Below are 576716 nucleotides of genomic sequence, written 5' to 3' on the forward strand. Positions count from 1 at the left end.
TAAGCACCATAAATAGGGATCTTTGCTTGCCTTCACCTTTGGCCCTTCTTAAGCTGGGAAAATTGCACTAGTTTTACTGTGCGTTTTAGAAGCATCTGCTGTTAAGGTCAAACAAGCCTCTTATGGTACGCTCTTTATACTTTGCAACAAAAATCTCCCCTCCTGAAACTTAAGCCCCTTAGATCCGATCCTGGTCTCTGGAGCAGCAGAGAACAAGTCTTTGCCCTCTTCTATGCAATCACCCTTCAGGGATTTGACGAGTGGTCTCATGTCCTCTTCTCTATCTTCCCCTCTCCAAGTTAAACATTCCCAGTTCCTTCAACCTTTCCTCAGAGGACTGGTCTTCCTGGCTGTTTTTGTTGCCTTCTTCTGAAATTTCTCAAAGCTTATTGTGTTAACATGTTGAAAACCCACATGTGCACAGTACTGGAGTAATGTATAGACTGGAACCTCCAAAAGCAGCTCCCAATCATGCAGGATTCCCGATTGCATGGCACACCTACAGCTGTATGTGTGTAGAGCCCCTTTCAGACTTTCCTATGTACACATGAAAGTTGGGAGTGGGGCTGAAGGGATGCCCAGCGTCAGGGTGGGACCAGTGGTGCAGTTTCATTCCCCCCGCTCTTGCCTTTCTCCATGCGTTCAGTGGCTTGCAATTGTGACTTGAGGGAGAAGCCCCAAACCATGGCTTGCTGGCTGACCGGGGATTGGAAGCACATGAATCCCAAGGCTTGCTTGAGCAATGTGAAACCATGGTTTGGACCTGCCTGTTAGAGTCCACATAAAAAATTGTCAGGCATTAAAATAAAGAGAGAGAGAGAGACATGCACACCTTTCGACACTAGCTAAAATGATGATTACCTGTTAAGACGATGGTACTTGTGCAGCCATCGAGCCTGCCCTTTGATAATTGCCAGTGTGACCCATGTCCAATCACCTCTTTTAATTAGGCTTGCTTTTGAGTAACATGTAGTAGTACTTTTAAATGTAGCTTGGCCGTGCAAAACAAAAAATAAAAATGCAGACTTACATTAGGAGCCCACAACCCTTACTTTAATTTATACAAAATAGTGCATGCATAATATATTACAGCTTCAGCTTCTGGGCAGAGAGTTCTCGTTTCTTCGGTTTCTTCTGGCTTTTCTTAGCATCTTTAATTTGCATTCTCACTTGATCTTGCAACTGAGAAAAGAATGCCCGGGAGGACTTCAAAGCCTTGTCTTTGCCATCATCCTGTACGAGAACAACATTTCTTTCTTAGCAAATGGAAATACACACACACACAAAGTAAAAAGTATACAGTAGTTCCAGCCACTTAATTGTTTTGGCAGAATACACGAAAGACCCTATTTGTATTCCGACTGATAACTAAATGGCAAACAGCAGCTGTTGTGTTACGCAATACCATTTTTGCTGGCACCACAATACATCCAAAAAGCTGAAGGGGGACTTGGCGTTATCGACACTCTTATGTCTAGCGCATGTTAATGAGAGGGAAGCATGCACTGCTAGGAGTGTATCCCTTTATAACAGAGAGTTAAGAGCCACGGTGCTCTTGGTGGAAACTTTAAAATTCTTCTTTGAAGTTGCTCCACTATAATCACTCAATCCTTTAAAAAAGTTTCGGATTTCACCAACAAGGTCTACTAGAAGGCAGGAAATAGCATTATTTTAAGCACATTATATTTGTGGCAGTGTTCAAATCACTTTATAGCTCTACAGGGTTGATTACAAAGAATATTCTGATATCTTGTCTCAGGATACAGTATTCAGAATATCCAACTGTTTATTTAACACACACACAAAAACCAGCAAACAAACAAGCCACCACATAGATCAAGGGCCACTTTCTTCTGCCTGTTAAGATCTTCTGGGGAGGCTCTGCTCTGATCCTGCCACCACCTGAGAATGCAGGGGAGGGCCTTAGCAGTGGTGGCACCTGCACTCTAAAAATGGCGCCCTCAGGAGGCTCATTTAGCCTCTTCCCTCCCAGCCTTAGAAAGCTAAAGCTGTTTGGTTTAAACATGCTTTTGACCCTCTCTGATCTTCAGACGTCGCTGGTTTAAGCAAGTTAATTGTTGGTTTTTAAACCGATTTTGTTGCTGTTTTATTATGTTTGCAAGCTGCTTTGGGGGGCTATGAGTCTGAACAGCAGCATATAAATACTGATCTACATAAACACATCTAGGCTTCTTGACTGCAGAGCTTACTGGACTGTACCTGGAGAAGCAGTGCTTAAATTTCAGGAAGGGGAAAGAGGGCCCCCCAGCCACCTTAGCTATTCACAGGTGGGGAATTATTTGGTTAAAATTGAATTTTCCTTCCCTATTCCACATCAATTGGCTCCTGCTGGCAAAAAAACTCACAGATGAAAGGACACAAGGTAAGTTGTGGTACAGAATAAGAAGTGGGAACTCTAATGCTCATTTTGTCCCCTCCTTAACGATCTTCCTCCAGATGGCTAAAACCTTTCTGTTTAGAAGGGCTTTGGGGCCTTGAATGGTTTTTAGCTCTTGCACTGGTCAAAGTGCTGTTCTAAATTGCTTTTTATTTTTGCTCCTAGAATGTCTTAATTGTTCTAACAGTTGCATTGAATCTTTTTGTGATGCTCTTAGTATTTCTTTGCTTTGATTTAAGTTATTGTCAGCCACGTTGAAATTTCTAAACAAAAGGAAGGCTATAAATATTTCTGAATTCATTAATGACATGGCACAGGGCTGCCATTTTCAGCAGCAACTTCATCTTTCTTGTCACGCATAGCTCCATGCTTCGGTAACCACATAATATAGAACACGCTGTAAAATGGTGGAGGCACTATGGGTTCCTCTGGGCAACCACCACAAGCACCAGTGCAGAACAGACTAAACCCCAGACCAAAATTCCTCAAGATGTTTGTTATTACGTCAGTGGCCTTACCTTGAGTAAAGAGGTTCTACCTTCCTTGGTTAGCTTTTTGAGTTGTACAGCTGAAGCTTTTTTGCTTAACTTTGTACTCTGTTCTGAATTTTTCTCTAAGAGTTTTTGTCGTTTCTCCTTCTCCTTCAGCTTCATGCGCTTCACAAGCTTCTTTTTCCTCCGCTCCCTCTTCTTGTCTGTGGAAGTCTTTTCAGCATCTGTCTTCACATCTCCACCTTTGTTCTTCTCCTAAAACCAAGAATACACAGAGTTTGGGATCCAAAGGCAGTATCTTTTATGGGAAGACGTGTGTGTCCCTCCTCCAGTATGGAAGCACCACTTGTCAGGCAGTGGATCCTGCGTGATAAACTCCACATTCCAAACCAGGAAATGCTGAACTGACACCCGTGAATACATTAGAAACATTGCACATATTTACATACTTGCAAAACTAGTTCTGCTAGTCGCAAGGAGGGGTATGAAGCCTACAGGGCACCAAAGCCCTCACTAATCAACAGAGATGTCAGCTGGCACTGGTCACACAGTTACACTAGCACAGCCTTCCCCAACCTGGTGCCCCCCAGCTTCCAGCATTCCTCCAGCCAGCTGATCGTTGTAGCCCAACACATCTGGAGGGCACCAGGTTGGGAAACGCTGTGCTAGACACAGGGCTGGCACCAACGGGAGGCACGGCTGGGCCCCTGCTGAGGGCCCACACCTCACAAGAGGCCCACTTTATCTGCTCCTGCTACTTGTTCCTCTGCCTCTCGCTCTGGCTGAGACAATGGTGGTGAGGAGGAGGAGCAGCAGCAGATGCCACGGCCAACTTGCTCCCTGGCTCGCTGCCTGTCAAGCAAGCAAGCGGGAGCAATGACGAGGAAGAGAAGGAGGAGCGGCTGGCGACAATGGTGGCAGAAAGGTAGGCTTGATGAGGGAAGGGGTCCCTTCAGAATCTGGAGCCAGCTCTGGCTAACACTGAAACGACTGGAGAATGCACACGTGCTCCCCCACACCTCCGTCCATCTTTGACGACTAGGGATGTGACTGCACATCAGGCCTTTTCCACTGTTTTGCCCAAGCTCTGGAACTCTCTCTCCTGGGTTGTTTGTTTGCCTCACTCGTGGTCTTCCACTGTGCTCTTAAAAAAAGGATCTTTATGCCACCTTGTAAATAAGCCCAGAGACGTTACTGGCCTACATTTATTTTACTAGCCTGCTTACGCACAGAGCTTTGCACAGAAGACTCACTAGGACTAATCCCTGCACAGCATGGTGGGAAAGGAACCACCAGGTCAGTTGGGGCCCGCTGCATCACCACCGTGGGTGGGCACTAGAGGGAAGGGAAGGAGGGGGAAGCCAGGGAGTCAGCCTTAATTGGGGTAGCCCATACAAACAATTTATCGCCTGCATACCTCCTTGTCACCTACAGCCACCAGATAAATAGAAGGCTGCCCTTGTGTTCTAGAGGGCCCTTGAGGGGGGCTGTTTTGTTATGTTCCTGTTGGCTTATTTTGCGAATTGTCTCCACTGGTCTGGATATTGTTATGATTTTTTAAATAATAAAATGGACACATTTTATGTTTTGTCGGCAGTTTTGGATGCTCCATCTCAGCAGAAAGGCAGGACATCAAGGTCCAATTGTCATCATCATCTCATTGAAAGAGGAGGGCGGCATGGGATTTTGAGGAAGGGGGCAAAGTCCACCAGAGACAAATCAGACCCATTTACTTCCTCGGACTTCAGACTTGGAATGGGAGGGGGTTCCTGAGGATGCTGTCCGTGCAGGAAGTGAATAGCCAAGTGAGAAGTGATTTTCAACAGACGACTTACCTTGATCTCCTCTGGAGCAAGGAGAGCAGCATCACTGACACTCACTGGTGCTACTTCTTCCATGGTTATTGCTGGGAGGTTGGAGACAATTTTAACCTCTGGTACAGGCTACAGGAAGAGAAAAAGATGTTATCCATATTAAATAAACAACATGCAAGTCTGTGTACATTTACGTAGGGGTAAGCTCCACTGAACACAGTGGGACTTCTTTGAGCAAGTATGCACAAGACTGGGCTTTAAGGCTGTTTTCCTATGCACACTTATGCCTGAGTAAGTCCCACTGAACTCAGCAGGGTCTGCTTCTGCGCAAGCATGCATGCGCGCACACGCGCGTGCACACACACAGCTAGCACTCTAGAAGCCTGATCATAGTTCAGTTAAGCAGAAACAATTCAGTCCCATTGAGGTCGATAGGACTACAGAGGTTGGATAAGGCATTCTGGTCTTCACAGACCCCACAAAATATCTGGCGCACACAGCAAGCACAAATACTCTCGTATGGTATTGTTCTGAACCCTTTTCTACTAAAACACTAAGTTCTTATGCACAATTATGCCAACGAAGTTGCAACGTTGCAATACTTACTGGCCTGGGTGTGAAGTGGAAATTGGAAAGGGCATCCAGTTTGAGGAAGAGGGAGTCCATCATTTTCCGGATTTCTGTATGCTCAGGTTTTTCTTCCTCTTCAGATTTTTTCTGGGTTAACCACGATATGGGATTTAGGAGAGCAATTCCCAATGTTTTCGATTCAACAGCAAGACACCATATTGTAAAACAGTAACTTTGCAAGAGAATTTAATACCACCTATAGCCTTTTATAGGTGGATGCCAGAAAGGAGTCAGGAGGGGAGAAGAGGAGAGCAAACAATGTATATTCACCCTCATTCACCCTTGGCAAAATCCAGATGCTGCTGGGGTATTTCACAACAACACACCCAACGTATCTGGGTTATTTCGAAAACAAATATGCCAGACCAACATTCCTAAATGTCAGATTGTGAGTTGGTCAGGTCCTGGTTATTATTTCAGAAATGTAGAGATTAGAATAGCTTCATCACATAATTCAACAGGAAAAGGAACAAGAACTGTATCAAATGTGATCCTTGCAGCAAGAAAAGGATGAAAGTGCAAACTGACTTGTGCTCCCTTTTCTCCTGTTTATCCTCATGTCCAAAATGGGGTACTACACCGTGTGTTAGCTAAATGATGCAAACTGCCATGGGATTTTTCTTAAATGGGAATTGCAACAGAATATGAACTACAGAAAACAATAAGTATTTTTTTATATCCCAGTTTGCTTATGCAATTGTTTTAGAAGGGACTGAAAGTAGCAGGCGTGCCTTTGAAAACTTCAAAGGGAGCCACATGCAAATTCATTTTAAAAGCTTCTACTCCTTTCTGGGTTAGAGAAATGGAGCTGATGCTTTCAAGTTCCACAAAATGCAAAGGATATGCAAGCGAGCTCAGCGCTTCTAAATGTGCTCAAAGCTCAGCCAGGCATTTCCACTGACACAGTTGGGCCCTTAAATGTCCTTGAGATAATCCCTTCAGCAGAGGGGCTCCTTAAGATTTAAGGCATGACCAAGACAAGCTCCTTCAAAACACACCTGGTTAAGTTTCAAATATTCTTGCTCATAAATTTCGGCAAGACTCTGTTTGCTTTTCTCATGATCTAGAGTCAACCGCTTCTTATATTCATAGGGATCTTCTTTTGGTTTTTCCTTACGGATAACATCATCCCAAGCCTAAAACAAGAGATATCAGAAAGATACTGCAACATTAACAAAGAAACAAAGGTAGAGTTCACAGCAGGGTAGGAAGGATTTTTATTCCTTTGCACATACTTGTTTTAACATTTCTAATCTGTCATTCTTTCTGCAGAAATCTAAGAGAGCTAAGAAAATGACAAAAACAAAACTGCAAATCCATGCAACTTATAACAAATTGATGCTTGCTTAAATAAAAATAATTACACTTTCTGAAGATTGGCAGCACTGGGCAATAGCTGGTCATTCTAGGCAGGGAATTTCATAAAACTGGAGCCAGAGCACTGAAGGCAATAGCTGGTCATTCTAGGCAGGGAATTTCATAAAACTGGAGCCAGAGTAGTGAAGGCAATAGCTGGTCATTCTAGGCAGGGAATTTCATAAAACTGGAGCCAGAGCAGTGAAGGCTCTGCATTCTTTGATGCACCAGGCGACTGCCCTAGCAGCAGCTTCATAGGACCTGTTTGCATGTAATGACAACCCAGTGGTTTAAGAACTGATGGTTTGTCAGGCATGAGCAGGCACGCTCCCTGCACCCAACACCAAACAATGGGTTAACCCAGATTTGGCAAATGTTCATGAACAATAGTTTGTCAGGTGGTGTTGGTTTATGCGCACCACAAATCATATTCTGGTGTTATGTCTGAACCATTACTTAGTCACAATTCAAACACCGGATTGCATTTTTAAGGGCTTTTCTGAAATGTTCCAGAATTCCCAACTCTTCAAGAAATGGAGGATATGCTTTGGGGCAATAAATCAGCATTTTTAAGCTGTGTACTTCTGTTCCTTTTCAATCTACATACTGAAAATCCTCCAGATTCCCTGGACCATTTTCCCCACAAACAGCATGGAAGACATGAAATCAGTCCTATTAACCTGATCTTTTATCCGTCTCTTGATAATATCTTCAAGCTCAAGAGTTGTTTCTTCTGTGATCACAGGAGCTGAAAATTCAACCAACAGAAAGCGCAGGGTGTTATTTAATGAACTGCATTTTTAATTAATTCCTTTATGGGCGGAACAGGCCCTTTCACTATTGCCATCCGTCACGTGAAAAGACACACAACTTGTATCAATTCAGCCCATCCCCAAACTCATGGGTCACAATGACTTGGTGCACGCATGAACAACTACTGGAGGAGCAGCATAACTAGGGATGAGCCTGGCTGCAGATATAGAGGAATTCCTGGGAGGAACTAGTTGCAAAGTTGGACTAGAATCAATCTCTGGCAATGAAAAACAGAAATTAGAAAGCTGAGAGACCATTAGTGCCTCCCTTGGTCATGACTTCCCCCATCCTAGGAAGTCTACTTCATACAGAGAACTGTACTCTCATATCAGAAGGATGATTTCATAATTTACAGCTAAATTAGATACGACCTTATGCTGTCCTTATTTAACAGACCCATAAACATAAGAAATCTGTGAGCCTGTAGAGATCCAAAGACTCCAGGAAGACATAGAAAATAAGGATCTGCTATTTATTTATTACATTTCCATACCGCCCAATAGCTGAAGCTCTCTGGGTGCTTCACAAAAATTAAAACCGCACGTACAGCATAAAAACAATATAAAACATAAAAGCATTAAAATTACAGTATAAAAGTACAACCAGCATAAAACCTAGCAGCAATGCAGAGATTTACAATACAGTAACAAGTTTAAACCAGCAGAGCTAAAAGACTAGAATGCTAAAATTGCTGGGAAAATGAAAAGGTCTTCACCCGGAGCCAGAAAGAGTACAACGTAGGCGCCAGGTGAACCTCTCTAAGGAGCTCATTCCACAACTAGGGTGCCACAGCCATGAGCTCATCAGTATCCACAATTCCCCAGGTGCTTGTGTAGAGGTCATCTGCTGGTGTGTGAGCTCCACCCTATAAGGAATTTTAATAGGAACACTTCTGCATTCAAAGTTTACCCATTTTCACTGCATGGTCAAAAAGAAGCATTTCTTCCAGAAGACTGTTTTCGGGCCGTTTTTGTCCTGTCACTTCTCCTTTCAACTGCCAAGGCTTCTCCATCAGCAACTCCTCTTCCAACGACTTAATTTTTTCACCCATCTGCAAGACAACAGTTTCTCTTCAATTAATTCTCGAGACACTTTGTTTTTGCCCATGCCTTGTTCGTTTCCTTTTTAATTTTTTTTAATCTGAAGATTTTGTATTTGCTTTAAAAGGGGTACTCTGAGGTCGCAGGACACAAACGCATTTGGGTGACAAGCTGGCATGAAACCAAAAGATTACCTTTTCCTGTCTTTTCTCAAAGGTTGATTTCATTTCAGGGGAACTGTTTGTCTTTCCCTGGAATGTGTCTATATCTTCTTCCATGTCACTATCATATGGCAAGGTGAATGTCACTCTTTTGGACGGTTCTTTGTTTTTTTCAGTTTCTGTCTGCTTGATTTCATCCATTTCCTCAATTCTGTAGTCAAACAACATTATATGTAAAGGGGATCTCACTCTGTTCTATAAAGCACTTCGGGCATTTAGTTCACAGTGAAAGTCTCAAAAAGAGGCCTGCTGGGACATCAAATAGAATACTCTGGGAAAACTATACATACATGAGCCCACCTATAGTATAGCTCTCTGGATGGGGGAGATGCCATTGTATAAGATATCACAGAAATATTTCCCTCTTCACAGAACTACTTCCACACTAGGGATGGGGAACATGCAGCCCTCCAGATATTGTTGGACTGTTATCTCCCATCAGCCCTACACAGCATGTTACTATCCATTTGCATTTCAAAATTGACTTTTGTTAAAATAACAAGACTGAAGCCCAGCATACCAACCACTTACTCATCAGCAGTTCCATTGGCATCATCTTCAGTGTCATTTTCTGCTCCTTCACTCTGGTTATCTTCACTGGACTTCTGTTCACTCATGAAGCCTTTGGGATCACCCACAGGATCAAAGTAATCTTGGTATTTAAGATCACGAGCACTTTTAATCAGCTGCGGGGAAAGGAAACTATGAAGAGACACCTGAAGTTTTAACAGAGAATACTGGAACAAGTATAATGAGTACAAGAATCATCTTAAAGAGCTATGTTAATTTTAAAAAGAAGAGTTTAAAGGATTTTCCTGAAGGAACACAGATCAGAGTTTAAAATATTTCAGTGACAGCCAATTCTGTTTCAAGATACACAAACATGGATGTGGCCAATTCAGTTTCATTTAAAGCTAATAGGAACTTTAAGAACATTCTGCACAGTGGTAATATATTCTCATGCATCATTTTTCTCTTTCTTGCTCTGCCTCCAAATTCCCCATGGATTACAGCAGACCTTCCCAGGGGTGATTCCTGTGATTGCAGCAGCTGAAAAATAGGTTGCCACAATAAAACAAATTGCTGCCAGCTGCATTCATGAAAAGTTGAGCTGGCACGCTGCTGTGCTCCATTTAACCCGTTATCAACAGCAGTCAGGAGAAATCGTGTGATGCCTTTTTTGCAATCTGTGAACCAAAGAATTAGCCCAACAGGAACTGCCTTGGGTGATTTGTTTTGAGAAGGAAGCAAAGCAAGGCAAAACAGAAACACACACAGCTTCACTCATTTAAATGGTGCCACTGACAGCATGTGCTATTCTGCTTATGCTGTCAATACAGCCTCTATTTCCAGCTTCAGCTACCACACTCTGTCTTACTCCTGGGCCTGTTTGTATACCCAGACTCAAGAGTAGGATGGTTGGGGCAGCCATAGGTTTACACAAGTAAACTTACACATACATTTACACAGTTTGTGCACAGGTTTAGCCTGCTATATTAAAAAGTCACATTATAAAGCTACTCTTAAACCCTTTGAGAATACATCAAATTTTTAACTTATGGAACAAACAATAGCTTTACCCAACCATTTCTTGACACCGTTACCTTCATTTTGGCATGTCCAAATTCCTCTTCCTCTTCATCATCCTCAGAAAGAACATCCTCAAAATAATCTATTCCATCATCTTCATCATCATCCTTCTCCCTGTTTTCTTTTTTCTCTGCTGCATCTAAAACAGCCTCCATCTCAGATAGTTTGAAAAATCTGTCATCCACGATGGATGTCTCTCCGGTTCTTTTCATGGCGCTCTTTGATATTTGGGTTTGCTGCTCTAATTTATCAATGTCAAAGTCCATATCAGAATCCTCTTCATTAAATGCATGGTCTGTCATTGCTCCAAGTCGACTTCGCTTTTCTTCTAGCTTGCACTCCTCTTCAAGGTGATCACTGTTGAGAGCAGAGTCTTCAGCCACTTGGTCCTCACTATCTGTCTGCTTCTCGCTGTCCCCTGCGACAGACCCATCCTCCTCTAACTCTGGGAGGAAGCAGAGATCGTCCTCTTCCACACTTCTAGCAACGGCTCTCTTGAAGTAGCCCAGAGCTGCATTATTCTGGAGTTCTAGCTGTTGCCAGATCTGTTCTTCATCAAAGTTGTCTATCACCAGTTCCTTTAAAGGACTTCCAGAAAGAATATCAGCCCCAAGGACTTTGTGAAAATCATATAATGTTTTTGTTAGCGAGATGAAGTCATTGGCAAGTCCATCCTGAACACTGGAGTCAAAACAAGTTGTAGAATATTAAGTATTTTAAGTTAGTCAGATCACAGAAGTCATAACATTTCTTTGCGAGACCAATGGCCCTGTGAGAGAAGCAGGTGAATACACCATCACACACCTGCTCCTGGTTCAGCCACTGTCCCCTTCCTTACCACAGTGAACATGTTAATTCTATGATAGAGCGAACAGCTGAATTATTGGTCTGATCCAGCAAGGCACTTGCACTTCTAATGAACTTAAAGAAGAGAGCTGACTAAGGATAACACAGATTAGTTATACCTGTACTGTTAAGGGATTCCAAGTATGCACCCTTGCTTTGTAAGCATTAAACATGCCAGAGGCCCATGGACATTATATTGGGGGGGAGGGAGAAGTAGACTATGCAAAACTGATCAGCTCAGCCCTGCTTTGCAAGCACTAGCTCAGGCATGGTGAACGTGTGGTCCTCCAGATGTTGCTGTACTGCAACTTCCATCATCCCTCACCACTGACTATCCTGGTTAGGCCTGATGGGAACTGCAGTCCAACAACATCCGGGGAGCAAACGTTCCTCACCTCTGCTCTACGTGATTCTCCAGAACCGTGGGATCTACATAATAAGAACAAGAACCCTGCTGCATCACACTGAAGAAGTCCATCTAGCTCAGTATCCCACAGTAACCAACTAGATGCCTCTGGAAAGCCCCAAAGTAGGGCAAAATAATCATAGGATTCCCCCGCTGTTGCGACGCAAAGTGGTACACTGCTTCTGAACATGGAGATTCCATTTAACTATCATAAAAAATATATACTGATTGACTTCTGCTTCTCAATGGATTTGTCTAATCTCCTATTAAAGTGATCTAAGGGTGCAATCCTATGCATGTTAGGAACAGAAAAAAAAAGTCCTACAACTCCCAGCATCCCTCCAGCTAGCCATGCTGGCTGGGGCATGCTGGGAATTGTAGGACTTTTTTTTCTGCTCCTAACATGCATAGGATTGTGTCTTTAGCCAATGGCCCTCACCACATCCTCTGGTGACAACTTCCATCTACTTTCAGACAGGCCATTGCTGCTTAACTCATGATGACTGATACCGTGATCAAAAAGAGAGAGAGGTTCCCGATGACAAGGTTCCCCCAGCCTTCCACTTTTGCATAAAATGTCAGAACAAGGAAATGGGGACAAGGATATGAATGAAAGCAATAGTGCAATCCTATCCATATTTACTTGGAAATAAGTACTGTAGGACTTAGGCTGCAATCCTATGTACCCTTGCCTAAGCCCCACTGAAGACAGTGGGACTTAATTTCAAGTGAATATGCCTAGGATTGTGCGGTTAGTCCCAAATCAGCATGCACAGGATTGTGTCCTGAGTGACCTGTAAAAATGGTGATACTGTGGAATTCCCACCCTCAAGGAGTGTGTCTGGCCCCCTCACTGATGGTTTTTAAACAGGGTCTTGAATAAGCAACATTAAAATCATGACTCTAAAAACACAAATATAAAATAAGAAACAGTAAATCCATCAACACAATCAATCAAAAAACAGATAAGAGCACCTGCCTATATTCCAAAAGCCAGCCCAAATACAGCTATATATATTGTGTATGTGGGGCATTTACACACACAGGGTTGGGCCCGGATTTAGTTATGCTTACAGAAAATCCATTGAAATCAACAAGACAACTAAGTCATGACTAACTGTAGTCCCATTGATTTCAATGGGTCTCCTCTAAGTACGTCTAAATCTGGATCATACCCATTATCTACACAAGCACACACCACACGTCATTCTCTCACACATACACTCTCTCACACTGTACACACCACATACAGGCTCTCTCTCTCTCACACACACACACATATGCTATACACAGCACATACATGTGCTTTCTCTCACGTGCACACACACACTATACACACCAATACACGCTCTCTCTCTCACACACACACACACCCTCACACTATACATACAAACACACACATACACCATACTCTCACACACTATACACATCACACACATTCACCACTCTCTCACACACACACTCTCTCACACTATACACAACATATACACATGCTCTCCACACACACACGCTGTCACATACCTCTCACACACTATACACTCCCCCTCTCTCCCCCTCTCCCACTATACGTACAAACACACACCCTGCTTTCTCCCACTACACACGCCACACACACACGCTCCCTCTCGCACACACACTCTCACTCCCACACCACACCGACACAACACACTCTCACACACTGTACAAACCTCTCTCACACACACACGCCCTCACACTATACATACACACACATACACCATACTCTCTCACACACTATACACATCACACACATTCACCTCTCTCTCTCACACACACTCTCTCGCTATACACACCATACGCACACGCTCTCTCTCCACATGCTCTCACTCACATACCTCTCACACACTATACATACAATCACACACATACACCATACTCTCTCACACACTATACACATCACACACATTCACCTCTCTCTCTCACACACACTCTCTCGCTATACACACCATACGCACACGCTCTCTCTCCACATGCTCTCACTCACATACCTCTCACACACTATACATACAATCACACACATACACCATACTCTCTCACACACTATACACATCACACACATTCACCTCTCTCTCTCACACACACTCTCTCGCTATACACACCATACGCACACGCTCTCTCTCCACATGCTCTCACTCACATACCTCTCACACACTATACATACAATCACACACATACACCATACTCTCTCACACACTATACACATCACACACATTCACCTCTCTCACACACACTCTCTCGCTATACACACCACATGCACATGCTCTCCCTCGCATACCTCTCACACTATACACCCCTCTCCCTCTCACACACACACCACACACTCTCCCACTATACGTACAAACACACCACCCTACCCTCTCGCTATGCACGCCACACGCACACGCTCTCTCGCACACCGCACAAACCTCTCCCGCCCTCGCGGCCTTTCACGCCGCGCGCGCTACCTGAGGAAGCGCTCGGGCTGAGCGGCGGCGGCGCCCAGCGCGGCCAAGCACGCGCCCAGCCGCCCGGCCGCGGCGGGTCCCGCCATGGCTGCCCGGCCGCGCCTCGCCTCGCCGCCCGCGTCCCGCGCCCAACCCGCTCCGGCCGGCAAACCGGCGCCGCGCAGAGGAAGGTTCCGCCTCCGAGCACGGGCGCGGCAGGGAGGTTCCGCGGGGGAGCGGGCCTGGGCCTGGGCCTGGGCCTGCCTCGCCTCAGCGGCGCAGAAGCGCTTTCTCTCGCCCCCCCCCCCCCCGGTCGCGGCCGTGGCGGCGGCGGCGGCGGGAGCGGCTTCACGGCCTGGCGGAGCCGCGCGCGAGGCCTGCTTGTCCCGCCCACCCCCCCAGCAGCGCGGCGCGGCTTGCGGCGGCCCGCCCGCGGCCCGCCGCTTTATCTACGCGACAGCGCCGTGAGGCAGGGGGGGAGGGAGGCAGGCCGGCCCACGGGCGCCCGGCGGGCTCCACGGGCGGGAGCGGGGCTTCAAGCTGGGCCTCTCGGCGCGGCGCGGCTCCGCGCCCCGGAAGGGCCGCGCTGGGTCAGGCCGAGGGCCCTCTCGCCCAGCGATGCGGCAGCCCCCGCGCGGCGCAGGGCGCTCCCTGCCTGGCCGGCGGCGGCTGGGGTCCGCGGGAGGGTGAGGAGCGAGGGCAGCGGCTGGCCAGGGGGGTCAGCGGGTCGACTCGCCGAGGCAGGGGCCTCGGGGGAAGGCTCGGGCACCTGGAGCCGCGCTGCCTCCCCCGGACCTCGGCGAGCGCACTGGGATTCGCAGTTAAGAACATCCGAAGAGCCGCGCTGGATCGGGCCGGGCCCACCTGCTCCGGCGCTCTGCTCACACACTGGCCACCCAGCTGTCGACCGGGAACCCACAGGCCGGGCATGAGCGCGACAGCACCCTCCCGCCCATGCTCCCCAGCCACTGGTGTACACAGGCACGCAGTCTCTGGTACTGGAGGTAGCCATGGGTAGCCTTTTCCCCCAGGAATTTGCCCAGCCCCCTTTTGAAGCCCTCCAAATTGGTGGCCATCACTACATCCTGTGGTAGCGAGTTCCATGGTTCAACCCTGCCCTGTGTGAAGAAGCCCTTCCTTTGATCTGTCCTGAATCTCCCACCCATCAGCTTCGTGGGATGACCCCATTGGGGTTCTAGTATTTTGAGAGAGGGAGAAAAATGTCTCCCTATCCACATTCTCCACACCAGGCATGATTCTGTACACCTCTATCATGTCTCCCCTCACTTGCCTTTTTTCCAAGGTAAACAGCCCCTTCTGTGCCCCCAGGAGTATAATTATTGCCTCACTGGCTATTCTACCTGCTCATTATGTAATGGGAAAGTTTAGGCACCTGAATTTGCCTACTTTCTTCTTTTCTACCTGCTCATTATGTAATGGGAAAGTTTAGGCACCTGAGTTTGCCTACCTTCTTCTTTTCTACCTGCTCTTTATGTAATGGGAAAGTTTAGGCAACTGAGTTTGCCCACTTTCTTCTTTTCTACCCGCTCATTATGTAATGGGAAAGTTTAGGCACCTGAATTTGCCTACTTTCTTCTTTTCTACCCGCTCATTATGTAATGGGAAAGTTTAGGCACCTGAATTTGCCTACCTTCTTCTTTTCTACCCGCTCATTATGTAATGGGAAAGTTTAGGCACCTGAGTTTGCCTACTTTCTTCTTTTCTACCTGCTCATTATGTAATGGGAAAGTTTAGGCACCTGAGTTTGCCTACTTTCTTCTTTTCTACCTGCTCATTATGTAATGGGAAAGTTTAGGCACCTGAGTTTGCCTACTTTCTTCTTTGTTGTTCAGTCGTGTCCGACTCTTCGTGACCCCATGGACCATAGCATGCCAGGCCTTCCTGTCCTGCGCTCTCTCCTGGAGCATGCTCAAGTTCATATTCATTGCATCAGTGATGCTATCTAGCCATCTCATCCTCTGCTGTCCCCTTCTCCTTTTGCCTTCAGTCTTTCCCAGCATCAGGGTCTTTTCCAGAGAGTTTTCTCTTCGCATTAGGTGGCCAAAATATTGGAGCTTCAGTATCTGTCCTTCCAATGAGCACTCAGGGTTGATTTTCTTTAGGATGGACTGATTTGACCTCCTTGCAGTCCAGGGCACTCGTAAGAGTCTTCTCCAGCACCACAGTTCGAAAGCATCAATTCTTCGGCGCTCAGCCTTCCTTATAGTCCAGCTCTCACAGCCATACATTACTACTGGGAAAACCATAGCTTTGATTAGATGGACCTTTGTCGGCAAGGTGATGTCTCTGCTTCTTACTATGCTGTCTAGGTTGGCCATAGCTTTCCTCCCAAGGAGCAAGCATCTTTTAATTTCATGGCTACAATCACCGTCTGTGGTGATCTTGGAGCCCAAGAAAGTAAAATCTGTCACTACTTCCATTTCTTCCCCTTCTATATGCCAGGAAGTGATGGGGCCAGATGCCATGATCTTCGTTTTTTTAATGTTGAGTTTCAAACCAGCTTTTGCACTCTCCTCTTTCACCCTCAACAAGAGGCTGTTGAGATCCTCTTCGCTTTCTGCCATTAGGGTGGTGTCGTCTGCATATCGGAGGTTGTTGATAATTCTCCCAGCACTCTTAATTCCGACCTCTTGATTCATCCAACCCGGCATTTCTCATTATGTACTCTGCATATAAGTTAAAGAAGCAGGGTGACAATATGCAGCCTTGTTGTACTCCTTTCCCAATTTTGAACCACTCGGTTGTTCCATGTCTCGTTCTTACTGTTGCTTCTTGACCCTCGTACAGGTTTCTCAGGAGACAGGTAAGGTGGTCTGGTACTCACATCACTAAGAATTTGCCACAGTTTGTTGTGATCCACACAATCAAAGGCTTTAGCGTAGTCAATGAAGCAGAAATAGACGTTTTTCTGGAATTCTCTTGCTTTCTCCATGATGCAGCGAATGTTGGTGATTTGATCTCTAGTTCCTCTGCCTCTTCGAAACCCAGCTTGTACCTCCGGTAGTTCTCGGTTCACATACTGCTGAAGCCTAGCTTGTAGGATTTTGAGCATCACCTTGCTGGCATGTGAAATGAGCACAATTGTGTGGTAATTTGAACACTCTTTGGCGATGCCCTTCTTTGGAATTGGAATGTAAACTGACCTTTTCCAGTCTTGCGGCCATTGTTGAGTGTTCCAAATTTGTTGGCATATTGAATGCAGCACTTTAACAGCATCATCTTTGAGGATTTTAAATAGCTCACCTGGAATACTGTCATCTCCGCTAGCTTTGTTGTTACTAATGCTTCCTAAGGCCCACTTGACTTCACTCTCAAGGATGTCCGGCTCCAGTTCAGTGACCGCACTATCATGGCTATCAGGGACATTAAGATCTTTCCTGTATAGTTCTTCTGTGTATTCTTTCCACCTCTTCTTAATCTCATCTGCTTCTGTTAGGTCCCTGCCTTCTTTGTCCTTTATCATGCCCGTCTTTGCACAAAACGTTCCCTTGAGATCTCCAATTTTCTTGAAGAGATCTCTAGTCTTTCCCATTCTGTTGTTTTCCTCGATTTCTTTGCATTGTTCATTTAAGAAGGCCTTCTTGTCTCTCCTTGCTGTTCTCTGGAACTCTGCATTCAGTTGGGTATATCTTCCCCTTTCTCCCTTGCTTTTCGCTTCCCTTCTTTCTTCAGCTACTTGTAAAGCCTCATCAGACAGCCACTTGGCTTTCTTGCATTTCTTTTTCTTTGGGATGGATTGAGTTGCTGCCTGCTGAACAATGTTACAGACCTCCGTCCATAGTTCCTCAGGCACTCTGTCTAGCAGGTCTAATCCCTGAAATCTATTCCTCACCTCCACTGTATATTCATAAGGGATATGATTTAGGTCATACCTGAATGGTTTAGTGGTTTTCCCGACGTTCTTCAATTTAAGCCGAAATTTTGCAAGAAGCAGCTCATGATCTGAGCCACAGTCAGCTCCAGGTCTTGTTTTTACTGGCTGTATGGAGCTTCTCCATCTTTGGCTGCAAAGGACATAATCTGATTTCGATATTGACCATCTGGTGATGTCTATGTGTAGAGTCGTCTCTTGTGCTGTTGGAAAAGAGTGTTTGCTATGATCAGCGTGTTCTCTTGACAAAACTCTATTAGCTTTTGTCCTGCTTCATTTTGTACACCAAGGCCATGCCTGCCTGTTATCCCGGTGATTTCTTGACTTCCTACTTTAGCATTCCAATCCCCTATGATGAAGAGGACATCTTTTTTTGGTGTTAGTTCTAGAAGGTGTTGTAGGTCTTCATAGAACCGATCAACCTCAGCTTCTTTGGCCTCAGTGGTTGGGGCATAGACTTGAATTACTGTGATGTTGAATGGTTTGCCTTGGATTTGTACTGAGATCATTCTATCATTTTTGAGATTGTACCCCAGTACTGCTTTTCCCACCCTTTTGTTGACTATGAGTGCTACTCCATTTCTTCTAAGGGATTCTTGCCCACAATAGTAGATATGATGGTCACCTGAATTACATTCGCCCATGCCTGTCCATTTTAGTTCGCTGATTCCCAAGATGTCGATGCTCAATCTTGCCATCTCCTGTTTGACCACCTCCAGCTTACCTTGATTCATTGATCTGACATTCCAGGTTCCTAAACGATATTGTTCTTTACAGCATCGGATTTTCTTTTCACCACCAGACACATCCACAGCTGAGTGTCCTTTCGGGTTTGGCCCAGCCGCTTCACTCTTTCTGGCGCTACTTGGAAATGCCCTCTGCTCTTCCCCAGTAGTATATTGGACACTTTCCGACCTGAGGGGCTCATCTTCCGGCGTCATCTCTTTTAGCCTTGTGATACGTTCCATGGGGTTTTCTTGGCAAGAATACTGGAGTGGGTTGCCATTTCCTTCTCCAGTGAACCACATTTTGTCAGAACTCTCCGCCATGACCTGTCCGTCTTGGGTGGCCCTGCACGGCATAGCTTATGGCTTCACTGAGTTACACAAGCCCCTTCGCCACAACAAGGCAGTGATCCATGAAGGGGTTCTTCTTTTCTACCTGCTCATTATGTAATGGGAAAGTTTAGGCACCTGAATTTGCCTACTTTCTTCTTTTCTACCTGCTCTTTATGTAATGGGAAAGTTTAGGCACCTGAGTTTGCCTACCTTCTTCTTTTCTACCTGCTCATTATGTAATGGGAAAGTTTAGGCACCTGAGTTTGCCTACCTTCTTTTCTACCTGCTCATTATGTAATGGGAAAGTTTAGGCACCTGAGTTTGCCTACCTTCTTCTTTTCTACCTGCTCATTATGTAATGGGAAAGTTTAGGCACCTGAATTTGCCTACTTTCTTCTTTTCTCGTCATACCTCTTTCCTTCTGTGTCATGTCTTTTAGACTGTAAGGCTTGGGAGTAAGCCCCATTGATCTCAAATGCACCTAGGAGGGCAGTCTTTAGTATTTGTTCAGTACTGTCCCCCTAACCTGGAAAGGCTTCACATACAATATGTCAGGTAATTAAGCCAGCATTATTGTCATCACATGCCGCCTTCCCCAGGAAAATAAAGAGAAAGGACCTCTGCTAGATGCATCTATTCAGGCTGCTTCGGAGTTAACAATGGCTGCAAAGTTTTACACACTAACAGTGCAGTCCTGTACATGTCTACTCAGAAGTACCCCCCATTGAATTCAGTCGGACTTACTCCCTTGTAAGTGTCTGTAGGATTGTAGCCGTACTTGGCAGCAAGACCCGTTGAATGTATTGAGAAATATATATTGCAGAATTACAGAGAAATTATTGTTTATATTAACCTTCTCCAACCTGGTGCCTTCCAGATGAGTTGGACTACAATGCCAATGACCATGCTGGCTAAAGTTGATGGGAGTTGTAGTCCAACACATCTCGAGGGCACTAGGTTGGAGAAGACTAGCTCATAAATCCCAGAAGCCAGAAAGTGTGCTTACCATTCACAAATGGGAAAATAAATTGCATAAATGTGCTAAGCTTGTTATATATTCCAATTTTAAACTGTTTTAATGTTCTTGTTCTTATTGGTTTACGGTTTTATTATTTTAAATTGTTGTTCACAGTGTTGATGGCCTTTTATCAGATATGGTGGTATAGAAATGTTAATAAATAAATATTTTATTAAAGAAGTGGCAACATTGTATTCCATTATTGGAAGAACAAAACATCCATCTGTAAATAACCATGTCTTTGATTTATGGTATGTTTTTCTGAATGCATTTCTCATGAATCTCATTTCTGATTATCTCTCCCCTGCCCCACTCTGGAGGTGCTGGGGGTTGAATTTGAGATCTTTTGCACACAGTGCATGTGCTCTGCCCTTGAGTAATATGGCCCCTTCCCAGGACAGGGCCTCCAGTGGGTTCAGAGGTTGGCACAGAGTAATCGTCAACTGCATTGAAGGAGGAGAGACTCCAGTTCTCTATGTTGCATCATTTCAAAGGGTCTGTGGATAGCTAATTATGAGAGTAGTAGTGAGCATCAGGTTGTAAAGCTCTGTGGTGCCCCACTAAGTGCCATTTGCTTCCTTCCCTTGGGTTTTCAGGCCTGAGTTTTTATCAGTAATGACAAGGAAAAAAATAATAATCTAAACATAGTAACAGCCATCTTACTATGAGCTTCTGTCTTTCTGACCTATATTCACAGCTTGGCCTTAAATTTTATCAGTAAGACAAATAACAAAAAGTCTCATGGCATTTACTGTGGCATACACTTTTGTGGGCTAGAATCCACTTAATCAGATGTACAGCGCAATGCTATGTGTGGTTACTTAGAAGCAAGTCCCACTGTGCTCAATGGGCCTTACTCTTAGTAGGTCATTGAAAGCATCTGCTGCAATTATTTATTTATTTATTAATTACATTTATATCCCACCTTTTTTCCTCCAAGGAACTCAAGGTGGCGTACATAATCCTCCTCCATTTTATCCTCACAACAACAACCCTGTGAGGTGGGTTGGGCTGAGAGTATGTGACTGGCCCAAAGTCACCCAGTGAGCTTCCATGGCCGAGTGGGGACTAGAACCCGGATCTCCTGACTCCCAGTCCAGCACTCTAGCCACTACACCATGCTGGCTCTCAATAAATCTGTTAGGGTTGTATCCAAGGTGCTGTTGCTGGAGCAGAAAGCAATTCCAGTCATGCATGGCGGGGACCCCCCCTCCATTTATGCCAGTCCCTCCCCCCAAACCACTGCAACCCCTGAAATGCTGCTCTTGAGAACTGGGGGACCTCCAGAACAGAACAGGATGTGGTGCAGGCAGCCGTGTAGGGTAGGAAAACATCTTGGGGCCCGCCATGTGTACAAGGAAGTCTTTTTCTCTCAAGGAAAGAGCACCCCCGGATACAAGCCTTTGTCTTTAAGGTGCCATGGTGTGTGCTCTCTCTCTCTCGCTCTCATTGGCCAACTAGCATGGCTACCCCTCTGCAACTTAATATTAAGGCCACAGATGGCCTTCCACTGTGATCTGGTCTCCAGCTTCTGGTATTCAGACTGTGTCTGTACATGGAGGTTCGATTAAGCCACCATGGCTAACTGTCATGCATAGACCTATCCTTTATGAAGGAAAGCGTGTGGGCAGTGCCTGGTACTCTGTCAGAAGCCAGAGAGGTTGCTGAATGGGTTACTTCCAGAGCTCAGGGAGAGCCTACCTTGCAGGCAGGTTTGAGCACTTGGGTTTTAAAAATGTCACATGCTGGGAACAACCTGATTGCTTCTCAGGCCTGGATTGAGGGCTTCTTAGAGGGCAAGAAGGTTCCGCCCTCAGTCCACTTTTTGTCAAATGGGAATATTATGAAGGTGGGAAGGAGCAACAGCTTTTGGAAAAGACCAGTTAAAATGGGTGGCGCTAGGACCTTGTGGTGGCTCCTTTCTGCTGCTCTGCCAAGCAAGAGCGGAGAGGCGTGTCGCTCTTGTTTCGCAACGCCGCTTTACTCTTTTGAGCCGGCTGCGATGCCGTTGCCAGCTCTCGCTTTGCCTTCGCTGCCGCTATGCTCTACGTAGAGCTGCTCGTCTGGCGTTGCCAGGTGTAAAGATGGCGGCCTCCAGGTGGACGCTGGCAGCTGGTATGTCTCTTCCCAAGATCAGGGAGGGAGGCGAGCGGTGGCGCTGCCGGGAGGAGGCCCTTTCGCGCGCCTTGATGCGGGGCAGGCTGGATTTTGCAGGGAAAGAGACTCCTTGCGTTGCATACTCTTGAGAACATAAGAGCTGCCCTCCCTGTTGGCTCCGACCAAGAGTCCATGTGGCCCAGTATTCTGTTTCCAATGCGCTGAGCCAGATGCGAAGCCCGTAGAACAGCTTTCCCCCCACCGGGAGCCCTCCATCCGTGTTGGACTACAACTCCCAAGATCCCCCGGCCAGCATGGCCATGGTCTAATTCTTTAAAAATACACAGCTGCTATAGAAGTTTCTTTATTACAGTTGTTGTTGTTCAGTCGTGTCCGACTCTTCGTGGCCCCATGGACCATAGCACGCCAGGCCTTCCTGTCCTGCGCTCTCTCCCGGAGCATGCTCAAGTTCATATTCATTGCATCCGTGATGCTATCTAGCCATCTCATCCTCTGCCGACCCCTCCTCCTTTTGCCTTCAGTCTTTCCCAGCATCAGGGTCTTTTCCAGGGAGTTTTCTCTTCGCATTAGGTGGCCAAAATATTGGAGCTTCAGCTTCAGTATCTGTCCTTCCAATGAGCACTCAGGGTTGATTTCCTTTAGGACTGACTGATTGGACCTCCTTGCAGTCCAGGGCACTCGTAAGAGTCTTCTCCAGCACCACAGTTCGAAAGCATCAGTTCTTCGGCACTCAGCCTTCCTTATAGTCCAGCTCTCACAGCCATACGTTGCTGCTGGGAAAACCATAGCTTTGATTAGACGGACCTTTGTCGGCAAGGTGATGTCTCTGCTTCTTACTATGCTGTCTGGGTTTGCCATAGCTTTCCTCCCAAGGAGCAAGCGTCTTTTAATTTCATGGCTACAGTCACCGTCTGCAGTGATCTTGGAGCCCAAGAAAGTAAAATCTGTCACTGCTTCCATTTCTTCCCCTTCCATATGCCAGGAAGTGATGGGGCCAGATGCCATGATCTTCGTTTTGTTAATGTTGAGTTTCAGACCAGCCTTTGCCCTCTCCTCTTTCACCCTCAACAAGAGGCTCTTTAGATCCTCTTCGCTTTCTGCCATTAGGGTGGTATCATCTCTTTATCTGAGGTTGTTGATAATTCTCCCAGCAATCTTAATTCCGACATGTGATTCATCCAACCTGGCGTTTCTCATGATGTACTCTGCATATAAGTTAAATAAGCAGGGTGACAATATGCAGCCTTGTCGTACTCCTTTCCCAATTTGGAACCAATTGGTTGTTCCATGTCTGGTTCTTACTGTTGCTTCTTGACCCTTGTACAGGTTTCTCAGGAGACAGGTAAGGTGGTCTGGTACTCCCATCTCTTTCAGAATTTGCCACAGTTTGTTGTGATCCACACAATCAAAGGCTTTAGCATAGTCAATGAAGCAGAAATAGATGTTTTTCTGGAATTCTCTTGCTTTCTCCATGATCCAGCGAAAGTTGGCGATTTGATCTCTAGTTCCTCTCCCTCTTCGAAACCCAGCTTGTACGTCCAGCTCCAAATAGCCATGGCTGTCTGGGCAGTTCATAAAATAACCCTAATATGGCCCTGTTGGCTAGGGGTTATGGGAATTGTAGTCCAACACATATGGAGAGCACCATGTTAGGGGAGGCGGCTGTAGAAGCCTTCAAGCAAGGATGCAATTGTTTTCCCTTGTAAGTATTTAGAGGTGGGCTGTTCCTATACCTGGAGGTTCCAATTTGCACTGTCTGCAGCTAACAGGTGTTGATAGACTTATCCTCTGGGAAGGATCAGGAGATGGGCATGAAGCCCCCAGCTCTCCATCACCCAATTTGCCCCTCACCCACTAACTGGAATCCAGAGGTACACTGCCTCTGAACATGGAGGTTCCATTTAGTTTTGTAACCATTTCCAGACTGATAAGTAGCAATAACTGCTTTTCTGAGGTCCTGAGAGATGTGTTTTGATCATGGCATAACATATTTCCACACAACCATATGGTGAAAACCAACCTCACAAAGTTTCTGATCCTTTTATAGGGTGGGGCCTCCCAGACTCACCCCTGAAGATCTACCTAATTACTTAAACACCTGATTCAAATTATTCCATTTTATTGAGCTGATGCAACCAGGGGCTTAGCTACCCTAACTCTTAATTACTCATTGTTTGCCTAATTTATAAATAGTTTTATTTCACAAGACCCACAATTGGTTAATATAAACCCTACTGGATATTTAGAAAAGGACTGGTTTTAATTCACAAAAGCTATCATGGTAAAACTATGGAATTTCTGTAATTATCATTAGGGTTCACAAACTTTTTCTTGCCACTGTAGTACATTTCTAATCTGCCCAATAACTAATGTTCTCTGGGTGGATTACAGCCAGTTAAAAAACTAAAATGCCATTTTAAAACACACTTTAAAATATAAAATACAATACAAATATTTAAAAGAATAAAATAGAATATAATGCAAAACAACAAACAACATAAGAATTGATAAAACAGTCATATTAGCCTAGAACTATGTGTCTAAAATGCCTGAGAGAAAGCACCTCTCCCCATCCCTGGCAGTAAAAGTAGAATAATAACGATTTAAATAACTATTTTCTGCTCTTCCATGACACTCCATATCTGCTGGCTGAGGCAGCTGCTGGCTGGGGGATGCTGGGAGTTGTAGTCTATCAACTGGAGGGGACCAGGTTGGAGAAGGCCGGCATATGACTTGAAGGGGAGGGGGCAGTCAGAGAAGTTCATGGAGAAGCAGAGATCTATCAGTGGCTACTAGTCAAGATGGCTCAATGGAGCCATTTTCAAAAGCAGCATGCCTCTGAATACCAATTTACTGAGAAGCAACAGTGGGAAAAGTCTTCCCCCTTCAAGCCCAGCTTGTGGGCTTCCCGTTGGGGCACCTGGTTGGCCACTGTGAGAAACAGCATGCTGGACAAGGGCCTTGTCTACATGAAGCTTTTAACCCGCACCTTTACTGAGGTTTCTGCTTCTGGATTCTTTGCGGGATTAAGATAAGCTCCTTTACACGTTTTTCTTTGCAGGGTGTTTCTTTCTCTGCCTTTGTATGTGTTCCATTATAAAACTAGGTGATCCTGTGGTATAGCAGAATTGCGCATTTACACGAGATTTCTTTGGCCTTATAGAAGCCATTCAGAAAAATACCACACTTGCCCATGATAATGGTTGCAAAGCACAGGAGAGGCCCTGGAGAATGATGTCATCATGTAAAGGACCTGCAAACTACCGTAAGTGAGCAATTACGAGTGCACAATAAAAGCCTCATGTAGAAAGGCCCAAAATTCAGCACGGTTCTTATGATTCTAAGTTACTGGCTATTACCTTTCCAAACCCTAAACAGCCTGGGGCCTGGATACCAGGAGGGCAGAACCTCAGGCCCATGAGGCAAATCTGGGCTGCCTATGGTCCCAATCCTGTCCTCCAGGGTTCCCCAGATGTTTCCTCCACCCCACTTACCCTGATTACTGCCTCCCCCCACCCCCACGGGTGATTGGTGTTTTCCTGGATTTTGCGTGTTTTCCCTCCATTCTAAAAGGTTGAAATGCCTCCCTTAAGGCTAAGATACTGGAAGGAAGAGATCTCCAGGGTTTTAGGTAGGATTGTTTCCTAACCCTACCTGGAAATGCAGTGGGATCTTTTGCATGCAAAGGATCAAACCTGGGGATTGCTCTGGGACTTTCTGCATGCAAAGCAGGGGCTCTGCCACTGAACTCCCTCGTGCGCTCAGGCCAGCAAAACAGCTGCCTCCAAGTGTATCAAAGAGCTTGTTTTATGTTAGTGATTTACTGTGAGTGAGTGTTGGGTTGAAGGCGATGGAACCCAAGAGGGGTCATGCCCCAGACAGTATCTCTCCATTCTGGTCGAGGCCAGTTCTCTGCCTTGTTCTGCCCTCTTGGGGGCTGTCTCCCATTGTGTGCAGTGACTAGTGTAGGCTCCTATACTTTTAAGAGTTGCATAGAAGAGAGAATTTTGCCAGATATTCCCCACACACAAGCACACACGCTACCACCACCACCACCAGTGCAACACTGCTGTGGAAAAAAATGCATCTGGTGACGTTTTCCCTTCTATGCAACCTTTTAAAAGTACAGGAATCTTCCCAAGGTTATAATGGAGCAGTACTCCTTGACTACTAAAAGATCCCCTCTAGTTTATTTAGCAAAAATGGCCCACTCCATTCATGCTTATCTTTACAACCTCATGAGGACTAGAAATTTGCCTCCTTGCATCACGCAAGTCCTTGATTTCAGTTAACAGATATTAAACTGTGTTAACATTTGTGGGCCAGGGTGTAATCGTGACCATGCAGATTTCCAGAGTCCTTGAATGGATTCTTCCGCCCTTCTCTTTGATAAAGGAGCCTTTCTGCATACTGTTTCACACCACAATCTAATGTGTGTTTACTCAGAAATAAGTCCCACTGTGTTCAGTGGAGCTGTTTTAGGATTGCAGCCAAATAACCTCTCTTGTCCCCCAAACACACCTGCATTGGAAGAGTAGGTGAAACACTTCTCTCCTGTCTGGAATGTAGGTGTGTGTATGTGTGCGTGCATGCACATACTTTAATCCTTTACAACCTTCAGGGGACAATGAATTGTTATAACACTGCAGAGGTTTCACAGAAGTCAGGATTTCAACACAAGAGTAATAAATAGAAGCAAAAGAGGATTGTTCAAAGTCTCTGCTTTTGGCAGCCTTCACGCCCGGTATCTGCTCCAATTGAATGTTTGGTGATTAATCATCGGCAGTTGTTATCTGCACAGCTGGTGAATTTCTGGAAAGGGACCAGATCACTGTGGAAAAGTCACTTTGGCCACAGTAAGATTCCTAAATGGCCTTTCCCCACCTCACCACCCTGTGTGTGCACTTAGCTTTTTTGAACAAAATGCATTGTGTGAGCCTTTAATCTGTAGTCTCAAAGCTTTGAAAAACATGGTTAGATAGGGACAGAATTATATCAAGCCCAGCAATGGTCACGAGCCAATTATATAAGCCAGGAGCTTATATATCCAAAATGAAGCAATGTGTTTACATGACACCCATCTATTTTAGTGGGGCAGGTGTGTGCCACCCCCATGTTAGACTATTTGTGTATCTAGTCTAGCATTGTTTACTCTGGCTGGCAGCCGCAGAGGCCTTCCTCCAGCAGAGGTCTTCTTCATCACTCGCTAGTTGCCTTTAAACAGGAGATTCCATGGATTGAACCAGGGTGCTTCTGCATGCAAAATATGTGCTCTACCCCTGAGTTTTGGCCCCTCTCCATTTTGCTCTAAGGCGCATGGCTTTGCAGTTAGTTAAAACTAAAGCTCCTCCTTATTGTATTGACTACTCACTTGGTTTGGAGATACGCTTCCTGCAGTCTGGTCCCACTTCTTCTTTGCCTGGCTTCCTGCTTTTTTAATATTACTATTTATTCATTTCTTTCATGTGTTTCTATGCCATTCTTCTGGTACAGCCTTTCAAGAGCAGCTAACAAAACTACTAGGTTTTATTACATTTTTTTTTCAATTCATTTTTACATGTTTAGTTTCTTTTGCTCCTCCCATCCCAGCATTTGGCTTTCTAGAGATTAGGGTCTTCCCTTTTTCTCCCCCCCCCCCAGATTTCCATGTTTTTCCTTTTCAGTTTAAATTCTGTAGAACTGTGACATGCATTTTTGAGCAGAGAAATGTACAGAACATTTGGGAAGGTAAAGTTGATGGATGACTGCACATTAGTCCGGGAGGTGTGTATCAGGTAAGTTAGTATTAGAATTCGCAAAGATCGAATTCCTCAAGCATCCCAACTCTTCCCTGCATTTACCAGTGGTGTAGTGGAACCAGGGCTCACAGGGACGCAGCGCCAGCACTTTTTTGGATTTGCAGGGATGCTGATGTCATCTGCCACCCCTCTCCGAATTCCCTGTTCCCACTGAGCTTAACTGCAATCTTCACAGTAGCTGGGGAGAAATTAATTTCCTCAGCGACATATATTGTTCCCTGTTGTAATGCAAAGTATTTTGGGGGCAGCTTGGTCTTGAATAGGCCATTAAGAGCTATTAGCTTTATGAAAGGCTTTCTCCTGGTGGAGAAGAACATTGCTAGAAGGGTTTGTGGATATGGATCAACACAGCTGCCTCCAATTTTGGACTCTGTTTGGGGGCGTAGCTGTGGGGTCTGTCACAATGAGTGCCTGCCCTTCAACGTTTACCCCCACATCACTGCTGATTACTATATGAAGAAAGGACAATTTCCCCATGATTAAATGCTCCCTTCATCTCCTCTGCCATTTTGATTTACTTTAATCATTTATATCCATTCAACTTTTAAAAATCCCCCCCAGGCCCCAAGGTGGCTTATAAAAAGGAGAAATAAAATAACAAGAATCAAATAAAACAAGACCATTAAAATGCATCAGCAATAATTATATTTAATTACATTTAAAATTCTCCAGGCCCAGTAGTCTGTGTTCAGATTTGCACCCCAGTGGATAAAGCTGATCCAGTGAATGTAATGGGCAGAGATGGGACCAGACCTTTGCATCAGTTTGGAACTGGGCCCAGAGGTGGACTCTACAACTTTTCCACCTGCCATACGTTCCTGAACTCTTCCTAGGTGAAGGGTAACAGTTGTCTCTACAATTTGCCATCACTTTCCATGGTCCTGTTGGTCACAGTATTTTTTCGAAACAAACCAAGCATGTTACAGCTTCACCATCTTCTCTGCCACCTGATGAAGTTCTTCTCTGCCTCTTCTCAGGTATGTCCTGCTCATCCTTATCCCCAATCCGGGTGTCGGGGTCTCTCCATGCTGGCTGTCATTTTGCTTCAGGAAAAATTCTAAGCAGCTTGCACAGAGCTAGACCTTTCCATTGCTGTCATCCATTTTGTCCATGGGTGCAGAAATCCAGCCCTCCTGTTTTCCCCAGATGGCCCCACCCCCTTTCCCCAAGCACTGATTGTTTGATCGTTTCCCAGTTTTTATACAGTGTTTTCCCCGTTATCAAAGGCTGAAATGCCTCTCCTATGGCTTAGTTACTGGCTGTAAAAGCTTTAAGGTAAAATATCCTGTTATTTCTGGGTATTTTTGCCCTGTGTCACATTCCTACATCCTCTCCCTTCGCAATCAACACACTCCAGGAAACAAGGCTTCAGGCTAACTCTATTTTTTTAGCTAACAGCTAGCTTCTTTACAAATGCAGATTCTAGGAAATTCTCAGACTACATAGAACCAGCTAACCCTCACATCTACAAATATCAACAGAGGAGAGGAAGTGGAAGTTAAGAGAAGTTGCCAGCAGTCTAGGCATGAACTTCACAGCCAGACTTGCTTTGCAGGGATGCCCGTCCCTTAGGGTGGCTCCCTCCTACGTTGGCTTCCACGAGTGGCCAACCTGGCATCTGAGCCCTGCCCCTAACTTTTCCCGCTTCGTTCTGCGAGGGACCCTAGCGTCCCTGAAGTCACGCCCCTCTCCCTCCTCCTCCTCTCCCTCTGAAAGTTGAGTTCTCATGGTGGAGGAATATGGGAGCCATTCAGGTTGGGCCATCTGTGTGTCAAGGTCTTGGAAAGAAAGTCTCACCATATCTGGGCTGAATAGGGAGGGTGCCTCCCTCTGTTCTGTCTATTCCCATTCTGATTCTGAATCTGAGCTGCCAGACATCTCCACTCGCTCAGATTCATTCCTGACACCCTGCTCCTTTTGCTTTTGTCCCCACCCACCATTACAATGTGGCCCCTGAGAGCTTCTCCAAAATGGAATGTGGCCCTTGGGCTGAAAGATGGTCAACACCCCTGATTCTGTCCATCATGGCTGTTCTGATGTGTGCTGAATTCAGTGGTTCTTTGGGCCTAGCGGGTCTAGATGAACGACAAGCAACCCTTTTTGTTATACCTTTTACTTTGCCTGTTCGTTCTGGTTTCTTTCCTTGACATCTCTTTGTTAATGTATATACTCTTCTATTCTAAATTGTGTCCCATATAAGAGGGATTGCATGATTTCAGGAAAAGTGTAAAGAAAAATGTCTAAAATGAAAAATGCATCAGCATTAAAAAAAAGAATTATCTGCCAGCACAAAAACAGTAAAATTACAGCACAAACTTACACCTGTCTCTACTCAAAAGCACATCCCATTTATCTTGGTGGCACTTACTCTCAGGGAAGTGGGTATAGGATTGCAGCCTCAGTCAAAAAACATGTGGAGTAAAAACATTTTCAAACCCTGCCTAACAACAGGAAGAGGGAGAGACGGGGCTTGAAGGATGGCATTCTCCCATTGTGGGCAAATTTGGGCCTTTCCCATGGACACAACCAACCCTGCTCTGCCATTTGGGCAAGATCTCCACTTGTGACCTTTGGGGGGGTTGTTTCTTCTTTCCTCCACAATCGCACCATCTGTTCCATTGCGCTCCTGAACCTCTTTGTGGCCTTTCTGCCAAGTTCCCTAGACATAAGGAAAGGGATTATTTCGCTTTGAATTTCCAATCACACTGGCGGGGGGTGGGGTGGGGGAGAGACTAATTGTGTGGGGGCACCCTTGGTGAAACTAATGAGTACTGCATCTTCCAGCACTAACGGAGAAAGCTTTCAGAATGCATGGAGAGTGGGACGCTTGGGAACTCATGGGAAGGCAAGATTCCCCATTTTTTAAACATCAGACTAAGAACAAAGAATAAGCTGTATGCCAAAGCATTTGGGGCAGTGGGCTCCAATCCTATATCTTGCATGGTTTTAATTCCAAATGAACTCCTTTGGTGCAGACCAACCTAGTTTGCCTGTTCTGTGCTGTTTGGTTCTGGGTCTCCACTTTCCACATCCCACTTTAGCTACATCAGACCTTTTGCTTCTCTTTGATGAGTTTGGGACCGGATTAACCAATGTGCTAAATAAGCTAAAGACCCAGAGTCTTTAGCACCTGGGATGAGGGTGCTGTGCATGAAAGGATGGGGCCCTTCCCTTCCTGAGGTGTAGCTGGGCCACCAGCTGGAGCTGGTAAAAGGCACACCTAAGCCTCAAGTGATATAGATGGCTTCAGGAGAACCCTCAAGATACAAACCACTCCTTCAAGGGGAGTGCAACCCCATCCAGAACAGGTTGAGCACCCTCCATCTGGACAGAAGAGCCACCCACTAGCAGCATCTCAGTCTTGTATGGATTAAGCTTCAGTTTATTAGCCCTCATCCAGTATATTGTCACAGCCAGGCACTGATTTAGCACATCCACAGCCTCACCTAATGAGGATGAAAATGATAACATACTGACGACAGTGCACTCCAAAACTCTGGATAGCCCCACTCTGCGGTTTCATGTAGATGTTAAATAGCATGGGGACAAAACTGACCGCTGCAGAAACTCCATACTGGAGATCCCATGTTCCCCAAACACCACCCTCTGGAGCTGGCATCCAAGTAGAAGTGGAACCACTGCAATGCAGAACCCCCAACTCCCAGCAAAGACAGTCGCCCCAGAAGGATACCATGGTCGTTAGCATCGAAAACTGCTGAGAGATCGAGGAGTATTAAGAGGGTTACACTCCCGTTGTCTCCCTCCCAGCACAGATCATCATGCAGGGCGACCAAGGCTGTTTCCATGCCAAAACGTGGCCTGAACTCCAACTGAAATGGATCCAAATAATCAGTCTCATCCAAGAGTGCCTGGAGCTGGTTGGCAACCACCTGTTCAAGGACCTTGCCCAGGAAAGGAACATTTACCACCAGCCTAAAGTTGTTAAGATCTTCCAGGTCCAGAGAGGATTTCTTCAGGAGTGGTCTCACCGCCACCTCTTTCAGGTCACCCAGGACCAATATCTCTCTCACAAGGAGGCATTGATCACCTCCCTGGCCCAGCCGGCTGCTCCCTCCCTGCTGTTTTTTGTAAGCCAAGGGAGGCAAGGATCCAATATGGAAGTGGTCACATGAACCTGGCAGTGTTGTTCGTGCTGTTTCCACTCATTCATTCATTCATTCATTCATTCATGGTACTTATATATTGCTTACTATAATAAAATCTCTAAGTGGTTTACATATAACAGTATTAAAAATCAGAGTTTAAAATACATGATTTAAAAAACTATTACAACTACGACAACAATTAAAAAGCAATGCAAAACCCCAGTAAAATGGAGTAGCAGGCATGATTAATTATGATCAATTACAAGCCAGAGAAAGTCTGCATAAAGGAGTACATTCTCAGAAAGCATTTAAAACTCACCACATTTCCAGCCACCCGAATCGCATGGGGGAGGGTGTTGCAGAAGGTGGGTACTATAACCGAGGAGGCCCGCTTTTGAGATGTAACATGGTCACAATCTGTCAGTCGTTCCACGACTAGCAAGGCCCTCTGAAGATTTTAAAGGTCAGCTGGGTATATATAGGGGAATGCAGGCTAGTATCCCGATTCCATGTTGTTTAGGGCTTTGTAGTCAACAGCATCACCTTGAACATGGCCCAATAGCTAATAGGCAGCCAGTAATTTTGGTTTCTTCCTACATCCTTTCAAAGCTATTTGGATACAGGAAGCATGAGGACGGGAGCAGTTGTGCTGTTCCTTCCCTCCCTGTCGTCCCCTGACCAGAAGGGAGAATGACATGTGGCTAAATTAGGCCTCAGACCCTTCTGATCCTATAAGCTTTTCGGAAAGTCAAGCAACAATGCTCATCATCTACATTTCCTCACAGTTCAGCATAAAACAGGCAAAGAGCGGCAGCTGCATTTCCAGCAATATGGAAATGGAGAGTGCAGTACCCGTACTGTGTTTAATTTGGGGGTGGAAAAATGCAGACGCCTCGTCACGTTTACCTTTTAACACATTAGCAAATGTGAAACATCAGATGTTTTACAGCGTGCTTAACAGCTGGGAAGATATACACCAAGGATTTTCTCCTATAAAAGTTTAAGCCTGGTGTTGGACATCTGGGAATTGCAAACTTCGATTTAATGCAAGACCAGAGTTAAGGCTATTTCACATCGGCTCAAGCTCCTGGTCTCTCAGGGCCAAATCCAGATGGGGATGATGGTGTGCCTGAGACCAGCAAAGATGCCCCACGTTGTCCTGGTCCTGTATTGTCATAAGAAGCATCTGAACTTCACTGTTTTGCTAGAGGAATCCAGTGAGTTGACCCATGTCACTTTGTGGCTTACATCAGTAGCTGGCAGGATGGGCTAAACACTGAGAGACAGCACGCTTCTAGCAGAAAGGTTAGGTGTTTCATAAGGCGGTACAGGACCAGGACAATGTGGGGCATCTTTGCTGACCAAGGAAAAGCGTGGGTGCATGGAGGGTAAATTGTAAGCAAGCACAATTTTTGATAATGCTGTGCCGAAAACTTTTCCCACATCTTTTTTTACCATTCTCACTCAATTCGATAGAAAAGACATTGCTTCCAAAAGGAAATTCAGTGGTGAAGAAAATTTCAGAGAAATTCTCATGGGTTAGGTTTGGCATTCTTGTGCTTAATTTATTTATGAGGTGGCCATGGAGTGTACAGAGATTCATTGTACAGTAATCTCTGTGGCAGCCTGTAGCCTCCTCAGCTACCCACACTTCAGTTAAAGCCATCGTGAGGGAGACGTCTTGAGGCAATTCCTCCCACGGGGCTTTTTCAGTTCAGGAAGTGAAGGTGGCCTGGGAGGCTGCAGAGCAAGGGAAAGATGTGTAATAGAGAGAGAAAACACATACAGCACCCTCAGCCACCTCACAGTGATTAGGTAAGCTCAAAAACCAAAAGAAATTCAAAATTCTGCCTCAAAAGTGGAAGCCTCAACACAGTTGATGCTGTTGCCACTTGCAGGAGCAGTGCAATAAACCAAAAACCCTTAGGAAAAAAGAAAGAACCTGTGTTACAACCCCTGCCAATAGTGAGCCCTATCTATATGTGAAAGCGTTGGAGAATTTCTCCTCCTCTAGGAGAAATTCAGCAAAATTGTCTTCCCAGTTTCTCTGCCCACAAATAGGCTGGAGAATTTTGAGAGGCCATTTGCTCACAGCTCTAATTTTTGACATTGCACAACATCACTGATCACGGGGCATGTCAGTTAAGGCTTTAGCTTCCAATTTCCTGGCTTTGTGGAGCTTGAACCAACACGAGATAGCCTTAACTCTGGTCTTGAACCAACAGGCTTTTTTGAGCACTGAATTTCCCTGGTTTTCAAAAAGGGAATTTATAATTATAGTGTTGGCAGTTCTATCATTAGCATATGCATGGCATCTCACGCCGAAGCCCTGGATGACCTCTCCCAGCACTTTCATGTGGGTGTTTAATAACATAAGGGACAGAACAGAACCCTGTGAGACACCATAGACCTACGGCTGCATAGTATTCGTCCAGAGCACCTTCTGGATATGACTTGACAGGGAAAACCGGAACCACTGCAGTGCAGGGCCCCCAAGGCCCAGATCGATCAAGTGGTCCAGAAGGAGACCATGATCTAGCTTCCACTTGACTTCCTCCTGCACACTGCTTGAATATAAAAAGCTAAGCTAAAGCATGACTGAGTTTCTGTAGGCATGTAAAGGTTTAACGTTGGTGTTTAAATAGTTATGTGTAAAATCTACAGTGGAAAAACCAAAGTCCCAAAATGGAAAAAAAATCAATTAAAAAAACTCAGGGCTTAGTTTTAGATTTAGAAGTGTTAAATCAGTCTTAAGATCTTAAATCTAAATGTTAGGCTTCATTCTGAATGCAATGTAACCTCCCAATCAGCTCTCACAGCCTTCAGTTCAGAGGCGGTAAGGTCAAAAGATCAAACATTACAAATTCAAGAGTCTGTGGTCTTTTTGCACATGGGTCTGCGGTCTGAATATAAGTCTCAAGTCCTCTCAAATATGCGTCTGGGGTCTTCTTGGGGGTCTTTTTGTCCATCTCCCCAAGATCCTTCTATTTAACCATTAGAGGACCAAATTAACAATTTTCAGTTTGAAGTCCCCTTTTCACTCCCCTGTTAGGAATATATTTAACACTTTCCCTGCTGGATTAACAAAGGTGATGTCAGATTAGCATAAGATGATTTGGCCATCTAGCCCCAGAGAAAACCCTGGTGGCCGTGTTCTGGATCATTTGAAGTTTCTGGACTCCTTTCCAGGGCAGCCCTACATTCAAGCAAATTCCATGGCTGTGCAGGGATTGGAACCCAGGGCTCCTGAGTTCAACTCCAACACTTCATACAGTGTACCACACTGACTTTCAGGGGCAGGGGTGGTCAAAAGGTTCTGGAGGGCTGTAGCTCAGTGAGAGAGCACACCCTTTGCATGCAGAAGGTCTCAGATTGAATCTCCAGCATCTCCAGGCAAAGCTGAGAAGAACCAGACCCCTGTTTGAAACCCTGAAGAACTGCTCCTAATCAGCACTGACAATATTAAACTAGATGGACCAGTAATCTGATTATGTGGCCAGGTCCACACACAATGCTACCCCATGGTTTATTTAACCCATGGTTAACCCAAGGTTTGTTGTCCTACCCAGGGTTTGTCTGGCAGACAATCGAACAAACCGTGGTTTGTTTTCTCAACCGCTGGGTTGTTAGTTTCTCTCCCACTTCGCTCGCTCCCTATTTCCCTCCCACTTCGCTCACTTGCTCCCTGTATCCCAATTGCCTTTGCGGAGCTGCTGTAGTACTGCCATGTAGTGCAGCTGCTGTTTTTTTTACCACTCTTGCTCACCACCTGTGTAGCCAGGCAAAACAACCCATGAAGAAAATACTGTTCTGGATTACCATGTAATGACAACCCATGGTTTAAACATCCCAGAGCCCCCAACCCAACAAGTCATGAGTTCCCTTTCTTGGTTGATTGTGGTTAACAAACCATGGATTGTTAGTGTGTCCACATTCACACATCGTGACAACCCAGAATTCAACAACCCATACCGTGGGTTAGTGTTATGTGTGAACCAGGGCAGTATAAAGCATATTCCTATGAACTCACAGCGGGGAGACATTTCAGCTTCTTCTGCTATTTTATTATGTGCCTGTGTCTGGGATGCTATTGCAACATAATCCCTTAGTGTAATGAGACAGAGGCTGCCATTGAAAGGGAGAAAGATGTGCATTGATTTTGTTGTTGCTTAATGCAAAGGGATTATAAATGGTTCCTGTTCCATTTTTTTCCCAGGGCTTCTCACCCCGTTGCCTAGGATGGCTCCGGTGGGACGAATGTCTGTTTCTGGCTCCTTTGCCCAGAAGACTCCCCGTTCTTTGTGGAAACTGGGCCGACTCAACCACGTTGCCATCGCAGTGCCGGATTTGGAGAAAGCCACAGCTTTGTACAGGGATGTGTTAGGGGCTCGAGTGAGCGACACTGTTCCCCTTCCTGAACACGGTGTCTACACAGTCTTTGTGGAACTGGGGAACACGAAGCTTGAGCTCCTACACCCACTGGGAGAGAAAAGCCCAATTGCTGGCTTTCTGCAGAAAAACAAGGCCGGAGGACTACACCATATCTGTATCGAGGTATTTTGCACTCTGGCTTTGTTTTCTTTGAAAGCTTTTAAAAACAAAAAATTACTGAAAAGATCCACACTTTTCTCATGGTAAGGCAACTTTTTTGGAATCTTAAGGAATCTTAAGGAATCTCTGGAATCTTAGCTTGGAATAAAGGAGGGTAAGGGGAGACATGATAGAGGTCTACAAAATTATACATGGAGAATGTGGATAGGGAGACATTTTTCTCCCTCTCTCAAAATACTAGAACCCCAGTGGGGTCATCCCATGAAGCTGATGGGTGGGAGATTCAGGACAGATCAAAGGAAGGGCTTCTTCACACATCACATAGTTAAACTATGGAACTGGCTACCACAGGAAGTAGTGATGGCTACCAGTTTGGATGCTTTAAAAGGGGGTTGGACCAGCTTTAAAAGGGGGTTAGACAAATTCCTGGAGGAAAAGCTATCAATGGCTACTAGTCCTAATGGCTATGTGCTACCTCCAGTACCAGAGGCAGTGAGCCCATGTAGACCAGTTGCTGGGGAACATGGGCAGGAGGGTGCTGTTGCGCTCATGCCCTGCTTGTGCGTTCCCGGCCAGCAGCTGGTTGGACACTGTGTGAACAGAATGCTGGACTAGTTGGACCCTTGGTCTGGTCCAGCATGGCTCTTCTTATGTTCTTAATCCCAAGAATTTCATTCTCATTTCTTATTTTCCTTTTAAGGGGGAGTGGTCAACTTTCTAGTGCTCATTAAGGCGATGCTTGAAAAACTCATCACAAAATGATGCTTATGGATCAGAAAGAAAGGGGCGAGGTTTATTTTCTAAAATCACAAGCTAGTTTTCAACGCATAGATCTCGTGTTCTTCGTCTACTGCAGGGGTGTAGAACCTCTTTCACCTGGAGGGCCAGATTCCATTTGGGAGAAGTTTGCGGGGGCTGTGTTCTAGTGGTGGGTGGGGTCACAGGCAAAAAGGGCAGGGTCAAAAACACCAAATGTACCTGTGTATTTTAGCTTAGAACTCTCACTGCCAGTACCTCAGCTTTCAAAGAGGCATTTCAGACTTGTAGAATGGGAAAAAAATGCTTTCTGCCACATTGGGGTGATATAGTAATAATCCTGTTTTACACACTCTTTTCTTTCCTTTTTAAGGTGGACAATATTACGGAAGCCATAGGAGAACTGAAGGAGAAAAAGATTCGTGTACTGAGCGAAGAGCCCAAAATAGGTGCCCATGGGAAACCGGTGATCTTCCTCCATCCTAAAGACTGCGATGGAGTCCTGGTGGAGCTTGAGCAAGCCTAAGCTATGATCCTACCAAATTGTGGGAAAAAGAAATCAAGTATGGGGGACAGGGCACCAATTTTTGGGTTTCATAACCACATTTATTCTGTGTTTAAAAATCACTACTCTATAATTTCCTTGTTAACGAAGATTTGTTTTATGACTGAAGAACATGAACGACCATGTCATTCGCCATAAAAAGGAAAATTTAAAGCACAAATTCCCATTGTTGTTATTATTTGTCCTTAATTTGGGAAGGTACCTCTTGGTTGCTTGAGCCTTCCAAAATAATCGTTCTTTTGGGGCTGGCTTTGTATTCTTTTGGACTGTACAGTTGCACAGCAAGCTTGGTGCATACAGAGGTATTTTTCCTGTTGCCTTACAACTCCAGGGCATAATTTTGCATCTGTTTGATGGATTTCTAGGTCATCCTTCAGCATTCTGCTCTACATATGTGAGCAAGAGAGGAAGAGGGAATCTGCTTTTTTTAGCAATCACTCTGGTATTCCCTTCAGGAAACAACCAAGAAGGAATTATTTTATTTTCTGTATTCACCATTCTAAGGACTCTCTGAGCATCACATTGATTGGTTCACTCAATAATATGATGCTTGTGTGGTTGTGCGTGTCTCCATGATTGCTAAGCAACTCTTCCTTACTGTAACAATTGCTGTCAATACGCTGCCATTTTGATGCTGTCAAAAATATACATATATAAAAACCAGGAATCTGGAGGAAGCAGAGCCTTGGGTTACCAATACCGAGAGAATAATAACATATATATCATCATTTCAAATTATTTTAATTACTGAATAGTTATTAAAACCTATGCATTCCTGTTTGTTTGTTCTGCCTAGTTTAATCAGTGAAGAAAAACCACATTTCTACACCAGAATGAGCAGTTAGATATTCCTGACATCATAGACTTAGATGTCTACTTAGAAGTAAGCCCTATAAACTGGTTCACACATAACACTAACATGGAATTCTGGGTTGTCATGATGTGTGAACCCAGCCACACTAAGAAACCAGGGTTTGTTAACTGCGAACAACCCAGAAAGAGAACCCATGGTTTGTTGTTGGGTTGTGAACTCAGGTTTCTTTAAGCCATGGGTTGTTGTTACATGTGAACCTAGCCAGAACCACAGATTTTTTCACCAGGCTAGAGGTGGTGGGAAAGGGCAGTAAAAATAATAGCCACTCCACATGCCAGTACCACAATGCCGCAAAGGCATTTGAAATACAGGGAGGGAGTAGGCAAAAGAGAAAGGAAACAAACAACTCAGGGATTGGAAAAAACAAACCACAGTTTGATTATCTGTCAGTCAAAGCCTGTGTAGTGCAACAAACCATGGGTTAATCATGGGTTAAATAAAACACTTGTTAGTGTTATTTGTGAACCAGCTCATTGTTTTCAGTGGGGTTTATTCCCAGGTAAATGGGTATAGGATTGCAGTTTATTAAAAGAGTGGGGACAGTCTGGTGAGGACTATACCACATGATATTGTTGGACATGTAGTTCATCCCTAAGAAGGAGATGGAGGAAAGGGCAAATATTGTCACAGCAGCAGAATGGATGGGGTACGTGGCATTCAGGTACTAGCAATGGAGCAGTTGAGGCAAGAGCAGGAGTGGTTATTGTCAGTACATTTTGAGGAGAGACTCCCAAGGAAGAAAAGATTATGTAAACAAGTCTTCATGGGCTGTACCTAAACCAGGCATGGGCAGATGTCAAGCTTGCAGCATCCACTTTGTTTTTTACTAGAACACCGAAGTGTGTGCAGGGCTGGCCCTGAGGCAAAGGACAAAATGGCACCCCTTCCCCTCCCTTCCCAGTTCTGGACCAGACTGACAGAAGCTGACTGAACTGGCGGTTGAATCTGACTTCAGTACTGTTGATGAGACAGCATCCTCCACAGCACTTAGAATCATAGAATCATAGAACAGTAGGGTTGGAAGGGGCCTATAAGACCCTCGAATCCAACCCCCTGCTCAATGCACGAACCTAAGTCAAAGCATCCCTGACAGATGGCTGTCCAGCCTCGTCTTGAATGCCTCCAGTGTGGGAGAGCCCACCACCTCCCTAGGCAGTTGGTTCCATTGTCGTATTGCTCTGACAGTCAGGACGTTTTTCCTGAGGTTCAGCCGGAATCTGGCTTCCTGGAACTTGAACCCATTCTTCCGTGTCCTGCACTCTGGGATGATCAAGAAGAGATCCTGTTCTTAATTCCATTTTTCCCAAATCTGTTACTGTTCAGGGGCTTGGACTCGAAGGTCTTACAGGCCCTTCCCAACTCTACTATTCTATACTGTTCTATGATTTGCATTGGGGCTCGCTCAGGAGAACATCCCAGCAGATTGGGCCCTTTGTCTTCAAGTGCTTGTTTTAAGATGAAGCGTTGTTTGAAGTCTAGGCCCTTGGAAATAGCCCATGTAGTATATTTCAAGCCCTTTTGCCTCCAGGAACACTTTGCTCACTTTATAATAGCATCCACTTGTATGGAATGGAAACGCAAGTAGGTTTTATGGCACGTTTTCTGTTTGTACAACCCAGCAAGTGTCTTACTGAACGGTGAGTCAAATATAATCTGTCAGGGTGGACACTGAGCCCATAGAATCCCAGAGTAGTTCTGATTCTGAGGAAGAGGAGTCGCTCCTGGGAGAGGAGCGTGCTCCTCTTTCCCGGGGCCAACAGCTGACGGAGATTCCTCCCACCAGCATTCCTAGCTTAGATAGCAGTCCAGGGAGTGACAGAGCGCGGGAAGCAGACTTGATGGATGCGCATCGCCGACGCAGAGAGCGGCGCCAAATGGAGGGCGCGGAAAGGAGGCGTAGTGCCCGGTTGGCGCGCAAACAATGGCTGCGCCCAGAGGATCCAAGGGAAAAGGGGAGGGACTCTCCCTAGTCCTTAAGTTCAGGGGTCTGCCAGTAATTCCCTTTCAAACGGGGACCAACTGTTCCAACTGAGGGCATAGGTACTCTGCTGCTCATATCTAGTTGCTAACAGTAGAGTTGTTAAGTTGTAAAAGAGGAATAAAGCTTTGAAAAGAATCCCTTTGTCTGTGTCTGGGCTTGGCTACTGGATTAGACTGAGAGAGGCCTCCAAGGAGCCCTTGACATAATCAGCCCTTTGATGACTTTGAAAGCTTGAGTCCCAATTCAAGAAACTGGACCGTTATTTTACATCAATTGATTTATACGTAAAGGTGATTAATTATTATTTGCGCTAATATGAGGATTACCTTTCTTTTGTAAGAAAAATCACATGAATTAATGAAAATGGATACTAAAGTATTCAGATTTATGCAGGGATACACACACACACACACACAGATACAGAAAGAGTAAACAAAAAAAATATATGAAAGACTCAATAAATTTATTATCAAAAGCTTACAGGTTAAGCATGTGATGGCATGGGATTATGTCATGTTGCAGTTCATCTGTAAACATTTTAAGAAGCCCTGCTCTCCTTTCCAGAGCTCAGTATTTAATAAATGAAAGGTTTCTTTTTAGAGAATTAGGGAAGCTTGAGAGGCTGTGTTATGTCAGTTACTAAACTGAAATGGGTTTTACATCTTTCCTAACACCCTTGCAAACAGGTGCAGGGGTTGAGCTGGTGTACACACTTGAAACATAGAATTGTGCTCTGAATGTGCACATCAACTGTCTTTCCACTCTCTTGCAAATCGTGGATAGCCGTATCCTGCCAAATTTCTTGTTAACTTCTGCTCTCTGTGTCATGAGGGTCGCTGTGCATTTCTCATAGTGCTGGAGATGGATTTGAGTAAGTGCCACATTTTATATTTTTAAAAAATGGGGAACACCCATTATTGTCTCTTTCTCTCAGAAATCTTCAGTGCAAGGTTAAGGGTGCAATCCTATGCAGGTTTAGATAGAAAAAAGTCCTACAACTCCCAGCTTGGTGTCTAAACATGCATAGGGTGCATAGGATTGCACCCTAAGTCTGTTTTGCACCTAACAGCAGCTAGTCCAATTGAATCTGCCTGACACCTCCAGCATTCTACTGTAGGACTGTTCCAAACAGCACTACCCCACCCCATTTTGCCTAGCATCCAGCCTGATGAAGAGTTCTGGAGAGCTTGAAACTGTAGGAGAAATCAGAGTCAGAGAGACCACGGAGTGAAGGAAAAGGAGTACTTCTTTATTTAACGCGCGGGCTTAAGGCTGGAATCACTTCCAAAGAGCCAGAAGCCCCGAGGCATAGCCACACATTACTTTTATAGAGATGATGACACACAAGTGACCCTTTCTCCCACCCCCTCTCCTGTGGTTTTACAGTTGGTACAGTTGTTTATAGTACAGGAAATGGGCCATAGGACATTCTATCTTGAGAACAAGGATACTAGTCTTGCAGTAAGCAAAAAGGCAAAATCATGACTGTGTTGTGCAATTCGGCTTGCTGACAGGGGAAGTCTCTACATTGCTGTTCCTGCCAAACTATGCTAGCTCAGCAAGACCATGAGACCACTTAGTCTGACCCCCGACATGGCTGCTACATTCCCCCCTTAAATGCATAATTTTATTACAATTATAGCATTTCATTACACAAGTAGACATCTCGGTTGGCAAGGCATAACACAGGATTTTTATGGCAACTTTCTTATTTAATATCTTGTTGAGCTATTAAAGCATAGCGGGCGGCTGTTTTTGTGGCTGAGGCAATAAACAGATTGTTTAAGCAACGCATAAACCAGGGGATGCAGAGGCATAACAGTACCCCTACCACTGCTACTGGTAAAATCAGAACAAATAATGCTTTGAGCCAGCTGAGATCTGGAAGCCAAGAGGTCAACCAGTCGAGCCAATTATGTTGCTCTCTTTTGATGTCAGCGACTATTTGGTACAGTTTGTTGATCTGTTCATCTACAGCATTGCCATTATCAGTTAAGTTAAAGCAACAGAGCTTTTGGTGTGTCTCACAACCCAAATGATGAAGAAGGAAGAGGTAATCTATACCAGCTCTATTTTCTAGAACCGCACCTCTTAGATCACGCAACTTCTTTATTTAATAATGACAATGCTCGTGAGGTGGCATTTATACTTTTGGCCAAGCTGCATGCTAACCGGTTGATTTTCAGACCATCAGCCAAGGCTAAACCTGGAACACCAACTAGTGACATCGCTAAGGCCAATTTTTCCGAGTCAGAGCATAGCTGCACATGACTATTACAATCTTCAGTCAGTTGCAGTGCTCGAGGCTGCCGTTGACGGATTTTTTTAGGCCACGGGGGAAGGAATGGCACTAGGCCACTGAGGCAGCATGGTTGGTTATCGGACAAGTTGGCAGGAATAAATGACCAAGTGCGGGAACCACATGTCTAAAACTATCCATGAGGCAAAAGTATGTGGGCCTCCTTAAAAGATATATTTTGAATTTCATTACAGTGGAAGGGGGGGACCAGGGATGGCTTTACATTTTCCGGAAGATTTTTGACAATTGGGCATTCGCGCACACGTAGCATTTGTTCCAGCAACAATGGGGGTGCGTAAATTCTGTAGGGGGTAGGATCTTTGCAACCACGCCCCAATCAGCATTTTGGGAGTAAGTTAAACTTACACTATAAACTCTTAACATGGTATCTTTTTGAATTCTTTCAGGATGGTTACAGACAGGTATTAGATGTGCTAATAAGCCTGTTTGCAGGTATATCTTTTGGTAAACAAAAATACTTTATCCCAGTGATGTTAGCTAAGTGAAGCCAGTAATTATCAGCAAATTGCTGGGACAAACTACCTTCTCCAGGGGCAGGCCCCCCTTTTTTACATCTTATTAGGGAAACACAATACAACACTACTAACACTACAACACGCATGTTTGATCTTTTTTGGGATCTGACCGTATGCTGGGCAGCTATTCACCTGGCTAGCTGCAGCAGGGTCTAGTCCCCTTCTTCAATTCTCCAGGTGCAGGTCTGACCGTACGCTGGGTGGACAGTCTCCAGGTGTGCCCACAGTAAGGTCTAACCTGAGTCTTCTTACTGCCTTTTCAGAATGCTTTTTAAAGGATTTTTAGGATGTCTGTTTACAGTCCATTCCCCTCCTTTCGTTCTCTTGACTCGTGTTTAATGTACACGAGTTCATAGCTGTGGGGGTGGAAAGTATAACAGTTTTTGGTCCTCTCCATCTAGGAGTCAAAGGGTCATTTTTCCCTCTTTAACTCATACTTTATCTCCTGGTTGGAAAGGATGAATCTCTGTAATGGGAATTGGGGCTTATTTTCTAAGACAAAGCGACGCTGGGCTTGAAGAACTTTGCCCAGTGTTTGGACTTCTTGTTTAAGGCTAACGTTTGCTTGCTCTTGATGCTGCTCCAGTGTCAATTATGAAGTCAATGTCATGGCCCCTCACAGTGGCAGTGAGTAGGGGCTTCCCAGGGCTGAGATTAAGGGGCCCCGGTCTGTCTTATTTAAGACTTTTGGCTTTAGCCACTTTAATGAAGGGGGCTTCTTTATACATTTTTTATAGACCCCTGCTTTCCAGTTTGGTTGCTAACTAAGCTGTCTCCTCCCTCGCCTGTTCTGGCCCCTTTGGTTTTCTCTTTCATGTATTTGATTTATTTCATTTGGGCATTTACGCCACCAATGTCCATCTTGTCCGCACTGGGCACACTGGTTTTTTCTTAAGAATCTTCTGCCTCTGCCGGGTCTTTTTCATTTCTTCGTCTACGTTTTCTTGGGCCTCTGGGTCGAGGGGGGCATACTGGCGATAGGCATTTAAAAGACGCTCCAAGTACGCTCTGGGGGCTTCGGTGGCACCTTGCAGCACTTTAGACACTTTGGTTATATTAACTGACTTTTTCATACTTGCTCTCATGGCTTCTAACGGCAGGGTTTGATACTGGGTGAGGCGCTTTAGCCCCGCTTGTGTGTTGGGAGAGAGAAACCTCTCTCCCTCTCTTGCTTTTTCTCTCTTTTGCTGATCTGCCTGTATTGCAGATCATGTTTCAAACTTTTTATATAAAACTTTCCGCTCTATGCACCAGCCTTGTCTTTTTGCAAGTTAAACTCACTTACTTAAACTTTTCTGCCCTACACTAGTCCCAATGACGCACATTTGGGATAGGCTGTTCTTTTCCTTCTAGTTACATTTTCTCATCTTAAAGAACTATTACATTATTGTGGCTACTTTATCCTGAGTAATAAGCTCTAGGCATAACCAGCTGCTTCCAATTTACCCTGGGGCAACTATGGCCACGCTTTTTCCTTATAAATGTTTTCTCTCTTTGCTTCTTGCCTCCTTTTTCTTCTTTTTTTTCCTTCTCTATCTGTCTGCCACTTTTTCGATTTCTCTGTCTTTTTCTACTTGTCAACCATTGGGAACCACACTCAGTATCATTTGGAGTTGCAACTAACAGTAAAAACATCTGCAAATATCACATATATTTTATGATATCTAAGAAATCATAAAATATACACAATAAACTTTTTTTTGCAATTTAACACAATGAATGGAAAACACTTTTTGCATGGGTAAGGCATGATGGAGCAGATCCAGCAATTATACTGCTCTTCTGGCTGAAAGCTCAGGGCCCATTAAAATCAAGGGACGGGCATACTCACACACGCAAAGAGTTTTAGGTCACCATTTTTGCATCAGCAAATCTATGCTGCATGAGTTCTGGCAGAAGGAAATCTAAAAGTTATAGATCAAACTTAGCCTGCTGTACACTGAGCTGACTACAAACACAGACACACGGTCTACAGCAATGAGAGTTCAAGTTTATGAAAAGCTTCACAGCACCGTCCATGGAAAGTCTTTGACAATTCAAAATTTTAGTCCATGTGCAGAGTGTCTCTAAAAAGCCCAGATGATGGAGGCAAACAGAGAAGGCTCTGGGCAATGAAGATGAGATGTTTCCAGCAAAGGCTCCCCACTTTTGCATCAGTTTAAAAAAGGGGAAGTGTGGCCCTACACCCCTTCTGACAGACAAGGGCCTTTAACTTTTTAGCAAGGCCTCTGTCTAAACAGAGCGGCACAGCTCAGCTCTCTAGCCGTGACGCTTTAACCTGGGCAACTCCTCTGTAAATTTTATTTTACTTCCGTCAGGTTCTCACAGACATCTTTTCTAGCTTCTCTGCCTGCCAATGCCAGACCAGCTAGGGAGTTGGGTGACTCCCCCTGGCTCTGAGAACACTGACGGAGATAAGCTCATACAGACTTTGACATTTTAAAAACTTACTCTTTTTTCTCTTTCCTTTAATCTGGTACACGAAAGCAAAGTGCCGAAACTCAGGACACTGGGGGGGTGATGGGCATTGCCTTATACTTGCATTTTTTTCAGGCAGCCATTAATCTTCTTCGGGGAGGCGGTGGGGTGATTTGCAGGACTTCAAAGGCAAGCTTCCCAGTTTGTTTGTATTTGTAAATCCCAAGCTTAAAACAGGACACGATGAGGTACAGGGCAGCCAAATCTTTGCTTTGGCACGGGCAACAAATAACTCAGGTTAGCTTTCTTCGCTGGGGTCTCAAACAGGAAAACAGTCTTAATTTAAAGTTGTAACATCACTGACAGCGTCAGCCAGCCAGCTACACAGATTTCACTGTTTTTCAAGACAGTTACTCCAATATCTTCTTTTCTTCTCAGTCAGGTTGGGTCTCCCAGCTTACACAGTTTATTGCAGCTTCCAGGAGCATGGTAGTAGCGTAATTTTGGCTTGGCCAGGAACATGCTGTCTGGTTTCTTGGTCTCTTCAGCACACACACTCAGGCAGTGTAACACTGGACACTCAAATCAGTGAGATTTCTTCATTGCAGGGAATCCCATGGCAAAAGCTTAATGGTTACGCTCTTCAGAAATCATATGGCTGATGGTCTACAGGCTCTATGAAATTCTAGGACAGTTCAAAGCTAAACACGGCTACCTTGACAGAGATCTTCATCATGGTCTCTCTACTTCATTCTGCCTTGGGACCGTCCTATGGGCATGGCACACTTTCCACTCGAAGAGGGGTCTAGCCTGTGCCCTGGGGGCTGATTCTTCACCTTTATTTCATTTTGCGCCTTCATCTTCCGGGTCTTCATTTTCAGTTTCCATTTCTTAGGGATTTCATCTCAATTAGGCGAGGTGATGATGTTGCACAACTCAGAACGTTGTGGGCAATTCTCCTGCTGCCCTCCCGGCGCACTAGGCTAACGGTTACTTCTTCGGCCTCACACTCCCACGCTTCATCAAAAGCCAGGCTGTCTTGCAACATTTCTCTGATTAACAGCCTCAGATCTTGTTCTTTTTTTTCTCTCAGCTCGACCTTGAGCTTTTTTGCTATTCCCTCTCTCTATTCTGAATCCTTTTTAAAAAATCTTTTTCCTTTTTTTTTTTTTAACATACATCTCAAGGGGGTGCAAGTCTTGCTTCCCCCACCTCCCATAGCCTCTCTCCTAAGATAAAGACAGACACAAGGAGGGAAAGGGGATTGGTCAGTGAGTAAGGGGTCTCACTGGCCGACACAAAAGGAATTTCACACCACGCACTTTGCTACTGGCCTGGGCACCCGGACGGTCAACAGTATGCATCAGAAACCGCAGTAGCCACTCACACCATCATCAATCTCTCCACTGCATTCATATGCCCCTGCCACCCACTTTTCCCACTTTTCACTAGAGCGGAAAGCAGCTTCCCCAGCTTCCTCAGCTTCCTGCTGAGTACTGGCCGCGCTGAGTACTGGCGCCCGCTCGGGGGTGTGATCAGGCCCCCCTTCTACCCGCAAGGAGTAGGTTCTTTTTGTATACGTATACCAACACTGACCTTCTTCATAAGGCGGGGCCCTCTTTTTTTCTGCCCAGTGGCCTTTCTCCCTAAAGGTGGGGCCCACTTTTACTCCATACTTGCCTTACTCCTGAAGGCTTCCAATGTGGGTTTCAACTCAATTGCAGCTGCGATACAGGCAGGGCTCAAGTTCCTTCCTCCGCTTCCCAAGGTTCTCTTGCTGCTCGCTGCCGTTTGGGCGATCCCGGCGCAGGCTCCCTCCCGTTTACCGGACAAAAAGGTCGGTGGCGCCAAGAAAGGGAGGCGTGCGCCGAGCTCTCCCTCCCGGTGCGGCGATAAAGAGCAGGCAACTGCCACCTCTGTGTCTCAGAGCCTGCCACATCCGAGTCACGGCACCATTTATGTAGCAGAAATCAGAGTCAGAGAGACCACGGAGTGAAGGAAAAGGAGTACTTCTTTATTTAACGCGTGGGCTTAAGGCTGGAATCACTTCCAAAGAGCCAGAAGCCCCGAGGCATAGCCACACATTACTTTTATAGAGATGATGACACACAAACGACCCTTTCTCCCACCCCCTCTCCTGTGGTTTTACAGTTGGTACAGTTGTTTATAGTACAGGAAATGGGCCAAAGGACATTCTATCTTGAGAACAAGGATACAGTCTTGCAGTAAGCAAAAAGGCAAAATGATGACTGTGTTGTGCAATTCGGCTTGCTGACAGGGGAAGTCTCTACATTGCTGTTCCTGCCAAATTATGCTAGCTCAGCAAGACCATGAGACCACTTAGTCTGACCCCCGACATGGCTGCTACAAAACCTTGCTCACTATCTTGTTATATTTGGATTGGTCCTAATCAAGGTATTGCCCGCCTGTGACTTTTGGATTTCCAATCTCTCAGTACAGATATTAGGCTGTATCCAATGTTAGTCCTACTCAGAGTAGACCCATTGATATGAATGGGATGTAAGTTAGAATAACGTAAGAAGAGTCCTGCTGGATCAGACCAAGGGTCCATCTAGTCCAGCATTCTGTTCACACAGTGGCCAACCAGCTGTTGACCAGGAACCCACAATCAGGACACGAGTGGAACCTGCCCATGTTCATGTTACACACAAGCATATTTATTTTCATGTGTCTTATTTGGTGGAACCACCACAGCAACAATGGCAGCAGGTGACCCCCCACCTCCACCCCGTTATTTAGGGGGACTGCTACTCATATATATCACCTGTTCTAAAGCGAGGTGGGCAGAAAGTAGATGTTTTGGACTTCAACGCCCAGAAGCCCCTGCCAACATGGGCAATGGTCAGGAATACTGGGAGTTGAAATCAAAAATATCTGGCAGTCTACTTTCTGCCCACCCCTGTTATAAAGCTTCTGACTGAGTGCCAGGTTGTTTCTGGGTCCAGTTCAGAGTGGTGGATCTTACCTTGAAAGCTCTGAATCTAAATGTCTTTGGTCTTGATGATCTCCAGCATTGTCTCCACTGTATGAGCCTCCCCAGCCCTTTAGATCTTCTGATAAGGCTCTGCTCTGGATTCCGTCTTACCGAGAAGCTACATTGTCGTCCACCAGAGCAGGGCCTTCTCTGTTGTAGCCCCCATGGTGTGGAATTCCTTTCCAAGGGAAGTTCATGATTTGTACCTCCACCTCTCTGGTGGTTTTCTTCAGACAGCTAAAAATGGACTTATGCCTGTTGGTATTTGAAAACTGAAACTGACTACTTTATCCCTTGTTTTATGTCTATTTTGCAGTGCTGGACATGCCTGCCGCTTTTGCGGGTGGCCTGTGGGGCATCTGGTTTTAATTAAGTCTTGTTTTATTCTATTTTAAATGTATAAACTGCTGTAATATATTTTATGCACAGTGGTATATGAATAATGTTAAATAAATGTAGCTAATCATCACAGTGAAATTAAGAATCCCCCCAGATTCCAGTTTCCCCCCACATGCCCCCTAGTGCTTGGGTATGGCACCTCCCAGTATTCAAATAATTTTTCACCCAGTTGTCTGTATTTTAATGGTCTATCAAGTTTATGGTAAAATATTCCAATTCTTTCTGTGCTTTTATGCTTTTGCTTAAGGGGAGCATAAAACACCTCCTTAATAGCACCCTTAATTAAGAGCACATTAAATTCGCACATTTTATATAGCACTTTCCTGAGCAGAGAGAGAGATGAAGTAAACTTTGATTTCTGCTATAAATTTACCTTCAGTCAAAACTGAATAATTTATCGTCCTCAGCGTATAATGTGTGCAGAACATGTAGTAGCCCCAAGTTGTAAAGGACTTCATTAAGGCCTGATTTTGTAAACGCTCGAGTAGCTGTTCTACCTTCACTAGAGTGCAGATCTCTGTGCTTCCATTTGTAATGTCATTTAAAAATAATAATTTAGACAGCCTCATAAAGCAGATAAACCACTGGAAAACAAGATTGCGAGAATCAATGAAAGGACAGATGCAAATAAGCTTGGAAAATATTCTGTCATTCCATCCAGCAGTTAGCAGATGAAAACCAGGATGTGCTTGTAACCTAGGAAGCTGCCTGATACTGACTCAGGCCCTTCATCCATCTAGGCCAGTATTGTTGACTGGCAGCAATGGCTCTCCAGGGTTTCAGGCAGGGTCTTTTTCCAGCCATACTGGAGATGCTGCCAGGGATCAAACCTAGGACCTTCCGCGTACAAGGCAGGTGCTCTTCTACTGAGCTATGGCCCCTTTCTTTCAAGAACTAACACCATCATCGCTTTTCAATCTAAGGAGGACAGGGCAGTTGCAGACTAAATTGTTTTGGTGTGCATACAGCAAGCAGAATAGATCTGCCTTCTGCAATGTGAAATAATTTGGTGGAGACTCAGGCAGCGTGCGACAGATAGAATTATTCTTCTATTAGACCAATAGGGAGGGACCATTTAAGAATTCCTAGCTGGACGGGGACTTTCCTGTGCAAAAGGCTGGTGAAGACACCGCTCTCCAGCTCCGTGAAATAGTTGCAGCTGTGTTTTTAAAGAGCCCTTATAAAACATAAATAAACACAAAGGCCTGACACTTGGCTATTTCAGAATGGGAGTTGGGTCTGAATTCAGTCCCCCTCTCCTGCCAAAGAATTGCACTTACGTTGACATTGTCCCACTCATTTGGGAAAAATGTTGTGCAGCCAGGATGGCCAGCCAATGGCCTGCAAGGTGAATGTGGTCCGGGAAGCAATTTGGTCTGGCCCCTTTCCAGTTTTGAGCAAAGTATGCACAAAGGTTGCTCCTTAATTGATCATTTCATCAGCTATCCATGCTAATTCAACGCCCCTTAAACAATACTCAGAGAGAGAGAGAGAGAGAGAGAGAGAGAATAAGTTAGATCTCTTTCCTTGACCTAACACAAGGATTGTTAATAAAACACTTTGCAAGTGACACAATTAATAATGGCTCACAGATGATGGGACCAGGGTAGAGAGAAGAAAGAGGCAGACCATAGCTCAGTGGAAGCGCACCCACTTAGCATGCAGGAGGTCCCAGGTTCAACGTAAGCAAGTGTAAAGTGATGCTCGTTGGAGCAAAAAATCCCAGCTTCAAATATAAGCTGATGGGATCTGAGCGAGTGGTGGCTGACCCCAAAGAGATTTGGGGCTTGTGGTGGATGAAAACGGCAAGCCCATGTGTGGCTGCTGTGAAAAAGGCAATTTACGTTAGGCATAATTAGGGAAGGAATTCAAAGTAAAAATGCCAAGATCATACTCTCAGTGTACAAATAATGGATGCAACCCCACTTGGAATACTGTGTACAGTTCTGGTCACCACACCTGAAAAAGGACATGGTGGGGTCAGAAAAAGTGCAGAAGAGGGGGACTAAACTGATCAAGTGGCTGGAGCAACTCCCCTATGAGGGAAGGTTATAACAGCTGGGGCTGCTCAGCTTAGAAAAAGGGTGAATGAGGGGATACGTGATAGAGGTGTACAACATGCCTGGTGTGAAGAATGTGGATAGGGAGACATTTTTCTCCCTCTCTCATAATGCTAGGACCCAATGGGTCATCCCATGAAGCTGAGTGGTGAGAGATTCAGGACAGATAAAAGGAAGGGCTTCTCCCACAGCACAGAGCTAAATGATGGAATTTGCTATCACAGGATGTGGTGATGATGGCCACCAATTTGGATGGCTTTAAATGGGGGTTGGACAAATTCCTGGAGGGGGAGAAGGCTATCAATGGCTACTAGTCCTGATGGCTAGATGCTGCTACCTTATCTTTTTATTTAAGAAGAGCCATGCTAGATCAGACCAAGGCCCCATCCAGCCCAGCATTCTGTTCACACAGTGGCCAACCAGCTGCCTATGGGAAACTCACAAGCAGGACATGAGTGCAACAGCACCCTCCCACCCATGTACCCCAGCAATATGTACATGTGCATATTGCCTCTGATACTGGAGGTAACATATAGCCATCAGGACTAGTAGCCACTGATAGCCATCTCCTCCAAGAATTTGTCCAATCCCCTTTTAAAGCCATCCAAATTGGTGGCCATCACAACATCTCGTGGCCTTCAAGAAGGAAGGTTTCTTAAAGATGTCTTCAGCGGGTGCTGGAAGCAATGCAATGTCAGTGCCTGCCTGACCTCCAGAGGCAGGTCGTTCCACAGGAAGGGAGCCACCATAGTGAAGCCTCTATCCATGGCTGCAAGTCTGGGGTCTCCAACATGATGCCGTGGTCACCTCTCTTGGCACCCGCCAGGCTTGCTGCCTCTCTTGATTTTTATTTTATTTCTTAAGATGTTTTAGGGCGCAATCCTATGGCCACTAGACAGTGGTTAGACAGCCATAGGATTTTTCATTTGTCAGGAACCAACCTCGGAGCCAGCACGCCATGCTTGGTTCCCAGAAAACTGCCTCCCCGCCCCCTCCCCTGCCCCCTTGTTGGCAGTGTGGTTCATTCCCGGCTCTGCACTCGGAACAGCAGCCTGGAGCAGGGGAAAAGAGGGTGTTCCTGGGGGCAGAGAGGGAAGGGGACAGCGGAAGTGTCCTTACGATGCTTCCTCTGTGACGTCCGGCCTCCCCCCCCAAGGTGCTCTGACTAGATAGCCGAAATCGGCCATCTAGCTGCTAATGCAGGACAGCTGGAGCACGGAGGAGAAGATCCCCTCCACGCTCCACCCACCCTGCATTGATGGCTCTGTGCTCCCTCCAGTACCAGAGGCAGTGAGCCTATGTACGCCAATTGCTGGGGAACATGGTTGGGACGGTGCTGTTGCACTCATGTCCTGCTTGTGGGTCCCTGGTCGACAGCTGGTTGGCCATGAAAGCTGGACTAGATGGACCCTTGGTCTGATCCAGCATGGCTCTTCTTATGTTCTTAATCCAAGGGTCCATCAAGCTGAGTTTCCATGATGGCCAACCAGATGCTTCCAGGAAGCCCCAAAGCAGGACCTGAAGGCCTAAAGGGAATAGCCCTCCTTGGGTTGCTCACCACAGCAAAGGTATCCAATGGTATACTGCCTCCGAACATAGAGATTTGGCCTTCACACCTAACATCCATTCGTAGACCTGTCCTCCAAGAATCTCTCCCGTCCTTCTTTTAAAGCAGGGGTGCAGAACGTCTTTCAGACCAAGGGCCAAATTCAATTTTTTCAGAGGCCACATTTCAGTGGTGGGCGGGGCTGAAGGCAACCCCCCCCCCCAGCATTTTTTAGCTTAAACTCTTACTGCCAGTAACCAACCCTTAGGAGAGGCATTTCAACCTTTTGGGATGGGGAAACAACTGCACAAAAACTGGGAAGCCACCAAACACTCAGTGGCTGAGGGAAAGGGGGTGGGGCCATGGGAAGGCGCCGTGGCCTTCTGGGGAACCCTAGAGGGTTGTATTGGGACACCCTGTGGGCCAGGCTTGGCCCCTGCCCCTAAGGTTCTACACCTCTGTTTTAAAGCCATCTAAAACAGATTATTACAAGGGCCATCGCTGTGATCTGGCACTGACAAATTGACAAAAGAGAAGAGTCAAGTTAACCGCTGTAGAGAGTTTGCTTTATTTTATGGATTAAAAATAAACAACCTTCTCCCAAGGCAGCTTACAAAGATATTAAGCAGCCTTCCCCAATCTGGAGGTGCCAGCCTCCAGATGTGTTGGGCTACAATTCCCATCATTCCCAGCCACTATGACAAGCAATGCAGTTCTTTTCTGACCAATTAACAGAAAGGTAAGAGTCTAGTTAACTGCCGCAGAGAGTTTGCTTTCTTTAACAGATTTTTAGGCAACTTTTTTCTCTTTTTCTTTTTTTAATAGGTTTTCTTTTTTCTTTTTGCCGAAATCAAGGTTTTTTGAGGGGGAAGTGTTTGTTTTTAATTGAATTTTTCAAATTAACAGTGAACAGTAACACATTTAAGTACACCGTGTGTGAATCAATTTCTTTACAGTCTTTCTGATCACTCAGGGTCTCTATTTGGTACAGGCAAGATGATCTGAGAAAGTCATCACTCATCATCCCAACAGACCATGCCACAGACTTCCATATGTCTTAGGAGGCTGCCGTGTATTCTCCTCAGTATTAGCGAATTCAAGAAATGGATACCACATTCCATAAAAAGTGTCAATTTCTACTTGGCCTTTTTGTACCTGAATGGGTGAATTTAGTGAATTTCTCCATCAGTGCAAGGTCCCAGGTTTTCTGTTTCCATTTGATAAGAGAAAGTTGATTTGCCCATTTCCACTTAGTAGCTATGACCAGCTTGGCTGCTGCCCAGAAAAAAGTTTTATTTGTGTATTAGAGTCCATATAAAGAGATCGTAGTCCCTGTTTTGCAGATTGTGTTATATCTTGTTGTGCGACCTCACTGGCGAAGGCAAAGACCTGGCCCCCAAACCATTGCACCCGTGCGACCTCACTGGCGAAGGCAAAGACCTGGCCCCCAAACCATTGCACCTGTGTGACCTCACTGGCGAAGGCAAAGTCCTGGCCCCCAAACCTTTGCACCCGTGCGACCTCACTGGCGAAGGCAAAGACCTGGCCCCCAAACCTTTGCACCCGTGCGACCTCACTGGCGAAGGCAAAGTCCTGGCCCCCAAACCATTGCACCCGTGCGACCTCACTGGCGAAGGCAAAGACCTGGCCCCCAAACCATTGCACCCGTGCGACCTCACTGGCGAAGGCAAAGTCCTGGCCCCCAAACCTTTGCACCCGTGGGCAATCCCACTACATATGCAGGTAGCCTCTGGGCCAAAGATCTAAAATGCATTTTTGCAGCTAAGGCAGATAATTTCTGAGAAATTGACAAAAGATAAGAATCTAGTTAACTGCTGTAGAGAGTTTGCTTTATGTAATGGATTTTTAGGCAACGTTCTCTGGAGGCGGCTTCTAGGGATAACAGCTTTCCTGCCTTCTAACCTGGGGCCGCCTCCAGATGTGTTGGACTGCAACTCCCATCATGGCTGGGAATGATGGGGGTTGCAGTCCAACGCATCTGGAGGTGACCCCAGGTTAGGAGAAGGCCGATATAAAACAATGGGGAAGATAGGTAGATAGATACAGAGAGAGAGAGATCAGTGACCATAACATGGCCCTCATATGCAAGCAAAAGCTAACTGGGAGAACCTCCTCGGGCAGGAGCAGTCTAGCTGCGAAGACAACCCGCTAGGGTCCGGCTCCTGGCAGGGAAAGGCAATCCCTCCCTGCGGGCCGGAGAGAGGCGGCGAGAGAACAGCGGGCAGCCAGGGAAGCCGGGGCGCCGATGCGGGTGGGGCGGCGACTCCGCGCCGGGCGCCAGGCGGCAGAACCCGCCCGCGCTCCTGCGGAGCTCTCCACGGTGCTCAGCTCTCCAAGGCGCGAGGCTCCGTTCGAGCGCCGGCGGGCACCCGGCGGGGTCCGCCGCCCCGCCGGCGTGGCAGCCCCGGGCCCCGCGGGCGGGCGGGCAGCTCCGCGCTCCGGGGCCCACGGGGCCGCGTCCCCGAGCAGAGAGAGCCCCGGCGGCGGCGGCGGCGCGGCTGCTGCGCCATGCAGGTTCCCGGGCGCGCGGGCGCGCGCTCCCTCACTCAGCTTCCCGGGTTAATTAGCAGCCTCGGCGTGTGGCTGGGAGCGGCGCACAAAAGAGCGCTCGCCGCCGCCGCCGCCGCCGCCGCGTCCCCGTCCCCGTCCCCGTCCCCTCCCAGCAGCCCGGCCGCGCTCCGCATCTCCGGGCCGTCCGCAGGGGAGGCGGCTGGCGGGCGGGCTGGCGGGCTGCGGGGCGGACAAGTAGTCCCAGCATTTCCCTGGGCAGGTAAGGAGGTGGGAAGGATGCGGGGGGCGGGGGGGAGACAAAGCCCCCCCGGGGGCCGGATGGCTCCCAGCCTCCCAAGCTCTCCGGTGCATGCCCAGAGGCCCCCGTGTCTCGGTGCACGGGCGCAGCCCGCCCCTAGGGTCTCCCGGGCTCCCCCCGCCCCCGGGAACGTGCGAGCGAGAAAGGGAGGGACGCCGCCAAGGCAGGGTGCAGAGGGGTCTTCGCCTAGGGGCCGCCCCGGTGAGCTTGTTGCTGGCATCCCAGCGGAGGGGAGGAGGGGTGCAGGCCAGCCCCTCCTTTTGCCCAGGGGGTGGGATGCTGAGGCCCGGCAATATGATGCGTCTCCCTCCCCTCTTCGCACCCGAGGGCTGCAGGTGCCACCTGGGGACAGGCTGCAGGGAAGTCCTGTGTCCTCCTCCTCTCCTCCAGAACGGCCCCCCCAACGCAAACTTCTGGCAGTGCAGGATGGGTCCTGTTGGCCTCGTGCGCTGCATCCAAATTTGCCACCCTTCCTTGCTTCTCCCCGTCCTCCTCCTGCCACTCCAGCTCCCTTCCCCGGCGTGGGAGGATTTGCATTTGTGTGGGAGGTCACCGCATTAAGCCAAATAGGTCCAAAATTTGAAGCGATTTGGTTCAGACAGATGGAAGCGCATGGGAAACTCTGCAAGGCAACCTTTCCCCAGTCCGGCTCTCCCCTCCAAATGTCTTGGACTACACGTCCCATCACCCCCAGCCAATGGCCAGGCTGGCTGGAGATAATGGGAGTTGTAGTCCCAGCGCATCTGGAAGGCATGAGATTGGGGGAGGCTGGTCCAGGTTCCATACTGGGGGTGCACTGGAGAGCTGTTGGGGGTGTAATAGTTACCTACTTTCCACCCCCTCCTAACCTCACCCCCACCCTCAAAGCATGCATTTATGGTGCAGGGGAGCAAAACCCAACCCTTAGAAGGGGGCAACCTTGCAAACAAAAGTATCATGTTGGTGATGCCTTTGGGTGTGTGTGTGTGTGTTTTAAATGTTTCATGCCTGGCTCTGGATGATGAGAGCAAGGAGGAGTTCGTCGTCTCCTTTGCTTGGCCAGTCTGTTGCTATGGCTTGGGGCCAAGGGGTATGAACGCTTGGGGAGTGGGGAGCTGGTGTGGCGGTTTGGGTCGCCCTGTGTCTGTTTTGCAAGGAGGCATGGAGACCAATGCTGGGAGATTTCCTCTGCCTGGCACAGCGGTGGCATCTTTTTCTTCCCTGCTATTGTGGAAGCTGCAGAGAGAGAGAGAGAGAGAGAGAGAGGGAGAGGGAGAGGGAGTGTGAGAGAGGGATTTGCTAGTGCTGCTGGCTGCTGGCCCTCATATGGAAACACGGGATGGGGAAAACGGTCTCTAGCTGGGAAACCGCAGTCTCTTTGCTTTGTTCCGGTTTGACCTGTCTTGGCTGTCATTCCTGCGATGAGCCCCCATCGTATATTTTACTGCATTGTGGGTATTTGTTATCATTATTATTGTTATTATTTACAGTTTCTGCTCTGTCATTTAATCCTTGCGACAGAAACTGTTTTGGCACCTGAAAGATTAGCAGATGGATGGCAGCAGGAGCTCAGATGCGCAGCGGTTTGTCGCTGAACCAGACTAACCCATCTACCCTTCTAGGATTTGTGTTTTCAACACAGTCCTGACATACAGGACCTGCAGGTATAAAATAAGACAGTGCACATGGAATAGACAACTCCAAATCCTCTTCCAACCATATTCCAGTCTTCAGGTTCAGATTATACATGTGTGTTTCTGACCTTGTGTATCTCTTCTGCGCACACTTTGTTGGGGGATTCGGGGTAGATTTCTTTAACTCGAAGGAAAACCAGGGAAGAATCAGATCCAGTACATCTCTTCCTCTCTCCTGCTTCCCCCCTCTGAGTTTTGCATTTCTTCCTAGTCTCTCCCCCCCCCTCTCTCTCTTTATCATGCCTCCAGTGTAGCAACTGAATTGAAGCTTCTGATCCAGTGATTTCCTCCCCACCGTAATGAGGTCTGGAGGGAGAAACTACTCAATTAAAAATTCTCCACTTCATTTTTCTTTGGGTAAACAGCGTGACAAATTATAACATGATTTTCTCCCCCCCCCCACTCCACTCCCTGTTTGCTTTATTCTTGCTGTATGATTCTAGCAAATGTTGCCACTGAGGGGAGGAAGATTGGTGCCCCCCCCCTCCATCCAGCATTTAATGCTAAATCAAGAACAGCAGCAGGAATACTTGACTATGTGGCAGCCGGTGCAGTGCGTTTGTGAAATTATCTTCCTCGGTGTTCTGCGCCCTTTGGCATTTGGAACATGGAAATGGGTCCGCTTGCGTTTGTACGTCAAGGGAAGGGTGGTTCGTTTGTGTGGCACCATCTGTGTGTCCCCGGTGAAAAAAGTTGTGTGCGCTTCTTCTCTGGTAGGAAAGTGGAATTCTGCAGATTTGTGCTCGGGAGGACACGATTGCCATGGGTGTCAGTTCCATATCCATGGGTGGCTGCCATATGCTTGATGGCTGCATGGATAGATGCAGGACCCCTTGAGCATGGCTCTTGTGGAAGGCTGGATTTTGTTAGAATCAAACTGCAGAAGAACAGGAGTGGAGGTCAGTGGTTCCAGCATAGGGCTGCCTTTGGGGAGCATTTGGAACTGCAGTCTGTTTGGGATCCAGAATGCAGCCGTGAGGAGGTCGCTCGCAGGCACTAGCCAGGAAGAATCTCTGAAAACTGTACTGGTTACCAGTAAGGGTGGAGCTGCATGTTACGTGTGACATGTGACACCAACTAAAATGGCATTTGCATCTTGAGTTCTCCCCCCACTCCCCGTAGTGTGTAGGATTACTTAACCCGTGTCATGATGTTAACACGATGCGCATTTATCTGTGCCCGCTCTTATGTCATCAGCTGAACTAGGGAGACCTGGGTTCAACACTGCACTCATCCACGATGCTCACGGGGTCACCTTGGGCCAGTCACAATCACTCTGAGCTTAATCTACCTTGCAGGGTTATTGTGAGGGCTCTTTGGAGGAAGGATGGGATTAAAATGCAGTAGTGGTAGTAGCGATATTGTTATTTCGATTATTGTTTTTGATGATGATTGATAATAATAGTAATATCATCATCATCGTTATTAATAACAAGTTGTAACATGGGTGAAGTGATCCTACACATTATGGAGGAGGAAGAAAACTTGCCCTGGGATGCAGCTTTCTGCAGTGCATTATATGTAGTTCCACCCTAGGGACTGGGACCCAGTTCCAAGTGCTGGTGCTTTACTTTAAATACTCTTATTCTCAGCACCATCAACGCACGTGGCACTTTATGAAGTGCAAGAGAACAGGGTCCTCTTGTACTAACCCTCGAAACTGTGACATGGTTATGAGGAGCCCAACGCATTTCGGCCTTTCCCCCCTTATTTTAGGCCTTCTTCCAGGGGTAAAGAAAAAAGTCTGCAGAATTTTTTCAGCAAAAGATTGACAGAGGAGACAATCTACTGGCTGAAACGCGTTGGGCTCCTTATAATAAATCCAGTCTTGCATCCTGACAACCCGTTTCTCTTCTTTGTGTTCTAATCCCTAAACTGTCTTGGTCCTGATTACTTGAAAAAACATACCCTCCTGTGGGTTCCCACTTGCGCCTTCAGACCTTTGGGAAAGGCTCCATCACCTGAGATTCAGTGGGTATCTACTACGCCCAGAGCCCTTCAAATGTAGCGTACAAATGTACTTCTGAATTGGATTGAGCTGTTAGAGGTCACTCTGTTCTTCTTCGGTCAGATCTCACCTGGATTACTATCTCTAGTTCTGGGAAACAGAGTTTAAGATCTGGGTTCTAGTCCCCACTCGGCCATAATGTTCACGGGGTGACTTTGGGCCAGTCACTGACTCTCAGCCTAACCTACCTCACAGGGTTGTTGTGAGGATAAAATGGAGAGGAGGAGGATCATGTATGCCACCTTGGGTTGCTTGCAAGAGGACAAAAGGCAGGATATAAATGTAATAAAGAAAAATGAAATTAAAAATATTTATTTATTTCTATACCCTGTTAGCCGAAGCTCTCTGGGCAGTTCACAAAAATTAAAACCAAAAAACGCAGGATAAAACAATAAAAAATAAAAAAGCATTAAAACCACAATATAACGATACAACTAGAATAAAACCTAGCAGCAATGCAGAGATTTAAAATACATATTTAAAACACCAAAGCTAAAAGACTAGGAAGCTAAAATGCTAAAATAGTGGGAGAATAAAAAGGTCTTCACCTGGTGCTGGAAAGAGTACAACGTAGGTGCCAGGAGAACCTCTCTAGGGAGCTCATTCCACAGCCGCAGTGCCACAGCAGAAAAAGCCCTCCTCCTAGTAGCCACCCGCCTCACTTCCTTTGGCAGGGGCTCATGGAGAAGGGCCTCTGAAGATGATCTTAAGGTTTGGGCAGGCACATATGGGAGGAGGCGATCCTTCAGGTAACCTGGCCCCAAGCCGATAAGGGCTTTGAATGTGAATACCAGCACTTTGAATCAGGCCTGGAAGTGGACTGGCAGCCAGCGCAGCTGGAAAAGTACTGGTGTAATGTGATCTCGTTGGCCAGTCCCTGTTAACAATCTGCTGCCCTATTTTGGACCAGCTGAAGTTTCCGGACTGTTCTCAAAGGCAGCCCCATGTATAACGCATTGCAGTAATCCAGACGAGAGGTTATCAGAGCATGGATAACTGTAGCTAGGCTATCTCTGTCCAGATAAGGGCGTAGTTGGTATACCAGCCTAAGCTGATAAAAAGTGCTCTGTGCCACTGAGTTCACCTGTGCCTCAACTGATAGTTCTGGGTCCAAGAGCATATTGATGGCACCTCAGCCCACACCTCCGGATAACCTCCCCCAGTGGTTTCATGTAGATGTTGAAGAGCATAGGGGATAAAACAGAGCTCTGTGGAACCCATGGCACAATTGCCATGGCACAGAGCAATAATCCCCCAGCACCACCTTCTGGAATCGGCCATCCAAGTAGGAGTGGAACCACGGCAGTGCCGTGCCTCCAGCTCCCAACCCAGATAACCTATCCAGAAGGATACCATGGTCAATGGTATCGAAAGCCACTGAGACGTCCAGGAGGATCAACAGGGTCCCCCTGTCTCGCTCCCGGCGGAGGTCACCCCACAGGGTGACCGAGGCAGTTTCTGTTCCAAAACCAGGCCTGAAGCCCGATTGAAATGGATCTAGATAATCTGTTTCATTCAAGAGTGCCTGGAGTTGTCCTGGAACCACCCGCTCAAGCACATTGCCCAGGAAGGGGATGTTGGCCACTGGCCTATAGTTGTTAATGTCTCCAGGTCCAGGTTAGGCTTTTTCAGGAGTGGCCTAATCACTGCCTCTTTTAAAGAGGCTGGTACCTCTCCCTCTCTCAAGGAGGAATTTACAACCTCCTGGACCCAGCCAGACATCCCCTCCTAGTTGTAATAAGCCATGAAGGGCAAGGGTCAAGCACACAGGTGGTCAACCAGACTTGGCCAAGCACCTTGTCTGCATCCTGAGGCCTCAATAACTGAAACTCATCCAATAAAACTGGGCCAGACTGTGCTCTGGACACCTCTACTAATGGAACTGCATTAATCATGGTATCTAATTCATGACAAATCTGAGCGACTTTATCCTCAAAGTGCCGTGCAAACTTGTCACAGCGTGCTACCGAGGGTTCCACAGTCTCCCTCCCTGGCCCAGAATGTAACAGGCCATGAACCACGTGGAAAAGCTCCACTGGATGACACTGAGAAGATGCAATGCTGGTGGAGAAGAACTGTCTCTTTGCCACCCTCACCGCCACAGAGTAGGCTCAATAATGAGCTCTAACCTGTGTTCGGTCAGACTCAGCATGAGTTTTCCTCCACCCGCATTCTAGCTGTATCTCCTCTTGCTTCATTGCCCTCAGCTCGGGTGTATACCAAGGAGCTGGCTGGGCTCTGCTCAGGGGGAGAGGGTGCTTGGGTACAATCATGTCAACTGCCTGAGTCATCTCTGCATTCCACAGAGCGACCTGGGCTTCGACAGGAGCACCAGCCATACCAGCAGGAAAATCCCCCAGAGCCCTCTAGAATCCATCAGAATCCATTTGCCTCCAGGGGCGGAACATTTTAATAGGTCCCCCACACTTGCAGAGGGGAATGGCTGCCAAGAGTCTGAACCTCAGCAGGAAATGATCTGATCATGACAAGGGACAGATGTTAATTCCCCCACTTTCAGATCACCATCCTCCTGCCCAGTCGAGAAAACCAGATCTAGCTGTCAGGATTGCCCCTGGTGCCTTCTGAATCCTCCAATAGCCAGAATCAACACTCAGACAAAAGGGCTGCTTTCCAAGGCTTTAATTCCATTCAACCTAATTAAGCTTACAGATGCTAATTGCCTGGGACTCAGAGGAAATACAAAGGAACAGCCTACCAGGGGTTTCTAAGAGTTAGGATGGCAGTTGGTCTCCATTTGGGGAAAAGCGCAGCAACTCTCTGAACTTAAGGAGTAGGAGGGGAAAGTCTCCCCCTCTCTCGTGGTCCTTGGGGCGCAGCTGTTGACGTCGAGCCAATCGGGCTGAGCGCCTGAGCTCAGCTCCCGCAACCTCTCGCTTGTGCCTGCACCTGCGCCTCATGTCTAAAAGCTCAAGTTGTCCCTCCTTTTCCATGCCAGGGTCACTGTTGCTCCCAGGAATGTGAGGGGGGGGGCTCCCCTTCCAGCTGCACCTCTGAAACCTGAGAGAGTTCCTCTCCCACGGATTGTATCTCCTCCTCAGAATCAGAGCTGCTTTGGGACTCTATGGGCTCAGATCCAACCCTGACATCAGCGTGTGTCCTTTTACATGTGTTGGGCCAATGACATGTTGGGACAGCCCCATGGTTGTCATGGTGGCCATGAAGTCCTGAGCTGCCTTGGATACAGCAGCCTCGGCATGGGAGTTGAGATCCCCCAGGACCATCATCCTAGGGCTCCTCAACACCAAGTCCGAGACCACCTTTGTCAGCTCAGGCAGGGAGTCTGATGGGCAGCGGGGTGGGCAGTACGCCAGCAGAATCCCTGATCTGTCCCGGGTACCCAACACAAGGCGCAGACACTCAAGATCTGCACTTGAATGAGCAGGAAGCCTGGAGAGAGGGATCGGATTCCTATAGACCATGACAAACCCCCCTCCCCGACCTTCAAGTCGGTGTTGGTGCTGCACTGAGTACCCAGGAGGGCACAGGAGAGAGTAACCCCACCCTGTTCCCCCACCCAGGTCTCAGTAATACATACCAGGTCAGCCCCCTCATCCACAATCAAATCATGGATGAGGAAGATTTTATTTTGGGCTGACCTGGCATTCAGCAGCAGCAGCAGCAGACCTGAGGGCAGACTGGTAAGGCTGCCAGGAGCCATCTGGCTGGGGGAAGAACCGGAAGAGGGGACAGCTGTAAGGTATCTAGCCCACCTTCTCCTCAGCTGGCCTGTTAATCCCCCCAACACCATACCTCCCCCTACCCATGACCACAGTTATGGTGGAACCCCCCGACCCCCTGAGTTACTCAGTGGACTTCCCAGGCACATATTAAAAATGTTAAAATATAAAATATAAAACAATATAATAGAGAGAGCAACAACTAAGAAGGAGCAAATAAGATCTGCATTTGCCCCTGTCTTCCTGTTCTTTGAAGCTGCTGCCCTCTGCTGCCGCTACTTGCTGTTAGTAGCTGGTTGCAGGTACCTCTGGAGAGGTGGCGGGCGGGTCTTCATGTGCTCCTCCAATCCCATGCGTCTCCAAGTGCCAAGCTAAGTACCCCCCGCTGTTAAATACCTGTGGGGTGGAAGAGTGGCTGGTCAGCTGATGGCCGTCACCAGTGGGAGAGGCCTCAGCAAGATGGCTTTGATAGGAGGCCCCGCTCCAAACACACTCCAGAGCGTATCAACACACTGGAGCATGTCCAGAGGAGGGCGACAAAAGTGTGAGAGGTCTGGAGACCGAGTCCTAGGAGGAAAGGTTGAAGGCGCTAGGTATGTTTTAGCCTGGAGAAGAGATGAGTAAGTATGATAGCCATCTTCAAATCTTGGAAGGGTTGTCACACAGATGATGGAGCAAACTAGTTTTCTGTTGCTGCAGGGGGTAGGACCTGAACCAAGGGGTTCAAATTACAGATTTTGACTAAAAGTTGGGAAGAATGTCCTGGTGGTCTGAAGTGTTTGACAGTGAAACAGGCTGCCTCAGAAGGGTGGATCCTCCTCTTTTAAGTGGGGTTAAGCAGAGGCTGGATGCGGCGGAGGCTGGTGGCTCTGATGTTGGTGGGGCGGTGAATCTGCTTCAGGTTTCAGTCAGAACCAGTCAGGACTTGAAAGAGCTATCCAAGGTTGGATTGCTCCTTGGATAGCTCCATGAGAGTTCTGATTGAAACCTGGAGCAGATTCACCACCCCACCGGCATCAGAACCACAAGCTTGCACTGGCTGGATGGCTACCTGTTCACGATGCTGTAGCAGCAGATTTCCTGCATCAGCTGCATGGACTAGATGATCTTTGTAGTCCCCCCAACTGTGTTTATGAGAGGATAGAGCATTGGCTGTTGTGCTGTCATCCCCATTGCTGATTTTGTGCTTGTTTATCTTGTGATTGCAATTATATGATTGTGGCATGGATTGTATTTTTAAAAATCTTCTGTGAGCTGCTTGGAAAACCTGGTTCGCTGGCAAGTGGGCTATACGTTTTAGAACAGGGGCAGGGTGACCTCCAGGCCAGGGGCCAAATCTGGCTCTCCTGGTGCCCTGATTCTGGGGTTCCCAGAGGTCCATGTCCCCTTCCCCCAAGACTGATCATTTGGTGGTTTCCTGGCCTTTGTGTAGTTTTTTCTTACCACAGCCAACTAGGCAAGTGGCTATTTTCAGGACTGCTGTGGTGCTGGGCTGCTCAGATGCTGAGCTGGTGGGCTGCCGTCACGGGTTTCAGGGGTGTTTCATTTGTGACATCTCTAATGTATACCTGCAACTGGAATACTAAAATGTAAACATGTCCACATTCCTCGGGGAGATCTTACTTGGCTGGGGCATTCTAAAGTGTATGCCCATGTGAGGAAACGATCATCTACCCCTTTAATTGGGTGAAGTAGCTGTGATGTTCCTGGCACAAGCCAATGGGCCCTGATTTAATTCATAGTAGAAGGGGTGATCTGTATGGCTGCACTGAATTGGTTCACGCTTAATGTCAGCTCATGGTTTGACATTATGTGACTGAGTCATATAAGCGACTGAGTATCAAGCTTGCATGCTTGCTTCCCTTCTCTCATGTTCCCTGATTCTGTGGCCTGGTTCCCACAACACACTGGGCTCACCGTGGGTTGTTTAACTGCCGACAAGCCGTGCTGCACGCAAGGTGACATTTTGAATATGCAAAATGGTGGGGGGTTACCATGTCATGAGAACCTGGCCACCATTTGAAGGTTAAACAACCCTTGCATAACCCTACTACAGATTGGTGCATCTAGCCCAGTGTTGTCAACACTGAGTGGCTGCAATGGCTCTCCAGGCTTTCAGGCAGGTTTCTTTCCTAGCCCAACCTGGAGATGCCTTGGGTCAAACTTGCGACCTTCTGCGTGCAAAGCAGGGGCTCTACCACTGAGCTATGGCCCTTTCCAAGTAGCAGGTGATGGGAAGGACCTTTCTTTGTTTGCAAACCTGGGTAGCTACTGCCAGTCAGAGTAGACAATATTGGGCTAGGTGGACACATTGTCTGTCCTTTGTATAGGGATGTACAGATTTTATTAAATTCATTCTGTTTGTGTTTTGCAGATTGTTGGGTGTCTTTCATTCTGTTGTCCACTCATTGATGGAATCAGATTTTTTTTTTAGGGATATACGAGAATTCCATTCCACTTTTGCTAAAGTGCATTAGTGCAAGTGTGAAGTAGTGCTAATGTGCATTAGCGCAATGCGAATTTACGCAAATCTCCCCCCCCCCCAAGTTAAAAACCAGTCCGAGCAACTCAGAAAAGGCTGGTCTTCTGCAGAATCCATAGGCTGGAGAAATCCACAATGGCTTTCTGTGTGTTCGATGTCCTTACACTTGTATAAGGCAGATCCCTAGATTGTTCTTAGATCTTCTAATACTATTACATGATTATAATCTATTTCATTTAAAAAATGGTTTTCAAGAGCAGCAACACATTGCCAGACATGTATTTTAAGCAGCGTTCCTCTTGGAGTATTTATTTTTCAGTTTTTTGTCAGGTGGGGAGCATGCAGTTCATTTTTGAAAAACTAGAGCCCATCTTATTAACTGTGCAAAATAATAATATGGAATTATCTGAATTGGGCTTGAATTCTTAGAGTGCACTGTACAATTCACTCTACATTGTACAGTTTCTTAATGGAAAGTTTGTGTGTGTGTGCATGCACACACACACATCCATGCACACCCAAAATGTTTGATGCAATTAAGGCACTCTACTTGATCCATTGATTAATTAGTCAGCTTGTTTGTTCAGTTCCTTGTTTTTAAAGACTGTTTCTACTCTTGTAGCTTTGGAGATAAGAATGTAGAATGTTAGAAGAGGTAGAGGGGTTGTTGGAAGTAGCTATTTGCACCCACAGGAGAAATTGTGTCGCCATTTCCGTTTCCCATCCCAAAGTGATGGAATAGTGTATAAAATCCATTGGTGGAATCAGAATCCACCTGGTTCCTTGTGCCCTTCCCTAGTTCACTGCTGTTTTGATTTTTGCTGTTGCTGCTGTTAATATCGCTGTTGCTGCTTTTAACATTGTTGTTGGTTTTATTGTTGTTTTTACTGTTTTTATAGTTCTATCACTTTTAATATTTGAATTGTATTTTATTGTTGTAAGCTGCCTTGGGAGGGCTTCTGCCCTGAAAGGCGGCCAAGAAATATTTTAAATAAATAAATAAAATTTTGGTGGAAGCTCTACCTTAGGTGGTGCCGTACGCACATGTTTGCTCCTTGGATTTTCTATGTGGGGCACCAAATATTTGGGTCCATCTTTGATTCTAGGCTGCATTGGTATATCCTCTTGTTTGGTTCCAGGGACATCATTCCAGAGGTGCTCCAGTAAGAAGCACATGGATGATTCCAACTAGTGGAAATACTGTGGAAGAATGCTGCCTTATACCATGGGACATTATTTGTCTATGTAGCCCAATATTGTCTACTCTGACTGGCAGAGAGCTTGAGCATCATCTGATATCTGATCGCAACTGGCGATGCAAGGGATTGAACTGGGTCAGACCCTTGGTCCATCTAGCCCAGTACTGTTGACACTGACTGGCAGCCATGGCTCTCTAGGGCTTCACACAGGATTTCCTCTCCCTACCTGGAGATGCCAGGGATTGAACCTGCGATGCTCTGTGTGCAAAGCAGGCGCTCTACCCCTGAACTAAATGTTCCCTCCCTATGTGTGTGTCAATTGAAACCAGTGTTCCTTCCATTATAGACAGGCTTAGGGTCTATAAAGTTGGCTTTAATTTTTACTTTACCTAAACCCTCTCCTATAACTCAGCCTGTCTCTGATTTGATAGATGCTCAGTTATTTTAAATGTTTTAAAATGTGCCCTCTTGTGCAAAGAGGAGTCCAGTGGGCATACGGCTTAATGCAGAGATAAAGAACCTAATTTAAGAAAGCGTTTGATAAGTAGGTAAGCTGTGCTTTCACATCAGTCCCCTCCCTGCTTAATATAAACATTATTTGTATGACACGAGAGAGGATGGCCTGGACGATGTGGGGAAAAGGGTTGCTCAAGTGCATTCCTGGCTGTTCTTTGACTGTCTGCCCCCTTGGAACATGGTCCATGCAGAGAGATGCTGTTGGAGGGGGAAGAGATGAGTAGCCTGTACAGAAGGCTACAGTTGACTTCTAAAGGACCCAGGGCATGGCCTAAAGCAGGTTTTCCCAACCTGGTGCCCCCCAGATGTCTTGGACTTCCTCCCATCAGCCACATCCAGCATGGCAATGGTAAGGAACGCTTAGAGTTGTAACCCAAAAGTATCTGGAGACACTTTGTTGGGGAAGGCTGGTCTAAAGGCACATGAGTGCCATTTTTCTGAGGAATGGTGCAATATAAATTTGGCAACCAGTGATGCAGGACCCTTGTTGAAGTTGAGTCTGGGTCTGCTCAGTGCCTGGATAGGAGACCACCAGGGAACCTAATTTAAGTTGCCCCGAGTTCTGTGATGGAAGAAAGGTGGGATCTAAATTCCGCTTCTCTTTTTTTAAAAAAAATGGGGTTATACCAATCAGAAGGGCTGCTGTTGGACATCTGTGTACTTGAAAGCATCTCTTAAGGCCCGAATATAGCCAATCTTGGGTAGGTGATGAGACCACGTCCCAGTCCTGAATATGACTTCAAACATAGGCAGGTTCCTCTTACAAGGTCAGACTGTTTGTCCTCTAGCCTAATATTCTTTCCTCTGACTGGCAGTGGCTCTCCAGGGTCTCAGGCAGAAAAATCACCTGCTACCTGAGCCTTTTAACTGGATTTGCCAGGAATTAAATCTGGGAGGTGCTCTACCACTGAGCTATGGTCCCTTTATGAACTAGGTTCCTGCTTGAACCCCCTGAGAGATCTTAGTGTAGAAAGGGAGCCCTCACAGGACTACTTAGGGCAGGGTTGAGGAAGATCAGGCCGGGGGCCAAATCTTGCCCTCTTGGGCCCCCACTCTGGCCCTCCAGAGGGCCAGGCTCCCTTTCCCTAGTTTCTTGGGTTTTGTGTAGTTTCCCCCTCATTCTAAAAGCTTGAAATGCCTCTCCCAAGGCTTAGTTAGTGGCAGGAAGATCCTTCAGCTAAAATAGGCAGCTATTTTTGGACCTGCCCCTTTTGCTTTTGACCCCCCCCACCACTGGAGTATGGCCCCTGAGAGCTTCTCCGAAATGGAATCCGGCCCTCACGTCAAAAGAGGTTCCCCACCCCTGACTTAGAGGCCCCTTTTCCAGCTCAAGAAATGTGAAACGTAAAGTCAAGATTAATTTGATAAGAATAGTAGAATAGTATTAAAAATGAATAGAGTAACAGGTAAATAGAGAAATGCTGGGGTGAGATTACTGGAGTAATATTGAAGTAGCATCAGTGGAGGCTGGTGGCTCCAGTGTCAGTGGGGTGGAGAATCCGCTCAGGGTTTCAGTCAGAACGCTAAAGGAGCTACCCAAGGTGCTCTGCAAGGTGCTCTGCACTTTGGATCGCTCTTTTAGAGTTCTGACTGGTTGTGACCGAAACCCGGAGTGAATGCACTGCCCCACTGACATGGGAGCCACCAGCCTTCACTGATTGGCATGATTCAGAACCAGGTATGGTGGACTTCGCACAGAGCCAGAAACAGACTCGCTAACTCCCAGTTCTCCGCATCCCACAGCCAACTTTATGCAACCAGCCAACAAAGTGGTCTGTGTCTGAGCTGTGCTGCAGGTGTCTGAATACAGGCAGTGGTTCCACTGACTGAATGCTCCTCCAAACAAACAGACAAACAAACAAACAAACAAATCCATCCATCCATGTATGTAGAAAACTGGTGTGTCAGGGGAAAGGGTTCTACGCTCACCTTCTCCCTGACCATCCAGATTTCTATGTACAGGGTATTTATTTCTAGTTTATTTATGGAGGGGTGTTCAGTCATCTGACTTCCCTCTTGACCCAGTACAGCTGAGGAGCAGGTTTGCCACGCTGGACTGCAGGTAAGGCCTGGTTCCAGACGAAATGGCAGTCAGTGACACTCTTGGCCGAATGTGTGAACGGCCTGTATTGGACAGGAAAGTTCTGTCTGTCTTCACAAGTGAGCCGTCACTGCACGTTGCAGTTGCCAGACATGTATGTGTGAACTTACGTCTTGTTTAGTTTCAAGGGGAGGGCAGCGTAGCAGTGAGTCTGCACCTTTTCTACAAGCTCCTTGGCCACAACTTGGTAAGAATAGCATTTTTTTTTTTCCTGGTGAAACAGGATTCTGTTGTATTTGTGGAGTGACAGAAGCACCACCTGGTGGTCAAAATATGTATCTATCAATCTGTACTGTATTGCCTGTGGTGGCGAAGCCTCATGCTGATTGGCTGAACTGGGAAGGAATGTTTGTGAACAGTCCAACTGCTCCGCAAACAAAAGCTAGTGGAATGTTTGCAGCCCATTTTCAGTGAGGGAAAGGAGATCTGTCGCTTTGGCTGGACCTAAGGATGAGCATATATTTGCAAGGCTGGTTGAGGTCCCAGCTGAAGTGGCTACTAAGGAGCAGGGAATTCCACAGACAAAATGGTGGAAGAGAAGAGTCCAGAATTGACAATGGACTGGGCAGGATGACCCCTGAAGCTAGGATAAATGGAGGCTTAAGATAAAAGGAGGCATGGCATTGAAGAAAGGAGGGAATAATTATGAAGTGAACAGCAAGAAAAGTCTGGAAGGTTTGGGGCTGTGGGACAGTGATCATAGTGTTTAGTAGGCAGGGATGTTGGAGAAATCTGCAGCGGATTTAAATGGGTTTGTATTTTTATGAATACGACCTGTAGATTTTGCAGCGGACCGGCTTTTCCAAGTCATGTGGATTCTGTGACTGGCAGACCATTTTTTCACATTTGAGCGAATTCATTAATGCGGATTAGCACATTTGTGCAACTGCGCATTAGCTCTAATGCGCACTTGAGAATTAACACAAGCAGAATGAAATTCTGGTTTTAAAAAATTCGATTCCATCAATGAGTGCATGTCAGGTGTATTTCACTCCATCAGTCTGCGAAACACAGTACATCTCACCATAGTTTAGAAGACTGTGACGAGGTGGCCTTTGTGTCTTGCTCAGTCTGCTGTTGATGGGCAACTTCAAAGCCCTTTAGCTCTTCGTTTTGATGGCTCTTTATCGTTATACTGGACTTGGATGGGACATCCCTTCAAACTGAGGACTGTAAAAGAAGACACCTGGCAACCCTGGGCAGAGCTCCTGTGTGTGTGTGTGTGCTGTGTATGCAGAATGCACAACAATGGTCTGCCCTTCTCCCCCAGGAGTCCTTATACGCCCTCCCTCTTTGCTCTTGCTTCCCACCCCAATGACAGACAATTTGCTAGTTTTAAAATAGTGCCTGATATCTAGAGGAAGGCATTTTATTACAGCAACCTTAAGGTCGAATGGAAAATGTGCATGGAATTTAACTGCACCTCTCTGATAGTCTCCACTTCTTTCCAGTTTTAATTGCATGGTTGTGTCCATTTTGACATCTTGATGTTGCAAAAGAGCCTCAGAGCACGTTCTTGTTCCCAGAGGGGAGCAGCACAAGACCCATGGCCTGCCTGCTGTTTCTAGCATGTCACAGAGGCTTCCAAGTCTGCCAAACAGGCGTGGGCCGTATGTGTGGCTGAGCCAGCCCTGAGAAGGGCTTTGGAAGCGGGTGGCAGTGCCTCTGAGACAGCTGCTGTGGTGTAATGGCTGTCAGACTAGGACGGAGGAGACCCGGGTTCAAATCCCAACTAGGCTCATTGGGTGACCTGGGCTTGAAGCTGTCACTGTCACTGTCTCACTGTCTCGTAGCCTAACCTACCTCATGGGGTTGTTGAGAGGATAAAAAGGGGGCGAGGGAAGAACCATGTAAGAAATGAATAGGCCCTGATCCTGAGTGACTGCAGCGTCAGTGCCATTATGCATCTGGCAGTGGGCAGCTTGCATCTTTTGAATTTGGACATCTCCTTCTGCGGCAAAGTGAGAGACCAAACCCTGGCTCATATTACATGCTTGCCACATCACCCACAAGGGCGCTAAATGTATGGTGCTCCAGATGCACAAACTGCGCAGTCTTGAAATGGACCACTTCCCACATACATGTCATGCATGACATATTGTCATCTGACATGAATTATTTCCACTGCAGTGTCCATTTTGAGATTCTTCCAGGCTCTCTTGGGGCAGTGAGTATGTCTTTTTTTCCTCATCCATATTCCTCAGGACATCAGCAGGCCTGAACACCTGCTTTGACACCCTGAAGTCTCCTTTAGCTTGTGCCAAAAGACTCTTTATTGTTAATACTTGTGATAAAAGAGAATTTTCCCCAATGACCATTTATAGTAACGTGGGGACATAAATGCACACTACTGATTGTGAATATAAAACCAGAGAGTGTTCGTTATTATTTCACTTCATTTTCATTTATTATCTTTCTACCGCCTAACAGTCAAAGCTCTCTGGGCAGTTTACAAAGATTAAAAACCTTAAAAAATACAATCTTGTGCAGAATATAAAAACAGCTTAGCTACAAAAATATAAACACAGCAGACACACACACACACATACCCCCCCCCCCCAAACAATAGCCCATGACCTGATTAAAAATCTACCATATGCTGCCAAATGCCTGGGAGTAGAGAGGAAGGTCTTAACATAGTGCTGAAAAGATAACAATGTTGGCACCAGGCAGGCCTTGTTGGGGAGTTCATTCCATAATCCATATAATAATAATATTAATATTAATAGTAATAATAATAATAAATAATAAATAATAAATAATACTAACTAAATTGAAACTAATGAAAATAATAAAGAGAGAAATATATGGTATGCTATTGGGTGGGTGTGCTAAAGCTTAGCTCCCTGATTGTCTAGTATGCAATTCCAGCTCCCTGATTGTCTAGCTGTAAATGTTTGGCTGGCAAAGACAACACTGAAGCTTGAATAAGTTCTGACATGTATTATGCCTTTTAGAGCTTTTTCCAGACTGGGTTGTTTTGCTTTAACTTGGCTCAGTTTGATGAAGCACATAGTGACTGGCCAGATAAGTTAACCACACGCTCAGATTGCCAGTGTAGTTATCGACGTTTGTGCAAGTTTTGGGAGGGGGCTATGCCGGCTGACAAGTGTGCTGGTGTCTACCTCAGGTTTTGGGTTCGTTTCTTTGTTTTTGTTCTCTCCCTGTGCTCCCCCCACCCCGTCCCCCAGCCAGCCAGCCAGCCAGTCAACTGCCCTGGAGTTTTAAAAGAAAGCTAGAGACTGAAATATTTTTGTGTTTAGACTAGAAATATGCCTTGGGTTTATGCTTTTGTGGGGTGGACAGAAAGGCTGGCTGGGTTCTTTCCTCCTACATCCCATCTACATATTTGTGCCTCCCTGTGTCTGACTAAGGTTTTTGGTAGCCAGCACAGCACAAACGCATACGTGTGGACATGCAGTTTGATGATTGGCTTATGGTTAAAGGAAATGTGAAATAGACACTATGGGTCTGTGTGTGTGCGTGCACACAATTTCTCACCTTCCCTTCTTCGAAATTACCTAGGACAAGTGAGAAGCCTTCTGTAGCAGAAAGTGAACAGACTGATTTGTGGTTGTAACATAAATGGGAAACATCCATTTCATCTGTTGTTTCTCTTCTGTCACTCAGATAGAGCCACTTCTGGACAGCCTGTCTTTTTAAAAGGAGGAATAAGTCAGCTTTGAAGCCAGCAAAATGACTGGGGGCAGGGGCCGGGGGGTGGGAAGGGCCAGTTGTGTGCAGATTTTCAACTCCTCCATTGTTGCAGGTTATAGAATTCAGACCAGCCCAGAGACATAACCCCGTCATGGAAGAAATGGTACTTTTTGTGAATTTCCAGTTCCTGATTTTGGAGGGTCTTGGGCAGGCTGCCTTTGGTGGTCACACCCCAGTGCTACTGGGTCGACCCTGGTGCACCCAGCCACCTGGGGGGACCCCAGCAGTACTGCTGCTGCTGCTGCAGCTGCCAGCCTTGCCTTCTCCCTCGTGAGCAAGGGGGAGGAGTGGGGTAGCTACCTGCCTCTTCCTGATGTGAGCGCTCGAGCCCTTGCTCACTTGTAGACTTACCTGGTGGCTCTGTAAGGGACCAGGAGCTGAGCTGCATGACCCTCATCCTGTTATAGTTCCAGCACTGTGGAGTACGCCTGCAAGCAAGCAGGAGGGGCGGGGCAACCTCTGGCCCCCCTGTGCATTGGTGGACCTGCCCAGAGGCAGTGGCAGCACTGTCACGGATAAGGGGTGGGGCAGCTGCCCAGCTCCTCCTTGCACTTGGGCCTGCCCCATTATAACGCTGCCACTGTAAGGTAACCATGACCTGGTTCGCATGTCACGGCGGCATTCAGTGGCAAATTGTGGGTTAATTAACCTACGATTTGCAGGGATGCATGCTGTGTGTGAGCTCCTTCCAGTTTGCAGGAATGACCTACAAGTGCCCCATTCATAGGTTGTTAGCATGTTCAAACCTGGGCACTTTGACCTGGTTCACACATAATGACGACCCAGAGTACAGGTTGGGTATGAGATCTTGTTGAATCATGGGTTGTCATTATGTGTGAGCCCTGCACTATGGTTTAACTATAGGTTCTTAACCACAAACAACCCAGGAAGAGAACCCATGGTTTGTTGTTGGGTTGTGAATGCTGGGTTGTTCGTGGTTAACAACCCAAAGTTAAAGCACAGTATAAGGTTCGCATGTAACGACAAGCCATACTCAACCAATGCTCAACCCATACTCTGGGTTATCATTACGTGTGAGCCAGGATCATTCATGGGTTAAACAACCCAAAGTTAACCCATGGTTTGTTCTTAGGTTAACTTTGGGTTGTTTAACCCATGAATAACCTGAAGTGTCCAGGTTCATCCTGCAAATGAGCCATTTGTGTATTGTTGTTGCAGACTGGAAGCAGCACAGTGCATGCCCCTGTGATTTGCTGTTACACGCAAACAGACCCCATGTGTCCTATGTATCACCCTACGCCACCACTGGCTATGCTCGCAAAGGTGACCAGTCCAGGAGGGAGAGAAGCTGGTGGCTTCAGCACCATTGCCGCTGGGGCTGGGGGTCCTAAGGCATCTGAGGCAGGGTAGGCATGCTTCTGACTCGTCCTTTCTTTGGGACAGCCCACTGAAGGGGCAGTTGGATAAGGACAGCACCCAACCAGCTACTCCCCTCCTATTTTTATTTTTTTATTTATTTCATTTCTTTACCGCCCCATAGCTGAAGCTGTCTGGGCGGTTTACAAAAAGTTAAAACATTAAAATACAATATACACAATACAATATACAGAAGCCATTTACATAAAAGCACACAGACAAAATACACAAACAACGTATAACTAAAACTAACTTTGAGCTCAGAACAGTTTAACAAAAAATCCAACAATAAAAACAACAGCAAGCTTAAAAACAGTATACAAGAGTCAGCAAAAGGAACAAGAGTTCTCAAAAGGGAAGGGCTGCCATTTAATTCTTGCTTAAAGACCTTCAAAGAGGTCAGCGGGAGCATTTCAACCAGCAGGTCATTCCACTTCCTGAGGGAAAAGCTGTGTGGATATCACATCCAGTTAAAAGTAAGCCCCTAAAGTATGCAAAGGCACCACAAACTAAGAATTTAAGAAGAGCCCTGCTGGATCAGACCAAAGGCTGATCTATTATTTATTTATATGTTACATTTATATCCTGCCTGTTCCTCCAAGGAGCCCAAGGCAGTGTATGCAATCCTCCTCCCCTCCATTTAATCTTCACAACAACCCTGTGAGGTAGGTTAGGCTCAGAGTGAATGACTGGCCCAGTGAGCTTCGTGTCCTGAGTGGGGACTAGAACCAGGACCTCCCAAGTCCCAGTCCAGCACCTTAACCACTACACCACGCTGGCTCTCTCGTCCAGCATTCTGTTCCCACAGTGTCCAACCAGCTGCCAGAGCAGATGCTGGTGGTTCCGTGTGGGGCTGCAACATTTCCACTGTGGTTCCACTCTTGTAAAAACGTACTAAAGGGCAAAGCTCACAAAGCCACTTGTTGCTAAATAAGGTGTTAGTAGGAGACAGGGCTTGATTTTATGTGTGTATATAATATATGCGTGTCTGTGTAATTTATTTATTTTGCCAGTTCATTGTATTATATTATACAATATGCAGAAAAAACAATTTTCTTCCAATGTCCTCGGAATGACAGGTCTTGATTATATATGAGGCAGACTTTAAAAAGCATCGTAATGCTGCGCTACTCTGCGGCAGTCAAGTTAGGAATGTAGCTTTAATTATGTTCAACAAGTGGATGTATTAAGCCAAGGGTGTATTGGATGGCAAATAGAAAGGGAAGGGATTCTGTTCATACTGCCGGCTATAAATTCTCCAGTCACAGAAAAGAGATTTATAGAGGGGTCAATAAAACATAGCTAAATATTATTGTACGCTGGCCCTAAGGACACGACGGATCCATCAGAGGCCTGCTGTGATATGTTTGCAAGGCACTTCCAAGATAAAATCTCTTGCATCTGCTGGGACATAGACTCCAGTGTTACAGCAGGTGAATCAGGTGAGGTATCCAGAGCGCAGCCTTGTCCAGTTTTCTTGGATGCATTTCAGTTGGGGCAGCACGAGGACATTGACAAGGTGCTTGGACTGGTTCGTGCAACCATTTCCGTACTGGATCCTTGCCCCTCTTGGCTTATAAAAACTGACAGGGAAGGAACAGCCGGCTTGGCCAGGGAGGTGATTAATGCTTCCTTGCGAGAGGGAGTGGTCCCGGGCTGCCTGAAAGAGGTGGTGGTGAGACTGCTCCTGAAGAACCCTCCCTGGACCTGAAGATCTCAGTAACTTTAGGCCAGTGGAAAATGTTCCTTTCCTGGGCAAGATCCTTGAACAGGTGGTTGCAAATCAGCTCCAGGCACTCTTGGATGAGGCCGATTCTCTGGATCTATTTCAGTCAGGGTTCAGGCTGGGTTTTGGCATGGAAACAGCCTTGGCTGCCCTGTATGATGACCAGTGTCACAGGAGATACAGGGGGAGTGTGACCCTGTTGATTCTCCTTGATCTCCCAGCGGCTTTCGATACCATCCACCATGATATCCTTCTGGGACGATGGTCTGAATTGGGAATGAGGGGTAATGCAATGGTTTCACTCCTATTTGGTCAGTCAGATCCAGAACGTGGTGCTTGGAGACATTGCTTGGCCCTGTGGATTCTCCAGTATGGGGTTCCACAGGGGTGGTTTTGTCCCCCGTGCTATTTAACATCTACATGAAACCATTGAGTGGTGTCATCTGGAGTTTTGGAGTGCACTGCCGTCAGTATGCTGACGACACACGGTTCTATTTCTCCTTTTCATCTGCATCAGGTGAGGCTGTGGACAGCGATGTAGTGCTGGCAGGTCTCACTGGGTCTTCGCTCCTGTACTTTTATTGGACCCGGCCCCCAGCCAGGTCCCAATCACCGCTGCTGCTGTGGGGTCAGACGCGGCAGGAGGAGGGAGCAGAGGAAGGGAGTGTGGGTGACTGCAGCCGCCTCTCGCCTACCACGCAGAGCTGGCCAGACAAAGGGGGTGAGAGAGGGGGCCTGAGGGAGCTCTGCAGCCCCAAGGTCAGCTGCTCCCCTCCTCAGTACAGGAGGAGGGGGGAAAGGGGCATGTGGGACCAACGCCTCCTTCCCTCTCCTTGGTGCCCAATGCTCCTCCTCAGCCCTCGGCTTCTCCGCCTTCCACCCCCTGAGCAGCAGCTGCCGTGCCGCGCAACTCGACCATCCCCAGCCAGTCCCTCAGCTTCCTGACCCTTATCCCACCCTGCTGCCCGTCCCGCTCCGTGCGCGTGTCCCTGGCAGGCTGCGTGGAGTCTGCCGCCGTTCCCTTCTCCTCTGCTGCCCTTGTCACCCTGCAGCCCCAGCCACCTGGCCAGGGCTGCTACTGCTGGCCACGGCAGGAGCAGCCACGGGGCCACTGCCACCATTGTTTGCCACTCATGCTTCTGCGTGGGGTTTGCGGTGTGTGGGAGGAGGATTCTAGGGGGCTTGATGTGCAGTCGGGAGCAGGGGGTCATGTTTTCACCTGCTGTTTGTTTGCACGTCAAGTTTGTCCTTCAAGGCGCAGGAGGGGGCCAGGTGTTGGATCCAACACCTCTGGTTGCCAGTAGGATCCTAGGCTTGTTTACTCAGTAGTAAGTCCCAATGTATTCAATGGGGTTTACTCCCCTAGTGAGTTTAGTTATGCTTGTAGCCTTGTAGGCAATCCTACTTGTCTATTCAGAAGTAAGTACCATTATGTTCAATGGGATTTACTCCCAAATAAGGGTGTTCAGGATTGCAGCCTTAAAGGAGTTGTAGGTCACCATGGACTAAGTTCCATTTTTTTTAATGGGCATTGCTTCACATCTGGTTGCAATGGCTCTTCATAATAATAATTAATAATAAATATATTATTATTATTATTATTACTACATGTTTCTTGGATTAAAAAGGACTAACCAAATAATATTTTCTAGCAAGTTGCTGGACATGAATTTGTGTGTGTGAGTGTGTATGTGTGTGTGTTTCAAATGGACCTTTTAATAATTCTGAATTAGGGTGACCAAATATTCTAAACCAAGTAAGTGACTGAAAGCTCATTTGTATTGTATAATCTTATTTGTTGTTGTTCAGTCGTTCAGTCGTGTCCGATTCTTTGTGATCCCATGGACCGTAGCACGCCAGGCCTTCCTGTCCTGCGCTCTCTCCCAGAGCGTGCTCAAGTCCATATTCATTGCATTGGTGATGCTATCTAGCCATCTCATCCTCTGCCGTCTCCTCCTCCTTTTGCCTTCGATCTTTCCCAGCATCAGGGTCTTTTCCAGGGAGTTTTCTCTTCGCATTAGGTGGCCAAAATATTTGAGCTTCAGCTTCACTATCTGTCCTTCCAATGAGCAGTCAGGGTTGATTTCCTTTCATTTTGGAAGGGGGCGTGGCTGTGACTATCATGAAGGGATCCTGCACTTCTGAATTTGCCACTACGCTACCGGCTGCGGATGAGCTAAATTGGTGCCTGGCTGTGACAATGGATTGGATGTGGGCTAATAAACTGAAGTTCCATCCAGACAACACTGAGATGCTGTTGGTGGGTGGTTTTTCTGACTAGATGGAGGGTGTTCAGCCTGCTCTGGATGGGGCTGCACACCTCCTGATAGAGCAGGTTCATAGCTTGGGGGTTCTCCCAGAGCCATCATTGTCACTTGAGGCTCTGGTGGCCTCAGTGGCATGGAGTGCCTTCTACCAGCTGTGGCTGGCGGCCCACCTGTGCCCCCACGTGGCCAGCGATAACCTGGCTTCCATAATCTATGCTCTGGTAACCTCCAAGTTAGATTACTGCACTAATAATCTTCATGTGCTTCATGTGGGGCTGCCTTTGAAGATGGTTCAGAAGCTGCACCATATGCAGAATGTGGCAGCCAGATTGATAACGGGGAGCAGAAGATCCAAACATATAGCACCAATTCTGGCCTGCTTGGACTGGCTACCTGTGCATTTCCAAGCCCAATTCAAGGTGCTGATTTTGCCCTATAAAGTCTCATCCGGTATTGGGACCACAATACTGGATGGAACACCTCTCCCAGTATGAACGAACCTGTACACTATGATTGTCATCTGAAGCCCTCCTCCAAGTTCCTCCTCCAAAGGAGGCTCAGAGGGTGGCAATAAGGGAGAGGGCCTTCTCGGTGGTGGCCCTCCAACTGTCTGCCCACTGAGGTCCTCCTGGTGCCAACCTTGTCATCTTTTCAGCAACAGGTTAAGACTGTCCTCAACTCTGAGGCATTGGATGACATATGGTCAGATTTTAACGTCAGTTGTTTTATCACATCCCAGTATCTTATTGTGCCTGGTTTTTAGCTGTTTTAAATTGTTTGTAAAATGTTGTATGTTAATGTTTTTATATTATGTTTTGTAATTTTTGTGAACCCTCCCAGAGAGCTCTGGCTATTGGCAATATAGAAATAACAACAACAACAATAGTAATAATAATAATTCATTTTATTTTGTTAAGATACTTAAAACATTTCATGCATTTAAATTCTTGACCCATTCTTTCCCAAAGTCTTAGGGTAGCAACCTTTAGAACCAAACAAAAGAATGTGACCTCTACCAAAATACAAAATATATATATTTTCCTATAAATTAGAATGCCTTCTCTCTCTTCAAAATGGTCTAAAGGTTATTATGATAAATTGGATTCTAGTTCGCAAAAGTTTATGCTGTAATACATTTGTTAGCCTTTAAGGTGGTTCAAGATTCTTGGGTGGTTTTGCTACATCAGATTAACAGGACTATCTCTCAAAGTTTAAAGAGATATTGAACAAATATTGAACAAAACAAGACAGAAAAAGAGATGCAATCCATACATTAACTAACTTCTAGTACAAAAAGAAATGTAGGATTTATTTTCCCTTTTCAGGTATTTTCAAATAGGAAAATAAATATGGTGTGCCATATTTATAATGCTTAAAAGAGAGACTTTTGCCACAATTCATTTTCTGTTACCCAGAAAAGCAGTGATTTGATTCTGGATGAGGGGGTTTATATTTAAGGTGTAAATGCAGGCTCTGTAATAATAAGATATTTCTTAAAAACTTTCCTTTCAAAAAAAGAAAAAAAAAGAAAAAAAGGTTTCTATAGCTGAGACTTAAAACTAGGGGCATCTCTACACCAGCCTAAAATCCTGCATTTAAAATGGGGCTTTCTGCTTCCGTTTTAAATGCAGGATCACAACAACCCCTTTTTTATCTGCTTCCCCCCCCCCCGCTCCTTCTCCCCATATCCGAGTCTTCCATTCTCTTTCATTGATCTCGCTCCTCTTCTTGCCGCTTTAACTCTTTTCACGGAGGAAACTGAAGCGGAACACAGTGGGGTAATTTGATAGCTCATTATCTGCGATCTATTTAAAAACAGAACAAAGGGCATTTAGTGCAGGAGATGCTTTGGATGATCACGGCATCATGTAAAGAGCCCGCAAACTTCTGTGAAGGAGCAATCTCAATCCCAGGATTAAAGCTCAGTGTGAGGGAGCCCTAGCAATGCGATTTTATCCATGTTCCAGCATAAGGCTGCAATCCTAGACACATTTACCTGGGAATAAGTCAAACTGAACTCTGTTGGACTTGCATCCAAGCAGACATGGATAGAATTGTACCGTAGGTCTCATTTTTATGTAAAGATGGAAGAAAACATGATTTAAATGGAAAGACATAGTCATTTTTTCCCCTTCGGTTGTAAAAACCACTTGGCTTCCATTATGCTTCTCCTGTTTATACAAATTTGCTTGCAAAGAGCAATGCTTGGGGGGATTTTTTTTAGTGCTTTGGGATTACAGTACATAATTCTCCATTAGGGCCTATCTCAAAAGAGTGTATTTCAGCCTGTGTTTGTCCCCTGTCTGGTATAACTGGAACCATCCGCTAACAGCTGATCTAATTAGAAATAATGATTTCAGCCCCCAAAAGCTATTAAGATGATCTGACTCCTGGGAAGAATGATGTCTTCTGAGTTGCATTTTGGCATCGCACGGCTATGTGCACTTAATTCATGTGGCGGGAGGGAGGCGCCAGAATAAAAGAGGCCTTGTTCCTGCCCCTGCTTGGAAGTGTAGCATGGTAAGGTGTCCTGCTGGCAGCAGTGCGGGGAGAGGGCTCCAGTGAGGGACAGGTGGTCCAAGGTCCAAACTCAGGGAGTTCTAGAGAAGAGCAAGGTTATCTGGGAAATCCAAGGCAGGGTCTGGTGCACAGATGTCGTTCTGGCATTTTGTGCTTAGAACTGAAGGCTTTTAGCCGGTGCCTTCAGAGCCCCACCCAGAACACAGTTGCAGGTTATCAGTGGCACCTGAGGAATAGTCTACTCACGAGCAGAGCCTTGCTCATGTGTATTAGGGATGTACAGGTTTTGTGAAATCTGTTCCATCCAGTGGAGACTGGTGGCTCTGATTTCGGTGAGGCCATGAATTCATTCTGGGTTTCAGTCAGAACCAACCAGAACTCTAAAGGAGCTATCCAAGGTGCTGAACCCCCAACAGGTTTGGCACCTTGGATACCTCATTTAAAGTTCTGGCTGGTTCTGAGTGAAAGCCAGAATGGATTCACAGCCCCCCCCCCCAAATCGGAGCCACCAACCTCCACTGGTTCTTTCTGTTTTTCGTGAATTGTCAGGTGTCTTTTGTCCCATCGTCTGCTCATTGATGGATTCCAGAATTTTTTAAGGGTGTACAAGAATTTCATTCCTGTTTGCAGATGTGCAGTAGTGCTAATGTACAGTTGCCTAAATCCTCCCCCAAAGTAAGAGCAGAACAAAACAGTATTTGGAGTCCATGTGACTTGGAAAAAGAAGAAACTGGTTAAACAGGATGCTTTAAATTCTATTTGGCATCCTTTTTAGTACTTTTGTGACTCATAGACAAGATAAGCACCTGCCTCCTCAGCGTCAATTATTTTGGAAATATCAACTTTGTAGAAACATGGATAATTGACATCCATCATGTGTTTCCTTTAACTGACCACTTCTAAGTATAAGCTTTTGAGATGATATCGACCAGTTTGTCAGATTTTCAGAAACGTGTTTGCATACTATATGTTGTCTTCTGTTAATGCATATTACAATGATAATTCGGGGTCTGTAAACTGAATGCATATAATTCAATAAAAGATTTTTTAAATATCCCCTACCCCTAAAATAATAGCATATAAACAAAATAAACAAACTAAATAAACAAGAAAACAGCAATTGTGAAAAACAATAGAGGATGAGGCAAAAATCAACAACTAAAACCACATTACAGAATTTTCAAAGACCAGCTGAAACAGAGTTTTTGGGGCTGCCTTTAAAAGGCCAGCAGGAAGAAAGCCAACTTCTCCTCTCCATTAGATGGAGTTTGGAGCAGGCTTCTTCATCCTGGTACCTTCCAGATGTTTCAGGCTACACCTCCCAGCATGCCTAACCGCTGGCCATGCTGGCTGAGACTGATAGGAATTGAAGCCTAGAGCGTTTGGAGAGCACCAGGGTGGCAAAGGCTGATCTAGGGCATCTCTGTACCAGCCTAAAATCCTGCATTTAAAATGGGGCTTTCTGCTTCCATTTTAAATGCAGGATCACGACGACTCCCTTTTTCACCTGCTTCCTTTCCCCCTTCCCCTTCCTTCTCCCCCATATCTGAGCCTTCCATGATCTTCCATTGATCTTGCTCCTCTTCTTGCTGCTTTTCCTCTTTTCACAGAGGGAACTCAAGCGGAACACAACGGGGTAATTTGATAGCTCATTATCTGCAATCTATTAAAAAATGGAAGAAAGCGCACTTAGCGCAGGAGACGCTTTGGAGGTTCACAGCGTCATGTAAAGAGCCTGGAAACTTCCATGAAGGAGCCATCTTGATCACAGGATAAAAGCTCCATGTGAAGAAAGCCCTAGAGCATAATTGGGCCAGTCATGGACGCTTAGCCTAACCTACCTCACAGGGTTGTTGTGAGGATAAAATGGAGAGGAGGGCCATGTAAGCCACCTTGGTTCCTTGAAAGAGGAAAAAGGTGGGATATAAATGTAATAATAAAATAAATAATAAATCACGTGATCCCTCTTGACATTTGACAGCTGCCAGAAAACAATCTACCCAGCAGGTCATAGAGAGAGATTGTATGAAGGCTTTCAGCAGACGTTAAGCTCAATACAGACAGGAGTTTTGCATGCCTCCGCAAGTGCCTGGACATTTCTGGTTTTGCTGGCCTGCTAAAACCCAGTCCCCAAAGAGCTACATCAGCAGCCCTCTTGTTGTATATGGCCAAGCCAGGGACCTGGCACGCACGGAGGTTTCTCTCCCTCGCAACAGCTGCATGCTCGGGGGACGTCTTGAGTGTCACGTGTTTCGTCCCTTCATCACATTATTCAATACAGAGCATCGGGGATGGGTGCATTGTGCCTTCGCTGTTGGATTTCAGGGACTCAGGTTTAGGGAGATTATTTATGCAGCAGGATTTAGTGTCTGCCAAGGCACTGTTTACTTGATATCACCAGGGTCCAGTTCTTCCATAAATCCTCATCCTCTGACATTAAGCTTTTTGTGTGTGTGTGTGTGTGCAGAGAACTGAATAATAATTCTCCCCTCCCAACCACCTGCAGTTAAAGTTCTCAATGTCATGGGTTTTTAATCTGAAATGGTCTAGGGAAGCAAAAGCTCATCTACTTTACGATTCATTTAAACCTAGCACTCCCCCCCCCCCGACCTCTTTTGTTAAGTTCTCTGCTGAAATCTTGAAAATGGACTTGGCAGCTTGGCTAAGGGTGACCCTCAGAAATGGCTTCTGCTGACTGCTTTAGTTAAGGTAAAGAGGAGAAAAATGGGGGTTATTGTGTTTGTATTCCTCAAACCACATCCCTCTTCACCTTTTGTGGAGACAGCAGAGCTGCTTGACTACTTCAGCATTTAAAACGAACAAACAAACAAACAAACAAACAAACACAGCATCCACCCGCCCCCCCACCAGGCAAACCTGGAAAGGATGAATCAGAGTTGCTTTTTTGACTCCCACATCTTTTCTACAGTCAGATCTGTGTTGGAGGTGCTTCCTGCCATGATTATTATTTTTTAAAATGGGAGTCACATCTGTGTTGTAAATATGTACAGATTGGTAGTGTCAGTTGGGATTATTTATTTATTCTTAACATGTGTATACTGCCTTATTTGCTAAAAAGCCATCAAGGTGGTGCACAGCAACAATAAAAACACCTTGCAAAGGAGAAGGTATTCCCATATGTTTTTTAAAAGCAAGCATGTTTGTGTCTGCACTGCAGGTTATCCTCACTTCTTGTGATGATTCACCGTGCTTCCTTTACACACTGAAGGCAGTAGTTTGCTGATACTGAACAATATTGGAAAAACATCCCGTGCCTGCTTATCTTTTTGGTGTATTCTGGGGTAACTGGTTTGTTGCTAGGATGCATGGAAGATTCTCTACTTTTGATTCTGAGATTGGCACTTGAGACCAGTGAGGTGCAAATTTCTCCTGATTATGCACAGGCAAACGTGGAGTTCCGGCTCACCTTTAGTAGCCACCCATCTTGTTCTTTTTGCCCCAAGAATTGTGCATTCTGCATTGTTCCTTTCTTTTTCTTTTTAGACACCTTATGTGTGATGTCTGAGACCAGAATTGTTCATGAACCATCTTGTATGACACAGAAACACCCTTACCCTGAAAGTATTGTGTTAATTAATTTTCCTCCATGCTTGTAGCCACCACACTCATTTATCATCTCGCCACAAGGAACAAGAGGATGGATTATTGATTTAATTATCATAATACATAATGGCCTTGCATGGGTAGTGAACTGATGAGCTTGCTGTAACACTGGCAACTTTTTGCAGACACAGTGGCAGCGAATCCACCTGGTCTTTCATATGGCGTTAAACTTCCTTGAGTTGGCTTGAAAATGTAGCTCTGCTAAAGTCTTAAAGATGGAACATCTGTTGCTCGTTCACGATGATGCTCAGTGTTGATGTCGTCAACATTTTCAGTATGGTGTAAAAAGATGGGGTGCAGGTTTGCACAATAACATTTGACAGATGGAGATTAGCGTGCCTGGGCCACGGATTCTGGGCCAGCTTCAGGTTGTCGAGTGCCCTTGGGCAAGGCACACTTCGTGGGCCCCCTCCCTCGGCGAGTCTTCCTTCTGCTGCTCCTTGTCTTCCTCATGGCTGCTACTTGTTTGCTTGCAAGGCAGAGGTCGTGTCATCTGCAGCTCCTCCTTCTCACCGTCATTGTTGTCTGGGCCCGAGTGAGAGGCAGGTGAACTGGCAGATTGCAGTAGCGAAGATGGGGAGCAACTTGTCAGTGGGCCCCTGCTGGGGTGTGGGCCCTCAGCAGGTGCCCAACCATTCCTACCCTTGACGCCAGCCCTGCTTCTGGTGCGCTGCATCATGTCATCGTTTTGCCTGTCTAGGGCAGAGGCAGCCTTTCAGGGGCCCCACTCGCTGGGGCAAAATGACTGGTGATGGTTTGAGTAGAAAAGGCTTCCCCTTCACTCCGGGCTGGCTGGCTGGGATATCCGCAGGGCAAACGGGACAGCAGCCACACGGTCTTGCCAAATCCGCCCTGCAAAAGGACACTGGCTGACTCTGCAAGCTCTGATTAAAGGGAGCATCTCCACGTGGTGCTCTAGCACATTTGTGAATGGTGAGCAAGAATAACTCTGTTGCCACTTTTTCTTGCATTGCAGCAGCCAGCTGTGGCAATGTTTCAAGAGGACAAAGATCTGGCAGGTTGGTAACCCTCTCTTTGGGTGTGCTGACCCTAGTTACTTTCTCAAATATTGGGGGGGGGGAAGGTTGACATAAATTGGGGTCACATGGGACCACATTCGTGCTTCCCCTGATGCATCGTGCCAGGAGCTGGAATGAGACAATGGAAGTACTGGGTGGAAGCCCGTTTAGACTCTAAATAATCTCAATAGATCATGGTCCAAAGAGTTATTTTGCACAGCGTGGCCCAGTTTATGCATCCACTCATGGCTAGCTCTGAACTAGCATGTGGAGGTGTGGGGCAAGCTTTCTCCAGCCCCTCCTGATTTCTTCCCCCCAGAAAAGGGGCCTCTTATGAGGGGCCGTTTGCATACTGGCCCTGGTGGTGCAAAGGGTTCTCTGGATGGTGCTGGGGCAGGACTTGTGCTGCTTCTCCAGCAGGCTCTATCATCATGAGCTCCTGAACACTGTATGAACCAGAGTGACATTATATATGACAGCCATTTCCCCTGAAATGTGTGGCTTTATGTTCTCTTGGCTTCAAATGTATACATTGCTGCAAGTTGGTCCAGAGAGGGCGTATCACAGTGCTGTGTTTTGTGTATTGTTTACTTGCTTACTGTAGACACACCACTCCTTCTGGCCTGGTGGAACCAACTGGGTCCGTCAGGAGCTGGAGCAAGACGGACAATAAAGACATCATCTGAAACGCTTCTCCGAGTGTCGCCAGCAAATGAGATGAGGCAGGTGGCTATAAGAGAGAGGGCCTTTCTGCAGAGTGCCCTCCCCAGAAAGGCTTGCCTCGCACCTATGTTGTTGTCTATTTTGGTGCTAGGTGGAGACCTTCTTATTTTCCCAGGCATGTTAAGAACTGTGTTTAGTGCTTTTAAAGCACTGCACTTTTATTGCTTCTAGTTTGACTTTGGTTTTATGTGCTGTGCTGTTTTTACTCTTTGCTGCTGATTTTATCTTGGTTTCATTATGTGCAGTTTTGGTTCATTGTTTTATCGTTTATATTTTATGTTTTTAATATATTATACACTGCCCAGAGAACTTGGGTTGTTGGGTGGCATAAAAGTTAAATGAATAAATAAACGAACCAATCATCCTTCCTTCCACTAAACTGACACCCTCCAATTGTCCTGGATGACAACTCCCATCATTCTCAGCCAGCCAGTGGCTATGTTGGCTGGGGTTGATGGCTGTTGTAGTCCAGCACATCTGGAGGATGCCAGGTTGGGTAAGGCTGGCTTACCCCATGTAGCCGTGATGGCCTTATGGAAATTCTGGGTTCGGAGTCAATATGTCACTGAATACTTGTAGCTGTAGAGCACCAGAGAGGGAGGGCTAATGCCTTCCAGACTTGCTTATGTCCTGCCTGGAGAGATCTGCTTGGTTGGCTACTGTGGGGGAACAGGATACTGGGTTATATGCTTTGGTCTGATCTAGCACCAATCATCTCAGGTGGTTATTACCACTGTGTTTGCTGTTGAATATGGATGGTTGGGTTGCGAAACAGTTTCTTTCTTTCTTTCTTTCTTTCTTTCTTTCTTTCTTTCTTTCTTTCTTACATTTCTATCCCGTCCTATATCATTAAGATCTCGGGGCGGCATACAGATAAAATCAATTTAAACAGTATAAAACAATAAATAATTTAAACACCTAAAACATATTAAACTATTAAATAAGCAAAAACCAGTTGAACTCTAAAACAATAAAACCGTTAAAACAATGTTCTAGGGAATGCATTTAGCTCTCAAAGGCATTGGTAAAAAGCCATGTTTTTACTTGGTGCTGAAATAGACCAATGTCTGTGCCAAATGGGCCTCCAAGGGGATGGCATTCCACTTCTTTAGGCAGGCAGCTTCTTCTACTTCAGGGGTGTTGAACCTCTTTCAGCCTGGGGGCCAAATCCCATTTTGGAGCAGCTCTTGTATTCCAGTGGCGGGCAAGGCTGAAGGCAAAAGGGGTGAGGCTAAAGCATACCCCAAAGGACTAGCATATTTTAGCTTAAAGATTTCACTGCCAGTAACTAAGCCTTAGAATCATAGAATAGTAGGGTTGGAAGGGGCCTATAAGACCATTGAGTCCAACCCCCTGCTCAATGCAGGAATCCAAGTCGATGAAGGTATCCAAGCCTCAAGCGAGGCATTTCAACCTTTCAGAATGGTGGGGGGGAAATGCAGCTGGGAAAACGCCAAACATTCAGTCGGGGGGGCCTTGTTCACAGAACAAGTTCTCCTTGTTGCCTGTTTTGCAGGATCTCCTTATTCTCAGTTCTGCTCATGTGCAGCCAAACCTGTCCCATCTTTGCCAGGGCTGCTGAGCACTTTGCCAGGACTTTGCTGAGCACTTGTCCATTTTCTGCCCTCCGTTCAGCTCAACTTTTAAAAACGGCCACCTCGCGGCTGGGTGGAAGCATCGCAGCACCTTGCTTTTTAGTGCTCCCACCCACCTGCATCCATGGGGGTGTCTGTTTTCATAGCTGGGGAGGAGCCACGGGAGTGCCACCCCCAGGCTGAGAACTGCGTTCCGCGAGCCTTGGAATGGGAAAATTGTCAGGACAGGCGTTGTTTCCAGGGGGTGCTGGTTCAGACGGGGGAGTGTTCAAGCGTGTGGAGTACATAGTGCCCAGTAATCTCAAAGTTGTGTCTTGTCCAATTAAAAAAGAAAGAAAGATTCTGATGCAGAATGGTCCCCCCTGCACAGCTGTGATAAGGCAGCAAAGATGATTTTGAGAGCTATCTGGGATTTGCAAGGACTCAGAATTAGAATTAGTGGCAGAACTGTCTGGCAAAGGTGGCACCGATGAAATGCGACTGTTTCGTGCAAAGCTGCGATTGTGATTTTCTTTTGTTCTTATTTATGTCTAAGAGTACAGTGCCAGTGTGTTCTTTTTCTTTCGAAACCGGTGTTGGCGCATCGTGCCTGTCCTCTCTGTGAGCACATGAAGATGCCTTGCACTTTGTCGGGCCACTGGTCCGTCTAGCCCAGTATTGTCCACACTGATGGACAGCAGCTCTCCAAGGGCCCTCACAGGGCTCTGCCCTGGTCCTTCTACCTGGATAACTGGAGATGCCAGAGACTGAATCTGGGGCCTTTTGCATGCAAAGCAGATGCTCTGCCATTGAGCGATGGCAGCACCTTCTCTAAAACATGCTGGGTGCTGTACAGAAATAAAGTGAACAGGTCCCTGCTTGCAGGCTCCCAGTCTAAAAACATGAGACAAAAGGAGAGGGGACTTGAAGGGGAAAGGGGAAGCTGGCTGGCTGAGACTAAAAGAGAGACAGAGAGAGAGAGAGAGAGCGCATAAGAGGAGCCCCCCAGATCAGACATGTTCATAGACACAGAGATGTGCGTATGTAACACTTTTCTTCAGGGTCTCTAAAGGGACTCACATCAACGGCCTTGTACAGGGACCATTAGCATATATCATTTTAATTTCTTAATTAAAAACAATGAAAATCATATGTAATAAACATGCATGACAGTTTACTTATCTCCAAAACAACAAAGCGGACCGCAGCCCTCCTGACGTTCTGTCTTTCATCCTGAGTCCACAACAAAAATATAAATAAAACTTCTCTCTGAAGCTTGATTTTTCTGCTGGCCGAAGAAGGAAAACAGTCTCTACTCAGTTCACTCTCGCTCTGCACCAATCTTCTCAAGGTGGATGAGTCCAATAACACAGGAGCAAACTTTGCAGACAGCCCCTTATGTAATACAAAAGAACATAAACAATCAAGGAACTCATGATGTTTGTAAAAAAAAAAATCATGACACTTTAATTTTTTTAAGGAAACTCATTACTAACCTGTCTTGAGGATTCAGGGTCTTACAGAGAAGAGAAAGCAGACTTTTTCCTAACTGCGATGAGGTAACTGCCCATCATGGTGGCCATTCCCCATCTCACTCCCTTACTGAGCATGTGCAAGAATATTCCCCCTCCAAAATTCTTCGAGGGAAAATATACCAGTGGGTTACACAGACTCACATGACAGATCTGCATGCAACTCTCAGCAGGATGGAACAGCATCCTCCCAACCCCCCACTGCCCACAAGGTCTTATTTTCTATTTTTTTCTGCAGTGCGGGTCCTCCAGCTCTGGAGAGCCATTAGCCCATTTCATTTTGTCTCATTTATTATATTTCTGTACTGCCCCATAGTTGAAGCTCTGTGGGTGGTTCACAGAAATTAAAAACCATTTCACTATACAACATGCAAAACCATTTACATAAAAACATATAAACAGATAGCAGGCACAAAGGCAACATATATTGAAAAACAATTTCTAAACCATCAACCAAAGACAATCCAGGGCCTGATTAAAAACTCATTATATGCTGCTGGATGCCAGAGAGGGCAGTTTTAACCTGGCACTGAAAAGATAACAATGTTGGTGCCAGGCGGGCCTCATTGGGCAGATAATTCCATAAATGAAAGGCCACCACCGAGAAGGCCCTCTTGAAAGCCCATCAATCCAGCACAGCAGATATACCCCGAATCTCTGTCTGTCTGTCTCTCTCTCTCTCTCACATACACACACACACACACACACACACACACGAGAGAGAGAGAGAGAGAGAGAGGCTATAACTCATTAGCAGAGCACTTGTTTTGCATGCAAAAGTTCCCAGTTTCATTCCCTGGCAGTAGGGTTAGGAACAATGCTGTTGTGGAGCCAGGGTTCACAGGAACACAACACTGGCACTTTTTTATTAGCAGCATCACTGGCATCATCTGCCAGCCCCTTGTTCCCTATGACTTTAGCTGCAGTCCCCAGAGTAGCTGGGGGAAATTGATTTTTTGCTATCAACAATACATTGATCTTTGTTGTAATGCACTTTGGGGTAGCCTGGTCATGAATGGGCAATTAAGGCCCATTAGCTTTACAAAAGTCCTGCTCCTAGCAAATTAAAATGGCTACAACTGGTTTGCTGATATGGATCGACAGGGCTGCCTGGAATTTTTGGACTCTCCTTAGGTGCATGGCTACGGGGGCTGTCATGATGAGTGCCTGCACTTCAACATTTACCACTACACCACGGGGTAGAAAAGAATGCGTACTGAGCCACTGCCAGTCAGTGTCAACAAGACTGGTCTAGATGGACCAGTAGTCTAACTCAGTACAAGGCAGCGTTCTGTGCATGTATTTGTATGGGAAACACAGCCACCCTCAGAGAGAGCATATTTTGGTGCCAAACTAAATGTCATGATGAATTTGTGGCTGCTGTTGAAAACATCAGCTCCATGTCCGCTTTTCTTTTCGGCAACATATGCTAAAATTTACTCACATCTTGACTGACCTCACACAGTGGTTCAATGGCAATGACGTGGAGTAGCAGTGGGGAAAGGCAAAATGTGGCAACATCAGGGAATGGATGCAGGGAGCACTGTTTTCTTAATTCATTTTTCTACTGTAATTTCTTATTAACCTGTGAGGCACCCTGCAAATATTCAGTGGCAATGAATGGTTCATTGGCAATGACGTGGAGTAGCAGTGGGGAAAGGCAAAATGTGGCAACATCTGGGTATGGATGCAGGGAGCACTGTTTATTTTTCATCGCTTTTTGTACCATCATTTTGTGTTAACCTGTGAGGTGCTCTGTGAATATTTCTGCTGATGGGCAGCACAGATCTCCTTCAAATCAAGTTTGTACTTAACAGTATGGAAGAGGAACAAAACATGCCATTTCCATTTTGGTCGCAGCTTGCCCATCTACCACAATGTCTAAGATGGCCCTAAGTTTTGATTTCCATTAGAGTCTTTTCTACTTCCCCTTTTCCCTCCTCCATATGGAATGGGGAGCTAGATGGATTTATGGCCTGATCAGGCAGGATTGTTCTTGCTCTCACATTCTGATAAATCAAGCAAGCAAGAACCTAGGAAACCTTTGCCCTGCATCTTCATTTCATGAACAAGCTGCTTCTAATCTTTCAATCCAGCCTTCCCCAAACTGGTGTTTTCCAGAGGTGTTAGATTACAAGTCCCATCATTCCCAGCCACAATTCCCAGCCAGGGAAGGGTTGTCACTCGGGCAGAGCCCCCGCTTTGCATGCAGAAGGTCCCAGGTTTGATCCCCGGCATCTCCAGGTAGTGTTAGGAAAGAATCCTGCCTGAAACTCTGGAGAGTCCGTCAGTGTTGACAATACTGTTCTGAATGGACTAATGACCAGATGCAGGCAGCTTCCTGTGGAAGGTTTCTTTAATTCATCCACATGTTTTAGAACTTCTGTTCTTTAGAAATTCAACCTTTTACCTTTTGTGTTGGTTGACTACTAACTTATCTAGATAGTTTTGATTTGCAGTTGCTATAATATTTTGAAAGCTTGCTTAGCCACTCGAAATGCTTTGGATACCCAACTCGCTGTTGAGCTGAACACGTTTCCCCTTCACTCGTCTGACAAGGCTATCTAACAGCGTCAATCTATTCAGCTAAAAAAAACACCTAATGATAAAAACCAGCCCTGACTCACGGGGTAACACTCATCTGCGAAAGTGTTTGGCTACGCAGGCAGAAGGGGCAGGTTGACTCATGTGGTTATTCTGGATTTACAGAATCAGGTCTTTGAAATAAGGACCCCTTCCGCTTTATTGCACCTGCAGAGATGCTAGTGCTCTTCCTGGCAGTGCTGTGGCTGAGGTGCGTAAGCAACAGACGCACTCCAAGAACCCCTCACTGGTTATACTGGAGTGGGCAGTGTTCGAGAGCCCCTTTGCCCGTGTCTCTTGTGCAAGGGAAACCAATTTATTTCTACTATTTTTATCCTGCTCTCCAGCCAAAGCAGGCTGGCAGAGCAGCTTGCCAAGCTTCAGAATGAGATGGTCCCTGCCCTCAGGCTTACAATCTAAAAGACACAACACAAAAGGAAAAGGGATTGGGTGGGAGGAAGAAAAAAGCCAAACTCAGGCACCGGTTCTTAGTTTCAAAGTCCTTCCAGGGCCCCATCTACACCAGGCTTTTACTCTGGGGTGGGGGCGAGTCGAGGTCCCTCATGATAGATGATGCAGTTGCAACTTTGCAGCCATCCGTAGTTTTCACCCGGAAAATGCAGAGTTCTGAGGAGTCATTTTACTGCAATTTTTTGGCTTTGCTGCGAGGTCCCAGATGGTTGTGGGCCATCTGTTCCTTCCCCAAACTGACTTTGCATTTTACAGTGGGCGTGTTGTAGGCATGCGTAGTGCCTGCATCGCTCTGTGACGCCCCTTTGCTCCCCCATCCCTTCACAGCTGAGAAGTTACAGAGGCACAGAGGGGTGTTTTCATCTATGTAAGCACACTTTCGCACAGTTTTGCAGCTTCGTATGTTTGCAACGGTTGTGGACTCAGTATCCAAGGGCCAGGGGGTGGTCTTGGGGAAGGAACGACATTGCTCCGGCCACCATTTTGGAGCGATGGCTAGGCACGTAGTGCTCACGCTTGTGAGTGCAAACCATCACGAGAGTCTTGGGCTGGGGAACTGACAAACTGATGGTGCGGAAATGAAGGAGCACAAAACACTCACTTTTTACCTCAAAAGGGATGGAAAGACACAGCAGAGCCCCTCAAATACAAAACGGCCACTGAAGTGTCACACCCACACACTCCTGGGACAAATGGCAAAAAAAAGAGGGCACAGCGAGTCTGTAAGGGAAGCGCGTAGTACATCGCGAGTGTATCGCAGGGCATGCCGACTTGAAGCCACATTGCTGCGCAGTTGCGATGGGATGAGGGGGTCAAAGACATGCTGTATAGATGCGGCCCAGGTGTTCTTTCCAGCAGGGAAGGGCGAGGCAAGCTCCCTGCTGCGGTCCCTTCTCTGGCCAATGCATGGGGGCTGGGTTGGTTTCTCCCTTCCCATGATGTTGAACCTGCAAGGCCGGGCGTGCCGCCACCCTGTGGCCCCTTGGCTTCTCTGGCAGGTGGATGAGGCCGGAGTCTGCAGTCCCAGGAAGCAGTCAGCTGGAATAGCGTGTTCCTTCTGGCAGGGAGGGGGGAAGCAGCTCCCTGCAGCTGTTACCTCTGTGGCTGGTTGAGGCTCATCGTAAAGTTGTGGTGTATCTTCAGAATCCAGGGCTCTCAAGAGGTGAAGCTCCCGGCAGCTGGATTGAGCCCTAAGACTGCTGGTTGTCCATCCCAGCCTAATGTCTGTGTTTTTTCCAGGCTGCTGCAACACAGGTCCCTTGCCCAGTTAACAAAATGAATTGCTTCTTGGCACACACAGTGGAGGCTGGTGGCTCCGAGGTCAGTGGGGCAGTGGATCTGCTCTGCTTTCCATCAGAACCAGCCAGACCTCTAAAGGAGCTATCCAAGGTGCTGATAGGACCTTGGATAGCTCCTTTAGAGTTCTGACTGGTTCTGACTGACACTTCCCCACTGACCTTGGAACCAACAGCCTCCACTGGGCACATATGACTGTGATTTGCATGCCCTGGGGCGTGCCCTTTTGCAAGGGCGGGGGATGGCATTATATATGTATATGTATATGTATATATGTGTGTGTGTGTGTGTATATACACACACACACACATAATGTATATATGTCTGTGTATGTATATTTCTGTGTGCAAATATACATGGAGGAGGAGATGGATGGAGGAGAATAAATAGCCCTTGGAGGAGAATAAATAGCCCTTGCCTTTGCGATTCCAGGCAAAAAATAATGATGAAGTGTTTAAATCTGCAGTCAGCAAAGTCATTTGCATGAGAAGCAAATTGGAACATTTTCTCCCCCGCTCACTCCCTGAAAGGGATTTCAAGGAACTTCTCCTCATAATCCTAACGGGCTGTAATAATATAACTGATTTTGTATTCAGAGCTTCTGAGACTCGGTAGAAGAGAATTACATGTATATATGCAGGGGTTTGGTTTTTTTTTTTAACTGCTGCAATTTTGTTTCTGTTCTTCTGCAAACTATTCTGAGTTGAAGGCTGAGAGGGCTGAAAGGGATATATACTGATGGTAATGAAACATAGATTTGCTAGGAGTGATGGAAGCAGCACACGTGAAGGCCAAGGGCAGGTTGACAATGCAAACCTATTTGTGTTTTATACCAATGTAACTCTCCTGGCTTCTCTCAAAGGATGCTGGGAAAAGTTCTATAGTGGGAATTTTGTTAGAGAGGCCTACGCTCCTTCACTGAACTGCCATCCCCAGGATCCTCTGGGAAGAGAGAGAGACTCTTAAAGTAGTTCGGCTCACATAGCATGGTCAGACCGATCTGGGGATGTCAAACGTCTTCCAGCCTGAGGACTGGATTCAGTTTCGGAGAAGCTCTCAGGGGCTGCATTCCAGTGGTGGCTGGGCCTGAAGGCAAACAGGATGGGGCAAAGGCATGGGACCAAAATAACAGCATATTTTGGCGTCAGGCTCTTACTGTGATTAACTCAGCCTTAGGAGAGGCATTTCAACCATTTAGAATGGGGGTGGGGGGAAACTGCACAAAATGCAGGAAACCCAGTGGAGGCAGGTGGCTGCAATGTCAGTGGGGCCGGGAATCCACTCTGGGTTTCAATCAGAACCCACCAGACTCTAAAGGGGCATTCCAAGGTGCACCTTGGATAGCCCTTTTAGAGTTCTGCCTGGTTCTGCCTGAAACCTGGAGCGAATGCGCTGCCCCACGGGCACTGGAGCCACCAGCTACCACTGGGAAAACCGCCGAACAATTGGGGGTTGGGGAAAAGGGTGTGTGGCTGTTTGGCTGTCCTCTGTGGGCAGGATTTGGCCTGCAGGCCTAAGGCTGTGCCCCCTGATCTAGCCCAACCCCCTACTTGATGCAGGAAATCCAGAGCTGGAGCAATGGATGCCCACCTAGGCTAGACCTCCAGCAAGGGAGAATCCAACCCCTCTTTATCTAAACTATGCCTGGGCCGCCCTTCATCCGGATTTATTCCAGGGTGGTGTACAAAGGCATGAAGATAATCAGTTATGCCAGTATATATATGATACAAGAAAATAGTGATATTGGTTAGAAGAAGAAACAAGAGAGAGAGAGAGAGAACTATAAAGACCACAGAGCAGGAAGATGCAAGATTACCGTTTAAATGCCCTGGCAAATTTTTAAAAACTCTTAACCATTGAAGAATTGCTTGTACCATCAAGATGCTTTACCTATTGCTCAACTGCACCTCCACCAACCCCATGTAACTTAGGCAAAGTCGATCTGGTCAAAAGTACATAAGAAGAGCCCTGCTGGATCAGACCAAGGTTCATCTGGTACAGAACTCTGTTCACACAGTGGCCAACCGGCTGCCCAGGGGAAACCCACAAGCAGGACATGAGTGCAAGAGCACCCTCCCACCCATGTTCCCCAGCAATGGGTGTACATAAGCATACTGCTTCTGATACTGGAGGTAGCATTTAGCTATCAGGACTAGTAGCCATTGATACTCCAGGAATTCTCCAGGAATTTGTCTAACCCCCTTTTGAAGCCATTCAAATTGGTGGCCATTATCGCACCTTGCTGTAGCAAATTGCATAGTTTGACTCTGCGCTGAGTGAAGAAGCCCTTCCTTTGATCTGTCCTGAATCTCCCACCCATCAGCTTCATGGGATGACCCCACTGGGTTCTAGTATTTTGACAGAGGGAGAAAAATATCTCCCTATCCACATTCCCCACACCAGGCATGATTTTGTACACCTCTATCACGTCTCCTCTTGCCTTTTTTCCATGCTAAACAACTGCAACTGTTGTAACGTTCTCTGGGATTTGCTCCAGTCCCTTGATCATTTTAGTTGCCCTTTTCTGCATTTCTTCCAGCTCTGACGGAGCAGAGAACAAGTCTTTGCCCTTGTCTATGTGATGGCCTTCCAGGTTTTTGAGGAATGCTGTCTTGTCCTCACTCAGACCTCCGTTCCCCAGGCTAAATATTCCCAGTTCCCTCAACCTTTCCTCATAGGGCTTGCTTTCCAGGCCCTTGCCCCCCCCCCACTTCTTCTGAGGTCATCCCTATTTGATTTTCATGCATTCTCCACGCTTACGGTTGATGTGTTGAAAACAGATGTGCATGGTCTTACCACCCAGAGAGCTTCGACTATTGGGCGGTATAAAAATGTAATTAATAAATAATACATAAATGAACTAAATTACCCTGATGTGTCTGCCCATTGCGCATAAATTGGAACCTCCCAAAACAACACCTTATCACACAGGCTTCCTGACTGCATGGCACATGGGAATTGCATGGAGCGCAGCTGTTTGCATCCTTGTCAGACCTCCTTTTCTCTACACAGAGGTCATGGGTGGGGGCAGTGGGGTGCTTGATGCCAGGGGTGGGGCAACTGACACAGTCTCATTCCCCCCTTTCTCCATGCCTTAACTGTACTAGGGATGTGTGTATCAGCAAAACCTGAGCTCGCAAAGTTTTCTGAAGTCCATCTTGAAGCTCATTCCAACTCAAGTCCGTATCAGTTTGAGAGCTTTGTTTTTTTCTTTTCGCATGAAAATCCATGAGTATTTCCATACATTATTTTCCCAAATGTACACATCAGTTGTGCACATCACTGAAATGTACACAGTCATCCCCTATTGATTAAAGCATATTTGTGTGCATTTTTCAAAAGTATACACTTTCCCTTGCACATTTTTCAAATGCATGCATGTTGTTGATTGCATTTCTTTTTTGGTCGGCAAATCACATTGCAAACTTGGAAATGTAAGGGCTGTGACTGCAGTTGGTGTCCAGCTCTTGTGTTCAGTCCAGAAGGTGGAAACAGGGTAAATCTTGATCAAAAACAAACTGAAACAAATGTCTCAAGCAGCCAGCCCCAAACTGTACACATGAAGAAGGTCTGAAAGGACCTTTCCTGGCTGGCAATAACATTGTTTAAAATATATAAATAAAGCAAGCTAGAGATTAGGAATCTTCACTTGTAAATCCACACACACCCACAATCCAAGAGGAGGACAGGGAATCCATCTAGTCATTTCTGTGCCTGAAACACAGTCCTGGTTTTTCACCCTGCCTCCAGAGACCTGGGAAGTCAAAGCTGCAAGCGTGAAGCAGCAGTGATCTCTGCACTGATCTGCTTGGCAAGCAGTTGATACATTCTGAGGTGAGTTGAACTGGGCTGTGGACCTTTTTAAGTGCACTGCTGTTGAAATACCAAGTTCTTACTTTTCAGAGAGGCTGCTTCTCTTCTCCGGTACCTCAGCTCAGAAGCTTTTATGGAACACTCACACCTGCACACCCAAAACAGCTCCTCTTGCTGCCTATTGGCAATTTATTACATGGCCTCTACTAGTTTCTCCTTCCCTCCCCTGTCTAGAATAGTGCCAGGTAGAGGGCCACTTTTGCCCCACCCTAGCTACAATATGGAGGCTCTCACTGAAGCGGTGAACCTCTGTTTGGGTTGTACCACATCAGGCTGCAGATGGGGACTAACATGAGATGTGCCTCCATACCCCCCCCCCACACACACAGTCTCTCTCTCTGTCTCTCCAATCCAGCACACCTGGTCTCCCAGTCTGGTCCTCCTGGGTTGCCAAGATGGACATGTCCCCTTCCCCAACCACCAATTTATTTGATGGCTTCCTGGCTTTTGCACAGTCCCCCCGCCCTTCTAAAAGGTTGAAATACTTCTTCTACAGCTTAATTTCTGGTGGTAAGAGCTGTAAGCTAAAGTAGGCTGGTATCTTTTAGATTTTGGCCTCGCCCCTTTTTGCCTTTGGCTCCACCCACGCCCGGAATAAGGCTCCACAGACTTTCTCTTAATTGGAATTTGGTCCTTGGGCTGAAAGAGGCTGAATGCCGATGCTTTATGGCTTCTCCTTGAAATGATTATTTTCTGTTTGTAGTTTGTGTTTGGGTATAAAAGAGCATTCAATTGTGTGACCCCCAGTTGCAGTCTTAAGTGGTACAACACAAGTTTTACCTCTGCAATGGGAATTGGGCCTCTGTTTCCAGAGGAACTGTCTGTTTTACTTTATATTACAATGAGAAACTTGTTTGGGAATTTCCAATCAGTATGAAGTTAGTAGCTGGCCATAAAATCATAATTGTGGATACATATTACTTTATCAGCATGCAGCTTAAGTGCTGGGACATTAAGATGTTTCTAAGGTTCATTACTTTTATTGATTACTATACTGCAAATTAGACTTTCCTCTCTGCTAAGCAGCAGAAATGTCTTCCTAGTTCCGCCGCACCAGGTTCTGTACAATGTTTGTGGAAATGTGTTGATGGGGAATGCATATTTAGTGTTTATATTTGAAATGTTTCTATGCTACATTTCCACCAGTTTTTCTCGAAGGTGGCTTGCAGTACTTAAAAATACATGTAAAAGGAAAATCGATACAAATGTCAGTAAACAACCATGTGAAAGCTTAAAGTGCTGACAGAACCTGTCCAGGATATTACCGCAGGCTTCCAGAGCAGGCATGGCAGCCCCAACGAGCTGACCTAGAGGCACCAAAAGAGGAAACAGCCACAGCACCATTGCTCTGCTGTTTCAGCCAATGTTCCCTGTCGTAATGAGGGTCTAGCATCGTTGGACACTATAAAATCCGGGTTACGGGGTGTCCACAATGGATCTGGCTCATATCGAGGACTTAAGGCAGCCTTCCCTAACTTGGCGCCCTCCAGATGTTTTGGACTTCAGCTCCCATCAGCTCCATCCAGCATGGCCAATGGTCAAGAATGCTGGGAGTTGACGTCCAAAACATATGGGAGGCACCAGGCAGCAGTAGGCGGACTTAGGGCAAGTCAGGTTCAGTTGGATTCCAACCAAAAAGGAGTCAGGTTTCCCAGAGAGACAGGAATAGGACAGCACCATGGAGAGCTCCGAGTGATGCCAGGGCTGGAAGCCAGACAAACTTGCCTGTATGCTGCTCCAACAAGCAACAGATTGTGACGGAACCGAACCATAAGAATGGCTTTGGCTTCCTTTAGGATTCTTAGCCTATTGACTGGGGCCTTCTCCCTTAAAGGGGCCTGGTCTGTTTCAGCAGGCTTGGGCTGCAACAATACAGAAGCAGCTGCAACGTAGCGGCATCTTCATGGGTAGTGTTCCTCAGGATCTGAGGATGGCAACATGACTTCCTCTGGACACCAGGGTGCTGATCTCTGGGGCCTTCCTGGAGAGCTAGGTCCTATGGAGAGAGAATCACCGTGACACCCTTCTGTTAGAAAATAACAGCTGTACCCCCTTTTCTTCCACATTAGAGCTCGCCGTGGCACACATAAGAGTTCCCAGGGGGTCTCTCCCATCCCGGCACAGGCTGTGGCCCGACCGGCTCAGCTTTAGCAAGGTTGCTGCATCATGTGCCTTCAGGCCATCAACCTAGGATAACAAACGCAATTTCACAAAGGGGTTTTAAAAGAGTTTTTTTTAAAGGGGGATTTTAAAAGGGAATTTAAAATAAAGTCACCTTCACCTGGTGTCGCAATGACAACAGTGTCAGCACCAGGTGAACCTCACTTGGAAGAGCATTCCTGGGACATCATTGTGGAGAGACAGGCAAACAATGTAGCAGAGTTTATTCACATTCATATTACTCTCCCCTCCCCACCCCCAGGTATTGCAAATGCAGTTCCTGTTCATACATGATGGGGGGCAGGGAAGGTAACATCCATGTACAGATCTCAGTCGCATATACACATCCCTTGGCATCAAGGGCAGGCATAGTTGAGCATGTGCCAATGGCCCACACCCCGGCAGGGGCTCACTGACAAGAGTTCCCTGGAGTGGCTCCTCCTCTTCATCCTTGCAACTTGCACGTTCACCTGCCTCTTGCTCTGGCCCAGACAATGGTGGTGGTGAGACGGAGGAGCAGTGGATGCCATGGCCCACTTGCTCCCTGGCTCTCTGCCTATCAAGCAAGCCAGTGGTAGCCATGATGAGAAAGAGGAGGAGCGAGAGCAGCTGGGGACCATGGTGGTGAGAAGGCAGCTTCACTGAGGAAGGGGGCCCATTGAGGGTGTCTGCCCAAGGGCCTTCCAAAACCTGGAACCGGCACTGCTTGGTCCTCCAGTCCAAATCCATTCTCACAATTTTGAGTATTGTGGGATTGTTTGCAGGCAAGAGCTGTGCGCTTTGTTTCCTATGGCTGCATTTCTCCTAGAACTGGAAGGGAAAGAGTGCTCACAACCCCTCCCACATCTGCCAGAACTGGGAGGAATGTAGCCCATGAATTAGCTCCTACGCGATGGATCTTGACCTCATTACTCCATGCAAGGGAACATAACAGGTTGCCTGGATTTGCCTGTGTTTTATAGCCTAATAAATAAAATGTAATCTGATAGTTAACAATGAAAAGTGTTCATGACATCTTACAACGGTACTTTTGTCTGAGCAGGCATGTACAGGATTGCACTGTTAATCTTTTCATGTGACTATGGTCACCCCGGAATAATGGGGCATTTTACTGGGGCCACGTGCTCCGCTGTCAGTGAAAATGGTGCATAAACCAGGTGCTGGGGCGATAAAGAGGTCCATTAGCAGAGGCTCAGAAAGGGAGATGCATTTATACCATTCCTGGCAGCTGGCTGACATGTTTTACTGGCAGTTATGTCTCTAGGCCAGGGGTGGGTAACCTGTTCAGTGGTGGAAATATATCACAAAATGGAGGACTATAGACAGGATTTTGTGTATTGCATGCTTCGAAAATGTGTGCGTGTGTGTGTGTGTGTGTATGAGAAAGATAGACTAACAATAGAGTAATTTAAACATATATTTAGTGCTAAACATTTATATATATCTTTGCCTTGGCAATTCAAAATAAAAACACAATTTGTGCCTGGGATTATACCAATTGAACAGATTTTGCACAATTTTGCTGTCATTTTGCTAGAGTTGTACGAAGAGTTGTACTGGGCATCGAAGCCTCACTCCCCCGCCCCTTGAAAATCTTAGTTACCTGTCTCGGGCATATTAAATTTCAGCAGGCATTGTCCACATACTTCCAAAAATATCTTTGCAGCAGTAAGAACTAGAAACTTGAAAGAAAAAGAAAGCGGAGATGGTTGGGAAATAGAATTCTGTATCCAGTTCCACTTTATGTTTTCTTTCTGCATTCCTGCAGAAAGATGGTGAAAGCACAGTCCCGACTGTAGCCCACTTGCTTGATCAATCGATCAATATATCAAAATCAGGGGTGAGGAAGTGGATTGGTCCCAGGGGCTGGATTGTGGGCAGAACCAATCCAGCAGGATGGATGACATCGGGGGTAGGGACCCACACCCTTCCGACTCGTGTTTTATCTTTCTCCGGGAGCCTCTTTCTGCATCGGAGAAAGAGACTCCACTGGCACTTGGGGGAGCAGCTCCTCCAGGTGCCATCCAAGTCACATGCCAACTTTGCCCACTGGTTGTCATAAGAACATCAGAAGAGCTCTGCTGGACCAGACCAAGGGTCCATCTAGTCCAGCATTCTGTTCACACACTGGCCAACCAGCTGTTGTCCGGGAACTCACAAACAGGGCACGAGCGCAACAGCACTTTGCTGCCCATGTTCCCCATAAACTGGTGTACACAGGCATACTGCCTCTGATACGAGAGGTACCATAGAGCAATCAGGACCAGTAGCCATTGGTAGCCTTCTCCAGGAATTTGTCTAACCCCCTTTTAATGCCATCGAAATTAGTGGCCATCACTCTACATCCTGTGGTAGCAAATTCCATAGTTTAACGCTGTGCTGTGTGAAGAAGCCCTTCCTTTGATCTGTCCTGAATCTCCCACCAAACAGCTTCATGGGACGACCCCACTGGGTTCTAGTATTATGAGACATGGAGAAAAAAATGTTTCCTTCTCCACTTTCTCCACACCTCGCCTAATTTTGTAGACCGCTATCATGTCTCCCCTGACCCTCCTTTTTTCCAAGCTAAACAATCCCAGCTGTTGTAACCTTCTCTCATAGGGGAGATGCTCCAGCCCCTTGATCAGTTTAGTTGCCCTTTTCTGCACCTTTTCCAGCTCTACTTTATCTTGTTTTAGGTGGGGTGGCCAGAATTGTACATGGTATGCCAAGTGTGGTCGCACCATAGACTTGTGAAAAGGCAGTATGATATTGAAGTTTTATTCTCAATTTCCTTTCTAATTATGCCTAATACGGAGTTTGCCTATTTTGCAGTGGCTTGACATCTTCATTGAGCTGTCCACCACAGCCCCAAGATCTCTTTCCTGGTTGGTCACTGCTAGCTCAGATCCCATCACTCCCAGCTTTGCTTCTCCTGGGGCTTCCCTGCTAGGAAAAGGGGAGGGAGGCATGAGGCTGACACAGCCAGGTCCATGAGGCTGCGTCACTCTTGCCCTCCTGCTCCCTTTCCCTTCTGAGGAGGCGGGGCTTCAGGGGAGGGTGGGCCAGATAGGACGGCCTAGTGGGCCAAATCTGGATATAAGCTAAACTGGTGGATTAGGGCAGGCTGGGGAGGGTCATTAATTTGCATCCTGTGCATTGTGGGTTGGGTTGAGATGGACACATCAAATTTAGTTTCCCCCAAGCCTCTCCTTGATTTTATGGGACACTGCTGCTTTGGTATGCAAAAGAAGCCAATACAATTACTAGTCGTTTCTCATTTGATATATGCGGATTTTCACCTATACTAATTTTCACAACCACTGGAGGGTCCAAATTGCAGCCACTCTTCAGCCAAATCTCTTGGAGTGGCTTGTTAAAATAAAAATAAAGATAAAGAACAGGAAAATTGCATTAAACAAATTTATTCAGGTCACAGCAGGGCAGCATAAAATGAAATTGCCAGCATAAAACCCATACCTACAGCTAAAATGCCTCACAGGCCTGGGCAAAGAAGATTTTCCCCTGGTGCTGAAAAGAAAACGAGGATGGTGCCAGGCAAACGTCTGTGAGTAAGAAACGTCAAAGAGGGCCTGGCACAACAGAAAAGCCCTGCTGTTCTTGTTGCCTGCTTGTTGTTTAGGGTTTTGTTGTTGTTCAGTCGTTCAGTTGTGTCCGACTCTTCGTGGCCCCATGGACCATAGCACGCCAGGCCTTCCTGTCCTCCGCTCTCTCCCGGAGCGTGCTCAGGTTCATATTCAGTGCATCAGTGATGCTATCTAGCCATCTCATCCTCTGCCGTCCCCTCCTCCTTTTGCCTTCAATCTTTCCCAGCATCAGGGTCTTTGCCACTTATAAATCACCCCAAAAGAGGAAATGCATCACCAAAAAAGAAAAGAAAAGATGACAGCAATTTGCATATGCCAATTTGCATGTATACATGGAGTTTTAGAAATAATTAGTATAATTTAAATAGAAATACAGTTCATCTCGCCATAGTGGGGAAGAATGTGAACAGGTGGCCGGTGTGCCTTGCTCAGTCTGCTGAGCAGCGCATAGTTAAATTATGGAATTCGCTACCAAAAATGTAGTGATGGCCACCAATTTGGATGGCTTTTAAAGGGGGGTGGACAAATTCCTGGTGGAGAAGGTGATCCATGGCTACCAGTCCTGATGGCTATGTGCTGCCTCCAGTATCAGAGGCAGTAGGCCTATGTACACCAATTGCTGGGGAACATGGGTGGGAGGGTGCTGTTGCACTTGTGTCCTGCTTGTGCATTTCCCGTGGGCAGCTGGTTGGCCACTGTGTGAAAAGAATGTTGGGCTAGATGGACCCTTGGTCTGATCCAGCAAGGCTCTTCTTAGGAACTGATGTTCAGGTGTTACTTATGGATGGGCCACTTCAAGGCCCTTCAGCTCTTCCTTCTGAGGGTTCTTTATCTTTATACGAGGCTTGGACTGAATAGCCCTTCAGATAGAAGATGTCTTCAAACAGAGGACTGCCCTCTGTAAAAGAGGACACATGGTACCCCATGTCTTGTTCCAAGGGTGGCAGGATATGGAGTGGGTCCTTGGAAGTTAGTTTTTTCCAAGCAGGTTCATCCAGGAACCGGCATTTTAGAATGCTTACTCTCTGCAGTGAACAATACTTTTGCACTTGGTTTAATTTTGAAGTATATTCAATGAGCAAAAGACCGGTGGCCTTTATGCTGTATCTGTGGATTTCAAGGCATCCTTTGATACAGTGTGTAGGGAGCTATTGCTGGAGAAACCTTTCGGAACCAGACTGGATGTTAGGATGCTGATGTGGATATTATATTTATATACCGCCTGAGGCTAAGAAGGACTCCTGTGGGATTGCTAACACACAGCTATCCCCTGTAGCTTTGGCAACAGTGGCCAAGGGAGGAAGACTGGATCTGGGCTCTTGTTGTTGTTGAGTTTGAGTTTTTCATTAACATCTTAACTGAACTCAGAGGTGATAAGTTTTATCCTGCAGTGGTTGGCGAACAGAAAGTAATTTTGTGCTGGTGATGTAGTCTTTATACCCCTTTTGCTGGCTTTGCTCAGATGGATCTGCAAAGACAGTGAACAGCTCCAGGAAATTTCTGTAGAAGAGATTCACTGCCTAGAACATATCAGAAGATCAAAGTGGTTGGCTTTGAGCCTAAAATCTTGCATCGCATATGGTGTATGATTCCGACCAAACTGAGCAAGTTAAATTCTATCGGTACTTGGGGATGCTTTGCTGTCTAGTTCAGGAAGCTGGAAAAAGTAATTTGGATCTCCTTGGCTGAAAACAGAACAGTTGGTTTCTGGTGTACTGAAATTCTGGAGGATTAATTATGGAGTGGGGGGAAGCAAGTAATGCCAATTTAAAAAAATCTACGCTACAGGCTGGTTCAGATGTAACAGGAAAACATTTTTTTCTTGCTGCATGAATCTCAGGTTCATGAGATCTGCCCTCCCCTCTTTTTGCACAGTGGTGAGGTGGAGATTGGAAGATTCTGCTTCCATTTCTAAACTAACCACAGTACCCAGTGACATCTGAACTCAGGGAAAAGGTGGTTTGCTTAAACTCTTGAGATTATAAGATGTTTATTGACCTCCTGAGAAATCACCAAATGGCCTCCAGTTTTGCTACTAGTGAATGGAGCAGTAAAATTGGAAGGGGAGGCCCAGAAGCACCTTGGATAGCTCCTTTAGAGTTCTGTCTGGTTCTGACTGAAACCCAGAGCGGATTTACTTCCCCACTGACATCGGAGCCACCAGCCTCCACTGACTTCAGCACAGCTTTAGTGAAAATAAATACACATTCATAGTGTTGCATATAGACACTAGTAAGAGGTTCAGAAGCCATTGTTCAGAAGCCATCATGTTCTGTTCTGTTAGGGCACCTGGGGCCTTGTAGCTTAGAATGTGGAAAATGAAATCCTCATTAGATGCATATCAGTTAAGCAAATTTGGTTTCGCCAATCCCAGAGTTCTTCAACTATTTCTTTTCAGAAAAAAATCAAAGGGAGAACTTGGTGATGAATTACTTTCCGATGCAGGCAAGAAAAAGAAGAAGCTTTTAATGCCTGTGTAAGTGATGAGACCGAGAGAGAAAAAGGGTTGGTTCTGTTGAGATTTTTAATTAAAAATCTCAAATATCCCCCTAAAGCATAAATGAGTTTGGTGTTAAGCTGAGAAAATACCCGCCGTCCCCCTTCCACCTTATGTCTGCTGCAGTTTATGTATCTCTGCACAGTTTACAGTAATTAGTGTAATCTCTCACTGCTTATGAACATGTAAATTTGTGCATGTGAATACTGCAACGTATGACATGTTTCTTATGCCCGTGGAGGATTTTCAAAGAAAGGGTGAAGGGATCCTAAATCACATCTGTCCTGCGGAGAAGACTTTGACTGTAGCTCAGAGTGTACACACACCGGTTTCCTACCTCCGTTTTGTAATGCCAGCTTGGAATAGAACTTCGCCAACTGCCTTCTCATGGGCCCCCTCATGCACCAGTGCCCCCCTCCTGCAGCTTTTATGGAACTGCCATTTTCATTTCCCAGAGTGACACAGTGCCACTCTGGGGGATTGTGGGGAATGCAAATGGCTGGGAGCAAAGCTGTGTCGGGATATTGTGCGAGATTAAGATGGTGATTGCCACCACTCGTCAGATTGGAGTGTCAGTTGAAGGCAGTGGAGGCTGGTGGCGCCAATGTCAGTGGGCAGTGAATCTGTTCCGGGTTTCAGTCAGAACCATTCAGAACTCCGAAGGAGCTATTCAAGGTGCTTTAGAGCTCTGACTGGTTCTGACTGAAGCCCAGAGTGGATTCACCACCCCACTGGCATCAGAGCCACCATCCTCCACTGGTTGATGGTGAGCCCAGGACAAGGGTCAGCAGGGGGCTCCCAGCAGCTGGCCAAGGATGTTGGGGGCTGGTGCCAGCCCTGCTGACGGGCTCGAGGTGAGTAGCACACTGTTCAGAGCAAGCACAGGTCATGTTCCAGGAGTGGCAGTCGAAGTTCAGAGGGGCAAAAGGCAGTTTGAGATCCAGAAGGCAGTCACATGTATCGATGTAAGGGGAGACATGAGAGAGGTCTACAAAGTTATGCATGGTGCGGAGAATGTGGATAGGGACATATTTTTCTCCCTCTCTCAAAATGCTGGAGCCCAATGGGGTCGTCCCATGAAGCTGGTTCAGGACAGATCAGAAGGACTTCTCCCACAATGCAGCGTTAAACAATGGAATTCGCTACCACAGCATGTTGTGATGGCCACCAATTTGGATGGCTTTAAAAGGGAGTTGGACAAATTCCTGGAGGAGAAGGCTATCCATGGCTGCTAGCCCTGATGGCTCTGTGCTACCTCCAGTACCAGAGGCAGTGAGCCTATGTACACCAGTTGCTGGGGAATGTGGGTGGGAGAGTGCTGTTGCTGTTGTGGGTTCCTGGTTGACAGCTGGTTGGCCACTGTGTAATCAGAATGCTGGACTAGATGGACCCTTGGTCTGATCCGGCATGGCTCTTCTGATGTTCTTATGATTTCTTTAGAAAGCCGCTGGCCCTTTTGGAGCCTTGGCTCCTGTCTTAGGAACTTTGATCTCTTCCTCACCTTGAACTGTGTCACCTGCCTCCAGCTCTTTTGCTGCTTTGGGAACTTGACCCATCCCGCTTTCCTCTGAACCAGGGATGCTGAACCTCTCTCTATTTTGATCTATTTTGGAGAAGCTCTCAGGGCTGCATGGGTGGGCTGAACACAAAGGGGACAGGGCCCCAGGGTCTCAAATGCAAGCTGATTTTAGCTTAGAGCGCCTACTGCCAGGAACTAAGCTTCAGGAGAGGCATTTCAACCTTTCAGAATGCGGGGCGGGGGGACAATGTGCGAAGGCCAGGAAGCCACCAAACTATCTGTGGCTGGGGGAAAGGGGTGTGTGGCCTTCTGGGAAACTCCAGCAGGGCAGATTTCACTCTCAGGCCAATTCCACACCCCTGCCCTATGCCCCCAGGCTGACAACTAGCACCTCTCTGACACCAGCTTGTGGGGGCTGGCTTTGCTGTACCCTGACAGATGCTCTCCTAAGCAATGTTGCAGCTGGTAAGTTTATACCTTGCACTGTTGGTCTTATTGAGGCCATGTGTATTAGGCTGTGAAGCACATGACTAATATTTCTCTCCCCTCCCCTCGAACTGCCATTCCATGTGTTAAAACTGCTTCTAAACTCCTGATACGTTAGAACAACAGCAGCATTCTTTTCCCCACCTTGATTTAAAAAGAAAATCGAACATGCGCAATTTTGCATTTTAAATTCATTTAAAGCATAGCACCAGCAGGACTTCAGGAATAAAATGGAGTTTCCTCTGCTCCTGCCACTCTCTGGAAGCTTTTCCACATGGGGCATTTACTGTGTGCTTGTTATTCCCTACTCATGGTTGTTTACAGGTTCTTTAGATGATGACATGACCCTTCAGTTTCGCTTCTGTGTCTCAAGAGCATTTTATGCGAGTTGTTTTAGAGCAGGGAAAATGTGGTATTATTTCTGAAAGCGAAAGAAAACATTTTTTCCACTTGTGTATTTGTGCTATTCTGCTGTCCCACAGTGCCACCTAGAGGTTAGGTAGTGGAAAAGCAGGAAAGGAAACACTTTCTGTGTAGTGCTTGGATCTCAATTCTGTGATGAAACCAAAAGTAGATACAGGGCATTAACAGCTTTGTGTAGAAAAATCCAGGGTAGTCATTTGGGATCCCCTGAATTGTGGGGTCCCTGGACTTTGCTCTCAAGGCCCAGCCCTACCTGCACCACTGCCCCAGAGTCTCATTAACGCTCCTCTTTTTTGCTGTCTGCCTGGGATTGTAGAAGCAGGAGTTGTCCAACTGTCTGGTGGACCACAGTGCATTGCAGGTGGGGCAATTCTGGCTCGGCTGATATTGTGCAGGCCTGCCCTAGCTTGATTACACCCTTGGCGCTCAACCTTGTTTCCAAAAAAGCATTCGTCTTCCCTGATGTTCCAGCCTTCTCATATTTCTCATGGCGAAAAAGCACCCTGGGATTTTCAGTCTGTCTTTATCCATGCCTGCCCCCCACCCCCACCCCCCAGACACTCTTTGCCAGGGTTTGGCTTGCTTCGCTTCGCTAAGGCTGCTTGTCTTTGCAGGCCGGTATGTCTTGGTACAGAATCTTGGTACAGAATCTTGGTACAGAAGCTGCTTGTTCATTCAGAAAGCGTCTCCGACTCTCTGAGTCTAGATTCCAGAAAGTGCTGCAGTACGACAAGACAGTACATTGGGTCGCCTGTGTAATTGGCATTTAGCCCTCGGGTCGACTTCCTTCCTCTCTAAGTGGCTTTCTTTCTAGGACTCTTAAATCCCTCGGTAAAAGACCCTCCGCCTGCTGTTCAGCCATATTAGAAAAACGGCTCTCAAAGCATGAAGCAGGCCTCCAGAGTGAAGTTCGGGCAGCTGCCAAGTGCCCCTTCCTGACTCTGGTCCACCAAATATGCAGGCAGTGACACTTTGTCTCCTGCCAACCTCAGAAGTAGTGCAGTCCTGGGTGCACGACTGGCTGTCACGTGGTGGTGGTGCTGCTGTATATTTATTTATCATCCTCAGTGAGCATGGAGCTTTATAGAATAAGATAAGGGAGGAGGAGACTGGTCAGTACCCCAAGGAGCTTCCTATCTAACTTTTGACAGTGGGGAAAATGAGGAAGGGAGAAGTTGTAGCTGGGCAGCAACAGCTGTATATGAGCAGATATAGTTGCATGCTTAGTTTTGGTTGGGAATGAGGTCTTAAGGGTTCATCTAAAGCATGGGTGCAGAACCTCATGCTCGAGGGCCAAATCTGGCCTGCCTAGTGTCCAGTGGGGGCTGGTGGCTCCGATGTCAGTGGGGCGGTGAATCCTTTCCAGATTTCAGTCAGAACTCTGCTCCTTTAGAGTTCTGACTGTTTCTGACTGAAACCCGGAGCAGATTTACTGCCCCACAGACATTAGAGCAACCAGCCTCCACTGCTAGGGTCCCAATCCAGCTCTCTGGGGTTCCCCAGATGGCCCCACCCCCATCATCTGAAATGCCTCTCCTAAGGCTCTAGAGAAAAACAAGAAAAAGAAAAAGAAAAAAGGTTAAACTGTTAGACATGCATCTGAAGTCATGTCTGTTTTGGCCCTCAGTTCCTGTCTTTCTCTCTCAGCTGGCTGCCATTACGAGACTTATGTAGTTAATGAGGATGGATGGGCTGGGTCCCTTGGACACTTCCCTTGCTCTTTTAAGACTGGCTGATTGGATTTATTTACGGTGATCCTGGGGGTGGGTGGGGGGGCTGTTTGAAATTGGAAGTGTGCTGTGATGTCTGCTAAGCATTGTCCTTAATGTATCAATTGCGCTTTAGAAAAATCTAAGAATCCAATCGGGGGGTGGAGGGAGGAGCAAAAGTGAACATTTAGAAGTCTGGGAGCAAGAGGCAGGGCTTTTCAAACATGTACTTGCTGCTTATTTATGTCCCCCTCCCTTAAATGTGTGTTGACAGTGATCTCAGCAACTAAGCTGGGTCAGCCCTGGTGAGTCCTTGGATGGGAGACTGCTTGGGAATCAGGCTTCCTGCACTGAGCAGGGGGTTGGACTTGATGGTCTTGGAGGCCCCCTCCAGCCCTATGATTCTATGATTCTGCATTGATCCCAGCAAAGCAAAGAAGTTGAGATCTTCTATATGGCCAGCAGATCATGGATAGCTCCCAGAAGAATGGAAATTTGGTTAATAATTTGGGATGGCTTGAAGCCCTCCTCTCCCCATCTGGATTGGATATAGCTCAGACATACTGGACTGTTTACCAGGACATCTGAAGTTACTCCCAATTGGATGTCTGGAAACAAGCAAACACAACCTCTTACCACAGGTAATGAACAGAAACTTCAGTTAATGAATTGGTATTGGCCAATTTTTAATTTGTGGGGCTGCAAGTTGAAGGACAGGTCTATTTATTAATGAGGCTGTTTTGGTTTGTGAAGGGAGGAAAGGGGTTACCCAGACTCCCTGCAGTGTAGGCAAGGTCCAAACAATTGTGAAGTAGGCTGCCACTATCTGTAACGTCCCCCTCAGCCTGAGCCAGAGGACTCTCGGTCTGTACTGGACACACCTGGGGCTTAGAAACAGGAGTCGAAACCGGCACCTTCTATTTCAAGTCTCTGGCCTGACACTTTAAACATTAGCAATTAACCAGCAGAAGACTCTGGATTTAGTACTAAGGCTTACTTGGAAGGAAGTACACACAACTCTTGAGGTAGAGATTAAGTTTATTTACATAAGCTAAGTGGAAAAGGGGATAAAATGGTATACAAGAATCAGGGTAACCTTTGGAAACACTGGGCAAAATCCAACCTAAGTCTTACTTAGAGTAGACCCATTGAAATGAATGGGACTTAAATTAGTCATGCCTAATGTAAATCCCATTCATTTCAATGGGTCTACTCTAAGTAAGACTTAGGTTGGATTTTGCCAATACTTCAGGCAAAAATATCAAAGGAATACCTAAATCTGCCCTATACATTACCTAAGTATGGGTCCTTCAATAGGACAAGGCCCAATCCATGATCCAAAGAATCACAAGCCTGAAAGCAAGTTGAAGCATGAAGACAAAGACAAATGGTGGCTCCAAGCCCCCTCTTTTTATGCTCAACTCCTAGCAACTCAAGGAAGATCTTTGTTAGCCAATCACAGGCTGGCTGGAACAGCATTCCCAAACCCCGTAGGGGAGGGTAAAATTTCCCACAGGAACACAGCTGAAATCAGTCCATCCAATTAACTGAGTCTTACTTTGTCCTTGAAGGCTAGAGACATCTTGAGCTAACAGACACGCAGGTGGTTGTATCACTGCGTGCCGCTTCAGCTTGGCCAAATGGAGTTTTACACGCAGAGCACAAAAAGACAGTGGAGTTCTTGACATGGTTCTGGTTTTTTTTTCTGTAATACAGAACAGAAAGAAGTATTAAAGGTGGTCTTCAAGATTGCTCACTTCCTTTAGTCTCAGTCTCTCTCTCTCTCTCTCTCACACACACACACACACACACACACGTATATTAAGGTTTTGGTGTGTATACACACACACACATGCACGCACACACGTACACACACACACACCAGCCTGGAGGGAGGAGACAGGCAGAGATGGGCAGCACGTGCAACATGAGAGGGAGAAAAATTGCCAGAGCAAGAGAGAGAGTGATGGGTGACGCCAGCGGGTGCGTGAAAAACTGATGGATGGTGCACACAAGGCAGAGAAAGATGCAAGAGAAGGGGCGAGAGAGATGGGGGATATCATGAGCATTCATCAAGAATGGCAGCTGAAAAGACATGAGAGAGAGGGAGAGATGATTAGGTAGCTTGGGAGGGTGGGTGTTGGCATGTACCAGTGAAAATACTCTCTGCAGGCTTCTAGTAATGCTCAAATCTACCACTGAAGAGACTGTTCTATTCGTTAGTTTTATAACTGGCCTCTCACCCAAAGAGCTCATGATAATGTACATGAACCTCCCCCCGGCATTCCTCCCCCCATAACAACCCTGTCAGGTGGATTAACTTGAGAGAGAGAGTGACCTGAGATTACCGAGTGAGCTTTGTGGCTGACTGGGGATTTGAACCTGGGTGTCCTTGGTCCTATTCTGACACTCTTAAGTGCTGCACCACAGTGGCACACAGTCAAATCCATGTAGTAATTTTGCTGTGTGTGTGTGTGTGTGGGTACATATGAAGGCGAAGTCTCTCTTGTAATTTCCATACATTTTGCTGTGTTTTTATGCATCTGAAAAGTCTGTTCTGCTTTACGGTCTAGCAAGGGTTCTCAAGGCAACGTACAAACTGTAGCTGCTAATGCATAGTAGATATTTTCTAGGGATGGCCAATTTTTGCATTCTCAAAACCACTCTGCCCTAGTCTGGGGGCCGGAAGGCAGAAGTCTGGGTCTTTTCCACCCAATGCGCATGAGAGAGCAAGCCCATAAAGTATGAGAAATATACTCCATTTTATTTCTGTAGTCCTGACAGTGCTATGATTTAAGTGAGTTTAAAATGCATAACTGCATGTGCTCAGAATATTTTTTTTTTTTAAAAATCAGGGTTGGCCAACAGTGTTGTCCCTGTTCTAATGTATCAGGGATGTAGAAGCAATTTTAAAGCATGGAATGGCAGTTGGAGGGGAGAGGAGAGAAATGTCAGTTGTGAGCTTCACAACTTAAGCAAAGAGGACACCAATTTGCATATGCAAATTTATATGTATAGGTGCAAATTTAGAAATAATAACTATTATTTAAATAGAAATACAAGACATCTCACCATAGTGGAGAACACTCACAGAAGCTGACTTCTGTGCCTGCTCGGTCTGCTGTCCAGCTGTGGATGGGCAACTTTAAGGCCTTCCCTGCTGTCCCTCCTTCTGGTTCTGCGACTTTAAACTAGACTTGGCCTGGACAACCTGTCAAATAGAGGACACCTTCAAACAGAAGGTGCCCTCTGTAAAGTGGGACACCTGGCCACCATATGAGGAGGAGAACAGGGAGAAAGCAGCAGAGATGGGCAAAAACAGGACATGACTGTGATGAGACTTAAATGGGACTATTCCTGGTCGAGGTTATGGTGTGGCACTTGCCATCTTCATGTGACCCAGAAAGACAATCGCTCTTGGTAAGCAAGCCCATCAATTTCCTGGGCAAACTGGACCATAAAAGTAATGCTCGGGGGAGAGTCCATACAGCCTCTGAGTGCTGGCAATTAATTCCACTTTGAAGGCCTGACAGGTGAAAGGTTGCCAGGTGAAGTTGTGTCGTGCCTTTGGCAGACAGATTGAATTATCCACTGCTTTTTCTTCTTGTGGCATTTTATGAGGGAGCAAAGAGCAGAAGTCATTCTCATTTTTCACTGGGCCGAGGTGCCTGGTTTTCTAAATGCAGGTCAGCAGCTTGTGAGAAAGGGCAGCAAGTAATTAAATGCAAACCTGTGCTGGTTGAGTTTCTGCTCCTGTCAGACTATAAAGTTACTCTGCCTCCGTGTTGATCAGCTGTCAGCCACGGGTTTTAGAATTCCGTTCCTTGGCTTGCAGAGGTTATATGCATCTAGGGGACAGGGCTGTCTCCATCCCTTTTGCTGTCCGAGGCAAAAATGAACCCCCCTCCCTCCCTGGCCAGATCTTGGAGGCAGCTGAGTTTTGGTTTTTAAAAGCTTTCCTGATTTTTGCAATCCCTGTTCCAGACAAGCTGGTGGCTCCGATGTCAGTGGGGCAGTGGATCCGCTCCGGGTTTCAGTCAAAACCTGTCAGAACTCTAAAGAAGGTCTCCAAGGTGTAGCTTCTTTAGAGTTCTGACAGGTTCTGACTGGAACCTGGAGTGGATTCACCGCCCCACTGACATCGGAGCCACTGTGTACAGGGGAATGGATCGAAGGAGCGAGATCTTTGCTCCTTTCATCTGTGTCAGTGCGGGCTCCAGCTCTTTGAGGGCCCTTGGGCAAGGCACCCTCCATGGGCCCCTCCCTCAGTGCGTCTCCCTCCTCACCGCCATGGCCCCCATGCTCTCGCTCCTCCTCCTCTTTCCCGTCATGGCTCCCACTTGCTTGCTTGACGGGCAGAGGGCCGGGGAGCCGCTCGGCAGCGGCATCTCCTGCTCCTCCTTCCCACCACCACTGTTGCCTGGGCCAGAGCGAGAGGCGGGGGAACAAGCGGGTTGCAATGGTGAAGAGAAGGGGCTCGGTCTGATGGGAGTTGTACTCCAACACATCTGTAGGGTACCAGTTTAGGGAGGCTGATATATACTAATAGCGTACTCCTTTCTCCAAATGCTGAACCTTACGTTGCCAAAATCGCACTACCCGTGCACAAGAGGGAGATAGCAGTGGGCTTGGGGGAACCTCAAGGTTTGCTGAAGTGCAAAAAGAAATAGGTAGGGGATCTCCTCAATCCTCCCCCCCCACTCCCACCACCATGAGGACTAGGCACATGGCTGACTGTTGGCGGCAGGGAGAAAGCAGAAGTTCAGATTTTTTTGCAGGTCCAGTTTGTAGCACAGACTTTTAATCCTTAATTGTGCCCGTCGTTTCTTCCATATCTGTCAAGATAGGAGAAAATTCGAAGCATTACTGTGTTTTGGAAAGACAGCAGGCCTAACATTTCCAAACAACATGCTTGAAACATGGTTTTAGGCACATTTACATAAAGAACTGTTTATCCTTATAAATCACTTCTGTGAAGATCCACTAAGGAGAATGCTTCCTCCTCCTTTCCCAGCTTGTGCAGTATCTGTGAAATTGCATCTTTCTGAACTTGAGTCATCTTGAGTTCCTTAATGCTCTTCTTTAATACATGGCGCACATTTACTGCGGCTTTGACGGTTCAATCTTTCGATTCATCGCTCTGAGCTGCAAACACTGCTGTAATTGTTCTCATGTTTAAATTAGTTACACGCTCAGCCTGCTTTTTATCTTTTTGGAGTGGTTGGCTTCTGTTTTAAAATATATACATGTTAATATATTTTTGTGCCGAGTCAGGATCAGGACAGCACATGACATCACTAGCACCATTCTGACTGGGTTACTTGGGCAGTTTTTCTAGCCCCAGGAATCAGAGCCCATTCTGCCGTTTACACACCACTGGTTTGGTTCCATGGAGGTGGCAAACTTGTCTGTGAGCTGCACCACTTCAGACTGCAGCGGGGAGGTTCACATCATTGGAAGCTCTTCCATACCCCAAACAAATAAACAAATGAATCCATGCATGTAGAAAGTTAGCAAGTCAGGAAGAAGCTTGGCTTCTGCTCTTCTTCTTGCCATCTAGTTTTCTATGTGTAATGATGGAGGTGATGGAGGTGGAGGTTCTATGAGCTACAGCAACTCCCCTACCCTGGCCCTCCAACCTACGTTGGTGCTGTGCTCACCCAGGTGGGCAGAGCTGAGTCAGGTTGACTCCATCCAGCTCACCCACCTAAGTCTCAGTAATACATGCCAGGTCTGTCCTCTCATCCATGCTTAAATGATGCATGAGCGCAGTCTTATTGCAGACTGATCTGGTGTTAAATAGCAGCACCGCAAGGCAGGAGGGCTCAGTGAAAGAGCTGCCAGGTCCATGAGAGCTAGAGGACGGGGGTAGAAGGGATCAGAAACCAGAAATCTCTTCTTGCAAAGTTCACTTTCCAGACCGCTCTCCCACCCTGACAACCTGATGTGTTACAAGAAGTACCCTACGTATAAAATTGCATTTTTCTTAAATCTCAGGGTTGCCTTCTGGTACTTGGTTTCTGTTTCATCTCGCAGAAGGAAATGTCACATCATGTAAAATTGAAAACAGCATTGTCAGGAGCTGCTGAGTCTAGAATGGGGAACCTTTCCCGTTCAGTGCCCTGCTCCCTCTTGTGGACAAGCTACTCCGCGTAGTGCCTTAGGAGAGGCATTTTAACCTTTCAGAATGGGGGAAAAACTTTTCACACATAACCCACCAATCACAGTGATAAAGGGAAGGAGTTGCAAAGGAATATAGAAGGCCATATTCAGTGGTGCTTTGGGATCTTTTCCTTCCTGGTGTTTTTCGCGCATAGTGCCTTCCCTCTCCGTTTTCCAGTGGTGAGCCCTACTTGTGAGAAACTGTCGGAGAATTTCTCCTCCCACTGGAGAAATCCAGTGAAATTTCTCTGCCCACAAATAGGGTGGAGAATTTCAAGAGGCCATCTGTGCACAGCTCTAGAAATGAGTGAAGTTTTTCATAACAAAAATTAATGAAATAATGAAGCCATTGACACATCCCCCCTTTCAGTGGGTACGATGCACCTTTTCAATTAGGGATGGCGGAGAATTTCTCCCCGAAACTTCGGGGGGCCGAGCGCCAACGTGTTCGGCCCCCCGAACAAGTTTCGGGGAGAAATTCTCTGCCCCCCCGCCCCCCGCACCCCCCCGGGACGGGACTTACCTTTGCTGAATGTCCCTCCCGGTGGCGGGTCCGGCCAGCGGTTCGGCGGGTGTTCGTGCGGGGCGGGAGCGGCAGCCGGTCTTTCAACCGGCTGCTGCCGCCGCCATTCCAATGAAAGAAAAAAAAACAAAAACGCCCCCGTGATAGGCTACGTGATGATTAATGTAGCCTATCACGGCTAGATTTGCAAAGTCAGCCGTGATAGGCTACGTAAATCGTCACGTAGCCTATCACGGGTGACTTTAAAAAAAAAAAGCGCGTACGGATAATGGCGGCCCCCATAGGGAGCCGCCATTCCCGTTCCTTATTTGGTCGCTGTAGTCTACGTAAAGATTTACGTAGACTACAGCAACCAAATAAGGAACGCGAATGGCGGCTCCCTATGGGGGCCGCCATTAGCGTACGTGCTTTTTTTAAAAAATTTTTTTAAAGTCACCCGTGATAGGCTACGTGACGATTAATGTAGCCTATCACGGCTGACTTTGCAGATCTAGCCGTGATAGGCTACGTTAATCGTCACGTAGCCTATCACGGGGGCGTTTTTTTTTTTTTAAACTTTGGAGTTCGCGGCCGGGCGAGGCGGGAAGCCTCCCCCCCGGCCTGAATTTCGGCCGGGCGAGGCAGGAAGCCTCCCCCCCCCAGCCTGAACTTCGCAGGGGGAGCAGCGAAGCGCCTCCCCCCCACCGCGAACAAGCTTCGACGACAGGTAAGTGACTTTCGTCCACCCCTACTTTTCATTCACATGCAGAGGAATCCTTTGAACAAGATCTGACCCTCGCAAAACGCGCCAGTTACCTTTGGCAGATAAATGCCCTCCAGCCTGCGATGCCACTGTTTGGCAAGACAGAAATACCTGTGAGTATTGGGGGAAGGGGTTGCACATCCTTAACCAGGGAAAGAACAATCTGCTATCTAGCCAGCTCTTTCCTCTTAAGCTGTGACACCTGGGCTGTGCCATCTGGAACCGGTGTGTAAACAGTATTGGAAATGCAAGGGTTTGGGGTGCTTTTGAAATGCTTTTTTGATTCTTATTGTGTGTGTATGTTGGCAAGACTCCCGAGTTACTTGGTATTTTGCTGCTGTATTTTCTGCTCACTGTAGCCTAGTTGGCTGGAAGGGACTCTGGAGGAAGCCCAGAGGCTTTCATTATGCTGGGAAACTGCAGAATGTATCTTGGAGTGCCAGAACCAACTGATTAGAAAATGGAGCTTCTGGTGGTGAACAATGTTGAGAGCTTGAATCCTTGATGGTGAATAGCAGATCTGTTTGTGGAAGAGACTATTCAAAACCGTAAAGACCAACATGCTTTTTTATCACCTTTTTGTACCTTGATTAAAAAAAAGTATAATTTTTCAGTATAATTCAGTATATATTTTTTGTAATTATATCAAGTATCTCACCATTCCTGTAGGGCTTTCAGGGTGGCACGCTTTGTTTTAGTTTTTATTTAAAGCATTTATTAGATGCTCTTCAACCAAAGCTCTTGGATTGGCTTATGAGACTAAGGGCACAATGCTATGAATGTTTAGACAGAAAAAAGTCCCACAACTCCCAGAATTCTCCAGCCAGAATTTAGACCTTTTTCTGTCAAAAGATGCATACGATTGTGCTCTTAAACAATAAAACGCCCAATAATAAAACACATTTTTTTTAAAAAGAGCAGCACTAGAATTCTAGAGTAATAGAAAGACAAAATACAAACTCAAATACAAAGTAAACTAAAATCAAAGACAAATTAAAAAGTTTTCAACTAGTGCCAAAAAGAAAACAGAGATGGTACCAGGTGAACATCCATTAGGAGAGGATTCCGAAGGCAGGCACTACTACTGAAAAGGCCTTGTCTGTGGTCACCACACACCGTATTTACCCCATATTTCTAATGTTTGAATCTTTGTAAACTGCCTGGAGAGCCTTGGCTATGGGGTGGTATAGAAATGTAAATAATAAGAATAATAATTAATTTATCCTCACAACAGCCCTGTATGGTAGGTTGGGCTAAGTGATGGTGTAAGTCACTAGCAGGCTTGAACCAGGAAGTCTGACATGAATGCCGAAGTGCCATTCTGTCTGCATCACTGGAGTAGCTTACTGGTGGAGGGACTGGCTGACCTGAGCATTGCTGCTCCACAGTGCCACCGTGACAGTGGCAGGAAGGGAAATCACAGCCTGTGAACCTAAATGAATCAGGTGACCTGCGGAGCCAACAGGACCTTCGCTGGTCTTGTATAAGAACACTTCCAGCCTTAGCTTCCCAGTCTGAGCAAACTCCCCTTGCCCTAGTGTTTTAATCCCATCCAAACTGACAACTTTCCTTTCCCTCATAGAATCTGGACTACATATGGTTGAGTCATCTGAGCGATTGAACATTCCTTGCCAACACATCAGCTCATTCAATCCTCCATAGTGGCATCACCACCATAAGTGTTATACAGTATCCATACAGAGGGGAAGGAATGGAGTCTGTTAGAACATTGGAAGTGATTCAGTATTTTTATTTAAGGTTATTTAAAACGTCCTGAATTGTCCGGAAGGAATTAGCCATTGTAAAAGAAAAAGGTTGAAATATCTTCTCTGCTCGCTTAAAGGACCCCCTCCTCATTAATACTACTTCCTAACTGAGGCTTAAATCCCCCTTATTTGCTACAGGAGGAATGTGGATTCCTTCTGCCATATATGAGAACAAACAGACAATACAACAATATAAAAGAGGGCTAATATTTTTTTCTTAGAATAAAGAGATATTGGCAAAGTGTTTTTTTTTCTTTTTAATGGAGGTTTAAAGCTTCCACCATCTGTTCTGCCTGTAATTATGAAGTCTCACTACTATATCAGTCAGTGCAAAGGCAACAGTGATGTGCTTCCATGCTGCATTTACGCGGATGCATCTCCGGTGTTCTCGCTCTACCCACGCACTCCAGAAAGCAACCCATTCACGCCGGAAACTGTCTTCTCCCCACCCCGGTAGGCACAATTTCAGTAGCATATAGGGCTGCCAATCAACAGATATTATGCAGTCTGCCCAGTAGATCCAAACATGTCCTGTCCACCTCCGTATTTCAGTCTCCATAGCCAGCGATCCTGCAAGCCTCTAGCCAGGGATCGCAGGTTCTGCCCTACCCCATCTCAAAATGTTCAGCGTTGACCTGGGAAAAACGCTGAAAGGGTCAACTGAAATGACTGAGGGGCTGGAGTGCTTTCCCTCTGAAGAAACGCTGAAGCTTTTGGGGTCAAGGGTGGAAGAAAGACATCTAATGGGGACATACACACTACAAAGGCTATTAGTTGTGATGACTATATAGTACTTCTGTTATCTGAGGCAGTATGGTATACCAGTTGCTGGGGAACATGGGCAGGAGGGTGCTGTTGCACTCATGTCCTATGTGTGGGTTTCCCACAGGCATCTGGTTGGCCACTATGTGAACAGAATGCTGGACTTGATGAACTTTGGTCTGATCTAGCAGGGCTCTTCTTATCTTCAGCAGGGCTCTTCTGCCCGGAAACCGGTCTGTTTCTGAGCAGAAGTTGAAGTGCTGGTTATGCTCTGTAAAGCCCTATATGGCTTGGGACCAGGCTACCTGAAAGACCACCTTCTCTTATACAAGCCTGCTTGGCCCTTAAGATCTTCTGGAGAGGCCCTTCTCTCGAGACCGCCACCATCAGGGGTGTGTTGGGTGGTGATGCAAGACGGGGTCTTTTTGGTGGCTGCTCCCAGGCTGCGGAACTCCCTCCCAAGGGAGGTTAGGTTTGCTCCATCTCTGCTATCCTTCCGGCAGCAGGCAAAGACCTCAAGAAGGCCTTTGACCTGTAAGTGATTGGGTGCTGTTTTTATTCTGTAGCTGTGATGCTTTTATTGTATTTTAATATGTTTTATAGTTTAATCTCTTTTCAAATTCATGGACAAATTCATGGAGGAGAAGGGTATTGATGACTACTAGTCCCGATGTGTGCTACCTCCAGAACCAGACGCAGTGAGCCTATGTGCACCAGTTGCTGGGGAACATGGGCAGGAGGGTGCTGTTGTGCTCATGCCCTGCTTGTGGGTTCCCGGTCGACAGCTGGTTGGCCACTGTGTGAACAGAATGCTGGACTAGATGGACCTTTGGTCTGATCCAGCAGGGCTCTCCTTATGTTCGCATGTTCAGTTGTTTTTCTAAGTCACCTTGAGTGCCATTTTTTGGGTAGAAAGGTGGGGTATAAGTCAAACAAACAAACAAACAAATGTTCTAACCAGTGCTTTGGTTTGGGCCCAGAAGCAAAATGAAGAGTGTTTATGGTGGACGGTAGGGTTGTAACCAAGGGATGGTGGGAGTTGTAATCCAACACATCTGGCAGGCACCAGGCTGAGGAAGGCTGCTGTAGTGTATTTGTATATTGAACAATATTTGTTCAGTTTCATTTATTACCTTCCTATACCACCCAATAGCTGAACCTTTCTCTAGCCAAATGTGAAGCTGAGCGATGATTAAACACAGGAGAAGAAACTTGAGGCCATGTTCCCTGTTGGCCACACTGATCTATGCTTTACCTGAACAGACATGTGTCACTTCCCACACCCTGTTGAGTTTCCACGTTGTTTCACTGATCCCTTTTTAATTAAGATGGTTTTGTTTCTGTGTTTCTGTTGGCCGCTCGTAACATTTTCCCCGCTGCCTTTTTGTTGATGTTTTTTGTACATTTTCTTCAAACACGACTAGTTCTTTCGGTCTTGCTGTGTGATTTAATATCGGTAGCTGGGAGCGTTCAGCTTGTTAGGAAAAGTGAGAATTAAATGAGCCGTTTGGAGGGGAAAAAAAGACCCGTTTTATGCCTGATAATGAATAGGTCAGCTTCTCTGCAGGTGTAACGTTGACACTGTTCTCTGGAAATGAAGGGCAGTGTATTGACTGCCAATTGAGGGGTAGAATCCATGTTTAACCAGCATGAGGTATGAGGCCATTGAATTGCCTAGCAGTGTGTGTGTGTGTGTGTGTGTGTGTGTGAGAGAGAGAGAGAGAGAGAGAAGCAGAGGAAGGAAGAGAACCCAAGTGTAGCAGTATTTAACGGTAGCTACCATCCTTGAGATGCCTCCTAATCGCTTTAGTCCAGGAGTGTTGAACCTCAGCCCCATGAGCTGCATCTGGCCTGCCTTGAGGCCAAATCCAACCCTCTAGGTTCCCAGATGGCCACACCCCCTTCCCTGCATCAGCAGGTAGTTCCTGCTTCTGCTTCGGTGGTTTCCTGGCTTTCCTGTGGATTCTAAAAGATTGAAACGCCTCTCCTAAGTCTGAGTTACTGGCTGTAAGAGCTTTAAGCTATGATGTGCTGGTCTTTTCTTGTATTTTTGCCCCACCCTTTTTATTGTTGGCCCCCACTCCCTTTGTATTCGGCCCCACCCACCAGTGGACTGTGGCCACTCAGAGCTTCTCCAAAATTGAATTTGGCCCTTGGCCTGGAAGGGGTTCTACACCCTTGATCTACAGACTCCCCCCCCCCACTGGTATGTGGACAGTGAGGCTGAGCAGGTTGCAGTGGCGGCTCCATTTACCCCCTCAAGTGATGTTTTAATTTTGCACCTGAACAGGGCTTCTGATATCCCAACATTTCAGCCAGGACCAGCCCTCCCATGCAGCAGGGTGAAACACCCATATAGGCAGCAGTGTGGGAGGAGCAGCAGATTGTGCAGTGGGCCCAACAGGAGGGCCCACTGCTGCTGCCCTGCTGCCTCCAGTGGGTGCTCTGGAGAGCCCCGCCAGCTGCTCTCTCACCAGGGCATTTTCTGCAGCAAGGGAGTGGCCAGTGGGGCTCTCTAGAGCAGCCACCTGCCCTCCGTTTCCTTCGTTGCACATGCCCCTTTACTTTTACTATTGCTGCCACCTCAGCTCTCTGGAGAGCCACATGGCCAGAAGAAGTGGCTGCAGGGCTCTCAAGAGAGCTTGCGCTGGGGCGGATCTCAGCCAGTGACCAGGAAATGGCTTGTATATCATATCCCATTTTTAGTCTTCATATCCTCCTTCTGCTCTGACAGATTAATTGAAGATGTATTTCATGAGGCACGGTAACAACATCAACAATAACCTTTTTGACATTTTATAGGAATAGCGCTGTGTGTGTGTGAGAGAGAGAGAAGGAGAGAGAGGGAGAGGGAGAGAGAGAGAGAAGTGTGGGGCAGTCGTGGGGTGGCTAGCCTGAATATCTGCTAAAATGATTGACAGGCTATTCCATCTTCTAACCAGCTATAATAATTGGAGATGACTCCATTGGTGCATAATATTATGGCTTCTGGAGACACTGTGAAGAATCTTCTTAAGCTTGTTTTTCATGTGTAGAGATTATGCGCTGAAGAACGATGCACCTGGTACACAATCTGCTGAAGGCTACGGATATTTATAAAGAAATTGTTCTCTACAAAATACCATGCTATGGTTTGTTGCGAACAAGCCCCCCCCTCCCCCCCGCGTCTTATTATCTCAACACACTTACTGGTTTGAACAAATCAATATGTTGTGAAATGCATTCATTTAAGTCTTGCCGTTCGTTGTTGGTGATTAGGAAAGGACGTAAGGGGAATTTATGCCTGGAGCTTTGAGAATAATACTATAAGATGTGTTTTTCCCATGGTGTCTCTTTCATAGGTTTATTATTTCAGGTTTGGTTTGCAGTAAGCTGCCATAATTTAAACTAACTCTCTGTCTCTCTGTCTCTGTCTCTGTCTCTCTCTCTCTCTCTCTCTCTCTGCATGTGTTTCTGGGAACACACGTTTAATAATCCTCTTATGTTAACAGGCCGGACTCTCATGATAGATTTTCGTAGTCTGATCGAATTCCAAGGTTTTATAAATTTCCATTTTAATGATCTGGGAAAGGCACCTAATGTTCGAGCTCTCTTCCACCCAACATAGGAAGCTGCTTTTATACTGTGTCAGGCCCTTAGTCCACCTAACTCAGTACTGTCTACACTGACTGCTAGTGGCTCCCCAGGGTTTTGGGCAGAGGGTCCTCTAGACTGGAAGACCATCTGCCTGGTCTGGAAGATGCCAGGGAGTGAACCTGGGACCTTTTGCACGCAACGCAGGTGCCATAGCCCTTCCTCTCCTAAGCACCCTATTTCCTTTTATTGTCTCCTAGTGAGGGGGAGGTGTTACATCCTCCCCCTGGTTCTTAGGACTAGCTCACACCCAAAACTCCAACTGTCCCAATTTTCTGGTTCTCATCCCTGTTCCTGTTTTGTTCCCATTTCTGCCTTTGGGGCATGCTTTGCTAAACATTGTGTTAGTGTGAGCTCTCAACTTGCACTCAGCATTTTTGACAAGGGATTGCTCAATGGCAGAAACAGGGACATTGATTTAGGAAAGATAGCGGCCCCCACTGGTAAATATGGACAATTGGAATATACGTTGATCAGGGAAACTCAGCCCTGTTCAACATGCATTCCAACTGTCTGTATTTACCTGCAGGCTGCATCTGGCCCATGGGAGCTTTTCATCAAGCTGGCTGGTGGTGACTCTGTTCAGGGCTGGCCCTACCACTAGGCACAGTGAGGCAACTCCTCAGGCGAGAGATACTGGGAGATGGCAGTGGCAGCCCTTCAGCCATTCCTTCTGAGCCTCGGACCATTCCGCTCTGTTGGAGGATAAAGCCACACAGCTTGTCCTGCGCCCACTAAACTAGTCTGCTGCCCGCTGCTAGTGTTGAACTCAGATTCAACTGCTGGTCCAGTCAGCTTCTGTACATGGAATAAAGGGGGTGAAGTGCCATCTTGTCCTTGGCCTCAGGCAACAAAAATGTCTTGGGTGTCCCTGATCCTGCCACCTTGTGAAGGTTTGAGGCCTACAGAGGCAAAGGGAGAAAAGGTCAGGCTTAGAGGCCTGGAGTTTTCTGCTGGGAGGGAGTCACCCTGAGAGGAGTAGTTTCATTTCTCCAGTTAAGTCTCATTTCCATTTCTCCACTTGAGTTTCATTTCTTCAGGACTGAAGCAGTACATTTGGTTTTGGGGGAGGAGGGTATATAAAGAGAGGGAGAGAGCCGATAAGAATCAGAAAGACCAGGCTGCAGCCAGAGTAAGAGCAGAGAGACAGCCAGAGCCTGAAGGGAGAGCAGAGTGTGAAGAGGGATCAGGAAGAAGCAGCCTAGAAAAGTCTAACGACAGCTAGGGTAAAGGAACGTGTATTTTGCAAATTTTATTTTCTTGTAATGCCTTTTGTTTCACTCAGCTCTATTGTGTAAAAGCCTTTAGTTGTAATTTGTTTGCTTTAAATCTACTAATAAACTCTTGTGGTTAAACCCTGTGCCTAGAGTGACGGTCACCCCATTTCTACAGCCTAAACCCCACATTACTGGGAAGGGGAAGTTTTAAAGAAGGAAGGCAGGACTCTTAAGGAGGCAAGAGATCCCTAAGGGGTTGCTCAGGGGGTCCAGGTCATAAGTGGAACTTTGACGCATATTACCCCCTCTTGGTTTATTCCCTGCTGGCAGGAGGGTCTGAGTACACTCTGGTTGTCCATATTTACTTTGTAGACTCATAGACTCTTCTGTACCTTATGCTTGCCAGATTCATTTGCTCTGCCTTTAAATCCATGCAGGAGAGGCACTGTTGCAAAGATGGGGTTTACTGTTTTGGTTAAAGGTGCACTATCATGTTGTTGCTATCACTGTATATAAAATGAAGTAAAATCCACAGGTGCTGACTTCAGGTTTGCACTCAGTGCAAAGTGCTGCAGTGGGTAAGGAGCAGCGTGGTTGAAAGGCTGCGGTTGTGGGATGGAAGAGCTAATGGTGTGCTCACAGAGGACCAAAGAGAGCAGGGACTGGAATGGACAGAGAGAAGCTTAGAGAAGAGACACAATGCCTCTTAGGGTCGTGCTAGATGGAGGAGACGCGCCTTCAGGAGATCTGGTCCCAAACCAGCACTTTGAACCGGGCCCAGAACCAGACTGCCAGCCCGTGCAGATGGCAAAGCACTGGCATAACGCAATCATATATCTCCCAAAGCTGAGCTACATTCCCCCCAAAGAGAAATAAATAGATATTTTCAAGGCAATCTGTCTTTGGAACTGGCCTGCTCCAACCCAGCTGCCTGGTCCCCCATATACTTTCCTTGCCAGTCCCCCAAGCTTCCTCCTCCCTTTTAATGATGGTAAGCAGGTGCCATTTTATTTTATTTTATTTTTATTTATTAAATTTCTATACTGCCCAGCAGTCGAGGCTCCCTGGGCAGTTCGCAACAATTAAAACCATAAAGTACAACACGATAAAACATAATATAAGACTTTAAAAGTTTAAAAGTACCATGTCAAACCAAAGTGAAACCCAACAGGAGTTACAATGCAGGGAAAGCTTGGGTGAAAAGGTGTATTTTTAGGAGGCGCTTGAACTGCACACGGGAGGGTTTTCCACGGTAGGAGTGGCAGTAGTGATGGAGCTCCAATCACAGTAAGAGAAGACTAAGAAGGAACATCAGATCTGTTCCCTCTCTCTCTCTCTCTCTCTCTCTCATATATTTTGTTGTTCTAAGAGGAAATGTTTCAGTGGTCCTTGGGAGTTATGGTTTTCCAAGGGGTACTGCAGTGAATTTTAATCTGAACCAGAGCTTTGTGGGCCCTTGAAGCTAATATCTGAACCCTAGTTTACCATGTTTCTGGTATATTTCTGTTGTGCTTCTAGTGTTCCAGGAGGAAATGCTTCAGTGGTCCTTGGGAGTTATCATTTTCCAAGGGGTACTGCAGTGGATTTTAATCTGAACCAGAGATTCGTGGACTCTTGAAGCTAGTATCCGAACCCAAGCTCAGCTTGTTTTTATGGCATCTTTGCTGTTCGCAGGCATTCCATTAAAACCAATATATACTACAGACCTAATTGTTAATGGACCCCCTTCTGCAGGGATATCTCAAGTGTCTATAATCTTAAAGACTTTGCTCTAAGCAGTACATTAAACACTAAGCAAATACACTAGAAAATAGGAATTGGTTGTACAACATTTTCCTGGTAATAATTACCTCTACTTTTTAAATGGAGCTACCTTTTAAATCCCCTTCATGGATCACTGCCTTGTTGTGGCGAAGGGGCTTGCGTAACTCAGTGAAGCCATAAGCTATGCCGTGCAGGGCCACCCAAGACGGACAGGTCATGGCAGAGAGTTCTGACAAAATGTGGTCCACTGGAGAAGGAAATGGCAACCCACTCCAGTATTCTTGCCAAGAAAATCCCATGGAACGTATCACAAGGCTAAAAGAGATGACGCCGGAAGATGAGCCCTTCAGGTCGGAAGGTGTCCAATATGCTACTGGGGAAGAGCAGAGGGAATTTCCAAGTAGCGCCAGAAAGAGTGAAGCGGCTGGGCCAAACCCGAAAGGACACTCAGCTGTGGATGTGTCTGGTGGTGAAAAGAAAATCCGATGCTGTAAAGAACAATATTATTTAGGAACCTGGAATGTCAGATCAATGAATGCTGGAGGTGGACAAACATGAGATGGCAAGATTGAACGTCGACATCTTGGGAATCAGCGAACTCAAATGGGCAGGCATGGGCAAATTTAATTCAGGTGACCATCATATCTACTATTGTGGGCAAGAATCCCTTAGAAGAAATGGAGTAGCACTCATAGTCAACAAAAGGGTGGGAAAAGCAGTACTGGGGTACAATCTTAAAAATGATAGAATGATCTCAGTACGAATCCAAGGCAAACCATTCAACATCACAGTAATTCAAGTCTATGCCCCAACCACTGATGCCGAAGAAGCTGAGGTTGATCGGTTCTATGAAGACCTACAACACCTTCTAGAATTAACACCAAAAAAAGATGTCCTCTTCATCATAGGGGATTGGAATGCTAAAGTAGGAAGTCAAGAAATCACCGGGATAACAGGCAGGCATGGCCTTGGTGTACAAAATGAAGCAGGACAAAAGCTAATAGAGTTTTGCCAAGAGAACATGCTGATCATAGCAAACACTCTTTTCCAACAGCACAAGAGGCGACTCTACACATGGACATCACCAGATGGTCAATATCGAAATCAGATTGATTATGTCCTTTGCAGCCAAAGATGGAGAAGCTCCATACAGTCAGTAAAAACAAGACCTGGAGCTGACTGTGGCTCAGATCATGAGCTGCTTCTTGCAAAATTTCGGCTTAAATTGAAGAACATAGGGAAAACCACTAAACCGTTCAGGTATGACCTAAATCATATCCCTGATGAATATACAGTGGAGGTGAGGAATAGATTTCAGGGATTAGATCTGATAGACAGAGTGCCTGAGGAACTATGGACGGAGGTCCGTAACATTGTTCAGGAGGCAGCAACGAAATCCATCCCAAAGAACAAGAAATGCAAGAAAGCCAAGTGGCTGTCTGATGAGGCTTTACAAGTAGCTGAGGAAAGAAGGGAAGCGAAAAGCAAGGGAGAAAGGGGAAGATATATCCAACTGAATGCAGAGTTCCAGAGAATAGCAAGGAGAGACAAGAAGGCCTTCTTAAATGAACAATGCAAAGAAATCGAGGAAAACAACAGAAAGGGAAAGACTAGAGATCTCTTCAAGAAAATTGGAGATCTCAAGGGAACATTTTGTGCAAAGACGGGCATGATCAAGGACAAAGAAGGCAGGGACCTAACAGAAGCAGATGAGATTAAGAAGAGGTGGCAAGAATACACAGAAGAACTATACAGGAAAGATCTGAATGTCCCTGATAGCCATGATAGTGCGGTCACTGAACTTGAGCCGGACATCCTAGAGAGTGAAGTCAAGTGGGCCTTAGGAAGCATTAGTAACAACAAAGCTAGCGGAGATGACAGTATTCCAGCCGAGCTATTTAAAATCCTAAAAGATGATGCTGTTAAAGTGCTGCATTCAATATGCCAACAAATCTGGAACACTCAACAGTGGCCACAAGACTGGAAAAGGTCAGTTTACATTCCAATTCCAAAGAAGGGCAACGCCAAAGAGTGTTCAAACTACCGCACAATTGTGCTCATTTCACATGCCAGCAAGGTGATGCTCAAAATCCTACAAGCTAGGCTTCAGCAGTATGCGAACCGAGAACTACCGGAAGTGCAAGCTGGGTTTCGAAGAGGCAGAGGAACTAGAGATCAAATCGCAAACATTCGCTGCATCATGGAGAAAGCAAGAGAATTCCAGAAAAACGTCTATTTCTGCTTCATTGACTACGCTAAAGCCTTTGATTGTGTGGATCACAACAAACTGTGGCAAATTCTTAAAGGGATGGGAGTACCAGACCACCTTACCTGTCTCCTGAGAAACCTGTAAGAGGGTCAAGAAGCAACAGTAAGAACCAGACATGGAACAACCGATTGGTTCAAAATTGGGAAAGGAGTACGACAAGGCTGCATATTGTCACCCGGCTTATTTAACTTATATGCAGAGTACATCATGAGAAATGCCGGGTTGGATGAATCAGAGGTCGGAATTAAGATTGCTGGGAGAATTATCAACAACCTCCGATATGCAGACGATACCACCCTAATGGCAGAAAGCGAAGAGGATCTCAAGAGCCTCTTGTTGAGGTTGAAAGAGGAGAGTGCAAAAGCTGGTTTGAAACTCAACATTAAAAAAACGAAGATCATGGCATCTGGCCCTATCACTTCCTGGCATATTGAAGGGGAAGAAATGGAAGCAGTGACAGATTTTACTTTCTTGGGCTCCAAGATCACTGCAGACGGTGACTGTAGCCATGAAATTAAAAGACGCTTGCTCCTTGGGAGGAAAGCTATGGCAAACCTAGACAGCATAGTAAGAAGCAGAGACATCACCTTGCCGACAAAGGTCCGTGTAATCAAAGCTATGGTTTTCCCAGTAGTAATGTATGGCTGCGAGAGCTGGACTATCAGGAAGGCTGAGCACCGAAGAATTGATGCTTTCGAACTGTGGTGCTGGAGAAGACTCTTACAAGTGCCCTGGACTGCAAGGAGGTCAAATCAGTCCATCCTAAAGGAAATCAACCCTGAGTGCTCATTGGAAGGACAGATAATGAAGCTGAAGCTCCAATATTTTGGCCACCTAATGCGAAGAGAAAACTCCCTGGAAAAGACCCTGATGCTGGGAAAGACTGAAGGCAAAAGGAAAAGGGGACGGCAGAGGATGAGATGGCTAGATAGCATCACGGATGCAATGAATATGAACTTGAGCATGCTCCGGGAGAGAGCGCAGGACAGGAAGGCCTGGCGTGCTATGGTCCATGGGGTCACGAAGAGTCGGACACGACTGAACGACTGAACAACAACAACCTTTTAAATGGAGCACTCACAAAACAAACAGTTTAGCAGCATATAATAAGGCAATAATAACCTTTGATGATGATGTCTTTGTTTATCATATATAGCCTAGATAAAACAGCTGCTGTTTTTTATGCGAACCAAGGTGTCGTGTGTAGTAAGCTGTGCATTTTTTTTTTTTAGAACAAAAATGAAACTTGCCTTGGTGGTACCAGAGGTGACAAAACAGAACAATTTTCTCCACCAGTCATTTTTCACTACTGTAGCAGTGATGGATGGGTTAGTTTGCAAACTGGAACTCCACAGCTATGAAAACTGTTGTTTGCCTAAACAGTAAGAAAAACTAAACTGTAGCTAAATTGAGGTGTGGGCGGGCGGGGGGTGGGTGGGTGCCTTATTTTATTCATGTGCAGGTGCTGAACCTTCAGTTGGCTTGAGTGGGACTTGCTTCTAAGCAGACGTGCATAGGATTGCACTCTAAGTAATTCATTCTAAGTAGACAGAAATGCATTACATTTATAGCTACATGTAAAAATTAACACAGCCAGTTTGTTGAACAGACAGGCGATGTGTCCTAAAACCTCTGACCTCAGGGTTTGCTGGAAGAAGGGAGTGAAGCGTCACTGAAGTAGGGAGTGATAGCATAGGTTATTGCTTGGCCCAGCTCCACTGAAGTTATAGATGTGAAGCAAACCAAGGATGGTCTGTATGTCAAAGAACGGAAGTTGAAGAGGAGTATAGCTGGCAAAATTGGAGCTGGCTTCACTCATTCCTGCCCTAGTTGCCTCCAAGTTGGACTACTATAAAGTTCTTTACATGGGCTACCCTTGAAGACAGTCCAGAAACTTCAGTTGGCCCAGACAGAACCTCAGAGTTCTGTCTGAGGCTTTGAGCCCCTATAGTTTGCTAGAACAACAGCTTGCTTCATTATTGCCACTTCAGAGATCTTTGTGAAAAGCACACTTTGTCTCAACCTGGAACAAAAACGGCATTTGCTTCTCCTGTATTTTTTTTTAATGCAGCAAACCAAAGAAGTGCTTTGTTTGTTTGTTTTTTGTTTAAAGCTGATGTAATTGTGTTAATTTGTCATCTTGGCAGGGAAATAGATTGCGTTGGCTGAGGCCTGCTGTTCGTGAACCTAGCAAACCCAACAAAAAAAAGCTGTGCTCTAGCATATGTCGAGTTCAGGAGTTCAAACATTTTTACCTGGGCTTGGAAGCCAACCACTTTTTCCCCAAACAGCTGGCTGTAAAGAACAATCCCATCATGATATATCAAGACAAGCAAGGCTACCCTCTCCCATTTTGGAAATCCCTACCGTTCCACCCTGCCCTCCATGTTTCTACAGCATGTGCTCCCCTCTTCAGCAATTTCCACCTCCACTTTCTTTAAAGGAAACACTTGCGCAGTAGCAATGCAGTGTGGATGTTTCCCCTTAAGAACATCTTCCCTCCCCTTGTGCTTTGGAAGTTGTTTCTAGGCCTCTTTGTGCACGACCTGAGTGGATTGCAGAATCCCTTCTGGCTTCTAGCTTGAGTTGATCTACATTTCGGAGCAGAACCCAAGGCAAAGTGAAGGGTCATAGCTCAGTGGTGGAGCGCATGGAGGTTCCAGGTTTGTTCCAATGGTCTGACGTGGTATAAGGTAGTTTCTTATGTCTCCACTCATCCCTAAAGAGACCAACACATACCAGCTGGCCAACTGGCCAACACATACCAACTGGCCAAAGTAGGTTGATGGTGCCCAGCACTACAGCATCCTGCCTCCCAAGGGCTAGACAGATGGACCCCTGGCACCTTGATTCTAGAGTTGCATATCCTGTTTATTTAATGAATTGATGCCCCCTCCAGAAATGTCCTGATCCCATGGGCCCCCACAAAGTCAACCAACATAAATAACATAAGAACATAAGAAGAGCCCTGCTGGATCAGACCAAGGGTCCATCTAGTCCAGCATTCTGTTCACACAGTGGCCAGCCAGCTGTCGACCAGGAACCCACGAGCAGGGCACGAGTGCAACAGCACTGTCCCACCCATGTTCCCTAGCAACTGGTGCACATAGGCTCATTGCCTTTGGTACTGGAGGTACCATATAGCTGTCAGGCCTAGTAGCCATTGATAGCCTTCTCCTCCAGGAATTTGTCCAATCCCCTTTTAAAGCCATCCAAAGTGGTGGCTATCACTAACGTGATCTTGTACTGGAGCCTCCCCCAACCTGGTTCTGATCAGATGTGTGGGACTGCAACTCCCATCATTCCCAGCCAATGGCCCTGATGGCTGGGAATGATGGGAATTGTAGTCCAGTGCACCTGAAGGTCACCAGGTTGGGGAAGGCTATTTTATGCCTCAGACAAAATGGTTTGGGTCTCTCTTTTCCCCCAGCTCATTAAAACGCAGGTATTCTGCACTGGAGTCAGACAAGAATGGATTTCTTTTCTCCCCCCCCCCCCCCGCCACGCAATTGCCAAAGCAAATGTCTTTGGATTCACAAAGAAATGAAATGACAATGTAAAAGGGACTGGATAAGTACTCCACTGCCATCCCTGGAAAAAACTACAGCCTGCTGTAATAGTTTGTGACATTTTATACCGTGTTCTCTGGCTGTCTTCAGACTAGTTGTACAACAGTGTCAAAAGCTGACACTGCAAGCACCTTCCCTGCAGATTTTGATGATAACACCAAGGAGTCTAGGAATCCATCCACCTCTTACTAATTTGTATGCTTTTCATGTTGATCTGTTCCAATTTCCCTGAGCAATATTTTATCCTGATAACAAGGTCACCTTCTTCATCGAGTCAGCAAAAAAAGAAAAAAAAAACATGATCTCTGGGTTTCTTCGGAGATCAAACGAGCACAAACCACCTCAGAATTAATTTCCTGCTAAGTAGACCACAGGGAGTGCTATCTCTTTTTATCATTTTCAGAAGCTTTTACAATGGCAAACTATCTCAAAGCACAGACTGCTCCCCTGCCTGCGTAGGTTCTGGGATGGCAGCCCTTGACAGCGCTCATGCATTCTGGAACCTTGGGAATTCTGGCATTGCTTAAGTTGCTGCCTTGGGCTCCCAGAAGATACCATAGCACTCGGCTACTTCCGCAGTGTCTCACTTTTGCCATTCAGTTTGGGCTAATAAAGCTAATTATCATGCTGGGAGATTGAATCTGGGACCCTCTGGATGCAAAACGGGTGCTCGACCACTGATAGTTAGTTCATCGTCATCATCCTGGGAGGCTGGCGTGCTGCAAAGCAAAGTGCTGCTCTCCAGCACCATTTTTATTTGGGTTGAAAAAGAGTGGTTTTGGGTTTTGGAGCTCAGGTCCCTCTGCCTTGTATTTAGGTTTTGGGGCAAGTTACTTTTCTTCTAGCCTTGTCAGTTTGGCTTCTGGGAATGAGTGTTTTGTGATCATCCATGCCCACCATGTCAGCCATTTTTGTGAGAGTTCCCATGACATTCTCTCAAAATTCAAAATATGCCCACTGACCCAAAAAGGTTGATGACCTTGGTCCCAGGGCAATACCCTAGTCATCACGGAACCTGTGGAATTGGGCGACCTAATGCACCCTGACTGGACTTATTAATCCCCCATCACTAGAAGGTTCTCAGGAATGGAAAAGAACAATGATCCCAATGGCATAGCACTTGTTTGGCCACGCAAGTCATCCCATGTCAGAGTCCTACTTGGGAGGAGGAACCTGGTCCTGGTCATAGCCCCACTAAGTCCAGGAAGGGATGGTCAGCCAAACTGAACACTTAAACCAAGGGTGGGCAACTTGTGCCTCTCCAGATGTGTTGGTCTACAACCCCATCAACCCTAGCCAGCAAAGCCAGTGGTGAGAGATTATAGGAATTGGAGGCCAAAACATCTGGAGGGCTGTAAGTTGCCCACCCCAGGCTTGCCCTCAGTTGCTGCCTGGACGTTGTGGATGCTATAGCTTCTATATGCCTGCTTCTAGCCAAGGGATCATAGAATCATAGAATAGTGTGGTTGGAAGGGGCCTGTAAGACCATCGAGTCCAACCCCGTGCTCAATGCAGGAATCTAAGTCAGAGCATCCCTGACAGATGGCTGTCCAGCTTCGCCTTGAATGCCTCCAGTGTGGGAGAGCCCACCACCTCCCTAGGGAATTGGTTATGTTGTGGTACTGCGCTAACCGTCAGGAAGTTTCTCCTGATGTTCAGCCGGAATCTGGCTTCTTGTAACTTGAGCCCATTCCTCTGTGTCCTGCACTCTGGGATGATCGAGAAGAGATCCTGGCCTCCCTCTTTGTGGCAACTGTTCAAGTACTTGAAGAGCGCTATCCTATCTCCCCTCAGTCTTCTCAAGGCTAAACATGCCCAGTTCTTTCAATCTCTCCTCATAGGGCTTTGTTTCCAGTCCCCTGATCATCTTTGTTGCCCTCCTCGGAACCTTTTCCAGTTTGTCTGCATCCTTCATAATAGATCTATTATACAAACCTATGGTGTGACCACACTTAGAATACTGTGTACAGTTCTGGTCACCACACCTAAAAAAAAGATATTGTAGAGCTGGAAAAAGTGCAGAAAAGGGCAACTAAAATGATCAAGGGACTGGAGCATCTCCCCTGTGAAGGAAGGTTACAACAGCTGGGACCGTTTAGCTTGGAAAAAAGGCAAGTGAAGGGAGACATGATAGAAGTGTGCAAAATTATGCATGGTGTGGAGAATGTGGATAGAGAGACATTTTTCTCCCTCTCTCCTAATACTAGTGGGGTCATCCCATGAAGCAGATTGGTGGGAGATTCAGGACATCAAAGGAGGGACTTCTTCACACAGCGCAGAGTTAAATTCTGGAATTAGCTACTGCAAGAAGTAGTGATGGCCACCAATTTGGATGGCTTTAAAAGGGGGTTGGACAAGTTCCTGAAGGAAAAGGCTATCGATGGCTACTAGTCTTGATGGCTCTGTGCTACCTCCAGCAGCCGAGGCAGTGAGCCTGGGTACACCAGTTGCTGGGCAACATGGGGGATGGAGGGTGCTGTTGCACTCATGTCCTACTTGTGGGGTACTCACAGGCAGCTGGTTGGCCACTGTGTGAACAGAAAGCTGGACTAGATGGACCCCTGGTCTGATCCAGCAGGGCTCTTCTGATGTTCTTAAGGGATCTTCTGGACAGATCTTCCACTGATCAGCAGTAGTGGTCCTACCACTGCTGGACAGCTCCCTGGCCTGCCCAGGTGCCTTTTAATACTATGGTGTTCAACTGAGGAATTTAGGCATTTGCTATATGTATCTGGGAGCTGTCTCTGATGACCGGCTCCCAAATATCCGAAGCAGAGCCAATACAAACTTCACAGGTGGCATTGCAACAGAAGAGAGATTATATCCACCAGCTGTGTCCCAGCATGCTTCCTGTTCATGCACGTTTAATGCAAATTGCCTTACCATTCTACATGGTGAAAAATGCAGATGAGCCTAATAGCTGGGGAAGCTGCTAAGGATGCCCTTTCAGTGCTTATCCTTAGAGTATTACACGCATGATGGCTAAAGTGTAACAACTCTTTTAAAAATCTGTGTTTTTAATGTAGCTGTCATTTTGTATGTGGGCACATGCATGCACCTCCCTATGTATGCATGTAGCTGACTGAATCAATGATGTTATATTTCGGGTATAATTTAAGGAGCAATTGCCTCATTTTAATAACTTCTTATTATGTACAAGCAAATTTGATAAAACATTGCTCAGAAATTAAAACAAGAACATATATCTTTTACAAAGAGATGGTCTTTGCAGCTCTGTTTTGATTTTGGCTGCATTTCTGATGGTGCCTTCCTGCTGGAAGCACTGTAATAACCAACCTTTATAGGGTTTTACTTCATCAGATATAGTTCAGTATTAAATCAGATATACTTGTCAGTGAAAGGGTAAAGCTTTGGCAATGGGAGTTAGTTCTGAATATGGCTGCTAAAATTTAGGGATGTCAGAGAAAACTGCAATGGAACCAAATCAGTTCAGATTTTCATGAATCCAACTTGCAGATTCCACAGCAGACCGACTTTTCCCGTCAGGTGGATTTTGCTGACTCTCACACTGTTTTTCTAACTTTCTGGAATGTTGTGCAAACGTAGTCATAGAAAAATGCACACATTAAAAAAAAAACATGGCTGGAAATGCACATTTCCCCCTTTGGTTAAAGTATGAAAATGTGCATTTTCGGGGGCTTTGTGCATTTTCGCAAGCACAAATTTGCACACATGAGAATTTGTACAAGTGAGAATTTGTGCAAATTCAGAAGCAAAAAAGATCTGCTTTCATCAATGAGTGGACAACGGAACGAAAGGTGACTGACAATTCATGAAATGCAGACAGAACAGATTTTACACAGCCCGTAAATCCCCACTACAATGTTAACTGGGATTGGATATTTTGAAGATATTATGCTGGAGCTTTGCCAACTGTACTGTCCCCTGTTCTGTTTCTAGGCCTAATTCAAAGTGCTGGTCTTGATCTTTTAAAGCCCCTTTTATGGCTTGGGGCCATAATCAGTGGTGTAGTGGTAAATGTGTGCTCCTTGGAAGAAAAGCAGGATATAAATGTAACAAATAAATCAATACATTGATTATTTTATGGTGGTTTCCTGTAAACTGCCCTGATAATGCAGGCTGAATATGAGCCAACAATGTGATGTGGCTGCAAAAAAAGCAAATGCTACTTTGGGCTGCATTAATAGAAGTATAGCTTCCAAATCACGTGAAGTACTAGTTCCCCTCTACTCAGCACTGGTTAGGCCTCATCTGGAGTACTATATCCAGTTTTGGGCACCACAATTTAAGAAGGATGCAGACAAGCTGGAGAGGGTTCAGAAGAGGGCAACAAAGATGATCAGGGGACTGGAAACAAAGCCCTGTGAGGAGAGACTGGAAGAACTGGGCATGTGTAGCCTTGAGAAGAGACAACTGAGGGGAGATATGATAGCACTCTTCAAGTACTTGAAAGGCTGTCACAGAGAGGAAGGCCAGGATCTCTTCTCGATCATCCCAGAGCGCAGGACACAGAATCATGGGCTCAAGTTACAGGAAGCCAGATCCCGGCTGAACATCAGGAAAAACTTCCTGACTGTTAGAGCAATACGACAATGGAACCCATTCCCTCGGGAGGTGGTGGGCTCTCCCACACTGGAGGCATTCCAGACGAGGCTGGACAGCCACCTGTCAGGGATGCTCTGACGGATTCCCGCATTGAACAAGGGGTTGGACTCTATGGTCTTGTAAGCCCCTTCCAGCCCTACTATTCTATGATTCTATGAATGTAACTGAAGAGTAGGGTAGGAATCTAATAAACAGATAACGGTATGTGCATTTGACTCACTATCTATGCATATAAAGGAAAAGGTGCAGAAAAGGGCAACCCAAAATGATCTGGGATATGGACTGCCCAGATTGAAAATGGGGACCAGAAGGTCCGAACATATAAGACTGACTCTGGCCTGCTTGCACTGGCTGCCTGTATGTTTCTGAGCCCGATTCAAGGTGCTGGCTTTAACCTATAAAGCCCTACACGGCTTGGGACCGCAATACCTGACGGAGCGCCTCTCCTGTCACAAACCTACCCATACACTATGCTCAACATCTAAGGCCCTCCTCCGGCTGTCTACTCCAAGGGAAGCTGAGAAGATGGCAACAAGGGAGAGGGCCTTCTTGGTGGTGGCCCCCAAATTATTGAATGATCTCCCCAACGAGGCCCCCCTGGCACCAAATTGTTATCTTTTCAATGCCAGGTTAAGACCTTTCTCTTCACCCAGGCATTTGGCAGCATATGATAAGTTTTAATAGATCCTGGAATGTCTTACAGTTATGGTTGTCTGCTTTGAGATTGCTTGTTTGAAGTTGTTTTAGGTATACAGTCAGGGCCAGAAATATTGGAACAAGGATAACTGTTTGGGCAGTTGGCCTTTGTACACCACCACATTGAAATTGAAAGGAAACACACCCAGATTAATTCAAGGGGTTTGTCAAAAGTGGGGCACTAACCATTCAGGAAGGACAGCCAGTGGCATACCCCCCCCATCATTGGTGGCTCATAAATAATGGAACGAATGGCTGACAAGCAGCTGCATGGCCAGGTGTGGCCTGTTTCCTTGGTACCTCATGGCCAATCAAGCAGATAAAAGGCCTGGAGGTGGTTCTGAGTATTACATTTGCATTTGGTAGCTGTCCACTGGAACTCCCAACATGAGGTCCAAAGAGGTGTCCATGTGAGTGAAGGAGGCCATCATTAGGCTGAGGAAACAAAATAAACCCATCAGAGAGATAGCAAAAACATTGGGAGTGGCCAACACAACAGTTTGGAACATCCTGAAAAAGAAGGAATCAACTGGCAAGCTCAGCAACAGGAAAAGGCCTGGAAGACCACGGAAGACAACTAAAGTGGATGACCACAGAATGCTGCTCATGGTGAAGAGGAACCCTTTCGCAACATCTAGCCAGGTCAAGAACGCTCTTGCGGAGGTAGGCATGTCATTGTCAATATCTACAGTTGGCTTTATGAATGTAAATACAGAGGCTTCACAACAAGGTGCAAACCACTGGTAATGCTCAAGAACATACAGGCCAGATTAGCCTTTGCGAGCAAACACCTAAAAAGGCCTGCCCAGTTCTGGAATAAGATTCTTTGGACTGATGAGACCAAGATTAATTTGTACCACAATGATGGGAAGAGAAAAGTTTGGAGAAGGAAAGGAACAGCTCATGATCCAAAGCATACCACATCATCTGTCAAACATGGCAGAGGCAGTGTTATGGCATGGGCATGCATGGCTGCCAATGGAGCCGGGTCACTGGTGTTTATTGATGACCTGATTGCTGATAAAAGCAGCAGGATGAATTCGGAAGTGTATAGGGCTGTACTTTCTGCTCAGATTCAGCTGAATGCTGCCAAACTGATAGGAAGCCGCTTCATATTGCAGATGGATAATGACCCAAAACATACAGAAAAAGCTACTCAAGAGTTTCTCAAGGCAAAGAAGTGGGCTGTTCTTCAGTGGCCAAGTCAGTCACCTGATCTCCACCCAATAGAGCGTGCTTTTCACTTACTGAAGACAAGACTGAAGGCAGAAAGACCCACAAACAAGCAGCAGCTGAAGGCAGCTGCAGTGAAGGCCTGGCAAAGCATCTCAAGGGAGGAAACTCAGCATTGGGTCACATCCATGGGTTCCAGACTTCAGGCAATCATTGACTGCAAAGGATTTTCATCCAGGTATTAAAGGCGATCCTTAAATTTGAAATGATGTTGGTTTGTTCCATTACTTATGAGCCACCAACGATGGGTGTGTGTTTATGCCACTGGCTGTCCTTCCTGAATGGTTAGTGCCCCACTTTTGTCAAACCCCTTGAATTACAGCTGAAAGTCCTGACTTCGCACCCATCTGGGTGTGTTTCCTTTCAACCTCAATGTGGTAGTGTACAGAGGCCAAATGCCAAAACAGTTATCCTTATTCCAATATTTCTGGCCCTGTCTGTATGTTCTTTTGTGTATATTGTCTGTTCATGTGTTTTTATGTAAATGGATTTTAATCTCTGTATACTGTATTTTTAATGTTTTTAATCTTTGTAAACCACCCAGAGAGCTTTGACTATTGGGCGTTATAGAAATGTAATAAATACTACTACTACTACTACTACCACCACCACTACTAATTATTATAATTATTAATAAACTCCCCTACAAGGAAAGGTCACAATGGTTGGGGCTATTTACTTGTGGAAAAAGGCAAGTAAGGGGTGCTAGAGGTTTACAAAGCTAAGCATGACATGGAGAAAGTGGATCTCATATAACACTAGAACGCAGGGTCATTCACTGGGAGTGGGTGGGGTGTAGAGTTCAAGACAGATAAGAGGAAGTACTTCACACAGGTACAGCCCATATTCACTGCCACCAGATGTAGTAATAGCCACCACAAATGGGAACACAAGTGGGAAGGTGCTATTGCACTCATGCCATGTTGTGGGCTTTCTATAGGCATCTGGTTGGCTGCTGTGCAAACAGAATGCTGAACTAGGTAGACCTTTTATCTGATCAAGCACAATTCTTCTTATGGAAATACTTCTTCATACAGCACATAGTCAAATGAAGGAATTTGCTTCCACAGGATGTGCTGAGGGTCACCAATTTAGATGACTCTAAAAAGGGTTTAGGCAAATTTATGGAGGCTTCGGCTATCAATTGCTACCAGTCTTGATGGCTTAGGGATGAGCGAATCAGGAAAACTTGAGCTGGCCAGAGTTCTCCAAATTCTGTCTCTAAGCTCGTTCTAGCTCAAGTCCATATCAGACCATGAGCTTTGTTTTTTCCCCATCTTTCTGCATGAAAATCCATGTGTATTTTTGAGCATATTTTTGTACACATCAACTGTGCCCATCTTTGAAATTCTTCTCTCATTGATTAAAGCCTACTTGTGCGCATTGTTCAAAAGTACACATTTTTTCCATGTGCATTGTTCAAATGCATGCATGCCACTGAACACATATTTTTTTGGTCTGCAAATGACATTGCAAGCTCAGAAATGTCCAGACTTTGACTTCAGATTGTATATGAGTCTGTATTCAATCTGGAAGATGCAAACTTTCATTTCTACATTGTGATGAAACTTGGCATACAGTTGCTGCAGAAGTAAAATGTCTTGATGATGGAGTTAGCGCACAGAGAACTCTCAGGGCAGAGAATTTTGGCTTAGCCTTTTCCTTGCATTCTGGTTTTCCATGTTCTCCTATTTGTAATTGCCACTGGGAAGCATGCAGACATAAAATTCCCACCTGTGGTCTGAAGTGACACAGTCCTTGAGCATTTTTTCCACCTGATGGTTTTTCTAGACTGGTCCTATAATTAAAAAAAAGTCTGTGCAGATCCAACATTTATTCTGAATGCTTTCGTATTCAATGCACTCTTTACATTGTGAAGACTTGGGAAGGAAAATCTACGAATCAGTTATGAGTTTCTAATGCTAATGCTGAGGTCCATTATGCTGAGCTAATGAAACCTGAGAGAACTTCTCATTTCTGTGTCTTAACTTGGACCAAAAGAAATTGCATTGCAGATTATGCATTGATTTTCTTTTGTAGTTTGGAAGCATACTCTAGGTATTTTGGATCAAAATAAGTTGCAATCATTGTTTTTAATTGCTATATAATCATTTCTTTCTAACTAGTTAATAAAGTTAACTAGATTCCCCTCCATTCATTTGTATTTGGTAGCTTTTACATTAGGGTAAATTCTTTCCTTGTTTATGGTGTTGTTCCCAATTTTATAGACCCAGGAAACTTCTGGCTCCACTGGGCCTGTTCTTCTGTCAAAATGAACATGCCTTCTGCTGTCATCCCAGGGCCCTCTTCCTGTTTGGCATCATGGGGTAGGGCAGGATTAAACATCATGTCAAGTATCCTCTAGGATTATTCGTGCTAGGCCAAACTATTCAGAGGTGTGGCAAAAATGGCCCCCAGATGCTCTTTGAGGGGCTTGGTAAAATGTATAACATTTTTTTCCAGGGCAGAGAAGGGCTTATCAGATAGGTGTGAGGCGGCAGGGAGTTGTAGTTTAGTTAATCTTTGTTTTTATTGTTAAAAAAAATTGCCGCTACTTCAAGTGTTGTTGTAGAGCTGCAACAAAAAGCAGCAGCGCAGCAGGGTTCTTTCTTGCAAAGAGCCCTGTGGGAATGATACTATGTGAAGCTGTAAGGTTGTTCCCAGGGGCATTCTTGGTAAAGAATAAAAAATAAGGATGGCTTTCCCCACTGTCTATGACACATGCGTACTGCACCTAAGAACCAAGGAAGTGTGTTTTAGTACAGGGGCAAGCATCCTGGTGCCCTCCAGATGTTTTGGATTACGTCTCTCATTATCCTTAACTATTGGCCATGCTTGCAGGGGAGATGGGAGTTGTAGCCCAAAACATCTGGAGGGCGCCAGATTGCCTCCCACTGCTTTAGGACTGTTGTTCTTATAGCTATGCAAACGTAATTGATCAATCAACTGAGATTTCTTTAATTAGGTGACAGCCCTAAATGGAAGTCCTCTTCCAGTTGTTAACTTTAAGAGGCACCCTGTGCCAAATGAAGGAAGAATAAATTTGTAAGCATTGTCAACTTGAAGAAGATTAAAGGGCTAGGTAGAGTTGGAAAGCACGTTATCTGTGACAGTAACTAGCAGTCTAATTAGTATTCTCTGTTAGGAAGTGTGGCCGATTCTTCCTTTTTAATCACATTTACAGTGATAAATCAATATTGCCTTTAATGGCACTTTTAACGGCTTGATTTAATATGAACACTCAGTACCAATCTCATCATGACTGCGACGGGTGAATGGTTGTTTCCAGAGCAGTGACATTTTGAAACTTCCGTTTAATGAGCTATTTTTCCCAAGCTTGTAATGACTATTATTCTGTCTGGTCCCAGTTGTCTTGCTGCCTCTTTGACCATCTTCATTTCTTTCTCTGTAATGCACCAACATTCTGCGTATTAATTCCATGCACACAGTTTGTGTGCAGAACAAGAGGCCTGGGGGAACTGCCATCTAGATTCTGTACTCAGGAGACCTGTTGTCTGATGATTTGAGGGTGTGTGTGTGTTTTTTTTTTAAGAAAGCTGTCTCTTCTGTCTCCATTTTTCCTCAGATTCCGCCCCCACACCACGGTGTGTGTGTGTGTGTGTGTATGTGTGTGTGTCTTTTAGCTCCATGTGCCTGAACAAATGCCACCGATGATAAGGAAATAGTGTACATGTACATTTTTTCTTTACTGGTTGTGTATATAAAATCTGGGGAGGGGTGCGTCTCCCAAATCTCAGTGGCAGTGCTTTATTTGCTGAAGGTCCCACATTCAATCCCTGGTCTTGAGTAGCCGATGTCAGGCAATACCTTGGCTTCAGATCTTGGTGAATCTAGGGATTCTTGCTAGGGATGTGCAATGCTGGGAATTCCATTCCGTTTAAGCCTGATGGGATTCTGCAGTGTTTCCATTCCGGCAAGCATCAGCAGACTTTAGTGGATTCCCCCCCCCCCCAGATTCCGGAATTATTTTGTGCATTTTCCTCCCTGCTCCCATCATTTGCGCAAATTCCATACTTGTCAAAGTACTTGTCAGTTTCCTCTTCCACTGTGGTGCTTCCAGAGCAAAAGGGAGAGGGAAGTCCTTTGAGAAGGAGGAAATATGACTCAGGTAGGCTAAAGGAAGTAGTGTGTGGAGAGAATGAAACTGACAAGGACATTTACAAGAGGGGAAAATGCCTCTGCGGGGGCACATAGTGGACAGGCAGACTGCAACCGTGCATGTTTGCGCAAGATCTCCAATTAAAAAATATTTTCAAATTTACAGCCATCTCTGTAGCAGCACCCACCTTCTGGAAAACCCTTTCCTGTGCAGTCCGGGAGGCAGAAAATGTGGTATCTTTCCAGCGCCTCCTAAAAATGCACCTTTCCACCCAGGCTTTTCTAGGACTTTAACTGCTGTCGGGTTTTGCTTTAGTTTTACACGCTACTTTTAAACATTTACATTTTATATCATGTTGTATTTTTTGGTTTTAATTGTTGTGAACTGCCCAGGGAGTGTTGGCTGTTGGGTAGTATAGAACTGTAATAAAGAAATAATGAAATAACATTTGTGCAGATTTAAAGACCTGCCCCAATCCAATTTGTGCAAATTGCCGCCATTAAAAACACACATGGAATCAGTGTATTGGTCACTACAGATTGAGTGGACACCAGTGAGGGGAAACAGAATGAAATCTGCCAGGGCCGAACTGGAAAAATCCATCGAGTCTTCTCCTCTCACCAAATGGAATTCTCATACGTCCCTAGCTGATGCCAGCCAGATAATACTGGTGTAGATGACCAATGTTCTTACTCGGTGCAAGGCTGCTTCTTATGGAGGGGCCGTAGCTCAGTGGTAGAGCGCATTCTTTGCACACATGTGGTCCCAGATTCAGTCACTGGCATCTCCAGTTGTGGGGTCATATGTAACAGGGAAAGATGTCTACCTGTGAGTTGCTTCCAATCAGGGTAGAAGGACACTCAAGAAGAGTACATAGGTCCATTTGTCCATATGACCCATATTGCTTACTTTTGAGAGCGGGGCCAGGTATTGGAAGAAAGCACCAGTCCAGGGGTGCAGCGAGCGCTAGACTTTAGGGCCAAATGACCACCCAGAGAGTGGCAGGTGCAGAAGCAAACTCCATTTCATTCCTGCAGTCATGATGGTGCTATGATTTGAGTTTAAAATGCAAAACTGCACGTGGTCTGAGTGTTGTTGTTGTTTTTAAAAATGGGGTTGGCAAAGAGTTTTAAAGTACGGAATGGCAATTGAAGACGGTGGGGAAAGAGTAATGTCCATTATGTGCTTCACGACTGAAATAATAAACACAGCCATAAAGGAGGGCCCCACAAGACCATTAAGTCCAGAGTCTATAATTAGCTAGCTGCTGCACTGCACCAGCCCCATGTCAAGTTCTCCGCCTCCCCTCTACAACTTCTAATATACATTACCTGTTACTCTAAGTCATTACTCTGTGCATTTTCCTCCAGCCAGTGATGTGTAGTGCGTGTGGGGAAACAGACAGCATCATATTCTAATTGTCGGAAAGACATTTTAAGAAGGACATTGACAAACTCAAGCATGTCCAGAGCAGGGTGACCGGGATGGTGAGGAGTTCTAGAAGCAAAGTTCTGTGATTAAGGGGAGACATGATTATGCAGATATTGTTCCATCTGTTCCATCTGTGTTATTTGCAGATTGTCAGACATCTTTTATTCCATTGTCCACTCATTGATGGAATCAGATTTTTTTATGGTTGTATGAGAATTTCATTCCACTTGCACAAGTGTGCATTAGTGCTAATGCGCATTAGCGGAAGTGCACATTAGCACAAGCGTAAATTTGCACAACCCCCCCAATAAAAAACTGCTCCCCAAGTCCACTCAGGAAAATCTGGTTTATTTAGAATCCACAGGTCGGATTCATAGATTCAAACTCATTTGAATCCATTGTGGATTTCTCTGACATCCCTAGACATGATAGCTGGCTGCACACAACATTTCCCCTGTCAAGTTCTAACTGACATTGAATTTGACCTTGCTATTCTGGCCAAAATGAACTTGGATTGCTGCCCTTCTCTATCTCATTTCCCTCCCGGAATTATTCCTCTTCAGACTAGTTTCATCCTATTCTCATTTCATGCAGAGAAAAATAGTATTACAACCAGCCCTCTCTCCTTACAATCAATTTTCACAATGGCTTGTCCTTCCTCTCCATTTTTCATGACTGCTCCTACTGTACCCCTTCCTTTGAGAGCTCAGTGCTGTAGCTCAGTGGTAGAGCCCCTGCTTTGCATGCAAAAGGCCCCAGGTTCAATCCCCAGCATCTTCAGGTAGGGCTGGGAAATTCTCCTGCCTGAAATCCAGGAGAGCCCCTTCCAGTTAGTGCAGAGCAGCCCAGCTTTCCCCAACCTGGTGGCTTCCAGAGGTTTTGGACTTCTACTCCCATCAGCCCTAGCCAGCATGGCTAACAGTCAGGAATTCTGGGAGTTGTAGTCCAAACATCCCGAGGGCACCAGGTTGGGAAGGGTGGGTGAAGACTACATGCAGCTACAGGGACCAATGGTAAAGCTTTGTGTAAGGCAACCTCCTGTGTACACTCTATCCAGTCCTCCTCTTTGTCCCATACTTAAGAACATAAAAAGAGCTGTGCTGGATCAGACCAAGGGCCCATCTAGTCCAGCATGCTGTTCACACAGTGGCCAACCAGCTGTCGACCAGGAACCCACAAGCAGGACACGAGTGCAACAGCATCTTTCCACCCATGTTCCCCAGTAACTGGTGTACATAAGCTTACTGCTTCTGGTTCTGGAGGTAGCACATGGCCATTGGCCATCAGGACCAGTAGCCATGCATCGCCTTTTCCTCCAGGTATTTGTCTAACCCCCTTTTAAAGCCAGCCAGGTTGGTGGCCATCACGACATCCTTTGGTAGCGAATTCCACAGTTTAACTCTGCGCTGTGTGAAGAAGTCCTTCCTTTGACCTGTCCTGAACCTCCCACCAATCAGCTTCATAGGATGACCCCACTAGGTTCTAGTATTTTGAGAGAGGGTTAAAAATGTCTCCTTTCAGAGTGAATAGAGTGAATAGATTAATAAATAGACTGAAATAGACTGAAAAATCCTTCATTTCAGTCTATTTTTAGTTGCTTTGCTTAACCCAATCCTTATTCCTCCCCCTCTTTTCCATGTAGGATATTCATTTTCCAGTAGACTGTTAGCTTGCGATGATAGAGTGCACATAATTAGAACTGATAGACAGCAGGGAATGGAGCAAAGCCTGCATTTTCCCATTAGAGACTATCTGAAATTCCTAGAAGCCATTGCCCAGGTTTTTGGAGGCCCAGGCAAATAACTTCATACAACCGGTTTTTCTTTTACCGCCCTTCAGAAGTAATGCAGTAAGGGTCCAGAGCAAAGGACCCCAAAGCACCACAAAACAAGGATGTGTGTGTTGTATCCAGTGTTAGTGCTATATAGAGTAGACCCATTGAAATGAATGGGACATAAGTTAAACTAACTTCTGCCCCATTCATTTCAGTGGGTTTACTCTAAGTAGCACTAACATTAGATGCAACCCTGTGTATGTAAGTGGGGGCCACCGTAGTGGTCAAACAAAAAACAGAAAGGAGGTACCCAAACTGAACAAAATGCAAAAAGAGAATGTATTCTGAAAGGTGCCAAAGGGAAACTTCTTTCTTTGAGCCCCATGCTCAGGGCTTGATGATGTTTGAAGGCTAGCCACCACCTTTGAAAGCTGGCTTAGCTTGTTTTCAGCATTTGCATTTCATAAGATTGCCCCTGAAGAAGGAACTTTTGTCTCTGAAACCCGCTGGGCTCAAATAACGAAGTTTCACTTTGCCACATTTGAGACGCTGGAGGCATTGAGCAGGGGGTTGGACTCAATGGCCTTGTAGGCCCCTTCCAACCCTACTATTCTATGATTCTATGATTCAACCAGCATAGCCAATTTAATCAATTCTACTGCCTTGATGGAATGTATCATTCATAATAAGGAGGTGTCAGAAAGTGTGGGCTGGAAAACAGATTAAATGTGCAAATGGCAACTGCCTAGAATAGAATAGGAAGCCATTCTTAGCCACAAACAGTCGATGAGTGTCAGAATTAATACATGTGGATCTCTTCAGAGTAGGTGCAGTGGATCTAGTTTTATGAAACATAGCGCATGACTTCTACAAGTACATCCAGCCATAGGAAGCAACATCTCATACACATTTAGGCAGGAGCATTGCGAAATGGGTGCTTTTTCTTTTTGAGTCAGTTAGAAGAACTGAGGTTGCCAGACATGTGACATTTAGGGAAACTCTCCCATTTTGACTCTCCTCTTCTGCAGAGCTCCTGCATGTTGCAAAGCATTGGGGGAACCATTCTAGAGCTCAGACTCTGTTCATGCAGGGGGATGGAGAGGCCTGACAGCAATCAGGATTGAACTGGCAGTGCGCCTGGGAATGAGCCCCAACCTCGGTGGCAGCTGCACATTGTACTCCTTGTGCTGGACCATGGAAGCTTCATTGCCGTTTTTACTGAGGAAGCCTGAGAACGTAGGAATGTAGGAAACTGCTTTATACTGAGTTAGACCCTGGGTGCATCTAGCCCAGCAATGTCAACACTGACTGGCAGTGGCTGTCCAGGATTTCAGGCAGGATTCTTTCCTAGCCCTACCTGGAGATGCCAGGGATCAAACCTAGGACCTTCTGCATGCAAAGCAGGGGCTCTGCCACTGAGCTATGGCCCCTCCCTTCCTTAGACGCTTCTAAAGAACCCACATTCCCCCAAACAAGGCCACCCGCGTTTTGAGATCTTCTGTGGAGGCTCTTCTCTTACACCTGCCACTAGCAGAGGCACACTTAGCAGGACCATGAGAGAGGGCCTTTTCAGTGGCCACTCCCAAACTTCAGAACTCCCTGCCAAGGAAGGCTAACTTGGGTCCCTCTCTGCTGTCCTTTGGTCGGCAGGCAAAGACATTTTTATTCAAGCGGGCCGTTGCCATGTAAGCTTGTCTGCTAGGTGGTGTTTTTATTTCTTTTATTGTTGTGTTTTTAAATTGTGTTTTTATGTATTTGTTTTATGGTTCTGTTAACTAAGTTTCTATTTTAATTTTGATTCTTATTATTGTTAGCCGCCTTGCACACCATCATGTCTTTGATGGGAAAGTCGGGATATACATCAAACAAACAAACAAACAAACAAACAAACAAACAAACAAACCTACCTCCAGAGTCCCCCAATATATTATTTAAAAGTCCCTGGAATAAACAATTTAAATGCATCTTTCCCCCCCTTTGTTACAATTTGGATTATTTTATTTATTTATTTACTACATTTCTAATCCACCCAGTAACCAATGTTCTCTGGGCAGGTTACAAACAGTTAAAAGAGTAAAATTCCATAGAAACAGTTAAAATATAAAATAAAATACTAATATTGAAAATAATACAATACAATACAATGCAAAACAACAAACAGCACGGGAATGGATAAAACAGCCATTGTTTCATGACATTTCAACATGGTACTGACATGCCATTCTGGAAATTGTTGTGCTAGCATGTCTTTTTTGATGGGAGGCCACGTTATGTGTCCTACCAACCCCCAACAAATTAAAAAACGTCAATTTCTGCACATCCCATTAGCATGGTTGTGCTTCCTGTTGCTGACCTTTTGATAAAGGATCGATTTGATTTCTTTGTTCTTGTTTCCATCTTTCTTGCAGCCATTGCTCAGAAATGATTGTCATATAAGTTGTCAGCCATGGCAAACAGGAAATGTCAGAGCACCGCGGCAGGCCTGCTGGATCACCGGGCAAGAGCTTGTTCTGCTTCCCCTCATGGCAGGGCAGCTGAAAGTGAGGAAAATAACTTGCCGATGGAAGACTACGCAGAGAAGGAGACAGATGGGATGCCTGTCAGACAAGACAGCCCTGCCTTGGTGGACCATGAGCGTAATGATAACAGCGGAGATGGAGACTCCAGCTCTGATTATGTCAACAACACTTCTGAAGAGGAGGATTACGATGAAGGCCTCCCAGAGGAAGAGGAAGGGATCACTTACTACATTCGATACTGCCCAGAGGATGACAGCTACCTGGAAGGAATGGACTGCAATGGGGAAGAGTATGTCCCCCATGAAGAACGTCAGGTCGAGACGGACGAGTGTCAAGAAGCCGTCGAGGAAGGGGAATGGGCTGAAACAAAACTGCAGTGCCAGGATGAACATCAGGCTATAGAAGCTGCAGGCTACCATGACAGTTGTGTTCAGATTCTGGAAGGGGAGGTGGCATGTCTGGAGATCCAAGACCAAGAGGAAAATGTCCAGTATTGTCATCAAAGTGAAGAAAGCTACGAAGGCTACTACTCACCAGAAGCCAATGGGAATTCACACAGGATGTCTCCTTACCATTCTGGGAAAGGAGAGGCAGAGTTGGAAGAGCAGGAAGAAGACATCGACCAGATTGTAGCGGAGATTAAGATGAGCATGAGCATGAGCAGCCTCAACAGCGCCTCGGAAATGAGCCCAGAGCATGATGGGACCGAGAACGTTCCCAATGACTATGCAGAGGCTTGTCACACGGGGGACTCTGGCCACGGCACCAGCAGGCATTCAGGGCGGCCAAAGTCGTTGAACATCCCACCTGCATCAAAGGAAGTTGGGGTTGGGCCGCGAGGCTTCAAAACCAAATCAAGAACCCCAGAGGAAAGGCAGATGTGGCCACAAGAACAGGTAAGCGATTGACTCCTCTCCTTTGCTAAAAAGTGTGGAAGATCTCATATCAGAATGTCCTGCAACTGTGTGGGTTTGTCCCTCGGTCCACCTTTTCTTGAATTACTTTGCCAGCAGGTGGAAGAAGGACCGTGGGAGAGCTGAGAAAGAGGTAAAGGTAATAACTAGGGCTGGGGAACCTGGAAACGTTTACTTGGAAAAAAGTATCTCAAAATGGCCCCTTACCTGCCCCCCCCCCCTGAACTGCATAGGGGAGCAATGCTGCTATACAGGAGCCATCAGTGCCTTTGTGATATTAGCATCCATTGCTCCAATCTCCACTGGCATCTCAAGCTTATTTGCATGCCTAGCAACCAAGGGGGGAAAACTGCCATGCTGAACAGTTCTGGAATGAAAGGGCTAAGAGTGAATGTAGGCAAACAGCATCTGCTTACCCATTTGGCTACAGGCCATCTGTGTGTACACAGATGCACACAGACACACACAGACACACACACACACACACACACCCCACTATTTACTTTGCATTTTACTGTTAATTAATATATTCTTTGAAGATAATGATGTTTTGTGGTTGAAAAAATTGAAAACAGCACCTCAAAGGAGATAATGACTTGGAGAGCCAGTTGTGATGTAGTGGTTAGAACACTGGACTAGGGCTCAAGAGATTCCTGGGTTCTAGTCCCCACTTGGCCATGAAGCTCACTGGGTGACTTTGGGCCAGTCACTGTCACACTAACCTACCTCACAGGGTTGTTGTGAGGATAAAAATGGAGAGGAGGGGGACCATGTAAGCCACCTTGGGTTTCTTGCAAGAGAAACAAAGGCAGGATAGAAATGTAATAATAAACTGGGAAAGGCTATCCAGTTTGACAGTGAATGGAGACATGTGACTGATGATGATGTGGGTGTGGTTAAAATGTCTGAAACTGATGGTTGTGTATCAAAAATTCTGTTGTGGAAAATACTGCCTCCATGAAGTTGTCATTGTCATTAGTTATACAAAGGGCAACCAACTCAGGCTGCAACCCTAAGTTCGTATTAGGGAAATTAGCACTACGGAACACAGGGGGACTTACTCCTGATTCAACATGGATAGGACTGCAGTATCACAGTCTATATAGAGCCACTGCTGAGGTTCCCTTGTGTCAAGATCAGTCTTGTAGAATGGCTAATTTCATCCATGTTTTCATCACAAGCCCCACCTTCGTGGAGTTGTGATGGTGGAACTTTCTGTAAAATGGGCAGACTCTGCTGTCCAAAATGGCACAACTGTGTCAGTGGAGGCTGGTGGCTCCAATGTCAGTGGGGTGATGGATCCACTCTGGGTTTCAGTCGGAACCAGTCAGAACTCTAAAGGAGCTATCCAAGGTGTGAAGCACCTTGGATAGCAACTTTAGGGTTCTGACTGGTTCCGACTGAAACCCGGAGCGGATTCACTGCCCAACTGACATCAGAGCCACCAGCTTCCACTGGGCACAGCTATTTGCACATGGACCTTGACATGTCATTCAGCCTGGCTGTTGGGGGACAGACCGTTTAAAATAACCTGAGTACATGGAAAAGCTTCCCACCTCTGGCTTATGGAGTAGGGGTGGGTCTCCATCCGCAGCAGAATGAGGTGGCAGAGTCTTCAGATGGTAAAGAGGAAGGTACCATTTTCAGTTGCAAATGGGGTATGCAATTTTTGAATGTTCCTCCATTAAACAGCAACAACCCATTCCCACAAGCAGAAATCTAGGAAATCAGGGACAGAGGTTCTACCCTAACTTGCTCCCTGCTTTGTTTATTTTTTATTTGCAGGGACTTTTTGTTTTGAATGTAGTAGAATATTTAAAAATGTGATATGCACCTGCTGTCTGAAGTGGTAAAGTCAATTTAATCACCTCAATCTGCTGCATATTTAAGTCCAGCCACCAAGCATTTTCTGCAAGGTACTCAAAATGAATTGTTAGCCTGAGGCCATAGAATCTTGGCCTATATCACTCAGGGTGTAGTAGTGGGTGATTTTTTTTTTTAAACTCTCCCCTACATAAAGAGACTCCCTCCATGTAGTAAATTAGCACACTAGGGGTAAATGTCGATCAGAGTGCCCCCCCCCCCTTTGATGTGGTAGTTTTACTATATGTATGGAGCTTTTTAAATAAGGGAGCATTCAAAAATAGAGACACCCCACTCCCCCCTATACAAACTGGTGCTGTCCAGAATTCTGCCACCTCCATCAGCATGTAGATAGATAGATAGACAGACAGACAGACCATTTATTTAAAATTAGTCCACAGACCGTTTATATTTCTTTACAAAAGGAAAATGCACAAGTGAAAAAAAAAGTTCCTAACAGTATAGGGACAGCAATTGCATATATATACTTAATGTTAAATGAGCAGAGTCAAGGATCAGCATTCACAAGCATTTTCAGTCTAATTTTTAAAACTGTATTTAAAAACATGGCAACCTTCTGGGTAATGTTGTTAGTACATAATAGATATAATAGAAGCACCACATCTGAATGACCAAGATAGGATGCCAAAATTTGCTGAATCAATTTTGCTCTGACCCCCTGACCAAAATCATAGTAAAACATGGTATGTATCAAGCCAGAATCACAAGGGCAGAATCTTAAAGCAATGGATATTCCTCCCTATTGGACTTCTTCCAATCAGGATTGCATCACATTAAACTTCTCTAATGTGATCGCCACATGGTACTTTGGGTTAGTTAAATATACTTTATTTGCATGTGTAGAACAGCCCTCATGGGATGGCTCCAAGACCTGAGGCTACAGCTGTTGGGCTTCTAAAACTCAGCCTAGCTGGAGAAAACAAAATCTATGCCCTAAAATTCTATTTTATTTGCTCATGGGAAACCACACTGTTCTTTGTTAAAGATGATTAAAGCTGTGATTGTGTTTTGATGTCTTTTATTTCCACTTGAAGCTCTGCCCAACAGAGGCAATTTTTTCTCTCTGTGCATAGCAGTGACTGAATCATGAATTCCTGGGAAGCAGAAGAATTTACAGGATGCAAAGGGAAAAACAGGGAGGGGAGATGGTGTATTTGCTTCTGTGCAAGGAAGCACAGACTGCCTTTCTATGCAAGGCCAGCCCTACCGTTAGGCAGAGTGAGGTGTCTGCCTCTGGCAGTAGATTTTGATTGCTACAAAAAGGCAGCAAATGGTTAGTTACTTAACTTGTTATTATTGTATTGTCAAGAAGGAGAGAGGTGGTTGTGGGATTGTCTGCCTCATGGGCCAAAATAAATTCCCCGGCTTGACTTGAGAGGTGGTAATGGGGAGCGATTTCCTGCTCCACCTCTGGCAGCAAAACGTCTTGAGCCGACCCTGTTTCTATGGTTTCACCTGCAATATGATTGCTTGTTGAGAAATGCCTTCCTAAGAGAGACAGTGTGGTGTAGTGGTTAGGGTGTTTGACTGGGACTCGAGCAATTCAGGTTCAAGTCAACGGGGCTGAGGCAGATGGAGCTACCGTGCTCCGCAGATGGACGGATTTGTCCGTTTCATTTCTCTCACGTTCTGTGTTTTGTTTTTTGTTTTTCAAATCTCAAGTTCCTTCCATCCTGTTTATTGAAGAAATTTGTAAATTGGGTAAGTTCTTATATTTTAAAAAATGAACTGAACACAATTCTCACCCATCTGCATTGGCCAAATTCAACAGGTACAGCTAGTCCCAGCATGGAGAGGACCATGCTATGCCTGCCTGCCATGTAGCTGTTCATCAGAACTTGGCTTTTTGGTACACCTGTGGCAACCCGACACTGACAAAGATCTCATTGAAACCTTTTATTGTAGCAGATCAAATTACACGAATCAGCACTTTAGAGATCATGGCCATTAGCTTTACACGTTTATAATTACACCATAAATGAGGTACCTTTGGCAAAGCTACTGGCACATTGCTTTGTTCAAGAGAGAGTCTCAAGGCTAGAAATCACACATAGTCAGAGATCAAGGCCAGCATTCAAAGTCGGAATCTTAACGGTATAGATTTCAGGCAGCCACTTGTCTAAGAATCATGATAAATCCAGGTATGAAAGCATTCTGGGCAATCAACGACCAAGGTACACAATTCAAGGCAAACAATAGCACAAAATTAGTCCAGGCATTTTAAGGCAAACAAGGGTCCAAGATTCACAATAAGTCCAGGCAAGGAAGTATTCCAAGCAAAGAAAGACAAGGTTCCCAGCACAGGCTTTCAAGCCCTTGTTCTGGCTCATGGTACAAGATTCAAAGAGGCAGGAGTCCACAGTTCACGATAAGACCAGGCAAGGAAGCAGTTTGGGGAAAGACAGATGATGTCCCTATGCAGGCTTGCCAGCCTTTGTTGTGCCTCCTGATATCAGTTTCAGGGCAGAGAAGAGTCTCAGATTCATGATTCATGGTAAGTCCAGGCAAGAGTATTTTGGGCAATTAAAATGATGGTAGGTCCAGGCAAGAGAGAGAGAGAACACCAGGCATTAGAGATGTTCCCATGCAGGGTCTTTATGATCCAGGCTCCCAGGCAGACTAAGTTCAGGTTTCAGGATAAGACCAGGCTAGAGAGAGCCCTGGACTGTAGAGATGTTCCCCATTAGGGCCTCTACTATACCAAATCCCACGTGGGCTAAAAGCCAGGTTTCAGGATGAGTCCAGGTATTAAAGATGGGTTGAGTCCAAATGAGAAGTGGTCCAGGCATTGGCGATGTTGTTTCCAGCAAATGACTCCAGCCTGTGCACCGGCTTAAATCCCGGTGAAGGGCGGCTAAAGCCCCTTCTGACAGGGAAATCTGGCCTATCAGTGGCCACTACATCAGAGAGGGTGTCTCAGCCTGGGTGACACCCCTGGAAACCCCTCCCCAACAGAGGCTTGCTCCTCCTTGGTCCCCACAGATTTCTCAGGCTGAAAACCAGAGGTTTGACTCACAGCCTTATCTTGCAGCTATGTGGCCGAAAGGGAGTTTTGCTCTTCTTTGGCCTGCAATCAGATGGGCGACCAGGCAGAACCGGGCTCTCAGGCCTTGAGTTTGCCACGATTGGACCGGTCCCCAATGATCCTGTTCAAAGCCTGAATCAGAGTCTGGTTCTGAAGCCATAGGCCCCATGGTGGGGCTGGGGCTAGTGGGGCTGGAGCTAGGCCTGACACTGTTAAAGGACAGAAGCCCCTTAGAAAAAAGAGGTGGCAACCCTAATTCAGCACCCCAATGTGGTTGAAGACACCCAGAGCTGTAGGGCTAGATGGACAGATCTGTCCGTTTTGCTTTCTCCCACATTCTATTTTTTTTTTTTAAATCTCAAGTTCCTTCTTTTATGAAGGAATTTGTGAATTTTGACAAGTTCTTATCAACGAACAAACGGAACATAATTCTCAACCCTCTGTAGTAGGCTCGTCCTTGCACTCCCCCCCCACATACCAAATATATAAATTAAAAGCAGAACCAGAACACCTGAATAGGACTTCAAGCACCATAATTTCCAGCCTATACATTTAGAAATGTTTCTCAGTAGCTAAATATTTGTTTAGCTAAATTAACTGTATATAAATAGGATAATGATTAGGTTTGTCGCATCTTTAACTAGTAGATACTGTTTACTTACAGCTTTGTGTTTTAGATGTAATTCAGTTATTCTCTGCTTGTTCCAGGGATGGACAAATCTGTCTCTATCTGGTGCGTGTCACCTTTCCATATTTTTGCTCATAATTCTGTTTCATTTCTGCATTAATTTGCATTTTTTTAAATCTAATTTTAACCACAAACAACCCAGAAAGAGAACCCATAGTTTGTTGTTGGCTTATGAACTCTGGGTTGTTTAAAGCATGGGTTGCTGTTACATGTGAACCAAGAACTGTGGGTTGTTCGTGGGTTGTTTTGCCAGGGTACAGAGGCAGTGGGCAAGAGTGTATTTTAAACTCCTGTACTGCTGCTAGGTTTTACTGTGGTTGTATTGTTATATTGTGGTTTTAATGTTCTATATATTTTAAATTGTTTTATTGTGTGTTGTTTGGTTTTAATTTTTGTGAACTGCCCAGAGAGCTTCGGCTATTGGTATAGAAATGAAATAAATAAATAAATAAATAAATAAATAAAGAGTAGCAGTAAAAAACCTGGCTGCTTTACATGACAGTACTACAGCGCTGCAAAAGCATTTGGGATATTAAGAGATATTTTAGTGTATGTGTATTGTTGTTGTGTTTTGTTTTTCTTTTTAAAAAAATAAAATAAAAAATAGACATCAAAAGCATTTGGAATACATGGAGGGAGTGGATAAAGGAGGAGGAAATCAAACAACCCAGAAGCTGAAAAAACAACCCATGCTTTGCTGATCATCTGGCAGACAGATCATGCATAAACTATGAGTAAGGCAACAACCCATACTTTGGGTTGTCATTACATGCAAACCATGTCACTATCTTCGGCTTCTCTGCCTTTCTGGCGTTCTGGACTTGCCACCTGGTTATACTTCTGGTTCACTTCTTGCCTCATGCCTCCACGCTGGCCCTGCTTGTTAATTTGGGTGTTTTAAACTTCAGAATCTGCACCAGTTGGCTTCTAGACACCATGGTGGGTAACCAAGCTAAGTCCAAACAGGCAAACATCATCACAGACTAAAAAGTAAACTGAAATCCATTAAATGCTTTATTTAAGAAAATTGCAAAAATTAAGAAAAAGATACCAAATTAGCCCTGCTGATTCTCCACAGCTCTGCTCCCCCAAGCACTGACTATGGCCAGTTTCACCCTCTGAAAAGTGAACTGCACAGCACAGAGGTGCTTTTATTCTTCTTGGCCACCTTTTTTCACTTCTCCATCTTAATCCATCGCTATTAATGTTTTTCTCGCTTTTGCGACAAGAAACACGTCCTCAGTAGAGGCATTAATTTTTTGATTGGAACATGTAACAGCGACAATACAGGAGCAAAAGCATGCCCAAGGAAGTGAAAACATATTGCCTGATCTTTCAGATACAGCAGTTTATGGCCAAATTGTGCATGGGGCTTTTATGGTGTGGCAGCATCAGCTGACAATGATTCTCCGTTGTTCTGAGAACAGTGGTGACATTTCATATGCAAAGAGAGAATTAGGTCTATTTTTAAAATAAGAAGGGGAAAGTGTTGTTGAAAACATGCATATTGAACAGCCCTGGTTTATAATGATCATCTTACACGTAGGGCTTCATGTGCGTTGAACAGAACATGTGCTTAGATTGGGGAAGGGCTGTGGTAGAGCCCTTGCTTTGCAGGCAGAAGGTCCCAGGTTTGATCCTCAGCATCTCCAGGTAGGGCTGGGAAGCACCCTGCTTGAAATTTATTTATTTATTTGTTTGTTTCATGTCTATACCGCCCAATAGCCAAAGCTCTCTGGGTGGTTCACAAAAATTAAAACCACAGAGTGCAGCATAAAACAATATAAAATATGAAAGCTTAAAACAAATATAACAGTACAACCAGAATAAAACTTAGCAGCAATGCAGACTTTTTACATCATTTTAATATCATCTTTTCCCATTCCAGAACATAAATGCAAAGAGACAACTGTATTTTTGGTATGTGAATGATGGCACAACCCACGGAATGACCAAATGCAAATCTTCATAATGCTGTTGTATCTGCTGCTTAAAATAAGTATATTTTATCCAATAAAATATATTTTAGAAAAATAAGAACGTTAAAGCACTTGATGAGAGATGACTTCTTAAAGATCTTCCATCTCGCAGTTGAATTAGCAATGAAATATTTCTTGATTGTTACGATTTAGGGTCTTGAGGTTTTTCTTTTTAAAGATAATTAGCTCATGGCTGTATGAGGTAGGTAGGCTTTCTTTGCCATCAAGAGAAGAGTTCCCCGGAGTTCCCCACAGATTCATTGCACTTCGGACTTGTATCCAATTGTAAACATGAATTTAGCATCACAAAATTGGGTGGGATAGCTAATACTTTGGAAGACAGAAACAAAATTCAAAGTGATCTGGATAGACTGGAGCGCTGGGCAGAAAACAACAGAATGACATTTAATAGGGATAAATGCCAAGTTCTGCACCTAGGAAAAAGAAACCAAAGGCACAGTTACAAGATGGGGGATACGTGGTTCAACAACACTACAAGCAAGAATGATCTTGGAATTGTTGTCGATCACAAGCTGAATATGAGCCAACAATGTGATGTGGCTGCAAAAAAGGCCAATGCTGTTTTGGGCAGGACACAGAATAATGGGCTCAAGTTACAGGAAGCCAGACTCCAGCTGAACATCAGGAAAAACTTCCTGACTGTTAGAGCAATACGACAATGGAACCAATTCCCTAGGGAGGCGGTGGGCGCTCCTACACTGGAGGCATTCAAGGCGAAGCTGGACAGCCATCTCTCAGGGATGCTCTGACTTGGATTCCTGCATTGAGCAGGGAGTTAGACTCGATGGCCTTGTAGGCCCCTTCCAACCCTACTATTCTATGATTCTATGATTCTATGAAGTAGGTTTCATCTGGCATGCGTACTCCACAATGACCTCTCCCTTTGCTTTCCCCTTTCTTTCATGCAATGACATCTGGAAATCCTGGATGCTAGTCAATGCAGACCAACCTGGTGCCCCCCCAGATGTTTTGGACTTCAACTCCCAGCAGCCCAAGCCAGCATGGCCACTGGTCAGGAACTCTGGGAGTTGTAGTCCAACACATCTGGAGGGCACCAGGTTGGGGAAGGCTGGTGGAGACAATCCAGATGGATCTTATTCAGTGTGAGGCTGTTCCTATGTTCCTCTCTTTTCTTTTGGGATAGGGCCATAGTTCAGTGGTAGAGCATCTGCTTTGCATGTGGAGGGTCCCCAGTTCAGTCTTTGACATCTCTAGGAAGGGCTGGGGAAAACTCCAGGCCGAAACCCTGGAGTGCTGCTGCCAGTAGGTCTCTAGACAATACTCGGCTAGATGTCCCAAGGAGCTGACTTGGGATAAGGCAGCTTCCTATGTCACTATGTACACCCCAGTAACTGTGCACATTCATTTGAAGGAATGGCAATGTGTTCACTCCCCCAGTGGAGGCTGGTGGCTGCGATGTCAGTGGGGCAATGAATCTGCTCTGAGTTTCAGTCAGAACTCTAAAGGAACTCTCCAAGATGCTTTGCAAAGCACTGTGGAGAGCTCCTTTAGAGTTCTGACTGGTTCTGACTGAAACCTGGAGAGGATTCATTACCCCACTGACATCAGAGCCACCAGCCTCCACTGGGGGAGTTGTCATCATGTAATGGTAAGGGACGAGCCTCCCTGCCTGCAGTGAACTTGCTAGGTGGTTGCTCAGTCTCATGCCTATGTTCCAAATGGCCGGCTAATAGGACTGTCCTACCTTACAGCATTGTTGGAATGCAGGTATGCTGAACTATGTTTGCATGGTGGATCAAATTTCCCCCTCCCCATGGACTCTCCATGGGCCAGATGACATCTGTGGGCATGACTACACCCACAAGTAAGTGTCATGGTCTCCTGATTTTGCGTGATATCTCAGCCATGTGCTGGGCCCGGATCTCAACCCGCCCTTCTTCCTTCTTATTGTCATGCAAGGCTCCCTTTCTCCCTGCTGCCGTCCACTTCAGACCAGACAGCCACCGCTCAGCAGAAAGGAAAAGCGGCTCTCTGGGCCGGGGGTGGCAGCAGGAGGCTTGTGCGGCGGCAGCAACAGGGAGGGAGGATTTCATGGCGGCAGCTCATGCTGAGCCTGCTGGCATTAGAGAACAGTGGGGATTCCTTTGCGTCCCCCTCCCCCGCTCAATTAGCAAAGCCCCACCCCCGGAGGAACCCAAGCAACCTCCATGGGCCGCATACGGCTGGAGGTTTCGCATCTCTATTGTAATGGTTATAGCCATATAATGTGAATGAAGCGCTCTAAACTCTCGAAAGCTCTATATAAACAAGGGCAGCCTTGCTGGATCAAGCTGAATGTCTGTCCAGTCTAACATCCTGGGCCAAGTAGATGCTTTGGGAACCCCACAATCAGGGCATGAAGACAGCTGTAGTCATGAACAGCTGCCTCCCAGCACCGGGCCTTCGGTGGCATCCTGCTTCTAAAGACAGAGCGTGCTTTTAGCCCTCGTGGCTAACAGCTGCTGATAAATCCATAAATGCTAAATTAGTACTACTCAGGGAAACAAACCTGTTTGTTGACCATGTCTGAAACATGCTTATTTGCATCAGTCAGGTATTATTCTAACCCAGTTGGTGTGTGTGTGTTTGGTCTATGGGGGCCTTTGTTGCACGCCAAATACACTGTAATCTGATCTGACACAGCAAGAGCAGAAGAGCCAGGAGCGTTGCTGCTTCACGTCCCCGGCCCAATCTATGTGCCGTCATTCCTCCTTGCAAATCACTTCTTTCTTCCCCTACAGCCATCCCACGTCTGTGCAAAGCCTTTCTGATTTAATCCTGGTAGTGCTTGAAATAATTTGCATGCTGTTTGGCCGTGTTATGGCCCTCGACGTCTGGGCTGACTTGCACTAATGTATGGGTTGGGTTTTTTTTGCCGCACATTGATGCATGTTGCACTTTATGAGTTGAATGGTGCGATGTGCTTGGATGTCTCCCAAATGTAAATGTCATTTATAGGCCCTATAGAAGCATGCAGAAAATGAGTTGTTGCTCTCTGGCCATCTGTGCAGCGCTGACATTGCTTTTAAGTAGCGCAAATCTTTTAATACCTCGCCTGCAAAAGACGGAGGCCCTTGGAAAAGGTGCTGAGTAGTGATGAGGAGGGGCCATAGCTCAGTGGTGGAGCCCCTGCTTTGCATGCAGAAGTTCAACAGTTCAATCCCCAATATATCCAGGTAGGGCAGGAAAAACTTCTACAAGCAACCCTGGATTGCTGCTGCCAGTCAATGTCAACAAATCTGGGATAGATGGAACAGATGGATAAATGGGTTGTGGTGGACAGCTCAGCAGTGCACAGCTGCTGTGAAAAAGGCAAACTACATGTTAGGCATAGTTAGGAAAGGAATCGAAAATAAAAGTGCCAAGATCATACTATCCTTACACAAACATATGGTATGGCCACACTTGGAATACTGTGTATCGTTTTAGTCACCACACCTAAAAAAGCATATTATAGAATTGGAAAAAGTGCAGAAAAGGGGAACTAAAATGATCAAGGGGCTGGAGCAACTCCCCTATGAGGAAAGGTTACAACATCTGGGATTGATTAGCTTAGAAAAGAAGCAAGTAAAGGGAGACACAATAAAAAAGGTAAAGGTGTCCCAGTCGTGTCCGACTCTAGGGTGTGGTGCTCATCTCCATTTCTAAGTCGAAGAGCCAGCACTGTCTGAAGACGCTTCCGTGGTCATGTGGCCGGCATGACTGAACACCGAGGTACAGGGAACACTGTTACCTTTCCCGCCGAAGCGGTACCTATTTATCTACTTGCAATTTCTTGCTTTCGAACTGCTAGGTTGGCAGGAGCTGGGACTGAAGATGGGACCTCTCGGGTCTCGAACTGCTGTCCTGCCGACCTTCCAGTCTGCAGTTCAGTGTCTTAACCACTAAGCCACCATGGAGACACAATAGAGGTGTACAAAATTAGGCATGGTGTGGAGACAGTGGATAAGGAAACACTTTTTTCTCCCTGTCTCATAATATTAGAACCCAGTGGGGTCCTCCCATGAAGCTGTTTGGTAGGAGATTCAGTACAGGTAAAAGGAAGGACTTCTTCACACAGTGCAGAGTCAAACTATGGAATTAGCTACTGCAAGAAGTAGTGATGGCCACCAATTTGGATGGCTTTAAAAGGGGGTTGGAGAAATTCTTGGACGAAAAGGCTATCAATGGCTACTAGTCCTGATGGCTCTGTGCTACCTCCAGTACCAGAGGCAGTGAGCCTGTGTACACCAGTTGCTGGGAAACATGGGTGGGAGGGTGCTGTTGCACTCATGCCCTGCTTGTGGGTTCCTGGTCGACAGCTGGTTGGCCCCTGTGTGAACAGATTGCTGGACTAGATGGACCCTTGGTCTGATCCAGCAGGGCTCTCCTGATGTTCTGATGGCCCAGTATGAGGCAGTATGAACACTGGACTCTGCCTTATACTAGGCCAGACTATCTCCCCATCTTGCCCTGTATTATCTTCTCTGAGTGAAAGTGGCCCTCTAGGGTCTCAGACAAGGAAGGGCCTTTCTGCTATCCGAGATCCTTTTTAACTGGAGATGACAGGGACTGAAGCCGGGACCTTTTGCCTGCAAACTATGTGTGCTCTTCTACTGAGTTCTGGCACTCCCCCAGAAGTGTAACTTTAAGGAGAGTGCCTTGAGTTCTAGGTGGAATTGGCAGGCAGTTAGCATGTTGGGCTAGGATGAAGGAGACCCTGATTTATTTATTTGATTTGTGCCCTGCCTTTCTACCAAGAGAAATGGTGGGGAACACTCAAGGCAGCTTACCTTCAAAACCTGATTAAAACAATAATAAACAAATGCATTAAAACACAATTAGGCTGCAGTCCTATCCAGATGCCTGTCAGCCTCTGAACTCGGAGGCTGACGGGCATCTTATGCAGAGTGGGAGAAGCACGGAGGAGATTTTTGCCTCTGTGTTTCTCCCGCTCTGTATTTTTACTAGATGGCATTTTTGTCCATCTAGCTAGGGCTTTGCTGAGGGGAGGGGAGGAGGCTGGAGAGGTCTGGGGAGGGCTGGAGATAGCTCATATCCCCGCTTCCCCTGTCCCCTCCCCCCACCCCAGAACTGCTCCCCTTCCATCCTCTCTGGGGTCACTTTTGTGAGCTCAGAGAAGCAACTGGTATGGTTCTCTCCATGCCCGCTGTGAGGGGGAGGGGACAGGGAGCTTGGACTCCTGGGTCTGAGGATGGAGCACTGTCTCTGACCTTGGATTCAGGAATCCAAACTATTCTATTGCCCCCCCCCCTCCCCAGATGCTGTCTAGGGGCCATAGGATTGCTGTCTTAAAAACAACAATAACAGAATGGATTAAACTCTCTGCTCAGCCATGAAGCTCACTGGATGACACTGGGCCACTAATGTTTCAGCCAAACCTACCTCACAGGGTGGCTGATAGGACAAAAAGGTGTGGAGAAACTATTTTTGTCATCCTGAGATCCTTGGAGGAATAATGGATATAAATGTAATAAATAAGGTCAGGATGTCCAGAGAGGTAGACATGTTAGTCTGCTGTGGCAAAAACAAAATGGAGTCTTGTAGCCCCTGAAAGGCTAACAATTTTATTGTGACGTAAGTGTTCCTGGGCCAGAGTCCAGATGCACAAGTCTTATCCTTGGCTGGTAGATATATGAATGGATATAGAGACATGATGAACAGTGGGGTCAAATGGCCCCCAAAAGAGAAGAGGGACCATATGTGACAGTTCAGTGTAAAAGCTTAAATATATGCAAGATAAGCACAGTGACTATTCACAGCGCCACTTACTAGGTGATGATAATGCAGGCTTCTTAGTTTTTCTATCTGAATTTCAACACCTCTTGTGCGTGAAGAAACCAGTCTCTCAAGTCAGGCCTAAGCAAATAGACTCAACCTTGCTGATAAACTCTACCGAACTGTTATTGTTGAAGAGTGGCAGCTGGAAGCCCAGGGTGGCGAGCAAGATTTCAGGACCATGGACAGAGCACATGGTGGTTGAATTTAAGCCTGGTTAGCTGGAAGCAGCAATGGGCAGAAAGTTGCTTAGAATCTACTGGTAGATCACTGGATCATTTGTAGTGGACCAACAAGGATTTCTAACTCCCAACAACAAAGCTTTCCCTCTCCTAAATTAGGCCATGAGAATCTTTGATCTGTAGCAATTCAGATGTAGGTTTGTACATGCTGGGTGGGGATGATGGATGTTGTGACTAATTGGCTTCACTCCCATGAGCTACCATTTTGCATCTGGCAGCATCCACTGAGCCACTCTTTTGCACCTGGGTCCAATGCAAGCAAAAGACCAAAACATAGTAGATTCTGCAAGCTCAACATCTTTCCACACCTGGCCTAGACCAGTAGCCTTCCATCTTATCACATCCAGGATCCATCTTCAAGCCTGCATTGTTGGACCCAGTTTAAATTACTTTGTCTGTGAGTCCATCTTCCTTATACTCTCTCTAGGATGACCTGATGGAAGGGATCCCTTTCTGGTTGGTTTTCCTTTGTACAGAAAGTTACACAAGAACAAAAAGGAAAGAGTGGTGCCATCAGGTGACCTACCTAAGGTCAGGTCCAAAGGCCTAGAGTATTGTTCCAGCACTGATCAGAAGCCCACTGCAAACAGGAATATTGCTCCAAAGATAGGTTTAGAGAAGAAGGCCCATAGCTCAGGTGTTGAGTAGATAATGATGCTTGGATGCAAAAGGTTCAGTCCTTGGCACCTCCAGTTCTAGGATCTCGGGTAGTAGGCTGGGTAAGACCTCTGCCTGAGATTCTGGACAGCTGCTGAGAGATGGACAGTAATAAAAGGAGCTCCAGATAAACGCTTTCATAGTGTTGTCATCTATGGCACCTTGGATGTGTGGATTCCTTTGTGATCCTCACCCACATTTCATTATTATCCCTAATTACAAGCCTATGGTGAGGTTAGGTTGAAGGATGGCAGATGCTTCACCCACACAGCTGGAAATCCTCTTTGCATGGTGCAGGAGGAGACCTGAATCCCCCCTCACAAGTTATGATGTGAGACAAGTGGTTCTCATGTAGAGATTTGTACAATCTCCCCTGTTTTGATGGGGAAGAATTCCAGGGATTGAGGCACTTTCCATGGAGGTGTCTGTGTGCAACACCCCCACTTAGTATCACCTCCAGTGCATGATGGAAAAGAAGGGGGCACGTGCCTGATCTTCCACCACACAAAGAAGATGTGAACTGGCCCAGTTGTGTGAATCAAGGCACAACTCCAGATTTACGTCTAGCACAAATTGCCAATCTATACTGATCTTGAGAAAGGTTTATATCTTCTTTTTGTGCTCACAAACACTCAATGGATAAATCAGCTCTTATTTCCATGGGGAGGAGCAATAAAAATAAGAGGCAGTGATAAATGCTGCCAGCATCGATCTCCTTCCCCCTAAGCTATTGATCAGCGTCGTGTCCCTCTCTGCTTCCGTTACAGGTGTGTAATGGGTTAGAACAGCCCAGGAAGCAGCAGCGTTCTGATCTCAATGGACCAATCGACAACAATAATATGCCAGAGGCAAGTATGAGAATCCAGGCTGCCCTCTGTTTTTTTCTGATCCTCTCTCCATTCCATTTTGGAGATGTTTTGGTGGGTGGGCTGAAGGCAAAGCGGGGGTGGTGGTGGGGCAAACAGACAGCGCAGAGTCAAACTTTGGAATTAGCTACTGCAAGAAGTTGGGATGGCCACCAATTTGAATGACTTTAAAGGGGGGTTGTATAAATTCGTGGAGGTGAAGGCTATCATAAGAACATCAGAAGAGCCCTGCTGGATCACACCAAGGGTCCATCTAGTCCAGCATTCTGTTCACACGGGGGCCAACCAGCTGTCGACCAGGAATGAGTGCAACAGCACCCTCCCATCCATGTTCCCCAGCAACTGGTGTACACAGGCTCACTGCCTCTGGTACTGGAGGTAGCAGATAGCCATCAAGACTAGTAGCCATTGATAGCCTTTTCGTCCAGGAATTTATCTAACCCCTTTTTAAAGCCATCCAATTTGGTGGCCATCACTACTTCTTGCAGTAGCGAATTCCATAGTTTAACTCTGCACTGTGTGAAGAAGTCCTTCCTTTTACCTGTCCTGAATCTCCCTCCAATCAGCTTCATGACCCTGGGTTCTAGTATTTTGTGAGAGGGAGAAAAATGGCTCCCTATCCACATTGCCCACACCATGCCTAATTTTGTACACCTCTATCATGTCTCCCCTCCTTTTTGCAAGCTAATCAATCCCAGCTGTCGTAACCTTCTCTCATAGGGGAGATGCTCCAGCCCCTTGATCCTTTTAGTTAACTTTTTCTGCACTAGTGAAGGTTCCTAGTGGCTCTGTGCAACCTCCAGTATCAGAAGCAGTGAGCCTGTGTACACCAGTGGCTGGGGAACATGGGCAGGAGGGTGCTGTTGCCCTCCTGTCCCGCTTGTGGGTTTCCTATGGGCAGCTGGTTGGTCACTGTGTGAACAGGATGCTGGACTAGATGGACCCTTGGTCTGATCCAGCAGGACTCTTCTTCTATTCTTAAAAAATACCAGCATATTCTACCTTCAAGCTCTTACTGCTGGTAGCCTTCGGAGGGGCATTTCCACCATTTAAAATGGGTAAATGCTGCTAGGTTTTATTGTGGTTGTATTGTTATATTGTGGTTTTAATTTTCTGTATATTTTAAATTGTTTTACTGTGTGCTGTTTGGTTTTAATTTTTGTGAACTGCCCAGAGAGCTTTGGCTATTGGGCGGTATGGAAATGAATTAAATGAATGAATGAATGAATGCACAAATGTTGGGAAACCGCCAAATAATCTATGGTTGGGAAAAAGGCGTCTGGGCCCAGTGGAGGGGGGTGGGGCCTTCTGGGGAATTCTGGCATGCCGGATTTGTCCCCCTGTCCTGAGGTTCTACCCCCCTGGTCTATGGAATAAAATAATAGTTAAAAGACCATCACTAAAATAGTAGTTAAAAGTCAAAAATAGCAGGGGATGAATCTATTGCAGAAATGAGTGGCAGAAATGAAAGAGTTTTTGCTGCCTATCAAAACACAAGCAGTGATGGGGCTTGGCTGACCTCCCGGAGGAGATGGTTATAATGTATGGGTGCCACCATGGAAAAGACCCTGTCTCTTGTACGTACTTGCGATGCATCTAGTGGTGGAGGAACTTGGAGAAGGGCCTCAGAAGTGAAATGTAGTGCCTGGGCAGCTTCATCTGGAGGGAAGTGATTTTTGACATGCTCTGCCATTACGGAAAATACAGGGCTGCTGCACCATACCGCCGTCCCCCATGTCAAATTCTCTCTCTGTGTAACATATTGCGATCGCTTACCCCATGTCGATGCATCATGTCTGAATGCACCACCCTGCCCCCCTACCCGCTCTGCATCATGGTCTGGCAGAGCCAGGAAGAAGTATGATGTCATGACATGGGGCAAAGGTTACAGTTACACCAGATCAACACAAGGGTCAAATCAACACAGGGATGCCGTTTTTGATTGCAGCCTCATGTCCTATGAAATATCTAATTCCACCTTTACTCACGTCATAGTTCTAAAGCAGGGTTGGGCAAATTGTGATGCCGTCTTTAGGTAATTAAATCTTCTATGGATTATAATCTTGCCAGAAGATATAAGAGACAAATTTTAAAACCTGACACTTTCTCACATTCTGACTTGTGCTTATTTTTATGCCAGCCCAGAGGTAAAGGAATAAAATGTCATTGCAGCCTCTGCTCAATAGCTAACCCAGTATTTCACATCCTGGCACCCACCAAATGTGTTGGCCTGCAGCTCCCATAATCCCACAGTCATTATGGGAGTTGTAGTCCAACACATCTGGAGGGTGCCAGGTTGGGGAAGGCTGAGCTAATCACTTAAATCTGTCAGCCCAGATCTTCCCACTGGAAAGTTCCAGGAATGATGGAGTTACCTCAGAGGAGGGCAAGGGCATTCTACTGAGTGGACACTCGCAGCCCTTGGCCTACTTTTATGTGGCCTTTGGCCTAATGTTCAAACCACTCTGGAAGTGGTCAGTTCAGACTTCTGGCAGAAGTCATCTGTTATTCTCCTGGAAGCTGCCAGGGCAAGGATGAAGAGAGAGAGAGAAGTGTCAGAAAGGGAGAAAGAGTGTGTATGTCAGAGAGGGGATGGCAGAGAGGGGATGACAGAGGGAGAGAGAGAGAGAAGGGATGGTCTCACCCACTTTTGACTCTGGCCCCATCCACCACTGGCTTGCGGCCCCTGACAGGTGGCCCCCAAGGGAATGTGGCCGTCAACAGAAGAAAGATTGCCCACCCCCGTTCTCAGTACTCAAAAATCTTTTCAGCCAGAGAGGAACCTATAACTGCTTGTTATGGAAATGCCACTTTGAGCAGAAGAGAATGGATGGTGGACCAGTTCCCACCCTCCATCCCCACAAGTTGGGCATCTGCCAGGTTCTGTTGCTATGGCCACCAGTCACTCCACACACAGCTCCTGCTCCTGGGTTGGCAACCAGAGAACCATCTTGTACCCGTCAGGAGGCTGGATGTGCTCTGCAGGCCTCGAGTTGGTGCTTCCTACACCAGCCATTCTAGCTAGAGAGAGGCCATCGTCCCGCCAGCACATGAGGGAAGATGCATAAAATTACGTTACGCCAGTGCAACTTGATTATTGCAAGGTCAAGTTAGCTTGATGGATTACAGAGCTTTCTGTCAAATCGCTTTTTAATCTGAGCTGTTAACCAAGTGTAAATGCCTGGGAGTAGCTACAGTCCCTCATAAAGGCTGTTACTTCAGAATTAACAGAAGAAATATTCCTCTACTGATAGCGTTCGTCTTTAATGGCAGAAATTAAGTTATGTCTCTCTCTTTTCCTTTTCTTCACCAGTGATCATTTCATTCACTTAGTCGAATGCCTTGCCCTCAGCTGAGGTAACTCCATCTTTCCTGCAGCTTTCCAGTGGAATTTAGGGCCCAATCCTACACATGTTTAGACAGAAAAAAAAATTCCTACAACTCCCAGCATGCCATAGCCAGCCTGCTCCAGCATGCCCCAGCCAGGGCTGTTTTCTGTCTAAAGATGTGGACGATTGTGCTCTTAAGCGGTTAGTTCAACCTTCCCTGGCCTGGCGCCCTCCAGTTGTGTTGTACTACAACTCTCATAATAGCTGAGGATTGTGGGAGTTGTAGTCCAACACATCTGGATGGTGCCAGATTGAGGAAGACTGGATTAGCTATTGAGCAGATGTAGCAATGACTGACAACATTTGTTTTATTCCTTTTCCTCTGGGCTGGCGTAAGAATCAGCACAAGTCAGAATGTGTGAAAGTCAGAATGTGTGAAGGTTTTAATTTGGAGAGACTTGCCTTTTATATCTTCGGGCAAGATTGTGAACCATAGAGGATTTAATTTCCTAAAGAAGAGATAACATTTTATATAAATAGTCATTCTTCAAAATATGTTTGTCTGTTCTTGTTTATTGGGATTACAGCGTGTTCTATGTCCAAATCCAGGAAATCGCAATTCCATTTAAAAAGCAAAGCTTTAATCGGAGCTGGGGGGATTACCAGGGCTGATGAAGGCTGTGTGAAGTGATACAAGAGGGGAGTGCCTCTGACCATGCACAGATTACATTGCCCTTGACATGAGCGCTGTCGCCGCCTGCCACCAGACACTGGATTGGTGATAATGGCCTCCCACTTCCAAGCTCTGTTATCCAAGCCGGACAGAGCCCTGGCCTTTGCATGAGTTTACTCAGAAGTATGGTACCTCTTAAGAGTTATACCACCGCGCTCAAAGTGGCTGCAGCCTTTAGTTCGCCACCAGGTTCATCCTTGCTTATCATAACCAACCTTCAGATCCTCCCCTTCCTGCCAAGTCTAAATGTGGCTCCTCTTCTTCATCTATTGGAGTTGCTCCATCTTTGCGTGAAATAGTGGTACACTTTGAAGTACCAGCCCTCATCGTGACGGTCCCTGTTGCTGCGTCCCCAAGGAGAGTCCAAACATGCAGGCAGCTGTGCTGGCCCATCACACTCATCTCCACCAGGAGCAGGTCTTTCATAAGACTCATCAACTTTAATTGCCCATTCAAGAGCAAGCCACCCCGAAATACTGCATTACAACAGGGAACGATACATTATTGTTGGGAAGATCCATTTCCCCCCAGCTACTGTGAGGATTGCAGCTAAGCTTATCAGTGTCCCTGCTAATAAAGAAGTGCCCGCACAGCATCTCCGCTACACCGCTGTTTGCCATTGTTCCACTGTCTCTTTCGTCCCTTATACAGCCCCATCGTGAACGAGTTGCCTCAAGGCCCACCTCCTCCTGAACCACCCTGCCACTGCCACTTGCACTCATATCATCATCAAAGGCCCTCCTCTGTGCCCCTCTTCTAGCTGACACAAGAGATGGGGCCTGTTTGGATGCATCACCCATGCTAAAGGCCCACCTGGCGTCTTCATTTTTAAAACATTTTCTCGGTTTGGTGGAAATGTGGCTAACTTTTTGAAGGCTTCTGGGGGAGCTAGCAGTTTGGCTCTTGGTGGGCCTTACTGCTGTCCTTTCTCTGCATTTTGGGGAGGAGGTGGATTGCGGCATTGCTCAATTTTGGGGGGAGAAAAAGACCTTGTTCGGCTGGTATCGTACATTAATTTTTGTTAGCTGCCTTGGATTTCTTTGTGAAAGAAATGTGGGATAGCTAAACTAACGAAGGGTACAATCCGATGCTTTAGAGAGAGAAAAAGTTCCTACAGTTCCCAGCATGCCCCAGCCAACTATGCTGGCTGGGGGATGCTGGGAGTCGTGGGGAATTTTTCAGTCTAAACATGCATAGGATGGTGCTGTAAATATGTTTTCCAGGCCAGGATGAAGGAGAATCTTTTAACTGCTAGACAACAGTTCTCCCAAGCAGGGCCAGCCCAGTTCAATAGGACATGTATGTGGGCTACTCTGAATCTTGTCTCTCGTGGGAGAGCACAGCTGCCCCCACAACCCAGAACTGTGGGACAAGAGGTGCATAGGAGGTGGAAGTGTGTGTGTGTGTGTGTGTGTGTGTGTGTGTGACCCCACACAGATCCTAGCCTCTGGCACCTCCCTGCTCTTTTGAGATCCAGCACCCAGGTCAAAAGTTGTACCTCTTAACTGTCATCAAACACACACGGACTGATATTAAATTTTGCTAATATATGCAGTTCCTGCTCCCAAATGAAATTTGGGATGGTGTCAGTTGTTTTAAAAGGACAAGCCCTTTGGGTTTCTTACCCAGACAAAACTTTTCAAAAGTGTGCAGTTTTGAGCTGGATGTGTGGTGGAAACAGTACCAACGTAAAGAAAATACCCATAAAAATCAGTGCCTACATCAGCAAGTCATACAAAATTAATTTGAGACTGGACTCAAGCCATGTTCAATAACAGAGATGCGACTTTTACAAGGGTTTTCACTTTGTTTATCTGGAACATATAATTGTTTTACTTCCAGACCCTGAAAACATAAGATAGTGTTGTTGCAAAGCATTAGAAAATGGTGAAGAACTAGAAGACATTCCAAAAATTATCCATTTCTTCTCTCCCACCAAATCAAAATAATTTTCAAAATAAATATCTTCTCTGGCATGACATTTGTTTTAATGTTACTATAGAGTGATACAGCTCATTATTTCTTATCCCCACACAGACAAAGAAGGCATCTTCCTTCCCAAGTTTTGTTGATGGTAAGTGTATTTTCATTGTTCTCATGATGTTTATATTATTAGAACTGCTGTGTGTGTGTGTGTGTGTGTGTGTGTGTGAGGGTTTTTTTTTTTAACAAATTAGGGTACGTTTATTGCATTTCATGAGACTTGGGAGCTATTGGGCCTGTTTGCACATAATGCTAAGCCACCATGGCTTAATTAACCCTCAAATAACCCACGATGCCTGGGTTTGTACAACAAGAGAAGCCATGGTGGATGCACACCGTGGATTGCATATTCAAAAATGGTGGCCAGCACATGCCGCAACCTACTGTGGCTTAAATAAGCCATGGTGGGCTGCGGTGGTCTTGTGAACCCAGTCATTGTATCTACCACCTGAGCCATCTGCTGGTTCTGGAAGGAAGATTAGGGCTTGCTAATCTTCCATGCAGAATGCACAGGATCACTAGTCGTGCCATCTCGAAGCTGTCTAAGAATGGTTCATATTCTATTCGCATTTGAGTTGGGAGGGTAACATAGGAACATTGGAAGCTGCCTTATATTGAATAAGACCATTGGTCTATCTAGCCCAGTATTGTTGCCACTGACTGGGATGCATTTCCTTGCCCTACCTAGAGAAGCCAGGGATCGAACCTGGGACCTTCTGCATGCAAAGCAGGGGCTCCAGCACACTGAGCTATGGACTTTCCCCATAAGGGTGGACTGTTCTAATGGGACTACTACCCCTGGAAAGAGGAATGGCCTCAGCGAGTCTAAGACCTGGTCTGACCATGACAAGAGAGTTAAAAGAAACTCCTCCAAATCCAAGTGATGGTCTTCTACAGCAGGGGTGGGCAGTTTTGAAGCTCATGGGATCTCCTTTTTAAAAAAAACCAATTAAACAATTTTTAAAAATTAGTAATAAGAAAAATCCAGGACCTGATTAAAACGCAACGTATGCTGCCAAATGCCTGAGAGAAGAGGAATGTCAGCACCTTGGATAGCTCCTTTAGAGTTCTGACTGAAACCCAGAATGGATTCACAGCCCCACTGAAATCAGAGCCACTATCCTCCACTACCTAATGGTAAGAGGTGGAATTGCCTGCTGCAGGAAGCATTTAAATAAAGGCTGCATTGCAGACCCTGCATTTGGCACAGGGCTAGAGTAGATGACCCTTCAAGGTCCCTCCTATGTCTCAAACTCTGTGAAACTCTGTGAAAACATGCTTGACTTTTCCATCCCGATTTAGGCATTTGAAGTGAACTCTTCCTATCCTGAGCTAAATAGTTAATGGCTGGTTTCCCTAGATGATTTACAATGCTGTTCAGAAACTGCACATCTATAATCTGAAGATGTAGTTTATTTTGTGCTTCCAGCCATTTCATAGAGTCTACTAGATGAAGAGTGGTCCCTGAATAGAAATCAGTGTGTGATGTAGCTATAGGCCAAATGAACTGGCTTTCAGAAGTCTCCTCCTGCAAGACATATTATCCAGACCTATTTGCATGGTTACAACACCCCTCTGACTTTGGGGCTTTTAATTATTACTTTAATAACCGGCACTGATGACTAGACTAATGAAATTAAATTTATCTCCGTGATTTATCTTTACTTGGAATCATGTTGACAGCAGAAGGTGCAAGGATCACACTTAGCTGTGTCTCATTTGTCCTTTTCCAAGGCTGACATTCCAAATGCTTTGTACCTTTCATTAAATTGGGCTGAGAGAAAATCCAGCTCTTTCTGAAAAGGCATACATACAGAGTTGGCAATTGGTTATCATTATGATGATTCACTGTCTCTCTCTAACACTGAGGTGCAAATATACCCTGCTTAGGGCACAATCCTATGCATGTTTAGACAGAGACAAGGCCTACAACTCCCAGCATTCCCTGGCTAGCATGGCTGGCTGGGGAATGCTGGAAGTTGTAGGCCTTTTCTCTGTCTAAACATGCATAGGATTGCACCCCTAATTAATTTTTTTTAATCAATTTTTTATTGTGAGTTTCAACAAAACAAAACAAAAACATAAAAGCAAAAAATTGAAAATGTAACATACTCCAAAGTCCCCAGTTTCAAATATTACAACATTCTAGAAAGAAAAAGAGGAAAAAAGCATAAGAGTACACATATACTTTAGTAAAAGCAGACCGGATATCCAAATATGTCAGTTGGCAAGTGATGCCTATATACCACTCTTTCAGATGTTGCTAGTGTTGTTAAGTCTTCAATGCATTGCATTATAGGCAGTGAGCTTTTATTAATTCATTTCAAAATACACTAGCACAACCATCCCCAAGCTGGTGCCCTCCAGAGGTGTTGGAACTGCAACTCCTGCAACTCCCAGCCAGCATCATGGCAGCTGCAGTTGGGAAAAGCTGCACTAGCCAAGAGTTAATTCCCCTAGCAGATCAGCAATTTCTCCTCCAGAAAGGCTCCCCTCCTCCCATTCATTGTGTGGGACAAGAAGACTGTGCTTCTAATGCAGGGTCAACTCTTGCACCGTGTTCGCTTTGAGCATGTGGGGGGCGGGGCGGGGGGACAGGATTTCACTGGTCATCATCAGCCTTCAGAGGAGCCATCTGTAAGTGGCCATTTGTAAGTGGCAAATCTCTTGATTTGCCACCTATATCTTGACAGCTGATTTCTTCTCCGTAGTTTCCATGTTTTTCCTTCCTTTCTCCTCGGAACTGCTCATGGCTCCAGCTGCAGCGAGTGCGTTAGGAGCTTCTGTTTCAGTCCTTCCACTGCTATAGGGGAAATAATTTCCTCCTGTGACATGTGCAACCGGCAACAGTGGGCTGAGATCCAGGGATTGCAAGTGACACATATTCCTGTCCTGTACATCTTTCAGTGCACAATGAAGGCGGTTTGAAGCCCTCCAATTCTTGGTGCTGCACACCCTCCATTTGAAGAGTATCTCAAGGACCTCTTGTTAATTAACCGGTATGGTCCAGAGCCAGAAGTTTTGTTGTGGTGGCGGTAGCATTTTAAAAAAAATTAAAGTAAAAACCAAAAAACCAAACACACATTGTCTAATACATCTGATTTAAGTAATGTTATAATACCAAATTTAAAATCAAACTTTAAAAACATAGGTGCAAAGTGTCAATCTTCTCAGTGCTTTTATAGCCACTGACCAGAACAATGAATGATCAGAGCACATTTTCTGCAAAAAGGGCAAAATTGTAGCATCCTGCCTATGAGGAAAGACCAATGGTTCTGCTTCAAAGCCCTGCTGATCTTGCCTCCAAAAGGAGGAGAACCAATCATAACTATTTTATTGCATTTTAAAGGTGATTTTGTGTGTTTTTTTTAATCTGATTTTATTACACAGTTGGTTATGGAACATCCATTGCTTTGTTCGTCCAATATGTCTGGTGAAGCAGGGCATCACATTTTAGATAAATGAATGGATCTCAGAGGCAGTTTGTACAAGCAAATGGTCTATATAGATAGATATTTATTTGCATCAGTTACCCGCCATTGCAACTGACATATACAAAATACAAACATACAACTAAACATATAACATTACCAAATTAAAAAAATCCACATATTCACTCAACACTCCACAGAGGACCTTATCTTAATCGCAGCAACTGAACATTTTGTGGACTTTGTTGTCACAAGATTGTGCTGATCTGAGAAGAGGAAGGACACATAAAGTCAGAAGGGCACCCTGGGAGAAATAATAGAAGTGGAATAATTAACTCTTTCTGCCGCTCTCTACAAAAAAATAGACAAAATAGCAATGTATGAGCCAGTGTTTCATTACTGCCATCTCCACATGGGCATGCAAGATTTTTGCAGTGGGTTCTTTTGAAGCGAATGGCCTACAGTTTCCAGGGAGAATGAATAGCTATGAAAGCAGTTCAAGCCTGTGTTTGCTAGGTCTGCCCATGGAGCACTCCTGTGCTCCTTGCAGCATCCTTTTCATTTTAATACTGCAAATTGCCTTCCTAGTTCCCTGACCTGTAATTACCTGAACCAAATGCTCTGTTTAAATATTTGCTGTGGTGGTTGTGCTATCCTCTTTGCAATTAGGCAGACATTTCCGGAAAAAGAAAGCATAGTAGGGGAAACCTATGGGCATAGGAGCACTCCCCATTATGGTTTTTTGCTTCCCTGCTGCTCGGTCTTGGAGGGAAATAATTGCTGCCTTCTGCCTTTAGTTCCAGGACCTTGTGAACCAGAAGATCTCATTGATGGCATCATCTTTGCAGCCAATTACTTAGGCTCCACGCAGTTGTTGTCTGAGCGCAACCCTTCCAAAAACATTCGGATGATGCAAGCCCAGGAGGCAGTGAGCCGCATCAAGGTAGGAGATGTTCTTGCTTTGCATAAGATAACTGGGTCCCTTGATGACTGAACTCCAAAGAGTCGGAAACATCTGCTCCTCTGAATTGGCGGTGGGGTGTTCGCACATGACCGTAGTGAAATCTTTGCAAAACGGTGCATTGGTATTTATTTATTTTGCTGCCGTGTATATGCCCCCCATAGAAGAGCAGAATATCAATAATGTACAGGTGTTTTCAAAGTGTGACAGTCCAGGCTTGTGATGGGGGAGGAAAAATATTCAGTGTAGAGGATAAGAAATCAATTTTCCCAAACAACATTTTTTCTTCTTCTTCCTGCAGTGTGTGAGTACACGTGCATGCAAACACATGACCTTAGACTTCCATGCCAAAGTTCCATGTATTGGGAAGCCAATGTTTCTACTAACAATGTTAACCCATCCTCATATTTATTGAGTATTTGAGCTAATACTAGTTGGATCAATCTATCATATTTTTGTGGCTGAAGTAGCTTATGCCAGTGGTTTTCAGACATTAGACTATGGCCCCAAAATAAAACCACCTATGATGGTTTTATTTTGGGGCGGGGGCGGGGGGGGATGGACTTTGAGTGTCCTATAGGGTGATTATTGATTTAAGAGGAGGAAATATGCATTGCTGCCTGGACTATAACTAGTCTTGTGAAAAGCCAACAATGGCCATGCGTGCAGTCATTTTAATCTATGTTGGGTTATTAATGAATATGCCAATGCCAGTGGAGTCTGGTGGCTCCGATGTCAGTGGGGCAGTGAATCCGCTCTGGTTGTCAGTCAGAACCAAGCAGAAGCACTTCGGATAGCTCCTTGAGAATTCTGACTGAAACCCGGAGTGGATTCACTGCCCCACTGACATCGGAGCCACCAGCCTCCACTGCCCCCCCCCCCACAAATATTATCACATGGAGGATACTTTTGTGGTTGCATCTCCAGAATCTCCCTGCACAGACCCACACCACCAAAACTCAAAGCTAAAAGAAAGGTTAAAATTATCACCACTTAACCCATTAGACCAGCCTTCTCCAACCTGGTGCTCTCCAGATATGTTTGACTACAACTCCCAGCATCCCTCAGGCAACTATGGCTTTTTAATGGCTTTGATGGCTTTTTAGCAGATAAGGCAGTATAGAAATCCAATTAATGAATTAAATTTGGAGGGCACCAGTTTGGCAAGGCTGCATACGGATGTCAGAGAAATCCGCAATGGAACCAAATGAGTCCTGATTTTTATGGATCCGACTCATGGCTTTCCCCTGTCAGGTGGATTCTGCAGACTTGCAGACCATTTTTCTAACTTTAGGGAACTTTGCACAAATTTCATCGTAGAAAAATCATAGAATCATAGAATAGTAGGGTTGGAAGGGGCCTACAAGGCCATCGAGTCCAACCCCCTGCTCAATGCAGGAATCCAAGTCAGAGCATCTGACTTATATGCACACGTTTTAAAAAACTGCCCCAAAATGTGCATTTCCCCCATAAGCTAAAGTGTTAAAAATTGCATTTTGGGGGGGATTGGCGCAGTTGGTTGGAATCTGCACATTTTTGCACGAGCAAATCTGCGCAAATCCACTTTTGTGCAAATGCGAATTTGCACAAATTTGGAAACTACCCCCACCGCCAAGTCTGTCAATGGGCAGACGGTGGAACGAAAGGTGCCTGACAACCCACAAAACACAGACAGAATGGATGTTACACAATCGGTATATCCCTAAGGCTACATTAAACAGCACTTTAAATTAGATTTGCAGTGATCTACATTTTGGGCCAGCAGTATATTCTGCAAGGCATACATCTTGACCACTATTTAATTCTGGACCACAGAATGACCGTTTCTTCTCTCCCCACCCCTATGCTATTACAAGTGGTTTGGCAAGTGACTCTTGGCAGATTCCAAGCTATCAAGAGATAATTGGGGAAATTGGAAGCCACAAAGCAGCACTGATTGTGTCGTACCAAATGACTGTGTTGAAAATCAGCATTGATGTTTCACTGTCAGGTGTACCTGGTGGGCGGTCTCTGGAAACAGCCAGCTGATACTATTTTTAACAGCTGCTTGATGATGTACGCAACTAGTTATTGGCAAGCAGCAGGGAAAGTGGGTGTTTGTTTTTTTGTTTTGTTTTTTAAAGTAGAATTAGAATTTCTGCCTAATCTTATCCCTTATGTCTTTCAAGGAGGGTTCTTTAACTGTATAATCTTTCTGCACCAGAAGGCTGACTTTTGTCAAGCATGCTCTCCTTGTGGGCTTCCCAGAAGCAGCTAGCTTGCTACAGTTAGAAATTGGACAACCAGACCATTTGCCTGGCCTTAGTACATTCTGATGTGCAGAAAAATGCTTTAGTGCTTAGCAAAACCTAAAAGGCTGCCCGACCCTCTGCCTTAAAAGTTTGCCTGGGCCTTTTGCATCACTTGTTTGGTTGCTGCACTCATCCAGGGATACGGTCCTGATGGTGCCCAAGATTTCAGAGATCTTGTCCCAGATGATTCAGAACAGGACCTTTAGTATCATAGTGTCCATTCTTTAGAACTTACCACCACCACTACAAATTAGACAGGTACCAACCCTTCTGCGTTTGGATTGTTGTTGTTGTTGTTCAGTCGTTCAGTCGTGTCCAACTCTTCGTGACCCCATGGACCATAGCACGCTAGGCCTTCCTGTCCTGCGCTCTCTCCCGGAGCGTGCTCAAGTTCATATTCATTGCATCAGTGATGCTATCTAGCCATCTCATCCTCTGCCGTCCCCTTCTCCTTTTGCCTTCAATCTTTCCCAGCATCAGGGTCTTTTCCAGTGACTTTTCTCTTCGCATTAGGTGGCCAAAATATTTCAGCTTCAGCTTCAGTATCTGTTCTTCCAATGAGCAGTCAGGGTGGATTTCCTTTAGGATGGACTGATTTGACCTTCTTGCAGTCCAGGGGACTCGTAAGAGTCTTCTCCAGCACCACAGTTCGAAAGCATCAATTCTTCGGCGCTCAGCCTTCCTTTTAGTCCAGCTCTCACAGCCATACATTACTACTGGGAAAACCATAGCTTTGATTAGATGGACCTTTGTCAGCAAGGGGATGTCTCTGCTTCTTACTATGCTGTCTAGATTTACCATAGCTTTCCTCCCAAGGAGCAAATGTCTTTTAATTTCATGGCTACAGTCACTGTCTGCGGTGATCTTGGAGCCCAAGAAAATAAAATCTGTCACTGCTGCCATTTCTTCCCCTTCTATATGCCAGGAAGTGATGGGGCCAGATGCCATGATCTTCGTTTTTTTAATGTTGAGTTTCAAACCAGCTTTTGCACTCTCCACTTTCACCCTCAACAAGAGGCTCTTGAGATCCTCTTCGCTTTCTGCCATTAGGGTGGCATCGTCTGCATATCTGAGGTTATTGATAATTCTCCCGGCAATCTTAATTCCGACCTGTGATTCATCCAACCCAGCATTTCTCATGATGTACTCTGCATATAAGTTAAATAAGCAGGGTGACAATATGCAGCCTTGTCGTACTCCTTTCCCAATTTTGAACCACTCGGTTGTTCCATGTCTGGTTCTTACTGTTGCTTCTTGACCCTCGTACAGGTTTCTCAGGAGACAGGTAAGTGGTCTGGTACTCCCAGCTCTTTAAGAATTTGCCACAGTTTGTTGTGATCCACACAATCAAAGGCTTTAGTGTAGTCAATCAAGCAGAAATAGATGTTTTTCTGGAATTCTCTTGCCTTCTCCATGATCCAGCGAATGTTGGCGGTTTGATCTCTAGTTCCTCTGCCTCTTCGAAACCCAGCTTGTATTTCCGGTAGTTCTCGGTTCACACGCTGCTGAAGCCTAGCTTGTAGGATTTTGAGCATCACCTTGCTGGCATGTGAAATGAGCGCAATTGTGCGGTAGTTTGAACACTCTTTGGCATTGCCCTTCTTTGGAATTGGAATGTAAACTGACCTTTTCCAGTCTTGTGGCCACTGTTGAGTGTTCCAAATTTGTTGGCATATTGAGTGCAGCATCATCTTTTAAGATTTTAAATAGCTCAGCTGGCATACTGTCATCTCCGCTAGCTTTGTTGTTACTAATGCTTCCTAAGGCCCACTTGACTTCCCTCTCTAGGAAGTCCGGCTCAAGTTCAGTGAGCGCACTATCATGGCTATCAGGGACAGTCAGATCTTTCCTGTATAGTTCTTCTGTGTATTCTTGCCACCTCTTCTTAATCTCATCTGCTTCTGTTAGGTCCCTGCCTTCTTTGTCTTTTATCATGCCCGTCTTTGCACAAAACATTCCCTTGAGATCTCTGATTTTCTTGAAAAGATCTCTAGTCTTTCCCATTCTATTGTTTTCCTCGATTTCTTTGCATTGTTCATTTAAGAAGGCCTTCTTGTCTCTCCTTGCTATTCTCTGGAACTCTGCATTCAGTTGGATATATCTTCCCCTTTCTCCCTTGCTTTTCGCTTCCCTTCTTTCCTCAGCTACTTGTAAAGCCTCATCAGACAGCCACTTGGCTTTCTTGCATTTCTTGTTCTTTGGGATGGATTTCGTTGCTGCCTCCTGAACAATGTAACGGACCTCCGTCCATAGTTCCTCAGGCACTCTGTCTATCAGGTCTAATCCCTACCTCCACTGTATATTCATAAGGGATATGATTTAGGCCATACCTGAATGGTTTAGTGGTTTTCCCTACAATTTAAGCCGAAATTTTGCAAGAAGCAGCTCATGATCTGAGCCACAGTCAGCTCCAGGTCTTGTTTTTACTGACTGTATGGAGCTTCTCCATCTTTGGCTGCAAAGGACATAATCAATCTGATTTCGATATTGACCATCTGGTGATGTCCACGTGTAGAGTTGCCTCTTGTGCTGTTGGAAAAGAGTGTTTGCTATGATCAGAAAAAAATTTCTGTTCCCTCAGACAATACAATTTACATCTCTCTGTGCCCTGCCCATCAGCATGGGGCATGTAAATCTTCCAATCTGAGGTCAACACTCCTTGCATCTGATGAAGTGGGGAGTGTCCATGTAAGTTTATGCTGGAATAAAATTGTTAGTCTTTAAGGTGCCACAAGACTCCTTGTTATTTTTACTGAAAATATAGTTTTCCCAATAAGCATTCCCGCGAAGGTAATATTATCTTACTATCTTCTGTATGCAATAACAATATACAGTATTTAATTATGATCTTATATTTAGGGCTGTGCAGGGACCCCCTGATCCACTCCGGAGGCCAATTTGGAGCTTCCGAATCAGCCCCAACCCACCTCGAGCCGATCCATAGCCAGGCCAGCCCGCTTCTGCCTCAGGATCTGAAGCATGATCCAGACAACCAAACTGCTGCCCAGCAATGTGAGCCCCCCGCTCCTCCTTAACTGGACCCGTGGGGAGTGCCTGCAGCTGCCACCATCTTGGGGGGAATTGTCATTTTCTTTTAAAATGGCAACTCTTCTTCCAGTAAGTAAATGGTGCGTACATTGCGGCCATGAAGGGATGATCTACACAATATTACAGGCATAGGTGGCCCCTTTACAGCCACAATCTACACTCCATTTACTAACCAGAAGAAGAAGAGTTGCCATGGCAACTCCCTCCAAGATGGTGATGGCTGCAGGCACTCTCCACAGGTCTAGGTGAAGAGCAGGGGCTCGCGTAGCTGGGTGGGCAGCTGCCCGGATCAGGCCGAAGCAGCCCGAAGCACTTTGGAAGCAGTTCAACCCGCTTCGGGGCACTCCCAACCAACTCTGGAACCAGACCGCTTTCGCCTGAAGTACCCCAATCTGATTTGGGCTGACCCAATGCACAGCCCTACTTATATTGTGTTTTTATACATTGCTTAGACATTTCTTTTAATGTAAGTGCTTCATAAGTATTGTTAAATACATAAAATAAAAGTCCCCCGCCCCAAACACACACAGCCTGTTCGCAAGGTGCCAAAGTTGGAGGCCATTTTGGCTCTTTGTGGGGGGTGAAATTCTCTAGTGCTTCACCTCATTCCTCCAAGGCAGGTAGCTGCCTTGCTTACTTTCCCAGAATGCTCAGAATTACACCACATCATGGCAAAGCATTGCTTTGAGCAATGCTTTGCCATGATGCATTTATTTGTTGCATTTGCCATGATGTATTTATTTATATTTTTGATGCATTTATTTATTCCATTTCACTGTATGTTTTATGGTCTACGAAACGTATCTGGGTTAGGGAGACATTTTTCTCCCTCTCTCATAATACTAGAACCCAAAGGGGTCATCGCATGAAACTGATTGGTGGGAGATTCAGGACAGCTAAAAGGACAGACTTCACACAGCACATAGTTAACTTAACACATACACATTATAGCATATTTATATCTGTCTTTTATCTTCTCTCTGCAAATGGTAGGTTTGAGAACCCTGGAATCTTTTGTCAAAGGTTTCCCTGACTTCACATGTCTTTTTCTCTCCTTTTTTGTTCCTTTTTGTGCATTTGTCTGGTTCCCTTTTATTTATTTATTTGTTTGTTTGTTTATTTTATTTATTTATTTTTAAACGCTTCTCCCTCAGAGGATGCAAAAGGCAGCTAAAATCAAGAAAAAAGCGGTGTGTAGACTGTTTTTCTTGAATGCTAATGTCTGTTTTACGTTGGGTTCTTTTTGTTGTCCTTGTGCATTCTGGACTGTGGTGTGTCTCACTGTGGATCTCTGTAAAGCTGTAATTTGGGGGGGTGTTATTTGTACTTGTTAAAGTCTGTGTAGCTGGATGGAGTGAAAGATTCGTTGGTTTCATCAGAGAGCCTCCCATTTCTTGCCGGTTTTCGCCTCTTTTTCCTCTGCGACTAAACATTTTAGTGCACTGGTGTGTTCTTGTTTCTTTGTTTTCTGAGTGGTTTTATTTATTTATTTTTGCTAAGCCTGGTTAAACATAACAGTTTTCTCTTGCAAAAGTCTATTTGCATCTAATGTCCATGATTGCTTTATTAGGAGAAGTGGCTACAGCCGGTGTTGTCACCCAATAGTGAGATCCTGTCTTGTAATAATTGACTATCGTTGTTGTCACTTTTAATTATTTCTTTCCAGGATGGCAATGGTGATGTGCATTTCGTTATGCATGCAAAAGCTTTATCCTCCTCTGTATTAAAACAACACAACGTACTTGTCATAGGTATGTGTTCTCCCATAGTGCCTCCCAAGTTTCCTTGAATTCGTGAGCTCTAAATTCAGTGCTGCAGTCCAACCATCCTCTGAAGTAATGTGGATTTGGATGTAGTGATCGAATAGCGTATTCCAGAATAATTTCCTTGCAGTCGCTGAGACCAAACTTTTTGCCATCCCAAGCGGTTGTGCTGGATGATACGAGAAGCAATATTGCAACATGGCAAGAAATGGTGGAGGGCAATTCTGAGATCAAAAGCCAATTGCATTGGTTGGCCCTAAAAATATGCTTCCTAAGTGATGCTTGAGTTGCCTGTGCAGTTAGGCTGGCCCTGATTCAGGTTACGTCTGGCTTTACCTCCAATTCCAGCTCACAAGGAAGGCCTGCAGGGTAATAGCACAGCACATGCTCTATATGCCCCCATTTTGGTGAGTCTGCCAATCCATTCTGGGTTTCAATCAGAACCAGCCAGAGCTCTAAAGGAGAACCCCCCAATAGGTTCAGCACCTTGGATAGCTCCTTTAGAGTTCTGGATGGTTCTGACTGAAACTGAGAATGGATTCACAGCCCCACTGAAATCAGAGCCACCAGCCTCCACTCTCCAGGTAAAAAGGATCTTTGGTAGCCAGAAGAACATTCACCCGAAACCCTGGAGACCTGCTGCTAGTCAAGAGTAAACAAGAGTAAAAGGATCTTTGGTAGCCAGTAAGAGTAAAAGGATCTTTGGTAGCCAATGGATCTTTGGTAGCCAGAAGAATCTTTTGGGAGCCATCTTTGGTAGCCAGTAAGAGTAAAAGGAACTTTGGTAGCCAATGGATCTTTGGTAGCCAGAAGAATCTTTTGGGAGCCATCTTTGGGAGCCAGTAAAAGGATCTTTGGTAGCCAACGGATCTTTGGTAGCCAGAAGAATCTTTTGGGAGCCATCTTTGGTAGCCAGTAAGAGAAAAAGGATCTTTGGCAGCAGAAGAATGTTCAACTGAAACCCTGAAGAACTGCTGCTAGTCAAGCATACTAGGTAAGATAGACCAATCCTGTGAGTTGGTTGAAGGCAGCTTCATTGCTCTTTAACCAGTAGATGTGTGTTGGGTTTTGTTGCATTTTAGCAGCAAATTGCCAGGGTCTTCTGGCTTAATCTTTCCTCCTTTTTTCTTGCTGAGAGATGACCACTTGTTCTCCAGTGTGAAATCCGGGCTCTGGACTCAGCCAGGTTCCCACATATGCCTACTGTGCCATCAACACAGACCAGATAATATGCTTCATCAGATGCATAATACATTTGTGGGGTTTTTTAAGGTGCCACAAGACACTTTGTTGTTTCTGCTGCAACAGAGCAATACAGCTACCCCTCTGGGAATTGTTACTAAGGAATGACATCCCACATTCAGATTTAGTCAATACCTTCATTAGGACCAACCAAAAATGCCACAAAAGACTGTAACCTTTTGGGTTCTCCAGAACGCTTTATTAGGCTAGAAAAGCCTAATGAAAAGCCTTACAAAAGCCTTTACAAAAAACCTTACAAAAAGCAGGGGATGAGAGGGGGAAAAAACATAACAGTAGAAAGGTTAGGCTTTTGGTGGTGTTTTGGTTGGTCCTAATAAACAAACTGCCTATTTCTGGATTCTGGATTTTTTTTCCCTCATGGACCAATGCAGCTATCTTGGTTTTTAAGGAATGAAAAACTCTTAAAATTAGTTTCTATTGCTAAGGCAGTTGGTGAACCTTTGCTGGTCCCATCATGACAGATGTCAACACTCAAAATCTGATCTAAGGACTCACCAGGTGAATGCTCCCAAAGAATGCTCCTCTCTGGGCCGAGCTTTTTGCATGTATTTTGGAAATGGACCATTTCAAAGAGCTGTCCTGTGTCACGGTAACTTATGCAGTGTGGTCATTGTACATCCCATTGTGTTTGAAGTAGCTGTTTGAGGAAGCGGCTGTTTGGAAGAAAGGTCCAAAAGTTCTCCCTGTGATCTTGCCATTGTCTGCCCCCCACCCCCCGCTTCCTTTCGTTTTGTTAGAGCTCTGAGGGAGATTCCCAGGCTTTGACAGAAGTGGATCTGTTCATCTCCACACAGAGGATTAAAGTTCTGAACGCAGATACACAGGTAAGCGTTCCACCCCAACGCTGCAAAATGGGCTTTTAGAGCAGAGCTGGGGCAACCTGCAGCCCCTAGACAAAATTTTTAAAGGACTCTGGAAGCGATCAGTTCATACCATCTGTCACTTCCCTGGCAGCCACTGTGTGGGGAGGAAGGGGTGGCAGAGAAAAGGCAGGAGACAGAGAGAAGGAGGTGGTCCTGCTCACTTTGGCCCTTGTCGTGCTATAGTTGGATCAGGCTCAGGTTAAACTAAGGGGCCACCCAAAAGCAAGCCAATCAGCAGGCAACAGTCAAAAGCACAGTTTTATCAGGCCAGAGGGAACCATCCAAAAGAGAGGTCTACAGAGCAGCCAAGGTCAACGCACAGATAAACAGTCAGACATGATGTGCAGTCCCAGAAGCATGAAGCAGGATTCCAAAGTCAGCAGCACAGAGGTTCAGTCTCAAAGCAAGGTCAGAAAACAGGATACATGGCAGTAGAAGCTAGTACAGACATTGTTTCCAGCACTGGCTAGGTAGACACTGAAGACTTTTAAAACTAAAGCCTGTTGAGCCCCACCCAGGACTCAGCTGCAGTACATTAAGGTCTCTGGTCAGAGCCCTACTCATGAGGCATCACTTTCTCCTGAGGAGTCCTTCTCTGCAAGCAAGGACTCCTTCTCACAGGAGTCCTAGGGACCTGTCGCTTGAGGTGATGATGCTCCTGGGGGCCAAGGGGTTGCTCAGCCTCTGCCTCAGAGGCAGAGTCCCCTTCCCCTGGCAGGGACAAACCTGCAGCCATCTCCCCAAAGGACCTGGGCTCCTCCTGGTCTGGTGACAGTGACTGATCTGAGGTGCCCTCAGTTTCTGGGAGCTCTAGTTCTTCCTCTGAGGAGAATTCTTCAAGTGAGGGCATGACAGACATGTCCACCACTGGCATGTGCCCCCGACAGATTATCCCTGAAGGAATGCAGCTCTCCACAGGAAAAAAATGGTTCCCCACCCCTGTTCGAAAGGATCACAGTACTGAAGCAATAGGACTCTAATTCGCTATTTATGTATTCTTTGTATTTTATCACACCTATCAAACAGGTTCTTTAGGCATTATACAGTTATTTCAAAACAGAACAATAATATATACAGTACAAACAAATATCTAAAAATACATCAGTACAAAGCCAACACAACAGAAATACAGAAGCAAATACAGGAGTTCGAAATTCCGTCCTCTGCCGTAATTCCACATGCTTCCCCCCTTTTAGATTTACTCATGCAATCCTCTCAGAACTAGGATGAGGTGTTGTGTGGCGGATCCTGAATCCAGATCTGGTGTGTGTCATCTTCAGCTTAGGATCCTTGAGACTAGTTTCTGAGTCTGGAGGTGAGGGTGATGGCAAAGCCAAGAGCCAGAATTGCTTCAGGCAGAGAGTACTGCTCTGTGGGCCAAGCTCGTCATATTTATACCAGGCCAGCCAATCAGCAGACTCCGTACTGCCTGCAAATCGGAAAAGCTGGTATTGTGCGCCCCAATTCCTTGGCTTCTGCATTTCCTGGGGATTTTTGGAAATGATCATCTATCTCTACAGATAGCAGTTTAAATCTCTTAAGATGGCCCAAATGCTTCTTTTCAAAACCACTTCATTCCCCTGGGGCTGCCCCAGAGCTGTGCGGAGGGGGCAGGCTTAGAACTGTGTCCCTTGGCCTACTAATCTCCCCTGACTTCAAACTAGGGATGGACGGACTCACCCAGTCCTGGCTACATCGGGTGCTCGCCCAGCTGCTGCCCGCCCCTGCTCATAGCACCGCATGAGCTTATGTCTGTCTTTATGTTGCAAGCCTGCCAGTTGAAATTGCCCATTTTTAATCTCTGTAGAGTAGCAGTTTTTTTTTAAATGAATTCATATATGCAGGTGTCAGGATTCCCCTTATGACCTGGACCCCCTGAGCAACTCCTTGAGGATCTCTGGCCTCCTTAAGAGTCCCACCTTCCTTCTTTTACTTTCCATTCCCAATAATGTGGGATGTAGGCCATAGACTGGGTTGATTGGCAGTCCAGACACCTGAGGTTTAACACAACAGTTAACTGGTAAATCAAAACAAGCAAATTACAACTAAAGGCATTTACTAAATAGAGCTGAGTGATACAAAAGGCATTATGAGAAACTAAAGGTTGCAAAAACGCAAGTTTTTCTAACCCTAGCTGCACTTAGACTTCTCCAGGCTACTTCTTCCTGCTCTGGTCTCTCTGACTCTCTGGTCTTCCTCTCTCTCTCTCTCACTGGCACGCTGTCTCTTTTTATCCCCCCTCCCCCAAAACTGAAAGTACTGTTTCAAACCTGGAGAAATGAAACCTAACTCAGGAAAATGAAACTTAACCAGGGAAATGAAACTTTTGTTGTTGTTCAAGAATACTGGAGTGGGTTGCCATTTCCTTCTCCAGTGGACCACATTTTGTCAGAACTCTCTGCCATGACCTGTCCGTCTTGGGTGGCCCTGCACAGCATAGTTTATGGCTTCACTGAGTTACGCAAGCCCCTTCGCCACAACAAGGCAGTGATCCATGAAGGGGGAAATGAAACTACTTTTCTCATAGATACCCCCTCCCAACAAAAAACCTGAGGACTCTAGGCCTGACCTGTTTACTGTGCCTCTGTAGGCCTCAAACCTTCACAGCAGGTCTGATAGGTGAACTACTTGTACAAGCCATCCGTGCTCTACTCTTTGGCTGTGGATGTCTTCTGCAAGGCAGCTGCTTGGATCGTTATTAAAAGGCCTTGCCAGTGCTGCCACGCAGCCTCTGGCCTGTTGCCGATGCTTAATAACATGACAAATGGTAATGGGATCTTCTCACTGGTGCAACACATGCATTTCATAGTTGCATTTTGCTGCTTCACATAAGTAATAAAAGACAGTTTGAGGGGGAGGAATGGATGGGTGGGTGGAGGGGAGAGCTGGCTCCTTTGTGTATGAGCAGCCATAGCCAAAAGCAAGATTTAAGAGGCAAAGATGGTACTAAATAAATTAATTCCCTTCCCATCGTGACAGTCACAATGTACCCCTGTGTGGTTCCTTCAACGCTTGCTTTGAGGCTCACATCACTTTCCAGGCAAGAGTTGAAGAACATCCAAAACTGGAACAGGCCAAGGAGTCTATATTCCGCCTTGTCTTTTACAGTGGCCAAGTCTTGCAGTGGCCATGTTGTAGCCAACGGGTTCAGCCAATCTTAAAGCACTTCAGTTGGCACATCTTGTATCCAGTTGAATGTGCCCAGTTGGCTTGGCAACCAATGCCTGGAAAAAAGGCCTTTTGTGCATGTGTGTGTGTGTGTGGTGGGTAGAGCAACTCCCCTTATTTGCATCATGGTCCTGCCACCACAATGGTGACTTTCAAATGGAAAGAGGAAGTAAGTTGTATGTGTTAATTTTCTCCCCCATCCATTAAGATCATTCATTCATTGATTACATTTCTATACCGCCCAATAGCCTAAGCTCCCTATGCTCATAGACTGGCCCTTTTGAAGTTCCTTTGTGCATTTCCGTAGTCTGTGATGGTCAATTATGACGTGGCCATTTTCCCAGCACTGTGGCGCATGCTCCTAGCAATGGGGAGCTCATGGACCATTGTGGAGCAACCTAACAACCAAGCAGGGCCCCAGTAGAAGAGCCACTTACTCTGTAATCATGTCCATGTTCCAGAAGCCCCACAGGAGCCATCAAGCTGATGCTCAGGTGGGTGGGGAGGGAAATGGAATCCCAGTGTTGTTCTCCCAGGATGCCATCTCACATACACTGAGGGAAGGTTGAAATATGGCAGCCTTCCCCATCTGGTGCCCTCCAGATGTGTGGGGCACCAGGTTGGAGGAGACTGAAATATGGGATTGAATCCAAAGGTGCCTTTCCACTCAAAGAAGCCTTCTTCCACTCTCAGAGGGGCTGCTTAAACATCCTGCACTAAAGCTTTGGGTGAGAAATATGACATTAAATCCAAAGGTGGTGTTCTTGTCCAACGTCTCGCACAACCAGAAGCTCGGAGAACTGCTGTGAATTCAACCTGATGGGATAATTTGGCATAGGCTGCCTCCTGTAACAGAAGGCAGAACAGAATGAGCATTCACCAGTCCCACATGCACACAAAAGGCCAAAAAGAGAGGAGACCACGCCGTTCTTTAGTGAAGAAAGAAGGAAATGGCTTATTCACAAATATTCTTGCATTAAGATGCAGGTACAGCACAGTGTTTCAAAATGTTCAGTCCATTTTGTGTTCCATTACACAGGCAGGAGAGAGAGCAAACATCTGTGCTCCCATCCATGTAGGGAGGCAGAGAGGGGAGAAGGAAGGGGAGGAACAGGAAATCACTGTAGGCTATAGAGATTCTAAGGCTAGCTATGCTCATGCATTAACTAAGTGCAACACTGCCCCCTTCCTGTAACTTGCAGATGTGGTTGCAATATTCCCAATAGAACCGACCTATTATATCACTGTGTAAATGCTGAAGCATTTGTAGAATAGCTTTAGTGGCTCTTTTCATTCCACTCCAACCTGTAACCTTTTCCTCTGCAAACTAATATTTGCTTGGCCAGTGTGGACTGTGAGAAACAGAAGGGGAGACCTTTGTGCAGATATGCATTTCATTTGCTGCACCCTCATCTCTGTGTGAATCTTGCTGGCTTGTTTTGAATGGTCCGCAGCAGCCATTTTTCCTTTCTTGCCAGAAGAAATTTGTTACAAAATCTAATAGAGGGGGCTCCAGCATGCACAGCATCACCTCTCCTGCCTTTTACATTTCAACCTGATCCCTACGCCCTATTGTCTCCCTTGAGTAATGTCACAAATGCCTCTTGTTCCCAAGTCTGCATAAATTTTGGCATTGGTTTGAGCCATTTTGCCAGTCCGTTGGTTTGATTTGTCAAAACCTTCCTGACCCCTGTGATTTTGAGCCTCGAAAAGATCCCTTGCCCATTGAAAGACCTTTCATAGAAATAACAGCATTCTGCGTGGTCTAACACCAGAGGCTTTAAAAATACTGCATTTAATTAGGAACCCAAAGTAGATGGCTTTAAAGTGCCTTGCATCTGGGATTTCTAAATTTCTCTTTAATTAACTGTAACATCAGGCTGGTTTTTTAAAAACCTAAATTTTGGCTTTATATTTCTAATGATGGATGCCCTGTACTGTTCTAGCAATGGCACAGAATAGAGCAGGGGGTTGGTGGCTTCCTGTCTTTTGAACATTTTTCTTGCCATTTAAAATGTTGAAATGCTTAGTGATGGGCAGGAAGAGCTTTAAGCTAAACTATTCAGGTTCAAAAGAAGTGGCGGTTCAATCCATGTCAAGGAGACGGTTAGCCACCGCTTCTGCGGCACATACTTTTTGTGCATAATTTTAAAAAGAAATGTGCATCGCAAAAGGGAAATGTGCCATTCCTCAAGTGGCAGGGTGTGCACACGTTGATGGCTTTGACTGATCAATTGCTCTAGGAAACCATGATGGACCATGCGCTGCGTACCATCTCCTACATTGCCGACATCGGTAATATCGTTGTTTTGATGGCAAGGCGCCGAATGCCCCGTTCAGCTTCCCAAGACTGTATTGAGACAACTCCCGGGGCACAAGAAGGAAAGAAACAGTACAAGATGATCTGCCATGTTTTTGAATCAGAGGACGTAAGTAAGCAGCATGTGGAGAAATGCATAATTAGAGATTGGGCAGGGCTGAAGCTTTTGCTTGGTTAATCTTTTCGGAGATGTACAGGGCCAACTTGTTTGCTGCTCTTTCACTCCGATGAAGCACTCCCTCTTATTCCATGTTCTCTACTTTTCTCCCCACACTCCACAACTCAGATTCATACATTATTACCCTTCTCTTCAAGTGCTTGAACGTTTAATAATTTAGCCGGCAATCTTATGGCCGCTAGTCAGTGGCTAGAAGGCCACAGGATATCTGGTTTTCTGGGAACAGACCTCAGAGCCTGCATTCCGAGGTCAGTTCCTGGAGAACCGACCTTTCCCCCTTCTGTGCTGCCTCACAGGTACATCCCCAAGCTCCGTGTTCGGAAGAGGAGTGCGGAGCGGCCAAATCGGGGCATTCCGAGGGGCGTTCCAGGGCGAGGAAGGCAGAAATGCCAGTATGACACATCCTATGTGTCGTCTGGCAGCCTCCTGCCCTGCTCCGCCTTCCTGTGGCTAGACAGACGAAATAGGCTGTCGAGCTGCAAATGCAGGGCAGGAGAAGCACAGAGAGAACAATCCCCTCCGTGCTTCTCCTGCCCTGCATTGGATAGGCAGTCACATTGGATAGGTGGCCGCCTCCAAGTTCGGAGGCGGCCACCTATCCCCATAGGATTGTGCCCTTAGTTTGCTCTTTAAAGGTCTTGAAAACCAGTTATGACCTAAAATGACATTTGTGTTTAACTTATTTTTTTTATCATTAATAATACTTATATACTATAAAATCTCTAAGTGGTGCACATACAAATATGAAAACTCACATTTAAATAAATACATGATTAAAACCAATTTCAACTACATAACATAACATAAAATATTAATATTAAATATTGAAAATCACATTTAAAATAGACTATTAAAGACAATTTCAACTACAATAGCATTACAAGATAGTACAAGGAACAGTAAGATGGTAGCATGTGATTAGTTGCAATTAATTACAAGTTAGGGAAAGCCTGGGTGAACATGTGCGTTTTCAGGAGGCGTTTGAAACATACCACATTTTCTGCCTCCCAAACATGCAGTGGGAGGGTTTTCCAGAGGGTGGATGCAACCACTGAGAAGGCCCGATGTCGAGATATTACATGGCGACATTCTGTTGATCATGGAATGACCAGCAAGACCTTCTCTGAAGATCTTAAAGGTTGGCTGGGTATAGATAGGGGAACATGGTGTGCTAGATATACTGTTCCCAAGTTGTTTAGGGCTTTGTATGACAATATCATAACATTGAACATGCTAATAGGCAACCAGTGCAGTTCTTTTAACAGAGGTGTTATGTGATCATAACTGGGTATCCCACTGAGCACCCTAGCTGCAGGAAAGGGCAACTAAAATGATCAAGGGGCTGGAGCATCTCCCCTATGAGAGTAGGTGACAACAGCTGGGATTGTTTCGCTTGGAAAAAAGGAGGGTCAGGGGAAACATGATAGAGGAATACAAAATTCTGCAAAATTCTGGTGTGGAAAATGTGGATAGGGAGACATTTTTCTCCCTCTCTAATAATACTAGAGCCCAAAGGGGTCATCCCATGAAGCTAATGAGTGGGGGATTCAGGATGGATAAAAGGAAGGACCTCTTCACACAGTGCAGAGTTAAACTATGGAATTCACTACCACAGGATATAGTGATGGCCACCAACTTGGATGGCTTTAAAAGGGGGTTGGACAAATTCCTGAAGGAAAAGGCTACCCACGGCTACTAGTCTTGATGGCTATGTGCTACCTCCAGTACCAGAGGTGGTACGCCTATGTACAGCGGTTGCTGGGGAACATGGGCAGGAGGGTGTTGCTTGTGGTTTCCTGGTTGGCCACTGTGTGAACAGAATGCTGGACTAGATGGATCCTTGGTGTGATCCAGCAGGGCTCTTCCCATGTTCTTATTCTGCACTGGCTGGAGCTTCCAAACCAGACACTAGGGCAGCTTACACAGAGGGAAGGTGTCTCCTGCCCCAGGATAAGTGCCTTAAGAATGTAAAGTGTGCGAATGCAGGTGGCCCTGAGTGGCGCTCATCTCCTTCCCACTGTTTCTTCTCCTGTAGGCTCAGCTGATAGCCCAGTCGATTGGCCAAGCCTTCAGCGTGGCCTATCAGGAGTTCCTCAGAGCCAATGGCATCAACCCGGAGGATCTTAGCCAGAAGGAATACAGCGACATCATCAACACCCAGGAAATGTATAACGATGACCTTATCCATTTCTCCAACTCTGAGAATTGCAAAGAGGTGATTCCCCCCCCCGCCATTTGAATTTTAACAATGAAAATTTTCATATACTTTGAAGCTCCCTTTTCCCTGTTTGTTAGTAATGTGCATGCTGAGAACTCATGTGGCATTTTAAGTGCTCATTGCAAACATATTCTTAAGCATATACAACAGTCGTGTAAAATTAAACCAGCTGAGCTGTGAGGGTAGGGTGTTGCTGTTGTTGTATAAAGTATATTAAGTTTTGCTTTTTGTCAAACAGCTCTGTACCCCTTTGTCCATCTCCAGCAGTCCCACACCTCCACGGCACTATTCCCGTAACAAATGCCTCAGATTCTGGTTAACAGACATACAAAACCAACCCCACACCACACCACAAACCCACAAAGGCAAACGTTTCTGTAACGTCTGCCCAATCAGCTGCAAACCTGACCTGAAGGCCAGCTTCAGTCATCGTTCTCAGGTGCAAAGTTCAGACTTTGGTCATCTAAGTTCCAACCTCCATGGCTACTTCTGCCCTCCCTCCCCTCATTTAGCCATTTCATAATGGCACATGCAAGAGTTCAAAGAGCTTCACGGACAGAACTCTGTAATCTTTTCAACAGTCGTGATAGGTGGGTTGTTACATTAATTATTAATTAATCAATCAATCAATTAATTAATTAATTGCATTTATATCTAGGCCTTTTTATATCCTAGAGCCTCATGTGGCGCAGAGTGGTAGGCGGCAGTATTGCAACCGAAACTCTCCCCACGACCTGAGTTTGATCCCAGCGGAAGCTGGGTCTTGGGTAGCCGGCTCAGGTCGACTCATCCTTCCGAGGTCGGTAAAATGAGTACCCAGCTTGCTGGGGGAAGGTAGTCACGACTGGGGAAGGCAATGGCAAACCACCCCGCTATAGTCTGCCATGAAAACGCCAGCGCAATTGGCGTCTCTCTAGGAGTCAGCAATGACTCGGTGCTTGCACAGGAGGAACCTTTCCTTTTTCCTTTTTATAGCCATCACTTGAGGTGAGGATTTGGCGGCCAGGGGGTGGCTCAGCCTCTGCCTCAGAGGCAGAGTCCCCTCCTCCTGGCAAGGATGGACCTGCAGCCATCACCCCCAAGGGCCCCAGGCTCCTGCTGGTCTGGGGGCAGTACCTCATCTGGGGTGCTCTGGGTCTCGGAGGGCCCCAGCCCCTTGGAGGAGGAGTACTCTTTCAGTGGGGCCATGGCAATCTCCTCGTATGTTGAAAACCCATTTCTGTTTTTATTGGTCTGCTTCCTGCGGGGTTTCCCCCCTTTCTTCTTCATAAATATGATCGATTTAAACTGGAGACAGGATGCACGCTGTGGGCTAATCAGCACTGAACAGATGGGACCTCTTGCCTGCTGTGCCTTTGCACAGAAGATTCATCTCCCGTGTCCCATCTCTTGCAGTGTTTTACTTAGTGGGCTGATGATGTATGTTACAAAACAGGCTTTGCCTTGCCATTTCTAAAGCAGAGACCCAGATTTCAGGAGACATCTTCCCCATATTTGGGAAGTTGTCTTTAAGGGGCCCTTCCCGGCTTCCTTCCCATTTCTGCTCTGTCCATTTAAGATGTAGAAGAAAGCTTTCCCCAAGGGTATTTATTGCCTTGGATTTTCCATTTTTTCCTATGGTGTGTCCCTCATAATCAGAAAGCAAACCGATAGGGAGCAGATAACCACAGGAATCTAGTCCCAAATTATGAATTTCTACTCAATCCTGCAGGACTTGGTTTCTCCCAACTCTCGCATGTATGTAAGAAATACCATTGCGAATAAAAATCAAGGGTGTGTCAGATTTCACTTAAAAAAAAAAGAATACAAAGGAAGCTTCTATCCCTCATTGTTGCAAAAGAAAAACAACAACTCTATTTGAGAGATGAGATGTACCAGCTACTGCTTTGGAAGATCTGGCAGCTGGGAGTCCCTCCGTTGTATCTAGGGCAGAATGCAAGACAGTATAGTGTGTCTTGAGTATTGGGTGTCTAGGGCTGGTTGTACCCTTAGGATGTATTGCTGCATGGCCAGCCTGAATAGGGACTCCCGGCATGGCCAGTGGCCAGGAATGCAGGACAAAGGGCTGGATGGGTCTGATCTCGGAAGCTAAGCAGGGTCAGCCCTGGTTAGTACTTGGATGGGAGACCGCCTGGGAATCAGGCTTCCTGCATTGAGCAGGGACTTGGACTCGTTGGTCTTGTAGGCCCCTTCCAACCCTATGATTCTATGATTCTATAAATTATAGTCCAAAACATCTGGAGAGCACCAGGTTGGGGAGGCTGGCCTGCTCTGATTGGCAGTGGCTGCCCATGGCCCTTTCCCCCTAACTACACATCTGTCCCCCTCCAAAGCCTCCAGGCAGGCAGCAGGCAGGCAGGCTCTTCAAAGCCAATTGGTCTGGAGTAAGAGGATGAAACAATGTTTTTGGTTCTTTCCATTTTAGAAATGAGCAACCCTTGTCTTCCGCAGGAGGCTGTTGGAGTACTGGGTATTTAATAATTTGGAAAGTCATTCTGGAGGCGAAAACTCTTAATGAGAAGTAAATGTCATAAACCTAGCTAGGAGACAAGTCATTTTATCTGGCTGGCAATTTGGGCTGAGTATAAGCGGAGCATTTAGAGGTGAAAAGCGGCCAAGGTGAATGGAAGGGAAGCTGAAAATCAACAAGCCAAGTGGAAATTGGATTTTAAATCAACACTGGGGAAAGTGTAAATAAATTGTAATCTACCAAGTATCAGGGAGAGGGGGAAAAACACACAACCATCCATGTGTTTTGAATGTGGCCACAGCGGTCGGGCAGGTATTGTTTTTCCGAGTTGCTGGTATTATTGGCAAAAGTATAAAGACCTACTTTAAAACTGTCATGCTGAAAATTGCAAAGCAGGACAAATAGAGGGAGGAAATCTCAGGGGGTGGGGAAGTGGGAAGGCTGACCCAGGGCCGGCTTTCCCATGCACTCGCATCAGGCAGCGGAGCGGGAGGAGTGGCAAATTGCTGACGCGGCAGTGGCAAACGTCAGGGGAAGGGGGCTGTACAACAGGGAGGGGGAAAGGCCGAGGGTGAGGCCAGCAATGCCATGGCAGCAGGAGGGCTTGCACCAGGGCTGGGCTACCCTTCATTGGAGCATCATTTTCTGCGAGAGAGCACTGGCCCAGATGCCAGCAGAAGCATGGATGTGCAACAGTGCTTTTGGGGAAGCTGAGATCCAGCATGTTCAGCCACGATCCTCCCCAATGGCATCTGTCTATCTGACTTTACCTACTTTTGAAGGGCTTGGTCAAGAAAGACTGAATATCGAAATAGCCCCCGGCCCTCCATGCTAGGAATGGCTGTTTTGGAGAGAAGAGGGAAGTGGCAAAGGATGCTTCCGACACTGCAGGGTGATACTGCTTAACTACCTAAAGGACTGCCTCTTCTCCTATGTTCCTACCCATGTCCTGAGATCAACATCCAAGGCCCTGCTCCGAGTGCCCCCACACTCTGAGATTCGGTGGGTGGGCCTTTTCTGTGGTGGCTCCCAAATTGTGGAATGCCCTCCCAAGACAGGTCTACCTGGCACCTACTTTGCTGGCTTTTTGGCGCCAGGCAAAGACCTTTTTATTCCTACAGGCCTTTTCAATTGCTCCTTGCTTTATTTTTAATATGTGTACATCTGCATTTTAAAATCATTTTTTCTTTTTTAGCTTTATCTCTTTTAAATGCTGATTTTTTGTTGCTGGTTTTAAAATAGTACTTTTGAAGCTGTTTTATTATTGGTTTTTATCATTGGTTGTATTGTTTTTTGCTTTCATTATGTATGACACTATGGGTAGTATCCAATGTTAGTCCTCCTTAGAGTTGTTGTTTATTCGTTCAGTCGCTTCCGACTCTTCGTGACTTCATGGACCAGCCCACGCCAGAGCTTCCTGTCAGCCGTCGCCACCCCCAGCTCCCCCAAGGTTGAGTCCGTCACCTCCAGAATATCATCCGTCCATCTTGTCCTTGGTCGGCCCCTCTTCCTTTTGCCTTCCACTTTCCCTAGCATCAGCATCTTCTCCAGGGTGTCCTGTCTTCTCATGATGTGGCCAAAGTACTTCAGTTTTGCCTTTATTATCATTCCCTCAAGTGAGCAGACTGGCTTTATTTCCTGGAGTATGGACTGGCTTGATCTTCTTGCAGTCCAAGGCACTCTCAGAATTTTCCTCCAGCACCACAGTTCAAAAGCATATATCTTCCTTCGCTCAGCCTTCCTTATGGTCCAGCTCTCGCAGCCATAGGTTACTACGGGGAATACCATTGCTTTAACTATGTGGACCTTTGTTGTCAGTCTGATGTCTCTGCTCTTAACTATTTTATCAAGATTTGTCATTGCTCTCCTCCCAAGAAGTAAAGGTCTTCTGATTTCCTGGCTGCAGTCAGCGTCTGCAGTAATCTTTGTGCCTAGAAAGACAAAGTCTGTCACTGCCTCCACGTTTTCTCCCTCTATTTGCCAGTTATCAATCAAGCTGGTTGCCATAATCTTGGTTTTTTTGAGGTTGAACTGCAACCCAGCTTTTGCACTTTCTTCTTTCACCTTCGTCAGAAGGTTCCTCAGCTCCTCCTCGCTTTCAGCCATCAAAGTGGTATCATCTGCATATCTGAGATGGTTAATGTTTCTTCCAGCGATTTTCACTCCAGCCTTGGCTTCATCAAGCCCAGCACGTCGCATGATGTGTTCCGCATACAGGTTGAATAGGTAGGGTGAGAGTATACAACCCTGCCATACTCCTTTCCCAATCTTAAACCAGTCCGTTGTTCCATGGTCTCTTCTTACCGTTGCTACTTGGTCGTTATACAGATTCCTCAGGAGGCAGACAAGATGACTCGGTATCCCCATACCACCAAGAACTTGCCATAATTTGTTATGATCCACACAGTCAAAGGCTTTAGAATAGTCAATAAAACAGAAATAGATGTTTTTCTGAAACTCCCTGGCTTTCTCCATTATCCAGCGGATATTGGCTATTTGGTCCCTAGTTCCTCTGCCTTTTCTAAACCCAGCTTGTACACCTGGCAATTCTCGTTCCATGAATTGCTGGAGTCTACCATGCAAGATCTTGAGCGTTACCTTACTGGCATGTGAAATAAGTGCCACTGTTCGATAGTTTGAACATTCTTTGGCGCTTCCCTTTTTTAGTATGGGGATATAAGTTGATCTTTTCCAATCTGTTGGCCATTCTTGTGTTTTCCAAATTTGCTGGCATATGGCATGCATCACCTTGACAGCATCATCTTGCAAGATTTTAAACAGTTCAGCTGGGATACCATCATCTCCTGCCGCCTTGTTATTAGCAATGCTTCTTAAGGCCCATTCAACCTCACTCTTCAGGATGTCTGGCTCTAGCTCACTGACCACACAGTCAAATCTATCCCCGATATTATTATCCTTCCTATACAGATCTTCCATATATTCTTGCCACCTTTTCTTGATCTCTTCTGCTTCTGATAGGTCCTTGCCATCTTTGTTTTTGATCATACCCATTTTTGCCTGGAATTTACTTCCGATGTTTCTAATTTTCTGGAAGAGGCCTCTTGTCCTTCCTATTCTATTATCTTCTTCCACTTCCGCGCATTGCTTGTTTAAAAATAATTCCTGATCTCTTCTGGCTAACCTCTGGAATTTTGCATTTAATTGGGCATATCTCCCCCTATCACTGTTGCCTTTTGCTTTCCTTCTTTCTTGGGCTGCTTCCAGTGTCTCAGCAGACAGCCATCTTGCCTTCTTGGTTTTCTTTTTCTTTGGGACGTTTTTTGTTGCCGACTCCTGAACAATGTTGTGAACTTCTGTCCATAGTTCTTCCGGGACCCTATCTACTAAATCTAGTCCCTTCAATCTATTCTTCACCTCCACTGCATATTCATGAGGAATATTAGTGAGCTCATATCTAACTGATCTGTGGGTCTTCCCTATTCTCTTGAGTCTGATTCTAAATTGTGCAATAAGAAGTTCGTGATCTGAACTACAATCAGCTCCAGGTCTTATTTTTACCGACTGCATAGCTGTCTGCCACCTTTGGCTACAATGGATGTAGTCAATCTGATGTTGGTGTCGACCGTCTGGTGAAGTCCATGTATAAAGTCGTCTCTTAGGTTGTTGGAAGAGAGTGTTTGTTATGCACAGTGAGTTGTCTTGGCAAAATTCTATCAGCTTATGTCCTGCTTCATTTTGTTCTCCCAGACCATGCTTGCCTGTAATTCCAGGTGTCGTTTGACTACCCACCTTAGCATTCCAGTCTCCTGTATTGAAAATAACATCTTTTTTTGGCGTACTATCCAGTAGGTGCTGCAGATCCTCATGGAACTGATCTACTTCTGCTTTTTCAGCATCTGTGGTTGGGGCATATATTTGGATCACTGTGATGTTAAATGACTTACCCTGAATTTGAATTGAGATCATTCTGTCATTTTTTGGATTGTATCCAAGCACTTTAAAGTGCTTTAGCCACTTTATTATTAATTATGAAGGCTACTCCATTTCTTCTGTGGTCCTGTTGTCCACAGTAGTAGATCTGGTGGTCATTTGATGTGAAATGGCCCATTCCAGCCCATTTCAGTTCACTTCACAGCTCCTTAGAGTGGACCCATTGACACCTTCACAGCTCCTTAGAGTAGACCCACTGAAATGAATAGGACTTAAATTAGTCATGGGCATTGGACTCTATGGTCTTATTGGCCCCTTCCAATCCTATTATTCCATTATTCTATGATATTCTAAGTAGGACTAACATTGGATACTACCCCCTGAATCCTTTGGCTATAGATCGACTCATACATTAGACAGACAGACAGACAGACAGACAGACAGATGCAAGGAAGATTGGTCCCTCTAACCCAGGAGTGGGCAACTTGTGGCCCTCCACATGTTTCAGCCTACAACCCCAATCATACCTTACCATTGATTATGCCGACTAGGACTGATGGGGGTTGTAAGCCAAAGCACAGGGTGGGGCACAGGTTGCCCACAGCTGCTCTAACCAGTGAGTCTGCTCATGGCACTTAGGCCCCATGTACATGAGCCATTTACTCTGGGGCCGCTGTGATCTGAGGTCCGTCGGGACATATGACGCAGTTGCCACTTCGCAGCCTGACTGTGGTTTTCACCCAGAAAATGCGGATTTCCAAAGATGCGTTTTGCTGCGATGTTTTGGTTTGCTGTGGGTTTCCCGCAGTTGCGAGCTGTCTGTCCCTTCCCCAAACTGACTTCGCATTTTGCGGTGGGTGTGTGGAAGGCGTGCCTAGTGCTTCTGTCACCCTGAGATGTCCCTTCACTCCTCCCCGTTCCTACATGGCTGAGCAGTTACAGAGGCTCATTTCTTCAACCACACTTCCGCACACCATCACAGCTTCGTATCTTTGCAAGGACTGCTTTGGATTCAGTGGCCAAGGGGCGGGGGGTCTCAGGGGAGTAGAAGGTCCAGGATCATCTTTGCTCCAGCCACTTTTTTGGAATGATGGGTAGGCACATATCTCTCAAGGGCACCCACCTTGGAGAACCATTGCAAGAGTCTCGGGTTGGAGAACTGCCAAACGAGGAACAGACAGACACAAAAGAACTCCTAAAAAACAAAACAGCTGCTAAAACCCAAACTGTCACACTCCCGCCCTCACATGCCTGTGCAGCTGCGCATTTAAATATAACGGTAAAAAAAGAGACAGTGTGACTGCTGCAATTTACTTCACTTCGACAGCTATGTGTCATGGCACAACAGATTTTCTCATTGGAGAAGTCTGCAGTAAAATGCATGTGTATCGCGGCAGAAGCTAATTCGCAGCTGCAATGCTGCGCAGTTAAGATGGAGAGAAGGCTGAAAGCCATGGAGATGGCCCCTTAGCTACCCTTGCTGTCTAAGGCAAGGGGATATTTGAGGTTTCCATGAAAGGGGCCTTCCTTGGGCATTAAGAAGCATTCCAGCAATCATAGAATCATAGAATAATCCATGCCAAAGAAATTCACAATCTCGTCAGAGAAGGTTCTCTGTTGCCTCTGACATTCTAGGCTCCCTTCTCCAGGCCTCAGACTCTCAGCTAATCATACTAGCACACCTTACAAGACTGCTTTAAGAATTACTGTGATAATGTGCGCAAAGTGCTTTGAGAATATTCCAAAGTGTTATATCTAAATGTATATATTATAGCAGGAAGAAAGCTCCCTCTAGTAATTAGGCTGTAATCGGAGTCCTTGCAGAAAGGATCCAAAAGGCAGGATCTATTTTAGGATAGGATAGGAAATAGCTTATACCAGTCAGACTGTATGTCCAGCTTAGGCCAGTATTGTCTACCCTGACTAGCAGCAGCCCTTCAGGGTCTCAGGCAGGGCCCTTTCCCTTCACCTGCTATCTGATCTTTTGAACTGGATATGCCAGGGATTGCCTTGGGCCAGGACCCTGAACCCTCAACCTCAGAGCATCCTGACCTCTTGTCCTGCAGAAGAGGCTGCAGATCAATGGTTCAGGGAGATGATTCGGTCATGGAAAAGTGTTACAAGGCTCCCAACTCCCCAGGACCCAGTTCCCCAGAAATATTCTATGGGTCAGCTCCCCTGCTTCCATTGCCATGCTTGGACTCCAAGGACTTCAGCCATGAAAACACTAGCATGCCACAGCCAGTCCCATGTCACTGCTGCTAAAGCAGGCAGGCCCCTTAATGAGACAATGCCTCATAAAAGTCAGTGCGGAAGTGGCCAACCAGCCTAAATGCGGCCAAACTCCTATTTAAGGCACATTCTTGATCTGCTCCTTCTTGCAGCAACATACAGACAACCCTGTCTGGCTTCCATCCCCACTTGGAGTTTTCTGTGGTGCTTGTCTATTCCTGTCTGGCTTTCCTGTGAAACCTGACCTGCACAACCCTTGCTAAAGATCTGACCCATAGTACAACCCTACAAACCAAACTATAGCAACACCCAGCAACATGAAGCCCTTGCCACAACTGAGGCAGAGCATTGACAGAATCCTTGGCCTGAAAGAGTACAGTGATTGAACCTGGGACCTGCTGCGTGCAACTCAAGCCTACTGGGCTATGAACATCCCATTTTCTTGTATACACCAGCCCTCCACAGTTCACCCTACTCAGCTAGAGACCACAGTGTGCTACAAACAGATTCTGTTCCATTGCACAAAGATTCTTGCACATTAATTCTGGGTTTTGTTGCACTTCTCCAGAGTTTCCACAAATATTCTCTCCCCACCCCCATTTGCTTTATTTTGCAGCTGCAGATAGCCAAACACAAGGGGGAGATTCTTGGCGTGGTGATCGTGGAGTCTGGGTGGGGGTCCATTTTACCCACAGTGATCCTGGCCAACATGATGAATGGGGGCCCTGCAGCTCGCTCAGGGAAGCTCAGCATTGGGGACCAGATCATGTCTATTAATGGGACTAGTCTGGTTGGGCTTCCTTTGGCAACGTGTCAAGGGATCATCAAGGTACCATTCTTGTTCTATTCATGTAAGCTTGTCAGTTGTGATAGTGTTAGCGCATTTGGAAAAAAGAGACCCCCAATAATCTTTCCCTCTATTTCTGATGTTTAGGCTATGAGTATGGATTATGTAGCCAAAATGGCACTACCCATGCACAACAAAGCAGTATCTTCAGATCTGGAGGAACTGCCAAGATTTGCAGAAGAACAAAGCAACTTTTTTGGGGGGGACCCTAAGGGGGATGGGGAAAACTCCCAAACAGCTCAGCAAGGACTGAGCATGCTTAATGGCCAAAGATAACTGACTGACTATTGGGGAAAACCAGGAAAATGAGGCGGGGGGAATGGAACGGAGTGGCTGGAATCCTGAACAGGGAGAACTCCGCACTACAACATTTAGTTGCAGGTTGCATGTGTTCAGTTATAATTTGGATTGTGCTAGGGCTTTGCACCTTCCTGACAGTGAATAAGGATGCTGGAAGGATTAAATGGGTTTTCAGAAGCCTCTCACAAAGCTGTTCCTTGGGCAGTTGTTGCCATAGCCTTCTTGGGTGTCTAGTAGGTAGATGATTTAGGGATTGTTCTAGCCAAATGGCTGTAACATTCAGATTGCTACAAGTACACTGTCATAAAACACTGAGACAAAATACTCCAGTTAAGACACAAATGATCTCCATTGTAACAAGCCACAAGAGTTCCTTGGGTACTTCAAAATGGGATAAAATTGGGAGTAGGTTGTAAGAGCCTTCAGTGTGATGGCCCCCTTTCTTTGGAACTCCCTGCCCCTGGAGGTCAGGCAGGCACCAACACTGTGTTGTTTCCGGCGCCTCCTGAAAACAGCACTGTTCCATGAGGCATTCCTTAATTGACCAGTCACAGTTTCTATTGGCATTCTGGTTTTTTTTGTTTTTTGTTTTTTTAAGCATGATTTTAAAGTGGTGTTTTAATCTTTTTATTCTTTTACTGTTTTATCTTTTGTGTTCACTGCTCCAAAATCTGTCTTTGATATGGAGCGGTATACAAATACTGTAAATAAATAAATAAGATGTTACTGCTAGTGGGTTGTATCCAATGGTGTCTTTGTCTTCGTGGAAAACGCTTCTACTCGCACAAGCCGGGGCACTCCATCTTCTCCCATCCTTCCCTCCTACTGCTGGTCTCCTTGCCATATTCCATTCAGTCTGGAGGGCCGATCAACGCTCCCCCCCAGCAGTTTTTTTGGGGGATGGGGGGCTTAAATGGGATGGGGAAATTGCTGAAAATCAGGTGCCCCAACTTGCACAAGCAGAAATGCTTTCTGCTAAGCCTGCCTTCCCCAGCCAGGTGGCCTGGCCTCCAGCTGTGTTGGACTGCAACTCCCATAGTTCCCAGCCAGCATGGCCAACTGCTGTCCCACACATCTAGAGGGCACTATATTGGGGAAGGCTGCACTAAAGCAGAGCTGCTATTGGATACAACCCCATAGAGGTGGTTGATGCTGGGAGCTGCTTGCCATTCTTCGTAATAAATGTCTGTTTGCAGGGCATGGGCTAACACAGGGAATATCTTGCAGGGTCTCAAGAATCAGACACAAGTGAAGTTGAACATCGTCAGCTGCCCTCCGGTCACCACCGTCCTTATAAAGCGACCCGACTTGAAATACCAGTTGGGTTTCAGCGTGCAGAACGGAATCGTAAGTTCGTCCTTTGTTTTAGTGTCAGTATGGTGTTCGGAGAGGGAAAGTCTATTTCCCCAGCAATAAAATGGGGTGGAGAAGCCTAGTTGTGCTTTCCTCTCACCTTGTCGACACATTCCAGAGGGGGAGTTGTGTTCGCCTGCTGGAGCAGAAACAACGTAGGCTACGTTGATGCATTATGATAAGCCAGAATTCCTGGCTTATCCTGGTTTACTGTGAATGAGCAGAATGCTAGTGTATGCAGCCTGTCCCATCCCCACTTCACATGGTGTGCAGAATCCCCAAATCCTACATTCATTTAAAAACACAACAACTTTCTACTGCATATTGTTGCAGAGCTATATTAAATAGTTGACAGCAAGAATTCCTCATGTAGCTTTCCACGCCCAGAATGTTGGATTCCCAGATTGGTTCTGAATTAGTTTCCCCCAAAGCAGGACAAGTTTAACTAGAATTTGGTACCATCTAGTGGCTATTAGGTATATTCACAATTGGGGAAAAATATCCGCAGTCTTGTGTGCCCGCTGCAGGAACTGCTAATGTGTGGCTTGCTAAGCGCTATTGAGGCCTTATTACAATAACCATAGGTCCCCTGCCCTGAGGAACATGCAGTCAACATTTTGACAGAGAGCAGAAGAAGAAGGATTACAGAAGGCTGAAGTCTGAAGTGCTAGAACAGCCTTCTCCAACCTGACGCTCTCCAGGTGCATTGGACTACTAGTCCCACAATCCCCACCAAACAGGCTGCCTGGGGTGATGGGAGTTGTAGTCCAGTAGAGCTGCCTTTAGTGCCATCATTTTGGCAGAAAGGTGGTGGTGGGGGACGACAAATAATAACATCTGGAGGGTTCCAGGTTGGGAAAGGTTGTGCTAGACAGTTGTCAGATTTGGATACATCCATCCATACTCTTTCAGTCAGGGCTGAAATCCTTTTGCACATACAAGAATGCCTGTTAGTTACTGTGTAGTTTCCATGTTGATATTTGTGGCATTTCTGCATTTTGTATTGTAATCTCATTCCATACCTTCCATGTTCCTGTAGATGGAGTGAGAGTGAGAAGTCAGTGAAGAGACTTGGAGCCAGTGAAGACAGAAGATTAGTTAGAGTAGGAAGGAATTAGGGATTTATTTATTTATTTATTGACAATTATCTATACCCTGCCTTTAAGGATGTAAATCTTTCCAAGGACACACACACACACATATACACACACACACACACAAGCACACTTTTTTCCCCTTTCTTTTTTGTCCAGTTTTTTTTTAGTATAAATACATGGATTTCTATAGCAATGAATACATATGAAATGCATATATATATATGAAAATACAATTTTCTAGCAATTATACATAAGCTTCAACAAAAGCAGACCAGATATCCAGATAAATATCCATTTGAAGGTGGTGTACTGCCTATATGCCACCTATTCAGTATTGTAAGCTCTTCAATCCATTGCGTTATAGGAAGTGCAAGTTTATCCTTTCAGTGTTGCAATATCAGTCTTGTAGCTGTCAAAAGGGCACTGAGAATCCATTTACACTGACAGTTCATTAATTTCCATGAAGCAGGTAGATTATTTAAAAGAACATATACCTCCGCTAATATTAAAGACTTTTCCAGTACAACATTTGTCTGTATAATAACCTACACACATGTAATACAGTAAACGGTATCAACACATAACAAGTTAGCAGGATCCTTCCCACAGGGCAGCTGGTGGTAGACATCTCTGTGTGGGGAGGGATGGTCCAGCTGGAGCAGGCCGTGAGGTGGTCTCTGCCTGCCTGCCTCTTTCTCCGGGGTCCTGATTAATGAGATAATGTCTGGCTTTGCTTGATTTCTTCCAGTGATAATTCACACATTCTTTGAGGACTACAAGCTGTATGTTGGTGTTCTCCAGGGCTGGTCCTACCATTAGGCAGGGTGAGGTGGTCGCCTCAGGTGGCAGATGCTGCGAGGTGGCAGCAAGGTGTTGGAGGAGAGCCGTGTGCCAAGCAGCCTGCCTTGCACCCCTAAGCTAGCCTGCTGCTTTGAGGTGTGGTGGAAGACGCCGTCCCATTGCCAGTGCAGAAGAAACAGTCCAGTCAGCTTCTGTACATGGAATGTACTGGGCACCATCTTGTCCTTCGACTCAGGCAACAACATGTCTTGGGCCAGTTCTGGTGGTCTTCTGCACATGATCATGATTCTGTGCAGGGAGAGAGCAAGCCATGCTTGCCAGCCCTGCCACCCTGTCCCTGCCAGCTGTCCCCACTCCTCAACACCATCCGCATGTTGGAGGGGCATGTCTGTAGAGGGGACCCTGCTCCCCACTCCCCATGATTTCAAACCGTTTGTGCAGGGGTCAAAATCAAGGGGGGAGCCTGTGCATAGAAAGGTGGATCCCCTCTACAGACATGCACCCCCAATGTCTGGGTGGCTGGGATGCAACAGTGGGGGCAGGGCAAGCAGACACGGGCCCCGCCTCCCCCATTGGGGCGGTGCCTCTCTCCTTGCGCATGATAACAGTTGCACTGAAGATCATCATTATTGTTATTATTTATGACATTTCCATACTGCCCCATAGCTGAAGCTCTCTGGGTGGGTTTCAAAGATTAAAAACCATTAAAAATACAGTATACAAAGTTTTAAAACTATTTACATAAAAACACACAGACAACACACATGCAGACAGCACATATCTGAAAACAACTTTAAGCAATCAACCCTAAGACAAATCCAGGACCTGATTAAAACTCATTGTACGCTGCCAAAATGCCTGAGAAAAGAGAAAGGTCTCAACCTGGTGCCAAAAGGATAATGTTGGCACCACACGAGCCACACTGGGGAGATCATTCCCTAATTGGGGGAGCCACCACCGAGAAGACTCTCTCCCTTGTTGCTGCCTTCTGAGCCTCCCTTGGAGGAGGCACTCAGAAGAGGGCCTTAGATGCTGAACGTAGTGTATGGGTCAGTTGATGTCAGGAGAGGCACTCTATCAGGAATTGCGGTCCTGAGCTATGTAAGGCTTTCTAAGTCAAAACCAGCACTGTGAATGATTCCCCAAATACATTTTTCAAGAGCTAGCAATGCTACAATGACTCCTAGGCTAGCTGAATTACTTGCATGGTTCTTTGGATCCTAGACTCACCAACCAGCACCCTCTCTTCGGCACCCTTCTATCCATGCGGTGATGTTGTCCCCGCTTTTATTGATCAGTGTAAAATGTAAATCCCCCCAAAGCAAACAAAAAGGGCCAGGTGGGGAGGAGAACAAGACTTGCAAATGGCACAAGGGGCTTGCAGAGGCATCTGTCTATGGCGTGATTGGGGGGGGGGTACATGAGCTGAATGATGAGGAGCTGCACAATCTGGGGATGAAGGTTGTCATTCCACGGCAGCCTTGGCAGTACCGTCACTGCATGGGAAGCGCACTCCAGGGCGATCACGTGAGTCATGGGAGACCTTGAGATCTCCCTGCAGGCCAGGATATCGGATTGTGGAGGCTGTAGTGCTGTTGACGACACAGATATAAATTCTTTTGTAACAGCAGCTCTCTTGTCAGACAGGCAGCAGGGATGCTCAGAGAAGAGATTTTCAGGTTGCCCACATCGCTGTGTCTTGCAAGGAACATTTGCGTCTCTGCCATCCGCCCCCTGTTGCAGAAATTTGGGGTGCCTTTTGGAATGCACCTCTAGTCCATGTGGATGGCCAAAGCGGCCCGAGAAGCCACAGGCTGTGCATGGCCAGCACTGCATGAGACCTGGGTCACTGGCTTGTCCTCGTCAGCATGTGCGTGGCATGAACCCACTGCCCAGGCGCACAAGAGTCCTCAGGGGAGATGCTGGTGATGTCTGCTGAGCATTTCAGGCTCTGAAATGAGCCTTGGGAGCTTGGTAATGTTTTATTTACTTATTTCATTTCCATGCTGCCCATTAGCCAAAGCTCTCTGGGCGGTTCTCAGAACAAAACTGGAAAGCATAAAATGCATAGTAAAACATAATGTAAAAACCTGAAGTTTAAAATGGATAAAACCCAAGTAAAAATCAAGATAAAAGCCAGCGGCAGTGCAAAGCACTAAAAACACATTAACGTTTTTTTTAAAACTGAAGGACTAAAGAGCCTGGGAAAATAACAAGGTCTCTACTGCAAAATAGGTGCCAGGCCAGCCACGCAGGGCCCCCTCCTTAGTAGCCACCCACCTCACCTCATTCTGTGGGGGCACCCAGAGACGGGCCTCCAAAGATGATCTTAGGGTCTGGGCTGGTATATATGGGAGGAGATAATCCTTCAGGTAACCTCACCCCAAGCTGTTTAAGGCTCTGTAGGTTACTACCAGCACTTTGAATTGGGGCCAGAAATGGACCAGCAGCCAGTGCAGATCATAAAGCACTGGGCCCCATCTACATGGCACCGCTTTGGCTCCCCACCCCATCGCAACTGCGCAGCAATGCGGCTTCAAGTCGGCTTGCCCTGCGATACACTCGCGATGTGCTGTGCCCTTCCCTAAGAGACTCGCCGTGCCCTCTCTCTTTTTTTGCCATTATACGGAAATGCGCAGCTGTGCAGTCCCGTGAGTGTGGGGGTGCGACACTTCAGTGGCTGTTGTATATTTGAGGGGCTCTGCTGTGTCTTTCTGACCCTGTTTTAGGTAAAAATTGGGTGTTTTGTGCTCCATCATTTCCGCACCATCGGCTTGTCAGTTCTCCAGCCTGAGACTTTCGCGATGGATCGCACTTCCAAGCATGAGCGCTACATGCCTAGCCATCGCTCCGAAATGGTGGCCGGAGCAATGTTATTCCTCCCCCAAGACCCCCCCCCAGCCCTTGGGTTCTGAGTCCAAAAGCAACTGTTGCGAATATATGAAGCTTCAAATATGTGCAAAAGTGTGATTAAATAATGAAAATGCTCCTCTGTGCCTCTGTAACTGCACAGCTGCAAAGGGATGGGGGGGCAAAGGGGCATCACAGAGTGACACAGGCACTACGCACGCCTACAACATGCCCATTGTAAGATGCGAGGTCAGTTCGGGGAAGGAACAGATGGCCCGCGACCACGGGGGAATGCGCAGCAAACCCCCAAAATCGCAGTAAAATGACTCCTCGGAACACCGCATTTTCCGGGCGTAAACCACGGATGGCTGCAAAGTCACGACTGTGTCATCTATCACGAGGGACCTCGACTTGCACCTGCCCTGGAGTAAAAGCCCGGTGTGGATGGGGCCCTGGTGTAATATGATGAAATTGACCACTCCTTGTTAACAACTTCGCTGCCCTAATTTGGACCTGCTGAAGCTTCTGGACCATTTTCAAAGGCAGCCCCATGTGCAGCGCATTGCAGTGATCCAAACATGAGGTTATCAGAACATGGATAACTGTAACTTGGCTACACTCCCCTCAAAGGATCGTATAGAAGCTCCTGAATTTTGGTTCCTGGTTTACTTTCAAACCAGCTAGCTCTGAAGTGGCAAATTACCACTAAAGTTCTTTGGAGTGAGATAGTCTTCCATTGTGGGTTGTTCTCCTGCCCTCCAAGCTATTTTCAGGGCTGCACCCTCTTTACATTTCCACATTGAAATCAGTGCAGGCATTAATGTCTCCATTGACTTTAACAGGGAATTTGGACTGGATTGGAAATAAATTGTGCTATTTACCGATTTATTGGGGGGTGGGGTAGCTTGACTTATTTTTTAGCCGATCCAATGTGATCCATCAGGGAGCTCGACGATCATGCACCAACACTGGATTTTTACATGATAAATCTACAAATAAATCCACATGGATGCCTTTCTTCCACTCACGTGGAGTCTCTTCTTAAAATCAAGCCTCTTATCAACTGAAGCGTGCTGGCCCATTTTGCCAGAAAGAGACCCTGGAACAGTGGCACTGTCCCTATCTGAATTTGCAAATTGCTCGATCTGGTGGACCGTCCAACTTTGTGACCATGTGCTGTCTTACTGTAAACGTTTGACCCAGAAATCACAAGTTGTTATTGATCTCCTTGAAGCCGGTGACAAGACTTTAAGACCCACAGCCTGGCAGCAGCTGGGGCAGGAAGAGAGAAAGATTTGGGGCATTTCTGGCTGGATAGCCAGCTGTGTTTGTCTTGTGTTTGTGAACTGTGTTTGGATCCCACTTCCTCAGGCTTGAATGGATGAGTTGGTACTTGGTGTCCCCAGCTGCTGCTTTTGTATTGCGACCTCGAGCTGACCTGAAAATAACTCAGGAGTGCTGGTGCCCATTCTAAGGAACAGGTGCTGCCCTGATGCAGACATTTCATGCATGTTCTTCCCACCCACGACCTGTGTTGAGTAGAAGTTAATTTTTTTTTTGCTAAACCTAGGAACCCAGAAGACAGATATTCTAGACAACCAGCTTGCAGGGATGGAGAGCTGGAGGCTGCATTCAGACCTGATACTAAACCATAGAAACGTTGAACTTCCACACTAATTCCTCTCTTTCCTCCATGCCAGGGGGGTGGGGGGAACAAGACGCTTCCAGTCTTGTGTTACAGCAGAACCATAGCTGGCCATTTCAGCAGAAGCTGGCAAACGCTGGTTTGAGCAAACCAGTTTGCTTGCAGATCCCAAACCATGGTTTTGAGCTGTGGGTCACACAAACCATTGTTTACTGGCTTTAGACAAAATAGCAAACTGTGATTTGCTGTAAACTAGGAGTGAGAGTTTCTAGTTTCCCCTCACGTGTGAAAGAAAGGGGAAGAATATGAGGGAACGTGCCGAGGGGCCCTAGAGAAGGGTCAGCAGCTCAGTGGCAGAGTGTATTTTTATGTGTTTTTATGTACTTGCAAAAGCCAGGAATACGTATAGCTTTTTAAAACAGAGGTAGATGACTGTTAGAGGGCCCCCTCCATGTGTGTATGTGTGTGTGCAGAGACCTATTCCCATAGCAACCATTTGTGTTCTCTTCTACCACCGACTCTCTGAGGTAGCAAAGTGACACAGTGAACTGTCACTGTTGCATGAAGTCAGGCATCATGTTTTTAGAGCCATGGGGGTTGTTTGGAAGCACGCTTACTGCGTGTAGTCCAAACTGATGACGGATGGATCAGTTTATTCCAGTTGGTGACAATTTTGCATGTCATTAGCCTGTTCCATCCAGTTTCTACATCTGTCAGTGATTTCTTTTTAATGCCTGCACAAAAATGTGATTAATTTTTGTACGCCGTTTTCCCTAGCATACCCATTTTGTGCACAATTTCCCCCAATATATGCATTTTTGTACTCAACGTTTCCTACTATACACAGTGACCCAGTGTGGTGTAGTGGTTAGAGCGTTGGATTGGGACTCAGGAGATCCGGATTCTAGTCCCCATTCAGCCATGAAGCTCACTGGGTGATTTAGTCACTGAATCTCAGCCTAACCTACCTCACAGCGTTGTTGTGAGGATAAAATGGAGAGGAGGGCCATGTAAACTGCCTTGGGTTCCTTACAAGAGGAAAAATGGTGGGATACAAAGGTAATAAATAAATAATGTTATGTATGCAACTTTCCCTAATACATGCCTTCTTGTATGCACTTTCTGAGCTGAGAACTGTATCCCAAAAATCAGAGAAGTGTGCTTTCCAAGGGACAATAGTCTTCAGTTCCGGATATTAGTCTGGAAAATACAAATTAGGTTGGTCCACTTACGAATGTGGACCATATTAAATTCTCCCCCATCCTTAGAATGCACTAAGAATTAGAATAAATTCTCCCTCCCCTCCCCACTTTGTTTTTCTGCCTGGGATAAACTCTGAATAAACCAGTACAACTTTTTGGATTGATTTGAATGGGCCAAGGCTGCCGATTGGCACTTGGGACATCAGCACAGCCTGTCTGCCCCTGGCCAAATCTGCTTGTATTAGTGCCTGATTTGTGTAGCATTTTTTATAGCTATATCAAATAATCTCTAGGTAAGGAGACCAAGGTTAAAAGCTTGTGACCTTCCTGTTACTTCTGCACACAACAATCTTTTTTTTTTTTCCTGTTTAATTGAATGTATCTCTTGGCAGATCTGCAGTCTGATGAGAGGTGGGATAGCGGAGAGAGGTGGGGTCCGGGTTGGCCATCGCATCATTGAGATCAATGGTCAAAGTGTTGTTGCCACTGCCCACGAGAAGATAGTGCAAGCTTTGTCAAACTCTGTGGGAGAGGTGAGTCTTCCTGAGTGGAGTCTTTTATCCATAATAAAGGATCTGCAGTAGATTTTAGATTCCCTTTGTTGGAGAAAGAAAATAATAATAATTCATGGTCAGTAGCTAAGTCCAAAATGGTGGCCTTGCCTGCATTTTACTTGGAGCTCCTCAGAAAGGTTGTAGAGTATTTCTGAATTTTTGAGATGCACATTATCTGACTTTTGTGTTCACAAACATGAAACGTAGGCCCATCTTCTGTCTCTGTATGTTCTACCGATTTGATAAATTGACATTCAGATAGCTGAATGAAGCAGGCTTGTAAAACGGGCATGAAACACGTGAAGTCCATTCATCAGTGCCTAGGCAGGAATGAGTAAGTGAGAATCACGAGATAAGGGCATTAAGAAGAGTCATGCTGGATCAGAACAAAGACCTGTCTAGTTGAGCGTTCTGTTCACACAGTGGCCAACCAACTGCCCCAATAAGAAGCCCATAAGTAGGACATGAGTGCGACAGCACCCTCCTGCCCATGTTCTCAGCAAGAGGCATACTGCCTATGATAATGGAGGTAGTATATAGTCATTGTGACAATAAGGGTTATCCTCCATGAAAGGTAGGATGTGGGAGATGAGGAAAGTTTTTTTTTTTTTTTTAATCTGGGGTCCACCTCAGCACTGCTTCTCTGAAAATAGAAAACCCCAAGAGTTTGGATCATACAAACCTTAGGGCAAGAGTGGCCAACCTGTGGTCCTCCAGATGTTTTGGCCCACAATTCCAATGGGAGGGTGCTGTTGCACTTGTGTCCTGCTTGTGGGTTCTTGGTTGACGGTTGGCCACTGTGTGAACAGAATACTGGACTAGATGGACACTTGGTCTGATCCAGCAGGGCTCTTTTTATGTTCTTATGATCCTTCACCATTGGCTATGCTGGCTAGGGCCCCCATAATTTGTGCAGCTGTATTCAGTGGGCAACTTTCAAACTGTATATTGAAATTACAAACTATTAGGCAGAGCCTTAATCCAAGCCCATCTGCTGTGACTTTCACCTGATCTAAATTGTCATTCATTCTCTCATAACCCACTTGACAGATCCATATGAAGACCATGCCGGCAGCAATGTTCAGGCTGCTAACTGGACAAGAGACGCCGCTGTACATCTAACACAAGGCTGCATCTCTCATCAAAAGGACTATATGATCCCAGCCATGTGAGAAACCTTCAAGAGGAATTTTGTATATTGTAGGAAAGGGTTTAAACCGAGTCCTGGATATTCTGGAAACTCAATGGATTCAGCTTCTTTGCCTTTTTTTTCCTTAGGTTCTCTCTTTTTAAAAAATTTTGTTGCCAAAAGATGAAGCTGTTACTATGGACGAAAACCACTGACGCCATCTTTCTAATACATAGAAGTATTTTGCAACGTCATCCACAAAACCCCTTTTCTTGCGCAAGCTTTACAAGCATAGGGCGAAATCCACCACCAGCGTTCCCACTGCGCAAACTCCACTGTCATGTTGCTTGGGCCCCATTTGTGGCAGTGGGGCCTGTGTAAACTTCATTCCTAGTGGGTCATGCTTGTAATATGTATTTAAACATGATTGTGGCATGTCCATCCTGTGTCTACCACATCTGCCACTTTTAAACCAGAATGGCAAATGCAAAGGTGCGAATGAGTCTGCGAAAACAGACACTTTAAAATCACGGATGCCCAAAACCTGCACATTTGACTGCAAAATTTAAACAGCTGAACAAGGGCAGATCATTGAAATGACCAAGAATGTATGCAATTTTAAGTCGGGGGGAGGGGGGATGCTAATCAAAAGAAAAACTACTGTTGTTATTGGTATTCTTATTGACAAGTGTAATTAACGTGAGTTTTGATGAGATGTGACTTAAGTGTGAAACAGGAACAAGGGGATTTGGTGGGGTGGAATGATAGGGGGAGGAAAAGGTTTTTAAAAAAATACAGAATAAAAGAATTGCCATAATACGAATGCTGAATATTTATTTAGATGAAGTCAATTTATGTTTTGGAGCTTGACGGTTTTTAACGACAGAAATGGTTCCTACAGATTTGGCGCTGGGGACACCGTCCACATTTTAAGATGACACAACCTTCCATATCACCCTTTGGTTGAACACAAGTTCACTATGGGAAAGCCATGCTTGGATAGTAATTTTTTATACAAAAAGTTTAATCCTTTTTTGTTTTGTTTTTTTGTTTCTGAGCCAACTGTGATCTGAATGTAACCAGTGGCTGTGAATGGGAAGCCACTGCCATCAACAGTATTAGAATTTGTGGCGATGATAAACCAAGTACTAGTAATGTGGTGTTCATTATGAGATAAATGTCAACTGATGTGATTTTTTTGTCTTGATTTTTTTTCTCTTCCCCCACCCCCCTCTCTACCTTTGGCCAAGACCTTGAAGAAAAATACACTGTGACTAAAGACGCCTTACCATGCAGTAACAAACAGCTTTAGGATTACTGTACTTCAAGGAGTAACACCGTAGATCTCTGTTGCATGCAGGTGACCCTAGGCGAGAATTAATCTAGACTCACTAATAAATTTGGAGTAATAAACACTGTGGTTTCTCTTGTTTGTTTTGCAGACCGCTGGGCAATAGAGGTGGGACCAGTACCGCCTAGCACTGCTGCTGTGTGACTGCTGTCTCTTGCAGCGGGAATCATGTAAGACTGCCATGCAAAATGCCTTTGAAACAGAGGTTGTGCAGTAGCAGCACTAGGTAGATTGAGACTAAGTAAGGGTGGTTGCAAACTACATTGAAGAGAACATAACTGCTCGCTTATTTATCCTACCACCCAGGAATTGGTATTGCAGACTTATAAGGAGCGCATGTTTTTCATAGTCTAAACTCTTTGGCTTCCACTGGAGGTCACTGTAGCTTCACACTCACAGAGCTGAAATGCATTTTTCCTGAAGATGGACACTTTTGATGGGTTTCTGAACTGCAGTTCCTCTTTACAGATCCTTGGGGTCCCTGCAGTAGAGTAGTTGACAAAAGAGCAAGGAATGAGAGGTATCAATGAAGGCGCTATCTTCCATTGACTGGATAAGGCGCTATCTTCTGTTATTGCAACAAGGAGTATACAAGAGTTCGTTACACAGATTATGTTTTTCCAGCCAGCATGAAAAAGTGCCTAAAAGCTCACACAGACATGTCTGCTTTTTCTGACACATTTCCTCCAGGAAGAATGGTGGTGGATAGAAAAAAATCTGTAAGTTTGTTGTTGTTGTCCTTATTGTCATTGCAGGGAGCCACAATTCAGCACTGAGATTTAAGCACACTTAGGCCTATTGATTTCAATGGCTAAGCTGAGTACACTTGAATCTGTATGCTAGATCATGGCTCACGTTTCCTCTATACCCATAGCTTCCAAACTGTGGGCCATTCACTTTAAGGTGCCACAAGAGATGGCTGTTAAAAAAAAGAGAAAAAAAAGAATTAGAAAATAAGAGAACATAAGACGCGCCCTGTCGGATAAACCAAATGTCCATCTGATGACTCAGCATCCTACTTCCAACAATTGACAGGCAGATGCTTCTAGGAAGCCCCTGTTGTTTGCCCCCTCCCCCGAAGTGCACACACAGGGCTAGAAGTCAATAGTGTTGCCTCTGCTTTTGTTCACTAGCAAGTGATATTCAGAGGTAAACTGCTTCTGAACATGGAGGTCCTATCTTGCCATTATGGCTAATAGCCACTGATATAATTCCCCCCTTCCATGATTTTATGTAATCCCCCTTTAAAGCCACCTCAGCTTCTTGTGGTGCCGGAAGCGCTACATGGCAGCCTTTCTCCCCGATGAGAAAAGGCCACAACAGCTCAGAGAGTTTAGCTTGGAGAGCAGGTGAGTAAGGGGAGACATGATCAAGGTACACAGCATTATGCCTGGGGTGAAGAATGTGGAGAGGGAGACATTTTTCTCCCCCTCTCATAATACTAGAACCCACAGGGGTCATCCCATGAAGTTGATGGGTGGGCGATTCAGGACGGATAAAAGGAAGGGCTTCTTCACACAGCACAGAGTTAAACTATGGGATTCGCTACCACAGGATGTAGTGATGGCCACCAATATGGATGGCTTTAAAGGGGGGTTAAACAAATTCAAGGAGGAGAAGGCTATCAATGGCTAGTAGTCCTGATGGCTATATGCTACCTCCAGTATAAGAGGTGGTGAGCCTATGCACACCAGTTGCTGGGAAACATGGGTGGGAGGTTGTTGTTGCACTCATGTGAGTGAGTGTTTCTCACTCACATGAGAGTGAGAGCTTCGACTCTTGACAGCTTCGGCTATTGGGCAGTATAGATATTAAATAAATAAAAAAAATAAGTATGTCCTGCTTGTGGGTTCTTGCTGGACAGCTGTTTGGCCACTGTGTGAACAGAATGCTGGACTAGATGGACCCTTGGTCTGATCTAGCAGGGCTTTTCTTAATGTTGTTATGACTCCGAATAAGAGAGTCAAAATAAAAAGAGGCAAAGCTTCAAAGTGATGCTCAAAACTGGAAGCGTTTTATTGGAAGATGCAACATGCCCAGTGAATCCCTGCATGTGCTTCCATACCTCCCCATCCACCACTGCTGTATATTGCAAGGCTGCAATGCAGCATGGACAGGGGAGGAAGTATTCCCATGTTGCCTAGGCAACACACACTCCTCTTCCTTCCTATCCCCTTCTCCCACCTCAATGGGCAAAGGTTGGTCATCTTTGTGGGACCTGCCCCTGCTCAATGAAGGCAGAGGGGGAGGGAGTCCTGCTTTGTAACCCAGAAATGAGATGGCAAAGTTACAGTTGTGTTTTGGCTCAGCGGTATTTTGCACCTACTTTGTTTGTGAGTACAGTCAACTCATCAGAGGTGATTAAAAATCTGCATTTAAAGGTAGCCAGATGGCTCAGGAATAACTGACCACCGATGCCTCGGATTGCAGCCTAGAATCCCTTCCAATGTTGCCTCTGTGGCACTGAAAAGGCAACTCTAGAAGCCAACTAGCCAAGTTTGGAGCTCCTCCCACAAGCCAATGCCACTCTGCCTAGAACCTGGAACAACAGTGGCCCAGGAAGGGGCTGCACTGTGAAACTCTAACCTGCCTTTCTGCTTGAACAGCTTCAAGGCAGCTTAGAAAAGCAACTGAAATAATGTGAAATCATCAAGAATCGGTAAGATGAAACCAACAAAACAGGAATTAAGGGTGCGGGATCATTACAAACTACAAGGCAGACGCAGCTAAAAAAAAGTTGACATTAAAGGCTCAGGAGTCTTCACTTGGCATGGGGTGGTGTTGGTGGGACACCACAGAAAAGGCCCTGTTTCCAAAAGCACCCAGAGAAGGGCCTCAGATTATGGTCTTACTGAAAAATCTTAACGGAGTTTCTGTCCTGGAAACATATCCCACCAAACCAGGCAACTTGCATGCACTTGCGCAAGAGGGTTCCAGTAGAAATTACGGTGTGGAAGGGAGGGAAGATGCCTTAATAACTCCTACACTGCAAAGGTAACATCAGAAAGGGTCACACATGAATAGTAGGTTCCCTTATTAGAACTTGGAGCAAAAATCAACCTGTAGATCTTTTCCTAGAATGCTCTTTTAAAAGGGACTGTGGGAAAAGCATGAAAATCATACCAAAAAATGGGACATAGTCAATAAACATATCCCTCCCACCATCCCAAGAAATCCAACAGAAAATCCATCCACTGATTGCACAAAATCATTTCTGGAAGATGCCATGTCCAGAAATACTTTTTATTATTATTATTATTTTTATTATTACTATTATTATTAAAACACTGTTCAGAATTAGTTAAAAACACTTTTGAGGTACAGTGAATAAAATACAACTTCTACGTTGTACAGCGGGGTCATTGCAGCTTGGCAATAGTGGTTCCTTCCCACCTCTCTTCCCCAAGCAGATCCATCAGAACTTTAAAAAACACATTCCTTGGTATAGGAAAAAGCATCTGTGTTACACGTTTGCTTGTTTGGTCTGGGTTTTTTGTTTGTTTGGTTTTTAATAATAAACCATTTGTTTATTGTTTAAAAGGTGTCGCTTGAATATGCATTCTTGAAAACTGGATCCAAAGATCCAAACTGGGACTCAAAAGGAAGACTCTTTAGGGGTGTTGGATTTGATTTTGCCTTTTTAAAGCCATCCGTTGGTGGTGAGTCTCCACGAGTTGCCTAGTTGGTGGTGAGTCTCCACGAGTTGCCTAGTTGGTGGTGAGTCTCCACGAGTTGGTGGTGAGTCTCCACGAGTTTCCTAGTTCCTCAAGGTCTCTTTAGTGGGCTGTGTATTCCTTGGTGGAGCCATGGCTCATTGTCAAAGGATGGTCTCTCGGCAGACACCGATTAAACTGTGGGGCCTTCCCCTCTCTAAGCTGCGGCTGACGTGGGCCCTGCGTAAGAAGGCAACGGGGGAGCTCAGGGCCCCACAGCTCTGCAGGTGGAGGTCTTCCTGGAGCCGCTTTCTTGAGGTATCCACATTCTGCTGGGAGCTCGTAATCACCTGTGGAAAAAGAGGACAGGATGAAGGTGGGCTGCTCTTTGGGCCTCCCTGGCAAGCAGGATGGCTGGGCGGGCAGCACTTCAGAGCAGAGGTGGGCAGACATCCAGACTGCATAGCCTGGCCGCCTATGCATTGCCAAAAGGAGGAGAAAGGAGGACACCAGTTTGCATGACATTTGCATAGGCACCTCTGTATGTATAGGTGCACATTCAGAGATCATCGCTATCATTTAAACAGAAGTACAAGACATCTCCCCATAGTGGGGAAGATGGACTAGGGCTGAGTTCACACGTACCAGGCAGCTGTGGTGAACTAACCCAGGAGTGGCTGTGCACACGTGGGAGCGAGTGAGTGTGCTTCCCCCAGCATGCTTGTTGCTTCCGCTTTCAGTTAAAAGGTTGCTCTGCTCGTAGGTTGTTTGCATGACATCCGAAGCCGGACGCTCTGGGTTGTTTAGGAGTTAAACTATGCAGAGTGAACCCAGCCACAGATCCTAGGTGCCGGCTCCATCTGATGGGCAACTGCAAGGCCCCTGTGCTGCCTCCTTGCGGTTCTTTGATTTTAAACCAGACTTGGACTGGACATCCCATCAAAGAGAGGATGCTTTCCAACAGAGGCCCTGTCCTCTGCCATCTCTCCAAAACAGAGGACTCTCTTCGGTAAAGCAGGACACCTGGCCACCCCAGGCTTGCATGATCTAATCTGTGTTTTTGGGGTGACCTGCATATGCAAGTAGAAATCTACTTCTGAGTTACTAGGGATCAGGGGTTTGAACACCAAACTCAAAAACGAGCCAGCAGAGCCACACAAAGACCTGGCCCAAGGCGACCGATGAATGCTCCTATTTTACAGGCGAGGAACGTTCAGACTGAAGGGCATGAAATTAAGATGAGGCCAGCCAGGGCAGAGATCTCTGAGCTGTGGGGAGGGAGCGTAGCTCAGTGGCAGAGCCCCTGCTTTGCATGCAGAAGGTCCCAGGTTCAATCCTGGCATCTTTAGGCAGGGCTAGGAAAGAATCCTGCCTGAAACCCTGGAGAGCTGCTACCAGTCAGTGTGGAAAATACTAAACCAGGTGGACCAAGGAACTGACTTGGTACCTAACTAACAGATTTTTATCTGGCCTTTCAGGGTGCATTGCCTTCACAAGGTGGCTTCCAATATTTAATCTTTGTAAACCGCCCAGAGGGCTCCAGCTCTTGGGCAGTATAGAAATGTAAATAATAATAATAATAATAATAATAATAATAATAGTGGTAGTAGTGAACCGCCCAGAGAGTTTTGGCTATTCAGTAGTACAGAAATGAAATAAAAATAAATATAAAACACAAACATATAGTTACAGTCAATGTATACAATTACAATTAAACACACTATGCAGCAGCAGCAATAAATGATATTTAAGCACCAAATGAGTGGAAAAAAGGTGTCTTCAGACTGTTGGCTTTTTAAAGCTGGCGGTGAGGAGGCCTCCCCTCCCTGGGGAGGGAGTTCCAAAGGTGGGGGCCACCACTGAGAAAGCTCTATCCCTAGGACCCGCCAGCCAAATCGCTCTTGCTGTTGTTAAACTTTTGGGTGTCAGAAACCCAACCACCGTTCAAAATGGCTTCCAACAACAACAACAACAACAACACACACACACACAACTGTATAAACGGAAAAAACAGCAACTGAAAGTTAAAAAACCCTAATCCTGTAGAACCAGAATCATGTGGCAAACACACAACCAGTTCTGCCTAACGCTACCGTGTTGATGGCTGTGGTGACATTTGAACCAGGGTTGCAATGCTCTCGTTCTTAACTATGACATGACACCCTCTCTGTGTTCTTGTGCAGCCCCTGCTCATGCAATGGAGCTTGCTCAAGAAAATGTTCCAGGGGACTTGCTTTCTTGAAAACAAGGCATTGACATTTGGGCCAGAGTCAAATCCAGCAATGTGCTGTGGAGGATATGTGTGCGCCCCTGGGGAAAAAAATTGAAGGCAGGGAACTTCACATTTGATGTAAATGTAACCCACAAAGAGGCTGCTTGAACTGCATGTCCTTTTATATCAGGGGAGGTGAACTTCTTTCAGCCTGGGGGCTTTCAGTGTCCATATTTCAGTGGTGGGTGGGGCCAACGATAAAAGGGGTGTGGCCAAAGGCAAAACGAGTGAGGCCAAAAATACAAAAAAATGCCAGCATATTTTAGCTTAATGCTTTTACAGCCAGGAATTAAGCCTTAGGAGAGGCATTTCAATGTTTAACAATGGGTGTGTGTGTGTGTGTGTGCGCACGCATGTGTGTGAACGGCATGATCAGTGGTTGGAGGAAAGAGGGTGGGGCCAATGGAAGGAGCTGTGGCCATTTGGGAAGCCCCAGGCAGGCTGGATATGGCCCTGGGCCTGATGTTCTGCACCCCTGTTTTACATCATCCCCTCCCCTCCCCTCCCCACCCTGCCAAACCTTCAGCTCTGCCTCTGGGAAGAGCTGCAGGTTGTCCAGGTGAAGGGATGCTCCATGCTCTAAGGACCGTAATAGAAGGTGCAACCTGGCTGTGGTTGATAGGCAGCATGCCTTCGGGGGGGGGGTATTCTCCCCTATGGCCACTGTGGAACCTTTGAAGAACAGCAGCTGGAACATTTTCCACCACTGCAGTGACACCTAAGGCCTGGGGCACGGACATTTTCCATCATCGGAAAAGACTTCATTGGCCCTGTCATCTTTGCTTTTTTTAAAAGACAGAGAATCTGATTATGTGTTAATTTTGCTTATTGTTAGCTGCCTTAGAGGCATGTTGTCAGGCAGAATGAATGGCTATAAATATCTTAAATTCTACACACACACACACACACACACACACACACGGTAAAAAGCACAGAACTTGACATTTCAAGTACAAAAAACTCCTGCAAAACAGCCCGCCACTTCTGCTCACATTTCCAGCTCTGCATTATGCAATCGTTTCAAGGGAAAAGACACACACACGAGGGTCATGAACAGATCTGTGGTGCGCCTGTGAACTTTTGGTGGCTATCCACGTAGACATGACTAAAAGAGCAACTGTCTTTGAAATTGTTCTTTTGATTCAAGGCTGCTGCATGACTCCTTGGATCACGGGCGTTTCTGCTTGTTAACTCCCCCGCCCCCGCCACTCTGCAATAACCTTGCACCATGGGTTTCTAGCAGAGGTGTGGTGAATTTGGAGGGGCCCGTAGGTAAGAGCACCTGCTTTGCATGCAGAAGATACCAGGTTTGATCCCTGGCTTCTCCAGGTAGGGCTGGAAAAACTCTCGCCTGAAACCCTGGAGAACTGCTGCAACTTAGAGTTGACAATATTGGGCTAGATGGACCACGTCTCTGACGCGGTATGAGGCATATTCCTATATTCTTATGAATTCACCGAGTATTTTGCTAACATGTGGGCCTCCGTGATGAGATATGAGGACTTTTGGGTTTCTAGACTTTTAGAGCCAAGGAGTGATAGCAAAGCAATACACATGCAGGCAGCCACAGATCCTTGTATCCTAAGAGACAGCTAGTTATGGGGTTGTTGTTTTTGCTGTTGCTGCAATCAATAGAGATATCTGCCAGTGTGAGCAAGATACCTTTCTAAGTTCTACAAGGTACTAAACATTACTGAAAGAACTGGGCATGTTTAGCCTTGAGAAGAGAAGACTGAGGGGAGATAGGATGGTGCTCTTCAAGTACTTGAAAGGTTGTCCCAGAGAGGAAGGCCAGGCTCTCTTCTCGATCATCCCAGAGTGCAGGACACGGGAGAATGGGCTCAAGTGACAGGAAGCCAGATGCCGGCTGAACATCAGGAAAAACTTCCTGACTGTTAGAGCAATTTGACAATGGAACCAATGACCTAGGGAGGTGGCGGGCTCTCCCACACTGGAGGCATTTGAGACGAGGCTGGACAGCCGTCTGTCAGGGATGCTCTGACTTGGATTCCTGCATTGAGCAGCGGGTTGGACTCTATGGTCTTGTAGGCCCCTTTGAACCCTACTATTCTATGATTCTATGAGGGAGAGGTGGTCTCCAGTTTTCTAGAATGCGGCATGAACCACTTTGAGCACAAGGCCTGCATTCCTTTTCAGAGAAGCTTTCGAGGGCTGCATCCCAGCGGCATTTGGGGCCAAAGGCAGGATTTTCAGCCTGTATTATTTTGAAGCTCTTACTGTAACTAAGCCTTAGGAGAGGCATTTCAAGCTGTTAGAATGGGGAAAACAAATTGGTGCAAAAGCCAGGAACACTGGAGGGCTGGATTGGGACACTAGGTGGGGCAGATCTGGCCCAAAGGCCTGAAGTTCAACACCCCTGCTTTGTAGGAAAAAGAGCCCGGCTGGATCAGATCAAGGGTCCACCCATTCCATCATCCTGTGTCGACACTGGGCAATCAGATACCTCTGGGAAGCCCGCAGGTTGGACGGGAGGACAATAGCCCTCTCTCCTGCTGTTTATCCTCAGCAACTGGCACTCAGTATTGAGCTGCCTCTGAACCTGGAGGCTTCACATGGCTATCGTGGCATATGGCATCAACTAATGCTTCTTCCTACATCTGGCCCAGTGCTGGCTCTAGATTTTGGAGGGCCCTTGGGCAAGAAACCTTCAGTGGGCCCCTCCTTCAGTGAGTCCACTTTTTCACAACCATTGTCACCCGCTGCTCCTGTTCCTCAACCCCCTTCTCATCACTGCGACCACCTGCTTGCTTGGTAGGCAGAGAGCCGGGGAGCAAGCGGGCCGTGGCATCTGCTGCTCCTCCTCAGCACCGCCACCATTATCTGGGCCACAGTGAGAGGCAGGAGAACAAGGAGGTTGCAAAGGTGAAGAAGAGAAGCAACTCCAGGGGGGTCTTGCCACTGGGCCCCTACTGCGGTGTGGGCCCTCGGCAGGTGCCCCGCCATGCCTACCCGTGATGCCAGACCTGCTCTGGTCCCCATCAAATAAAGACTTCCAAGCCGCCCACCTGGTCGATGATGTTTGCGCTGAAGATGGCTTCTTCCATGTGCCGTTCATCGGACTTGATGACTGACCGGATGCTGTTTACCACGTGCCGCACCTCTGGGGGGAGGTTACAGTTCGAGTGTTCCAAAAATTTGGCCACCAGGACCTTCGTGTCCTTGTAGGTCTGCAGGTCCACCAAAGAGTGGGGCCGCTCTTTGCAGATCGTCTGCAAGGCCTTCGGCTTCTGAGAAAGTTCGGCTTTTGGGGGGTCCCTCGGCCTTCCGGCTGGCAAGACATGGTTTCCGGAGTCCTGACAAGCAGAGGCAGCCACATGAGGACCAGAGACAGGAACTAAAAATAAAAGGGGAGCGGAGGGGAAGGCAGAAAGGGAGCTTTAAAAATTATAGCTAATTTGGATGTAAGCAAAGCAAACTCATATTGTGTTCAGTTGTTAATCATCATCTGGGGCTATAGAAATGTTTTTTTACAGCATTATTATTGCCATAAATGTCCAGTGCCTGCCTTATCATACTGGTTTGGTATAATCACACTGTTTGGTATAATAGCTTACGCTATTTCACATGATCATGACTCACAAAGGGGGCACCGTGCATCGAAGAGGCAGTGAGATTGCTCCACTGGGCCCACCCCTGGTGTCATGTGGCTTCTCCAGCCCTGCCCCCAGTGTCCACACATGGAGCACGGACATCTTCAAAAGGGAGCCTATGCGCGTAGACCTCTACACTATTGGGTACCTTGTGTGATCCCACAAAAGCCTATGCTAAGCATGTACTGATTTTGTAAATGTATGGATTCCCAGGTGCCTTTCTTCCTATCATCTGCTCATTGACAGAATCCGATTTTTCCCAATTTCCTGAATTTGTGAAAATTCACATTTGTACAAATTTCCACGTGCAAAAATGTGCACCTCCCCATGTGCATTTTCATGCTTTAGCCTATGGGGGAAATGCACATTTCCGGCTGGTGTTTTTATTTTATTTTATATATTTTTCTACAACTAATTTTGTGCAAAATTCTGGAAAGTTTTTTTTTTTTTTTTAAACAGTCTGCAAGTCCATGGAATCTGTGCAATTTGGGAAAAGCTGGTCCGCTGAGGAACCCACAGGCCAGGTTCATCAAAATCTGAACTCATTTGATTCTGTTGCAGATTTCACAGAATCACAGAATCATCGAATAGTAGGGTTGGAAGGGGCCTACAAGGCCATCGAGTCCAACTCCCTGCTCACTGCAGGAATCCCAGTCAAAGCATCCCTGACAGATGGCTGTCCAGCCTCGTCTTGAGTTTCTCCAGTATGGGAGAGCCCACCACCTCCCGAGGTAATTGGTTCCATTGTCAGGATTTCTCCGACATCCTTAGCCTATGTGTGTAGGATTCCCTCTTAGAGGCATTTGAAGCTATGTGAGATGGGGGCAGGGCTGAGGAGGGGCTCCACTGACTCTTCAAAGCATGGAGCCCCCTGCACATGAGTAAGATGCAAAGGGGGCTTCTCTCTCTCTCTCTCTCTCTCATCTCTATTTTTTGCTGGTTCCAGAAGTGCTTCACAGGTCATTCTAGAGCAGGGGTCCCCAACCTGTGTCAATGGGCACATTTGAAATTTTGAGGGAGAGTTGTAGGTGCTCTCACAAAATGGCTGCCATGATGGGCATGGCTGGTCATAGAACACAGAATATCCCAGAAGGCAGACTGGTGAGACTTAAAGAAAAGTAACTTGCTCAAGGTCTTCAGTACAAGGCAAAGGTGGGGTCTGAGCTCCGGAATGCAAAACCACTCTTTGGAACCCAAATTAAGAAGTCGCTGGTGGGCAGAACATCACTTTGCAGCATGCCAGCCTTGCAGTAAATTACATCTTTTTTAATTAAAAAAAAATCTTAAGCAATATAATAAAAATCAGGAGGAGGAGAGAGCCTGGCAGGTACCAAGAGAGGTGGCTGTGGGCACATGGGCACATGCAGGCGCTACGGTGGAGACCCCACTTCTAGATTAAGCAAGAAACAGAAGCCAGGTTGGAGATGTGGTGCCAGCATGGTGTAGCAGGCACCAGTGCAGCCCAGTTACCTTTCTTGGTGCCCACCAACGTGCCATACCCCTCCCACTTATTTTTTAAAATTAACACCTTTTCTTAGAGGCAGCTGGCACTGCTGTGAACCAGGTTTCTCTTGGTACTGAAAACTGGGTTCAAAGGAGTTGCTTAGTGTGTTGGGGCTCAGACCCCACCTGTGCTTTGTACTCAGTCTTTTGGGCAGGTTCCTTATCCTTGGCCATGCCTCCCATGGCAGCCATTTTGTGGTGGTGCCCAGGACAGTTTCTCAAATTGCCAAATGTGCCCACAGCCCCCAAAAGGTTGCAGTCCCTTAGGTTAGAGTGTCAGACAAGAACTAGACAGACTCAGGTTCAAATAAGAGAGCTTTGGCTATTGGGCGGTATAGAAATAAATAAATAAATAAATAAATCCCCACTCAACCATGATGCTTACTGGATGAGCTTGGGCCAGGCACTGCTTCTCATCCTAACCTATTTCATAAGGTTGGTGTGAGGTCAAAATGGACTGGGTAGGAAGGGAACATATACACTGACCTGAACAACTTGAAGGAAAGGGAGAATAACATTTGAAACAAACAAACACATTTGAAAAAAATCTGCTCCCAAATCAATCAATGCGCCTGGGCCTTAAGATTCGACTCAGAAGCCCTTTGTGCCGTGCCATCATCATGAGCAAGCACAAGAGACTGGGCCTTCTCAATGGTGGCACCAGGATACAAATATAGTAAAAACAGCGACAAATAGTTAGGCAACAGGTTGTAAAGAGCTGTTGACCCATTTCCCAATGAAGCTGAGGGATGCATGCCCATCGCTATCTTGCTATACATTCCTTACCTTCTGTGGTAGATGAACATGACAAAGGGTCACTAGTGGATCGGATGATATTGGAAATCCTTCCTTTCCTTGTGCACTGTTGGGCTGTCTTCTCAGGGCAGCTGTGGGGCGAACTGCTTACATGCACTGAAGAGTGGGTGCAGCAAGTCTGTGGTGCGACTGGCTGGCTGAACACTCCGCAGCACATCTTCCGCGGCCTGGGCGGGGGCGTGGCTTTGCGCTCTCTGACCGAGCCCCGTGAGTCTCTCTCAGAGTGGCCAAAGTTCTCCGGGGAGCAGTCTGAGGAGCGGCTATGGGAGCAGGTCCCAAACTCCTTTCCATAAGGCCTGTCCGCAGAGGTTTGGCTGCGGCCGCTGACCTCGTGGTCTGGGGAACACGGAGAACGGGGCCTATGCAACCCGCAGCGGGCGCTGTAGTCCAAACTGGAGCAACTCCTGTTTCGAGCTCCTTTGTGGGTTGTTGTACTGGACAATGATAAGTCTGTGGAAAACAGGGACCCCTGGACTTCCAGGGAACAAAGGTCCTCCGAGGAGTCGGCATGATGATCAGGGATATCAGCAGCTTCGGAGGCCATCTCGGAAATGCTGTCAACCAAGGCTGGAAAACAGAGTAGAATTGCAAAGTCTTGCAAGGGTCATAACTGGTCACAGAGCTATTAGGTTTTACCGTGCTACCCTAAAATGCTAGAACTCAATGAAACAAAGGCTGAGGACTAGTGCCACAATTACCCATTTCTCACAGGTCACAAGATATTGAGAGGTTCACTGCTCCTGAATATTAAGGCGCCCAGCAGCCACTGAGAGATGTCTATGTCTAATCATTCTTTAAAGTCATCTAAGCTACTGGCCAAGAACATGTCCTGTGGCACTGAATGCCATAAATTAATTCTGTGTCGCGATAAGAAATACTATCTTTTGCCTGTCCTGAATCTACTACGAGTCAGCTTGTGGATGACCCAGAAGTTCTAGTATTCCGAGAGAGGGAGAAAAAGTTCTCTCGATCCACTTTCTCCACCTAATGCATGATTCTATACACCTCTGACATGTCCTTCCCTCTTTCCTCTCCCTCTTAACTTTTCTTTTACTCATGGTCTCCTTCCTGACATCCTGGACAGCCATGGTCAGTCTGTGGAGACCAACTTCCAGCAGCCTTGTGCTCTTCAGATGGCCTGGACTACAACTCCCATCATCCCTGGCCATGACAGGAGCTATAGTCCAACACTTCTGGAGAGTTCGAGGATGGGAAAGGATGATCTATACACAGAAGCATAGAGGAAAAGAATGTAAACAAAGCCCGAAGTCCTTGAAACAAGAAATACAGCCAGTGATATTTCAGTACAAAACTGAGGTGCAAAACAGATGTTACTTTAAATCCATATCTACCAACTACATCTTTTGTTCATTTAAACTCTGGAATGGATGCAGGGAGCCCATCCTGGATCTTAAAAGCCTGGATCTTAAAAGATCCAGGAGCCCATCCTGGATCTTAAAAGCCTGGATCTTAAAAGCCTCCGCCAACACTAGGTCCCCAATCTGGATAGGCCCCCGGCGCCTACTCTAGAGTAAAAATAAAAGGGGAAAAAAAGATGTAGATGCTAGATATGGATTTAAAGTAATGTCTGTTTTGGTGTTCAGAGGAATACAAGATAAATACAGTGACATACAGAACAGCAAATAGTCATTGGCAATAAGAAAATCTTCCTAGTTTTAATGTGCTAATTTAACACTTTTAAGTCCAAGAGGGAACCATAGTCTTGATGGAGTCCTAAACAAGTAGAATCAAACTTGCTGATGTGTTTCTAGTTCAGCAATTTCACACTGGAGTCTCCTTTGGAAGTTCTTATGCAGACTCTCAAGTCAGCATCAGAGTATCATGAGGGACTGAAATGTTCTACACTCATGCTGGCTGGGAATGAAGGAAACTGTAGTCCAACACATCTGGAAGGTGCCAGGTAGGGGAAGGCTGGTGTAGACAATATTGAGCTAGGTGGACCGACGTTCTCACTTGGTATAAGGCAGCTTCTTGTGGAGCGAACTCCTCTTTGATAGAACATTTCCTCTTGCCAGGGGAAAGAGAGGCCATCTTTTAAAGGGATACTTAGGAAGGGAAGCTCTCATCAAAGTTTTATGCCTGTTAGTACAAGGCAACCGAGATGGGTTCCTACCACCCTTTAACTAGGTGATTGAAAGATGTATGCAGAAGATTAAGTCACCTTTATCCCTCCCAGACAAAACACTGTGCATATCAGACAGCCTTTTGAGTGTAAAGCTTTGGTAATAATAGTAAAAAATAATAGTAAAAAGAAACCATCAAAAGAAAAACCCTGGCTTGCAACCATGTGTATTTCAAGTGATGGTTTTTATCTCTTCTGAAGAGATACACATGTTTTGTTATCAGCTTTTTGTTGGCTCTATTTCATTTCTCCCCCCTTCCCCTTCATTGCTAGAAATGGTTTTTAGAGAGAGAGAAAGAGAAGTATGTGAATGTCTCTCTCTCTCTCTGATGCATGCACAAACACACACACACACACACAGCCCTCCCAATCATTATCTGTTCCCCATGAAGCCCTCAATTCTGAATGGGTAGCCCTTGCTCTAGCCCTTGGGTGATTCATCATAGATCCCTTGCTTTAAGATAAGGAGAACAGCCATTTTGTTGCTGTTTCGTGATGAGACTCACAGATTCCCATTCATTTGGCTAGGAGGCAAAGATGAAAGTGGTGCTCTCCCTACAAACAAATCTGTCCTCTTCTAAGAGAAAAAGATGCAGGAGATGGGACCCCCCCACCCCCGGAAGCTAGTACACATTCCCCCACACTAAGGGCTGGTTGGCACATGCGTGTTCATCCTCTGACATGTGTGGTAGCAAGCAATGACTGGCATCTGTGAATGGGTCGCAGATATAATGCAACAGCTCGGACTTCCTAATTGCCTCTGACGCAGTGCTTTTCAGATCATACTTTCAGCTGCCAGCCACGGAGGGTACTGTTGTCACATAGACAGGAATCGCTGTGGGAATTAGCTCAAAGCAAATGCCGGAGCAATGCCAGAATTACCTTGGTTGCCAAAGCCTGCTGCAGTGTTCCTCTCACTCAGGCTGGACTCTGTGACTTGCTGGTTCATAGTGGTGACCTGTAAACCAAGACCCCCCGCAAAAATGTGCTAGTTCACCACAGCCCTTTGCCACCCCAAGAGCAGGAGTGAAAGCAAAATGCAAGGCAGATCTTAAGCAGTGGTTGATTGAACATAAGCAAATAACAACAGAAGAAGAGCCCGGATGGATCAGACCACAGGTGTATCTAGTTCAACGGCAAGTTACCTGGGAAGCCAAGCATAGGGATGTACGGATTTTGTTAAATCTGTTCCGTCTGTGTTTTGCAATTTGTCAGGTGCCTTTCATTCAGTCGTCCACTCATGGACACAATTGGATTTTTCCCAATTTCCCAAATTTGTGCAAATTAGTATCCGTGCAAGTTCGCACTTGTGAAAATGCACAAATCCCCTCCCCAAATGTGCGACTCCTCCCCAAATGTGCATTTTCATGCTTTAGCCTATGGGGGAAATGCACATTTTTGGCCGGTGTTTTTTAATTTGATGTATTTTTCTACGACTAAACTTGCATAAAATTCTGGAAAGTGAAAGCTCTGCTCCTGGGTGGCCACATTTAAGCAAGAGATAATTATAGCAGCCAACCAGGCCCAGAATTAACCATCAATCACCCAACACAAGTCCTGCTGCCATGTCAGCTTCGTGGGTGTTTGGGCCACTGCAAAAATCAAATCTGAGTCTTTCATGCCAAAGCTGTTAAGGAATGAGTTCTGAGTGCATGTTGAGGTGAAAATAGATACCTCAGCAGAAAGAGCGCACAAATTAGTTCCTGTCCCCAATATATGATTATGCTGGGGGCGGGGAAAGAAAAGGAGCAATCTAATAGCACTTGTGAATATGAGATCTGCACGAGAAACAAGGCAAAAAAAAAATCACCATAACTCAAAGGATTGCAAACCCCGCGAAGCAGAGTGCTATTTAAAAGGGTCGAATTGTGCCAGTCACAAAGAGTGCATTGATAGCATCACAGACATAGCTGGTTTAATAGCCGTCCCTTTCCATGAGTGGAGCGAGGGAGAACTGGTGCAACGTAGAGCAGCTTTCCCTGACCTGGTGTCCTCCAGGTATATGGGATTACAATGCCCATCATTCCCAGCCATCATGGCTATTGGCCCTGCTGGCTGCCGGTGATGGTCGTTGTAGTGCCAGGTTGGGGAAAGCTGACACAGAGGCTAAAAGGCTGAGCAACGAATGAGGAATAGAAGTCTCTCTTTCAAATCTCAATTCTGCCATAAAATTACTAGATCACCTTAGGGCCAAACTGGATAGGAACGTAGAAATGTGTCACTTGACACTGTGTTTTTTTTGTTTTTGTTTTGGAAAACTGTTAATAGCTGCTATGGGGCCCTTAAACTTTTCTCAGGCCTTCAGCATACAGGGATGTGTGTGTTTTCCTTTTTAAAAAGCTGTTTCCTCCCTGCCATGGCCCCATTGAAAAAACTGCCCCTCCAAGTTGCTGCTAGCCCATGGAAGGAAGCTATTATTGGTGCTAAAGAATACGCATGCTGCCTGTTCCTTTTTTCAAGGCATGGTTTCTTAATTGGTAATATTTCAATGCAAAATAAGGGAGCTGTTCCTTGAAATAAGGAATGAAGGGCAAGTCTTTAATAGTTAAAATTGGTGGGATGGGTGATAATTTTCACTGGGATTGTGTCTTGGGAGGAAAGAGTTAAACCCCTTTCCTATGTACTGTGGTACCAACCAAAATAATCTCTCCCCCTCTTGCCCCCACCCGGCAGTGAAGGAACCAAACCAATGCAACGCCATGTGATGCTTTTAGTCACATCATATGATGCTTTTAGCCCTTAGGCAAGACTATAGGTGCATTGAAATGCAATGCCAAACCAGAATGATATTTTGGCTTCCTCCTCCCCAAGTATGCTACAATTAGCAACTTCCAATGGCAGTTTGCAGCAAACCATAGTTTACCATTTCATCTAAACAGCCAAACTGTGGCTTGCACATACCTGCAAACCATCCCTCAGGAGATGGGAGCAGCAAAAGAAGGGCTTTTCCAGGTGACCTCAAAAAATGGCTGTGATTGTAGGGGTTCCTACTGGGCCCTTGTGCCACTGCCATTCATTTCGATGGGAGTTGCCCATGAGAACATCCCAGTGCATTGTGTCTTGTAGGTGAGCTCGGCATCTCACTCCACCACCCATAATGGCACCCAGTATGGCTGCCTGACCTGGCCTGAGGGGTAAGGCTGCCCCAAGAATGGGTGAAATTCCGTCCTCTGACATCAAAGAGCAACAGATGGTGCTGATGCCACAACAATTTGCTCACATACTCCCTGGAATGCTGGTGGCATTGAAAGAGAGCCATCAAGCTGTTAGAACAGCTCAGGAAATAATACCCTGAAGGTTATGTTTTCTGCAACACGTCACAATTATTTGCCATTGCTGCCATTGGCCCTGCCTTTCAACACATCCTAGGAGTTTCATGGCCCGGGAAGCAAACTGTGAAAACTACCATTACAGAATTCACCACTGGCATGGACAGCCGTGGGAAATCACACCCCGAAGAAACCTCTGGTGCGAATGCTGGCGCTTCCTGTGCTGGTTAAAACAGCCGTGTTCCTTTGACAGAAAAGCTTTCAAATGTTAATCGCCCACAAATATAAATGACAGTGCTCGCCAGAAGCATTAACAAGGTGTTGTAAATAGGATAATGGCTCCCAGCAGCTTTTACGTAGCCCTGAAATTACCACTATTGAAAAGTCTAGTTTACTTTCTTAACAGCCGGCAACCTTTAGTTTTATTCTATTTCAGCAACTAGGGCAATATTCGGCAGAATGCAGGAATGAGAGGCCAAGTCACTCTCCCAGCAATCTACATCCCAGTCTTTCATCCTAAGTGGGATCCTAAAAACCATTCAAATACCACTGGGTCTGTTATTAAGCAAAGAGAGGAGGCTGCCTTAGGCAGCTGAAAAGGCAGCAAATTGTGTTTTTTTTTAAATTATTATTCTATTTTTACTACACCAAATGAAGAGAGACATTCATGGGATTTTCTGCCTCAGGTGCCAAAGTAACTTGAGCCTTCAGTATTATGCGCCATGAGAAGGGTGTGTGTGTGTGTGTGTGTGTGTATGCCATTCCTTGCCCCAGTTCAGGAGTAACATGCATTAAGAAAGCCCTGAAAAGCCTTCAAGGTACCTTAAAAACCCAGTAAAAGTTATGTCTATATCTATATCTATATCTAATACACATACATATACATATACACTAAAAACACTGATTAAAAAGGCAGATATTAAATATTAGTCAAATCTCAGGCAAATAGGATGGAATAGCAACAAAACTAGTAGGCAAACATGTATAGGGAGAGAATTCTACAGTAAGGGGGCCATCACTGAAAAAGTGCTGTTGCTGGTAACCCCTGCCTGACCTCCAAAGGCACGGGCACCTAGAGAATGGGCTCAGGTGAAGAATTGAACAGTAGGCAGGTTCATATGGAAGGAGGAGGTTCTTCAGATAACTAAGTTCCAGAAATATGTGTGGATACATACTGCAATATTTTGTTGCAGGTCTGATTTGTTCTTACCCTGTTCTAGAATTAAGCTTTGGAATTTTTTAAAAAGTGAGCCCGGGCACTAATTAAGCCCTATGGCTTTTGGAATATTTGTGAATCCATCAAGAAATAAATATGCACAGGGGAAAAAAGAAATTATTCTGGAACTGAGAAGCCACTTAGGTTCTCCAGCAAAGACCCATAAGCAGCAAGTCAGTTTCCTGCTGTATTTGCATGCAGGATTCTTTTTTTAAAGTTCTGTGTGGATTTTCAAATTCCAGCGTAAGATATTCCATGCTTATGTACCCTGCTGCAGAATTTGGTGTTGAGAGATGGTCCTTTATTTGGATTACTGCTTGTTTGGGCTTGCCTCAGGGCAAGATGGCTGGAGGCTCAGCTTTCAAGATCCTTTAAGAACAACCTCTTGGCTGAACACTGTGCAGCTTTTTAATTAAGTGAAGTAGTTCTCTGCCTTCTTACAAGGGTTCTGTGTAGCCCAAAGCAGGCTTCCCTTACCTGATGCCCTCCAGTTGTTTTGGACTTCAACTCACATCAGTCCCAGCCAACATGGCCAATGGGACTTGTGGTCCAAAACATCTGGAGTGTACTAGGTTGTGGAAATCTGGCCCAGAGGGATTTGGAGATGGGGCAGATGATCTTCAAAAGAATTTCAAGTTGATTAATGACCTGCCTTTAAGCTAATTAATATATCAATACAGGCTTCAGTCCTACACATATTTACCTAGTCCCACTAAACTGAATGGGGCTTACTTCTGAGTAGATATGTGTAGGATTGCATTGCTAATTTGACTAAACATTGACGTGCCCAGTATCTTGATATAGGTGCCTTTTTGAGGCACTGAACAAAAGGTAAAGCAACAACAAAAAAACATTCTTTCAAGGGTCCCCAACCTTTCTGAGCCGCTGGGCACATGTCGAATTTTGAGTGTTGTGGGCGTGCTCACAAAATGGCTGCCCTGGGGGCACCTTGCCCATTCATAAAATGGTTGCCATGGTGGGCACTGGCTGGTCACAAAACACTCATTTCCCAGAAGGCAAACTGGCGAGACTAAAAGTAACTTGCTCAAGAACGTACGTATAAAACCAAGATGGAGACTGAGCTCCAAAGCAGGAAACCACGCTTTTGAGCCCAAATACAGATGGTGCTGGAGGGCAGCACTTCATTTTGCAGCATGCCAGGCTCAAAGCTACTTTTTAGAAAATTAAAACAAATCTTAAGAAATAAGATAAAAATCAGGAGGGGCAAAGAGGTGTCGATGGGTACACTGGTGCCCATGAGCACCATCTTGGAGATGCCAGACTCACTGGGTTGGCTTCGAAAGTCTGGATCCATGAACAGAAGGAAAATACTTGCTAGCAAGAGTTCAAGCCCCAGTGCTATAACATTTTGGTATATTTATTAATTTATTTAGAGTGTTTGCATACTCCTTCTCAACACAAAAAATGTCTCAAATAGGTTTTTGTTTTAGAGACTATGATTGGACAACAATTAAAACATTCTATAACACCTTAATTCCAAAGTTTCCACTACAGCCTGTCTGCCTGGATCCCGGTGATTGTTAGGAGAAAAGCCCATCTTATTTATTTTATTTGAAGTGTGTTCAAATAAACTCAGCCAAAAAAACTCCCACAGCAGCTTACTTAGGATCAGTTAAACAGGATGCAAATATCTTGAATACTTTTTATTTCATTCTATTTCTATTTCATTCAGTGGATAAAAAAACAAGCAGAAACAAATAGCCTTAAGGTGTTGGTTTGTTTTTTTTTTAAAAATCCTTCCAAACTGTTTCAAACTGGTCTCTACCACCATTTAAATTAATCACACTTTTTGACCAATTAAACCAATTAAGACATTCAGCCATTAAAAAATCAGCACATTTAAAAATAACCAGTAATCCTCATGCAGGGAACTTTAACTGTGACTTTTTAAGTCTTTAAAATGCAAACTTTAAAAATGCTGCATCATACTGCAAGCCACAGTCATGCGCTACCAGCCGAATCCATATCACTCAAAGCCAAATGCTGTGGCATTTTTCAAGGATACAAAGCCCAGGTCCTTTATACACCCAGCTATGATTATATAATAAAAAGTGTGTGTCGCAAGGATCAAACATTTAGGAAACTCTGCTATGCAGTTCCAGCACCGTAGCAGAACACTGCAGGCTTTCTTGGAATCTTTGTCCCAACCGTGCCACAAACACATCAGGAGCTCAGTAAATAACCTTTTAGGAGTGAGATGGTCTACATTTGCTGCTCAGCAAAGAACCTGCCCCCAACCCCAGTCATTTTCCAGTTTCACAGTTACTACGTGCTGGCATAAATCAGAGGCTGATGTTATAAAGGGGCCATTCCTACTGCCTCCTGTCAGTGGGCCAAGCAAGCAAGCAAGCAAGCAAGCAAGCAAAGATTTAAGCAAACCTGTCTGCGGAGTTAAGAAGGTCTGCTGGAATGTCTGGCTGGCAACTCAATGCCCAGCATTAAACACCCTCCCCTGCTGCTCACTGCATAAAACTTTTAAGCAGCGTTTTCTGGGGCAAGGACATCCCCCATGGCAATTTCATCTGCTCATTCCTAAATCTACATCTTTTGAAATTTATTATTTATTTAGAAGTTTTGTATACCACTCATAGGGAAGGACAGGTTTTCTTAAATCTGTTCCATCTGTGTTTCACAACTTGTCAGGCGTCTTTCGTTTTATCGTCCTCTCATTGACGGAATCAGATTTTTTAAAAGGATGTACAAGAATTTCATTCCACTTGCGCAAATACGCGTCAGTGCAAGTGCACACTAGAGCTATTGCACACTTGCAAAACTGAGCTCTAGCACTGATGCCCACTAGCGCTAATGTGAGTTTGTTCAAATCCCCCCCAAAGTTAAAAATGGCCTGCAAGTCCACAGAATCCATGTGACTCTGAAAAAGCCAATCCACTGCAGAATCCACAGGACGGATTCATGGAGATCTGAACTCATCTGAATCCATTGTGGATTTCTCTGACATCCCTAACCAGTCTACATTGAATAAAGGATCTGAGTGGTAAAAAAAGGGGTAAAGAGGGGGGAGGCTATTGGAAAATTGTGCCAATAAAACTATGGGAAATTGGGGTAGGCTTGGTTAAATAAAATGTCTTCAGCAAGTGCTGAAAACAAAACAACGTCGCTGCCTCCCTGACATCGACAGGCAGAGAGTTCCATAGAGAGGGAGCCAATACACTGAAGGCTCTGCTCTGAGTGGACTCCAGTCAGACTGCAGGTCCATGCAGAACCACCAGGAGTGCCTCATCTGATGACCTCAGGGACCAAGCAAGCTCGTAAGGGAAAAGGCGCTCTCTCAGATATCCTGGTCTCAAGTTGTTCAGGGCTTTTTCTGTCCCTGAATATAAACTGATTGTCAGAAGAGTTATTTGTTTCATAATCTATATCAACGTGGACTCTTGCCACACTTCGCATGCTGTAAGGGGTCATAGATCATAGAATCATAGGGGTGGAAGGGGCCTACAAGACCCTGGAGTCCAACCCCCTGCTCAATGCAAGAAGCCTGATTCCCAGGCAGTCTCCCAACCAAATACTAAGCGGGGCTGACTCTGCTTAGCCTCCGAGACCAGAGGAGATCAGGCACATCCAGCCCTAAGGGGGACCTGGTCTTTGCTTAGCTACTATAGGGCCAGGCAGTCCTCAGGCTAATTTATACAAGGCGCTCTCCTGGGCAAGCAAGACAAATTGGAATGAACAGGAACTATGCAAGAGCAGAACCTGTGGCTTGCTCTCCCCCAAAACCGGCATTTGAGGTTAGACTACTTCTAAAGCTGGATGTTCCATTTAGCTATCATGGCTAATAGCTGTTGATACATCTCCTCTTCCTCCATGGATCCAGCTGACACTTTTCTCAAAGTCATCTAACTAGCAGCCATCACCCCACCAGCTTTGCATGAGAAAGGTCCCAGGTTTGATTCCTGGCATCTCCAGGTAGATCTGAAAAAAACACCTCCTGCCTGAAACCCTGGAGAGTGGCTGCTGCCAGTCGGTGAGGACAATACTGGGCTAGATGGACCCAGGGTCTGACTCGGTATAAGGCATCTTCCAGTTCCATTTTGTGGCAGTGAAATTCATAAGTCAGTCTTCACTGACGTGTTGCCTTCCAAGTGCTTTGGACTACAACCCCATTGGCATGGCTAATGGTCAGGGGTGATGGGAGTTGTAATCCAGATGGCACCAGGCTGGGAAGGCTGCCCTACGTTAGTGACGAATTGTATGAAATAGTACTTTGATCGATCGATCAGTTCATTACATTTCTATGCTGCCCAATGGCCAAAGCTCTTTTTTGTCTGCTACCAATCAATTCCACAGAGTGATCCTGAGTTTTCGTACAATGCATATCAGAGACAGGGGGTAGCATTTTGCCTTTTGTAAATGGAATTACTCTTAGGGAAAGGTGTTCTTTACATGGAGCATATGGTTTGACTTCTATACAAATTTATTTCATTAGAAAATGTTATGTTCAGCTGTGACTTCTGGAAATGTATCCCGGAGTAAGTGAATGCCTTCCTGTTATTACTGCCGCTTTCTGTTCTTGTGTGTTTTTCAGGTCTTGCTATTTCTATGGCTGGTTGTTGTTTTCCTAAGAACTGTTTTATGAAGGTCGTGTTTAGCCTTGAGGGTTCTATTGTAAGATGGAAAGCAGGATATCAACGTTTTCATAAAAGAAAACAAGTACATAAATAGGCAGAAGATGTATTGTCATCAATAAGATATAGTACCACTGTGAAATTCCTGGCTGAAGCCGAATTTCTCCTCAACATCCACTTCCCCCTTCTCTCCAGGGAAGGAGGATTCAGTTTCCATATACAAATTCTTTGCCCTGTGGGATGCTCCCCCCCCCTCCCCAGCAATAGCTCAACATTCTTCGACTTTGTGTGTGACCTTTACTAAAATGCTATTATGCAACCGAGTGCCCAAGCAGAACTTGGAATCCAGGGGAATGCAGATATATAGCTTGAAATCCCGAGGTACAGTCTGGAAAAGGTAAACAAGAGGCAATGGACCGAGAAAAAATAATCTGTCTGAAGAACATGGAAGTATCCCAGAACTCAGGCTTAATTTTCTTAAAAAAAAAGAAAAAGTTATTGTCTTTAAGTTGCTCTTTCACTTTAAGTTGCTGTTTCCAAGATATCTGACAAAGATATCATACCCAGACTCTTCTCCTTCCTCTTCCAAAGCCCAGGCTGAGAGTCCAACCCATCTTATACAGGGTGTGATTTAGGGACCTTTATAAATACACACTGCAGCATGGGTGCTACTTCCAGTATCAGGGGCAGTAGGCCTATGTACACCAGTTGCTGGGGAACATGGGCAGGAGAGTGCTGTTGCCCTCATGTCCTGCTTGTGGGTTTCACACTGTGAAACAGAATGCTGTGTGAACAGAATGCTGGACTAGATGGACCCTTGGTCTGATCCAGCATGGCTCTTATGTTCCCCATGGTGCAATTCCAGGCCTCTGGGAAGAGTGTCATGAATTAAATAATGTAAAAACATGAGAGGGTCCATTTAGTCCAGCACTGTACTTCACACGGTGGCCAGTCAGAGGCCGCTGGGAAGCCTGCAAGGTTTGTAGGCAGTATTTTTCTTGTGCTGCTGCTCTCCAGGAAAGTCTATATTGGGTGAGTTTGCATGTCACGCTAAGCCATGCTGAAGATAAGCCACTGCTGGTTGGTTGTTCATTCGATAATGCATGTTTCGTCCAACAGACGATCAGGTGCATTGCATCTTGTCATGGGTTGTTTCCCCCTTGGTCCTCCCACCCACTCTTGGCATGTATCCCAGGCACCTTTGCAGCAGAAATCCTTGTTGCCTCGTTCCCTACATCAGCACGCTTTCTGCAGTTGGTCCCCTGGGGTTGCTGGCTCATGAGGGAATCTCCCCTGTCGTGCATCAAATCATGCCAAATGCAGATAATTTTCTGAACCCTTCTGAACGCAGTAACACATTTACAAACATCATCATCATCATTCGGAGTCTCGTGCAAGTGTGCAGGACTGCAAGACTGCCTATCAACTATACAGCCAGCATATCCTCCTCTTGTCAATATCCTTGTCAATTTTACTCCCCACTTCCCCACTTGCCTTGTTAGTGAACACCTTTTTTAAAAAAGGTTGCTTCACCTAGCTCCTTCTCCTGCTGCTGCCAGCCACTTTTGGCTCCCCCCTACCCTTCGTGCTTGGCGCTTCCCTCCACTGGTCTCCGTTGTTAGCTGTCATTATCTGTCTGTCTGTCTGTCTGTCTGTCTGTCTATATACACACACACGCACACACACACACACACAGATATGTAGACATATACACATACATATAAAATTACATTTATATCCTGCCTTTTTCCTCCTTAGGGAACCCAAGGCAGTGTACATAATCTTTCTCCCCTCGCTGATTTTAGTGTCACAACAACAACCCTTGAGGTAGGTTGGGCTGAGAGTCTGTGACTGGCCCAAAGTCACCCAGCGAGCTTCCATGGCTGAGTGGGGACTAGAACCCAGATTTCCTGACTCCCAGTCCAACTCTCTAGCCGCTACACCACACTGGCTCTCTCTCTCTGTAACCCATCTATCTATCTATCTATCTATCTATCCATCCATCCATCCATCCATCCATCCATCCATGGGTTACAGAGCAGTAATGAGGATTAGTAAAGATACATAAATTTCAAGGCAGAGCAGTGACGTGGATTGGTAAAGATACGCAAATGTCAAGGTAGAGCAGGGAGTGAGGGGGATCAGTACAAATATGCAAATTTCAAGGAAAAGATACGCAAATTTCAAGGAAAAGCAGGGAATGAAGGGGATTGGTACACATACGAAAATTTCAAGGCAGAGCAGTTAATGGTATCAGTAAATATATGCAAATTTCATGGCAGAGCAGTAAAGCAGAGGGGGAAATTACACAAATTTAATAGCTGTGGACTTTTGAATGTGCGCATTTGTGCAACATGGAAGGGGAAAAATGGTTGCAAGCGTGTTTGGGACATTCTCTGTTGTCCTTCCTTCTCTATTTTTAGGAGCATGGGGTGGAGGGCACTGACAAGGGATGAGGGAGGATGGCGGCAGCACTAGCGAGATCGTGCAGACGAGCAGGGGTTTCGCTCCTCTTGCCGTACTGCTCTCTAGCCATTCCCAGCAACCCACAATGAAGTCACTGTGCTGGGTTAGGACATCATGACAAGCCACCCTGAATAACCCAACAACAAGCCATGAGTTCTCAGGGTTGCTTTTCCGTGGAAAAGAACCCATGATGAAAAAACCACTCCGGGTTCAGATGTCGTGACAAGCTACTCTGAAACCACCTACAGTGACAATCCACTGTGGCTTATGTCATGCAAACTGGGTCATTGCCTCTGAACATGGAGGTTCAGAACGATGACTGAGCGAGAAAGACCCATGTGATTGACTCTGTTAGTGTGGGTCACACATACTCCTTGTGTCACAGGAAGCTAGCCTGGCACCCACACTGTCTTTCAGCCCCAGGCTAAGACATTTCTGTTCTCCTAGGCTTTTAAAATATTTCCATATTTTTAGTATTTAAGACCTACCATTTTACTCCCTGCAGCATGGTTTTAGCTTTTATATCTCATGATTGGTTTTAGTTTTTGAACTAATATTTTACACTGCATCAGTGGGTTGGATCCCGATTTAGTCATACTTAGGGTAGACCCATTGAAAACAATGGGACATGTTAGTCAGGACTTACATGATATCAGTTGGTCTGCTCTAAAGATGACTAAATCAGGATCCAAACCAGTATGATTAATATTTTTATTGTGATTTTATTGTATTTTATTATGCTGTTATTATGTTTTAGATGAAATGGTACAACATTTAGAGAAATCTATTTTAGAAGACATAAATGAATGAATGAATGAATGAATGAATAATAGGATTACATCATGGGGAAGCAGGACCTATGAGTAATGTAGCATTCAACAGCTTTTGCGTTATCAAATCTAAAGGTGTACTAGAAATGTCACCTAGGTGAGAATCAAATCCATCTCCATTTAGAGAAGCAGTGGAGTGTGTAACCACATAACCAATATACTTCTGAGGTTCTGTCCTTGAGCTACCATCAACCACCAGTGCTCTTACCTGATTGGCTGCAGCTTGTCCAATCACAGCTTCATATGGAGGGGGCAACTCAGCTGGGTAAAGCATTCCGGGGCTATTGATGGCCACCTCGTATAAAGCACTGAAGGGCGAATGAGGGAAGTCCAAATGGAGCCCTCTAAAAACAACAACAATAATACTGTTTAATCAGTTCAGTCTATTAAAATAGCCTTTACTTGACCAAAATGGTGCCCTGATTATTTGGGCAGCAGACTGAAATATGAATAATAATAATTATAATAATTATAATAATTATAATAAGGCATTATTTTTAAGACAACTACTTTCAAAAGCTGCAGATAGCAAGCACCATCTTATAGAAAGCAAAACCAACGAAGAGTCTTGTGGCAGCTAATTGACTAACAGCTCACCAGTGGAGGCTGGTGGCTCCGATGTCAGTGGGGTGGTAAATCTGCTCTGGGTTTCAGTCAGAACTCTCAAGGAGCTTTTCAAGGTGCTGAACCCATGTTGGGGATAGGGTTCAGCACCTTGGCTGGCTCCTTTAGAGTTCTGACTGGTTCTGACTGAAACCCAGAGTGGATTCACAGCCCACTGACACTGGAGCCATCAGCCTCCACTGCAGCCCACGAAATCGAATGCCATAATAAAATTTGTCAGTCTATAACAGGGGCAGACAACATTGTGCCTTGCAGATGTTTTGGACAACAGCTCCTACCATCCCTGACCATTGGCCATGCTTGTAGGAGCTTATGGGAAATGTAGTCCCAAACATCTGGAAGGCACCAGGTAACTTACCCCTGGCTTATAAAGTGCCCCAAGACTCTTTCTTGTTTTGCTACAACATGACTAAAAAGGTAAAGGTGTCCCCAACCAGTCGTGTCCAACTCTAGGGGGTGGTGCTCATCTCCATTTCTAAGCCCAAGAGCCAGCGCTGTCCGAAGACGCTTCCGTGGTCATGTGGCTGACATGACTGAACACCGAGGTGCACGGAATGCTGTTACCTTTCCCGCCGAAGCGGTACCTATTTATGTACTTGCAATTTCTTGCTTTTGAACTGTTAGGTTGGCAGGAGCTGGGACTGAAGACGGGGGCTCACTCCGTCAAGCGGAACTCAGGTCTTGAACTGCTGTCCTGCCGACCTTCCGGTCTGCAGTTCAGCGTCTTAACCACTAAGCCACCGCGGTCACAACATGACTGCCCCTCTGGAAATGGTGACATTAAATGAGGCCTCACCCTTCTCTCACACATAGGAAAAAATTAGTTGGTTAAGATCATGCCTGGTACCACACTGGGGCGTCTTATCTAAAGCTTCAGAATTATTATTTTTACCCATATGCAAATGCATGCAAATTTAAATTGTACTCAGTGAATCAACTCAGTTTTGCATGATTAATCAACCAAGAGGTTTTTTTTTAATTGAGTGACAGCCCTACTAAATTACAAATGCCTTTAATGTATGAAAACATGTGAGATACTTACAGTAAAGTCCTATGCATGTCTTCTCAGAAGTAAGTCCAACTGAAGTTAATGGGACTTCCTCCCAGGTAACTGTGTACTAGGGCCATACAGATTTTGTTAAATCCATTCTGTCTGTGTTTCACAGATTGTCCGGTGTCTTTCATTCTGTCGTCCATTCATTGATAGAATCAGATTTATTTTAGGGATGTATGAGAATTTTGTTTCGCTAGCGCTAATGTGCACCTGCACTAATGCACATTAGCGCAAGTGCAAATTAGCGCAAATCCCCCCCAAAAGTAACCAGCCCCTCGCCCCGTCCTCAAGTCTGCATGACTCAGAAAAAGCCAGTCCGCTGTGAACTCATCTGAACCCCCTGTGGATTTCTCCGACACCCTTACTGGATACAGGATTGCAGCCTTGGAAGCATGGTGGTTGGTGACTCATGAGAGTATGTGCTATCTTTTCTTTAAAAGCAACACCACCAGCAGCTCTGGCAGAGGGCCTCTTTACCGTGCGAGGTCTGGTATGAGTCAACAGTGTCAGCTCATCCGTGTCTCTTGTGCTAGATGCAATGTACAGGCTAAAGAAATTAATCACCTTTGTGCTTCTGTCACAGGAGTGCAGGTGTACTCGGGTGGATAGTAAGGCGGAGGTGGAATTGGTGGAATGAACTCATCAAAATCCAGGGTCTGATGCAGGATAGTCCCATGGGGTGTCATGCAGTCTGGGTTTGCAGAATGAGACCTCTGTGGCAGGAACTGAGAAATATAAACAAGAGAGAGTGAGGATTCATTAGGAATAGTAGCCAGTAGATTCTAGGAAGTGTTTCAAGCAGAAGAAAGAGCATTAGCTGTTGGGCTGTGCCCAACATGGAAAAGGCAGAAATGTGATTTCTTCCATACGTGTATATGTTCCCTCTGTGCTGAAGTTCAAGTGAGTTACAGAGAACATCTCTCATCTCTTCTCAGCGCGTAGAAAATAGGCTTTTTCAGAAGATGACAGAAAAACAAAGTCTTGGACACCATTCACAAATGCATATGGCAGCAGAACAAAGCCCCTTGTTGACTTCTACAGGTCATTTATCATTGCTCAATTGGGACCGTCCAGTGCAAAAAGAAGCCAGGATGCATCTCAGAATAGATACTGTGGAGCTGGAAAAGGTGCAGAAAAGGACTACCAAGATGATCAAGGTGCTGAGGCAACTTCGCTATGAGGACAGGCTACAGCCTTCAGGGCTGTTTAGCTGTCCAATTTTGGTTTCAAGATCAAGAACCGTAAGAACTGTTGCCCATTAATAGTTAGCAGCTGTACGGCAGACTGAACATGCAGGCACATGGCTCACCGGCTCACAGTCTGCCACACTATAATATGTACTGCATTTCTATTTAAATCCTAATAATTATTTCTAAAATTACACCTACACATCATCATTCTTTGTTTCTTTATTTATATAGTGTCATCACTGCACACGGCACTGTACAGAATAAAACAATAAAACAGGAAATCCCTGCCACAAAGGCGTACATTTATACATATAAATTAGCATATGCAAATTTTATGCACATCAGTACCATCTTTTGTCCTATTTTGGTGATGCATTTCTTTCTTTTGGCAGTCCGTAAGTGGCTGCCCTATTCCCCATTGGCTCCCAACATCCACATCTTGTTCCTTAAGCAGCCTACTCAATTCTTGACTTCTACTCTCCTTGCCTCTAGTCCTGCCTTATACTTGTTATGTGTCCAGACAGACCATTGACCTGGTTGCAATCTCAGCTGCCCCCATCCTCGACTCTTGCTGTATCTCGTACTGTCTGCCACCCTGATTGGACTGCTTACCTGGTCCCATAGTTTGGCTTGCCACAGACTAAGTCCATACATGTTTGGTCACTCTCCAGCTGGGGCTAGCACTTCAATTCCCTGGCCCTCTGCAATGCTGACTCTTGCTAGGGCGCTGCTGATGCCCTTATCTCAGTGCTCCATAATATTAGCACAGAACTCTTAAATTATCCCCAGGAAAAACCACCAGATGATTTTTTTTTTCAAAAAATGGGTCATATGAGGTTTCCGTTACTTTCTTTCTGAAGAAAAATGATATATGGCTGTTGAAAAGAAAGTATTTCAAAAGATTAAGCAAGAGGAAGTTGGAGCAACTTTTATCCTGCATCCTAAGATTGCATTCCTATTTCTAGTGCTGTGAAATTAAATCCCCATCAAAGTATTAGAAGAATGATAAATCGACCACAGATTTGGTCAACTATGGGCCTCTGGATCCCTGTTAAAAATATATTCCAAATGCAAACCCCCAGTTTGACAAGGGGAGCTGGAAGCTCCGTCTTTATGGGAATTATTAGTCCCATAAAGACGGAAACTCTGTCTTTATGGGTATTAGTCAGCTGAAGAGCATTGACTGTTGACCCTTGGCAGTTGAATTCTGATTCACATAGGTGCTGGTAACGCAACCAACTTCTTGACAGCTCCCTGGCAGGGCTCCTAACACAGGCCTGCAGCAAGTTTTCTCCTGGGAGGAATGTGGATTGTCCTTAAAGGGACAGTGCACAGTTAATTCAGTATGCCTGAATCCAGCACAGAATCATGGACTTACAGAAACATTCTGACAAGTGTGTATCTGCACAGTCCCTAAGCTGACCCACAATGACCAAGCTCAGGGAAGCACTCAAAACTAAGGCCAGCAAAGGCATAGATGGACTTGTTTTATATACCCTGTGTAAGCCCTGTCCCAGACCAAGCTAACTGATAATGACTCTGCCCATCACCTTTCTCCATTCCCTACATTCTCCATTCCCGTGTGACACCCTTCCTAGGTATAGGATACCCAGTCTTAGGCAGACAGTGGTGTAGTGGTACATTTTGAAGTGCAGCCACTCATCATGGCAGACCCCTGAGTCATGCACCCAAGAAGAGAGTCCAAAATAGGGTGGCCATTTATGAATCATCAAAAAAGAGGGCATGCATCACCAAAAAAGAAGAGAAAGAGGACATCGATATGCAAAAAATTTGCATATGCTGATTTATATGTACACGTGCAAATTCAGAAATAATTATTATAATTCTAATACAAATCCAGTACATCTCACCATAGTTTGGAAGACTATGACCTGTGTGCCTACCTGCTCATTCTGCTCTGCAGGTACAATGGGCATCTTCAAGGCCGAGCTCTTCCTTCTGATGGTTCTTTGTCTTTATACCAGATTTGGACTGGACAGCCCTTCCAATAGAGGACAACTTCTAAATAGAGAAACAGTCCTCTGGCAGCCCTTCAAATAGTGGATGGTCCTCTGTAAGAGGACACATGGCCACCCTAGTAAAAATTCAGGCAGCTGTTTTGATCCATATCAACAAACCAGTTCTAGCAGTTTTCATCTCTACTAGGAGCAGGTCTTTTGTAAAGCTCATGGGTCTAAATTGCCCATTCAAGACCAGGCCATCCTCAAACACTTGGCATTACAACAGGGGTCAATATCTTGCCAAGGAAGTTCATTTTCTCCCAGCTACTGTGAGGATTGCAGCTAAGGTCGGAGGAACAGAGAAGTTGGGGTGGGGGGTGGGTGGGATGGCAGATGACGTCAGTGTTGCTGCTAATAAAAAAGTGCAGGTGCTGTGTCCCTGTGCGCCCTGCCTCCAGCACGCCATGGCCATGCTAACTGGGAATGATGGGAGTTGCAGTCCAGCACATCTGGAGGGCAGACACACATGGGCAAACACTGGCCCTGTTTGGAGGAGTCTCCCATGGCATCCCATGGCAACTGTCCATCCCTCCTTAGGAAGCCTCAACAGAATGAAAGCGGCCTGTTTCAGAACGGCCTCCGAAGAAATGGATGGACATCTCAAGAAACCACTTAGAAATATTGCAACAATGATAATTAGTTCTGAAGCGGCAAACGTGTCCTTATTAAAGTTGATAGACAAGACAAATGAAGAAGGGAAAATACTCTGAATAAGGGAATTCCCTTGGAATGCTGGCCTTCTCTTGTGTGAAACGGGTCTTTTGTGTAGCTGTCACTGAGACATTTTTAACCATTAACAAAGCCATCAATCTTCTACAATCTTCCCCACCATTATCCTCAGGAGTTCCTCTAAGTCATTGGTGGCAGGGGTGGGGTGGGGGGGGAAGAGGCACTCCCCACATTCTACCAGTGGGCAGCTGAAGGCTTTGGTTGGGTAGCTTGCTTTGTTGGCAATACTCACTATTTGCAACTGGGGCAAGGCAGCAAAAACAAAAAGGAGAGAGAGCTAGGATCCTATGAGGATTCGGATTTGCCCGAGCAAACACATCTTCAAGCAGGATTGCTTGAAGGATTGTGGCACCCTGGTGGGGGCAACAACAATTTATATTCCACTTTTTTTTCCTCTTGCAAGGAATCGAAGGCGGCTTATATGTTCCTGCTCCTCTCCATTTTATCCTCACAACAACCCTGTAGGTAGGTTAGGCTGAGAGTCAGTGACCTGCCCAGAGTCACCCAGTGAGTGTCATAGCTAAGTGGAGACTAGAACCTGGAACTCTCAAGTCCCAGTCCAACACTCTCAACCACTACACCACACTGGCTCTCACTGATGCCTCTATATGTTTGTTTAAACATTATGTTCCTGCTCTGAAGAGTACCAGATGGCTAGATACAGGGGATGCCATTTTAATTTCCTCCAATGTAGCACTCCTCCAGGGTGTTGTGGGAAATTAAAATGGCAGTTCCAAGACCCAGTAGAAAAACGGGACAAAGTCCCAGGGCATTGGGAAAACAAAGTTTTATTCTTTGGGGTAGCCCAACACATTTCAGTCCTGCACCACATATTCGAGCCTTCTTCTGTAAAATATATTAGATTTGGGGTATTGCAAAAACTCCCCACAAATGACACACACACAAATCCTACTGAAAAAAGAACTCGAGTGGAGTTTAAGGCTGAAAAATCTGACCTCTCGGAGCCTTAATGAAGAACTGCCTCTTTTCCAAAGTACAGAGTTTTCGAGATACTCCCTAAGAATATGGTTTCTCATGCCAATAAGAGCATAAGAAGAGCCCTGCTGGATCAGACTAAGGGTCCATCTAGTCCAGCATTCTGTTCTTTTTTGTTCAAAAAGAACAAGAGGAACAGAAGGGGAGGTGAAGTTGCACTATATGTTAAAAATACGTATCTCTGCACAGAAATACAGGAGGATGAGCTTGGTAGCCCCATCGAGAGCATCTGGGTTAAAATAAATGGAGAAAAGAATAAAAGGAACATGGTGGTCGGAGTCTACTATCGGCCACCCAATCAAGAAGAAGACGAGGATGAAACTTTTGAAAAGCAAATAGCCAATGTTTCAAGGAAGCATGATGTAGTAGTAATGGGGGACTTCAATTTCCCCGATATTTGTTGGGAGACAAATTCTGCAAAACATGGCCCCTCCAGGAAATTCCTGACTTGTGTGGCGGATAACTTCCTCCTACAGAAAGTAGAGGAAGGAACTAGAGGATCGGCTATCCTTGACTTGATCCTAACCAACAGAGATGACTTAGTGGATAAAGCAGCAGTTTACAGGTACTCTGGGGGAAAGCGACCATGTTATACTTGAGTTCTTGGTTCTAAAGGAAGCAAAAGCTGAGTGTAGCAAAAAGGAAGCAAAAGCACATACCCTGGATTTTAGGAAAGCTGATTTTAATAAACTCAGAACAATTAAAAGTAAGGTCCCATGGCAAGTGACTCTAACGAGAAAAGGAGTCCAAGATGGGTGAGAGTTTGTAAAAAAGGAAATTCTCAAGGCATAATTACAAACCATTCCAACAAGAAGGAAAGGTGGAAGACAACCGAAGAAGCCAATGTGGCTTCACAAAAAGCTCAGAGATGACCTGAAAACAAAAAAAAAGACACATATAGGAAGTGGAAGGAAGGCCAAGCAACAAAGGAAGAGTACAGGCAGGTAGCACAGAATTGCAGGGATGGCGTCAGGAAGGCTAAAGCTGAGAATGAGCTGAGGTTAGCGAGGGAGGCTAAAAACAACAAAAAGGCTTTCTTCGGCTACGTGCATCGTAAAAGGCAGAGGAAAGAAATGGTGATTCAGCTATTAAATAAGGATGGCAAAACGATAACAGATGACAAAGAAAAGGCAGAGGTGCTCAATTCCTACTTTGGCTCAGTCTTCTCCCAAAAGAGGGTCTATGACCCCCCTGGCAAAGGCGAAGTGCAGGCTGAAGGGGCAGGATTGCAGCTTGAGATCGATAGGCATATGGTCAAGGAACACCTCATTACTTTGAATGAGTTCAAATCTCCAGGGCCAGATGAACTGCATCCTAGAGTAATAAAGGAACTGGAAGAAGAGCTCTCAGAACCGCTGTCTATTCTCTTTGAGAAATCATGGGAGGACGGCTGAAGTGCCAGATGACTGGAAGAGGCCTAATGTTGTCCCTATCTTCACAAAGGGTAAAAAGGAGGAACCTGGGAACTACAGACCAGTCAGTCTGACATCAATCCCTGGGAAAATTCTGGAGCAGATCATAAAGCAATCAGTCATAAGCACCTTGAAAACAATGCAGTGATTACTCGAAGCCAACACGGATTTGTCAAGAACAAATCCTGCCAGACAAATCTGATCTCATTTTTTGATCAGGTAACCTCCCTTGTGGACTGTGGGAATGCTGTGGACATAATATACCTCAACTTCAGCAAAACTTTTGACAAAGTGCCCCATGATATCCTGATGAGCAAACTAGCTCAAAGTGGGCTAGATGAAACAACTATCAGGTTGATCCACAGTTGCCTACAGAATTGGACTCAAAGACTGCTTATCAATGGGATCTTCTCAAACTGGGGAGAAGTAACGAGTGGGGTACCGCAGGGCTCAGTCCTGGGCCCAGTGCTCTTCAACAGTTTTAGTAATGACTTGGAGGAGGAGGTGCAGGGAATGCTGATCAAATTTGCAGATGACACAAAATTGGGCGGGATAGCTAATACTTTGGAAGACAGAAACAAAATTCAAAGTGATCTTGATAGACTGGAGCCCTGGGCAGAAAACAACAGAATGACATTTAATAGGGATAAATGCCAAGTTCTGCACCTAGGAAAAAGGAACCAAATGCACAGTTACAAGATGGGCAATACGTGGCTCAACAACACTACAAGCAAGAAGGATCTTGGAATTGTTGTCGATCACAAGCTGAATATGAGCTAACAATGTGATGTGGCTGCAAAAAAGGCAAATGCTATTTGGGGCTGCATTAATAGCAGTATAGCTTCCATCCATGAAGTGCTAGTTCCCCTCTACTCAGCACTGGTTAGGCCTCATCTGGAGTATTGTGTCCAGTTCTGGGTGCCACACTAAGAAGGATGCAGACAAACTAGAGAGGTTTCAGAGGAGGGCAACCAAGATGATCAGGGGACTGAAAACAAAGCCCTATGAGGAGAGACTGAAAGAACAGGGCATGTCTAGCCTTGAGAAGAGAAGACTGAGGGGAGATATGATAGCGCTCTTCAAGTCCTTGAAAGGTTGTCACAGAGAGGAAGGCTGGGATTGCTTCTCGATCATCCCAGAGTGCAGGACACGGAGTAATGGGCTCAAGTTACAGGAAGCCAGATTCCGGCTGAACATCAGGAAAAACTTCCTGACTGTTAGAGCAATACGACAATGGAACTTCCATTTCTTCCCCTTCTATATGCCAGGAAGTGATAGGGCCAGATGACATGATCTTAGTTTTTTTAATGTTGAGTTTCAAACCAGCTTTTGCACTCTCCTCTTTCATCCTCGACAACAGGCTCTTTAGATCTTCTTCGCTTTCTGCCATTAGGGTGGTATTGTCTGCATATCAGACGTTGTTGATAATTCTCCCAGCAATCTTAATTCCGACCTCTGATTCATCCAACCCGGCGTTTCTCATGATGTATTCTGCATATAAGTTAAATAAGCAGGGTGACAATATGCAGCCTTGTCGTACTCCTTTCCCAATTTTGAACCACTCGGTTGTTCCATGTCTGGTTCTTACTGTTGCTTCATGACCCTCGTACAGGTTTCTCAGGAGACAGGTAAGGTGGTCTGGTACTCCCATCACTTTAAGAATTTGCCACCGTTTGTTGTGATCCACACAATCAAAGGCTTTAGCGTAGTCAATGAAGCAGAAAGAGACGTTTTTCTGGAATTCTCTTGCTTTCTCCATGATGCAGCGAATGTTGGCGATTTGATCTCTAGTTCCTCTGCCTCTTCGAAACCCAGCTTGTACTTCCGGTAGTTCTCGGTTCGCATACTGCTGAAGACTAGCTTGTAGGATTTTCAGCATCACCTTGCTGGCATGTGAAATGAGCGCAATTGTGCGGTAGTTTGAACACTCTTTGGCGTTGCCCTTCTTTGGAATTGGAATGTAAACTGACCTTTTCCAGTCTTGTGGCCATTGTTGAGTGTTCCAAATTTGTTGGCATATTGAATGCAGCACTTTAACAGCATCATCTTTTAGGATTTTAAATAGCTCAGCTGGAATACTGTCATCTCCACTAGCTTTGTTGTTAGTAATGCTTCCTAAGGCCCACTTGACTTCACTATCGAGGATGTCCGGCTCAAGTTCAGTGACCGCACTATCATGGCTATCAGGGACATTCAGATCTTTCCTGTAGAGTTCTTCTGTGTATTCTTGCCACCTCTTCTTAATTTCATCTGCATCTGTTAGGTCTCTGCCTTCTTTGTCCTTTATCATGCCCGTCTTTGCACAAAACGTTCCCTTGAAATCTCCGATTTTCTTGAAGAGATCTCTAGTCTTTCCCATTCTGTTGTTTTCCTCAATTTCTTTGCATTGTTCATTTAAGAAGGCCTTCTTGTCTCTCCTTGCTATTCTCTGGAAATCTGCATTCAGTTGGATATATCTTCCCCTTTCTCCCTTGCTTTTCGCTTCCCTTCTTTCCTCAGCTACTTGTAAAGCCTCATCAGACAGCCACTTGGCTTTCTTGCATTTCTTGTTCTTTGGGATGGATTGAGTTGCTGCCTCCTGAACAATGTTATGGACCTCCGTCCATAGTTCCTCAGGCACTCTGTCTATCAGGTCTAATCCCTGAAATCTATTCCTCACCTCCACTGTATACTCATAAGGGATATGATTTGACGTCATACCTGAATAGTTTAGTGGTTTTCCCTACGTTCTTCAATTTCAGCTGAAATTTTGCAACAAGAAGCTCATGATCTGAGCCACAGTCAGCTCCAGGTCTTGTTTTGACTGACTGTATAGAGCTTCTCCATCTTTGGCTGCAAAGGACATAATCCATCTGATTTCGATATTGACCATCTGGTGATGTCCATGTGTAGAGTCGTCTCTTGTGCTGTTGGAAAAGAGTGTTTGCTATGATCAGCATGTTCTCTTGGCAAAACTCTATTAGCTTTTGTCCTGCTTCATTTTGTACACCAAGGCCATGCCTGCCTGTTATCCCAGTGATTTCTTGACTTCCTGCTTTAGCATTCCAATCCCCTATGATGAAGAGAAGATTTCCCGCGGTGGGGGGGAGGCGCTTCGTTGCTCCCCCCGCGAAGTTCAGGCCGGGGGGGGGAGGCTTCCCGCCTTGCCCGGCCGAAATTCAGGCCGGGGAGGAGGCGCCTCGCCCGGCCGCGAACTAAACAGTTAAAAAAAAAAAATGCCCCCATGATAGGCTACGTGACGATTAACGTAGCCTATCATGGCTAGATCTGCAAAGTCAGCCGTGATAGGCTACGTAAATCGTCACTTAGCCTATCACGGGTGACTTTAAAAAAAAAAAAAGCGCGTACGGATAATGGCGGCCCCCATAGGGAAAAGCCATTCACATTCCTTTTTTGGTTGCTGTAGTCTACGTAAACATTTACGTAGACTACAGCGACCAAATAAGGAACGCGAATGGCGGCTCCCTATGGGGGCCGCCATTTGCGTACGCGCTTTTTTTTTTTTTTAAAGTCACCCGTGATAGGCTACGTGGCGATTTACGTAGCCTATCACAGCCGACTTTGCAGATCTAGCCGTGATAGGCTACGTTAATCGTCACGTAGCCTATCATGGGGGCATTTTTTTTTTTTAACTATTTAGTTCGCGGCCGGGCGAGGTGCCTCCTCCCCGGCCTGAATTTCGGCCGGGCAAGGCGGGAAGCCTCCCCCCCCCGGCCTGAACTTCGTGGGGGGAGCAACGAAGCGCCTCCCCCCCACCGCGGGAAATCTTCGAGGACAGGTAAGTGACTTTCGTCCACCCCTAGTTCAATCTTGCCATCTCATGTTTGACCACCTCCAGCTTACCTTGATTCATTGATCTGACATTCCAGGTTCCTAAACAATATTGTTCTTTACAGCATCGGATTTTCTTTTCACTACCAGACACATCCACAGCTGAGTGTCCTTTCGGCTTTGGCCCAGCCGCTTCACTCTTTCTGGCGCTACTTGGAAATACCCTCTGCTCTTCCCCAGTAGTATATTGGACACCTTCCGACCTGAGGGGCTCATCTTCCGGCGTCATCTCTTTTAGCCTTGTGATACGTTCCATGGGGTTTTCTTGGCAAGAATACTGGAGTGGGTTGCCATTTCCTTCTCCAGTGGACCACATTTTGTCAGAACTCTCTGCCATGACCTGTCCGTCTTGGGTGGCCCTGCACGGCATAGCTTATGGCTTCACTGAGTTACGCAAGCCCCTTCGCCACAACAAGGCTTTGCCCTTCCATCCTGGAACTCAGGGCAGTGTATGTGGGATCCCCACGCAGTCCCTTATCCAGGCATTGATCAGACCCAAGAGGTTGTAGCATGTGGGACCCCAAGTAGCTTCATGAATACAGCTGTTCTGGTAAAAGCCATCTAAGTTACCAGCCATCGCTGTATCCGACTACAGTGAATTACAGAAGATAACTATGCACTGCATGGACCAGGCCTTCCTTTTGTCTCTTCCAAATCAAATCCCATTCCTTGCATTCCAGTATGCAAAAACGTTAGTGTCATGACAAAGCTGCATTTGCTTAGCCGAACCCTCTACTTATTGTTGGAAAGCATATGGGGACCCCACAACTGTAAGCAGCAGAGAATGTAGCCATGAAGCTCACCTTTCTCACACGTTTCGAAGAAGCCAGCTTGCATCTGGCATCGATGCATGAAGACACAAGTTCACTGCTGTTCCATAATGTTTAATTAGATACCTTTCGAAAATCCATAACCCCCGTAAAAAAAAGGTCACTAAATGCCTTGACAGTTCCAGTGGATTTATACTGCTTTGAAAAGGGTTTGTGGGACATAGGGTTGAGATGGAAGATCGGCTCAATCTTGTCAATGAAGGGCTAGAAAAAATATGCTAGAAGCCTGTGACAGGTTTGGGGGCAATTTCCTGGCAGCACAGCCCAAACTGGGGTGGGGGAAGTGGCACTAAAATACAGCAATGCTTTATGGAGAGCTAAAGTGACAATGCGTGAACCCATATCATAGAATCATTGAATAGAATAGTAGGGTTGGAAGGGGCCTACAAGGCCATCGAGTCCAACCCCCTGCTCATTGCAGGAATCCAAGTCAGAGCATCCCTGACAGGTGGCTGTCCAGCCTCGTCTTGAATGCCTCCCATGTGGGAGAGCCCACACTGGAGGTATACGGAGTGTTGAGCCCATATTGAGGTAGGATTCACAAATCCCTGATGGAAGTTGAGTGTTAAGCAGGGATGTAAGAGAAATCTACTTGGGGTTGTGGAGTTTGATGGGTTTTCCTAAGCTTGCCCCCTCCCAGACTTCGTTTCAGTTCGTGCTGCGGCATCTGACTCAATTTGCAGTGAGTCAGGCCATTTGCAGATTTTCTGGGAATTTTTGACACTTTGGGGGAAGGTTATGCAATTTGCACAAATTTCTGAACCGTTTGAGCAAATTGTGGAACCTTCCCAAAAATGCACAAAAAGGTTCCTGGAATTCGGGGAGTCCACAGCTCGGCTCGCAGATGTAAATCGAGTCGTACATGCCACAGAACTTCATTGAGCCAAAAAAGAACTGGATTTCCCAGCAGTGGACATCTCTAGTCAATTTCCAGGCCCGATTCAAAGTGCTGGTATTAACATTCAAAGCCCTTAACAGCCTAGGGCCGGGTTATCGGAAGGATTACCTCTTCCCATATGTGCCTGCCCAGACCCTAAGATCATCCTCAGCAGCCCTTCTCCATGAGCCCCCAGCAAAGGAAGTGAGGCGGGTCACAGGTGGCTACCAGGAAGAGGGCCTTTTCTGCTGTGGGACCCCAGCTGTGGCACCAGGCGGACCCCTAGAGAGGTCCACCTGGTGCCTACGTTGTATTCCTTCTGGCGCTAGGTGAAGACCTCTTTATTCTCCCAGGCATTTTAGCATTTTAGCTTCCCAGTCTTTTAGCTTTGGCGTTTTAAATCTGTATTTCAAATCTCTGCATTGCTGCTAGGTTTTATTTTGGTTGTATTGTTATACTGTAGTTTTAATGCTTTTATATTTTATATTGTTTTATCTGTACTTTTAGTTTTTAGTTTTTGTGAACTGCCCAGAGAGCTTCGGCTATTGGCTGGTATAGAAATGAAATGAAATAAATAAATAGTGTGAAGTCATTCTTACATTAGTGCCTGGTAATGTGGAAGGGGGAAATGAGTTATCAAGGAAGCTATGAAGATGATCAGCTGGGTCATCTAGTCTAGTGCCAGGGCTGGCCGGCCCTATCCTTAGGCAAAATGAGGCAATTGCCTTAGGTGGTAGATGCTGGGGGGGCAGGGCAGTGGTGGCCTCCCATCAGCCATTTGTCTTGAGTCCCCCTGGCCTGTCTTGAGTCCCCCTAGCCATTCTCCTCTTTTGGAAGATAGAACTGTGTGTACCACCCAACCAGTCCTGTACAAATCTAGTCTACCGCCCTCAGGTATAGTGCAGGATGCTATCCTGTTACTAAGTGTTGAAGTAAGTTACAGCTACCAGGCTCCAGCTGGCTTGGAATGAATGGGGGTCGCCATCTTGCCCTTTGTCTCAGGCAGAACAATTTTTTGGACCTGGCCTGTCTATCTTTTTATATATTTGACTGCATTTCTGTACTGCTCGATAGCCAAAGCTCTCTGGGCAGTTCACAACAATTAAAACCATGAAATACAAGATGATAAAATGCAATATAAAAATGTAAAAGTTTATAGCTACAGTAGAAAAGATTAACATTATAACCAAATAGAACCTAGCCACTGTGCAAAGATTTAAAATATGGTACCCTATTTAAAACAGAAACTAAGAAACTAAAATGCCCGGGAAAATAAAAAGGTCTTCACCTGGTGCCGAAAGAGCACAATGTAGGTGCCAGATGAGCCTCTCTGGGAAGCTCATTCCACAACCAGGGTAGCACAACAGAAAAGGCCCTCTTCTTCGTAGCCACCCACCTCACTTCCTTTGGCAGGGGCTCCCAGAGAAGGACAGCTGAAGACAATCTTAGGGTCCAGGCAGGTGTATATGGGAGGAGACGATCCTTCAGGTAACCTGGCCTCAAGCCATTTAGGGCTTTGAATGTTAATACTGGCATAATATGATCACATTGGCCAGTCCCCGTTAACAATCTCGTTGCCCTGTTTTGAGCCAGCTGAAGTTTCTGGACCATTTTCAAAGGCAGCCCCATGTATAATGCATTGCAGTAACTCAAACGAGAGGTTATAAAGCATGGAGAACTGTAGCTACGCTATCTCTGTCCAGATAAGGACGTAGTTGGTATATCAGCCTAAGCTGATAAAAGGTGGTCCATGCCATGGAGTCCACCTGTGCCTCAGGTGACAATGCTGGATCCAAGAGCGCCCCCAAACTACAAACCTGATCTAGCAGGCTGTATCTCACAGTTGCCAGCCAGATGCCTCCAGGGAGCCCATAAGCAGGGCATCAAGGCAATAACCTGCTCTATTGTTGCTCTCCTGGAATGGTTATTTGAGGCACAGCCATCAGGACCGATAGCTCCGGATAGACCCAGTGGAGGCTGGTGGCTCCGATCTCAGTGGGGCAGTGAATGTGGTCCTCTCCAGCAGAACAGCTGGTGATGAAGAGCCAGTGTGGTAGTATGGTGTAGTGGTTAGAGTGTTGGACAGGGACTCGAGAGATTGGGGTACTACTCCCCACTCGATCATGGAGCTCACTGAATGATTTTGGGCCAGTCACTGACTCTCAGGCCAACCCACCTCACAGGTTGTTGTGAGGACAAAGTGGAGAGGAGCGGGAGGATTATGTCAAAGAATCATAGAATAGTAGGGTTGGAAGGGGCCTACAAGGCCATCGAGTCCAACCCCCTGCTCAGTGCAGGAATCCAAGTCAAAGCATCCCTGATAGGTGGCTGTCCAGCCTCGTCTTGAATGCCTCCAGTGTGGGAGAGCCCACCACCTCCCTAGGTCACTGGTTCCATTGTCATATTGCTCTAAGTCAGGAGGTTTTTCCTGATGTTCAGCTGGAATCTGGCTTCCTGTCACTTGAGCCCCTTCTTCCGTGTTCTGCACTCTGGCATGATCAAGAAGAGATCCTGGCCTTCCTCTCTGTGACAACCTTTCAAGTACTTGAAGAGTGCTATCCTATCTCCCCTCAGTCCTCTCCTCTGCAAGCTAAAAGCGCCCAGTTCTTTCAGTCTCTCTTCATAGGGCTTTGTTTCCAGTCCACTGATCATCTCGGTTGCCCTCCTCTGAACCCTCTCCAGTTTGTCTGCATCCTTCTTAAAGTGTGGCGCCCAGAACTGCCTTGAGTTCCTTGTAAGAGGGAAAAAGGCAGGATATAAGCATAACGATAAAGAAATAAAGAAAAAATAATAATGCATTCAAAACCAGATAATGGAGAGAGGCTGTTCCAGGAAATATAATCGAATGAGTCCCGCAATGAATTATGATTAAGGTTGACAAATTAAATGATACAGTGCCCGCATGCCATCATTAACATCTTATGCTTGCTGATGGATACTGTTTATGAGGGGTAATATGTTGGACTGCTTGAAATCAGAGGGAGGTTGAAATGGTCACCACGGAAAGCTGGGCAGGGTTGCAGTCAGCTGTAATGTCGTAATCCAGGTATCACCAGACGGGGTCCTTGAAGAGTCCCTCTGAAGTGGGAGAGAACAGAGAAGGCAAGTGTAGCTCCCACCACCCAACTCCTCTGCGGTCTTGTCACCCCACCCTCACCTACTGTGTTGAGCTTGTCTCCAGGTGTCTTGCAGGGTAGTACAGGCAGGCGAGTATGTGACAAGTCTATGGAGGGAACAGGAGGAAGAATCTAAGGCTACCTTACATCCCACTGCACTGGGAGATATAAAGAGCCGTGTCTGGTGCGAGAGGGCCGTCTGACATGCCTTTCCTTACAACAAAGGTTGTAATGTTTACTTGGCTAATTAATTGGTTAGAGATCTATTGGTTAAGAGCCTTCTGAAGTTCTGACAGACTAAAGAGTAATCTGGGTAGAAGATTACCCTTCTACTTGGGTAGAAGATTCACATTTTAATTGTTCACTATTTTAAAATTATGTGTATTGATTCAAATCTAAGCCATGATTTAGCACTATGAGAAGCAGCCTGTTTGAGCCTCACCCTCTCTTCGTCCAGTGTGTGCCAGAAGAGGAGACTAGAGGCATCCACCTCCTCATTTAACTATGGTTTGCTGTTACATCTGAACTGGGCCTTCATGTGTTTGATATCATTTTGACATTTGTACTTGACTTTATGAAAGCTAGAGACCCAAGTAGTCCCAGTGGTTCAGAGCTCCTTTAGCAGCTTTCGTCGGTTTGCCATAGCTTTGCCACATGCGCTGGTAATGTCCAGATTAGATTTCTGTAAGGAGTTACATGTGGGGCTGCCCTTGAAAATGGTCCAGAGGCTTCCACTTGTGCAGAATTCAGCAGACAGAATTATGACTGGTTAACTTAGGTCAGGGGTGGGAAACTTGTGGCCCTCTAGGTATTTTGGCCTACAACTCCCATCAGCCCTAGCCAGCCCAGGCAATCTTGAGGGATGACAGGAGTTGTAGGTCAAAACATCTGGAGGACCACAAGTTGCCTACCCCTGACCTAGATGGAGCTATGCCACACCAATGCTTAGGGAATTACACTGTCTCCCTATTTGCCACCAAGCCCACCTTATCACCTTTAAAGCTTGCAGGCCAAATACATGAGAAGACACTTCTTCAAGTCTCACCCTGCCCATGCACTAAGATCTTCAGAGGAGGCTCCATGTACCATCAGCGGGAGAAATACATTACACATTTCCAAAAGGGAGGGCCTTCTCAGTGGTGACACCCTGCCTTTGGAGTGCCTTCCCAAGAGAAATATGATGTGTGCCAACCTTGCTTAGTTTTCAGTGCAAATTTTTGTCCAGGCATTTTATATGTCGCTTTTAACTGATGATAGGAATGGGAGAACCAGGGATTGCTGAGCTCACATAAATTCTCCAAACTTCACTTCAATGCTTGGTTCAGCTCATTCCAGTTCTCATTTGGCAACCTGTTTTTTTGGTTCATTTGAAGGAGCAAAGTGTGCCTTTTGAATCGGAAAAGTGTACATTTTTCAAGAGTGCGCCTGTTTCCTTCATTGACTAATGCATGAAAATACATATTTTTAAAAGGGAATTTTTAAGAGCATGCATTTTTTAAAGAAATGCAAACCTTTAAAATACACACTTTAAAATGTGCATTTGAAAAAGTGTTTTTTAAGTGCACATTTTTAAGTGCACATTTCTTGAACGTGAACACGTTCAGGAATTGGTGAACGTTTTCATAGAACATGAGCTCCTGTTCACAAACGGGGCATTTTCAAGTGATGAAATGAAATTCTTGTGCATCCCTATTGATTGGTTGGTTTATTGGTTTGCCGATTGGGTAGTTCATATGCCTCTTATTTTGGAATGTGATTGTTATTATTATGTAGCTGTCTTTTCATAATGTGATGTCCATCACCCTGGGATGCCTTGTGGATGAGGGTGGATTCTACATTTTAAAAATAAAGAAAACAGATAAAATGTCCTAAAGGGGGTACGGCTGTGTGGCTAGCTGGAATCTGGAGCAGGAGCCCTCCTGGGAGGAGGTGAGGCTACACTGGTGTCCCGCTTACTCATGACTACATCTCAAGATAGACTGGATGAGCCTGTTGATTGGCTTTCCAGAGTAGGAGTACAGTTCAGGTGGAAGCTGCTATCAGAAGAAAATGAGAACTAATATTTCTCTCTGGAGGCTTGAAAAGTACATTCAAACTCATCCTCTCCCAGTCTGGTGGTAAATTTAAGGCCAGGTTAGGAAAGAACATGATTTCTGATTCAGTTCATGTCTCCAATTCCACTGGGTGTTTAAATGAAAGACCTGCTGCACTGGAAACACTGCTCATAATTTAAGGAAGGCCCTCCCGCCCAACTCCAAGCTGATTATTGAGCATGCAAGTCATAAAGACAGACGGTGACTCATGAAGCACGGAAATAGGGTTGGTGGCGGTGATGATCTATGCAGGTTTGGCGTTGCTAAGGAACAGAACTTGCTGAAACGTGGGGTGAACATGACATCATCCATGGAGAAAGAAGGGGCGTCATTCAGGAAGGATGGCATGATTCAACAGAACCAAGAAGTGCTGTGCAGTGCCAGCGCCAGGTTTTGGGGGGGGGGTTGGGGGGGGAGGTCCTTGGGCAAGACCTTCCCTCAGCATCATCACCAGCCGCGCTTGCTCCGCCTCCTCTTTCCTGTCATTGCTCCCACTGGCTTGATGGGCAGAGGGCCAGGGAGCGACTTGGCAGTGGCTCCTTCTGCTCCCCCCCCCACCACCACTGTTGCCTGGGCCAGAGCAAGGGGCAGGGGAACAAGCGGCTTGCAAGGGTGAGGAGGAGCAACTCCAGGGGGTTCTTGTCAGTGGGCCCCTGCTGGGCTGTGACCCAAGCTGTGGCAGGTGCCCAACCGTGCCTACCCTGGATGCTGGCCCTGGTGCCAACACATGGTGACCACTGATGTTTAGAAGCCTGGAACTGGGGCAGGAAATCATTTGAGGAGTTGACATGATGCGCTGAAGGGAAATGCACCCATCATACTCCCTCCTCCCCGGGTCATAAGAGAAGAACCCTGTTGGATCAGACCAAAGGTACACCTAGCCCAACAGGGAGATGTGCAAGAACTTCAGTCTGGTGAACTTTTTTTTTTTTTTTTTTTTTTACATATTTACCCAAGTTGCACCTCCTGACCCTGAACGCAGACCCAAACACAACTTGCTGTCGGAAATCCGTATACTTCCAAGCTTGCATTGGACAACATGCACACGTTTGAAAACGTGTGAAGAAAAATGCATACATTTCCAAACTGGGCACAAGCGTGCTTTAGCCAATGGATACCCCTCCCCCAAAGGCAAGACTACGATTTCCAGGACCCCATTTCCCACAGTGGCCAGACGCCTATGGAAAGCCAAGAAGCAGGACAGAAGGGCAGCAGCCCTTTCCTGCTGTTGTTCCCCAGCCACTGGTGCACATAGGCATATTGCTTGGAGGTGGCTGGTATCTACTGATGTACTACGTTTCTATAACATCCAACAGCTGAAATTCTCTGGCGATTCACAACAGTTAAAACCAGAAAATACAGCACAATAAAACATAATATAACACTTTCAAAAAGTTTAAAACTACAGTATAAAACTAAAGCAAAAACCAGCAGCGGTGTAAAGATTTTAAAATAACAGAAACTGAAAGACTAAAAAGACTGGGAAAAGAAGTTCTTCACCTGGCACTGAAAAGACCACCATGTTGGCACCAGGTGAGGGTATTCCAATGACAATGGAAACAGACCTCTCTTTAGTTGCCACCCACCTCTTTTCTTTGGGTAGGGGTACCCAGAGAAGGATCTCTGAAGATTATGTTAGGGTCTGGGTGGGTATATATGGGAGGAAACCATACTTCAGGTAATCTGGCTTCAAGTCATTTAGGCCTTTGAAATTAATACCAGCACTTTGAATTGGGCTTGGAATCAGACTGGGAGACAGTGCAGATCACAAAGCGCTGGCATAATACATTCACACTGAAAAGTCCCCATTTTGGACCATCTGAACTTTCTGGACCATTTCAAAGGCAGCTTCATGTATAACACATTGCAGTAATCCGTGCAGCCCCACATATAAGATACTGCAGGTAGCGTATACCCATCATGACTAGTAGCAGCTGAGAGCCCTGTCCTCCATGAATGTATGTAATTCCTGTTTAGAGCCATCTAAGTTGGCAGCTATAATCACATCTTGTGATAGTGAATTCCTTAGTCAAGCCCTGGTCACGATATTTCAAAATGATGCAGAAAAGGCAATTGGGGACAGGGACAGGGGGCAGGACATGATAAAGATGAATAACATGATGGATAGTGTGGCAAATGTGGATAGAGAGACATTTTCACCCACTACAATACTAGAGCCCCTTGGTGTCATCCAGTGAAACTGACTGGTTGCTGAATCAGGACACACAAAAGGAAATACCTCTTCATGCAACACACCGTTAACCTATGGGGGAAAATGGCAGCTGTCAGGAACAGCAACTTAAGGTCAACTCTCTTGTTTTTCCTGCAGGAGGTGGCAAAAAACACAAACAAGAACTGAAGGAGGAAAAAAGAGAAAATGAATGCAAGTTAATGAATCGAATAAAAGTACAACGAATAAGTACTGAAACAAATGCGATTTAGGTGGATGAGCAACAAAGTGAAAGGAAAGGAATGCAGTGTCAAAATGAGGGGGGGGGGAAGAGAAGTAACATACACCATGACTATAATGGTAAGTTGCCCTAACAGAAAAAAAAAGAAAAGAAACATTTTAGGATGTTTAGAATGTTGATAGACAGATGCATGCAGAACAGGACAACCAAAATGCTTAGAGGGTAAAGTGCGTTCTCTATGGGAAAAAGCTAAAGAACTGGGTGCTTTTATGCTTGGAAAAAAAGATAACTAAACGGGGATGTGAACATAGTTTATAAAATCATGCATGGTGTGGAGAAAGTGGACAGAAAACATTTTTTCCCTTTCTAATTTTACTAGATTTTTAGTTCACCCAATGAAATCGATTAGCAGTAAATTCAGGAAGGACAAAAGGAAATATTTCTTCACACAGGGCATCATTAACTTCTGGAAGTTGTCACTAGCTTAGATGGTGTAAAGTACCATACACACTGACAGCACTAAATATAGAAATAAATGAACAGTGTCTATTAAATTGTTAAGACGTTATTTTAAACTATGGTTCACCAGGAATATACTGGAAGACAGGTGGGGCATTTAAATGGAGTAATTGAAGAAATTATTTGGATAAAATGTTGATGACACCCCCCACAAGCTTTTGTGCCAGCTTTATGGAACCAGGATTTGGGGGGGGGGGATCTGTGTGTGTGGGGCTTAGCACAAAGGACTTAGGTTACTCATGCTTTGAATGTGCCCCTCAGAAAAGTAAACCAAAAGGAAGGAAGAAATATTGACCAAACATCCAGAGAAAGGGCAAACTTATTCTCTTTGGGCTTATCTCTGAAAGGAAGAACAAAAGGGAGACTTTGAAATTCTAGGAAAGACACTGTTGCCAGGTTGTATGTGTCATCTCCCACTTCTCTTATGAAAAATGCTTTTAACTTGTATAAAAAGGACCCTGGTGTTAAATTGCCCTGAATATTCATGGCTGAACTCCTTGATGTTTGATGGTATTGTTACACTCAACTAAGAAGACCGGCTCCTATTGCCTCGGGATCAGTGCCAGGAACTCTCCCTTCCATTACAGCAAGGTGAAAAAATGCCTTTGCGATCAGGGCCTCAACTTATAGGGCATCTTGCAGCACATCCTGAATTTGTGGGAGAAAGAAATGAGCAAACAAAATAAATCCTGTAGAGCTACAAAGAGTTATTTTAGATCAATGTTTAGGGCACACCTGGTAATCCACTGAAGTACATTCATTTGCTCCAAGAAGGTTTACAGGTTTCTAGCTGATTTCTAGGATCCTTTGAGTGAGATGGGTAGTGGGTTGACCCAAATGGATGTTACAGTGGAACAGAAGGTGAAGTGGTCATCTAATTGCTTCACTGCAGGCTCAGATCACTGGCAGGTAACATGGATTCCTTTAGAGCAGGGGTGGGAACTTCTCTTAGCCAGAGGGGTGAATTCTGTTTCTGAGAAGCTCTCAGTGGCTGCATTCCAGTGGTAGGCGGGGCCAAAGGCAAAGGGGTGGGGCCAGAAATACCAAAATACCCAACCTCTTTGAGCTTAAAGCTCTTAGCGCTAGTAGCTAAGGGAAGGCATTTCGACCTTTCAGAATGGGTGAAAAACTGCACAAAAGCCAGGAAAGCAATAAACCATGGGTGGTAGGGGAAAGGGGATGGGGCCAGTGGAAGTGAGCATGGCCATCTGGGGAACCCCAGGTGGCCCAGATTCAGACCCCAGGCCTGAGGTTCCCCATTCCTACTTTAGTGGAACATCAAAAGTCTTCTGCCCATTTGGTCCCTTTTAGGGATGTCTCAAGGAATCCAATGGTTGTTTGATTCCTCACAAATGGGGTCGGGCAAAGCAGGGCCATGCTTGAGGCCTGTCATGACCAAGCTTGGAGCAAGACTGACTTGGCTCAGTCCTTGAGTGTCTGCAGCAACCTTCACCACTGCCTCCCTTCCCTTCCCACCCATGAACCTCAGCTGGGGCAGGAGAAAAGAAGTGGCAGTGGCAGAGGAGATGCTCAGAGGGCCTGTTTCCCACATGTGGATGGAATGTGGACTCCACGTCCCAGCGTCCCCATAGAAAATGACATAAGAACATAAGAAGAGACCTGCTGGATCAGACCAAGGGTCCATCTACTCCAGCATTTTGTTCACACAGTGGCCAACCAGCTACCCAGGAGAAACGCACAAGAAGGACACAAGTGCAACAGCATCCTCCCGCCCATGTTCCCCAGCAACTGGTGTACACAGGCTCACTGCCTCTGGTTCTAGAGGTAGCACATAGCCATCAGGACTAGTAGCCATTGATAGCCTTCTCCAGGTATTTATCTAACTCCCTTTTAAAGCCATCCAAATTGGTGGTCATCACTACACCCTGTGGTAGCAGATTCCATAGTTTAACTATGTGCTGTGTGAAGAAGCCCTTCCTTTTATGACACTATTTGCTAATCACTTTGAGAGCCCGCAAATGGTTTGTGCAATCTCAGATGGAGCGTGCGCAGAGGGTCAAGCTCTATTTTGGGCGTATGGAGTTCCTTTATTCACAACCTTTTGGGCCGTAAGGGTTGTCAGCTGGGCGTCAGCTGGGGTATCAATGTGCATGCATGCGCACACATATGCACACACACACTCTCTTGCTCCCACTCTGACCGCTGAGATCTAGGGTTTGCTGGGATCCCTTGGGAAATGTGGGTGTGGTCATGCCAGCATTGGGGTCCACACAGGGAGCAGCCAATGGTCGCATGTGGTTGTGTACCCCTGCTTTATAGGCATGTTTGTGGTTGTGCACCCCTGCACAACCCCTTTATAAGGGTTCTGTGCCCCCACTTTATAGGCATGTTTGCTGTTGTTGTTCAGTCGTTCAGTCGTGTCCGAGTCATCGTGACCCCATGGACCATAGCACGCCAGGCCTTCCTGTCCTGCGCTCTTTCCCGGAGCGTGCTCAAGTTCATATTCATTGCATCCGTGATGCTATCTAGCCATCTCATCCTCTGCCGTCCCCTTCTCCTTTTGCCTTCAGTCTTTCCCAGCATCAGGGTCTTTTCCAGGGAGTTTTCTCTTCGCATTAGGTGGCCAAAATATTGGAGCTTCAGCTTCATTATCTGTCCTTCCAATGAGCACTCAGGGTTGATTTCCTTTAGGATGGACTGATTTGACCTCCTTGCAGTCCAGGGGACTCGTAAGAGTCTTCTCCAGCACCACAGTTCGAAAGCATCAATTCTTCGGCGCTCAGCCTTCCTTATAGTCCAGCTCTCACAGCCATACATTACTACTGGGAAAACCATAGCTTTGATTAGACGGACCTTTGTCGGCAAGGTGATGTCTCTGCTTCTTACTATGCTGTCTAGGTTGGCCATAGCTTTCCTCCCAAGGAGCAAGCGTCTTTTAATTTCATGGTTACAGTCACCATCTGCGGTGATCTTGGAGCCCAAGAAAGTAAAATCTGTCACTGCTTCCATTTCTTCCCCTTCTATATGCCAGGAAGTGATAGGGCCAGATGACATGATCTTAGTTTTTTTAATGTTGAGTTTCAAACCAGCTTTTGCACTCTCCTCTTTCACCCTCAACAAGAGGCTCTTGAGATCCTCTTCGCTTTCTGCCATTAGGGTGGTATCGTCTGCATATTGGAGGTTGTTGATAATTCTCCCAGCAATCTTAATTCCGACCTCTGATTCATCCAACCCGGCATTTCTCATGATGTACTCTGCATATAAGTTAAATAAGCAGGGTGACAATATGCAGCCTTGTCGTACTCCTTTCCCAATTTTGAACCAATCGGTTGTTCCATGTCTGGTTCTTACTGTTGCTTCTTGACCCTCGTACAGGTTTCTCAGGAGACAGGTAAGGTGGTCTGGTACTCCCATCACTTTAAGAATTTGCCACCGTTTGTTGTGATCCACACAATCAAAGGCTTTAGCGTAGTCAATGAAGCAGAAATAGACGTTTTTCTGGAATTCTCTTGCTTTCTCCATGATGCAGTGAATGTTGGCGATCTGATCTCTAGTTCCTCTGCCTCTTCTAAACCCAGCTTGTACTTCCGGTAGTTCTCGGTTCGCATACTGCTGAAGCCTAGCTTGTAGGATTTTGAGCATCACCTTGCTGGCATGTGAAATGAGCGCAATTGTGCGGTAGTTTGAACACTCTTTGGCATTGCCCTTCTTTGGAATTGGAATGTAAACTGACCTTTTCCAGTCTTGTGGCCACTGTTGAGTGTTCCAGATTTGTTGGCATATTGAATGCAGCACTTTAACAGCATCATCTTTTAGGATTTTAAATAGCTCGGCTGGAATACTGTCATCTCCACTAGCTTTGTTGTTACTAATGCTTCCTAAGGCCCACTTGACTTCACTCTCTAGGATGTCCGGCTCAAGTTCAGTGACCGCACTATCATGGCTATCAGGGACATTCAGATCTTTCCTGTATAGTTCTTCTGTGTATTCTTGCCACCTCTTCTTAATCTCATCTGCTTCTGTTAGGTCCCTGCCTTCTTCGTCCTTTATCATGCCCGTCTTTGCACAAAACGTTCCCTTGAGATCTCCAATTTTCTTGAAGAGATCTCTAGTCTTTCCCATTCTGTTGTTTTCCTCGATTTCTTTGCATTGTTCATTTAAGAAGGCCTTCTTGTCTCTCCTTGCTATTCTCTGGAACTCTGCATTCAGTTGGATATATCTTCCCCTTTCTCCCTTGCTTTTCGCTTCCCTTCTTTCCTCAGCTACTTGTAAAGCCTCATCAGACAGCCACTTGGCTTTCTTGCATTTCTTTTTCTTTGGGATGGATTGAGTTGCTGCCTCCTGAACAATGTTACGGACCTCCGTCCATAGTTCCTCAGGCACTCTGTCTATCAGGTCTAATCCCTGAAATCTATTCCTCACCTCCACTGTATATTCATCAGGGATATGATTGAGGTCATACCTGAACGGTTTAGTGGTTTTCCCGACGTTCTTCAATTTCAGCCGAAATTTTGCAAGAAGCAGCTCATGATCTGAGCCACAGTCAGCTCCAGGTCTTGTTTTTACTGACTGTATGGAGCTTCTCCATCTTTGGCTGCAAAGGACATAATCAATCTGATTTCGATATTGACCATCTGGTGACGTCCATGTGTAGAGTCGCCTCTTGTGCTGTTGGAAAAGAGTGTTTGCTATGATCAGCATGTTCTCTTGGCAAAACTCTATTAGCTTTTGTCCTGCTTCATTTTGTACACCAAGGCCATGCCTGCCTGTTATCCCGGTGATTTCTTGACTTCCTACTTTAGCATTCCAATCCCCTATGATGAAAAAGACATCTTTTTTTGGTGTTAGTTCTAGAAGGTGTTGTAGGTCTTCATAGAATCGATCAACCTCAGCTTCTTCGGCATCAGTGGTTGGGGCATAGACTTGAATTACTGTGATGTTGAATGGTTTGCCTTGGATTCGTACTGAGATCATTCTATCATTTTTAAGATTGTACCCCAGTACTGCTTTTCCCACCCTTTTGTTGACTATGAGTGCTACTCCATTTCTTCTAAGGGATTCTTGCCCACAATAGTAGATATGATGGTCACCTGAATTAAATTCGCCCATGCCTGTCCATTTTAGTTCGCTGATTCCCAAGGTGTCGATGTTCAATCTTGCCATCTCATGTTTGACCACCTCCAGCTTACCTTGATTCATTGATCTGACATTCCAGGTTCCTAAACAGTATTGTTCTTTACAGCATCGGATTTTCTTTTCACCGCCAGACACATCCACAGCTGAGTGTCCTTTCGGGTTTGGCCCAGCCGCTTCACTCTTTCTGGCGCTACTTGGAAATACCCTCTGCTCTTCCCCAGTAGCATATTGGACACCTTCCGACCTGAGGGGCTCATCTTCCGGCGTCATCTCTTTTAGCCTTGTGATACGTTCCATGGGGTTTTCTTGGCAAGAATACTGGAGTGGGTTGCCATTTCCTTCTCCAGTGGACCACATTTTGTCAGAACTCTCTGCCATGACCTGTCCGTCTTGGGTGGCCCTGCACGGCATAGCTTATGGCTTCACTGAGTTACGCAAGCCCCTTCGCCACAACAAGGCAGTGATCCATGTTTAGCATATGATATAAGTGAGGCAGAGCAAGTTCTAGAAAAGAACTATAAATGCAGCACTCCATCTTTTTATTTTAAAAGGGTTAATTTTTGCTAATTTCAGCCCCCTTCAATCATTGAGGTGAACCTCAAAAATCATATCACTAAGAGCAGATGGCCTTGAAATGGACTGGAAATAAACAAAGTCATTTCTTTTCTTTCCTTCTCTCCTTCACACTTGTGCTGTTGTCATCTGGCATGCACCATACAGGCTATATGGGTGTGGAGTATTCATTTGCACAGTGCTGGGTCTTTGGAAAAGACAGACTTTTGTTTGCACCCTGCTGATTAAAGGAGATTTCCATATTAATGGAGGGCATTAGCACACCGTGCTCCCAGCCTGAGGGAAGCAAGCTAATTTTGTTTCAGGCTGCTGGTGGTACAGCAGTAAAGAATGGTTTAAAGTGCAAGTAACATGCCTGCTATTTGCTGCTGGGCAGAATTTAGGGAAATCGGAACCCCAGGGTTTGCTCCATAAGGCTTGCCCTTATATTACAACATTTAGATATACACAACGGTGACGAGGATTGGGACGCGGTGAGAATGTCTGAACTGAACACAAGATGTCAGGGCCATTTTCGCCCCCTGGAACCAACACCCTCCCTGCCCACTGGAGGGCTGCGCTAGGTAGAATAATTATTTTAAAATAATTTCAAAATAAATCACCAGTTTGCTGCTGAAATTTGGTGGCAAACCACTCTGGTGCTGAAAGGGTTCAATTTAGCTTGTTTGCGAGCTCCATTGGAGCCTTTTAGTGCCGTGTAGTGTCTATGGAATGCTAAAATGGACAAAGTTAGCTTGCAAACAAGCTAAATTTCGCCCCCTTCACACATCGTGGCAGCTCCGGAGTGCCATTTTGCTTGTTATTTTTTTTTTTTTTAAAGAATAATTTGTAAAAACAAGTTGGGGGCCGGCAGGGGTCACAAGCAGCCTTTGGACTATGTGTGGATCTAGTCCATTCCTGACTACTCTGACTGTCAGTGGCTCTCCAGGATCTCGGAGGTCTTTCTCATAGGAACGTAGGAAGCTGCCTTCTACCGAGTCAGGCCATTGGCCCATCTAGCCCAGTATTGTCGACACTGACTGGCAGCAGTTCTCCAGGGTTTCATAGAATGATAGAATAGCAGGGTTGGAAAGGGCCTACAAGACCATAGTCCACCCCCTGCCCCATGCAGGAATTAAAGTCAGACCATCCCTGACAGATGGCTGCCCAGCCTCATCTTGAATGCCTCCAGTATGGGAGAGCCCACTGCCTCCCTAGGGAATTGGTTCCATCGTTGTATTCCTCTAACAGTCAGGAAGTTTTTCAGTTTCAGGCAGGATCTTTTCTTTGTCCCACTTGGAGAAGCCGGGGATTGAACCTGGGATCTTCTGCATGCAAAGCATGCGCTCTATCACATACAACTATGGCCCCTTCCCTGCTACCTGGTCTTTTTAACTGGAGTTGCTGGGCGTTGAATCTGGGACCTTCTGCACAAAAAACAGGGACTTGACTGCTGAGTGACGGCCCTTCCCCAGCTTGGCAGCCTGGCCCAATTTGCCAGCTGGAGCTTGGAATTTTGAAACCTGCATGGCAGGAGATCACTGGTCTTTGCATGGGCTCTTCCCAGCAGTTGCAGGGTCATTTCCTTACTGCCGTTCTTAGGGAGATGGAATATTTGTGGGCAGGTCTTCTCTTCATGACAAAAGGTCTCAGGTTTCCCCAATGCACCTGCCCCCTCACTCTCAGCTTCTTTACGGCTGCACCCCTGCTTGGACTGGCAAATGGTTCTGAAGAAGGAGGTAGACAGGCACACCCCCTCACAGCTAGGGTGGCCACCAACACATCTCCAAAACAATAGGACATGCATCGCCCAAAAAGAGGGGGAAAAGAGGACACTGATTTGCATAAATGTGCATATGCTGACTGATAGTTATTTATTAAAATATTTCTAGGGCACCTTTCAGGGCAGAAGCCCTCTCAAGGAGGCTTACAACATTAACATGCACATAATAAAAACCCATTAAAGTAATAAGGCAGCAAACATTCATCAAATACCAGCAATAAGACATTGCTAAAAGCCTACAACGTAATTACAGCTACAGAGCAGTCTGATAAAACATAATCAAGGGAAGGCCAGAGTAAAAAAGTAAGTCTTCAGTATCAAAGATATAGATGCAACTTTAGAAAGTGACTATAGCTTAAATAGAAAAACCATATATTTCACCATAGCAGGGAAGACTGTGACCAGGTGACCCGTGTGCCGTGATCAGTCTGCTGTTCAGGTATTAACTACTGACGGGCAACTTCAAGGCCCCTGCACTCCTGGCTTCTTATGGTTCTTCTTTGACTTTAAACCGGACATGGACTGGACAGCCCTTCAAATGGAGGGCACCTGGAAATAGAGGACTAGCCTCTGACAGCCTTTCGAATAGAGGACTGTCCTCTGCAATGTAGGATGCATGTGGCAGAATCCAATGGGCATTTACACCCCTGCCGAGTCTCTTACACCCTGCCACCCACCGCTTGTTCAGTGTTGATTTAGTGCGTCTAGGGCAAGCCAAAACAAGTGGAAATGCCCATCTCTAGACAGAGGCAGGTCAGCGGAGCTCACATAAGAGAGCTCTGCTGACCTGCCTCCTTCCAGAAATGAGCATTCCCACTCATTTCGGGGCTTCCTCTAGGAATTGCTAACTGGGCCCTCCACTTGTCAAAGGGAATTGGCAGGGCAGAAGGGAATATGTGGGGGGCTGAGCCCCCTAGAATCATAGAATAGTAGGGTTGGAAGGGGCCTACAAGGCCATCGAGTCCAACCCCCTGCTCAATGCTGGAATCCAAGTCAGAGCATCCCTGACAGGTGGCTGTCCAGCCTCGTCTTGAATGTCCAGCCTCGTCTTGAAATCCTGTTGGATTCTGTCCATGGCCACCCTTACTGCATCCCTGCTTGCACTGGTGAATGGTTCCTAAGAATGAGGTAGACAGGCTCACTCACTCACTTCCATCTGGGACATTATTGTAGAGATTATGAGAACCAGTGTGATGTAGTGGTTAGAGTGTTGGACTGGGACTCCAGAGATCTGGGTTCTATTCCCCACTCACACTCAGTGTGTGACTTTGGGCTGACTTCCAACCTCACAGGGTTGTTGTGAAGATAAAAATGGAGCGGAGGAGGACCATGTACGCCACCTTGGGGTCCTTGCAAGAGGGAAAAAAAGGCGGGATATAAATGTAATAAGAAATACACAATAGTAACAAATCATTATTCCCCACTTTCCAAGCTCAAGCCCTTGAGAAGAGAAGCCAGGACTGGCCCTTGGCGAGCCCCATCAATATGGCAGAGATACACCGAGGCAAAGGAAGATGATACATCATTATGCATTCTCTCATTGGAATTCACTCACCATTTGCAGAACATCGGAGGAGACCATCTGCATGCAGCACATTGCAGTTGCCAGAGCGCAGACAATAGTAGAGATGATATTGAGAGCGCACACACTAAACAACAGGTCCTGCAGAAAAGAGAGAGAGAGACATGGACAGAATGTCACTCCTTATCTCAGCAAGACAGACGATGGGCGCTGAAAACATTTTTAGCAGATTGGATAATCAACACTGTCAATGGTTATCAGCTTGACTTGGGTCTTTATTGGGCCTGTCCAATTTGCCCTGTGTGTAGGTAACCCTTTCATGGCTCAGAAACAAATGCAGGATCCGTGTGGAAGAGAAAGACATATACAATCCCTAAAGTAGTAATTAAAAAATTCATCCCTTTGTATTAGGGTTAGAACAGTTATCTCAGCAAAATCTCGGTACAGTTCTTATTAGAACCTTTTCTATTTATATTAGGGTGCAATCTTATGCGTGTTGAGACAGAAGAAAAGCCCTACAACTCCCAGCATTCCCCAGCCAGCCATAGTTGTAGGGCTTTTTTCTGTCTCAACATGCATAGGATTGTGCTGTTAGTCAATTAAATTCTGCAAGTATTGGATATAGACATTCCTGGCTACTACATGGCTGATTCGAGTGTGTGAAGGGGGTGGTGGTGGAGCACAGTAGAACACTCCCAGCTGAACATTGCCTATGACACATGACAACTTTTAGAGGCCGTAGCTCAGGGGTGGAGCACCTGCTTTGCACACACAGGTTCCCAGGTTCAATCCCTGGCATCTCCACATAAAAAGATCTCAGTTAGCAGGTGATGGGAATGACCTTTCTTTGTTGAGACCCTGCAGAGATGCTTCCAGAAAGAGCTAGCTGGGCCAATCATCTGGTTCAGTATAAGGCATTCGAATTGCTTTTGAAACTGGAGGGCAGAAGTTGCAAAAAGTGCAGCCCACAGGTTGCACTTGGGAGCTTACCCTAGCCCTGTCTGGTGGTCCCCCTCCCCAGTTCCCCAGCATCAGCCACCACTGAACAAAGAAAAAAGTGGTGGTGGGGGGAATGCTCTAGGAACAGGCTCTATGGTTCTCTACCATTCAGGCCGTGGGTTCTGATGATACCTTGTGATGGGGCTTCAGATGTAGGGCTCTGCTATGGATCGGATCTGAAGCAGCGGTCAGTTTTCTCAGGAAGCAAGACAGAGAGAGACCAGGACCCGGTGCTGGGGCTGGAAATTAGGCAGGGTTTTCCATGTGTTGCTCCAACAATGACCAGAGCAAGACTGAGGTTTAAGCAGAAGTGTTGCTGGATTTAGGCTGGTTGGCCCTGCCTCCATGCGAGACTGAGGCTTGGTCTCTTAAAGAGGCCTCACCTGTTTTAGCAATCTTGGTCTGTGGCAATGTGGCATGCTAATTTCCTCACATGCTGGGTCAGAGTCAGAGGACTGTAATGCCAGCTCCCCTGCGTCTAGAGGACGGTGCCGCTGGGGTCTTTCTGGAGAACTGGGTCTCAGGGTAGAAGCCTCATAATTCCTTTCTGTAGCTTTATCCTCTCCCTGAATCATTAACTCCGGAACCTCTTCCTCTGAGGACATGGGGTTGACACCCTCTGAGGATGACAGTTCAGGGCCCTGGTCCATGACAGATTCCTGTCATAGAAGCCTCATTTAGAGAATCCTAGGAAACAGTGCCTGAAGGTGCTTGCCTGCTTACTAGGATGCTCTGGGGATTCTCTAGGAATTAGGATTATATCGCAGGAACCACAGAGTCCATTCCTAGAGCATCTTTTCCTCTCCTTCTGGTGATTGGGGCAGGGAGGGGAGGGGGCTTCAGCCTCAGGCCTGATCTTTATTCTACTTTATTCTACTTTATTCCCAAACCTATTACAGGGGCAGCTACAAAAGATGTCGCTCTTCTCTGTGGTTAACTAATGCTAATGTATTGTAGCTTGGGTCTTTTCCAACAGAAGCTGTGAGATGGTATCTATGATTAATTGCTCTGGTAATTTATCACATGGTTTACTGTATGTGTGTTTAGGGAGGGAAACCCGTGTGTGTGTGTGTGTGTGTGTGTGTAGAGGGGTGTGTGTGTGTGTTGTATATGAATTGTATGTGAATGCACCATCCCAGCAGACACTTGATATGGCCCTCGAGGCCAGAATGCCTACTGCAGGGCATTTCAAAAGCAGTTCGCACACTTGTTCACTATCTCAAAAAGGCACCTAGATCAAGTTTTAGTTAATGTGCAAATGTATTTAAATTTATTCAGTCTAGTAATTGGTTGAACGGCAGATTAGTCAACTAAAAAGCCCCTTCCAGTCACCGAACTTCAATTTTCCATCCTCCCTTCGAGTGTGAGATAAGGTGGGTTATTTTTATTTTTTTTAAGTTTTGGTAATTACCTCTTGATTTGAAAAGATGATTTTACTTTCTTATTCTTCTTAATTTTACAGTTGCTGGTCCTCAGAGGGTTTCCCCTGCCCTAACCTCAGGGAGCCTTGTGAAAGACGAAGCTAAGAAACAAGCTAAGTTCACGGGGAATACACAAAAAGGTTCCATTAACAATGGACACAAGGAACTCTAAAAACAACAAAAAGGCTTTCTTCAGCTACGTGCATAGTAAAAGGCAGAGGAAAGAAATGGTTGTTCAGCTATTAAATAAGGATGGCAAAATGATAACAGAGGACAAAGAAAAGGCAGAGGTGCTCAATTCCTACTTTGGCTCAGTCTTCTCCCAAAAGAGGGTCTATGACCCCCCTGGCAAAGGCGAAGTACAGGCTGAAGGGGCAGGATTGCAGCTTGAGATCGACAGGCATATGGTCAAGGAACACCTCATTACTTTGAATGAGTTCAAATCTCCAGGGCCAGATGAACTGCATCCTAGAGTCATAAAGGAACTGGCAGAAGAACTCTCAGAACCGCTGTCTATTCTCTTTGAGAAATCATGGAGGACCGGGGAAGTGCCAGATGACTGGAGGAGGGCTAACGTTGTCCCTATCTTCAAAAAGGGTAAAAAGGAGGAACCTGGGAACTACAGACGAGTCAGTCTGACATCAATCCCTGGGAAAATTCTGGAGCAGATCATAAAGCAATCCATCTGGAAGCACCTTGACAACAATGCCGTGATTACTCGAAGCCAACATGGATTTGTCAAAAACAAGTCCTGCCAGACAAATCTGATCTCATTTTTTGATCAAGTCACCTCCCTTGTAGACCGTGGGAATGCTGTAGACATCATATACCTCGACTTCAGCAAAGCTTTCGACAAAGTGCCCCATGATATCCTGATGAGCAAACTAGCTCGAAGTGGGCTAGATGAAACAACGATCATGTGGATCCACAGTTGGCTACAGAATCGGACTCAAAGAGTGCTTATCAATGGGACCTTCTCAAGCTGGGGAGAGGTAACGAGTGGGGTACCGCAGGGCTCAGTCCTGGGCCCAGTGTTCTTCAACAGTTTTAGTAATGACTTGGAGGAGGAGGTGCAGGGAATGCTGATCAAATTTGCAGATGACACAAAATTGGGCGGGATAGCTAATACTTTGGAAGACAGAAACAAAATTCAAAGTGATCTGGATAGACTGGAGTGCTGGGCAGAAAACAACAGAATGGCATTTAATAGGGACAAATGCCAAGTTCTGCACCTAGGAAAAAGAAACCAAATGCACAGTTACAAGATGGGGGATACATGGCTCAACCACACTACGAGCGAGAAGGATCTTGGAATTGTCGTCGATCACAAGCTGAATATGAGCCAACAATGTGATGTGGCTGCAAAAAAGGCAAATGCTATTTTGGGCTGCATTCATAGAAGCATCGCTTCCAAATCCCGGGAAGTACTAGTTCCCCTCTACTCAGCACTGGTTAGGCCTCATCTGGAGTACTGTGTCCAGTTCTGGGCACCACACTTTAAGAAGGATGCAGACAAGCTGGAGAGGGTTCAAAGGAGGGCAACAAAGATGATCAGGGGACTGGAAACAAAGCCCTATGAAGAGAGACTGAAAGAACTGGGCATGTTTAGCCTTGAGAAGAGAAGACTGAGGGGAGATATGATAGCACTCTTCAAGTACTTGAAAGGTTGTCACAGAGAAGAAGGCCAGGATCTCTTCTTGATCATCCCAGAGTGCAGGACACGGAATAATGGGCTCAAGTTACAGGAAGCCAGATTCCGACTGAACATCAGGAAAAACTTCCTGAGTGTCAGAGCAATACGGCAATGGAACCAATTACCTGGGGAGGTGGTGGGCTCTCCCACACTGGAGGCCTTCAAGACGAGGCTGGACAGCCATTTGTCAGGGATGCTCTGACTTGGATTCCTGCATTGAGCAGGGGGTTGGACTCGATGGCCTTGTAGGCCCCTTCCAACCCTACTATTCTATGATTCTATGATTCTATGAACTCAGTGGGAAAAAGAACTCTCAGCAGAACCCAAGCCTTTATCTTAAAGATGGATGAAGCTTCTTCTGTTCCTTCCAGTTACTGAAATAGCTTCCATGGTGTGCCAACCAACTCACGGCTGCCTTGTTGGCATGGCACTGGTAAACATTAGGAGCCATTAGAAGGAGACGAGAAGGGGCATTTGCCGCTTCCATCTGAATACTGTTGACATTTGAATATGGAAAGTAGCCAACCAACAAGAAGCTCACTCAGTCCAGAAAATGGGTCATTGGGTCCTAGCCATTGAACAGGATGCAACATAAGAACATAAGAAGAGTCCTGCTGGACCAGACCAAGGGTCCATCTAGTCCAGCATTCTGTTCACACAGTGGCCAACCAGCTGTCGACCAGGGACCCACAAGCAGGGCATGAGCGCAAGAGCACCCTCCCGCCCATATGAAAGGATCAGCGTTAGATGAGTTGACTGCCTTGCTCCCAGCAACATCTTAGTCGCTCTGTCGCCTTCTCAGCTGACAGGGGAGTCAGAGATGAATGAGATGGCCATGGGGCCGGGCAGTGTCCAAGAGGAGCGTGCACAGACAAATCTGAGAGCGACCAGGAAAGGAGGTCTTCAGAAGTACAAGAAAAGCTTCTGAAAGGGATGGTTGCTGCAGGACCCGGTTTCTACACTGGAACGATGCTCAAAGCTCTGGAACTCCCTTCTAAGGGAGGCCGTCTTGCTTCCTCATTAATGGCTTTCTAGAACATGGGTGTGGAACTGTTCCAGCCCTGGGAGCCGGACTGGCTCTTAAGACACCCACCTGGGGCTGGATGATGTCCGTGGATAGTCGTCCTGAAACTCCACCCCCTGACATCATTGGAATCCTTTTAAGTTGTCAGCTGAAAAGGGAAACCTTGCTCTTATCACCAATCAGTGATTGGAGGTAGCACTGAGAAACAGGGAGCAAAATGCAAGTGCGTGTGATGTCAAGGAGTGTATCTGTCACTGGGAAGCTTTGCAGCCTGGATTGGGGACCATCAGATTCCGGTCCATATTATTGTTCACCTTTAGTTCAGATTTTTACCCCGGCTCACCCTCAATGAATGGAACACTCTGGTCAATAGCAACATTGACCTATTCGAAATGCCTCTTCCCTGCAATCTAGGAAAGTCTATAGGCTTTATGGAATACAGAATGGGAATGTTCAGCAAAACCCCATATGGCATAAAATCAATTGTAAATTTATTTTGGTTTTAGTCACAAAAGGTGGGATTTTAAAATCCACACACATCTTCCTGTCTCCCTTCTGTTATCTGGATGTCAAAATTTAATCATATATTGGGATCCTCTGTTTATGCAGGTTGTGTCAGGAACTAGGAATGAGAAAAGAACAGCATCTGCAAACTCTCCTTGTCATTTGCAGGTGCTGAATTTCAACTATATTTAGGGGAGAGGAGAAAGTTTTGGGGTTGGGAGTGCTTGCTGTCGGGAATAGATCATCCTCCCACTCTTCACAATCAACACCACGGAGAGTCAAAGCTTCAGGCTATTACAACTTTATTTTGCTAGAGACTAGCCTTTCTACAAATGCAGGTTCAAGGAAGCTCTCAGATTGTCCCAGGCCCTGAACAACTAATCTGCAATCTCAAATCAGAGGAGACGAACCAGAGGGTAGTGAAGTTGCTGACAGCTTGCCCATGAACCTCACAGCTAAACTTTCCTCGCAGTGATGCCCTTCCCTTAGGGCGGCTCCCTCCTATGTTGACTTCTAAGAGTGGCTAACGTGGCAGAGCGTCTGAGCCCCATCCCTAACTTTTCCTGCTTTGCGACGTGCCCTAGCATCTCTCAAGTCACACCCCTCCCCCTCCTCGGAAACTCGAGTTCTCACAGTGGAGGGAGGAGGCAGCAACTCGGCCTGGGCCATCTGTTTGTCAAGGCCCTGGGAGGAATCTCTCCTGGTGCCTTGGGGCTCTAGGGAAAGTTCCTTCCCTGGGCTCTGATCTAGCTGTTACAACTCTTATTCAGAATCGGAGCTGTCAGACATCTCAATGGGCTTGGCCTCATCCCTGATAATTACCAGTTGGCAACCATGACTTAAGCTGTAAAATCCTTGCCCCCCACCTACTTTGAACAGGATGGCACCAATGGTGGCCACTATCCTTCAACCTTCAAAATCCCTAGGACGATTGTGCAAAGGGGCATTGTAGGGAAAGAAGATGGTGCCCTTCCCTCATTGGGGCTGGTCTTAATTTCCTCCAAAGTATCGGTATCCAAAATAAAAGTTCGTTGCCCAAGCTTAGAGCCAGGAAACTTTTTTGGGCTTGACCAGCGAGGGTGGAGTTACAAATGTGACCAGCCAAAAGTGGGTGGAGTTACAAATGTGACTCTACAACATCTGAAAGAGTGGTATATAGGCATCACTTGTGCATGAACTTATATTTGGATATTTGGTCTGCTTTTACTGAAGTTTATGGCTAATCCATTCCTTCTTTATTCTTTTCTTTTTTTCTTTTTAGAATATTGTAATATTTGGAACTGAGGCCTTTACAGAATGTAGCTATTCTTGCGAATTTCTTTTGGGTTTGTTTTTGTTTTCTTTTGTTTTGTGGAAACTCACAATGTTTTTTTTTAAAAACCCAAATGTGACTCTTATCTCGGTTCGGTTTGCAACAATATCAACACCCCCCCCCCATTTATATCCAGGAATTCTCCTCCCCAGCTTGTGCAGGGATCCCTCCACCAACTTCATAGTTGGTGGTGGTGGAGGAGGGCAGGGTAGAATAGAGTAAATAATATTAATAACCTGGACTGGAGCTGGGGAGGGGGCACAGGGTGGCCACTTAGGCACCTCCAAAAAAGAGGATATCCATCCCCATAACATTTGCATATCCTAACTGATAAGTATAGATGCACACTTAGTAAAAATGTCTATAACTTAAATAGAAATGCAATGTATCTCAACATAGCAGGGAAGACTGTGACCAGGTGACCTGTGTGCCTTGCTCAGTCTACTGCTCAGGTGCTGACTATTGATGGGCAACTTCAAGGCCCCTGGTCTCCTGGTTTCTTGTGGTTCTTCTTTATCTTTAAACTGGACTTGGACTGGACAGCCCTTCAAATGGAGGGCACCTGGAAATAGAGGACTGACCTCCGACATCCCTTCAAATACAGGACTGTCCTCTATATACTAGGCACATGGCCACCGTAACTAAGGTGGTGTGGTCTATGGAAGAGTCCAGAGGTCTGGACTGAGAGGCCCGGAGGTCTGCATTTGGCCCATGGGCTAGTGGTTCCCCATTCCTGCCATAACCCAGCCTTCCTTTTTCTTATTTTCAATATTACTTTGAGGCCGCACACACTTGAAGCATAATGACAAAAGGGCTTTCATCATTATTTCCCAGGACTTGTGGGCAAATATTTGATGGATTGCATACCTGGCATGCAAACAGAATTGCCCCCATTATCTGTAACAGCCACTGTACCTAATTAAAGAGCGCCACTCCTAAAGTTAAGTGGCACAAGACGGGGAAGAGAAATCTCTGGAAAATTAAAGCCATAAATAACATTTTCCCCTCCTTCTCCTCCTCTGGCCTACACAGTTTAATTAACATCCATCTATTTTTCTTCTTCTTCAAGTGATTGGAATAAATACAATGGTCTTGTTTTCCTCAAAGCCTGAGAAACAGAACTCTTGCTTTGTTTCAACCATGCAGCAGCCCACAGTGTTTAAAGAATATCAGAAACCACTGGGAGCATAACTCATAAGCAGGTGCACTCTGCACAAAACAAGGCAAAATTTCTGTAAGATATAAGATTAGATGAAGTATCAGCAGGCAAAACTAATTAACTCTCCCAGATACACAAAGATATCGTCTCTGTTGGTGCATGGGACAGCATTATCTTTCCTGACACACTCGCCCACAATTCAGATCACTCTAAAGTCAGATCTACAGTCTTGTGGTACAATAACCTGGGCCGAAGAGCGGGGAGGGTGCATTTGTTTAAGAATAAATTAAAAAATGGAATGAAATGGATCTTACAGAGGTACAATGCATTTGAATGCACAGAGATATCTCCAGAGCAGCAGTAACCGCACAGCCGCCAATGGAGGCTGCCATTTTGTTGTTGCTGTTGCAGCTGCCATTTGCCTCCCACAGTACCCCAGAACTGTGGGGGAAACAGTCAGAGAGGCCTTCATTCCCTGCTTGTGGACTTCCCCAGTGGTTGGCCGCTGTGGGAAACAGAACGTTGGACTAGATAGTACTTTCATCTGATCCAGCAGGACTGCTCTTGTGGAGATAAAGCAGGGCTGGGCAATTTGTGGCCCTCCATATGTTTGAGCCTACAACTGCCATCAGCCCCAGCCAGCATAGCTAGTGGTGAGGGATGCTGGGAGTTGTAGGCCAAAACATCTGGAGGGCTACAAAGAGCCCACCTTGGAGATAAAGAGTCTAGTACAGCAGGTCTGATGCTGAATGGAGCTTCCTTAAGAAAAGAAGAACCTAAGAAGAGCCATGCTGGACCAGATCAAGGGTCCATCTCATCCAGCATTCTGTTCATACAGTGGCCAACCAGCTTCCTGTGGGAAGCCCAAAAGTAGAACATGGGCACAATAGCACCCTGCTGCTCCTCCATCCTCCCACAAGACTTCAAGCCCTTTTATAGTCTGTAGGCAGTGACTTGCTGCTTTTAGCTGCAGCTCTGTCACCGAACAGAGTTATGCATGCAGAAGATGCAAAATGTTCTTCCCTCTTGTACCTGCGTCAAAGGGCCGGGGGATCTTTCAACACATCTGACACCTGGCTCACCCCTTTATGTTTGCTTATGCACCTCAGGCACAGCAGTCTCTTCTCCTGCACAAGCCTGCACAGTGGGGGAATGTGCCCTCCATGCACAGAGTTCTTTTGGGCACTGATTTAATGCTCTCACCTATGCGCACCTTATGTGTCATCATCAGTGTGACTTGAGAGAGCTCATAAATCAACAGCAGCTGCTAAACAGGGAAAGCGCTTTCCGCTGACACTCAAAAAAGCTCAAGTATGGAAATTAAGCCATCGCTCCATAGTTGGTGGCTACTTGCACGGCCGGGAGGGCCACATAATGATTTTTAAATGATTCTGCTAAAGTGGAATTAAGTCAATGCATTCAATACATTACTCAAGCAGACAGCAAAGTTTGAAAACAAAAAGCACAGATAGCATCAGAGAATTTGGTGCTTCCCCCTCCCTCCCCCACTAGTGAGTAAGGATGCAAGCACCATATTAGATGAATACTAAGGCTGCAATCCTATGCATGTTTAGACAGAAAAAAGTCTTACAACTCCCAGCATGCCCCAGCCAGCTATGCTGGCTGGGGCATGCTGGGAGTTGTAGGACTTTTTTCTGTCTAAACATGCATAGGATTGCAGCCTTAACTTACTGAATCCCGAAAGACCTCTTATAACAGTTAAGTGATCAGAAGCATGCAACTTTCCCCTTAGCAGGCTGTAAAGATACAGTGATAATAAATGAAATAAGTAACAATTCGCTGCCCTTTCATGACCACAATAGTTGGTTGCCTGAGTTACATTAACCAGCGTTCGGTAAACAAACATTTAAGATCCCGAGAACTGTTTTGCTAAGTCAGACCAAGGTCCATCTAGTCTCCAGCACATACCAGACTGCCCAGCCAGCATGGCCAGGATGATGGGAGTTGCAGTCCAACACGTCAGCAGGGCACACGGTCAGGGAAGTGGATGTACTACAAACTGTATAATCAGTGAGCTTCCTTCTCTCCTTAATTAGCGATCTTGTTGCATCATTATGTGGGCTCTTCCTTTTTGTTGCCTGAATTAACTTCCTTTCAGTTTAAATTTGAATTCGTTTTAACTTTATTTTCAATTTTTAAAAATTTATTTATAGTTATTTAGTACATGTATCTGGACTATAAGGAAGGCTGAGCACCGAAGAATTGATGCTTTCGAACTGTGGGGCTGGAGAAGACTCTTACGAGTCCCCTGGACTACAAGGAGGTCAAATCAGTCCATCCTCAAGGAAATCAACCCTGAGTGCTCATTGGAAGGACAGATACTGAAGCTGAAGCTCAAATATTTTGGCCATCTAATGTGAAGAGAAAACTCTCTGGAAAAGACCCTGATGCTGGGAAAGACTGAAGGCAAAAGGAGAAGGGGACGGCAGAGGATGAGATGGCTAGATAGCATCACCGATGCAATGAATATGAACTTGAGCACACTCCGGGAGACAGCGCAGGACAGGAAGGCCTGGCGTGCTATGGTCCATGGGGTCACGAAAAGTCGGACATGACTGAACGACTGAACAACAACAACAAAGTACATGTATATTCCCACCTGTCTTCCATTGTGGAACTATGTGCAGTTCTCAGGTGGTCTCCCCTCCAAGCACTGACCAGACCCAGACCTGCTTCACTTCAGCAAGATGGCTGCCTCATGTGCCTTCAGACCAGACTCTGGGAGTTGAAGTCCAAAACATGTGGTGACCACCAGGTTGGGGGAAGCTGGTCTATATTAATATTGGAAGCTACCTTGAGAGGGTTTTGGCCCATTAAAGCAGCCTACAATGACTGGGCGGCCCTACCTTTGGCCATGCTGGTTGGAGCTGATGGGAGTTTATTTTATTTATTACATTTATATTCCATCTTCTTTCTATCTTGGAACTCAAGGTGGCTTCAGGCGGTTCTCAGGTGGTCTCCCCTCCAAGCACTGACCAGATACAGACCTGCTTCACTTCAGCATGGTGGCTGCCTCATGAGTCTTCAGACCAGGACTTGAGAATTTGTCTACATGTTGCTGGAGAGGGAGGAGAGCAGTTACAAGCATCTGGGATCAGCAACAGTGGCAGCTGCCAAGTGACAGATGGCCTACCACCAGCCCCTGACCTTCCCACAGCAGCCACCACAACCAGTTGCCACAGGGCGTCACCACTACCAGAGGGCCGACTGAAGTGGGGCAGCAAATGGCACCCCTCACCCAGTCAAGATGCATATTACCCAAAGCCAGCCACGTTATTTTGGCACCTGAGGCAGAACACCCCACAAGCACCTCTCCCCCTACCAGGCAGTAAAGATACAACAATTATAAATTAAATAAATAACACTTTGTTTATTGTTACCAATAACAATACCAGGAAGAGGGCCTTTTCTCCTGTGGCACCCCGGCTGTGGAATGAGCTCCCTAGTGAGGTTTGCCTGGCACCTACGTTGTACTCCTTATGGCCCCAGGTGAAGACCTTTTTTATTTTTCCAGCATTTTAGCATTCTAGTCTTTTAGTTCTGCTGTTTTAAATCTGTATTTCAATCTCTGCATTGCTGCTAGGTTTTATTCTGGCTGTACATTTATACTGTAGTCCTAAGTGTTTATATTTTATATTGTTTTATGCTGTATTTTGTGGTTTGAATTTCTGTGAACCACCCAGAGAGCTATGGCTATTGAGCGGTATAGAAATGTAATAAATAAATAACCAACCAATTTGCTGCCCTTTAATGACAGGCATAATTGGTTGTCTGAGTCAGCCACATGATCACTCTGCCTAATGGTTGGGATGGCCTTGCTCATGTGTTCTCTCTCCTCTCTCTCAACAGTGGTGGTAACTATTCCCTAGGAGGACATAGACCACTGTTCCTCCCCTCAGCAGAAGGGTCCTCTGTCCAGGATAAGAAGGAAGGAATGAAGGAAGGAGGGGAGGAGCTGCCCACCAAGTAGAAGTGCTCACTAGTTAACTTCTTGCTAAGGGCCCCCCTAAACCTGAAGCTGGTCTTGATGGCAGCCACAAATCCCTGTTATTATTTCATTCTGGCTTTATCCATTTGTAAACAAACAAAACTTTTCTAAGGCTTGTGGAGCCATGGCTCAGTGGTAGGACCCCTGCTTTGCAGGAAGAAAGTCTCAAGTTCACTCCCTGGCATCTCCAGGTAGGAAAAGCTCCTGCCTGAAGCCATTGCTGCCAGTCGTTGTCGACAGTATTGGGCTAGATGGACCAATGGGCTGACTTAGTATCAGGCAGCTTCCCATGTTCCTATGGGGTGTCTTATGGTGGCTGAAAGGTGGCCTAGAAATCCTATTAACCAAGAAATAAACCAAGCACACTGTCATTTCTTTCCTCCACAGAGTCCCCCCTCCTGTGCTTTCTCTCCTCCAGTAACTATTTTGGACACTTTTTGGAAGTGTGTGTGTGGGGTGCTGGTGGTAGTGGAGGGGAGCTTGACAAGATGTTGACAATGACAACATGCAGTTGCTGAAATTATTCTGGGGATTTATTGCCACCTCCAAATGAAAAAGCAGTGCCAGTCTGGTAGATTTGCAGCCTGAAGGAAGGTCTTGGCTGGAGCTACACCTGAAATCTAAGGGGCTTTTGATGAGCAAAAGAACAAGCATAGTTGTTTGGATGAAGACAAAATCCTGGGGCAAAGACATCAGTAAAGTTACGATTCCTCATAAATCTCCCTTTAAAAAATAAATCAAGAAGTCTGTATGCAAAGAGGTGCGTGGGAGAAGGGCTGAGAGCGAATAAGAAACAGCAAAGTGGTGACAAATGATGGAATTCAAGTCGTGACTTTACCTCCCCTTCAGGTCTAGCCCCCAAATTGCAACATGCCCCATTATTTCTTCGCTTCTGTTTCCCTAACATACAGCCGAAAATTTAAAAGGGCCCATTCAGAGACTTGTAGTTTGTTCTCTTTAAGCAGATTTACAGGAGACCCCCTCCCCTCTGGCTGAGACTGTTAGTGGATTTGGGCCCTTCAGAACTCCTACTAAGGTGGCCGCATGCATGACCAAAAGAGAGAACAAAAGAGGACACCCACCTGCATAACATTTGCATATGCAAATTTGTATCCGTAGGTGCAAATGTAGAAATAATAACTACAATTTAAATAGAAATACATTATATCTCCCAACAGTGAAGACTGACTAGTTGGGATGTACAGACTTTGTTAAAGCCGTTCTGCCTGTGTTTTGCAGATTCTTAAACATCTTTCATTCTGTTGTCCACTCATTTACAGAACTGGATTTTTTAAGCCAGAATTTCATATTACTTGCACTAATTTGCACTAGCACATTAGCGCAGGTGTGCATTAGCTAAAGTGCGTCAATGTAAATCCCCCCCCCAAGTGAAAAACTGGTCCCCAAGTCCACGGAATCTGTGTGACTCAGAAACAGTCGATCTGCTGTGGAATCTGCAGGTCTGATTCGCAGAAGTGTGAAATAATTTGAATCTGCTGTGGATTACTCTGACCTCCCCACCGACTAGGTGACCTGAGTGCCTGCTAAGTCAGCTGTCCAGCTGCTAAGCGTTGGGCAACTGTAAGGCCTTTGCTGCTCTCCCTCCTTATGGTTCTTTGTCTTTAAACCAGACGTGGTCTGGACAAGCTGTCAAATAGAGGACAACTTCAAATTCAGGGCTGTCCTCTGCTAGCTCTCCAAAACAGAGGGCTGTCCTCGGTAAAGTAGGGCACCTGGCCAGCCTAGGCGCAGGCTGGTAGGCCTTAGAAGCCAGTCCGCATCACGGAAATAGCCGATGTTGCTATACAGCCTCCCTGGTGTCTGCATGCAGAACACTTGGGCAGCTGCGAAGGTCCCAGGGCCCCAGCGGTCCCTTTGCTGACAGCTGCCCAGCCCCCTTAAAAAAAGCAGCTGCTGGGTCTGGGAGTAGGGATGTGTGGATTTTTAAAGCTCCAGTCCATCTGCAGTTCACAGATTGACAGGTGCCTTTTGTTTCATCATCCGCTCAGATTTTTCCAAATTTCCTGAATTTTTGCAAATTCGCATTTGTGCAAATTCACATCTGTGCAAATTCGCACATGTGAAAATAGGCAAATCCTGCCCCCCCCAAATGCACATATCCCCCCAAAATGCACAGCTCCCCAGAATGTGCATTTTCATGCTTTAGGTTATGGGGAAAAGGCACATTTTTGGTCAGTGTTTTTAATGTTATGTATTTTTCTACTACTGAATTTGTGTTAAATTCCAGAAAGTTAAAAAAAGAAAGAAAAAGCATTCCACAGGTCTGTGGAATCTGTGCAACTCAGGAAAAGCCAGTTTGCTGTGGACTCCATGGGGCAGAGTCATAGAAATCTGAACTCATTTGATTCCGTTGCGGATCTCTGTGACATCCCTATGTGGGAGCAACCCTTTTAATTTCCCACAATGCCCTGGAGCTATGGTATGTCAGGGACATTGTGAGAAATTTAAATGGTGGCTCTGAAGCAGACGTACTGATTCAGAATGCAGCTGCCATCACTGTCATCAGGTAAGCCCCCCCCCCCCAAAGGGTGGGAGAGAGCCTGCCAGAGCGTGCACTGTGGAAGGCTCTGTCAAATCTGCAGCCAGCCTTGCAAAGCAGTCTGAAATATGCAGATAAATAAAGAAAGAAATGTGCTACTGCATCTCTCATGTTCATTCCCTCACTCACCCCAACACACATGTTTTGCCAGACTTGTGGATATGCAACTGGGCAGACTTCTTAAGCTATACCATCAGCCTCAGCTGATGAGCCATTCCCCAAGTCCAAGCCTTTGTGTCAAAGGCACAGGAATGAAATCCTACAAAAAGGAAGGTAAACTTAGCTCACAACTTGGGAGAGGTTAAATGCTTCAGAGAAGGGTGTTTGTAAGCTATCATTTGAAAAAATCTCAAAGATGTATTTTGCAGCCTTGGAAATTTAAACAGATAGAAGTCACTGGTTTTTTGTTTTTTTCTTGCATAGCTGTGCTCTGTTGAGTGTTGCCTGCAGTTAATCCAAATCCAATCACACAATAACAACTTCTCTGCAGAAGAATGACAGCTTAATACTGTGAATGCCATTCTTCCATGGCCCTTAAACCTGGCTCTGTTTAAAACACACACATACACACACACAGTGGCAGCTTCTTTGGGCATCTTACATACATCAAAACATGTTTACTTCTCCTCAAAGCAATTCCTTTTAAGTCTTCAGTGGATGAACATCCTCTATAATCTTAGAAAATTACAGTGATTTGCAAACTTCCTTATTCTTTTGAAAGTGTTTCTCTATCACATACTGACGGGGGAATAAAATAGGGATACTACTTTATAAATATTCAGGAAAGACATGTATATCAAAGGTCAGTCTATAAAACTACAGGTCTTGCTCTCAGAGGGCAAATGGCCCCTGCTTAAAATCTTTGTTTCTTGTTTATAAATCAAAGTTTTGGCTGACGTTTGTATTTTGAAGATCCATTTCTAAAAGCGAAGGCTGGAGGGGTGCACACTCAGTTGGGGGGTTGTTTGGAGGATGTACACAAGGGGATTGGATGCAGGGCCACCTCAAACTATTTTGCTGCCCAATTAATCCCCTCCCCACACCATGTGTCTAGCTGGGCAGGGGTATGTGTGGTAGAAGGTCATCTCTTCTTGAGGTTCTTCCCAATGTATAACAAATAATAAAACCTAACACTGGTATAGCCTTTTTGAGCGCTCAGAATACTCACACACACATTATCTGGTTGTAACTGTGCAATAGCCCTGCCAGGTTGGTCAGTATTATTATATCTGCGTTGCAAATTGCCATGTTCTGGTCTGAGCAGAAGCCCACAGGGCTCAGTGCAAGGCAGCACCCAGGAGAGCTCCTAGGATGAGTACAATGAATGAATCCGGACCTGGTGAAGCAATGATGGTTAGGAGGCCATGGGACTATCACTAATGGGATTTATCTTCTCTGGGTACCAGGTATGTATTTAGACCCATCACTGCCTAGACCCCCACAGGGAAGGGCCATAGCTCAGTGGCGGAGCCCCTGCTTTGCATGCAGAAGTTCCCAGGTTCGATCGCTGGCAGCATCTCCAGATAGGTCTAGGAAAGACTCCTGCCTGAAACCCTGGAGAGCTGCTGCCAGTCAGTGTCGACACTACTGGGCTAGATGGACCAATGGTCTGGCTCAGTATAAAGCATGATGTTCCTATTGTGACTGCGGCTCCAAACTGGATTGGCCAAGAACTCCCCTCATCATCCTGCTGGGGCAATAAGAAGATGAAAGTGTTTGGGATGTTTTAGTTTTTTTAAAAAAAGATTATTGAGGAGTGGACATGGTAGAAGTCTATCAAGTCACGCATGGTGTGGAGAAAGTGGACGGAGAGAAGGTTTCCTCCCTCTCTCATTATAACCCTAGAACCCTGGGTCATCCCATGTAATGGATGGGCAGGAGATTCAGGATAGACAAAAAAGAAGACCTCGTCACACAACACAGAAGTAATTGATGGAATTCCCTGCCAGGGGTGCAGTGATGGTCACTACCTTATATGGCTTTTATGAGGGGATTAGACCAATGGATGGAAGAGGAGAGGTCTATCAAATGGTTATATTGAACCTCCATGTTCAGAGGCATTATGCTACTGGATACTCAGGAGGAAGAGTGGCCTGCTTCTGGGCTTCTTGAAGGCTCTGGTTGGCTACTGTGGGAAGCAGATGGCTGGACTAGATAGGGCTTTGTTCTGATCCAGCAGGGCTCTTATGGTGGTCCAATACAACCTTCCCCAACCTGGTGCCCCCCAGATGTGTTGGACTACAACTCCCATAAGAACATAATGTAGTAAAAATGTAACCTAAAAGCCATTGTATGTGTCTTAAGCAGCACATAGTATTGTAAGAGTGGCACATGTCTGCAATGAGTGAGCAGTAACCCTAAGATAAGGTAGCTAAGCAAACTGCTAGCAACCAATCAAAGTGACACGCTAGCTAAGGAATGCAAGCTGAGGTGATAAAACTGTAGCGTGGGAGTTGCCCAGGGTTGACTCTGCTTTTGAGCGTGAGCTCCTCTGTCGAACTGTTTGCAAACAATAAAATGGAGTTGGACCCAGCCTGAAGCTGACTCTCCTCTTTGGGCAAATTGGACTAGCCTCCAGGGGGCGAAACTAGCATTTTGTGCAACAATCTGGCGAGTAATCAGGAGTCCCCCTGGATCATCCCAGGGTCGAACGACAAGACTGGCAAAGGTGCCTGTGGGGCGCGCCGGACCGCCTTTGAGGTCTGCCACGGCACCAGAGAATGGGGGTTGGGACACCTGGGAGGTTAAAGGTGTGGACTCCATTGATTGAGTCAACCAGGCTGAACGGGTCCGACGGGGCGGCGCCAGGGTGCTGGGCAGAATAAGTATTTGATTTCCCTTGTGTCTTTCTGTTTGAGTTACCTTCAGAGCGTCTGAGGTTTGCCAGGCTCCGTGTATGGTTTTGAATAGAGGTAGGCACAATGGGGTTGGGTAGCTCCCGTTAAGAAAACTCCGTAACCCCACTGGGATCCATGCTCAGGAACTTTAGGAAGTTCAAAAGAGATTTTAGAATTAAGATGGCCAAGGGTAAATTGACCTTCTTTTGCCAACTGGACTGGCCAGCATTTGGAATTAGTTGGCCAGACGTAGGATCCTTTGATGTAAATCTTGTAAATGCTATATATAAAAATGTGGTGAATAATGGGCAATGGGATCAATTCCCCTATACTGATTGTTGGTTGAATTGGTGCGGAAAGAATCCCCCTTAGTTACAGAAGTGTAAATGCGTAAATGTGTTACTAGCAAAGGACTGCAAGGGCAAGAGACCCTGGGTGCTGTCTGAATCAAGTACTGAGATAGATTTGCCTCAGGGAAAGTGAGGTTATCGGCATTTGGATAAGTGCTGACCAAAATCCACTGAAGGCGAGAAAAGGTTGAATATAAAGGTCAATATTGTAAAGTCATGATGGTATGCCCGAAGGTAAAGCCCAAAGCCCCTGTTCTCCCTGATTCAAGCCCCACGGAAGGAGCTTGAAGATTGGGAGACCCTGCCCAAGGTGCCCTGAGCTCTCCCTCATCTTATTCGGTCTGTTAGGTTGGGAGGAGAGGTTGTTGGGGGAAGGAGGGGGTCCTCCAGAGTCAGTTTGTCTGCCACCGTATCCAAGTTCGTTAGAAGAAGCAAAAGCAGTTGAAAAAGCTGCAACTTCTGAAGAAAGAGATTTGTTTGAAGTCTTAAAGACTGTGGCAAAATCATGAAACAAAGACAGAGCAAGTTCTTAAAATATCAGGGTCTGTGTAAGCTTATCTCTGTCAGCCTGCTCAGAGCAGAGCCAAGGGGGAGTTACCTAACCCCCCTCACTGCCGCTGGTTTAGCCTTAGCAAGCAGAGAGGCTGGAAGGTGTCTGTGAGGACCTGACAAAAGAGTGAGATTTGTAAAAAAAAAAACAAAAAAACACAAGGAAAGCATCACAGCTGGAAAGCTGAGCAGCACTGCTCTGTTCTTATCTGTGGAGGAATCTAGAAGAGGTGTAAGGGTACACCTTCCCCATTTGAACTGATGAAGAGACAGAGAGCTTTTGTTAAAAACATCCCATCCTTATGGCCCAAAGCCTTCTTTGTTTAGATCTATCATTGTTCAAACTTTTGAGAGGCACTCTGCACATGGACTGGAACTTTGGACAGTTAAAGACTTGCCATAAAAAGTATTGTGAGGCTTGTCATAGCCTTAAACTCCTGTTGTTGTGGATTGTGTGTTTGTTTGTGATCAGCTCAGTGTACAGTTTGATTTGTGATTTCAACACAGCTAAAAAGCTGCCTTTGACTGAAAGAACTGGGCATGTTTAGCCTTGAGAAGAGAAGAATGAGGGGAGATAGGATAGCGCTCTTCAAGTACTTGAAAGGTTGTCACAGAGAGGAAGGGCAGGCTCTCTTCTCCATCATCCCAGAGTGCAGGACACAGAAGAAGGGGCTCAAGTGACAGGAAGCCAGACGCCGGCTGAACATCAGGAAAAATGTCCTGACTGTTAGAGCAATACGACAATGGAGCCCATCACCTGGGGAGGTGGTGGGCTCCCACGCTGGAGGCATTCAAGACGAGGCTGGACAGCCATCTGTCAGGGATGCTCTGACTTAGATTCCTGCACTGAGCAGGGGGTTGGACTTGAAAGCCTTGTAGGCCCTTTCCAACCCTACTATTCTATGATTCTATGATTTCCAAGCCTTTGATTTCATTTACCCTAATGAAGCATACAGATGAAAATTGCTAGAGATTCACAAACTACAAAGGAAACAGCCTTCAAGAAGTTTAAAGAGAAACTGCAACATGAGTTTCTGTTGAAAAGAAAAAGGGGCAGCAAATTCTCTTAACTGAAGAGGTGAGAGGGAAAGACTCCCCCCCCGTGATACCTCTAAGCCCAGCTGTGTTTCTGAAGCCTGAGAAAGTTCCTGCCCCACGTGTTCCAACTCCTTCTCAAAATCTGAATTGTTCTGTCGTTCCATTTGCTCAGAGGCAAACCTGACACTCTGCAAAACTCATGCAGTGTGGAGTTGCCGATGCAAAAATGGTGGCTTGGAACTCTTTGCATGTAGGAGAATGCCCTTCCCTTGATCTTGATGGGCCCTGACCATGCACTCAGAGGAGCAGTATAAGTGTTAGATCTGCTCCACTATGCCCTACGATGCAAAACAAATGTTTTCCAGTCATAGTGTTAGATTTTAATGATATGAAAAGGTATAAAAGAAGGCAGAAGAAAATAGCAGACAAAAAGGCTTAAAAAAGAAAGAGAGCTTATCCCAAATGTGTGTCGTCGAGATTAGTAAGAAGGTCTAAGCAAGTGAGTCTCTGTCGAAGCAATGGCAAACAGCCTAACTTGCAGAGAAGACACCAGTTAAAGCTGGTGCATGGCACAGAGAGTTTGAAACATGATCTGAAGAACAGGCAAGCCAAAAGATAAGTGTGCCTGTTACAAGAGGGGGGCTATAGCAGCCATAAAAAGGGGCAAAGCCCCCGTATGATGCTTTAACAAAAATATTACCCACTAGAAGTGGACAATTAAAATAAAAAAGGCTTTTCTTAAATTGAAGCAAGCCTCAATATCACCACCTGCTTTAGCCTTATCAGACCCCAGATCATGAAATTTTTAGATGCTTTGATGAAGCCACAAGAAGTAGCTATGGTGCACATGAGAGCATATGAAAAGAGTGCCATTCCTGAAAAAAAGGAAAAGGCAATGCTGGCAGCCACCATGGGCAGAAATATAAACTGCGGCTTGACAGCGCAGAAGGGACCAGAGGTGGGGGTGGAAAAGGAAAGGGCCGACCAGGGCTCGATAAATGTGCATATTGCCGAGAGAAGAGACATTGGAGGAAAGATTGTCCAGAGTTGAAAGAGAAAAGAGACTCACCTTGAAGGCTGCCAAACGCGGGTAGGGTCCTCCGGGGCTGGGGGGGAGTCTAGCTGAAGGGCCACCACCCTACAAACAAACGCTCAGGAGAATCCCAAGGTAAAAGTAAGGGTTGGTGGCAGGGACTGTGAGGCCCTAGTAGATACTGGAGCCACATTTTCTATGATCCCTGTGAAGCCCCGCCCCGCCCCCCGGTGAGAGAAAGTGGAAAGCATGTAACTGTAAAAGGAATTAAAGGGAAAAAAACTAAATTGCCCATGTGTAAGCCCCTCCTCATGAAGATTGGAAATAACATACTGGAACATGCCTTTGTAGTTTCATCTGCATGCCCGGTTGCCCTCTTGGGGCGGGACTTGTTAACAAAACTGCAAGCTAAAATCTTCTTCCGTGATAATCAGATTGTAGTACAGCTGCCAATAAAGCAGGGCTTTATTGATCCATGAATGTGTGGGCAGACAGAACCCCTGCCCGAGCAAATGCATAACACCAGTTAAACATCTTCTTTAAAAAGGGAGAGAGCCCTGTGTGTGTGAGGAAACACACTCCTCTGAAGAAAGCCACCTGTGCAGGCTTGAAGCCGCTCACTGAGAAGTTCAAAAAATTATGGTTAGCTAATAAAGGGATCATCCCCCTTTAACACCCCGATTTTGGGTGTGCCCGAGGCAGGTAGCACCTCCTTCAGGTTGGACCAATACCCGAGAGCAGTGGCTAACTGCCCTTTGTGCCTCAAAAACGATTCAAAGATGTTTGAGCCCCCAGCTCAAATGAGAAGTCACCCATGGGCTTACTATCCTTTCCAGAGATTTCAAATTGACTTTTCAGAGTTGCCCCAGACTCATGGCTATTGGTACCTGCTAGTAATAATAAAACCCATTGACTGCACCGCGCAGACAGTAGCAAAGATCCTGTTAAAAAGTAATCCCTAGGCTCTTGTTACCTAAAGAGAGTGAATCAAATCAGGGGCCCCATTTTGTTGGACAAGTGATGCAAGTAGTGGCCCAGGCATAACGAACTAACTAGAAGCTACACCCCCCTTGGAAACCTCAATCCACAAGTCAAGTTGAGAAGATGAACCGTGCCTTAAAGACAATGCTCACTAGAATTTGTTTAAAGATTAAGTTGAAAGGCCACAGGCCTTGCCAATCACCTTGACTCGAGTACGGTGCACCCCCAAGGGAAGTATTAAATTGACGCCCTTCAAACATTATATAAGTGCCCACCTCGGATATTACCTATGGTTGATAGCTTAAATGTGAATTTAGAAGTAAGAGTTTTAAGATTCAAGATTATGTTACTGCCTTGCAGTCCGTTTTGTTTTCACAGGTTTGTGACACCGCACCGATCCTGGCCTTTAGACGCTCCAGTCCGTAATCTCAATCCCAGTGATTGGGTGCTAATCCAGTCCTAGAAAGATGAACCACCTACTGAGAAGCGGAAGGGTCTGTTTCAGATCCTACTTACCACTCCCACTGCTATAAAAGTCGCTAAAGGGAAGAAGTGGATTCATCACACTGAATAAAGGCATCACCTGCACCAGAGAGGGTCACATCGGAAGCTGACCCTCCTGAAGGCAGCCATTGGAATAATGAACCCCTGGAGGGACTCAAGTATTTGTTCATGAGAGAGGCTAGGGATGGCAGAGAATTCCACCACGGATCTCGGTGAGGCCAAATGCCAGTGCATTCGACCCGCCGAACTCCGTGGCGGAACAGCCTGCCGCCCCCCCGCGGATCCCCCCCGGGACGAGACTTACCTGGGGCGGATCTTCCGGGTGGCGGCGGCTGCGGCGGCTGGTCTTCCAACCGGCTGCCGCCGCCACCATTTGCAGTCTTGTCTTGTAAAAAAACAAAACAAAACAAAACAAAGACATGATAGCTATGTAAAGATTTATGTAGCCTATCACGGCTGGGTTAAAAAAAAAAAAAAACCCGCGTGCGCAAATGGCGGTGGCTACGGCCGCCGCCATTTGAGTTCCTTATTTTTGGCTGTCTTAGTCTACGTAAATATTTACGTAGACTATGATGGCGAAAATAAAGGGGAATGCAAATAGCGTAGCGGGCGCTATTTGCGTCCCTTTTTGAGTCGCCGTTTTAGCCTACGTAAATATTTACGTAGGCTAAAATGGCGAATCAAAAAGGGATGCAAATAGCGCCCGCTATGCTATTTGCATTCCCCTTTCTTTTCGCCGTCATAGTCTACGTAAATATTTACATAGATTAAGACGGCCAAAAATAAGGAACACAAATGGTGGCGGCCGTAGCCGCCGCCATTTGCGTACACGGGGTTTTTTTTCTTTTCCCCCAGAGCCCTCCGTGGCTGGAAATCCGGCTGCGGATGGCTCTGGCCTGGGCTGGGCCTGGCCGGCTGCTCTGCAAAGCTGCCACGGAGCACAGCCAGCCGTGGAGGATTCCAGGGGGGAGGAACGGATCGCCTCCCCCCCCACCATCAACATAATCCGCGGAAAGGTAAGTGACTTTCGTACATCCCTAGAGAGAGCTTTCTCCTAACGCTTACTCATGCGCATTATTCTCTCCTGCTTAAGTTTCGTTGCCTCAACACTCCCCACTCAAGTAAAAAACAACAACAAACATTAGTTTAAGAAGCATGTTGAGCTTATGTTTAAGCAGAATAGAGGTAATTTTGCTCTCTATTACAAACACCCATCCACTGTCAGAAACTTTACTTTGTTGCCTGCCTTAATTAGAAAAACACAGGTAGCTCTACAGAAAGAGGGCACTCTCGTTTCAAGGGTTCCTGATGAACTGAATAAAACTGAGTTCCAAAAGTTCAAATTCCAGACTTACACCAAAAAATGTGTTTTTGTTGTCAACATTCTAGTAGCTAGAACAAAGACATCCTAGGCCTCACTTGCTGTTTAGAGAAAACCGTCAATGCCACAGCGATAATAGTTTGCGCCTTTAAGTGCGTAGTCCACTGCTGGACCAGAGAGAGTATACATTTGAGAAAAGCCTTTTGAGGGGGGAATTGTAGTAAAAATGTAACCTAAAAGCCATTGTATGTGTCTTAAGCAGCACGTAGTATTGTAAGAGCTGCGCATGTCTGGAATGAGTGAGCAGTAACCCTAAGATAAAGTAGCTAAGCAAACTGCTAGCAACCAATCAAAGTGACACGCTAGCTAAGGAATGCAAGCTGAGGTGATAAAACTGTAGCGCGGGAGTTGCCCAGGGTCGACTCTGCTTTTGAGCGTGAGCTCCTCTGTCGAACTGTTTGCAAACAATAAAATCGAGTTGGACCCATCCTGAAGTTGACTCTCCTCTTTGGGGCAAATTGGACTAGCCTCCAGGAGGCAAAACTAGCATTATGTGCAACAATAAGAAGAGTCCTGCTGGATCAGACCAAAGGTCCATCTAGTCTGGAATTCTGTTTGCACAGCGGCCAACCTGCTGCCTATGCGAAACCCACTAGCAGGACTGGAGTGCAACAGCACCCTCCTGCCTGTGCCATGCTGGCTGGGCATTATGGAAGTTGTAGTCCAACACATCTGGAAGGCACCAGATGTTTGGGGAAGGCTGATCTAATGGCTGCTATGAAGTATCCTCAGGGAACAACCAACAAATCAAAAAGTGTTATTGATTAAGTGACGCAGAGAAAATGCTACTGACGCAGTAGGAGGCCGCCCCGCCCAACTTCCATGCATAACAGATGGACTTCCTATGGAGAAATATGATTTGCAGCTCTTCAGCAAGGCTCTTCTAATTCCCTTGAACTTTAGGAGGTTCATTCTACAAACATGGAAAGGGCAGCATTAGTGTGTGTAAGTGTGAAAGGCACTTGTGTAATCGATAACCTTAAAGGCGACGGCCTAATATCATTACCGACTAGATCTAAAAGCAAGCCAGATTTGGCAATACTGTAAAGATGACTTCTTTTACCCTTGATTGGCTTCAATTACAGTGCTTCATTGCTTATATACCCACAATCACCTCAAAAGAGATAATGAGCAGTAAAGCTTTTTCACCCATGAAATTGCTCTCCATGTACTCCTTTTACTTGGGAAACTCAAGGACAGACATACATTAAAAAAATTTAGATTATAAATGACAGTGCTCTAACTGGCTGGTGCTCAAAAAAGCAGATCTGCTTACTTGTAACTGTTCTCAGAGTGTGTTCTACACAGTTGCACATCAGAATGGTAAGCAAACCAGATAGACCACTTGGAACATAAGCAGCTGAGGCAAAGATGATCAGAACTGCGAATGACGTTGGTGTGGGAGAAGGGTAGCTCCATCACACCCCTTCCTGGGGAGATTCTAACTGCTATCAGGTAGCAGTGCTAGAGAAGTTTGTTCAGTCCACATTTTGAAGCAAACCAATCAGATCTATACCTCCTGGAGCAATGTGGACATCACAGCACAGCTATCCTTTGGATTTTGAACGTCTCTGAATTTTGAGATCCAGTTCTTGGATCAAACAAAGTATTGAATGTTTAGAAGTGTGTATTTTGTGAGAAAATATGTTCCCAACCACACACACATACACACACCCCTTAGCAATTTTTAAAAATCAATAATAAGAAAATCTAAGACCTAAGAACGTAACAGCCATGCTGGATCAGACCAAGGGTCCATCTAGTCCAGCATGCTGTTCACACAGTGGCCAACCAGCTGTCAACCAGGAACCCACAAACAGGGCATGAGTGCAACAGCACCCTCCCACCTATGTTCCCCAGCAACTGGTGTACATAGGCTCACCTCTGGTACTGGAGGTAACACATAGCCATCAGGACTAGTGGCCATTGATAGCTTTCTCCTCCAAGAATTTGTTTAACCCCCTTTTAAAGCCATCCAAACTGGTGGCCATCACTACTTCCTGTGGTAGCGAATTCCATAGTTTAACTATGCGCTGTGTGAAGAAGGACTTCCTGATTAAAATCTTATCATATGCTGCCAAGGAGATCTCTGCAGGCACTTCTAGCAATACTGACCCCCTGAAGAAAGCCCCCTCTCAAAATACTAGAACCCAGGGGCTTATCCCATGGAGCTGATTGGTGGGAGATTCAGGAGAGATCAAAGGAAGGGCTTCTTCACACAGCGCAGAGTTGAACTATGGAACTTGTTACCACAGGATGTAGTGATGGCCACCAATTTGGATGGCTTTGAAAGGGGGTTGGACAAATTCCTGGAGGAGAAGGCTATCAACGGCTACTAGTCCTGATGGCCATGTGCTACCTCCAGTAATCAGAGGCAGTAGGCCTATGTACACCAGTTGCTGGGGAACATGGGAGGGAGGGTGCTGTCGCACTTGTGTCCTGCTTGTGGGTTTCTGATGGGCAGCTGGTTGGCCACTGTGTGAACAGAATTCTGGAAGAGATAGACCTTGATCTGATCCAGCAAGGCTCTTCTTATGTTCTTTACGTTTTTTGTCCTCAAAGTAATCCCCAGAGAGTGAGAGCACTGGTATAGTACATAGAAAGTCCGTAGGACAAAAGTAACATTGTCACATGGACTCCCTTACAGCTTGACATATTTCCTTTACCTTTTCTTTGATGGAGAAACAACACGTTTCACTACTCCTTGATTAAAATTCAGTAGAGTCACCCGAAGCAAGATAAAGCTACTTCAAGCACCCAGTTTGTCCCTGCAGGACCAGTTGTCCTTTTCTCACTTAGAGCAACCCCAGACTGAGATGATTCTGCAAGCATTAATAGTGGGAGAAATATTACAGCTCTGAATTAAGGTATTTATTTTGCTTAATATGTAGAAGGTTTTGGAGTCACTTCATAATATAATCTTGATGCAGTGCTTTTGTAGTTACTCTGGGGAACACTTTACTTTTAATAAAACTTATAAACCAGGAAGAAAACTATTGTACTTCAATGTGTAACAATGTAAGAGGGTCTCTTAGGAATGGATGAAGTTGACATTTGGGTTTTCTTTTTTCATGGCTTCAAGACAACAATGATATGTTTATTGTGTTTTTAAATAAACGTCAGTGCTGAAGGGAAAATGAATTTCATTTATTGTACTATAATTAGCTCTATAGGAAAGCTATAGTTGCAACAAGGGAAAAGATAAAGGGCGTGCCCTACTGGGAAGTTGCAGAGCAGCTGTAGCTCACTGGTAGAGAACCTACTTTGCACAGAGAACGTCCTAAGTTCAATTTTTGGCATCTCCACTTAAAAGGAGGAGGTACCACCAAAGAGAAAGGCCTCTGCAAGAGATCCTGGAGAGGTGTAATATTCCAAATAGACAATGCCAGGTTAGGTCAGGGGTCCTAAGAACATAAGAAGAGCCCTGCTGTTCAGATCAGACCAAGGGTCCATCTAGGCCAGCATTCTGTTCACACAGTGGCCAACCAGCTGTTGGCCAGGAATGCACAAGCAGGTCATGAGTGAAACAACACCCTCCCGCCCATGTTCCCCAGCAACTGGTGTACACAGGCTCACTGCCTCTGATACTCTGATACTGGAGGTAGCACATAGCCATGAGGACTAGTAGCTGTTGATAGCCTTCTCTTCAAGGAATCTGTCCAACCCCCTGTTAAATCCATCCAAATTGGTGGCCATGGCTACATCCTGTGGTAGCAAGTTCCATAGTTTAACTATGTGCTGCGTGAAGAAGTCTTTCCTTTGATCTCTCCTGAATCTCCCACCAATCTCAAAATACATTTGAGAGAGGGAGAAAAATGTCTCCCTATCCACATAGGTCCTCAACCTATTTGGGTTGATGGGCACATTTGGAATGTTAAAATTGTGTTGTGGGTGATCTCACAAAATGGTTGCTGTGGACAGGGCTGGCCCAAGACATTTTGGTGGCTCAGGCAAAACACAAGATGGCACCCCCTCCCATTCCATGTACAAAGCCCAACTGAACTGGCAGATGAATCTGTTTTCAATGATGGGGCAGCATCCTCCACTGCATCTGAAGACAGCAGGATAAATTCAGGGGCATAGAACAGGCGGCATGGCACACACGTCTCTCCTCCAGCACCTCGCTGCCACCTCCCAGCATCTGCTGGCTGAGGCAACTGCTTCACTCTGCCTAATGGTAGCGCAGACTCTGGGTGTGGGGTTGGGACTGCACATTTATAAAATGGCTGCCATGGTGGGCGTGGCTGGTCACAAAAAGTCACTTCCCAAAAGGCAAACTGGTGAGACTAAAAGAAAAGCAACTTGCCCAAGAATCTAAGTACAGGGCAGAGGTGGATTCTGAGCTCCAAAACATGAAAGCACACTTTTGAACCAAAGTAAACGTGGCACCGGAAGGTAGCACTTCACCTTGCAGCATGCCAGCATCCCAGTTAAAACATTAACAAAACCCGTAAGAAATGAAATAAAAATCAAGAGCGGTAGGAACCCCGGTGGGCACCAAGAGAGGTTTCTGCGGGCACATGGGGGCCCACAGGCACCGCTTGGGAGACCCCAGATGGCCAAGTAGCCTGACCTGATATAAGTCGGCTTAGTAGGATCTTAAACTCTCCGTCACGATCTCATACTAAAACGAATCATTAAAAAAACAAAATTTTGAATAAAATGAAACCCCATTTCAGGGGGGTGGGGGTGGACAGAGGAACTTGCCAGCGTATTTGGGCCCAAATACTTAATTCATCTGGTGCTTTTGGAAAACTACCTACCTTCAAAGAACCCTTTCCACATCACCTCTTCTGATGAGGAACTCTTGCATATCTGCCATGGGATCACAGTGCACTGCAGAAGATTCAGGGGAGGGGGCGCATGTGGTGGAGTGCCATGTCTGTCCACCCATGCCCCATGTCTGGCCTACTGAGATCGTCTTTGGAGCTTCTCCTCCAGGTGCCCCTGCCAGCTGAGGCACACCAGAGAGCGCCGTCCCAGCGGTGCTGCTCCGTGCCTGGAATTCCCTCCCAAGGGCACTGCCTGGCACTGTTATCCTTCCAGCACCAGGCGAAGACGATTTATTCACCCAAGCTTTTTAACGAATTTCACAGTGCAATCCTATACACGTCTACTCAGATGTAGGTCTCATTGAATTCAATGGGGTGTACCCCCAAGTACATGGGCATAGTTGCTGGTTCCTTAAACATGCCATTATTTATTGTATAATATTTCTGCATTTCATCTCATCTTAAAAACCACCCTGGAAGCTGATAGATGGTATTTAAATACGTCCTCTTTATCCAGTGTGAGATGAAAATGGACTGTAGCACACAACCTTTATCACTCTGCAGCCGTCTTTCATGGAATCTCATTCACCACTGAACATTAGCAGACACTTCTCTGCTAATGTTCAGGGCGGCACCGTAGCTCAGTGGTAGAGCCCCTGCTTTGCAAGCAGAGGGTCCCAAGTTCTATCCCTGATAACTCCAAGTGGAAGGCCTCTGACGTTGATCACAGTGTCTGGGTGGATTCAGGTCGGGAGAAGTGTTTCATCAAGTGTAATCATCATCATCATCATCATCATCATCAATAATACAACCTTTGCTATTCTGTACTTAGTAACCCAGTACTGCAGATGTCCCCATCCTGGTGCCCTCCTTCGCCATTGGCCATGCTGGCTAAGGATTGTGGGAATTGTAGTTCAACCCATCTGGAAGACATCAGGCTGGGAAAGGCTGCAGCCCTGAATGCATTTATATAGCTTCTCCTTTGATGTCATGCCCAAGGATCTCATGTAGTGGGCCTCATCAGATGTTTAATTGCCAAGTTCTCTGAAGGCCAATTAATGGCAAGATAAGACACTCTATAAATCAATAAAATAAATACGGATCTGCCATCAGCAATAGCTAATGATCCCTCTTACATACTTTCTGGTCATGGATGTTGCTGTTTGCTTTCATGTAAGATAATCCAGTATTCCCCAGCCTCCTCCACCAACCCTCACCCCAAGAAGTTTTTGTTTAAAATACAGAAGGAGAGCAGACATTTTAGTAGCTGCCCAATATCCTCTCCCATCCACCCTAAAAATAATTTTAAATAAATACAAGAGCTAATTATTGAGAATATTTGCCATGTTGATTTTCTTGGCAACGTCTTGGATTGTTTGTGGTGATGCACATCAGTGCATACATATACATACATACATACATACATACATTGTTGTTTTTCAGCCGTTAAGTCGTGCCCGACTCTTCATGACCCCATGGGCCATAGCACGCCAGGTCTTCCTGTCCTGCGCTCTCTCCTGGAGCATGCTCAAGTCCATATTCATTGCATCGGTGATGCTGTCTAGCCATCTCATCCTCTGCCGTCCCCTTCTCCTTTTGCCTTCGTATAATGCACTTTCACACTTTAATGGTGGGAAGTACACATGATTGAAAAATGCACACAGAGATGCACACTTTTCCAATTTGAAGTGTGCACTTTTTCTGTTCGACTGAATTAAAAAAACAACTCCAAATAACAGGTAGCAAACGAAAATGGGAGCAAGCCACACCAAGCTTCAAAATTGAGTTCAGAGAATGTTCGCAAGCTTGAACATCCCTGGTTCTCCCATCCCTGTTCTAGTATTGGAGGCAGTTTGCCTCTAAATTCCAGTATCTGGGTGACATGAGCAGGAGGGTGCTGTTGCATTCGTGACCCACTTGTGGGCTTTCCATTGGGGCATCTGGTTGACCACTATGGAACAGAATGCTGGACTAGACAGGCCTCTGGCCCAACTATTCTCCTTATGGAATAGTGCCCCCCTGCTGTTGCTGCCCCTTCATGGATCACTGCCTTGTTGTGGCGAAGGGGCTTGCGTAACTCAGTGAAGCCATAAGCTATGACGTGCAGGGCCACCCAAGACGGACAGGTCATGGCGGAGAGTTCTGACAAAATGTGGTCCACTGGAGAAGGAAACGACAACCCACTCCAGTATTCTTGCCAAGAAAACCCCATGGAACGTATCACAAGGCTAAAAGAGATGACGCCGGAAGATGAGCCCCTCAGGTCGGAAGGTGTCCGATATAATACTGGGGAAGAGCAGAGGGTATTTCCAAGTAGCGCCAGAAAGACTGAAGCGGCTGGGCCAAAGCCGAAAGGACACTCAGCTGTGGATGTGTCGGGAGGTGAAAAGAAAGACCGATGCTGTAAAGAACAATATTGTTTAGGAACCTGGAATGTCAGATCAATGAATCAAGGTAAGCTGGAGGTGGTCAAACATGAGATGGCAAGATTGAACATCGATATCTTGGGAATCAGCGAACTCAAATGGACAGGCATGGGCGAATTTAATTCAGGTGACCATCATATCTACTACTATGGGCAAGAATCCCTTAGAAGAAATGGAGTAGCACTCATAGTCAACAAAAGGGTGGGAAAAGCAGTACTGGGGTACAATCTCAAAAATGATAGAATGATCTCAGTACAAATCCAAGGCAAACCATTCAACATCACAGTAATTCAAGTCTATGCCCCAACCACTGAGGCCGAAGAAGCTGAGGTTGATCGATTCTATGAAGACCTACAACACCTTCTAGAACTAACACCAAAAAAAGATGTCCTCTTCATCATAGGGGATTGGAATGCTAAAGTCGGAAGTCAAGAAATCACCAGGATAACAGGCAGGCATGGCTGTGGTGTACAAAATGAAGCAGGACAAAAGCTAATAGTGTTTTGCCAAGAGAACACGCTGATCATAGCAAACACTCTTTTCCAACAGCACAAGAGACGACTCTACACATGGACATCACCAGATGGTCAATATCGAAATCAGATTGATTATGTCCTTTGCAGCCAAAGATGGAGAAGCTCCATACAGTCAGTAAAAACAAGACCTGGAGCTGACTGTGGCTCAGATCAAGAGCTGCTTCTTGCAAAATTTCGGCTGAAATTGAAGAACGTAGGGAAAACCACTAAACCATTCAGGTATGACCTAAATCATATCCCTTATGAATAGACAGTGGAGGTGAGGAATAGATTTAAGGGATTAGACCTGATAGACAGAGTGCCTGAGGAACTATGGATGGAGGTCCATAACATTGTTCAGGAGGCAGCAACTCAATCCATCCCAAAGAACAAGAAATGCAAGAAAGCCAAGTGGCTGTCTGATGAGGCTTTACAAGTAGCTGAGGAAAGAAGGGAAGCGAAAAGCAAGGCAGAAAGGGGAAGATATATCCAACTGAATGCAGAGTTCCAGAGAATAGCAAGGAGAGACAAGAAGGCCTTCTTAAATGAACAATGCAAAGAAATGGAAGAAAACAATAGAATGGGAAAGACTAGAGATCTTTTCAAGAAAATTGGAGATCTCAAGGGAACGTTTTGTGCAAAGACGGGCATGATAAAGGACAAAGAAGGCAGGGACCTAACAGAAGCAGATGAGATTAAGAAGAGGTGGAAAGAATACACAGAAGAACTATACAGGAAAGATCTGAATGTCCCTGATAGCCATGATAGTGCAGTCACTGAACTTGAGCCAGACATCCTAGACAGTGAAGTCAAGTGGGCCTTAGGAAGCATTACTAACAACAATGCTAGCGGAGATGACAGTATTCCAGCTGAGCTATTTAAAATCCTAAAAGATGATGCTGTTAAAGTGTTGCACTCAATATGCCAGCACATTTGGAACACTCAACAGTGGCCACAAGACTGGAAAAGGTCAGTTTACATTCCAATTCCAAAGAAGGGCAATGCCAAAGAGTGTTCAAACTACAGTACAATTGCACTCATTTCACATGCCAGCAAGGTGATGCTCAAAATCCTACAAGCTAGGCTTCAACAGCATGTGAACCGAGAACTACCGGAAGTACAAGCTGGGTTTCGAAGAGGCAGAGGAACTAATTGCCAACATTCGCTGCATCACGGAGAAAGCAAGAGAATTCCAGAAAAACGTCTGTTTCTGCTTCATTGACTACACTAAAGCCTTTGATTGTGTGGATCACAACAAACTGTGGCAAATTCTGAAAGAGATGTGAGTACCAGACCACCTTACCTGTCTCCTGAGAAACCTGTACGAGGGTCAAGAAGCAAAAGTAAAAACTGGACATGGAACAACTGACTGGTTCAAAATTGGGAAAGGAGTACGACAAGGCTGTATATTGTCGCACTGCTTATTTAATTTATATGCAGAGTACATCATGAGAAACGCCGGGTTGGATGACTCACAGGTTGGAATTAAGATTGCCGGGAGAATTATCAACAACCTCAGATACGCAGACAATTCCACCCTAATGGCAGAAGGCGAAGAGGATCTCAAGAGCCTCTTGTTGAGGGTGAAAGTGGAGAGTGCAAAAGCTGGTTTGAAACTCAATATTAAAAAAACTAAGATCATGGCATCTGGCCCCATCACTTCCTGGCATATAGAAGGGGAAGAAATGGAAGCAGTGGCAGATTTTACTTTCTTGGGCTCCAAGATCACTGCAGACGGTGACTGTAGCCATGAAATTAAAAGACGCTTGCTCCTTGGGAGGAAAGCTATGGCAAACCTAGACAGCATAGTAAGAAGCAGAGACATCACCTTGCCGACAAAGATTCGTATAATCAAAGCTATGGTTTTCCCAGTAGCAATGTATGGCTGTGAGAACTGGACTATAAGGAAGGCTGAGCGCCGAAGAATTGATGCCTTCGAACTGTGGTGCTGGAGAAGACTCTTACGAGTCCCCTGGACTGCAAGGAGGTCAAATCAGGCCATCCTAAAGGAAATCAACCCTGACTGCTCATTGGAAGGACAGATACTGAAGCTGAAGCTCAAATATTTTGGCCACCTAATGCGAAGAGAAAACTCCCTGGAAAAGACCCTGATGCTGGGAACGACTGAAGGCAAAAGGAGAAGGGGATGGGAGAGGATGTGATGGCTAGATAGCATCACCGATGCAATGAATATGGACTTGAGCACACTCCGGGAGAGAGCGGAGGACAGGAAGGCCTGGTGTGCTATGGTCCATGGGTCACGAAGAGTCGGACACGACTTAATGACTGAACATCAACAACAACAAGCTGGTGCTGCCCCTCAGCCTGGAGTGTGCCTGCAGCTCTCATGACAAACGGACATCAGTAGCCTCCCTGAAATGGTTTAATTCCTCTTTAAAGATGCCTAAGCTAGACGCTGTACACCATCCACATATCTCTGCCATATTCTTGCTTGTCTGTGTCACTTCCTTTTGTCAAGCAAACAGTCACATCACACCCAGTGCGCATAACAGCTGTTTTTGCTCGCAGGAGCCTGTAGCAATTACTAATCATAATTACAGAAGGTGAGTGTTATCGCTGCCGGTGTTTACCCGATTAGCTGTAATTTCTTCACAGGCCTAGTAAGACATCTCGGATAAGGAGCGTTAGAGAGTGCTGCAAAGCAATACCAATACAACCCCCCTCCCACAAACGTGGAATTCAAAATGAGAGGCTTTTATCTTCAAGGAAGAGGTTTTGCTTTCCTCCTAATCCTCTCTGTCAGAAGGAGCTGGATAAAAAGCTGTGGATTCAAACCACCCATCCCTAACCTGGTCCCCTCCAGATGTTTTGGACTACAACTCCCAACCAGTGCCAACCAACACTGACGATGGGAGATGTAGTCCCTAACACTTGGAGGGGACCAGGTTGGGAAGGCTGATTTACCCAGTTCTCATTTTCACAGGGAGTGGGCACATCCATGCTGTGGAGAACGCTTCTCGAACCATCAGGATGCACTAAAGAAGGCCATTTGACACATCAGAAAATGTCTCTACAATAGCGCTCCGGTGCTGTTTTTTCCATTAATAGCGACTTCCCCCCTGGGGCAAACAGCAACTTGGGGGCAGGGGGCTAGATTGTTGGTGGGACTGAGGTGCAGGGAAAAAGGTTTCAACCCCCTCCACCTGTGCTCACTATAGAACCCCAAGATACTTGACCCTTATGAAGCCATTTCCATTCCAAATGATTGTAATCAATTATTATTTACAGCTACCAATATGGTGCATATATAAATGTATGTGGGTTGCCAACGATATTCAAGGATCATAGAATCATAGAATAGTAGGGTTGGAAGGGGCCTATAAGACTATCGAGTCCAACCCCCTGAACAGTAACAGATTTGTGTAAAATAGAATTACGAACAACTATTTTGTGACCTCTGAGTGGGCCTGACAAAGGTATTATGGTGATATGTAATTTTCTTTTGGAAGTAATTTTAAAATATGATTGCGGTTATAGTTCTTAAATGAAGTGTGTGTGTGTGTGTGTGTGTGTGTGTGTCTCAGAGACAGAGAGAGGGCTGCCTTTACTTATATGAATTGTTGTTGTTTGTCTCAACAAAAATAATGTTTTTTCAGTGAGATACAATTAAAAAGATAGGGTGGTACTTTGGGGAGGAGCCATAGCTCAGTGGTAGAGAACAGGTCTTACATGCAGAAGGTTCCGGTTTGAACCTTGTGTGCAGGTTTGACCCCTACAGAGGCAAAGGGGGAAAAGGTGAGGCTTAGAGGTCTGGATTTTTCTGTTGGGAGGGGGTATCCCTGAGGGGAGTAGTTTCATTTCCCTGGTTAAGTTTCAGTTTCATTTCCCCAAGTAAGTTTCCTTTCTTCAGGTTTGAAACAGTACTTTCAGTTTTGAGGGAGGACGGTATAAAAAAAGAGAGTCAAAAGGACCAGAACAGTAAGAGTAGAGTCAGGAAGAGCAAAGCACAAAGAAGCAGCTTGGAGCAGTCTAAGTACAGCTAGAGTAAAGGAATGTGCATTTTGCAACTTTTTATATTCCCTTAAGGCCTTTTGTATCACTCAGCTCTATTGTATAAATACCTTTAGTTGTGATTTGTTTGCTTTAATTTACCAGTAAACTGTTGTGGTTAAACCCTATGTCTAGAGAGTCAATCACCCCATACCTACAGCCTAAACCCCATGTTACTGAGAGGGGAAGGTAAAAGAAGGAAGGTGGGACTCTTACGGAGGCAAGAGATCCTCAAGGAGTTGTTCCAGGGGTCCAGGTCATAAAGGGAACCCTGACACCTTGGCGCCTCCTTTAACAAAGAATCTTGGGTAGGAACACAGGAAGCTGCCTTATACTGAGTTAAACCATCTAGCCCAATACTGTTGACACTGACTGGCAGCAGGTCTCCCTCCAGGGTTTCAGGCAGGAGTTTTTCCAGCTCTCCCTGGAGATGCTGCTGAGGATTGAACCTGGGACCTTCTGCCTGCAAAGCAGGGGCTCCGCCACTGAGCTATGGCCTCTGACTGGGTATCAAGGGCTAGGAAAGACCCTCTTCTGTCTGGGATCTTGAAGAGTTGCTGCTAATCAACGTTGGGAATATCGGCCCATTGGTGTGATGCAGTATAAGGCAGCTTCCTATGTTCACCTTCATATTCTTGGGTTCTTGGAATATTCAACAGTGGTGAAACATTGCCAGATAGAATCCAGCCAACCGATAATTATTTGCATGATATTTCTACCTAACATATGTTTTACTTGTTTCATCCAAACTGACCTGCGCATCTCCCATTTACGGTTTGCCCAAGAGAACATTACTCATAACCAGGGCAAAACTAGACAGGCTGAAATCAAGAGGGATTAATTGTGCACCTGCATTCTGTACAGCCCAATCCTGCTTGTGTTCACTTGGAAGGAAGTCCCACTGAATTCATTAGGACTTGACTCACACTGCAATGGCATATGCAGGTTTGCAGCCCAAGTCCCTTGGATTTTGACTGGATGTCAGCATGCCTTATTGGGCAAATCCTGTACGTGTTTACTCAGAGGTAAGTCCCCCTGAACTCCATGAGGCTTACTTCTAAGTAGATATGCATAGAGAATTGCAATGTTAGTTTCTCTGAAGTACATCTGCTAGGTGCAGGGGTGTCCCAAGACACAGGGTAGGCATGGTCGGGCACCTGCCAAGGGCCCACACCCCAGCAGGGGCCCACTGACAAGAGCCCCCTGGACTTGCTCCTCCTCTTTGCCACTGAGATCTGCTTGTTCACCTGTTCTCGCTCTGGCCCAGGCAGCAGTGGTGGTGAGGAGGAGGAGCAGGAGATGCCATCTCCAACTGGCTCCCCGGCTCTCTGCCTGCCAAGCAAGCAAGGATGAGAAAGAGGATGAGGTGAAAGAACAGCTGGTGACCATGGGGGTGGGAAGGTGAGGGAGGGGGCTGAAAGAGGGTATCTTGACCAAGGGCCCTCAAAAACCTGAAGCTGGCACTGCACGCAGCAAGAGAAGAGAAGATACCCTCTCTGAATTTCACCTTTAGGGTCAGTCTGACCATGTTGCATTCCTGTAGTGGGTTCAGTTTCAGCATCTCGCCGAGGCTGCAGCCCGAGGTCTGGTGTTGTAGATCGCAACAGACGCAGACGCTGTCAGTGTCAAATTTAATCTGAGAAAATAAAAAAAAAGGAGAGAGAAAAAGTCAGTTTTTCAGACCGCCCAAAGTATTTGTAGATGTGTTGGGCCCACAGAGCAAAAAACTAGAGCATCCAAGATCATGCCTTCATTTGGCCAGATAATGTCTAAAGCCCTAGAAGGGCGTTTTCAAAGGTGTTAAGAACATAAGAAGATCCCCGCTGGATCAGATCAAATGTCTTTCTTTTTAGGGTGGCCAGGTGTCCTCTTTTACGGAGCCCTTTATTTGAAGGGCTGCCAGAGGACCATTCTCTGTTTGAAGGTATCTTCTATTTGAAGGGCTGTCCTGTTCAATTCTGGTTTAAAGATAAAGAACGAGAAGAACTGTTGCCCACCACCAGTTAGCATCTGGACAGCAGACTGAGCAGGCAGGCACACACACAGGTTCTGAAAATCAGCATATACAAATTTTATGCAAATCAGCATCTTCTTTTGTCCTAATGTTTGGTGATGCATTTCCTCTTCTTTGACAACTCATAAGTAGCCACCCATGCCTTTTCTGTCAGGGTCAGAGCTGGAACCAAATATGGGTGGAGCCAGAGACTTGGGCTGAGTTTGCAAAGTGGCCAGCCAAGGTCTACATGAAACTAGGCCAAACTCCACATGCAGCCCTTGGGCCAGACCTCTTGGTTCTCCAGCTCTAGTCTTTGTAGTCCAGAGCCTACTACTAGGAGGCTCACAAGCAATACCCTCTCTTGTTCTTGCTCCCAGCAGCTAGTATTTCCAAGTATACTGCCTCTTGACCTGGGATGTCCATGCAGGCATCATGGAACAGAGTTACACAGAAATCTGCCTGTAATCTGACCCACCTCCTCTGTTTTGTTCCTGAAAGATCTGTAGGTGTGGTTGATTTAAAAACCATCCTGGAAAGTTGGGTAAATAGCAAGAACTGACATTTATTCTCCCTTCCCCTCCCTTCCCATTTGCTTCCCTGAAGAAGTGAGTACTCTGTCACTCGAAAGCTCACTCTGAGCATCGAATGATATTTTGTTAACCCTCTTGGGTAGATTCGGGGGCTATCATTTCATTGTAACAAGCACTGGCACTTTCACGGTGGGTGACCTCAATGATTCATGCTTCCTCCCAGATGCTCTGACGGTGCAGAAAGAAAACTAGAAGGAAGATACCCAGAAAGCAGGAATCTGAGGTGGGACCTGGGCTAGTAGAGTGTGGTTGATTTTAAGTAGCTAGTAGAGTGGCCACTTACACATCTCAAAGTAAGCGGACAGGCATCACCAGAAAAGAGGACAAATGTAGACATCAATTTGCATGCAATCTGCATATGCTAAGAGAGCTTTGGCTATTGGGTGGTATAGAAATAAATAAATAAATAAATGATAAATATAGATGCAAATTGAGAAAGAAATACTCTAACTCAAGCATCAATGCAGTATATAGCTCACCATCGTGGGGAAGGCTGTGACCAGGTGACCTGTGTGTCTTCCTGCTCACTGTTGAAGGATACCTTCAAGGCCCGTGGTCTGCCTTCTTATGGTTCTTCTCTCTCTTTAAATGAGACTTGAATTAAACAGGTCTTCAAACAGAGGGCTGTCCTTTGTAAACTGGACACATGGCCACCCTGTGCATAGGCCTATGAAAACTGATGCCCTCTTTTTTAGTGATGGGCCACCCTAGACCTGGTGTAAGGCAGCTTCTGATTACATTTTGTCCATTTCTTATCCCTTTTTAAAAGCGGCATCTCTGCATGGCTTTAACAGCGTATGTTCAGACAACGTTTGCTCTACAAACTGCATCACTAACCCTGCAATGGGTCTTGGCCTCCAGAGATGGGACCCTTCCTGCCTGTGATCATGAGCCCCGCTGGAGTACTCAGAGAGAGTGCCAGTAGCAAAATAAAGGGCACAGAATGAGTTTGTATGAAATTTGTACTTTGCATTCCGGGCTCTTGTCAAATTTAGTGGTTGCTCAGAAGTCTACAGTGCAGTCAGCCCCAGCAGCAGCAGGGTAGACCTCGAAATCAATACACCCCTCAGCTGGAGGGGGAGGGGAAAAAACACCACCCTCCAATTCCTGACAAGGAAAATGCCGTTCAGACAAAGCTGTCGACATCAAGGTTAGTTAGCCTGTTATTTGCCTCAGCTCAGCCAAAGACAGCCACCCAGATGTGACGGTTTGTATTTGACACTCTTAATGTGAAATATAGATCCAAGGTCCACTTTAATCCCACACAAGGCAAAAGGATCACAGAAATGATAGCTGAAAACAAAACAAAAACGCAACAGCCTCTAATGAGAGGCCCCCGCCAAGTTCTCTTTACTTGAGCTACGACAGGAGTTTTCAAACTGCAGGGTAGGGAAGCCACTTTCCCTGACCTGAAAAATATGTGGGTTGTTATGTGTGGGTTTGGTTTTAATACCAGCTGACTGTATTCTATTCACTACAGTAAATAATGCCCTGAAATTCGTATAAGCTGGATTTGAATATCAGCTAAATTAAGACTTAGTATATCTTTACATTTATTACATATCTGTACTGCTCAGTAGCCAAGCTCTCTGGACAGCTAAGAGAGTAAAACCCTACAAATAAAATACGATAAAATGTAATATAAAACCTTTAACATATGTACACAAAGTTTTAATGAAACAACAATAAAAAGCCAGGACATGTTTAAAGCCCCATCACATGCTATCAAAGTCCTGGGAATAGAGAGGCCTCACCAGGTGCTGGAAAGAGGACAATGCTCGTGTCAGGTGGACCTCAGTGGGGAGAGTGTTCTACATTAAGAAGTTTCATTTTATCTCTTTGAGTCTGAATAGAGAAAATGGTTTCTTTTCCCACTACAGCTGTTCACTGAAGGACAAAGCACACATTACTTTAAAGACATAGCAAACTGCTACACCTTTTTAATTTTTTAATCTGGAGTAAGTGCAGGGCCCTTAGGGATTGGGACCCTAGTGTGTGGGGTAGAAACGTGGACCCTTCCTCCCACTGTGTTCCCAATCCAGATTGGGTCCCTCAAGCTGGCAATTTATCTTGCCAAACAGTGATTCTTGGCAGGGTGTTGTCTTGAGCCGCCTCCTACAGGGGCCCCCAGCCAGTAGTCTCCTAATTTGAACTTCAGTGGACCAGAAGTTCCAATTCCAGTGCATTAAACATTTAAAACTTGCCTGCCACCGCAAAAACTATGACCACTATCATGATATTTGTGGCAGAGACCAAAGGTTTTTTACCGACAAGGCACCAGAAGCAGAACGTTTGGCACATTGCATTCCAGTAATATAAAGCTGGTGGCCACAACCATGGCCACTGAGAAGACCACAGAAGGAGGCCAACACAGCAGTGGGGTCCCTGCAGGCATCACCAGCATGGTGGCCCCTGGCATTTGCCCGACCATGCCATGTGGTGGCGCCAGGCCTGGCAGTAATCGCCACATCCCCCCTTTCACATGAGGGGCTCAGATAGGATGGTATGCAAGCCTTGTTCAACACAAAGCTACTTTTTAAAGCACATACGAACATAGGAAGAGCCCTGCTGGATCAGACCAAGGGTCCACCTAGTTTGATATTCTGTTCCACAGTGGCCAAACAGCAGCCCACAGGAAGCCCACAAGCAGGACAGGAGTGCAACAGCACCATCCTGGACATTTTCCCCAGCATCTGCTGTACATAGGCATCCTGCCTCTGATACTGGAGGTAGCATAGAGTAATCAGGACTAGTAGCCATTGATAGCCATCTCCTCAAGGAATTTCTCTAGTCCCCTTTTGAAGCCATCCAGATTGGTGGCCATCACTACATCTTGCGATAGTTCAGCTATGCACTGTGTGAAGAAGTCCTTCCTTTTATCTCTCCTGAATCTCCCACCAATGAGCTTCAATGATGCCTTTGGGAAGCCTGCAAGGAGGGCATGAGCGCAACAGCAACTTCCTGCGCATGTTCCCAAGCAACGGGTATCGGGAGGCATTCTGCTCCTGATATGGGAATATTTAAAATACATGGTAGTATCCCATGCTAGCCCTACTTAGAGTAGACCCATGAAATGAATGGGGCTTCATTTCTATTCTGAGCAGGACTAACACTGGATAACTACCCATAGTCATCAGGACTAGTAGCCATTGATAGTTTTATCCTCCAGAAACATAGTGGAAAGGAATAGATGCTACAACCTCAATCAATATGAGGGAAGGTTACAACAGCTGGGATTGTTTAGCTTGGGAAAAAGGGGGGTCAGCGGAGACATGACAGAAGTGTACAAAAGTATGCATGGTGTGGAGAATGTGGACAGGGAGTCATTTTTCTCCCTCTCTCCTAATACTAGAGCCTGGAGTCATCCCATGAAGCTGATTGGTGGGAGATTCAGGAGAGATAAAAGGAAGGACTTCTTCACACAGCACTTAGTTAAACTATGGAACTCGCTACCACAGGATGTAGCAATGGCCACCAATTTGGATGACTTCAAAAGGGGGTTAGACACATTCCTGGAGGAGAAGGCTATCAACAGCTACTAGTCCTGATGGCTATGTGCTACCTCCAGTATCAGAGGCAGGGAGCCTATGTAACACCAGTTGCTGGGGAACATGGGTGGGAGGGTGCTGTTGCACTTGTGTCCTGCTTGTGGGTTCCCAGTCGATAGCTGGTTGGTCACTGTGTGAACAGAATGCTGGGCTACATGGACCCTTGGTCTGATCCAGCAGGGCTCTTCTTATGTTCTTAAGTTTTCACAACTAAAATTAAAATTTTGCAGGAGCCATTCTTTAATAGCCAGATTCTGGTTGAACATCAGGAAAAGCTTCCTGACTGTTAGAGCAATACGACAATGGAACCAGTGACATAGGGAGGTGATGGGCTCTCCCATACTGGAGGCATTCAAGACGAGGCTGGACAGCCATCTGTCAGGGATGCTCTGACTTGGATTCCTGCATTGAGCAGGGGGTTGGACTCGATGGCCTTGTAGGCCCCTTCCAACCCTACTATTGTATGATTCTATGATTCTAATAGAATGATGCCGCAATGGCCGTTATTCAGCTACAACACAAGCAACAGAAAGCAGTCCATATATTCAAATTTTTAGCACAAGACAAGATGTGAGAATTCTCAGGTGCAAGAAATGATGCACTGCTGTATGCTTTCAGAAAACCTCTTGTTAGCCATATTCCTGAGCTAAAATGTATGTAAAATGGATCTCATTCCTTACAACTCCCTAGCTATAAAAATGGCCCTCGCATTCTAATTTATCATCACAAAGATTTTCGCTTATTATTTTAAAACTACCCATATGTGTTTCTGGGGAGTAGCAGCCCCAAGCCCTTTGGAAATATTTAGCAGTTATATGGAAACTTGGCCCCCCTCCTCCCCCCTCCCATAAAAATGAATAAACCTGACAGAAATATGTCAGGTGAAGATGCGTGCTTATTTGATTTGTGTATTGAGACCGCTGCTCTTGCCAGCATTTATGAACAACAAAATGAGATTTGGCTTATTGGCTCGGTTTGTTTTATTTCCGTGCTTCTATTTTAAGAAGCGCACAGAAGGGATGAGTCCTGGATGTTTTTATCAGATTTTTCACTTGGCAGTTTTAAAAAGATGTAATCCACACACAAACAGGCCGGGGTGGAGGGTGGGGTGCATTTTCATTGCTGGAGAGGTAGGCCAGGCAGGAGGCTAGTTGGTAAGCTGAGACTGGAGCCAAGCTGAAATCCCCCCTGCCCCTGCCGCCTCCGCCCCCCGTTTCATAGCCTCAGCTGCAATTGGCAAAAAATGAGAGGACATTTTGATCATTTTCAGGAGGGGCAGTGGGGCTTACTGGTGGCAACCCTCCTTTTCAGCATCTGGTAATTGCCATCTCTCCCCCCCCCGCCCCGCCGCCTATTTCCCTTATAATTAGTAATCAATAAATAACACATGATTCCCCTCATAATTATGCTCCATGACGACATAGTCATTCTGAATAGAATTGGGTGGGGGGAGGGAAAGATGGGGTGTAGCCACCACTGGCAGAAATAAGGTGAGCCGGGGGACATGGCTCCTTCCCTTTTAGGGTGGCCATGTGTCCCACTTTACAGAGGACAGCCCTCTATTTGAAGAGCCACCAGAGGAAGCCCTCTATTTGAATGCATCCCCTGTTTGAAGGGCTGTTCTGTACAAGTCCAGATTAAGGATAAAAAACCATAATAATGGAGAGCAGAGGCCTTGAAGCTGACCCTAGATAACAGACTGTGGAAGCATAAAGGTCACCTGGCCATAGTCTTCTCCATTATAGTGAAATGTATCTTTTTTCTATTTAAATTAAATTATAGTAATTTCTACTTTGTGCCTATACATATGAATTGGCACATGCACATTTTATGCAACTCTGCATACTCATTTGGCCTCTTTTTTGGAGATACATAAGTGGCAGGGATGTGCAATGGTGGGAATTCCATTCTATTTAAGCCTGACAGGATTCTGCAGGGTTTCCGTTGAGGTAAGCAGCAGCAGATTGCAGTGGATTTCCCCCCCCCCCCCGCTATTCTGGAAATAGTTTGCACAATTATTTTTCAGGTTTTGCCATTTGCACATTTTTTAATTATTTTGGGCTCTTAAAATTTGCGCAAATGGTGTCATAATTTTTAAAGAAACATTTTAAAATTGGTGATCTTGTACAAGTGCACACAATCACAAGTCTGCCTGGCTGCTACGTAGCCCCGCAGAGGCACATTCCCCTCTCGTCAATATCCTTGTAAGTGTCATCCTCTCCACCCGCTACTTCCTTTAGCCCAACAGAGCCATATTCCCTACTTGTTAAGAACTTGTCAACTTCATCCTCCACTCCAGCACTTTCCCAGCAAAGGAGGGGCAGGGAGGGGGGATTGAAAAGTTCTTTGACAAGTATGGAGCATGACTCTGCTGGGCTAAATGAAGTTGTGTGTGGAGAGGATGACACTTACGAGGATATTGGCGAGAGGGGAATATGCTCCTGTGGGGCTACATAGCAGACTGGTGGACTTGCAATCATGTGCACTTGCACAAGATTGCCTATAAATGTTTTTTAAAACAATTATGAGACATTTTGCATAAATTTTAAGATCCCTACCCCCCCCCAACTGCACAAATTGCTGCCATTTAAAACAATAACGGAATCCTCATATGGGTTCAGCTCGCTACAGATCAAGTCAATGCCAGTGGGGGAAATAGAATCAAATCTGTGAGGCCGAACCTGAAAAATTGGCTGAGTTTTCACCCCCCAAAACAGAATTCTCACACATCCCTAGTAAGTGGCCACCATACTCCCTTTTGCCTCCCCAAGCAAATACAAGCCATTAACAAGACCACACTTTCCAGCCAATTCACTGGAAACAGATGCCTCAATTGTCTGGGGCAAAACGGAAGCTGGCATGATCAGTGTTGAAGTGATGGGACACATCCAGTGAATATAGGAAGCTACATTATACTCACTCGGAACACCATTTATCAGCACCATTTATGCTAAGTTAAATTAGGAAAAGGCACCAAATGAACCCCAAGCGTGCTTTGATGGAGCTGGTAGAATTCAGCTCTCCAAGTATAGAGGAAGCGGTAAGGAGGTTCTTCATCAAAGCTGCAAGCCTGATCCAAGCTTTCCCTGACCTGGTGCCCTCCAGATGTGTTGGACTATGTCTGGGTGTGTTGTAGTCCAACACATCTGGAGGGCACCAGGTTAGGAAAGGCTTCCCTGTCCTCTGACTCTTTCCAACTGTAACCAGATCACCTTCCCACAGTCTTCCAAAAACAGCTGCAAAGGGGAGCAATGCAAAAGGTGAAGGGACCAGCCCCTCCTGCCCTTTTCATTTAAACACAGCTGGAATTTGAAGAGATTGGGTAGAATTCTCAGGCAACTTCATTCTCTCATAAGTAAAGAAGCCCTCCTTGGATCCTCAAGTTCTGAACAACTTTCGCCCAGTCTCAAATCTGCCATTTTTGGGCAAGGTAATTGAGCGGGTGGTGGCGGTGCAGTTGAAGGCACACTTGGAAGAAATTGATTATCTAGACCCATTTCAGTTGGGCTTCAGGCCTGGGCATGGGACAGAAACGGCCTTGGTCGCCTTGGTGGATGATATGAGGAGGGCTCTGGATAGGGGTGAATGCTCCTTCCTTGTTCTCCTCGACCTCTCAGCGGCTTTTGATACCGTTGACCACAGTATCCTCCTGGACTGCCTGGAGGGGTTGGGCATTGGAGACACTGTATTGCGGTGGTTCCGGTCCTTCCTCTCCGGCAGGTACCAGAGGGTAGCACTGGAAGAGGAGGTTTCGGACCTGTGGCCACTTACTTGTGGGGTGCCACAGGGTTCCATCCTCTCCCCGATGCTATTTAACATCTATGTGAAGCCACTGGGGGCTATCATCAGGAGGTTTGGGGTGCAGTGTCATCAATATGCGGATGACACGCAGCTCTACCTCTCATTCAAATCTTCACCAAGGTTGGCCGTAGAATCCCTGTCCAAATGTCTGGAGACGGTGAGTGGCTGGATGGGGAGGAATAAGCTGAAGCTCAACCCTGACAAGACCGAGGTACTTTTGGTGGGAGACAAGAGGAGGCTGGGGGATGTTGACCTGTTGTTGAATGGGGTACGGCTACCCATGAAAGACCAGGTCCGCAGCCTGGGGGTCATTTTGGACTCCCAGCTGTCCATGGAGGCTCAGGTGTCAGCTGTGAGCCAGACAGCGCTGTATCAACTCCATCTGATAAGGCGGCTGCGCCCCTTCCTTCCCGACCATCTGCTCCCATCGGTAGTACATGCCCTGGTCTCCTCTCGTTTAGACTACTGTAATGCGCTCTACGTGGGGTTACCCTTGAAGATGGTTCGGAAGCTGCAGCTGGTACAGAACGCGGCGCCTCACCTGATTAAAGGCAGCCGCCGGCGAGATCACATCACTCCAGTGCTGAAGGAGTTGCACTGGTTACCAGTTGTTTTCCGGGCCAAATTCAAGGTGTTGGTTTTGACCTTTAAAACCCTATATGGTTCCGGCCCAGCCTATCTTAAGGAGCGCCTCCAGCAACACCAGACAGGCCGCTTAACAAGATCAGTCTCAGATGGCCTTCTCTCTGTCCCATCAGCCAGGACAGCTAGACTGGTGGGGACGAGGGAGAGGGCCTTCTCTGTGCTGGCCCCCACTCTGTGGAACTCCCTCCCTAGGGAACTCCGTCATGCCCCCTCTTTAATGAGCTTCCATCGTGCATTAAAAACGTGGTTGTTCAGGCAGGCATTTGGGGTGGGTTAGGGTATTTTTTTTTAAAAAAAAATTATGGTAAAATTTTATTGTTTTAAATTGTTTTATGGTGGGTTGTACATCGCCCAGAGTGGCTGGGTGACCAGTCAGATGGGCGATTAATAAATTTAATAAATAAATAAATAAATAAATAAATACATAAGAAGAGCCCTGCTGGATCAGTCCAAGGGTCCATCTAGCTCAGCATTCTATTCACACAGTGGCCAACCAGCTGTTGACCAGGAACCCACAAGCAGGGCATGAGCACAACAGCACCCTCCTGCCCATGTTCCCCAGCAACTGGTGTACATAGGCTCACTGCCTCTGGTACTCAAGGTAGAACATAGCCATCAGGACTAGTAGCCATTGATAGCCTTTTCCTCCAGGAATCTGTCCAACCCCTTTTAAAGCCATCCAAACTGGTGGCTATCACTACTTCCTGTGCTAGTGAATTCCATAGTTTAACTATGAGTTGTGTGAAGAAGTCCTTCCTTTCATCTCCTGAATCTCCCACCAATCAGCTTCATAGGATGACTCCATTGGGTTCTAGTATTTTGAGAGAGGGAGAAAAATGTCTCCCTATCCACATTCTCCACACCATGCATAATTTTGTACACCTCTATCATGTCTCCCCCCTTCATGGATCACTGCCTTGTTGTGGCGAAGGGGCTTGCGTAACTCAGTGAAGCCATAAGCTATGCCGTGCAGGGCCACCCAAGACGGACAGGTCATGGCGGAGAGTTCTGACAAAATGTGGTCCACTGGAGAAGGAAATGGCAACCCACTCCAGTATTCCTGCCACAAAAACCCCATGGAATGTATCACAAGGCTAAAAGATATGACACCGGAAGATGAGCCCCTCAGGTCGGAAGGTGTCCAATATACTACTGGGGAAGAGCAGAGGGAATTTCCAAGTAGCGCCAGAAAGAGTGAAGCGGCTGGGCCAAAGCCGAAAGGACACTCAGCTGTGGATGTGTTGGGAGGTGAAAAGAAAGACCGATGCTGTAAAGAACAATATTGTTTAGGAACCTGGAATGTCAGATCAATGAATCAAGGTAAGCTGAAGGTGGTCAAACATGAGATGGCAAGATTGAACATCGACATCTTGGGAATTAGCGAACTCAAATGGACAGGCATGGGCGAATTTAATTCAGGTGACCATCATATCTACTACTGTGGGCAAGAATCCCTTAGAAGAAATGGAGTAGCACTCATAGTCAACAAAAGGGTGGGAAAAGCAGTACTGGGGTACAATCTCAAAAATGATAGAATGATCTCAGTACAAATCCAAGGCAAACCATTCAACATCACAGTAATTCAAGTCTATGCCCCAACCACTGAGGCCAAAGAAGTGGAGGTTGATCGGTTCTACGAAGACCTACAACACCTTCTAGAACATCAAGGGAACATTTTGTGCAACGACGGGCATGATAAAGGACAAAGAAGGCAGGGACCTAACAGAAGCAGATGAGATTAAGAAGAGGTGGAAAGAATACACAGAAGAACTATACAGGAAAGATCTGAATGTCCCTGATAGCCATGATAGTGCGGTCACTGAACTTGAGCCAGACATCCTAGAGTGGGCCTTAGGAAGCATTACTAACAACAAAGCTAGCGGAGATGACAGTATTCCAGCCGAGCTATTTAAAATCCTAAAAGATGATGCTGTTAAAGTGCTGCACTCAATATGCCAACAAATCTGGAACACTCAACAGTGGCCACAAGACTGGAAAAGGTCCGTTTACATTCCAATTCCAAAGAAGGGCAATGCCAAAGAGTGTTCAAACTACCACACAATTGCGCTCATTTCACATGCCAGCAAGGTGATGCTCAAAATCCTACAAGCTAGGCTTCAGCAGTATGCGAACTGAGAACTACCGGAAGTACAAGCTGGGTTTCGAAGAGGCAGAGGAACTAGAGATCAAATCGCCAACATTCGCTGGATCATGGAGAAAGCAAGAGAATTCCAGAAAAATGTCTATTTCTGCTTCATTGACTACGCTAAAGCCTTTGATTGTGTGGATCACAACAAACTGTGGCAAATTCTTAAAAAGATGGGAGTACCAGACCACCTTACTTGTACAGGTTTCTCTCCTGAGAAACCTGTACAAGGGTCAAGAAGCAACAGTAAGAACCAGACATGGAACAACCGATTGGTTCAAAATTGGGAAAGGAGTACGACAAGGCTGCATATTGTCACCCTGCTTATTTAATTTATATGCAGAGTACATCATGAGAAACGCCGGCTTGGATGAATCACAAGTTGGAATTAAGACTGCCAGGGAAATTATCAACAACCTCAGATACGCAGACGATACCACCCTAATGGCAGAAAGCGAAGAGGATCTCAAGAGCCTCTTGTTGAGGGTGAAAGTGGAGAGTGCAAAAGCTGGTTTGAAACTCAACATTAAAAAAACGAAGATCATGGCATCTGGCCCCATCACTTCCTGGCATATAGAAGGGGAAGAAATGGAAGCAGTGGCAGATTTTACTTTCTTGGGCTCCAAGATCACCACAGATGGTGACTGTAGCCATGAAATTAAAAGACGCTTGCTCCTTGGGAGGAAAGCTATGGCAAATCTAGACAGCACAGTAAGAAGCAGAGACATCAACTTACCAACAAAGGTTCATATAATCAAAGCTATGGTTTTCCCAGTAGTAATGTATGGCTGTGAGAGCTGGACTATAAGGAAGGCTGATCACAGAAGAACGGATGTTTTCTAACTGTGGTGCTGGAGAAGACTCTTACGAGTCCCCTGGACTGCAAGGAGGTCAAAGCAGTCAATCCTAAAGGAAATCAACCCTGAGTGCTCATTGGAAGGACAGATACTGAAGCTGAAGCTGAAATATTTTGGCCACCTAATGGGAAGAGAAAAGTCACTGGAAAATACCCTGATGCTGGGAAAGATTGAAGGCAAAAGGAGAAGGGGATGGCAGAGGATGAGATGGCTGGACAGCATCACCGATGCAATGAATATGAACTTGAGCACATTCTGGGAGAGAGCGGAGGACAGGAAGGCCTGGCGTGCTATGGTCCATGGGGTCACGAAGAGTTGGACATGACTTAACAACTGAACAACAAGAACAACAAATCATGTCTCCCCTTACCCTCCTTTTTTCCAAGTTAAACAATCCCAGGTGCTGTAACCTTCTCTCATAGGGGAGATGTTCCAGCACCTGGATCATTTTAGTTGCCCTTTTTTGCACCTTTTCCAGCTCTACAATATCTTTTTTTAGGTGTGGTGACAAGAACTGTACACACTATTCCAAGTGTGGTCACAGCATAGGTTTGTATAGGGGCAGTGTGATGTTGGCAGTTTTATTCTCCATCCCTTTTCTAATTATGCCTAACATGGAGTTTGCCTTTTTTACAGTGGCTGTGCACTGAGCTGACATCTTCATTGAGCTGTTCACTACAACCCCAAGATCTCTTTCCTGGTCAGTCTCCAACAACCCCCTGCCCCCACAACAGGAACCAAACAACATTTTTGTTGAGGCACACCTCCCACTTACAATTCCAGCTTATTAGGAAGAGCAGGTTGTAGAAGTTTGGAAAAAGTACAGCATCCCAACTTTCTCCTGACATGGTTGACAGCTTTCAGTGGCTGATGAAAGCCTGCCTGGGAAACAGTGAAGATTGAAGAAAGAAAGAAAGAAAGAAAGAAAGAAAGAAAGAAAGAAAGAAAGAAAGAAACCTCTATCACTTTTTAAGGCATTCCTTGTACACTTCTTCTGTTTGCTCACCAGTAGCCTGGAGCACCCTCCAAGCCATTTTCAGATCTGTTGGTTAAAGGTAAGGAAGAGGGTGACAGTACCCCGCTCTTCTATTCTTAGCTCCTGCTCTGACCTGCTGTGATACCTTGGCCAGGGATGACACATGCTTTGTCACTGCACAAAATAATTCTCTCTGTAAAATAATCCCACCCTTCCACAGAGGGGTAGCATTAGTTTTAATGAACTGGTAGCTGTCAAATACTGAGTGGGAGCAGGAAAGGGGCGGGGGGAGAGAGAGGTTGATTAAAATAGCTAGTCCTATTAAATAAGACACCTCCTTTTATGTTTTAGTGGCATGCAATTACATGGAAATAGTTATTTGAGGATTGACTGTAGTGCAGCAAGGTATTTTTAGGCCCTGGGCTTAATGGTCTTACAGGGCAGAGGGCTTAGATAGCCATGTTGTATTGTTTCAGTTGTGAACCGCACAATGAACTTTTTTCTTTTCTCCCTGCTCCATCCCCAGCCTGCCATCCCATGCTTTACACCTTCTTTTGCATTCCTGATATATGTGAGAGCAAAATAAAACAGAGACTGTTTGCTGACCTCAATAAGACAAAAATACTCTAAGCATGTGCAGTTTTGCATTTTAGACCCACTTCAATCATAGCACCATCACGACTACAGGAATAAAATGGAGTTTGCATCTGCTTCCCTGTTGCTACACGGATTTACGTATTTGAGAGTAAATTTACTACTACCTTTACTACCTTCAGTCAACAAAAGGGTCCTCCTCCCTTTAACTTCTCTGCCCTTTGTCCCTTACTACCCTAAAGCATTTTATGTATTCTTGTAGGTATTCAGACCCTGCTTTTCAAAGCTTTGACAATGTGGCTTACAATATTAAGGACACAATCCTATGTGTGGTTAGGCAGAAAAAGATCCTACGATGCCCAGCATTCCCCAGACAGCCAGGCTGGCTGGGGAATGCTGGGAGTTATAGGACTTTTTTCTGTCTAAACATGCATAGGATTGTGCCTTGAATGTGTTTAAATTTGATTTAAACTGATAAAAAATCAGTACAACACACTGTACAATAAAAATAACAGTCATTTAAAGTCAGAGTCTAACAGAACAAGACAGTTAATGGGCCTTCCAAAACAGGAAAACTTCAGAGCATTTTGAACCGACTGCAATTTCCAAACTGTCTTTCAAGGCAGCCCCATGAAGAGTGTGTTGCAGTAATCCAGTCTGGATGCAGTGAGTGTATGGATAACGAGGCCAAATCAGCTTTCTCCAGACAGGGACACCACTGGAGAACCAGCCAAAGCTGGTAAAAGGCAATCCTGGCCAATTTGCTTGACAATTCAGAGACTGAAATATGGATGACAGAGCAGCACAGGGCTGCTTGATTGTCTAAATTCCACACACACAACCATTTTACCACATATTGGTACCAGGCAGGCTCCAGCACGTTGCCTCCTGCTCTGCCTGCATGATATTTCCACTGCAGTCTTGGCAGTGCTCTAGGCTAAAGTAGCATCTGTCCTGAGCATTCTGTCAGCTGATGCCAAGAGCCAGTCTTGGCCCACTAGGCCCTATAAAGCCTGAGGCTCAAAGCTTCCTCCTCAGCCTGAAGAACTTGAAGTTGTCCAAGCTCCTGCATATTTTCTCCATTGGCCGCTGGTGATCTTGACCACCAGTATTTTGGATTGTGTACCTGCTTCTGGCTCACTTGGGATGGCAGCTAGCTCCCCCAGGGTCCTGGAAAACCAGAAGCACCATTTCTGGTGGAAATGTGGGATATAAACATAATAAATAAATCCAACTGCTGGAAGCTTGATCCTTGCTAAGGCTTGACTAGCTAAAGTCTAATATTCTCTATTTGGCAGCATGATGTTACTACACATCTGGTACACATATGTGGTAAAATGGCTCTGGTGGCCTCAGTGTAGGCATGTTCGCACATGCAATTCTGTGCAGTATTGCAGACGTAAAAATATACCTCACAGGCAAATTATGAGAATGACTCAGACAAGAGCGGTAGAGCACTTTATACATTGAGTCCAACTCCACTTCAGAGGGTTCAGTTCTTGACATCTCTTCATGACCGATTAAATTGATTTTACCATTGAGACAACAAAAAATAGTAGTTTGAGAAACAGATTTTTAAGAAGTCATCCTTTGATATTTTAAAAGGCATTGCAAACAAAAGAGATGAGAAAGAGAGAAAAAAAATCTAAAAAATATTGGAGACGTTTCTTTCATGTTTTGAATTCTTTGATGACAGCAGGACAGCCAGCTATGCACAAATGGACACATCAAAAGCCAAATAAATGTGAGGAAACCACCAGAACAGGATTAAACTATTCATATCAAATAACATAAATGCTAAATGCCCCCCTCCACTCACAATACAATAATAAGGAAGGGAAAAATCCATGGCTACCATATAAATGTGTCAAAGAAATGGATATTATTCATTACTATTGCCATGTTATCTTGGAAATTGGAAGGCAATTGCTCCAAGAACGACCTTTAATGTGTCATATCAAAAGAATAAATAATGTAGACTGTCAAAGGGATATTAACTTCCCTAGAATGTCCATCCTTCACAGAATAAAGGGGAAAAAACATAATTTGAAGATTAAACTAAGTCATAAAGTAAACTAGAGCTCATTTGCAAATTAATTTGGCCATGCTTGTCCTCCCCCACTGCGTCCCTCATAAATCAGAGCTGGTGGTGGTACACGCTGAGGAAGTTGAGAGAGAGAGAGAGAGAGAGAGAGAGAGAGAGAGAGGCTGACTGGAATAATTTCAGACAAAGAAAAAAAGTAAACCAGATGATACTAGAAAGACAAAAAGCCTCATAAATAATAGTTTTTATTCCCTAAAAACCTGATTTTTGCATGCAGATATGGATTTTTTTTCAAGTATCAAGGAGGTGAGGTGAAGGGCTAGGGCAGAGAGAGAAAGAGCAAGAGGCTGAACAAATCAGACAAACAGCGTTTGCTTCAGCTGTGCTCAACTCAACAGTTCCTTCAGTTTATAAGTTTATTTAGATCCTACTTTTTTCCCTCTTCCAAGGAACCCAAGGAGGGTTACATGGTCCTCCTCCTTTCCATTTTATCCTTACAGGAACCCTGTGAGGTAGGTTAGGTGAGAATCAGTGACTGGCCCAACATCACCCAGTGAGCTTCATGGCCAAGTGGGGACTAGAACCTGGATCTCCTGAGTCCAACTGTAGCCATCACACCAGATTGGCTCTCCAGTTTAAAAATGTGTGTGAAGTCCTTTATCACTGGTCCTGTTCAGTCATTTGGATCTGAACGTGTGAAGAGGGCAGCAGGAATGAGCACCACCCCTGTGATGCCACCGTGTGCATCAGTCAACACATGATCAGCGTCAGTCCGAAGTGGGGGGCACTTCTACACAGGGTCCCCATAGAGGAACCCTTACGTGCATAGAGCAGAGCCTTCAGACTCATGCCCATCACATGTTACCCAAGGATGTGGCTGGTGAGTCCATCGTCACTGAGGGGATGGTGGTAGCCTGGCATAACCCCATTGACCCCTTCAGGCATCCAGTACCCATGGGCACTGAATGCCTGCATAGGGCTACTCTTTCAGTGCAATCCTGTAGATATTTACTCAGCAGCAAGTCCCTTTATCCTCAATGGGGTTTATGCCCAGGCAGATATGCACAAAATTGAATCCTTTATCCCCTGAACAGTTCATGTGGAACACTGATATCCTGCCAAGTAAAGGAAGGGGGCACAATGAGATCCAAAATCCTAACCCTAACCCCTGACAGCCCCCACCCCATTTTAGCCAAATTATAATCCTCTGTACCCTTCTGCAAACCGTAGCAAAGGGGGCCGTTGCAAGGGGTCAGCGTTCTGCCCCCTGCAATTCAGCCACTGGCTTCAACTCAGTGTAACCTCAACTGTCGCAGTGAATAGGTCATGAATGCAGAACTCCTCACATCTCTGGGCTGGCTCATGGGCATTGAAGAGCAGTTGGCATCCAAGGCAGAGGCAAGCAAGAACCATGGGACCAAGCATGGAAGGATGTCCCAGTGGTCAAGATGGAAGATCATGAGCCAAGATTGAGTAGAATTGCCACAAAGGAGTGTAGGGCAGAGGCCCGAGTCCAACCTAATATACAAACAAGCATGTAGTCAAAGAACAAGCCAGGAGTCAGGAGCAGAGAGGAGCCTCAGCTCAGTGGTAGAGCACCCGCTTTGCATGCAGAAGGTTGCAGGTTCGATCTCCGGCATCCGAAGGTAAGGCTGAGAAAGAATCCTGCTACATGGATCAATGGTCTAACTCAATATAAGGCAGCTTGCTATGTCCCTACAATCTGCACACCAGGAGCAACAGAGAAGAACGGCCGTTGAGCCAGGTCCGGCCCAAGACATTTTGCCGCATGAAGCAAAGGACAAGAGGGTACCTCACACCCCCATTCCACATACAGAAGTCAACCAGGCTGGCAGCTGAATTTCACTTCAACACTGGCAATGGAGCAGTATCCACACAAGTCTCCCCCCGCCCCCTTTGAGGGCAGCAGGCCAGCTGAGGGAGAGCGTGGCAGGCCACGTGGCATACATGCAGCACTGTGATGAGGGAAGACCCATCTGTGTTGCTAGGTGCTTACATGATTTGGGGGCCAGGGGCGCAGGGGAAAAAGCCTGCATTACATTTACAGATGCTAGTGTATATACATATACAGGAATGTGTGAATCAGCAAAACTCAGCCTCGCCGAAGTTCTCTAAATTCCACCTTGAAGCTCATTCTGACTTGAGTCCGTGTCAGATTGCAAGCTTTGTGTTTTTTTTCTTTTTGTGTGAAAATCCAGGCATATTTTCATGCATATTTTTCCAAAGGTGTGCATCAGTTGTAAGCATCTTTGAAATGTATGCATTCTTCTCCCGTTTATTAAAGTGTATTTGTGCACATTTTTCAAAAATACACATTTTGTCGTGCACATTTTTCAAAACCACACATGCTGCTGAATGCATTTATGTTGGTCTGCAAATCACATTACAAGCTCAGAAATATGCAGTCACTTATACTAAGGCAGCTTTATATGCTCCTGCTTCTGATTTCCATAATCTGCAGATGTGGCCTACAGAGAAGCTGAATAAATATATTAATAATATTCCACACACAAGATAAAGACAGAACTGTATGCTTTCCTTCAATGTTTGGAAAAGATTGCAGCCTTTATTGTACCTTTCCTCTATCAGTCATCCTCTCCCAAATGTTTTAATGAGCTTATAATTCCATGACCATTGAGATGGCTTGTGGTGATATAGCTTAGTTTTATCTCCTAGAACCATATGCACCTCGAAACCCTCTTCCTTTGTTATACATTTACACCAAGCCTGCATTTCTATTTGTGTAGAGAGACACCGTATACATAAATACCAACCCTTATGCCAAAATCTCAATTCCCACCCTATGCATTTTAATGAAAATGACCCTTATCTATGCTAATTCCTTGATATTTTTTTTAAAGTGACAGTGCTTGAAATGCTGGGGGCTGGGGGGAAGATGAGGATGACTCATTTCTGCATGCATCTTTGTTGCGTAACTTCACAGAAACATCTCTTTTTCTGTCCTTATTTGACTACCAGGGACGTATAACAAGTGTAATTTATTTATTTACAATATTTGCATACCACTGCCTCCCCTTCATGGAACACTGCCTTGTTGTGGCGAAGGGGCTTGCGTAACTCAGTGAAGCCATAAGCTATGCCGTGCAGGGCCACCCAAGACGGACAGGTCATGGCGGAGAGTTCTGACAAAATGTGGTCCACTGGAGAAGGAAATGGCAACCCACTCCAGTATCCTTGACAAGAAAACCCCACGGAACGTATCACAAGGCTAAAAGAGATGACGCCGGAAGGTGAGCCCCTCAGGTCGGAAGGTGTCCAATATACTACTGGGGAAGAGCAGAGGGAATTTCCAAGTAGCGCCAGAAAGAGTGAAGCGGCTGGGCCAAAGCCGAAAGGACACTCAGCTGTGGATGTGTCTGGTGGTGAAAAGAAAGTCCGATGCTGTAAAGAACAATATTGTTTAGGAACCTGGAATGTCAGATCAATGAATCAAGGTAAGCTGGAGGTGGTCAAACATGAGATGGCAAGATTGAACATCGACATCTTGGGAATCAGCGAACTCAAAAAGACACGCATGGGCGAATTTAATTCAGGTGACCATCATATCTACTACTGTGGGCAAGAATCCCTTAGAAGAAATGGAGTAGCACTCATAGTCAACAAAAGGGTGGGAAAAGCAGTACTGGGGTACAATCTCAAAAATGATAGAATGATCTCAGTACAAATCCAAGGCAAACCATTCAACATCACAGTAATTCAAGTCTATGCCCCAACCACTGAGGCCGAAGAAGCGGAGGTTGATCGGTTCTATGAAGACCTACAACACCTTCTAGAACTAACACCAAAAAAAGATGTCCTCTTCATCATAGGGGATTGGAATGCTAAAGTAGGAAGTCAAGAAATCACCGGGATAACAGGCAAGCATGGCTGTGGTGTACAAAATGAAGCAGGACAAAGGCTAATAGACTTTTGCCAAGAGAACACGCTGATCATAGCAAACACTCTTTTCCAACAGCACAAGAGGCGACTTTACGCACGGACATCACCAGATGGTCAATATCGAAATCAGATTGATTATGTCCTTCGCAGCCAAAGATGGAGAAGCTCCATACAGTCAGTAAAAACAAGACCTGGAGCTGACTGTGGCTCAGATCATGAGCTGCTTCTTGCAAAATTTCGGCTGAAATTGAAGAACGTCGGGAAAACCACTAAACCGTTCAGGTATGACCTCAATCATATCCCTGATGAATATACAGTGGAGGTGAGGAATAGATTTAAGGAATTAGACCTGATAGACAGAGTGCCTGAGGAACTATGGATGGAGGTCCGTAACATTGTTCACGAGGCAGCAACAAAATCCATCCCAAAGAAAAAGAAATGCAAGAAAGCCAAGTGGCTGTCTGATGAGGCTTTACAAGTAGCTGAGGAAAGAAGGGAAGCGAAAAGCAAGGCAGAAAGGGGAAGATATATCCAACTGAATGCAGATTTCCAGAGAATAGCAAGGAGAGACAAGAAGGCCTTCTTAAATGAACAATGCAAAGAAATGGAAGAAAACAATAAAATGGGAAAGACTAGAGATATTTTCAAGAAAATTGGAGATATCAAGGGAAAGTTTTGTGCGAAGACGGGCATGATAAAGGACAAAGAAGGCAGGGACCTAACAGAAGCAGATGAGATTAAGAAGAGGTGGAAAGAATACACAGAAGAACTATACAGGAAAGATCTGAATGTCCCTGATAGCCATGATAGTGTGGTCACTGAACTTGAGCCAGACATCCTAGACAGTGAAGTCAAGTGGGCCTTAGGAAGCATTATTAACGACAAAGCTAGCGGAGATGACAGTATTCCAGCTGAGCTATTTAAAATCCTAAAAGATGATGCTGTTAAAGTGCTGCACTCAATATGCCAACAAATCTGGAACACTCAACAGTGGCCACAAGACTGGAAAAGGTCCGTTTACATTCCAATTCCAAAGAAGGGCAATGCCAAAGAGTGTTCAAACTACCGTACAATTGCGCTCATTTCATATGCCAGAAAGGTGATGCTCAAAATCCTACAAGCTAGGCTTCAGCAGTATGTGAACCGAGAACTACTGGAAGTACAAGCGGGATTTCGAAGAGGCAGAGGAACTAGAGATCAAATCGCCAACATTCGCTGGAGAATCATGGAGAAAGCAAGAGAATTCCAGAAAAATGTCTATTTCTGCTTCATTGACTACACTAAAGCCTTTGATTGTGTGGATCACAACAAACTATGGCAAATTGTTAAAGAGCTGGGAGTACCAGACCACCTTACCTGTCTCCTGAGAAACCTGTATGAGGGTCAAGAAGCAACAGTAAGAACCGGACATGGAACAACCGATTGGTTCAAAATTGGGAAAGGAGTACAACAAGGCTGTATGCTGTCACCCTGCTTATTTAACTTATATGCAGAGTACATCATGAGAAACGTCGGGTTGGATGAATCAGAGGTCGGAATTAAGAATGCCGGGAGAATTATCAACAACCTCAGATACGCAGACGATACCACCCTAATGGCAGAAAGCGAAGAGAATCTCAAGAGCCTCTTGTTGAGGGTGAAAGAGGAGAGTGCAAAAGCTGGTTTGAAACTCAACACTAAAAAAATGAAGATCATGCCATCACTTCCTGGCATATAGAAGGGGAAGAAATGGAAGCAGTGGCAGATTTTATTTTCTTGGGCTCCAAGATCACCACAGATGGTGACTGTAGCCATGAAATTAAAAGACGCTTGCTCCTTGGGAGGAAAGCTATGGCAAACCTAGACAGCATAGTAAGAAGCAGAGACATCACCTTGCTGAGCGCCGAAGAATTGATGCCTTCGAACTGTGGTGCTGGAGAAGACTCTTACGAGTCCCCTGGACTGCAAGGAGGTCCAATCAGTCAATCCTAAAGGAAATCAACCCTGAGTGCTCATTGGAAGGACAGATACTGAAGCTGAAGCTGACATATTTTGGCCACCTAATGGGAAGAGTAAAGTCACTGGAAAAGACCATGATGCTGGAAGAGATTGAAGGCAAAAGGAGGAGGGGACGGCAGAGGATGAGATGGCTAGATAGCATCACCGATGCAATGAATATGAACTTGAGCACACTCCGCGAGAGAGCGGAGGACAGGAAGGCCTGGCATGCTATGGTCCATGGGGTCACGAAGAGTCGGACACGACTTAATGGCTGAACAACAACAACCACACCCAAAGATTTTGGGTGATAGGATATTGGGCTGGGAGCTGGGAGATCCGGGTTCTAGTCCCCACTCGGCCATGGAAGCTCATTGGGTGACTTTGGGCCAGTCACTGACTCTCAGCCCAACCTACTTCACAGGGTTGTTGTTGTGAGGATAAAATAGAGAGGAGGAGGAGGAGGAGGATTATGTATGCCACCTCGAGTTCCTTAAGGAGGAAAAAAGGCAAGATAGAAATGTAATAAATAAATAAATAAAATATAAAATAATTACTATTTTTAAAATGAAACAGAGTTCTGATAAACCAAGTTCTGATAAAATTGTGGCCAGTCACTCAAGGAAAGTAATGGTTTGTTGTTGCTGATAGTATTTATTTCTGTCATCTTATTTATATAGCACGAGCTGTGTGCATAGCCTTTTATGGAATACAAGAGGACAGGCCTCTGCCCCAAGGCGGTTACACTTTAAAATACAACACAGGAAGCTACAGAGGAAGGGAAGGAAAGTGGAGGCAGGGGTCAACAGGGAGAGGACACACAATGGTTTCAGCTACAGGTGCTTAGTTTCTGGTACAGGAGGGCATGGGGACTGTGTGTGTGTGTGTGTGTGTGGTGGGTCCACTTCTCAGAAAAAGTTTTGAGGGAGGATTTGAAGGATGGAAGAGTGGTAGCGTCACTCAGGGGTTCTGGGAGGCAGTTCCAAGCATAAGGGGCAGCAAGGGAAAATCAAGAAAGTCATTTGAGGTGGCAGGAGACCTTACGACAGTGGAGGGTGTTGGGGTTGGGGGAGCGTTGTATAGGTAGAGGGAATGACTGCAAGGATCAGCAGGCCTCAAACACAACTGTCCTTTATTTATCACACACAGGACGGCCGCACTTAGCAGCAGCTCCACCCACTGCTGCCACTCCCAACTCCACAGGCGCTGCCAAGGTCCAAAACAATAACTAACCCCCAGTATCCCCCAGAATACATAACATGCCCCCCCCTTAGCTATCATAGTCTTCCAAGCAACGAGGAGGTACCCTTTCATGGCACAGTCTCTGCACTTGACTAGTAGGTGTGGATTGCTCAGGCGGCTTCCTTTCAGTAACTGCCATAGGTAAGGAAGGCGTCTTGCTCCCATCACTTAGTGGTTCTGGTGCTTCAACCAGTGGTGAGAGACACACATAAGTTCCAGACAGATCTTGGCTACCTCCGCTGATGACAACCCACTCTGGCCAGAACGCCTTCTCAGGTGGTCAACATGGCGATGCCGCACTGACCCATCTGCACACTGGACCTTGTATGACACAGATCCAGTTACCTCGGTGATAGAGCAAGGAACCCACCTCAGTCCAGCACCACAGTTCCTAGCAAACACCTGATCTGGTGGAGCAAATGAACAGAGAGTAGGAGCTGAGAAGGCTGCATCCAGAGATTGCCCCATTTGCTTTGTAACTCTTCAGCCGAATCTGGGTGGAGACGGTCAAGGCAAGTTTTTAGATGCGCCCCATAAGTCACTCTGCAGGACTGCCTCCTGTTGTTGCACAGGGAGTAACATGTTGAGCAATGAGAAACCTGGCAAGGCTGTTGGCCAGTCTCCTCCCGCAATGCGCTTCAGGGCATCTTTTGTTGTTTGCACCATCCGTTCAGCTTGGCCATTTGCTCAGGGATGAAGAGGTGCAATGGTGACAGCCCAAATAAGGTTCTTGTCTGCAAATGATTTAAATTCAGCGGATGTAAAAGCAGTCCTATTGTCTGAGACTATAGTATCAGGGTTGCAAATAAGTGGCACAGTGCTGTGTGTCAGGAATGATTCTGAGCGTGTGGAGAGAGCTAGCAGCTCAGATTCGAACAGCCAGAACTGGGGGAGGCTTCCTCCCTAGTGAGCTCAGATATGGATAGGCGTTCTTCTCAGGAACTTGGCTTGCAGATGGCTTGACCTGAAGCCCCCCCCTTTCCTCCCCCATGAGAACCCAGGTCTCGAAGGAGGAGGAGAGTGTGGGGTATGACCTGAGCGATGCTCAGTCCAGTGCAGAGTCCAGCGCAGAGTGAAGCGGGAAAAGTTAGGGGTGGAGCTCAGACTTTCCACCCAGTTGGCTATGCGTGATAGCTTACGTAGGAGGGCACAACTGTAAGGGAGGGGCATCCCCCCCAAGTTATTCTGGCTGACAAGTTCTTGTTCAAACTGCGGCAACATCGCTGATTCCCACTTGGCTCCTCTATTGATATTCGTAGTTGTGTGGAGTAGCTGTTTTCCTTTGTAGCCTGAGAGTCTCTGAGGATCTGCATTTGTAAGGAACCTGGTCGCTAACTAATAAAGTAGTGAGCCCGAGGCCTGGTGCCTTGGAGTGCGTGACTGCCAATGGAGAGAACCAAGGGACCTGACACTGTGATTGTTGCAGTGGCTATTTGTGATGGTAGTAAGACTACTTCAAGCCACTTGGAGTAAGAATCTACCACAACCAAGAAGTTTTCCCCTTGAAATGGTCCTGCAAAATCAATACGTATTCTTGACCAAGGCTTCTTGGTCACCTCCCATCGGAAGATAGATGCCCTTGATGGATTGTGCCTAGTGGCTTGACAACTACTGCACTCATTTTCAGTTTTTTCAATATCTGAGTCAATACCTGGCCACCAGACATAGCTCCTGGCCAACGCTTTCATACAAACAATCCCTGGATGAGATGCATGCAGAGTGGTCAAGATGGTTTGATGACCCTTATCTGGAATAATAACATGGTTTCCCCATAGCAGACATCCCTTATGGGCAAACATCTCATGCTGATGGCGTCTGAATGGCTTAAATTCCTCTGGCAGTTCCTCATCTGGCCATCCCCTCCATACCCAGTTTAAAACATGAGGCAGTACAGGATGTCGAGCAGTCAGCCTAGCAATTTGATCAGCCTGAAGAGATGGGTCAGGAAGGGCTTTGAGCATCAAGACTTCCAGTGGAGGAGGATTTGAAATCTGGGATTTGAAGTGGCACTCAACTCAATTCATCGGCATTAGCTATTGCTGTTCCTGGTTTGTAGACAAGTGTATAATCATAAGCATTGAGCAGAATGCTCCAGCGCTGTATGCAAGGTGATAGTAGAACTAGGAGCTGCCAAGGTTCAAAACAGTAACTAACCCATAGTACCCCCCCCCCCAAATACATAACAGGGAGCAAAGGTCACTGGCAGGGATGTTTTGGGATATAAGAGCAGAGAGATGGGGGGCAGGTTGGCAATGCCACAGAGTGGTTTGAAGGTAAGGACAAGGAGATTGTGCTGGATTTAGTCCTACTGAGGAAGAAGACAGAGTGTTGCAGGTTTGTTTGTTGGTTTGTTTTAAACTAAAAGTGTGCACTCAACCTAGTATGGGTGTTGTGCAAATTCATTTTGCTAGGGCCTGCACAGAAGAATGATGAGTGCTTATACGTGGCTTGCAGTTCAATCCTCATGAAAACAAGGATTAGCAATAGGGCTGTGCACGGACCCCCCAACCTGCTTTGGAGGCCGATTCGGAGCTTCCGAATCAGCCCTGATCTGCCTCAGCTTGATTCAGCCCCAATCTGCCCCGCTTCAGGCTCTGGATCCGAAGCAAGATTCAGACAGCTGAATCGCACCCCCACAAGCACGCAAGCCACCCACCGAGCCGCACGAGCCCCCTGTTCCTTACCCAGGCCCGTTGCGAGCACCCACAGCCATTGGCCTCTTCAAGGGAGTCACCATTTTCTTTTTAAAATGGCAACTCATCTATTTCTATATATCAAATGTTGTGCAAATGTCGGTCATAAGGTAGTCATTTATGCAATGTTACAGGTGTAAATTTACACAATATTACAGGTGTAAATGAGCCATTGGGCATGTCCAGGGGGTGGGGGGAACAGGGGCAGGAGCTCGCTGGGCACCCAGGAAAGCTAGGTAGGCACAAGGCTGGTCCATCCCTACACTGTCTGGGTCTCGGAATCATCTGGACTGGTCCAAAGCGATCTGGATCGATCCAACCTGTTTCGGACTGCTTCGGACTGGTCCTGACCCACTTTGGAAACACCCCACTTTGGCTCAGAATTTGGATCTGGAGCAGTGAACGGCCCTAATCGGCAAGATATGGTGCCATTTTAAAAGGTTTTCCACTTTTTATGGTTGCAGAAATAACACCTATGAACTGAAAGCTCCAACGCTAAGAAAATAATTTTTAACAAACCAACACAAAAGCTGTCTTCCATACCATCACACAGCAAAGCCAATAAAGAAGTATCATTAGTGGCACAGAGGGTCCTATCCAACTGACAGGCAGGAATAAACCATCACAATTTGTTCCGCATGGTTGACTGACACAGACCGTGGCGCGGTTTGATCGGCTGCCTGATGTCAAGACGTTCTTTGCCGAAATACGCTCTGCATATGTGGAAAAGGGACATGACAGCCCTTTATAAAATTATGAACGGTGTGAAGGGAGAGAGACGGTTTCTCCCTTCTTGCGGAATACTCATTTACTCAATGAAGCTGAATGGTGTATAGTTCAGGGGCTGACTGAAGGAAGTACTTCTTCACATCCCTTGTTTTAAGGATGAGTCTGATCAAAAGGATGCGAAAGTACATGGATTGGCCCCACTGTGTGGCATCTAGTGGAGCTTTTCTGGGTGATGTGGGTTCATATGATGATGATGATGCCTTTCAGCCTTCAAAAGGGCCCCCAAGGTGCTTTACAACCTGAAATATCCATCCTCATGGAATAAAGACTGAGAGCAAAGAACAAATCCTAGGACCTTCTGCATACGAGGCAGGGGCTCTACCACTGAGCCACCCCACCACACCAAAAGGAGGGCTACCTATAGTACTCTATAGTGCCTCTCCCCTTAAAGAACAGCATCAAATGAGGAGAATGATTTACATTTCTTAGACGTCTTTCTCAGAAAGGGCTCAAGGTGTCTTACAACAAAAATTAAAGCATGCAAAAATTTCAAAGACTTTCAAACACCTCAAAACAATTAATAAGGTACCACAACCTGATAAAGCAGCTAAATTAAGAAGTCCCATCATATGTTGTCAAATGCCAGGGAGTAGAGGAAAGTCTTAACCTTACGCCGAAAAGATGACAACGTTGGTGCCAGGCAGGCCTTGCTAGGGAGAGTGTTCCACAATCAGCGGGGAGGAGGGGAGAACCAAAAAGGCCCTCTCCCTGGATGCCATCCTCCAAACCTCCCTCAGAGAAGGAACTCGGAGGAGGGCCTCCGATGTTGATTGCAATGTACAGATAGGTTCATACTGGGAGAGGCACTCTGTCAGGCATTGCGATCTGGGTAAGGCATTATAGGTTAAAACCAACACCTGCACATAGTTGTTAAATGGATTAACAACCATTTAAAACCCATTAAAAGCTTGGAGGAATAAAAATGCCTTGGATGTCCACCTAAAAAACCTCAAAGGCAGGACCAGTTGAACCTCCCTCAAGAGAAAGGTGCTGCCACCAAGAAAGCCCCAGTCTCATGTCACCGCCAAGTGTGCTGCCCTTGATGATGGAGCAGGGCATTAGATGATGACATCCACCAATGGGCTGCTTCATAAAGGATGAGGCAGTCCTTCAGATATCCTGGCCCGAAACCATGACATCTTTATAGGTAATAGCCAGTATAATTCACTACTGCAAGACAGTGTGATGGTCACTAGCCTGGATGTCTTTTAAAAAGGATTAGGCACTTTTATAAAGGTATCTCTGTCAATGGCCATTGACCTTGATACTTAAAAACAGGACCTCTGTGTTGAGATGCTGTAAATGAAAACTCACATCCCAGGTCCAATAGTGGGGTGATTTTCATTGGGACTGTGGTGGCAAGAGAAAGCTCGTCCATCCCCCCCCCCCAATCTGTGGGAGGTCAATGCTTCCCCTGCCTGGAGTTCTCTTCCTGAAATGAGTTCTCCTCAGTCACTTTCTCCCATTGGGGCTCTGTGACTGTCAGGGTGGAAAATGAGCCCATAGAGCCCCAGAGCAGTTCTGATTCTGAGGAGGAACAGCAATCCCTGGGAGAGGAGCGCGCTCATCTCTCACAGGCACAGCAGCTGGCAGAGATTCCTCCTGCCGGCATTCCTGGGATAGATAGTGACCCTGGCAGTGAGAGAGCACAGGAGGGGGGCTTGCTGGACACTCGGCACAGACGCAGGGAGCAACGACAGATGGAGGGCGCCGAAAGGAGGTGCTCCACTCGTTTGGCGCGCAAACAACGGTTGCGTCCTGAGGAGCCAAGGGAAAGAGGGAGGATCTCTCCCTAGCCCATAAGTTCAGGGTCTTCCCGTGATTCTCCTTCAAATGGGGACCAACTGCCTTAACTGGAGCTTAGGCTACTCAGCTATCTTTCCCCAGTGCTGTTCCTTGCTTTGGCGCTAGCGACTAGTATTCTGAAAGAGTCATAAAGTAATAAAGGAATAAAGTCTTGGAAAGAATTCCTCGTCATCTGTGTCCTGAGTTGGCTATTGGTGGGGACTGCAAGAGGCAGCTAGGGCGCTCCTGACAGTGACCAGATGTAACTCCCACCAGGAGGAAAAAAAGAAAAGGAAACTGGGGAGAAAATTAGGGAAAGGTTCCACTCTCCTCTCCCAGCTATCCATCCAAACTGCACATTAAATCTTTTCTCCACCCACCTCTGTCTCTTTATAAAATTTGTAGGGATGTACGAAAGTCACTTACCTTTTAGCGAAATTGATTCGAGGTGGGGGGGGAGGCGCTCCGTCCCTCCCCCCCGAAATTCTGGCCGGCCGGCTCCACTCCACAGGGATTCTGCGGAGCTGCCGGCCAGCTCCGCCAGCGGCCGGACATCTGGCCGCTGGCTAGCAGGGACGCAAATGGCGGCAGCCGTAGCCGCCGCCGTTTGCATCCCTGCAGTCAGCTGTGATAGGCTACGTAAATGTTTACGTAGCCTATCACGGCTGATTTAAAAGAAAAAAACAACAACGCGCGTACGCAAATGGAGGCACCCATGGGCGCCGCCATTTGCGTTCCTTATTTTACACGTCTTAGTCTACGTAAACATTTACGTAGACTAAGACGGCGAAAATAAGGGGAACGCAAATAGCATAGCATCTACGCTATTTGCGTTCCCCTTATTTTCGCCGTCTTAGTCTACGTAAATGTTTACGTAGACTAAGACGTGTAAAATAAGGAACGCAAATGGTGGCGCCCATGGGCACCGCCCTTTGCATACACGCGTTTTTTTTCCTTTTAAATCAGCCGTGATAGGCTACGTAAACATTTACGTAGTCTATCACGGTGTTTTTTTAAACTCTAGCCGTGATAGGCTACGTAAATCTTTACGTAGCCTATCACTTTTTTTGTTTTTTTGTTTTTTTTAACTGGAAATGGCGGCGGCGGAGGCCTGTCAGAAGACCGGCCGCTGCCGCTGCCGCCGCACCACCACCGGAGCTGCCGCTGCCAGGAAGATCTGCCCAAGATAAGTCCCATCCTGGGGGGGCGGGAGGGGGGGGCAGACCGTTTCACCACCGATTTCGGGGGGCCGAATGTGCTGGCATTCGGCCTCCCCGAGATTCGTGGCGAAATTCTTTGACATCCCTAAAAATTTGGCATGACCTAGTTTGGGTGATCTAGGGCGCTGAGGTGGTGGTGTCTGAAACTCAAATTCCCAGTAGCCAGGCTCCAGTGCAGCCAGCATCCTGATTCCGCCCCAAGCTGGAGAGGATGAGCTCCATGTCCACATGGCGCCCCCTAAGCTGCAGTACCAGCCTGCCTGACCATTCCATCAGATGACGCCAAAGGGCCAATCCCTGCCCACCAAGCCATATAAAACCCCAAACTCAGGGCTTGCCCATCAACCTGAGCGACACAACCCTGATAAGGACAGTACCTATGTTCCTACATCCTTGTTCCCTGACTGCTGCCTCAGTCCTTAGCCCCTGCCTGTTTTGACTCTACACATGATTCCGGCCCATTTGGGTTGATAGCCAGCTTCCTTCTACCCCAGATTTTGAACCCAGATTATGTGGAGATTGCTGATGTCCAGTTTCTATCCTCCGGCCCCCTTTTGTTCAGTGGGGACTTTCTTCTGAACATATGGGCATGAGATTAGACCCTGATTCCTACCATCTTGAAGGACGTACGGCCCGCTGATTTTCATGGGACTTGCTTCCAAGAAAGCATGCTTAGAATTGCCTTTTTTTTTCTCACATGCCTGTAAAGTAGGCGATTACTTTCCCATAATATCAACAGCAGATGGAGACTCAAGGCTACCAGCGGAAGCAGGATTTGAAACCGGGTCTCCCCTGTCCATTTGAGCAAAATATTTTGTTTTGCGAGCCTGGCATCCTCCAGTTGTCTTAAGCTACATCTTCCATCATATGACCATGCTACTGAGCATGCTGGCTGGGGATGATGGAAAGTGTAGTCCAACAAGTTGGGGAAGGTGGTTTTAGGGCAACATAGACGAAAAGAGAAGAGGATCTCTTTTGTGCCTCACAATGCCCTGGCATATCAAAACCTGTGACCTAGGCCCTCTCAATCCCACGTTCATCCTAATACCAAGTGTGCATCTTCCCTTGCAAATTTGGATCCTTCCGCCATATTTTAAGCAGATCATTTCTTCTGAGCAAAATTCTATTTTGGTGTTTAGGCAGGGAACAAAATAGTATTACATTTATAAGCACTGGCCATCTGCCCGGTTAATTAACAAGGAGGTGGTGATGACAGCAAAGAAAAGAAAGGTAAAATTATACCTGCTTCCAATGCCAAACCTCACAGCATATGGAAAGCACAAATATATAGCACCTTGACAGAAGCAAGAATCTCAGTGTGCGAAGTAGCTCAGATGCAATTTTAGGTGCTGATACACAGATCTGCAAGAGTTGCAAAACCGCCAGAATGTGGAGCCCTCTGAAAAGAGGAGAAGGCAAAATACTTTGGCCATAGGACAGACAATTGGGAATGTTCTGTAGTGATTATTTCCATCATGTCGTCCTTGTGGACTTCTCAGGAGAGACCAAGTGCCAGACACCAAGGCCTTTTCCTCAGATCCAGGAACAAGATCAGAACTGTCTTATGTTCCACCATGATGTCTCACATCATCTGATAAAACCTTAGCAATACTGTTTGTGCACTATGTTAGGACACCATGTTCGCATAAGAGGGCCTTCTTAGAGGCTGACCTCTTAACTGTGCAATTCCTCTCCCTGCTGGAAACTTGACCACATCTCTGTATATTCAAAGGCCGTGATCATTCACAGTTTAGCAATACCCAGACACTCTGCATGGGGGCTGGCTTTAAAAAGTGTTTGGAAAGTGCAGTTGCTTCAAAATGCCATGTCCTGCTTACTGAATAGAGGATCTTCACATGGAGCATATCACTCCTATGGTATGTCAACACCATTGCTTGCTTATGGGTCTTCAGTAGGGATGAGTGACGGAGTGATGTTCAACACCGCTAGGTTCTCTGAACATCTTCTTGCTACTTGTCTCGTGCCTGCTTTCCGTTCATGTTTGTGGTCGCTGCTCACTTTGTGCAAATGGGAAACTTGCACAAATTGAGCAGTGATTGAATGGGAGATTTGCGCGAATCTCCCCAAATTTGCATACATTTCCTAATTTGTGCAAATTTCCACCATAGGCTAAAGCAGGGCTGGTTCAGTCTACTGAGGAAATTGGCACAAATTAGGAAATTGGCACAAATCAAACTGGGAATTGGGAAGGAGACGAACGTGAGCACGTGGTCAACAGTTTGTGAATATTTTTGGTGGACACGTGCTTGTGCTCACATTCGGGGCTTCAAATGGAGTGTGCTCACATGTTCTGCAAGCAAAAATGAAATTCTCATACATCCCACATTTTCGGATACAGTTCAATGTGCTGGTTCTTACTTGAGGACTGCCTTTTTCCATGTAACTTCCTGCTTTCTTAGATCAAACACCAGATGTCCTGCTTTGTGTCCAAATGCCACATGAAGTTGGGTGGCTGGATAGGAGAGGCAAGGCCTTTTTGGTCATGGCCTATGTTTTGTGGAATGCCTTTTCCTGAGAGACCCATTTGGCTCTTTCATCAGATTGTTTTCACTGTATTGAGAAAACCTGCCTTTTTACAGTTGTATCCAATGTTAGACTAACCTAAGTCCCATTCACTTCAATAGGTCTACTCTAAGTAGGACTAACATTGGGGACAACCTTCAGAAAGGCCTTTGAGGCTTGGTAAATTGGTTTGAGGGTCTTACTGCTGCTTTTTTATGGCTGATGTCTGGGTTTTAATTAGGTTTATTGGTTTGGACACAGTGACATGTTTTAATTTCAATTTTAAAATTTTGTTAGTCAGCTTAGTTTTCCTTGGTGGCAGGATAGGGTCTGTTCGCTAGTCTATAATAATAAAAGAGGAAGTGTGTCTGCTTGTCAGAGCCATTGCTCTGAGACCATGAAACCTAGAAACCTGGAAGTTGGTAGGGCTGTGCACCATGGGGTTATTTGGTTTTTTAAACACATTAATCCTAATTAATTTATATGTGTCTCTGTGTTTGAAGCCTGCAGTGCCAACTTCAGTTACTAGGTGGCAGACATCACTAACCATCCCATAGCTTTGCAGTCAAGACAGTCTGAAGCCAGGGGGAGTAGTTCAAGGGGCAGAGTTACACATTGCCTCCTGCTGTGGGTCAGCACCCCCTCAGGGGAATGGAGTGGACAGACCCATCCCTCCAGGGGCTACAGGGGTGCACCATGGCAGGGGCCATGCCTGGGGGTGCCAGCAGCCATGCCTCCATTCAGATTGGGCAGACACAATGTGTCCAGCCCTGACAGTTCAGTATGTTTGGATGAAGGGTTTGCTGTATTCAACTAAGAGCCATTTCAACCCATCTACTCATTTATTGCTTTGCTATATTGCCAGAGCTCTATGGGTGGTTCACAAAACAAAACTTAAAACCATAAAATACAATAACATAATGAAACATAGTATAACAAAAAATAGTATGTGTGTGTATACACACGAATCTATATATCATCTATAGAGAGCTCCGGCTATTGGATACTTCAGTATAGAAATGAAATAAATCTATCTATCTATCTATCTATACCTCACAATATCGTTCTTTTTGGACTATACCACTTTAGAATGCATACAGAGGGGTGGCATTCTAGCTTGCCATGGGTACAGAGTCTCTATTTTAGTCAGGAAACACCCCCACACCCCCCACACACACACTTGCAGTCCAAGGTGGTACATTCTAGGAAGAGCTCTGCAACATAATATTTCTGAACATATCACTTACTCATTAGACTTTTGCATTTGGGATGGAGTTTTAGATAAGGCACAGCGTTGGTTGTATTTTATTGATTTTAAGTGGCTATTCTGAACATTTGTATGCCATTACCTTCTGAAGCATTTGGGATCAAGCAAGCTAAAAGTCTAATACTGTCATTGTTGCAAAGTCACATACAGGTAATGCCCATGCTAGGCAGAGGGTAACATTTTCCTTTATACTTTGGATTCATTTCAAAAGGGGGGCATGCAGAGAGCAGCAAGCAAATTGTCTGATTGAAATGCAAAATGTAGGGAGGCATATTATGCTGTGCTTCTGTCTCCGGTTTCAGATTACCGGAGCTCAACCAGATGCATTCACACTATTAGGAGATCCCAAATAGATGCAGGCCTGATTGCCATTAGTGAATGCCATGCATCTAAATAAGCCCCATGGAGTTTGCTTGTGGGCCAGCCTGAACACTCCGGGAGAACAAATGAATAAGCTGCCATAAAAGGAAAACAGACCAATGGAAGAGAGAAAACGCTGTAAGAGAGTCAATTTGTAATTAAAATTATAAATGGAGAGAGATGGAAAAAGTATTACCAGATTTCATAGCACAAAATGAACTAACATCTCCTAGGGCTTAATAATCCTAATTTCTCATTTGTGACTATAAGAAGGTATTAATTATATTTAGAGTTGCCATTCTTAAGCCTGAATCAATAAAACTACCCTCCAAAGGTAATTTTTACCACTTTGGGACCAGAAAAGAACCCCTCTAACACAATCAGTTTGATTTATTTTGCCATTTCCTTGGTGTTTTTTCTCCTCAAATTTCCCCCTGCTGGATTGCATTTCCGACGCCATCATCTTACCAATTTATACATCTCATTAAATTTAAAGACCGAGCAGACCCCTGATTAAACTGTAATCATGTTTGCTACATCTTTAAAGCTTTTGCATGTTTTCACCCATGACTGAGGGTCTCATTTCTCACTGGAATGATAAATATGTAGCTTCCCCAACCTCCCCTTCCCAGTTATAAAAGGTTACATCTGAAAGTTGGACACTAAAGACACTTGAACCACCCAAAGCCTACAGACAGCATTGGAGGGATCGTTCACATCAGTATCCGCAACTGAGCTTGCAGCCACACTTCCTTGTCCTTGCTGCCTAACTAGGGTCACCATCTATCTGCAGAGCCCTCTGTCTGCTAGAGAAGTTGCCGAACGTTGTAATTCCATGGTTCGGAATATGGACCTCGATAGCTCATACTTACCATCTCGGATGCAAGATGAACCTTACATGACCTTTCCCCGCCATAAATCCTTATTTGGCTCAGATTGTAATCTGAGTCAGGGAAGAACAAAATGGCTCCCTCCTGCCGCTGAACTCTGCATAGCACTTTATGCTGCAGTTCATTGGTCCACCAAGCCCAGTATTGCCAACACTGACTGGCAGCAGTGGCTCTCCAGGGTTTCAGGCAGGTGTTTTTCCTAGCCTCACCTGGAGATGACGGGGATTGAACCCGGGACCTTCTGCATGCAAAGCAGGGGCTCTGCCACCATGTTTTCACTGAGCTATGGCCCTCGTGTTTCCACCCTGTGACCCCCATGTTTTCATCCAACAATAGGAAGCTGCCTTATGCCGAGTCACGCCGCTGGTTCATCTAGCTCAGTAATGTCTACCCTGACAGGCAGCAGCTTTCCAGCATTTCAGACAGGAATATTTCTCAACCCAAACTGGAAATGCCAAGGACTGAACTTGGGACCTTTCATGTGCAAAGCATCAAGTGATGGTCCTTGCCTTAAAAGCAATGGGTGAGGTGCCAGGAACACTTGGAAAATTATTTATACAGGGCCTTTTAACCTATAAAATCATTTCTACTACGCTTTTTATCCCCCAAAGTAGCTCGCATAACCCATTAAAAAAATAGTATAATCAAACATTAAAAATAACAAAGAACTATAAAGCAGGGCCAACTAAAATACAACTCCACAACAAGGGTAAAATACACACACACAAGCACACGCTTAAGATATTCAAATCTTGTGAAACAGAGAAATCTCCAGACTCCAACAAGTCAATGGGATATCTTGACGTAGGGAGTTCCACAGTCTGGGAGCCGTAACCGAAAAGGCTCTGTCAAGTATCCCAGCCAGCTGAACCTCTCTGATATAACTCTCGAGAGTAGTAGGACATGGAGTGAGACCTCTGATGATAAATTCAGTGGCTGGTCAGGCTCATTTGGGAAAAGATGTTCCTTCAAATAACCTGGGCCCAAACTATTTAGGGGCACTTCTTCACACAGCACATAAAGTATGGAATTCGCTACCACAGGATGTAGTGCTGGCCACCAATTTGGATGGCTTTAAAAGGGGGTTGGACAAATTACTGGAGGAAAAGGCTATCCATGGCTACTAGTCCTGATGGCCATGTGCTACCTCCAGTATCAGAGGCAGTGAGCCTACGTACACCAGTTGCTGGGGAACATGGGAGGGAGGGTGCTGTTGCACTCATGTCCTGCTTGTGGGTTCCTGGTCAACAGCTGGTTGGCCGCTGTGTGAAGGGAATGCCAGTCTAGAAGACCAAAATCTGCCCTCATACAATCTGTCCCTCCAGGGTTCCCCAGAAGGCTATACCCCTTTTCCCTGGCCCCAACCCATTTTGTATGGCCACACTGGTGATATCCTGGCTTTTATGCAGCTTTTCCCGCCTTTCTAAAAGGTTGGCATGCCTCTCCTAAGGATTATTTACTGGCAATAAGAGCTTGACGCTAAAATTTTTGGGCCCCACGCCTTTTGTCTCCAGCTTCCTCCACCCCTGGAATGTGGAAGCTTCTCTGAAATGGAATTTGACCTTCGGGGTGAAGGAGGTTCAACACCCCTGACAGATGTTGGAGACCTGATGGTCAGAGCTACATGGGTGGGTAGGAGAGGGGAGGGAGGCTTATAACTGGGTGGAGTGAGGAAGCAAGGAGAGTTTTGGAGCTCACAGGATTGTTGGAGAAGTGATCCGACAATGCCGCACTTTGAATTTTGATGTGTATTGTATTGGCAAAGAATAAACAATTTTCCCAATCTGTGGGGATCAATAGTTCATTCTCAGCCCATGTGATGAGCACCGAGAGATGGCTACAGCCACCACTGACCACTACACAGCACACAGGTTTTCCCAGGAAGTAGCCAGACCACCCCTGATCAGTGCTTGATGGCATAACACTAAACCTTTGAGAGGAAAAGAAACTCACCCTCAAGTTTTGAAATAGAAATGGAAACCCGCTTTTTGCTATTTAAAATAGGAAGATATAAACTTATTCACGTAATTTCTGTTCCATTTATTTTAAAATGAAATCAGTGATCATTCTGAAAAATGTGGCTTTCATTACTCACCAGTTGACACCCTTCCAAGGAGTTTACCAGCTGAGCGTTCTGACAGGAGAGAATGGAACCAGCCAAGTTCAGCATCACGCAGACTGCCGACAACAGCATGAAGAAGGTTATCTGCAGGCAAGAAGGAGAGGGAAGCCTGTTGATCACACGCTGGAAGACCTCGCAAGGGGTGGGGACAAGTCTCGTTCATGGGACATCATCCTGGTTTTTATTCTCCTTCCATATCCATGGGTATTTGACTACTCTAATGGATTTTGAAACAGTGATCAACACTGTTTCATCATAGCCAGCACAACCTAGAGTATAGAATCATAGAATAGTAGGGTTGGAAGGGGCCTACAAGGCCACCGAGTCCAACCCCCAAAGAGTAGCCTTCTACAAGCTGGCATCCTCCAGATGTGTTGGACTACAACTCCCATCCTCCCCAGTTAGCATGGCCATCTGGAGGGTACCACCTGGGGGAGGGGGTCCAAACATCCGGAGGGCACCCACGGGAATAAAGCTGCTCTAAAAAGGTAAAAGGTAAAGGTGTCCCCAACCAGTCGTGTCCGGCTCTAGGGTGTGGTGCTCATCCCCGTTTCTAAGCCAAAGAGCCAGCGCTGTCCGAAGACGCTTCCATGGTCATGTGGCCGGCATGACTGAACACCGAGATGCACGGAACGCTGTTACCTTTCCCACCGAGGTGGTACCTATTTATCTACTTACAATTTCTTGCTTTCAAACTGCTAGGTTGACAGAAGCTGGGACTGAAGACGGGAGCTCACTCGGTCACGCAGCACTCAGGTCTCGAACTGCTGACCTGCCGACCTTCCGGTCTGCAGTTCAGCGTCTTAGATCAGCAAACTCTAGTTCATCATTTTCTTCCTTCTCAGCAGGGGGAAAGGAAGTGGTGGCAAGTGTCATGGGACTGTGAATTCACCAGAAAGTTAAACTTCTCACTATTGAGACGGAGCTTGCGGGGTGTCTTGGTTGACCACTCCCTTTGTTTGACCAATCTAGGCTCAATCCAGGCCCCTGGAGCTGCACAGGGACCCATGTTTTACTAACCCTAACCTGAAACTTGACCTTAACCATAACATGTACACAGCATGCTCAAATGCAGATCACAGGGTGTCCTGGGTGACTGCTTGTGCTGTCTGGCAAATCTAGGCTCAATCCAGGCCCCTGGAGCTGCACAGGGACCCATGTTCTACTAACCCTAACCCATTTGGATATATCTTTTTTGAAATACATAGATAGGCACCCCACCCACCTTCAGCTCACTTTGTATTGGCTGGGAAATTAACTAGTCTATTTCCCTAAAATCCAGGAAATAACTGGCTTAATTGCCAAACTTATCATGATTTGCTAAATTTTCCTCAGGCGCCTTTTGAAAGCACCCCCTTGGCAAAGCAACAGAGAAAGGTCTCCATTTGACATTTGAATAGGAAAAGTGTGGCTGGGGGGCAAGAGAAAAGAGTTGCCCTGCTTGGTAGTATAAGCTGCAGTACAGACTGTACTTCTGTACACATGTACGTGGGAGTAAGTCCCATTAAACTCAGTGGGGCTTGCTTCTGATACATATATAAAGGATTGTATTGTCAGTCACTGAAGCTGTCAGTCACTGTCCATCACCCCTTGGACCCCATACCGAACTGTAGCTAAGCCTAAGAATATGTAGCTGAAATACACGCATATTTGTTTGCTCCTCTTCTTCTTCTTCTTCTTCCTCTTCCGCTGCTGCTGCTGCTTCTGCTCCCCCTTCCTGCATTGTCTCTCCTGTGCTGATGGTTAGCTCCTCAGGGCTGGGATCTGTGCCCCTATACCAGGGGTTGTGGGAGCTCCCCATGTTCTCCTGCCACCACATTTTCTACAGAAATGTTTGGCAGCACAATTTGTGCTGCAGTATTGCGGCCAAAAAGCGGTGGGTCTTGTCATACAACCAGGTGTGTGGAGAGTGCTTGCCTTGCTTTAAAGCAAAATCACTTCCTTTTTTGCTGCTGCTGCTGCTGCAACAGCAAATTTGGTGGCGGTGGCAGGGAACCAGTGAGGGTTGCATAAAAGGCCCGGGGGCTGCACGTTGTCCACCCCAGCTTATATTCTGCAAAGCACCGTACATTGATGGTACTGTATAAATAAATCACCACTGTTATGAGAATCGACTAATAAATAAATGAGAATAATTAGTATGATTATTCACAGCAACAGCATTTATATAGAGTGTTCAAAGCCCTTCACATACAATAGCCCAGTCTTCCTTACAACAACCCTACCTCTGAGAGGTAGGACAGTATTATTATCCATTGCTCCTGAGGGCAGGAGTAGAACAGCTGGCTGGAAAATTACAGGGAAGCAGATTTTGGTGAAACACAAGGAGATGCTTCCTAAAAGTGAGAGCTGTTCAGCAGTGGAGCAGATTGCTTCTGGAGGTGGTGGGTTCGCCTTCCCTGGAGGTATTTCAGCAGAGGATGGACAGCCATCTGCCAGGGATGATGTAGCTGCGCTCTGCAGTGCAGAGCCTGCACTGAGCAGGGGGTTGGGCTAGATGATCTCCAAGGTACCAACTCTATGATTCCATGATGATTCCATGATGATGATGATGACTTACATTTCTATACCACCCCATAGCCGAAGCTCTCTGATTAATAGGTGGAGGGAAGCTCACTATGGTCAAGATGAGAAGCAAACCCTTACCTGCCTCCTCCAGTCACCAGTATGCAAAAGCCTAATGCGAGAGCTGGGCTTGCCTTAATCCTATTTCATCCCAGTGTGATGCCTGATTTAGCCTGTGTCTGCAGAGAAGAAGGATTTGGGGATTTTCTTCTCTCCCCCCCCCCCACTTTCCTGCCACCTCCCTGAAACTGGAGACAGATGGTGGCCCACAATTGGCTCATGGAAGCCAGGAAAACAAATTTGCATAATGTGGCAAATAATCGTCCATCATCATTTCAAGCAACCCATGTGCTTTCAAGCCCCGGAACATTCTTTTCCTCCAGCATGTGGCCTTGAAAATGAGGCTTTCCATGAAGCCAAATGGGAGAGTTTCCAGCAAGAATGAAGCAGCTGTGATCAATTCATGGTATTTCCTGTGCTATACGGAAATGCCCTTCCAATGGAAGCTCATGTGAAGATGTGTAGGCCTAGCAGCTTGCTTATGACACAAGCTGGCAAACTGGTCTCTTGGTGACGACGGCTAACGTCCTTCCCAGACAGGTGACAAATGACATTGTTCTTTGTGCTAGGCAAAAAAGGTCCCACAGACACAGCCATAACAGTGTGAAGGCGCAAGAGCAAAATGGCCCCCCCAGGGTTCTGTGCAGGCACCTGCCTAATTTTATGTATTCATTTATTGACTTTGTGCTGGTGATGTCCCATGTGCCCACTCACATGCTTCATGAAGGGAGCAGGGAGCGAGAAAGAGAGACAGAAAGGGACATCTGCTCATACAATCACAGTTGTTTGCTGCGGTGGAATCTTCCCTTCATGTTGCCAGAGAGAAGATGAAAGATGCGATGCCTTTGTCCAAAGCCACTGAACACAGGGAGTCGAGCACTCCATCTGTGTAACATTTTTGCTAAGAGAGAAACAAAAGCTTTTCGAAAACTGGCAGCGTTGTCAAACCACTCCCAATCTGTCTTCGGGTGACAACGAGACAAATGCTACCATTCCAGCACTGGATCTTATGAAGGCTAGCTTTCCTGAGGGAATTATCTGGTTACACATGGAACACAAATTCTTCAATCGTCTACTTTCTCAGCTGGCTAGGTCCAACACAGAATCTTCTATACCTCATTTAGGAGCCCCTCCCTGTCTCTTTGGGTCCTCGCTATCTTGCTTGAACAGGACAAGCAAGCTGTCACTAGCCAAGAAGAAGGGCGCTGAGGGCAATCCAAGTGTATCGATCAGACTCAGTCTACCCACAGTCATTCTGCTGTATTCGTGCAAATTAAAGGAGCTAAAAGAAGGAAGCCCCAGCATTTCAGTAGTCTGGGAAGAAGCCCGTCACAAGTTCAAGTCAGAAGAGATGTTGCCCCAAGGGCTGAGAGACAAACATACTGTGCAGTGCTGGAGAGCAAGGCAACCCGGCACCATTTTTGAACATGCTCTCCAGGCTGTGGACAAAGACACTTACAGCCAGAGAATTACAAGTTGGGATGTCGCGGGCATCCGGCTGGGGCTTGAGGCCTGGCGGGAAATCACTGGCTTGGCCCCCTCAGATGCCAGTCTGTGGATCCCCACAGTTACCCAACTTGGGATGCACCAAGTAGGGTAAGTGCGGGGATCCCCAATCTCTCGCCGAGCTGCAAAATGGCGGCTCGGACTTTTTTTTGCAAAGGCTGATTTTATGCAAATGGTGGCTGTAAAGCAGCCATTTAGACAAGAGTACAGGCGTGATCTTACAGGATTGCAGGCCATTCATGCAAGAAAAATGATAATTTACGCAATGGTGATTTCCGCAAGATTGCAAGTGTAAATGGCCATTTCTGCAAGAAAAATGTATTAAGCAATGATGATTCATGGAAGATTACAGGTGCAAATGGCCATTTATGCAAGAAAAATGGTAATTAAGCAATGGTGATTTACGGAAGATTACAGGTGTAAATGCCATTTCCGCAAGAAAAATGGTGATTAAGCAATGGCAATTTACAGAAGATTACAGGTGTAAATGCTATTTACGCAAGAAAAATGGTAATTAAGCAATGGTAATTTATGCAAGATTACAGGTATAAGTGGCCATTTATGTGAGAACAATGTAATTAAGCAATGGTAATTTATAGAAGAATACAGGTGTAAATGGCCATTTCTGCAAGAAAAATGTAATTAAGCAATGGTGATTTACAGAAGATTACAGGTGTAAATGCTATTTACGCAAGAAAAATTGTAATTAACCAATGGTAGTTTACAGAAGATTACAGGTGTAAATGCTATTTATGCAAGAAAAATGGTAATTAAGCAATGGTAATTTATGCAAGATTACAGGTATAAGTGGCCATTTATGTGAGAACAATGTAATTAAGCAATGGTAATTTACAGAAGAATACAGGTGTAAATGTTATTTATGCAAGAAAAACGGTAATTAAACAATGGTGATTTACACAAGATGACAGGTGTAAGTGGCCATTTACTCCTGTCATCTTGCATAAATGGCCACATTACAGCCACCATTTGCATAAAACCGGCCTTGCTGAAAAAGGCCAAGCTGCCATTTTTATGCAAAATGGCAGCTTGGGGAGGGATTGGGCAGCCGTGTGCTGCTCACTCGCCGACTGCCCAGTGACTCGCCACATGCGGCAGCAGTGGCCAGTGGCGGCCCAGCGAGTGGCACATGACCTAAACCACAGTAAGTTCACCCATCCCTAATTACAAGTATCCAGCAGCACCCTCCTCTCGTCCACATTGGAATGGCAATTTGAGGGGGAACAATGGACCAGCAGCAAGAACAATTACCACTGTCATTTAGTTTTATCTTACCCTACTGCAGCCTTCCCCAACCTGGTGCCCTCCAGATGGTTGGACTACAACTCCCAGCATTCCCCACCCAGCCTCTCCCATCTATGGCTTGCACTGAAAAGAAACAGATGTGATCTGGCATCCCAGATGGTAGGTCGTGTTCAGACGTACACAGAATACGCCACTGCCAAAGATTTCAACTTTGTCAGTAAGTTATCAAAAGCTGCCCAGTTGGAAACAGATGTTGGAAATGGAAGTGAGGCAAGCTGCAGCGTAGGCTTTTCCCCACCTCCCCCAGGAGAGCCTGGTTTAATTTTGAGCGTTGCTTCTAATCAGGGAAATGCAATAACAACATTTGCTTAAGTTTCTGGATTGCTAATATAGCGGCCCGGGGAATAATCAAGAATGCAAAAAGAAGCCTTTCTTGGCTTTATTGCTTGTCCCCACTCTATGTCTCTTCACTTAGGAAAGGATGGTGTTACTGGGCCAAGACTGCTCCATTATCTTTGTTCCAGGACCAGCCCCTCTATGGGCCACTCCTGCCTCCATCACTCCTTGCTCCACACCGACCCTTGCCATGGGCATGTCCTGATCCTGGAAGCACTTATATCAGGGTCTCACCCCCAGACACAACATTTGATGAAAAGGGGCCTTCTGCCGTAGGCAATCACTGTGCCTTCTAATGGTGACCTCTGTCCAGGTTCACCACCATCTTTGTTCTTGGAGTCCAGGAGGTGATCACGAAAGCAGAGGGGGAACCCAGGCATGGGACAGAGCTCTTATGTTCAACCACTTGGATTTGGCATGGTCTACAGGAGGGAGGGATGAATCTGTCTTTTTCACTTCCTATAATGTCCCCACTTTTTAAAGCACAGGTCCATCCTGTTTCCCCATTAGTTTGTGAATTAAAAAAGAAAAAATTCTGCACAAACATTCATACACGTTCCCGTGTGCATTTTCATGTGTACAAAAATGTGTATGCATTTTTGCAAGCAATGCCCCCTAATATATGAATTGTTGCATGCCATTTCCCCTAACGTAAGCATTTTTGCATGCTACTTACACTAAGGCATGCATTTTTGTACATATTTTTTCAACAGAGAACTGCATCACAAAATTCAGAGAGGTGTAAAAAGCAAAGGATCACAGCATTCCAGTTTCTGAATTAGGTCAGTTCGTATTAAAATGCAAACCAAACTAATTTCTCTCCCGTCCCCGAGTCCAAAGGCAAAGTGTCCATTATAGCAGCTGTCTGCTAGGGGAGACAACTCCTCCTGGTTCCAGCATTTACTTTTGAGTAAGTCCCATCCAGTGGGCTCTGGGAACTGGCAGGTCCCGGCAATGGTTTGATGACTGGATTCCAAAATCGGAAGAAAACTTCATTTTCAATGATCATCATCATAAGAGAAAACAAGCTGCAAGCAGACGAGTGCGAGGAGCATGGCAGATGGCCTTGTAATGGAGAAAAGAAGCAAACCTTTTACCCATATGTTGGCGGGTTCAAGTCCAGATTCACCAGCCAAGGCCAACTTGAAGGTTGGGATCCTTATCAAATGGCCTGTCCCAGAACAGAATGAGAATCTCACGATCATTGTTAGCTATCTGGCTCGAAATTGCTTGGCACATTTGTTGCAGCTGGGCACTGGTGCTGAAAGCGGGTAGGAGGTTGGTCAGGGAACAGAATGTGAAGCCACAAGCAGCCAAGGTGAGACAGAGAAGGACTGCATAAGCCCTTCAGCACCACAGAGAGCTCCAAGTCCTTTCAACAAGATGGAAGAACTTTGAAGAACAGCCAAGGCCAAATAACTAGGTACAGGCCTTGATGTTTGCCTAAGCCCCATCCCGAAGTAGAAGAGGGGCATGGATTTAAAAGTGCGGTGCTCTGGCTTGGCACATTGCACTTCTATGTTTCCTTCTTCTTGGCAAGATCCGTTGTCCATCTAGCTCATTATTGCCTATGCTATCTGGTAATGGCTCTCCAGGGTCCCAGAAAGGGGTCTTTTCCAGCCCGACTACTCAAGACCCTTGTACCTGGAGTTGCTGGGGTTAAACCTAGGACTTCCTTCATGCAACCCTTTGTGGTGATGAGGGTCTCTAAGAAAGGCCTGTCCCTATTTTAAGATCACCCTTGCCATCGCTTCCCAACCTTTGCCTTTTTTCATTGCTGCTGCAAATTTCACAGCAGCAAGAAGAGATTCTTATTGGCTGCCATCCCCCCTGCCCCAGATTTCTGTGGGAATAATGCTTCAGTAGAGTTTGCTGGAAGCAACGTCTTTCTAACCTGGAAAGCTTCTTGTCTTACTTCTTGATAGAACTATCAAACTGTCTAGGCTTCTTCAGTATGCTGAATCCCGATCAGTTTGGGTCTTGTGCTGGGGAAGTCATAGTTCCTGGTCAAGGAACTATGCTGTAATCTGTTCACTGCTGATCTTTATTGGGACTGTAAAAGCTTAAAGCTGATTACCAGAATTACTGCAATAATTCTGAAAATTATCAATAATACTGAAATTGAGCCTCATTATCAAGAACTCAGGTTCTGACATCTGGTGACACCACAGTCAAACCTCCCCCTGCAGTTCACTTGCATGTCCTCCAAATCCTCAAAATACCCTTCCCCATATTCAGTGGAGACTGGTGGCTCTGATGTCAGTGGGGTGGTGAATCCACTCTCGGTTTCAGTCAGAACCAATCAAATCTTTAAACTCTCCTTTAGAGTTCTGACTGAAACCCAGAGTGGATTCACCACTCCACTGACATCAGAGCCACCAGCCTCCACTGCCCATATTGCCACTGATGGTCACTGGCTCAGAGCCTAAATGTGTCACTGAGCCTCTTCCTTGAAGAAGCCTCTGGACCAGGTTTCTCCAACCCAGGACCCTCCAGATTCATTTATGGACTTGTTACATTTATATCCTGCCCTTTCCTCCAAGGAGCCTAAGGTGGCTTACGTGATCCTCCTCCTTTTCATGTTATCCTCACAAAACCATGTGAGGTAGGTTAGGCTGAGAGTCACCCAGTGAGCTTCACGGCCAAGTAGAACCTGTGTCTCCCCAGTCGAACACTCTAACCTCTGCACCACACTGGCTCTTACGCAAAGGTATTAGACTGCAACTTCCATCATCCCCAGCCAGCATGACAATTGGTTGTGGGTGTGGATGATGGGATCTGTAGTCCAACCCATCTGGAAAGCGCCGGGCAAGGGCTCTTTGTGCACAGCGTAGGCTTTGGCTGAATTTTGAGCATGCAGTACTTCTGAGTTTGCATCAAAGGAGGCCTCTGAATCACCACATGGGGCCGGTGTCAGGACACGCTTGAGCTCCATGTACAGAGCCAGATATATATCTGGGGAAAGTTTCACACTGAAAAATAAATTACACACTTCATGTGCCATTAGAGATAGCATCTTCCCTGATCATTGCTAAGGCTCTGTCATCTGTGTTTCAATCATTTTTTCATGAGCAATAAATCAAGGGGAACTAATTTTAGGATGGTTCTCCAGTTATTCACAGAAGTGGCACTACATTGCTTGACATTAGTACCCAGAATAAATCAGTGTCAAAACGTCTGTCAGTAGAATCACATCCTCAAAGAAACAGAGCAATGATTTTGCTATCTGCACCAGGCTTTTAATGTGCTCCTTTGTGGCCTCTTAATTTAAGCAGGGCAGGTACATGCCTACTACAACTTCCTGAGGTCAAAAGAGTTGTGCTTCCATCCCTACTCATCATAATGTATTTACAAATACATGGACGAATTCACACAAATGGAAACCAAGAATGAAGAGGCACAGTTCAAAGAGCTGGGTCTGTTTAGCTTGAATACCAATCTATTTGTTTTAATGGATCACTATCTGGCAATACAAATAGCAGGTGCAGACACACACACCCCGCACCAATCTGGATAGCGACCACAGTGTGGGGAAAGAGTTTAAGCCCCCCTGTGCAACATGTTAGGGTCCCAAAATGGATTGGGGTCCCTGCATTTACTCAAGAAGAAACAATTAAAAGGATAAAAAAAAGATGTAGCTGCTTGATTTAAATTAACTTGGGATTTGGGTCTAATTGATACACCAGTCCCTCAATTATAGTTCAAGTAGCCATTGGTAGCTTGGGTCAAGTATCTGAGTTGCTCTCTAGTACTTTCCTCTGCAGCAGCTCAAGTATGAGAATAAGAGGCAAATAGATTGGAGCTCCACGGCCACTTTCACAAATTCATTATTGTGGTTGTCCTCCCATCACTTTGACTAGTGCATATTCAAGGTGGTTACAACATTCTCCCCCACCCAAACTCCCCTGGTTTCAAGGTTCTAAATGACCTGATTTTGTTTGCAAAGCTGCACCAATGCATTTGCTATTTGCCATTTCCCCATTTTTTAAATTTCCAGGCTCTGTTCAAACAGGTCTACATACACAATTAATTGAAGTCTTCGGTCCCCCCCCCCCACTAGTTACTAATGTTCAGGAGCATGGATGAGTGTTGATCAAAAGACAATGTAAAGGGGGACTGTGATATAATCACAACAAAACTCACATCAAGACTATGTGCACTGTGATTTAATCAATGCACATGAATGCACCAATTATGCCTAGCACGCATCCTGATGCAACGCTGGGTGACTGCATCAATATTCTCTTTTACACAAGGTTATGATTAAGATGCTCCTGCTTATTGCTAATCTGTAAGCTGTGTGTGTGTGTGTGTGTGTGTGTGTGTGCAAAAAATTGAATTGAAAACTGCAGCAAACTGCATAGGTACCGTTTCCAAAATGAATGTTGGAGATTCTTTGTGTTAAACCAGCAGAAAGGTGGCATGGAATGCAGGGCAGAGACAACCTATGGAGCAATACTAAAACTGAACCAGAGACATGCACCCCAGTAAATACAAAAAGACCCTTCCTATTGAATTCCTGCAGGTTCTTTCTCCTTCTAAGTATCTGATCTTTCACTTTGATCGCATGCTTCGCCAGTTGCTAAGTGACCCAGACAACAGCAATGTCAGCCCTGTAACTGCTTAGCATTCCCTCTGCTCACTTTACTCACCTTATTATTTCTACTGTCACTTGGGCTTATTATCTGACCCTGGTCTCAGGATCGGGATGCTGGAGCATAATGAAAATTCAGTTCTTTGATGGCAGTCTCCACATCCAACGAGGCCGCTCTCTCCGTACTGCAGTTATGTGTAATTGGGAGGTTTTGCCCTATTTGGGGGGAGGCTTCATTTGCATCCTGAATAAAATTATTCATATTCTCAACACAATATTAGTCATTGCTTGTCCCGATTGCCAATTAGCTCTCCTTTCCATTGTACATTTCATTCTCTAATTGCAGATGCAACTGAACATCAGCCTTTTGATCTTCTCCAAACACCCCCATTATTTTCACTGTTGCAACAAAACGACCAACGGGATTTACATAACTTGCTATATCACTTCCATTTATCTTTGCACTGTGGTTTGCACACGCACATTTTTCCCTCTTCCACAATTTGCCTCTGGCAATTCCTCCTCCTTTGTTTCTGCCCTCCTGCTTGGTTTCACTTGCTTTGCATTTGCCACAGGCTTACAAGACCTGTCTTATCTGGAATGACCATATCTCTCAGAACCTTACCACTACTATTTGCACGATTCTCCATCTGCTCTCTTTAAATGATCATCTGCCTGCCGCTTTAAGAACATCTGGAACAGAGTTGGTTCATACATGCAGAGACATTGCAGCAGTTTTCCCCCTCTGCCTGACAACCCATGGTTGGAAGTGTGAACTGACTGCACATGAAAAGGCACTGCATTTGAGAAAACAAATTTACATATGGAAAGATGGCTTTCATTAATGAACTAACTGCTGGAACAGTAAAACACAACCTACAACAAAGGTACTCCATGTATTTAAGTTATGTCGGTATATCGTAACTTGCTCATTTCATGATATATGTGGTATTTATTAGTGGTGGTTTAATAATAATAATAATGATGATTATGATGATGATGAATGTTAAAAAAACAGCCCTTTAAAGTAGACAAGGTAACATTTTCAAGCAGGAAGCTATTGCAAGGTCACTTTGTTCTTCAAGGACAGGCAGACCAGTGTAGATGGTATTCAGCTGTGTAGATCAGAGTTCAAATCTTCATTAAGACATCCAGTCTCTCTTAGTATAATCTACTGTACCTCACAGGTTGTTGTAAGGATAAAATGATAAACCCCCCATCGATATGTACCACCAGGGACTTGTTGGACGAAGGGTGGGGCAGAAGTTTTAATAAAAGGAATAGTATTACTGATGGTGGCAGCAATATTACAAATGCACCTCTCTCTCTCTCTCTCTCTCTCTGAATGCTTAAAGACAAAACCACACCAACACCAAATGCAACAGCTCCAAAAAACCTTAGGCAGAGTGGGACGGTTGCCCCAGGCTGCAGATGCTGAGGGGCAGGAAACTGCATCAATGTACTGGAGGACAGAGCTGTGTGTGACACCCCGCCTGTCTTGCACCCCCAAAGCTGGTCTGTTGCACAGGAGTGGTGGAGGATGCTGTCATCAGTGTTAAAAGCTCAACGGCCAGTCTGGTTGGCTTTTGCACATGGACTGGGAGGGCGGGTGCCATTTTGTCCTTTGCTTCGGACAGCAAATGGTTTTGGGCCAGCCGTATATAAGAACTACACCCCCAGGCAACCAACAACCTTAAGGAAAGCCTGCTCTGGATGTCTTCGACTGAGGCTGTTCCCCGTGTCCCTCAGCATCAGGGACAAGGTGGGTGGGGACCAGAGAGGGGACTTTTTCAGCTGTGCCAGCCAGGTCGGGGAGCTCTGCCCCCAAGGAAGCATGTCTGGTACCTGCTCTGTTCTCTTTTAAGGACCAGGCAGGTCCTGCTCTCCCTGGCTTCAAAAAAAGATCTAGGACAAGGCAATCATAACCCTCATCTCAGAGAGCCCCGATGATGGTGGCCCCAAGATATCCAAAGCCCTATGAGGCTCATGTTTGCAGGGCAGAAGTGAGGGAAAAGGAGTGTTTCTGCTCCTTTTCCCCCTCCACAGATGGGTATGTCTTTTTACCAGTTCCACCCCTTTGAAAGCAATGGAAGGAAATTACTCTACTTTCTGGGCCCCTGCCAAGGTGCCCCACCCCTAGGGATGTCAGAAGAATCTGCAGTGGAATCAGATGAGATTGGATTGTCCTTCATATGTTTTATTCAGGACCACAGAAAGAGCATTTCTGCTTCTTGTTTTGATATCAGTTGCAAACAATTAATACCTGAGCAGAACTACAAGGGTTGCTTGCACTCTCTCATGACCCTCTTCTAGCCAACTGTGGCTTTAGAAAGACAGCCAGTGTGGCGTAGTGGTTAGAGCTCCAGAAATCCGGGTTATAGTCCCCACTCAGCCATGAAGCTCACTGGGTGACTTTGGGCCAGTCGCTGTGTACCTCACAGGGTTGTTGTGAGGATAAAATGGCGAGGGCGAGGACCATGTAAGCCGCCTTAGGTTCCTTGTAAGAGGAAGAAAGGTGGATGTAAATGTAATACTAAAAAACTTCAAAAGGACATTTGCCGGAAACCGTGGTCCAGCACATCTTTAAAGTTTTCCACTTCTCACCTACAGTGTAACGCTTTGAAAATCCCTCCTCAGATCTCCCATATACGATAACTGTAAAGCACTGAGTCATCAAAAGAAATTCTCTTGTTACCACAACCCTTGTTTATGTTTCTATTCCTTCGTTACGTTTTTATTCTCCCCCTCCCCTCCAGGGACCCCAGAGGAGTTCTCTGATTCCACTTCTATCCTCGTTGCAGCAGCTCCATGTGACAGGTTGGCCTGGGGAGGAGTGCAGCAATGTTGAGGCGGGAATGGTCGAGGCAAATCTTTGCTTAGCAAAAAGGGAGAGGATGGGAGGAGGTTGTTGAGAAATCAGGAAAGGAAAGTGGTTTAAGGAACAGAGAGGAGGAGTGCTGGAGGAAACGGTGGAGAAGTAGGATGGAAGGAGGTCCAGTGCTGGGACAGAGCTGATCAAAACTGGACTCGGCCTGAATGGAAGGGGTGAGATAGTTATAGATTTAAGCTTAAGGACTAGAAGCTTTACACTGATGGGGGAGAGAAATAGAGGACCAGTAGAAAGATTATTTCTACTGAAGGAACTCCAGTGTAAGCTACCTATGCCAATTTGGCTTTGGGAGGAGGTAAGCTGTAGAATGATGCTTTTAATTTGATTGAACAGCTCAGCCCTGATCAAGCATATCTTAGGTCTCCCTCCCACCTCCCTATTAAAAATTGTAGGACCTTACCCTGGGAAAGATTTCACTGAAGAAAAGGAAAATTACCCAGGAAAGAGAAGATTAAAAGCAGCAGAGGGGTAGATCCATTGTAACGATAGCTGCCTCTATCACAGTGAGCGATAATCAACGGGATGGCACCATAGATCTGCTGGAAGAAGTAAGCCCTTTGCCTAACTAAAACAAGAGGCAAGGGGACTTCCCCACCCCCACCCCTTCCTTGGCTTGCTGAAATATTTGATCATCCCCGACAGCAGGGGACTCGTTCTCCAAGGGGAAAGTGCGCTTTAATTCCAGATACCTGCATAGATATCTTTCCCTCAAAGAGACCATTGCATCAAGTTGACTCAAAGTATCCTCAGACATCTCAAAGAATAAAGACTTCCCTTTTGTTACAATCTGGACAAGAAAAACATATAAATACGTTGAATGATGATTCCCAGGAGCATACAAATAATTGACTAGGAAAAACAGGTGTTTCTTCTGGATGGGTCCACGAGGGGCTGCATGAGTAAGGCAGAGACAGTCATTCCCCAACCGGGTGCTGCCCTCCAGGTTGGTTGGACTACAACTCCCATAATCCCTGACCAGCTTGGTCCAATACATTTGGAGGGCACCAGGCTAGGGAAGGTTACCCTATGTGGACCTACAAAGTTCACCTTTATGTGCTGTATTTTACTAGTCTTAGATACTAGAGCTGGACAAAACAGTCTATTTCTGGTCCATATCAGTTTTGCATGTATTCAATCCTAAATCCATTCGGTCCAAATTCAAGAATGGCAACAACACATGAAAATTTACATTTATTTTTATATGCCATTTTCCCTAACATACACATTCTGTGTCCAATTTCCTCCAACATTCCGTGTTCACTGAGCATTGTAATCTTGCATATATGGGCTATTCATGGCACCATTTTGCGCAACGCTAAATGTGTGCCTATTCGCGATCGCCATTTTCTTCTGCAAAATGTGCTCATGGATGGGTTCCGGGTGAGTGCAGGTGGCTTGGCAAGTGTGTGTGGGGGGTGTCAAGTGGGGGCAGGAGCTTGGCAGGCACAGCTTGGGGGTGAGGGCAGGGGGGTCCGCCAGACTCCCGAACCCAATCGGGTGCCCGCTCCATCCCTAATGGTGACCTTTTGCAAACTCAAATAGTGCTAGCAGAGCACTGCTGAATCTTTTCGTTGCACAGGTGGCTGCCCATTACACTTGAGCAACTGCTTGCACGATGCGTTGCACAATGGGTGCAAGCACTTGCATAACTGGTTGCGCAACGGTAATGCACAACACGTTGAACAACGTGTTGCCCAAGAGTTATGCAAAACCGCTTGTGCAAACGTAACTTTAGTTGGATCCTTTTCTTTTGCACAGTCCATAACCTAGTTTCTGCTGGCGCAATGCCATTTGCACTAACGGAATGACACAGTCGGATACTGCCCTTAGGCTCCAATTCTATGTGCACTTACCTGGGAGTAAGCCCTACTGAAGACAGTGGGACTTCTGAATATATATAGATAGAGTTGTGCTGTAATTTCTATCGAAACCAATGAAACTAGTTGTGGGCTAACCCATGCCCCATTGCTTTCAACAGGACATAGATATGACCAACTAACTAGCTGGATTGGGACCTTTTCCTGCATGCCAATGATCAATGGAATCCCGGCATCAAAGTGTTCCAGTTAGCCACTGGGCACCAATACGAAGCCAACCACAGAAGCGTATTTCACACTTGAATGTATCTTAATGACTCTTGGGGGAGGTGCTGGGTTCAGCTTAGAATTGTTGAATGATGATTCCCAAACCCAGCTACAGTTCATAAAAAGAGTATAAGGAGATGTTGCTATGAAAACTAGACATTTGCAGGCGTAATGATTTCCCCCTCAACCCCAACCCCCCCCCCCCAAAAAAAAACCACACACCAAGAGGAACATGAAAGGCAAGGCAAGTTTTAAGAGTACGGAAACTGTGCTGACATTTGACAGGGCAGGGGGGAGAATTAGGGCATACCGACAAGAAGAGATAGCAGTGGCAGAGATGTGACCTTAATCTTTTCTATAATCCACCTAATAATATTGTAAACTTCATTTGTGATATTTACAGAAGAGAGGAAGTTGGTAATAAATGTTGATTTCTCCCCGCTCAGTATTTACTGGCCTCATTTCTGAAAGAACAGTGAACAATTGCAGCAGAAAACCATCTCCAAAACAACATTCTGCATTAACCAAGCAATTAGATTCCCTACTGTGGAGCACAGCATCCGGTAAAACAATCAAACCCCCCACCCCCGTCCCCGCCCCAGCTATGGATCACAAGTTATACTGGATGTTGTATGCAGGCCTTTAAATCATTTCATCCCTAACTGCTATTATAGAGAATTCTTTTCCAGCTCAATAAAACCAACGTCTGATTTCAGGTGGATCAAGTGTTATCAGGCGTAGTTATGATTGCCGTCATTGTCACTGATAGCTAAAGCAAAACCTCCACATCCAGAAGCGGCTGTAAAGCACGGTATGGCAACTGCAGGGAGGAGAAGTGTGTTAGTTGTGTGCTTCAGAATGGAAGTAGTGCATATGGCCATCTAAAGCCCCCCGCCCCCCAATCATCAGATCTAGGGTCTAAAATGATCCAGTGGCACCACTGAATAGGATGGTGCTTAATAATGCACTTAATACGGCCTCTCCTAGACTCGGACAACTTGGCCACAGTGGTCCAGGCACTAGCAGCTTCAAGGCTGGATTACAGCAGTGCGCTCCATGTGGGGCTGCCCTTGAGGCTGCTCCAGAAGCTGGAGCTAGCGCCGAACGTAGCAGCTCAGCTGCGTTCAGGAGCTGCCCCTTTTCAGTGTGTAACTCCTCTGCTGAGGGAACTGCACTGGCCGCCTATCTGCTACCGGGCCAGGTTTAAGGTTTTGGTACTCATGTACAAAGCCCTAAACAACTCGGGACTATGATACCTGAGAGAGCGCCTTGCCCCTTCACTGAGGTCATCGGGGGGCATGCTCCTGGTGGTTCTGCATGGACCTATGGCCCGATCAGAGTCCACCAGGAGAAGAGGCCTCAGCGTGGCAGCCCCCTTTCTTTGGAACTCCCTGCCCCTGGAGGTCAGGCAGGCGCCAACACTGGGTTGCTTCCGATGCTTTCTGAAAACAGTTCTGTTCCGGGAAGCATTCCATAAATGACCAGCCCTGGTTTTTATTAGCATTTAGTTTTTAATAATTTTAATATGATATTTTTATCTTTTATCTTTTTCATTATTGTACTTCTTGTGTTCACCAATCTGGAATTTGTTTGGATGGGGAGCAGTATATAAATGTTGTCGATAGATAGATAGATAGATAGATAGATAGATAGATAGGAAGGACGGAAGGCAGGCAGGCAGGCAGGCAGGCAGGCAGGCAGGCTGGCTTGGGCAGGGCTGAAAATTCAGCATTTAAAATGTTCAGGAAGAATTTGGGGGAGGTTTGAACTTGGCTCCTCTTTTCTACCTTTCTGGTGATGGGGTGAATTTGGCTGTGTATGTGTGTGTATGCACGTGCATGTGCATGCATGTGCAACAGTCACTCAGAAAAGCTGAAGGGACTGGGCATATGCAGCCTGGAGAAGACAGAGAAGGGGACATAAGAGCACTTCTCCAAATTGCCAAAGGACTGCCACACAGTAGGGGTCAATTTGTTCTCTGCTGCCCCAGATGGCTGGACTAGATCTCATGGACTGAAGTTCCAGGAGGGCTGGTTTCAGTTCAACACATCTTGACGAGAGGAGCAGTTCAACAACAGATCTGGTGACCGTGGAGGGTGTGGGCTCTCTCTTGCTGGAGGTCTTTGTGCAGAGGCTGGACAGCGATCTGTTGGGGATGCTCCAATCCAGCTCAGGATTTTCCTACACTGAGCAGGCAGTTGGAGTAGATGTGTCCTACAAGACCCCCCTCCAACTCTATGATTCCAGAATTTATGAACAAGAAAGACAGGATATAAGGATATTTACCCAGAAGCAAGTCCCACTAAATTCAGTGGGACTTACTTCCTGGCAAGTGAGTTTATGTTTACAACCTAAGGGCCAAACCAGATGTGTTTTTGCTAAACACATGCTTCCCAATTTAGCTGATTCTGCTAAGCATGTGCTCGCCAAGTAGACCCCCAACCGCACTTTATAGCCAAGCTGGCAGGCACATGTTTAGCACACAGACACACGCCTGGGTTGCCCCTAAGACTTTTCTTTCCATGCCAAGCCCAACATTTTCATTGGTATGGAGATCTGCCAGAGATGCCTGCTCCTGTTGCAATGCCAGCATCATTTCTTGAATTATGGCATTGCACGGGCATCACTATTTATATCCATGCTGGCTTAGGGTCCATCTATATCCAGTCTAAAAGGAATGATCTCAGTACTCACATTCATGCATTTCAGATGAGGGCTTCACTGATACAGGCCTCCAACGTGTCATTAGCAAGACACAGAGGAGGGGCTATTTTGATTATTTTGGAGGGGATGAACTGCAGGGGATGGGGGTGAAACTTAGAAGCACTCCTCTGGCCTCCCTACTGCTGTTGGCTGCCATTTTTATTTTCCCAGAATGCCCCACAATTTATGCATTTTCTTTATTTGTACCCCACCTTTCTATCAAAAAATGGCACTCAAGCCAGCTTACAGAAACAATTACAACTGATTAAAACAATAAAACAATACATTAAAATACAATAAAAACATAACAATTACAGAAAAAAATATTGAAAACTGCACCCAACCCAACAGACTCACTTATGTTTATTTAGTTGTTACATTTATATCTTGTGTTTTTCCTTGTTAAGGAACCCAAGGCAGCGTACATAATCCTTCTCCTCTCCATTTTATTCTCACAACAACAACAACAACAACCCTATGAGGTAGGTTGGGCTGAGAGGCTGTGACTGGCCCCAAATCACTCAGTGAGCTTCTATGGCCGAGTGGGGACTAGAACCCAGATCTCCTGACTCCCAGTCCAGCACTCTAGCCACTACACCACACTGGCTCTCGCTTACAGGCCAAAGGCCTTCTTAAATAAAGAAGTCTTTGCCTGCTGGCAGAAGAACAGCAGAGAGGAAGCCAACTTGTATCCTCCCTTGGGAGAGAGTTCCACAGCCTGGGAGCAGCCACCGAGAAGGCCCTCTCTTATGTCACCAGCAAACATGCCTCTAGAGGCAGGGTTCTTGAAAGAAGGGCCTCTCCAGAAGATCTTAAGAACCAGGCAATCTCATATGAGAGAAGGAGGTCTTTCAATGACACCATGTCATGATGCAGCAGAATTCTGAGAGGCATTTTGGGTGGAGATGGGGGCCCACCCTGGGGCATCATTCTGGAGCATTCTAGGAAAATAAAAATGGTTGCTGGAAGCAGCATAGGAACAGGAGTGATGTGTCACTTCAGATTGCAGGTGAGGGCTCACAGGACAGAATGCTTTCCCATCCCCTGCACATAGAAAACTAGCATGTCATGGAGATGAGAGTCCAATCTAGCCTAGTATTGCAAAGGCAGTGGTTATATTTCTAAGCACAGGGGAGCATTTAATTATGTGAGCCACCCAGCTGAAGTCCGAAGTGGCACAGCCCAGACAACCAATGGCCAGCTTCCTCAGCTGTTCCTGAGAGGAAGGCTCTAATGCACGGGTGGGGTATCATACTGGGTCAGAGACTGGGCTGCCCCCCACAGATTCCCCCATGGGCCAGAGGACATCGGGGGCTAGGGGCCCACTTCCTGATGCCATCAGGCCCCTGGCTGATGCTCTTCTAGCTGACACTTTGGTCGGATAGCTAGTTTTGCCTGCACGGGGAAGACGAGTGAAGCACTCTTGACCGGCACTTCTAGCACCTCGCGTCTAGCACAAATAGTGCATCATTGATCAGTAGCCAAAATAGTTGGCATGCTAGCTTTGTACAGCCAGACCATTTCCCCCCTTCACAACTAGAGACCAGATCTTTAATAGCTCAGTTAAGGGAGCAAAGCATTTTCCTTGTAGTGCCTTGTACAAGGGGTATTTCCATATATTTTACATTAGATTGTCTGTTGTATTTAATTTGCATACATTTTTCCTACTTTGAAGGATGATTTTGTTACACGGACTTACGAGTACAGCCGTTTTCATCCTACTGAAGGTGACATTTAACTAGCATCAAAGTGGATTCAACAACTCTCTCTATACATATATCCCTCAAGGCTTGATGCTTGGAGCATATGTACATTACATAGCTAAACCAATCTAATGCTCATGGCTTCTCTCTCCTCCACCCGCCTCCCCTGCCAGAACACCCCCCCCCCCAATTGAAGTTATGTGATCCAAAGTATCAGGGGGTGGGAAGGGAATGATTTCTAGCACAACTTGAAGGAACTCTACAAAACAACAATGCATTTGGGGGGAAACTACCACCCCTTCTAACGGCAAACATGGGTGGTGAGTGCAGACAAGATTGAAACCAAAATGGGGCCACTGAGAAACAAGAGGAAGATGTCAGCATACCTGGGGGGGGGATCCCAAGGTTCTCAGAAGCACCAAAAGCATTAGGAAAGCATCCCAATGGGGGAACCCCCCCCCCAACAGCCCAAGGGGGACTCAGCATGCACAGTGGCCATAGAATGCCGACTGTCATTTGGGAGGCAGAAAACAGAAAAATGGACCATAGGGTGGATAGAAAGAGATTGGAATGGAGTGTCTAGGAAGGCAGAGTGGCTGGCTGGCTGAAACCATGAACAGGAGCCCCTCCACAGTACAACATTTTGTTGCAGGTCCCAGAGATCCTCTTTTGTAATGGGAAGCCTGGTGTTTCCAGCACTGTCCAGGATGGGTCCCCCTTTCCCTGTTGGCCTGCTAAAGTTTCAGATGCTCAGGGAAGGGCATAAGTGGCCACCCTTCTTCTGATGTCTAAACCAGTACACATTTGTAGTGTATGGTTGCCTACAACTTTAGATGAACCAGTAAAACGTCAGTCCCTAGGAGTGGTGCAGGTATTACAGGCAGATGTATCAACAAGGGTTGGTTTGTTTTTTAAATCCCCCTGATGTAAATGGGGGCAGAGGTGGGGAACGTGTGGCCCTCCAGTTATTGTTGGATTGCAAGTCCCATAATCCCTCACCATTGGCTCTTCTGGCTAGGGCTGATGGGAGTTGCAGTCCCATCCAACAACATTTGGAGAGCCACTGTTTCCCCACCCCTGCACAAAAGTCAGAGCCAGCGTCAAGGGTAAGCATGGTTGGGCATGTCCCCACACCCCAGTAGGGGCCCACTGACAAGAGCTCCCTGGACTTGCTCCTCCTTTGCACCATTGCCACTTGCTTGTTCACCTGCCTCTTGCTCCAGCCCAGACAATGGTGGCGGTGAGAAGGAGGAGCAGGAGATGCCTCAGGCCGCTTGCTCCCTGGCTCTCTGCCTGCCAAGCTGGCAAGCAAACAAGCACCAGCAATGCTGAGAAAGAGGGTGAAGAGCAGAAGACGCGGGTGACAATGGCAATGAGAAAACAGACGCACTGAGGGAGGGGGCCCATTGAGGGTGCCTTGCCCAAGGGCCCTCAAAAGTTTGGAGCCACCACTCATGGAAGTATCTGGCCATTACTCATGATTAGTGAAATAGCTAGGTCTACATCATCATTATGACCAGTTTTCCCAGTCTGAGCAGGCAAAAACAACCCACTCAGGGCATAGCCGTACTACAAACGCAGATCAGTTTTATGCATAGGAGTTGTCATGGCTCCCCTCGCCCACAGAATCCTGGAAGTTGTACTTTGGTGAAGGTGCTAACATTTCATGTTAGGCTGTTCCTCTTTAGAGAGTTATGTTTTTCAGGGCTCTCGGGGAAGGCGGAAAGGTTGTCTGGGGGAAGGGAAGAAGGAGAGCAATGGCTAAGGCATAACAGCCCTACTTCCACAGCAACAAAGTCAGCCTAAGGGACTGCATCCGACTGATTAATTCTCTGCATTGCCTTACTTTATGCTGTCGACACCGCCTTACATTAAGATTCATTTTGAGTAATTGATTGGCTCCTTGATAATGTCTTAGATCAGTATCCCTTCACAGTTTGTTAACAGGTTGTAGAAGAATGTGGAACAGGTGGCCTGCCTCAGTAATGAAGACCAGGTGCTCCCAGCAGAGGAACATCTAAAAAGTAGCCATTTGTCAAACTACCCACGTCAACATCTCAATCACTTTCGGCTGTTCCAATAAGCCGGCGCTGCGTCGCATTAACAAAACTCTCCGAACTATGCAAGAAAGCAGGAATACAAGACAAAAGCATTTGCTACTATATCTCACCACACACATGCACACACACAAACCACCCCTGAGCATAAACAAAATTATACCACAACAGGTTGCAGCACAGACTGAAGAGTGGCTGAAAACAACTCTAGCAATTATATGGACGTGAAAATTAAGCACCCAAGATGGTATTTTTTGAATATAAAAAGGCATTTGTGGGATTTTTTAAAATTAAAAAATCCAACAGCATATACACTTATTGAAAGGGTCTTGATTGCAGATGGATGTTTACAGTGGGGGACCCAACAGCTACCACTTCTGGGGCAATAGGAACATTTCCTGGAAGACCTCATGACCTTTCTTCTTTGGGTTGGTATTCATCAGTGGCCGCATGTTGCATACAGCTATGAAATATGCTAAATGCAACCGCTCGGTTATTGTTTGGGACCATTCATTGGGAACATACCTTGCGAATACAGAAAGAACTCCACTAGTTTCCTAGTCCCTATCTGAGCAGAATTCAGAGTGCTGGTGCTTACCTTTAAAACCTTACATGGTTTGGGACCTAGGCCAATGAACAAACATCTGCTCCCCTATACCCATCTGCCTGGGTAATGAGGTCATCAGACAGGGCTGGCCCTACTGTTCTGTGCCGCCTAAGAGGGCGGGGGATGCTGTCCCACCATCAGGGCTGAAGACTGATTAATCTGCTACTCCAATTGGCTTTTGTAGGTGGAATGGGAGGGGGACCATCTTATTCTTTGCCTCAGGCAGCAAAATGGGCTGGGTGACCAGTCAGATGGGCGATTAATAAATTTAATAAAAATAAATAAATAAATAAATAAATAAATGTCCTAAGTTGGCCTTCTCTTTGGAGGCTGCCCTCCAGAGCTACCACCATCTGAGATGAAGATAGTGGCTACCAGAGGGGGTGGGGGGAGAGAGAGCCTACTTAGCAATGCTGCCCTGACTGGAATTCCTGCCCCAGGGAATTTTGTCTGGCACCAACTTTGCTATTCTTTTGTTGTCAGAAAATGATATTGTTATTCTCCCAGGCCTTTACAGTTTAAATAGTTTTAGCTGCTGCTACGTTTTTCTTGGGATTTTTCTGTTCTGTTCATTGTATTTTTACTCATTTGTTTTCATATAAACCACCTTGGAAACATGACTGGAGCAGTATCTAATTTCAGAAAATAAATACACCTGCAATGTGTACATAGTATGTAAACAGTGCACTGCCATATAGCAAAATACAGTCTTACTTTCTTTTTGATAACTAAATAAAGTTATCTGTTTTCTATTCCATTTCCATTCTCCAGAAACAACACCACATTTGAGAGAAAGCAGAAACCGCAGAGAAAGCAATTAAATCCAATTAAAAGAAACATCTGGATTAATATTTCAGAAATGCCTGGATGAACTGCAGCCTGCCTGTGTCTCTGTGACAAAAGTTTATTTCCAAATAGTGTGTGTGTGTGTGTGTGTGTGTGTGTGTGTATATATTCTTTTCTTTTTCGAGGTGACAGCTCAACCCCACTGTGATGGTTTTCCTTGACAACAAGCACAGGCCTCAAGATAACAGCCCTCTGTGTAAATCAGGCTTCTTTAACAGCTGTAGCCAAATACCTTGAGGAAATAGGAAGTGTGTGTTCTTCACGCAGCTTCCGCTCACCTCTAATGTAGCATCTGACAAGGACAGGTACCCAAGGACTGTATAAGTAGACCAGCTCTCCCGGACTCTCCTGAGAGCAGCATAATCAGACAGAGGAGGGAAGAAAAGGTCAGCGTCGCAGTCATTTTTTGCATCCGCGCCTCTCCCAAAATATGATTTCCAATTAGTAAAGCAACACTAATCTCTTTGCAATCTCCTGGGACAGACAATCGCTCCAAAATCCTCATACCTCTGTCATGGAGAGAGGAAAAGCTTCCTCCAGGCTAACACCGGCATATTTTCTAAGATGATCCCAGTTCGGTGATGCATTGGACACACATTTTCACAGCAGAAGAATCTGCATTACACTCACACAAACACACCTGCTTGCTTGTCTCCCAGCAGGGCCCCAAAGAGTTCCTACAAGTTCCATTCCCAGGAAACCTAATTAGTCTAAATTGCATACTGTAAGCAAGGGAGCCAAGTCACCTGTCAACAGAATCTTTTAAAACAACACCTTTCATTATACCAGGTCTGCTTCTGGAGGTTTTTGTGATGTTGAGTACCAAGACAATGGGGTCTCTAACTTCTTAAAATATAGATCAGTGGGGAGGGAGGGGGCAGAATATAATCAGAAAAAAAGTCTCCAAAGGGGGTAACTAAAAATAAAAGTGTTTTCTGTGGTGAAGTTCCTATGCTCATCACAAAACTGTGCCCATCCATCCATCCATCCATCCATCCATCCACCCATCAGTTCCCAACATTTTCTCATGTTCTTGCATGACCAAGAAACAATATGAAGACCAAACTTGTCCCCCAGTGCAGACGCTGGAGTCACCGTGCACCGGTGGTGCCCCCCGTGAACCTCATCACTTTCTCTGATGGAAATTAGGGATGTGGATTGGTTTTGGATGAAGCCCAACACCCACAGAATCAGGCCACTTTGGTCCAATTTTGTTGCCTCCCAAGTTGAAGTGGGCTTCCCTCAAAAGGCAACAGAACTGAACCCACCCTAGAATGAGGTTTGTTAGCGACTCGTGTTTTTGAGATGCAGAGTCCCCTCTTTTTTTGGTCTCCTGCAAAAAATATAGTGTCTTTAGGTTTTGTTTCTCTAACTGCTGAGCGTGGGGGGGGGAGTAGAGAGCACAGTTGCGTGACTGGCAGGTCCACCTTCTAATTGTAGGGCACATTTTACCAGTGGACCCACTCACAGTGCTTTGGAGGAGGGACTGAGTTCTATTTAGTGTCCAATGAAAATTCTCACCATCTTCCATTTCTCTTCATTGTACTCTCTTCATGGCTGCCACTTTACAAGGTAGGAAGAACTCCCTGCCCTGAGGGATTACTTTCCAAAACTTGACACAGGGCAGATCACTGAGGGACACAGAAATAGTGGAAAGAATATGCATTTATTTCAGTTGCATACAGTTTGGCTAAATTATAGCAAGGCATAGGGATCTAAGAAGTTGGCCCAGAATTTTCACAGGACAAAGTGGTTTTTGAGAGGAGATATGAAGGGAGCAAGAGAGGTGGCGTTGCTCAGGTGTTCTGGAAGGCAGTTCCAGTCAGAAGCAAGGGGAGAAAGTGTCTTAACCCCTTTAACAGTCACCTAAGTTAGTGGCAGAGAATCCAATAAATTATACAGTATGTGAAGAAGTACCCTCTGTCCTAAATCCTAAATCTAAATTTGCCTGTCCTAAATCTATCAGCAATCAAAATAGCGTTCCCCTTATTTTCGCCATAGTCTACGTAAATGTTTACGTAGACTACACGTGCCAAAATAAGGAATGCAAATGGCGGCGCCCATGGGCTTTTTTTTTTTTTTTTAAGTCAGCTGTGATAGGCTACGTAAACATTTACGTAGCCTACAACGGCTGACTGCAGGGACACAAACGGAGGTGGCTACGGCCGCCACCATTTGCATCCCAGCAGGAGAGAAGGTTTCGCTGCCGGAGGGATGGGGCGCCTCCCCCCTGGCCAGAATTTTGGGGGGGAGGGACGGGGCGCCTCCCCCACGGCCAGAATTTTGGGGGGGAGGGACGGGGCGCCTCCCCCCCGGCCAGAATTTCGGGGGGAGGGACGGAGCGCCTCCCCCCTACCGCGAAGCAAGCTTCGGGATCAGATAAGGGACTTTCGTCCATTCCTAGCAGAGGTACAGATTTTAAATACCAGAGCTAAAAGACTAGGAAGCTAAACTGTTAAAATATTGGGAGAATAAAAAGTTCTTCATTGGCGCAGGAAGGAGTACAACGTAGGTGCCAGGCGAACCTCTCTAGGGAGCTCATTCCACAGCTGGGGTGCCACAGCAGAAAAGGCCCTCTTCCTGGGAGCCACCCACCTCACTTCCTTTGGCAGGGGCTCACTGAGAAGGATTGCTGAGGATGATCTTAGAGTCCAGGCATATGGGAGGAGACAATCCTTCCGATACCCTGGCCCCAAGGCATTTGGGGCTTTGAAGGTTAATACCAGCACTTGGAATCAGGCCCAGAAATGGACTGGCATCCAGCGCAGCTGGAAAAGTACTGGCGTAATGTGATCCCGATGGCCAGACCCTGTTTTAGACCAGCTGAAGTTTCTGGACCATTTTCAAAGGCAGCCCCATGTAACGCATTGCAGTAATCCAGTTGGCAGTAATTACCAACTAAGTAACGCTAGACCCTGGTATGAATGGTCTTATGCGTATCTCACTTTAGATGATCATGTGTATTACTTTAGTTGTGAAACACACAGCTGAGATTTCTCTTCTCTCCTCCAGACACCATTGCATGCTTCACAACATCTTCTACATTCCTGATACGTTAGGGGGGAACAGCACCCGTAGAACACACATGTGGAAATGTATTCATTTTTAAATAAAAGAAACACTCTTTTAAAGAAAAAAGAAATGTGGCATTTTAAACTTACTGAAGTCACAGCACTTTCAGGAGAAGAGGAATAAAATGGAGTTTGCTTTTTCCTCCATGATGCTAAAAACATTTACGTGAAATTAAGCACCATTTTGCTCATTTCATTCATTCTTTTATTGTATTTCTATACTGCCCCATAGCCGAAGCAATCTGGGCAGCTCAGAAAAATTAAGAACTATTAAAAGACAGTATATAAAATAAACAAGCATTCTGGGGCTAGATCTCCACTGCTGCTTTATAGTAGTATTGAAGTGTACTGATAACCGTTGGGGCACGTTACACATTCGATATACCGCTTTTGTAGTGTTATATCCTGCTTTTTTTCCCACATTATACAAAACACTGCAACAAATGTCATGGTGTGTCCTGCAAGTTATAAATGCACAAGAGGGATACAGCATTACCATGATGGGATCGTAATGATATGACACAAAGTGTAGATTTGGCCACATAGTAATACAGAACAAATAACACAAAACAAGAGACTCATTCTACACTGCAAATACCTGAGAGAAGAGGGCAGTTTTAACTTGGTGCCGAAAAGATGACAGGCGGGCCTCGTCAGGGAGATTATTCCATAAATGGGGAGCCACCATCGAAAAGGCCCTCTCCCTTGTTGTAAAAATAATACAAAAAGGAACATCTGTAACTATATACATGTCCATTTGGCTGCCCTCCTCCCAACTTATGTTTTAACAAAGAAGAAGAAACTATGCTATGGTGAGAAACATCAGCTCTGGTGGGCCCTGACTTGTCCATACCAGACCAGGTGCTGAGGAAGGGCCTGTTTCCCCCATTCCATCACCTGCTGTTCACTGGATGGTCATTTGGGGGCTTCAGGGCTACCAGAGCCCTGGATCTAAGACCAGGGCTCCAGCCCTCAGTACACCACTGGTTGGAATGGATTCCTTTTAACAGATTGCGTTTTAAAACAATCCAGCAGTCAGGGAATGTGAAAAATGCTCATTAATTTATTAATTGCTTGCCAGGCCTTCTGCAGGCATTAAGTGTCTGTTTCGCAAATGTCAGCAGCAGCTCAATTTAATTACACACTGTCACTCAAGCTGTTTTACCACATGTGTGTTCCACAGCTTTCCTCTTTCCAGCTCAAATCTGACAGCAAGCAAATTACGTAATTTGATACGGCAATTCATCTGGAAGTTATGTAAGGGCGCAATCCTATGCATGTTTAGACAGAAAAAAAGTCCTGCATCTCCCAGCATTGGCTGGCTGGGGAATGCTGGGAGATGTAGGACTCTTTTTCTGTCTAAATATGCAGAGGACTGTGCCTTAAGTGTATTAGGATGACTCTAAAGTCTTCTCTGCTTTAGTATTTCTTCCCCACAGCATTTCAGAATGTTGAGCCAGCATTTTCTTAGACTGTGATTTTTTAAATTTAGGAATACTGGAAATTATCCAGGGGCATGCTCCATCTCAATCAACTATGAATGAAGTTAGTTATAGTAGAAACCTAAAGAATATCTACTTTTTAAAAGAGTGGTTTTTAAGGATGTGTGAATCAGCAAAACTTGAACTCGCTGAAGTTCTCCAAATTCCATCTCAAAGTTTGTCCAGACTCAAGTCTGTATGAGATTGTGAACGTCATTTTTTTCTTTTCGCCTGAGGATCCGTGCATACTTTCGTGCATGTCTTTCTAAATGTACACACGAATTGTGTGCTTTTAAATGTACGCATTCTTCTCCTGTTGGTTAAAGTGATTTCTGCACATTTTTCAGAAGTATGCATTTTTTCGTGCACATTCTTCAAAAGTACGCATGCTGTCAAACACATTCTTTTTGGGTCCATGAATCACACCGCACGTTCGGAAATGCGTGGACTGTGACCACCACCTGCGTTTGAGTCCGTGTTCAGTCCAGAAGATGTGAACTGGGTAAAATCCTGATAAAAAATTAACTGAAACAGATTTCTCATACATCCCTAGTGGCTTGAAACTAGGGGCTGCTTACAACAGGCGTCACTTACATTTTTATTCTTTCTTTCCCAAGAAAGGTCCACAGTGCTGTTCCCAGGGGCAGTCTAGCCCAGGTAGACAGGTAGGCTGCTATGACCTACCGAATATGCCACTTAAAGTGGTGGTGTTTTTTGTTCATTCATTTAAAGAAAGAAAAGAAAAACCCTTCAGCCACCTCGTATTTAAGGTAGGAACAAAATCCTCATGTAATTCCCTCCTAAATCACAAAATGCATTCACATGTGCACATTCACGTGCTCAACAGCTGCTGCATAGAGACGTCCTAACTTCTGTGCATACATGACTCAGCCATAGCTGATCATGCAAAACAGAGCAATCATATTGCTTGAAAACAGTGGCAAGTCCCACGTTCAGTGGTAAGTCTGAGCGGTCATAGCATACAGAGGGGCCATATCTCAGTGTGATAGTGAGCACATGCTTGGCATGCAGAAGGTCTCAGGTTTGATCCCCAGCTTCTCCAGGTAGGCAAGGAAAGACTCCACCCTGAAACCCTCAAGAGACTTTGCTGCCAGTCAGTGCTAACAATACTGGGATAGATGGACCAATGGTCTGGCTCAGTATAAGGAAGCTTCCTATGATCCCAAGTCGTTGAGAAATTTATTGCTGGGGAATGCACACCCATGGTTGAATGAGAACCAATCTACACAGCCAGCAAAGTCACATGGTAGAATTCTTCTGGAACTGTGATGATGATGATTATATTATTATTATTGTTGTTGTTGTTGTTGTTGTTGTTGCTGTTGTTGTTGTTATTATTATTATTTGCATTTCTATGCAGGGAGTAAGAGTCATATTCTTGATTGCTCCCACATATTTAAAAATAAATTACCTCCCTGTAGACAATACATCAGAGAGAAGGTTTCCCGACATGCTAGTTCTGGATGGGCAAGGAGGGCTTTGTTTTAAATGGGGGAGCAGTCAAACCTTTCATTTCATTTATTACATTTCTATGTTTCCCAATAGCCAAAACTCCCTGGGTGGTTTCCAAAAATAAAAATCCCTAAAAGTACAATATTGTGCATAATAATATAAACCATTTATATACAAACATATAAACACACACACACACACACTTTTAACCATCAACAATAAGAAATCCCAGGACCCAGTTAAAAACATGTAGCCCCCCCCCCCCGCCAATTGATTACTGGAAGTGGTACAGTCCAGGCAAACCTCACCGCCCCCTAAGAGAGAGACCAAAGTTCAGCGGCTGAACACATCCCTTGTATGCAAAAGATGTGACATTCAGTTCTTGGAATCTCCAGTTAAAGAAAGGATCAGGTAGAAGGCAATGGAGAAAACTTCTCTCTGCCTAAAATTTTGTAGTGCTGCTGCCAATCAGAGTAGAAACTGTTGAGCTAGGGGGATAGATTGTCTGACCTGCTGTGAGGTAGCTTCCTATATATGTTTATGTTGCTACCAGGGATATACGAGAACTTTTGTTTCAATTCACAAATCATTAGAACTTGCCCTGTTTGCAACCTTGAATGCGAACAGGAGCACTTGGGGCGGGAGGGGGGAACTCTCATATTCCCAAGCTTGGGTTAAAACAACAACATGCAGTTTTGAAAACTATGCACCCTTTAAAAGGCACATTTTCTAAAAGATATGCATTTTCATGCTTAGGAAATGGGGGGGAAGTGAGCACTTTTTAAAACATGCACACCAAACTGTGCACGTTAACAGTTCAAGATGTGCACTTTTCCCATTTGAGAGAGAAAAAAGGTTGCAAGAGAAAATGGTGAACAGAGCTTCAAAGTGGAGTACAAAGAATCTCTTTCAGCTCAAGCATCCCTGGTTCTCCCATCCTTAGTTGCTACTGGATTCTGCAAAATGTACCATCAGATCCTTAAGCACAGATATCTAAGCAAAAGAGATGTTCTGCTTTTCCACAATACAGGTAGCTACCAAACCCTGAGCTTCATCAGTTTCATCATTACCGGGTCAGTACCCAAGTAATTGCTTTCCAAAGAAGTATGTGGTTCCATATCATATCAAGAACTGCTGGTGCCTGCTCTGGGAAGCTGGATTTCACCCCTTGGCATTGAACATTACTGTAGCTACAGATTATCTCTCCAAGGCCACACACAGGATATGAAAAGCTGACTGACCTTGCAACTATTCACTTTGCTCTGCACAACTGTTCTTGAAAATCTTCCGCTGCAGTGAAGTCCTTGGCTTCTTTCTTTCTCCACCTGCTGTGTCTCTTCCCCACCACCATGCAAAAATTGCCCTCTAGTATCTGTCTCCCAATTCTTATATGGGAGATCATTTGCACCTTTCTTTGATAGGAAAACGGTGGCAAGATATGTAATAATAAAACCCTTTAAAATATCATGCAATGCAGTTGGCTGACATTGTCACATGCAGCCATTCTTTTCCCAGCCCTGGCCTGTGAGACTTCCTTTGATTGCCATTCCCAATCTACCTATCATTGTGCTCTGAAAGCACGGATTTGGGGCCTTATTCCCCAGAGGAGGTACTTCCCTTCTTCACTGTGCTGATTTACATTTTTAATTACTGTATGACAGCTATATTCCTATTCCGTTGTTATTGTTGTTGTTGTTGTTGTTGTTATGTTAATTAGTATCTGCCACTGATGACATCTGTCCTTTCCCAAAATTGCAGCTTCACATCAATGCACCTTCCTTTCAAGCTTGTGGTGCAATGCGAGAGATGGGCATTCATGCATATCGCCTTACAGCAAGAGGCATGAGAAGTTTTGCATCAGCAAATGCACACATTTAGAGACATTGGAAAAACCTGTTTGGGCAGTGGAATTCAACGGGTTTTCCTAGGTTTGGCCCCCGGGACTTCTTTCAGACTGTGAGAAAGAAAGACTGAATGGCCCAAACTTTATGGCTGAAAGGGGATATGAATCGAGGGCCTATGTGGTGTAGTGGTTAGAGTGTTCGACTGGGACTCGGGAAATCCGGGTTCTAGTCCCCATTCAGCCATGAAGTTCACTGGGTGACTCTGGACCAGTCACTGACTCTCACTACCTCACAGGGTTGTTGCGAGGATAAAATGGAGAGGAAGGGGATTATGTAGGCCGCCTTGGGTTCCTTCAAGAGGAGAAAAGACGGGATATAAATGTAACAACAACAATGAAACTGGGTCTCCATGGTTGGACACTCGAACCCAGACTTCCCAACATGGTGTCCTCCAGTTATTTTGGACTTCAGCTCCCATCAGCCCCAGCCAGCATGCATGCCCTACCATGTGCCACCCCAAGTCACCCAGCACCTGGAGGAACTGGTCCTCCAGACTTGGCTGAATCCCTTACTCCTTGTTTAGAAAAGCTCCAAGACTCTCTCAGCGCAACAAAGGAAAATGGGTGGGGGTGGGGCCAATCCCCAAATGTCATCTGACCTACCAGGCTGGGTGCGCGGGGGGTGCAATTCAGCCCCCAGAGCAATTACATCTGGCCCACTAGGGTGCCGAATTTACAGTTTGGCACCCTGCTCTAGGGCTTGTTGGGGAGAGTACTGATGTCATCACTGATGCTGGCCAGTACATACCCATCCAAACAGTAACATAACCATCATCAGAGGAGGAACATCCTGCGCTCCACATTGAAAACTTCCTGAGCCAATTCATCAGAGCTCAGTTCAGGACCAGAAAAAGATATACATGGGTGAGATCCAATTGCAAAACAAAAACAGCCACTAGCAAAGTTCTGCAAAGAGTTGTCAGAAAGCCTGTGAAAGAATTCATGAAGCGCTATAAGAGCATGGTATAGCAGAACCAGGGCACACAGGGATGCAGCACTAGCAATTTTTGATTAGCAGGGACAAGGACATCATCTCCCCCCCCCAATCAGAATTCCTTGTCCTCTCTGAGCTTACAATCCTCGGAGTAGCTGTGGAGCAAAATGGACTTTCCCAGCAACAATGCATTGTTCCTTGTTGTAATGGAAAGTATTTGGGGAGGGTCTGGTCTTGAAATTAAGACCCATTCACCTGACAAAAGGCCGGCTCCCGGTGGAGATAAAACTGCTAGAATTGGTTTGCTGGTAGGGACCGACGCAGCTGCCTGAATCTTTGGATGCTGCTTGGTGACGTGGGGATGGGGATTCTCGCGATGAGCACCTGCACATCATAATCTAATACCGCACCACTGTATAAGAGGTAGTTGCTATAGCAGGGGCAATTGCTGCTCAGGGCCACATTCCTTTGGGGGTAATCGATCAGAACAAAGGAAGCTGCCTTATACTCAGTCAGACCCTGGGTCCATCTAGCCCAGTACTGTCAACATTGACTGGCAGCAGCAGCTCTCCAGGGTTTCAGGCAGGATTCTTTCTTACCCCTACCTGGAGATGGTCAAGATTGAACCTGTGACCTTCTGCTTGTAAAACAGGGGCTCTACCCCTGAGCCGTGGTCTCTCCCCTAATGCAGTCCTCGGGGTTGCGTACCAGCGGTGGGTGGGGACAGAGCCAAAAGTGGGTGGGGGCTGTCCTCCTCTCTGTGTCTCGCTTTCCCTCCCTCCCTCCCTCTCCCTCCTCCTCCTCCTCCTCCCTACACTGCCCAAGGAAGGGCAGATCGCTTTTGCTAGTGGCCAAAACTGATCACTCGCAGAGGCCTTTTGCGGTGGAGCCTGGTGGCTCCGATGTCAGTGGGGCTGTGAATCAGCTCTGGGTTTCAGTCAGAGCTCTAAAAGTGCTATCTAAGGTGCTGAGCCCAATCCCCCAAATGGGTTCAGCACCTCAGCTAGCTCCTTTAGAGTTCTGACTGCTTCTGCCTGAAACCAGGGCAGATCCACAGCCCCACTGACATTGGAGCCACCAGCCTGCACTGGCCTTTCAAAATTGGGCTGAGGGCTGCCAGATGCCCACCCACATTCTATACAGTCTCAAGCTTCCGTTTGTGCAAGAAGGCACAACCTCTTGCGTATCTTGCGCAATGCTGACATTTAAAACCCCCCACTAAAAGTAAGCATGGGGTTGTTTTTTTAAATGTCACTTCTGCTTTGTCTGGCAGGCAGTGTTCATCCTCCATTTAAAATAACAAACAGCTATTGCAGTTTGAAATACAATTGTTCACTCTCAGTTTTCAAAAATAAGATAATGGATCAGGCAAAAGTGGTAAGCTATATACAGTACTGTGCAAAAGTCTTAGGCCACCACCAGCTTTGCTGTTTTAGCAAAGTTTTAATGACCATCCATAATTATTTTTCAGTCTCTGTATTAAGATACAAACAGAAAATACAGGAAATATGTACAGGCAAAAGTCAGTATTTAGTGTGACCTCCCTTGGCTCTAAGCACATCTTGAACTCTTTGGGGGAGACTGTCCTGAAGTTTTCTGAAGTAATCTTCTAGTATATTATACCAGGCTTCTTTCAGCACTTCCCAGAGTTCCTCTTTAGATGTAGGTTGTCTTTTATTTCTTTCTCTGTCCAGGTGATCCCATACTGCCTCTATAATATTCAGGACTGGACTTTGTGGAGGCCAGTCTATGACTGTCAGTGTTTTATCAGCTGTTTTTCTCGCTAAATATGATTTCACTGCACTAGCAGTGTGCTTGGGATCATTATTGTGCTGAAAAATGAAACCATTCCCAATCAGGAGCTTTCCAGAAGGAATGGCATGATGAATTAAAACCTGTCTGTACTTTTCAGCATTCATGATCCCATCAATATGGACAAGATCGCCAACACCACTGGCAGAAATGGAGCCCAAACCAGGACAGACCCTCCACCATGTTTCACTGAAGGCTGCAAGCACTCATTCGTCCATCTCTCTCCAACTCTTCTTCTCACATATTGTCGACGATTGGACCCCAAAATTTCAAACTTGGATTCATCACTCCATAATGTTCTTTTCAACTGATCCTCATTCCAATCCTTGTGAGCTTTAGCATAGCTTCACTTTTTCACCCTGTTTCCCTTCCGTAAAAGTGGTTTCTTGGCTGCTACCCTTCCTCAAAGACCATTCCTGGCCAGGTGCCTGCTGTTACTCTAGTGTAAAGGGAGGTCACACTAAATACTTGCCACTTTAGCCTATGGAAGTTGTTGTTTCTGATTTTTTTCCTTTTGTTGAATGTTGTTGTTCAGTCGTTAAGTCATGTCCGACTCTTTGTGACCCCATGGACCATAGCACGCCAGGCCTTCCTGTCCTCTGCTCTCTCCCGGAGTGTACTCAGGTTCATATTCAGTGCATCAGTGATGCTATCTAGCCATCTCATCCTCTGCCGTCCCCTTCTCCTTTTGCCTTCAATCTTTCCCAGCATCAGGGTCTTTTCCAGGGAGTTTTCTCTTTGCATTAGCTGGCCAAAATATTTCAGCTTCAGTATCTGTCCTTCTAATGAGCATTCAGGGTTGATTTCCTTTAGGATTGACTGATTGGACCTCCTTGCAGTCCAGGGGACTCGTGAGAGTCTTCTCCAGCACCACAGTTCGAAAGCATCAATTCTTCGGTGCTCAGCCTTCCTTATAGTCCAGCTCTCACAGCCATACATTACTACTGGGAAAACCATAGCTTTGATTAGACGGACCTTTGTCGGCAAGGTGATGTCTCTGCTTCTTACTGTGCTGTCTAGGTTTGCCATAGCTTTCCTCCCAAGGAGCAAGCGTCTTTTAATTTCATGGCTACAGTCACCGTCTGCGGTGATCTTGGAGCCCAAGCAAGTAAAATCTGTCACTGCTTCCATTTCTTCCCCTTCTATATGCCAGGAAGTGATGGGGCCAGATGCCATGATCTTCGTTTTTTTAATGTTGAGTTTCAAACCAGCTTTTGCACTCTCCACTTTCACCCTCAACAAGAGGCTCTTTAGATCTTCTTTGCTTTCTGCCATTAGGGTGGTATCGTCCGCGTATCTGAGGTTGTTGATAATTCTCCCGGCAATCTTAATTCCGACCTGTGATTCATCCAACCCGGCGTTTCTCATGATGTACTCTGCATATAAGTTAAATAAGCAGGGCGACAATATGCAGCCTTGTCGTACTCCTTTCCCAATTTTGAACCAATCGGTTGTTCCATGTCTGGTTCTTACTGTTGCTTCTTGGCCCTTGTACAGGTTTCTCAGGAGACAGGTAAGTGGTCTGGTACTCCCAGCTCTTTAAGAATTTGCCACCGTTTGTTGTGATCCACACAATCAAAGGCTTTAGCATAGTCAATGAAGCAGAAATAGACATTTTTCTGGAATTCTCTTGCTTTCTCCATGATCCAGCGAATGTTGGCGATTTGATCTCTAGTTCCTCTGCCTCTTCGAAACCCCGCTTGTACTTCCGGTAGTTCTCGCTTCACATACTGCTGAAGCCTAGCTTGTAGGATTTTGAGCATAACCTTGCTGGCATGTGAAATGAGCGCAATTGTACAGTAGTCTGAACACTCTTTGGCATTGCCCTTCTTTGGAATTGGAATGTAAACTGACCTTTTCCAGTCTTGTGGCCAGTGTTGAGTGTTCCAGATTTGTTGGCATATTGAGTGCAGCACTTTAACAGCATCATCTTTTAGGATTTTAAATAGCTCCGTTGGAATACTGTCATCTCCGCTAGCTTTGTTGTTAGTAATGCTTCTTAAGGCCCACTTGACTTCACTCTCTAGGATGACTGGCTCAAGTTCAGTGAGCGCACTATCATGGCTATCAGGGACATTCAGATCTTTCCTGTAGAGTTCTTCTGTGTATTCTTGCCACCTCTTCTTAATCTCATCTGCTTCTGTTAGGTCCCTGCCTTCTTAGTCCTTTATCATGCCCATCTTTACACAAAACATTCCCATGATATCTCCAATTTTCTTGAAGAGATCTCTAGTCTTTCCCATTCTGTTGTTTTCCTCGATTTCTTTGCATTGTTCATTTAAGAAGGCCTTCTTGTCTCTCCTTGCTATTCTCTGGAACTCTGCATTCAGTTGGATATATCTTCCCCTTTCTCCCTTGCTTTTCGCTTCCCTTCTTTCCTCAGCTACTTGTAAAGCCTCATCAGACAGCCACTTGGCTTTCTTGCATTTCTTTTTCTTTGGGATGGATTTGGTTGCTGCCTCCTGAACAATGTTATGGACCTCCATCCATAGTTCCTCAGGCACTCTGTCTATCAGGTCTAATCCCTTAAATCTATTCCTCACCTCCACTGTATATTCATAAGGGATATTTAGGTCATACCTGAATGGTTTAGTGGTTTTCCCTACAATTTAAGCCAAAATTTTGCAAGAAGCAGCTCATGATCTGAGCCACAGTCAGCTCCAGGTCTTGTTTTTACTGACTGTATAGAGCTTCTCCACCTTTGGCTGCAAAGGACATAATCAATCTGATTTCGATATTGACCATCTGGTGATGTCCATGTGTAGAGTCGCCTCTTGTGCTGTTGGAAAAGAGTGTTTGCTATGAGCAGTGTGTTCTCTTGGCAAAAGTCTATTAGCCTTTGTCCTGCTTCATTTTGTACACCACAGCCATGCTTGCCTGTTATCCCGGTGATTTCTTGACTTCCTCCTTTAGCATTCCAATCCCCTATGATGAAAAGGCCATCTTTTTTTTGGTGTTAGTTCTAGAAGGTGTTGTAGGTCTTCATAGAACCGATCAACCTCTGCTTCTTCGGCCTCAGTGGTTGGGGCATAGACTTGAATTACTGTGATGTTGAATCGTTTGCCTTGGATTTGTACTGAGATCATTCTGTCATTTTTGAGATTGTACCCCAGTACTGCTTTTCCCACCCTTTTATTGACTGTGAGTGCTACTCCATTTCTTCTAAGGGATTCTTGCCCACAGTAGCAGATACAATGGTCACCTGAATTAAATTCGCCCATGCCTGTCCATTTGAGTTCGCTGATTCCCAAGATGTTGATGTTCAATCTTGCCATCTCATGTTTGACCACCTCCAGCTTACCTTAATTCATTGATCTGACATTCCAGGTTCCTAAACAATATTGTTCTTTACAGCATCGGACTTTCTTTTCACCACCAGACACATCCGCAGCTGAGTGTCCTTTCGGCTTTGGCCCAGCCGCTTCACTCTTCCTGGCGCTACTTGGAAATTCCCTCTGCTCTTCCCCAGTAGTATATTGGACCCCTTCCGCCCTGAGGGGCTCATCTTCCGGTATCATCTCTTTTAGCCTTGTGATACGTTCCATGGGGTTTTCTTGGCAAGAATACTGGAGTGGGTTGCCACTTCCTTCTCCAGTGGACAACATTTTGTCAGAACTCTCCGCCATGACCTGTCCGTCTTGGGTGGCCCTGCACGGCATAGCTTATGGCTTCACTGAGTTACGCAAGCCCCTTCACCACAACAAGGCAGTGATCCATTTTCTGGTTGTATTCTATTGTATTTTCTGGTTGTATTCTATTCCGCTGTCTATTCTCTTTGAGAAATCATGGAGGACCGGGGAAGTGCCAGATGACTGGAGGAGGGCTAACGTTGTCCCTATCTTCAAAAAGGGTAAAAAGGAGGAACCTGGGAACTACAGACCAGTCAGTCTGACATCAATCCCTGGGAAAATTCTGGAGCAGATCATAAAGCAATCCATCTGGAAGCACCTTGACAACAATGCCGTGATTACTCGAAGCCAACATGGATTTGTCAAAAACAAGTCCTGCCAGACAAATCTGATCTCATTTTTTGATCAAGTCACCTCCCTTGTAGACCGTGGGAATGCTGTAGACATCATATACCTCGACTTCAGCAAAGCTTTCGACAAAGTGCCCCATGATATCCTGATGAGCAAACTAGCTCGAAGTGGGCTAGATGAAACAACGATCATGTGGATCCACAGTTGGCTACAGAATCGGACTCAAAGAGTGCTTATCAATGGGACCTTCTCAAGCTGGGGAGAGGTAACGAGTGGGGTACCGCAGGGCTCAGTCCTGGGCCCAGTGCTCTTCAACATTTTTATGAATGACTTGGAGGAGGAGGTGCAGGGAATGCTGATCAAATTTGCAGATGACACAAAATTGGGAGGGATAGCTAATACTTTGGAAGACAGAAACAAAATTCAAAGTGATCTGGATACACTGGAGTGCTGGGCAGAAAACAACAGAATGGCATTTAATAGGGACAAATGCCAAGTTCTGCACCTAGGAAAAAGAAACCAAATGCACAGTTACAAGATGGGGGATATGTGGCTCAACCACACTACGAGCGAGAAGGATCTTGGAATTGTCGTCGATCACAAGCTGAATATGAGCCAACAATGTGATGTGGCTGCAAAAAAGGCAAATGCTATTTTGGGCTGCATTCATAGAAGCATCGCTTCCAAATCCCGGGAAGTACTAGTTCCCCTCTACTCAGCACTGGTTAGGCCTCATCTGGAGTACTGTGTCCAGTTCTGGGCACCACACTTTAAGAAGGATGCAGACAAGCTGGAGAGGGTTCAAAGGAGGGCAACAAAGATGATCAGGGGACTGGAAACAAAGCCCTATGAAGAGAGACTGAAAGAACTGGGCATGTTTAGCCTTGAGAAGAGAAGACTGAGGGGAGATATGATAGCACTCTTCAAGTACTTGAAAGGTTGTCACAGAGAAGAAGGCCAGGATCTCTTCTTGATCATCCCAGAGTGCAGGACACGGAATAATGGGCTCAAGTTACAGGAAGCCAGATTCCGACTGAACATCAGGAAAAACTTCCTGAGTGTCAGAGCAATACGGCAATGGAACCAATTACCTGGGGAGGTGGTGGGCTCTCCCACACTGGAGGCGTTCAAGACGAGGCTGGACAGCCATTTGTCAGGGATGCTCTGACTTGGATTCCTGCATTGAGCAGGGGGTTGGACTCGATGGCCTTGTAGGCCCCTTCCAACCCTACTATTCTATGATTCTATGATTCTATGATTCTATGATTCTAATGAAGAGACTGAGAAATAATTATATATGGTCATTATACCATTGCTAAAACAACAAATCTAATGGTGGCCTAAGACTTTTGCACAGTACTGTATGTATGTGTGTGTGTGTGTGTGTGTGTATATATATATAAAATTAAAGCAAACAGGAGATAATGTCTTCTGAGTGCAGTTTTTTCTTTTTCTTTGCATGCTTCAAACAAAACCATTACCTCCTAGCAGGATTAAATAGTAATATATCAAGAATGTGTCAATTTCCTCTTTAGTTTCTCTTTCCTTTGCATTTCTGTCCCCATCGATATCTTCAGCCGAGATGCCAGTCTTCCCATCACAATTTGCATAGATATTCCCCAACTGTTTGAAGGAGCGAGTACCAAGTGTGCCTCGCTATCAAGCACATGACTAATTAGTCCCCAAGTGTGCCGCGCAGTGCCACGTGCCAACGGATGTCTGAAAACATCACCTGTGTAACCACGGGCAGCCTTGAGATCATCTCCCGATTCTGCATGTTGTCTCAGAGAGGGAGCCTCTGTGCTAGTGTGCTGTTATACAAGCACATTCCTTTGGGAGTTCCTCTGGGGTAACCAGATGCATCACATTTTCCATCACTGGGCTGGCGCAATATTCAGTACCATCCAGAAGAAAACGGCCATACATATCTTTTTTTTAAAAAATCGTACACTGCCTTTTGGCCATCCATCAGATTCAAGGCAGCAATTGCTGAACAGCAATTCATTACAAAAAGCAACGTCACAAACAAACCATCATAAAATCATGGAGTCAGAAGGACCTCAAAGGTCCTGCAAATGCCTAAGCATATTAATTATGTACCGATATTTATGAATCATTCACATTAAAGACATTTTGAAGCAATATACAAAAAATACAGTCTACACCCTTAACAAAATTCTGTATATTATTACTGGATACTGAAGACAAAATCACTGTTATGGGAAAACCTGTTGGAACAAGTACGTGTTGAATAGGCGCCAAAACCCCATAAAGATTGGTGCCTGCCTAATTTGCACTGGTAGGAAGAGAGGGGGCCACAGATGATAATCTCATTTGTCAAGCATATTCATATGGGTCCTTCAGGTATCCTGACCCCAAATCATTTAGGGCTCTCAAGGTCGAATCATCGCTGCTTGCGAGATGAGCTTCCGATCATGTTCAGAAGTATGACCACATTCACAAGTTACTGCAATGCAGTGACTAAGGCTAGAAGTAGATGCTTGGATAGATGCTTGCAAGCAGAGAGTTATTAGCCATGTGCCCTTCTTGTGGGCTTCCCAGGGACATCTGGTTGGCCACTGTGGAAAACAGGGTGCTGGACTAGATGGACCACTGGACCAACCCAGCAGACCTCTTTGTGCTTTCTGAGCATTCCTGTCAAGTGTTTGGAAAATTCCTTGAGGCTTTCATAGCATCAGATAGGAGCCCCCGAAAAGCCCATATGGTTTTCAGGGTGAGCAAAGGTGGGCCTCAGAAATCACTACCCCCCCCAACAAGTAGGGAGACTTAACATGCAAAGAATAAAGGACTGCAGCAATATGAGTCTCTGTGAGCTCTACAAGTGGCAGCCAATGAAACGGAGCAGAAATGGGGGAAAGTGCAACATGATGACATCATAGGCATGCTGGGTTTCCCTCGATTGAAAGTGGGGAGGGAGGAGGAGACAATGGCAGAGCCCCGGCTTTGTATGCAGAAGGTCCCAGATTTGATCCCCGGCATCCCCTGCTAGGGCAGGGCAACCTCTTGCCTGAAACCCAGGATGCACCTGCACTTCAAAATGTACCACTACCCCATGGATTGTAAGATCTAGCTCTACTCTTAAGAGAGTTATTTATGTATCAGGAGGTGGCTGGTTTGAATCTCCCCTCAGCAATGAATTCACCAGGTAGCTTTATCCAAGCCACACTCTCAGCTGCATTGGCACCATGGGGAAACCTTACTGGAGTACTGTAAGAATTAGGAGCACTTCAAACACTCTACGGCGGTATATAAATGGGAAACGTAACGCCTTACACAGTGCCATCAATGTGACACAGCCACTGAATTCCTGCCCCAATATGTTGTTTCCTTATTTGTCTTTGTGTTTTTCTTTTGCAACTGCAAATATGATTGATGTGGCATGTAATGCAGAAGTCAGAGCCATTTGCATGTCTAATGATACTCAGGAGAAACAGAGGCATTAAATTTTAATGAAGAGTTCATTCATCATGGTGTCTCATGTCAAAGGTGGAGGTGGAAAGAGGAAGCAACATTATCCTTGTGAGATGCCTAGAGGCTTCTCTTTGGACACCATTGGAAACCGGGTGCAAGAGAGAATAGACCTCTGGCCTGATCCAGGAGGGCTCATGGTAGGCATCAAGGGGAAAGCAGATGAATGGCATCTTTATACCTTTGTGAGGAACACCACAGGCAGCGGTGTTCAGCTGAAGCCAGGAAGACCCATCAAAATGTGGGTTCTTGTGATATTCATCTGGCTGAGTTTTGTTTTAATCTATGCAGACTGAATGAGATGCACCTTGGCTAGATTTACTTAGAAGAGCCCAGGCATGGAAGGAACCCTGAGGAAGTGCCTTGTAGAAATAGGCACATATATGGGCTCAGTTTCAGGAGATGCCATGGCTAGAACTGGGAACCCACAGCTAATGTCGAGAGCCATATGGTGAGCCACCGAGCTACTGTTTGGAGCATGTCCCTCAGCAATGAAGACTTACTTCATACATGAAGACCATCAAGTCTTCCCATTCAGGCTGAGGCTTCACCTAAGCAACCTGAATCTTTCCTGGCTCACAACTTCCTGATGCAATTCCCAACTTCTTGCTCCAGTCTCCAATTCAACAGCTCAAGTCCTGACCTCAGTTCGGACATCACATCAAACCATGGTTTGTGCTACCCATCATTTAGAACCGAATCCATTTGTTGAGCTTCCAGAAAGCTTCTCTGCTTTTGTTCTCTATCCCCACAGCAGTCAGATGCATAACTTCACTCCCATCTCCATGGTGCGACAGCCTCTGGAAGTGGAGCAATGAACACTTCCATGACAAACCATAGTTAGCACAAACCATCATAGTTAGCACAAACCACAGTTTCTGTTTTGCAGATGGTTTCTGTTTCTGATTTGCAGGATGACTGCCAAGCATGGATTTTCAGTTCAGATGTTACATTAAACTATAGTTAAGTTTCCTTAACTATGGTTTGGCCTGATGTCTGCAATGAGCAATCAAATCAGTTTGCAATCATCTACTCTTTCTCTCTTTTTGCTTCCTGCTCTGTATTTAAGCAACTGTTTAGCACCACAAAAGCATTTATGATTACTTTGTTAACTTCACATAACTTATTGTCCTTTCAATAAAAATAGAATCACAACAGAAAAACACATCTGTCTTCCTAACGACTTTGCAAGTGCCTATTTAAAAGCAATAATGCTGCTAATAGATGCCATCACTTATTTATTGTCAAGAATCAACACAAGCCACTTCCATGCATTCAGTTCATTCAAGTGGGAGTGAATTGAAGCCATCCCTAAAGGGATGCAGTTGTAGTAAAAGGGAGAAGTTGTGTCTAATTGCTTTGCCTTCATCAAAGCCCAGACATGTTCCAAGACATGCCTTCATGCCACTATTGATGAAAAAACAATAAGTGCAATCCTTCCTATAATAAACTTGACACCCCATTGATCCTGATCCTGAAAATATTTTAAGACCCAGAAGCACTGCTCAGAGTCATCCGAATTCGTTTTCAACACACCACATCATAAATATTAAACAAACACACTAATTCAATCAAACGTAGAAAAGAGAGGATGTGTGGGTGGTATGAATTATAAAAACTGGTGACGAAGATTTTTAGAAGAAAAAAATGCAGTGCGGAGGGGAGGGCGCTTTGCATTAATTGTTTGAGAACTTTCTCTTTCCCTCCCTTCCTACTCCTTGATGTGCAGAGAGAAAGGGCTTTTAAATATTCAAAGAGAAGACATTGTAAAATGCCACCATTTATACTGAAAAACAAAAAAATCCAGACACAAGCCAGCAAAATATTACACATTTACTCCATGCAAGTTTTATGAAATACAAGGCTGTTTTTAATGGTTGGCTACTTCCACTTCAAAAGGGAGGTTGTGGTGTGCTCTGGTCTTAATGGGCCTGATTAGGGAACAGCAAAAGGCCCAAACTGGCTCATTTAAAGAACCTTGTTTCCTCCAGCATATGACACGCTGGTTTTAAATTCTTGCTGGGGTGTAGAATCTTTTACGATGTCAAACATATGACCAGCACAGAAAATTTTCCCCATTATTTCCTCCTTAGCTGTGGATTGGAGAGACAAAGAGACATAGCAGGCCTTGAATCCAAAGACAGGAGGGAAAAGTGGGAAGGCACCAACTGCAGGAAAAAGGCAGGGAGAAAGGAAAAGGAGATGCACAAGAGAAAATGTTATTGAGCCCAACAGGTTTCAAAAAGACTTCTTCCACAGGGGTGTTCATGAACAACCAATTTCAGTCCTAGGCTCTGCTCGCTGTGGCAAGGCAATATTTCGCAACAGCATAGACAGGCTACACTGAAATGGGTCGCTCAAGAATGTCCTTGATGAAGGACTCGGTTCTAAATGCTGTTGGGCCCAAAGGAGGAGATTGCAGGCAATAGCACCACAACCCAGAATGGTCCCTCTCCTGGGAATCTGGTGACTTTGGAGAGTCAGTCCTGTACCACTACTGATGACTTTGCTAAGGGGAGAATGTTCATAGCTCAGTGGTTCATAACTTTGCACGCGGAGTTATAAATCATAACAAAACCATAACTTTGCATGCAGAAGCTCCCAGGTTCAATCTGTAGCATCTCCAGGTAGGGCTGGAAAAATTCCTGGCTGGAACCCTGGAGAGCCACTGCTGCCAGTCAGTGTTGACAGTACTGGGCTAGATGGACCAAGTCTCTGATTTGGTAGAAGGCAGCTTCCTATGTTCCATAGACCTTCTGTGCTCATCACAGAGCAACATAGGAAGCTGCCTTATACCAGATCATATCTCTATCTAGCCCAGTACTGTCCACGCTGACTGGCAGCAGCTGCTCAGGGTCTCAGACAGAGACAGATCTCTCTCATCACCTCCTCCCTTGATCCTTTAACTGAAGAGGCCAGGGGTTGAACCTGGGGCCTTCTGCATACAGAGCAGGGGCTCTGCCACTGAACTACGGGCCCTTCCACACCGCTGCATTATATACAGAGTCAGACCACAGGTCCATCTAGCTATCTACTGTGGCTGGTAACACCTGTCCAGGTTCCAGTGCAAACTGGTAGCTCTGATGTCGGTGGGGTGGTGAATCTGCTCTGGGTTTCATTCAGAACCAGTCAGAACTCTAATGGAGCTATCGAAGCTCCTTTAAAGTTCTGACTGGTTCTGACTGAAACCCAGAGGGGATTCATTAATATGGGAGCTACCAGCCTCCACTTCCAGGTTCTCAGATCAAAAAGGATTCACTCTGCCCCTGAGCTCTGGACCCCGCCCTTAAAATGAGGTGACTCCTTGGTACCCACAGGCTGACAGACAGCTCCACATACCTGTCATGCCTCAGAACCCAGAGGGGGATATAAATCAAGCTTGAAGCAGGAAAGGAAGTTGAGCTTGGTAGCCAGCCTACCAGCCAACATCCCAACCTTCTGTAGAGCTGGGAGACTTATTTAATGAGCCCCATTTCCTATCACCATTGAATGAAGGAAAAACTGCAGTAGCAACAAAATACAGCTATTATTAAAAACTATCAGCTACCAGGTACATTCAGCAATAAGGATGTATTACTATTTTTTCCTTCCTTTTCTCAAAGAGGAAGAAAGAGAGAAATACAGCCCAGGAGAGAACAGGCCTGTTAGAAAAGTAGAGGATGGATGTATTGCTGCATCCCACTAATAAATATAAACTCTCTCAAATTAAAGTGTCATTTTGAATATTGATTTTTATGGGGAGGAAGCATCAGAGGCTGCAGGAATAGATTTTAAAGAAATGATGAGGCAAAAAACAAAACAAAAATCAATACAGAACAGTTGGGAAATAATCACTTCTGCCTGGTTCTCTCCAAGTCAGTTTCCAGTTCTCTGTTTTGAGCCCATGTGCTGAGCTGGAATATTTATGTGCTGATGCTTTGTACTGAGGATGTCCTTTCTGCAGTCTCAGTGCCCTTTTCTGATTATTACAAACCAGTGTACATGTAGCATGTAGAGCTGCCTTATGTGAAGCCAGTCCATTTAGCTCAGTGTGGCCTCCTCTGACCAGCAATGGCTTTCCAGGGAGAGGCCTTTTGCAACCCTGCTACCTTGGATTCTTTAACTGTGGATGCCAAGCAGTGAATATTCCAGGTTATAAGCTCTTCAAAGCAAAGAATGGCCTCCTCTCTCTCCCTTTCTCCCTCCCCTCCCCCCCATTTTCCCTCTTCCCCCCTCTCCCACTCTCTCCCTCTCCCTCTTTTCCTTTCTCCCTCTCCCTCTTTTCCTCTCTCCCTCTCCCCCTTTTCCTCTCTCTCTCTCTCTCTCCCCTTTTCCTCTCTCTCTCTCTCCTTCTTTTCTTCTCTCTCTCCCTCTTTTCCTCTCCCTCTCTCCCCCTCTTTTCCTCTCCCTCTCTCCCCCTCTTTTCCTCTCTCTCTCTTTCTCTCCCCCTCCCCCTCTCTTTTTCTCTCTCCCTCTCCCTCTGCTTATAGCAGCCTTCTCCAACCAGGAACCTTTAAGATGTGTTCGACTACAACTCCTATCATCCTCAGCCAGGTAGGCCATTGGACATGCTGGCTAGGAATAATTGGAGTTGTAAAGGTAAAGCTAAAGGTGTCCCCAGCCAGTCGTGTCCGACTCTAGGGTGCGGTGCTTATCCCTGCTTCTAAGCTGAAGAGCCAGCGCTGTCCGAAGACACTTCCGTGGTCATGTGGCCGGCATGACTGAACGCCGAGGTGCACGGAACGCTGTTACCTTTCCCGCCGCAGCGGTACCTATTTATCTACTTGTAATTTCTTGCTTTCGAACTGCAAGGTTGGCAGGAGCTGGGACTGAAGACAGGAGCTCACTCCGTCAAGCGGCACTCGGGTCTTGAACTGCTGTCCTGCCGACCTTCCGGTCTGCAGTTCAGCATCTTAACCACTACGCCACCGCGGTCCTTGTAATTGGAGCTGTAGTCCAACACATCTGGAGGGCACCAGGTTGAGGAAGGCTGGTTTATGTGGTGCTATCAAAACCATAAATAATCAGTAACATAGAGGAGGGGATCAAAAAGAAGACTGCATCAGAGGCAAAACATAAGTATTATGAAGTGATCCTGGCCCCAAAGGGGTTGAGGGGAAAACACAGACAACACAAGTAGGGAAGAAAGTGAAATATGCTGTTAAACAAGATTACTCTGTCCTCCAGACAGATGCCAGTAAGCAGTGTTAATTTCCTAAGGAGGAAGAAAGGATATTGAAGGAAAGCAGTTCCACGCCAGGAAAAGTGTTTTGGAAATTAGAGTGTGAGTGCAAAAGCTGCCAAAACCCAAGCACCAGATGGGGCAGATTTGTGATCCCCAAAAGAAGGAGCAAACAAGAGGAAAGAACAATTAACAGATATATTTAGAAGGTGCCAGAGAACAGGGGAATTGTCGATGGACCGGGGAGAGGGAAATGTAGCACGCTTCGATGTCCTGTGGATCAGCCCTCACAAATGGGCCGGGTTGCTTCAGCTTTTGTGGTGTGCTGTGCTGCTGCTCAGGGTTACCATGGTGACCCGATGCAATGGGAACACGGCAAAGAGCATCACGGTTGGCTGAAGGGTAATTGAGACAAGCCTGTTCAGGAAGGGCTGCTCTTACCCCCTAGCAGGCCTCCTCATCCCTGCTTCACATAAAAAGCTGTCTGGGGTCTCGAGAAAGTCCTGCCAACAAGGCTGGCTGATTGGCAGGTGGTCCGAGGAGGGGGTGGAAGGGAGAAAGAGGCGGAAGAAGCAATGTGGGATAATGAGCCCGCAGCTTTGGAAGAAAAGCAGAGTACAATGGCAGGAAGGACCAATGACGACCTGTGGGGCTGGGTAGGTAACAGAAAGCCAAGCACACACCCCAAAATGTGGCTTCCCTTTGTGAAGGAGCATCCATCAAGCCACACTAAACCACTTGGGGAGGTGACGTGTCCATATTTTAGAACAAACAACAATTGACAATGGCGAAGGATTCGGTCTTAGAAAAACGCTTGGCATGGTTCAGTCCTGCATGTGGGCCAGCATTCAGGGTTAGGAACATAGGAAGCTGCCTTGTACCAAGTCAGAGCCTTGGTCCATCTAGCCCAGTACTGTCAACACTGACTGGCAGCAGCGGCTCTCCGGGGTTTCAGGCAAGTGTTTTCCTACCTGGAGATCCTGGGGACTGAACCTGGGACCTTCTGCACGCAGAGCAGGGGCTCTACCCCGGAGCCACGGTCCCTTCATTTCAGAACATCAGAAGAGCCCTGCTGGATCAGACCAACTGTCTATTCAGTCCAGCATTCCGTTCACACAGTGGCCAACCAGCTGCCTGTAGGAAGCCCACGAGGAGGACATGAGTGCAACAGCCCCTTCCTGCTCATGCTCGCTGGCGTGCGTAGGCATCCTGCCTCTGATCCTGGAGGTAACATACAGCCACCAGGACTAGTAGCCATCGATAACCTTATCCTCCATGACTTTGGTGGCAAACACATTTTATGGTAGCAAATCCCGTAGTTTAACTCTGCACTGTATGAAGAAGCCCTTCCTTTTATCTCCCCTGAATCTCCCCCCGTCAGCTTCATAGGATGGCCCTGGGCTCTAGTATTATGAGAGAGGGAGCTAGCTCAGTCTGCAGCATTCAGAGACTTTCCTCTCAGTTTTGATCGACCGAACCTATTGACTGTTCTATTGTATCTTATTCTATATTTGTGGTTTTAGAGTCATGATAAAAGTTTCCTGTGTGATGTGATGTTTTATATGGGTTGTTAGCCACCCTGAGCTCTTTGTGAGGAAGGGCGCGATTATCAACAAAACAAAATAAAATAAGGAAAAGGACAGCTGAACGGACCTGGACATCCAAAATGAAAACCAAGAGCTTGGAAAGCCACCGCCAGCTAAACGGGTCAACGGTTTGAACTCAGGATATGGCTGCTTCAAACTTTGGGCCAAATTGGAGAAGGGCAGCATTTCCCACTTCCCCAGTACCAACCAGCACAGCTAGTATTGATGATCATTCTGATCGCACTTTTAACTTAATTGTACACTTTTTAGCAGCCAGGATCCAAAAGGCCATGCGTGGCCATCTACATGGCCACTACATGGTTTTCCCATGCAACCCCTTGCATACCCTGAGAAGCCATCGGTGAAGATCAGGGAGAACTCCTGCAATGGCACCTGACATGACAGCACCAGGGGCTGCAGCCAGGAGGAAAAAACTGGCACAGCCCCCATGCGCAGAAGTGCTGCTGGTGCACCAAGGGGCCTCCGTGGATCCTGACTAATGTGTTCACCCCCACAAAAAAGTTTCTGAGCCACAGCACCATTAGTCCTGTTTTCTTGAGCTGGAGAACTGCAACTGATAGTGAACACAATTTGCATTGTGCACCCCTGAGTGATGGCACTGTACAAAGCAAGGGGGCTCCTTACAATCTTGCACAGGAGGTGGGTGAGGGAGGAGGCACAACTCCCAGATTGCTCCCAATTTCCTTGTAACAACATGGAGGAAAGATGCCTGCATCCCTGGTAACCAAGGGGTTCTGAGTGCCCTTTGAATAAGGTGGCTGTGTGTCCATGTTTTACAGAGGACACCTTCTATGTGAAGAGCTGTCCAGTCCAAGTCCAGTTTAAAGATAAAGAACCATCAGAAGGAAGAGCTAAAGGGCCTTGAAGTGGTCTATCCACAGGTAGCAGCACCTGGACAGCAGACGGAGCCAGGCACACAGCACACCTGGTCACCATCTACCACACTATGGTGAGATGGACTGTGTCTCCATTAGAATTAAATAATTATTTCTAAATTTGCATATATTTTTGTTGTTTATTCACTCAGTTGCTTCCGACTCTTCGTGACTTCATGGACCAGCCCACGCCAGAGCTTCCTGTCGGCTGTCGCCACCCCCAGCTCCCCCAAGGTCGAGTCCGTCACCTCCAGAATATTTGCGCAGTGCAAATGTACATTTCATGCAAATTGATGAAAGTGGCCACCCTATCTTTCATCTCCTGAAAAAGCCAACATTCCTTCTGTATAAGAATCCCAAAACACAGAGCCTTTCATTTTGAAGTTTCCTTGGCAGTGTCAAGGGCTCCTTGGAGGCCTCTCTCAGTCTAATCCAGTAGCCAAGTCCAGACACAGACAAAGGAATTCCTTTCAAAGCTTTATTCTTCTTTTACAACTTAACAACTATACCGATTGCAACTAGATCTGAACAGCACAGTACCTATGTCCTAAGTTGGAACAGTTGGTCCCCGTTTGAAAGGGAATTACTGGCAGACCCCTGAACTTAAGGACTAGGGAGAGTCCCTCCCCTTTTCCCTTGGATCCTCTGGGCGCAGCCGTTGTTTGCGCGCCAACCTGGCACTACGCCTCCTTTCCGTGCCCTCCATCTGGCGCCGCTCTCTGCATCTGCGTCACGCATCCACCAAGTCTGCTATCTGTGCTTGGTCACTCCCTGGACTGCTAACTAAACTAGGAATGCTGGTGGGAGGAATCTCCGTCAGCTGTTGGTCCTGGGAAAGAGGAGTGCACTCCTCTCCCAGGTGCGACTGCTCTTCCTCAGAATCAGAACTACTCTGGGATTCTATGGGCTCAGTGTCCACCCTGACAGGCAGATAGCCATGCGCTCCACCACCATCTTCCTTGATGCTGTCCACAGACTTTGGCACCAGCTTTGAAAACTGGCCCTGGCCCCATGAAATCCAAGATCCTACAAATGCATTCTGACAGACGTGCTTCACTCTAGGTTAATATTGAGCAGCAGTTCCACTGGTGCACACGCAGAGAGTTTGGGAAGGAAGGTGACTAGTCTTATGACATTCATTTCATTTATTATATCTCTATACTGCCCCATAGCTGAAGTTCTCTGGGTATTTCACGAAAAATAAAAACCATTAAAATACGTTATGCAAAGTACAAAAACCATTTACATAAAACTTTATAAACAGATAGCTCACACAGAGACAACATAGCTCTAAAAACAATTTTTTTGAGCTATCAGCCAGAGACAATCCAGGACCTCATTAAAAACTTGTTATATGCTGCCAGATGCCTGACAGAAGAGGGCAGTTTTAACCTGGCACTGAAAAGATAACAGTGTTGGTGCCAGGCGAGCCTTGTCGGGGAGATCATTCCATAATTGGGGGGCCACCACCAAGAAGGCCTTCTCACTTGCTGCTGCCCTCCAAGCCTCCCTCGGAATAGGCACCAGAGGAGGGCCTTGGATGCTGAGTGTAGTGCACAGGTCGGTTCATTCACACTGTCAGCTGAGACTGATGGGCAGGGTTACATCAGCATTGGCCCCATAACACACACATGATCAAACTGGACTGGAAGGTATCAAATGGAGTTCTTGTTCTTAGCAAAATTCTGAGGGAAGATCACCAGATGTTGGGGATGTATCTGCAAGCCAGGCCTAACTGGGTTTGTCAAGGCCTCTCTCCAGGGAATGCCAAAAACTAGTTCTGTGTAGGGGTGTATGAGAATTTTGTTTCTGCTCACAAGACATATGAGCATGCCCTGTTTGCAACCCCCAATGGGAGCATGAGAACGTGTCTGCTGAAAATGTTCATAAACTACCAAACATGCTCTCATGTTTGATTTGTGCAACTTTCCCAGTTCAATTTGGCAAATTTTAAAAGCAGCCCTACTTTAGTCTAAGGGGAAAATTTGGGCAACTTTGGAAATTTGCACAAATTTGGGAGATTTTGTACAACTTCCCTGTTCAATCACTGTCTGTTTTGCGCAGTTTTCCCATTTGTGCAAAATGAGCAGCGATCACAAACACAAACATAAATTAAGTGTGAGCCGAGCAGTGAGGCCAAGTTTGGAGAAACTTGGGGAGTTTGAACATCGCTTATTTGCCCTGCCCTGGTTTTGTGCACAGGCCATCTTCACCAAATTAGAGTTCCCAGGATGCTTTGAAAGGAAGCCATGACAGTTTCTGATATAAAGCCAGCATAACTCTGTAGTACACATATGGCCTTTGAGAGTCGTGGCTCCATCCCAGTACCATCCTGATTTCACAATGCCATGCAGCCATGATGGGTGATAAATTGACCCCCCCCAGAACAGAACTGCATGCCTTCACAGGCAACAGATTTAATAAAAACACCAACAAGTGCTGTAATAATCATCACACCCCATAAGCTGGCAGAAGCAAGTACAGTCTTCCTGAAATTAACCACTACGTTCCCGCACACAGCTCCGGAGAAATACAAATACATTCTATAAGCCTTACACGGGTTATGGAAACAACCACTTTGGAATTCTCCTGACCATGAGTAATGAGTTTCAGCATCTTGCTCATTCGTAAGTACAGGGTGGTGAGAATTAATGAAAAATTTATAATCCGTCCTACCTATGTGTGTTCATTCATTCATTCATTCATTCATTTCCTAAAAAGAAAGACTCTACATGTGTTATTTGTCCTTTTCCCTACCTACAGACCTTGTCAACCTGAATTACAACTGCAAAAAAGAAAGATTTGAGCAAATATTCCTCACAGATTTAAACAAACAAACAAACAAACCCTCTGCAGGAGCCTTTTCATTTTGAGCACTATCGGTCATAAACGATTGTTGCGATACAAAATGAAATGCTTATTAACATCACCGAAGCGCAGCAGAACGGCTGCACGTGGCGGTAATTCGTTTAGGGAGAAAGTAATTTGCAGGCTGCATTAGGGAAAGGAAATCAGTCTTCCTGGGTATGTGCATTTCATGGCGGTGTATGTCAGATCTGGATTAACCCCAGGCCTGCAGATGAGGAGCAGAGAGGATAGGAGGGAGGCGTGTGTGTTTAGCTGTGAGTCAGAAAGGGGTGGGGTGAGGACAACAAGGAGAGCTGCCACAGCAGAGATATTGTGGCTACATTTAGTTATGTACCCTAAAGATGAACACCACCTCTATGTTCCATTGTGGAAACGGCCAGCCTTCAGGGGTCTATGCTCCAAGTCCATCTGATGAAGCCACGAAGGCAGAATTTTGTGGTAGAGGCTCTTAGAGTGGCCACGTGTCCTCTTTAACAAAAGACAGTCCTCTTCTTCAAGGGCAGCAAGAGGACTGTCAAATACTTTGAAGGCGTCCTCTGTTTGAAAGACTATCCAGTCCAGGTCGATCAATGGCTACTGGTCCTGATGGTGATGTGCAACCTGCAGTATCAGAGGCAGTGAGCTTGTGTACACCAGTTGCTGGGGAACATGGGCGGGAGGGTGCTGTTGCACTCCTGTCCTGCTTATGGGTTTTCTGTGGGCAGCCAGTTGGCCACTGTGTGAACAGAATGCTGGACTAGATGGACCCTCAGTCTGATCCAGCAGGGCTCTTCCTATGTTCTTATGCACTTAAGTCTGGACTAAAGATAAAGAACCATCAGCTAAAGGGCCTTGAAGTTGCCCGTCCGCAGCACTTGGACAGGCACACAGCTCACCTGGGCAAAGCCTTACACATTATGGTGAGATGTAATGTATTTCTACTTAAATTATAATAATGATTTCTAAATTTGCATCTATACATATAAATCAACATATGTAAATTTTATGCTAATTGGTGCCCTCTGTCCTCTTCATGATTCACAAGCGGCCAGCCTCGGTTCCTTCTGTCCCAAGCATCGACCAAACCTAAGAGTATCTCCCTGTAACAGTTTCCACTTCAAACTGCTTTGTCAGTGGATATTCAATTGCTTAAGGCAGTGATATCATATACGTTACTCACAATGCTTTCCAGCTGGGTTCAAATGACCCTTTGTGCATTTATTAGACTGTTACATGAACCTGCCACCAGCTGAGATTAGCCCCTGACTCCTGTCTACGGGTTGGCCCAGGCTGTCAGATGTTAGGCAGAGGAGAACTGGAGAAAGGCCCTTTTCTGCAGTGGTAGCCCAGCTTTGGAATTCCACCCCCACAAGGAGGTTCTCCAAGTGCCGTCGCTACAGTGCAGAGTTAAACGATGGAATTCGCTAGCACAAGATGTAGGGATGGCCACCAACTTGGATGGCTTTAAAAGGGGATTGGACAAATTCATGGAGGAGAAGGCTGTCAATGGCTACTAGGCCTGATGGCCATATGCTACCTCCCGAACCAGGGGCAATGTGCCTATGTACACCAGTCGATGGGGAACATGGGCAGGAGGGTGCTGTTGCGCTCATGCCCTGCTTGTGGGTTCCTGGTCAACAGCTGGTTGGCCACTGTGTGAACAAAATGTTGGACTAGATGGACCCTTGATGGTCTCCTCTTGTTTAGACTACTGTAATGCGCTCTATGTGGGGTTACCCTTGAAGACAGTTCGGAAGCTGCAGCTGGTACAGAACACGGCGGCTCACCTGATGATAGGCAGCCACTGGCGAGACCCCATCACTCCAGTGCTGAAGGAGTTGTACTGGTTACCAGTTGTTTTCCGGGCCAAATTCAAGGTGTTGGTTTTGACCTTTAAAACCCTATATGGTTCCGGCCCAACCTATCTTAAGGAGAACCTCCAGCAACACCAGACAGGCCGCTTAAAAAGATCAGCCTCAAATGGCCTTCTCTCTGTCCCATCAGCCAGGACAGCTAGGCTGGTGAGGACGAGGGAGAGGGCCTTCTCTGTGGTGGCCCCCACTCTGTGAAACTCCCTCCCTAGGGAACTCCACCATGCCCCCTCTTTAATGAGCTTCCGCCGCGCATTAAAAACGTGATTGTTCAGGCAGGCATTCGGGGTGGGTTAGGGTATTTTTTATGATGTTTTTAATGTAGAATTTTATTGTTTTAACTGTTTTGTTGTTGTACACTGCCCAGAGTGGCTGGGTGCCCAGCCAGATGGGCGATTAATAAATTTAATACATAATAATAATAATAATAATAATAATAATAATAATTGGTCTGATCCAGCATTGGCTCTTCTTATGTTCTTAGTCATGTGCCTGTTTAAGGCTTGGGACTTCATTTCAAAGCTCAGTTCAGCTCACTCACATTCTCATTTGCAACCTATTTTTTCCATTCATTTGAATGGAAAGTGTGCATGTCGATTAGGGAAAGTGCATTTTTCAAAAGTGCACACTTTTCTCCCATTCACTATAGTGTGAAAATGCAAATGTTTCGAATTGTGCATTTTTAAAAGTGTGCCTGTCTTAAAGTGGGCATTTTTAAATGTGCACATTTTTTTAAAGTGTTCACTGTCTGAATGCAAATGCATGTTCGGGAATTTGTGGACATTTCTGGGGAACATGCAGTCCCCTTCATGTTTGCATTTGTGGTTGCAGACAGGGCATCTTTGAGTGATTTGCAAACATCCCTAATTGCCATCTTACATAAATAAATTGTAACTAATAAATGACTCCCATAAGCCGATGGACTACTAACCTTGTGGAATGATATGCCATTCAGGCATTATGTCTGAATAGGGTAGACTAATGTGAGTACGAAAGGCTGGGCCATGTATGCCACCCCCCCACCCAACTTGCATGCTCTGGCCCTGACCCGCAGTTCCCAAGTCTTCCCTCCCTATGTAAAATGCGGAGGTCTGCAGTGAGCTTCTACTCACATATGTTTGATCCAAGAAGAATTTATTATTATTTATTTATTGCATTTATATCCCACCTTTTTTCCTCCAAGGAACCCAAGGCAGCATACATAATCCTCCTCCTCTCCATTTTATCCTTACAACAACAACCCTGTGAGGTGGCTTGGGCTGAGAGTCTGTGACTGGCCCAAAGTCACCCAGTGAGCTTCTATGGCCAAGTGGGGACTAGAACCCGGATCTCCCAGCTCCCAGCCCAACACTCTAACCACTATACCACGCTGGCTCTTTGTGCAGACAGGAACCCTGATAAAGAAGGGTTCCTGGCTGCATGGAGGCATCTATTCATGGTCAAGCAGAAGCCTGCCAATAGACCTCTCTGTTCAACACGGGGAGTTTAGGGACAAGGCTGGTGAGCATGGCCACAATCCTTGCCTTCATGTTAGTCTGCTCCATTCAAGCATAAGAGTGGAACAGAGCTCTGCTTAGTTTTGTATCAAGAATGATTGATGGAAATTAATGATGTGCATTGGATTTGGCCAAAGCCCAAGCCAAATTGGGGCCCTTCAGAGCATTTCTAGTGCTTCTTAAGGTGAAGAGGGCTTCTGTCCACAGTGACCAGAACTGGATCTGGACCCAGATGAGGCTTTGCTATTGATTCATGTTTGGAGACATAAACATTATCTCCCCTCCAAATAGCATATTTTGGTTTCGTTTTTCCAAAATGCAGATGAGCAGGGAGTGGGAGGAGCGAGGGAGGGAGTGCGGTTGAGTGACTGACAGGCCTACCAGGCCTACCTTCTAGCAGGGGCCCCAATCACTGTGCTTTGGGGGAGGGCTTCAGAGATGCAGACATTCTATCTCCTCTTTGAACAGCGTCTTTTGGTTTCGTTTCTCTACAATCTGATTATGAGTGAGGGATGGTGCATGCCTCTAATGAAAATCATTGGTGCTTCTGGCAATATAGACAAGGATGACTGAGGCCCTCATTAAATAAACCTGGAGAACTATTGTTGTTCATTTTTAAAGGCATTGTATCATTTCACATAACTATTTACACTTCGGCACAATACACTTCTCTTGCCTGCTTATGAAATTGCCTAGATGTTGTCCCCTTTTGTTTCTAAACTGGTCTCATCAAATATAGATTTTTTTAAAAGCCCTTGCAGATATAAAGCATGCCAAATGCAGCAGTTTTTCTAATAAAACACCTCTCTTCTCAGTTCCTGAGGGATAGTTGGTTCCTGGCGATAATTCTTACTAGGTGACAGTTTTCCCACCTTGAAATGGTTTCCGGATGTCCACTTAGGGTGCTCTGCTTTGTTCTGCCAACTAACAAATTTCCCATCTCCTCAAAGCCGTCTGCTTCAGAAAACAGCTCTGCCTGGGAAAGGGGTTGACAGACCAAGTGGCGGAAATCCAACAAGTGGCAGGAATTGCCAAGAAGTGCTGCCAAATATTTATTTTTATTTATTAAAATATGTTATAGGGGCCAGCTTTCTTAACAATGCTTACGGCACTTATGAGAGCAAGTTAAAAAAAAAACACACCTGAGGATAGTAGCGACGTTTTAACTAAGAACAGTCACAGCAGCCCAACAATAAATTACTTAGGCTGCCCCAAAGCCGCCCCAGTGTTTATTACATTTTTAGCCTGCCTTTCCTCCTAAGAAAACAGAGCAGTGTGTATGGTCCCTGTCCCCCACCCCTTCCAATTTTATCCTTAAAAAATGGTACAGATTTTCCTGAAAAGCCAGGTTTGGGCTGTACTTCCCAAACTTCCTGACACAGGAAGTACAGGAAACTGACTTTTTCCAAAGTTAGACCATTGGTCCATCCAGCTCAGCATTCTCTATGGTCTGGATGGTCAAGGAATTTGTTCAGTCCTCATTTGGAAGTCAACTGATCCAATTTGCACCTCCCATACTAATGCAGGGATCAGAATACAATTATCCTTTGAATCCCGCACTTCTCTGAATGTTGTGATGCTTTTTTCTTTGGCATAAAAAAGGTTCCACAGTACATATAAAAGATTAAAATGCATCTAAAATGCGTTTAAGGATCAATGCATAAATGATTATAAAATGCATGTGAATTTCTGTGCGGATTTTGTGCAGATATATATATATTTTTAAATGCAGATTAATGTGGACGTGGGATGGTCCGGACATATGTAAAACTGATAACGACTGGAAATAGTTGGATTGGTCCATCTCTGTTAGAAGATTGGAGCAAATAATGACACATACATACCCAGTTAAAACCCAGTTAAATGTCCTGCTAAGATAAGAGGCTGATGTACTGATAGGATGACAATTTATACTGCCTTATGCAAAGACCCTCAAAAGTTTTGCTGTGGTTTGATTATTCACAGTGGCTTTTGATGGCTCATTAAGCTGACTGCTAGCTCTTCCATGTATCTGGCATGTGGCTCAGTGGAAGAACACCTGCTTTGCATGCAGAATGTCCCAGGTTCAATCCCAAGTATCTTCAGTTAAAAGGATCAAGGAGTCGATGATGGGAAAGGAAAGATGGACAAACCCTCTGAGGTTTGGCTCTGGGATTTTCTGTGCTCCCAATTGGGGGAAAACCCCAAAACATTCCCCAAGCCAAAGCAGGTGCATGGAGGGTGTTGCACTCCCCCACAAGCCAGTGCCCCCAAACACTCCCCTCCTCTTATTCCCTTGAGTATAGGGGTGAAGAGAGAAGCAGAGGATGAGGAAAACACCTTAGGCTAGGGATGTCGGAGAATTTCTCCACGAATCTCCGGGAGGCCGAATGCCAATGCATTCGGCCCCCCAAAATTGGTGGAGAAACGGTCCGCCACCCCCCGCCACCCCCCGGAATGGGACTTACCTTTGGTGAATGTCCTTGGCGCTAGCGGCTCCTGGTGGCGGTGCGGCGGCGGCCGGTCTTCTGACCGGCTGCCGCCGCCACCATTTCCAAGTAAAAACAACAACAACACACAAACGTGATAGGCTACGTAAAGATTTACGTAGCCTATCACAGCTAGATTTTAAAAAAACACCGTGATAGGCTACGTAAATGTTTACGTAGCCTATCACAGCTGACTTTGGGGGAAAAAAAAAAGCACGTACGCAAATGGCGGCGCCCATGGGCGTCGCCATTTGCATTCCTTATTTGGGCACGTGTAGTCTACGTAAACATTTACTTAGACTACGGCGAAAATAAGGGCAATGCAAATAGCGTTGCCCTTATTTTCGCCGTAGTCTACATAAATGTTTACGTAGACTACACGTGCCCAAATAAGGAACGCAAGTGGCGGCGCCCATGGGCGCCGCCATTTGCGTACACGCTTTCTTTTTTTTCCCCAAAGTCAGCCGTGATAGGCTACATAAACATTTACGTAGCCTGTCACGGCTGACTGCAGGGACGCAAACGGCGGCGGCTACGACCGCTGCCATTTGCGTCCTGGCAGGAGACGAGATTCGCGGCCGGAGGGACGGGGCGCCTCCCCCCTGCCCAGAATTTCGGCCGGAGGGACGGGGCGCCTCCCCTCCGGCCAGAATTTCGGCGGGGAGGGATGGGGCGCCTCCCCCCCGGCCAGAATTTTGGGGGGAGGGACGGAGCACCTCCCCCCCACCGCAAAGAAAGCTGCGGGATCAGGTAAGGGACTTTCGTCCATCCCTAAGTAGCCTACCTAAGTAGAAGGCAATTTTGTACTCATAACTTTGTACACTCATAGCTGGGCGGTGTGAATGTTCACAACAGCTAAAGGAAAACTCTAGTTGGTTTAAGCTATTCTGCTTCATTGAACTAGCTAGCAGATGCAATACCAGGATTTCAAGGCTGCTGCTGTTGCTTTAGGATAGATGTTACTTTGGAAATAGCACCTCTTGCCTGCATGCCCGCTTGCTTACTGGCTACTCAACCTGTATTACTGGTAACTGAAGAGGTATTCTACACCTACCAAAACCCTCCACTGCAACCCCACCCTCTATCAAAGAAACCAACCCTGCCTTGAAGTCTCCTAACCCCTTTGCGATACAGGGAGTGTGGGGAAAAACATTTATTTATTTATTTATTTCCTTCCTTCCTTCCTAACTTGATCTTTGTAAAGATAACCTTAGGGATGGCAGAACCTGTCAATTTTGGTTTCTCTCGGTTTCTTATTTTTCCATTCTTAGATTGGTTTGTCCTGCACTTATGAGAATATTTCCCATCTTGTGTTCTGCTCATCCCAAGCTCTGAGAACTTAAAAAAAAAAGTTTGCATGAACATGTATGTGCATTTTGCACGCATTTCTCCTAATACGTGCATTTTATATACTATTTTGCTTACTATACATATTTTTGCAAGCAATTTTCCTAATATAATGCATTTTTGGACATTATTTTCACTTTTACACACATTTTTGTGTGCGATACTCCTCAATATACACATTCTTGTACGCATTTTCTGATTGGAGGATTCAATTGCAAAATTTGGAGAACTGTGAATTTCGAAGGAAAGCTGAGTTCACCTATTGGTTCAAAATGTTTATTTATTTGTTTGTTTGTTTCATTTCTATACCGCCCAATAGCCAAAGCTCTCTGGGCGGTTCACAAGTGTGAAATTCGGTGTGTTCACATGAAAGCGAACCAAATGAATTTCTCCCTCATCCTTAGGGTAACACAGGAGTCACTCATAGTATAGACGCTGCTGTTGGAACCATAAAGCATGCTGGAAAAGCTGACAGTAAAGAAGACGTAAGTGCAAGAGGTTGAGGCTAAAAGCTGCAGTCGGCACAGGCATTTTAGTGACATCGCTTCAGTTTCTGTCTTGGCCGTGGCACATGATAGACTCTGACATTTGCAGTCCATTTACAGTGATTCTCATTGACTTGCATGGCCAGTGCCTCACATCAATTGGAGATGCTGATGTTGGTGCTCCTTGACGTTGCCAAGACAATTTCAATGAGAGACTACAGCGGCAATGTTTTCTCCAAACTTTTGAGTTGTGGGGGATCCTTTCTGCATGGACTGGTTCTGCTGAGGGACTCCACCCCCAAGCATTGTAGAAAATTCTGGGCCATGTTCTTGGGTACATAGTCCACATGGAGCATAAGGTGGCTTAACAGAATGTGCTCACAACCACACACAAAAGCATATCTAGTTTGAAGAAGAGTTCTGTGTAACTCAAACATCCACAGATATTCCATTGCTAACATCAGTTAAAGTAAAAGGTAAAGGTGTCCCCAGCCAGTCGTGTCCGACTCTACGGTGCGGTGCTCATCCCCGTTTCTAAGCCGAAGAGCCAGAGCTGTCCGAAGACGCTTCCGTGGTCATGTGGCCGGCATGACTGAACGCCGAGGCGCACAGAACGCTGTTACGTTTCCCGCCGAGGCGGTACCTATTTATCTACTTGCAATTTCTTGCTTTCGAACTGCTAGGTTGGCAGAAGCTGGGACTGAAGACGGGAGCTCACTCCGTCATGCGGCACTCGGGTCTCGAACTGCTGACCTGCCGACCTTCCAGTCTGCAGTTCAGCGTCTTAACCACTAAGCCACCACGGCCCCAACATCAGTTGGGTCCTTGTAAAAATGTCTTATTTCACTGACCCAATGGATTTAGTTCGAGTCTACCAATATCGGTACTCAGATCATAACAACATGGCTAGGGTGCTTTAGCAGTACGAAAATTCAGTAAATAAAAAGTTGTTTAACATCTGCAAAAGGCCAAGGGATGCAAGATGAAAGGTTTGCTCCTTGTGAAAGCAGCTTTGTTTGGAACCAAATAACTAACTTGACCCCCCAAAAGAGTGAAGAACAAAACCAGTACCAAAATGTGGAAGAAGCACAGCTAGTGCATGAAGTTTTAGGTATGCAAAATAAAAGGTAGAGGCATATAAAAAGGTGATCAATAACACATGATAGATTGCAAACAGATTCAGCTTGGCACAAACCCCGAACTGTAGAGATAATTTTACTTTTACTTTTTTAACTTTCACGCAGGGTCAAAGATATGTTCTTGTATCTATAACGTTGATGTTTTGTGATGGCTTAAAAACTATTTGTGGCAAAAAAAAACCCAGAGCAAATCCACACAAAATGTTGCTATATTTAATACTTGGTGAGCTGCATTTCCTTTCCTATCAACTTGTTTTGACATCAGGGAAAAATAAACCCTAGAGTTTAGGAAAAGGTAGACATTGAAACAATTAAAACCTAGTGCAGATGAGATGCAAGTATAGAAAAAGATACACAATTGGGCTGTAATCCTAAAATTTCAGTTATATGATCTGAGCAATGTGACAGAGGTTGGAACTACACACAACAGTAGATGCCCCTGGCAGACGTTAGATCCTCAAAGGGGAGCTCCAAGACTAGTACACCAAGTTTTGAAGGGCCCTTGGGTGAGACACCTTCAACTGGCCCCCTCCCTCAGTGAGGCTACCTTCCTACCACCATTGTCACCAGCCACTGTGGCTCCTTATCCTCATTCTCATCACTGTTATCACTTGACAGGCAGACAGCCAAGGGGCAAGCAGGGAGTGGCATCTATTGCTCCATTTTCTCACTAACACCATTGTCTGGGCCAGAGTGAAGTTCGATGAGGCTGAACAGGAGATGGGGGGGAACAGCAGTTGTTCCTCAGCAACTGGCATTCAGAGACATGCTGCCTCTGATCCTAGAGGCAGCATACAGCAGTCATGACTAGTAATCACTGACAGCCTCATCCTCCATGAATTTGTCCAATTCCCCTTCCTGTCCTGCTCTGGACCGAGTCTTGGCTCTTTGCAAGCAAATACAGGGAGCGATGAACAGAAGAGTCAAGCTGGAAAGCAAATGATCAAGCACACAGGTTGCAGTCCGAGGAGGTTTAGGCTCCATGGAGTGGTCAAAAATCCAGACAAAGGTCAGAACACAGTCAGGCAGATAGGCAATGAGGATCAGGCAGCAGGAGTAGTCAAGGTAACAAGCAAGAGGTCAAACACAGTAAATCAGTCAGGTGCATTACACAGTCCAGAGGCAGGGTCGTTGGGCAGTCCAAAAGGTCAGTAAACAGAGCATCAGTCACAGGGCACAGCTCAGGAGGCAAGGTACATGGCAGAGGCTGGATGGACCACGTTGTTCCAGCACTAGCTGGGTTTCCGGTGAAGGCCTTTAAGGCCAAAGCCAGCCAGAGCTCAGCTGCAGTAATCAGAGCCCCCTTTCCAGAGCCCTGCTCCTGAGGAGTTGCTTCCTCCTGAGGAGTCCTTTTCTGGAGGCGAGCACTCCTTCACACAGGAGCCCTGCTAGCATGTCGAATGAGGCAAAAAAGCTCCTGTGGAGGTTGCTGAGCCTCTGCCTCAGAGGCAGGGTCCCTTTTTCCTGACAGGGATGGCCCTGCAACCGCCCCCCATGATGGCTCAGGCTCCTGCTGGTCTGCGGACAGTCCCTGGTCTGGGGTACCCTGGGCTTCTGGGGCCTCTAGCTCCTCCTCTGAGGAGGGCTCCTCCAGTCGGGGCAGGACAATTCCAAAGCCATCTACAGTGGTGGCTGTCACTACATTTGGTGGGCAGCGACATCTAATGGCACCTGGTACCTGATCTTTTTAAGGAGAGGTGCCAGGGGTCAAACCTGGGACCTACAATGCCGGTGCTTGTTCTACCACAGAGCATGGTCCCTCGAAACCACTGGTCCATCTAGCTCATATCACCTCCTCTTCCTGGCAATGGCTCTCCAGGGGCTCCAAAAGAGAAGGGTCCAACCACCTGATACATGATCCTTTGAGTTGAGGATGCTGGGGATTGCATCTGGGCCATTCTACATGCAAAGCAGGGACCCTACCACTGAGCTCTGGGCCCTCTACCATGCTAAGGGTTGAAGTGCTACTTTGGTGTAAATCTCATGCCAGTTAGATTGGTAGGTCAGGTCCCTTTATACTACCTTGTGCATACCTCCTCTGTGTGCTTTCCCCAAATCCAAGCTACCCATCTTGTGCTTCCACCATCTCCTTACCCATGTTTTAGCTCACCCACCAACCATAATTTTGTCATGTGGGTGTATGCAGAAGGTACATCTCCATATTGCTTCCCATTGCTTCACCTCACAGCAGTAACGAGAGAGGCAGGGACTGGAGGAAACATGGAGGGGGATTGTCTTGCAGCCCCCAAACTCTTCCTGTATCTCTTCCAAACAATCTTGTACTAGGGATACAGGAAGTGGCCAATTTTGGTTTCTCTCATTTTCTCATTTTTCCAATCCTAAGTTTGGTTCATCTTGAACTTTGAGAATTTCTCCAGTCTTATGTTCTGTTCCTCCCAAACGTTGAGAGTTCTTCTAAAAAGTTTGCATGAAAATTCATAAGGATTTTTGTACCTATTTCTCAAGTACATGCGTTTTGGTATGCCTTTTGCCTAACTGACATATTTTTCCAAGCAATTTTCCTAATATAACACATTTTTGAATGTTAGTTTCCCTAATATACACATTTTTCATTGGGGAACTCCGTTGCAAAATTTGGAGAAGTGAGAATTTCAAAGGATAAGTGAGTTCTGGTTTGCATAGTGGTTTCAAAGTATAAAATTAACAATAAAATGTGAACTGAATTAATCCCCCCCCCCCATCCCTATGTGGAACTTCCTTCTACTACTTTGCTTCTCCTTGTCCTGGAACAGAAGAAATAATGAGATAGAGCAGGAGAGAAGAATGGAGACGAGTAGGAGATGCTTAACATTTGCAAGTCATCACATAGCTCTTTACTGAACCACAGAGGTCTGGCAAGCTTTCAGACCTTGGTGGTTCTCTGCCAGGAATCTGAGAGTCCTGATCCCAGCACTACCACCACCAAATTCATTTCACCTTTACTGCAAAATTTTGTTCTATTGAAATCTGTAGACCAAAATGGTGTGATTTCCAAAGAGGGATCTCCAATATTCAGGAAGTGGGGGTGGGGGGAGGAAGAAGAAATTAACTACATTGGGCAAAAGAAGACCAACATGTGAACAGAGTTGATACTACCTTCTATAACAGGGGTGTGCAGACAGCAGATCTCCACATGTTTTGGACTTCAACTACCAGAACTCCTGACCACTGACAATGTTCAGGAGCTGAAGTCCCAAACATTTGAAGATCTACCTTCTGCCCACCCCTGTTCTTTAACATTCTCCATGCCGGCTGGGGATTATGAGAGTTGTAATCCAACACATCTGGAGGACACTAGATTGGGGAAGGCTGGCCTAACTTCTTAAACTGCTTTGTTAGCATCCCCAAGAGGGATAAGGATGGAAAGGAAAGAGGGTCAGGAAGGTCAGAGGCAGCATTTGGGGGGTTTATAACCTTTCAGCTGGAAGAAAGACAGCAAAATGGCCCTTTGTTTCACCATACATTTCACCAGCACCAGCACCACAGGTGATGTTGTGATATGATGGTACTGGTTTTTCCATCTCAAAGCTCGTTCTCACCCCAGTCTGGATCAGATTGCAAGTCCCCCCCCCCTTTTGCATGAACACCTGTGTATTTATCTGTGGATATTTTTCCAAATGTATGCATCAATTGTATGCATTTTTGAAATGTACTCATTCTTCTCCCATGATTAAGCATATGTGTGTATATTTTTGAAATGCACTCGTTTTGAAATGTATGCATGCTGTCGAATACATGGGGTTTTTTTTTGGGGGGGGTTTTCCGTGAATCACATTGCAAGGTTGGAATTGTATGGATTTCGGCCGCAGATTGTGTCTGAGTCGGTGTTCAGCCTGGAAGGGGCATACTGGGTAAAATCCTGACCAAAAGAAACTGAAACAAATTTCTCATACATCCCTAATTGGTCCTTTGCATTTATTGTTTTTAAGCTGATAGTTGTAATGCAAACCTACTTGGGGGAGGGGGCTGGGGGCCAAAAGTCAAGGTATAAATATTTGATAAATACATCTTTAAAATTTATCTTGCAAGAGCCAAGCAAACCATGACCACACATTCTCTGTGTGGATGGCACCACTTAGAAATAGAGAATAAACAGAGAAAACAGAAATATCGCTCACATATTCTGGTATTGGCTGTACAAGCAACTCAGGGGCAATGAGGCACATTAGCATGCAGGTGGCCCTTTCTGCAAAGAGATTATAGGTTCTGTTGAGCATTAGAAAATAATAATCACACGGCAGACATGCAAGTCCATCAGCAAAGCAATATTTGCAATTCAGCCAGGGGAAAATGAACACACACACTGTTGCAAAGTAATCAATTAGCACTGGTTATTTCACTGCTTAATCACTCAAGAATGGAAACCGTTTGTTTGTTTGTTCGTTTAACCAACTGATGCTTATCGCACAGCAAGGGCCAACACAGAACAAAGACAGCAGAAATGCATCTCATCTGAGCATCAAGTGGCATGTTTGGGTGTACGCTTCAGGCAGTCCCTCCAGATGTGCTGGACTACTGGCTGGGGCATGCTGGGAGTTGTAGTCAAATACATCTGGAAGGCAACAGGTTGGGTAAGACTGAGCTAAGGTCATTCTCTTTAAATCTACACCTTAAAAGAATCACAAATGAATGAGAAAATATGTATTGGGAAAACTGTCAACCACAGACTGGCTGAATTGCTCTATGGAGCACACACTCAGCAAACCCAAGCTGGCTACCATGCAGCAGCTATGGATGCCATTTCAAACAAACGGACAAACAAAAAAATCGTTTACCTTTCTTAATGTTGGGGTTGCCCCTTGAACTGTGGCCGATGGGAGGGGGGGTGTCCACGGAGAAAGATGCCCCCTGGACCTCCCAAAGTTGCCCACATGTGTCACATGATCCACTTGTCTTAACCCCTCCCTTCCCAGCTGCGACCGCCCCCAGATCACCCCCTGAGCTGCAACTAAGCTTGAAAAAAGCCTCCTATTGGCTCCAAAGGAGCAAGGCCATGGGCACCAGTCTGGTGAGCCAAGAATCACAGGACAAACCAGCAGTCAGACAGAACCATAGGACAAACCAGGAGACAGGGTCAAGAAGGCAGGACCAAGGAAGCCAGGGATGGGAAGTTAGGACCAGATAAAAACCAAGGATATAAACACACACCAGAGCTCAGGCAGGGCTCAGCTGGAACAGGAAGCCCTCTTACACTCCTTCCTCTCTGCAAGGATCCAATGGCCAGGCTGAGTGGACGGAGTATGTCCATACACACAGACATGTTCCTGTAGTCCCTTGTGGACACTGCTCCTACTCAGCGGAGGCTGGTGGCTCTGATGTCAGTAGGGTGGTAGATCCACTCCAAGTTGCAGTCAGAACCAGCCAGAACTCTAAAGAGCTAGGTGTGCAGCATCTTGGATGGCTCCTTGAGAGTTCTGACCTAAACCTGGTGCGGATTCATTGCCCCACTGACATCAGAGCACCTTGGATAGGTCCTTTAGAGTTCTGACTGGTTCTGACTGAAACTCGGAGCAGATTCACCACTCCACTGACATCAGAGCCACCAGCCTCCACTGCTCTTACTGTTGATATAGTTCATCCATTTACATACTAGAAGACCTTCTCAACTTCATACAGCACAACACATTCTCTCTACGGTTACCTCCGCCGTAGGTTTTAACAGCTCTGTAGGGGGCTTGCTTCCCTAACCCCCATTTTCTTCACAAAACCTGAAACAGACCCAATCACAACTTTCTTGTGCACGTTAGCAAAAATCTTGGCAAGTCAGAAGTTTATGCAATTAGCACCGAATTTGACAGTGCTTCTAACTGATTCAGAAAATTCATTTTCCAATCCACCTTGAGGATTCATTCCATCCTCAGGACCGTGACCTCCATTCAAATGAGTCAGGTACTTGCCGATGAGCAACATAGGCTCTTGAGAGACATAAGAGGACAGGAACAAAAATGCCGAGGCACTTTCATGAGAGTTAACTAGATTTTAATGTATCCTTGAAATATATATACCTACACTGTTTAAAGAAGAAAGGCTGAGTTTTATGTGAGTCACACTAGTCGACTTTCGAATTGGTTCTCAATCTGAGAGTTCAGGGTGTCAAAATGGGATCTGTAGGGCTTCCAACTCCTCCTGTGCCTGTCACGTTCCTTTGTCCTCCCCCTTCGCAATCAACACACTCCAGGATACCAGGCCTCAGGCTCACTACTTTCTTAGTTAACGACTAGCTTCCTTGCACATGCAAATTCGAGGAAGCTCTCAGACTGCAATGAAAACCGGTAATCCACACGGATTTCAATAGAGGAGCTGAAGTGGAAGTTAAAGTTGCCAGCAGTCTCAGCAAGAACTTCTCCGCCAGACTAGTTATGCAGGGATGCCCCTCCCTTAGGGTGGCTCCCCCCTACATAGGCTTTCACACGTAGCCAAACTGATGGAGTGTCTGAGCTCCGCTTCTAACTTTTCCCACTTCACTCTGCGACCGATTGTAGCATCCCTCAAGTCACGCCCCTCACTCTCCTCCTCCCCTAAAACCTGGGTTCTCATGGAGGAGGAAAAGTGGGGGGCGCTCAGGCTGAGCCATCTGTGTGCCAAGGTCTTGGGAAGAAGGCCTTGCCATATCTGAGCTCACTAGGGAGGGAGCCTCCCCCTGTGGCTGTTCCCATTCTGAATCTGAGCTGCTAGACATCTCCACATGCTCAGATTCATTCCTTACAGTGCCATTAGCAGCTGGTTGCAATGGGGGAAGTCCAGAAGGTACCATACTCCCAACCATTGAGCTATGGAAATTGGGCAGTACCTTTTCTTTCATTTCTTCCTGCCATGTGGCTATTAAGAATTCTGGACTCTTGCTGGCAGCAGGCCTCTATCAGCAGCCTTTCACACCTCCAAAACAGAGGACAGGTATCACCAAACAAGAGGATAAAAGATGACATTGATTGGCATAAAATCTGCATATGCTAATTATTGTAAATCGACACCAATTTAGAAAGGATGATTATGACTTAATAGAAATACAATATATCACACCACTGTGGGGAAGACTGTGCCCAGGTGAGCCGTGTGCCTGCCTCATCAGTCTGCTGTCCAGCCGCCATGGATAGTGCCAGGAGCGCCCTAGCTGCCTCTTACAGTCCCCTCCATTAGCCAACTCAGGACACAGACGACGAGGATTCTTTCCAAGGCTTTATTCCTTTATTTCTTTATGACTCTTACAGATACTAATCACTAGCAACTAAGCAAGGAACTGCACTGGGGATAGATAGCAGAGTAGCCTAAGCTCCAGGTAAGGCAGTTGGTCCCCGTTTGAAGGAGAACCACGGGAAGACTTTGAACTTATGGGCTAGGGAGAGATCCTCCCTCTTTCCCTTGGGTCCTCGGGACGCGACCATTGTTTTAGCGCCAAACGAGCAGAGCACTTCCTTCGGCACCCTCCATTTGTCGTTGCTCCCTGCGTCTGCACTGAGCATCCAGCAAGCCCCCCTCCAGCACTCTCTCACTGCCAGGGTCACTATCTATCCCAGGAATGCTGGCAGGAGGAATCTCTGCCAGCTGCTGTGCTTGTGAGAGATGAGTGAGCTCCTCTCCCACGGACTGCTGTTCCTCCTCAGAATCAGAACTGCTCTGGGGCTCTATGGGCTCAGTTTCCACCCTGACAGATAGGCACCTTCAAGGCACTTTAGCTCTTCCTTCCGATGGTTTTTTAAAACAAATTAGATGGGTCTTGGACTGGACATCCCTTTAAATAGAGGACACCTTCAAACAAAGGACTGCCATCTGTAAAGGGGGACACATGGCTACCCTAGCAGAGACAGCAATATGGCCAGGCAACCCTAACCAGCCTAGAATACAATCACCCTGATCCTGCAGTTGTACAGCAGCTTCCCCATTCACTTCAACTGAAGGGGGCAATCAAAGGCACGCATGCACATGGTGGCCCTCATCATTGAAATGAATGGAAATGGCTTGCTCATCACATAGCAGATCAGCCTTCCCCAATCTGGTGCCCCCCAGATTTGTTGGACTGCAATCCCCAACATTCACAGTTGGCCATGCTGACTGAGAATGATGGGAGTTGCAGTCCAGTACATGTGGAGGGCTCCAGGTCAGGGGAAGGCTAGAGCAGATAAGTGTTCAGAGTGTTTTGCATCCATTATCTAGTTGGGATCCTGAGCACAACCCTGTATGGTTAATCAGTATCATCCCCCCACCCATACTGTAGATGGGGAGGGGTGCTGAGGCTGAGAGAGGGCAGCTTGCCTAAGGCCATTTGGTGAGTTCGAGGCAAAGGCGCAAAGAGCTCATTAGACCATCCAAGGAACTTTAGACTGGAGCTAAACTTCAGAGTGGAGTGCAGTGAACTCTTTGGGGTCAAGCCAGGCTTAACAAAAATCATACAACTAGCAGTTCTGCCATTACCTATAGAGTAAATTTTAAAAAGCAGCCACAAAGGGGGAGGTCTGATCAGATAGGGGGTGTGGCAATGGTGTCAGAGATGGGATTTAATCATCTCCCGCTGCTGTGGTCGCAATCTAGATCTCCCCATCCCCAGCAGCTGCTTTTTGCTTTAGGAAGAAATCTCCCATTGGTGCCAGCAAAGGGTTAAATACCGCCCACACATCTGGATTTCTCTCTCTTTTGCTGATGTGAGTATTGTCACATCTAGTTTGGCCCTTAACTGTGTACGGGATGGCATGCAATTGATGTAAATGGCAAAAAAAAAAAAAAATCAATTAACAACAGAGTTAAGTTATAAAGTTAAGATCATTTCAATGCCAAAAAAGAAAGGAAATTAAAACCCGAGATATTCCTGCTCTCAGGAGCCAGCATTACCACATTCTCCACAAGAACAGAAGTCTCTATAGCTGGCTCCATAGACCATTCATTAATAGGAAACCACATTTAAACATTTGCAGATAATTAAATAAGAGCCTAACGGAATGCATAGTATTTCTTTCCCATTTTAATCCCAGGGGCTCAGTTACCAAAGGTTCGGTTTTAGTATGTGTGTTTGGGTGGGTGGGTCTCCCCAACCCGCTGATAGACCCGTACCTGCAACTCTAAAGCTTCAACAGCACTGGGTTTGTACACAGCACCAAGGTAAACTGCTTCTCAGCCCATCTTGCTTCTTCTCGTTGGTGTCCCCGCAACATGCCCTGACTTATGGTGCCCTGACTTATGGTTGGATCCATGCATCACTGGAGATTCATCTCAGCTTCATAGTATTCCTACTTTTATTTTCATAAACCCACATTTCATGGGGTTCTTAACACTGTGTCTCTCCCTTAACAGCCAACTGAGGAGCATCCCTAGTAAAACCAACTCTAGAGTCTGAGAATTGAAGTCCTAAGTAATATTTACGCCCAGGGCCAGCCCAAGATGTGTTGCGGTCTGAAGCAAAGAACAAGAGGGCACCCCTCCCATTCCAGGTATGAAAGCCAACTGGACTGGAGGATGAAGCTGTCTTCAACACTGGCGATGGAACAGTACGTTCCACCGCACCTGAAGGCAGCAGGCTAGCTTAGCGGGTCACAGGCGCATGGTGCACAGGTCTTTCCTCCAATACCTTGCTGCCACCTCCTAGCATTTGCTGCCTGAGGCAACTGCCTCACTCTGCTTAATGGCAGGGCTGGCCCTGTTTACACTGAAAGAATTAGGCACTCTACAAGGCCCATACAAACACAGACCCTGCTCAATGGTCTTACAGTAGTTTAGACACCCACCCCCTTTACTAAAAATAAAAAGCAGAAGGCTAAACACTGGAGAAGGCCAAACACAATCAGAATTAGCCAACCGAAATAAATGAGAATTAAAGTGTTAAAAAAACAGAAGAAGGGACTTATCTCAAGTTGCATATTGCATCAGACCATTGGTCTGTCTACCTCAGTATTGTCCTCTCTAGCTGGCAGGTTTCTAATACTTCAGGCAGACACTTTTCCCACCTGGGCTATTGTCATGCCCCATTGGAAGGCTCCTCCTCAGAGGAATTGTTGGAAGACCAGGCGCCAGCAGCCAGTAGCAATGCTCGGGACTTGCTGGTAGACCAGGAGGAGTCCAGGCCCTCAGGGGTGACTACCATGAGGGCATCACCTGTGAAGGACTTTGCCTTGGAGGTGGAGGCAGAGGACCCGCCCCCAAGGTTTCAGGAGAGATGCCACCTGAAAAAGGCAGGAATGCAGAAGAAGTGCTAGACTGAGCCAGAGGTCTCCTGGTATGAAAAGGTCTACTCACACACAGAGGGCTTGTTCAGAAAGAGGACCTTCACAGCTGCTGCAGCTGAGGTGTGGCATAAAAACAGCAGCGTAAGGCTGAGAGTGTTGTTGGAACCAACGTTGGCCAGACCTTCCTGAATCTACGTTCCTTGACTCTAGAATGCTTCCTTGGCTGATTCCTGCTGTGAGTACTTCTGGAATGAAATCTGATTTTCTCTTCCTGCCCATCCCTTGTCTTCTGTGTTGCCTTGGGACCTTGTTTCCTGTCCTGGACTCTTGGGATCTTGCCTTTTGCCTGATCCCCGTTTGTGCTGACCACCTTGTGACTTTTGGAACTTTGAACCTGTAACTGCTAGGCTCAGACTCTGGAAATGTGACAGGTGTTGTTGTTGTTGTTGTTTTAAGTTGGCAATGCCAGGGATTGAATCTGGGGCCTCCTACATGCAAACCATGGGCTCTACCACTGAGCTACCGGCACATCTCCAGTTCAAGAAAACAAATGGCAGGCAATAAAGAGTTCCAAGTGGTCTTGTTCCTTTGAGTGTGCTGGTCCATCTCCCATGGACTCTCTTTGGACTTGCAGGTGAACTGGGAGTGGGGGGAGGGGCTGCTCCTAGGTGCTTGGAGGTTGGCTACAAGTAACATGGCCAACTTCATCATGGCCTAATAAAGTGGCTGGCCCCACCCACTTGCCATCTTTCGAAGACCAGCAATGGCATTTCTAGGGTGGCAATGTGTCCTACTTTACAGCGGACAACACTCTTATTAGAAGGCAGCCTCCATTTGAAGAACCGTCCGGTTCAAGTCCAATTTAAAGATAAAGAAGAACCATAAGAAGCTGGGAGAGCTGGGGACTTGAAGTTGCCCATCAGCAGTGAACGCCTAGAGAGCAGGCTGAGCAGGGAGGCACACGGGTCACCTGGTCACTGTCTTCCCCACGATGGTAAGAAATATTGTTTTTCTATTTAATCATTCTTAGCCATTCTTCTAAAGTTACATCTCTACGTATCATGTAGCATATGCATTTTTACACAAATTGATGTCCTCCTTTTCCTCTTCTGTGTGTGTGTGTGGAAATGTGTAATCCCCCCCCCCCCGCTTGACATTTCTATTTAGATTGGCCTTTCACGCTATTGTTCCTCATTCCATCTTGGCTGTCTGACTGCTCTGTGTTGTTTTAAAATTTTGTAAATGGTTGTATTTTTATTATTACATTTATATCCTGTTTTTTTTTCCTCTTGCAAGGGACCCAAGATGGCTTACGTGGTCCTCCTCCTTCCCGTTTTATCCTCACAACAACCCTTTGAGGTGGGTTAGGCTGAGAGTCAGGGACTGGCCCAAAGTCACCCAGTAAGCTCCATGCATGAGTGGAGACTAGAATCCGCATCTGCGGAGTCCCAACGTTCTACCCCACACTTATATTGTATTTTTGGATGTATCGCCAGGGGCCGTATTAGCCCTTGAAAGACTAGTGGGTGGGGAATAGATTTATGAAATAAATAAAGAGGAATAAAACCTTTGGCCCCACTCTTGTGCCTGTTTGCTCATACTCCAGTCTCACCAAAATCAGTAGAGCTCAAGCATGTAACAACTGAATGCTTTATTGCAGTTTTAAGATTTTATTACAATCAGCTAAGACCCAGCAAGTACGAAAATGCTGACCTGGCTGATTAAAAAGACCCTGCCATGCTACTTCAATTGCATGGTGCTCCAAGTATATTGTTTTCTGCTAAAGCACATGGGGGAAGGTAATCGTATTGGAGCTCAATTGCTATGGAAAGAAAATAAGCTGTTCTAACTTCTCACAAATCATAAAAATGGCTTTCATACTAATAAAACATACCACATGTAGCATTAATAGTAAAAAGGGGGTTGCTGATATAATCGGCAGGTATCACATACACATAGGTTAAAGAAAAGTTTATGACACACCGGAAACTTATTGCTGGTGTGAATCCCAGTGCAATGTTTTAATATAAACAGCTCCAGAAAAACAGATGCAGGAGATTACATCATTATTCATCACAACAGAATGGTTTGAAAAAACAAAACACCTCACTCTTCTTCTACATCTACTGGAGAAACCAAGTTCAAATGGACTTCACAGCAGGGCACAGACCAGGGTTAGGGAACTGTTCTGGCCCTGGGGGCCGAACTGCTTCCTGGAACAATCCCAAGGGGATGGATGATGTTGCAGGCAGGGCCCTCCCTCCCAAAGGCCCACCTCTAAGAACATAAGAAGAAACCTGCTGGATCAGACCAAGGGTACATCTAGTCCAGCATTCTGTTCACACAGTGGCCAAGCAGCTCTCGACCAGGGACCCACAAGCAGGGCATGAGAGCAACAGCACCCTCTCACCCATGTTCCCCAGCAACTGGTGTACATAGGCTCACGCCTCTGGTACTGGAGGTAGCACATCAGGACTAATAGCCATGGGTAGCCTTTTCCTCCAGGAATTTGCCCAACCCCCTTTTTAAGCCATCCAAATTGGTGGCCATCACTACATCCTGTGGTAGCAAGTTCAATAGTTTAACTCTGCACTGTGTGAAGAAGCCCTTCCTTTGATCTGTCCTGAATCTCCCACCAGTCAGCTTCATGGGACGACCCCATTGGGTTCTAGAATTTTGAGTCCCGGTATTGGGGAAAAGACGGGATATAAATATAATAATAATTATTATTATTATTATTATTAATATTAGCACTACTCCTTTCTCCATGGAGAGAGAGACAAGGGGCAACCGCTCTGTGCTTTGCTTGTGGCAGAAGGTACCGCCCCTTTCTTTGCAGAGAGAGAGGCCCAGAGCAATGGCTCTGGGGGTTTCCCTGTTCAGAGTTAGAGAAAGGCTGCCTTTCTCTAGTGCTGAGCACTGGGCAGGGACTGGCAGAGAAGTTAGCATAGACCAGTGGAGGGTGGGGACTCTAATGTCAGTGGGTCATTGAATCCGCTCTATGTTTCAGTCAGAACCAGTCAGAACTCTAAAGGAGCTATCTAAGGTGCTACGATATCAGTGGGGTGGTAAATCCACTCTGAGTTTCAGTCAGAACTCTAATGGAGGTATCCAAGGCACTCCGCACCTTGGATAGCTCCCCTAGAGTTCTGACTGGTCCTGACTGAAACCCAAAGTGGATTCACCGCCCCACTGACATCAGAGCCCCCAGCCGCCACTGGCATAGACCATCGCTGGAGAGGAGGTGCCATTCCTCCATACAATATAACTCTTTACTACACATAATAAACTAGATTTCAAAGGGAATGCATGGGGAAAACCCTTTTCCTTAGCCTGCTAGTTCCTCTGTGTCAAATTTTAGTTAGTGAGAACGTCGGGGTGGGGGAGCTGTCCTTTTGTACTCTGTAAACTTTGGTTTTTATCTTGGTTACTACTCTGGTTGTGTTCTGTTTTAAACTTGTAGTTTTATATTATGTTTGACTATGTGATTGTATTTTATGGTTTCAAGCTTTGTCTTGTAAACCGCCCACAGAGCTTCAGGTGATGGGGGGGGGGTATAGAAATGTAATAAATAATAATAAATAAAATAAGATGAGGAAAATAAATTGCCACATACACCTGAAAGTGTGCTTTCTCCCATATGCTCCTGCCTGATTGCCAAGATCATATTCAGAGGCTCTTGTCTGGTGCCACCACCCACAATGGTGCAACAGGTGGCTAGGAAGGACAGAACCTTCTCTGCAGTGGCCCCCTTCTGTCTGTGAAAAGCCCTTCCCAGGAAGATCCACCAGGCACCTTCACTGTATACATTTAGCCACATTAATTTTAAGTAAGCATTTAATCTTTAATCTGTTGCTTTGATGATTAACTGCAGTGCAGGCTCTGTAACATGTTAATATTTCGATATTTACATGAGTGGCATTTATTGTTTGGTTATTTTATTGTGGCTCAGGGTTTGTATTGTTGTTAATTGCCCCAAGGGCATTTGCTGGTTGGGTGGCATATCAATCAAGTCAATTGATCAATCAAACAAACACATATAAAACAATTTTAACAACAGTAATTTTAACAATAACAATCACAGTAATATATGTGCAGGGAAGTTTTAATACTTTTTTTTTTTGTATGGAAGAGCATTCTAGGTACAGAGATCTCCTCTACTGTTTGTGAAAAAGGTTCTATAATAGTGCCAAAGAAACACGGGAGTGGATCTTCCATTTATCCTACATACCATCTGAGCCCATGGCATGTATGTGCATTATTCTGCCATTTAAAGCAAAAATCCACCCAGAATACTCTCTCTCTCAAAAGTTGCATTTAAATCCATATTTTGACATGTATAAACTGTTGAGCACTGTGTTGCGACATAATCAGACTGTGACATTTTGTATAGGGCAAGGGTATCAAATCTCTTCCAGCCCGAGGGCCACACGCATTTTTGGAGAAGCTCTCGGGGGCCGCATTCCAGCGGTAGGCAGGGCTGACGACAAAAGGTGAGGGGCCAAAAATAGCAGCATATTGTAGCTTAAAGCTCCTACGGCCAGTAACTAAGCCTTAGGAGTGGCATTTCAACCTTTCAGAAAGGGGGAAAGGCTGTGCAAAAACTGGAAAAGTACCAAATTATCGATGCTCTGGGGAAAGGGTTCTGGCCTTCAGGGGAAGGCTAGAGGGGTGAATTGAAACCCCAGGTGGGACAAATTTGGCCCACAGGTTTGAGGTTGAACACCTGATACAGGGATTGCAAAGGTCAAATTCTTCAAGCATCAACAGACCAAAGGAAGGACTTCTACACACAGTGCATAGTCAAACTATGGAACTGGCTACCACAGGATGCAATGATGGCCATCAATTTGGGTGGCTTTAAAAGGGGGTTGGACAAATTCCTGGAGGAAAAGGCTATCAATGGCTACTAGTCCTGATGGCTACGTGCTACCTCCAGTTCCAGAGGCAGTGAGCCTATGTACACCAGTTGCTGGGGAACATGGGTGGGAGGGTGCTGCTGCACTCATACCCCGCTTCTGGGTGTCCCGTCAACAGCTGGTTGGTCATTATTTGAACAGAATGCTGGACTAGATGGACCCTTGGTCTGATCCAGCAGGGCTCTTCCTCTGTTCTTAAGCATCCCTAATTTAAACCCACCGATAACTAATAAAGCCTAGTGTGTTTTATTGTTCTTGGTTTTTAGCTGGCATCATGTCTTAGGTTATAATAATATCTGGGCTGGATGTTTGTTTTTCTTGCTGGTGTTTATTGATTTTATTAATTGTTGCTGGTTTATTACTGGATGAAATTTGATTATGTCAGCCGCTTTGGGAGGGCTTCTGCCCTTAAAGGTTGGCCCAGAAATATTTTGGATAAATACAGATACAGTAAATAATTGATTGCCCCACCACCAGTTCCTGTTCCCTTTTCTTCCTGTCCTCTGTGTTGCTGATTAATGGACAAGCCCCACCACCTCTCCCTTGGACTGCTCTCGCCTTTGAGCAAATATCTATACAGCAGCCAGGCCTTGCTCGACAAGCTGAAACAAGATGAATTATTCAGCAGAGGCTACTGGCTGCTTTGGATTAAGTGAAAACTACTAAATGGTTCTTGAACTCCTCAGCAAACCAGGCTCCAGAGCGAATGTCATTAACCATTGTCTGGATCCATCAATGTTCAAGCCACAGTGCAAAAACTAACACAACAACGTAGCAGAATGGGGCAAGGGGAAAAAGAATTGCAATACAGAGAGTTCAGGAAGCACGAAAAACAGAATGCCTTACAATAAAGCACATGGCTTTTTCCAGTTGTCAGAAAATTGGTTTTCAAAATATTCCTCTTCCTATTTAGCTGATTAATGAATAGCATCCATTTCAATTAACATTGCAATCTCTGTACATAAACACCTTGGCAGAGATATTCCTCACAATACCATTTCATTAACGTCCGTGAATTTATACCAAATTAATTGTGTGAAAGACAAGAATTATCCCCCGCCCCCCCGCGGTATATCTTTTCATTGGCTGTTTAATGAACATACTTAATGGGAAGCATTTAGTTCCTAATTGGCATCTTGCATAACAAAGCTTGTGCTAGAAAGATGCCAGTAAACTGCTAACGATACTACCCCCACCCCAATGGGGAGGATGATTTCAATAGATCTTCTCCACTTTCCTTTAGAAAGAAAATGAAATAGCGCCCCCCCAGGGGGGACAGAAGATAAATATTTGGTAATATTCTGATGAAGTGATCATTTATGTATTTAATTAACTGATTATTTAATTTATATCCCAACTTTCTGCCCAAAAAATCCTGCTCAAGGCTGCTAGCAATAAAATACAGATTAAAAGAAAACCTTAATTAAAACATAACAATACAAACACAATTGAAACACAACTATAAAATAAATGAACAGCACCAACCCATTAAAAGTCCTGTCAGCAACAGACCAGCTTAAAGGCCAAAGGCTTACCTGAATAAAATCTTTGCCTGCCAATGCAAGGACAGGAATGAGGGGGCCAACCTAGCTGTCAGCAGGGAGTTCCAGAGCAGCCACCAAGAAGGTCCTCCCTCGCATCCCCATGAAACATGCCTCGGATGGCAGTGGTACAGAGAGAGAGGCCTCCCCTGAACACTTTAACACCTGGGCAGGCTCATAAGGGAGAAGGTGGTCTTTCAAGTAGCTTGGTTCCAAGCCGTATAGAGCTGTATAGGTCATAACCAGCACAACGGTGATTCAGAAGGACATAATTAAAGTCCTGCTGTAACAGACCAGAAGGTCCATTGAGTTCAGCATCCTGTTTCCCACAGTGGCCAACCAGATGCCTCCAGGAAGCCCACAAGCATGAAGGCAACAGCCTTGTCTCATTCTTGCTCATTGACAACTGGAATTCAGTGGTATAGCACCTCTGAAAATGGAGATTCCATAAAACCACTGTGGTGAAGAGCTGTTGATTGACCTGTTTGAGGTATCCTCCATGAATTTGCCCAATTCCCTCTTTAAATGCTAATATCATTTCATGACATAGTGTGAATTCCATAAATTAGGTGCAAAGATCAAGGTACCTTGCTTATGAATTACTTATTACGTTTTGATACCATCCAATAGCTGAAGCTCTCTGTCCTTGCTCTCATCTGTCCTACGTCTATTGCCCTCAGTTGCTGGCTTGACTCTGTACGATTGAAGCACAAGGGAGCTCTTACTTACCACAAGCGAGAGGGGTCTTTTCCATGACACAACGCCAATCAGTCCCGATAGCAGCACCTGAAACCAAGTCAGAATGGTTAACAGAAAGCCAGAAGCACTTTGACTGCTCAAAACCAGCAACAATCTTTGGTCAAAACTAGAAGGACATTTTCATGGTGGTTCCATCATCGACTAGTGACAATCCAATAAGGGCTAAACTGCACATTACTTCAGCCTTCCCCAACCCAGTGCCCTCCAGATGTCTTGGACTACTATCCCCATCACCCCTAGGTGGATGGGAATGATGGGATTGGAGTCCAACACATCTGGAGGGTGCTGGGTTGAGGAAAACTGCATTACTGATAACTCTTTGAAAAGCATGCTTAAATAAGGATGCATCTAAACAAGCACGTATGTGGCAATGTGTCCCCTCAAGACTATTCCCCCACCCACCCCACTCCTCTGGCAATACTTCAGATGGCCCCACCGAACTGATTCTTGGAATAAAGCATGTTGTTTTAAGTCAAATGCTGGGAATTGTTCTTACATTATTAAAAATAATAAGGGATAGCAGACCAGGAACGAAACAGCTATTGTAGGCATGACTCTTAACCATTTCAAAGGCAAAAGCCCAACCCTCCTGCATGACCCGTCAATGCTCGAAGATCTGCAGCCTCACATCTTTGGCGGTCAAGCATATGGATCCATGAAGCATGGGGTCTTTTCAGCTGCTGAACCCAGGCTTTGCAACACCCTCACACCTGGCCTTCTGGCATTCTATTAAAGACTCATTCATAGGATGGCCAAGTGTCCCACTTCACAAAGGACAGTCCTCTATTTTGGAGAGGTGGGAGAGGACAATCCTCTATTTGAAAGTGTCCTCTATTTGAAGGTCTGTCCAAACCAAGTCTGGTTTAAAGTCAAAGAACCGTAAGGAAGGAGAGCAGGTCAGGGGCCTTGAAAATGCCCATCACCACCTAGCACCTAGACAGCTGACTTAGCAGGGACACAAGCCTCCTAGTCAGTCTTCTCCACTACGGTGAGATGTCTTGTATTTCTATTTCTGGTGGTTCTACATGGACCCATGGCCCAGTTGGAGTTCACCAGGAAATGAGACTTCAGTGTGATGGTCCCCTTCCTGTGGAACTCCCTGCCTTTGGAGGTCAGGCAGGCACCAGTGTTGTGTTGCTCCAGTGCCACTTGAAGACATTGTTATTTTGGGAAGCCTTCCTGGAGTGACCAGCTGTGGTTTATTAAATTTGATCTTATCAGAACTTGTTTCCTTTTAGAATGTTTTAATTGTTTTAACATGGTGTTTTGCTATGTTATCTTTGCTGTTCATCGCTTCGAAATCTTCTGATGTGGAGCTATATAAATATTGTAAATAAATAAAGTTATTATTTCTAAATTTGCACATATACATATGCAAGTGTTATGTAAATTGGTGTCCTCTTTTTTGGCAATTGGTATGTGGCCACTCTGTTAATTTCAGAGAGCTTTGGGGACAGAGGCCTATTTTTTTATTTGCCGTCTTTTCTTCTACTAGGTTCCCTTCACTTGTTTTGTTCTCTCTATTTTTGGTTATATATTTCTTATGTTTGGTCCCCCCCCCCCAGATTGTTTTATCTTTATTTCTGAGTTGTTGTGAGCTGCTTTGGATGATATTTTTCCTAATTCCAAAGCCAATTCGTAAATATTTTAAAATTCACGAGTTTTCCTTTAGGCACCCAGAATCAGTTGTGCAGTACATTGGATGCTGGCTGTGCACACCTTTTGCTCTCTTTTCTTGTTTTCTTGCTCTCTCTCTTGTAAAATAATACAAATGCCATTGACAAGGGGACAACACATTATAGGGCAAAGGTGTTCCAGTTGGAATCCTGCTGGGATGGAGCACGGCATTTAGGGGTGGGAGAGCGAGCACTGTTCAAGTTGTTGAGGTTCCCTGTTTTCCATCTCGACGTTCATCTCACCTTGTTCTTGCTCCTGAATGCGGGTGTCTTCCTCCCCCCCCTGAACATGAGAATTGTGCATTTTTGAACATAAAAAATGATCACTTTTCCAAGCATGCACCTCAATACACAGTTTCACCCATAGGCTAAAGGATGAAAATGCTTTTTGGGGGTAGGGTGCACAATTTTTGATGTGCTCACTTGGGCACTGAAGAGGAATAGAAATCGATTTATTTTAATTTTTTTATTTACAATAGTTATATACTGCTCCACATCAAAAGATTTCTGAGTGGTGAACAACAAAGATAAAAGAATGAAACACCGTGTTAAAACAATTAAAACATTTTAAAAAGAAACAAATTCTGAATTTAATACATTTTCGCACATCCCTGATGACAACAGGGTGGTGGAAAAGACTCATCTAGATGGCCTTCCAATATATACCTACTACTCCTGATGGCTCTATGCTACCTCCAGTAGCAGAGGCGGTATGCCTATGTGCACCAGTTGCTGGGGAGCATGGGTGGGAAGGAGCTGTTGCACTTATGTCCTGCTTGTGGGTCTCCTGTGGGCAACTGGCTGGCCACTGTGTGAACAGAGTGCTGGACTAGATGGACCCTTGGTCTGATCCAGCATAACTCTTATGTTCTTATGCCCTTATTTGAACTGGATGGCAGACACACTTCATTTGTCTAGAATAGGGATGGCCAACCAGCAACTTCTAAGCTGGATCTGCCTCCCAACCCCAGGTATTTTATTGGGCACATGGATCTATCAAATGTTCATCCAGTTTTGCTCATGAGAAAAAGATAAGTGTTTTTCTACATTTTATAATCTATTCTAAACTATTCTAAACTTTAAATGTACTCCTGTCTTGCTTGGGGGTTTCTTGTGGGCAGCTGGTTGTCCACTGTGTGAACAGAATGCTGGACTAGATGGACCCTTGGTCTGATCCAGCAGGGATCTTCTTCTGTTCACACCCCTCTGCAATGTCAGACTGCACTACACTGAAGTGGTTCCCCTGAGAAAAAGACCTAAGTGTCATGACAGAATTTGTAGCAAGAGTCTAACTACAGCAAATTAGAGTAAAAAAAATGACTCCTGGATTGGCTTTTTTTTTTTTAATTAAGGCAGTTGCCTGCTAAAGCAAATGGGCCAGGTACTATTCATGACCTCATGCTCAAAGATGAATGCATGCCTAGGAGCATTTGACGTGGAAAAAACATGTCAAGATTTTAAAAAATACATTATATTTATATCAAAATGTTTACAAAGCACAGACTGATTAGAGAGTTTTCTGTCCTAAAAAGCATGGGGGTTCATGCTCTGCAGCAGTACACATCTCACCATGTCAGCAATGACCACATTGGAAAACATTTATGGCATTCAGCCAAAAGAACGCATGCTGGAAAACTCACACCTCCCTATTTTTCCAACATTAATAAATTTCCAACAGCTTCCCTAGTCACAGATGGGGACTATCACCTAAGCAAAGATTAGAACACAGGGGGAAAGGGGTGCAAGCACGATGCAATGGCTATTAAAATTCACCCACAAATTCCCAGACCGATACAAAATACATATATATTCAGATCACATGAGTGTCCATAGCTTGCACTCTGCAGTGCCTGCCGCATCTCACGCACTGGCTGTCCCGTATTCCTGAAATGTTACCGCATTAATGCAGATTGCTGGATGACAGCCAAGTCAGAGAAGAGCAGAGAATTTCTCTTTGCAGTTAATTAAATTTGTTCACATAGCTAGGAGAGCCTATTATTACCGTTACGATAACTGTCCCAGGGTTGATAATCCTGTAATGCAGCATTGCTCTCAGGAAGGTGAAATGACAGGGTTAGATAGTTCAAGGGAAGGCATAGCAGCTACATACTCTCAAATTAAATAAGTACTCTGGCTGAAAGTGTAAGGTCATAGTTAAAAAGAAACCTCAGCAAGATAACAGGGTTTTAGTGTTGCAAATAATGTTGGAGATTCTGTGTGTGTGTGTGTGTGTGTGTGTGTGTGTGTGCGTGCATGTGTATGTGCATCTCAACCTTCTAATTCCCTCACTGGGGAGATGTCAGGCAAATAACTCAGTCCTTAACTCCACAGACAATATTGACCTACCTTGCAGGGCTGTTGTAAAGAAAAAATATGTTCTCTCACTTCCATTGTGACCTTATCTGGTGTTTTAACCACCCTCCTATATATCTAGAGCACCCTGTTACCCTGCTGTGCAGAAGCTATTGCTCTGTGGCACACTTTTGCATGCAGAGAGTCTCAGGTTCTCGTTCAGGGATGGGCAATTTGTAGGCCAAACATCTGGAAGGCCTTGAGTTGCCCAACCCTGTTCTTGATTGTCATCCTTCACTGGGGTTGGCAGGCTGGTCAATTGCCCAGTGAAATATTATCCACTGACCACAGTCAAATACTTTATGAAACTATGATATTGCTGATGCATGAAGAATTGGTCTACTGCTTCCTTAACACAGCCACCTCCTTAAAGATCTGACTTTAAAAAACAAAAACAAACAGTTCCTATTATTTTGCTTTATTTCTGTTTCAATTTCTTTCTTTCTTTTTTAATTGAATCCTGGTGGTGTTCCAAGGTAAGTGCCAAAGAGAACAGCTGTTTTGAAATCATTCACATTTATCAAAATCATACCCAACCTTTTAATTAATTAATTAATTAATTTTTATTTACAATATTTATATACCACTCCACATCAAAAGATTTTGGAGCGGTGAACAACAAAGATGAAAGAATAAGGCACTATGTTAAAACAATTAAAACATTTTAAAAGAAACAAATCCTGAATTTAATAAATTGCGGCTGGTCACACAAGGAAGGCCTCTCAAAATAACAACGTCTTCAGGAGGCACTGAAACGTTGGCGCCTACCTGACCTCCGAAGGAAGGGAACAATATCAGTTCACTCAACTTTTTTGGTAATTAGCATAATCATCAAACCAGATGATGATTAAAGTATTGCTTTTCTTGTTCTAATAATGTTAATGGTTCAAGAAAACTTATATATATAAATATGTTATTTGACCAGTCAATTGACTGAATCCGTTTTTGACCAGTCAAATGTCCAACTCTCTCCTTCACAGATCTTTCCTGGAAAATAAATGTGAACTTTCAAGTGAGACGAAATATTTCCAACATAATATTCTTCTGCAGGGAGACACCATTGTCCACTGCAGAAATTACACTGGCATTTTAACCTTTGAACCACATCCAAGGAGTGAGCAATTCAAGACAAAGGATGAAATTTGTGAATTGATGGGCCTTAGCATCTCTGCTGACTGCAATTATGGCAAAGAAAACGGGGTCTCTTAGGACCAAGAGCCAAGATCCCATTAGCAGGCCCTCAAACAGCCTCATGGAAAGTCAACACTTAAATTCCACTTTCAGTCCCATAACAGGTCATACTCCTGAGGCCTCTGTTAACCCTGAGGCCATCCATCACTTACTACACATATTCAGGTTCCCAAGCGGTTTTGAAAAATAAAAGCTTCCTGGCTGGGAAGATACTAGAGCAGCATTGAGCAGACCTGAACATGCAAATAAGAGCTCCAATCCTAAGTAAGCTCATTCGGAAGCACACGGCACTGCAAGTAAAAGTTACATCTTCTGCATCTAGGGGCTACCAATTCATGCCTCTGGCGGAAAGTTACATGCTGCACATGGGTATGATGAATGCACCCTGGCCCTCGAAGGAAATCCTGGCAGAAACAGATGCAAACAGCATCATTCGCCCATGGATGATGCTGGGATGTGCAGACCCAGGCCCTTCCCCATGCAGGAGATGGAGGCACCAAGCATCCACACCACTGCAGCTGCTCTCCCTTCTCCTGGCTTGGGCGAGGCACATGGGCCCTTGGGTGGGCACCAATGGAGATTAAAATTGCCGCTTTTTGCTCCCAGTCTCATAATACCTGGGGTCATCCCATCAAGCTGAGTGGTGGGAGATTCAGGACAGATAAAAGGAAGGACTTCTTCATGTAGTGCACAGTTAAATGATGGCGTTTGCTACCACAAGGTGCAGTGATGGCCCTCAACTGGATGGCTTTAAAAGGGGATTAGAAATTATGGCTATGTCAACTTCCATATCAGAGGCAGTAGGCCTCTGTATACCAGTTGCTAGAGATCATAAGCGGGATGGTGCTCTTGCAGACTTGTCCTGCTTGTCGGCTTTCCATTGGTGCAACTGGTTGGCCACTGTGGAAACAGGCTGCTGGTCTAGACAGGCCTTTGGTCTGATCCAGCAGGACTCTGCTTATGTGCTTATGATCACTTGGGGTGTCCACAAGTGTTTTGTGCATGTTTACATGTGTGCGCTCAGAGTGCACACGAAGGACGAAGCCTCTTTCAGGGCAAACAGAGGGATGGCATCCCCAGGTGGGGGCATCTGGAGAAAGGCCTCTGAAGATTATCTCAGGATTGGGGGTTGGTTTGTGCAGACTAAGTGGTCTGTTAGATGCACGCTCTCCCGCTTCACCTACCCCACTTGTCATAATGATGGACATTCTGCTAGTTTTTAAACTAGTCTACCATGTTCCCCCTAAGAATTAGTTATTCTAAACCATGCTTTAGCAACTCTCTCCATTTAAAAAAAATGAAACACTAATTGACAATGAACTTTGAAGACCTGCCACCCTCCGCAGCTGCTCTGAGTAGCTGTTCAAGCACTGCAAATATGATATGGGGGAAGATGAGGTGACACAGTCTTTTGTCAAAACTGAAAACACTCGGTTTTCCTTCCAAAATCCATTCCACCTAATTCACTGCAAAACTAAAGCAGAGTTCTCATCTCCTCTTTCCTCGCCCTTTTGTGTTTTCTCTATCAGCAGCATTCTCCCCACACACAAGTATTTGTTTTTATAGAACATGAATTCTATTATGCGCACATCAAGTTTAATGAAAAACCTATCGGAGTATAATTATGCAAATTAATTTGCAAAACTGCATGAACTCAAAGCTTCTAGAATCACAATTCAAATTAGCAAGTGTGTACGTGTGTATCTCTCTCTCTCTCTCTCACACACACACACACACACTTAATTGGTGTGCATGTCTCTCCTCCTGAGTCCCACATGAATTCCATATAAAAACCTAATGGATTTCAGTGACACACATGACCTGATGGATTTCAATGGCAGTTCAGAATCTTCAATGCTACTTTCACTAATCAAGATAACTGCAATGTGACAGCAGCCACATGGATTTGTAGGAGAAAGAATTTAAGAATAATGAATCTAATTAAGCAGACATTCATGACAGGGTTCAGAAAGATATGGTTTTTCTGATGTTGAGAAGGACTGAGTAGTACACAGACAACACAGTTACTTTGTAAACAGATGTTCATAGGCTATATTTTAAAACATTTATTAACAACAAGCATACATATGGCAGTTAGAGAAAGAAATTGATTCACTTGGCCATGGAAGCTCACTGGGTGACTTTGGGCCGGTCACAGACTCTCAGCCTAACCCACCTCACAGGGTTGTTGTTGTGAGGATAAAATGGAGAGGAGGAGGATAATGTAAGCCGCCTTGGGTTCCTTGCAAGAGGAAAAAAGGCGGGGTATAAATGCAATAAATAAATAAATAAAACAAGACAAAGTATAGTACATACATTATGAACACAGCTTTCTGCTAGTGGGTTACCCCCGGCCAGAAGTGACCCCACCCAATATCTTCCCTTTCCTTTTATAGTTTTACACTTGAACGTGATATGATTGACTACTGTACTCTTTTAATCCCATCTCTTCATATTTCTCCATATTTGATGACGTTTTGCTTTTACTTCTACAGTTCTATAGAAATTTCCCAACTTGTTCTCTGTGGTTTTCACCCTTCTGGGGCATAACCCTTATTACGCAAGAAGTTTCTCCTGATGTTCTCTTTTCCACAGGTTAAGCTTCCTGCCAGTAATAGATGAAAAGCAAACTTTGGTCCAGACAGCCTTTTAAGCCAGGCCTCTTTGAGATGCCTGATATCACCATTGCCTTAAAATTGCCTACAGATTGTTTGGTTTAGACTGGAATAAACCCAATTAAAAAAATGTAACTGGCTGATCAAGGAACAAGAACATTGCAGTAAACCTGTGGTAAGAGAGAGCCATTTATGTATTTAATTTATTATTACATTTATATCCCACCTTTTTTCCTTTTGCAAGGAACCCAAGGTGGCTTACATGATCCTCCTCCTCTCAATTTTATCCTCACAACAACCCTGTTAGGCCGAGAGTCAGTGACTGGCCCAAAGTCACCCAGTGAGCTTCATGGCCAAGTGGGGACTAGAACCTGGATCTCCCAAGTCCCAATCCAACACTCTGAGTGCTACACCACACCGGCCCTTTGTGCTGGGGCTGAGCATTGGCACCTGTCAGAGGGGTGCCCAGAGCTGGAAACCAGGAGTCATGCCAGGGAATCAGAGCCTGGAGGCAAATTGAAACATACAGAAACAGCACCTGTAAGACCTTTGGAATGAAGAAGTGGTGCCTGAGTCTTGCATTTCCCCTCAATTCCTTTTCCTTTTGTGTTGTATCTTTTAGATTGTATGCCTGAGGGCCGGCACTGTCTTATCATTAATCTTCAAAAGCTGCTTTGGGCACCCATTCTGGCTGAAGAGCAGGGTAAAAATGCAAGTAATAAATATGCACACCAGAGCCAGGAAGACCATTCTTGCTCAGGGAAAGTCTCAGATCAAACAGGAAGTCCTTTATAGCCCTTCTTGTCAAGGCCAGCCGGGGCAAGTCCAGAACCCAAGAATATTTCACCGCCCAAGAAAATGTTTCAGCCCTTGGCTCTGGTGGCTCAGGGCACAAAGCAGCTACACAAAGAACTAAAGGCCCCCAGTTCTAGTCCCCCTCTTGCCTTGAGCCGGGTGAAAACATGCTGCAAATCCGTGTTTACAGCCCTGCCAGGGAACTTTATTAAGCCTTGTTTAATACATCTCTTATTGTATGTATAACCAACACTCTTATTGTATGTATGACCAATGCTGTTTGGTTTTAATTTTTGTGAATCGCCCAGAGAGCTTCGGCTATTGGGCGGTATAGAAATGGAATGAATGAATGAATAAATGAATGAATAAATAAATAAATAAATCTCTTGTCAGCCCCCACGTGGAGCCTGGAAACAGTAGTCAAGATTCAACACCCAATACAGAATCCCTTGTATGCCAAGAAAATTTTGTCTGAAGTAAAGTCTGATGTGAATGTAGAGTTTCCTTCTCAACCAAGGGGTGCTTCCAAATTGGGGTTTCTAGCTCAAGACACGGTACGGCTTGGAAAAAAGGAGGGTAAGGGGAGACATAATAGTGGTGTACAAAATTATGCATGGTGTGGAGAATGTGCATAGGGAGACATTTTCTCCCACTCTCAAAATACTAGGAACTGGGGTAATCCCATGAAGCTGATTGGTGGGAGATTCGGGACAGATAAAAGGAAGGACTTCTTCACACAGTGAATAGTTAAACGATGGAATTGGCTACCACAGGATGTAGTGATGGCCACCAATTTGGATGGCTTTCAAAGGTGGTTGGACAATTCATGGAGGAAAAGGCTATCAGTGGCTACTAGTCTTGACAGCTATATGGTACCTCAAGTTTAAGAGGCAGTAAGCCTATGCACACCAGTTGCTGGGGAACATGGGCAGGAGGGTGCTGTTGCACTCATGTCCTGCATGTTAGCCACTGCGTGAACAGAATGCTGGACTAGATGGGCCCTTGGTCTGATCCAGCAGGGCTCTGCTTATGCTCTTAGCTATTCCATCATTTCTTCCTTTTTTGTGGAAAGAAAAAAGACAGGACAAGCAGTGGGAAAACACAGGAGGTAACTTACAAGTTGAAGATAATAGCGTCTGGGCCTCCTGTGAAAGAGAACCCACACATTTCCAGTAAATCTAGCAACAAGTCTTTGTGGGGTTTCACCGAGCACTAGCGTCAAGCTCATTTCTGATCTGTTACTTCATTGGGAAGATTTGCGGCCCATTTTGTGTTTTACTGCTGGGGAACTGCTTTGGTGCCTTTGCTAACAACAGCAAGGCAATTACTAGACTGCAAAAAAAAAAGGAATAAAGAGTGTGATTGGTTGTCGCTGTTTCATAAATTATACAGGCTGACGTTTGTTTACGTGCCCATTCTCTGAGTATTTGAACTGGAAACATGTTAGGGAAATTTAAATGCAAGTTATTCCAGAGTTTTCTAGGTGCAGAGGGTCCTCCTTCCATTTATTATCCATGCAAGGCTTGCTCTTTTTCCTCTGGCTGCAACCTGAAATCATGGAGCTGTAGAAACTGGGACTTTTTAATGTGGCTTCCGCCCTAAACGGCAATCTATTTTCACTTCTCTGCCATTCTGCAGCTTGAAAAATATCATCTCTATTGTCTGCCCCAGAACAAATGGCTTCTCTGGATTAGCCCAAGGTCCAGAAAGTGGAAGGGTCAACAGCTCAATGGTGGAGCACATTGCTTGTGCGATGGAAGTCCCAGACGTAATCCATGATAGTCCCATTTAAAAGGCTCTTGGATCCAAGGCAGACGTCTGAAGGAGATTCATGATCAGATTTCCCACCGGGGGAGGGGAGCCATAGCTCAGTGGTAGACTACATGTTTTGCACAAACAGGGCCCAGATCCAATCCCTGGCATTGCCAGTTAAAAAGAGATGAGAAATACCCTTTGAGCCAGAGACACCGGAGAGCCACTGCCAGACAAAGGAGATAATATTGGCCTATGTAGACAAATGGTCTTTGGTATAAATCAGCTTATGTCCATCTAAACTAACACAGCCAAGCTGATGCCTCTGAGAAACCTACAGGAATGGCATGAATGAAACGGCCATTGCCTGTTGTTTGGCACCAACGTATGGTATTCAGAGTACAAATAGGACCTGCAACAAAATGTTGCAGTGTGGAGTGCTCCTGTTCAGACTTCCAGCAAGCCAGCCCTGCCCTACTCCATTCCATTCCCTGACTCCATCAGTTTTCCATTTTTTCCTCTCTGCAGTCAGTCATCATTTGTGATGGTCTAGGATACTGACCCCTAATCCTCAGAGGATGGAGCTCCTGAGTTAAGAGATGCTTTGTGCTCATGTCCTGCTTCTGGGTTCCTGGTCGACAGCTGGTTGGCCACTGTGTGAACAGAATGCTGGACTGGATGGACTCTTGGTCTGATCCATCATGACTCTTCTTACGTTCTTATGAGATCCAGGAGAGGGCTCAGTCACAGAAGGATGTCATGAGGTTCTCATCTCCTTAAGACCTAGTTCTCCAGGAAGGCCCCAGGGACCAGCTTCCTTGTGTCCAGAGGAGATGGCACTGCAGTCCTTCAGTTCTGAGGACTCCAGCCATGAAGACACCACCACATCGAAACCACTTCATATCGTCAAAGCCTGGGGCTACTGAAACAGACTAGGCTCCTTTAAGGGAGAAGGTCTCAGTCAATAGGGTAGGGGGTTTAACCAACCTAAAGGAAGCCAACGCCATACTTAAGGCTCAGTCACAATCTGCTGTTTGTTGGAGCAACGTGCAGGCAATCTTGACTGGCTTCCAGCCCCAGCATCACTCAGAGCTCTCCGTGGTACAGTTCGATTTCCAGGGTCACATGGAAACCTGACTCCTGCTAGGTCAGAATCCACTGAACCTGACGTGCCCCAAGTCCTTGGTATTAATGGGAACTCAAGGTGCCTAGTGGTGCTATGCCCTTACTGTGACAGAGTTCACTGGCTGAAAGAGAACAACATTCCATCTGGCCAAAATTTAGAGCCATCTGGCCCACTGGAGGTGCTCAGTCCTCACTGGGCTGTCCCCCCACCCCAAATTGTGTGTTTTTTCCTGATAAGAAGTTTTTTGTTTTTGTTTTTTTTAAAAAAAACTGCACTAGGGTTCCCCAAGCCTACCATTTTGCATGGATGGTGCTATTCTGGCTACGTAAGAATCCATACCTAGAGAATGAATTCACTGTTAGTATGTAGAATACTGCTTTTATGCATGTACCCTAATTGCCCATCTTGCATCCTCCACTCCTGTCTAAGTACCATAGCACATCATCTAGCAGAGTTGTCTTTCACCTTTCTGTATTTAGGATCTCCCTTTAACAGAAGAACTTAAGAACATAAGAAGAGCCGCTCTGGATCAGACCAAAGGTCCATCAAATCCAGCGTTCTGTTCACACAGCAGCCAACCAGCTGTCGACAGGAATCCCACAAGCAAGACATGAGTGCAACAGCACCCTCCCACCTATGTTCCCCAGCAACTGGTGTACATAGGCTCATTGCCTCTGATATTGGAGACAGCATATAGCCATCAGGACTAGCCACTGATATCCTCCATGGATTTGTCCAATCCCCTTTTAAAGCCATCCAAATTGGTGGCCGTCACTACGTCTTCTGGAAGTGAATCACATAGTTTATGTGCTGCATAGTTTAAGCTGCAATACAGGAGCCACTTTTAATTTGCCTTATCTATTATCAATACCTCCATCCATCCATCCTTTCCTCTTCCTCCTTCTATTTCCCTCCCCCAAAAGGATAAATGTAGCAGTACCTGCATGACTCACGTCAAGGATCTTGCAACCCCAATTATTAACCTACAAAACAAATTACTTACCTACAGCACAAATATCCTGCCCTCAAAAACAACAACCCCCAAACCAGGTACCTTTTTGTCCTTGGGACACTCCCATGTTCAGAACAGGGAGATTATTCTGGGTCATCTTTGTTATGTGGACTAGCACCCCACACACTTTTACTCAAGAAATCAACAGGTTCGTGTAATCTCAAAAAAACACCGAGCCAACTGGATGTCCCCTGAAAATAATCGAGCGTTAGATTTTTGCCTCAAGTTTACAAAGAAAAGCCTCCGGTCAATATTATACTCATTTTACAAATGGAAAATAGGTAGCTGCCCAAAGCCAGTCAGGACGACTATGACGAAAAAAAGGAATCTGAAGTCACATCCGAATTGCATGCATAACACTCTCACAGTCTTCGATTTCCCACGAGATGCCCGAGGTCTCAAATCGCAAGCATGGCTTCTGCCTGTGTACTCCAAAAGCGCAACGAAAGAGCAGCCCTTGAAGCTGGGAAGGAACCACTCATCACAATCCGTGCTGGAGCCATCTCCTTACTGTGAACAGTGGCATGTAATTAGAACTCATCAGCTTTGCCACACACACCAAGACTCAGCGTGCAGCTGCAACCTTCAGACACACTGCTGCTTTAAAAAGTGTTCTTGGGAAAAGCTTGAAAAGCAACATCAACATTCATATTCAAATACGTATTTTTTAGCAACTTGAAATCTCGGCCACTGTGAGGGTGTTACAAAGCTCTTCGCTCTTAAATTGGAGCACCTCGGCGTGCACACACAAGTTTCTTGTTGAATAAAATCAGTACATGAACTGCATTTCAGCTCTAATCTCTCTTCCCCAGTTTCCCTTCCCTTCTCAGACCCCTCCCTCTGGCCTCCTCATCTTCCTTTCATTCCTCCAGATGACTCCATCTTCGAACTCTCTTTCATGGGCTGTTCTGTTTCCCTTGGTTTCCTCCTTTCTTAGGCCTTCCCGTGTTTCACCTCCTTCCCTACACCTTTCTGTCTGACCTGCCTCTGAGCGGCTCAGCCCATGGCAGCCAGAACCCCTCCTGCTTGGCCTTCCCTTTGTGACATCAGAGAAGCTCAGCCAGTTAGAGGCTTCATTACCAACAAATCCCTAGTGCATTACAAATATTTGATATTTTATGATTATTCTCCACTTATTCTCATGCAGCACTACGATTTACCTGGGCTTGCCTTGCAAACATTATTCATTAAAAGGAGACTTTAAGAAACAAAACAACCAGCAACCTTTAAATCTTCTAGAAGAGGCCAACTATGACCCTGAACTCCAAGATAATTTTCTAGTTTGGAAAGGACAAACACCTGCTTATTGAGGTGAAACCTACAGCGATAATATGGAGTGGCCTTTGAGAATGCCAAATGGCCAAGCATTAACCTAAAAAATTGTGGAGGACAAAAGGCAAAGAGCAGGAGAGAACAACCTCTTTGGATGAGATGGAAACCAGCTGGCACACTATATAAAAACACATCGAGAAACTGCAGCTGAAGCGCTCCCATCTTGGGGCAAATACTCTTTAAGGAGGCAGAGGGGAAATGCTGTTTCAGGTTGCAGAAACAACACTGAGCACTTGTAAACTTTGCTAGGTGGCCAACCATCTCAGAAAAACTTCGGCCAATTTTGACAAATGACACAGAGAACATCCGTGCGTCTTGTTTTGAGCTTGTAAACAGGGTTGCCAACTGACCAGGAGGGAAAAAACTCACCACCCTGGCCTTCTCTTATCCCTTTAACAGAACGTTGATCTGCAGAAATTAGTGGATGAAAGTTTCCATGGCATGGAGATAAAGGTCAGGGCCAGCCTCAGCTTGTGCCATTCACAGGCAGCTGAGTGTCACACCGGGGTCCATTGCTGATGACATTTGCAATGGGCCACCTTTTAAAAACCATTTTTCCTGGTGCTCCAATGAGTACTGTGTGAGATGCCACCATTTAAACTTCCCAAGGTGCCTTGAAGTAGTGTCATTACATTTTTAAAGCTAAAATATGCTTGTATTTTTGGCCCCACCCCTTTTGCCTTGGGTCCTGGCCGCCACTGGAATGCACCCCCTGGAAGCTTGGGTGTCAAAACTGGGGGAGGGGGATAAAAAAATAAAACAAGATGGCATCCGGAGCTGCTACAGAGTGCACTAACGGTCAAAATGTACTTACTTGCAAGCTACTTCTGACTCTGTTGGTGTTCTGCAGCAGTTACAGATACCATCACCTCAAACATTACTTTAAAAGTTTTTGGGGTCTCCCCAAATTTCAGAGGATGGTAGGGGCCACCCTAGGGGGCTGTGGGGGCCACATGTTCACTACCCCTGCCAGAAAGTAATGGTTTATTGTTTGAAGAAATCCTCTCTTTTATTCATCCTGAACCTACAGCCCACCAATTTCACTGGATGACTCAAAGTTCTAGTTTTGCAAGGTATCTCTCTATCCATTTTCCCGGCACCATATAAACTTTGTTCATTTTGCTTATTAGACTACAAAAGGTATACCATCCACAGAAAGCAATTTGGGGGCCAGAGAACCAAAACACTGGATATCCTAGCCCCACCCATCATCTGTAAGGAGACACAGGAGACAGAGGCAAAGAGGCAAGTGGGCTGCAGGAAGCCCAGGGGGCTGCCCTTTATCCTTCTGAGTGGCTGTGAGCTCACCAGGTGCTCCTGAGAGCTCCAACTGAATTGGGGGCAGGTGGCCTGAATACTCCCAGCAGCCGTGGGCAGGAAGCTGCAGTCTGTTTCCCACCTCCCAGCTGAGCAAAGCAGAGCAGAGCAGAGCAGAGCAGAGCAGAGCAGAGGAAGCTGCTCTAGCTGGTCCAGGGACTACAGAAGCAAGCCCGCAGAGAGTGAGCGACCAGAGTGAGTGAACAAGGGGAGCAAACAGGAACTGGCCAGGGGAGCTGGCCAGGGGAGTTGGCCAGGGGAGTTGGCCAGAGGAGTTGGCCAGAGGAGTTTGGCAGGGGAGGAGAAGGGGGAGGCCCCTAACATTTTTTTTACCTTTTTTTAAACGTTTATTTATTTATTTTAAATTATTTTTCCTGTAACACACACTTCCTCACCAGTGGGACTCTGCTTTTAACCTCTACTGAGTAGAGGAGCAGGCACAGGCTAGTCTAGAACAATCAGAAAGCCAGACACAAAAAGGGAAAAGAGGCTATGGAAGGACAAGACTCTCCAGTGGTGGTGATCTGCAAGGTTTGTGCAACGTTTGTTTTCTTGCCTGAGAACAACATGGCCTACACCTGCAACAAGTGCAAGTTGATCATGCTGCTGGAAGAAAAAGTAAGAGGACTGGAGCGGCGACTGTCAACCCTCCGGGGAATAAGAGAACATGAAGAGTTCTTGGACAGAATGGTGGAACTAGAGCAGCAAAGTGAAGACCAGAAGCTTGAAGAGCAACAACAAGCTGAGGCAGAAGTGGGAAATGCTGAGGTGAGGAAAAATGCAGTAGAGGATACTCCTTGGAAAAGGGTGACAGTTAGGAGAAGAAGAACTAGATGCCACTCTGCACCAGTGGAAGCAATGGAGCTGTGGAACCAATTCCAGGTACTTGAGGATGAGACTGGAGGACAGCCTGCAGAAGAAGAATTACAGGGGAACCTGCATGAGAGTGAGCAAGAGGCGGAAGGTCAGTCAAGCAGAGGTGATGAAACTCAGGCCTAAAACAAGAAGAAGGGAAGAGGAGTAGTAGTGGGAGACTCCTTGCTGCGTGGGATCGTGACCCAAGTATGTCGCAAAGACCCGTGGACTTGCCAAGTATGTTGTCTCCCAGGAGGACGGATTAGAGATATTACTGAAAGGTTGCCTGCACTCATAAAGCCCACTGACAGGTATCCCTTTCTTCTCATCCATGTGGGAACAAATGATACCGCCAAGCGGAGCTACAAAGAGATCACGTCAGACTTTGAAGCTTTGGGAAGGAAACTCAAGAACTTTGGGGCCCAGATAGTTTTCTCATCCATCCTTCCAGCAGTTAGAAGAGGGATAGAAAGGGAAAGAAAAATACTCCGGGTGAATGACTGGCTACGAAGGTGGTGCCGGCGCAAGAGATTTGGATTCTGGGACCACGGGCTATACTTCCTGGAAGATGGGCTGTTGGCAAGGGACGGGTTGCAGCTCCCAGTCCAACACTCTAGCCACTACACCACACTGGCTCTCCAGTGTGTATTTCAGTCTAAAACTTTACACCACTGCTCCAAGGCAACTCAGTTCAGGCTAGCTGAACTGCTGAGGGAAGAGACTTTGCCAGACTTTTAATGTCCAACAGAAACATCTCTCTCTCTCTCTCTCTCTCTGCTCTTATTTATAGCTGACATATGAAGAGGCCCTCTCAAGGTGCCACACCCCATTGGGGCCTAGAGACTGAGATAGCGCATTAAAATGAAATTTCTTCAAATCTTCTGGTTTCGTTTCTCTAAAACGTAACATCAAAAACCTAATTCTGCCCAGTTCTTCCAATTACCTTCCTATCCCTGAGCAACTTGATAAATTATGATGGGAAATGGGCGTATTAATATTGCAAACCGAGACTCAGGCAGCCTAATCAATAATAAGCCTAACTGTATAAAAATTCACTATATCTTCTTCTGAAAGAAGAGGATAACATTTTAATCAAAGACTCCTTATATAAATAAAAAGGGAAAGTCAGGATATTTTAGAGGGAAGGAACCAGTACAGGAGAGGAAGCAACAAATTCTTTACATGGGCATGGGAAAACCATGCATAGCTCCTACCCCAGTCCCTCATGTGCCCCCACCCCGCCCAGTTCTGGAGAGTCCCCAGTGCTCAGGAGCAGCGAGGGATCTCTCAGTTTAGGTCTGTATTGGCCCCAGGAGTGTAACCAAGTCACCTGTAACATTAGAGGGGCCTAGAGATCCATAATGCTTGCTTAAGTTCATTATTGGTGCAATTCCCTTGCTAGTGAGCCTCTGAGCATGTGAGAAGAGTCAAAGGCCGATACATTCCAGACTAACAAGCTAGAAGATCTTATCAAGACCGGCCTGGGAAGTGAAGCTATGTGTTTATGCTGAACTGGAGGTGGCTGTGCTGAGAACCAAGCACTGCTAGTTTATGCTGGGAATGAACGCTAGGGGGAGCTTGCTGCTGTCATGCTGCCTCACTGTTAACATGTATGTTATAACACCCATTGTACCCCATGGCCCTGGGTTCAGAGAAGCTGTCTGATCCAACCATTGGGTATGCCTGTGTGCTGTAAGTTACTCAATAAAGTATCTCCTTGTAAGTAAACCTGGATCTGATTTATCACTATCTTGGCACCACTAACCTAAGAGTTCAAAGCCCACGGCCGCGGCAACACAAGGTCTCTCTCACTTTCTCATCTTCCCAGTCTTAAGTTCATTTCATCCCAAACTTTGGAATAGTTCCAATGTTATGTTTGGTTCATCCTTAACATTGAGATTTTTGTTTTAAACATTCGCTTGAACATTTGTATGCATTTTTGTGCACATTTCTCTTAATGCATATGCACTTTTGTACACAATTTTGCATAATACCCACATTTTTGCAAGCAATTTTCCAAATACAATGCATTTTTAAATGTTATTTTCACTAATATACATTGTTGTGTGCTCTTAACTCTAATATACACATTTTTGTACACATTTTTATACACATTTTTGTAGAAACCCATTGCAAACTACAGGAAAGTGTGGATTTCAAAGGAAAACTGAGTTTCGATTCCTGTATTGCTTTGAAAGTGAGGAATTAGGTAAGTTTGCATTAAAATATGAACTGAACAAATCTCTCTCCAAAATCTCTAGAAGCAGCTTGGGGGAGGGGGGGCATGCAGAGAACTACAGTAGGGGGGAATGGTGAAAATCATTGGCATAGAACAACATCACTTAAGTAACTGCAATAATGCACAAACTTTATCATTTGGAGAAGTGCCCAGTTTGGCATCTACATTCAGGAAAACTCCATGACTTCTACTGGTGATGGAATTCGATGTTCCAGAACTATTAACTGCCTATCTCTAACATTGAAAAGGAAGTAGATAGAGCATTTTAGACAATTGATTTCTCAGTCCTAGGCTACCAATTTGTATTAAGTCCAAAGCACTGATAATCCACAGCATTTTTAGAAAGTGAAATGATCTTGGGTCAAGAAGATGCAGCTCTTCCCAGCAAAGCAGTAACAAGTTTTATGTCAGCGAAAGGTTCAGAAGAGATGGGGGGGGGGGGCTTAATTTTTTAGATCTGGACTGTCACTGCACAATCTTATACATGTTTATTATTTATAATTTTATTTTATCTTCTTTAGTTACAGTTACATATGTTCTGGTTACATAATATCAAATATTAATGAGTTAGGGTGCAATCCTATTGCCGCTAGACAGCAGCTAGATGGCCATAGGATTTGTTGGTTTTTGGCAACCAACCTCAGAGCCCATGCTCCAGAAAACTGCCTCCCTGCCCCTGCTGACTCATCAGAGGTGCAGATCTTCCTGGATTCCGCACTCGTAAGAGCAGTGCGGAGCGGGCAGAAATGGGGCATTGCCAAGGGAGGGGAGGGGACCACAGAAGTATTGTTATGATGCTTCCTATGTGCCAGCCGGCTGCCCCCCCACTCCGAAGTGCTGCAGCTAGACAGACGAAATCGCCCATCTATCTGCTAATGCAGGGCGGCCGGAGTGGGGAGGAGTAGATCCCCTCTGTGCTCTGTCCACCCTGCACTGGATAGGTGGTCACCTCCAAGTTTGGAGGCAGCCACCTATCCCCATAGGATTGCTCCATTAATATCTTAACTCATTAACATTTCAATTTCTGCCTGGTTTTTCAGTATTAATTAATCATTTAATTAATACTTAAATTAATGCAGAGAGCTTCGGCTATTGGGCAGCTTAGAAATAAATAGATAAAATGTACTTATTTAATACACCTTAATTCATTACTCACAAATCTTTATTCCTAGATTCCCCATTAACACACCAAGTTTCATTTCAGAGATGTTAAACAGGGAGCCTCATTTCCTTAGAGCTACGCTCGCCAAAGCCCTGTAATTGAATTTGGATCTCTTATACATGTTTAGACAGAAAAAGGCCTACAATTCCCAGCATGCCCCAGCCAGCCATGGGAGTTGCAGCCCTTCCCCCCTTTTTGTTTAAACATGCATAGGATTGTGCCCTAAATTACGAAGAACAGAGAATTCTGCCCTGAGGAGGCTGAGCCAACTTCAGCAAAACATGACCGCTGTCAGGGGTGTTTCTGAACACAGGGAGTGGGATAGTAGTTCAGATTCTGAAAGAGACCTGCCAGACATGGGGGAGGTATTTTCCCAGGCTAGTCCAGATATGACTAGGCAGGATCCTCAGGTTTCAAAGGTCCAGCTGGTGGAGGATGAGGGTCCCTCTTCATTCCCCCCCCCCGTGAGAGACAGCAAACAGGGGGAGGCAGGCTTTGGGGAGTCTGATTTAATAGCTGCCAGGCGCAGGCGCAGAGCAAAGAGAGAGAAGGCAGGGATGGAACTTAGACGGTCTACCTGATTGGCCTTGCATGAAAAGCTGTGCTTAGAAGCAGAGAGAGAGAGAGAGAGAGAGAGAGACTTCCTCCCCCCTTAAGTTAGGCTAGTGAGACTGCCTTCCTCTTCATAACTACCTTTTGAACCCCCTGAAGGCATTTCCTTGTAGACTGAGAGTCACTGAGAATTTGCATCTGTATGACCCTGTGAAGTAATGGATTAATAGCTGCAGACTGAAGCCTCTCGCCTGTGTATGCTTCTTCGGCATTTGAAGTTAAGTGGGGGCACAAGGAATCCTGACAATCGCGTGCCTCGCAATGTCCCTCGGCAACTTGCTGCTGCTGCAAGGAACCAAAGCTCAGCTGGAGACGTTTTTTCACAAGGCAACAGCGGAGGGGCACCCCATGCAGATGCAAGGCACAACATCAGCGCTGAGGAAAGGAGTGCATGGGTTGTGCAAAATCCGCTCCGTCTGTGTTTCGCGAACTGTCAGGCGCCCTTTTTTCCATCATCTGTTCACAGACGGATCTGATTTTTTTCCCGTTGTGCAGGAAGGAATTGCAAATAATTCCGTAAGAGGGTTCACAACAATTTACATGATTTACCTTAGTACAAAACATTTAGCGTATTGTCCCCCATTCCATTCAACTTTTCCCTGTGTATATTTACAAGTCCTGGCAGAAACTTGTGTATTTTCCTACGAATAAATATGTGTAAATTTCAGGAAAGTTAAAAAACAAATAAGAGCCAGAAGTCCATGGACTCTGCGCGGCCTGAGGGGGTCGTTCTGCAGTGGATTCCACAGGTCGGATTCTTAGAAATTCAAGCTCATTTTAGTCTATCTCGAATTTCTCCAGCAGGTTTGAGGATCACTCAAACCTTGAAGACATGAAGGGTAAGCTTTGGTTACATTTTCTTCATGAACAATCTTTTTAATATAAGCAACATCATTTGGCGGCGCTCAGACAGAGCAGGCCTGGATATAATATTCATATTTCTTATTATTTATATGGCATCAACATGCATGATGCTTTGCAAAGCACAGGAGGGACAGGTCGCTGCCCCAATGGGCTTGCAATTTAAAATTCAAGACAAAGGACAATAGAGGGTGGGGAGGGAGATGGAAGGGGTCGAAAGAAGAATATGCAATTATTTCCGTTACTTTGGCATAGAGCAGGAGCGGACAAGCAGTGGTTCTCGGCCTAATTTCCATGCTTGTTCTACGTAAAGTATCTACGGTTCAAGCACGTCAGTACAGAGATCTGAAAGAAAACTCATTACAAAAGAAAACCCTTTACTTTTAGGAAGCAGACAATCGGAATCCAACGCAAACTTCCCCTACCTGGTGCCTTCCAGATGTGTTGGTATCCTGGAATTTCAATCTTAATCTTAAGAGGCAGTGTTGTATAGTGGTCAGAGTGTTGGACCGGGACTGGGGAGACCTGGATTCAAGTTCCCACTTAGCCATGAAGCTCACTGGGTGACTGTGGGTCAATCACTGACTTTCAACCTAACCTACCTCACAGGGTTGTTGTGAGAATAAAATGGAGAGGAGGAGGACATGTAAACTGCCTTGGGTTCCTTGCAAGAGGTAGAAAGGTGGTATATAAATGCAATAAAATAAAATAAATAAACAATAAACACTAAAATTTATCCAATTACTTTTTCCTAAAATGGTTTCAGCACAGAGCATTCCAACCACATATACAGATAGCTCTTTCACACTTGATGCCTCTGCCAACATAGCTCAGAGCTGATTCGTGTTAGACATATTTGACTGTGAGCTGTCAAAGACCAATATGGTTAAGACTTTTGTGGTCCCTATATAATAGGCATACACAGACAACCACTTTCTCATGTGCACTGAAGGTATGAGGCTGGGAAGTGGGATCACACTGGCAGGTCACATGCTTGCTGCTCATTTGACCGGTTGAGAAGAATTGGGCGTGAGCATGAAGGATGCCTGCATGTGTAAGCCCCTTTCATGCTAACGCCAAGCAGGATGTGAAAGCCTTCCTGCTCCATCTGAGACGCCATCATTTGCTCTGGACAACAGATCAGGCGAGGAGGCATGACATGGGAGAGGTGACTGGATCTGGGCAGCACCACGGCCAGCAGCACAGGTACCAGCCCAAGACTTGGCGTTGATTTCAGGGCCACGGAGAGCTGCCCTGCAACTAGAGTTCAGACAAGTTGCCCAGCACGGACTGGGAACTGCCAGGGATTTACAGTCAGGCCAGGCGTGTCCGTCTGGAAGCTCCACCCGCTCAGGGGCTGTGTCTGGCTGTTAAAGGGCTAGCAGACTTTTTCTATCAGTGTGGCTTCTCTTGGGGAGGGAAGGTAGAGGGCTGCTCCTCAGGGTTTCACTGCTCACTAGAGAAGTGTGAAATCCACTCCTCGGAGCCAGGGGCCATGTCACTTCCTGTGGGTCATGTGGATAGGATATGAGACCCGAGGCAGTGGAACGCAGTGCAGAATGGCTAGTTCCGGTCTTTCCTCAGAGTCACTGTCACTGGACGCTCCAGTCTCCAAGGGCTCCCGGTCCTGGGCCATGATGACAAGAGCATGAATCCCATGCCTTCATTGAATGCATGCAATGGAGTGCCTACACACTAATAGCCAGTCGGTCTATTTCCATTCCTTGCCATGTTTGCATGTGTTCAACCGTACTCTGTTTTGTTTGCATCGAACTAACTGAACAATTAAGGGCGCCATCCTAGGCATGTTCAGACAGAAAGAAGTCCTACAACTCCCAGCATGCCCCAGCCAGCCATGCTGGCTGGAGCATGCTGGGAATTGTAGGACTTCTTTTCTGTCTAAACATGCCTAGGATTGTGCCCTAATTCTGCAGGAAAAACATTTCAGACACTGAAAGAGGTCAGAAATCTTACTGCCAGTTTTCATTAAAGTAACATTTGTTCTGCCATCAAATTAGAAGAGCAGAGAGAGAGAGAGAGAGCGCAGACACACGTCAAGAAGCAGCAACAATGCCCTAACAAAACCGGGTCTAGGGAAGCGTTTGGCTGTCTGTGATTCCTAATTGTTCTAAAAATATGCACACAGAATGCAGTTAGTAATAAACTGAGCTACTTTCTCAGACAATACACTTCCTCCCATATGCACCTTCATGTGTGTTCAGATCTTTGAGCGAAGTCCTAATTTGAGTCCTTCCTTTGCCAGAGGTCATTTTTGACATGTATATCCTGTCTTTTAACCAGGCAGATTCTCAAATTAGTTTATAACAATTACTTAAAGCAATGTAAAGTCATTTTTTAAAATGGAAAACCATATCACCGCAGATTAAACGAAACATGTTCTGAATGGAACTCTTCAAAGTCCCAGAGGTCTTGTTACCAGAGATGGCTTTAACTGGAGATGCCAACAACTGAAACTGGAATGGAACCTTCCCCATGCCAAGTAGATGCTCTATCACTAAGCTATGGTTTCTCCCCGCAACCCTGCAAGGTCTTGCCGAGTCTTTCCCATCCTTGTGCCCTCCAGAAGTGCTGGATTACAATTCCCAGCATCCCCCAGCCAGCTATGCTGGGAGTTGTAGTCCAACATGTCTGGGGGCCCCAGGTTGGGGAAGACTGATTTAGCTTGGTAGTTTCAGCTGTAGAACTGGGAAGGCGCTATCTGGGTGCTTACAAAGGGAGGCAGCCAATCTCTTCTGCCAACACCCCCCACTGCACAGCAATGGTTTCATTTTCATTTCCAGCAGAGGTCGTAAAGGGGGTAACAGCTTCATCGTAAGATTCAAGGCCTGCTGTTAGATATTTTCAAGATTAAAGAGGAATAGAACAGAATCATAGGGTTGGAAGGGGCCTACAAGACCCTCGAGTCCAGCCCCCTGCTCAATGCAGGAAGCCTGATTCCCAGGCGGTCTCCCATCCAAGTACTAACCAGGGCTGACCCTGCTTAGCTTCCGAGATCAGACGAGATCGGGCACATCCAGCCCTTTGCGTTTTCAATGCTTTTGTTGTGGTTACATTTTTTTATACTTCATATGAACCACAGCAACATCATCAACAAAAATAAAAACGTTACACGTTCTTTTTTAAAGAAAAAGCCCATTTTGTTGTTTGTAACAATACTCACATAGAATCATAGGATAGTAGGGTTGGAAGGGGCCTACAAGGCCATCGAGTCCAACCCCCTGCTCAATGCCTGAATCCAAGTCAGAGCATCCCTGACAGATGGCTGTCCAGCCTCGTCTTGAATGCCTCCAGTGTGGGAGAGCCCACCACCTCCCTAGGTAATGGGTTCCATTGTCGTATTGCTCTAATAGTAGGATGTTTTTCCTGATATTCAGCCGGAATCTGGCTTCCTGTCACTTGAGCCCATTATTCCGTGTCCTGCACCCTGGGATGATCGAGAAGAGATCCTGGCCTTCCCCTCTGTGACAACCTTTCAAGGACTTGAAGAGCGCTATCCTATCTCCCCTCAGTCTTCTCTTCTCAAGGCTAAACATGCCCAGTTCTTTCAGTCTCTCCTCATAGGGCTTTGTTTCCAGTCCCCTGATCATCTTTGTTGCCCTCCTCTGAACCCTCTCCAGCTTGTCTGCATCCTTCTTAAAGTGTGGTGCCCAGAACTGGACACAGTACTGCAGATGAGGCCTAACCAGTGCTGACTAGAGAGGAACTAGTACTTCCTGGGATTTGGAAGCTATGCTTCTATTAATGCAGCCCAAAATAGCATTTGCCTTTTTTGCAGCCATATCACATTGTTGGCTCATATTCAGCTTGTGGTCACTTGGGAGTGTTGACAAGAATGAGTTGACAAGAGTGATATAGGTGAGAGTGAAGAATAATTCCAGGTGCTCTGTGTGTGTGTGTGCGCGCGCGCGTGTGTGTGTAGAATGTCCCCTACCTACTCTGAATTTCACACTATATTAAAGCCATGGTTTGGATTTGGACTCCAAGAGCCAAAGTTGTTTATTTGTTTTTATTTAGATCATACTCCATAGCTGAATACATTCTTCATTTTAAAAGTGTTTGGGAAAAACATTCCCCCAAACCTGAGCCTGCAAAAACCAAAATGCAGAGATAATCCTTCCATGGTTTACAGCTCATAATAAGACTTTGAGCTAGAGGAAATGCTGAAAAGATAAATACAATTCAAAAGAATGGAACAGCGGGGTGTAACAAGCCAGCAAAAATTTGGAAGAGAGAGAGAGAGAGAGAGGCATCAAGCTCGGTATGTCCCAACTGAACAAACACAGCATCATCCCAGCACAGTCTTCTCTCATTTACCTACTGCAGACCTGAAAACTAATCTCATCCTAATTGCCATGGAAACAGATGCATAGACACGAAGTCCCTGGGCGCTCCTCCTGAACAGGACAGTTGAATTACCTGCACGTTCGCACAGCTGCCAGAGTTTATTAACAGTCTGCAGTGGGGATCTCATTTTAGTTCCACCATTACCTTTGCTTTTCCTCCCTCTCAGTCGAGAAGAAGCTGCATGCTTCTGCGTCAGGGCTCTGCAGAGGAAGCTGGGCAACATGATAGGGCAAAGAGCTTCTCTGGGCGCCAGGGCCGGCATCAGGAGGAGGCCTGGTCGGGCACCTGCCGAGGACCCACACTCCAGCAGGGTCCACTGCATTGCTCCCCTTCTTCCCCATTGCAACCTGCTTGTTCACCTGCCTCTCATTCTGGCCCAGACAACAGGAGTGGCGAGAAGGACTCACCACTGCCGCAGAACACATTTTTAAAAAAACAGGATTAAGCTAAAAACATCAAGTGCAGACATGCAGGCAAATGTTTTATATGGCAACCTTAACCCTAATCCAATTTTGAAGGGAGGTGAACTTGTGTGTGAATTGCTACCACAGAGCTACAAACTGAGCAATTCAGAATTCGCTTACCTATTCCGTACTTTAATTCATCCATTTAAATCATCAACGGTTTCTATTTTAATTGGCAGCACAACAGGTCAGAGAAGAGCAGTCATTTGTTTATGTTAAAACTAGAATTCCAAAGAGTAAAGTGTCACCTTCTCTTGCAAAAATCCCCACCAACAATATTCACCGTTAAACTATTACAATCAAGAAGCCTATTTACAAGTAAATCTTATTTTAGTTCCATAAGCAAAGCGCGCATCTGTTACTGTCTTTTAATTCCTTAGAAACAAGTTGTGTCTTCTGTCTGTCAAGTATGAGTGCGTGCACACACGTATTGCTTTTGATAGAGTGGCCTTCCTCAATCTGGTGCCCTCCAAATAGATTGGACTGAAACTCCCATCATCCACAGCCACCATTGGTCATTGTCCATGCCAGCTGGGGAGGGTGGGAGCTGTAGTCCAACACATCTAGAGGACACCAGGTTGGGGAAGGCTAGAATAGAGAATAAAGTGAAGTATGGGATGTGGAAATTAATGGTATGCAGGACCAAGGGCAAGATGGATGGATGATATTCTGGAGGTGATGGACTCCACCTTGGGGGAACTGGGGATGGCGATGGCCGACAGGAAGCTCTGGCGTGGGCTGGTCCATGAAGTCACGAAGAGTCGGAAGCGACTGAACGAATAAACAACAACAAAGGAACAGAGGAACATCAGAAACCACCTTATACTGAGTCAGACCCTTGGTCCATCTAGCCCAGTACTGTCGTCAGGAGCGCCCTAGCTGCCTCTTGCAGTCCCCACCAATAGCCAACTCAGGACACAGGTGACGAGGAATTCTTTCTGAGACTTTATTCCTTTATGACTCTTTCAGAATACTAATCACTAGCGACAAAGCAAGGAACAGCACTTGGGAAAGATAGCAGAGTAGCCTAAGCTCCAGTTAAGGCAGTTGGTCCCCGTTTGAAGGAGAACCACGGGAAGACCCTGAACTTATGTGCTAGGGAGAGATCCTCCCTCTTTCCCTTGGGTCCTCGGGACGCGACCGTTGTTTGCGCGCCAAACGAGCGGAGCACCTTCTTTCAGCGCCCTCCATCTGTCGTCGCTCCCTGCGTCTGCGCCGAGCATCCAGCAAGTCCCCCTCCAGCACTCTCTCACTGCCCGGGTCGCTATCTATCCCAGGAATGCTGGCAGGAGGAATCTCTGCCAGCTGCTGTGCCTGTGAGAGATGAGCTCGTTCCTCTCCCACGGACTGCTGTTCCTCCTCAGAATCAGAACTGTTCTGGGGCTCTATTGGCTGAGTTTCCACCCTGACAACTGTCGACAACGACTGGCAATGGTTCTCCAGGGTTTCGGGAAGGAGTCTTTCCTAGCCTTACCTGGAGATGCTGGGGACTGAACTTGGGATCTCCTGCATACAGAGCGAGGGTTCTACCACTGAGCCACAGCCTCGCCCATACAGAATTATGCTCTTCTGGTAGAAGAGCATAAATCAGTGGAAAACAATTAAATGTGGGGGGAGGGGAGGGAAAGGGTCACCCATGGATGGGAGTCAGAAATGTGGGAATGGGTTGGAGGGGACAGGTATTTTCATGGTGCCCTTAAGCTATGGGGACACTGGGGAGGGAGTGTAGCTCATTGCTAGATGAGTTTCAACCTCGGGTACTTCCACTTTAAAAAGGATCAAGTAGCAGGTACTGGGAAAGAACTTTCCCTGCCTCACACAGTGCATAGTTACACTATGGAATTCACTACCACGACATGTAGTGATGGCTGCCAATTGGGACCATTCTTGGGAACATGAGCAGGAGGGTGCTGAATCACTCATGTCCCACTTCTGGGTTTCCCACAGGCAGCTGGTCAGCCACTGTGGAAATAGAATACTGGACTAGATAGACCCTTGGTCTAATTCAGCATGGCTCTTCTTGCATTCTTATGAGACCCTGGAGAGCTGCTGCCAGTCAGTGTAGTGAGTACTGGGCTAGACGGACCCATGGTCTGACTCAACACAAGGCAGCTTCCTATGTTCCTATGTTTGGGGAGGGGCTGTTGCTCAGTGGTGGAGCACATGCTTTGCAGGCAGAAGGCCCCAGGTTCAAACTCTGGCTTCTTTCAGATCCCACCTGAAAAGCTAGAGAGCTGTTGCCAATCAGTGTAGCCAGTATGGGGCTAGATGGACCAATGGTCTGCCTCACTAAAAGGCAGCTCCATACGTTCATTTGCACATACTGGGTTACATCCAACATTACGTGGATTTCCAGTCATGCAAAGGAACTTTCCCTTCCTCCAGTGGATCTTTCAGGTTCTCCCCCAACCCCTGCTGTGTCTTGTGTTGGGTCTCCCACTCCTCTGGAGCAGATGTGATGTGGGCAGGCAGGCATTGCCCCCTCCCCATTCCACTTGTGGAAGCCTTTGGTTGGCAGAGGGGGACTGGTTGGATTTCACCTCTTCAATTGGATGCTCAGTGGCAGGGCATGGGTTTAACACCCCCTCCCCCCGTATCTGTAGTTAAAGGGCCAGGTAGTCAATGATGGGAAAAACCCGTCTCAGTCTGAGAGCCTGGAGAGTTACTGCTATTCAGTGTAAACAATACTGGGCTAGACAGGCAAATTATCTGATCCTGTCTAATGCAGCTTCCTTTGTTCCTGTGGTAAACATATATTTCTGCTTGAAATCCACAGTTTGCTCTGGTGAGGGACACTATACCCCACTCACCCAGTTCCCTCCCAGTTGCTCGCTTTCTTAAACGAGTCTCTTATTTTAATGCTAATGCTAAGCATCACTACAAACAGAAACCATTGGCAGGATACTAAGCCCTTTACTTTCAGTTTTGCATTCTACATGGGTCGCCCAAAAGGGTGGCTGAAGGGTGGGGGCAAACTTATCATGTTGCTATCACAACAGAAAAGCTTGTGTAATAAATTCATAGAAGCACAGAGTTGGGAGGGACCTTGAAGGTCAACTAGTCTATCCGCCTGCTTAGCTCCTGCAACTACAACATCCCTGACAGATTGCCATCCAGGCTCTGATGAAATACCTCCAGCAGAGGAGATCTCACCAGCTCTTACTGGTAGGAAGTTTCTCCTAACATCTAGGCCAAATCTGCTTCCCTGCTATTTCCACCCATTGCTTCTAGTCATGTCTTCTGGAGCAACAGAGAACATTATGTTGGATACTGTGTTAATCTCCTTCCATGGCAACCTTGAATCAGGTCCACCATTCATAGCATTTCTCTAGGAACCTTGTCTCCAGTTAATGGTAGGGATTTTTTTGTTTCTGATTTTTTTTTTTTTTTGCTGCTTCTGGACGTTTCCCATAATTATAGGAATGAGGACTGAAAATTGCATTAGATAATTGAAGTGAGACAATGGCTCTTTCAAAAACTGTAGCATCAATTTCTCAAAGGATGAATTTGGCAGCTCTTAATAACGATGAAATCTCAGCAACACTGAAGACAAATGTTCACTGAACATCAACAACACCTGGTGAAAGAATAGGACTGATACCATTTGCCAAACAGGGGAACTAACTTTGGGCTGGGGAAAAAAAAACCTTTTAAAGTGCCATGTTTAAACAAAGTGGACAAAATATTATTATTAATCAAGAATTGGATTTTTGTAAAAATCAAATTAAAAAAGAAGAAATGATTAAATAAGGAGTGCCTTCAAATAACCTAGTTTAGAAGCTGAAGCCTAAATTATGGAAATAATTTATAACTGTATTTGGAGTGGATTATTATTAATGCATTGATTGATTGATTGCATTTAAACCCTGTTGTTTATCCAGAAAGACTCCCAGAATGGCTTTCATAAGATGAGTAACGAGGAAGATGGTCCATGCCAGGCTTACAACAGTGGAGGCTGGTGGCTCTGATGTCAGTGAATTCTGTCCAGGTTTCAGTCAGAACCAGTCAGAACTCTTAAAGGAGCTCTCCAAGGTGCTTCACAAGTTGAACAAAAGATGCTTCACGCCTTGGATGGCTCCTTGAGAGTTCTGACTGAAACCTGGAGTGGATTCACTGCCCACTGACATCGGAGCTCCTTGGATAGCTCCTTGAACTATAACCCTTCAAATGTAGAAGACACTCTTGCATCAAAACTTCAGGAGAGGTCATTACAAGCACACTTGGATTTTATTTTGAAAGGTAAGTAGTCCCTCATTCCCCAAAACAGCCAATGCTCCACAAATATACCTGCCTTGAAGTTTGGTGGCCATTTCAGCCACTGAAACAGTGACCATCTTGAACCCAAATGGCTCCATCAAACTGTTTTGGTCCAGACCTACCCACTGTTGCTTCTGAAATGTTCTGGACATTTGGTCTTCAAGTGATCTTGCTTAGTGTCCTGAAATGTGTATAAAGAAAGGCAAACAGAAATTCTGCATTTCTCAATTACACACTTTGTGCAAAGTTGTGCAAAGGCATGTGGGCTGCATGGCTAGAGAGTTTGAATTATGCTTCTAGGCAGGGTAAGGGCTCCATTTAGTTGCAAGGATGTTTGTTATGGTGGCTAATTCGTACTCATGCTTGAGCAAACAAATATATGAATGTGAAAGTTGGAATCTTTGTTTATATGAACCCATATTCATGGTGGTTGGAAATCTTTGAAAATCACATCTCACATAAGTTAAATGCAAGTAATAGAGCTGCATGGTGTGGTCCTTTCTCTGACTTGCAACAGATGGTGACATTGCTTCCCCGACCTCCCCTTTAAAGAGTTAAAAGCCAACTCATCTCCTCCCAAGCAGTTCTGTGTAATGGGCATGCACTGTACAAGCTAAATATCCTGTGCAAAATTGTCTTGCAGAACATTTTCATGCCACAGCTTTGAAAAGTCAACACGCATTTAGGAACCAAATGCACAACAATGGAAGAGCTGGTTAAAATGGCTGATTTCAGGACTATGTTGGCTTTGATCTCTTCTGGGATTGCAGTGGGCAAGTTACACAAGCCACCTTTGCCATAACAAAACATTCACTAGTCCCAAGGGTCCAAGGAACTGTGCCACAGTTGTCCATCGCCGCTTGAGAATTCTGCTTTGCACTTTTTTTCCTTAAAAGAATAACAGATTCTGACAGACAGTCATCCTCAGATATCCCTAAAAATGTTATAGTTTGCTCTTAATATAAACAATGTAGGGCAGAAAATATATTCTAGACTCTTAGGAATTGTCCTGAAATTTTTAAGCTCCACCACCCAACATTTAGAGAAATGTTGGCAAATGTCTGTATTCAGTTGGGGGTGTGGGGTGGGGAAGCTTTATTCTCCAGACAGTAGTCCAGTATCCAGAAATAGATCATGCTGCACCAAGTGACCCCCATGGTGAGTGGCAAGGCAAGTTGGCACAGAGCAGTAAGGGCTTCAAACGTATGGGGCGCACCCACCCACGGGCAGCATTATGTACAAACTAAGGATGTGCAAGCAAGGTTTGGGCTGTACACTCCAAAAGTTGTTTGCATTCCTGTTTTTAAAGTAATGGGCAAAAAGACACACAAATGAGCCCCATTTGTTTTCTTCATGAAAACAAATGGGAATTCAAACAAATTAGTTCCAAATGAAAAATCCATACATTTTTCATTCAATGCTGTTGGGATGAAAAATGGAAACAGCCTGGAGCAGCCTGTACAGGTCACAGAAAGGTTACAGGAAGAGGGACGGGGGGGGGGAGAGAGAGAGAGAGAGAGAGAGGAGTTAGGCAGTGTCTGTGGGCCTTTTTAAGTAGCCTGTAAAATGGAGAGTCTTTGTCCTATCTGCATGCCTGATTCTTTGGTGGGGTAGTAGAATTTCATGCAACCTAGGTGGAAAACACATACATTACAAGCCAGAGAAGTGAAGTTGGTACTCCCAGTGAAAGCAAGGGGATGCCTATAGGATGCATGTCTTTTTAACGGACTTTAAATGGATGCCTTTTTTTCCCAAACTGTTTGAAATTTGGAAAACACAGATATTACAAGCAGCAAAAGACTGACTGAAGGCAACGGGAAACTAAAATGAATTAGAATGACGAGAACAGATGAACTAGCCCTCAATCAGCAACGAAAACGAATGAAAGGCAAAGAAGCAGGCAACAAAATGAATGAAACTTTTCCTAAGGGAAATAAAGAGAGTAACTACATGGGGGGATGTTTTTGCACACCCCTACACTGAATGAGCAACTCAAGGGTAGGCATGGTAGGGTCATGGGTAGGCATGTTTGGGCACCTGCCAAGGGCCCAAACCCCAGCAGGACAAGAGCCCCCTGGACTTGCTCCTCTTCTTCACCACTGCAACCTGCTCATTCATCTGCCTCTTGCTCTATCGCAGACAACGTGGTGGTGAGAGGAGTAGCAGCAGACTTGCTCCCTGCCTGTCAAGCAAGCATGCGGGAGCAATGATGGGAAAGAGGATGAGGGCAAGAGCAGCTGATGACAATGGCGGCATGTTCACTGAGTGAGGGGGCCCATTGGGGGTGCCTTGCCCGAGGGCCCTCCAAAAAAACTGGGGCCAGCACTGGAGCAACTCTCTCTCTCCCTTGCATCTCTCCTTTACACTGGCCCCGATACATGCTGCATTAGCCATCATTTCCTCTCCATCACGGTCGTCCACGATTCCTACCAGCCTCTCTGTCTCTTTCCCTCCCTCATGCATGCTAGAAGAGAGGCTTGCATCCCTGACCCTGGGCATATTTACTTGGAACAAGCCCCCTGGGCTCATCAGTGCACAGGTCTGCAGTTTTGCTGCTTTACCGTCAGCCTCCTATGGCTCAGTCTGAGAAGGAAAAAGAAAGAAGCTGCCACTGCACCCTGCCACCCCCTGCCACCCCCCAATCTGGTCTTCTGTAGTTCAGGGCTCTCTTCACAAAGACGCCATTTGCTGTTGCTTGGGTAGCAGCCACCTTGACAGCAGCTGTTGTCAGAGCAAAATAACAGACAGCATCTTCACAGAGATAGTGGCAACAGCTGAGGTCCAGACAGATTGAGTGTGTGTGTGCAGCTGCAGTGTCTCTTTTTTCCTTTCCAGAGAGTAAATGAGGTGGGTGAAGGTCCCAATCCCACGCAAGTGTAAGATATATTGTTAAGTCTCGCCGAACACAATAGGACTTGCTTCTGAGCAAATATAGCGTCTCTTGCACGCTCTTGCCGCTGGCTCCCTTCCCCGAGACTGATGCACACACTGCTTCACGGCCAGCAGCGCAAAGCAATACATGTACATCTTGTACAACTCATCCAAAATCTGATGCATCCAAAATAGATGTTCTTTTATCACTCCTCTTCCTCATTTTATTGCAGTTATTGTTATCTGTACATTTTGCTTAAAGTGTTGTAAATTGTTTTATTATTTGCTAGCCACCTTGAAAGCCTTTGGCTTAAAGTTGGCCTAAACCCTATTTGTTGAATAGACTCCTTTTCTTAAAATGTACAAAAATGAGAGAAGGGAACTTTCTTGAACAACCAGTGGCGTGGTGGAACCAGGACTCACAGAGCTGCAGCCCCGGCATGTTTTGATTAGCAGGGATATGGACATCATCCGCCACCCTCCTCAGAATTCCCTGAGCTGGGGACAGCGCTGTATGAATTTACCCAAAAACAATACATTGTTCCCTGTTGTAATGCAAAGTATTGGGGGATGTCCTGGTCTGAAGGGGCAGTCAAGACCCATTAGCTTTACAAAAGACCTGCTCCTGGTGGAGCTGCAAACAGCTAGAACTGGTTTGTTGATATGGGTCAACAAACTGCCTGAATTTTTGGACTCTCCTTGGGGATATGGGACTGTCATGATGGGGAAGGAGCCTGGGGGAAGGAGGACCAGCCAGCAGCTGCACCAGGTGGATCCTGAGCCTGAGCCTGCTTCTGCCCCCACCAAACAGGTACTTAAGGCGGGGCTGCCAGAGGCTGCTCAGGAAGGAGCACTTAGCGTCGCACTTGGAGTGGCATGGAACAGGACCTGAAGACCCACCCACCTGCCTCTCCAGAGACACCAGCAGCCACAGATACCAGCAGCAAATAGCAGCAGCAGAGGGCAGCAGCTCTAAAGACGAGGGAGAAAGGGGCAAACGTGGACTTTATCTGCTCCGTCTTAGCTGCTGTTCTCTTTTATCTCTTTTATCTTTTATATTCTTTTACACTGTTGAACATTTTTATATCCTAACATTTTAATATGTGCCTGGGAGGACTATTGGGCAACTCGGGGGGTCAGGGAGGTGCCACTATAACTGTGGTCACGGGCAGGGGGAGGTATGGCGTTGGGGGATTAACAGGCCAGCTGAGGAGAAAAGGGGCTAGACACCTTACAGCTGTCCCCTCTTCTGGTTCTTCCCCCAACCTGATGGTTCCCGGCAGCCTTACCAGTCTGCCCTCGGGTCTGGTGGTGCTGCTGCTGAATGCCAGGTCAGCCCAAAATAAAATCTCCCTCATCCATGACTTGATTGTGGATGAGGGGGCTGACCTGGCATGTATTACTGAGACCTGGGTGGGGGAACTGGGAGGGGTCACTCTCTCCCAGCTGTGCCCTCCTGGGTACTCGGTGCAGCACCAACACCGACTTGAGGGTCGGGGAGGGGGGGTTGCCGTGGTCTATAGGAATTCAATCTCCCTCTCCAGGCTTCCTGCTCATTCGAGTGCAGATCTTGAGTGTTTGTACCTTGTGTTGGGTACCTGGGACAGATTACGGATTCTGTTGGTGTACCGCCCACCCCGCTACCCATCAGACTCCCTGCCTGAGCTGACGGAGGTGGTCTCGGACTTGGTGTTGAGGACCCCTAGGATGACGGTCCTGGGGGACCTCAACTTCCATGCCGAGGCTGCTGTATCCAGGGCGGCTCAGGACTTCATGGCCGCCATGACAACCATGGGGCTGTCCCAACATGTCATCGGCCCAAAGCATATAAAAGGACACACGCTTGATCTGGTTTTCTCGACTTGGCAGGAGGATGGTGATCTGAAAGTGGAGGAATTAACATCTGTCCCTTTGTCATGGTCAGATCACTTCCTGCTGAGGTTTAGACCCCCGGCAGCCTTCCCCCTCTGCAAGGGTGGGGGACCTATTAAAATGGTCCGCCCCTGGAGATTAATGGATTCCGATGGATCCCAGAGGGCTCTGGGGGATTTTCCTGCTGGTATGGCTGGTGCTCCTGTCGAAGCCCAGGTCGCTCTGTGGAATGCAGAGATGACTCGGGCGGTTGACACGATCGCGCCCAAGTGCCCTCTCCCTCTGAGCAGAGCCCGGCCAGCTCCTTGGTATACACCTGAGCTGAGGGCAATGAAGCAAGAGGGGAGACGGCTAGAACGCAGGTGGAGGAAGACTCGTGCTGAGTCTGACCGAACACAGGTAAGAGCCCACTATTGAGCCTACTCTGTGGCGGTGAGGGTGGCAAAGAGACAGTTCTTCTCCACCAGCATTGCATCTTCTCAGTGTTGTCCAGAGGAGCTTTTCCGAGTGGTTCGCAGCCTGTTACGTTCTGGGCCAGGGAGAGAGATGGTGGAACCCTCGGTAGCACGCTGTGACAAGTTTGCACTGCACTTTGAGGATAAAGTCGCTCAGATTCGTCATGAATTGGACACCACCATTAATGCAGTTCCATTGGTAGAGGCGTTCAAAGCACCGTCTGGTCCAGTTTTATTGGATGAGTTTCAGTTACTGAGGCCTGAGGATGCGGACAAGGTGCTTGGCCAAGTCCGATTGACCACTTGTGTGCTTGACCCTTGCCCTTCATGGCTTATTAAATCAAACAAGGAGGGGTTGTCCGGCTGGGTCCAGGAGGTTGTAAATTCCTCCTTGAGAGAGGGCGTGGTGCCTGCCGCTTTAAAAGAGGCAGTAATTAGACCACTCCTGAAAAAGCCTAACCTGGACCCAGAGGATGTTAACAATTATAGGCCAGTGGCCAACATCCCCTTCCTGGGCAAGGTGCTTGAGCGGGTGGTTGTAGGACAGCTCCAGGCACTCTTGAATGAAACGGATTATCTAGATCCATTTCAATCGGGCTTCAGGCCTGGTTTTGGAACGGAAACTGCCTTGGTCGCCCTGTGGGATGACCTCTGCCGGGAGAGGGACAGGGGGAGTGCAACCCTGTTGATTCTCCTGGACCTCTCAGCGGCTTTTGATACCATCGACCATGGTATCCTTCTGGATAGGCTGTCTGGGTTAGGAGTTGGAGGCACTGCACTACAGTGGTTCCGTTCCTACTTGGATGGCCAATTCCAGAAGGTGGTGCTGGGGGATTATTGCTCTGTGCCATGGCAATTGTGCCATGGGGTTCCACAGGGCTCTATTTTATCCCCCATGCTGTTTAACATCTACATGAAACCACTGGGGGAGGTTATCTGGAGGTGTGGGCTGAGGTGCCATCAATATGCAGATGACACCCAGCTCTACCTCTCTTTCTCATCAAAACCAGGTAAGGCAGTGGCTGTTCTGAATCAGTGCCTGGGCACGGTAATGGACTGGATGAGGGCTAATAAACTGAAACTCAATCCAGACAAGACGGAGGTACTGTTAGTGGGTGGTTCGTCTGCCCGGCTAGATGATATTCAACCTGTTCTGGAGGGGGTTGCACTCCCCCTAAAGGATCAGGTTCGTAGTTTGGGGGTGCTCTGGGATCCAGAACTGTCACTTGAGGCACCGGTGAACTCAGTGGCATGGAGCACTTTTTATCAGCTTAGGCTGGTATACCAACTATGCCCTTATCTGGACAGAGATAGCCTAGCTACAGTTATCCATGCTCTGATAATTTCTCGTCTGGATTACTACAATGCGTTATACGTGGGGCTGCCTTTGAAAATGGTCCGGAAACTTCAGCTGGTCCAAAATAGGGCAGCAAGATTGTTAACAGGGACTGGCCTGCGAGCTCATATTACGCCAGTACTTTTCCAGCTGCACTGGCTGCCAGTCCATTTCCGGGCCCGATTCAAAGTGCTGGTGTTAACATTCAAAGCCCTGAACGGCTTGGGGCCAGGTTACCTGAAGGATCGTCTTCTCCCATATGTGCCTGCCTGGACCTTAAGATCATCGTCAGCGGCCCTTCTCTGTGAGCCCCTGCCAAAGGAAGTGAGGTGGGTGGCTACTAGGAGGAGGGCTTTTTCTGCTTTGGCACCCCGGCTCTGGAATGAGCTCCCTAGTGAGGTTCGCCTGGCACCTACATTGTATTCCTTTTGGCGCCAGGTGAAGACCTTTTTATTTTCCCAGGCATTTTAGCATTTTAGCTTTCTAAATTTTTAGGTTTGCTGTTTTAAATCTGTATGTTAAACTCCTGCACTGCTGCTAGGTTTTATTGTGGTTGTATTGTTATATTGTGGTTTTAATGTTCTATATATTTTAAATTGTTTTATTGTGCATTGTTTGGTTTTAATTTTTGTGAACCGCCCAGAGAGCTTCGGCTATTGGGCGGTATAGAAATGAAATAAATAAATAAATAAATAAATATGAACACCTGCATTCCAAATTCTACTGCTACACTACCTCCGGAGATCTGCAAACAGCTGATATATAGTCACCAGCTGGTCTTCCTATCTAGATGCTGCTCCAGGGTCAGACTAGGGATGACCGTTGGGGGGAAATCCGGCCCTTTTGGGGCTCACCGGATTTTCCCTGAACCCCTGGCTTGGCTTGCATTTGCAAGTCAAGCCACAGGCTTTCCCACCAAATCCAGGAACTTTCTTGTGCCCCCCCACCGAAATCGCCATTTACGCAAATTGAAGCCGCACGTTGGGTCCCCAATGTGGTGCCTGTGGTTGCCATAGCACATTTACACAAATTGCTGCAGTAATTTGGACCAATTTCTGTAGTAATATGCTTACTTTTGCACAAATTGCACCCGCACGTTGTGCAAATTAAGCTGAAATGTGCGCAAATTACAGCCGCAATTTGCATAAATGTGCCATGGCGCCCACAAGCGCCAAGTTGAGTACCCAACATGCGGCAGTAGTTTGTGTAAATATTGATTGTGGGGAACCCCAAAATCTGCAAGCTGGCCTGACCTGATACAGATAGAGTCAGGCCAGCTCACGAGCCAGAGTCCAGGTGGCCAAGCTGCTGAAAGCTCGGTGAACTTCACCTCCTGGACGGATTCCTCCAACATCCCTAGGTCAGACACTGCATCAGCAGCTGAAGTTTATCCAGTGACTTTTAGAGCATTCTCTCCTCTCATGCTGACGTGAACACAGTATTCATGATCTGGCTGAGAAACAGCCATCTTGACATCTCTCCGCCAGTTGTCTTCTTGTCTCCTCTGCCAGGAAGGATCAGCAGCATCCTTAGATGCTCCTACTGCAGAGACCCCAGTCCCGTTGTAATGGGATCCTGGGCATTCACCTACGCTATGCAAATTACTATAGAGCCTGGGAAGGCAACAGTGTCTGGTTAATGCCGACCGCAACCCAAGAAAAGCCAGATACTCTTGTCGTCTCCTTTCCTGTGTGTAAAGACATAGAAGTATGTGGAGAAGCACAGGGGAAGAGGTGCCTTTTGTTCTCTTTTCTCCAGCAGTTTTGGGGGAAGTCTGTTTACTCTCCCTCACCCCCAAAACTAATTGGTTCTGGGTCAAAATCCTTCTTGCCTCCCCTGCTGTACTGTTGGGTTGCTTCAAATTTGCAGTGGCTCTTGGATTAGCATCTGTTTTCGTTTTTCCTTTCAAAGTAGGTTTACTGATAATAGATTCCCTTATTCATATTTCAGCTTCCCATAACTCACTGTTAAATATGCAAGAGGGTTTTCTTCAAAAACAACAACACATTTCTTCCTCTTAAGCAGGAAAGGGGGAAATAGGATATTCTTCACTCGGTGAAAGTATCTGCTTTATTTATAAAAAGTTGTGGTAAGTCACTGCTACATGTTAGCACCAGATTAAAGACACAGGCCTGCCACTGTAAACATGGGTAAGGACATGTAAAAATACGAAAGAGAACATAAGAACGTAAGAAGAGCCCTGCTGGATCAGACCAAGGGTCCCTCTAGTCCAGCATTCTGTTCACACACTGGCCAACAAGCTGTCGACCAGGAAACCACAAGCAGGGCATGAGCACAACAGCACCCTCACACCCATGTTCCCCAGCAACTGGTGTACATAGGCTCACTGCCTCTGGTTCTGGAGGTAGCACATGGTCATGAGGACTAGATAGTCTAAAAGAGGAATGCAAGTGGCCAGAGGGGAGGCAAATGCTGTTCCCACCCACCACTTTATTCTTATATTCACATTTCTCCCAGATGGCTTTCCAGCTGGAAAGGCTCTCAGAGTGGGAGTACAAAGCAGATAGTTCCTGCCCTCAGTCCCGTTGCCATCTAAAATGAGGAGGAGGGGCCATGGCTCAATGGCAGAGCTCCTGCTTTGCATGCAGAAGGTCCCGGGTTCAATCCCCGGCATCTCCAAGTAGGGCATGGGAAAATCCCCCTGGAAACCCCCAAAAGCCATGGCTGCCAGTCAGTGTCAATAATACTGGGCTGGATGGAGCCCTGACTCAGTATAAAGCAGCTTCCTGTGTTCTCTTCCTATATGGTGACATAAAAGGAAAGGGCGATGGAGAGGAAAAGGAAAACAAGAAAACACAGGCACCAGTTCTTAATGTTACACAGTCCGTATAACGACCAATAGAAAATGCAGCCCTATAGCCTGCAATGCATCCAATAGAGGAGGAGCCAAAAACGGCTGGTCTCTCAGCAGAGCTGATGGAAGGCCCCCCTTCCCATCTCTTTCCACCCCATCCCATTTCTTCCTACTCTCATGCAACATTAGACTTCGGACCCCCGCTAGCAGCTGCCATCTCTCCTCACCCTGAATGACACAACGTCTGGGGGATTCTGGGTAAAAAACAAAATGGCAGCCATGAGGAGAAAAGAACTCCTTCTGCAGTGGCCACTAGAATAGGCAAGTTCCTCCTTCCCCATGGAACCTTTGTGCCCACCTGCATTCATTTTGGGATGAATGAAAATTGGACGCAGTAGGCTGCATCGGGGGCCCCTTTCTAGTTGTCCCAAAGCGAAACCACAGCCCTCGATTCTAATGCCGCTGCACACGACAGCCAGGCACAAGCTAGTCGCCACACCCGGTGGTGGGCGCTGAGCGATTGCATTTCATCCCTGTAGTGCAGCTGTCTCGAGTCAGACATATTCATTCGTTAAGGGGCAAGAATCAGACTGTGCATCAAACGGTATTCAGCTCAGTGAATGGCAGGTAAGCATCAAAAGGTAATTGGGAATCTAAAACACTGACTGCTGGAACATGAGACACACAAGGCCCCAGCAGGTATCTGGATTGGCAACAGCTTGACGTGTGTCATCCGTTTCATCTGATTTATGCCAGGGAACTCTAGTTAGGAGCTATTTTCCATGTTAATCATGTGAAAAACATATTGCTGAGAGGAAGAGGGAGAGAAAGAAAGCAAAAAACTTCCACCCTCCCACACAAAGCACATATCCGTACAGCAAGGATGCAGAACCTCAGGTCTGTGGCCCAAATCCAGCTCACTGGGGGCCCAATCTGGCCTTCTGAGGTTCCCCAGAGGGCCACACCCCTTCCTTTGGCTCCACCACCTTTCCTCCAATGACTGGTGATGCTTTCCCTGCTTTTGCCATTCTAAAAGGTTGAACCATCTCTCCTAAGGCTCAGGTGCTGGCAGTAGGAACATTAAGCTAAAACATGCTGCTATTTTTTCTGCATTTTGGCCACACATCCTTTGCCTTCAGCCCCGCCCGCCACTGGAATGTGGCCCGAGAGCTTCTTCGGAACTGAATTTGGCCCTTGGGCTCCACACCCTTGACATACCATGAGTCAAGTTTACTGCAATCCACTGAAAGGAGCCGCCCTCCATCTGCGACTGAAATCAAGAGCAAAGCTTAACTGGTGCTCTCAGGGCGGAAGCTGGCTTGTGCAAACCAAGCACTGAAGCCACTTTCTAGACCTCATGGAGATGTCTGTGGGTTCAACAGGTGAAGGCCGCATTTGCCAAAAGAAGCTTCTAATGGGACAGCTGAAACCCAAACCTTGCTCCCGCTCCCTGCAAACCTAGTCCTTACCAGCCAGCTCTACCTGCTGCTGACCAATCTCTCCATCCCATTTTCTTTTCCTCCGATCTCATGCTGTTCTAATATTTGGACAGTGAACTAGCCAAGAATGGGCAGCATGCTCTCTGTTTTTATGCAAAGCCTTTCTCACTCAGTTCATTTTGCTCTTTGAGAACTTGCGTACAGTACATTCCCAAATTCAGGCATGGACTTGCAGTATATCAGTGCCCTTTCCCATGGTTTCGGTGTCATCACAAAGAAGACCCTCTTTCCAGGAACCAATTGCCCAACTTCACATGGTCTGTGCGTACAGGAAAGCCTTCTGATGAAGATCTCAATGGACCACTAGGTTCATGTAGGTCAGGGCTCGGGAACCTCCAGCTCACAAGCTTAATCCGGCCCACGTTGGTACCCCATACAGCCCACAGAGGCTCTTTGGATTCCTCCAGCGGGCAGGGTGTGGTGTCTCTCACTGGAGATCACCGTGGGGATTCCCCTGCACTCCACCTGCTTCCCACTTCAAGCACCAGCCAAGTCGGTCGACATGCCACAGAGTGGGAACTCACCCATGCTGCATCTTCCCCCTATTGGGGAGTATGCTGTGGGTGTGCAGCTAGGGATGGGCAAATGAGTGATGTGCGATACAGCTTGGATTCTCTGGTCATCCTCTTGCTGCTCGTCTCCTGCCCAATTCCCGTTGGCTGCTCACTTTGTGCAAATGGGAACCTTATGCACATCAGGCGGCAATCAAATGGGAGATTTGCACAAATCTCCCCAAATTTGCACAAATTTTCTCCACAGACTAAAGCGGGGCTGATTCAGTCTACTGAGAGAATGTGCAGAAGTTAGGAAATTTGCACAAATCAAACTGGGAATCGGGAACAAGAGGAATGTGAGCATGTGTTCGCCAACTTGCAACTATTTTCGGTGGACCTGTGCTTGTGCTCACATTCCGAGCTTCGAATGGGGCACATTCACATGTTTTGTGAGCAAAAATGAAACTCTCATACATCCCTAGGTGCAGTGCTTGGCCCATTCTGCCTTCCGCACTGGGGAGGGGTCAGTGAGGGCAAAGCCAGGCCCATGGGCAAGACATTGGCTGGAGCTCTAACCAGTGCTTTTGCTGGGAACCAGATGACATCAGGGATGCTGTAACCCCTGATACCATCTGGCCCATATACAGCCATGTGTGGGGATTTGGCACCCACCCCAAAAGTGTTTCCCACCCCAAGTGTGAGGGGTCCTTTAGATTTATGCACCCCACTCCCATCCTCAGCTGCTCCCTTTTAAATGCTCCCCAAAGGTTAACACTGCAAGGAATTTACAGGGTTGGAAAACTCACTTTTCTAAAATGTGCGTCCTCCCTTAGAATGAGGCATTATTGGGGGAGGGGGGAGTTTAAAACAAAAATTGCAAAACAGCAGAAAGTGTCCAGAATCTGTTACTATGGACACCAGAAGAAAGGAGAAGTTGGCAGGTTCAGAAGAACCCACAGGCACACTTCACTGGGCATGCATTTACGCCTACTGAAAATCAACAGTTGTGGAGCAGCGGGTTAATTCCAGGCTACGCAAGTTCAGGCCCCACCTGTTTCGACAGCAAAAGGTCAGGCAGCACAGGGCAGGCCGCCCTCTTCACCATGCTGGAGGCTCCGATGTCAGTGGGTCAGTGAATCCGCTCCAGGTTTCAGTCAGAACCAGTCGGAACCCTAAAGGAGCTCTCCAAGGTGCTTTGCCTTCACCACCACCACCCAGCATCTGAGCCACCAGCCTCTGCTGGAGCTACCGGCTTCTTCATGACCAGCAAGCCAGGACGGAATCCCATTTTCAGGGCTTGTTCCAGGATGGGGGGGGCTGGTCAAGCTGCCCTCCAGAAGGTCACACACACACACACACACACACACACGCTGCTCCACAAGCTTGCTGGGTGAATGCATCAGGGTGAATGCAGGGGCCTCCAAAAGGTAGCCCATAAGCAGGCAACGGCCAAAGGCACACTCTCTGCCAGGCAAGACGGAGAGTTCGGAAAGGGAAGTCTGAACAGCAGCCAAATTCAAAACACAGAGAAACGGTGAGCTATGATACACATCCCAAGAAGCAGAGTCAAGCAGGAGTCCAAGGTCCGTAGCACAGAGGTTGTCTCAAGGCGAGGTCAGGAAAACAGGGTACATGGCACCAGGAGCTGGCAGAAGACACCGTTTCCAGCAGTGGCTCGACTGATACTGCTGGCTTCTTTTGCCAGAGAATAGGCAACGCTCCTCCAAAATCAGATTAAAATCAAAGCCGAAGCTGAACTCAGGCAGTTCAGGATGCAACCAGACATGACAAGCTGGGCAAATTTGTATCCCACATCCACATATACCCCCTCAGCAGCATCTCTACTGTAATATTTACTTTTCTGTTATCCAGTATTGTGATGACCTATAAACATGCAAAAGGGTGTGTGTCTGTCCGCGTCCCTGTCCATACCCAGACTGTGAAACCTAGGCCCCTGAACATCGGCATGCTGTCAGGGTGGAAACTGAGCCCATAGAGCCCCAGAGCAGTTCTGATTCTGAGGAGGAACAGCAATCCCTGGGAGAGGAGCGCGCTCATCTCTCACAGGCACAGCAGCTGGCAGAGATTCCTCCTGCCGGCATTCCTGGGATAGATAGCGACCCTGGCAGTGAGAGAGCGCTGGAGGGGGGCTTGCTGGACACTCAGCGCAGATGCAGGGAGCGACAACAGATGGAGGGCGCCAAAAGGAGGCGTAGCACTCGTTTGGCGTGCAAACAACGGTCGCGTCCCGAAGACCCAAGGGAAAGAGGGAGGATCTCTCCCTAGCCCATAAGTTCAGAGTCTTCCTGTGATTCTCCTTCAAACAGGGACCAACTGCCTTAACTGGAGCTTAGGCTACTCACCTACCTTTCCCCAGTGCTGTTCCTTGCTTTGGTGCTAGCGACTAGTATTCTGAAAGAGTCATAAAGTAATAAAGGAATAAAGTCTTGGAAAGAATTCCTCGTCGTCTGTGTCCTGAGTTGGCTATTGGTGGGGACTGCAAGAGGCAGCTAGGGCGCTCCTGACACATGCATAGTAAGGGGACCCCAGGGGACCTCAGGGTTATTTTGTTTTTAAAACATATTAATTACTTTTAATTAATTTTAATGTGTCCACGTGCTTGAAGCCTGCAGTAACATCTTCAGTCACTAGGTGGCAGACCTTCCTAACCAACACGTGGCTTTGCCGTCCACAGAGTCTGAAGGAGATTAGTAAGTCGAGAGACATGTGGGGCAGCCACCCCGCAGCGGAACGGAGTCAGCCATAGGGGTGTTCCATTGCAGGTGCCATGCCTAGGACTGCCAGGGGGCATGGCTCAGCTCAAGATGGGGCAGGTGCAATGTGTCCAACTCTGGTAGCTGTGTACATTTGGCTGAAGCTCTCACTGTGTCAAAGGGCTACCCCAAGCAGTGCAGAACTGGGTCTGTTCACCAGCAGATAATACACAAAAGGTGGAGGGTGTTCAAGGGAAAAGGCATGTGTTCCCCACACTGACATTTCATTTTTATTTCATTTCATTTATTATATTTCTATACTGTCCCATGGCCAAAGCTCTCTGGGCAGTTCACAAAAGTTAAATCCCATTAAAACACATTATACAAAGTACAAAAAAGCATTTACATAAAAACATATAAACAGATAGCATGCACAGAGACAACATATATCTAAGAACAATTTTTAAACTGTCAGCCAAAGATGATCCAGGACCTGATTAAGAACTCATTATATGCTGCCAAATGCTTGAGAGAAGAGGGCAGTTTTAACCTGGTGCCAAAAAGATAACAACCTTGGCACCAGGTGTGCCTTGTTGGGGAGATCATTCCAAAATTGGGAGGGGGGGACCAAGAAGTCCCTCTCTCTTGTTGCCACCCTCTCAGCCTCCCTCAGAGGAGGCACATGGAGGAGGGCTTTGGATGCTGAACAATGTATTGGTGGTTAACCCAGAGTTAATACACTAATCAAAACATTTATGAGACCTGGCCAATGTGTGTATATCCAACCTGAATGGACTGAAAAAGTACGCTGAAAAATGGCAGCAAATCCAGATGCAGGAACTTCACACTAAACTCTCCAGAGAGAGGACCGATCTGGGAGAGAATTTGCTTTATTCAAAGGTGGTGGTTAAGCAACTTTGAAGTGCTTCAGCTTCCTGCCTGCCTTGCCTTAATGGAGTTAAATGTGGCTCATAATAGCATGCTTTAGTCGGACCTTGGTATAAACACCCATCTGTCTTTGGAGGGAAGGCCTATTGTTACAGGGAAAGAGTCACGGTGCAAAGTTGTCATTTCAGAAATCAAAGTGGTATTTTTAACTCAAGGATGCCAAAGGCAATAATCTCCCCAAATGCCAAAGCTCTGAGCTGCGACTAATGGCACTTCTTTTGTGCACTGTTTACGAGAGCTGATCAACAGGATGGCAGCCTTAACATGTATTCCTAAGTTCCAAGGGCACCTGGCTCAGAGAGACTGACACTTCCTAAGAGATTTTGATCACCACCCAGCTCACCCACAGTTTGGGGGCTGAAAGCGTGGCGTTGGCTGATCTTGAGCAAGCAATTGTGCCTGCCAGAGGAGATGAAGATAAAACATTAGACTACTGCACAGATTACCAACGGACATGCTTTTATCAGGCTTGGCCATTCTTGTGTGTGTTTCCGTGTTTTCACTGATGATTTGTTCAATCTTTATTTATTTATTTATTGCATTTATACCCCGCCTTTCTCCCTCTCGCAAGGAACTCAAGGCGGCTTACATTATCCTCCTCCTCACCGTTGTATCCTCACAACAACAACCCTGTGAGGTAGGTTGGGCTGAGAGTCTGTGACGGGCCCAAAGTCACCCAGTGAGCTTCCATGGCCAAGTGGGGACTAGAACCCGGATCTCCCGGCTCCCAGTCCGTCACTCTCACCACTACACTACACTGGCTCTCCTTATATATATGGATATATATATATATATATATATATATATAATATATATAATAATATATATTATATAATATATATATTATATATTATAATAATATATAATTATAATAATATATAATAATATATAACTGCCTCTTACAAATCCACAATTATAAATTGTGGGAAATCCACAATTATAATATATAATATATATTATAATAATATATAATATATATATTATATATATATATATATATATATATATATATATATATAATCTTATATATTGGCTTCTTTTAATCAGATCATACTTTTGTTGATCTCAACTCTTGACTTTGATTGAAGTCCCATTACCAAGACTTTTGCACAGGCCATGGCTCTGCATGAAAAATCTACACAACAGCGTTTTGCAGGCAAGCTTCAACTCTCTTGAGAATCACAGCTTTCATTTTAAATAGAATAAGGTCCTAGCCCTTATTGTTGTGAAGTTTATTTTCAGCACTTATATGCCACCCGCTCAACCTAGTAAAGATGTATGCGAATTTTGATTTTGTTTGCAAAATATGTGAGCATGCCCTGTTCATAGCCTTGAACGTGATCGCGAGCACCTGTCCACTGAAAATGTTCACAAATGGTGGGACACATACTCACGTTCAATTTGCACGAATTTCCCAGTTCGATTTGCACAAATTTTCCTGTAGACTGAATCAGCCCCACTTTAGTGTATGGAGGAAAGTTCTACAAATTCCACATTCAATTGCTGCTCCCTTTGCTCCCTTTTCCCATTTGCCAGAGCAAGCAGTAATCACTAACACAAACAGGGATCGGGCACGACATGAGCGGTGGGACAACGTTCGGAGAAACGTAGCGATCTCGAACATTGCTTGTTTGCCCGTCCCTACAACATAGTCCTCTGGGTGGTTCACAAAATGTAAAGTAAAAGCACAAAAAACTAAACATCAAATAGATTAAAAAGACCCATTGCAGCGCATACAAAATAAATAAATAAAACCGACAACAATAAAACAATACCTCAGAGGGAAATTAAACACTGGTGATCTTTAAAAGATCTTAAAACAATCTGAAAATGACCTTTAATAGCTCTTAAAATGCCTGGGAGAATAAAAAGGTCTTCACCTGGTGCCAGAAGGACCACAATGTAGGTGCCCAGGTAAGCCTCTCTGGGAAGGGCTTTCTACAACTGGGATGCCACCACTGAAAAGGCCCTTTCCCTAGAAACCACCTGCCAAACCTCACTTGGTAGGACTGTGCCCTGTGGTTCCTTCATGTGTTATTTTAACAAATGGGGGCTCTCTAAACCCCTATTTTCATGGAGGAAAAGGCTACCAGTGGCTAGGAGACAGACCAGCTAAGTCTGGATGTAGAGACAGTATCTCTCTGATTGTCAGGGTGGAAACTGAGCCCATAGAGCCCCAGAGCAGTTCTGATTCTGAGGAAGAGCAACAACCCATGGGACAGGAGCTTGCTCATCGCTCACAGGCAAAGAGGCAGGGAGAGATGCCTCCTGCCTGCATTTCTGAGAGAGTGACCCTGGCAGCGCGACAGAGAGGGATGGGATTTTGCTGGATGCTTGGCACAGATGCAGGGAGCGGCGCCAGATGGAGGGCGCTGAGAGGAGGCGCTCTGCTCGCTTGGCACTAAAACAACGGTTGCGTCCCGAGGACCCAAGGGTAAGAGGGAGGACCTCTCCATAGCCCATACATCCAGAGTCTTCCTGCCCTTCTCCTTCAAACAGGGACCAACTGCCTTACCTGGAGCTTAGGCTACTCTGCCAACTACCCCAGTGCAGTTCCTTGCTTAGTCACTAGTGATTAGCATCTGAAAGAGTCATTAAGTAATAACGGAATAAAGCCTTGGAAAGAATCCTTTTCGTCTGTGTCTTGAGTTGGCTATTGGAGGGGACTGTAAGAGGCAGCTAGGGCGCTCCTGACACTGCGGATCAGTGTTCAAACACCACGGATGATCAACAGGGAACGGTTTCCTCCATCATGCCATAACCTGTGACAATCAGGGTGGCCAAACAGGGCCATCCCAAGACATTTTGCTTCCTCAGCAAAGAACAAGATCCCCCCCCCCACATTCCACCTACAAAAGCTGATTGGAGTAGCAGATTAATCCATCTTCAGCACTGATAGTGGGACAGCACCGTGCACCTCAGGGAGCATAGAACATGCCACATGGCACACAGGTCTCTCCTTCAACAATTTGCTGCCACCTTCCAGCATCTGCCACCTGAGGTGACTGCTTCACTACGCCTAATGGTAGGGCTGGCCCTGCAACCAATGATACGGGCAGTGTACTGGGCTGGTGGACCTTTGATTTGTTTCCAAACAGGCAACTCCCTCATTCCATGGAAACTACCAAAGCTGCTTACAGTCAGGCACAAAACAGGCAAAGCAACAGAGTCCTCAAGATGCTTACTTCACCACACCTGGCCCAGAGTGCAGCTTCGGTCACTTCCTGGGAGAACCTTGCAAGAAGGCTGCAGCGGACAATGGAGCCTTCTCGACAACTGTCCTCTGGGGATGGATTTGTAGTACACACAGCAGCATAAAATAAACATAATGTGGCAGAGTACAAAGGGAATGGATAACTGCGACTGTACAACAGATGACAAAGCAGAGGAAAGGACGTGCTTTGTTGGGGAGAGATAGGAGGAAAGGAAACGGGGAAGGAGGCATCAAAGAGGCAGAGATGCGATACCATGAGCAAATGTGTGAGGTAGACTCAAAGAACTGGCTACAGTACAGATGGCCTTGTATACAGCAGATGGCCAAAGCAGCATAACTTAAGAACACAAGAAGAGTCATGCTGGATCAGACCAAGGGTCCCTCTAGTCCAGCATTCTGTTCACACAGTGGCCAGACAGCGGCCCACGGGAAATCCACAAGCAGGACCTGAGTGCAACAGCCCCCTCCTGCCCATGTTCCCCAGCACCTGCTGTGCACAGGCATACTGCCTCTGATAGTGGAGGAAGCACATAGCCATCAGGACTAGTAGATGTGGGTGCCTCCAGATGAGGCGTTCCCTGTGCAACCTCCCAGCCACAAATGTGGATTTTTACAGGGGTCTAGATGGCATCATCTTCCATTTGCAGTCCTCTTGTGTTTTCCCACTTCTTCCATAGTTTTTCTCACCGCATACACACAAATTCCAGTAAGGAGGAAAAGTCGGCATAGCTGCACAATGCATTTGACCAGGAGCCTAGGTGAACAGCACCCCCCCCCCCCGGTGCAGTAGCTGCCGTTCAGACATTATCGTTTCACATGATTCCACAGCTTCAAGCAAACAGTTAAAACAGAATTGGCAAAGGAGCCCTGTCTGACAGGGGTCTTGGAAAGGCAATCCCCACCCCTTTAGGTTTCAGCTCAATGGCCCCTCTCGTACAGCCAAGTGCCAGTTGATTTGTTTATCACACAGACAAAAGGTTACCGGGCAGCTATTATTTTTCCTGACCATTTTTCCATAGCAAAAGCATTCTTCTTAATATGCTCCTGAGAGGTCAGGCGGATATTTAGTCTGGAATCTTATAAATACATTCACCAAGGAGTAAGTCCCGCTGAACACAGTAGAACCGACTTCCGAGTAAGCATGCATAGAATTACTCTGCCAGCCGTAGAAATGTATCCCAAACTTCAGTAGTTGGAAGGGACTGGAGGTATAGGACAGTATTTTCATAGAGCCAGTGTGGAATAGAGACTAGTGTTGGACTTAAGAGCAGGGAAGCCTGGGTTCAAACTAAAGCTGTGTGCAAATGGCCCCTCAAAATTTTCCACCATGTTTGTGGGCAGAGACCCTGAGGGGACAATTTCACTGAATTTCTCCAGGGGGAGGAGAAATTCTCAAACAGTTTCTCAGTGGTGGGACTCACCACTGGCAAGGGTTGTAGCACAGCTTCTTTCTTCTTTCCTCAGCATTTTTGTTTTTTGTGCAGCAAAACGTATTTTTGTGCAGCAAATGTATTAGCAGCCTGGCCAACATTTTACATCCTTCACCACGCACATATCTAGTGTCATTCAAGGGCACTGAGTGTTGGAGGGGGGAAGGGGCCACCATAAACATGGGGGGGGTTAGCAGTGGCCAAGAGTGCTGTATGTGTTTTCCCTCCCCCCTTTCTATTACACATCTCTTCATTGTTCTGCAGCCTCCCAAGCTGCCTGCACTTCCTGATCTGAAAAAGCCCTAAGGGAGGAATTACCACATGAAATCTTCCCTGGCTTTCATTGACGCATGGGATGTTGAGGGGGCTACAGGCTGCCACAGAGATTATTGTATGATGACCAATGGGACACTCACGCACACTGCTCAGCCACCTCATAAGTAGTTACCAGGTTGCCCAAGAACCCCACACCCAACCCTTGAGAATTTCTCCAGATTTTCTCCTCCTTTGAATTTCTTTTCAAAGCAATTTATTTTCTATCAAATTGAATGAGAATGGTCGAAAAAAATGTGGGAGAAATTTTCAGCACAGCACTAGTTCACACCTCTAGTCCGGCATAAAGCTTGGTGGGTGATCCTAAGCAAATCATCTCTGAACCTACGCTACCCTGCAGTTCTGCTGCGAAGATAAAGGGAACTGCGTATGCCACTGTCTTTGGGTCTGTTGGAACAAGAAGACACTTCTCCATTCCATCCCCTGGCCTTTGTCACCCCCTCTCAAGGTTCGATGGCTACTGTCCCCCCACCAATCCAGGCTCTCCCCAGGTTCAATAGGTCAAGACAGGGGTGCCAAACCTCTTTCAGCCTGAGGGCCGAATTCCATTTCAGAGAGGCTCTTGGAGCTCACATTCCAGTGGTGGGTGGGGCCAAAGGCAAAAGGGGTGGAGCTCAAAACACCAAACATACCAGCATGCTTTAGCTTAAAGCTCCTACTGCCAGGAACTAAGCCCCTGGACAGGCATTTCAACTAGTGCTGTGCCGAAAATTTCTCCCACACGTTTTTCAAGCATTCTCATTCAATTTGATAGAAGACGAATTGCTTTCGAATAGAAATTCAATGGTGAAGAAATTCTGGAGTAATTCCCAAGGTTGGGGTTGGGGTTTCTTGGGCTTACCTGACTTAGGAGGTGGCTTAGGAATGAGCACACGTGTCCTGTCTTTCGCTGTACAGTCATCTCTCTGGCTGCCCGGAGCCTTCTTGGCTCCCTACACTTCAACTGAAGCCCAGTGGAAGGCACCATGAGCTAATTCCTCCCATGGGGCTTTTTCAGATAAGGAAGTGCGGGCAGCCTGGGAGGGTAGCTGTGGTTAGGCAAGCTCAAAAACACCATCAACGGAAATTCAACATAAATTATAGGCTGTCCTGAGAATGAGGCAGAACAATGGAAGCCCCTTTTCATGAGGGAAGAAAACTTTCTGAAAATTGGAGGACAGATTTTGGAAATTGGAAAACAGCATTAACTCATCCCTAGAGCTTGACACAACTCTGCCCCCTCCTCACACCTGCATTGTGGTGGATGCAAAATAGGGGCCACCTGCCAGCACAGTTGATGCTGTTGCAGCATGAAAAACCAAAAAAAATCCTTACCAAAGATGAAAGAAGCTGTGCTACATGCCCTGCCAATGGGAAGCCCTGCCTGGGAGAAACTGCTGAGAATTTCTCCTTCCTCTGGAGAAATTCGGTGAAATTGTCTCCCGAATTTCTCTGCCCACAAATAAGGTGGAGAATTTTGAGAGGCCATCTGTGCACAGCTCTCATTTCAACCTTTTAGAATGGGGGGAAAACTGTGCAAAGGCCGGAAAATCACCAAATGATTGGTGGCAATGGAGAGGGAACGTAGCCACCCAGGGAATCCCAGAAGGCCAGACTTGGTGCACAGGCCTGAGGTTCAACATCCCCGGGCAAAGAGAAGCAGGATCCTCTGTGAGTTGTTCCAAAGAAATGAGCCATAGCCACCAGCCAGCTCTGCTTGGGGTCTTCCCAGGCCAAGGACTTTAACAGCAGTGCCCAGCCTCTGTGAACCAGCAAAGGCACCCCACAGAGGGACCTGGCAGGTACCACATCTGCAAGTCCAGAGTTAAACACGGTACCTGCTTTGCGTTTCTTCTTCATTCCGGGAGGAAGTGGGTAACAGAACTTTACTTTGGCTGGAGAAGGAATGGTCAACAGGGCCCCACACTCCCTCCCTCCTCCCAGTTAGGCCATGATCCTGAACAGATCCTGGAGACATCATGCAGCCTAGAGAGGCAGGCTGCCAAGCCTAATCAATCTGATCACCTCCCTCCCCAGTTTGGCCCGTCCCTAGCACACACAAGATAGCCATGTCCTAGCACTTGAAGCTGGCATATGCAGCATAAATTGTGGTGCAGGGGGAGGTAGGGAGAGAGAATTCAGCGATGGGATTCATTCATTCATTCATTCCATTTATATCCCGCCTTTTTTCCTCCTTAAGGAACCCAAGGCGGCATACATAATCCTCCTCCTCCATTTTATCCTCACAACAACCCTGTGAGGTGGGTTGGGCTGAGAGTCTGCGACTGGTCCAAAGTCACTCAGTGAGCTTCCATGGCCGAGTGGGGACTAGAACCCGGATCTCCCGACTCCCAGTCCAACACTCTAGCCACTACACCACACTGGTTCTCAGTGTGGGATTATTTGTTCTCCATTGGTAGACACCACATTAGTAGACACCCCAAGGCTAGTATAACTCTACAGTATTGAAATTAATGTCAAGGACCATGATCGATTACACAGCAGAACTAATCTGCCTTGGGAAGGAAGACTATAAAGGGCCTCCCACCTGCCTCCTCAACATATTCATAAAAAGCACCTTGAAATCATTTTCAGATCCTGGCAACTACACACAGCCCCCGCCCCCGCTGCTGCCCCAGTTCAAAGACGGCATTTAAAGTTTGAAAATGCATTATTGATGGACCAGAGTAACAAGGTTTGGATGTGGATCTCAACTTCCATAAAGCTTAAAGAGAAATCAGGCATTTGGGGTTTGGGTGATCTGCAGTACATGATGCAGAGACAGACACACACACACAGCTAGAACTGGGGTCCAATGCCTCTGGTTTTACAGCTGAACTCTAAGTGCTCCCATTGGCCTTTTAAAGCAAGAAAGAAAGCAACAGCAGCTTGCCGGGTTGACTGAGGTGCTCGAAAACGATGGCCGCACACAATTCACAAATTGCTGGTAAAAGTTGTGCTGGTGTTCGAAACTATTCCATTACGTCGCCAGGCAGTTTCGCATGCAAGCCGAGGCGGCCTCCACGGCTTCCCAATCTCAGAGCAAAGCAGCAGCAATGGATGGCCCTTTTGGAAAATGAAAAGAAAGAACCAAAGTGGAACATTTCCCACTCTAGAAGCAATAATCGTAATAGGTGTGTGAAAGAAAAGCCCTTGGTCTTCAGAAGTCAATTGGGGAAAATGTTTGGCTAAAGGGAGCAATTTTCCTTACAGCAGCCTCCCTCAACCTGGTGCCTTCCAGATGTGCTGAACTGCAACTCCCAGCATCCCCAGCCAGCATGGACAGGATGGGAGTTGTAGTCCAACAGGTTGGGGAAGCCTGCCCTAAGGTCTCTACAATCACCAGGATATTATTATTGTTGTTACTATTCGTTATTTTTTTCAGAACTGGGGCCGTTCTGAACAGGGCACAGAAGCAAACTCGGATTTGCCATTGACGGTATATTCAGCAGGCAATCCCAGTTCCAGGACAAGAGCACTTGTTTGCAATCACAGCTCTGTCACATTTCCAGTTCACTGTATCTCTTTAAAAATGTGTACCCCACCTTTCAGCCCCCAAACATATAAAACAGCAAAGAATCAAATCAGAAACTAAGTTTAAAAACTAGTAGGATAGCAGCAGAGGGTTAAAACCCTGGAGGACACTGACATCAAATGGTGCTGCAGAAACCCTCATCAGAAAAAAAAAAAAGTTCGAAAGACAGGGAGGGAGGTGCCCACCCAAACTTCCCGATGAGTAAATCGTAGAATCTGGGTTCCCCCAAGGAACCTATAGGGAAGGGCCTCTTCTACCTCCCATCCGCCATTGTTCAGTTCAGATGGAATACAGAACAGGGCCTTCCTTGAAATGACAGTGGGTTTGCTTGGAAAAGGTATTGTTTATGTTATTTTTAGGTGTGTATTATATATATTAATTGTATATGCTAGGGATGAGCAAATCTGTCAAATCTCCATTTCACCCAGTTTTTCACTGTTCCACTGTTAACATTTGTTCTGCAAATTACTTTTTTCTAATCTGCACGGAAATTCGTATGTATTGTCAGGCACATTTTTCAAAACGTATATATTTTTGAACATTAAAAAAAAATACATTTCTGTACATGTTCCCATTTTTAAAGTGAATTTTCCATTGAAGAAAATGCTTTTGTACACGTTTTTCAAAATATATGCATTTTTTGTGTGCACTGCTTCAAATATGCACATTTTTTGTTTTATAGCTTTTCTGAGAGTGTGAACTGCATCACAAACTTTGGGGAAGTACGGATTCCACAGTGTAAGTGCATTCTAGCTCATGTTTAAGCTTGTAAAGTGTGAATTTGGAAAGTTGCAATCCGAACGAATATCTCACCCACTCCCAGTATATGCACACCTGAAAATATGACTGTATTCATTGTTGTTGTTCAGTCGTTCAGTCGTGTCCGATTCTTCGTGACCCCATGGACCATAGCACGCCAGGCCTTCCTGTCCTGCGCTCTCTCCCGGAGCGTGCTCAAGTTCATATTCATTGCATCGGTGATGCTATCTAGCCATCTCATCCTCTGCCGTCCCCTTCTCCTTTTGCCTTCAATCTTTCCCAGCATCAGGGTCTTTTCCAGGGAGTTTTCTCTTTGCATTAGGTGGCCAAAATATTTGAGCTTCAGCTTCAGTATCTGTCCTTCCAATGAGCACTCAGGGTTGATTTCCTTTAGGATGGACTGATTTGACCTCCTTGCAGTCCAGGGGACTCGTAAGAGTCTTCTCCAGCACCACAGTTCGAAAGCATCAATTCTTCGGCGCTCAGCCTTCCTTATAGTCCAGCTCTCACAGCCATACATTACTACTGGGAAAACCATAGCTTTGATTAGATGGACCTTTGTCGGCAAGGTGATGTCTCTGCTTCTTACTATGCTGTCTGGGTTTGCCATAGCTTTCCTCCCAAAGAGCAAGCGTCTTTTAATTTCATGGCTACAGTCACCTTCTGTGGTGATCTTGGAGCCCAAGAAAGTAAAATCTGTCACTGCTTCCATTTCTTCCCCTTCTATATGCCACGAAGTGATGGGGCCAGATGCCATGATCTTCGTTTTTTTAATGTTGAGTTTCAAACCAGCTTTTGCACTCTCCTCTTTCACCCTCAACAACAGGCTCTTGAGATCCTCTTCGCTTTCTGCCATTAGGGTGGTAACGTCTGCATATTGGAGGTTGTTGATAATTCTCCCAGCAATCTTAATTCCGACCTCTGATTCATCCAACCCGGCGTTTCTCATGATGTACTCTGCATATAAGTTAAATAAGCAGGGTGACAATATGCAGCCTTGTCGTACTCCTTTCCCAATTTTGAACCACTCGGTTGTTCCATGTCTGGTTCGTACTGTTGCTTCTTGACCCTCGTACAGGTTTCTCAGGAGACAGGTAAGGTGGTCTGGTACTCCCATCACTTTCAGAATTTGCCACAGTTTGTTGTGATCCACACAATCAAAGGCTTTAGCGTAGTCAATGAAGCAGAAATAGACGTTTTTCTGGAATTCTCTTGCTTTCTCCATGATCCAGCGAATGTTGGCGATTTGATCTCTAGTTCCTCTGCCTCTTCGAAACCCAGCTTGTACTTCCGGTAGTTCTCAGTTCGCATACTGCTGAAGCCTAGCTTGTAGGATTTTGAGCATCACCTTGCTGGCATGTGAAATGAGCACAATTGTGCGGTAGTCTGAACACTCTTTGGCGTTGTCCTTCTTTGGAATTGGAATGTAAACTGACCTTTTCCAGTCTTGCGGCCATTGTTGAGTGTTCCAAATTTGTTGGCATATTGAGTGCAGCACTTTAACAGCATCATCTTTTAGGATTTTAAATAGCTCAGCTGGAATACTGTCATCTCCGCTAGCTTTGTTGTTACTAATGCTTCCTAAGGCCGACTTGACTTCACTCTCGAGGATGTCCGGCTCAAGTTCAGTGACCGCACTATCATGGCTATCAGGGACATTCAGATCTTTCCTGTATAGTTCTTCTGTGTATTCTTGCCACCTCTTCTTAATCTCATCTGCTTCGGTTAGGTCCCTGCCTTCTTTGTCCTTTATCATGCCCATCTTTGCACAAAACGTTCCCTTGAGATCTCCGATTTTCTTGAAGAGATCTCTAGTCTTTCCCATTCTGTTGTTTTCCTCGATTTCTTTGCATTGTTCATTTAAGAAGGCCTTCTTGTCTCTCCTTGCTATTCTCTGGAACTCTGCATTCAGTTGGATAGATCTTCCCCTTTCTCCCTTGCTTTTCGCTTCCCTTCTTTCCTCAGCTACTTGTAAAGCCTCATCAGACAGCCACTTGGCTTTCTTGCATTTCTTGTTCTTTGGGATGGATTTCGTTGCTGCCTCCTGAACAATGTTACGGACCTCCGTCCATAGTTCCTCAGGCACTCTGTCTATCAGGTCTAATCCCTGAAATCTATTCCTCACCTCCACTGTATATTCATCAGGGATATGATTTAGGTCATACCTGAATGGTTTAGTGGTTTTCCCTGCGTTCTTCAATTTAAGCCGAAATTTTGCAACAAGAAGCTCATGATCTGAGCCACAGTCAGCTCCAGGTCTTGTTTTAACTGACTGTATGGAGCTTCTCCATCTTTGGCTGCAAAGGACATAATCAATCTGATTTCGATATTGACCATCTGGTGATGTCCATGTGTAGAGTCGTCTCTTGTGCTGTTGGAAAAGAGTGTTTGCTATGATCAGCGTGTTCTCTTGGCAAAACTCTATTAGCTTTTGCCCTGCTTCATTTTGTACACCAAGGCCATGCCTGCCTGTTATCCCAGTGATTTCTTGACTTCCGACTTTAGCATTCCAATCCCCTATGATGAAGAGGACATCTTTTTTTGGTGTTAGTTCTAGAAGGTGTTGTAAGTCTTCATAGAACCGATCAACCTCAGCTTCTTCGGCATCAGTGGTTGGAGCATAGACTTGAATTACTGTGATGTTGAATGGTTTGCCTTGGATTCGTACTGAGATCATTCTATCATTTTTAAGATTGTACCCCAGTACTGCTTTTCCCACCCTTTTGTTGACTATGAGTGCTACTCCATTTCTTCTAAGGGATTCTTGCCCACAGTAGTGGATATAATGGTCACCTGAATTAAATTCGCCCATGCCTGTCCATTTGAGTTCGCTGATTCCCAAGATGTCGATGTTCAGTCTTGCCATCTCATGTTTGACCACCTCCAGCTTACCTTGATTCATTGATCTGACATTCCAGGTTCCTAAACAATTTTGTTCTTTACAGCATCGGACTTTCTTTTCACCACCAGACACATCAACAGCTGAGTGTCCTTTCGGCTTTGGCCCAGCCGCTTCACTCTTTCTGGCGCTACTTGGAAATACCCTCTGCTCTTCCCCAGTAGCATATTGGACACCTTCCGACCTGAGGGGCTCATCTTCCGGCATCATCTCTTCTAGCCTTGTGATACGTTCCATGGGGTTTTCTTGGCAAGAATACTGGAGTGGGTTGCCATTTCCTTCTCCAGTGGACCACATTTTGTCAGAACTCTCCGCCATGACCTGTCCGTCTTGGGTGGCCCTGCATGGCATAGCTTATGGCTTCACTGAGTTACGCAAGCCCCTTGCATGTGATCCATGAAGGGGCAAAATTGCTTAGGCGAGTATATAAAGATGCATATCCAAAGAACTGTCCATGGAAGGGATGAGAAAAGGCCACTAGACCTTTTTGATAGTGTTTGCTGTTTTGCAAAAAGCTTCCACACAAATTCACATAAGGTTACAGCAGAGTTCTTTAGTATTTTTCAGTTGCGCAGCTACAGATTTAGTTCCTCTCCTATCAAGCAACACAGTCTAATCTGAGGTGTGTTAACCTGGTTATGTAATCCGAGTTTGAAGTTTATTCATATTCATTACTGAAGGTGAAATGATGAGGTGAGGGAATGGATTGATAACATACAGTCAAGCTGCCCCACTAAGCAAGTGTTAGCAATCGTTTGTCATGAGCTTTCAGTCTTCAGAACCACCAGTCTACAGCTGAGGTAAGCAGGAAATGTTTTGCTGCTTACCAGATGTTTTGACCTATAGCTCCCATCAAGCCTCACCATATGCTGACTACGGCTGATGGGAGTCGTAGGCCAAAACAGCTGGAAGGTCACAAATTGCCCACCCCTGGTCTACAGAGGCTATGGATAGCAATTATAGGTTAGAAACATTTGGAAACAATAGAAGCTAACTGAAGATAAGCAATAGGATTCATCTTCAGCTAGAAAAGTATCTGAAATCAGCTATAATGTGCTGCTAGTGTTCTAACCTGATCATGCTTTGAGCTCCCTAACTAAAACAAGGAGAGTCATCTTAATTCCTTCTTAGCCCAAAACAAATCACATCACCAAGGGAAGACTGCATTTCCTGGAGAAATTTCCCCAGAAGATTAAAGTTGACCACCAGGGTGCCCAGGGTCCTCCTTTATTTCGGATACAAAACTGGAGGCAGCAGTGAGAGACCTTTTCGAAGCCGAGGGCCAGATGGAAAATATATCGGGTGTGACTGCTAATCTGTGTGTTAGTTGCATGCAATTCACAATTTGCACAAAACTGTCATGCACTTCTGGGCTGCCCAGTCCACAGCTGCTGGCGATGTACCATGTTTCATTCCAATTTGGCTGTTGTTTACTAAAAGCAACAACAACCTTGAACCACCCTTGAATAATTCTCAAATTACAAACAATCAGCAAATACTTTTCATCTAGGCTTCTTGTGCTTGACCCTGAGTCCAAGAAACCCTGATATATATATACTAATTATAGTACTGATGTAATGCCTAACCATGGTTTGCACCAACCATGGTGGTGTTCTACCCCCCTCCCCAGTCCTGGTTAAGATCCCAAATGTATGATAAAACCATGGATAACATACTGATATTGTAGGAAGACTGGGTATATTTCTAATTAGATATTTCTAATGGGGCTGGTCTACCTCCACTGGTGCTGCTGGGCTTGTGGAACCGTAATGGGGCTTTGGCACTTCTAAAAGTAACCCTGGAAATGAGCAAAAATGCTCATTTTCAGATCAGGACAGGTCAGCAGAGCTATGCTCAGGTTATTTTTAGAAACACCAAAGCCCCATTGTGTGACTGGTGAGTCCAGTGAGTGCATGGCAGGACTGGCTCAAGACATTTTGCTGCCCGAGGCAAAGGACAAGATGGCGCCCACTCCCATTCCATGTACAACAGCTAAATAGACTGGCAGTTGAATCTTTCTTCAACACTGGCAATGAGACAGCATTTCCACCACACCTGAAGGCAGCAGGCTAGCTTAGGGGGCACAGGACAGGCTGCATGGCCCATTGCTGTCTCCTCCAGCACCTTGCTGCCACCTCCCAGCATCTGCCACCCGAGGCGACTGCCTCACTCTGCCTAATGGAAGGGCCGGCCCTGACACACAGGCACAATAGAATACTACCTATCAGTGTCACCTTCCTGTCACCTTGCAAGTAAAAAAACAGGGAAGCTGTCATAACCATGGTTTGCTTGGCATAACTGTATTAAGCAGGCTTAATGCAAACTATGGTTTACCAATCCACTTCAAATCAGGTTTGTGCCCAATTCTTAATCATATGTAATAAGTCTATAGAGCATTCCAATACCACCACAACATTTAGACCAGGGGACCACAATCTTTTTGGACCTGTGGACACACTTGGGAATTTGAGAAACTGCTGTACGCACTGCCACAAAGTGCCTCATCAGTGGGTTGCTGCTTTGGCATCTACCTGTCATGTCATGTCTATGGATCTTATTCAGCCAAAACCTTTGTTTCACCACAAAGTTGCTTTAAGAAGGGATTGTCTAATTTGGCTAATTGCTGGTGGTGCAATACAGCTAATGCTTCTTTCAAACACGTTTCAGCAACATCCAGTGCTTGCTTCTTTCTGGGAGGAGGTTATTACACAGATAAATTTTGTACTGGAACAGTCTTAAATATTCACTGATGTATAGGCCCTTTTACATTATTTACCTGCTTCATGGAAATTAGCCAATGGTCAGCGTAAATGGATTCTCTCTGCTCTTTTGACAGCTAAAAGACTGCTATTATAACATTGGAATGATAAATGCTCCCCTCCTATAAAGCACTGGACTGAGAACCTTAGAACACTTTCAGTATTTGAACAGGTGGCATATAGACACCACCTTCAAATGGATACTTATTTGGATATTTGGTCCGATTTTGTTGAAGCCTAAGTATAATTGCTAGAAAGTTGTATGCATTTCATACAAATCCTTGTACATTTATAAAAAAAAAATTAATCCCACCATGGGACTTCTTCGGAGCCACCACATTGGGGAGCCCTGATTTAGGCTATGCTCAGTAGAAAACAAATCTGCAAAACTGTTGGGCACCATTTCATCTGCTTCAGAAAGCCTTGCATTACAATAAAATACTGAGTATAAATAGCTGTTATCCTTTCCACAATTTATCTTTTAAAAACATTAGATTTCTGAAAAGATGTCTGTACATTTTTCCAGTACATAAATACTGAAGTTACACTCCACTCTTCAGCAGGCAATATATATGGGTGGCAGGAGTGGGGAGGAGAAAAAAGTGGATTATATTTTAATAGAATGAGAGATATGGGGGGATCATCTGTTCAGAATCAATTATAGTCCTTATTTACAAGGTTTTTCTCGGGCACATATTTCTATTCTAGTATGTCAACCAGACACTTTCCCTCAGTTTGAAATGCAGTTTGTCTGAACTTACGTTTTTGAAAAATTCAGGCTGCGCACAAACCCTCAAGAGTCACCAGCATACACGAACAAGATACCCACTTAAAACTTTCCTTGCACTTAGCATATGAAGTTTCTACAGAGAAGAAGCTACAAAGCCAGCTTCCAAACACATGTCCCCAAACTCTTTGGTGCCTGCAGCCATTTCTGTACTTCCTTCTACTTGAAAAATAAAAGTTGGCAGAGACGCGAAAAGTCTTCAAAGCAGCAGGTAAAGGCACCTGAGTGGTAACAGCAAACTCTATTGGGGCCGAAGGCAAATGCTCACAGTTTACTATGAGAAGTTTCAGACGTGAACACCAAACCATCATTTTCAAAACCAAACCATTGCTTGTCACAATATCGAGCCTAACATCACCTAGCAAACCCTGGCTTGTGAGTAGCTGTCAAACAAGGATCTGAAACCAGAGCTTGATGCTGGTTTGCAAACCACAGTTTAGTCAAACTGCAGTTTGGTGCTGCATCCAAACCAACAATCCATAGTTTGGGATGCTGCTTTGCCCTTTGAGGCAGCTGCTTGGGAAATCTGGAGGTTCTCAGGAAAGGCAGGGGAAAAAGAAAACCGCAAACCATGGAACACAAACCATGGTTTGGAGTCTAAACTATGGTTAATGTAAACCATGATTTTCCATTATATCTGAACCAACACTGGCCCAGTTTAGTCGTTACACAACTTCTACTTCATGCGCACAGTGAGGGTGTTTAAAGTTTCCATTGTCATTGGGAACAAACCAATGTTTTCCATTGTACCCAAATATGAAAAACCACAGTTAGTTAGAATAAACCAGGACCTAAACCCATGGTGTAATGCATGTGCTCCCTTGGATGTGCAGCAGCGCACTTCAATGTTATTTATTCACAGCATTTTCTTTTTTAAGTTAAAAGAAGGTTCAACAAAAACATCAGCACACACAAACTAATAGAACAGCCCAAAACACATCATAAATAGAACGACACTGAGGTAATCATGTTTACTGTTTATAATTTCAAAAAATGGGATTTTTAGGAATACACACACACATTGTGTGTGTGTGTGTGTGTGTGCACACGTACATGCACACACACCTCTATACACACATGGACAAAACTATACCTAGCTGGTTTATGGCATATAGAACGTATGATTTCACTAGAGCGTAAGCCCAAAACTGTTCTGTTTTTCATTAACTTTCCTAACAGAAAAACTCTTGGTGAATTTTCAGCCTTCCTCGCAAAATGTGATGCATTTACATTTCCCTCACTGGCCCTCAATGACATCACCACAGCGCCCAACCTGATTGGCTAGGAAGCACTGTGACATCATCCCGTTCCCTGTGGGTGATTGATGAATGGGTGGAATATCCCATGTGACTAATCCAGAAAGGAAAAGCAGCAGCAGCAGCCGCCAGGAGAAATGATGGCATTTTAAATGATTGAGAAAAGGGCAACATTTGCACAATCTAAGTATTTTTGCAGAAAACCTGCTATCCCATGAAAATGGCAAATTCTACCCCAAAATTGGGAATATTCAGTGCAGCTCGAAATTTAACAGGACTTCAAAAATATTGTGTAATTCAAGAGACAGCAAATCTGTACATATATTTACATTGCTCTTTCTTTCTTTACTTCCTATACTAGTATACTTCATTTGGCTTCCTCAGTCTAGTCCTAAACTGATGAGCCCATGGATAGGATGGACTACAAATCCATTCTACCTCTTTCCTTCTACAGCCCACAGGCCAAGAGAATGCAATGCCTCCTGTAAGAGATGAAGGCTCGAGTCGGACGAAGCGATGGCATATTTTGCTCCCTGTCGACGCTTATTTATACAAACCCTGGGAAAATAATCTTGACACAGACTGGAAGTGACAACTCTCATGCATTCCAACTCACCAGTTTTTATTATGAGGCTCCGCTTTGCTTTGCTTTGGCAGTTTGAAGTTTATGGTCCCCGGGAAATGCAAAAGATCCCCGTTTAAATCTCCATGATGTATGGTGCTGGGCTAATAAAAACGCATGTCCCCACGTTTCAACTCTACAGGAGTGCCACTTTGTTCAACTGGAAAAAAAGTAATTTGCCGTGTGACCGCAGAGTTATTTACCTCCTTGCTAAAAATGAAAAAAGAAAAAGAAATAGAGAGAGGCTCAACTTAATTTACCTAAACTGAATTTTTATTTATATTTTTTCACCAGCTTGGGATATCACTCGTCCAAGCCCATCCATTTTGTTCATCTCCTGCTCTTCTCCAGTGTGGCGTTTCTATAAAATTATACTTTCTCTCTAAATAGATGGGGTTTGCAGATCACAGACATTGAGGGGGCGGGTGTTGCGCGTTGATCTTTTGGTTCCCAAAATGCTCAATCACATCATACTGCATTGGTCCCTGGAAGTTGCCTGGCCCTTCTGCACAAACACACACATCTCTCTGTCTCTTTCTGCGATTAGAGAGGGAGGGTGGAGCCAGAATAAATGCTTCCTACGATAATCACTTGGCGGGGAGAGTTAATTACAACTTAGAAACTGCATGGTTTGACTGGTATTGTATCCATCTATTGTATTGCATTACTACAGCAAAGTAAGTGGCATTTTTAGAAGCAGAACATTTCCCCTGGAATAATATAGTGGAATTTTTTCTGGAAAATTTCCCACCCCACATCACTGAAAAACAGCCCATAGAGAAGAGGCAATCCTCGGTACGTGGCTTGGCTGATCCTTCGCATACCCTGGGTCTACCTCTATATGTCCCTACCCAACATTAAGATCTTCAGTAGAAGGCCTCCTCTGGGTGCGCTTGCCATCTAAGGTGAGGCAGGTGGCTCCCAGGGAGAGGGCCTTCCCAGTGGTGGCTCCCCAGGTGTACAATGCTCTACACAGAGAGGTTTTCCTGGTGACTAGTGTTATCGTACTTTTGGGACCAAGCAAAGACCTTCTCATTTTCCTGAGCTTTTCAGATTCAGTTTTAATTCTGCTGCTTTTATGATTTTGTGGCCTTTAAATTACTATGTATTTTGTACTTACAACTTAATTGGTTTATTCTTTTTGTAAACTGCCTTGAGAATATGACTGAAGGGCGGCATGAAGATACTTAATACATGCAAATGTGCTATTCAACTGTGTCAGAACTTGCTTTCTACCCTGGGAGACAGTGGGGGAAGAGCAAGAAGGAAGGGTGGGGCATGGAAACCCCCAACCACCTTCTCTAATTTGGGTGTTTTCTGGATTCCAGCACATTCTATTTAGCACCAGTTCTCCTTTGGATCCTGGGGCAGTACTGGCTCCAGGTTTCATATGGCCCTTGGGCAAGACACCCTCAATGGGCCCCTTCCCTCAGAGAGTCTACCATCTCACCACCACCGTTGTCCGGGCCAGAGCAAGAGGCAGGTGAACATGCAGGTTGCAATGGTGAAGACGAGGAACAAGTCCAGCGGGCCCTTGTCAGAGGGGTGGGGACCCTTCGCAGGTGCCCAACCATGCCTACCCTCACACCAGCTCTGTCCTGCAGCCTTTCCACATGCCGTGTTTGCATGGGGTCAGCTCAGATGCAGAAGCAATTCAGTTGGTGGCTTGGGATGGTGATAATTGTAATTGTAATTTTTATTTATTTTACTTATTGCATTCTTATCCCGCCTTTTTTCCTCCTTGAGGAACCCAAGCCGGCATACATGATCCTCCTCCTCCATTTTATCCTCACAACAACAACCCTGTGAGGTAGGCTGGGCTGAGAGTCTGTGACTGGCCCAAAGTCACCCAGTGAGCTTCTATGGCTGAGTGGGGACTAGAACCTGGATCTCCCGGCTCCCAGTCCGACACTCTTGCCACTATAACACACTGGCTCTCACAACTGTAAGGCTGCCAATGGGGTGCATCTCTTTCTCCGATCATGTGGTGTAACATTACAAATGCCAAGATGTGCTTTGGGCTACAAGTCACGATGGCTACAAGCCACCCCCAGTGTCGGAGGCAGTACACTTCTCAAGGCCAGTTGCTGGGCAGGAGGGGTGCTCCTGCACCCATGTCCTACTTGAGGGCTTCCCACCAGGGCATCTGGTTGGCCACACTGGGGACAGAATGCTGGACCAGATGGAACAAGCTCTCCTTGTGTTCTTTTCTTAAAGCATTTAGCATCCCACCCTTCAGTTTAAAACAAATCCAGGGCACACTTCGGGATGCACACACATTTTCAGAGAAGATACGTTTAAAAATACATATGTACATATGCATGCTGAATTTGCACACGTATTAAAAAAAACACCACCAACTTAATGTGGAACTGTCTGGGACAGAATGGAGTGATGGAGACACGCAAAAGTGATACAGAACACCACTTTCCTCTGTATCCATGTATCTAGTATTTTTTATGCCAGCCTTCGCAAAACAGGATACCACATTCCATTAAGGAGGAGAATCACGTATTATTTGTGTATTTTATCTTGTTTTTGTAAACCGCCCTGAAAAGCAGCATATACATCTGTTAAATATATATATATATTTTAAAAGTAATAAAACAATGACTGGAACAGTGGCAGTGCAGAATTAGGATGAGGAGCAGTCAAGAGATCTAAAAGTGGACCAAGTCCCAAGCAAAGGCAAAGGCCTTCACCTAGCACCAAAACAAGCATAGGCTTCAGCTCCAGGAAAACCTCTCTGGGGAGGGCGCCACCATGGAAAAGTCCCTGTTTCCTACCTGTCTCACTTCTGTAGGTGGGAGCACCTCAGAAGAAGTCCTCCAAAAGTGATCTCAATGTTTGGGCAGGTGCATGTTAGGGTGGCCAGGTATCCTCTTTTATGGAGGACAGTCCTCTATTTGAAGGACTGCCTGAGGACTATCCTCTACTTTGAAGCCATCCTCTGTTTGAAGGGCAGTCCGGTTCATGTCTGATATAAAGAACCATCAGAAGGAAGAGCTAAAGGGCCTTGACAGCAGACTGGACAGCAGACTGAACAGGCAGAGACACAGGTCACCTGGTTGTAGTCTTCACCACTATGGTGAGATGTACTGGATTTCTATTTAAATTATAATAATGATTTCTAGGATTGCATCTATACATATAAATCAGCGTATAAAACTTTTATGCAGGTAGGTGTCCTCTTTTGTCCGTGATGATGCATGTCCTCTTTTTTTGACGATTTACATGCGGCCACCTTAGTTGATGTGGGAGTAGAGGCCCTGTGAGTTCTGAACTCGTCCTCCCATGCTTGCAGTTTGCGCCTCAATGGCATGCCAAGAAGTAGTGCATTGAATGAATGCGCACAAGGCCCAAAATAAGCTCCTCTGCAGATGTGGGACTGGTTTTGTTGTGAACAAGCCCCCAGTGCTTGGTAAAAAGCAAGCACAAGGCAAAACCATTCCGAAAGGCAGAAAGAAGGGCTTGGCAACATCAGCTCTCACTTCAGCTGGCGGCCTCTCCACCGTAAGCTGGTTTCTAGCACCCTCCGGGCCACAGACGTGCAGCCAGGAAGGCAACAACGGAAAGAGAAAATTGCAACTGGAGAGGAAGCTGCAGGCCGGCACCTCGTTTAGAGCTGGAAATGGTTTTTATCTCAAGCAAACAGTAAAGCCGTAGGCCGAGATCTCCCTTAGAAGGAGGAGAACTGTCAATGCTGCAAGCTGCCCTCATGCGTTGTTCCCTGTACCTGGAACAATTAACTGTCATAGGAGGCATCTTGTTTTCTTCAGAGGACAGCGATCAGGTAAGCCCCGCTGTTGGAAATATGGCTCCCGGTAAGACACATTCCTGGATTACACAGATGGTGGGGTAAGTAACTGGGGAGCAGGTAGCACAAGCTTGCCCGAAGCCTTCTCAACCTTGCTTTCAGTCCTGCTGTTGGTGAAGGTACAGCAGTGAGGGTCTCAAAGACTGGGCACAGATCTCAAGCATGTCCATTCAGGAGGAGGTGATTCTCCAGACACGTGGGTGCCAGGCCATTGAGGATTTTAAAGGCCCAAACCAGCCCCTTTCATTGAGCCCGGAAAGAAACTGAAAGCCAATGAATCTTAAACAAAATTGGCCTAATACAGCCACAGGTTGGTTGTGTGTCCTCTGTTTGAAGGCTGTCCAATTGCTGCCCAATCCAAATCAGGAGGATGATGATGATGATGACGATCAACATCATCACCATCTGTATACCACCCCATTGCCGAAGCTCTCTGGACGGTTTACAGAAGTGAAAACATTAAATACAACATAAAAAGCTTAAACGCCATTTACATAAAAGCACACGGACAATATATACAAACAGCACATAACTAACAACAGCTTTGAACATAAAGATAAAGAACCATAAGGACTGCTGCCCATAGAATCATGGAAGGTGCCTGGGAGATCATCTAGTCCAACCCGCTGCTAGGGATGTACGGAACAGTTACCTGCTGTTCCGGGGGGGGGGGAGGGTTCACAGCAGGGGAAGCGATACGTCCCTCCCACTGGAATCCTAGCCGGCCAGCCAGCTCCACTCCACAGTGATTCCGTGGAGCCGCTGGCCGGCTCCGGAGTGCCAGCAATACGGCGCCATTGCCATATTGCTGGCTGATGCTGACTCCACTCCAGATGCAAATGGCATCCAGTACGCCATTTGTGGCCGTAAAGGTCTTAGATTAAGCTAAATGCAACCATAAATGGCTGCATTTAGCTTAAACTATGGGCTCTATGGCCGCAAATGGCGTCTGCTATGCCATTTGCATCTGTGGGCTTTCACGAATTCTCTGCCATCCCTACTCCCTGCTCAGTGCAGGCTCTGCACTGAAGAACGCAGCTACAGTTGCAGATGGCAGCCCATCCTCTGCTGAAATGCCTCCAGCGAAGGAGAACCCACCACCTCCCCAGGCAATCTGCTCCACTACTGAACAGCTCTCACTGTTAGGAAGCTTCCCTTAATGTTTCACCAAAATCGCCTTCCTAATCCTGCCTCCTGGAGCAACAGAAAACAAGTCTACCATTACACCCTGAACAGCAGACTGAACAAGGAGACACTCAGGTCACCCGGTCACAGTCTTCCACACTACGGTAAGATTAAATTTCTGTTTGTTACATTTCTATTTAAATTGTAATAAATGATCATGATTATTTCTAAGTTTTGTTGTTCAGTCATTCAGTCGTGTCTGACTCTTCATGACCCCATGGACCATAGCACGCCAGGCCTTCCTGTCCTGCGCTCTCTCCCGGAGTGTGCTCAAGTTCATATTCATTGCATCGGTGATGCTATCTAGCCATCTCATCCTCTGCCGTCCCCTTCTCCTTTTGCCTTCAGTCTTTCCCAGCATCAGGGTCTTTTCCAGAGAGTTTTCTTTTCGCATTAGGTGGCCAAAATATTTCAGCTTCAGCTTCAGTATCTGTCATTCTGAAAAGCATCAATTCTTCGGCGCTCAGCCTTCCTTATAGTCCAGCTCTCACAGCCATACATTACTACTGGGAAAACCATAGCTTTGATTAGACGGACCTTTGTCGGCAAGGTGATGTCTCTGCTTCTTACTATGCTGTCTAGGTTTGCCATAGCTTTCCTCCCAAGGAGCAAGTGTCTTTTAATTTCATGGCTACAGTCACCGTCTGCGGTGATCTTGGAGCCCAAGAAAATAAAATCTGTCACTGCTTCCATTTCTTCCCCTTCTATATGCCACGAAGTGATGGGGCCAGATGCCATGATCTTCGTTTTTTTAATGTTGAGTTTCAAACCAGCTTTTGCACTCTCCACTTTCACCCTCAACAAGAGGCTCTTTGTTGATAATTCTCCCAGCAATCTTAATTCCGACCTGTGATTCATCCAACCCGGCGTTTCTCATGATGTACTCTGCATATAAGTTAAATAAGCAGGGTGACAATATGCAGCCTTGTCGTATTGCTTTCCCAATTTTGAACCACTCGGTTGTTCCATGTCTGGTTCTTACTGTTGCTTCTTGACCCTCGTACAGGTTTCTCAGGAGACAGGTAAGGTGGTCTGGTACTCCCATCACTTTCAGAATTTGCCACAGTTTGTTGTGATCCACACAGTCAAAGGCTTTCGCGTAGTCAATGAAGCAGAAATAGACGTTTTTCTGGAATTCTCTTGCTTTCTCCATGATGCAGCGAATGTTGGCGATTTGATCTCTAGTTCCTCTGCCTCTTCGAAACCCAGCTTGTACTTCCGGTAGTTCTTGGTTCGCATACTGCTGAAGCCTAGCTTGTAGGATTTTGAGCATCACCTTGCTGGCATGTGAAATGAGCACAATTGTGCGGTAGTTTGAACACTCTTTGGCATTACCCTTCTTTGGAATTGGAATGTAAACTGGCCTTTTCCAGTCTTGCGGCCATTGTTGAGTGTTCCAGATTTGTTGGCATATTGAATGCAGCACTTTAACAGCATCATCTTTTAGGATTTTAAATAGCTCAGCTGGAATACTGTCATCTCCGCTAGCTTTCTTGTTACGAATGCTTCCTAAGGCCCACTTGACTTCACTCTCGAGGATGTCCAGCTCAAGTTCAGTGACCGCACTATCATGGCTATCAGGGACATTCAGATCTTTCCTGTAGAGTTCTTCTGTGTATTCTTGCCACCTCTTCTTAATCTCATCTGCTTCTGTTAGGTCCCTGCCTTCTTCGTCCTTTATCATGCCCGTCTTTGCACAAAACGTTCCCTTGAGATCTCCAATTTTCTTGAAGAGATCTCTAGTCTTTCCCATTCTGTTGTTTTCCTCGATTTCTTTGCATTGTTCATTTAAGAAGGCCTTCTTGTCTCTCCTTGCTATTCTCTGGAACTCTGCATTCAGTTGGATAGATCTTCCCCTTTCTCCCTTGCTTTTTGCTTCCCTTCTTTCCTCAGCTACTTGTAAAGCCTCATCAGACAGCCACTTGGCTTTCTTGCATTTCTTGTTCTTTGGGATGGATTTCGTTGCTGCCTCCTGAACAATGTTACGGACCTCCGTCCATAGTTCCTCAGGCACTCTGTCTATCAGGTCTAATCCCTGAAATCTATTCCTCACCTCCACTGTATATTCATCAGGGATATGATTTAGGTCATACCTGAATGGTTTAGTGGTTTTCCCTGCGTTCTTCAATTTAAGCCGAAATTTTGCAACAAGAAGCTCATGATCTGAGCCACAGTCAGCTCCAGGTCTTGTTTTGACTGACTGTATAGAACCTCTCCATCTTTGCCTGCAAAGGACATAATCAATCCGATTTCGATATTGACCATCTGGTGATGTCCATGTGTAGAGTCATCTCTTGTGCTGTTGGAAAAGAGTGTTTGCTATGATCAGCGTGTTCTCTTGGCAAAACTCTATTAGCTTTTGTCCTGCTTCATTTTGTACACCAAGGCCACGCCTGCCTGTTATCCCAGTGATTTCTTGACTTCCGACTTTAGCATTCCAATCCCCTATGATGAAGAGGACATCTTTTTTTGGTGTTAGTTCTAGAAGGTGTTGTAGGTCTTCATAGAACCGATCAACCTCAGCTTCTTCGGCATCAGTGGTTGGGGCATAGACTTGAATTACTGTGATGTTGAATGGTTTGCCTTGGATTCATACTGAGATCATTCTATCGTTTTTAAGATTGTACCCCAGTACTGCTTTTCCCACCCTTTTGTTGACTATGAGTGCTACTCCATTTCTTCTAAGGGATTCTTGCCCACAGTAGTAGATATGATGGTCACCTGAATTAAATTCGCCCATGCCTGTCCATTTGAGTTCGCTGATTCCCAAGAAGTCGATGTTCAATCTTGCCATCTCATTTTTGACCACCTCCAGCTTACCTTGATTCATTGATCTGCCATTCCAGGTTCCTAAACAATATTGTTCTTTACAGCATCGGATTTTCTTTTCACCACCAGACACATCCAAGTCTGTCTTGGGTGGCCCTGCACGGCATAGCTTATGGCTTCACTGAGTTACGCAAGCCCCTTTGCCACAACAAGGCAGTGATCCATAAAGGGGATTTCTAAGTTTACAATACATATAAATTAGCATATGCAAATGTTATGCTCATGAGTGTCCTCATTTGTCCTCTTTTCTGGTGATTCATAAGCAGCCATCCTGCCAACCCCAGATACAAGCCTGGCTGCAGCGTTCTATACCAATGGATGTTTCTGGATTGTCTCCAAGAACCAGCCCCCCACAGATTGTGTTACAGCACACAATCACAGAATCATAGAATAGCAGGGTTGGAAGGGGCCTACAAGGCCATCGAGTCCAACCCCCTGCTCAGTGCAGGAATCCAAGCCAAAGCATCCCTGACAGATGGCTGTCCAGCCTCGTCTTGAATGCCTCCCATGTGGGAGACCCCACCACCTCCCTAGGTCATTGGGTCCATTGTCATATTGCTCTAACAGTCAGTACGTTTTTCCTGATGTTCAGCCAGAATCTGGCTTCCTGTAACTTCAGCCCATTCTTCCGTGTCCTGCATTCTGGGATGATCGAGAAGAGATCCTGGCCTTCCTCTCTGTGACAACCTTTCAAGTACTTGAAGAGCGCTATCAAGTCTCCCCTCAGCCTTCTCTTCTCAAGACTAAACATGCCCAGTTCTTTCCATCTCTCCTCATAGGGCTTTGTTTCCAGTCCCCTGGTCATCTTTGTTGCCCTCCTCTGAACCCTCTCCAGCTTGTCTGCATCCTTCTTAAAGTGCGGTGCCCAGAACTGGACACAGGACTGCAGATGAGGCCTAACCAGTGCTGAGTAGAGGGGAACTAGTACTTTCCAGGATTTGGAAGCTATGCTTCTATTAATGCAGCCCAAAATAGCATTTGCCTTTTTTGCAGCCACATCACACTGTTGGCTCATATTCATCTTGTGATTTACAACAATCCAGCGGTCCAACTGTAATCCAAATGTGGCTTTATACCAGCTTGCCCCAACCTGGTGTCCTCCAGATGGGTTGGACTACACTTCTCAGAATCCCCAGCCAGCTATTCTGGTTTGGGATTCTGAGAGTTGTAGTCCAACTATACCAGGGCACCAGGATGGTTGGAGAAGGTTATCTTACACCAAGTCAGGCCACTGGTCCATATAGTGGTATCAGTGTCTGGCATTTATACAGTCCTAGTGGACCACAAAACAAGTCATCTAGAAGGGTTAAAAAGGAGTGGGGACCCCTCATCCCTCGCCCAGCTGCAGAATGGCAACTCGGCCTTTTTCGTAAAGTCTGATTTTATGCAAATGGAAGCCGTAAGGCCACCATTTATGCAAGTGTACAGGCGTAAATGCCCATTTACACCTGTAATCTTGCCTAAATAGCTGTTTTACGGCTGCCTTTTGCATAAAATCAGCTTTTACGGCTGTTAATGGAAAATGGCGGCTTGGCAAGGGATCGGGTGGCCGCTCACCACTTACCACTTGTGGGGCGCTCATGGACTGCCCGGGGACACGCTGCACGCAGTGAGCAGGGGTGGCCGGTGGGGATCTGGCATGCGGCACGCAACCCGGAGCGCATTAAGTTCGCCTATCCCTAAGAGTGGCCCCTTATGACTTGCCAAGAAAGAGGAAATATATCACCAAAAAAGGGGACAAAAGAGGACACGTGCATAAAAGTTGCATATGTGAATTTATATTATGTATGTATGTATTTATTTTAAATATTTGTATCCTGCCCTATTTCATTAAGATCTCAGGGCGGCATACAGATAAAATCAATGTAAACAGTATAAAACAATAAATAATTTAAACAGCTAAAAACATATCAAACCATTAAACAAGCTAAGACCAATTTAAAATCTAAAACAATAGAACAGTTAAAACAGTGTGCAACTTTAGGGAATGCATTTAGACCTCAAAGGCTTTGGTAATAAGCCATGTTTTTACTTGGCGCCGAAATGAAACCAGTGTAAACACCAATCAGACCTCCAAGGGGAGGGCGTTCCACAACTGGGGTGCCACAGCAGAGAAGGCCCTCTCCCACGTCCCACCATAGTGAATGACTTCCACTGTGGGATGCAGAGGAGGGCCCCTCCAACAGATCTCAGTCCTCAGGCAGTCCTCGGGTTCCATATGTATAGATCCACATTTTGAAATCATTATTATAATTGAAGTGGAAATACAGTATATCTCATCATAGTGTGGAATACAGTGACCAGGTGACTTTTGTGCCTGTTGGTTTAGCCTGCTGTCCAGTTCTGATGGTTCTTTATCTTTAAACTGGGCTTTGACTGGACAACCCTTCAAATAGGGGACAGTTTCAAACAGAGAACAGTCCTCTGTCAAAGAAGACACATGGCCACACTACTCTCTCAGCTGCTTGGCCCAAACATGCTCACATAAGTCATGCAAATAGAAATACTGTAGGTCAAAGAAGAAGCCAAAGAGAACTTTATCCCTGCACAGAGACCTTTGCTACATATGACCCTGAATTTAGATGTCCCAGACCCTCTTCATTCTCTCTCTTTCTACAGGGAGTGGAAAGGGCCTCATTTCTCCCACCACTATTCCCCATCGCATTGAGAATGTTTATTGGCTGCTTTGAATAGAAGTAATAGAGAAACAGGTAATAAACACATCAAAATAAATAAGCAAATCGATAAATAAAATGGGCAAGCTGGCAAAAGACTCTAGTGTTCTGTGAAGGAAGCTTCTGTGTGAGGGATTGGCAGCCAAAGCCCTCAGGGTCAAATCCTGCTCTGATTCCTCAGAGGCCTGCCCAAAGACAAGGAGTGGCAGGGTTGGAAACAATGGAGGCTGGTGGCTCCAATGTCGGTGGGGTAGTGAATCTGCTCTGGGTTTCAGAAGGCTTATTGCATCCGCTTGTGCATACCGAGTGTGTGCCGGCTGGATTGCACAATTACCCACACTAGCACAGCTTGCCATGTTGGGTGAACCCAGGCAGCTTGGCTTGTTTGGGGAGGGCAGCAATCCTCAAAAAACCCAACAACAGGCCAGGGGTTATTTGAGGGTTGTTGTGACATCAAACAAGCCATGCCACCAGGGTTCAGACAACACAGCAAGCTGCACTAAGTGAGGGTGATTAGGCAAATCCGGCCGGAATGCAACCAGCATACGCAGTGGGGTTAACAAGCCATGGTGGGTTGTTAATCATGCGGTAATCGTGCAAACCAGGTCTCTGTCACTGATGAAGGCAGAAGCCAAAACGTTTGACAGAAATGAAATAATATATATGTATCCTTGCTTTGCCAATTGTTTTAGTGTGTGTGTGTGTGTGTGTGTGTGTGTATCCGAAGCTCAAAAGAAAAGCATGGGAACTGAACAAATTACTGCAACATGAAAATAAAACATGCATGCACTTGATTTGTGTAATGCTCTCTCATGCTGCAGGATCTAACATTTTATGGCTGCAGACTAGTCAACTAAGCCCTATGTGCACAGGACACAAAAAGAGGAGGCCATTCAAACAAAGCCGTCAGCATTACAGCAAAAGAAATCACAGCTGTCCATTGCTCAAAAGGCATGGACAAGACCGCTCAAGCATGGATAGAAAGAACCCTGCAAACCACACCCTCACACTGAAACAGTTAGCTCATTTGCTTGAATGCAAAGCGATGTGATGCAGCCGGTGGGCTTCTCCACCTGGCCACCTTACATCACCCAAGCTCAAAGAATAAAAATCAAACATTGGTTGGCTTTCCAAAAAAAGGATTACAAAGACAGCAACAACCATAAAAGTCCCATTGGCAAAATTTATTTATTTATTTATTTTTAAATTTCCTTGGCTGCCTTTCAGGGCAGAAGCCCTCCCAAGGAGGCTCACAGCAATAAAATACATAAAAAACAGTTAACACATTAAAAGCGATAAAAACATAAACACAACAAAATAGCAATGAAAGCAGCAATAAAAGCCAACAATAAAGCCAACAACAGCAAAAACCACAACAACAGCAGTCATACAACTTGACATTGTTCCATGATCTGCAGAATACTACAGAAGATGGTCTTTATGGCATAAATGCTTCATGGAAGGAGGGAGAAGGAAATCTATGGATGCACTCCATCTTTGCTCATCTTCTCAACACCCAAAGCTGTAACATATGGTGAAAGTATGGGGTGGCGAAGGCTCCAACACCAATTGGTTGGGCTTGCAATGGCACGGAATGTTCACAAACAGTTTGATTTTCCGGCTCCACAGGTGGTTTCCAGTCTAGTTGCTATGAGGGAAGGGGAAAGAGCTGTCTGCTTGCCAACGGGTGGTGGAGAAATGGAATGGAAGAAAAGAGGAACCAAGGCGGCAAATATGGGGATGAATCCAAAAGGCAATTCAAGTAGGCAGACAAATGGTCAAGCACATAGGTTTCAGTGCAGCATGGGATCAAGCTAAGGCAGGAGTGGTCAAGATACAGGCAATGGTCAAAGCACTGTATTGCCAGGCAAGTGGTGGTTTCCAGAAGAGAGGTCTGAGGAGCAGCCAAGGTCCAAACACAGAGAAGCAGTCCAAGAAGCAGAGTCGAGCAGGAGTCCAAGGGTCAGTAGCACGGAGTTTCAGTCACAAAGCAGGGCCAGGAAAACACGATACAAGGCACAGGATGGTTGCGAGGATAAACAGGGGTGAAGGTGAATCAAATACACCTCCCTGAGCTCCTCACCGAAAAATGCGGGATAAACATTTAATGAATTCATTAGAAGCATAAATGCTTTCGACTGATCTGCAGGCCCTTGACTCTTGACAACCGCAAAGCAGGGATGTGACTTGACCTTAAAAGCCATCTTCACTCGCCCAAACTTCACTCAGATATAGCGGAGATCCAACAACCCAGTTTTTCTGCATTTCTGCTGATCTGATAAAGTAATGCCGAGGAAGCAGACAGGGCAATTAAAAGACGGTGATGGCGACATTTGAAACTCAGAGCCACCTGTGAAGCTCAGCAGTGGTGGCTTTAAGGTTTACTATGGGGGGAAATGCACAGTGACATTTTGAAAAAGAAACCTCAAATTAATATATTCAAGAATATCTCCACATAATTATCTGTCTCATGATGGCCTGGGACACAGTGGGGATAAAATATTCTGTTGAACTAGACACTGATCTTCAAGACACGCACAGACACCCCTCTCAAATAGATTGCAGTTTTATTAATCAAGCCAATTTTATACCCTTATAAAGTTGGAGAGGATGGTTGCAAGCACTGTCAGCCAAAAGATATATAAAGTACCCTCTATTTTTTTAATGAGGACAGGAAGGCCTGGCGTGCTATGGCCCATGGGGTCACGAAGAGTCGGACACGACTGAATGACTGAACAACAACAACAATTTTTTTAATGAGACTCTATCTCAGAAGAACATGAAATAAATACATGCAAACCCCAAGCATCTGTAAAAGTGATCTCACTACACACACACACACACACACACACACACACAACAGAGAGAGAGAGAGAGAGAGAGAGCGCGAGCTGGTACAAGAAGCACTATGACCTCAAAAGCCAAACAAAGCCCTATGAGGAGAGACTGAAAGAACTGGGCATGTTTAGCACTGAGAAGAGAAGACTGAGGGGAGATAGGATAGCGCTCTTCAAGGACTTGAAAGTAAGGACAGGCTCTCTTCTCGATCATCCCAGAGTGCAGGACACGGAAGAATGGGCTCAAGTTACAGGATGCCAGAGTCCGGCTGAACATCAAGAAAAACATCCTGTCAGAGCAATATGACAATGGAATCCATGACCTAGGGAGATGGTGGGCTCTCCCACACTGGAGGCATCCAAGATGAGGCTGGACAGCTACTTGTCAGGGATGCTTTGACTTGGATTCCTGCATTGAGCAGGGGGTTGGACTCGATGGTCTTATAGCCCCCTTCCAACCCTACTATTCTATGATTCTAAGAAGAAAACAAGAAGAAGTTGAATGTGGATGTGGCATGTCAGCATCTTAACCTCAGCTTTTCACAATGAAGTACAATTTGGTGTTTTGTTTTTAAGAACATTAACCCTTTTCCCCTTCTCTTTTCATGGAACACAACTTGCTGCAAATTCCCTGGGAGCTGTTCTGCAACATTCACTTATTTGCTCTCGAACAACGCCTCCAGAGGACGAAGATGGCATCTGTGAATTTAAACTCTCTGCACTTTCTCTTGGGAGAGAGTTCTGGAAACACCACTGGAAGAGCATGGACAGTGCTGGCATTTTCCCCCATTGGTACAGATATTTCTTACCAAGGCAAAATGTGCCTTTTTCACAAATCAGAACAATACATTGTCACATTTTGTGTAAAAGTTATGCTGACATTGTGCCTTGATGGTCCACCTCATCCAAGCTCTCTGCAATAAAACAACATTTCTCACCATGTCAGAATGGGAATGTTAGGGTCGGGGGAATCAGACTTCCTGCATTGAACAGGGGGTTGGACTCAATGGTCTTGTAGGCCCCTTCCAACTCTATGATTCTATGATTCTATGATTCTATGAAGACAGTTCTTTTGCCAAATTAACTGAAAAGAGCCATGCTGAATCAGACCAAGGGTCCACCTAGTCCAGCATTCTGTTCACACAGGGGCTGACCAGCTGCCCACGTGAAACCCACAAGCAGGGCATGAGTGTGGCAGCACTCTCCTGCCCATGTTCCCCAGCAACTAATGTACATAGACATACTGCCTCTGATCCTGAAGGTAGCATATAGCCATCAGGACTAGTAGCCATTGATAGCCTTCTCCTATACGGGTTTGCTTCTCTTCAGTCAGCTGAACTCATAGCCTTCCCCAACCTAATGCCCTCTAGATGTGTTGGACTACAATGCCCATCACCCCAGCCAGCAGACCACACTTGCTGGGGGTTGTGAGAATTGTAGTCCAACACTTCTGGGGAGAAGGGTCTGCTATTGTAGAGTTCCATCAAGCACTGCCCAGTCTACCACATAGAACAAACTCATGGAGGGGTGGAGGCAGAGGGATCCACACTTTTGAGCAGACAACGACATTTTAAAAACTAGCTCTGCGGTCTGCATGCCCACTCCCACCTTGTCAGCAGGAAAAGGGCTTAAAAGTGAAGACACATTTCTTTCCCTCATCCCGCAGGAGCAATGTGGTCAGGCGTCACCTGGAGCCAATACCACTTCCAAGAGGGTGCTGATCACACCTGAAACTGCGGCAGATTGGATCCCATGGGGCATTTGTACGTCAGGGCACAGAAGGTCCACGGTTATCCCTTGACATGTTCCAGGACATCATAAGTAGCACTGTGCCAAAAATTTCTCCCTTTTTTTTTTTTTTTTTTTACCATTCTCATTCAATTTGATAGAAGAGAAAATGCTTTCAAAAAGAAATTCAGAGGTGAAGAACATTTCAGAGAAATTCTCATGGGTTGTGTTTTGGTTTATTGTGTTTACTTTACTTAGGAGGTGGCTGAGGGGAGTGTGCAAGTGTCTCTCATCATATAAACATCTCTCCAGCAGCCTGTAGCCTCCTTGGCTTCCCATATTTCCATTAAAGCCCAGGGGAAGGCATCATGAGGTAATTCCTCCCACGGGGCTTTTGAGATCCGAAAGTGCAGGCAGCCTGGGAGGCTGCAGAGCAATGGAGAGATGTGTAATGGAAAGAAAACACATACACACACACACACACACAGCACCCTCGGCCACCTTACAGGGATTAGGTAAGCTCAAAAACATCACAAAAATACATTATAAAAGACCTGGTGAATGAGTCAGAACAATAGAAGCTGCTTTCATGGGGGGGAAAAACTTTCAGGAACTTGGAGGACAGATTTGGGCACAGCACGAGCTCCACCTCTTCCCTGGAGCTCAACTCAAAACTGCCCCCCTCACACCTGCGTTGTTGTGGATGCAAAATGGGGGGGGGGAAGCCTACCAACACAATTGATACTGTTGCCACAACCCCCGCCCCCAAAAAAACCCTGAGAAAAGAAGAAAGAAGCTGTGTGACAACTTTGCCAATGGTGAGCCCTATCTGTGAAAAACCTTTGAGAATTTTCTCTGCCCACAAATGTATCTGCCCACAAATAGGGTGGAGAATTTTAAAAGGTTGTTTGCACACAGCTCTAATCATAAGCCCTGCTGGATCAGACCAAGGACCTATCTAGTGCAGCATTCTGTCCACACAGTGGTCAACCAGCTGCTCACAGGACACTCACAAGCAGCAACACCCTCCCACCCATGCTTCCCAGCAACTGGCATACAGAAGCATACTGCCTCTGATACAGGAGGTAATATATAGCTATGATAACTAGTGGTCATTGATAGGCTTCTCCTCCTCAGTGGATTCTCTTTAAAAGCCATCCAAGTTAGTGGCCATCACTCAAATCAAAATCAAATCAAATACTCTCTATTACGGTCGTTTCGACCCGTTCAAGTTAAAATACACAGATAAGTATACAAATATCAGGACACAGGTCACAATTTCTTCAATGTAACTAATACAGTCAAACAACCTGGCTCTCATTCGTATGGTGATTAGAAAGAAATTAACCACCTGTTCGGTGACATGTGGGATTCTATCCAAGAGACAATCCCTTCAGCTAGTGGCCATCACTAAACACTGGGGTAGCGAATTCCATAGTTGAATGATGCACTGTGTGAAGAAGTCCTTCCTTTTATCTGTCTTGAATCTCCCACCATTCCGCTTCATTGCATGACCCCGGGTTCTAGTATTATGGGAGAGGTATACACAGTTTTGAAAAAGTGGACAGGGAGAAATATCATGTCTCCCCTATATTCACTTTTTTCTAAGCTAAAGTGTAACCTTTCCTCATAGGTGAGTTGCTCCAGCCCCTTGATCATTTTAGTTGCCCTTTTCTGCACCTTTTCCAGTATAATATCCTTTCCGAGTTGTGTTGACCAGAACTTTACACAGTAGTCCAAGTGTGGTCACACCGTAATTGACACTTGTAGGTGGTTCACATTTGATTTGACCACCACCATTACGATGGAGTGCTTGCAAGCCTTCTCTTGTATAGGCTGTTCCAACAGGCCTTATTTCTCCCTTGTCTAACAGTGGGTTGTCTGAACACCAGAAATGACAGTGGAGGGGGAGGGGAAGAATATTTCCCCCATCACGTACGGGCAACAGATGTCAGATAACATCCTGTGGCAATAAGTAACAATTTCAAAAGTGCAGCTTGATCTTTTGATCCAGCCAGATGTCCACTCTTTGTCAAGTCAAAATAATAAAGGGACCGCCTACCATTAGGAAGAAGAAAATATTCACTTTGATGTCTCCATCATCTGTAGAAGGAGGTGACTGGTATTCTACTGAAACCCAACTGGAGGGACCAATGGCTACCACAAGATGTAGTGATGGTCAATGATTTGGAAGGCTTTAAAAGGGGTTAGACAAATTTATGGAGGAGATTATCAATGGCTACTAGTCCTGATAGCTACATGCTACCTCCAATATCAGAGGCAAAATGCCTATGTACACCATTTTCTGGGGAACATGGGTAGGAGGGTGGTGTTGCACTCATGTCCTGCTTGTGGGTTTCCCATGGGCAGCTGATTGGCCATGGTGTGAACAGAATGGAGTTGGTGGACCCTTGGTCTGATCCAGCAGGGATCTTTTTATCTTCTTATGTTCTTATTTGGGATGTTCATGTCAAAATGGCTCCCCCTATATGATACATATAGATGTATGTCTATAGATGTCTTGTATATATGACATATAGATGTCTTGTATATATGATACAAGAGGGGCCGACCAAGGGCAAGGTGGATGGATGATATTCTGGAGGTGACGGGCTCGACCTTGGGGGAGCTGGGTGTGGCGACAGCTGACAGGAAGCTCTGGTGTGGGCTGGTCCATGAAGTCACGAAGAGTTGGAAGCGACTGACCGAATAAACAACAACATATGATACATACTCAGTCTCTGCACATGCAAAGGTGCCTTTGGATGGCACTCAGCACAGAAATGGCCACAAGACAGCTGCCAGTTCTGTATTCTTGGATTCCAGTTGCTGATGGTCCACTTTTTGTTTTTTCCTTAACGCTAACACAGAAAAAGTCAAAGGTTCCAGCATTCTTATGAGGGCCACAGCATTCCAGTGATGAATTGGGTAGATTAATCGATTAAAATGTGCCCCCAATTCATGTTGTTAATTTAAATACATATTTATAAATACAAATACTTTTAAGAAGTGCACCATCTTAGAGACATAAGAAGCTGCCTCATACCAAACCAGACTTGTTGGTCCATCTAGATCAGTGTTGTTCACAGTGACTGGCGGCAGCAGCTCTCCAGGGTTTCAAACAACTCTTTCCCATTCCTACCAGGACATGGTGGGATTGAAACTGGGATTTTTTGCATGCAAAGGGGTAAGCCAAAGACTCAATGGAAAAGGAGGGTTTGGGGGAGGGATTCTCAAAAGAGAGGAAGTGAGAGATGGCATCATACAGGTGTTCTGGAAGACAGTTCCAGGCATAAGCTCGAGGGGGAAAGGTAGAGTCTTCGGGGAACAGGGGAACTTCAGACAGTGGAGGGTGGTGGAACTAGAGGAGTGAAGATCATGGGCACAGATGAATCTGTGTATACATGAAAAGAGATGGCGGGCTAGGCCGTTGAGATGATGTGCACATCATCAAAAAATGAAGTGTGCTTCTTTGTTTACAACCATTTTTCCTCTTATGCAAATTAAAGCAGGTTTCATGATTAATCAACTAAAACACTTATAGTTAATCAACTTTCTTTCATCAAGTGACAGTCGTAGTTCTTTGAGAGGAAAAGAAAGAGGAGGAGGCGGAGGAGGAGCCCCGTCATTCATTCTCAACAAAGGAAAAATATATTTATGTTCAGTTCTCCCTGAAAAGAGAAACTGAATAGTGATGTTACTGGCATGGTAACCTGACAAGGAGAATACTGTCAAATGGATTCATTGTTTGCAGGTGGAGTTCTTAAATTGTTTCATGTGCTGAGCTCTTTAACACATAGCCTCCTGTCATTCCATTTTTAAAACCCCATTTCGCAGTGGTTTTTTTGCCTTTTAAAAAAAGAAAAGACACAGATCTTAACTCAAAACATCCAGCAGCTGTAGCGGCCTGCAGCAACCGGAGCCTTCTTTCGGTTGATTTCACCTCACAGGCTGCTCTCTTCCAGCGCCTACGGCAACCAACTTACTCAGTCTGACTCGACCGCCAGAGGCCAGAGTTTAAAGAGCAAATTCAAATGAAACACTGATTTCTTTAGAAGAGTCACATAAGTGAGAACACTACATTTTACTCACCTTCAATAAAGCTGAAAATGCTTAGATTTGCACACAGGTAACTTCGACCTTAGCCATCAGAGCACGTTGGCCGCTGTAAGAACATACGAAGAGTCCAGCTGGATCAAAGCAATCTACCTATCTAGTTTTGCATCCTGCAACCCACAGTGGGCAGCCAGATGCTTCTGGAAAGCTCACGAACAGGACAGGAAAACAAGAGCAACTAATATCCCAGCAACAAACTCAGTGGCACACTGCCTCTGATCCTGGAGTCAGTCAGTGTCGGCAATACTGGGCTAGATGGACCCATGGCCTGATTCAGGATAAGGCAGCTTCCTATGTTCCTATGCTTGGGGAGGGGCTATAGCTCAGGGGTGGCGCACATGTGTTGCATGCAGAAGGTCCCAGGTTCAATCCCTGGCTTCTGTCTCGCCTGAAAACCTGAAGAGTTGCTGCCCATCAGTGTCAACAATACTGGACTAGATGGACCCAGGGTCTGACTCAGTATGAGGCAGCTCAGTATATTTCAGCCCATGGGCCAAATTCCATTATGGAGAAGCTCTCGGGGATTGCATTCCACCGGTGGGCAGGGCCAACAATGCCAGCCTATTCTAGCTTAAAGCTCTTGCTGCCAGTAAGGAAGCGTTAGGGGAGGCATGTCTACCTTTTTGCAATGGGGGGAAAAACTACAAAGCCAGGAAGCCACGAAACAATAGGTGGTTGGGGGAAAGTTGAAGGAAGCATGACAATCTGCGGAACTCCAGAAGACCAGATTGGGAGCCCTGGAGTGCTGGATTTAGCCCGCAGGCCTGAGGTTCTACACCCCATATCTAGTTCATCATCCTGTTTTCCCAGAGTAGCCAACCAGATGCCACTGGGAAGCCCACAAGAAGGAGATGAATGCATTCACCCCCTCCTGCTGTTGCTTCTCAATACATTGGCTCTTCATAGGGAGACTACCTCTAAACATGGAGGTGCCATATACCCAGCATGACTAATGGTCCTTGACAGACTTTGCTACCACCACCTCAAGTTTGTCCCATCCTCTTTTAAAGTTGTCAAAGCCAATAAGAACATCATGACCAAAGACCAAAAGGTTGGCTATTTCAAGGTTCTCTTCCCCACACACTTCCTCAGTTCTAGGAATGGATGGACTGCTTACCGTCTGATCCGCAGCACTGTCCACTAGAGGGGGAGGTGATCCGTTCCTCCCCCCCCCCCGGTATCGCAAGCAGTCCAGAGCCGGCATGCCATTCCGGAGGGAATCCTTGGGAGGCGGAGGTAAGTGATCCATTCCACTGTGGATTCCGGACTCATTTGGGCCCGCAGCAGAATTCTCCACCATCCCTACTCAGATCTCTCCCAGCAGAGCCTTGCTGGATAAAGCAAAAGATTCAACTACGTCAGAGATGTGGAACTCAGGGCAGTGGGCCAAATCATTCACCTGTGGTCCCAAACACGCCCTCCAGGGTTTCCTAGACGGTCACACACCTTCCCCCAGTCCCAAACCCTTTGCCTGAACCACTGATCATTTTGTGATCTCCTGGCTTTTGCACAGTTCCCCTTCCTCCCCTTCTAAAAGGTTGAGATGCCTCTCCTAAGGGTTAGTTACTGGCAGGAAGAACTTTAAAAAACAATATGCTGGTATTTGAGCCCTGTCGTTTCTGTCCCACCCAGCACTGGAATGCAGCCCCTGGCAGCTTCTCCCAAATGGAATTCAGCTATCTGGCTGAAAGAGGTTCAACACCTCTGGTATAAAGGCACTAACTCTGCACACTTCCCCCACCCACTCATCCTCAAACAGGTATTTGGGTCAACTGACTGTGTAAACAAAGCCTTAGCAACACCTGAACCGCTCCCCGAAATAAGTGTCTATTTTGACACTTGCAGAAGATCTCAAAGAAGGTGTGGAACTCTCCCCAACGTTCCTTTCTTATTACTAGCAAGGTACCCCCTGTCTAAAAATCTACATGAATGGCATATGGACATTTCTCAGCTCTGCCTTCCAAACAGTCATCCGGAAGAGCGTCTTAATCAAGGCAGCCTTCAGAGCGCTAAGCGTCCCCCAGGATCCGCCTGTCATGGTTGCCACAAATATGCTGCCTTCGCAGTTCCACAAAGGAACCCTTCAGGATGCGTTACAGCAAAGATCCAATCACTCTCACAAAGCTGCCAGGCCTGACAATATGTGCTCTGAGGCCACTGAGCTATTGCTTTCTCCAAGATGCCTTTATTACAAGAGGGTTCAGCTTCCCCCCTAGGCATGCTCTGCCCTATAAGCCCTATGATATGATTAAGTAAACACCACTTCATAAAGATGCCCCCCCTTTCTTCTGTAACAGAACAAAAACATCCTTTCAAAATCAGTTTCAAGCATGCAAGCTAAGTCACTGAGGGAAACCCACCATCACCACAGCTTTGGAATGGTCTCCTGTCCTTTGTCTTCATCTTCTCTAGCTGTTGTCCTGAATTTAATAGTATTTCAAGATGCTCAGCTGTGGGCCAGAGGTTGCTTCTTCTGGGCTGGTGCATCCTGGCAGCAGCCAGGCCATTTCTCATGAGGGAATATACCTTCCAAACTAGCCTTCCAAAGAGATTGTTCTCAAGAATCTGGATTCCTTTATAAAGTTTCGTGTGATCGGGGATCCGGTACAAAAGATCTCGGCTTATGATTCCGCTGGCAGTACGTCTGAAGCTTCAAGGCATTCCTATGTCGCTGTTGCCAATGTCTTAAGGATGTTAGAATTAGGGATGCTTGAGAGATGCGATCTTTGTAAATCCCAACATGAACTGACCTGCTCAGCACAATCCACAACTTCAATACCCACCGAATGCAGACTAATGCACAGATCACAAATTAACCGTCCACTGAATTTTGCATTTCTCCTGTCATTGGAATGTGATTTGCAGCAGTTCAACCGTAGCGAAATACAATTAACGTATTTGAGAGACGGTACAGTTTAAAAAGCAACGAAAATGATTACAGGGCTGGAGAACCTCCCCTAATGAGGAAAGGCCACAATGTCTGTCCTGAATCGCCCATCGATCAGCTTCATGGGATGACCCCACTGGGTTCTAGTATTAGGAGAGAAGGAGAAAAATGTCTCCCCAGCCATATTCTCCACATCGTGCATAATTTTGTACACCTCTATCATGTCTCCCCTGACTTGCCTTTTTCCTAAGCTAAACAGTCCCAGCTGTTGTAACCTTCCTTCACAGAGTATTCCTATGGGTTCAGGGAAAGAGAATCTGTAGTGGGGACTTGCTGCTTCCTAGGTCCTGCGGGGTTTGCCCTGCCAGGGCAGAAAGTTGGGTGGCATCCTCCCTTTTCCATACTCAATTCTGTGTTTTTTAGTTTCAATGGCAGGGGAAAGAACTATGCCAGCTCCAGGGCTGGTGCAGTTTTTCTCCCTTGCTGGGGCCTCCCCCCCAATCCTCCCTGAGGATTTTTATCCCCTACTGCTGTGAGAGCAGTGATGGCGAGGAGCAATGGAGGCAGGGGTCTCCATCTGCGGACTTGCCCTCCCGCCTGAGGGATCCAGCGGCCCCACCACCAGCCTCGCAGGAAGCCAGGGGTTGCTCCCCTGAGTCCTAGGCTCAAAGAGATATAATCAAGGCTCCCTTTGAAAGCGCCCATTCGTACACACCTTTTATGGTTTCAGGGGAGGAAGATACATTTTGAAAGCATCCAGCATATTATACAAAGTAAAGCAATACAAATATTGCAAGAAAAAATAGTAATTTCCAAAGGGAGTTATTTGCATAGTTTGCAAGTAAACAGAGCCCATGACATTTTGGAATTCTATTCCTGTTTTGCATGAAAATGTTCTTAGACAGTTTCAAATTATTACAATCCCTAACGCATTTGCATCAGATTGAAAAGCCCTCTTCCACTGCCATCTCCCTTGCAGGAGAAGGAGGGGAGGGGATGGGGGAAGGAGGAGGAGAAGGAGAAGGAGGAGGTGGAGGGGGGAAGATAAGAGAAGGGGAGGGGAGCGGAGCGGAGCGGAGGGGAGGGGAGGGGAGGGGAGGAGAGGAGGAGGAGGAGGAAGACCCACAACAGGAAGCAACAAACACTAAAGCAAGACCAGGCAGAACAAAACAAGGATATGACACTGGCCCCTTCTCAGAAAGCTGGTACTCCTATATCTGGTCTGTACCATTTTGTACTGCATGTGAGGACTCATCCATTAGATATGGACTCCAGGAGAAACAGAAACAGGTGAGGCCATGAAGCCTTAGCAGATATTTGCATGCTCTTCAACAATTGGGTGTTTCATCTTCCCTTCATTGCCCCAGTTTGTTGATTTACACCATTATTTAGTTAAACTGTGTTTCTTCTCAATCATTGATTGAAGGAGCTTTCGGTTTTGGGAAAAGATTGAAAGGGGGGAGGGGGGGTTGCCTAAGAGTTTACTCTGCCTACAGCAGCCTTCCCCAGCCTGATGCCTTCCAGATGTGTTGGACTACAACTCCCACCATCCCCCGCTAGAGTGTCCTGCTGTTGGTGCACTCCAAAATGAATGGACTTCCCACTGCTTTAGCCTTGTTGCCACAAAGGAACAGAGGAAGATGCCTGTGGCGCAATCACACTTGGAGTACTGTGTACAGTCTTGGTGACAGCTCCTAAGAACGGATATTGTAGAGTTGGAAAAAGGGCGGAAAAGGGCAACTGAAATGGTCACGGGGCCGGAGCATCTCCCCTATGAGGGAAGGTTACAACAGCTGGGACTGTTTAGCTTAAAAAGGTGAAGAATGGAAGACATGATAGAGGTGTACAAAATCATGCAGAGAAAGTGGATAGGGAAACATTTTTCTCCCTCTCTCATAATACTAGAACCCGACGGGGTCATCCCATGAAGCTGAGTGGCAGGAGATTCAGGACAGAGAAAAGGAGGGACTTCTTCACACAGCGCAGCGTTAAAGTATGGAATTTACTTCCAGAAGATGCAGTGATGGCCGCCCATTTAGATGACTTTAAAAGGGGATTGGACATATGCATGGAGGAGAAGGCTATCAATGGCTGCTAGTCCTGATGGCCATGTGCTACCTCCAGTATCAGAGGCAGACAGCCTATGTCCACCAGTTGCTGGGGAACATGGGTGGGAGGTTGCTGTTGTGCTCATGCCCTGCTGGTGGATACCCGATCAACAGCTGATTGGCCACTGTGTGAACAGAATGCTGGACTAGATGGACCCATGGTCTGATCCAGCAGGGCTCTTCTTCTGTTCTTATGCCTTATACTGTTGGTCCATCTTCCTCAGTACTGCCATTACTGACTGGCAGTGACTCCCCAGGGTTTCAGGCAGGAGTTTTTCCAAGCTGCTGGAGATGCTGGGAACTGAATCTAGGACCTTCCAAAACGACATGAGCTCATCTCCATTTTTGAAATGGAACAAAGGACCACTTCTTGCAATTAAGTAAGGTGAGACAAAGGTTGTGCCAGAGGGGGAGAAAACAGTCACCTCCCTACCCTGCCTCCTAGTAGCTCATTTCCCCCATTGCTGGACCCTTGTGGACAGGCATTTTTCATTTACAAATGACAACTGAATCATAAACAAGAAATTAAAATAAGGTTGCAACCCTAAGAATGCTTACTTGAAAGTTATCTCCGTCAAAATCAATAGCACTTACTTCAGAGAAAATATGTTTAGGGTAGGAGCATTAATATGAAATATACCATTATTGGTCTTCCAGAAATTTAACATAAGGGTTAAATCTCCCCTTCCCCCACACTCTCGGAAATGCACTTTGCATCTTCTGTGCGCTGCCCAATTATCACCCTCCCACACACACGTTTTAGGTGCTGACTTGAAGATGACACCAGAGGTCAGGCAGTGTAGGAAGCTTGCATGGTTATACACATGTATTTTGACTTTTTAAAAAAGTTTCACAGTCAACCCCACCTATGCTACCACTTTGGCCAAAAGGCTGCTAAGTGTTTGGGGCTCCCCACAATTATTGCGGTTCTCTTTGGTTCATTCATTGAGCATATACAGGGATCCGCAGAAACTTGCTTCACAGTAGTGAGATTGCATAACTGCCCACCGAGGTTTTCCTAAATGTGGATGTCCTGCATTATGATTCAGCCACATATACATAGCAGCTTTCATTCCAGCATCTCGATTTTCAAGGCCTGTATCATACTGCAATGGGTTTCTGGCCCTCTCTTAAGATGGGCATGCATGGGGAACGGGGAAACTTGGTATTCAAATATAGGATGGTGCCCTAAGCATATAAGATTTCAGGCAGATCTCGCAATGTCTAGGAAACCGATAGAATGTCGAGCATGCAAGTTAAACCAGAAGCCTTGATTCTCTAAGCCAATGAGTGTGACTACATTCATTCAAAACAAAACTGGAGAGGTTTATGACTAATGGTAGATCTGGCTTCCTATCTGTAGTATAATGGCACATCTTAGCATGTTTTAGAAACCCAGTTCTAGATTTGTATGGCTGTATTATCTATGCTGGTGCTGTTTGTTGTCCTCGCTCCTTGGGAGGTGCCGCAGATTGGATCCAGAGGGATGAGTGAGTGAAGAGACCAGCCTGGTGCCCTCCAGATGGTTTGGACTACAACTCCCATCAGCCCCAGCTAGGGATGTATGGATTGGGTAAAATCCATTCCATCTGTGTTTCGTGGATTGTCAGGCACATTTCATTCCACGGTCTGCCCATCAACGGAATCTGATTTTTTTTTAGTTCCTGAATTTGCGCAAATGCGCACACGCGAAAATGTGCAAATTCCCCCAAAATGTACAAAATCCCCCCTAATGTGCACTTTCACACTTTAGCCTATGGGGAAATGCACTTTTTTGGCAGATGTTTTTATTTTTTGCATACTTTTTGATGACAAAATTTGCACAAAATTGGGAAAGTTAGAAAAATGGTCCACAACTCTGTGAAATCTGCCCAACAGAAGAAAAGCTGGTCCACTGTGGAATCCTCAGTTGGTTCCATTGTGGATTTCTCCAATGTCCCTAGCCCCAGCCAACATGGCCAATGCTTGGGATTATGGAATCTGTAATCCAAAACATCTGGAGGGTGTCAGGTTGAGGGGGCGGGCTGGAATAGAGACTGGCAAAAGTGGTGAGGAGGTGAGCATACTCAGGCAAGGGGCCCTGAAAGCATCCTGGCTCAAGTGCCCCTCCCTCAAAAACCCAGGAACAGCAGCAGCTGCAGATGTTGCCATCTGTAAGGGTCTGCCTTATAGGAGTGCCTCTTTGCTCTGCAACTGAGTTTTGGAAATAAAACAAATATTACAAATAATGGATCAAGTCTCCAGCACCTTCTCATCCAATGGAAACTCAAGCTGGTAGTGATGCTCCTGGGACTTCTCACTGCTCAAAGAAGTGGGGAACTCACCTAGCAGTAAGTTTGCGGAGGGAACAAAGGGGAGGCAGCCCCATGGAAAGAAGTCTGATGTTCAGATGGTTGGTCTGTGAAAGAGCTTATCCTGAATTCCCCAAAGACTGACCAAATCTCCTTCTTGGGGGGAAAAGAGTAAACTGGCTCCAGTTATCTATAAAAACTATATATATTTTAAGAGCGAGGGAGAGACGGAGATGCAGAAATCAATAAGAGGGAAATGGCCAATCCTTTCTTGCTCTGAGTATCTTATTTCATAAGTAAGGTAATCCCATCCTTAAGTCTAAGATACAGATGTCATCCAGCATTGGATGCAATACAGATTTTTATCATCGGATGTTGGGGCTGCATCTAATCTCTCTGGATAGCTTTATTGATCTGAGCACAAGCCACAGTGCAAAATGCTAGGCTAGCTCGACACAGCGATGGGGCTTACCAGAAAATGTCATTTATGGCAATGCACACAATAGCCCCCCACCCCACCCCGCTGCCTGCTTGCGTAGTTCTGCCTGGAAAGGACGTATGTTTCCACAGTAAAGAAAAGGAATCAAGATGTCATAATGGACGGTAAAAAATATTTTCGTGTTTCTCAATCACATTTATGCTTTATATCAGCTTTTCCAAAGAAAAAATGCTTCTACCAGCCCACTACTGAAACAGAACAAAAAATATGTGATTTTGCTCCAAACGGTGTACTGCCCATACTGCAACCTTCCTCAACCTGATGCCCTCCAGATGTTTTTGGATGACAACTCCCACCAGCCCCACTACGATAGCCAATGGCCAGGGGTGATGGGACTTGAAGTCCAAAACATCTGGAGGGCACCAGGTTGGGGAGTCTGCCATACTGCATCCAGTATTTGTTGTGATGGCAGGAAATCGATCCTTCTTTGTGCTGATATCCTTGATTGACATTCCCTAATCTGGTACCTTCCAAATGTTTTGGACTACAACTCTGATCATCCCTGATGAAGTGCCATGTGGGCGGGGCTGATGGGAGTTATAATCCCCAACCTAGAGGACACAAAGTATGTGGGGGGTCTCCTCTAGCATAATTCTCAGCACGTCCTCCAAACTACAATTCCCATGATTCTTTGGAACATGGGTAGGCAACCTGGTGCCCTCCAGATGTTGTGACTACAAATCCCATCATCCCTAACATTGGCCAGCATGTACTGGCTGGGCCTGATGGGGGTTGTAGTCCAAGACATCTGGAGAGCACCAGATTGCCTATCCCTACTTTAGAGGAAGTCATGGATATTAAAGCAGTAGGAAACCAATATTAGGGATGGATGAATAGGCAATATTCAGGGCTCTGTGAATATCATCTCGCCGTTTGTCTCATCAACTATTTCTGTCCACGTTCACCATCTCTGCTTGCTCCAAGCAAAAAGGAAAACTGCAAACCAAGCAGCATTCGAACATGAAATTTGCACAAATTTGCGCAAATTTCTCAATTTCACCAAATTTCCCCCCTAGAATAAAGATGGGCTTTCATGATGCAGCAGAAATTTGTGCGAATTGAGAAATTTGTGCAAAATCAAACTGGGAAAGTTGCGCAAATCAAACACAAGCACAAGTCTGGTAATTTACAAACATTTTTGGTAGTCAGGTGCTTGTGCTCACGCTCATATTCAGGGCTTCGAACAGGGCAAATGAAATTCTCATACATCCCTAATGCACTTATAGTAGAGGCATGCCCCAGATTTTGTCTATAGGTAGGGGCCTTCTACTAGCTCAGTCCATCTAGCCATGTATTATCTGCTCTGACTGACAGCTGCTCCACAGGGTCTGATAAAGAAAAAGGTATTTCCTGTTTCTGGATCCCTTTTGCTGGAGATGTCAGGGACTGAACCTGAGGCCTTCTGCATACTCTACCACTGAGCTATAACCCTCTCCTGGGAAAGATATCTCATACCATACAGGTATCTGATTTTGGTGCAGTATCTGGCCCCTTCACCTTCTTTTTTCCTCCTTTGCCTCTTACAAAGCTCCTATTAATTTCTACAGGGCTTACACCAAAGAGATTCCTCACAGGTTGTTCCCATGATATGCAGGAGTCAAATAATAACTCATTAAACTATTCCCATCATGTACATAGGAGCTGAATACTCAAATAAAAAAGCCTTTATATTTTCTAAATACCTTGTCAAAATGTCAAGCAGCTCTAAGTGGTAGGTAAATGCTTGAAAATCTGACAAGAACGCTTATTAACCATGATATTCTAAATAGGCCATATTCAAAACAGAGCAAATATCTGCCAAAAACACACACATTCACTCAAAAAAATCAGATTATTACAATATGATCTCAGGTGCTTTTCATTAGATCGTATTATTTGTGTGTAAATTCAAAGGACGTCAACTAGGCAAAACTCCCAGTAATTGCATGAATGCAGTACTTCAGAGTGTTCTTTAGTTTCCTCTTAGACTTGGGTGACAGAGGGTTTGTTTTCCTAAGGTGTTATCATGGGGCATCTATCCCTTAATTCACATTGATCTCTGATTTATTCAAAGGATGCTGAAAAATGTCAACCAGCCATTTGGCCAAATAGACAACTCCTGGCTTAATGTCTGGAGACCTGAAGATCATGTAACCAATAGCATGGTTGGTTGTTTCTGACTGTTGAAGTTCACACTCCCAGAGTATGACATAAGAACATAAGTCACTGATTTATACTAGCCCAGTATTGTCAACACTGACTAGCAGTGGTTCTCCAGGGTTTCAGGGAGGAACTTTTCCAGACATACCTAGAGATGCTGGAGATTGAACCTAGGACCTTCTGCATGCCAAGCCACGGCTCTGCCATTGAGCTACAGCCCCTTAAACTTGAGACAAACACAGCGTGTCCCAACTTGAATGTACATTTTTACAGGCCCTTCAATAAGCTCAGACTTCAGCTCCGATGAAGGAGCTAAAACGTCATGATCAAACTGTCCTTCAGCATATACAGAGCTATGTGGACTGCAGCACCTATGTCTGTGCTGTGTGGAATGTATAAAATGGGTCACAAACAACACAGTGCTGGCTCCAGGTTTTGAGAGACCCGGGAGACCGTAGGTGCCCAATGTGGGTTCCCCCTACCCCAACTCCCAGAGGGTTGAAGGTGAACAAGACCCAACTCCACCAAAAAGAGAGAGAGAGCAATGTGAAACAGGTAACCATGACCCACAGTCAAGATTTTGATAAATGGATCTGGCAGGTTTGGGTAGTGCTTCAAAAACCTGCCATACCAGGGGTAGGCAACCATTTGGGGTCCTGGGCACATTTGGCAATTTGAGAAACTGCCCTGAGCACCACCACAACATGGCTGCCATGGGAGGCATGGCAAAGGAAAAAGGCAAAGTCTGTGTCCCAACACACTCAACAACCCACAGTTGTTTGAACCACAGTTTTCAGCACCAACAGAAACCTATTTCCAGCAATCCCAGCTGCTGGTTAGAAAATTAAGTGGGGTGGTAGGACACCTGCATGGGGCAAAAAGGTGTCTGAGGGCACACTGGTTGCCTACCCCTGTGCCATGCCTATTACAACAGAGAGAACAGCAGAACAAAAGAAGCCCATGTGGGTCCCATGGGCAGCGATGCCTCTATCATGACCACTTTCCACTTTCTTAAACAGCATCTCCAGGCCAAAGGACAAAAATCTACCAACATGCAATGTTCCTGAGGCACCACAAACCTAGCAGTATCGTCTAATGCAGCCTTTCCCAACCTGGCACCCTTTCAGATGCACTGGACTACAATTTCCATTATCCACTGCCAGGATGGCCACGCTACTTGGGGTGGTGGGAATGGTAGTGTGACACATGTTTGGGGAAAGCTGTTCTAATTCATAACAATTATGGCACATACCCATCTCGCACTGCCTGAAAGGGGAAGAAACTTTGGAAGCAGGAAATAGACAGTTCCAATGCTCTAGTTCATCCTTTCCCGACCTGGTGCCCTCCAGATGGGTTGGACCGCAACTTCCATCATTCCCAGCCGGCATGGCCAAGAGCTCCTGCGGAGACTCATCACAGCAGCATCATAGGTGATCAACATTTCTTTGTCAAATCCAAGACTCTGACCAGGTCAAGATGGATAGCCCTATTCACAGAAATCTGATTGGAAACCCAGAACAAATAACCACGATGGCTGCGGATGATAGGAGTTGCAGTCCAATGCATCTGGAAAGCACCAGGTCACGGAAGGCTGCTCTAACTTCTTTCTTGCACAATGAGACTTCTGGAGAAGAACTTCATGCTGGATTGCACGCTAAGTGGTTTCTCTCTTCTTTTTTTAAAGGGATCTGCTGTCACATATGGCCTTGTTACCAGTCTAATCCAAGCACAGGCAATAAAACAATTTCCCCCCAAAGCCGGGCACGAATAGTTCGATTATCTCCAAAGTGAAGCATTTAACTCTGAAGCACTGTCAAAGCTGTTCTGAAGCAAGATCACTCGCTGCTTGCAAGGGGAGAGAGGGGGAGAGGTGATGGGGGTGTTGTTAATATGACATCTGCAGAGCAAAACAAGGAAATCAAAACTTCTTTCTGTGTTTTGAAAGACTTTGCATGCCGGGCATGGAGAACACACACACACACACACACACACACACACACACGTACGTATCTCCTGCTTTTTTAATCATGAGTCACTTCAGACAGTTTGAGCGACTGATATTTTTTAAGTGGTTCCTTCCTCTCGACAAAGGAGAAATCATCAAATGTGCCTATTAGCCAACATCATGGGTCCAGCTGTCCTCTCCCCGTCTCATCTCGAAGGTTTCCCCAAGAGACTGCCGTTTCATGCAAAGTGCCTTCATCCATCTCCTCGACATTCTAATTAGCACGTTTAGTGGGCAATCTGATTGCAAAAAAGGCTGGGGTAAGAAAGAAAGGCAGAGCAACCAGCGCTCTTACATGGAAGGAACTGTGCATGATTAACGTAACTATCATTATTTGTATATAGCATCTGAGCAGACGAAACTACCGGATAGTGACATAGACAATTTGTCCATCTAGCCAAGTATTGCCCATTCTGGCTGGTGGTGGCTCTCCATGGTCTCTGGCACACACACATGCGCACACACACACACACACACAGGTCATCTGCTAACTGATCCTTTGGGCTGAAAATATCAGGGCCTGAATCTGGGAGCCTCTGCATGCAAAACAGGTGCTGTACCTCTGTACATTGCATCTCTACGTGTCCACCCAGAAAGGGGCGTGCAGAGCAAAGGACTTGACATGAGTCACGTCAGTGAACCACATCGCAGGCTGAGTGGCTTCAAGAGCAGCAGGAGGCCCCCTAAGCTGCATTTCGGCCACCCACAGGGTTCCTGGACGTGTGCCATGCAAAACACAAAGCCACTTAGACAGAGCAAGCTACCATAAAAGTAAACTGATGTCTGGCATTTCCAGTTGTGCCAGACGGCAGCTTGAATATTCCGTCAGCTATATACAATTTCAATATGTATCTCTCCACAAATTCACATGCAGGGAGATCCCTCCCCCCCCCCTGGCCCCAAAGGAAAAAAAATTGATGGAGAATGTTAGTAAGAAGTATTGATTTTCAAAGAGTCCTCCCTGGAGTAAGCTGCACCATAATGCATTACAGCAGTGACTATTGGGTTGTTTATTTCTTATCACAGATTTGTATCCCTGGAGATGAAGATCATTTACTGAAGTAGAGCACTGGAAATACACAGTTTGTGTTGTAGAAGAAGAGCAGTCCAACATCTGGAGAGATTTATATGGCATTCATCATGGTGGTGTACTGATCTTCAAAGAGATTAATGAAGTGGTATGTATGTATATTACAGAAGGAGAAAGAGAGAGTGGAAATTCTGGTAGCTGTACATTCTGCAAACACCCTAGCTGCTGCTGAAATCCCCTCTCTCTGAATCCGAGGCCTGTGGAAGTATCTGGAGGGGTGGGGGAGAAAAACTGTCCCATCCCTTCTTCTTGGCTTTCAGACATACAGCAAGTCCATTCCTGGGCTGCTACTGAAAAATACATCTTGAACAGGTGCCTGGATGTAGTGTCTGGATGAACAAGGGAAAACAAACTAAAACTTAGCACAGGTAAGCCAAAGGTTTTGTGGGTTGAGAAGTTGTCCCATCTGGACGGAGGTATTAAAACTTGTCCTGGAAGGGCTTGCACTCCCCTGGAAGGACCAAAACATCTCATGGAGGTGCTCCAGGACTTGCCACTGTCTGGAGAAACGCAGACAGCGGTGGCCACTGGGAGTGCCTTCTACCAACTCAGGCTTGTGCGCCAGCTGTGGCTCTGTGCCTTCCAAGCTGGGCTAATGTAATGCATCTGACATGGGGCTGCCTTTGGCTGGCCACTGTGTGAACAGAATGCTGAACTCGATGGTCCAGCATTCTTTGGTCTGACCCAGCATGGCTCTTCTTCTGTTCTTATGCAAGACCGTTCAGAAACTTCCACTGGTGCAAAATGCAGACACCCAGCTGCTAATGGGGGCCAGAATATGTAACACCAGCCAGGTGCAACGATGACCAGGCCCAATTCAAAGCATCAGTGTTAAACTTTAAAGCCCTAAGCAGTTTGAGACTGGGTTACCTTAAGGACCATCTTCATCCATATGGCCCTGCCCATACACTAAGATCTGCTTTGGAGGTCCTGCTCATGTGCCTGCCAGTGAAATTCATTAGGCTGGTGTGCACGAGAGACAAGGCCTTCTTTTCCAGTTGGCTTACACTTGGCCCCTTCAGTGCAGGCCTTTAAGAGGGCCTTGGAAACATCTCTCTTCACTGCTGCCTTTCCTGAACAGTGCAAATGGCTTGTGCGATTCACAGCAGCTTTCTCACAGTCACTGTATGACATTCTGATGTGCCTACTGTATCTTGTGTAATTCTTCTCTACTTCAGTTTGTGAGGGCACAGCCCTAAAAAGCAGCTAAGAAACAGCTATCAGATGGATCCACAGTTGGCTACAGAATCGGACTCAAGGAGTGCTTATCAATGGGATCTTCTCAAACTGGGGAGAGGTAACGAGCGGGGTACCGCAGGGCTCAGTCCTGGGCCCAGCGCTCTTCAACATTTTGGCCCAAGATCACCCAGTTAGCTTTATGGCTGAGTGTGGATTTGGACTCAGGTCTCCTCAGCCATGATCCAGCACTCTACACATTACACCACACTGCCTCTGATTTTAAGGGCAGGGGAGCATGTGGCGTTTAGACGGGATGGGAAATCTCACCAGGTTAGGTGGTATTTACTAACTGATGTTTTCATTACTTGGGGCGGGCAGGGGAGGGGAGATCTCAAATTATTACAGGGAAGGCATACAATAGGAGCTTCCTACTTCCCCAGTCACAGAATCATAGAACAGTGGGGTTGGAAGGGGCCTACAAGGCCATCGAGTCCAACCCCCTGCTCAATGCGGGAATCCAAGTCAGAGCCTCCCTGACAAGTGGCTGTCCAGCCTCATCTTGGATGCCTCCAGTGTGGAAGAGCCCACCACCTCCCCAGGTAATCGGTTCCATCATCATATTGCTCTAACAGCCAGGAAGTTTTTCCTGATGTTCAGCCAGAATCTGGGACTGGACACAAGACTCTCCAACCCAGTTTCAGTGGCCCTAATTAGTTGTTGTTGTTCAGTCGTTCAGTCGTGTCCGACTCTTCGTGACCCCATGGACCATAGCACGCCAGGCCTTCCTGTCCTGCGCTCTCTCCCGGAGCGTGCTCAAGTTCATATTCATTGCATCCGTGATGCTATCTAGCCATCTCATCCTCTGCCGTCCCCTTCTCCTTTTGCCTTCAGTCTTTCCCAGCATCAGGGTCTTTTCCAGGGAGTTTTCTCTTCGCATTAGGTGGCCAAAATATTGGAGCTTCAGCTTCATTATCTGTCCTTCCAATGAGCACTCAGGGCTGATTTCCTTTAGGATGGACTGATTTGACCTCCTTGCAGTCCAGGGGACTCGTAAGAGTCTTCTCCAGCACCACAGTTCGAAAGCATCAATTCTTCGGCGCTCAGCCTTCCTTATAGTCCAGCTCTCACAGCCATACATTACTACTGGGAAAACCATAGCTTTGATTAGACGGACCTTTGTCGGCAAGGTGATGTCTCTGCTTCTTACTATGCTGTCTAGGTTGGCCATAGCTTTCCTCCCAAGGAGCAAGCGTCTTTTAATTTCATGGCTACAGTCACCGTCTGCGGTGATCTTGGAGCCCAAGAAAGTAAAATCTGTCACTGCTTCCATTTCTTCCCCTTCTATATGCCAGGAAGTGATAGGGCCAGATGACATGATCTTCGTTTTTTTAATGTTGAGTTTCAAACCAGCTTTTGCACTCTCCTCTTTCACCCTCAACAAGAGGCTCTTGAGATCCTCTTCGCTTTCTGCCATTAGGGTGGTATCGTCTGCATATCGGAGGTTGTTGATAATTCTCCCGGCAATCTTAATTCCGACCTCTGATTCATCCAACCCGGCGTTTCTCATGATGTACTCTGCATATAAGTTAAATAAGCAGGGTGACAATATGCAGCCTTGTCGTACTCCTTTCCCAATTTTGAACCACTCGGTTGTTCCATGTCTGGTTCTTACTGTTGCTACTTGACCCTCGTACAGGTTTCTCAGGAGACAGGTAAGGTGGTCTGGTACTCCCATCACTTTCAGAATTTGCCAGAGTTTGTTGTGATCCACACAATCAAAGGCTTTAGCGTAGTCAATGAAGCAGAAATAGACGTTTTTCTGGAATTCTCTTGCTTTCTCCATGATGCAGCGAATGTTGGCGATTTGATCTCTAGTTCCTCTGCCTCTTCGAAACCCAGCTTGTACTTCCGGTAGTTCTCGGTTCGCATACTGCTGAAGCCTAGCTTGTAGGATTTTGAGCATCACCTTGCTGGCATGTGAAATGAGCGCAATGGTGCGGTAGTTTGAACACTCTTTGGCATTGCCCTTCTTTGGAATTGGAATGTAAACTGACCTTTTCAAGTCTTGTGGCCACTGTTGAGTGTTCCAGATTTGTTGGCATATTGAATGCAGCACTTTAACAGCATCATCTTTTAGGATTTTAAATAGCTCAGCTGGAATACTGTCATCTCCGCTAGCTTTGTTGTTACTAATGCTTCCTAAGGCCCACTTGACTTCACTCTCTAGGATGTCCGGCTCAAGTTCAGTGACCGCATTATCATGGCTATCAGGGACATTCAGATCTTTCCTGTATAGTTCTTCTGTGTATTCTTGCCACCTCTTCTTAATCTCATCTGCTTCTGTTAGGTCCCTGCCTTCTTTGTCCTTTATCATGCCCGTCTTTGCACAAAACGTTCCCTTGAGATCTCCAATTTTCTTGAAGAGATCTCTAGTCTTTCCCATTCTGTTGTTTTCCTCGATTTCTTTGCATTGTTCATTTAAGAAGGCCTTCTTGTCTCTCCTTGCTATTCTCTGGAACTCTGCATTCAGTTGGGTATATCTTCCCCTTTCTCCTTTGCTTTTCGCTTCCCTTCTTTCGTGAGCTACTTGTAAAGCCTCATCAGACAGCCACTTGGCTTTCTTGCATTTCTTTTTCTTTGGGACGGATTTCGTTGCTGCCTCCTGAACAATGTTACGGACCTCCGTCCATAGTTCCTCAGGCACTCTGTCTATCAGGTCTAATCCCTGAAATCTATTCCTCACCTCCACTGTATATTCATCAGGGATATGATTTAGGTCATACCTGAAAGGTTTAGTGGCTTTCCCTACGTTCTTCAATTTAAGCCGAAATTTTGCAAGAAGCAGCTCATGATCTGAGCCACAGTCAGCTCCAGGTCTTGTTTTGACTGACTGTATGGAGCTTCTCCATCTTTGGCTGCAAAGGACATAATCAATCTGATTTCGATATTGACCATCTGGTGACGTCCATGTGTAGAGTCGCCTCTTGTGCTGTTGGAAAAGAGTGTTTGCTATGATCAGCATGTTCTCTTGGCAAAACTCTATTAGCTTTTGCCCTGCTTCATTTTGTACACCAAGGCCATGCCTGCCTGTTATCCCGGTGATTTCTTGACTTCCGACTTTAGCATTCCAATCCCCTATGATGAAGAGGACATCTTTTTTTGGTGTTAGTTCTAGAAGGTGTTGTAGGTCTTCATAGAACCGATCAACCTCAGCTTCTTCGGCCTCAGTGGTTGGGGCATAGACTTGAATTACTGTGATGTTGAATGGTTTGCCTTGGATTCGTACTGAGATCATTCTATCATTTTTAAGATTGTACCCCAGTACTGCTTTTCCCACCCTTTTGTTGACTATGAGTGCTACTCCATTTCTTCTAAGGGATTCTTGCCCACAATAGTAGATATGATGGTCACCTGAATTAAATTCGCCCATGCCTGTCCATTTGAGTTCGCTGATTCCCAAGATGTCGATGTTCAATCTTGCCATCTCATGTTTGACCACCTCCAGCTTACCTCGATTCATTGATCTGACATTCCAGGTTCCTAAACAATATTGTTCTTTACAGCATCGGATTTTCTTTTCACCGCCAGACACATCCACAGCTGAGTGTCCTTTCGGGTTTGGCCCAGCCGCTTCACTCTTTCTGGCGCTACTTGGAAATACCCTCTGCTCTTCCCCAGTAGCATATTGGACACCTTCCGACCTGAGGGGCTCATCTTCCGGCGTCATATCTTTTAGCCTTGTGATACGTTCCATGGGGTTTTCTTGGCAAGAATACTGGAGTGGGTTGCCATTTCCTTCTCCAGTGGACCACATTTTGTCAGAACTCTCTGCCATGACCTGTCCGTCTTGGGTGGCCCTGCACGGCATAGCTTATGGCTTCACTGAGTTACGCAAGCCCCTTCGCCACAACAAGGCAGTGATCCATGAAGGGGCCCTAATTAGTATGGGTGGTTAAATCCATTTTCAGCTCCTAAGGTCCGGTCCCTCCTGGGATCTTGAACCTTGTGAGGGCTTTCAGCTTGCACAAACAGTGAGTGTGTGTGTCCCTAGCCCTACAGTAAAGTGCTACAGTGTCATGCCCTACCTAGAGGAGGATTCATCTGAGGAGGAAGGTGGGGGAGACCAGCACAATGGCCCCAGCCAGGGCTCAGTGAAGAACAGGAGGCCTTCGCTGACAGTCCACCTCTGGAAACATTGCAGGTGCAGCCGGGCCCCTCTCAAGCAGTTCCTGAACTTTCCCAAATGCTGGAAGAAGACTCTGAGGGGATCCATCCCTCTGAACGGCATAGAATCAGATGCGTCCAACAAAAGAACAAACGGAAGTCACAGCATGGGGGCCTCCCTTAAAAGCAACTCACTGACCTAATTAGCCAGCTGTGCTGATTAATGACCAGCTATAAATTCAGCCTTGCCAATGCTGCCTGTGCCTGCAAACCCTCCTCACAACGTCAGTGTATGGCTTTGGACTCAACTGGTTGCTCTCTCGCTGCTGCTCCTGGGACTACCTGTGCCTTGCCCAAGGCCCTGGCCTGCGCTGAAACAGGACATACAGCAACCCAGTCCCAAGGGCCAATATTATGACTATCACACCCACGTGACACAGCTGCGGTCAAGGTTCTAAATGGCCACTGCTACATGTGGCCATTTAGTTGGCCTGATTTATTGATTTTTAACTCTATTTCATTTTTTTTAAAAGTGTAACGGATACCACATTGCTGGTGCGCATTTTATATCTCCAGAATGCTGGCGGCTGGTGGCTCTGAAGTCAGTGTGGCGGTGAATCCACTCCGCATTTCAGTCAGAACCAGTGTAAAGCACCTTGGATAGCTCCTTCAGCATTCTCACTGGTTCTGACTGAAACCCGGAATGGATTCACCACCCTACTGACATCGGAGCCACCAGCCCCCACTGCTCCAGAAGCCAAATACTTTCTTCATAAAATAAATGATGGAAGCCGAACTTGGGAACTAAGATGCCGCTCCCTTTAAGAGAGAGGGATAGGAAAGGACTGTTTAAAATGCTGCACCACCATCACAAAAGAACAAATGATTTTGAACTTCCACATGGAGCCAGAGTCTCTCTGCAGGAGCTCTTGCTAGGCAAGATATCCATATTTCCTACAGAAACTTGTTAGGATCTTTGAGTGTGTGTGTGTGTGTGTGTGTGTGCACGCGTGTGCATGCACGCCTGCATGTGTGTTCATACCCACACACACACGCACACATTTAACTGCTTGAAGGAACAAAAACTACTTTTGCTGACAAGACAAACCAAAGAGGGTCAAATTGCTCCTGGCATTCTGTTTCTTTTGCAACAATTGCTACCTAGGACAGCGAGCAAAGCATACGGAGAGCATGCAATTCAAGTCCCCAGCTTGAAAGCCCATCCAGAACTCATTTGGTGTGTGTTTTCTCTCAAACAACAGGCTAAAAAAAAAAAAGAGGGGTTCAAAAACACATCCGAATTTCCATTTTCCCTGCACATATTTCACAAACTGAAGCTAAAGCTTCAAACAAAGCCAAACAAAACAAAACCCCATGTGACCCATCTTTCCTTGGGTTGGTGTGCAAGAAGGAAGAATTTCAAGGAAAACACCACCACACTGTACCAAAATGCAACCAGTCCTAAAGTGAGATCTCCCCAACGCATTGACTTGGCCAAAGGGAGAAAACAAACGTTGGAATCTGGGAAACCAAATGGAGGTACGAATTCAGGTTGAAATGGGAAGAAAAATAGAGCCCTGGTGAATCTAAGCAGGGGTGGGCAACACGTGGCCTTCTGGGTGGTTTTGGCCTACATGTCCCATCATCCATCACCATTGGCTGTTCTGGCTGGGGCTGATGGGAGTTGTAAGCCAAAACATCTGGAGTGCAAGAAGTTGCTCATCCCTGATATAAGCAAAGGTCCAAAGCCATATTTATATAGCCCCTCTTATGAACAGAAGCTAAGCATATAAACAGAGAATTTAGGAATACAAGAACCCTGCTGGACCCTCGTCGACAGCTGGTTGGCCACAGTGTGAACAGAATGCTGGATTAGATGGACCCTTGGTCTGATCCAGCATGGCTCTTCTTATGTTCTTATTATTTCTTTAGAAAGCCTCTGGCCCTTTTGGAGCCTTAGTTCCTGTCTTAGAAACTCAATCTCTTCCTCACCTTGAACTGTGTCACCTGCCTCTGGCTCTTTTGCTGTTTGGGGGACTTGACTCATCCCACTTTCCTCTGAGCCAGGGATGCTGAACCTCTTTCAGCCCCAGGGCCGAATTCCATTTTGGAGAAACTCTCAGGGCCGCATGGACAGGACTGAAGCCAAAGGGGCCCCAAATGCCAGCCGATTTTAGCTTAGAGATCCTACTGCCAGGAACTAAGCTTTAGGAGAGGCATTTAGGAGAAAGGTTGGACAAATTTGACAGCTGGTTGGCCAATGTATGAACAGAATGCTGGACTAGATGGACCCTTGGTCTGGTCCAGTATGGCTCTTCTGATGTTCTTATGATTGGACCAAATGCCCACCTACTCTACCCTTCCCCAACTTGTTGCCCTCCAGATGTGTTGGTCTGCAAATCCCACCCCAGCCAGCATGACCAAGGGTCAGGAATGCTGGGAGATGTCATCCAAAATGTAAGAAAGAAACTTAAGAGCCATGCTGGACCAGACCAAGGGTCCATCTAGTCCAGCGTTCTGTTCACACAGTGTTCAACCAGGTGCCCCAATGGGAAGACCACAAGCAGGATGCAAGTGCAACAGCACCCTCCTGCCCATCTTCCCCAGCAACTGGTGTACATAGGCAGACTACCTCTGATCCTGCAGGTAGCATAGAGCCATCAGCACTAGTAGCCATTGAGAGCCTTCTCCTCCATGAATTTGTCTGATCCCCTTTTAAAGAGATATTCATTTATTTTATATTGTGATGTGTACCATCAATTGTGATTCAGTATCATACATGTTATATGGGTATGACTGATATGGTTATGACATTGATAGGACTGTTATAAATGGTATACAGGCACTGGGAATATTCACTCCATAATTTGGTGTGTACCATCAAGTGCTTTATTAATAACCATTGTATAAAATTATCTTATTTGTCTAGTGCAGGCCTCTTAGGTCTCTTGCACCTTGTGTGTTTGTTTTGAGCTGAAAATGTCCTGCCAGGAGTTGACCTGTTTTGATCAGAAGTCAATCCCCTTTTTTCCATTCCTGTTTTCCAAATTTAGCATCTCCCCTTTTTCAGCTTTATTCTTCTGTTCATACTTGCAACTTGCCCCAGTTTCCCGTTTACGAGAGAACAATGGTTCTATTTTTGATCCTGAAGGAGGAATCAGAGGACAACATACTATACATTCCAAATTACACTGCGTTCCCCCGTCTCCTCCCTGCTCATTGATTAGCCAAGCATAACTGGATTATACCAAAATGCCTTTTCTAATTATAAAACCCTCTCAAAACGCTCTAACAAAAGAAACAGAGCCCTTTTCTTCTCAGAAGCATTTATTAAAAAAAAAAAAATCCAAGACAAAAGAAAGAAAACACTCAAGGAAGAAAAATGAGCTGCATTTACAACTAGCTGCTTTACAAAAGGAAACTTGGATCCTACATGGGTGTAGTAATTCGTGCAGCACCTGCATCAGAAGTTGGGACATAAAGCCCCTTGAAACATTTTGAGTGTGCCTAGAGGGGAAGTGATGGAATTCCATTCTGAGGGACTTTGCACCTTGGATGGCTCCTTTAGAGTTCTGACTGGCTCTGACTGAAACCCGGAGTGGGTTCACCACCCCACTGACATCGGAGCCACCGGCCTCCATGGGTTCAGGCTATCTTGTCATCCAACACAGTCTTGCCTGGTCTGACTGTCAGTAGCTTTCCTGGATCTCAAGCTGATCTCCTTCCTATCACCTGCTACCTGTTCCTTCTAACTAGTGATGCAAACCACTGAATCTGAGAGTTATCTGCATGCAAAGCATGTGCTCTGCTACTGAGCTAAGATCCCTCCTGTGAAGATTCAGAACTATAATATGGCAGAAGCATGTTCCAGAGGTCCACCCGTAATAGCTTGGCATCTGCTGCTCACACACAATATGCTGCTACGAAGCTGCGCCACATTCTCCAAGCTGCATACATTTTCCAAACCAAAATAAATTCTGCTGACACTGCTCTTTTGCATGATTGATCCTACAGTTTTACTAATTCTCCATAATTTATTCTGGCTTTGCTAACATGGAAAGGGCTCTGAAGTAAAGATGGGCAACTCTGTCGAGACCGGTTTCACTCAACTCCTCATTTTCTCAAACCTTACATTCATTTCATCCCATTTCCATGTCCATTTAAAATGTGATTTAAAAAAAAAAAAACTCTGCACAAAAATTCATACAAATTTCTTCAAATATGGGTTGGGTAAGTTTGCTTTAAAATGTGAACTGAATGATTTTCTCCCCCACCCCTGGCCTGAACCCACCCACCCCGCAACTCTCTGACCACTGGAATTACTCAGCCACTCCACTGGCTCCTTTGCACAGAGGCCCTTCATTTCAATGGGGCTAGTGCAAGAGGACTTCCAGTGGATTGGGCCCAGACCTATTTATCCCAACGTCCTTTACGTGGGAGAACACCTCTCGCTGTTCTTCATGGTAAGGCCGTCTCCGACAACCCCTCGAAACTCAGAATATCTGAAACGGACTTTAAAACACACGCGACACTCACTCGCGTGGCAACGCGCATCTGCCCATGCAAAGAAAGCAAATGCCAAACTTGCGTTTTGGGTGGTTGGGGTTTGTTTTTATTTTTTTACTGCAAAGCAGGATTATCGAAATGCATCCTGGCAGTTCTCTTTATTCTGCGGTTTCTAATAAGAGCTAACCTTTTCCCTCCTAATGACCGCTAAATTGCACGGGGTATTTTCCATGGCTTCAAAACCACCCGTCGCCTGCAATTTTTCATCTTGTTCAGAAACTGATTCACCAGTGTGTGGATGTGTAAGGCAGAAGAACAGCGTCAACGGATGGAGAGAGACACAATAGTTTTTACAAGAGCTTCAAGCGCTATGATAGTGGCATCATTGACCATGGTGTCTGTGTGCGTGTGTGTACGTTTTGAAACAGTGAAGGCGAATGAACATACCACTCCATCATACCACCTTCGAGGATTCACACATTGCCTTTTCTTAGGGGTGCACAGGTCTTCAGTGTACCTCCTAGAAAGGTAATGTGTGAATGGGACTGTAACACCCATTCTGTAGGCTATAACACAGCCTTCCCTGCACTTGTGTCCCCTGAATGTTTTGGACTACAGCTCCCAGCATTTCTGACCACTGCCCATGTCAGCTGGGGCTGATGGGAGTTGAAGGCCAAAACATCTGGAGGGCACCAGGTTGGGGAAGGCTGGTAAGGAGGAATGAGCGGTGGAACGGTGGACACCAGGGGCCAGAATGGAGTGAGGGGTGGAATTGGTGTCAGTTGGGAAAGTCACTACCAGGGCAATCCTACACATGTCTACTCAGAAGTAAGGCCCATTGAGTTCAATGGGACTGACTCCCAGGTAAATTAGTATAGAATTGCAGACTTAGTATGATCAGCGACAGTCTGTTGAGTCAGAGTTAGCAAAAGGAATTAAGGGATGGAATTAGGCTGGTTTAGCAGACGGAAAGAGCTAGTTGAAGGCTGGCGTAATTCAGGCCATGAGCCAGTTTTGAAGTACACAGCCAGATATAGAGAGCGTCCTGCCCTCTGCATCTCAAAAATCTGGCAGCAGATTGGTTTGGGGAGTATTATAGGAAATCTGGACTCAGTCGACCAGCCAAGTGACTTACCTAGTAACCCAGGGGGCAGAGTCTTGTCGGGAACCCTTAGGTACCTCACAGGGAGAGTAGGCTGGTTCAGAAGTAATGATGAACCAAGGTTTAGCATTACTGAGAATGAGCTAGCTCTCCTTGGCTTGCACACTTTTCTCCTGCCCTCTCTTCTGGCGCAGCAGCAAGGAGATTAGAAGCTTTCACTCCTATTATGGGTTCATCGTAGCTTGCCATGTCAGCCAAATCCCAACCATGGTTTATGAAGCTGGCTTGTTTCAACTAACCACAGTTAAAATGAACCACAGTTTAGGGTTCAGACAATGTGCTGAATCTAAAACAGGAGAGAAACTTTCCAACCTCCCCGGGCATGGCTGCGCCACTGGAGGAAGGGGAAGTGTGGGAGTCCAGTGTGAGGCTAGCCTCATTGTCCTAAAGCTAAACCAGTGTTTGACATGTGAGGCTAGCCTCATCCTCCTAACACAAAACCATGGCTTAACATCACATCTGAGTGTAGCAAAACACTCCTTCGGGAACAGGCAGAAAAGCAAAGTTAGCCATGTTGACCATGAGAACATTTCAAAATCTATGTTGCTATAATACCTTTATTAGGCCAACTAAAAGATCACCAAAATAAAATGCGCAAGCTTTTGAGATTCCAAGATCTCTTCTTCAGGCGAGAGTTAAAAAAAAAAAAGCAGGGAGGGAAGGCGAGAAAAGGTGGGTGGATAGTGTAGTCACATGTCTGTAAATCCAGACTAGTTAATCCCAGGTGTAGAAGTGGGAGGAGGAAGTCTGCAGGTCAGTGAGTCGTGGGAGGGATCTGCTGCCCTGGGCCATGCTGGGAAGTGGGGGGGGAAATGTTTCTGCCTCGATTTTGGGAAATATTAAGTCTAGCAATTCTCAGGGGTGTTTTTCATCCTGCCCGAAGCATCCGGGCTCCTTTTGCCAGTGGATCACAGAGAGAAATCAGGCAGTCTTTATATGAACAAAAGCAGAGGGTAATTTTAGAAGCTGTTCTAGGTCAAAAAAGTCAATTGAAGCCAATTTGGGTAGCATTACCTAGAATACGTCCATCTTACAGGCACACTGAAAGAATCCAGACTTCCTGCAGCTCCTGGTCCTACTTACACTTGACTGTCAATTTAGGACCATTCCTCAACTCAAAACCCAGCAAGCGCCAGTGGGGGTGGAAGAGACAAACAAACAAGGATTATCATCTGTCTGCAGACCTGAGTGTCAAATGTTATTGTTTCCTTTCCTTTTGCTTACCAATTACTTTGCCTTTATCTATTCATCCCCTGGGGGACATGAAGTGAATGCTTAAAGCAGCCCTAATCTGCGACTGCCAGGTACAATCTCCAGGGAATTTGCTTCCCAACGGCTCTGCCGATATTTATGCTTCTGGCCAGCCAGCTCTTCACAGCTGAAGGGACAAGAGTGCATGGTCCTGAACAGACCACAGAGTGCTGTGTTTATGCTGATTGATGCCACACCTGCTCCTGGTGCAAAGCCCTCTCATTTTTCCTGGCTGGAGGCTCTTTTTCACCCCAAGGAATTAAAAAAAAATCCTTAAATGTCAAACACACTTGCTGCAGAAGGGATTCTAGAACCAGGAGAGCCCAGTGATTATATCAAACACCTTGGGGAGAGTGAAGAAAGAACTTGCAAAGCAAACGGAATTAGGAGAGATTTCAAAGAGCACCAACTGGAGGCAGCATTGGCTGGTGGCTCCGATGTCAGGAGGGAGCAAATCCACTCCAGGTTTCAGTCAGAGCCGGTCAGACTGAAGCCTGGAGCGGATTCACCCCCCCCCCCCCCCGACATCGGAGCTGCTGGTGTCCACTGCCCTGGAGGCATATACCCAGCCGCAAATGTAGCTGGTGTAAGATGCAGTGCACTACTGGTGTGAGATGCAGTGGCTGGGTTTGCTTGTTGTTGTTCAGTCGTTCATTTCAAGCATATATGCACAGTGGTGTAGCTGAGTCAGGGCTTTCAGGGCTGAAGCACTGGGATGTTTTGGGTAGCAGGGACGCTGATGTCACTTGCCACCCCCTCAGACTTCCCTGTTCCCTCTGAGCTTAGCTGCAATCCTCACAGTAGGGGGGGGGGATTTCCCCAGCAACCATATACAGATGTGTGTTATCCCCCTTGTAATGCAGATTATTGTAGGGTGGCTTGTTCCTGAATGGGCAATTAAGAGCATGGACTTTATAAGAGCCCTGCTCCTGGCAGAGATGAAAACTCCCCGAAATGGCTGGTTGATATGGATGAACACGGCTGTCTGCATTTTGGGATTCTACTTATCATAGGATGATAGGGTTGGAAGGGGCCTACAAGACCATCGAGCCCAGCCCCTGCTCAATGCAGGAAGCCTGATTCCCAGGCGGTCTCCCAGCCAAGTACTAGCCAGGGCTGACCCTGCTTACCTTCCGAGATCAGATGAGATCGGGCGCATCCAGCCCTTTGCTCACAGGCATGGTTAAGGGCCCTGCCATGATGAGTGCCTGCCACTGCACCACTGCCTATGTAACTGCCGTATGCACAGTCAGACCGCTGGTCTGTCAAACCTAGAACCAGGGCTGGTTCCAGGTTTTGGAGGGCCCTTCGGCAAGACTCCCTCACCAGGGCCCCTCCCTCCATGAATCTACCTTCGCACCACCATTGTCACCACCTGCTCTTCTCCTCCTCTTCCCCGTCGTTGCTCCCACTTCCTTGTATGACAGGCAGAGCGCCAGGGAGCGAGGCGGCAGCGGCATCTCCTGCTGCTCCTTTTCGCCACCATTGTTGCCTGGGCCAGAGCAAGCGGCGGGTGAACGAGCAGGTGAAGAGGAGGCGCAACACCAGAAGGCTCTTCTCAGTGGGCCCCTGCTGGGGTGTGGGCCCTTGGCAGGTGCCCGACCATGCTTACCCTGGATGCCGGGGGACGTGTATATGCAACTGAGCAGGGGCATCTGCTGCTCCTCCTTCTCACCACCACCGTTGTCAGGGCCAGAGCAAGAGGCAGGGGAACAAGCAGGTTGCAGTGGCGAAGAGGAGGAGCCGCTCCAGGGGGCTCTTGTCAGTGGGTCCCTGCTGGGGTGTGAGCCCTCGGCAAGTGCCCGACCATGCCTACCCACGATGCTAGCTCTGCCTGGAACTGTTCACAGCAGGGATGGGCAGAATCTACTGGCAGACCTTTGGGTGCTTTGCAGCGCATCAGCAAGGACCTCCAGTTCCCTCAATCGTTTGACAGCAGCAGCAAATGAAAAAGCTACTGAGAAAGGTGGAAAACCAGGAGTGGATTTCTGTGTGTGGAAGGACTTCTGTGCAAACTCAATTCGGCTCCTGAAAACCAATTCCTGGGCTGAGCAGGTGCCCAGAGGCACCCAATCCCTAAATTCTGTGACCACTCTGCCAAGCCACTATTTTTATTTCTTATTTATTTATTTATTTATTGCATTTATATCCCACCTTTTTTCCTCTTGCAAGGAACCCAAGGCAGCTTACATTATCCACCTCCTCTTCATTTTATCCTCACAACAACAACCCTGTGAGGTAGGCTGGGCTGAGAGTCTGTGACTGGCCCAAAGTCACCCAGTGAGTTTCCATGGCCGAGTGGGGACTAGAATCCGGATCTCCCAGCTCCCAGTCCAACACTCCCACCACTATACCACACTAGCTCTATTTTGCCCTCTAGCTCCAGATGATGGACCTTTGGTTTCTAGTGAAACAAGTAGATTCCGCAATCCTGATGTCAGCCCTCTTTGGGGTGACACTGGCAGGCAGCTGCTCTTGAAACTCCCAAGCCAGCTTGCAGTGCCCTTGGCAAGACAAAACAGTTTTGGAGTTATTGCTGTGCACTCTTGTGGCTGTGAGCATATTAAGTTTTGACGCTACTGCTGTGCACTCTGGCGGCTGTGAGCATATTACGTTTTGACGCTACTGCTGTGCACTCTGGCGGCTGTGAGCATATTACGTTTTGACGCTACTGCTGTGCACTCTGGCGGCTGTGAGCATATTACGTTTTGACGCTACTGCTGTGCACTCTGGCGGCTGTGAGCATATTACGTTTTGACGCTACTGCTGTGCACTCTGGCGGCTGTGAGCATATTACGTTTTGACGCTACTGCTGTGCACTCTGGCGGCTGTGAGCATATTACGTTTTGACGCTACTGCTGTGCACTCTGGCGGCTGTGAGCATATTACGTTTTGACACTACTGCTGTGCACTCTGGCGGCTGTGAGCATATTACGGTGCTTTATACTGAGTCACACCACTGCTCCATGTAGCTCAGGGATGCAGAACCATTTTGTGCTGGGGGGGCCAGACTGTCCCCAACCAGGACTTCTGTAGGCTGGATGATGTCAGAGGGTGTGGCCATGGCCACTGACATCATCCGGCCCTGCCCCCAAGCCATTTCAGCTTTTCTCTGTGCTGAGGAGGGGCATGGTGTGGGCATGCCCCTCCTCTCTCAGCAGGGGGGCAGGGACTCATGCGGGCTGGGATTTCCTCCAGAGGGAATTTCCCCAGGGAGTGGGACTTGGAAGCCAAGCCCCACCCACTGGAGGAACTCAAGCATCCAGCAGGCCAGAAGAGACCCATGCAATAGACCCACGGACCCTGAATTAGCCCATTACTCCTTACTCTGTTGGACAGAGGCTCTTTTCCATCACTGGTGACCTGAACCTTCTTCCCAGGAGGTGCCAGAGACTGAACCTGGGGCCAGGCAGGGTACCTGCTCAGCCACTGAGCTGTGAGCCCTCCCCACCTTAATTTGTCCTGGATGCCCTGTGTTTCTCCTCTGGGCTACTGCATCTGCCATAAGCATTGATCTTTTCAGAGGTGGAAACCCCACTCCCAGGGATGCATAATGACTCAGAGCCAAGCACAGTTTGTCAGGGACACAACCCTCCCTCATAATTTTCACTCCCTCTCCAGAAGGCTCGTTTTCTCCAGGGTAAATCCTGACCTTTCTAAATGAAAGTGTCAGAGGAGAGCATGCAGCAAAGTGGAAGCAGTCGTGAAAAACTGGCACGTGGATCACATTGCAGATGCTTTGCAAAAGACACAACCTGTGCAGGCAACGACAGAACATTCTTAATTTTAAAACTGTTTAGGTCACTTGAGAGCAGGGCTGAGCAGGACGGTGCAGGGAGCTTTTTGCGAAAACATTCAGCTGTGATGAAAAGGATGCTCCTTTTCAGCAATTCTTCTGGGGTTGCTCTGAAGGAGACAAAACTGGCCGCCCAATCGGAGCAAGGGCAATACTGAGCTGGGAAGCAGAGCCCTCACTCTCAGTTGGCTTAATTCACCCTCAGTGACATGATTACAGAGCTAAACCCAGGTGGCTACATGCCATTGTGATGTCATCACCTTTATTACCTGATCCTTGATCAGAAGGTCATGGAACCAAGGTCAAACGAACTAACCAGCAGGGAAAAAATGGCATGCCTAAACATATAATAAATGAAGGGTTGGGTGCAGATTTGCGCTGGATCAACTGAGCTGGCAGAAGTGGACTTCCTCACCTCCTCCTTCCACAGGAGCCCCTCCAGGCCCCTAAAGATGCTACACAGAGAGTCAGGAGACACTGCTGAATGGGGAGAGCTGTGGCGTGGGGGGAGGAAAGATCTCAAAATACAGGTGGAGCAGCCTTCCATAAGCAGGGCACTTACTCTCATGGAAGGCAGATCCTGGATCTGACCCCAAGTGCATTATTCCTGCTAACTGGCATTTATTTATTTATTTATTTATTTCATCTTAACCCACCTTTGCTCCATGGTGTTCAAGAAAGCATCCATGATTGTCCCACTGGCCAACAAGCCTGTGAGGTAGGATAGGCTGATAGAGAGAGAGAGTGATTGGCTCAGTCACCTGGTAAGCTTCACAGCCGAGTGCAGCAAAGGAACCCAAGTCTCTGCAGTCCTAGTCTGACATTCCAGCGACCAACCCTGCGCTGGCTGCCTTTTGACCTGCTTTGGATCATCTCCCAAATACAGAGGCGGTTTTGCAATTATGCGTGGCGTATGTGAGGGCTGCCCACTGTGGCTTGGAAGGGGCGCATAATTCAATTGGGGCCGGGGTCCAGAGCAGTGGTGGGCACGACATGGGCCTTGGACCACATACAGGAGGGTGGCCTTTTTGGCAGCCCCCCCCCAAAAAAATTTGGCAGCACAGCAGTACAGAAGAACAACCTGCTTTCAGAAGCCATACATGCTGTTTTCCATGCAGAATCTGGCAGTGCCATGGCAAAAAGGGGGCACGTTAAAGCAAAACAGCCCGACGAATTTCAGTGTCAGAGCAGCAACAGAGGCAGGGTGCAGGCCCCGGGGGAGTCCGGAGGAGCCAATGCGGCCCCCCAACCTCTCCAAGTTACCCACTCCTGGTCTAAAGGATTCCGATTTTACATTTCAGATGGGAGAGAGGACTCATCGCCTCCCACCCACTCATTCTGGCCAGCACCCGGCTCAGCCCTTGGCTTCCCATAATTTCATCTCCACATGGATGCCACCCTTTTAATACAGAATTCAAAGCACCATTCATAGGAGGGCGAGCATTAGCCCGGAGGCGCACATGTGAAGCATCTTAACCCCTAAACTTGTGGACTCAGGTCTCAGACTGCTAGAACCACACACACACACACCCCTCTGCCTTGGTGTGGCCCAAATCAGCCAAGAATGAGGGTATGGCTTAGGCAAAGAACAAGACAGTGCCCACCATTCAATGTTTAGAAGCCAGCCGGACCGGCAATTGAATCGTACTTCAGCACTGGGGATGGGACTGCATCCTCTACCAGTCCTGAGGCCTCTGGGCAAGCTCAGGGGTACCGAGCAGATCCGATGGCACACACCGCTCATCCCCCAACACACTGCTGCCTGCAGAGGCTGCTGGCCCCAATGTCGGTGGGGAGGTGAATCCACTCTGGGTTTCAGCCAGAACCAGTCAGAATTCTAAAGGAGCTATCCAAAGTGCTGAACCCTACCCCCCACAAGGCTCCAGCACCTTGGAGAGCTCCTTTGGTGTTCTAGCTGGTTCTGGCTGAAACCCAGAGCAGAGTCACCGCCCCACTGACATCGGCGCCACCAGCCTCCACTGGTTGCTGCCATCCTGTACCACGTGCCACCTGAGGCAACAGCCTCACCCTGCCCCACACTTGGGCGTGCCCTGTTGTGAGCTTAAATTGTCTCAGCTGTCACCCCTTCTCCCTAGGGAGCCCTGGGCATCTGGGGAGGACGGAAACCCTGAATAGTCTCAGTATTCTTTTTTTTTTTTTAAGAAAAACACAACAACAGAAACACAATAACAATAAACATACACTAAAATATCTCTTAAGATTGTAAGATATCTACCTTTGGCTCCCCTTACACAACAAATGCTTATTATTATTATTCTCTAGTTCTTGTCTTAGTTGTTGTTGTATGCACAAAAGTGGAAGAATGAAACAATACCAGCTGTGAGCGAGTGGATCATGGAAATGATGGAGCTGGCAGAGATGGAAAAACTTACCGTTATAATTAAAGAAGGATCAGCAACTAAAGTTATGTTAGATTGGAAACCTCTTATGGAATTTGTACAAGAAATAGAGAGAAATTATATCTATGTATGTGGATTTTGAACTTTGAGATGGTTGATTCTCTTTTTTTCTGTTGTTGTTAAAATTAGGAGAAAGGAGATGTCTGTGAACTCAATGTATGATATACAACTAAGAATAGTCTCAGTATTCTCAGTGAACAAGCCCCGGCATTCCTGGGGAGGAAGCAGTGTTTGAGTAGTGCCAAAGCTCACAGGATCCAAGCACCTGGACTTTTTGATCAGCACAGACCTGGATGTCCTATGCACTACCCTCAGGCTTCCCCTGTTCCCTCTGAGCTTAGCTTCAATCCCCACGGTAGGGTGGGGTGGGTTTTCCATATAAAAATCCATATAGCTGCGAGCTATCCTTTTTGGAATGCAAACTATTTGGGGGTGGCTTGGTCTTGGATAGGCAATTAAGACTCTTTCTTTGCAAGCTCACCACTCTATGCCTGTCAGCAGATCCTAATACATTGGGAATTATGCTCCATACTACCGCTCTTTGTGGTGTGGGTGTCTATAGGTGCGTGTGCGTGTGTGTGTGTGTGCGCACGCATGCGTGCGCATTTGAGTGTACTGTTGACACTGACTGGCAGCAGCTCTCTGGGTTTTCTGGTGGGATCTGAAAGAAGCTGGGGATTGAACCTGGGACCTTCTGCTTGCAAGTGTTGTACTACTGAGCTACAGCCCCTCCCAAAACACAGAAACGTAGGAAGCTGCCTTATACTGAGTCAGGCCAAGAGTCCATCTAGCCCAGTATTGTCAACACTGACTGGCAGCAGCAGCTCTCCAGGTTTTCCGGTGGGATCTGAAAGAAGCCAGGGGTTGAACCTGGGACCGTCTGCCTGCAAAACGTGTGCTCCACCACTGAGCCCCTCCCAAAACACAGGAACCTAGGAAGCTGCCTTATACTGAGTCAGGCCAAGAGTCCATCTAGCCCAGTATTGTCAACACTGATTGGCAGCAGCAGCTTTCCAGGTTTTCCAGTGGGATCTGAAAGAAGCCAGGGATTGAACCTGGGACCGTCTGCCTGCAAAATGTGTGCTCTACCACTGAGCTACAGCCCCTCCCAAAACACAGGAACCTAGGAAGCTGCCTTATACTGAGTCAGGCCAAGAGTCCATCTAGCCCAGTATTGTCAACACTGACTGGCAGCAGCAACTCTCCAGGTTTTCCGGTGAGATCTGAAAGAAGCCAGGGATTGAACCTCGGACCGTCCGCCTGCAAAGTATGTGCTCCACCACTGGCCAAGAGTCCATCAGGCCAAGAGTCCATCTAGCCCAGTATTGTCAACACTGACGGGCAGCAAAGGAACTCCAGGGTTTCAGGCAAGTGTTTTCCTACCTGGAAATGCCCAAGATTGAACTTGGTGCCTTCTGTGTGCAAAGTAACTGCTCTACTACTGAGCTATGGCCCCTTCCCTATGGGACAGACAGACACAGACACACCCAAGTGTACTCACACACACACACACACACACACACACACTGGCATCGATCAACCCAGCTGCCTGAGTTCTTGGACTGTCTTTGCAGGTGTGGGGATGGGGATGGCCACCCTGAGTGCCTGCACTTCAAAATGTAGCACTACAACCACTGGGAGGAAGCCATGGCAGGTACAAAACCCATCTCCATTTCTAGAGCAGATGTTTCCTCAACACACAAAGTGATGCTTTGGCCCTCTGCCGTCACCACTCCAACATAGCAGATGCCTGAAACTGCAGTGGCCAAAGTCCGCCCCCCCCCCCGCCCAGACAAAATAATTATACAAAAGGAAGTGGGAGGGGAGGGAATGACAGGCCTCCCCTGAAGGAAGGATTAAAATGCATCTCCCCAGGCTCGGGAGATCTTGGCCACAACCTTCAAAGCACTCGCTCGGAGTCGATGTGACTAACCCCAACGCAAGCGGCCGGCGGGCTGCATTTAATGCAATATTCATCTCAAGTAATGGGGAAGAGGCTTGCAAGTGGCTGAACGGAGGCCTGACCATCAGAAGCATTCTTAATGGCGGGGGGCGGGCAGCCCATTAAGATCAAGCTGGCAGGGACTGAAAGGGAAGCGATGTCCCAACACGCCAAGGTTCCTCCTGCATAGCAGTGCCAGCATTGAGGCTGAAAGCCTTACAAGGCTACAGGCTGGCCCTGAACCTCATCCTCTTCCATCGGGCACATCCCCTTCATGGCACAACCATTCCCCTTATAACCAAAGGACATCCTGGACTTGGGAGGGCAGAGGCCTGAAATCAGCTCAGCCTGGTGCCCCTGGGCCAGGCACCACCCCTCGCCCCAAGCTACCTTGCAGGGTTACTTGGGAACATAAGTGGCTCCCAAGTACACTTCCCTCAGCTCTCTGAACACGAGTGCGTTCATTTATGGCATTTTAAAAAATAATAATCCAGTACTTCCTCTACGGAACTCAGGGTGGCGTGCATCATCCCTGCCCTTTATTCTCACACCAACCTTGTAAGGTAGGCTGGGCCAAGAGACAGTGACTACCCTACAGAGAGCTCCATGGCTGAGCAGGGATTTTAACCTGAGACTCCCTGGCCTTAGTCATATGAAACACCGTAGCCAACCAACTGCCCATGGAAAACACACAAGCAGGGCATGAGTGCAACAGCACCCTCCCACCCATGTTCCTCAGCCACTGGTGTACATAGGCATGCTGCCTCTGGTCCTGAAGGTAATACATGGCCATCAGGACTAGTAGCCAAGGATCGCCTCCTCCTCCTCCAGGAATTTGTCCAACCCCCTTTTAAAGCCATCCAAATTGGTGGCCATCACTACGTCTTGTGGTAGCGAATGCCATAGTTTAACTCTGCACTGTTTGAGGAAGGACTTCCTTTTACACCCATCAGCTTCATGGGAGGACCCCACTGGGTTCTAGTATGTTGAGAGAGGGAGAGAAAGTCTCCTTATCCACTTTCTCCATGCCATGCATAATTGTGTACACCTCTGTCATGTCTCCCCTCCCTCGCCTTTTCTCCAAGATAAGCAATCCTAGCTGTTGTAACCTTCCCCCATAGGAAGGCTGCTCCAGCCCCTGACTCATTTTAGTTGCCCTGTTCTAGTCCAAGGCTCTAACCACTGCACTCACTGGCTCTCATTAATAAAATGAACAGGGCTAATTCTGTGGGCTGGCCATCAGCCAACTCCCAGAGCCCACCCTCTGGAGGGATGAGCCTAGAACAGCCTCCCCCAACCTGGCGCCTTCCCAATGATTTGGACTACCACTCCCCTCAGCCCCAGCCAGCATAGCCAGTGATGGGGGTTGTAGTCCAGAACACCCGGAGGGCCCCAGGTTGGGGAAAGCTGGCCTTGAACCTGGACCGCATCACAGACAGCCAGAGTCCAGAAGAGACGGCCATAAACGCTTCCATGCGGCCCTAGTTATGCTGGAGCCTTTGATGGAGTTTAATTATAAGCTGCTTTGGGAGCCAATCTTGGAGGGAGCAGAGCAAACCCACAGAGATAAATAGGGATTCAACAAATAAATACTGTGCTACCAGCCGTGGTGCAGCTCGGTCATTTTAGAGCCTGGACTTGATGACCTTATGAGGCCCTCCTTGAGGTGACCATCTGCCTCCCTTTAGTTGAGAAGCACACAACTAACATTTCGCCCCCCTCCCATCACCATTCCACACTTTGCAACGGCTTCTACATTCCTCATACTTTAAGACAACAACACTGTTTGCCAGCCCAGATTAAAGTTGTCGATCACAAGCTGATTAAGAGCCAACAATGTGATGTGGCTGCAAAAAAGGCAAATGCTATTTTGGGGTGCATTAACAGAAGCATAGCTTCCAAATCCCAGGAAGTAGTAGTTCCCCTCTACTCAGTACTGGTTAGGCTTCATCTGGAGTACTGTGTCCAGTTCTGGGCAACACACTTTAAGAAGGATGCAGACAAGCTGGAGAGGGCTCAAAGGAGGGCAACAAAGATGATCGGGGGACTGGAAACAAAGCCCTGTGAAGAGAGACTGAAAGAGCTGGGCATGTTTAGCCTTGAGAAGAGAAGGCTGAGGGGAGATAGGGTAGTGCTCTTCAAGAACTTGAGAGGTTGTCCCAGAGAGGAAGGCCAGGATCTCTTCTCGATCATCCCAGAGTGCAGGACACGGAAGAATGGGCTCAAGTGACAGGAAGCCAGACTCTGGCTGAACATCAGGAAAAACGTCCTGATGTTCAATACGACAATACGACAACGGAACCAATGACCTAGGGAGGCGGTGGGCTCTCCCACACTGGAGGCACTCAAGATGAGGCTGGACAGCCATCTGTCAGGGATGCTCTGACTTGGATTCTTGCACCGAGCAGGGGGTTGGACTCCCTTTCCAACCCTACTATTCTGTGAAAATAAATAAATACTCAGGATGCACAGTTTTGCTTTTTAAACTCTTAAATCCTAGCACCACTGAAACTACAAGAATAAAATGGAGTTTGCTTCTGCTGCCCGCATCACCTGCCACCCTCTAGGTGGTCTTGGGGGGGCCTGGGGGGGCTACTCACTGGCTCTCAGGTACAGTCCTGGCTGCACCACTGGCTGCTCAAGGAGATCGTCAAATGCAAATTTCTAACAAACTGTGGGGAAGAATGCACTGCTTTTCCATATACGGCCGCTCAGAAGTCTATGCCAAATAAAGGGGGCGGGGGAGGGGGGAGATAGACTGAAATGCTGCAGTGGCAGACACATCAGTGTGCTGACACAGCAGCTGTCTGAGCAAGCATGGCGATCTCAGCACCCAGCACAGGCTGGCAGATCAGGAGACAAAAGACAATGCGGAGGACCGTGGTCCGTCGGTCAGGTTCCAGCAGAACGACCCATCGTACATCTCGGATGCAGGAAACAGGTAGACACTCTCTGCTGTGAACAGAGCGTGGGGCGCTGCGTTATGGAACGGAGCAAGCCACTTTCCAGGATGTTTCTTGGCATGCCTCACCAAAATAATAAATACAGACAGACAGACATTCTTGAACCAATGTACGGATTGCCTTACAAACCAGAAAAGTCTCTCTCTCCGAGTCATACTTTTGTATGGCCACACAGCCTCCCCGTCTCTCCCTTGAGACATAACACTGCAAGCATTCTTTTTGGATACCCAAAATGATCTCTCAAGGCACGGGTACATTTTATTGGCTCAAGGTGCTTGTTAAATGGCCTTTACGGCTGGCGGCTTCTAGGATGTGCTACGCACACCCACCTCCTTGGGTTGGACCTAAGGAAAAGCAGCCTTAGAGGTGGAACACAGCCAGCAGAAAAGAAAGGAGATGTAAGTCCTCAGTGCTCTCTCCTTCAGAAGAAACTGACCGCATTACAGACTTTCCAACCAGGCATGGAAATGGGGAGAACAGAACAAAACTAATGCTTCCAACATTTCAGAATTCAAGCATGTGCCAACAAATTTGCAGCATGCAGGCCCCAGTTTAGACCAGCAACCAATATGGGGTGCCAGCTAGGAAGATGCACCGACAAGTAACGTCCATCTCTTGTGCGCAGGGTGACGCACAGGGAGAAAAATAGGAACCAGCCCTATCTCGTGTGTGTCAGGAATTAAGGCTGCAATCCTATGCATGCTAACTTAGAGGAACTCCTATTGAACCCCACAGGGCTTACTTCTTTGGAGTGAACATGCAAAGGATTGGGGCTGCTTGTAACCCATAATCAAGGCTAGGAATACTCTACACCAGACTTCCCCAACCTGGTGCCCTCCAGATGTGTTGGGCAGTGGTGTAGTGGAGCCAGGGCTCACACCGGCACACTTTTATTAGCAGGGGTGCTAACGTCGTCTCCATCCCTCTCCAAATTCTCTGTTCCCTCTGAGCTTAGCGGCAACCCTCACAGTATGAGGGTTGACTTTTGAATTATAAATGCATTTTCCCAGCAACAATATATTGTTCCCTCTTGCAATGCAAAGAATTTCAGGGTGGCCTGGTCTTGAATGGGCAATTCAGACCCATTCGCTTTACCAGAGACCTGCTCCTGGTGGAAATGAAAATTGCTGGAACTGGTTTGTTGATATTGATCAGCACAACTGCCTGCATTTTTGGCCTCTCCTTGGGGGCATGTCGACGGGGGCTGCCACGATGACTGCCTGCACTTCACCACTATGCCGCTGGTATTGGACAACAGTGCTGGCTGTAACCCAACACACCTGGAGGTCTCCCAGTTAGGGGAGGCTGGTATATGCTGAAAGTGAAAGCATTACATTTTGCCCCAAGGCAATCAAAGCTCTGTACTCAGAAAAGCAGAACTCTTGAGATCCAAATCATGAAAATGAAGATCTGCATATTTGCGCTTAATTTACTTAATGCAGGCTTCTGATATCGGGTTCCTCCAGATGTTTGGGGCCACAACTCCCATCAGCCCCAGCCAGGAGGGGCAAAGGTTAGGGATGATGGGAATTATAGTCCAAAATCTGTGAAGGGGATCCCACTGGGGAAGGCTGGTCTACTGTATTCTCTACAATGGGTGGTTACAGACATCACAATTTGAACATAAGAGCCGTGCTGGATCAGACCAAGGCTCCATCTCATCCAGCACTCTGTTCACACAGGGGCCAACCAGCTGCCCCACTGGGAAGGCCACAAGAAGGACATGAATGCAATGGCGCTCTCTTGGTTGTATTCTCCAGCAACTGGTGTACACCGGCATGCTGCCTCTGAGGGGCCATAGCTCAGTGTGACAGAGCACATGCTTTGCATGCAGATGGTCCCAGGTTCGATCCCAGGCTTCTCCAGGTGGGGCCAAGAAAGAATCCTGCCTGAACCCCTGGAGAGCCTTTGCTGCCAGTCAGTGTCGACAATACTGGGCTAGATGGGCCAATGGTCTGACTCGGTATATGGCAGCTTCCTATGTTCCTCGGTTGATAGTAGAGGTAGGCGGTAGGCTCATTGTTCTGAGTTGCATAACCTAGGGACTTTTGCAAAGGGAAGGCTAAAGACCGACACTCCAGGGAAAGGAAAGTACATGGTTGTTTTTCAAGAAGACGTTTCGAGGTCACCACATGAGGCTGGGTAGTTATTATCAGAGCTATGTGCACCCTGCACAGCAAGCTAGATCAGCCTTCCCCAACCTGGTGCCTTCCAGATGTGATCCCCATGCTAGCTGGGGATGCTAGGAGTTGTAGTTCAGCACATCTGGAGGGCACTAGGTTGGGGAAGGTTGAGCTAGACACCCCAGCAATCCAAAATTCTGAATTCCCCAACCCACTTACATCATGAAAGTGAACCAAATTTCCACCGCTTCTCTTATTCTGCAATTGTTTACTATATGCACCATTTATTCTGGTTCTGATAGTCATAAGGAGGGACAGAGAACCACACAGGGCTTATGGCACCAACCTTCACCAATCGCTGGAATTCCAGAAGCTACTGGATTACCCTTTCAAACATATCTCTGCATCCATGTGGACTAGAAGCATGCTTGGGGTGGGGTGTTTAAATGAACGGTGAGGTACTCCAGTAGCAGTAGTCATGGAATCAGACCCTACACACAGCCCTGATTCTTACCATGTCAAGAAATTACTGGCAGAGACAGCTTCAATGCAACCACTTGCATTTTTGCTTGAAGTGGTTTCACATACCATATCTCATGAGCTTGGGCACAGAGAGAATATTAGCAGGGAGAGGGACCAAGCAATAAAAATGAAGACAAAGGAAAAGACGTACATTTGACAGTCTGGTCCAGCCAGCCTAGATCCCACTGGGCCAAAGAGCATCAAAAATAAAAGACAGAACTCAGTGGAACGCCGATCCGAAGCACAAAATGGATGTAGTTCTGTTGTCTCCACTGTGGCTGCCTACAAAATCAGGAGAACTTGACAATCCACATAATTTACAACACAACTGGGATGCTGAGCCCAGCGCATCTTTATTGCCTCTCTTTGACAGGAGCAGAATCATAGACTAGTAGGGTTGGAAGGGGCCTACAAGGCCATCGAGTACCACCCACTTCATGACAGAGCAGGTTTTTAAATCAACCTGCACGACCCCTTGCACTCCTCTGAGACTCAGTCTGTAGGAAACATTTGGGAAGAGATGCAGAGCCAACCCCATCTCCAATAACAAATCCAGTTGGCTTCCATGAACTGCCTAAACATAAGACACCCCCACCCCCCAACGGAGAACAATTCTCAAGGTTATCGTTGGCTGTGGCTTTCATTATTGATAAAGCACCACTGATGCCTCACTGGGGATTAGACGTTTGGAGGGATGATATCGGTTGCTTATTTTTTTAGCATTTCCATATGTGTAATTCAGCTTTAGCTTCGTAGGCCATAGATTTCTACTGTAATAAGGGCTCATCAAAGTCCCCATCATGTGTGGCTGTTTTGCTCATTTGCTCTGGATCTGTTGCATCTGAAGAGTTGCAACATGTCTTCACTGAGCCTTCATAAACATTACTGGCAAACAGATTCAGCAAAATAAGCTTTGCAAGAGTTAAGCTGCTAGATAAAATGCAGAGCACCTTGCTAGAGCTCAAGTGCTTCTGAGCTAAGTAAGTTACTTCAAGTACATGAATACACACAATGGGAGGATAAGCACCAATATTTTACTAGAACTGACAAATAGTGCAGAGACTTTAGTATATTTCAAACATAACATTCACCTTTCACCCCCTTCTCCTTAGAAATGCAGTCTGTTCTTGTCCTCTATTCTTAGAAGCCTATGTGTCTGCTCCAATCCATTGGTGCAACAAGCCCATGTTGCTGGTGTCCCATGCTCTACAGGTGCTTTGCAAGCAAGTTACAGATGGACCACCCATAATTCAGCTGCTCCTAACCTCTTCTGGACTGCACCTTTTTGAATAAGGCGATCTTCTAAGATTTCCAACATGAAATGGGAGCGACTTCCACAATGCTCCAGCAAGGTCCAAAGCCCCAGGTCAAATAGGAAAGAGCCCCACGACATAGTTCCTTCTAGGGATGTACGAATTGTGTTAAATTTCATCCATCTGTGTTTTGTGGATTGTCAGGCATCTTTTGTTCCATCATCTGCTCATTGACAGAATTGGATTTTTTTTTTTTTACCAGAATTTCATTTTACTTGCATTAATGCAGATTAGCGCTAATGCGCAAATGTGAATTAACACCAATGGAAATTAGTGCAAATCCCCCCTAAAGTGAAAAACGAGTTTGCTAATCTGTGGAAGCTGCATGACTCAGAAAAGCTGGTCCATTGCAAAATCTGCAGGTCAGATTTATGGATATCCAAACTCATTTGAATCCATTACAGATTTCTACGACATCCCTAGGTCCTTCCAATGGCAATGCTGCCCCAGTTCCTGGGAGCAGTGTGGAAAGAACACACACACACACACACACTCTACTCTGCAACACCTCCCATGCTGCTAAGATAAAGCAAGAAGGGCACTGAACTTCCCCAAGAATCAAACTGCAGCAACAGCAAAGGCAGCATCTGATTGCATTCGTGGGCCTCATGCTGCTGTTAAAATGCACAGAACCCACTGCCAGGAAGGAGGGGGAAGGACAGAAGGTTTAACCTAAACAAGGAGCCCTCCTAAAACCTCTGAGCCCCTTTAGACCCCAAGGAAGGTCACCAGACATTCCACCACACTCTGCTCCTGTACCTTTGTAATCAGCAGCCTTGATCTTGTTTTCCGGGTCAAATTCAAGGTGTTGGTTTTGACCTTTAAAACCCTATATGGTTCCAGCGCAGCCCATCTCAAGGAGCACCTCCAGCAACACCAGACAGATCGCTTAACAAGATCAGCCTTGGATGGCCTTCTCTCCATCCCATCAGCCAGGACAGCTAGACTGGTAAGGACGAGGGAGAGGGCCTTCTCTGTGGTGGCCCCCACTCTGTGGAACTCTCTCCCTAGGGAACTCCGCCATGCCCCCTCTTTAATGAGCTTCCGTCATGCATTAAAAACGTGGTTGTTCAGGCAGGCATTTGGGGTGGGTTAGGGTATTTTAGAAATATGTTTTTAACGTAGAATTTTATTGTTTTAAACTGTTCTATTGCTGTACATCACCCAGAGCGGCTGGGTGACCAGCCAGATGGGCGATTAATAAATTTAATTAATAAATCAATAAAATCTGCAAACATTATTACGATTGTTGTTATTGTTGCTGTTCAAATTTTAGATTTTTAATCCGCCTAGGAGGCGAGCGTTGTTACCTCCATGCCATGAAAAGATCCACCTGTTATTTTGCACAAAGCAAGCTGCTGTTAATAGGCACCTTTCCCACAAGACCCAAGAAATTGGCACAACTCCTCACTCCCCATAGCTCATGTGAACCACCCAAAGAGCTTCAACTATTGAGCAGGATAAAACAAATAAATAATAACAATAACAACATGTAATAGCAGCCAAACCCAAATAAATGGAATTGACACGGTTGCATATTCGTCCTCTGTGCACCTCCCGCTTCCATTATCCTCCCCCTCTCTCATTGTCACTCCTGTGCGGAATCGTCAATTGCAAGCCCCTCAGGACGGGACTGGTCCTCTTGTACATGGCACTATGTAAGAAATACACAAACAACAACAAGCCAGGATAAGTGGCTGGCAAACCTAATCCCAAGACTATTCAACCATTTCAGGGAGACTAAAAGTGTGAGGCGGGGGGGTGGAGGGGGCGGGAGCTAAAAATCCCATCTGTTTTTGCTTTCCATGTCTGCAATGTATACAAGGCTATTAAGTGTGCACAGAGGTGCTCCTGCTGCACAGTAACTGTGAAATGGGTTAACGTTGAGGCATAACGAGTAACAGGCTGAGAAAGGAAGGGGGGTGGGGTGAACTGCTCAGTGGGAATTCCCAACAGAGGCAACCTTAGCACAGATACCGTTCATGATTGTCCTTCCATAATGGACATCCAGACGGATTCTTTTCTCTATGTGTCTTTTTCAATCGTGCCTGTGAAACTGACACTAGGCGCCCCTGTGGGTTTGTGGGTATGAATGAAAAAGCAAAAAAGGGGTCATGTTGTCAAAGGGAACCAGGTCTGAGAGTTGACTCCTGAACAAATCCCATTACACAGCTGATCCAGACATAGCCAAACTGGACTCCTGCACTGAGCAGGGGGCCGGCCTAAATGGCCCCTTCCACCATTATGATTCTGTGATTCCATCACTTGGTGCTCAGCCCCTTGCTTCTCTCTCTCCCCCCCCCTTTCCCTGAATTTAAAAGTGACCAATCTCCTCCACTATCAACTTCTAAAGTCACATCCATCTTTACTGTACAGCCTAAAGTATTGTTTACAAATGTTACTCGGTTCGTGTGTGCCTTTTGATTCCCTTTTTCCCTACCCCTATGCCAATAAACTTAACACCTGCCTCAAGAGTTGTGTGAGCTTCCTTCCCAGTAAGCCTTGGTACTAAATCCACAGCTTCCCATTTGGTTATTGCTACTGTTTAAAGTTTCGGGCTTAAAATAGAGGGTGCCAGCTTGGGCTCTTATTTCGAAGCCCTGGGAGTCTCCTGTAAGGTACGAGAGTCCCCTGGCTCAGGCTGGAAGGGGTGGTGACAGCCCGCTTGGTAATTGCTTGTCCCTGCCTACACTGCAGGGAGCTAGGGAAACCTCCGTCCCCTTCACATTAGAGCATAAACCATCAAACAGATCCACAAGGACAAGTTCATAGGAAACTAGGGATGGGTGAACCCCCACAAAGTTTGGTTCGGGAGGGGTCCTTTGCGGGGAAATCCGGGCTGCTTGGGCTCACTGGATTTCCGCAGAGCCCTGCGTATGCCTGCCAGATTTTGTGGGGCCCCTTTCTGGTCTTAAAAAGGCAAGGTCCACGAAAGGCAGCTGCCATTCACAGACCTTAGGAAAATTACAGCTGTAAATTGTGTATTGTACACAATTTGTGTCTGTAAAGCACTGACATCTATGAAAATTGCAGCTGTAAAAGCACTTTTAAAGCTGCAGTTTACATAGATGTAAGTGCTCTACGGCCGTAAATGGTGTAAAACACGCCATTTACAGCCCTGACTTTCCCAAGGTCCTTGTCTTTTTAAGGCCCTTGACTTTTTAAAACATGGAAGCTGTCCTGTGTGGAGTCCGGCAGGCATGGTGGTAAGCGGAGCTGGTCTGCAGCGGACCCCACAGCGTGTTCTTGAAAATCCAGCCTTATTTGACTCTGCAGCAGATTTCTCCAGCATCCCTAAAGGAAACTGACTTGCACCAGGTTAGACTGTTTGTCTGTTTAGCCCAGTATTGACTATTCTGACTGGCAATGACTCCCAAAGGTCTAAGGAAGCAAAGAGCCCTTCCCATCACCTGCTACTTGATCCTTTTAACTGGAGATGCCAGGCATTGGACCTGGGAACATGTGTTTGCACAGCCACTGAGCCACGGCCCTTCCCCCATTGCACAGGACTCTGTCCAGTAAGATCAATATCACATGTAAAACCATCACATCAGTCATGCTCATCACCCCTATGGTCCTATCAGCTCATTGGGATTAGCGAGTGCCTCTTGGCTGGACCCACTGTGAACAAGTTCTAAACTTGATGCAGTGTCAGCCCATAGAGTTTGGTTAACGTTCGAGTGGAAAGAAGCAAGGGACAAAGGACGGGATATAAAATCACATATTATGATGCACATATTATACAGCTCTTCTTGCAATGTCCTATCCTATCACGGTTTAGGAAATGCTTATAAACAGACACTCATAGGATGGTGAGTTTAAGGCAGCTTTCCCCAACCTGGTGTCCTCCAGATGTGTTGAACTACAACTCCCAGAATCCCCCAGGCAGCACAGCCAGTGGTCAAAGATGGTGAGAGTTGTAGTCCAAAACATCTGGAGGCACCAGAAAGTCACTTTGAAGTGTCCAGAGCACTTCGCATGCATTATCTAATTGCAATCTTTCCAAGAACCTGTAAGGTTCATCAGTATCATTAACATTGTACTGCAGATGTGGAAACTGAAGCTGAGAAAGAGTAGCTTGCCTAAAGCCATGGAGGGAATTCATGGCGAGGCTGAGATTTGAATTGGGGACTCCCTGATCCACAGCTCAGCCTCATGGCTATGAGGCTAATCCCTCATATGAGGACTACTTCCAGGTAAGGCTCCTTAAAGTCAAGTTGTAAATCAGTTTAACACTCAAATGTTTCAGTTGAAATGGGTTACGGGTCAGGGTGCAAGCCAAACTTCCGGACCCAGTTCATGCCTTTGTTGTTCCAGCATCAGAGCCTGAATATTAGAACATGACAAACCTCCCCCACCCCATCCCCAACCTGTTGCCTTCCAGAGGTTGGTCACCACTAACTTAAGTCCTACTGATTTCAATGGGTCTACTCTAACTTTGACTAAGTCTGGATGAAACCCCAGATATTTTGGGCTCAAACTCCCATCAGCCCTAGGCAGCATGGCCAATGGTCAGGAATGCTGGGAGTTGTAGTCCAAAACATCTGGTGGGCACAAGCTTGGGGAAAGCTGGAACAGGAATATTAAGTCTTTTATCTCCCAATGAATATAGAAAAAAAGAAGAGAAAGAAGTGGAATTGATACATGGAAAATCAGAACAAGAGCAAAACGCAATTTGCAAACAAAGTCAGAATTCTATCCACTATTGACTTCATCCACACATTTTGGCTTGAACTAACAACATTCTCCTCCTTCTCCAATATTCTCTGGGTTGAAATTAAATAAAATATCACCTCAAGATATCTCTAGTGCTTGCAATGATTAGATAAAGGAATGGAGCACGTGTGTGCGTGCACGCACACACACACACACACACACACAGCATTTGTGAAGACCTCATCATTATGAAACCTTCTTACAAACAGACTGAATAAACACCTCTAGAATGACAGAGATATAATTGACAAGGTGCAAGGAGATGGTCCTTTTGGGGAATGCTCTAAACAACTTTCTTACTTCACTTGACCAAGGTTGCTTTCTGTTTGGTGTAGAGAAGAGACCACAAAAGCAAAGCTACAGTGAATGCCTGGTTCTATTGTTGTGATTTTTTAAAATGCTCCTTAAGAGTAGAATTTCCAACTTGAGGGATGGCTGTATCTTAGCAGACAAACAACATCCAGTGCATTTTCTTCTACAAACCTTTTCAAACTAATTAAGCCCATCCAGAGTGGAAGAGAAGCAACATATTCCGTTCCTATTTCTCATCACAGTTTGACTCATCCAATGCTTTCAAATCGTGTGTGTGTGTATGTGTGTGTAAAATTCCTACAAATATTTGTCACCTGAAATTAATACTGCAGACTTTTAAAAAAAATTCAAAACCCTCCCCAGGGGTCCTAACATATGTGATTTTCAAAAGAATAGATAAGCCCAGGTAGCCCAGTTAAGTCTGTTGTGCAGCAAAAACAACGAAGAGCCTTATAAGCACCTAAAAGACTAACAAATGTACGATGTGATAAGCGGGGTGCAGGTGCAGCGGGGCCAGGACTCCCAGGGATGCAGTGCCAGCACTTTTTTATTAGCAGCTGATACTGATGTCATCTGCAGCCGCCACCACCCTCCAAATTTCCTGTTCCCTCTGAGCTTAGCTGTAATCCTCAGAGGAGCTGGAAGGAAATTAATGTTATCCACAGCAACATGATCTTCCCTGTTGTAATGCAAAGTATTTGGGGGGTGGTCCTGAATGGGCAATTAAGACCCATCCACCTTACAAAAGACCTGCTCCTGGTGGAGATAAAACTGCTAGAACTGGTTCCTTGATAGGGATCGACACAGCTTGCCCGCATTTAGGGGCTTTCCTTAGGGCCGCGGGGAATGTCATGAAGAGAGCCTGCACTTCCAAATTGCCCTCTACACTACCAGTCATGAGTCCACTCGGATAGATGTATAAAATGTTATCTTCAGCTGGCAAGAGGCTGGAGGAGGGGGTGGGGTGGAGAGGATGTAAAAGGTGGAGTGAAATGGCAATGAAATGCAAAAAGCACACCCTGTGACAACTCAATTAGGGCTTAAGCACATTCAAAATAAGCACCGTGATCATTTGCAACTGCAGTATAAGTGATAAGGCAGTCACCTTAGTACAGGGGTGGAGACTATGTGGCCTTTTAGATGCTGTCGGACTACAGTATTCATCATCCCTAGCCAACACAGCCAATGGTGAGGGCGGACGGGAGTTGCTGTCCCACAACATACCTGTCTTTGCATGACTGAATTCCTCGACGCTGGGAGATCTGGGATAATTTTCAGGGGAATCACCAGAGCTGATGCAAATCCAAGGTTCAGTCAAGTTGGAACATTTGGTTTTAAGCCCACCTATTAAGCCAGTTCAAAACCCAAGTACTTCCAGCTGAACTGAGATGCACAGCAAGTGTGGTTGACTGAAGAGTCTTACCCTAGGAGGGCTCCAACCAGGATCCATGGCTTGGAGGGCACAGATGTAGAGATCACTAGCCGTCTATACGGCGCCCACCACCCACTGCTCTGAGAGCAATGCAGCGCTCCCAGTTTTGTTTTCTTCAGTTAAAATGTGTGTGTGTGTGTTTTTCTTAAGGTAAGCAAGGATTTTCTTTTGCTGAAGCCAGAGTCTTCTGAGTGCTTAAATAAACTGTACCACGGTTAAGTAGAACTGAACAAAAGAAAACCCTAACCAGCACTCTGATCCTAGAAAATAACGTATGGGAATAAAACACCCATCGATTTCGGCGAGGCTTACGTCCACATTGTTTTATACCGAGATTGTGTAAGCACAAGGCCTCCAGTACAATAAATGAACTTCGGAAGAGATGTGTGAAATTGCCTCTACCTAATTATCCGAGTGTTCTACCTACGTGCCTAGGATACAACACAATAGAAAGAGCTGGGGGTTACAAGTTAAGAGAGGATGTAAATCCGATGCCCAAACTGTTCAGAAGATACCTTTTCTTTGGGCCCACCTGCGTTGGCAGGGTAAGGGTAGCAAGGTTTGGCGTTACATCAAACCCTTCTGTGGAAGGCAGAAGCACCCATCAAAACCAAACACTCCACCATCGCATAAGCAACATACCACACAATAAGGCAAGAAATGCTTGTCAAGGGTCCATCTAGCCCCACTTTCCCACAGAAGCCAACTAGATCCTTCCAGGAAGTTCTGCCTTCCAGTTTGCTCTGCATCACCTGTCATTTGCAAGAATACTTCCCCTGAATAAGGAGCTTCCATCTATCCCAGTTGGCAAAGAGCTGTGGAGGCGGGGTAGATCCCAACTAAAAATACAACCGCCACCTTTCTGGAACAGCCCGAGCGTCCATCTCCAAGCTGGGCATCGGGTTTCCAAAGGGGCAGCCAGATGCAAGTCAGAAACTAGCAAGTGGAACCCGAGGGGAAGAGCCCTCTCTTGTTGTCAGCCCCAGATCTTCGGGACTCAAGCACTCCACTGCTTCTGTGCGTAGAGGTTCCTCTGGACTACAGTCCCCATCATCTCCGCAGCCGGGAGTTGTAGTCTGACGCTTCTGTAGAGCGCGCTGGTCTACAAGTAGCCGCCAGCAATCCAAGAACAAGCCCTCAGCTCGCTCTGTTCTCCGGGGGCCGACCACATGCCCTCGGGGAGCCCCCAAGCAGCTCATCGGGCCAAGGCATTCACAAGACTTTGTGGGCGGCAGAACCCCGCTTCCCTGGCTACGGGGGCCCCTACGGGGGCCCCGCCGCCCCGCGCCCGCCCGGAGCGAGCCCCGCCGCCCCCCGGGCTGGCGCCGCGGAGCGCCGCGCGCGACTTACCGAGAAGCCCGCCCAGAAGGGGCAGGAGTGGCGGACGCGGGCCGAGGTGGTGAGCGCCAGGGCGGCGAAGCTGACGGCCACGATGAGGCAGCCGAGCGCCATCTGCGCGACGCCCAGCGCCAGCATGGCCCGCGAGCGGGTGCGGAGCTCGCGCAGGCGGGACAGGCGGCGGGACAGCGCGGCCGGGCTGAGCGCGCGCGCGCCGCCGGCCGGCATCGCCCGCAGCGTGGCGGCGGCGGCGCGGCTGCTGCGCCCGGCCAGCGGCATCTCCGCTCCGGCCGGCGAGGCGGGCCGCCGCCGCCGCCGCCCTTCCCCGCCCGCGGCCCTAAGCCCGCCCGCGGCGCCGGGCAGGAGGCGCGCGGGGCGCGGGGGAGGCGCGCCGCCCCGCCGCGCCGCCGCGCGCCGCTCCCATGGCCGCCGCTCTCCGCGGCGCGGCCCGGACGGCGTGGCGAGGCGAGGCGAGGCGAGGCGCGCGAGCCGGACGCCGCCGCCGCTCTGCCCGAGCCCGGCCGAGGCGCTGCGCTGCGCGGCTCCTGCTGGCGCCGCCTCCGCCTCCGCCTCGCCTCCGCCTGGGCCGCCGCCGCAAGCGCCGCCTCCCTGCCCGGCGGCGCTCGGCCGGAGCCGCGCCGGCGGGCGGCGCAGGTGCTGCGCGGCGGCGGCTTGGCCCGGCGCCCCGAGCCGGCCCGGCCCGGCCCGGCGCGCCGCCGCCTCCCAGCCCGGGGCCGCCGCCGCCGCGTCCTGCTGCGGCCCGAGCGAAGAGGGCGGCGGGGGGGCGCTCCCGTGATCCGCTCCCCTCCTCCCCTCCTCCGGCTGGACGCCGGACTTTGCCCCGAGGGGCGCTTTGCGAGCGCCCTCGCCCGCGTCTTTCCGGCCCCCCGGGCGGGTTTGCTCGGAAGTAGGGCCCCGCGCGCCCCAGGCAACGCGCGAAGGCGATCCCCCCGCCCGAAAAAGTCGGGCAACACAACCCGCTGCGTCGGCTGCCGGGCGGGGAGGCCCGGGGCGCGCGCGGTGCGGAGCCCAGCTGGAGGGCGAGCCAAGGGCGCGGCGGCTGCCCGACGACGGCCCGCGCCTCCTCGGGGGTTGGTCCGAAGGCAGCCCGGCGGTGAGCGTCGGGTCTTGCTCCCGGGAAAGCGGGCACGGGGCTGCAGCCCCGGTCTTCCGGCAGCGGTGCTGCAAAGTCGTGTCTCGACGTAGGAAGCCTTCCCGGCCATGCATGGGGCCTTAGGCCGGGGGCGCACAACTTTTCCGGGGACCTAATCTGAGTCGGACACGACTGAACAACAACAACAAAATCTGGCCGGTGGGGGGAGGCCACGCCCCCTTTCGCCCAATCACTCGTCCTTTGGAGGTTTCCCACTTTCGTGTAGTTCTCTTCCCCCCCCCCCCCCAAAAAGGTTAAAGTGGCTCTCTGGGGCTTTAAGCTGAAATATGTTGGCGTTTTGACTCCTTTGCCTTGGGCCCCACCTGCTACAGGGATGCGCCACGGGCAGGTTCTCTGAAATGGAATTCAGCCCTCACGCTGAAAGCAGATGGGTGATCTGCACCCCCGCTTTAGGCCTATGGGGCTGTTCCCTTATTCCGTGTAGGGTGGCCCATACCACATCGCCGAAAAAGAGGAAATGCACCAGCAAAGAAGGGAAAGCGGATAAGAGAGGACACCAATTTGCATAACGTTCATATGGATAGGTGCAAATTTAGAAATAATTACTATAATTTAAATAGAAATGGAGTACATCTATTTAAATAGACTGACTAGGGGTGCAATCCTATGCATGTTTAGACACGGCTGGCTGGAGGATGCTGGGAGTTGTAGGACTTCTTTTCTGTCTAAACATACATACAACTGTACCCCAGGTCACCTCTGTGCCTGCTCAGACAAATCCAGGATCAATTAAAACTCATCACATGCTGCCCAACGCCTAGGAAAAGAGAAAAGTTTTGACCTGGAGCGGAAAAGATAGCAGTGTTTGTGCCAGTCAGGACTCATTGGGGAGATTATTCCCATAACTGGGGGGCCACCACGAAGAAGGCCCTCTCCCTAGTTGCTGTCTTTCAAGCCTCCCTTGGAGTAGACACCTGGGGGAGGACCTTAGATGTTGAGTGTAGTGTATGTGTAGGGTCATGCTGGGAGAGGCTCAACCAGCACTCCAAAACAGAGGACTGTCCTCCATAAAGTAGGACACCTGGCCACCCTAATTCATTGTGTAAACTGAGTGTGGCCCTAGAACAATACATACACACACACCTCTGGCTGCCCCATTTATGTGTGTGTATGTATGTATGTATTAATTACCGTTCTATACTGTTCAATAGCTGAGGTTCTCTGGGTGGTTCCCAACAATTAAAAGCATAAAATGCAACATGATAATACACAAAATAAAAGTTTAAAATGACAGTATATAAAAAATAAAAACCAAAATAAAACCTATCAGCAGTGCAAAGATTTAAAATGCAGTACATATTTAAAACAACAGAAATGGAAAGACTCAAATGCCTGGGAAAATATGAAGATCTTCACCTGGAGCCGAAGAGTACAATGGTGACACCAGGTGAGCCTCTTTGGGAAGGTCATTCCACAGCCAGGCTGCCACAACAGAAAAGGCCCACTTCTTGGTAGCCACCCACCCCAGTTCCTTTGGCAAGAAAAGTTCCACAGTGGTGGGCACATTGCCTTCAGGTGACATCTGCCATTATTGATCTTCTCAATAATATTTAATAATAATAATATTGATAATAATAAACTGAAGCTCAAATATTTTGGCCACGTAACGCGAAGAGAAAACACACTGGAAAAGACCCTGATGCTGGGAAAGATTGAAGGCAAAAGGAGAAGGGGGCGGCAGAGGATGAGATGGCTAGATAGCATCACCGATGCAATGAACATGGACTTGAGCACACTCCGGGAGAGAGTGCAGGACAAGAAGGCCTGGCGTGCTATGGTCCATGGGGCCACGAAGAGTCGGACACAACTGAACGACATTGATCTTCTCAATGAGCTACCAAAAGATTCCCAGAGCACTGTAAACAAACACACACCCCACTGCAGGGAATACTCTCTTGTTCTCTGCCTGATAACGCACCTGTGTCTTAGGTTCAGGACTGGTGACAGATCTCTGCAATAACAGCCAAATTTTCTATTTGGAGATTTTAAAAAGGTGGGGAGGAGATCAGGTATTATTTGGTTCTTTGTCATAGTAGCCCCTGTACAGGTGCAACCGGCATAGCAGCAGGCTCCAGGCAGGAGTTTTTCCTGCCCTACCTGGAGATGCTGGGGATTGAACCTGGGACCTTCTGCATGCAAGGCAGGGCCTCTGCCACTGAGCTAAGGGGTGGGGAGTGTGTAGGGTCCATAGCTCAGCAGTGCAGTAATACTTTGCATACAGAAGGTCCAGGTTCTGTCTCCAGGTTGGGTTGGGAAAAACTCCTGCCATTCTGCACAAACCATCCTTCCCCAACCTGGTGCCCTCCAGAAGTTTTGGACCACAACTCCCAGTATTCGTGACCATGTTCCATGCTGGCTGGGGCTGATGGGAGTTGAAGTCCAAAGCATCTGGAGGGCACCAGGTTGGGGAAGCCTACTGTAGACAAAAGCGAGCTAGATCGTGGGGGGGGGGTGGAGAGACTTGTAGTCCTTGCGATCATAGAATCGTAGGGTTGGAAGGGGCCTACAAGGCCATCGAGCCCAACCCCCTGCTCAATGCAGGAATCCAAGTCAGAGCATCCCTGACAAGTGGCTGTCCAGCTTCATCTTGAATGCCTCCAATGTGGCAGAGCCCACCACCTCCCTAGGTCATTGGTTCCACTGTCATACTGCTCTAACAGTCAGGATGCTTTTCCTGATGTTCAGCCGGAATCCGGCTTCCTGTAACTTGAGCCCATTCTTCCGTGTCCTGCACTCTGGGATGATTGAGACGAGATCCTGGCCTTCCTCTCCATGACAACCTTTCAAGTACTTGAAGAGCGCTGTCCTATCTCATCTCAGTCTTCTCTTCACAAGGCTAAACATGCCCAATTCTTTCAGTCTCTTCTCATAGGGCTTTGTTTCCAGTCCCCTGATCATGTTTAACTACATGTTTAACTACAACTCCCATCATCCTGCACCACTGGCTATGCTTGCCGGAGGAGGGTTGGATCACTTTCGTGAGTCACTGTGTACCAGCAGAAGTTGTACTTTTAAGCCCTCCAGCAATCTAGCTGTTTTCCAAAACAAGGTGACATTCCTCCCACCTTGACTCATGCTTTCTGATGACTCAGTTGCAGGAGTGTAGAGAGATTATTTACACACACAAAACGATATCCATAAAGATGTAGGATCAGAAGATAACCTGCCCTTAGGAAGTTCTCAGCTATGAGAATGTGTGCAAAAGAAAATCCTCAACTCTGTCCCTTCCACAGACGGTACTAAGTTGCACCTTTTCTTTCTCTAATTTAAAAAAAAAAAAAGATCTGATTCTGCAAATTGTTACACTGCCATTTTGCAAAGGGGAGCTTGAAGACTGAACCGTGCAATTCTGTGTACTCACCCAGAAAAAAGCCCCACTTGGGCTGCTGTCCTGTGCACAGTTACTTGCAAGTTATTCCCTTTGAACAAAGATGTTTGTATTGTACAATCTTAATATGCATGTTTGCTTGGAAGAAAGTCTCACTGAGTTCAATGGGACTTCCTCTTAAGCATGCACAGGATTGCAGCCTTAAGGCTGAACTACATGTTACATGCTACCATGGGTTACAATGTTTTCAGCACCAGCTCCAGGTTTGGAGGGCCATTGGGCAAGAGACCCTCAGTGGGCCCCCTCCCTCAGTGAGTCTACCTTCTCACCACCATGTCATCATCCGCAATTGCTGCTTATCCTTTCTCATGGTTGCTACCACTTGCTTGCTTCACTGGCAGAGAGTCCGGGAGCAAGTGGGTGATTAAGAGCATTGACTTTATAAGAGCCCTGCTCCTGGTAGAGCTGAAAACTCACAGAATGGCTGTTTGATACAGATGAACATGGCTGACTGCATTTTGGGATTCTACTTATCATAGGATGATAGGGTTGGAAGGGGCCTACAAGACCATCGAGCCCAACCCCTGCTCAATGCAGGAAGCCTGATTCCCAGGCGGTCTCCCAGCCAAGTACTAGCCAGGGCTGACCCTGCTTACCTTCTGAGATCAGATGAGATCGGGCGCATCCAGCCCTTTGCTCACAGGCATGGTTAAGGGCCCTGCCATGATGAGTGCCTGCCACTGCACCACTGCCTATGTAACTGCCGTATGCACAGTCAGACCGCTGGTCTGTCAAACCTAGAACCAGGGCTGGTTCCAGGTTTTGGAGGGCCCTTCGGCAAGACTCCCTCACCAGGGCCCCTCCCTCCATGAATCTACCTTCGCACCACCATTGTCACCACCTGCTCTTCTCCTCCTCTTCCCCGTCGTTGCTCCCACTTCCTTGTATGACAGGCAGAGCGCCAGGGAGCGAGGCGGCAGCGGCATCTCCTGCTGCTCCTTTTCGCCACCATTGTTGCCTGGGCCAGAGCAAGCGGCGGGTGAACGAGCAGGTGAAGAGGAGGCGCAACACCAGAAGGCTCTTCTCAGTGGGCCCCTGCTGGGGTGTGGGCCCTTGGCAAGTGCCCGACCATGCCTAGCCTTGATGCTGGCCCTGAATATCCTTATTTATTTATTTATTGCATTTATATCCCGCCTTTTTTCCTCTTGCAAGGAACCCAAGGCAGCTTACCCTTACAAATACTCTGCATGGAATGTATAGTTAGGCCCTTATGCCCAAGTAAATATGTATCGGATCAGGTGTCAGTCTTGCAAGTCACCCATTTTTCCATGGCTGGAAATAAAACAAGGCCAGGGGAACTGGATATAAATCCTAACTCATCCACTGCATGTCACTGTCGTAATGTGGTCACACTCCATGACATAGAACCTTCCAGTCCTGGCCCTCACTAATGCTCTGGTCAACTATGGCAGGCACCCCAAAACTGCTCCATCTCCCATCCCCACTTTCACAGATCAATTCCTTTCAGTGGAAACACAGAGATTGTAGACATCACCTTGCCGAGTCCATGCATAAAGATGGTGGCAGAGTTTATATTATTACTCGTAGGTCCTCCTTACCAGAATTATCTTCCAATGTACTACCTTGGGAAGAGATAAACCTGGTCTTCACATAGCATTTGGAATATTGTCTGTTTTCACAAAGGTTAAGTTGTAAGAAAACCCAATTGTGTCTGACTGATCGCCAACTAATGAAAATTGGGCATCATGAAGAAAAAGAAGAACCAGCTCCCTCTACGTTGCGTATTCTGTAGTTGTACGTGAAATTTATCTCGAGTTATATTTATTATTATCGTCCTGTGTTCCATCCATTCAGTTATTTCTCAAGGAGAGTAAGCCCAAGCAGCCAAACATTCAGAAATAAATTAATAGGATCAGTCTGAGATAAGTAATGGTGTAGTATATCAATATCCCTCAAAGCAGTGGCATATCTGGTTATATTGCTCCTTTAATTGTAGACTCTGCTCTAAGCATTTACCAGAATTCATTGTTGCTTCCTTTTAGTAAAGGAAAGTTAGATGGATGCTTCTCTTATAATAGAAAAGAGCAAACCTTAGTTTTAAAAAATTGTCTGACAAAGAAAGCATTGTGCGTGTGTGTGTGAAAACCTGGCCCGTGCTATCAAACTTCTTAGATTCCCCTGTATATGAGAAATATATTTATAGGCATGGCATGATGGATGAGTCCTAGGTGGGGGTTGCTTTCCTTGAATTTTCAGCTTTCATTTTCAAAAAGTAAATCTCTAGTACGTAGAGAGAGATAAGGAAATGTGTGTATACAGGATTCTACCCAGCTGCTCTAAAAGGAATAAAGTGATGGTTAAATTCCAGATGATCTAGGGGTACATCAGAAAAGTGTGAGAAAATGGTAGGGAGCAACAAAGGTCACTTGTCATTGTACACATTGTATACATTCCCACAGTGCATTTCTCTGTCTTTGCTCCATGGACATGTGACTCCAGAACATAATGTACAGCAACCTCTCTCTCTCTCTCTCTCTCTCTCCCTCCCTCCCCCTCTCCCCCCCCCCCCCCCGCCGCTGGCATTTGCTCATCCACTTTGCTGTTCTGGTTTTGCACTAAACTAGTGTGATGATCTGATCTTGACATCCCATTCAAAGCAACTCTATAACTTGCGCTGCAGTAGTGTATGGCCAGGGCATGTTGGGAGTTGTAGAACCGTTTTCTATCAGGATGTGCCCTTACTGGGCAGCGAGGCCTGCTGAGTACAGTAAACATGCATTGGATTGCTCTGTCAGCCTTTTTGATTTGTTCCAATTAGGGTCAGCATTATTTTAAAAGATTTTTGATAGATGTAGGGGATAAGAATAACAGCAATATTATTCATCATCAACTAAAAATGGAAGCAACTGTAAATCATCTGTAGACCCAGCTCGCTGCCCTGTGGGAAGCAGAAGAGCTAGTTTGGTAGTGTAGGGCTTATAGGGTTAGATTAGGATTTGATGATCCAGATTCCAGTCCTCACTTGGACCAATCACCACTGAGGCAAACCTACCTCACAGGGTTGTTGTGAGGCTAAAATAAGGTTGTGGGGGGAACCATGTATGCTGCTCTAAGCCTCTTGGAGGAAAGGTGTTCTATAAATGCATTTATTAAATTAAACTAAGCCAGAAACTGCAACAAACAGCCAGGACAGGCCAAGGTGCAGCACAGGGTTAAGGGATTGGGGACAGTGATGCTTGCTTATTTAGGCTGCTTACCTGGGAGCAAGTCCTATTAAACTCAATGGGGCTTATTTCTGAGTAGACATGGATAAGGTCATACTGCAAGTTGACTTTTATGATGCTCCTCTGACCAAAGGGACAACTGCTACCAAAATGACAACCAATTACAAAAAAAAAATTGCAATAAAGCAAAACAGCTGCAAGAATAAAAGAGCCTGGGATATAATGAAAACATGGGGTAAGAACAGGGAGCTGTATGAATAAATAAGTAAATGTAATCTAGGCAGCTTCCTCCCAGGTTCTCTGCAACAGAACTGCAGAAATCTCTCCCTTCCCATCGGAGCCTACTAAATTGGGCTCTCTTTACCTTTTAAATGTTTTTGTTCTCTTTGTAGTAGAGAAATGAGAAAACAGGATCACTCCATCAGTTCTCTTATCGGTCATCAGACTTCATTGGAGTGCCTGAGGAACAGCAGGGCATCTCCTTCAGCCGCTATTGATCCCGCTTTGCCCAGTATAATTCTACATTGTGCGCTTGGCTGAATTCTATTCAAAGCTCAGTTCGGTTGACCCTGCCCAGGACTGGACTCTGAATGGGTTGCGGTGAGCTTTTAAGAGGAGGAGGCCGAGGCACCTGAAACCAATAACAGAATCTGTCTGAAGGTTGCAATTCAGGGACATCTGACCTCCAAATGGGATAGCGGCATTGTGTCTGCAGCTGCTGGGAATATCCATTAAGTGGTGCATGCTTTTCCTTCTTAATCATTAGATAACTCAAGGGGCGTCCCTAGAAAGGGCTTGGAGCAGAAACATGGTTGACTGTGGCAGGAGAGCCTTTCCTGGTCTTTTGGGGTGCAATCCTATGCATGTTTAGACAGAAAGGAGTCCTACAACTCCCAGCATTCCCCAGCCAGCAGCTGGCTGGGGAATGCTAGGAATTGTAGGACTTTTTTTTCTGTCTAAACATGCTTAGGATTGTGCCCTCCATATACAGACAATAGCTCAGCTTTCCCCAACCTGGTATCCTCTTAGTGCCCACTAGGCTCCCTGCCCCTCCTGGGTTTTATTTTATTTCTTAGGATTTTAAGAATCTTTATTTGGGTTCAAAAGTGTAGTTTCCTGTTTGGGAGCTCAGACCTCTGCCATGTACTTCGGTTCCCCGGGCAAGTTTATTTTTCATTTGTCTCACCAGTTTGCCTTCTGGGAGATGAGTGCTTTGTGACCAGCCATGCCTACCACAGCAGCCGTTTTATGAATGGGCAAGCTCCCCTCCCATGGCAGCCATTTTGTGAGAGCACCCATGATATTCTCAAAATTCCAAATGTGCCCATTGACCCAAAAATGTTGGGGACTCCTGCTCCAGATGTTTTGGACTACAACTCCCATCAGGCTCCGCCAGCATGGCCAATGGTCAGAGGCTATGCTGTTGTCTTCCATTTAATGTATTTCATACATATTTTCTCTTTGAACTTGTTTTAACCATGATTGTTTATGATGGTTTTTCAAAAACTGTTTTTATATTAAGTTTGGTTATACTGTAAGCCACTTTGTGGGGGCTGTTTGCCCAGGAAAGCAGATTGCTGTACTGGCTGGGGATGACAGAAGTTGCGGTTTGACACATCAGAGGGGCACCAGGTTCTGGAAAGCTGCACCAGCCTAAATGTTGTGCTTTGGATCTTCCAGATAGGGGTTTTTGTTTTGTTTTGCAACAGATCACTCATTCCTAGTTGACCTCTGAAATGTCCGCTATTTTTGAAAACATCACAGAAGGAACTGGCATAAGGAAGAAATAAAAAGAAGAGCAAGCAATCCCAAACTAACGAAGGTGTAAGAACCTGAAGTAAGACATGGAATATATTGAAGTCTACCTCCCAGTATTTCAATGCATCTCATAGTATTTACTTTTTTTAAAAAAAAATGAAGAATACTGATATCATTGTACAAAGAAGTCCCTTTGGATCTTTCTGGAGGAGACATAATGTAGTTTATTTCTGTGCTATAGTTTCTCCCCTACCCCATTTGTTCAATACAATGGATAATAACTGTAATTCTGTGAGGGAACCAGGTTCAAATTCTGTGAGGGAACTAGGAGTTCTGTAATTCTGTGAGGGAACTAGGTTCAGATGTAATTCTGTGAGGGAATTAAGTTCAGATGCAATTCTGAGGGAACTAGGTTCAGATGCAATTCTGTGAGGGAACTAGGAGTTCTGTAATTCTGTGAGGGAACTAGGTTCAGATGTAATTCTGTGAGGGAACTAGGTTCAAATGTAATTCTGTGAGGGAACTAGGTCAGATGCAATTCTGTGAGGGAACTAGGAGTTCTGTAATTCTGTGAGGGAACTAGGTTCAGATGTAATTCTGTGAGGGAACTAGGAGTTGTGTAATTCTGTGAGGGAACTAGGTCAGATGCAATTCTGTGAGGGAACTAGGTCAGATGCAATTCTGTGAGGGAACTAGGAGTTCTGTAATTCTGTGAGGGAACTAGGTTCAGATGTAATTCTGTGAGGGAACTAGGTTCAGATGTAATTCTGAGGGAACTAGGTTCAGATGCAATTCTGTGAGGGAACTAGTTTCAGATGTAATTCTGTGAGGGAACTAGGAGTTCTGTAATTCTGTGAGGGAACTAGGAGTTCTGTAATTCTGTGAGGGAACTAGGTTCAGATGTAATTTTGTGAGGGAACTAGGTTCAGATGTAATTCTGTGAGGGAACTAGGAGTTCTGTAATTCTGTGAGGGAACTAGGTTCAGATGTAATTCTGTGAGGGAACTAGGTTCAGATGTAATTCTGAGGGAACTAGGTTCAGATGCAATTCTGTGAGGGAACTAGTTTCAGATGTAATTCTGTGAGGGAACTAGGAGTTCTGTAATTCTGTGAGGGAACTAGGAGTTCTGTAATTCTGTGAGGGAACTAGGTTCAGATGTAATTTTGTGAGGGAACTAGGTTCAGATGTAATTCTGTGAGGGAACTAGGAGTTCTGTAATTCTGTGAGGGAACTAGGTTCAGATGTAATTTTGTGAGGGAACTAGGTTCAGATGTAATTCTGTGAGGGAACTAGGAGTTCTGTAATCCTGTGAGGGAAGTAGGTTCAGATGTAATTCTGTGAGGGAACTAGGTTCAGATGTAATTCTGTGAGGGAACTAGGTTCAGATGTAATTCTGTGAGGGAACTAGGTCAGATGCAATTCTGTGAGGGAACTAGGTTCAGATGTAATTCTGTGAGGGAACTAGGTCAGATGCAATTCTGTGAGGGAACTAGGAGTTCTGTAATTCTGTGAGGGAACTAGGTTCAGATGTAATTCTGTGAGGGAACTAGGTTCAGATGTAATTCTGTGAGGGAACTAGGAGTTCTGTAATTCTGTGAGGGAACTAGGAGTTCTGTAATTCTGTGAGGGAACTAGGTTTAGATGTAATTCTGTGAGGGAACTAGGAGTTGTGTAATTCTGTGAGGGAACTAGGTCAGATGCAATTCTGTGAGGGAACTAGGAGTTCTGTAATTCTGTGAGGGAAGTAGGTTCAGATGTAATTCTGTGCGGGAACTAGGTTCAGATGTAATTCTGTGAGGGAACTAGGTTCAGATGTAATTCTGTGAGGGAACTAGGTCAGATGCAATTCTGTGAGGGAACTAGGAGTTCTGTAATTCTGTGAGGGAACTTGTTGTTGTTGTTCAGTCGTTCAGTCGTGTCTGACTCTTCGTGACCCCATGGACCATAGCACGCCAGGCCTTCCTGTCCTGCGCTCTCTCCCGGAGCGTGCTCAAGTTCATATTCATTGCATCCGTGATGCTATCTAGCCATCTCATCCTCTGCCGTCCCCTTCTCCTTTTGCCTTCAGTCTTTCCCAGCATCAGGGTCTTTTCCAGGGAGTTTTCTCTTCGCATTAGGTGGCCAAAATATTGGAGCTTCAGCTTCATTATCTGTCCTTCCAATGAGCAGTCAGGGTTGATTTCCTTTAGGATGGAGTGAGGGAACTAGGAGTTCTGTAATTCTGTGAGGGAACTAGGTTCAGATGTAATTCTGTGAGGGAACTAGGTCAGATGCAATTCTGTGAGGGAACTAGGAGTTCTGTGATTCTGTGAGGGAACTAGGTTCAGATGTAATTCTGTGAGGGAACTAGGTTCAGATGAAATTCTGTGAGGGAACTAGGTTCAGATGAAATTCTGTGCGGGAACTAGGATCAGATGTAATTCTGTGAGGGAACTAGGATCAGATGTAATTCTGTGAGGGAACTAGGAGTTCTGTAATTCTGTGAGGGAACTAGGTTCAGATGTAATTCTGTGCGGGAACTAGGTTCAGATGTAATTCTGTGAGGGAACTAGGTCAGATGCAATTCTGTGAGGGAACTAGGAGTTCTGTAATTTTGTGAGGGAACTAGGAGTTCTGTAATTCTGTGAGGGAACTAGGTTCAGATGTAATTCTCTGAGGGAACTAGGAGTTCTGTAATTCTGTGAGGGAACTAGGTTCAGATGTAATTCTGTGAGGGAACTAGGTTCAGATGTATTTCTGTGAGGGAACTAGGAGTTCTGTAATCCTGTGAGGGAACTAGGTCTCCCTATGAATGCTGAGCACAGTGGCCAACCAGATGCAATTGGTCTCATGTCCTGCTTGTAAGGTTCCCAGAGGCTTCTGGTTTGCCACTGTGGGAAAAAGGACGCTGAATGGCATAGGTGCAACAGTAGCTTGTCCTCCTTTCTGGTTATCTTGCTAGTACATGAGGACTAGCAGCAATCCAAGTGGACTGAAGGTGTGGTTTGGTGGCAGTTGGCACTACTGATTATTTTGCTCATTCATGAGGACTAGCAGAAATCCAAGTGGTTTAAATGGGTGGTTTGTAGGCAAGTGGCATGATTCATAGCACAGATGACTGGCAAGTCTTTTCATGTGGAAGCATCCCTTGGGGGAAACCACAACGGTTAATGCTAGTTTACATTTATAGCATAAAACCTATAATCAGTGCCTGAATGCAGCCCTCAAATTGCTTGTGTCTGTCTTCCTCATACACAGGGATCACAGGTAAATACCTTGAGTGCTGCCTGTGGACTTGCCTGCTGTGACTATTGGTAAAGATAATATATGCTTCAGAACCATTTGTCGGCTTTTTTCCACAAAGCATCAATGTGCAGAGCTCTCTGCTGTTAGTGGATGGAAAGGCAGATTCAAAATAATGTTGGATGCACCTCTTGGCCTGGTTTTTATTTTATTGTATTTATTTATTAATATTTACATACCACTTCTCATTTGAAACAAATCCCATGGCAGTTTAAAAGAATACAAACAACAAAACAAACTACACACACACACACACACACACACACACAGAGATCATGAGGCTGGTGCAAAAGTAGCTGCTGGCTGGAGGAAAGCCAAAGCAAACAGGTATGTTTTCAATAAATGCTCCAAACATGGAGGTGTGGAGGCCTGACATACCTCAGAGGGGAGATTGCTCCAAAGGGTGAGTACCATTGCAGAGAAGGTCCCTCTCTGTGTCATCACCAAGTAGAAATCTGTCAGTTGCAGCATGGAGAACAGGGCCTCCCCTGGAGAATGTAGCAGCCTGGGTGGTTGGCATAGGGCAGGGGAGGCAGATGGATCTGATTTCAGTAGGGGGTGGGGCTTCCATTCTGGGTTTTAGTTACAACCATCTAGAAGTCTAAAGGAGCTATCCAAGGTGCTGGACCCAGTTTGGGGATAGGGTCCACCACCTTGGATAGCTCCTTTAGACTCCTGGCTGGTTGTAACTAAAACCCAGAAATGGAGTCTCCGCCCCACCGAAATCGGATCCACCAGTCTCTCCTGGTATGGGGGAGATGTTACTTGAGGTAACCTGGTCCTGAATTCTATAGGGCTTTGTATACCGATACCAGCACCTTGAGCTTTGCTCGGTATCAGACTCGGAGCCAGTGCAGATCCTTTAGCACAGGTGTAATGCGTCCACAGCAAGGCACCCCAGTCATTGACCTCACTGCTGCATTCTGCGCTAGCTGCAGCTTCCTAATCAGCCTTAAGGGCAGCCCCACAGTGCAGTAATCCCGTCTCCAGGTTAGCAATGCATGGATCACAGTGGCCAGGCTACCCCTGCCCAGGAATGCGTGCAGTTGGCATGCCCGCCTATGCTTGTAGCAGGCCTCCTAGCCACGGAGGTCACTTGGGCCTCAGTGACAGCAGTGGATCCAGAAGCCCCCCTGAACTGTGAACCTTTCCTTCAGGGGAAGTGCAACCCCATCCCTACCTTAGCGTCCTACTGGCCAATCCTTCTTTTGTCAGGCAAATTGGCGTTAATAGTCCAGGATGGTCAGTTGACGGTATTAATTTAATTCATAAATAAAGCTTCTGAGATGGTCTCCTGAAGTTTGGGAATTTCTCTCTCTGTTTTGGAATGCTACATCCATCAGAGCTTTGAGACAGTGACATTGCTCCAGCTGAAGTGGGGAGGCAGAGAGACAGACAGACAATCAGCTGGCAGTCTGAAGACACGGTCATATCCACAGACAGAGTATGTGCACGTTGGGATGCAGCGTCTATTGTTAGGAAACGCGCTGGGTAGCAGATCTGCTGGAGCAGCCTTCCCAACCCTGGTGCCCTCCAGATGTGTTGGATTACAACTCCCATCATTCCCAGGAATGACTGGAGTTGCCATCCAACATATTTGGAGGGCACCAGGTTTGGGAAGGCTGAGCTGGAGTATTTCTTTGCCTCCACTGACACTCTCTTTGTATCTTTGCAGATAAAGCGAATATCCCCAGACAGACCTTTAAGTTTCCAGTGCTCTCTCGCCCAGCTGTGCTGCTCCTGCAACATCTTGCTGCTGGAAGAATTGGAGCGCCTGTAATGGTATATAAGCAAGGAACTCTGCCATTGCTGTTGACTACAAAGTCATCTACAGTAAGCAACAGTAAACTTACTTTATTTTATTTATTCATTCATTCATTGATTTATATAATCAATCTACACTCTACACCCAATAAAGATCTCAGGTGGTGAACAATTAAACAGAAGGGGGGAAATAAAGAGAAAATCAAAATACAGAATTAAAATCTTTAAAATCAAATTATGCCAATAAAAATGTGGCTGGTCAGTGGGGAAAGGCTCGTTTACATAAAAATGGCTTCAGCGGACACCAAAAATGCAACCATGTTGGTGCCTGTCTGACATCAACAGGCAGGGAGTTCCATAGAGAGGGAGCCAATACACTGAAGGCTCTGCTCTGAGTGGACTTCAAAGGGACCACAGGTCACCAGGAGCACCTTATCTGATGACCTTAGGGACCAGGCAAGCTGGTAAAGGAAAAGGTGGTCTCTCTATTATCCTGATACCATTTTGTTTAGGACTTCATATACCAGTAACAAAACCTTAAAATTATCCTGGTAGCAGACAGGCAGCCAGTGCAGTTCCCTCAGTAAAGGTGTCACACACTGAAAAGAGGCAGCTCCCGATAATAGCCTGAGCTGCTGCATTCTGCCCTTGCTGCAACTTCCAGACTAACCTCCAGGGCAGCCCCACACAGAACATGTTGCCATAATCCAGTCTTGAGGTTACTAGTGCCTGTACCACTATGGCCAGGCTATCCCTATCCAGGAGAGGCTGTAGCGGGCATACCAGCTGAAGCTGATAGAGGGCAGTCCAAGCTGCTGCAGATACATGCACCCCTCAAGCAACAAAGATGGATCCAAGAGTATCCCCTAGATACTTGCCAAGTGTTAACTGAAATGCATTGTCCCATCCCTTTGTAGGTCTGATTTTTCTGGCGGCTTCCATCATTTGGAAGCTCTTGTTTCAGGGGCTAAACTACATCTAGTAGACATTATGGGTGCTTCCAAGCAGAGGACTCCCATTGCTGGCAAAGGGTGCTTCCAGTTGAGGCTTCTATGGTGCAATCACCCTGCCTTATTCGTGGATTTTAAGGCGGGTCCAGATGTTGTCATCTTCCATTTGTAGCCCTCCCATGTTTCCCCATCATTTCTTTCATCGTTTTTCTTACCAGAAAAAGATCCATTAAGGAAGAAAATGTGCAATAGCTGCACAATCTGGGTGCTAGCACTAGGAGACACCCACCTCCAAATCTGGAAGCACTAGTATCAAAAGGCATCATGCAGCTATTCCACTGTTTAGTTCTAGAAGAAGTGGGAAAACATGGGAGGGCTACAAATTGAAGACAATGTAATCTGCCTGCCCCTTCTCTGTAAAATTCCATGAATGCACTAGTGAGGTTGCAGAATAAATGCCTCTTCTGGAAGCACCACATCTTTAATGCTAGGATTCTGCATTTTCAGTTACCTAGATGTGGAGCTATGTACGATGCAATTTTCTGCACCCCAATTTCTGCTCTGTCTCCATCTGATCTGTATCTGTATTGTCTCTTCTCTCTTCTTGCTTATTACGTCTGGTAGCCTTGAGGTCTGTCACATTCCTACAGCCACATTCTCCTACCCTAGCAGTAGCTGAATCATCTGGGAAAAACAGTGTGCTTTGGTGTGTTATTTGGAAACTTTTATTTCAGAAACAGCCTCTGTCTGTTCACAAACACAAAAGGGTATTTTGCAAGTGGCATTGAACCTAAAGAAAGCCTTTCAGCCAGAGCTATTATTTGTGCAGAGGACTGATTTTGAAACATCTTCTCAGTACTCACCCTCAGACACGTCGGATGGTTGCATAAGATCTGATCAGGATGCTGCTGCTGAATAAGATTGCCCATGGCCAGGTGGGTTTAGTACCCTGCTGATCCACTCTCCTTCCCACAAGTAGCAGAATATACAGCTGGAGATGGCGATACCTGTCAAAATACCTCTCCTGGTATGAAGCTACCTCTGCACTGTGATCAGTATCTGAGGTCCTCCTCTGAGGGAGGTTCAGAGGATGGTAACAAAGGACAGGGCCTTTTCAGTGGTGTCCTCCCACCCCAACTATGGAATACACTCCCCTGCGAAGCCTGTCTGGTGCCAACGTTGTCATCTTTTTGGCACCAGGTCAAGATATTGCTCTACTCCCAGGCATTTGAAGGCATATGATGAGGTTTTTATTCTGTACAACTTGAGCACACTCCGGGAAAGAGTGGAGGACAGGAAGGCCTGGCGTGCTATGGTCCATGGGGTCACGAAGAGTCGGACACGACTTAAAGACTGAACAACTGATGTTCGTAGTTTTATTATATTTTGGTATTTTTAATGGAAACTGTTTTTAGCTATTTTATATTGTGTATTTTAATAATTTTGTTTTTAGGTCTTTTAAATGAGAAATGTAACTAAGAAATTCTATTATTCATCAACGTCAAGTCGTGCCTCATAGTTAATGTTGCAAAAGGATCTATGCAAAATGAGAACATGATGCTCACCTGCATGACTTGCATTGCTTATACAGCTTGTCTTTTCTTGGGGCAGGATTTGAATTGCTTGGATGCAGAATTCTGATACCAGTAGCACAGGGTGCATGCAGCCTTCTTATTTTGAGAGATATTCTCACCAGCAGAAAGAAGCCTACGGAATGAACACATAATCGGAGCAGGCCAGGAGCAAAGAGAAGCCAGCCCTCGCCCTGCACAAAATCTTCCTTCCTCTTGGCTTTGAGCTTGCAGTCTGCAAGGTTAGGAAGATAATGGCTGAGAGGTAAGCCACGCAGGGCCCAACAGCAGCCCGTTCTGCCTGCTGCCAGAGCTTCTCTACTGGGCCTCTCTAGCCTCTGGCACATCCCCCTTGCTGTGATGGTCTTCCTTGGAAGCAGGTGGCTGAACTTCCAAGTGGCCCGTGGTCCCTTGACCTGTGGCAGAAGCCAGCATGCGCTTCCCTTCAGCTCTGCAGTCTCGGGTCTAACTTTATATGTTACAGCAGGGGTGGGGAAACTTTTTCAACCCAAGGGTTGAATTCCAATCAGGGAAAGGTCTTGGGGACCACATTCCATGGGTGGGTGGGGCCAAAAGGGGGTTAGCCAAAGGCAGAGCTAAAATCATATTATCGCCAATTTTAAGTCTACGCAGAAGTAACCAGGTCAAGGCTTCTGCATGTCTACTCAGAAGCAAGCAGGGCTGAATTGCTCCGAAGCACTTCCAAATAGCATCCAAATACCAAGCTTCTGCATGAGCAGCATGTCTACTCACAAGTAAGCAGGGCAAGCTTCAGAAGTAAGCAGGACTGATTCACTTAGCAGTTTCCTCCCCAGGCCCTGCCCACTCTCCCCTGCAGGGAAAAGCTGTCATCTCTGATCAGCTGCTAATCAGAAACAAGCTTTTCCCTGCTTGGGAAAGGGGTCAGAGTCTGGAGAAAGTGTTCTGTTCTGCCTCTACTGCAGCAAATGCTCAAGGGTTGCAAAATACCTGTATGAGATAGAGTTTTCAGAAGGTCAGGATTCAGGGATAATCAGCAAGAACAGGTTTCTGGAACAGGAATAGATCAGCACCATGGAAAGCTCTGAGGGACAGACTTGTCAATGGCAGACAACACAATAACCCACACTCAAGGGTTGGGTGTGGGTTGAGTGTGGGTTGCCATTAAACCATGTGTTGTTGCTGAAATATGGGTTATAGTGTTTTCTGAACCCAGCTGCAACAACAAACCATGGTTTGCTAACCACAAACAACCCACAGTTCACAACCCAACAAACCATGGGTTCTCTTCCTGGGTTGCTCATGGTTAACAAACCATAGTTTGTTGGGGTGGCTGGGTTCAGACAACATAACAACCCACATTTCAAAAACAACCCATGATTCAATGACAACTCATACTCATCCTTTGAATGCAGGTTGTCATGTTGTCTGGACGCAGTCTACACGTCACTCCAGCAAAGATCAGAGCAAGACTGAGGCTTAAACAGGAAGTTCCTGGCCTCTAAGCTGGTTAGCTCCACCTCTTCTTCTACTGAGGCTTTGGCTCTTAAAGGGGCCTGTTCTGTTTTAGCAGCCTCAGGCTGCGGCGACATGAGAGTGGTTGTGGCCTTCTAGTGTCTTCATGTCCCAAGTCCTCAGAGGACATCAATGGAGCTTCCTCTGGATGTAGGAGAACCGTGTCCTGAGGAAGAGAGAAGCCTCACTCTGCCTTCCCATGGCTGAGACTTCTCCTGACTTCAGAGCTTTTCTTGAGGGTGAGGATAGGACTCCCCCAAGGATGTCGGTTCAGGGTGCTGGTTCATCACAAAGAGGCTGGTGGGCTGGATGGGGAAACCCCCCTTGGCCATATTCAGCATGTGGGTCAGATGCTCCCCATCTCTGTGTTACAGGCATGTTCCTATTTTCATCTGTGAAATATCGGTGGGTACACAATCAGTGGGTTAAGGGGTTGTTGATATCTTTTTTGGCAGAGTCAGTGAAAAACAGGAGAGGTAGAGAGCATCCTTGGGAAACAGTCCCTCCAGATGGTCCACCACGGTCTCTCTCAATTTGCAGGGAGAGAGAAAGAGGATGAAGTTGCTATGCATCACTCCCTTTTAAGAACTACTCCTGAAGAGATGGGAAACTGTCACGTGTAAGGTGAGTGAAGACTGGAGTTTTCAAGGCGACGATAAATTGGGAGCCATCGTCATTGTCTTTTCCAAGGCCGAAAATATTTCTCACAAAGGGATCTGTCCTTGGCCCATCAAAAAATGGGATTGCAACTGTTGCAATAGAGGCAATTTCACTTACACATCCCATTTTCTGTGAGAGGCATAGAATACAATTCTTATTTGGTAGCAGACAAAAAGCATATCATTTCCCCCCCCCCCAAACAACTGAAGGACTGTGCATCTGTCTGCTTGACAGAGTCTCAGACAGGTTTCCTAAAAATAGAAAAGCCGGTTTGCTGAAATGGGGGAGGAGTGTAGAATCAAAGTCTGCAGCCATCTTTCAACCTAAGTAATGAAGGGAGCATGTCAGTCAGTCAGGAGGAGCGGAAACCATCTCTCTCCCAAGTGCCAACACTCATTTCATAAAATTTGGGAGGAGAAGATCCACCATCACCCAGAACCAGCAATGAAAAGTGATGCACAATTACCCAGTGATGTCCATCTGGTCCCCATAGAGTGAAGTGGAAGCATTATATGTGCATCCCTCTTCAGAACCACTACTTATATGTAAAAAAGCAAATCTGGAGCTGAACTAGAGCCATAGGTATTTCTTTATTTCATTAGATTTCTATACTCCTTTTCATTTTTCAAAAAAACCCAGAGCAGTTTGCAAGATAAAATCATGAAAAAAGACAACAAAACCAATCATTAAAATAATAACAGAAAAATTACATCTCATTGAACTAGCCAGTAGCAGCTGACAATGCTAGCAGTCAGGGAAATGCCTGGGCAAACAGATGTTTAAGTTGTCAGTGGAAGCACTCCACACTAAGAGCCTGCCTGATCTCAATGGGGAGTTCATTCCACATGGTGGGTGCCACAGCTGAGAAGGCCCTGCTCCACACCATGGCCAATGGGCCCCCAAAGGCCAGTATACAGTAAGCAAGGCCTCCCCCACCCCCTGCCAGAACTTAGAGACCTATATGGGCCTCTATGGGAGAAGGTGGTCTCTCAAGTTAGTCAACATGGCTTATGGGGAGGGGCCATAGCTCAGTGTGACAGAGCACATGCTTGGCATGCAGAAGGTCCCAGATTCGATCCCCGGCTTCTCAAGATAGGGCGAGGAAAGAATCCTGCCTGAAACCCTGGAGAGCCTTTGCTGCCAGTCAGTGTCGACAGTACTGGGCTAGATGGACCCATGGTCTGACTCAGTTGAAGGCAGCTTCCTACGTCCCTATTCCCTGACCCCCCGGGAGGGTCCTTCGCCAATCAGCTCTCCCTTGCCTCCAGACCAGTGTGCCACTTGAACTGAAATAACTTTACTAACAAAAAAACTATGTCACAAGGGTTGCTGCAAATTCAAGCAAGCCTCTCACGTACAAAGTCTCTGTCTTTGCTGAGGCATCCAGAGAAAATCAGAGAGGTTTTCATGAGGATTAATGCAGCTTTGCATGAAGGAGACTGATCTGAAATTCTGTAATTTCCATCCGGAGAATGCTGTTTGATGGATTATACATTTCAAAAAGAAGTAAGGAGGGAGGGGAGACATTTGGCAGCATTTCGCAACCTGGCGCCCTCCAGATGTTTTGGACTACAACTCCCATCATCCCTGACCATTGGCCATACTGGCTGGGGCTGATGGGAGCTATAGTCCAAAACAGCTGGCGGGGAAGGCTATCCTATGGCAACCCTATCAATGTATTTATTATTATTATTCCATTTATATCCCACTTTTTTTTCTCTTGCAAGGAACCCAAGGCGGCTTACATTATCCTCTTCCTCCTCTCCATTTTATCCTCACAACAACCCTATGAGGTAGGTTAGGCCGAGAGTCAGTGACTGGCCCAAAGCCACCCAGTGAGCTTCAAGGCCAAGCAGGGACTAGAACCCGGATCTCCCAAGTCCCAGTCCAACACTCTAACCGCTACACCACACGGGCGCTTTTCAATTCTGCATTTTGCACTGTGCTCCTGACCTATATTTTGTGTGGTTCATGAAGACTTCTGCTTTGTTATGACCTATTATTTAACATGAATATAGACATAACTACTAATTCCTCTGCAAATGTTGCGGTTGAATTTTCAGCTGTTCTCTGAATATTCAAATAGCTGCTGAATATTCACTGAATAGCTTTATTTGTCATCTGATAATACTTGATGATGTCTGCTAGGTGTGACATGAAACAGTCCCAAGTATTGGTTAGATGACATGCAATAATAGCATTTGACATGTGGTTCTCCAATGAATCGATTGATGCCATTTAAATCTGTTATCATGTGAGTTTTATCTATGATTTAATGGTGAGATTTTTAGGGTTTTTTTTTAAAAAGACACATCTGTTTTATCACTGGGGGGAGGTGTAACCTGACTGTTAGCCACTCTGAATATAAATAATAGAAAAGTAAGGTAAAAATACATCAGGGGATGGAAATAAAAACAAACCAATTTCTGTGAGTGTGGAAAGACAGGGTATGGCAAGACCACCCTTTGGCTGCAAAAATGTGAATTTACTATTTGATCCAGAGTGTTGGGCTGTCTAACAGATGCGCAGAGTCAAGATTGTCCAGTGGTGGCTGGTGGCTCCGATGTCAGTGGGGCATTGAATCTGCTCCTGGTTTCAGTCAGAACTCTAAAGGAGCTCTCCAAGGTGCAGAGAGCACCTTGGCAGCTCCTTTAGCATTCTGACTGAAAGCAGGACCGGATGCGCTGCCCCACTGACATCGGAGCCACCAGCCTCCACTGGGATCGTCAGAACCTCTGGCCGCCAGTAAGCGCCTGTCTTCCTCTCACAAGTCATGCTTTTAGCTGAGGCTCCCTTTCTCTTTATGTCAGGTTCAGCGGTGCCCCCATAAATCCACTTGCATCTTGCAGTTGAATAAACCACAGTCTCTTTGCCAGGACTTCATTTTTAACCTCCCACGTTTCTTCCAGAAAAGGGGCTGAGAGGATAACTTAGTTTCCTCCCTGGGCTCATGAGATCTTTACGGCTTGCTTTCCACAGAAGCGCTGCTCCCTCAACGTTTATTCTCCTGGCTTATCACTTTGGCATCCGGCCTGTTCGCCACACTTTTCACCCGGAGGATTAACGACGGAGCAAACGCCCGTCATCGCACCAAGGCCTGCCATGTGCTGGGAAGGAAGGCTTAGGAAGTGCAAAGATCACGGGGAGGCCATGCAGGGCATCTATCTGCTCTGCACAGAGAGAGGGATTGTGCCCTCCCATGCAGGATGCTTGTCCCGGAGTGCTGGGATTGCCGCCGTGTGTGTTGGACCCCGAACGCAAGAGTGTCAGACCTCTTTCAGCCGGAGGCTGAATTCCATTTCAGAGAAGCGGGGGGGCGGGGGCTACATTCCAGTGGCGGGTGGCACAAAATCCCAGCATATTTTAGCTTCCATGAGGCTCACTGGGTGCCCCAAAGACCGCAATGTCGGCACGAAGATCTTTCTTATTTCCCCAGGCTTTTTAGTGCTTCAGTTTTGTTTTAAAATGTTCCTGTATTTTTAGAGCTTTACGCTGCTGCTGGCTTTTACACTGGTTTTTACTTTGGCTTTATTCTGTTTTCAGCTTGTAAATGTTTGACATTATGTTTTATCATGTCTTATTTTATTTTAATTTTTGTGAATCGCCCAGAGCACTTGGGTTATTGAGCAGCATGTAAACGTAATAAATAATGTAAAATAAATAGTTCTCATTTTGAGCACCTCCACCACCAGTTCCATGACGCTTCAGACCCAATACCAATCAGGGAAAACAGAATGGGAATGGGCTACATGAACCAATGTGCCCCCCGCCGAATCAGGGCCAACACATTTTCCCCAACCTGGTGCCCTCCAGATGTTTTGGACTTCATAAGAACATCAGAAGAACTCTGCTGGATCAGACCTAGGGTCAATCCAGTCCAGCATTCCGTTCACACAGTGGCCAAGCAGCTGTTGACCAGGAACCCACAAGTAGGGCATGAACACAAGAGCACCCTCCGACCCATGCTCCCCAGCAACTGGTGTACACAGGCTCACTGCCTCTACTTCTGGAGGTAACACATAGCCATTGGGACTAGTAGCCACTGATAGGCTTTTCCTCCAGGAATTTGTCCAACCCCCTATTAAAGCCATCCAAACTGGTAGTCATCACTACATTTTGTGGCAGCGAATTCCATAGTTTAACTCTGTGCTGTGTGAAGAAGTCCTTCCTTTCATCTGTCTTCAACTCCCATCAGCCTCAGCATGGCCAATGCTCAGGGACACTGGGAGTCCTAGTCCAAAACATCTGGAGGGCACCAGGTTGGCTGGCAGAAAGGCAGCTCTGTATGTGACTGTGTTTATACCAGGGTGGGGAACTTCAGGCCTGGTGGCCAAATCCAGCCCCCTGGAACTCCCCAGGTGGCCATGCCCCCTCCCTTTGGCCCCATTCCTTCCCCCAACCACAGAATGTATGGTGGCTTCCCAGTTTTTGTGCAGTTTCCTCCCCATTCTAAAAGGATGAAATGCCTCTCCTAAGGGTTGGTTATGGGCAGTAAGAGTTTGAAGCTACAATGTGCTGGGATTTTTTGTACTTTTGGTCCCACCTCCTTTGCCTTCAGCCCCATCATTGGAATGCGGCCCCTGAGAATTTCTCTGAAATTGAATTCGACCCTTGGCTGAAAAAGGTTCGACACCCCTGCTTTATACCCTGCTTTTCCGCCACAATTTTCCAAAAGTTGCTTACAATAATTTTAATGGATCATAATATAATTAGGAATATGTTACAGTTAGTGGAGTCTGGTGGCTGCGATGTCACTGGGACAATGAGTCCACTCCAGGTTCCAGTCAGAACTCTAAAGGATGTATCCAAGGGCTGAAGCAGTGAATCTGCTCTGGGTTCCGGTCAGAACCAGTCAGAACTCTAAAGGAGCTATCCAAGGTCTTGGATAACTCCTTTAGAGTTCTAATTGGTTGTGACTGAAACCTGGAGTGGATTCACTGCCCCACTGACATCGAAGCCACCAGCCTCCACTGGTTACAGAGTTTGTGGTGGGGAGGGAGCCATCTCTCCTCGCCCCTGCAGTTGATCTTGTAATCCTGACTGCTGCAGGTCTGTGCCACCTCTAGCTACGAGTTTCTTCCCCTCTGACATATATCTTA

At 46.1% G+C, this 576716-nt stretch overlaps 4 protein-coding genes across 5 annotated transcripts; 2 read left to right on the forward strand and 2 right to left on the reverse strand.

Moving 5' to 3' along the window:
* Nucleotides 1–1031: 1031 nt before the first annotated feature.
* On the reverse strand, nt 1032–14191 carry MPHOSPH10 (M-phase phosphoprotein 10). Its single transcript, XM_084816717.1, has 11 exons — nt 14068–14191; nt 10368–11034; nt 9295–9449; nt 8737–8914; nt 8412–8553; nt 7370–7437; nt 6332–6469; nt 5310–5420; nt 4725–4832; nt 2917–3144; nt 1032–1233 (listed from the first exon to the last, which is right to left on the reverse strand). The coding sequence occupies exons 1-11, from the start codon at nt 14151–14153 to the stop codon at nt 1087–1089; spliced, it is 2028 nt and encodes a 675-aa protein (XP_084672843.1). The 5' UTR covers nt 14154–14191; the 3' UTR covers nt 1032–1086.
* Nucleotides 14192–22088: 7897 nt separating this feature from the next.
* Nucleotides 22089–38068, forward strand: MCEE (methylmalonyl-CoA epimerase). 2 transcript variants are annotated; one of them, XM_084816718.1, is made up of 4 exons: nt 22089–22129; nt 25296–25397; nt 36253–36590; nt 37717–38068. In XM_084816718.1, the coding sequence occupies exons 1-4, from the start codon at nt 22099–22101 to the stop codon at nt 37867–37869; spliced, it is 624 nt and encodes a 207-aa protein (XP_084672844.1). In that variant the 5' UTR covers nt 22089–22098; the 3' UTR covers nt 37870–38068. The 2 variants fall into 2 exon arrangements, with proteins under 2 accessions (XP_084672844.1, XP_084672846.1); XM_084816720.1 differs by lacking the exon at nt 25296–25397.
* Nucleotides 38069–55631: 17563 nt separating this feature from the next.
* APBA2 (amyloid beta precursor protein binding family A member 2) lies at nt 55632–214358 on the forward strand. Its single transcript, XM_084816400.1, has 12 exons — nt 55632–55807; nt 148863–149869; nt 164929–165009; nt 171127–171163; nt 175301–175446; nt 184567–184653; nt 190104–190289; nt 192394–192573; nt 201786–201998; nt 203544–203663; nt 211657–211797; nt 212869–214358. The coding sequence occupies exons 2-12, from the start codon at nt 148901–148903 to the stop codon at nt 212938–212940; spliced, it is 2232 nt and encodes a 743-aa protein (XP_084672526.1). The 5' UTR covers nt 55632–55807; nt 148863–148900; the 3' UTR covers nt 212941–214358.
* A 3142-nt stretch (nt 214359–217500) lies between these two features.
* Nucleotides 217501–422507, reverse strand: ENTREP2 (endosomal transmembrane epsin interactor 2). The gene is made up of 10 exons (XM_084816401.1): nt 422456–422507; nt 344376–344486; nt 307924–308052; nt 271372–271479; nt 242924–243084; nt 240890–241025; nt 229179–229254; nt 226124–226720; nt 223250–223578; nt 217501–218301 (listed from the first exon to the last, which is right to left on the reverse strand). Exons 2-10 carry the CDS (start codon nt 344472–344474, stop codon nt 218116–218118), a joined length of 1821 nt encoding a protein of 606 aa, XP_084672527.1. The 5' UTR covers nt 344475–344486; nt 422456–422507; the 3' UTR covers nt 217501–218115.
* Nucleotides 422508–576716: the final 154209 nt, after the last annotated feature.

The sequence above is a fragment of the Heloderma suspectum genome, chromosome 11, assembly GCF_057233095.1.
Source record: "Heloderma suspectum isolate Gila_16-S chromosome 11, 16-S_ref, whole genome shotgun sequence".
Taxonomy (NCBI): Eukaryota; Metazoa; Chordata; class Lepidosauria; order Squamata; family Helodermatidae; genus Heloderma; species Heloderma suspectum.

Excerpts from the sequence above, each read along its gene's own strand:
- MPHOSPH10 (XM_084816717.1), bottom strand. The coding sequence starts at position 14,153 with ATGGCGGGACCCGCCGCGGCCGGGCGGCTGGGCGCGTGCTTGGCCGCG. Across the intron at positions 8,915-9,294 it reads GCCAATGGAACTGCTGATGA|AATTGAGGAAATGGATGAAA; the intron begins GTAAGTGGTTGG and ends GTTTGACTACAG. Across the intron at positions 5,421-6,331 it reads AATATTTGAAACTTAACCAG|AAAAAATCTGAAGAGGAAGA; the intron begins GTGTGTTTTGAA and ends TGGTTAACCCAG.
- MCEE (XM_084816718.1), top strand. The coding sequence starts at position 22,099 with ATGGCGGCCTCCAGGTGGACGCTGGCAGCTG. Across the intron at positions 25,398-36,252 it reads TAAAGGACCTGCAAACTACC|GGCTTCTCACCCCGTTGCCT; the intron begins GTAAGTGAGCAA and ends TTTTTTTCCCAG. Across the intron at positions 36,591-37,716 it reads TACACCATATCTGTATCGAG|GTGGACAATATTACGGAAGC; the intron begins GTATTTTGCACT and ends TTCCTTTTTAAG.
- APBA2 (XM_084816400.1), top strand. The coding sequence starts at position 148,901 with ATGGCAAACAGGAAATGTCAGAGCACCGCGGCAGGCCTGCTGGATCAC. Across the intron at positions 190,290-192,393 it reads ATGTTTTTGAATCAGAGGAC|GCTCAGCTGATAGCCCAGTC; the intron begins GTAAGTAAGCAG and ends CTTCTCCTGTAG. Across the intron at positions 201,999-203,543 it reads CGTGTCAAGGGATCATCAAG|GGTCTCAAGAATCAGACACA; the intron begins GTACCATTCTTG and ends AATATCTTGCAG.
- ENTREP2 (XM_084816401.1), bottom strand. The coding sequence starts at position 344,474 with ATGCTGTTGTCGGCAGTCTGCGTGATGCTGAACTTGGCTGGTTCCATT. Across the intron at positions 308,053-344,375 it reads CCTTGGAAGGGTGTCAACTG|ATTAAATTTGACACTGACAG; the intron begins GTGAGTAATGAA and ends TTATTTTCTCAG. Across the intron at positions 243,085-271,371 it reads CCTCCGATGTTCTGCAAATG|TTCCTGCCACAGAGGTCTCA; the intron begins GTGAGTGAATTC and ends TATATTTCTCAG.